This window comes from Vanacampus margaritifer, chromosome 19 (genome assembly GCF_051991255.1).
Source record: "Vanacampus margaritifer isolate UIUO_Vmar chromosome 19, RoL_Vmar_1.0, whole genome shotgun sequence".
In the NCBI taxonomy this organism is placed as follows: domain Eukaryota; kingdom Metazoa; phylum Chordata; class Actinopteri; order Syngnathiformes; family Syngnathidae; genus Vanacampus; species Vanacampus margaritifer.
This window is the reverse complement of record NC_135450.1, coordinates 6,957,682-7,504,914: the sequence shown is the minus strand read 5'-3', so window position 1 is coordinate 7,504,914 and position 547,233 is coordinate 6,957,682. Positions and strand designations below refer to the sequence as shown.

At 39.5% G+C, this 547,233-nt stretch overlaps 16 protein-coding genes and 3 long non-coding RNA genes across 65 annotated transcripts in view; 8 read left to right on the top strand and 11 right to left on the bottom strand.

The window, feature by feature from the left end:
• The window catches only part of stxbp5a (syntaxin binding protein 5a (tomosyn)), a 91,903-nt gene extending 81,155 nt beyond the window's left edge, over nucleotides 1–10,748 (top strand). For 2 of the 8 annotated variants that reach the window (XM_077552074.1, XM_077552072.1), the window contains 7 exons: nucleotides 3,748–3,987; nucleotides 4,059–4,428; nucleotides 4,505–4,670; nucleotides 5,985–6,096; nucleotides 6,176–6,396; nucleotides 7,417–7,445; nucleotides 7,887–10,748. In XM_077552074.1, the coding sequence (XP_077408200.1) occupies nucleotides 3,748–3,987; nucleotides 4,059–4,428; nucleotides 4,505–4,670; nucleotides 5,985–6,096; nucleotides 6,176–6,396; nucleotides 7,417–7,445; nucleotides 7,887–7,941 (1,193 nt within the window). In that variant the 3' untranslated portion in view covers nucleotides 7,942–10,748. Of the gene's footprint in view, nucleotides 1–1,414; nucleotides 1,466–3,705; nucleotides 3,988–4,058; nucleotides 4,429–4,504; nucleotides 4,671–5,984; nucleotides 6,097–6,175; nucleotides 6,397–7,416 lie in introns of those variants that run through there. The other 6 variants (XM_077552073.1, XM_077552071.1, XR_013289353.1 and 3 more) reach the window with 5 other exon arrangements.
• Nucleotides 10,749–16,456: 5,708 nt separating this feature from the next.
• Nucleotides 16,457–57,442, top strand: LOC144039248 (uncharacterized). Its single transcript, XR_013289389.1, has 3 exons — nucleotides 16,457–16,638; nucleotides 18,432–18,514; nucleotides 57,005–57,442. It is a non-coding gene; the product is annotated as an uncharacterized LOC144039248 (long non-coding RNA).
• On the bottom strand, nucleotides 23,164–25,580 carry LOC144039586 (homeodomain-interacting protein kinase 1-like). The gene is made up of 2 exons (XM_077553088.1): nucleotides 25,459–25,580; nucleotides 23,164–25,377 (listed from the first exon to the last, which is right to left on the bottom strand). The coding sequence occupies exons 1-2, from the start codon at nucleotides 25,475–25,477 to the stop codon at nucleotides 24,350–24,352; spliced, it is 1,047 nt and encodes a 348-aa protein (XP_077409214.1). The 5' UTR covers nucleotides 25,478–25,580; the 3' UTR covers nucleotides 23,164–24,349.
• An 11,606-nt stretch (nucleotides 57,443–69,048) lies between the features above and the next one.
• sash1a (SAM and SH3 domain containing 1a) lies at nucleotides 69,049–239,564 on the top strand. Of its 8 annotated transcripts, none has more exons than XM_077552389.1 (20): nucleotides 69,049–70,180; nucleotides 195,673–195,801; nucleotides 203,485–203,535; nucleotides 203,908–203,957; nucleotides 210,179–210,219; nucleotides 210,302–210,391; nucleotides 210,468–210,580; nucleotides 212,047–212,145; nucleotides 218,769–218,907; nucleotides 219,028–219,974; nucleotides 222,403–222,477; nucleotides 222,559–222,702; nucleotides 224,487–224,619; nucleotides 225,170–225,339; nucleotides 226,048–226,257; nucleotides 227,463–227,613; nucleotides 229,245–229,373; nucleotides 233,489–234,438; nucleotides 236,077–236,208; nucleotides 237,477–239,564. In XM_077552389.1, exons 1-20 carry the CDS (start codon nucleotides 69,689–69,691, stop codon nucleotides 237,729–237,731), a joined length of 4,500 nt encoding a protein of 1,499 aa, XP_077408515.1. In that variant the 5' UTR covers nucleotides 69,049–69,688; the 3' UTR covers nucleotides 237,732–239,564. The 8 variants fall into 8 exon arrangements, with proteins under 8 accessions (XP_077408515.1, XP_077408521.1, XP_077408517.1 ...); XM_077552391.1 differs by having other exon boundaries at nucleotides 69,056–70,180; nucleotides 219,028–219,422; XM_077552397.1 differs by lacking the exon at nucleotides 69,049–70,180 and adding an exon at nucleotides 171,853–171,976 and having other exon boundaries at nucleotides 219,028–219,422.
• Nucleotides 239,565–240,320: 756 nt separating this feature from the next.
• Nucleotides 240,321–294,482, top strand: usta (uronyl 2-sulfotransferase a). The gene is made up of 8 exons (XM_077552720.1): nucleotides 240,321–240,921; nucleotides 266,917–266,960; nucleotides 273,300–273,455; nucleotides 280,279–280,358; nucleotides 280,434–280,587; nucleotides 291,335–291,432; nucleotides 291,512–291,669; nucleotides 292,732–294,482. Exons 1-8 carry the CDS (start codon nucleotides 240,681–240,683, stop codon nucleotides 293,022–293,024), a joined length of 1,224 nt encoding a protein of 407 aa, XP_077408846.1. The 5' UTR covers nucleotides 240,321–240,680; the 3' UTR covers nucleotides 293,025–294,482.
• A 3,541-nt stretch (nucleotides 294,483–298,023) lies between these two features.
• tpd52l1 (tpd52 like 1) lies at nucleotides 298,024–307,342 on the top strand. 6 transcript variants are annotated; one of them, XM_077552645.1, is made up of 9 exons: nucleotides 298,033–298,175; nucleotides 302,175–302,192; nucleotides 302,773–302,891; nucleotides 302,980–303,128; nucleotides 304,787–304,888; nucleotides 305,716–305,730; nucleotides 306,008–306,046; nucleotides 306,618–306,678; nucleotides 306,999–307,342. In XM_077552645.1, exons 1-9 carry the CDS (start codon nucleotides 298,157–298,159, stop codon nucleotides 307,116–307,118), a joined length of 642 nt encoding a protein of 213 aa, XP_077408771.1. In that variant the 5' UTR covers nucleotides 298,033–298,156; the 3' UTR covers nucleotides 307,119–307,342. The 6 variants fall into 6 exon arrangements, with proteins under 6 accessions (XP_077408772.1, XP_077408773.1, XP_077408771.1 ...); XM_077552642.1 differs by lacking the exon at nucleotides 298,033–298,175 and adding an exon at nucleotides 301,578–301,644; XM_077552646.1 differs by lacking the exon at nucleotides 302,175–302,192 and having other exon boundaries at nucleotides 298,024–298,175.
• Nucleotides 306,674–310,060, bottom strand: hddc2 (HD domain containing 2). The gene is made up of 6 exons (XM_077552648.1): nucleotides 309,919–310,060; nucleotides 309,434–309,555; nucleotides 309,268–309,370; nucleotides 309,140–309,208; nucleotides 308,698–308,836; nucleotides 306,674–308,604 (listed from the first exon to the last, which is right to left on the bottom strand). Exons 1-6 carry the CDS (start codon nucleotides 309,979–309,981, stop codon nucleotides 308,498–308,500), a joined length of 603 nt encoding a protein of 200 aa, XP_077408774.1. The 5' UTR covers nucleotides 309,982–310,060; the 3' UTR covers nucleotides 306,674–308,497.
• Nucleotides 310,061–310,259: 199 nt separating this feature from the next.
• On the top strand, nucleotides 310,260–311,373 carry cenpw (centromere protein W). Its single transcript, XM_077552966.1, has 3 exons — nucleotides 310,260–310,440; nucleotides 310,511–310,624; nucleotides 311,181–311,373. Exons 1-3 carry the CDS (start codon nucleotides 310,354–310,356, stop codon nucleotides 311,205–311,207), a joined length of 228 nt encoding a protein of 75 aa, XP_077409092.1. The 5' UTR covers nucleotides 310,260–310,353; the 3' UTR covers nucleotides 311,208–311,373.
• A 14,425-nt stretch (nucleotides 311,374–325,798) lies between these two features.
• Nucleotides 325,799–335,565, bottom strand: LOC144039536 (microtubule cross-linking factor 3-like). Of its 3 annotated transcripts, XM_077552965.1 has the most exons (9): nucleotides 334,853–335,562; nucleotides 333,640–333,864; nucleotides 333,422–333,580; nucleotides 333,292–333,354; nucleotides 332,604–332,873; nucleotides 332,107–332,469; nucleotides 330,846–331,490; nucleotides 330,265–330,352; nucleotides 325,799–325,943 (listed from the first exon to the last, which is right to left on the bottom strand). In XM_077552965.1, the coding sequence occupies exons 1-8, from the start codon at nucleotides 334,982–334,984 to the stop codon at nucleotides 330,293–330,295; spliced, it is 1,917 nt and encodes a 638-aa protein (XP_077409091.1). In that variant the 5' UTR covers nucleotides 334,985–335,562; the 3' UTR covers nucleotides 325,799–325,943; nucleotides 330,265–330,292. The 3 variants fall into 3 exon arrangements, with proteins under 3 accessions (XP_077409091.1, XP_077409090.1, XP_077409089.1); XM_077552964.1 differs by lacking the exons at nucleotides 325,799–325,943; nucleotides 330,265–330,352 and adding an exon at nucleotides 330,385–330,584 and having other exon boundaries at nucleotides 333,292–333,351; nucleotides 334,853–335,565; XM_077552963.1 differs by lacking the exons at nucleotides 325,799–325,943; nucleotides 330,265–330,352 and adding an exon at nucleotides 330,385–330,584 and having other exon boundaries at nucleotides 334,853–335,554.
• A 3,003-nt stretch (nucleotides 335,566–338,568) lies between these two features.
• On the bottom strand, nucleotides 338,569–346,029 carry LOC144039013 (very long chain fatty acid elongase 4-like). Its single transcript, XM_077551864.1, has 7 exons — nucleotides 345,768–346,029; nucleotides 343,577–343,668; nucleotides 343,302–343,489; nucleotides 342,090–342,170; nucleotides 341,311–341,482; nucleotides 341,063–341,190; nucleotides 338,569–340,110 (listed from the first exon to the last, which is right to left on the bottom strand). Exons 2-7 carry the CDS (start codon nucleotides 343,641–343,643, stop codon nucleotides 339,841–339,843), a joined length of 906 nt encoding a protein of 301 aa, XP_077407990.1. The 5' UTR covers nucleotides 343,644–343,668; nucleotides 345,768–346,029; the 3' UTR covers nucleotides 338,569–339,840.
• Nucleotides 341,328–405,762, top strand: LOC144039012 (inactive serine protease 35-like). The gene is made up of 4 exons (XM_077551863.1): nucleotides 341,328–341,505; nucleotides 401,605–401,673; nucleotides 403,160–403,307; nucleotides 404,245–405,762. The coding sequence occupies exon 4, from the start codon at nucleotides 404,247–404,249 to the stop codon at nucleotides 405,495–405,497; it is 1,251 nt and encodes a 416-aa protein (XP_077407989.1). The 5' UTR covers nucleotides 341,328–341,505; nucleotides 401,605–401,673; nucleotides 403,160–403,307; nucleotides 404,245–404,246; the 3' UTR covers nucleotides 405,498–405,762.
• On the bottom strand, nucleotides 384,903–390,792 carry LOC144039770 (terminal nucleotidyltransferase 5A-like). Its single transcript, XM_077553421.1, has 2 exons — nucleotides 389,812–390,792; nucleotides 384,903–387,323 (listed from the first exon to the last, which is right to left on the bottom strand). The coding sequence occupies exons 1-2, from the start codon at nucleotides 390,202–390,204 to the stop codon at nucleotides 386,508–386,510; spliced, it is 1,209 nt and encodes a 402-aa protein (XP_077409547.1). The 5' UTR covers nucleotides 390,205–390,792; the 3' UTR covers nucleotides 384,903–386,507.
• A 1,416-nt stretch (nucleotides 405,763–407,178) lies between the features above and the next one.
• On the bottom strand, nucleotides 407,179–433,696 carry LOC144039010 (clathrin coat assembly protein AP180-like). 14 transcript variants are annotated; one of them, XM_077551848.1, is made up of 24 exons: nucleotides 433,322–433,696; nucleotides 433,023–433,227; nucleotides 427,976–428,118; nucleotides 427,829–427,904; nucleotides 425,750–425,852; nucleotides 425,588–425,681; nucleotides 425,378–425,489; nucleotides 423,846–423,952; nucleotides 423,607–423,648; nucleotides 422,881–422,954; nucleotides 421,551–421,563; nucleotides 421,341–421,471; nucleotides 421,030–421,103; nucleotides 420,895–420,909; nucleotides 419,239–419,430; nucleotides 417,233–417,346; nucleotides 415,072–415,164; nucleotides 413,872–413,937; nucleotides 411,779–411,865; nucleotides 411,618–411,679; nucleotides 409,726–409,779; nucleotides 408,540–408,611; nucleotides 408,334–408,443; nucleotides 407,179–408,228 (listed from the first exon to the last, which is right to left on the bottom strand). In XM_077551848.1, exons 2-23 carry the CDS (start codon nucleotides 433,150–433,152, stop codon nucleotides 408,357–408,359), a joined length of 1,941 nt encoding a protein of 646 aa, XP_077407974.1. In that variant the 5' UTR covers nucleotides 433,153–433,227; nucleotides 433,322–433,696; the 3' UTR covers nucleotides 407,179–408,228; nucleotides 408,334–408,356. The 14 variants fall into 14 exon arrangements, with proteins under 14 accessions (XP_077407974.1, XP_077407975.1, XP_077407976.1 ...); XM_077551849.1 differs by having other exon boundaries at nucleotides 411,779–411,850; nucleotides 433,023–433,695; XM_077551850.1 differs by lacking the exon at nucleotides 409,726–409,779 and having other exon boundaries at nucleotides 433,023–433,695.
• A 1,779-nt stretch (nucleotides 433,697–435,475) lies between these two features.
• Nucleotides 435,476–439,571, top strand: LOC144039782 (uncharacterized). Of its 4 annotated transcripts, XR_013289530.1 has the most exons (8): nucleotides 435,476–435,668; nucleotides 436,215–436,708; nucleotides 436,775–436,815; nucleotides 436,961–437,102; nucleotides 437,170–437,339; nucleotides 437,418–437,491; nucleotides 438,100–438,155; nucleotides 438,224–439,571. It is a non-coding gene; the product is annotated as an uncharacterized LOC144039782 (long non-coding RNA). The 4 variants fall into 4 exon arrangements; XR_013289529.1 differs by having other exon boundaries at nucleotides 437,170–437,491; XR_013289532.1 differs by having other exon boundaries at nucleotides 436,906–437,102; nucleotides 437,170–437,491.
• A 5,203-nt stretch (nucleotides 439,572–444,774) lies between these two features.
• Nucleotides 444,775–453,629, bottom strand: LOC144039429 (uncharacterized). 9 transcript variants are annotated; one of them, XR_013289444.1, is made up of 11 exons: nucleotides 448,973–449,094; nucleotides 448,776–448,872; nucleotides 448,645–448,686; nucleotides 447,577–447,618; nucleotides 447,470–447,510; nucleotides 447,190–447,331; nucleotides 447,016–447,122; nucleotides 446,801–446,874; nucleotides 446,138–446,193; nucleotides 445,950–446,069; nucleotides 445,468–445,913 (listed from the first exon to the last, which is right to left on the bottom strand). It is a non-coding gene; the product is annotated as an uncharacterized LOC144039429 (long non-coding RNA). The 9 variants fall into 9 exon arrangements; XR_013289445.1 differs by having other exon boundaries at nucleotides 447,027–447,122; XR_013289441.1 differs by lacking the exon at nucleotides 445,468–445,913 and adding an exon at nucleotides 444,775–445,456 and having other exon boundaries at nucleotides 445,988–446,069; nucleotides 446,801–447,122.
• Nucleotides 453,630–455,141: 1,512 nt separating this feature from the next.
• Nucleotides 455,142–473,452, bottom strand: ism2b (isthmin 2b). 2 transcript variants are annotated; one of them, XM_077553556.1, is made up of 6 exons: nucleotides 472,770–473,452; nucleotides 464,770–465,018; nucleotides 462,051–462,363; nucleotides 459,200–459,337; nucleotides 459,055–459,123; nucleotides 455,142–457,822 (listed from the first exon to the last, which is right to left on the bottom strand). In XM_077553556.1, the coding sequence occupies exons 1-6, from the start codon at nucleotides 472,878–472,880 to the stop codon at nucleotides 457,305–457,307; spliced, it is 1,398 nt and encodes a 465-aa protein (XP_077409682.1). In that variant the 5' UTR covers nucleotides 472,881–473,452; the 3' UTR covers nucleotides 455,142–457,304. The 2 variants fall into 2 exon arrangements, with proteins under 2 accessions (XP_077409682.1, XP_077409681.1); XM_077553555.1 differs by having other exon boundaries at nucleotides 455,144–457,822; nucleotides 459,200–459,340.
• Nucleotides 473,453–475,117: 1,665 nt separating this feature from the next.
• sptlc2b (serine palmitoyltransferase, long chain base subunit 2b) lies at nucleotides 475,118–494,836 on the bottom strand. The gene is made up of 12 exons (XM_077553169.1): nucleotides 494,571–494,836; nucleotides 490,984–491,178; nucleotides 490,689–490,843; nucleotides 488,734–488,882; nucleotides 487,595–487,719; nucleotides 485,964–486,057; nucleotides 485,742–485,847; nucleotides 484,970–485,189; nucleotides 484,694–484,820; nucleotides 479,889–480,024; nucleotides 479,668–479,797; nucleotides 475,118–478,023 (listed from the first exon to the last, which is right to left on the bottom strand). Exons 1-12 carry the CDS (start codon nucleotides 494,712–494,714, stop codon nucleotides 477,904–477,906), a joined length of 1,701 nt encoding a protein of 566 aa, XP_077409295.1. The 5' UTR covers nucleotides 494,715–494,836; the 3' UTR covers nucleotides 475,118–477,903.
• A 6,601-nt stretch (nucleotides 494,837–501,437) lies between these two features.
• Nucleotides 501,438–507,075, bottom strand: snw1 (SNW domain containing 1). The gene is made up of 14 exons (XM_077553524.1): nucleotides 506,972–507,075; nucleotides 506,499–506,652; nucleotides 506,254–506,415; nucleotides 506,049–506,144; nucleotides 505,743–505,849; nucleotides 505,358–505,462; nucleotides 505,212–505,281; nucleotides 505,009–505,074; nucleotides 504,806–504,922; nucleotides 504,005–504,146; nucleotides 503,788–503,890; nucleotides 503,589–503,709; nucleotides 503,268–503,431; nucleotides 501,438–502,075 (listed from the first exon to the last, which is right to left on the bottom strand). The coding sequence occupies exons 1-14, from the start codon at nucleotides 507,058–507,060 to the stop codon at nucleotides 501,883–501,885; spliced, it is 1,689 nt and encodes a 562-aa protein (XP_077409650.1). The 5' UTR covers nucleotides 507,061–507,075; the 3' UTR covers nucleotides 501,438–501,882.
• A 29,475-nt stretch (nucleotides 507,076–536,550) lies between these two features.
• Nucleotides 536,551–540,708, bottom strand: LOC144039671 (serine/threonine-protein kinase Nek2-like). Its single transcript, XM_077553259.1, has 6 exons — nucleotides 540,554–540,708; nucleotides 539,774–539,991; nucleotides 537,448–537,628; nucleotides 537,286–537,368; nucleotides 537,078–537,201; nucleotides 536,551–536,865 (listed from the first exon to the last, which is right to left on the bottom strand). Exons 1-6 carry the CDS (start codon nucleotides 540,647–540,649, stop codon nucleotides 536,587–536,589), a joined length of 981 nt encoding a protein of 326 aa, XP_077409385.1. The 5' UTR covers nucleotides 540,650–540,708; the 3' UTR covers nucleotides 536,551–536,586.
• Nucleotides 540,709–547,233: the final 6,525 nt, after the last annotated feature.

The following is a 547,233-nucleotide window of genomic DNA, read 5'->3' as shown; positions in this document are numbered from 1 at the left end:
CACGCTTAAAACACAGCAATGTATTTATATTTTTTGTGACAGAAAATTTGCATTTTTAACTGCGACGTTACGACTTCAGTTGCGTTGCTCGTTGTGCGGCGATGTGGGAGGAAACCGGAGTACCCGGAGAAAACCCACACAGGCACGGGTAAAACATGCAAACTCCACCCAAGAAGGCCAAAGCCCGGACTCGATCTCACGTCATCTGCACTGGGAGGCAGACGTGCTAACCAGTCAGCCGCCTAGGTTGCAATGTACTTATTTAAAATAAAATTTAAAAAAAAGTGTACGTGTGATGTCTGTTTTAAGAATAGCTCACCAGTGATTGGACACTGTGTCTTGCTAAGAAAAATAAAATAAAAAAATATCAAAGGCAGAATATCAACATTTGTTTACTTATAAACTTAACATGCTACATGTTAATTAAATTTTTCCTATATTTTGTTTAAAAACAAAATAGAATGTGTTACATGAAAAAAAATCATTTTAATTTGCCCAAATATTTCAAATAAGCACATTTTAGATCTGTAATGTTAATAATTTGATATTTTTGCTTATATCGAGCCAAGCCTATTCATAAAGTTTCCTGGTGTGTCTGTGAAAGCGGCTCTTGGCTATGCAGTTCGCACACATTTAGACCAGATATCAAATATCAGGATATGTATCGCCTTGAAGATCATGTACTAGGATACATATGTATCGTATCGTATCGTATCGTATCGTGAGGTTGTTGGCAATACCCAGCCCTAATCGATGTTACGGTAATTCTACATTTTCAAACAAATGACAAATGCTCACAGGTATGTATTCTCTCTCCTTTGTGGGAACAAAAGACTGTAATTCGAGCTTAGTTGGATGGGACGAGCTGAAAGTTGCAACAGTTGGGGACCTTCTCTGCCTTTTTTTCTTGCTCTTAATTATGCTGCATTTCTCCGTGCTGCCTGGCATGTTGCCTCTAAAAAAACAATCGCTTAAAAATCTGCGATATAGCTGGGGCATCTTTGCATCTATAATAGAGATGACTTTATTTTCTCTGAGCAACAAAATGGAAGCATCAGTGAGACAGAACCTTCATAAAGTGCAATATGGAATATGAAAATTGATTTATGCTGTAGATCCAAAAAAAAAAAACATGTTGTAAAGTAGTGTTCATGACTCGTCTTGTCCACTGTGTGTTTCCATGTGTTGTTCCGCACTCTCCCGGTTGCATGCTGCTGCAGCATGACCACCTTAACTTTGACGGTTGCGCTTGCGACCTCTTCCTCCGTGGGGCAGGAGTGTCGTCCCTTCTTTTGTTCCCGTCTTGTCACGGCATGCCTCCGCTCCCGGGGGTCGCGCTTCCCGGAGCTTTGCATGGCATCGTGCGTGAGCTCGGACGTGTGTTTTGTAAAGAGGGATGTTCTCTTTTTTCCAGCAAAGATGTCACGGAAATTAAGCTTGCCTACTGAGCTAAAGCCAGACTTGGGTAAGCCTTGACTCCGTGTCTCCAGAGCAACTTGTATGACATGCAATGTAGTCTGGCCTTCAAATTAAGGCAGATGAAATATGATAAATATGTACAGTATTGCGGGCGCTCCCACGTATTTGACTGTGGTGGGGGTGGTCCGCTACCGCAGAGATCAGTGGCGCTAAGCTTAAGTCTGCACCCTCTATGATGCTCTTCTTCTGCTTTTCTATGCTGTCTTTCTACATGTGCTGTCTCTTAATAGCATCTAAAATGGGAATATATATTAACATATATATATATATATATACTTTTTATTACTTTTTTTCTGAATGTTTTGAACTCTTTGAACATACTTGCATGCTAAATGCTGAAAATTTTTTCCCCATAATGCCACGGGGGTATTGACTTGCACATGCACATTCCCCCCGTGGCATTATGGGGGAAAAAATACATTGCAGATATAAGAATGAATGGTAAAAATTGCCAATAAACGATGTTTACATACGTAATTATTATCAAACATATTGGTATAATCACGGCCAAATGCTGAAAAAAATAAATAAATAAAGTTGCGGATGCACAAGTCAATACCATGTGGCATTATGGGAAAAAAATGCTAAGTTATTAGCATTTAGCCTACAAGTACGTTCGAACATGCCAGTCAAAAATGACATTGGTCGCTCCATGCTTCCGTATGAGGTCAAGTTTAGCATTTAGCTTTAGCTTGCCGTAAATCAGCATTCACTCCATTTTGCCTCAATTAGTTCAAGCCATTAACGATCAGTGACGATTCAGATCAGTTCAGTGCCTTTTACGATTGTATTTTCTACCAGCTGTGTGTTAAAAGTTAGAAATACTCTACCTCTGTCTGTCTGCCATTGTTTCCTCTAAACTCAGGAAGATGGACTTGTCTGACGAACTTATGATTTAATCAAACTGTCCCCCGTACCACAAACATACTCGACAGTCTAATCACCCATTCCATCAGTGCGCCGGCCACTTACTATTAACTCATTTGCTCCCAAAAACATATCAATACGTTCAATTTTAAATATTACCATGTTCCCAAAGACGTATTTATACTTTATTTTCTTTTTTTTAATGTTCTTTATGCTTGAAGCATAGGTGTCGAACTCCGGTCCTTAAGGGCTGCAGTCGTGCAAGTTTTGGAGGTTTCCCTCTTCCAACACAAGATTATTCTAATCAGCAGGATCGTTATCAGGCTTATGCATTGCTTGCTGATGAGCTGATCATATATCAGCCGTGTTGGAGAATGGAAACATCCAAAAACTGCAGGACTATGGCCCTCCAGGACCGGAGTTTGACACCTATGTGCTAGAGCAGAGGTCCCCAACCCTGGTCCTCAGGGACTGGTATCCAGCCTGTTTTCCATGCCTCCCACAGCCAACACAGGTGATTCATATCATCAGCTAATCAGGAATCTCTGGAGAAGGCTGATAACGATCGCCACCTGTGTTGGCTGTGGGAGGCATGGAAAACAGGCTGGATACCGGTCCCTGAGGACCAGGGTTGGGGACCTCTGTGCTAGAGCATACAGCCTTTTTGGTACAGCCTCTGAACTGAAAAGAATGGTAATTTAATGGTAGTTATTACAAAAACGTCCAGCAGGTGGCAGCAGAGTATCAACCAGGGCCATGTTGCAACAAAGCTGTTTTCCCAACCGTTTTAACCAGATTTGGGAATAATGATGAAACTTAACTATAGTCTAATGCTAATTACTGATAAACAGAAACAAATACAAATATATTTTTTTCCTGATGAATAAAGAGACTTTAATCTTTCTTTTGGTAGGGTCCATGTTTTTATAGCAATATTTTGTTGGCCTTACAAAATCAGTCAAAATCCAGTAAAACAGCCGGGAGCGAAGGGGGTTTCTTCAGTGAAAATGACTTGGGAGTGAATGAGTTAAGTAACTAAAAGCCTTCAATGGGAACCACTCTCCAAAATTGGTAGGCGGTTGTCCACAATGGAATGTCGCGTCTTGGCCATTTCTAAACAGACACTCCACACCTAAAATGTAGAACTCAGGAAGCCTTTCAGATTCAAGTTGAAAGGTCACCAACAACCAAGAAGTGTCCAGTTGCCACCATTGAACTTGCGAAGGAAGTAGAAACCTGACAATATAGGAAAAGTGCAAAATCAAATCAATCGTCATCCCAACTTTTACTGTTTACATTTGTCTATTGTTCACGATGCAGTGCAGGTTCTTTACCTCCCTCTGTTTTTTCCTCTCACTGTCCTCTTGTCCGTATGCCCGCCACGGGGTGCCAACCCACTAGACCACCGGGACAATTCCTTCAGCCGCTCGCGCTCGTCCAGCGTCACCAGCATCGACAAGGAGGCCAAAGAAGCCGCCCTCTCCTTCCACTTCTGCGAGAGCTACGCCCGCAAGGGGGACGGCGCCTCGTCGCCGTGCTTGTTCGTGGGCACGTCTCAGGGCACCGTGCTGGCTCTGGCCCTCACGTTGCCACCGCCTGGAGAGCAGAGGCAACTGCAGCCCGTTATCCTTTTGCCCACCGGTGAGATTTACTGAATGCTTTTTTTGTACCCCTCAAGCTCGTAATCGCCGTCCTTTCCCGGTATCGGTCAGGCATGTTGATCCGACTGAAGGGAAGCATCTTGCGGTTGGCTTTCCTGGACTCCGCCGGTTCCGTCTTGCCCCCTTCGTACGACCCCTGGTTCGAACCCAACGTCTCGGCGGACGGCGAAGAACGGGAGAAGGTCCGCAAGCGTCGGCCCGTGTCGGTTTCGCCGTCCAGCTCGCAGGATCTTAACGAGAGCCACTACGCCGTGATGTGCTCAGAGAAGCAGGCCAAGGTCCTGTCGCTGCCCAGCCAGACGTGCATCTACAAGCACAGCATCACGGAGGCCTCCTTCGTTTTACGTGCCGACGTGGTCCAGATGAGCCAAGGCGTTTGTCTGGCATGCTTTTGCGCTAACGGTCATATCATGACCCTCAGGTGAGGCGCGTTTTGAGTTAGCGCACGACGCGTAATGTGACTTTGAACAATTTCTTTTTCTTGTTCCTTCATCCAGTCTACCGGGACTGAGACCTCTCATGGATGTAAACTACCTGCCTCTAACGGACATGAGGATAGCCAGGACCTTCTGCTTCACAAACTTGGGTCAGGCCATGTACCTCTGCTCTCCCACTGAAGTCCAGAGGATCACATACAGCCAGGACACCTGTGAGAACCTACAGGTCTGTAAAATGTTTGTTTAGAAATTACAAGTGTATGCCAGTCAGTGTGAGAAGTTAACTGTAAATGAGAGTATTTCACTGAGAGAGAAAAAAAATTGTTGTGTTTAATACCATTTCAGTAGTGTGCATGAGCGCATTTCACGAGTGTATACGAGCAGAAAAGAAGTTAGTAGTGAGTTTGAGATAATTTCACAAGTGTATATGAGAACATTTCAATAGCACACGTGAGTGAAAACATTTTCTGTATTGCTTATTAAAGCATTCCAGTAGTCTATATGAGTGCATTTCACCAGTCTATATAACTGAAACCATTTTCAGTATTGTGTATGAGAGCATTTCACAAGAGTATACTGAATGAGTGCGAAAATGTGAGTGTTGTGCATGAGAGTATTTTCAGTACTGTGCATGAGAGCATTACCGTAGAATTTGAGTGCATTTCGTTTGTGTATATGACTGACGAAGGGGGGGGGGGGATATTATGTACAGTATAGTGAGCATTCCAATACTTTGCATGAGTGCATTTAAGTTATGTCAATTTGGGGGGCAATGTGCATGAGAGCATTCCAGTAGTATCTGAGTCTATTTCACTCATACATATGACTATTTCAGTGTTGGCATGAGAGCATTTCAATAGTGTTTAAATGCATTTCACTAGTGTATATGACTGAAACAAAAAATTGTGTATGAGAGCATTCCAGTAGTGTTCATGAGTGCACATTAGTTGTGTATACTGAATGAGTAAGAAAAAAAACTAATATTGTGAGGATTTCAACAGTGTGCATGAAAGCATTTCATTACAGTAGTTCTCTCGGGGTGCATTTTACTAGTGTATATGAGAAAAATAAAAATTGCGTAGATGGCTTTTCAGTAGTGTGTGTAAGAGGATTTCATTAGAGTTGGTCTATGAGTGCATTTCGCTTGTCTTTTTTTTTTCAAAAAATGTTTAGCATGAGAGTATTTCAATTGTGTGTAAGTGTATAGTCAGGCTGTATAAGTGCATTTCAGTATGGGGTAAAACATTTATTGTGTTTGAGAGCATTTAAATAGTGCATATAGGCAAGGGGGGGGGGGGGTCCAGCATTAGCCTGTGTGTGAGAGCATTCCAGTAGTGTATATGAGAGCTTTTCACTAGTGTACCCTGTACATACGGGGGGAAAAAATCTCTGTCGGTCAGCATGCCTTCTTGTCAAACACATTCACGTCACTGTTATCAGTCAACAGCTAAGTCGCTAGCCCAATAAGCTAACGTAGCAGTCTACACCTGAACTCACTGTCTGTATTTATATGACGAGTTGGTGCTTGTAATTGTTTCAGGAAATGCTTGGTGAATTGTTTACACCCGTGGAGACACCGGAGGCCCCCAACAGAGGTTTCTTCAAGGGTCTCTTTGGGGGAGGGGCACAGTCAATGGACAGAGAAGAGCTATGTACGCAACACTAGCGCTAAGTTCTTTTTACAAAAAAAATTTGAATCACATGCTAACGCTAATCTTCCCCGAAACTTAGTCGGCGAAGAAGTCGCTGGGCGAGCATCCCGGAGCCTGGCCCAGCACATCCCGGGCCCGGGTGGCATCGAGGGCATGAAAGGCGCGGCATCAGGCGTGGTCGGCGATCTTGCCCGCGCCCGAATAGCATTGGATGAGCGAGGGCAGAAGCTAGGCGAGCTGGAGGAGAGGACAGCCGCCATGATGACCAGCGCCGACTCCTTTTCCAAGCACGCCCACGATGTAACAAACATTCGCTTTAGATAACGTGCTAACAAATATCTACCTATGTGGACCAATTCTGGAACATCAGCTGAAGAAGTCACCTTGACGTGCCGTGCTCCATTCAAGTCTTTGCCCCTCACCACCTACACAACAAATGGGTTTGACGACCCTAAACACAGTGTGAAAAGGGCTTTAAGGGGAAAGTCAACCCAAAACTTTTTGGGGGACAATAATATGAGTCAGGTAGCAAAATCCAGCCGTTTTTATCCATCTCAGGGGGCAGACATTTTTCCTCTTGCTGTCGACTGAAGATGACATCAATAATGCTCAGGGCTCAAGCAACAACCAATCACAGCTCACCTGTTTTCTCAAGCTGAGCTGTGATTGGTCATTGCCTGAGCCCTGAGCAACTGTCACAGCAAGTGGCAAAATGGCCGCCCCCTGAGAAGGATAAAAATGGCTGGGTTTTGCTTTATAACTCATATTCCACAAACACAATATTAACCAGAATGCCTAATAATAGATTAATTAAGATCAATAATATTAATCAGAATGTCATGTTTAGACTGGTGAGGTCACATATTGTCACAAAATGTTTAAGGTTGACTTCCACTTTAAAGTCCTTTTAAAACAAAAGTAAATGTCTTCTAATTCCACACATCTCCCTGCTCCGCCTTTCTCTGTGCGACATGCAGGCATTCACAGCAGACAATGAGGCGCTCTAAAGCAGCCACGTCAGCTCGAACCAAAGCCGTATTCATATGGCCGTGTTTTAGCAACCCTGACACCGAAATGGTGAAAAAAATGTTTTAATGCTAAATCTCCACAATTACTTCATAGCTTTCGGCCTTTTCACATTTTCAGCTTCATCTACAAATATGTATACTGTATTTAGAAACAAATCTATGAATTCAGTTTAAATGGTCACTGTTGTGTCTCGTCTACTTCTCCCTCGACCTGTTCACATCATTGTCAGTTACAGAATGCAGCCACTGGAGGGCAGTGTTGATTCATGTTTTTCTCTCTTCTTTTGTCCAGATGATGCTGAAGTGCAAAGACAAAAAATGGTACCAGTTCTGATGGGCGTTCGCAATGGCCGCCTTCGTCCTGATGGCGACCTGCTGCTCTTTTCCGTTCAGCCATCTTCCCCAAGCCTTTCTTTGTTCACTCAGACACTTGGGATTTTCTTCCCTTAGCACAATGTCTCATACTGTTTTTACCTCACTCTGTTGTTGAGGGAGGAGACACAGGGAGCAAGTACATTATTTCTGTGTGTGCGTGTGTGAGAGTGCGTGTATTTTCCATGTTCTTGTCCTTTTTTTTTTGGTTTGTTCACGCAGAATTTTCATTCTCATTTTGCCAAACCGTCCTTAGACTGATGTCAGTATTTAAACTGGACTATTAGCTAACACTTGGGAATATTGTTCAGATGTACAAAAAAAAATGGAAACATGTCATGATATATATACATACAAATCTAAATGTTGCAACGCTGTTCTTCACTTCAGGGCGACCGCTACGGAAACAAAAAGGAGAGGGACACAGGAAGTGACACTGCAGTGACGCCTCCTCTATGCAGAGAGAGCCCCCCACCCCATCCCATCCCCCACCCCCATCTTGCGCCACTTCCAGACTCTTATATCCTTCCCAACAAGGTGTATGAATTCATCCCTTTCTATTTTCTCATTACTCTTCCTGTATTTATTACATTTGTTTGATTTCATGGCTCTGTTGATATTACTGGAAAAGCTCTTATTTTTCTATGGTTGTGAAAGTAAGTGATATTTTTGTTAAGGACTTTTTTGTTTTTTTGCGTGCGTGACTTTTGCCTCACGTTTGGGTTCTCCTTTTGAAAAGGGCTGGAATCTACAAGGAGGGCGAGGATAAACAAGGCATAATGTAGTATAATATATAGACACTCATCTGTTAAGCATCCCCGATTGATTGGCCTCATTCATCTCTAGTGCACAAATGCTGCTAGGATCACTGATAATACACACTCCTGTGTCTTTTTTGTTTTTGTTTTTTTGTGATGTGTACTTCTGTCAAAAGATTGAATACATTCAATAACCTTTATTTTTGTAAATTCCCGTCATTGTTTGGTGTCAAGAAATATTGGTAACCCCCCCACCACCACTATTTGAAGGCACATCTTTATCGGGATGATTTAGTGATTTGTGTGACAATCTGGAAAGTAGTAAAACCATTGCATTACATAAAGATTGCGAGAAAAGGTTATTTATTGTTTCTGATGCCAAAGACTTGCGTTAAGATTCAATTATCATTATGAGCCAAATTTTTCTCTTTACAAATTGTCAACTGTTATATTTTCTTAACTCATATTTTAGTTACTTTTATTAAATAGTAATGTTATTAAAATATGCAACTGACAAAAGTCAAAATGTTATGAGAATAATTTTGAAGTGTAAAGTCATACGTAGCCTTATGAGGAATTTTTGGAAGTTGAAATAAGTTATAAAATTAGGAGGGGGTCTGTTGTGTTTTTTTTTTTTTTTAAGAAAAAAGTTACAATGTTACAACAATTACGTCAATATTGAAAGAAAAAAATGATGTTAGGAAAGTCATTAAATTCTGCGGGGATAAAAGTGGGAGTGATAAGAATCAAGTTTTTGAATAAGTCACATTTTTGGTGAATAAAGTCAAACTACAAGAACAAACGTACAGTTTTGAGAATGAAGTTGAAGCTTAAATGAGAATAAATTATAAAATTGTAAAATCACTGGAACTAAGACATGAGAGAAAAGTTATAGCATTAAGAAAATTTAAAAAATAAATAGGTATATTTTATCACTAACACCCCATTACAATCTCACTTTAGCTCACAAAATATGTCAAGTTGACATGAAAATGTGAACTAAAGACAATAATCTTCCCTCCCCCTCGCCTTTGGTATTAAGCAGCAATTATTTCATGTCCATTGGATTGCAATATATTTATTTTTCCAAAACATGGATTTTCAAGGTGTAAAATGTGTTTGTATTTTGATCAAGTTGCTATATCGCATCAGAAAAGAACTCGTATGATTCAGTTCATTCCGTTGTATTTTATGATACTGTATAACTGATGACACAGCAAAAATCGTAAGCTCCACAACTGAACATAAGGTTGATGATTTTCACATCTGTTTGCCTTTTTCTCCATCTGTGCTTCCGGGGTGTTCTCACGTTGATTATTACATATTGTTAATCAATGTCGACATCTTAGTCTGAAGTTGTGTCCGGTTCAATAATGACAACATGTACAGTGAACCCTGCAATTCATGAGAGAAAGGGAATAAACACTACCATAAAAAGGTGAACATTTACTAACTATCGGGTATATGCCACAGAGGAGGCGGGACTTCCGACTTCCTGGTTTTCACACAGCTTTGTTTCTGTTTCCTGTTTGCCACGTGTGAGCCGCGTCCCAGTTCTTGCGCTTCCGCCTTTGTGCCCCTCAGTTGAGTGTTTCCGTCGACTGGTGAGAGTGTGTAGTGTGTCCGTCTCAGTTGTACGAAGCATTTCAAAGAGTTGAGACCCCTGCGCGCTCCCGCCGATGGACGGGAACGCGCGGTGGGGTTGCGAGTGTTGGAACGCGGCCATCAGCGGCCGGAAGCGACCCTGTGTGAATCCGGAAGTCTGTGATATCTACCCTCCAAAAGTGATTTGCACATAAAAATAGACAGAATCATAACGCAATTTGTTAAAATTACTCTACAGAAACATGAAGCTTCACATGAAGCTCATCAACAGTATTAGTTGGACGGGACATCTAAAAACGCAGACTAAAACATTCTAACAATTAAACAACACTAATATCCCACCAGATGGCGCCAGAGTAGCCCTATACTTGCTTTATTGGCCTGACAACGAATAGCTGAAATTTTTTTGTGAATAATTGCGGAAAATTATATATATATATTAAAAAAAAAAGTGCCAATGCCAAACTGAATATTGGGGGGTTCACTGTATATGATAAAACTACAAATCCTCCTTTGGTTCTTCCAGTGACTGTTAGCCACATATCATTCGCCTTGTGTTAATCCTCCAAGGAAATATCAGTTGAATGTCTGTCACACATCCTGTTTCTTTCAGTATGCAGCATTCCCCGTCACAAATTACAAACACGAAAGAGTGTGAGAGGATATTTCCCCCCCACCACCGTCGTCACGTCACGTCCTGCAGTCAACAGTTGTGAGTGGGTCGCAGTATTTTTCTCATGGTAGCCGACTTTTTCTTGTACAGTTTTATGCAATTTCACATGGATGTTTATGGACCTTATGGATCTGCTGCCACACACATGAGAATTTAGGACATTCTGTAGATAGAGATTAACTGTGCAATGGGAAAAAAATAAAAGTGTAAAATGTACACAGGACTGGAGTTGACTTTTGCACGCTAGATGGCAGCAAACACACACAAAAAATGTTGCCTTGAAGAAACAGATTGGTGCAGATATATTTATTGTGACAGTTGTTATACAATCTGCAACACGGAAGAGGAAAACATATTCAAACGTTTTAATTTGAACCTGCAGTCACAATAAAAGAAGATGTAAAAAAAAAAAAATCTATAGAATAAATAATGTACACCTTTCTTTGGAAAAAGTAGAGTCCTGATCAGTTTAGTTACCCAAGTAAAAGTCAATTAGTATTGACTAGGAATTTTTTTTACATCTGATAATTCTGATGACTCTTATGTCAATCAACAAGCCTGACCTTACCTACACACACTCAAAGTCACAGATACTACAGTGTAGGCTATAACGTGAGTTTGGTGAACCCAAAGTGGATAAAAATAATACCTGCATCTCATACGTGTATTTTGCATTGGTATTATTGTGGATAATAAATATTTGGTCCCTACATTATTTTTTTTTTGGCCTGGTACCAAATGGTCCATGGACCAGTACCAGACCAGTGGCTATGGACCACGATCTAATCACTTTATCAGTAAGAATGTACAAAGCATGACATCTCTGGGTGCTGGGAGCCAAATGGAAATGGGCACATCATGTTGACGTGTGTTCACGTTTTGACAGAAGCCATGTTCGTTGAAGGGAACGCGATTTCAACGCCTGACCTTGTGAGGCCGGGCGGAATAAAACAACCGCAAGATACTCACAGTATGGTGCAGGGAGCGGAGGTTAGGGCTACGCCGAGCCCCATCCGCCGCTGGCAAATGACATGCCGGTGATCCTGTTGCTATGGCGACGGCATCCGCGAATGACCAACGCTGTAGACGCGTGGTGGGTGATCCTGCCGCGTACATCCTGGGGGAGGTACTGAAACAGGAGTATAAAGGAACTATCCCCCCCCCCCCCCCAAAAAAAAATATATATATATCAGGGGTGTCAGACGATTATTATTTTTTTATCAGAATTAATCGCATGACTTCAATAGTTAACTCCCTATTAATCACAAATTTTATATCTGTTCTAAATGTACAGTAAAATGTACCATAAGTTTTTTGGTTTCATACTCCTAACATAAAAGTGGGGAAAAAAAGGTTAAACTAATATAAATATGGCTGCATCTTTTTGTCACACAGTAATTTCATAATAATTCAAAAAAAATTGTTAAAATTAAACACATGTACTCTAATGTAAAAACAAACAAACTGTGATATTCTTTTGTGATAAGGTCTTTTTTTCTGCCACTAGATGGCATAATTGCATTTGTAAGACATTGGTGACAGCTCAGTACATTTTGCATATTATGAGCTATCCAATCTGTAACAGGAAGAATGGCAGCACATTTTTAAAATTGTAAAATACAACTTGACCCCAGTCTCCACAAATATGTGCATCATTATTAAATGTATTTCTACTAAATTTTGACGTGGGCGTGTCCGCTGCGTTGCGACTGAAACTCGTTCAGTACTGGCTTTCCAAGTCAGGAGCAGTCATTAATCGTGCATTAAAAAATTTTTGTGGCGTTGAAGGAACTTTAAATTAACCACTCCCACAGCGGCGCAGCGCCCACCTCTTACAGTTTCACCGGGTCTAACCCGCCTCTGCACAGTCACACCAAATGCAGGTCGTGGTAAAAAAAAAAAAAAAATAGTGATATGGTAACCAAGGTTTGGTAAATAATCAGACAGGTAAGCAAAGGTGCTGCTGAGCAAGGCCTTCAGAGATCCTCAAGGTCCCTTTTAGGAATGTTCGTTTTCTTTTTTTTGGCAGCTGCTGGCGTTTCCAAGGCAACTGTGTGATTTAAAAAGGATATTTGAACGTCAAGTGAAAGGGAGAAAAAAAAAGAGCCGCAGGGCTACGTTCTAGCCTGTGAGTTTACTTTAAATGTGGGTCAGTCGTAAGCTTCTATTAAATCTTTCCCCTGGTGAGCCGTATTCATTAGCATTTTTGCTCGTCCATTAAGACTAGACTGTAGATGTGAACGGCGAGTATGAAGAATATGCGGTGGTATAAAATTGAGAGTAAATGAAGTTCATTTTCTGTGGAGCTAGGCTAAACAAGGTACTTCGATTCACACCGATGACAGAATAGATCAGACATGGGCAAACCCCGGCCCGCGGGCCAAATACGGCCCGTTATGCGTTTCAATCCGGCCCACCGAACTTATCCAATAAGGCTAGAAAAAAATTCAATTTTTTTTTTTGTTTTGTTTTGTTCAGCTCAGTGGCCGAGTGGTTAGAGTGTCCGCCCTGAGACTGGGAGGTCGTGGGTTCAATTCCCGGCCGGGTCATACCAAAGACTATAAAAATGGGACTGATTGTCACTCTGCTTGACACTCAGCATTAAGGGTTGGAATTGGGAGGTTAGATCACCACATGATTCCCAAGAGTGGCGCTGTTGCTGCTCACCGCTCCCTCAGGGGATGGGTCAAATGCGGAGAACAAATTTCGCCCCACTTAGATGGGTGTGACAATCAGTGGATCTTATTGGATTTGGATTTGGACATTTACAGCAGGAGACGGCAGGGTTTTGTGTTGAACACAGCAATAATGTCCTGATAGTCCAGAGAATCGGTCAATTCTTTTTTGAAAGAAAACAGGGACAAAGAGTTCAGTCTATCAGTCAACATTGTGGCACTGTTGCGTGTTTTGATCCTTTTGACAGCTGAAGATAGTCTTTCTACATGTTGTCATGGGTGAGGTGAGGAGCGCGCATGCAGGAGACTGTTGATATTGGTGAATACATCCCCGGGGCGTGCGTCGAGCACTTCTATGAGCGTTTCCTCGTTGGCTTTTGGCTTCTTTTTGAGCTGCTGCACAAACACCGTGAGCTATGCGTCCCCCACGGAGATGGAAAAGTGGTCAGAGACGGATTGGATGTACGCGCTTTGTCCTCAGCGCGTGACAGGCAGCAGCCGCTATCATGCAGCCGCATGTCTCACACGTACTGTGGGCCCGGGTTAAAAATGGGTGGGCCAATGGAAAAAAATTCTTTAACTTTACGCCTTGAATTGAAATCTATTAATAATAGATGCAGTCACCAGGTTTGACAGATCACAGTGTATGTGCTATTATAATCTATTTACATTTCTCCTCCCACTTTGCCAAATAGTGTGTAAATGCCGCATCTTGCATATTCATTGAGGCAAACGTACTACCTGGATTAGGGCTATTTTATAATAATCATAATAATAATAATAATACATTTCATTTAAAAACAGCACCTTTCAGAACACCCAAGGTCACTTTATAAAGCATAAAAACACAGCAAAAGTTGAGCTAAAACAATAAAAATGAAGCTATTGGAAAAGCTGTTTTAAATAAGTGGATTTTGCACATTTGAAAAACGCAGTCCTAAGTGCACACTATAAGTAAATTGGGTTGTACATTTATCTGTGTGTTTTTACTGTGCTATGAGGTCCAAATGCTCCTGGTCCGGCCCATCTGTCAAAATGTCAAACCCATTGTGGCCCGCAAGTCAAAAAGTTTGCCCACCACTGGAATAGATGGATAAAAAGCAGAGGATTAGCTGGGAATAAAATATCGTTGTCATACCTTAGCTGTCATGAATTTAAAACATCCGCTTCATTTTGCCTTTAAGTCTGCTAGCTTAATGCTAACACATGTTGCGAAACGTCATAGACAGGCTAACGAATAGCATCAGTGTAGCTGTGTTATAGCCAACAGATAGTTGAGCACATAGAGTGGAGTTATGCATGTAGAGGGGTAACCGTTTGTCTGTAATATACTGACCCCTGGTGGCCAAGGAAATATCCAGTAAACGAATCTAATAAATGTGCCAACAATTCTTTAATTTCTTAACATTCGATGCCATTCATGTTTTTTTTTAGTTTTTTTTACAGGCTGCTATTTAAAACAAACAAACAAAAAAAACATTACAACAAACACTTTCGTTGGTCACATAGCAAACAAAACTCGTCTCTCCACTTTCCTCTAACCAGCATCGCTATTGTCCCTTTGCTTTCTTCAAGTTTAAAATTGGCAAAAAGGTTATTTCTTATTTGTGGACAAAGCAATTAGTATTTTTGTATTCCTACAGGAAAATCGAGATACACCACATTGGCCACTGCTGACACTTTTTTTAAAAGGACAATACAGGTACGTTTTTGGATCATGTTTTGTTTTTTCACTTAAAAAATGTTTTTTTTTTTTTACTTTTAAGGATACATTTTGTTTCCATTCATACATTAATTCTTCGAAGGGGGTTGCGTTTTTATGAAAAATGAAATAAAACCAACCCTTTTGACATAATTATTTATTTTTTTAAATTAATCAGTATTTTCTGGATTTCATTTGACACAAATAGGCTACTTGATTATTATTTAAAAAAAAAAATTGTAAGGCAGTCATTCTAGACTTCACTTAACATAAATATATTTTTAATAAAATCTAAAATAAAGTATTTTTTACTTGACATATTTAACTAATAATTTAATGGCAAAACCTAACATTTATAATGTACATTGTTTATGAATGCAGTGTATACATTTGGGAAGTTATACAATCTGTATTTTATTGTTAGTTAACTACCAGCGTTGTTGTTGCTTGTAGTGGTTAATTGTAATTGCCTTTAAAAGGGTCGTACGACTTGAAACCCGGATGTCACCTTCAAGTAACATATAAATGTGCACATTTGCGTTACCAGCATCGCCAGATTTTATAGAGATTTGTGAGTAAACTTACAAAAGATCAGTATTTCAGTACACTGTATACTCTTTTATTACATTTTTATTTGGTGGTGTGACATGAGAGTTTTCGAAGGTAAAATGTGCGCTTTGGATTAATAAAGTCCGGCAAACACTGCTATAAAAGAGTGACTGCCAGATATGCGAGTTCAGTCCCTCTGCCGAGCAGAGCCCTTGTAGCCTGTAGACGTTTTCCTTGTGCAGCCTGTTTACGCACAGATAACACAAATCCCCAAAGTCTGGACACGTCTGGTAATGAATACGTGTCTGTTGCTCTAAACGGGGTCTCCAGAGGCACAGTTGTGATGAACGAGCGCTTTGCGTCTGCGTTTTTAGAGCCGCGGCTAAAATTCCTCCCCAGTGATTATTGAGCAGGGAAGAACAAGGATGATGACCTCAGCACTAACCCAGACAGAAAAACAGGGGCAAACCGGAGCTGGATGTCATGCAGCTATTCACGGATTCTGGGATTTCATTTCAGGCGTTAAAGAGTCGCGCTAATCTTTATTTTATTTTCATCTGACTTTCACCTTCTGAATGCCATGTAGTAAACAAAAGATAAAGCTTTACTAAATTCCCATGCGTTAGTCTGCATATTAATGCACTTCAAGGTTAATTCAATACAAACCAAATGGGGGGGGGGGGGTGATCAGTAGGAGTTTGCATTACAGTTGAAACTCACATCGAACTCTGAGGCCTCGTCCACGCGAAAGCCAGTTTCAATGTATCCTCACAAGTTTCTTACCGTTGAAGCCGTTCGTCCACACGGTGGCGCTGTTTCAAAGCTTGAAACCAATCACTTTTGAAAGCGGGCTCCAGAGTGGAAAGATTTCAAATTTCTTCTTCTACGCTTTCTGTTAATTCCCTGTGGCTGCGCTACAGCGCCACTCCAGACTTGGCATATACATTACAGTCTTGAAATGCTTCTGTGTGTACGAGATTTGTTTGAGGGACGAAGCCGGCTTTGCTTCCGCCTTATTTGATTGTCAATCTGATTGCTAATGTGCAACAAACCTGTTTGGTGCGCACCTGCTTTCGATGATAACGTTCAGCTGTTCACACTTGACCAAACGAACCAAGCGCATCAGAGCAACCGAATCAAACCTGACAAGTGTGAACATGGCCTTACATGGGAATTCAAGGTAAATTCATCTGCATTTGAAAATGTCTGTGACAATAGCCTATTTCATCATACTGTATCACAAACAAACAAAAACGTTTTCTCATTGTGCTCTGATGTTACTTACAGTCGGGAAAGAACATAATGGACCTGTGAGTGGTTTAACCCAGACTGTTTTGGGTCAGTAGCACAGTCCTCTTCAGCTATCCAACAGTGGTTTTAGCACATCCTCCCTGTTTGTAATGATGCTTTTTCATCGGTGCTCCATTAGAAAGTGTAGTGACACCTCAGCTAATATGGATTAATATCGAGAAAAACCTAGAATTACTCCCCCCCCCCCCCCTTTCCCCATTATAGTAGCTCTCATAAGGTTGGCTATAGACTAACATCCAATGTAAAATACTTTCAAACAACCTCAATACAGTCAACCTGTGAAAAAATCCCCAATTCATTCCATTTGAGGCCAAATAAAATAAATAAATAATTACCATTAGTTCTTATGGCACATTCAAAGTCGCAGATTCAAATGCTGTTTTCCATTTGAAATTTAAATAGTTTTGCTCATTTGTTGGCGGCACGGTAGATGACTGGTTAGCACGCCCGCCTCCCGGTGCAGAGGACGTGAGATCGAGTCCGGGCTTCGGCTTTCCTGGGTGGCGTTTGCATGTTCTCCCCGTGCCTGTGTGGGTTTTTTCCGGGTACTCCGGTTTCCTCCCAGATTCCAAAGACATGCATGACAGGTTAATTGAACACTCTAAAATTGTCCCTAGGTGTGAATGGTTGTTTGTCGCTGTGTGCCCTGTGATTGGCTGTCAACCAGTTCAGGGTGTACCCTGCCTACTGCCCGAAGCCAGCTGGGATAGGCTCCAGCCCTACTGAGGAATAAGCGGTTGAGAAAATGGATGCTCATTCAATTCACCTTGTGAGCAATTTTAATCATGCAAAATTTTGCACATAGCAAAAACTCAACATTTTTTACTTGCATATTGCACATTTTCATCCATATCATTTCACCTAAGTCCATACAATTAAACATTGTTCTATATCAGGGGTGGGCACACTTGGACCTCGAGGACCGGAGCCCTGCAGGTTTTGGATGTTGCCCTTCTCCAACACAGCTGATATATGATCAGCTCATCAGCAAGCTCTGCATAAGCTTGATAACGACACTGTTGATTGGAATCAGCTTGTGTTGGAAAAAGGAGGCCCTCCAAAACGTCCAGGACTCCGGCCCTCGAGGATCGAGTTTGCCCACCCCAAAAAAACTGCATTGAAACTACTGTGACATTTTTTACTAAAGTTACTCCAGTAGATGTAGCGGATTACTACCCATGTCTGCTCGCTACACAAAACTAAAAAAAATCAAAATGCTCAGAGTACTTAAAACTTGGAGGAAAATGCATATAATTTCATTGTTAACGGTCTGTCGGCCTTGACAGGTCTATGAAATCCCCTCGTGTTATTTGTGAAAGAAAGCAAGACTTGAAAGAGGTTCGAACCTGTGTGATGTTCACTCGATGGGCCGACAGCTGTTGACACGTTTTTTTTCTTTGCAAAGACAAGAAAAGTCTTTTACGAATATAATGCTGCATACTAAACATAAGAACAAATAAAGTGACTGCAGAGAGCAGCATGCGAGCATCAACATCGTACTTTTTCGCTTTCAAAGTTTCATAGTGTGTAAGACGTCTCTCTGGGGGAAGCGCACACAGATCAAGCGACCAAAAGAAGTCTCTTTTTTTTTTTAAACAAAATAAATCATTGAATGAAAAATATTCTGTTTGTCTAATAAGATGTGACTCTTTTCATCTATAGACATCCAGGACGACGACTGCTAGCATTTACGCTACACACATTAAAGATGCCAATCAACATAAAACCTGACTGCCTTTTCATTGGTATGTATGTATATTTTTTCTTTATCTTTCATTGGCTTCTCCATTTAATATATTCTTAATTTGTGCCTCATGAGCTTATTATTATGCAAAACCATCACCGCCATCTAATTTGGCTCGCGTTGCATATTATTTCCTCCCCCAGCAGTATGTCTGCACCCTTTTAATTGTAGCACTGCACTTGTCAGTGTTGTACTCGTGCGTCGGCACGTGATTGCTGTCAAACGGCTAACTCGAAAAAATATTCTTTTTGCGAAGAATGACAGTACAAGTACAAGGCACTCAGTTAAAAAACATTAGTTTACAGACACGCAGCTTTGCTAAACATAAGCAGAAAAGCTCCGTGTCAATTTGTTTATCTCCTACATTCACACCTTCTTTGTTTTGAATATTAATGTTCATCATCATTTAAAAACTTTTAATTTGAGAAGATTTTCCAAATTGCTGAGCTAGAAGTCTCGAAGGCTTTTTTTTTTTTTTTATTCCTCCCACTTTTTTGACACATCTCCTTCCACATAATTCATCCGATTTACATTATTTCAATTTCAACATATTAAACATGGTCTTATCTTGGCGGGTATTACTGTTTGCATTCCAAAAATATACAGTTTTCCCCAAATTTCAACCCCCATAAAATTCCCTATTAGTTTCCAATGGGACAGTCAGCAACACATTCACATCATTCCCGTTTGAAATTCAAAACTTTCAGCTCATTCAATTCAGTTTTCAAGAATTTTCGAAATGCCCAAAATTCACCATTAACCCCCCCCCCCCCCCCCAAAAAAAATCATTCACAATGACACATTAAAAAACAGATTCACATCATTCCTATCCCAAACCCTAAAGTTGATCTCGTCCAATTCACCTTGGGAATGATTTTCAATGTGATCAAATTTTGATGCCCCACCAAAAAAATCCTCATTTATTCCCAATAATATACTAGCAAACATCAAATTCATTTAATATAATTTCACATCATCATATATCTTTCTGTATCATTCCATATTACTCAACATCATTCCACATGCTTTAATTTTATTTATTTAAAAAAAAAAATTCCATTCAGCATTTGCAATTTCTCCAGAAATTGCAAATGTCTATAATTGATGGTAAAATAGATCAAAAAAATCTAAAATCGTGCAAATGACGCCTCGTATTGCAATAATTCACAAGTCAGGTTGCTTGTATCTCAAGGCACCACTGTGTTGGAAATATCGTACTTTTTTCCCTCCAGGTTAATTATCTCCACATATCTATAAGCATCTGTCTTCCCCGATGAATCCATATGTTTATTTATCCCGCGCTGTGCTTCTCATCATTTACATTTTCAGCCCGTGCTTACCTTCAGGGAAGTGCCATCTGCCTTGTTTACCTTCCTCTATCTTTTAGTCGCATCACGTTGCCGGTCGGTGTGTGTATGTCAACATTGCAGTGGCGCGTTGTTAGCTCTTTCCCCCGCTGTCAGCGGAATGACTTGTTTGCCGGCTTCGCTGCGGATTTCGCCCGCTTCCTCGCAGCTTTCAGTGGATTCGTTGACGAGTGAATGAAATGTTAATCGTGATACTGGCACAAGCATCTCCTGACCGGAGTCAGCATGCCAGTGGCTGCCCGGAGCCAAATATATTGTTTGCTGTCCTTGTTGATAACGCCGTATGGTGTAATGGAGTCATTCACGGTGGATTTAATACACAAATGTTTCACATGCTGTTTATTGTTGCCACATTGCAGATCCAAATATGACTAGATTGAATCCAAAAATTAGGATGGCCTCGGCTATGTGTAGCGTTGTCTAAAGCAGAGTTTCCTAACCTTTATTGAGCTAAGCTACATACTGTATGTTACATCAGCTAAATATCATGGCACACCACCAAACAGAAATGACACACAAAATATTGAAACAAGGATGATCATTGTCTTGAAAGCTATATTTTCCCGATTGCCTAGATTGCCCATTCTCCCACCTCATCAAAGCTCCTCTCTAAACTCCATTAGCCGTCTCCACTAGTTGGACCTTCAATCTGTCCATGTGGTTCAAGTGGTTAATTAATCCATCAATCAGAGGCCTTAAGGATGCAGACTCAATTTTCGACTTTGTTCCTCTCGTTCCACCTGGATTCACCTCGCTGCTCTTTTTAGTGTCTTTGTCGCACTTTCTTGATGTCTTCATTCCACACAGACATTGAATCAATTACTGAAGGGCCCGCATGAGTTCAAATTAATGATTTGCTGTTGGACCGTGTTCACAAATTGTTAAACATTTTGGAGCCTCGCTAAGTATCCCATGCAGTATCTCAAGAAATTGGAGTCTTAATCTTAACCCTGCATGTTATGCAGCGGGTTAAATTGAGCCATTTGGAAAATCTAAAAAACAACACATACAACAACTTAGGTTCAACTTTGTCTGCTGGCTTTCTTTTAATTTTTTTTTTTTTTTAATATTAAACACATAGCCTTGCGTTATGTGATATTTTTGGATGATTAAATATTAGAATGGGTCACAATGACCAAGGAGGGCTACGTTAGGACGGCGTATTAGGGCCACATATAAAAAAAATATTTATAATATTATATTAATATTTATATTAATAAAAAATAAAAAAAAGCAAAAAGTGGCAAATTTGTGGGGGGAAAACTCGTAAATTTACGAGTTTCCAAAGTGGCAGATTTGCCAGAAAAAAACGTAGCGTACTACTCTGATGTTTGTGCCAATACTTTTCGGTCGGGTTTTCAGATAAGGAGATAAAGACGCTTTGCGAAGGTCCACAACCTGAGGATTAAGCATTGAAGTTAATTTGTTAAAATAAATATTTACTTGTACATTTATGTTTCCAGAATTACTATTTATACATTTTGGTATTTTTTTGTACAAGTAGCTAAATTGATGTCGAATCTGCTGCTCTCCGTCATTCACTTGCATTTACCTAAAGCATGCTACCTTCTGATTGGTTAGTGATAGTCATCTGATAGGGGATCAGGAAGTGTTGTCACTCTAGCTGCCATGTACGATGAGTAAAGTTTAAATCAAGAATGAATCCCGGCTCCATCCTGCCTTTTCATTTTATAAACAGTGTTTCATTAACCAACGAATCCTTACATTAGAGTATAGCTACGCTACGTGAATTTTTTCGTACATTTCTGAGTTTTTTTTTTATATAGTCGCGAATTTGCCACTTAAATAAAGTTGCATATTTGCGATTTTTTTTCTCAGAATATTGCCCCCGCCTGCTAAAAAAAATATATATTTATACGTGGCCCTAATACGCCGCCGTACTACGTATCTTGACCTCCACTAAGTGCAGATTTTATCGGACTAGAGGTTATGTTGCAGTTGTGGTAGTTTATAGCAGGATTATACAAAACATTTTCATTACATTTTTTAACGAATTAGCACATTGGCAAATGAGCAAACCTAGTTAAATTCAAGTTTTTACCACGAGACACGGTTTTCTGATACACACCTTTTCAGAATAGATAAAATCTCCACCATTTGTTTGTTCCCCTTTGCAATTTGCTTTTACCAACTGTACTGACAGCGCATCAGCTAATCTGTTTTAACATCTGTGGTCGGCATCCGAATGAGCAGCTAAGGTGCTCTAATCTTAAACGTGTCTCAGGTTGATGGTGGTGACAGTGATATCAATGAAGCTATCAGTGATTGCGGTTATTTACGGTCCGGGCACATATTTTATCATCAGCCTGGTGACAGCTGCTTAATCTAACACCGTTATCAGATTTATTATCACCCTGGAGGCTCATGGAGCTGCATCAACAAGTCTTTGGGGATTTTGGTCGCTTTGTGTAAGGTGCACTGACAAGTTGAGGTTGACCTACCAATTTAATGTCTTCTCTGTACGGATCGCAGCCCTGACAGAAGCTGTGTAAGGGGATGTCAGAAAAGCAGACTTGATGTCTGATTTTGAGATTATTTTGTTTGAGATTATTTTGCATCAAATAACCTATAAAACCAGTTACATTTTTAGAAAACCTTGAAAAAATCATGAAAATAGTGAGTGGGGAAAATAAATTGCAATTTGATTATTTTTCAAAATCCTTCAGCGCTATGTGGTAATTTTGAAAAAAAAAAAAAGAAGCTCTTGTTTACTCTCACAAACTCAGATTTGCAACCCTGATTAGCGCTTGTGCCACTGCGCTCATGCTAATTGGAACAATTAAGCGACGAGGGGCTTCTTAATTTATGCAGCTGGGGCCATCACCGAACCTCATTTGGAAATTTCGCCCAATGACGGGGATCATCAATTCAAGACGAGGTAGCAGGAAACCTGATAACACATCATCACGATGATCCCTCCTGCTAAAATCTCCCGCCCTATTTGCATGATCTATTAAGGAAGCGTTTAAATGTTGTCACTCATGAGGGGACTGACATTGAGAGGATTTTTCTTCTCGTTTGTTTCCTACGATAATTTGTGCATGTGGATTCTCAGCGTGGTCTTGAATAATTATGTGAAATATCCGGGAAAACAATTTGAACAGTATTAGATAGTTGCAGGCGGATTTGCAGAACGTTTAATCTAATTGTGCGGCGGTTCATTTGTTCTAGCAGCTAAACCATGAACTGAGATGTCAGAATTCTTAAATAAATTAAAATATAAATCAAGTATTCCTTTTAAAAGCAGAAAAACACAGCATAATTGCATTCAGTAATGCATAGTTTTATTTTTATTTTTCCTGAGAGAGCATATGCTGTATTATTGAAAGTGAGCTCCAACAAATAATGGATAGAATAAAATGATGAAAAATTCAAATACAAGCCAGATGTTAAATAAATTGGATGATAATTCTGAGTACATTTGCAGCATCCTCCAAGAGAAAAAAAAAATAGAAGCTAAGTTTTGATGTTGTATAACACGCTAGACATGTTCTGTTACATCAAGCGGAATGTGTGAAAAGCAATGATTTTCTTTTGGGTTATTTTTATTTTTTTTACACATTTGATGTTATATATAGGCAGCACATTTGGTACAGTTATGTAACAAGAGTTTAAGTTGGATTTGGAACACCTGTTGTATAACTCCAGTAGGTGTTTTTGCTACGGTATTTGGTATATTTAAGAATCAGAATCCAGTTATGTGTTCCATGTTACATCTTGGGTGATTTGCCCAATTTCTACTTTGTTCATGTATTTCTGGTAAAGTGATCTGACTAACTTTACCAGAAACATTATTAGTTCTACTTTTTTTTTTTTTTTTTTTTTAAATAAAACATTTATTTTTTGGTTGGCTCTTAGTAAAAATGAAAGACAAACTTTTTAAATCCTTAAATCTCAAGTATGCTTCCTATTTTTAACCCGTGGGCAGTATTTTATTTTGAAATGGCTTGGTCAGGACCAACAAAAAATGGTCACAATAACGCCTAGGGGTAGTACTCAGATCTTCAGTGACTCCATTAACAGTTGTTCCTCGCACACCTCATATGGTCTTATGGTCAATGACGCGCGGACTTAGAAATAACTCTAGATTGTTCAACCAATTTTCAAACAGCTTGGATTGTCAGGTAAACAAATGACACAAATAACGATCGAGTACACAGCTGTGGAGCCTTTTCTACTGAATGCGGAAGAAGATCTAATCTATCCTAAATAGTTTCTACTCTTATACTGTCTTGGCTGCCATGTGAAAATGTGTGATCTGATGGATTTAACTGGTTTCAACCACTTGGATTCGTCTTGTATCAGAAAGGTCCGGAATTGTATCATACTTATGGTGAACAATTGTTTTCTCTAATTCACTGTAAAAGCCCCTTGAATCTTCCTGAAGAGTCTGTCTTTAGACCTCACTTTTATGTCAGTCTCTTCTGTGAAAGTCTGGTCCAATGGCATCAGTGTAGCTTCTTCGTCAACCCCTTTGTGGCTGCTATTGAAAAAAAAGAGTGCTGCAAAAACTCCACAGGTTTAATACGGAGGTCGGGGTCCAGGTGTAGCATCTTTGTGACGAGATTTATGAAGAGACGCTGGTTGCGCTTTTCTCCCGTTTTCTGAACCACCTCAATGTCCGCAAGAGATTTGAGATTTAAGGGTCTCACTTCTACAGAGTTGTGGCCCATCTCTTTCGGAGTCTTAAATTTCCAGCCTTGTGCGCTGGTGTTCTGTCTCTTGAAAAAAACACATGTTCGTAGTCCTCGGTCCAGTATGGACCTGGACGGCTGGCCCTGAGTTTCAATCATGTAAGCCAAGGTGTCGTAGTCGGAGTCTCCCGGGTAAAGATGGAAGCCTGTAGCGAGCTTCACTGCCATGATGCCAAGAGACCACATGTCAATGGCCTCATTGAGGGGAAGACCCAGCATGACTTCTGGAGCCCTGTACCATGAAGTCTGTACACAGTCACCGGGTTTCAGATCACACACGTTTTTAGCCAATCCAAAATCAATCAGCTTGAAGTTTAGCGGCTGCTGATGTCGGTCCACCACCATGATATTGTCAGTTTTAATATCCGTATGCGCAATTCTAATCTCACTCAAATGTAGCAGCGCCGTAGCCATCTGGTACAAAATTAGACTAATTTGACAGATGGGAAGAGTGGTGAGATTGTGCTCTTGCTGGAATTTGTTCAAAGTCTGGTCAAGAAGCTCGAAGTTTAAGCAGATGAGGTATTTGTCAAAGAAGAAGTCATTCCAGCGGACAATGTGACAGAGGTCAGGATCCAGACGCTGGAGTTGTTTTAGAACCGCAATTTCCTTCCTTGCCTGGTGCATGATTGTAGGATGATTCTTGATCACTTTGATGGCCGACATCTTGCCAGTCTCTGTACAACGGCATTTGGCAACAACTCCGAAGCTGCCCTCGCCGAGAAAATCTTCCACTTTGTAGGACTGGCCAAGTGTGCTGCCTTTGACAATTCGTAATTGGTCTGTACAGAAGACGGAATGAGACGGTGTTAACTTAAATAATCAACAATTCAACTTTATGAGTAAGATTGACATGAACGTACCAGACTGATTCAATGACATGCCGATGGTCAGTTTTCAGATACATTTTAAATGAGAAGTGAAGGATTACACTAAAGATTTTGTTTTTTTAATTTATGGTCTTACCGACACAGCGCAGGACTGAATTGCCTTCCCTGTCACTCAAAGATATCAAGGACATTAAAGCTGACAAAGGGATGTGAAGTCACTCTTTGTATGACCCAGACATTTTTATGAATTTATAACCCCCCTATGATGTAAGTTATGCAGGCAAAATCAGTTACATGGATGATTCTTAACGTTCACTCCCAGACATTTTCACCCCCCCTTCGCTCCCGGGTGTTTTACTGGATTTTGACTGATTTTACAAGGTCCACATTAAAACATAGAACCTGCCAAAAGAAAAATTAAGAGTCTCTTCTTTCATCAGGGAAAAAATTATATTTGTATCTGTTTCCGTTTTGCCGCAATTTAGCATTAGAATATAGATAAGTTTCATTATTATTCACAAACCTGTTCAAAACACTGATGAAAAGGGCTTTTTTGCAACATGGCCTTGGTTGAGCTCTTATATGCTGCCACCTGCTGGCTGTTTTTTGTACCATTTCTACCATTGCTTTAAGCGACCTCTTCAGGTGAGTCTTCATCAAAGCCTTCTGTATGCTCTAGCATAAAAACAACAACATAAATAACGTATAAATACTTGTTGGGGACCATGGCACTATTTAAAATAATGTTTTTATATGTTTTTGGGATGAAACAAGTTAAAGAGTATTTACTCTTGTTACCTCCAAGTCTGTCTGCACACCTTTGGGCTTTCTTGAGTGACACACTCACCCCACTCTAACTGTCATAAAGCATGTGATGTTTTTCTAATTACTCTGAAAAATGACTAAACTGGTCTCCATCCGAGTGTGTCACTGACTATGCTAGCACCGGCTGCTCCAACAATACATCACTCTAATTGGCACAAATGGCTTTAATATATGCCTGTGTGTCGCCTTCATGGATCAACGGTGTTGCCTTTTGCAAATCAATAAAGGGAATGGAATGCCGGAACTGAAAGTGTTGCATTTCATAACCATCACAACGGCTTTGGTAGTGTACCGCTGATCTTTTTGCGATACATCACCGAGAGAGTGGGAATTGGACTAACATGGTTTTAAAATGGTGAAACGCACTGAAATCCGGCTTGTCGCCCACGTTTATGTTGACGGCTGCTTATATATATATTGATGTTCCAACAGTCTATGAAATGTGAAATAACGAGGGTGGATTGACAAAAGAGGGCACTGACGCCTAATCAATAATATGCGTGTTTATTTTCCCATGTGTAGGTGTCTCGGGTACATGTTGAGAAGTAGCATTCCCTTTTCTCTCTTTTTTTTTCTCCTTAAGGAGAGCTCAGTATTGTTCATTCGATTTCACATGTCATCATTGCTCTCCTTTTTTATTTTTTATTAAAATTTTTATATATATATATATATATATATATATATATTTTTTTTTTTTTTGTATGTATGTGCATGTGTGCGTGCATGCGAGCGTGTATTCAGCAGTTCACCTAAAACCTATTAAAAAAAAAATCCCATACTAATAATATAATATAATATAATAGTAAATTGCCAAATGCAGAAACATCAATGTAAGTTATCACGATGTGGTGGCTCTCGCTAACAGGCAGAATTAAGTAACCAGAATTAGGTTAAAAAATTCTATATACGTAGACCATATTTCTATAAATTTTGATATTTGGTTTTTATTTGAGGCAGATATTTTTTCCATTAAAATGTGATTTATGAGGCGGTTAGACCATTGGTCGATATTCAGAGTTGTAGCATTCCCGGTAAGGTAACGTTTTATTATACAGCACTTGTACTGTATGACCATTAAATATAACATATAACTTAAAACAGTTCATTTACAGTAATGGCGCTTTTGACGATGGTAACATTTTGACCTTGTAAGAGATTCGTTGACATTACTTCCTATTTGGAAAAAAATGAATTTGAAAGAACAAGTGAGGTCACTGTGACCTCATACGCATCTGCCATCGGTTCAAGATCTCATTGTTGATTAGCAACACCATTTCACACAGTTGTCTGATATCACCACGTGACAAAATGATTATAAAATGAAAGATGAAATTCTATTTGACATCCTCGTCTTCTGTAAAAAATGTTTTGCACATTAGCTACCTAAATTGGATTTGCAAGGCTGTCCTGGATTATAGGTAGACCTATCCTTTCTGATTTGTTATTTTTCTCCTCACAGCACCAATGCAGTCTCCTTCTATAGTGTCTATCTAAAATTAAAGGGCAATTGGGAAAAAAAACCAAATCTGTATTGCCCATCAGGGGACGCAGATCATCTCCACTAGTGGCAGTGAGATCCTCCCGTTCTGTTTTTTTTTTTCTTTTTCATTCAAATGTCTTATTGATGAAGCAGCTGTACGGGAGTTTTTAAAAAAAAATTTTTTATTATTATTCCAGCTTCTCATTTTGGACCGTGAAATCTTTGTTGACCATGACCGAGAGGTACAGTGGCGAGATTGTTTACCTAATATTGGATGATCGGCAGTTCTACCAATTGCTTCAGTAGTTTGTAGCCCTGACAAGTAAATAGTGTGACATCATAGCAGTGTAAACCAGTGGCAACGGCTAGCATTTTGTGTACGTTTCTTAGCCGCAAAGCAAAAAGAAAAACTGGAGAGATGGGGCCCTCTTAAATCAATTTGTACGTTCACACTTGTGTCCCCATCTGAACCTTGAGCCACTGCTCACAAGTTGCACTCAAAAGCAAAGTGTGTGTATATATATATATAAGAATGTATGCATACTTCTCACATTTAATTAGGTAAATTGTCAATCGTCTTCAATTTTCGGGCCTTGGTTTTAATTTGTTAGTGCCGCCCGGGTGGATATAACTACTATCTTGTGTCTTCTCGTAATCTTGACGGATCCAGTTTCTCTTAAAACAGAAGCACCAACGGGCGTATTAATCATGGCTAATTGAAGACCCCGCTGGGAGTAAATGAGCCTTAATCTGACAGCTCAGTGCGTACCATTAGCACTGGAGGGTGTGAGGCATGTGGATGGCGCAGTTAGGGGAGGGCTTATAGAAGCAGTATTTACTGTACAGTATAGTCCATTGTCTGTTTTTTTGTTTTTTTCAATTTTATTTCAAACATGTATATAAAAAAACGGACTGGTTATAAAAGTACATGTGTAAAGACCAAATATATAAAACAAGATTAAAGCAACGAAAGCAACATAAAGTTTCACAGTGGTTCACCCAGTCATAAGATACACATTTACACATACATGTTCAAAAAGGAGTAGGAAGAAGTATAAACTTATCAGGTCCTACCCCTTTTAACATCCGTTAATCAATAAATAGTAGGGATGTATAGTAAACAAAAAAAACTTCTAGTATACAGCTAATATATCTTGATAATTGATAACAAAGGTTATTATAGTAATTATTAATAATGAACACATTGAACAGTGTGCCTTATGCATATATTGTCATACTTTTCCATATACATGTATTTTATTTTCTTATCAATAGCAACAATACGAATAATAATAATAATAATAACATCAACCAATGTTACTTTTCATTGAGAAGCACTTCTCCTTCCCTATACTTTTCAAAAATGTTGATTTTATATTTCCTTTTGAACTGGCCTATGTTAGGGCATTGTTGTAAATCATTACTCAGCCTTTTCCAAATTTTCACTCCACATGCAGATGTACAGAAACTCTTCAATGCTGTTCTTGAATACTTTGTTTTTAAGTTATGAATTCCCCTCAAACCATAACCTACCTGTCTCTCTGAAAACATATTTTCAATATTGCCCGGCAGTAAATGATGTCTGACTTTCTTTCTTTCTTTTCTCTTCTTTTAGAAAGTTTGGATTCAAAATATTTAATGTTTGGTTTCCAGCATATTTTATTATCAACAATTACTCCCAGGAATTGAATCTCATTTACTCTTTTTTATTTTATTTTTATTGTTTAACAAATGTATTTCTAATTTCCGATGATAGGTTTTGGCGACGCTTAGTATTCAATGAGCATGTGGTGGACCTTCATTTAGCAACATATTATAGTTAGCAGACTCACGTACTGTTTAATAAATATATTTATAATTTCCGACGACAGGGTGGACATTTTTGTTTTTGCTTTGCGTTCAATGAGCATGTGGTGGACCTTCATTTAGCAAAATTTTTCAGTTAACAAACTGATTTATTGTTTAACAAATATATTTCAAATTTCCGATGACAGGGTGGACATTTTTGGCTAAGTTTAGCATTTAATGAGCACATGGTGGACCTTCGTTTAGCAACATATTACATTTACAAGATTCTTTCCAAATTGACTCCCTGTTTAAATCCTGCTGAACCTATTTTAAATACGCTTGTTGCGTAATGCGTTGGGATTGTTTTTGCCGAAACGCAATTCTCAAATATACCACAAATGAAATTCCAGGAAAGCTCTACTCCTCCGAGTATTTCATCCGATTAGATTCAAACACTTGATTGGATGTCATCTAATTTAGACTCCCTGGATGCTTCGCTCTCACTCTCCAGAGAAACGTTGCTGTTTTCCCAGATAAGACCTGGAAACTGAATTCCAATAGTAATATCGGCCTTTGTTAGAAGCATGTAACCCAGACTGACTTTCATCCCATTTGACAGATAAGCTCTGAATCTATATTTCACCTCTCAGATGAGTTCTGTGCCTGCTAAAGAAAGTAAAAAATAGAAGGTAAAGCCAGAAGGCAAGCTTGGACTCAAACATAAAGATTGTATGCATTTCAATTTTGTTACTTTTGAAAAAGGTTACAGGAGAGATAAGCCTGCGAAGTGTAAAAAATAAAATGTAGCTGTATGAGCAGCTGCACGTTTGAGTCGGAAAAGTGACAGAAATGTAGAGCAGCAAAGTCCTACCGATCAATCGTTGACACATTTCTTTAACACCTTCCGCCCATTACATTCGTGTGACAGCGAAAAATTGTCCCTTCCACTGGTTATTATCGTGTGTGTTTTTTTTTAAAGAAGTAACCACAGATAAAATGAAGACGGATTACTGTTCTTGGGAATCAGCAGGCGGTCAGTTTATTGTGTGTTTCTCAGAACATGCAGGTGACATTGTCAGGGTCCCCTTGGTGATGGAACCCTTTTTTACCATTACAGTATTGAAGACTGGTAAGGGCAAAACCAAAATGATATTTCCTGCTGGTATGTCTTAAATCTAAAACTGAAAAGCTCGTTTTTTTTAGGGTGACACTTGAATTGCAGTCAGGACAATAATTCAAAACCCTATTTAAATCCAAACAGAGCAGGCAATTGCTTTGAACAGCTTGTACATGATACACGCTCATAAACAACATGCACAACACGGATAAATAATCACCAACCTGACAAATCACAATAAATCACGTGTCCGAGAGTGTCGTTTACATTGTGGTAAATCAATCCAAGCATTGCTTGCGTTTCGGTGCCTATTTATTATTAAAACCAAAGCAGATGAAACGCAATTGCAATTTTTAAAAACATTTTTTTCCCTCTAATTTGAGAACACCACAGACAAGCGTGTTGTCAACAATTTTTCCAAATCTAATTCCACATTATGACAACGGGGCGCTGTAAAGCGACCACACCCGTGTGAAGCCCCTGGCCACATGCTGGCAGTGGCATCATACTTAACCCCAACCCCACACTCTTCCACCTTACTCTGGTGACGTGTGTGCACTCGTGGCAAACAATGAGGCGCTCTAATGCGGCCTCAATCTTTACACAGGTTTTCAGCAATTATACTCAAATATGTATAATGTTTTTAGAAACAAATCTCTAAATTCACTTTAGAGGGTATTTTGGAGAGAAAAAAACCCGTAACCATTAATTAAATTAAATTAGTGTTAATGCCTTATTATGTTACTATATGGAGCAAAAATAAATCATAGTGGTAGATACTGTCCCGCTCCAGTCCAGATGGTGGAGGCAATGCACAATATTAGGATCCCCTCTCCATCACACATACTCACATACACTCCATATTGCCAAAGCAAGCAGTTTCCCCTCAATTAATCTGGATTGTAGCAATAAACCATAATGAGCTACATTGCAAATTGGAAGGCAGTGGGTGTAACTGTGCTGAAAAGGAGCAGCGCGCATGGCTTTCGCTAATCCCTGTTGTGATTATCACCCTCACTTTTGTCTTTACCAGTCACTGTGCATGTGTGTGTGTATGACACGTGCGTGTGTATTTTATTGTTAATCCGTAGAAGCATAGAACTTCAGATTTTAATATTTCATTTCTTTTAAAATGTTATTGCAGCCGTTGTTTCATGTCACAGAGCTGGCAAATTTCCAACTTTCCAGGTCCAGAAAGTAAAAACCCTGCCACAGTTTGGCTTTAGCACCATGTGCTAGCTAGCTAGCTCCCATGGTGCTCGTTTAAATGCTAAATAGCTAGCTCCCTAGCAGGTAAAGGAGCACCATGGCACCAGCTAGCTAGCACCTGGGGCTAAAGCCAAACTCTGGTAAGCTTTTTACTTTCTGGACCAGGATTTGCCACCTCTGCATGTGTATGTGCGATAGCATTTATTGCTAACCTTTTTTTTCTACTTGAATAGTATGTTCTCACATTGAGGGACGTTCACTCTTGCCATTTCATATTGTCAGTGTAGCGTAAAGGCTATTGACACAAGGAATGAGCTTATTCTTATTCTGTGAATTTTTAGACTGCTATTAGCATCCAATAAAACACTATCAGAGTTGATACCACCTCTATCTACAAAACAGATTGACGTAGCTGCTTATTCATGATTAATTTTAAAACTTTCAATGGGCAGAATATACTGCAGACATTATGGCTATGCATGGCGACAGAGATTAGCCGCACTTCACAAATGATAAACAATATTATTATTTTCTATTTTGTTTTCTTTGTCTGTTTATTGCTCCATTGTTAAATAATATTTTTATGTTACAAAACTGCCATATATATATATATATATATATATATATATATATATATATATATATATATATATGCTAACCATTAGCGTGCCTATGGTGTTTACCATTATGTGTTAACATTAAGATAGAAAAGGCAACACTTTGAGATTATTTAAAATACACAACGTGTAATTCAATTTTTGTTCTATGTTAGTACAAATGGGAATGGCAACAAACCACTTGACATCTATTTTTAATCGTTAAACTGATGCTTGTTGTGAAGTGAGTTGAGTTTGACATCATTCAGCGCTCATCTCAATACCAGCATACTAATTTTTGCTGTCCTGGTAGGAATTCTGAGTAGTAGAGAAGTAAAGCTATTAGCAGTGGTAAATTTGAGCTATTAATTTCATCTCACTTTTTGCTTCAGAAATTTCAGACCTGTACATGTACATACTACTGACAGAAAAGCAACGATGCAGGGATTTTGTGAAAATGTCATTCGCAAAACACTTTTTTGGTTCGAAAGTATTGGACTTTATCAAAATGCTGAAAGCATCGACAGAAAAGTAATGGCAAGGCCGTTCCCAAGCGTCCAATCAAATTGCTCTGACGCTGACATTACAGTTATGCTTAGCCAACGTATCAAGATGGCGACAATCAGCATTCACACACAGGAAAATTTCTTCTTTATCTTCTCCATGACCTCACTGACCTGCTTGGTGTCAATTAGATGACAACAAGCTGCTGGATTGGAAGCTTCTCGGCCGCTTGAGCGACTGATTGGGATTGACTGGCTATCCTGCGACCCATCTTCTTACTGTTAATTGTCTTACTCTAATCCTTCTCAGTCAGTAGTAACCCTCACTGAAGGCGACGCGACTGTTTGGCGCGTGCTCAGCCTGCTGCGCCAAAAAAAAACTGCTGCCAAGCGAGAGCTGTTGGTACATGAACGGACGTGATGTGGGGATTCTCAAACACTTTATTGTCGCACTAGCGTGGGAGGATGTTTGTCAACAGGAAGTTAACGGCAGCCGCAGTGTATTAACAGGATTTATTTTGGCGTGATGTTACGTTACGTCAGTTGCTTGGCCAATTCAGCTCACTTGTGGACGCGCCTTTCTGGCAGGGATTTAGCAGACTGGAAATTTTTTTTGTTTGTTTTTTTATTATTATGCTAGGCGCTTGTAGCGTAACAAAGAAATCAAAGATACACAAGCTAGCTATAAGATTAAATAAAATTAAGTTTGGTATTGAGACAAAATATATATAACAATAATAATAATTAATACGAATTAATAATTGAGAAAAAATACAATATTTGGTAAAGAAGAAATGTTAAGTTTACATAAATAAATGAATGTTAACATTCTTTTTAGCAAGTCACAGTGGCTCATGACTTAGCGAGTGAGCTATTTTTAGAACAGGTCTGGACTCATGTTGTCCTTGGGGCTAACTAGAATCCACTGGCACCATTTTTTCCCCCTTCTGGACAATACACATTAATAGCAGCATAAAGAAATATTTTCAGAAATATTTTATAATGCAATCTTAAGGAAATAACAAGCCTGAAGTTCTGTTAGGCAACATATGGACAAAGGAAGTTGGGGAAAAAGTCAGCCCTTTAAAATAAAAGTGAGCTAGTATTTTGTACAAAAATTAGGAGAACATTTATTCATTTATTTTTAAATGATGACAGGTTCCAAGTTACGTCTGATTAATCATCTTTGATGCATTAAAAAATAAAGAGAACAGAACTTGCAATGTATGCATAATATAACTGCAAAAGGGTCATTGTTTGATGACAGGAAGGTTCCAAATTACCATGAATTGATTATCTTTATTTGATCATAGAGGTTGACAAACCACAAAGGGAGAGCTCTCAGTGACTCTTAATTACCGCGTAGGTAATCTAATTGTATTGCAGGGCCTGCCCATTTCACACATCATACACAACACAACACCATATGCTCCGGTTGGATCTGTCAACTCCCATTCGGGAGATTCCAGCCACCCGGCGTCCTCTTTACTGTCCATTTGTGTCAAGTATGTCCCCTCTCAGTGGTAAAGTGGAACAAATGTTAAGGCTAATTGATCCTGCTTGGGAAATTACTGTGCCTGAGACTGCAGTCACGAGAATGACAAAAACTACAAGGACAGAACTGACGCTTGAATAAAAGGCTGGCGAAACGAGCAGGCAAGGGCTGTTTAATCGCTTTTACTTTTTCGCGTGGTTGTGCGTCTGCTCATGCACATTTTAACATCAGACACTGGACTAGAGATGGTGTGATAGCTGATGGGATGGATTGGTCAGACTGAAAGGCACATTCATGCCCACAAGATGTGCGAAAGTTTATGTCGATGATTTCAGTGTCAGTGCTTTTATACTTTGACTTCCTTGTGAGTTGCAGTTTAGAAACAGTTTTTTCTCTCATTTGCTCCCAAAAACGTATAAATATGTTTTATTTTAAATATTACCATGCTCCCAAAGACGTATTTATACGTTTTTTAATGAAGGCTTTGATGCAGCCTGAAGAGAATGCTTGAAGAAATGGTGGTTAGCACAAAAACTGCCAGCAGGTGGCAGCAGAGTATAAGAGCTCAACCAGGGCCATGTTGCAAAAAGCTATTTTAAACAGATTTGTGAATAATGATGAAACGTAGCTATATTCTAATGCTAATTGTTGCAAAACGGAAACAGATACAAATATACTTTTTTTTCCTGATGAAAGAAGAAGCAAATTTATTTTGGTAGGTTCCATGTTTTATAGCAATGGAACACATTATTCTATGGACCTTGCAAAATCAGTCAAAATCCAGTAAAACTGCCTGGAGCAAAGGGGTTACTTCAGTGAAAATGAATGAGTTAAATAACAAAAACAATGGTCATATCTCAAAACTTGTAAGTCGGGTGACTTGTATCTCAAAGGCAGCGCTTGCTTTTTTTTTTTGCTTTTCATTGGATAATGACAATACCTGGATTGTTTGATAACACCCTTGGGATCCTTGCTATTCAGTTCTGTTAACTAACAAAACTGTTTATTTTTTTTTTAATCTCATCCGATATGTACATTAGAATCCACTTTTTGGGGCATTTGTTAACGTCGTCGTTCCCGTTCATTTGTTGCGCACGGTGACGATTTCAACTGTGGCGCCGCTTGCAAACATTTTTTGTTGTGCCTCTTAATGGAATATTCCATTATGAAGTCAAAGTGTTTTTGTAGCGACACTCTGCGTGCGCATTGGGAGGTGGTGATGAATCAAAATCAAACTATGCTAATAAATGTGTTTCCTGCTGCACCCCGCATGTCTCATCAGGCTTTTTTCTTTTTCCACGAGACAATTTGTCTGCGGTGGCAGCAGAGAAGGTGGGAGGTGTGTTTTTTTTCCCCTTCCCTTTGTCTGCTTGTGTGTCTATGCTTACATTTTTTTGTCTCTTTATATCCCCCCACTGAATAATCCTCTTCATCTCTATTCAAGGTCATAGCACTTTCATTGAAATATATTCAGATAGCTGGCGACCAGTCGATTATTAGCCCAGAATTTGTGGACTGCACATTCCGGGTGGGGTGAAATTGATTCCGGTTGCCTGTTCTGCATGGACATGGTTTAACGCGGTAAACATGATTCCCCGTTTAAGCCGTGCACACGCTCGCTCTGTTGAACAAAACAGCGGCATACATAACAAGATATGTTCAGATGTTTTTATTCAACCCGTAGAAAGTTTTTAGTTATAATAGAAGTGATAAATTTGAAGATTTTGGTCCCGTTATGTGGTATTTTGCATTTTTTTCATTATAGTTCATTTATTATTTATTAATTTTTGTATTCCATTTTGACTTTAGTTTATTAAATTCAGTAAATTTTAATTACCATAAAAGATTGTGAATAACACACACCCATGTAGGGCTGTGCAATTAATCAAAATTAAATTACAATTTCAATTATTACACTCCACAGCAATGTCAAAATAATAACATTTAAAATGAACCCTGATTAATTGACTAAGATGAAAATGAAGGATTTTTTTTGGGTGCTATAATCACAGATGTACAGTACTTTTACTTAATCAAAACATTTTTGTTTTCATTTTATTTAGATAAAATAAATGTTTTTGTTTTTTTTCAATTTTAGTTATTTAGTTATATTTGTTATCTATCATAACCCTGACACATTGTCCTTAATGTCTGTTATACTATCTATGCCTGAGGTTCTCACTCAGTGGAGCTGGACACTTTTTTAACTGGACCAAGTTGGAGTATTAGGTTTGATTTTTTTGTCATTTGCAAATAGCATAACTTGAACTTTTTGACTTGCACAACGTTTGGGGGATTTACAGTAATCTCAGTGCAACATTTTAGCAACTTTATCATTTTTAAATTGCGCAATTCTTGGAAGATTTACGGTAGCCTAAGCACAACATTTTGGCAGCGTTATCATTTTTAACTTGCACAGCTTTTGGAGGTTTTACGGTGGTCTATGTGCAACATTTTAGCAGCTTAATCATTTTTAACTTGTGCAACTGTTGTGTGGTTTCCAATAGTCTGTGTGCAACATTGTGGCCGGTTTATGATATAAATGTGGAAACATCTTCTCCCACAGCCAATTAAATTGTTCATTTGGAGCAATGAATATAACTTCTGTTTTCGACATCATTCTTCTCAATACCTCATGTTGAGGCTTTTTAATGGTAGCTTCATTTCTATCTGCGCAACTGTAAGGGGATTTACGGTAGTCGCATTCCTTTCGTCCATAATGATTTGTACTTCATCTCATACTGCTCTACAAATGACACATTATTGATTGCGCAAATTGGAAAAAGACAAGACGATGGTTTGTTGCTAGTGTAATCTCACCACAAAAATATTTGGTGGGTGTTGATGGTTGTTTCTTGATTGGAGGGATGTGCTGTGTCAAGCAAATCTGAATTTAAGCAGCAGCGGTGAAAAGTTCCTGTTCTTCAACATTACTTTCTTCTTACGGCACACTAATAATGATAGGTTAGGATGCGTGAGGAATGTGTCCAGACGAGCAAAAACATTGCACTGTATCTTCCTTTCCATTACGTCCCACTGGGGGTTTAGTTGGCTGGCGAGAGAAAAATATACAATAGCTCAGCAATAGAAGCATGACCTTACATTCACTGTGCTCTGATGCAAAATTAATAGCGCAATATACAACATGCACCATAAAGAAATGTTCATACAGTTTCATTTTCCTGTCTGAATTGAAGGAAAATGTTTGCTTCAGTCGCCAGCGTCCCGCCATTCATCTTCTGGCTTTTGTTCAACAAAATTCATTTGTATGTGTTGAGTGCTGCAGTGCTTTGTTTTGCGCCCAAAGTCTTGTAAATCACTGGGACGCGCAGCATGCCGTCAGGAAATGACTTTCCAAAATATGGCATTCCAAAATATACCAGTCCGCTCTCAATTTCCTGCTGTATGACACAGCCCCCCCCCCCCCCCTCTTCAATAAAATACTGGCCTGCAGAGCTTGGCTGGTGTGTTCATAAAAGACCACATGCACGGTTAATAATTTCAATTTTACATTTCAAAGTATGGCACCAATGAGGTCATGAGAAGTTATTCTCCGGAGAAATTTTATTGGTTAACACTTCTGTAGAAGCTCTCAGCCCCCCTTCAAATTGTAATATGTTTTAATTCCACACAGTAATATTGATGATGTCATGTTTAAGTAATTAGTAAGTAAACGGATGACAGCACGACTTTTACCATGCAATGAAAAGCATTCATTTACTTTTAATTTTGTTTTCCGATATTAAATTCTGATTATGATAACCATGAGAAAAAGTATTACGGCATCGCTGACACGTCTAGGAAGCAGGTGGATCGGAGTAGGGGGATATCATTTCCCTCTGCTCCATCTTACCACAATCACACACTTGTATATACGCTGGGTGGGGTCACATCCACGGTGTAGGGGTAGAGTTTGCCAGTCGGCGAACTCAGTAACGGAGTTAGCTTTCACTAGGTACGCTGGCGTGACGACCCCGCTGGGCCTGGGGTTCGGGGGTGCCGCCCGTCTCCCATTGCTCCCATCTCCCCTTCGGCCCCCAGTGTTCCGCCCCACCACGCGGCTGGAGGTGGGGTGGGCGTGGGTGCCCGGGGTTTGTGGGGGGGTATGGGTGGCTTGGGGTGCTGGGGGGGTGCTGTCTAGGATTTTGGGGGTGGCGGGGGCTGGGTTGTGGCGGTTGTGGGTGGGGGGCGGTCGGGGGGGGGGTATTAATTACACTAGCCGAGCGTGTCGCTATGACGTGGGGGGGGGGGGGGTCTATTAATTACACTAGGCGAGCGTGTCGCTATGACGTGCCAAACACCGGTATCTTGTTCTTTTTTTTGCTGTTATGGTGCTTGTGGAGTCGCGATGTAAATGGTTGTTGGTGGAACAGAATTGTCAACAAATCGCTCCTCACTCTTGTCAAAGTTGTCAAACCCGAATCAGTTCCAGGCGAGGGACGTGGACTCTTGGCTAAAAATGCTAAGCTAAGGTCGTGACACGCTTCCTGTGGCACCTCCAAAATTAAAATCACTATACGTTTTAGCTCTCAAGACACTTTTATTGTGACAACAACGGTGCCTCCAACATTTTAAGCAAGTTTTTTTTTTTTGACACTGGGCTTTTTACTGTATAACTCCTCTTAGTCTCCAACCTACTTGTCATTCTAGAAGAATATGTAACCCTGTCTGTATAGATTGTGAATTCTAGTAATGGCGTGCGTGTATCATTGGTATGCAGAGCACAAGAAGCGGATACGCAGTGGCGAGCAGAATAGACATGTACAGTTTTTTCCCCCCCAACCATTCTCGCCTCTCTTGGTAATTGCTCACACTCTTCAGCCTCCTTATTCCTACAGTACTATAGCACTTCATCTGAGTCCACTTTTTCATATTTCTTGTACCCGTTGGCCCATTTCCTACATCCCTCTTTACCCTCTGCATGCACTGCGCCCGTCTGTCTTTATCCACTCGGTCTCTGTTGCCTTCCTCTCTCCATTTCCATCTCCATTATCATTCTCCACAGCCTCACCTCAGCGCTGCTCTTGTTGTCACCTGTAAGATTGGAGTGGAGGATAACCAAGATTCCATCACGGGCGCCTCATGAATAGGTTATGCAGATGTCACCGACACCCCCTGCGCCTCATAAATACGCTGCTTATTACCTGCCTCGCGTGCCAAGCCTCAAACACATCCCGCCGTACTCGACATCTCCCAATAGACTCTTCTTTATACATGTACAGTACGACGATACAACAGTGGAAACTCCGAAGTTCAACTTTCCATTTGTTGCCATTTCAACAAAATGACTAACTTAAATGGGGAGTCAAGTCAAAAAATTGTCTTTACAACAATACAGGGTATGTTCTATGTGGCTCCACTAGACTAAACATAACATTCTGATTAATATTGCACTTGTGGAATATTACGGAAGAGGATTAGGGCCAGTGAAGAAGCAAAAAAGGGATGGCAGGATTCTCACTTCATTCTCAGAAATCTGACTTAAGTGAGAATTCTGACTTTAATCACAGAATTTTTACTTTAAAGTGAGAATTTTGACTTTAAAGACTTTAAACACTGCCTCAGAATTTTTACTTTAAAGTGAGAATTTTGACTTTAATCTCAGAATTTTCACTTTAAAGTGATAATTCTGACTTTGATCTCAGAATTTTCACTTTAAAGTGATAATTCTGACTTTGATCTCAGAATTTTCACTTTAAAGTGATAATTCTGACTGTAATCTCAGAATTTTCAATTTAAAGTGAGAATTCTGACTTTAATCTCAGAATTTTCACTTTATCAATTTAATTTTAGAATTCTGATTTTAAAGTGAGAATTCTCACAGAGTTAATCTCAGAATCCTCACTTTAATATCAGAATTCTCACTTTAATTTCAGAATTCTTACTTTAAAAGTGAAAATTATGACTTTGTGGCGTAGAGCTATGAATTGTGGGGGGAAGTCGGAATTTTCATTTTAAAGTCAGCATTCTGACGTCAGAATCCTGCCAACCTTTTTTTTTTCCTTACTGGCCCTAATCCTCTTCCGTACAATATGGATTAAAGAGCACAATCTTGGCAATTTTGCTACATGCTGTCGACTAAAAATGACAGCACACTGCTGGGCGAGCTCAGCTTGCAAACGTCACATGACCAAACCCAGTAAACAGGTGAGCCGTGATTGGTCGTTACCTGAGCCCTTCAGCGCTGTGATGTCATTTTCAGTCGCAAACTTATATTAACTCTCCAGTCGACCACCACCATTTGCAGGGGATAGAGGCTGGCCCGGCCAACGAATAGCAAAAACACACATATAATTGATGTGGAATGCATGAAAAAATATAAATAAACCCCACAAAAAAAATCGTAATAAAACACTGACAAACATTAAATATTACATGTAATGTTATATTTCGCAGAGCCAATCAATTACGTCATTGATTGGTCAGGCAAATTAAGACATTGTAGCCATTACTGATTTTGTATACAGTATAATGCTAAGTATTGTTCAATCCTGATCCAGCAGATCAGATAGGTGTAAAGTCTAAAAAATACTTTTAGCTCTTTATACAACATTCAATTAATTCATCGAAAAAGTAAAACGTGTGTGATTTGTACTGACTGCGTTAACAAGAACAACAAACAAACAAAACTTATGGGAATCAGCCATCTTTGTTGTTTACATCGGCTTAAAACCAATTTCCCACCTTCCTCGAATGCAACATTTGTCTTTAAAATTGAGAAACTACAAAGTTCTTCTGTCTTGGACATACAATAATTTGAACCAAATGCATCACATTTGTGACAGTTTCCTTAGTTTTGCTCAACGCACAATGCTTCTTCCATTCTCCTTTTTATAATGGAGCCTACTGTTTTACTGATTCTGACTCAAATTAGTGTTTTTTTTTCTTCTCTCTGATTCTGAACCCCTTTGGACTGTCCCAAAGGGAGTAGCAACTTTGTGTGATTTTTTTTCTTTTTCTTTAGAAAAGATCTATCACGTCTTTGAATCTCACTGCAACAACTTTGTTCTTCCTGCATCCCTCCAGCAGCAGTAGTAGTGGTAATACAGAGATTATTGTAGGATTACATCTCTGCCTGCCTGGTTTTATAATATGGATCAGGCAGGTGATCTGACGACCTTAGTGGAATATAACCCTGATCAGTTTAACATCCGCTTAATCGGTTGGAATTACAAACTGCGTCCACATCAGGTGTTTTGTGAGAACGGGTGTCTCAAGGGAGCCTTGAGATGGTCAACCACTACCTGAATTTGAAAACACCTTTGCCTTGTAACAAGACTGTACGTTTCTATTCTGTGTGGAATTTGCCTCTTCCCAATTTTCCCCACAGATCAAACACCAACCCAGGGTCAGGATGCATACACTGTATATAAGATCTGGATCTGGTCCCCAGGTGCTATACGTGGATTTCCTCCCAAAGCTCCTCAGTGGTGAATATTTTACATTCTCCTACTGTGGGAATATGTCAGGATGGAACGTGAGTGGATGAGGGGTGATGGGCTGAAATGCAGGGAAACAGGACTCATGTGCAATGCGTGGTACTTTTATTAACCATAGGGAGAAAGGTGAGCAGACAACCGTGACTGGACGTGACGTGACTGGACTGGTCGCCATGAGAGGGTATGGTGTGACTGGTCGACGTGACGTGACGTGACGTGACGTGACTCGACTGGTCGCCATGACTGGAACGAGCGTGACGTGACAGGACCTGATTTGCCTTGACTTGACTTGACGTGGAGTGGCTATGACCTGGCTGGGTCTATGGCTTCTTGGCTGTGACGAGTACGACTTGGCTGTGATGAGGACGACTTGGCTGTGACAATGGCTGTGACAATCAGTGACTTGGCTGTGGCGATGGCTTTGGCTGTGGCGAGGACTTGACACACAAACTTCCACACATAACATAGACAATGCACCCACACACACACTGGAAAACATAACAGACTAAATACACCAACATTAATGAGACACACCTGGGGAAGGGAAGACACACACACACACACACACACACACACAGGTGGACGTGGTTAGACATAACGACACAATGAAAGAAACCAGGAACACAAGACAAAAAAACACCAACCACAGACAAAAACAAGAACACACACAACAAACAAAAACCCAACCCCCACAGAACTGAAACATGACAGAATAGGAGCTATACATTCAAAATAATGATGACCGGACTTCTTGCAATATTTGTTAAGCAGACGTGGGCATTCCGTCAGTACACACGTTTCACAAATCAGAAATCTTATTTGTCTTCCTTTTTACTGTGATTTGTGAACATTATTGATCTAATATTCAGGTTTTAGTTGAAGCTCAAAATATTGTGGGAAATGTTTTTTGAGCTTGAATTTCACTTGCTCAAAAAAATTCTGTCAAATTGTTAGATTAGGGCGTGGTGCCTTCTTATCTACACTTTTCTGGTTGAAAACCATCAGGTCACACATTGTCACATGGGCAAGATAATATAAAAATAGAATCCATTTTGGACAGATTAGACCTTCTTCCGCAACGAGCAGAAAAGCTCCACAGCTGTGTACTCGATCTTGGCGTCTAGTAAATAGTTCAACTGAGAATATGCAGTTTTTTTGTTGTTACTATTAGTATAGCGAGCATTAAAGATAAAAGAACCAGTGAAAGTTCCCATCAGAACTTTACAATTTGTGTCTTGACCTTGTAGTCTTCAACGCCATCCTTGCAGAAATTCAAACAATTCGAACTGTCGTCCATTTGCAAACAGCCCAGTTTTCAAAGACCATTTCGCTGGTCGAAATGAGAATTTTGTCAACATTGGGCACAGTTCACTAGACGTCAGCATTAATAAAAATCCCCTTGTGCATCAGTGATCGACTGCGTGCTAGCAGCCATAACTCCAGATGGCTGAACACCAAGACGCGGTTGGACTTTGTTTTAGCAGACAGATTTTCATTTAAACCCTGTTGACCACTGGCGAGATGGCCTGACCTTGCGCCACACTGCCATGTCTGTGCCACCGTCCATGGATGGTTAGACTTGACGTCAAGGGGGGGTGTCACTGCTTGTGAAGGAATAGTGTGATAGTCGGTGGACTGGGGAAGAGCGCATGGAGCTGTTCAAATGACCTGCTGCTTGTCCCGATAAGAACAGCTGTCTCACAGACTGAGCAGCTGTAGATTCACATGGGCCGAAAGACGGACCTCATGTCTAATTGTCATGTTGTTTTTTTTTATTCAGCTAATATTACTATGCTGCTATTATACTTATATTATCCACTTTATAATTAGTTAGAAACACACATTTTATCTTATGAGATGACACGTCAAACAGTCAAATGGAACGCTACGTTTCCAGTGTTGAAATCCAAATTTAAAGTGCCGAAATTCACTTCACATGCAGAGATCTAAAAACCTTCTGTACAAGAGTTATTGTCTAATCCCACATGTTTCACCGCTGATTCTAACCTACTTTTGGTTTCTACTTCAAAAAGCTGTCTTCTGTCTTCACTCACTGGCCCCATTTGAGGTTCATATAAAGGATAGAGGGTGTGCGAGTGAATGTGCGTGTGTGTGTGTCGTCTTCCATTGTAGCAAATTATCTTCTTCATTAATTTTGACACACCAGGAAATTAGCCAGTTCTCTGCCGGGGGCTATACATCTAAATTAGAATGGTTGCGGTAATCTGGAGATTTCAAAGGCTGGGGATTGTAAGCCTATTCATGGCTCTCGTTATAAAAAAAAAATAAAAAAAAGGAGGCTGTGACATTTCTCAGTAATCTATCTCATTGAATGTTATCACCCAGTCATTCATGGTTGTTAAACATCTGGCGAGTGACATTGTGATGTCTCCGTTGCCACTTATTTTTAGTATCGCTCGTTTCTCCGACAAAAGAGGGATTTAATTAACGTGACCTGAGCTAGTATGTTTCTGTATCATCCCTTGTCATCAGCTGACCAAGGGTACCTTTTTTGCAACCTTTCCGACCACAGAGAATGGTGGTCAAGCAAAAAAACCGACTTTCTGTGACAACGTGGCCTAAGCACCAAAACTACCAAAAGTAAGAGTAGACTTTTTTTTTTTTTCTCCATCAGGAAAAAAAGGTTTTTGTTTTTCCCCCCGATCTGTAGTAATCATCAGTAGAACATTGGTTGACTTCACCATTAAAAAAAAAAAAAATAAAAAAAAAATAGTCTTTATATACAAAAAATACAAAGTAACAACAAAGGACAGGGCTGGATTCGGATAGCCGAGATGAAAACACTTGACTGAGAACCTTGATTGGGAGACTTGGATGGAGAGAGCAGGGCTGGATGCCTGGAAGCAACTTTGAGCACATGGAAAAAACGCTTGCATTAGAGAATCGGGTGTGAAACCTCCAAATGCTGTGGAAAACCTTGGTTAAGGAACCTTAGTGTACTGACAAAAGTGTTAGCCAGTAACTCCAGTTAGGGCAAGGCACAATTCTATATGACACAATTAAAGCCTATATGAGTACATAGACAAAATAAAAGTGACTAATAGTGTAGCAACTGACAACATTCTCTTCATAAAAGTCCTTTGAGACTCTTGTGTGATTAAGGGCTATATAAATAAACTTGACTTGAATTTCCATACGACTAGACTAAACTAAGAGTCGCTAACGCTTCATCTTCAAACATCATCATTTGGAACATAGCAACTGTATAGCGCCTACAAAATAAAAATGACTAGACAAAATAAGACTGATTACTACCTCCCATAGCAACTGCATAACAACTACAAAAATAATTACTAGACAAAAGAAGACTGACTAATACCTTCCACAGCAACAGCATAGCAACTACAAAATAAAAATACCTAGACAGAATAAGACTATGTATAACAACTACAAATTAATATGATTAAACAAAATAAAGCTGACTAATACCACCCATGGTAACTGTATATAAAAAAACAGCAGACAAAAGAAGATTCATACCTTCCATAGCAACACTATAGCAACTACAGAATGAAAATGACTAGACAAGACAAACTAACACCTCCCATAGCAGCTGTATAGTAACTACAAAATAAAAACAATTGGACAAAATGAGACTAATATCTCTTATAGCAGCCGTATAGCAACTACAAATTAATATGATTAATCAAAATAAGGCTGACTATTACCTCCCATTGTAACTGTATATCAACTACAAAATAAAATTGACTAGACAAAATAAGACTAATACCTTGCATAGAAACTGTATAGCAACTATGAAATAAACATGACAAATCTGTCTTGTACAACTGAAGATCTTACGTGTCTTTCTCTGTCTGTAATTGCTTCCCGTAGTTTAGCTTTTATACCTTGGCAGTGTTTTTTTTGGGGGGGGGAAGGGGAAGCACACCAACACCAGACTTCAGTTTGGGGTGTCAGAGGATGTGCACTCACATATTTGGCTGCCGGTCCGCCCACCCACAAGCCTGTCTTTGCGTTCGTCAACTCTGACACAATGGAGCGCGGTGGAGGCGGAAGAGGTCAACAGCTGATATAACCGAGGACTCGGTACTCGGTTGCCTTTTGGGAGGTCTGGACTGGAGAGTGAAAGCTCGCCATGCATCACTGCTTTGCAATACAGCTCTGACTCTGACTCGACACTCTGCTTGTGTATTGGATTCTCTCTTCATTTATTTCTGGTTTCCCCGGCTTCAGACGCACTCTCAGACACTCGGGTCCCGTCTCACTGCGATTTTTACGAGTCTTTAAAAGGTCGCCTCCAGAGCACGTTTTACTGCCGCTTTCTCCCACTTAGAAAAACAATTCTCTTTCCTGGACTCATCTCGCCACTTCCTTTGAGTTATGACAAATTGTGTTTGTTTTGACAGAGTGGCTCAACACGTTCAGGGAGTTGAAATCAAATAGGCCGGTATTGGGTAAATATTTTTACATGGCTCAAGCGCCTCTCCACCTGAATGCACGTGCTAGCAAAGTAGTCTCTTGTTATGGGGTAGGACTGTCAACTTTTCAGTTTTTAATCACCCACAGCTGGTTGTAATGTACTTTCGCTAATGTATACTGCATTTTTGCGAGGATAATTTATTTTTGCGGCGGTAATTCAAAGCATGTGAACGAAGGGAAACAAACGGTGACGTTAACATGCATGGCTAATTGGAGCAACACGCCAACTATAAGAGGCTTACCCAGACATATCCATGATGTCAGACCATGGGAACCATACAGCTTGAATTTTCGAATGCAAAAAAAAAAACAGTACTGTACGGGTATGTATTTTCGTATGGCTGCATTTTTTTTCCAGGTCCATACTGAGCCCCCCTTTAAGGTAGTACAGATTGAGCCTTGGTTTTCCCCCTCCCTCCCTCCTTCCTCATGATTCCTTTTTTTTCTATCTAGGAAACTCGGTGCGCTAATTAGCGAACCGCCAGGCTTTCCGTTCTGTCTTCCTCTTGTTGGTCATTGTTTGTTTCGGCTTGTGTTTTTTACATATTTAAATCGGATTCTGATAAGGCTGCAGTGACAAAATGTTTTGACTGTAGCTTATGATAAAATGTTATTGCAATTCAGAAATGATCAGATAGTCGATATAATGAGGGGGAAAGAGTACATCACCACATCTATGTAGTAAGAAGACAGAAAGGAACAAGGAAATACAAAAATACATTTTTTTTTCCCAGTCCAAAGAAAAGGAAATGTGTCCATTTAAAGGGAAACTTGCCTTGCTGCATCTGCCTTGACAACGTGGCTTATTTTGATTCGTCTATTATGGAAGACAGCAATGATCACAAATTATATTGGTGGAAGGCACTTTTGGCAGGTCATATCCTAATGTTGGCAGTGTATAGGACAGTTTAAAAATGAATAATGCTCAACTTTTTGTGAAACACGACTGTAGATCCTGATTTAAAACACAGCTAGCTCTCGATTCGTGGAGCATGAATCACAAAGTCCTCATTACTGTCAGAAGTGCCACATTTAAATATCATAAATTTCTCATTTTGTATCCCTACTGGCACACAGTAGTTAAATGACAGCTCGATAGTACGGCATATGTCATTATTTATCAATAAAAGATAGACGTCTGAGTGATTATTCTTTGAAGTGTGGAGGTAAAGCGGTTAGCACAACTTGTCTCGTCTTTCCTAAGCCGCGATGCATTTCCCACCGGAGATTCCTTTTGTCTCTTGATGTGTCATAAATGTTTATGTCTGATTTCGTCGCTTCTGAATACACCAAACATATACGCCTAGTTTTATTGCATTGTTTTTTTTTTATATCTGAACTTTGGACAGCTATAATTAGAAACCAAATAATTTTGTCAGCGCTTGATTGATTTGCGACATCTGCCTTCAAATACGTCCTGCAAATGCAAAGCCGTCATATCAAATGCATTATTCATTGGCATGAAAATCAGATGACGTTTCAAAAAGCTGCGAGGGACAAAAATGGGTATCTGGGGATCTAAAGACACATAGTGCGGCTTCAAGCTGTGGAAATATTATGCAAAACACACAAGCAGTATGTTACCACCAACAATTGGAATTGAGCTTTTGGTGGTCTGGCTTTTGACGACACGGCTACTCTGCCTCTGCATGGCCAAATATTGGGGCTAATCTTAGAGGTCGTAACAATAACAATACAAAATTCACTCTGTAAAGGACCATGGAAAGTTGAGGAAAAAATAGCTCTGATTTTCCCACTGATAGACACAAAATTGGTTGACATCTATTATAAAAGGATGCGTTCATAAATTCGAAAGGAAGTCAGCCATTTTATGTGAATTCTAGTGTTCTTACTCGACTGGCAAACATGGAAAAGTCTCAATGACCCATGTTCAAAACTGAACAGGAAGTCGGCCATTTTTGGTCAAAGCAGCCATTTTGGATAAATTTATGGCGTTAACGCCGTCTCGATAATTTTGAGGATTTTCATTAAAATGCATACAAGGGCTTGTTTGTCACTGTTAACGAGTTTCCCAGAGTGACCTGGACACAAACTACAAAGCCATACACAGCTTTCTATTTTCCAACTCTTTACTCTTGGTTAATGCTAAATATTAATGCTAACTATGCATGCCGGAGGCAAGATTCATTTTCATGAATTATGTGCCAAATGGGAGCTGAAGATGATCATCTTCCATCATGTTTTCATCTCCATCTGCTCATGTTTGTTATTTTTTAACATCTGAAAGATAAAAGAGACGCTGTGTTTTTCGCTTACGCCCCCCCCCCCCCCATCCCCGAACATCAAAACCTTTTCACCGTGCTCAAATTACACCGCTGCGAATTAGTTCATCTTTAAGATCATTTTGTGCAAGACTGTGGCCAGAGATATTTTGCACACTATGAAATATTGACGCTAATCCATCAAGTAAGCTCTGATGCTTCTTTAAGAGTCCATTTTAAAAGTGCATTGTATCGTTGCAGACCAGCGGCTCAAATAGCAATTACAGTAAATGCCAGCAGTATCATTTGCATGCAAATTGCCTTTTTATTTATCCAAGGTCAGTTTTAGACTCCACGCTGAATTTTGTTTTCTAATAAGTGTTTGGCGCCAGCGGCTGGCGCTACTTATTTTGATACATTAAATGTTGATTAGTGTAAAATCATCTGACGGTGATAAAATATGAATTTGAAGAACATGTTAGGAATTCAAATCTTCCGTATGGGCACAAGTACAGGGTGTCATTGAGCACTTAAAGAATACTCTGTGTAAAAGGACAATGGAGTAGCATGAATAATTTATTGAAGCAACATGTTTCATTTACAAGCTGTTTTTTTTTGTTTTTTGTTTAGTTAATCTTATGACTTAACTAAAGTAGTATGTGGTATTCGGACTTCATAGCAAAAACGCAGACTTGCATTTTGTACGTTCCTCTAAATCGACACGATATATCAATTTAATTCCCTCAATCATTCGTCAAGAGACGAGGATTTTGTCTCGTGTGAGTCTGCATATCTTACCATCTCCGTACACAGGCGGCGGCTATTTGCTGTAAATAGCTGGCTGGCCCTCTCTCCCGGGAATGCTTTATGGCATGTGACGGCGGGATAACGGCTCTACTTTACAGTCTAGTGCTCCGCTTTTCAATTTGTGCTCCACAAAGGGGTTAGCGCGCTCAGTCGTCATCTACTTTTTGAGAAATATCGTCTCGGTAAACATGTCAAAATATAAATTCAACTAAAAGGAACAATTTCATCGTGTGGAAAAAACACCTGAAACTCTCCAATGCCGTTCACCACAATTTGATTGTGGCACAAATATCTGTGATGAAACTGTTGGCAAGAAATACAGTGGCGTCCAAAACACTTTTGTAGAAAAGAAAAATAGACCATTTTAAACAGTTTTTGATCATTAAAGGGGGAGTTTGCAATTAAAACAACACTTGTCATTTGTTAAAACAATCAGTTACGTGAAAAAAGGGGCGTAGCTAGAACATTTTCATTGGGGTGGCCAGGGTGAAACTATGACTCATATAGGGGTGGCCATAAGTTCATACGTGAAATGTCTAATTAAGTGGTTCTTAACCATGCAGCCATACCGTTCACATGCCGACCTTGGGCTCCGGGCACCGACTAGTGGGCTGCACAAAATAATTCCAGAGCATATGTTATGAATTCAATGCATTGGAGCAGTTACAATCGTCAATGAGTCGCTCAGTTAAAATAGAGCTTTCTGCCACTTGGCGGCAATAAGGCAAATGTCAGTCACTGACCTGTACACAATAAGTAGAAAAGGAAACCGAACAGCGAAATTCATGACTAAGTATTAAAAAATGAAAATGTTTGATTTTACACACATTTATTTGTCAAAACACTGAACATTAAACATACAAATAAATAAATAACAAAAACAAGAAAATGATGCCTTTTCATGGACTAACATAGGCTGACATTCACATAGGCAAAATGACAACTGAGTCCAAAAGTTGAGTTTTTAGAATTTTGTTTCTATCTGCTTCAGGAGCTGAGATATCAATTATTTAGTAGGCATTGACAATATTGTTGAATATCCAGGATCCGGGGGGGGGGGGGGGGGGGGGGTGGCCACCACTCGCCTCCACCATTGCGTGACAAATAGTATATGATCTGGGAAAAAAAAAATAATAATAATCAAAGACCAGACACTGGTCCTATCTTGGGCCTCTAACTTGACATCCAGTACCGTTGAGAGGCAAAAAAGTTGTGATGTAGAGACCATATATTTATATATTTTAAAACAGTATGCATAATACAATACAAAATATGTGAGTTCCACTTGAGGTAGCCATTTTGACAATCTCCACTTTACTATCTGTGATTTTGTGGCTTTAAAAGGCGCTGTCTGGCCTGTTGAGTGACACGGAAGTCGTAGTCGGCTCTTGTTAGTTCCGGTTAGCCAGCCTGCGTGTGTTCCGTGACTCGGCGTCAGTTGTGGCCGTATGGCTATTGCGTGCTTATGTGTTGATTTTGTTACCGGTTGTTCAATAACTTTGACATTATGACTTTTTCTTCCTAGCCATTTTTATCCATCTGGAGGCGGCCATTTTGTCACTTGCTGTTGACTAAAGATGACATCACAGTTGCTCAGGGCTCAGGCAAGGACCAATCAACGCTTGTTACCTGAGACTTGAGCAACTGTGATGTCATCTTCACTCGACAGTAAATGGCAAAATGGCTGCCTTCTGATACAGATAAAAACTGCTGGAAATTGCTGCTTAACTCATATTCCACTACTGCAATATTAACCAGAATAGACTAATGGGGCTGCATAGAACATATTATTGTCAATATTATAATTTTTGGGGTGTACTTCCCCTTTAAACCCAAACATGCCTTTTATAAAACATAGACAAGCATTTACCATAAGGCTAGCTTTGCAGAAGGTGTTTAAGTGATCTCAGCAGGTGAACATGAAACAGGCTTTTTTTCCAGGGGGGCAGAAACATGTATGACATGTTTCGGCATCTGGAATTAATGAATGTGAGCATAAAACGTGTTGGGTGAAAATATTTCCTGTGTTTTCTTTGCCTTCCATGTGAGATAGGTCGCCGTCATCAAGTCACTTTGTGGTCCAAATGTTCTTTTTAGCATTGCAGTAAATCATTTTTGTGCCCCCATAATTGTGTCCTGCTGTTTTTAAAGAAGGCGTGTGTTTCCAGTTGATGCAATCTCTTGAAATATTGACAACCTTCTGCATTTTAGAGAACATCTATTAAGGATGCGGCGCTCTCAAAGTGTCTCGTAAATGCCACACTTGCTGCATGCATTTAAATAGAAATATTACCGAGACGGCAGTGACGTTGTGAGGGTTTTGCTATTCTGACGCTCTCTTAATGCTTCCACCTTGCCTGTAATTGGATTGAGAGGTCTGTGGAGAGATTTTTTTTTTTTCTTCAAACATTGACCTCCTTCTCGACTGTAGTTGATTCAACATTCAATCTCCTGTTCATGGTGGCTCTTTGACAAACGGCCAATTTACGTCTGTCTTGTTGTACAAAATGGTAGTCAAAATGCCCTCACGGGTTCTGAAAAACAAAAAGGGGCTTAAACTCCTAAATAGTAGTAGTGCATCATGCAACCTGCTGTGCATATATCTGGCCACATGCCGAATCATAAATCTACGCTGAAGAATGAATTTGCTTTCGTCTGCAAAAAAGGTTTGCGGAATGACTCGCGGCCAGGCCCGGCACCTGCCGAACACCGATATATCTTCATAATCGCCTCACGGGTGGCTGTAAACTTTGGACTTTTATTTGACAAAGTGGATAAATCTTCACACTAATTTGTCAGCGGTAGCGCAGAAAGACATTGAAAATGGTCAACCTCAGAAAGGTTAGATCTAATAAACATCAGCGTAGTAAAGTTGTCATTTTTTATTGCATGTTGGCCTGCAAGACGCTGCAGGCCATCTATGCTCTCTTGAAAAAGCATCTTAGACATCGTTTTATTTTTGTCACATGGAATGAGAGGATCTTCTATTATAAGAAAAAATAGGTCCATTTTTGTCACTTGCTTGGATTACTTTCGAGATTAAAAATGTTTTTTTTTTTTTTTTAAATGATGAATTGATTTATATACGGTATATTCTTGTCTGCTAGTGAATTACAGACCAAATTGTAGATATCTGGAATAAGGATAGACACACGGCCGATTATCAATGCCGATATTCAGCATTTTGACGAATATCGGCATCTGCCTTAAAAAAAAAAAATCACTTTAAAACCGTGTTAACTTCAGGGAACTGTTTATTTAAATTTTCAGTTAACTTTCTAAGAAATGCTCCTGACCTGCACCTTCTGATTTATTTGAAATTTAAAAAAATTAATTTCACATATTTGGACATTTTGGAAAATTGTATTTATTGTAGAAAACTTGCTAACTATTTGCTTGTTGAAATTTCCATTTACCTTTTTAAGACATGCCAATGGCCCTAGGGAGCTCCCTGAGCTTTATTGCCCAATGTAAAAAACAACAACAATAATTGTTCAATAAAAACATGCTTAAAAACATTTTGACAACGACCTGAATTTTTTGTGTGTTTTTTTTACGCTGATATTTTCCTTTTTATTGGTTATCGGCCTCTTTGACAACTAATAATCGCTATCGGTATCGGCCCTGAAAAAAATATATATCAGCATACCTCGAATCTGGAGCTCCACTAGATCTAAAAAGTGACATGCTGCACATCCTAAATTTAGGTTAAAATAAAGATATGTTCAACTGGAATCATGAGTCATGGCTTACGTATGACTCATCAGAATCCAATTGCAGATGTATCTCAATTTGGAGTTACAGGTGAACACTTAAAGACTGTTGGAAACCTTTTCAGGTTTCGCTAACCTTTTGAAGCTCATCGAGAGAATGCCAAGAATGTGCCAAAAAGTCATCAGAGAAAATGGCTGCTATTTATGCAAGTATAGTTTTTTTTGTGAAGTACATAACATAGTTGTCGTTATAGTTTTGATGCCTTCAGTGAGAATGTACAATGTTCATAGTCATGAAAATAAAGCATGTATTGAATGAGAAGGTGTGTCCAAACTTTTGGCTTGTACTGTATCTCCAATGCCAATTAAGGAGAATAATTTTTTTTAATTAAAAAAAAATAAAATACTTTGTGATAGTAAAATATTGCCAAAGTCAGACAGAAGCAGGTTCATGAGATAAGAGACAAAAAAATGGTAGTAAGATAGAGCATAATCCATTTTTTGTGAATATACTAGTACAGGGGTGCTCAAGTTCGGTCCTTGAGAGCCCCTATCCAGCCTGTTTTCCATGTTTCCCTCCTGCAGCACAGCTGAGTCTAATGATCAGCTCATCAGCAAGCTTTGCAGAAGCCTGATAACGAGCCTGATCATGAATCAGGTGTGTTAGTGGAGAGAAACATGGAAAACAGGCCGGATAGGGGCTCTCGAGGACCGAACTTGAGCACCCCTGTACTAGTAGAATATATAGAATATTCACACCCATTCCATGTCAGCAGCTTTTATATATACACCACAGTAACCCAGTCAAGGCGGTAAAATGTTAGCTAGCACTGTTAGCACGTTTTGCCCAAATGTCTCTTCAGCATCTTCTCATGGGTCCAAACACACTTCCAGAGCCTAATAAGGAAAAAAAAAAGTCTTGACTTGTGAAGATCAAACAACACCTGTTCAGCTCCACATCTAAGCCGAACATGAATAGCCCAACGTGGACGCTCGCAAGCGCACGCCGCACGGATGGATGAGCATGTGCTTCCTGCGCATAAGATTGGACTTGCGGTCTCGGGGGCAAGTGAAACGCTTGATTGTTGCATGTTTGAAGGGGCTCATTGAAGCGTAAGAGAATGTAGACCACTTTCAGGTAAAGGCAACAGGTTTTTTTATTTTTTTTATTTTTTACATAGTTTGAGTCAAGAGGACATAATTTTGGAGTAGTGCACCACTCTCGTCATTTGAATAAATATGTAAATGTAAGGTTCTTCAGTCTCAAGCAACCCTCTCATGTGTAATCAGCATCTCCTGCTGTGAGCGTAATCTTAAATCCAGGTTTGTTTTTCTTGGATGCAGCATCTGGTAAACTCAATATTTTCTTTTTCCTCTGGAGCGGACAAAATAAAATTTCCTGCAACGCTGCCAGACCCCCCCCGCCACCACCACCACCAAACCCAAGCGCTTGCTAATGCTCCCAAAGTGCTGAATCTGAAATTTCACTGACGCCCTCCGCTGAATTATTTGGAGGAAAAAGGAATTTTTATGGTTTTTAATGTACTGTAGAAAGATCTAATTGGGGAAGTCTCCTATTTGCTGAAAAGTGGTCGGGCAGACTGGTGACTTCATGCTGTATTTGCTGGAGGACTTCACCATCACAGGTCATTTCCGATGCTCAGTCTTGCATTTGTCAGTAATCTTGAAGGACTGGAGGGGGGTATGTCTCCGTTGCGGCTAACAAACCCACAAATGGAAATCTTGTCTAAACGTTCTGGGCACAAAAGTGTGTTTAGCGTGATAAGCTAGCTGCGGTTACGCAGGCTCATATGAATGTGGAACTTTTTTTTTTTTTTTAACACATACTGTTCATGTTGAGTTGATGAGCTGATCCCACTAAAAGCCGGTTGTCAACCTCGTCTGAAAAGGGAGTGTGGTAGATTTGTCATTCTCCTGTTGGAAAATCATTAGCTTATAATGGATTCTTTATCCATAGCCATCATCATCTCCGCCATAATGACTCCCGAAGAAAAATGAACCGCCAGATGCAAAGATGAAGCCATCCATTGAACCTTGGGTTCGATATCCAATTTGCCTCACATTTTTCACTTTGAGAAAGACGTGATGCAAGCCCACAAATGATGATTTTTAAAAAATAGTTGTGCCTTTGTGGTATATTTACAATCTGTCCGCCAAGAGCCCAAACCAGCTGTTTACCATTCGTTAAGTCCAGACCTGTAGGCTACTGTTGCCGAGCCCAACAAACTTTCAACAAGACACGTCAACCCCTAGCATTCCCTTGGAATAATTTTTTAAACACTAAAATTTCAGACAGATTGAACTGAAGCTAGCATCGATGAGTAAAACTGAAACACCACATTTTTAATGCTACATTATGGTAGGGTGACCAGATGTCCATATTAGTCCCGTTTTGAGCCGTGTGTATGTCAGTGACACAGTTGTCATAGCGTTTCACATGACAAACCAATAAAAAATTATTTTAAATGTTAAATTCCTTATTATTTAGTTTCGCATTCAGTTTGCGTTCTCTTTCTCCTCCGTGACTGATCGCTAACTGGCATATTTACACCATACCGGAACGAGGACTACTTCCTGCTTCCATGTCTGAGAATCATGGAAAATGTAGTCCTACTATTACTGCTGTCGCCGGTCAGACTTAATGCGAGTTGAACTTTTCTGACGGCATATTTCCAATGTTACAACGCGGGACCGGAGCGAGGTACACGGCACAGCTAGCTTCCAATAGATACCGGAACGGAACAAAAAAAAAGTAGCATGATAAGTGCATTGTCTTGTTTAGCACTGTTGAACTGTCACAAAAAAAAAAGCATTTAGCATTAGCTAAATTAGTGCCAGTGAGCCATTAATACATTTGTGTCTTCTAAATTCTTCTATAAATAAATTCCAGTTGCACTACCTTAATCGAACACATGTGTTAGCTTAGCACAACTAAAAAAATAATAATCCATGTAAATGCAGCAAAATCGAGCACAACTTCATCACTCTCCTATAAACTCACTGTTACAGATTCTGTGTTGCAATACTGCCGGAAACCGCATGGAACTGCTGCGACACTTGACGTCTGTAAAAAAAAAAAAAAAATCTAAGTTTTTAATTGTGAAGACGCTGCCATTTCATAAAAGCATTTAGCATTAGCTAAATTAGTGCCAGTGAGCCATTAATACTTTTGTGTCTTCTAAATTCTTCTATAAATAAATTCCAGTTGCACTACCTTAATCGAACACATGTGTTAGCTTAGCACAACAACAACAACCAAAATCTATGTAAATCGAGCAAAATACTTTTGCACCATATTTACCTCCATAGGTACACGGCACAGCCAGCTTCCAATAGATACCGGAACGGAGCAAAAAAAAAAGAAAAAAGTAGCATGGTAAGTGCATTGTCTTGTTTAGCACTGTTGAACTGTCACAAAAAAAACCCATTTAGCATTAGCTAAATTAGTGCCAGTGAGCCATTAATACATTTGTGTCTTCTAAATTCTTCTATAAATAAATTCCAGTTGTACTACCTTAATCGAACACGTGTTAGCTTAGCACAACAACAACAAAAAAAATCTATGGAAATGGAGCAAAATCTAGCACAACTTCATCACTCTCCTATAAACTCACTGTTACAGATTCTGTGGTGCAATACTGCTGGAAACCGCATGGAACTGCTGCGACACTTGACGTCTGTAAAAAAAAAAAAAAAAAAAAAAAATCTAAGTTTTTAACTTTCACTGCCACTGACGTTAAAAGACGTCAAGTAAAAACCTACGGAGGGCTGCCAATGACGTAAAAAGACGTCATCCAATTTTTAATAAAAATGTTTTTGAAACGGGTGCTGGCAAGCCTTCCGCATCTGTTGTGAAAGTTTCAAGGAGGTCTGTTGTGCCTAATGACTATTTTTGGCCCCTAGAGGGCAGCGATGACTCTTTTGACAAGATCGGGTGGGCGTCAGTAGAGGCGGAGCTAGAGCGTCGAGCAGGAGATCAGAATGGAAAAAAAAGGAAAAATGGCGACCGGTTGCGAGGAGCTCACGCCCGAGCCGTTTTTTTCAAAGACCAAAAGCATCGACCAACTCTAAAAGAGCACATTGATGACGACGATGATGATGATGGTGAATCAGAGCTTGACGGCGAAATTGGAAGCGCTGACGCGGCGGCTATGACGGCGTCATAACGCGGAGCACAACCGAGCACGCACAGGCGGACGTTCAATCGGACGACGAAGAGTACCCAGAGTCCAATGCATATTCATCGGAGGAGTGTGTACAGTCTGCTACTTGCTATTTATTCCCCGGAAAAAAGGCGGTCAAGAAAGTGTAACGTTTGCACGCGAAACGGACAAAGTGAAAGTAAACTGTTGTGCGAGTCCAGCGGCGTTTCCTTGCACGCAGGGGAGCGTTATAAAAAGAAAAACTGTATTTGAAACATCCACATAATTGTTAGTACCACAGTTGCACACATTTGTAAATAGTTTGCGAAATTGTTTTGTCAAATTGTTACACTGTTGAATGGAAATAAACGTATTTTGCAATCAAAAAACACTTTTTCATTGTTGGTGAAAGCGTTTTACAGAAGTAAAGCACTGTTTAGGTGTTTGTGGCATCATTCATGGACAAAAAGAAGTGTACAATTTACTAGAGTGCATGAAATAACATCGTTTCACAAAAAGCTCTTTTTCTCCGCTTTTTGTTTCAAAACAGAGAATTTCGGTGAAAGTAACCATTTTCTATTGTTGATTACTGAAGAACGGAATAAGGTAGAAACAAACTTTTTTTTTTCTGATGAAAGATGAGAGTCCAATCTTTCATTTGTATTCTGTCATTTGTTATTCTGTAGTATGTGTGTTTCCATAGTCCAAACACAACATTTTCTGTGGACCTTGAAAGATCAGTCAAAATGCTTAAATCGGCTGGCACTGGGGACATCCTGTTTCTGAAAACGTCTGGCAGTGAAAGAGTTAATTGTGAAGACGCTGCCATTTCATAAAAGCATTTAGCATTAGCTAAATTAGTGCCAGTGAGCCATTAATACATTTGTGTCTTCTAAATTCTTCTATAAATAAATTCCAGTTGCACTACCTTAATCGAACACGTGTTCGCTTAGCACAACTAAAAATAAATAATCAATGTAAATCTAGCACAACTTCATCACTCTCCTATAAACTCACTGTTACAGATTCTGTGTTGCAATACTGCCGGAAACCGCATGGAACTGCTGCGACGCTGACGTCTGTACAGTTTAAAATACAACCTTATCTCTTTTCACAAGTACCGGGAGCATAAATGAACCTTTTAGAGTGAAAGTGATGACATTATTTCCTTTTATTGGGTATTACAGCATATCATTTAATCCACCGTCTTTTGTCCACCAAGCGATTTAACGAGCACTTCCCTCTCCACTTGCAACATCCTCCCCATTACCGAAACCCAGTGGACCTAGCAGATAGGTCAAAATGCTCTGAGCCTTATTCATTAATATAACATGTTCACAAAACTGGGCTGGCAGCCATCATTTTCCCATCCATTTGAGACAGGATTTATTACACGGTTGCCGTGTCTAATTGCTCTTTTGTCCTCGGTTCTCCCGAGGTTCCGACACTGGGAAAGGCTGCCTGGTGACAAATCCAGTGTGGCGGTACAGTATTAATTCTATAATTCCGTGTTTGTTGCTGTTGGCCTTGCCTCTGCCAGCTGCCTGTTTGGCCGCGGAAGGTCCCGATGTGCTTCCTGCAACAGTCATCATCGGGAGCCACGGGGAGCTGTCCTATTAATTGTGCTTACTGCAGCAATGCTTTCTGTAGGGAATTGCTGAAAAAACAAAATTAGCTTTAAGACCCTACTGTTGACGGCAATAAAAATACTGTAAATGTTATTCTTACATCCTGTAATTTGATGACCCAAAAATAATGTTGGTATTGAACTCAACTCACTTTACCAGAGTCAGTTATAGTGCTTGGAAATTGAACAGATTCCTTTTCCCTAGAATCCTCAATCTGTCCTTTAGTTACTTCCTTCAGAACTTGATTACAAGTCCGCTGCAATTAAATGTAGATATAAAATATTGGAACACTCTCGTTATCTTCCTGGGTGAGTCATAGATCACGAGGTGGTGAGGCCTCCTGTCAATATCGCCCGTCAGCCAGCCTGCGACCCCCTGCTTAGATTAACGCTACACATGTAATTAAATGCAGTTGAGGGGGCTCTGCTCGGCCCCTCGTCGGCTGACACGTGAAACTAATTCACAGCTGCTTATCGTTGATCTTAATCAACGGCTGTGGAGAGGGCTTGTGTTTGTATTGCGGAGTGTGGATACGACGCACAAGGATAACTTTTGCAATTATATTTGATATCGCAGATGTGAGGTTGATTAATCCGGCATCAACTAGTGTTTTTTTGTATAAAGAATATATGTATGCACAGTATATGTATTTATATTAGGGGAGTGCATCTCTCCATAAAAGACAATTCGATACGATTCTTGATAAATGGGGTACGATAATACGGAGGTAAATATGGTGCAAAAGTAACTTTAACCTATAAAAAAAAATGTAGTTGTAGCAAAAAATAATAATTTGTACCTGTATACATTTGTATCTGTTAGTTGCGATTTGTACCTGTAGGAAAAAAAATCTCAATTTGAATCTGTAAAAGTCATGATTTGTAACCTGTAAAAAAAATTGTACGTGTAGTAATAATAATTTAAAAAAAAAAGTTGTACCTGTAGAAAAAAAGAGTAAATTAGTATTTGTGGAAATGACAACTTGTAGTCAAAGAAGTCGCCACTAGGAGTCACAAGTATTTTTTCTGTTGCTGTCCAGTCACATGACTTTTGCACCAAATATTTCGCTAAAGATGGTGCAAAACTGATTTTTGTACTTCAGCAAACGATGGTAGGTTGATCACGACTTTTACAGATACAAATTTACACAATTTTTTTTTATCTACAGGTAAAAAAAATATTACAGATCCACTTTTTTTTTTTTTTACAGATACAAATCACAATTTTTATAGATACAAATTTATATTTTTGTCTACTGCAACAATTATTTTTTTTCCTTACATGTACAAGTTACTTTTGCACCATATTTACCTCCATACAATATGATTCAAGGATGCAACAATCGTGTTTATGAATTTCCAAAGACCAAACAATCCAAGTTTGTAATGTTGTGAATGTTGTCATTTTGTAACGTAAAGAAACAACACATCGTCAGCAACGTCAAACCGATTTATATCTCATAAAAGACACTTTGATACGTATCTCGATACACTGGATGCGATACGATTCAAGAATGGTATATTTTAAGTCAAAACCGATTTTCAGATTCCAATCGTTTTTTGTTACAACCCTACTGCTCCTTCCTGATGCCTTATTTAAAATGTTGTGGTTGTGTTGGTTCAACAGCATAATTGGCGGTTGAGGGGGTTAAGATATATTTGGCGCACGGCTGCCATCCTAAACGTGACGCATTCTTCCACTCACAAGTCAAATAACAATAACGGACTCCTTTGGTTGCATCCGATCATGACTCACGATGAACATGGCGGCAATGGCCAGCAGCCATGTGTCAAGTTTGTGTACACATACACACACACACACGGGCCCAGATGCGGAAGCTCAGTGCCATCATACATATTAATTATGCAGGCTCCGGTTCACCGTGATGGCGTATTAGCGCTCTTTCCCGGGGAATTAAACGGCTGTCCTTGGAGCACGTCGGTGCCCTTTGAGCCACCAAATCTCTGCCGGCAAGTACCTCAGCTGCCGCGCTCTAAGGTCAGAGGTTAGGCGGGTCTTATTAAAGTGCAGCTGAAGGCAATAATGGGAGTCGCATTGCCGGATAATTCTCTCGTCAGGAAAGCCGAGGTTTCCACGATAACTGCTTCCCGCTACTAAGCAGCAGCTTACTGCGTTCTCAGGGTGGGAATAAGACGATTGAGGCTGCCGGTCGTTTTAACACATTTCAAACCATAGAAGTTAATTTTTTGACCACCGTCTGACCCATTTACGAAAATGACTTTATTATGTGTTTACTGAGCTGTCTCTTTGTACGCAAATCTTCTCGTTTCATTAAGCCAGTCGGCCTTGTGAGCTTTCTTTTCACAGCACAATAAATACATTCCTTTTAACTCTTGCTTTTGTCCCGCGAGTGATTTTAATTAGGAATCTCTTTATTTTTCTCTCTCTCCCGTGTGTGCCCGTGTTTTAGTCCTTGGGAAAGGCTTCGGCTGTGAATGCACGGTACTAATTTATAAGCGGATCGTAAACAGGAAGCAACAAGATGCTGACATTCTGTTACAGATGCAAGACAGCGAGTCTGAACTGCAAATAACGGCAATGTATTTACAATCGGCATCCTACAAATGTTTGATATTGTAAATCCTCACGTCGTTTTGTGTTTTCAAGAACGATAAAAAAAACGGCAACATATTCAGTAAAACACAGCAAATTACTGTCAATAAGCAGAAACGTAGATTTGGATCATTTCTAGATCTAGTAAGAACCAAAACAAAATAATTGAGTTCATAATTGCTACAATAGCTAGCGAGGTAAACAGACCGTAATCACCGTCTCTTTTTTAGCAACCCAATTTTGACTTGTACGCACCAATCAGACTCATTTCAACAAAATATGCATGGATTTTATTGTGAATTATCTCCTGAAAAGATTTATAATCCAATGTGGTGGACGGCAATCGGCTTTCCGCTACAGCGCATCTAACTCGCCCAGAATAAAGTCAACTGAAGGAGATTCACAACTTGATCAAAACCGAAGAAAGAGATATATGATTTTTTGGGCTTGATCTCAAGCTCGGGGTGACAACAGACAGAACGCTGTGTGTGACGTAGCCGGTACTCGAAGCCGATTGGCTACCGCGAGGAGAAATGGGAAAAAAAGTTTGCATTTTTCAACTTTGGCGAACATGCGAGTGTGCGGATTTTCGTCACGGATGTGCGCGTTTCGCTGCGCCGCACCGCGTCCCGGCGCTCCAAATGCGTCCTCCGCGCCGCCCCACGCACTTTCGTTCCGGTCCGTGCGAAGTACATTGACTACAATGCAAACGCCGAAACGCCTCCCCCAGTTTTGCTGTGAATGCAGCATAAAAAATCAAGTATATTCAGTTGTTCCCCCAGTGTAGCAAACCTATCCAAAAAATGGTGAAGCGTACTGGTGTCCCATGAAGTTTTTTATTCCTTCCTTTTTTTCCATTTCTTGACACACTGTAAAAGCTATACAGTAAACAAACAAATAATGAACATAAATAACAGTCTTTACAATTGTCAAATACCTTCAAAACAACTTTCAGTCCTACATATGAACAAGTTATCCAAAACAGAAAGCTAGTAGCATGAATTAACCTCCTATGAGAAGCTATCATTAGCTTAACTTCAATTGAAAATCGCATACAAAAACTCCTTTTCACAAGTAAATCGTGTCATGAAAAATCACAATAAAACAATACAAATACCGTGTCCCCATTCCAGCTAGGTGGTTAGACAGCAACAACGTGTTGAATCACGGACTTTTTTCTTTTTTCTGTTAGCGTCTTTCTGGTAGGTGTGAAGACAACTCCAGTGGATAGCGCTTCCTGGACTGCTGGAAGTGCGCCAAAATAAAAGCACATGACATAAAATTTACGACTCATAAAAAATTAAGCATGGAGGGAACACGATATTGACATTAAAAATTCAAAAGTATGTATTTTCAACTTCTAAATTCACTGCCATTGACGACTATAGACGTCAAAAATTCATGTGAACTATTTCTATTAGTTACATTTTTTTTTAAATTTTTTATGAAAACCTATACATTTTTTTTTTACTATTTTACATTAATAACAAATATGAAATTATCATGCAATCAATTACGATTAAACACCCCTTATTTTTAATATATATTTTTAATTCGGCCCGTCAGGCGATTAAAATTTTGAATTGTAATTATCACATGACTTCACTAGTTAACTAACGATTAATCACAAATGTTATATCTGTTTTAAATGTACAATATTTTTTTCTAGGTTTTCATACTCTTGTTAGCAAAAGTGGAAAAAAAAATTTAACTAATAGAAATAGTTTAAATGTATTTTTGACGTCTATAGCCGTCAATGGCAGTGAATGAGTTAATAAACAGAGTCTTTTATGAGTTTGGGATCCAATAAAATGCTCTACAAATTATGATAAGAACAGAGAAGTCACGTTTGACTGACGGTGATCCGTCCATGACCGTCTTATCCATTCCAGACGAACGCACAGGTCGAGACGTTGGCTCCCGTTGAAACCGTTGTTTGATTGATGGCTTAGCAGCTCGCGTCACTTCAGAGCGAACGCTAACGCAGACAAGAAACCTGTTGCCCGGCTGATTGAATCCACGGAATGATTGGCAGGTGCCCGGGCTGTCTGTCCAAGTCCTCGCATGAACCCTAAACCAGCACCCTCAGTCTCCCTACAGACTTGAAGCTTGTTTGGGTTGACATTAGACTGCCAGCAGAACGGCGTCTGGGCCCTGATATGTTTGCTTCACCTCTGCTCTCCAGAGATTGAAGCCCAGCCAGCCATTTGTAATTAAAAGTGCATGGAGGCGGCTCAAGTCCCCTTTTCTTTTCTCTCTGTATCAGCAGGCTGAAATGGGATCCATTCAATGGCCCCGGCTCATCATCCTCCAGGGAGTGTTCCCAACTTTCTTAACTTGCCTTTTATTGCATCTCAAGATGTTTATTTACCATATCCTGACTCGGGTTCAAGCCAAGTTTATTCTGTCAAAGCAAGCCATGGGTATTAATCCATGGTTGCGAATGTTCCCCATCCCGAGGAAAGCGATGTTAGCCACGGAAAACAGATGAGGCCGAGTGACGTGTGCAGTCATTACGGGCAACCCTCGGTTCACTTCGGGATTGTTTCCTCTCGTCTTGGCTGTTCCTAAGAGCGGTCGACTCCAGCCAAGCCTCAAATCTGTAACAGGCACGATTTGACCAAACAAAACCGCCAGTACTTCCACCCTGATTGAATTTATGCAAACAGTGCAACAAATATTTAATTGATACTTTCTGCACTTTTTTTTACATGTCTTAGCCCCCGTCCACACGAAAGCCCGTTTCAATGTATCTGGACATGTTTCCTACCGTTTGGGCATTCCGTCCACACGGCGGCGCCATTTCGGAGCTTGGAACCGATCACTTTTGGAGCCGGGCTCCAGAGAGGAAAGATTTCAAAACACGCCCCGTACGTTCCAATGTGGACACCATATGCGGCATACTCCGCCAGTTTGGTGACGTATGCTCCAATTCTCGCGTGACTGTGCGTGAACCGCCAGTCTGTCAACAATGGCTGATAACCGTGTGGTAGTCCTTTGGCGCAACCTCCTTAGCTTTTAAAGCAAAATATTTTGCATGATGTTGTTGTACTTGAATCACCTGCCATTGTCACTTCTCCTGTGTTCGTCTCACTGATCTGTATATACTACTGGATAGCCGATAGCCCATACACGCCCGTGCAAGCCGTTGAAGCGACAGGGCGGCCATCTTACTCCTCCCATCTCGCGAGCAGACTACTGTATAAACGATACATACATACAGATTAGACATGTACAGCTCGTATGCGAGTGTGTATGTGTATATATATAAAACTGTGATTAACATAATTTGACAGTAACTATTTGAATTTCCTTGATAACCAAAACAGCGGCACCGACCGAAAATTCCAACTTGCGTACAGAATCGCGTTACATCACGCGATCCACTGACATGGCCGAATAGGGAAAAAGAATGTGAAACGTAACATAAGTATAAGAAGAAGCCACTTTCCTGGCTGCTCAGTACAATAAGTCCATAGTAACAAAAAAAAAGAATAATCTGAATGGATTCATTATAGTTTTATATGGAATCACTAGAACAGATTAATTCAATTTCCATTGATTGTAACGCGACTTATTATATCATCGCATCGACCAGCCAACCGTATGGACTCAAAATGCAAACTGCCATTTGTGTTTTTCTCCATCTGCCAAGAGAAGAAGCTCCGTTTCTATCAGGGTCTGACAGACTGCCCCACCTCCTCTCCCTTTGACAAAAGCCTCTGCATGACGCTGGGCAGAAGCCATTCCCCGCTTCAAAGGCTTTTCAAATTGAGGTCTGGGAAGGTGCAATGGAGACCTGTGAAACCAAAATTTCACTCTGCTAAAAAAAAAAATCCACCCTCCAATACTAATACCCAGCTTTTCTTGCTCCAGAGGCGTGCAGCCCAGACTGTATCTTGGCTGGAGGTGGAGCTGCCGCTATTGTCTGTCTGCCTCGCACCCCCTTCCTGCTTTGTCTACTCCCAACCTTTCAGTCTTTCAATCAACATTCAACGCGGCATACACTTTGCACTCTCAGATTCATTTTCACCCGCGCTAATGGTCTGCAGGAGACAGAGTTTTATTAAAATGCTGTTGATGTAGCAGCTGTTGTTTGGCTGCCAGCGTCATATGCCGTCACGAAGGAAGAGCAATGGGTCCGATGCGAGGCGAAAGAAAAACAACAGTCAATTCTGGAGAGTAAATTGTACTCTAAATAGAGTAAAATTAACACTTGGAAGAGAGTCAAATATTCAGAGTAAATTTTACTCAAAGTGGTATAGAGACTTTGCGTATTCCATGAAAAAAATTATTAAAGATTTTTCTCACAGAATTTCTTTTTTTTTTTTTTTTTTTCAGGAGAGCTCAGTATTGTTCATTCGATTTGACATCATCATTGCTCTCCTTTTTAAAAAAAAAAAACAAATAAATTAAACAGACAGAATTTCTAAGTAAATTTTGCAAGGAGAGATTTTGACTATTTATTTAAAAAAAAAAAAACTTATACAAGAGTTCTAACTCACGACCATTGTTGTGCTCGTTACTAAAAAATAGTAGCCAGTTACAGTTACTCCATTTTAAAAGTAACTCAATTACTCTGATGATTATTTAAACAAAAAAGTAATGCGTTACTATTAAAAGTAACTCTTTATGCTAACCTAAAGTAAAGTAATGAGCGTATTTTTACGTCAAAAAACTCGTCTTGCGCTCGCCTTGATTCTCCATGACTGCCGAATCCGATACCCGCCCACAATGCGTCTTCTCCGTTAGGACGGCAGCGGCAAACCATTGTAAACAGCAAATAGTACAGTACACAGCAACCATCCATTCATGATTTGATTCTGAACCGCTTATCCTCACGAGTGTCGCACAATTAAATTATTAAATAAAAAAATGTATCAGGTAACTGACTAACGCACTATATTGTAACTGTAACTGGGTTACTGTATTTTAAAAAAGTAATGTGTTAGAGTATTAGTTATTGTACAAAGTAACTAAGTTACAGCAACGCATTACGAGTAACTAGCTACTGCCCAACACTGCTCACGAACTTCAGCTTGGGAGACTGCTCTTACTGTTTGCTTGTATCCAAATCTGTTGGAGTTGCAAAGATTATAGCTGACGAGTGATACACTAACATAAAGTAAGAGCTACATGGCTCAGGGAATAAATTGACTGTCTCCCAACCTTAAGTTGTGGGGTTGTTCCTCAACCCTTGAGTGAGTTTTATTTTCCTCTCTTCTAAGTGTAAATTTTACTCTGTTTACAGTGGGACCAAATATAATTTACTGTGTACATTTGTGCTAAAACGTATTCACTGTCGGCCAAGGTGCACAAAAACAACACAAATTAGAGAGGTAGGCTATCAGTGACAAGGAAATTAGAACGTATCACCAGCTGGACTTAGCACACACGTTCTATTTAACCGCCATTGTTGTGTGTTTTTATCAAATAAAATATTACAGACTAGAGTACGCCCACATACATTAAAGCGATCCAAACACCGCGACGTCTCCGGTGGCGCCCGTTGGTCCGACCCGACGCGCTCAAGTAGAAACGTAATAATTCTGGCACTGTCCGCATGCGCCCGCCCGCCCGCCACCGAGCGAAGCACCAGTCTCCCCCGATCCATCTGTCACCGTGCTCCCGCAACGCATCTTGCTTCTGTAACCGATCTCGGTGCGTGTCGTCAAAGCGGCGGGGAAACCAGAGCTCATATCGTAACTCAGCGGTCAGACCCAACACATGCTAGTAGTCAGTGGAGCTCGTTTTCTTTATGTTATGCCATTACTAGATTTATTTTTGTTATATTAAGTAACCCTAACTAATAAACGGAAGGGAAACCTACGCTTTTTGTTCCTAAGTAGCTGAACAGAAATAATGAATCTCATTGAACGCTTCTGTCAAGCTCATTAATCTTTACCTAAATGAAGCTCGTTTTCAGACAGATTCTGAGTTGGCCAGCTCACTTTTCAATCTGGGCCGTTTTGAAGTCTGGTCAGACGTCGTATGCTGGGAACAAAGAGCCACAGGCAGCTCCCGACCTGGTCTTACGACATTGGATGGATTTCTGGCACACAGAAAATTCAGCTAAACGCAGACTTTCCAAACTAGGAACCATTTTTCATCACTGCACTTAACTCTGCCACACTCACATTTAAACCATTAGAGTGCCTCATTGTCTGCCGTGAGTGCACACACGCCACACAGAAAAAGATGGTATAGCAAGGAGGGTCAGAAAAAAATAAAAGAAATCTGACTTGACAACCAGTGTGCAGTGCAGTTTTGGGCTGGTGAGGCTGCTTTAGAGTGCCTCGTTGTCAGCCATAAGTGCATGCACATCACGCAGGGAGGGAAGAGCAAGCAGGGGGGCATTTTTATTATTATTATTATTTTTAGAATTACAACTTGACATCCAGCATGTGGATAGTGGCTTCCTGCTAGTTCGGCCGCTTTAGAGCGCCTCATTGTCACGGTGTGTAAAAGCCCCGTGATAACCCAGTGGCTTTAAGCGGTTATATTTTCAAACATGTAGTTATGTTTAGAAATAAGAAAGATGCTAGACGCTGTCTGATCCATTTTTGCAAATCGTAGTAGGGTTTTTGATTGACACTTGAGCAATTAATTCTAGTAAATGCAGTGGAAAAATATTAAAATGTCCTTAAAACATTTAACATACCCAACTCGGATGATGTTTCTGACATTTTTCCTGTTTGATATTCTACCCCGTAAGTCTGGGAGTAGCATGTTTGTTCTCCGTCATGTTCTTTAACTCTCATCCAGCCAAGAGCTGAGACAGTCGCTGTTGCATCAAACCGATCCCTAACAAGCTGTCAGCTCATATTTCATAAAGCATGCATCAGCACTCGCCAACTTGGCGTCCGTTTGGACAGATTGGACAGTTCCTTGTTCAAACATCACACACTTTTTGGACCGTGTTCGTATTAATGAAGATCTTGCTGAGCGCTGCTGCAGTGTGCCAAGAAAGGTGAACTCGTGCTCTCAGATATTTAAGTCAATATTTGTGATATTTATAGACTCAACAGGCACTATTTGGTAAAACAATAACTGTTGACTAAAGACTTTGTTCATCAATGAGCAGTGATACAGACTTTATTGTCAAAAATACTATCTGGTAATATTCAACATTATCCAGTTCCAAGCATGCTGAATAGATTATTCATTGTAACATTCAATACATGACTCAAAATTACAAACTAAATAATTTTATAGTAGTTACTTCATGAAACCAAATGTTTTTGTGTTTCTATACAATGCAGTCCTTTTTTTCTTTAGTTTTGCAAACGTGGGGGAGTGGAATGGACTAATAGCCTTTCAATTCACTTAATTGAGGAAAGTGGATTACGAGCTCGGTCACTGAACGAATTAAACTCAAGGTAATTAAGGTACCACTGTGCAGTAGCAATTTAAAACTTCCCATAATGATGCCCTTTTTTAATACAACTGTAGAGTGCAATTCCTCTTGTCGCCATATAGGGGGAGCGCTGAGGTGATTAACACACGAGCGTGTGGAAATGTTTGAATGAGTGAGTGAGTGTGTGAGCGTGGATGTGAGAGGGCGAGAGAGAGAGACGGAGACAAAAAAAAAACCACAGCACACAATGCACCGAGGATGATAAAGATGAACATTTAGCATTCAAATCTCCAGTAAGCAGCTCCCACGGAACTTTACACAAGTTGTATGAACGTGTCACAATCCGTGTGTGCGTTTCTGAGAAGGGGGGCGTGGACGTCGGAGGCGCTGCTTCGTGCATGTTCACCCTTGGCTGCAGTTTCAGCGTGGTGTGTGTGACGTGCGCGCCGGAGGAGCACGCGTGGGACCGCGGCTGCTTTTGTCGGAGTCGCTCGCTACAAATCCACGTTTGTCATCTATTCCGGAGTGTTGGCTTTTCGAGTGTCGCGAGTATTTGAAACGCTTGTTCTGGAAATATTTGACGTCCCCCCCTCCCTTTTTTGGGGGAGCGTTGAGGATGGCTGTTTGGATTCTAAAGTGAGGATCTATCTAGTGTCAACATTGGCAGGTGTTGCTTTCACACGCACTTTCACCAACTCGCCCTGGGCGGACTACAACGCCTCTTCGCTCTCTTTTTTTTTGCTCGGATATGTGCGCACTCGTATCACTTGTAGTGTTTTAATTGACTAACGAGGAGAGATTTCATGATGCGTTCAAGACGCCGGGTAGGAAAGTGAGCGCCACTTTTTACGTATTGCCTGAAGGCAACAACCTCAAAAAAAAAAACATGACAAGCAACGGACCTGTCATCGTCTACGAGTGGCTCAAGACTCTGCAGTTGGCCCAGTACGTGGAAGCCTTCGTAGATAATGGCTACGACGACCTGGAGGTGTGCAAGCAGATCGGCGACCCGGACCTGGACGCCATTGGGGTGTACGTCGCGCACCACCGCCACAGGATCCACGACGCGGTGCGGCGTCTCAAGGAGGAAGCGAGGGACGCGGCGAGCGGGCTCTACTTCACACTGGAACCCATGCCGCCCTCCGCGGATGTCTACACCGGCCACATGGTGGACCAGTACGAGTCCAAGATGCGCGCGTCCAAGTCGTGGAACGAACCGGCGCGCGGCGTGGCTTACTTGGGCGCGCACAGGAACCTGACCCTGGGCAACAGCAGGAGGGAGGTGGTCATCTATCCCAAGCTCAAACTCAAGATCATGATCCGGGATAAACTCATCAGGGACGGCATCAATCTGGCAAGGGCGCCCTACTCCAATAAGGTAGGAGGGACGAGGACCCACGCAGGGGGGGCGACACAAACACAAATGCAACACTATGACGTCACAATTACAGAACCCATCCATTGGAAAAAATACAAACACAAAACAAAAACATAACATAAGAAGATATAACTCAGAATACATTTTATAATCTAGAAAAAAATATCTGAATAGAAGTTTCTTTAACATTTTTTTTTAACAAAATGATGAAAAAAAAAAAGCTGAGTCAGAGGGCAAGCGTTTATTCTGATTGGTTATTAAAGAAACACTCCCATTAGTACAGTATAAATTTGGGCCAGCACTAATCATTCCCGTAGGCAGTTTAGATTGACATGGCAACACATAGAGGGAGGCTGAAATCTGATTGGACAAAATAATTGAACATGCACATATACTGTACTGAAACTAGTGTAGCCAAGAAATACAAAATTATGAGAATAAACTGCGGGGAATAAATAAATACAACTTCATGTAACAAATATCAGAATTTGTCAATATTTAGGCCAGCATAGAAGGCCAATCTTTATTATGCTTTAAAATAAATATATAAATAAAATAAATAGCCAGTTGACTCCGTCCATCCCAAGAACATGCTGTCTTTTAAGCTGATACTTGCTTCTTGGCTCTGAAAACAGCTCAACATTCCGCCCTCAACATCAAATACACATAAGTTAAGGTAAATGTCAGCGTGTTGAAGTGTCGCCACACTTCGCGCCAACGTGACCGGCGAGTGGCTGTCACTGTGACTGATGGGAAAGCAGTTGGCGCAGATCAATAAGCAGACCGAGGATCTCCCAAGGAGCTTTCATCATGACTAAGATTTCCTATGAGATGGAAGTGGGCGGGGCAAAGATATGCCGTTTTATTATTAATCCACTTCCGACCACTCCTGTCCCTATTGCAAACTCTTCTTGTCATTTGTATTATAGGGAATGCCTTCTTCTAGATACTCCTCCATTTGAGTGAGGCAGGGGAATGCTTTAAATTACTTCCTAATTGCTAATGTTCCATTTCACATTGCAATCACAGAGTCCATGGATGCGTTGACCACATCGCGACCCTAAATATTAAACAGATTTAACATTTTCGATTGACGCCCCCAACCATTTCGACGGCATGCTTCGTAAATTACAAGCTCACAGTTATGAGCTCAAGTGGTCTGAATAAAGACGCTAGCATTTACTGACAAAGATGCCTTTTATTCCTACGTCTACAGGCTACAGTGGTCTTCTCTCGGCCTTGCTTTAAAAGTGGTTGAGTCACAACCAAACTTGACACGCAATCTGTGCAACGAGACCCCAGCTAAAAGCAAGGTCAGAGCATAGAAAAAAGCTAAAATGTGGAATCCTTTGGCATTTTTTCAAAAGAAATCATCGACCACGTGGTGCCAATGTTGCCCGTGGGCTAAGATGGAGCTATTTTGCTCAGTTAGTCAGTCAGGCCTTGTTGCGTCTTGATTTCCGGTCAGTTCACACATTTCGAAGAAAAATGCCCAGAGATAGTTTTTAAAAGTCACTGTGTTCTTAAGACTGCCTTGGAGAAGTGCTTTTTTTTTTGGTGGTATGGTCCTGAAGCTGCCCACTTCAGCGCTTTTTGATGAAGTTCTTTGCTGCGGCTGACTGAGCCCGAAGTCTTGTAGGCGCACAAAGTCTGGCGGCTGTCGCTTTGTCAACCCGAAATCGCCTAAATGACATTCCAACCTCGCGTTACCTGGGTTTCCCTCTTCCTGTATTTCATATCTGTCATTCATGAGCTTTCTCTGCTCTTGTCTCAGCCACGTCACTCAAAATTCAGACTCTCGTTCGACTGTTGAGTGACAACAATGTCTTGATGCCATCCGAGACTGCCAAGAAGCTTGTTATGGTTGTTAGTTTGCAGGATTCGAACAAAACTTTGTTGAGAGTTAGACGTAGGACATGGGTAGTTCTTTTCCAGGAACTAACAGCATATTTCACTTATCAATGAATAATGCATGAATTTTAGGATACTTTCGCACATTGTTAAAAAAAAATGAGATTGCTCTCTCATTGATAAATGGTTAAAACGCAATGGGAAAAGGTTTCGGTAGGAATTCAGTAGTGATCTAACACAATTTGGATTGATGTCATGTTTTTTTTCTCCCATGTATTTGTGTTTGTATAGCCAGTACCATTGTTACAGAATAACAGCAAAAATGAGCCTTAATCAAAGAATTAATCAGTAAATCAGTTGTTTGTTCCGCTTCCTACTTGTAGTTGTGTCACAATGATGTCGTCAAACCTGATTAATTCATTTGCAGTTGGGTCAAGGTTCACTGTAAAAGGAAAAAAAAAGAGTGATATTTACAGTACTTGAAAAAACTTGTGTTCCAACACTGTAAGAAAAAAATGAAAAAACTTGAAAAAAAAAACAACTAGTAAAGTTTTTTCACACAGAAATTCCAAGTAAATTTTACAAGGAGAGTTTTAAGTAGCTTTTACCAGTTTATTAATTCTCTTTTTGACAATAATGTGTTCTATGCAGCCCCACTAGTCTAAATATGTTATTCTGGTTGATATTGTGTTAGTGGAATATGAGTTGAGCAGCAAAATCCAGCCGTTTTTATCCATCTCAGGGGGCAGCCATTTTGCCACTTGCTGTCGACTGAAGATGACATCACAGTTGCTCAGGGCTCAGGCAGTGGCCAATCACAGCTCACCTGTTTTCTGAAGCTGAGCTGTGATTGGTGATTGCCTGAGCCCAGAGCAACAGTGATGTCATATTCAGCCGACAGCAAGTGGCAAAATGGCCGCCCCCTGATATGGACAAAAACAGCAGAATTTTGTTTCATAACTCACATTCCACAAATGTAATATTAATCAGTGTCATGTTTAGACTAGTGAAATCCCACATTATTGTCAAGAAATGTTTAAGGTTGATTTACACTTAAAAAAAAAAAAAAAAGTTACACAAGCGTTGAGGAACTAACCCACAACCTTCAGGTTGGGAGACAGTCACTCTACCACCTGAGCCATGCTGCTCCTACAATGTGTTAGTATATTGATGTGTCAGGCAGAATCCTTGTACATCCAAGACCAGTTTTGGTCTCATTTTGGACACACCAGCAATGCAGTATAGTGGCAAACAGCAATAGTGGCATGGCTCAGGTGGTAGACTGGCTGTCTCCCAAGCTGAAGGTCATGAGTCTGTTCCTCAATGCTTGAGTAACTTTTTTTTTAAATAAACTGGTAAATTCTACTAAAAACTCTTCTTGTAAAATTTACTTCGAATTTCTGAGTGAAAAAACTTAACTAGTTTTTTTTTTCAAGTTTTTTTCTTACAGTGTTGGAACACACTAACAAAACCAGTTTATTGAGAATCGTACCAAAGAGGTGGATACTATTACGAAAGCAATCTAGATGACAAAACATACATTTCTGCCACTTTGGATAAATGAATCCTACAGAGATTCAGGATTTGTGTGAGGGATTATCTGTCAAACCAAGGCCGAAACAAACAACTCCCATTTTGTTTTTCTGTTGAAGGCAGCATTCATTTACAGCTAAAGCTTCGGCACTGGGCCTCTGGGGATGTCAAGGCTTTCTGTCAGTAGATTTGAATTGGCTCCAGCCCAGTGCTTTTTCTCCCCCAAGTCTGAAAGATAGAGCCGTGACCAGCCGATGGAGCTCTGACCAACTGGCCTGTGATTGGTCTTGTGATAAGATGAGATGCCACCTCCTCTATCCATTTCACAGAGGAGAGGGCAATTACAGGACACACAATGTCAGTCACAAGGGACGTCCTTTGTGTACAACAACCGCATCCCAACGTCTTCTTTACTTCTAATGCGACTCGTCTTTGTCATGCAAAAAAACTGAAAAAAAAAAAAAACAGATACTCGCCATTGGTGCCTTGTGAGACAAGCCATTACCAAACAATTCACCGACAGAGCTCAGCTGGGTAAAATAAATACTCATGATCCTTATCAAGGCCGCGGAGAGCACTTGTCTGTGAGCTAGGATGATTTTTTACGGCGTAAATAAACACTTGTACATTTCTAAAGCTGTCATTCGAGAACAATATCGGCACACGAGGCTGACTGAAGTCGCAGGCATGTTTGAAAAGTATTCTTGTATTTTACAAGCAAAGAAAGCCAAACCACACACAGAAAACTCAACCTTATGTTTACACGTGACTAGCATATGTCTTGGTTATGGTTAGCTCGAATGTAGCAGTGTTTACTAAACACCAGTCACAAAAGATCCACTTTACAATCTTTTGTAGGGATAGACCGATTATCAGCTGGGCCAATTATCGGTGCCGATATTTGGCATTTTGACAAATATCGGCATCTGCCTTTTTACGAATCTGAAGGCAGATAAATCTGGTATCGCACTGAGCGGTGAATGCTTGCGAACGTTGCAAATTTTGCATTTTCATCAGGATTTGTAAGATGTTCAGAGACAGTCTTTACCTATCGCAAAGAAATTTTAAACATGTTCAGACCATTTTTCGCTGTCTGTGAAGACCTTTTACTAACCCTGACGATAACCCTATATTAGCTACATTAGTATGCATTTGTCGCTTAGTGAGAGACGGGTAACGTTTCAGTTACTTATTTATTTAAATTTCCACTTTATTTTATAAAAGATGATGCTGAGACTGGGAACTCCCTACACTTTTTATTAAAAAAAAATATAATAATAATAAAGAAATTACGTTGAAAAGTTGAGGGAGTTATTTACTTGCTTACTTTTAAATGTAGCTTAAAACATGCTGATGACCCTGGAAACTCCCTGCAATTTTTGTTACAATTTTTAAACGCAGTTGTCTATTCATATGTTTAAAATGAAAACCTTCAAAGTGTTGAAGATTTGATACTCAACTCATTCACTCCCAGCCATTTTCACTGAAGTAACCCCCTTCGCTCCCGGCTGGTTTACTGGATTTTGACAGATTTTGCAAGGCCCACGGAATATTGTATCTCTTGCTATAAAAACATAGAACCTACCAAAAGAAAGATTAGTGTCTTCTTTCATCAGGAATTTTTTTTCTATCTGTTTCGGTTTTGCAGCAATTTGCATTAGAATATAGCCAAGTTTCATCATCATTCACAAATCTGTTTAAAGCACTGGGGAAAATAGCTTTTTTGCAACATGGACCTGGTTGATCTCGTACACTCTGCTGCCACATGCCGACTGTTTTTTATAATAACTACCATTGCTTCAAGCATTCTCTTCACTTCAGAGGCTGCATCAAAGCCTTCTGTATGCTCTAGCATAAAAAACAAACATAAAAAAAACTTATAAATACGTCTTTGGGAGCGTGGTAATATTTAAAATAGAACGTATTTATACGTTTTTGGGAGCAAATGAGTTAAAGGCATTTCAACAAAGGTATTTTTTAAAATTTTGACTCCAATATTTTATTTTTTATTGTTTTACTGCGAATGAATATTGGCTTGATATATCAGTTATCGGCCTCCTTGACTTACTAATAATCGGTATCTGTATCGGCCATGAAAAAAACATATCGGTTTATCACTAAGCTTTTGTTCACAAATACATGGTCAGTTCTGTTTTCGAGTGAGCGCCCTGTCAATAAGCAACCAATCGTAAAACTTAACAAAATTATCACACTGAGTCATCCACATAACTGCCGATTATCACAAATGATCAAAACACTGAAACTCCCTTGACAGTTTCCAACTCATGATTGTACAACTTTTTGGATGTTCAAACGTCAAATACCAGTGTATCATATTTAGCCTCTTTGTTTTGAAGAACGGCAGTATGGTAGTGTCATGGATAGTGCTTCTCACTCACAGGCTCTGGGTTCGGATGAACCGAGGTATAGCTGGGGGGAGTTCCGTAAATCAAATCCACCAAATCTGATGTCGGGCATTGGCACACGGACAGGTTGAGTCATGTCAAGCCATCATTGTTCGTGCAGTGTGTCTGGGGGAGGAAGTGGACTCTAAACACCAGGGGCTTCTCCATTGTTTGCGAAGAGGCTGATGGAGCCGCGTGTCCTTTCACCGCGTCGCCTGTTTTGCATACCCAATTTCCGTCCATTCAAGCAGACAGCCAAGGCAAGTGTCCAGCATTGTACCGAAGGCGGCGGATGATGATGATGAGACTGAGGTGGTTGTCTCGTAAAGAGAGACAGGGAGCGGTTGCAAATAGATGGGCACCTTGTCGTTTATTGTCCAGACAAGCTCTGGCTGGTGATAAGGTGGAGAATGGTCCATGTGGCGATGAAGGGAAGTCGCCTCGTGTCCTTTGTCTGACCCACGCGCACAACATTGTCATGTTCCTGCCGCTCGTACATCTAAAGAAAAAGCGGCCTTTTAATCTCTTTGTGAGCCTCATTGAAAAAAAAGGAAGCGGCGCTTGTCAGTGTACGTTCGTGACGACGTTTTTCTTTTCATGTACAGATGTTGCCCAACTGATCTCCATGCTTCCTACAGGAACGCTGTAGTACACCTGCCAGGCCACTAGTTGGCGATATGACATTTGTAATGCAGTGTTGGACTGAGCTCTGCCATGAAGAGTGGAAATGCACGCTTTATTAAGTATGTTTACATGCATTTAATAACCCTTTAAAAAAACGAATAGGCCAATGGAGTGTGATGACCATGCATACGGGGGTAATGTTGTCCGCCCACTCATTTTAAGGGGTTATTTTGAATGTTTCAAAAACTGGAATTTTGACCTTAACTCGAATATTGACTGCATGTAAACGTTAGTCATTGACTGGTTTCCAAGCCGTTGTTGTATTGATCAGATACATTACAATACAAATAATGCTGCCTTTAGTGTACATCCTTGGTGTGAATGTAACTCAAACTTCCCGTAGCTGATGTTGGGTATCTTTGGATGCCAAACTAGTTGAGAATGAAAGACAAGTAAGTCACTTCAAATTATCAAATTTCTGTCTTGATCAACAGTTTTTGCATTCTGACCAAGCAGGATATTACGATTTCTTTGAATATGGCAGTTTTTTTTTTTTTTTTTTTTTCCACTGGCAGTCGTTGAGGATCCTCAGGCTCCGCTGGGCCACTGCCAAGACTTTTAGTGTGATGTCAGCCGTTTCACCCTTTAACACATTTTCCTGTTTTTAAAAAGCATTTGACATTTGACAGTCTATTTCTTTAACCAGTTGCAAAATAAGGATTAATTTGCATATATGTTCTATTACTACAGCTGAATATCGCAGTGAAGCGTGAAATTTAGCTGAAACGTTTTGGCAAATATTCCTCGCCATACTTTATCCCAAAGTATATAGCTGGCATGTGGCCACGAAGGGGAATGGGGAAACGGTTCACAACAGCCCCACTGTCTGTCTGCCCCCCCCATTCCAACATTCTGCTGAAAGCTTTGTTTGCTTAGTCTTTATTAAGGGTTTCTTAAACATACAACCCAGAAGTCATATAAAGGGGGAAGTCATAAAGAAAGCCAAGGACCACTGCTCTATTGTACTGCGTGGATGGAGAAAGTCAATTAGCAAAGTGACCAGTTTTTTTCTCCTTCCGCAGGAAGTAATTGGTGAAAAAAAAAAAACTGACCTTTTTTTTTTTTTTCTTCCCCAAACTTTCCATCGGACGCTACTGAGTGAGGTTTGGAGCTTTTGTTTAAAATACATTGACTTTCATTAGGATGCATGCTTGCAAAGAAAGGGTGAGTTTTTCGGTATGTTGAAGCCCCCCCCCCCCAAAAAAGGAAGAATAACAAACAGCCATTCGGGTCCTAATAATAGCGCCATTCCATTGGTCTTGGGTTATATGGACCACTTCAAAGTGACAGGTTGTGCTAAAAGAAGTGCATCCACTCACTTAAAGGACTCTGCTTTAAACAAACCAAGTTTAGGGCCTCTTAAAAGCCATTTGTGAGGCATTGATGACATGTGTACCCGTGTTAAGAGCTTTGTCGAACCAGTGCGAGTGCAGGGGTCTGATGGCTATCACGCTGAACTTTAAACCCTAACCTTATGCTTGGTGCTTGACCCTGCTGGTCAACTGAAATGATTTACTTTAGGTCACTGTAAAGTGAAAATAAATGTAGTGTCGCTAACAACTCTGCCAATTTTGAATGATTAAAAAAATTGTCAAGGCTATAAAATGAGGCTTGAAAATTGGTGAAAATTGAAGCTGTTCTCTCCGCTCCGCCCTGCTTAACTATCAACTGTCAATCAAATTCCACTTATACGGCCTGGAAAATGGATGCTGCTTATTACTGCTACTATTTGAGCCGCCAAAATATATTAGCATAAAGCCTTCAGTGGCTGGAAATATACTGTTCTCGCGCTGCTACAACGAGGCGCTCTAAAGCAGCCACGCTAGTGAGAAGTCATGTCTTCCGCAATACGTGACATGTACACACTCGCGGCCTACAACGAGGCTCTCTAAAATGGACAGGAAATGGTGAAAAACTGTTTCTCCACAAATAATTACTACATCGATCTCACTTAAAACACGTTTTTTTTTTTGTTTTTTTTTGCCCGAAGAAACCAAACATCTCTAGAGAGCATTTAAAATGTGGGAAAACTTACATATAGTGTGTTTGCAGCTGCCTTATTCAACTCTGAGGTGCTTGCTCTGTTTTTCACATGATCAGGTGACTCCGAGTCTGCGGACATGTGAATCTGGTTAGCGGGGGAAGACATTTCACAGGCCTCAAGTTTACAATTCGCTGTGCGTTCTCCCATGTCATGTGAGTCATAGACATGATAAGAGATGGGAATGCAAATTTATGCACACCGCAGTATAAATGTCGCTGAAATGTACTTAAACAGCATGAGAGCGATTACATATTGTATGTCACAAGCTTTTAAAAATACAATACTTGTGGTGACAGCCCCATATAGAGTACATGTTTTAACTGTTTTACGGCCCAAGCATTCTTTGGCATTATTATTATTATGATTGTCATAACATTTTTTACGAGGCATCTCTACTATGAGCAGACCCACAAAAAGTCTCAGAACCTTTTGTCTGAAAAGACCCCGAAAGACTAAATGTGGCCATTTCCTGGACTCGTTTGATGACCAGAAAATGAAGATTTTTTTTATTGTCATAAAAAAAAATTACAATTAAAAAAAATAATAAAATAAAATAAAAAATTAAAAATATATATATAAAAAAAATGAATAAATTAAAAAATGTTTGCATTAAATTTACGAGGCATCTCTACTATGAGCAAACCCACAAAAAAGTCTCAGAACCTTTTGTCTGAAAAGACCCCGAAAGACTAAATGTGGCCATTTCCTGGACTCGTTTGATGACCAGAAAATGAAGATTTTTTTTTATTGTCATAAAAAAAATAACAATTAAAGAAAAAAATGCTTAAATAAAAAAAAATAAAATAAAAATTAAAAAAATGTTTGCATTAAATTTACGAGGCATCTCTACTATGAGCAGACCCACAAAAAAGTCTCAGAACCTTTTGTCTGAAAAGACCCCGAAAGACTAAAATGTGACCATTTCCTGGACTCGTTTGATGACCAGAAAATGAAGACGATTTTTGCGACAATGTTGCAGCATAAACAATTTCCTCAGTTGTGTTTAACGTTAAACAAAGCAGGCCAGAGAGTAGTTTGCACAGTTGTTCTGTTTTCCGCAGTTTGCAGAGGAACACGTCCTGATCACACACACACACGTTCATGACAGATGCATTATCAGAGCTATTCTGGTTCAAGGCTTCCAGACAGCCTGTCTACATAACCACAGTGTGTGAGTGAGCATGTTTAACATGAAAAAATGAATGGCTGCATGCGCCACTTTAAAAACGAAGGAATGTTGTTGTCCAGCAATGTTACCTGTAAACCGTTTTTTGTTCTACAGGTTTTGGCAATGGTTTCCCCAAACTTGTAACATTTGTTTTATACGCCACTTAAAATATTCATACGTGAATCTCAGGCAACTGCATGTACTGTTGGTTCACCAACCACAAACCAGAATGGAAAAATGGTCTCCCTGTTACCAGAAACAATGTTTACTCCCCCCCCCAAAAAAGCAGTACTTTAATGGTATGGTAATTCATTGGGGGGTTTCGTATGTCATTCTGCAAAACATTCCAGTGAAGATTTGCAGAATGTAGGGCAACATTGAAACTAAATGTCTATACAATAGTGTAAAATTTCAGGAAAATCTACTATTTGACTTTATCTTTTGCTGTTGAATGTTAACATGAGAAGCGTTTATTAATTTTTTTATTATTAATTTGCTTGCGTTGGCCACCGATCGTGATTTCTGTGGAAAAGTACGTATTATCAAACAACATGAGTATGTGAGGTGCAGATATTATTGTTGTCCACTTCGGGTCATCATCCATACACTTTAGTATCTGTGACTTTGCATGTGTGTGGCTATAAAAGGCGGATCCTGGCCTGGTGTGTGACATTGGAGTCGTCGAACGAGAGTGTAGATTTGGCTGTTTTAAACACGGCGAGTGATTCATGTGGAAAAGTAATCACTGTGAAGCTTCAATCTAGAAATTTGAGTTATTCAATTAATCATTTCAGCTGTAATCAGGTCAAAAGTTTCACCCAGCCATACTTCAAACTGTCATTCCTTTTTTGTTTTGTTTTTACCGTCGACCTTACCGTGGCCTTTGAACATGTTGGGAAACGAAGACGTTCCTGTCTCAGTCTCCGCCCCAAAGGGAGCAAAAGTGACAAGCAAGCAGGTGTTCGCATCTGCCGGTGTCACAATGCAGATTGCAGACAAGCTAGCGAATCAACACATCGGCGCGCGCTTCCCGTTTCTACCACTCAGACTCGGCGTGCTCATTACTCTGATTACTCTGGGGAATGATCTTTTATAAATAGAAACTGATTTTCTTTTTCATACTGTATTCGGTATTCTGCGGCGCCTTGAGGGGGTCTTGTGACCTCGAGTGTGGTCATAATTGCCTCTGAGTCGCGCATATCTCCGAGCAGGGAGGGTCATAAACGCACACACGTGGTGCAGGTGTTTGGATCAAACAGTCGCCATGGAAACTAGCATATTTAAACAACAAATGTTATTGCCATAAAAAAAAAAACAGTCTAAGCTTCTGTGAGTTTTTGTTGATTAATATGGCATCTGGTGTGTCCACCCACCCCCCCCCCCCCCCCATTCATTATTGCTCAAAAGCAATTTTTCCATTAAGACAAAGGTTAAACCACAACTACTTATGCAAGGTTATATCACGCTGTTGAGGGCTCAGACAAAAAAGGATTTGATCCTTGAGCTTAGAAATATTTCATACCGTGGGATCATTATACACTATTCTCATGAATAATTGCTTGCTTTGGGTGGACACGTTGTCCAGAATAGCAGGTCTTTAATTCAAGCCAAAAATAACTAATATGGTGGCCTTGCCTCTCATTGACACAATGTCACCATTAGCCTGCTAAGCAGTTAGCATAACATCTCTAAAAGTGAATTTAATGACAAAACGCTAATTCAAAGAATTGACAATGGCAGTTATGTTTTACATAATACTTGCCTCACATTTCCATTTTTTTTTTAAACTCTTATTTCCTTATGACCCATCTGTTTCCGCAGCTCTTACAGGCATTACATATGTAAATGCTCTGTACTTGTAAGCTCCCCTTTCATAAGCGGAACTTTGGCCTTCCGAAAAAAAGAAAAAAAAAACCTGACCCAGCACATTGTTGGCATTTCCTTTTTAAAGCCTTGTTTCCAGACTGCAGCCCCAACTGGAGGGAGTAATCCTCTTTTTCCAGGGGAAGATGCCATTGATTATTTTCCCGAGAACGCAAACTCACGTAAATCACCACCGTTACCTGGAGATTTGTATCCGAATTTTTAGTTTAGTTTAGGATTTCTTTTTTGAAGGGGTGGTTAAATCTTGACGAGCGAATGCAATTGTTTGGTTGGTGTCAATCCGTTTTTAAACACTGACTTGTAAAAGGCATGCTGTGTTTGTGTTAAAATGATTTAACCTCTGTTGATGGCGATCAACATGTCATAACAAGTAGCAGTGTGCCAGAAAAGCAATTGAAATAGCAAAAGTGAAGTCCAATTTCAATCATCTGAGTCCTGCCACCTTCAGCATTCCCGCATATGTTATTGTGATTTTTATTCCGCACACTTTTTTGCCATGCAATCACTCCCACATAATTCTTCCAATTTACACCGTTCAAATTTCAACTTGCTTAAAAATTCACGCCATCCTGGGTATACGTCGTCTGATTCCACGTTACTTTCAGTCTTCGCACAATTTAACGTTAAATATCAACTTTGCCCCATTCATTTCCTTTATTTTTTCTGCCCCATTCATTTCCAATGGGACTGACATTGAACTTTTACTAAGTCCCACTTGCCACGCCCACTTCCACACATGCAACTGATCATCATTACCAGCTCTGATACTGATCAGTGGCGCAGTTGGTAAAGTGCATTGTCCAGTAACCAGGGATCGCGGGAATTGATTCCCGCTTGAAGCTCCTTAGTGTTATTGCAGTTTTCTTTTTCTTTTTAATTCATCATCCGACAACAATTAATAATTTGTCATTTTCACATAATTTATCTTTTGATTTACTGTCCCACGCAATTGCTGCAGAAATTGCACGAGTCTACTAAACGATTGACATTTTATCCCTCAACACTAACTTGTTTCTTTATGAAAAAAATGATTCTCCTCTTGTCTGTTTTCATAACGGGATTAATATTGATTAATCGCTCAGCACTTGTCTTTATGGCCCACATGCCTTAAGTTACCCGCCCGTGCTTAAGCCTGGCATGAGTGTGAGACAGACACGTAGCGTGCGTATAATTACTTCGTCTCCAAAGCGCTGTCAGCTGGCTGCAAGGCACGCCAACATTCAACACCTCCTCCCTTAAGCCTAATTGGCCCATTTCCAAAGTATGAGGGCGGGGCCTCGTTGAAAACTTTGATCCGGGAGACCACACCGGTGTCAACGTCGCTACCCGAGCGCTTTTACTGTCAGTGTTCCTGGCAGGAGATAAAGCCGTACGGAACCTGCTGAGTGTCTGCCTGCCCGCCTCCCTCTGGCTCTGCATACCTGAATGTGAAGTCTAATTACGTGGCAGTCGCTGCATTCCTGCAACACGCCCATGCACAGCGCACTCGCGCATGCTGACGATTGCACATGTTGTCGTGTAAAAGCCAGCATTTCACTTTTTTTTTTATTTGGTGATCAGGTGATCTATTATACTCTAAAGGTCTATCTTGACAGAAATACATGAATGTGATATATCGTAAACGTCATATTTTATATAGTGAAATCCAAGGTTGAACACATTCCGGGATGCTGGTTTGACCCAAAGCAAAAAATTTGACCCAATGACTGCTCAGTCGTCTCTCAAGGCACGACCCTGCAGTACTGTATATAAAATACTGTAAACTGTCAAATTGGGTGATTGATTTTAAAGGGAAAAAAAATTGGCTCTCGAACTGTGTCATCATTCATAGCCCTCGGCGGACCATGTTTTCTGAGGACCATCCATTTCTCTGTTATTCCATAAATTAAAAAAAAAGATACAAATTAAAAAATTTTAATCGTTCTTAATCGCATGACTTCAATAGCTAACTCACAATTTATCGCAAATTTTATATCTGTTCCAAATGCACAATAAGATTTTTTTCCCCTATGTTTTCATTTTCTTGCTACTATAAAAGTGGATTTTTTTTTTAAACTAATGGAAACATGGTTGCATCTTTGAGTCATTGATACAGTATTTTCATAATCATTCATAACATTGATTTAAAATTAAAAATATGTACTTGAGTGTGATATTGATTTGTGTTGACTTAACTTTTTTTCTGCCCCTAGATGGCATTATTACATCTGTAGGACGTTGGTGACAGCTCAGTGCATTTTTTTTTAAATTAAGAGCAATTAAGTAACTTGTGAAATTCTGCACATTTTTAAAATTGACCCCAGTCTCCACAAATATATGAATATAATATATATATATTTTTTGAATTAATAGAAACATGGTTGCATCTTTGAGTCATTGATACAGTATTTTCATAATCATTCATAACATTGATTTAAAATTAAAAATATGTACTTGAGTGTGATATTGATTTGTGTTGACTTAACTTTTTTTCTGCCCCTAGATGGCATTATTACATCTGTAGGACGTTGGTGACAGCTCAGTGCATTTTTTTTTTTAAATTAAGAGCAATGAAGTAACTTGTGAAATTCTGCACATTTTTAAAATTGACCCCAGTCTCCACAAATATATGAATATAATATATATATATTTTTTAAATTAATAGAAACATGGTTGCATCTTTGAGTCATTGATACAGTATTTTCATAATCATTCATAACATTGATTTAAAATTAAAAATATGTACTTGAGTGTGATATTGATTTGTGTTGACTTAACTTTTTTTCTGCCCCTAGATGGCATTATTACATCTGTAGGACGTTGGTGACAGCTCAGTGCATTTTTTTTTTTAAATTAAGAGCAATGAAGTAACTTGTGGAATTCTGCACATTTTTAAAATTGACCCCAGTCTCCACAAATATATGAATATAATATATATATATTTTTTGAATTAATAGAAACATGGTTGCATCTTTGAGTCATTGATACAGTATTTTCATAATCATTCATAACATTGATTTAAAATTAAAAATATGTACTTGAGTGTGATATTGATTTGTGTTGACTTAACTTTTTTTCTGCCCCTAGATGGCATTATTACATCTGTAGGACGTTGGTGACAGCTCAGTGCATTTTTTTTTTTAAATTAAGAGCAATGAAGTAACTTGTGGAATTCTGCACATTTTTAAAATTGACCCCAGTCTCCACAAATATATGAATATAATATATATATATACAGTATATGTATATATATATATTTTAAAAACTAGTAGCGTTAAAGGAACTTTAAATTAACTCAAAATGAACACACTAATTTTGACACCCCTAATAAAAATGTAACCTTGTTTTTTTGTGAATGTAAAAAAAAGAATGTCATGGTTACGCTAACCAATGAAGTTCCATCTTCAATAGTTAACTCACGATTTATCGCAAATTTTCTATCTGTTCCAAAAGCACAGTAAGATTTTTCCCCTATGTTTTCATATTCTTGTTACTATAAAAGTGGATTTATTTTAAACTAATAGAAACATGGTTGCATCTTTGAGTCATTGATACAGTATTTTCATAATCATTCATAATATTGATTTAAAATTAAAAATATGTACTTGAGTGTGATATTTATATATTTTATATACTTAAATTTTTCTGCCACTAGATGGCATTATTACATTTGTAGGACGTTGGTGACAGCTCAGTGCATTTTTATTATTAAGAGCAATGAAGTAGCTTGTGAAATTCTGCACGTTTTTAAAATTGACCCCAGTCTCCACAAATATATGAATATAATGTATTTTTTTTTTTAAATACTAGTAGCGTTAAAGGAACTTTAAATTAACACACTCATTTTGACACCCCTAATAAAAATGTAACCTTGTTTTTTTGTGAAGGTAAAAAAAGAATGTCATGGTTACGCTAACCAATGAAGTTCCATCCAGTTGGTCCACCGCCAGAGTCAAACAAACCATTAGTCGATCCATCTCGACACCCACAGTAGGAAAGGTTAAAGTTCATCGAACTAATTGCTGCCGTTTGACCTGGCTGCATGCTAGACTTAATCATTCTTTTCATTAGACGTTAACTGCTCCACGCAGTGACGGAGAAGAGCTTGCGTGTGCTTAGCCGGCAGAAAAAAAACAACAACCCAGAACACAACATCAGGAATGGCGGCAGGGGTTTAGAGTCCCCGCGGCTTCTGCCAAGACACGTCTGGTCAAGCTGCAACATGCACTGTTATTAAGTTCTTATGAACTTGGACATGCTGTGGAGCACTAGTTCAAGAAGACCAGGCCTTAGGAGATCGAAAGAAGATGACTATTTATAGATACAAGCGCTTTCCAGCTTCCATCTAAGGTTGTGATCTTGATTGGCCGAAAGGTCCTCTCTTCTCGCGCTTCGCTTCGTCGTCCCTCCATCAACCACGAAGAACCCGCAATTGTCATGTCAGCAAATCTGCTCGTGCCAAACCAAGCCCTGTTTACTTTAATAGCACCCCACAATTCTGCCTCAGAATTTAGATCTCCGAGAGAGAGCGAGGGGTGGTGGCATTGTCTTCCCTCTGAGGTTGCTACGGTGGTGCCTTAAGATACAAGTGACTTGATTTAAGAGTTTTTTGCAAAGCCCATGTTAGATTTCTTCAGTTACCTTTACCGAGTATGAGATCGCATTACACTGCGAGCTGACATGTCACCTATAATTTACTGGGTGACTTTGATGATCATGATACACGGGGAAACATTTTTGCAAGGTTTCGTCTGACCTGACGTGACGTTGACTTGCGCAACCGCCCGAGTGACTTTGAGTTTTAATGATCGGTTTGCTTTAAGAGGATTACGCCTAAAGTGCTTACTCATTTCTACGTGAGGAAACGTTTGAACAATAGAGGGTTATTATGAGCAATTGAATACGAACGTTTTGTTGAGAAGAACAGCCCAGACGAACCTACTTTTAAAATAAACTTTTCGGGAAAGGCATCAAAATAGATTTGGCATTGATACGAGAATCTAGAATATTCGTGTCAACCCAAGATACCTAGTCCTTAGTATCAGCTTTTCCAAAATGTGATTGCATAACTGTTTTTCTGCTTTTATCCATAATGTCACACAATTTCCACTGCCTCCTTCTTTGCAACTTGTTCTTTAACTTTGTTCATCGGATCTTTCCGGGTTGCTTTGGTGTAGATCGTCTACTTTTTTGGTTGAATTCATTTAAATTTAAATCGGACGTTTGGCTCATGCACTTGACCCAAGTAAGATATTCTTATTTGCAATTGACAAATGCATTTAAAGAAATCCCACCTTCACCCACAGGTATTACGATCCAAACTGTGAACTCTACGATATAGAAATATCCGATTGAACTACTTTCTAGGCATGTTTTTATAGCAGTTACGTCACCACTTTTTTTTTTTTTTAAATAATAGAAATACATGTAAACATAATGTCACATACTGAGAGCAAGACAACAAAACTATTTCATACACATACAAATACATTAATCACTTTTTGTAGGCGTAAAAAGCAGGATTACAGATGACATTTGGATCATTTTCAACAAAAAATAGGCTGTGCTGAAATACTTCCTGTTTTCGTTCTTTCAGTTTTAATCTCAAACTAAATAGTGTGCTTCCATGGAATTACACCCAGTATAAAGACGTTAAACCAAAATGCGCAACTGTACAAGACAAATCTGTGAAATAGTTTTTGCTGTACATTACACATACTATACTGTGATAACTAATAACTTAAATATCCATTTGCCAAGAATTGTCCACTGCTTTGATTAACAATATATATATATATATATATTTTTTTTTTTTGCATTTTCTAGTGTGCTACCCAGTAGAAATCGACGCAGGGACCAAGGAAATTTTCAGGCGTGGTCGTACCGTTAATCTGCTAAATCTCATCTTTTCCGGCGTGAATCCGGGTGTCTAAAGCTGCAGCGGCGCACAAAAGCTTGAAACAATAAACTGGCTTACTGACAGCTCGCCAGGCCGGAGCTGAGCAAGCGAGACGAGGCGGGGGTCATGCATCTGGAATTTTTGTCTGCGCTCCGCCAAACATCCTCGCCCAGTTTCACTTCATTCTCGCCCGCTCACGCACTGGAAAGACAGGCTGGAAAACAAACAAACAGACTGGCAGGCCTGTCCAGCCAAGCTGAGCCTGGTGGAAAAAAACTAAACAAAAAAAACAGCCAGGTAGATCTAGAGTGACAGATTCATTTAGGAAATGATAAAATCTTCTCTCTTCAAGATGGTCTCTTCTCATCTGCATGCATGATGGCACTTTGCAGCCTTGCGTGCCAAGCACTTCCTAATACTATACACTGTATACACCCAAGCATTTAAAGTGTGAATAATTAATATGCGGATCATTAGATCGTAAGTCAGTTCATAAAGCATGCGTGGAGGATCGCTGGGTTTCATACCGTGGAGAGGGAAATATGCAGATTAAATGTCATACCTGAATATCACTTTTTAAAAATGGATCATCTTCGGGTAGCGAAAGACGACATTTTACAGCCTTTTTTACATGTTAATGTTCTGTATAAACAGCATCACTGTAAAATAAAAGATAAGCTGATATGCTTTCCTGTTACATTTACAGCAATTCTGCAGTATGCCTGTGGTCAGCCCAGACTGATGCTGATTCCCATATTGGGTAGGATAAAATCCAGATGACCAATTAATCGGACGAATCAAATGAATAACATAGCTTCTTTTTTGGTCTCTTAATTCTTACAAAAATAAAGATGTTAATTGCACAGAGCAGTTGACTCTAAATCAGGCGTGTCCACATTTTTTGGGGGTTGTTTGAGGGCCGCATACAGAAAAATGGAGGGATGCAAGGGCCACTTCAAAATTCTTTGATTTTAATGTATTTAACACCCTAAAATCATGTTTATGTTTTCTAGTAGCAAACGAAGCCCATCGCCACATTCAGAACCAACACAGGCACAAACTGACTTTTTGAAAACTGTTTGTTGAAGATCATCAACTCATTTGCTCACAAACACGTATAAAAATGTTCTATTTTAAATAGTACAATGGTCCCAAAAACGTATTTATATGTTTTTCATGGTTTTTTTTTTTTTATGCTAGTGCATATGCATACAGAAGGCTTTGATGCAGCCTCTGACCCGAAGAGGTCCTTTAAAGCAATGGTAGTTATTACAAAAAACGGCCAGCAGGTGCCAGCAGAGTATAAGAGATCAGCCAGGGCCATGTTGCAACAAGCTCTTTTCCCCAGTGTTTTAAACAGATTTGAGAATAATGATAAAACTTAGCTACATTCTAATGCTAATTGCTGCAAAACGGAAACAGATACAAATATACTTTTATTTCCTGATGAATGACAAGACTCTAATCTTTTTTTTTTTGGGGTGGGGGGGGGTAGGTTCCATGTTTTTATAGCAATAGATATATTGCTAAATATAAATCAGCCGGGGGCAAAAGGGGTTTCTTCAGTGAAAATGGCTGGGAATGAATGAGTTACAAGACAGCAAAAAGTTACTTTGACAGCAAAAAGTGGAAGAAACCATTTTTGATTCTTAAAGTGAATTATCTTTATTTTGAAGAGAAATAGTCTATTATTTTAGTGGTGAATACTTTCTTTTGTATCTTATAAAAAGCTTTGCCGGCCATGTCAAAAGTCATATTTAGTGGATGGTGTGGACCACTGGAAAATGGATTTTGGGCTGCAAATGGCCCCCGGGACACAGTTTGGACACCCTTAGTTTAATTAAGCCACAGAGAGGAAATCGGGTTTGGTTGCCAATTGTTTTCGGCAATGGAGAATGTTTCAATTATCTTTGTCTTATACTGTAATGTGTTTGTGTAAAAATATATACATATATTTATAGTAATTGCTCATTCAATCGGCCGGCCAATGAATCGGTGGAGCCGTGGCCTGTGTGAGTCTTTCTGAATGGCACGTCAAGTGGAAGGCATGGGAAAGCTTGCCATGAGCTTCCCCCAGGAAGACGGTATTGTGCGGTGAGTCTTGGTGATGGTCACTTTACCACGAGAACACACTGTCAGCCCACAACAATGGCCCGCAGGACCGAGCTGCTTCTCCTTGTGTGCAGCGATCCCTGTCCACTCCATTTATGGAACAGTGGCGCTCAAAGCCCCCACTCCCAACAACCCCCCCCCCCCCCCACTCCCTCCTCTGCTCACCGCCACATTCCTCAAACTGCACACGGTGACCTTAAATATGTACCAGCTGGTAAGCGTACATCCCCCACAGATCCTCGAGGGTGACCGGAATAGCTGAGTCAGATTGGATTACCTCGCTAATATTTCCCCTAAGATGACAAAAGGCGTAACTCGCGCCATTAACGGCGAGGCCGAAAGCGCTAGGCAGAGTTGCGGCGTGTCGCCCTTTCCAAGTTGGAGGGCGGCGATTATGTGGGCCGAGGCTTCTCTTTTGTCATGCAGGAATCCCACAGCATGGCTTTATACACATTGTTATGTAAAGTGGCCCTTCATATTTTGACACTGTGTGGAAGTAATTCAAGAGGATAGGAAGACTGTTTGAGATCCGCGCACGCCATGTGTACAAACCAACCCTTCCTCTCATTATTCGCCATTAATCATGATGTATTATGGCGGGTTCTTCTTTCCGCGCATGTAGGGCAACTGCAAGCATCTCATCTTTTAAATATGTTTGTCGAGTGCTGTTGATGAGCATGATCCCAATCAGGATTATGTTGACGAAACCCTTTTCACTTGTTCAGGAGACTGATGACGGCTTTTGTTGCAGCTTTGTTCATTTTTTTGTACCTCACCAATCTCAGGTGATTTAAAAACATTGAAACTTATTAAAACACATTTTTTTGAAGTACTGCATTCCTTAGCATCCGTTCTCATGCTCTCATTGTCACGAAATAGAAGACTATCGTATAACATCACTTTGAGCAACACTAAGGATCTTTCAGTTTACATTGATTATGGACAAAAGGAGTAATGTTATGCCTGAAGAAAGACCACATTTACCATGAGGACAAGCACATCGCGTTGACATTCAAATTGATTTCTCTCTTTGTAACGGATGGGTAAAGGGGGAAGTGACGTATGCCATAAGCACATTTGTAGTTTTTTGTGTGGCAGTGTTCCTACCATCCTCCTCAAAGTTGCTTAATGCCAGTAAAAATGATACAGACCCCCTCAGGCCATGGCAAAGGAACCATTCAACGAGTTTTAACTCTTTGACTGCCAAAAACGTTAAATAACGTTTAGTAAAATCCTATGGAGGAGTGCCAAAGACGTTAAAAGACGTTTGTTTCAAAACAGAGGTGAAACTAACCATTTTCTATTGTTGATTACTGAAAAACAGAATAAGGTAGAAACAAACTTTTTTTTTCTGATGAAAGATGAGAGTCCAATCTTTCATTTGGTAGTATGTGTGTTTCCATAATCCAAACACATAATTTTCATAATTTTTTGTGGACCTTGAAAGATCAGTCAAAATGCTTAAATCGGCTGGCACCCACGGCATCCCTTTTCTGAAAACGTCTGGCAGTCAAAGAGTTAAGTTCTTTCATCAAAAGAGTTATGAAAATATTTAATTGAGGTTAAAAAGTTCCTTAGTGCTACTTTAAAGGATGGTTAGTGTTTTTTTTGGTGTTCCATCCTTAGACCAATTTGATTCTCTTTGTATATTAATACTACCTGACATTTGCTGTGATATTAATTGTCAAATTTAACTGGGTGATTTTGTCATTTTTCCTCCGTCAAAACAGTGATGTAACATTTTTCGTCGCAATTTTTTTCCCCAAAAATGAACCGAAAACTAAAATAGAAGCCATTCATTGAGATGCTGGCAATAACTAAATTGACTTACAATTGGCAACGAAATCAAAAACAACAGTGCCGAAAATTCACAAAATTCAATCAGAAGAAGGAATGAAACGCAGGTGGGAGAAAGAACCGCTCAGAAACTGTTCATTGAACTTTATTTAAAAAAAAAATCTTGAAAACTAAGTTTTAAGACAGCATATTATTGTCAATTCAACATACTAATTTTAATAAAGACACCTGTTGTGTTAAATGTGTCTTGAGTGTTAAACTACAGTTACAAATAGCTGTTAAAATTTTCTCTATAAAAGTTTAAATGTATGCTGCTGAAGGAAAAGACTAAAATTGCTCTTTATTTTGTCGACTAAATTCGGAATAAAACTAAAATACATTCAGATAACTAAAACTTGTATTAATTTTAGGCAAAAAACTAACTAAAACTAAATTAAAATGTTCTTGTCAAAAAAATGGTGTTTGTGTAAAATTCTTAGCAATTTTTTTGTAATTCTCTACAGCTGAAGTCTAAGAAAAGAGTTTGTAAAAGATTCAATTCTAGCATGTTGGCATTAGAAAAGCTACAAATTGTTCTACTTGTATTGCAAATGTCTTGATTTTTTTTTTTTTACCCTATTTTTCTGTTATTTATATTCAAATCCTTACATCAATCTGCCAAGAGACTACAGATGGAAACAAGCCTTTCTGGCATATTTACATGCAAATGTATAACAAATATGCATTTTTAAAATTCTGAGAATCTGCCTCATTCACAGTATAACGCCTGGGAATGTTTTCTGTGGGAATTTTTCATCTCGGCTAGCATTTATTGGAGCAGAGGGCCTGCTTCTATTGTCGTTTCCGGTTGATCCCGAAGGTGTTGAGATGCGGTTGAGGTCAAGACTCTGAAGGATTGAAAAAGGGGTCTTCCCCAAAACTGTTCCCACAATGTTGAAAGCATACAATGGTGTGTTGAAGAAGGTCTCACCCATCCCATTTTTTTCTTTTTTAAGAGGTACACCTCAATTCTTATGTCCATTGCATGAAATGACTCAATGATTCCTTGCCACCGGTAGTTTGCCCGTCTTTATATAACCCAACGTTATATTTGTATAACATCATCAAACATGTTGTCTGTATTTTGTGTGCTCTGCGGTTAGTAGGCGGGGCTTTGGTGTGATCCACATGTTTATTTCCATCAAAGGAAACGGCATCCCTTCTTCCTGCACGCATGTGGCCGCCGGGGTGTGCATGTTACATGTGATAGATCTGGTAGTCTGGCGCTAAATGGATTTAAATTGATGTAAAATTGAAAACCTAATTTTGGGCTAACAGTATTTTGAAGTGTTCAGGCTGCTTTTTGTCTTTTGTATTCCAGCCCAAAGAAACTTCCTGTCTTGATTCACTGGAACTAGAGACAACCTTGTAACAAAGCTTTTGATTTTTAGATTTTTTTTTCTCACTCACAACAGTCAGTTTGATTTGTGTCATCCTAGAATTTTTTTTAGTCTCTCCCCCTGAACTTATCACACCTACATTCTGCCTCTGTGTTTGCCATTGACAAAATTGCCCTGAGGCCAAAGAAAGAAAAAAAATAATCAAAGTGAGCCGGCAGTGTTCGAGGTCTTCATATTTGGCAGCGACAGTTTTCTCTCCTGGCGTTTCCTTTCCTCACTGACAGGGAGCATAAAACATTTATGTTGACGCCCCCCCCACCAGCAGCCACTGATCCACATTCACAGTCGTCTCATTATGGGATGTCACGTCCGCTACCTCCTTCCTTGTTTCCAAACCTTGAGAGTGCGAGCGTGTGCGCTTTTTGTCTGGTAAAAAGGTTACCAAGGAAACATGTTAAACTGCGATCCTGTGGACAAAAGGGGGGGTTTGCACAAGGTGCCGCTGATGTTGTCTGTTGTGGTAATCGTGATAACATCGATCAAATGTCGCTGCTGGGTCACATGAGCTTGACAGACTTTTACCAGTTCCTCGCCACATGAATGGGATTTTAACGTAGGTCAATGAGAAATGTGATCATAGTGAGTAGTATGTGTTCGTTTGTCACTCCCAGTTGAACTGACACATGAAACATGGTAACAAACGACTGCTAGCTTAATGCTATTGCTAGCGTATAATGTGAAACACTGCGGTTAGACTAGTGGAAATCAGCAAACATTTTGTGTTCATCTGAAACTGATATACTACATAAGTAGCAGTTAAAATTGTGATTGAGCATGGCGAAAAATTTTATTTGATTTCCTTGATTGACCTAAACTTTGCAAGCTAAAACTGACAAAATAGGTCAGTGTGTTGACTGTGTGTGTGGAGGTTACCTTGTCATATGTATGGGATTTTAATGTGAGAAATGTGATCATAGTGAGTAGTATGTGTTCATTTGTCACTCCCAAAACTGACACATGAATCAAAAGATTGAACAAAGTAACAAACGACTGCTAGCTTAATGCTATTGCTAGCATGTAATACGAAACACTGCAGTTAGACTAACGGAAATTAGCAAACATTTTGTGTTCATCTGAAACTGAAATACTACACAAGTAGCAGTTAAAATTGTGATTGAGCAGGGCGAAAATTTTTATTTGATTTCCTTGATTGACCTAAACTTTGCAAGCTAAAACTGACAAATAGGTCAGTGTGTTGACTGTGTGTGGAGGTTACTAGTTCCTTGTCATATGTATGGGATTTTAATGTAGGTCAATAAAAATGTGATCATAGTGAGTAGTATGTGTTCATTTGTCACTCCCAAAACTGACACATGAATCAAAAGATTGAACATGGCAACAGACGACTGCTAGCTTAATGCTATTGCTAGCATATAATGTGAAACACTGCAGTTAGACTAATGGAAATTAGCCAACATTTTGAGTGAATTTGAAACTGAAACGCTCGCAAGGTGACATGTTCATAAGCAGTAGTAGGAATTTGTGATTAAGTAGGGCAAAAAAATGTATTTGATTTCCTTCATTGACCTCCACTTTGCAAGCTAAAGCTGACAAAATAGGTCAGTGTGTTGAAAGACTGTGTGTATGGACTGCGGAGGCTTAGGATGCCAGAATATTCTATAAGCGCCCGTCCATAAAACGGCCAAATAGCGAGGCCGGCCCCAGAGGAATGCGTTACCATAGATGAAGACTCTCCGCGGCCATTAATCCTGGACGTTTTGGAATCCCGCCTACTCAGCCTCAGCTGCTAAGTGACTCCTAACTACACGTCGTGTATCCCAAGCGGCAGAGTGTCGGAGGTCGAGTACAGGCTCGTGTCGCTCGGGCAGTGCCAAGCTCCCGTTTCCAACTCGGGGTTCAAGATGCTAATCCGAGGCATCTCTGTTGTTGTGCCCCCTCTACAGGGCAGTTGCTCGCTTGACACAGAAGTCATTTGGCAGAAGTTATCACAATGCGCACAATTATTTGTTGGGTGTGGAATGTACTGCTTGTGGTTATATTAATACATGAAACCTGTAATAAACAGATAGGACGTTTGAAAATGGTTTCTCACCTGAAGGTAAGAGAGACCTTATACTCATATTGTCCAAAGTAATCGATTATCGAATTAATCGACAAGTATTTTAATAATCGAGTTATCTTATGGAGCCGTTTTTAACTAAAAATTGTCCAAATCCTCCGATTTCAGCATATCAACATTAATTGTTCACTGATTTCTGTAGTCCTTCATGAAAGAAGACGGATTATCTTCTGTTTAATCAAAATAAGACATTTGCAAACATCTGTTTTTGCTTTGGAAAACAATGACCAAAATCAATCCCCCATTTTTAAAAATCACTATACAAATACAAAGTATGAAATAAAAAACAATCACTGATTAATAAACATTAATCAGGGAAAAAATGTTTTTGTAATACACTTTAATACAAAATTAAAATGTATCAGAAAAGTCGATTATCCGATTAAATAATCGTTAGATTAATTGATTCTAAAAATATTCGATTGTGACAGCACTACTCATATTCTATTGTTGGACATTGAAAAACACTCAGTTGCATGATGTTTTTAGTCACTAAATTAATGTGAGAAGGTAAGCAGGATACACGACTTTAACTCAACTCTAACGATTTTTTTTAGCTTTGGCATTTTTTTACATATTTTTTTTCTTATTTTGTGCAACTTAAAAGTTTTTTTTACTTTAAATTACTTTTTTTTTTACTTTAAAATTCATTTGATTACTTTAATCCATAAATTTAGAATATTTAATTTCATTTCATGTAAACTAATTTATTATTTATTTTATTAGATTTTTTATGTTAATAATATTGTAGCTATTTACTTCAATAAATTTATTTTAGATTTTTTTTGTTTACTTAAATTTGTAAATCTAGTTATTTGAATTGTTTTAGAATTTGTATTAGACACTTTTTAATGTAGGTACTGTATTTAAACCTTTTTTGTAATTTATACTTTAGCTATTCATTTTATTAATTTATTTAATTTACAGCAAATGGGTTTTTTATGTTGCTTATAATTATATTTTTCATATAGGGATTTATCTGAATGAATGTTTCCCCGCCCATTCACTAGAATGAGTACCAATAACGGGTATCGTATATATTTCAAGGTTCTGCTCTTCATCTCGCTTAGTAAAATAGGATCTGCTGTGAGTCTGACTGTTGAAGTTTTTAGTTTGGTGAAATATGGCAAACTGGACTTGATTTGCTTCCATGTCCTTACGCCTGAGCAGTCTTCTCTATTGCGTCAGTCAGCATCGGGGAAACCCGCTGACTCGTGCACTTTTTGAATGGTGGCTAGCGATGTAGCTGCATGGGACACAGGGGTCATCCGGCAAGATTAGCGTTCATTGGAATCCTATAGGAAAGGTCATCGATGCGGTACCACATTCAAATCCACTCTTGACCTCGTCCGTGAACCCGGCACGACATTTTGTAAACGTGTGCAACATCCAGTTGGATGGCTGTACGCTTTCACGCCTCCGCCATGTTTGTTACCAAATGCACTGGTTCCATGGAGAAGAATTCAGGCAAAGCTTTCCTCCCAGTATCAGTTCATCTTGAGAAAAGCACGCTGCTGGTGTCTGCATGCGAGGCAGCAGCCCTGTGGCTTCCCTTTATTACTTTGTGACAACCTCTCTCCGCTTCGCGTTTGCTTCGGCGGCGAAGCGCACGTACTGTCTGCTCTCATTGTGTTTGCTTTCAACTAATGGGATATGGTATTAGCTGGCGCTGGTAGCGGCGTCTCCTGTTTAAGGTAAACTGCATGGGGGCGCAGTACATCTCCTGCCGATGCGGCTCGGCACACAATTGATTTGCCGTGATCCGCGATGGGCCGCGTTAATGCAAATGCGTGCACGGTACTGTGCACGATGACAACAGAGCATCCACTCAAAACATCAGACTGAACAGCAAATACTGTACGGTGATAACATCTTGGCCACCTGGGGGCGGTATAGTACCAACATACGGTTCATACTGTACATGGAGATGGTTCTAGCTCAGTACGACAATATTAGTCATTCTCTGCAGAGGATAAAGAAAATATGCCTGTGAGTTTTGTTTTACTACCTGTCTAAATGTGTTTTGTGTTTGAATATCCATTTTTTTTAATGGTTGCAACACCAGAGCTGTTTGTTAGCTTGTCTGTGGCAAGTCCTATTGTGTTAGCATTAAGCTAGCAGACGTGTTTACTTTGACAGTAAAAGTTTTGTTGTATTTTTCTATCTTGACTTCTATGCATGCTTTTTTTTTTTTTTTTTTAAAGGACCGTTCACTACATTATTTTTTGTTGTATTTTTTTTTAAACATTTAGTTTTTTTTATTTTTCTATAAACTTTTACACATGCTTTTTTTTTGTCAGTGGCTTTCATCTTTATTTAGCCTTGTACGTATTTTGAACTAGACCTCTTGTATCACCACTGACCATTTTGATAACTCATTTGCTCCCAAAAACGTATAAATATGTTTTATTTTAAATGTTTTAAGTGTCCCAAAGACATATTTATGCGTTTGTTTGTTTTTTATGCTGGAGCATACAGAAGGCCTTGATGTAGCCTCTGAACTGCAGAGAACAGGTGAAGAAGACTCTTTTTTTCTTTTTTTTCTCTTTTTTTTATAGCAATAGAACACAATATTCTGTGGGCCTTGCAAAATCTGTCAAAATCTAGTAAAAACAGCCGGGAGCGAAGGGGGTTACTTCAGTGAAAATGGCTGGGAGTGAATAAGTTAATAGAAAATGAGCTTTTTCTAATGACCTTGCTTGTCGGACAGATTGTTTTTTCATGAAATAGTTTTTTTGTTTTTCAAATAATCCATTTGGTATTCTTCTTTTAAAACTATAAAAGAACACGACTTGATTTATTTTCCCTCCTGTTATTGGCCCACATTCAGAGCTAATGACATCCACCGCGCCATAAAATGCCATCATCATTATCTCGTCTGAATGGACGTCCTCATGCAGAACTCTTCATTAGCCTTCGTCTCGTCTGCGAGGGCTCCGCAAATGCCACCGCGGCGATCTTTGTCAACCACGTGTTCTCATAAAGACACCAACTGCTGGGTTTATACCGGGCAGACGCTGCCCACACGCTCTTGGTGCGGAAAATAATGGATACGGACGGATCATTAAGTCATCAGAGGGCATGCATGATAAAAAATATCACCCTAAAAATGATTTGAGTTGCTGTCATGGAAATTGACCAGAGCAGGTGATCAGATAATAGAGGCGATTAACGAGGTATCAGTAGAAAACGACCTCGAGAAGATAGATGGAACAAGAGGTCTGAATTTTAACTAGAACAGGGAAAAAAAAACAAAATACCTGGTTACATAACAGAATGTTGAAATTCGCACACTTTATTGAAGGGCAACAAAAAAACAACGAGGCACTCTAAAGCAGCCACGTTAGCCTGAAGCCGCGGTCCATACGCTGACTGTCAAGTCAGACTTCTTTTCTTTTCTTTTTTTCCCCATACACCCGTCTGTATTCCACCTTACTCTGCGTGATGTGCGTTCACTCGCTGCCAACAACAAGGCGCTCCAAAGCGGCCACACCAGAAAACTACCTGAAAGGAAGATTAATTTACAGTGTGCAGTTACAGTTAGCTGTAGTACTGGTTAACCAAATTCAGGTCCACAAAGTAAAAACCCTGCCACAGTTTGGCTTTAGCCCCAGGTGCTAGCTAGCTAGCTAGTTCCCCATCAGGTAAACAAGCACCCGGGGGCTAGCTAGGGTGCTAGCTAGCTAGCACTTGGATTTGCCACCTCTGTTAACCACTGATATGAACAATCAAGTTCTACATTATAAACACAATCTGGAATAAAAAGTGCGTCTCATAGCGCCATTTTAGCCACGCCTCAAAAATTTGCAAAACTGAAATGGCAAAAAATAGTTGAACGATATATCACAATGCGTACAATATAGTCCTCAGTCTTTTTTTTTTTTCACAGGTTCTATTAGTACATTTTATAGTCTGCACAATGAAGTAAAATCGCCAAATACATACTGTATGTCACTAATTTTTACATCACTGCTAAAGCCAGGAATCCCCACAATTGAGTGTAGCTCCGTACAGTAATCAACCTTCCATTGGTCACCCGTCATGCAACATGAAAGCCCACTAACAAGCCTCGGAGCGGAGCGGCATCTCGTTCCTCGCCCTGGTGACTTCTCGCCGGCGTAAATGAGCGTCTGTGCGCAAACACCAACTCACCCAATGACCAAGTGCAACGGGCTAATTTACTTGACTGCTCTTCTCTGTAGAAAATGAGACTCGGCAAGGCGAGCAGATGTCTGCTTAACCTAAAGTTGTCTGGAGGGTTTTTGTTAGTTACAATTGTTATTGGTTCGAATCAATAAGTAATTACAAGCAATAGGTGGCAAAAACTATCATTATGGAATTTTGTTTGAGCCCCTCATTATATGTATTGAATCTTTTAGAAGCATATTAATGACCCTTCAATACTACATTAAAGGCATTGCACCACAAATGAACTCCAATGATGGGAATCATTTAAAGTAACAAAGGAGAGAGAAGCGTTCACACCCACACGAAAGTGTCTGTTAATCGTTGATCCAATAAGTTAATGATTAAGGAAACGATTTCAGCTTGCAGAATAATGAAAGAAATGCAAACACCACACATTTTTTTTGTTTTATTTCTCCTACACTGGAGCGGCCTCACCACATGTCATCGCTTGACATCATCAAATTGTTAGCTTGCGCAAGGTTAAGCACGGTTGCCTGAGAAAAGATTTACAGCGTACCGCTTCTCTCCTCTGCTTCTTAATAAAAACCTCTTTTCATTTTATTTACGTTTTGGAGTGCATTTTAAAAATTACTTGCGACCTTGGTAATGCTTTACAAAGGAGCAGTGTGAAGAGCAACAAAACTGAATACACTCCTAAGTAAAAATGAGAATTTTTGCGCAACATAAAGATGGTCTTGGCCAGGGGTGTCTAGACGTTCTCTTTCAAGGACTGCGTACAGAAAATAGAAAGATACAAAGGCCATTTTGATTTTTTTTTTATTACTTTTATTTACTTTTATTACTCATTCACTCTCAGCCATTTTCACTGAAGCAACCCCCTTCACTCCCGGCTGTTTTACTGGATTTTCACAGATTTTGCAAGGCCTACAGAATAATGTGTTCTATTGTTATAAAAACATGGAACCTACCAAAAGAAAGATTCGATTTTTCATCAGAAAAAAAGTTTATTTCTATCTGCTTCCGTTTTGTAGCAATTAACATTAGGATATAGCTAAGTTTCATTATTATTCACAAATCTGTTGAAAACACTGGGGGAATGAGCTTTTTTTTGCAACATAGCCCTGGTTGATCTCATATACTCTGCTGCCACCTTCTGGCCGTTTTTGTAATAACTACTATTGCTTTAAGCAACCTCTTCAGGTCAGAGGCTGCATCAAAGCCTTCTGTATGCTCTAGCATTAAAAAAAAAAAAATACAAATGTTATGAATGAGTTTTTGGGACCATGGCAATGTTTAAAATAGAACATTTTTATATGTTTTTGGGAGCAAATGAGTTAAACACTTTAAAACTAATATCCCACTAGTATAGTTTAGCTCACTGAGTGAAATAAGAGCAATCTGTATTAAAATGACCAGACTTTAGAACCATGTGGTATGTCACAAATCGGACCTTGACACCTAGCAAGCGGAGGAAATATCTTTGTTACTTGAATTGAGTCATCTTGATTCTCCACAGTGTTGTGAAGAGAAATAGTTTTACTATTTTTAGCTGTTAAATTACTCAAATTGCCCCACACTATTTTGCTAGCTGCACTTGTAATGTTGCCCAGTGCCCACCCACTTTTTTTTTTATTGCAATATATGTGTCAAAAGCTGTTTTTTAGCATATGCTTGCGGGCCGCCCAAAAATGGACGATGGGCTGCAATTGGCCCCCGGGCCGTAGTTTGGACACCTTGCTCTATATAAATACTTATAGCTGTCACTCAGCCTTTGTGTGCTACCCAAGCAGATTATTATTATTATTTATTTATTTTTGCAGCAATTACTATCCGTTAGCCGCTGCTGCAGGTGACGGGGTTGACAGCTTCAGTTGTATTTTAAAGCTCTCCCGCACATTTAATCAGAAATAAGGGGCCCGTTCGCCCCTTCATATAGGAAGCTGACAGAGCGCATGTGAGGAATCGCTAAGCAGTCTGGGTAATTATTTCTAAATCAATATTGTGACAAGCCGAGCTGCCTGTGCCAAATCCCGGCCTCGTCAGATCTGAGCGTACCGCATCCCAGCGGAATCTCTCTCCCGAGCTCAAATGTTTCGGGCCGGCCTTGATTGATTTCCTGCATGATACCTTTCACGTGACGGCCATCTGCAATGCTAACACGGTTGGCCTCATCGACTAAAAACCGCAGCTGTGGAATACAGTGAGGCGAAGAGTTGTTACTAGCTGAAGTAGCTGCTTTCACACTGCCTGTAAACGCTGACTTTTTCACGTCTTTTTTCTGTGTCACTGCACTTTATAAATAACAGCGAATTGTAGCAAGGTAAAGTCGAAAGAGCAATTTTCGGCCTTTGGAGTTAAACTTTACTGTCAGGCTGAACAGAAAACAAAGAATTACACCTTGTCTATTTAAACAACCATGTTTGTTTGCGAGCTTAATGCTAACGCTAATAAGCATCTATGCTGTGGTGCTTAGGAAAAAATTTAGAGTTTAGAACTAAAACAGCCATGTTTAAGTTTGCTAGCTTAATGCTAACGCTTATTAGCATCTATGTTGAGGTGCTTAGGAGACAATTTAGAGCTTACAACTAAAAAAAATTAATAAATAAATAAAAATTGTAGTAACCAACACTGTACACATAATTATCCATGACTATATATTTTTTAATTGTATTGTTTAAGCGCTCCTAAAAAAAAAAGTAATTTTAAAAAAAATAAAAAATTGGGGTGTTTATGCTAAACCTGAGAATTATATATTTCTGACTGTATTCGCAGAATAAGTTTTTCAGGACGAATATTTTTACTCTTTCTATTTAAGTTTAGTAACCAGCTACAGCTCTTGGAAACTATTGGCAAGTATAAATGCAGTCTTGTTTTTGCTTGACCACATCACACTACAACAGAGCACAAATCACAGAATATAGTGTTTCCTGTGACCAGCTCGACTAATGAACGTCAAACCTGCCGTTACAATTTTAAGCTTTCATAATGACAGTGCGCCACTGTGAAGATATAAAAAGCCGCCTCCAGATGCATGTTTGACTGCCACAGTGTAAAACCGCCACCACCAAACCGACAGTAAAATAAACACATTTTTTCAAAGCTTTTAGGTTTATTTCTAAACGGCAAGAGAACTGCTTGTTAGGAGGAAGTTAACTGCTAATTGTGACGAAACGTTGCGTTAAAGTAGATTTTTTTTTTTTTTTAGAAAGCCAGTTTCATGAACTTGTTGTACGCCCTTCAGTAGCCTACTGAAATTGAACAGGAAGGTTTGGTTATAAAACGTCAAAAGAAATACTTAGTAATAACATTCAAAGACAAATACAACCCAGGTATAAAAAATAAAATAAAAAAATAATTCTCTTTTGCAAATCAGACCATCTTCCTTATGGTGGAGCTTTGGTATGGTTTAGCCAACTTCTCAGGCTTTGTCACCGACATTGATATTCTAGCCATCAGATGGGTGAAAGTGAAGAGTCAGGGAATGTCTATTAAAATTGTACTCTCTCCGCTTTGTCCTATTATCTCCTCCTTGAGGGATAACCGGTCCATGTCCTTGCCGTTTGCATATATTTTGTGTTCTGTGTGTGTGCCTGCTCTACTTTGTTAGCATGCAGAGCACATTGAAGCAGGTGGTTGGGGGCTACACACACACATATATAAACACACACAGTCCCTCACTAACTGTATGAAATTAAAAAGAATTCAAGAGATCAGGAGGCGTTAAATTCCATCACTGCTAAACACCTTCTGTTTTTGCTCTGTCGATCAGGCAATCCCAGGAGGTGCAAAGGTACGCCAGTGGCCAAGAGTGATTTAGATTGTCGCAAAATAGACTGGCTAAACATTTATGTTTGCTCAAATGTATCAACAATATCATTAAAAAGTGCAGTTTTTTTTTTAGGGTGTGCGCAGATGTTGGAAGTGGTGCGTGGCTAATATAATAAAATAAAATCTAGAATTCAAAATCAAGTTTTTTCTCCCCAAGAATGATCCTTTTTTTTTTTTTTTTTTTACAGGAGGCTTAAACATGAACTATTTCATATTGTGTTTTTTAGGGTGCGTGTCGGAGAGCTGGGGTGCACCACCTTTGTTAAACAATAGAAACAGTGCTATAAAATTTAATTAAAAAAAAAAACCTCACCAGTACCAACACCTTGTTTTGACTTCTTGTTTTATTTATTTATTTATTTAATTGAGGGTATGTGGGATAGCTAAGGTGCGCCAACTTGTGTAATGTAAAAAGAAAAAATGTAAATAATGAATTTGCTGTGGTAACTTTAGGACTTCTTAGGGTTTTTTTTAAGGGATTTGGTGGGCTTTGCATTTTTGAAGGGTGTGAGTGGTGTGCACCAAATCAAAACTCCTTTCCTGCACTTATAAAGAAATAATTCATGTTTAGTTTGTCTTGGATATGACAATTTCTGATATAAAATTAATTTAATTTCATTAAAAAAAACAATATGTTATATATTTCCTTTTAATGGTATGCAGTGGAGAGGGGGTGCACCAGCTTTGTTAATCCTGAACATTTCCTCTATAAAAAAAAAATTGTGATTTCATTAAAATAGTAGCCCCTACAGGCTTTATTTTGACATTTTTATGGTGTTATGGAGAGGGGGTGCGCTATCCGTGTTGAACAATGAACCTTTGCTTTGTAAAATAAAATTCATATAAAAAAAATTGAGTCATTAAAAAAAATAAGTGCCTACAGCCACTATTTGAACATTTTTTAGGGTGTTATGTGGCGAGAGGGTGCGCCAGGTCTTATCAAACAGGAATGTATCCTCTTTAAAATATATTTTTTTAAACTGTAAAATGAACAATTTAATAAAAAATAACAGTTTTTGTTTTGCTGTTTTGTTTTTTTGGGTGTGTACAGTCGAAAGGGGGTGCGCCAAGTGTGCTGCAATAGATCGATTTTTCTTGATCATTTTTGATGGTGTACCCCCAATGGAATTTATTGTGGGATTTTCCCAATAAATGTTCAGTGCCATGCAGTCATCAAAGTAACAATACTGCTTATGGCTCAAAATGTGTCATTTCTGGCACAGTGTTTAATTCTAATCTTCTGCTACACACCATCAACACTGTGGCGTGTGCTACCAGCATCTTGATCGCCAATAGCGTATCTTGAACGAGGTTATCAGTGCCCTGTGGACGCCTTCCCCCCCGGACGACACAAATTCCTGCGCTCCATTGGTCAGGCAGCCAGTTGGCATCCTTGCTTTTGGGGTTACTTTGTTCCATTTTTGCAGTATTGGAGGTTACGTAGAGTTCAGGGTGGGATTACACTGAGGCTGCGGGGCCCGTCACTTAACAAAGAGAATTATCAATCCTCTCAAATCCACACTGACGGGGCCCGCGTGGCCAGGAATAGTGCCGCTGAAAAATGTAAATGAGCAAAACCAGAACGCTCGGCGGTGGCTTTGATTTGTCCCGTGTGGGCGTGCGCATTCATGTGTGTTTGTGAATTTGAAAGTGTTTCTGCGGAGGGAGGTGGGGGGGTGCGTTCACACATGTTGTGCGCCAAGCAGCTTTGCACAAGGCAGACAGCGGGGAGTGAAAGCTTTTCGCGGTGACACATCTCACTGTGAATTCAGTGTCAGTATGACAGGACGTATTTAGCTGTCCATTGTAATCAATAGAAAATGAAACCTATTCATGTTGTCAGGGTTTCCTGCTTTTCTTCCTTGAACAGTGGATGGTGTGTCCAAATTAGTCATCAACTCAACACCCAATTTTTTCCATTAGAAAAAAATTTGAGCAATAAGTGAATAGCATCAACAGGCTTTTTTTTTGGACTTTAAAAAAAAACATATATTTTTTTAAATATATAATAAATAATAAATATAAAAAATAAAAATATAATAAAAAAAAATATATATATATTTTTTTTAAAGGTGTGTGTCCCAAGGAGAGGGGGTGAACCAACATGAACACTTTCCTATATAAAAAAAAATCATAATTTACAGACATCTGCAGTTCAGTAAATATTCTTTCCACTGTTGGCAGAAATACGGTACAGTATTCGTAGTACAATGGTGGTATTAAGACTATTGTTGCTTTGCAGTAAACGAGTAAAAGTAACAAGTAGCCCTCCAAATAATTACTTAAGTAGTGGTGAGTAACTTTTGCTTTATTAAACTAGACTGGAATATACAAATTTATTGCACCAACAACACTACTACCCCTGGGCAGAATTTGTCCATTTTTTGGACTGTTCGATGTCTTCGATGCATTTCATCATAGACAAAGACATGGATAATAAATGTTGTATTTATAAAAATAACAACTTAAGGCAAAGTTTGCCACAATAAATCATCTTAATTTACTTTTCATTGTTTATACTCATGAGCAGCACAATAGGCTAATACAACTTTTTCAACTAGATTGTCCAGTTAGTTAGAAAATTAGTGACTGCAGTCACATGACTATCTGGCTGCAATTGATTGGTCAAATGGACAAGTCACAAAGGTATGATTGTGCAAGCAATATTAGATTTAAGATTTTAAAATAAAAGTAGAAAGTGGAATGTAGCTCTATCTAATGGACTAAAAAGAAAAAGTAATTCCTAAGTAAGTCTAACTGAACGCAGCATGTCACTGTCCACCTCAAAACATAATTATTCTTGTTTTCAATAGACAATTAGCTTAGCCCTGCATTTTCTAAAAACAATTCAATAGAATGTAAAGAAACAAGTACTTACTGCCCATACTGTAGTATTTGGTGTTAGACGTGTGCCTTTAAGGGGCGGGGCCTAGTGATTGATACGAAGAGCTGGAGTTTGGCCGGCTAGGCCGGTTAGTCTACACGTGAATGCCTGGGTGTGAGTTACGGCCTAGAGTAGCACATAAGTCAAGTTACCACTACATGTCCAACTGAAAAAAAAAAAAACATTTAAAAACTCAAATCATACTTTGCATTTTCTTTGTGGGTTCTCCCGTTTCAGTGCGGCAATCAATAGTAATTCAGCGTGGCCGACCTAGTGGGGCCAGACTTGACCTTACTCGCTGACCTTGTGCTGTCTGGTGGCCACCTGGCTCCCGTGGGGGGGGGGGGACATGACAGAGGACACGCTTGGCCCTCCTCACACACACCTGACCAAGATTAATGGCAACTCCAATATCCGTCATTATTCTCCCTAATGGCAGGCGCGTATGGCCCTGGGCTTACAGCGCCGCTGCCAAACAGACACCTCCTGTTATATTTTAGAGCATCTGCGACTCGGACTAGTGCAACAGTTAAAAAGAAGATTACATTTAAATGGATGTTTTAATGTGCTGTAAAAGGGGCCCGCATAACTTATGGTCTCTGTCTGATGAGAAGCTCCAATCATTTTGCTTTTATTTGAAAACCCACAAATAGGATAATATTATTACACTCCGTTGACTCCGAAGTCCGCTTAATTGTTAACATACCATCCATATTCTCATTTTGCATGGCTGAGCAACCAATAAAAACATTTATATTTTATATATGTTCCTCAGGAGTCAATTTTGGATCCCTATTGTTCAGTCTGTACATGCTTCCATTTGCCCAGTTAATTAGCAGTTATAAAGTGTCTTAACACGGCTCTGCAGATGACACTCAGATTTATGATTCAATTTGGGCAAGTCACTCAGTCAGTGCATGGAACAGATCAGTGTGTGGATGCAAATAAAATGTTTTTCAGCTAAACTCCGATAAATCTGAAATCGTTGTCTGTGGCCTACAGAACGTGTTATCAGTCACCTTGAGACGCGCCCTAAAATCTAATAAAGTTAGAAACCTAGGAGCAATATTGGACTCAGACCTGAATTTTAACAGCCGCATTTAATCAATAACATCATATTGTCTGTTTTGAAACATTGAACGATTTTAATGTTTTAACTCGATATGATTGTATTTTCTACTATTGGACAGCTAATCAATCAATAAAAATGTGCTCTGTTACCTGTTTTGAGTTAAAACTGTACATTGTATTGTGTATTGTCACAAGTTTGTATTCTTGCTGGAGCAAAGAAACTTAATAATCCATAAAAAAATAAATCCATAAGAGCTAATCTTGTTTACTTTGTCTTACTAAACCGAGTTTGCAGCATATCTTGATATTGAACGTTTTGAGTAGTTATTCTCCAATTGTCATCTTTTGCTGATTCACGCAGGTCAAAATAGGATGCATAGCCTTTAAATTGTCTTTTTTTTTAAATGTAAAATACTAATTTTAAGTTGGTGTGATTGTGTTGTGTCATTTGAATAGTGGCCAATGAAGACCTTTTTTATTACATGTTTTTTTTTCCCCAAGTCAAATTTGTCAGTAGTTTCCATCCACCCATTTTTATTCAAATTTTCAAGAAATGCGAAAATAAAACTGAAAGTAAACGCAAAAAATTTGAAAAAGGGCCCAAAATTTGCAAAAAACGGGTTTACCCTTAGACAGGGGGGATTTTGAAGCGTATTGAAAAAAGGAAAATGCGAATATCGGCTATGGAAAGACCGGATACACGTCGCACGTTTTGACTGGATATTATGTCACACATGACGTACGTTTGTAATCCCAAAGCAATGTCGGACGATAAAGTAAGGTATGTTTGGGAGGATGACGAAACAGAAATATTTTTGGAATTAATTAAAGAAGCGAATATTAATGCAATTTTAGATGGAAAATAGCAAATAACCGCTACGGTTTATCAAGAATTACAAAAGCAAACTCATACGACGTCATCGCACGGCGCAGTCGCTTCTTGGTCTTTTTCTTTTAAATTACTGGTTGATCACATCTCTATGGTGTCCCCTCTCGATATTCACAAAAGAAAAACAGATGGAAACGGGCATAAGCCGCATGTCCGTTTTTGCGCATTTTCAGTAAATTCGCTTTAAAAAATTCGAAACAATTGGATGGAAACCTGACTACGGTCAAAATGTTTTTTTGTATCCATCAATTTTGCCTTCCAGTTGAGAGTCTTATACGTTAGGCCCCATCGCAACCTTCGTCATCCCTCCTAATTATCTGGAGATGAGGGTCAATGAAGTCCATAGAAAGGTCTGCTGCAGGGAGACGCGGCGGCATTGGGAGGGAAAGCATTGTTGCAGGAAGATGGATGGAGAGGTATTTGTAAGGAGGGAGGGAAGTGAGAGAGGGTGAAGACGGGTGGGGGGAGGCGGGCTACCCGCTGCCTCACCTCATTGCAACATCTGCCTCAGAGTCTACAACAGATGCAGAAGCAAAAAGGGGAAAGACGGCAGGGATGGGATTCTATGTTGGACGATGGAAGGGCAATTCTTAATTGCCAATATTTGTTATGTATCACCAAAAAGACCACATTATTTATAAATAGATTAACCACAGAGCAGGTAATAATGCATAAAATAACAGCTTGCAATTAAAGGGTGTATAGGTGTGTTGGTTGGGCGCCTTCTCATGTGTTACGGCCATTTGTCTAAATTTACCGTAATGGGCACACTATTTGCTGTTTGTCATGAAGGCCCTGCCGTTAAAGCATGCTTCATTTGAATGAATTTCCAATTATGTGATGCTAAAGGTGCCTGGGATTGGTGCCGGAAATTCCACAGCACGCCATCTGTTGTACAGTTTCACGCCCCGCGGTTCTAATATTTATACTCTCCAAATACAATCCTTACCTCAGCTCATGGGCCGCCAATTTCAATGCGCCGGTATTCTTCTTCTGATGAGACCCGGGCAATTATTGCGCTGTGCATTGGGTTGGCGCCGGACAGCTGCTGGGAAAAAGATTGGAGTTTGATCAAAATTGGCTCCAGTTACTTCTCGGTTTTTGTTTAATTGCATGAGTTGGACTCGAGTACTTTGGTAGATTATAGCATTAGTGTGTGTCGTGGATCATTTGCCATTAGATGGAAATCAGTAAGTGGACCAGGAAAATTGACTTTTGAATTGTTTGTGTACTATTTGTTGGGTCTCTGGAGTGCCTGAAATGAAACAACTAAGTGGGCTACTGAATTCCGAAAATGTCAGTGAGAGCTATTCTGAAATTTCCGTTTATTTTTTATTTTTACGATCTTCCTGTAACGTCTGAGCTATACTATTTTGCAATAACCAGTACAGTTACTTTAACAAATACGCAAACAATGCCCTTCACCTTAAATACCCATTACTAGATGGTAGTGAGTTTACTATTCACCTCCCCGTTTCTCCCTCTGCGGCTTTGCGGGGATTTATAGTCTTATCAGCTGCCGAAAACCTGCTTTGGACAGTGAGCTGCGAGCACACCAGCGGACCTCGAGCGCTGCTTATCAGCCGGCACCGGTGGCACAGACATGGACCGCTCCTTATCTCATCAGTAAGCCTGGCAGAACAGCGGCGTGTGTATCGGGAACACTGTCGGGAGGTACTTAGTCAAGTCGATGGTGCGGGTGTTTGCAGCTTTTACAATTTCTGGTCTCCTGAGACTTTTACTGGAGCGTGTCTTTGGGATTGTTTGTCCAATCATCCAGAAGAGATCACCGATGTCACTGAAACTTTGAAAACCCCATACAGTGGTACCATAACTTAAGTTTTTCCTGTTCACTTTTTTTTTTTTATTTGTGTTGCATGCCAAATCAAGATCTCAGAATTAACTCTTTGACTGCCAACCGTTTTCAGAAAAGGGATGCTGTGGGTGCCAGCTGATTTAAGCATTTTGACTGATCTTTCAAGGTCCACAGAAAATTTTGTGTTTGGACTATGGAAACATACATACTACCAAATGAAAGATTGAACTTTCATCTTTCATCAGCACAGCTGGCCAAGGCTTTCCTCCACCCGTTCCCCCCCCCCCCCCTCCCAAAAAACAAAACATAGTTAACGTCTTTTAACGTTCTTGGCAGCCCTCATTTGGATTTTACTAAACGTTATTAAACGTTTTTGGCAGTCAAAGAGTTAAGTTACAAGCTTGGTAGAAATTAAAGTCCCAAGTCAAGGTACCACTCTCTCACTGATTTTTGTGCCCTGATCAATGCCAGATGACAGATGGTTGCGTTTAAATTCCCCTCAAAACCTCTCGACATTTCACTTATTGATGAGCGACTGGTAAACACGGTGCCTGGGGCGCGCGTACCCCCGTCCGCTGACCTTTTCCGGTGGCGGTGCGAACTTTGATCCGCTCGCTGCGTACGACTCATTATAGAACCTGCTACCGTCCGTGACCTTTTGCAAGATAAATGGGAGGTGCCAAATGTCAGCGCCAACCTGAAGCCACGTCACATGCTTGCGTATACATTGGTTAGGAGATGTCTAGGAATAGAGAGGTGAGGACGGTTTTGATTATTCGTGGTCACAGTAGTGGGGTTTCAATCCACCCATTTTTATTAGAATTTTCAAGAAATGCGAAATAAAACTGAATGGAAATTCCAAAAAGGGCCCACAATTCGTGAAAAAGTTTTTACGCTTGGAGGCGGGTGGATTTTGAAGCGTATCTAAAAAAGGAAAATGCAAATTATGGCAATAGAAACAGGTTTTGCACGTTTTGACAGGATATTAAGTCACATGTATGTTTGTAGTCAAAAAGCAATGGCAAACGATAAAGTAAAGCACGTTTGGGGGGGAGGTTTGGCGAAGCAGAAATCTTTGGGGAATTAATTAAAGAAGTGAATATTAATGCAATTTTAGATGGAAAACAGCAAAGAAACGCTACGGTTTGTCAAGGAAACAAATATGACATCATCGCACAGCCAAGTCGCTTCCTGTTCTTCTTTTAAATTACTAGTGGATTACATCTCTATGGTGTGGGGGGTTGTGTCGACGGCTCCCTTCTTTGGTGGAGGTTTTCATGCATGCCAGATCCACTGCAACAGCATCTACCGAAATTCGAACACAATCTGCTTCTTCCTCTAGTCGCTGAATCGGTGGAGGCTGGTGTCTGTGGATCTCACTCTGCTTTCTTCTTTTCTTCAGTCTTTCCTTTGGTCTCTTGAGGTCTCCCTAATTTGTTGGCATTTAGAGGTTTCTGGGGTTGGTGAAAGATTCTGGTTTGTAACCCTGTGGGGGTCGTAGGTGGTGTCTGGTCGGTGCTGGATTTCTCTTTTCTTTCTTTGATCCTTCCTCTGGTCTCCTGACAACTTCACGACTCTAGCGGGATTTTGAAGTATTTGGTTTAGGTGAAGGGTATGGGATTTTTTAATAGGTTTCAGGTGAATTAATGAGCACAAACTCACACACTCGCACGTATTCACGAACACACACAGAAAAAGAGCGCAATGATGATGACATGTTGAATCGGTAAGATTACCGAATGAAAAATACTGAGCTCTCTTAAAAAAAAAAGAGAGAGAGAAATTCAAAAAATACAATACAAATTCCCAAATCCTTTGCCATTGTACCGTAATCCAAAACTGGATCATTTTAATTAGGTGGGAATCCAAATACTCAATCTTTTGGGACGAAGTGGTGGTGGTTTGCAAAAAGACAAACCCGTGCTTGCTTGTGCAGCAGACACCCAACCTCTTAAAGTAAATTCATCTGAGCGTTAATCTGTCATAGAAAGAATGGTTTCAGATGTGTCATTGGCCATGTTCTCATGCGAGCCTAATGCCAAGACCGGTTTAACATATCTTGTTCTGCCGTTTGTCCAGAAACTCCCAAACTCTGTTCTCGAACATGTTGGATTAGAATGATTCAATCCGGTTCTTTATACAAGATTAAATTTAGCGCAGCCCTTCGGGTGCAAATGTTTCTGTGAGCCCTTCCGACGCCAACAAAAACAATAGTTGTGATTGTCCAAACCTCACACACCCACACAATGTACCGCTGAGCCAAAGAGGAAGAAAGGCTGGTTAGAACAGCAGCACTTTTTTTTGTTATGATGAGGTAGATGTAGATTAGTGTTTGCAAAATCGAAGATGGTATTTGCATTGTTGGGAATATATTAGACTACTACATTCTTTTCATACTGACTGAGTGTTAGTGAATAAAAGGTTTTAATAAGTTAACATTTTAATGATCAACCAATAAAGAGAATGTGAAATTTTTAGGACAAGGTTGGTGGTGTGTTTCCAACGTTCACAAATTTTTGTAAGTCATGTACCCCCTTCAATTTCCCACTGCACATTCACCAATGAAGATAAAAGGCTCAAACAGCCCCGATATAGCAAATTAAATTCTTAAAGGACATTTGTGCAGTTTGTCACTTTTTTACTCACGATTGCCACCTCTGGCCTAAAGCGTAACTGCAGCATCTGTGTCAGGCTCGTTAATGGTGCACGTGCGAGCGAGTACGTACATGATCTTAAAGCGACAGCCACAGTTGCCAAACGAAGACATGACTTCAACTTCTACTATAGAGGGAAGATAAAAGCTGATAGGTGCAGTCAGAGTAAAACAGTCAGGGCTCTTCGTACTCATCTCTGCATAGGTGGAGCATGCATGATTTAGAAAAGCTTTAATATTACCTTTTTAAAGGAACCCCAGCTGTAATGACAAGTTTGCTCTATGATATTTATTTGGTTGTTACTAACATAACTCTGAGTTTCATTAAAAAAAATAAAAAAAATTCCAGTTTCATACCTTCTGTAGAAACTTGATTTGGACATAGGCCACCATTGATATTTACGTCGCAACGTTATTCAGTGCGTAGTGACTTAGAATGGCAGCTGGCTCTCTGCCAAGCAATGTGAAAGGCCTCTAAAGAAAGCAAAGTAAGCCCTCGTAGCGTTACTAAAGAAACAAAATGCGATCTGGAGAGTCACCCTCCCCCACGCCGCGCTCTCGTCATTCATCAGACGCATTCAAGAGTTTTGAATATGTAGGAACGCAACGAGGCTTACCTTGCTTTCTTTATAGGAGTTTCACATTGCTCGGCAGAGAGCCAGCCGCCGTTCTAAGTCACTACGCACTGAATACGTTGCGATGTAAATAACAATGGCGGCGTACGTCCAAATCAAGTTTCTACAAATTGTATTAAACTGGAAAGGATTTTTGAAAAATGAAACTCATAGGTATGTTAGTAACAACCAAATGAATAATATAGAGCAAACTTGTCATTACAGGGACCCTTTTAAACATGATAATGCATTTTTTTTAGGCTTTTTTTTTTTTGGACTTTACTAACATTTTGAGCTTCATTATCATTTTGTTTTTTGTATTCAAACAATACATTTAATAGTTGAAGTGCTAATTTTTTAACTATTTTGTGAAAAATTACAATTGATGATTTTTTTTTAAAATTATGCTACCAAACAGCAATTATTATTATTATTTTTTTTTTAAACAACAAAAAAATGATGTATACAAAATTAACCAAATTAAACTTTTCATCTGTGCACCACCTGCATGCATCAGTTTGTAAATCTCTCTCTCTTTTCCAACCTACCCTTGCGCATGCTAGCATCTCTGCATTAATCATACCTTATGGGCAGGAGTCATTACAGTTAATACTCCCACTTGGAGTGCCCTCGTGCTATCGCGCCGTATCTTAGCTGCTTTTCAACACCCAGCTCTTATCGCTGTGACAAGAGCTTTTAAAAGAAGAAGGTGAAGGGAACACAGGCCCGAATCAGGCCGCTCTTTTAATCTCCACATTTCAGTGCAAAGCCAGCGATGGATGATCTGATTGCTGTTCCTCTTATGGAGCGGGTAGATGATTGGCGATTTAAACAATCATCATTATCATTCAAAATCAGAACAGCGCTATACGTATAGACATGCACATCATCCTGACCTGACCTGATCTGTCAAGGCTCATTATAATCAAATCGTATTAAAGTGTAATTCAGCACAGGAGGGTCTGACTTTCTGAACTAGGTTTGATATCGCCCACCCTCTAGAAAGATGGCAAGTCGCGTGCACTTAAAGGTCATCCGTCATGGCTTCCTTCCTTAGAATAGCTTGTCTCACCGTGTCAGTGTCTACCCTCTTCCCGTCCGTGTCTTCAAGCCATACTGTTAGGACACTTGACCAAAGTTGTCTTATTTAAGGGTGTAAAGTGGCAAACAAACTGCATCACACTCCCAATTTTAAAGGAAGACTTCCTTAAATGACCCATTCCACATTTAAATTTGTACGTGTTGCCATGTCCATGTAATCTGTCAAAGGACTGCTGGCCTATTACAAGTACTCCATATAGAGTAAAAAAAAAAAAAGGACAGTAGAAAATTTAAGAAAAAAAATAGTAAAATAAGAAAATTATTACTCAAAATAAAATAAAAATATCTTACAAACTTACTGAAATTTACCTGCAAGATTTTGAAAAATAAGAAAAATAATACTAGGCTCATATCAACCACAGCGATCTGGGAAAAAAAATTTTTTTTAGACTAAAACCAAGTGATATTGATTTTTTTTCAAGCTAAAAAAAGATACAACTATTTTCTTAAAATTCATGCGTTCTCATTTATGTTAGGCCAAATTAGCCTGAGTGTCAAGCAGGGAGGTAACTGGTCCCAATTTTAATTGCATTCGGTATGATCCAGCCAAGGATTGAACCCACAACATCACAGTCTGAGGGTAGACGCTCTACCAGCAGACCACTGCGCTGGTACCATATTTACTGGAAAGAAGAAAAATGATCTAAATATAACAAACCACATGATTTTTATTTTATTACTAAATTATGCAAAATCTTAAAATAAGAAAATTCCACTTATGAAACCCCAGTTCAGGGCCTTTAATGTTGGTAAGTCATCTTAAAATGTGGAAAATGTTTGTTTTGAGCCTCACAGTAGCTGTTTACACTCGAGGCTAAAACTGCTTAATCAAATAAGATAATTAGGTAATGAGTATCTTAAAATAAGCAAAATGATGTTGTCTGGCTATCTTAAAGTAGAAAAAAAAACTTGTCACAGCAAAATAAGCCAATTTAGGTCAAATTTAAGAAATATCTTAAGATTTCACTTTTTGCAGTATAGCTTTTTTTCTAAGCTAATCAGATTTTAGATTCACTAAACTTGACGGAACTTGACTGGACATTTTGAGGATGGGTCGAACTGTGATTCTTGACATCCGATTTATCAAAAGTTAGCGGACGTCCAACCGATGCCTCGACTCCGACTGGCTTTATTATAGTTATTGCTGTGCTTTCATTTCAAAGCTCATCCGTCACGTAACGAGCACCGGTCACCCGAACCCGAGCGCGGTTTCTGCGCAGCGCTGAGTCTTGGCGCGGAATGCACAGCGGCAGGCCGAGGAGGGAGTGTCGGTCTTGCGGCGGCTGTTGACAGATTGATGTATAGCACTCGCCCCCTTTGAAAGATTGATGGATGAGTCTCTGGCTTCTTTAGAGACTCTCCCGAGCAGTGCAAATGTTGTGGGCAGAGCAAGTGGGTACCTGCAGTGCCCGTCATGCTGACTTTGGTAATTTGCTTTATTAGTTTTAATATTTCAATATTTCAAGTGCAATTTCAGTTTGATTGTACTGTACTTTTTGGTGGGAAGTAAATTTGGTAGCTGGGTCTTGCCCAACATAATTTGCTTCTGACAAATACCACAATCACGTCACAATTAAGGAAAACCATCAATCCTATGCAAAAGTAACACAGCAATGTATTATGTGTGCAGATAACTACAGTTGTGTTTTGCTTTTCAAAACCCATCCTCAAAATGTCTAGTCAAGTTCCGTCAAGTTTAGTGACTCTAAAATCTGATTAGTTTAGAAAAAAAGCTATACTGCAAAAAGTGAAATCTTCAGATATTTCTTAAAAAAATTGAAATCAGATTGGTTAAAGCAGGTGTTTCCAACGTTTTTCGTTTGAGTGCCACTTACAAAAACATCAGGACCAAGGGCCACATAATGTTATAAAGAGAAATTGTGTTAAGTCCCAATTTTTTTTTTTTTTTTTTTTTTACAAATAATGAATTTGCGTTTTTGCATATCTACTCTCTAAAAACAGTCGGGTCAAAAGTAACCCAATTATGGATCAAAAATGGGCCGATACACTTGACCGATCCAACTTTCCAAGTTGAGTCAATTTGATCCAACTTTCTGGGTAGTTTTATACAAAATGACCCAATTTTTTGGCCCCAGTAAAGGACCAATATTTATGAGTTGTTTTACACTAAAACACCAATTTCTTGACTCAAAGTTGGGTCAAATTTTGACCCAGATTTGGGTTATTTTTGACCCAACTGTTTTGAGTGTAGAAAAATGCTCATGTATATAAACCAATTTATTTGTAATAGTGGCACCTACTTTGACCATCTCCCCCAATTTTTTTTTTTTTAACCTTGTCAAATGCCATTTTTAGTATATGTCACGGATACGGGGCCGTAGTTTGGGCACCACTGCGTTAAAGAGACATTCCAATTGCTAATACTGTGCTCTATAGTTTAAGTTACAAGTTAGTACCTGCACTACTAAATTCTGAAGGCCCTGGGCAGATTAGATTGACATGGCAACACATGAAATGTGAAATCTGATTGGACAAAAAAACTGAATAACTAAAAATCGCCAACCACATGTTCTGAAACAAACATTCAGTACATATTGAATGTGTTTGAATGTAAAAAAAAACAAAAAACAAAAAAACACTATTAATAAGAGTGCTATAGAAAAGACCGAGAATATGTTTTGAGATCACACTAGTTCTAAATAAACATAGCAATTAACTGCTGCCAACTTGGCATTTTAATCTCAGTTCTGATCATGAATTATGACTTTTATGCCATTTATCAAAGTAATATTAATTTCAAACTTTTTGGTGTTGTTTTGCTGATCCTGCCCAAGGCTGGACTCTGCTTTTAGCTCTGCGGTCCGTGTCATCAAAGAGATGGATGAACAGTGGCTTCGGCTCTTTTTAACGGGCCGGGATGGTGGGTGGGAGGGGGGGGTGGTTTCACAAAGGCAGCGAGGGGATGGATTAATAGGGGACATGCGGTGACGGATGGGGTGACATCAGCAGACGGCTGTTTCAATTTCAGCCGCCCACTCTGCATTCTTGCGGCGATTCATCACGCAGGAGCCGCATAAAGATGTCTCGTCTAACTTTGCCGGTAGATTCTCGTTAATGTTATTGTCTGACAAATAAAATAGGTTTGTGGAATATTGGAAATGGAGCATTAACAATAAAAATGGGGTATTGTCGCAACCATTTTCAGTTACAATTCCAAAACAGTGAACCCCGCTTTATCGCTGTTCACAGCAATTGTTTTATTTTTATGGTTTAAAAGGGAAGTCAACCTTAAACATTTCTTGGCAATGATATGTTATATGTGACCTCACCGGTCTAAACATGACACTCTGATTAATATTAGATTTGTGGAATATGAGATATGCGGCAAAACCAACTATTTTTATTAATTTCAGGGGGCGGCCATCTTGCCACTTCCTGTCAACTGAAGATGACATCACAGTTGCTCAGAGCTCAGGCAAAGGCCAATCATAGCTCACCTGTTTTCTGAAGCTGAGCTGTGATTGGTTAACTGACACCTGAGCAACTTTGTTGTCATTTTCACTCAACAGAAAGTGACAAAATGGCCGCTTTCTGATACTGATATAAATAAATAAGGTCTGCTGGAAGTGATGAAAACATGACTGTGAGTCTTGTTGATCTGTTTGTATGTGTTGCTGCTCCGTGTGTGTTAAAGTAGCAATTTTTTGAAGGCTTATAACTACCGTAACCTCTATGCTAATTAGCATTATAATGTCTATGGTGTTTCTTATTTTATGATAGTATTAAGCTAGCAGACTTTTGTCAGATGACGTTATAAGGTTTGTCGCTGTGTGAAGGAGCACCACGAACAAAACGATAGCTTCTAATTTGCGCCGTAAAGACTGTGAAAAGTTGCTTGTGTTCAATTTAAAAGTTAGCTGATTTCACTCCTCACATGAAACTTAACTGTAACCTCTCAACAATGTTTTTCCTCTGCTTCACACTTCCTCTTGCCTACACAGCTGCTGTTCACCCTTGTCAGACTTTAAAGTCTAAGTAGACACTCCTACTAACCGCTTGTGTGACATTTAGTCATAAATCGTGGGAACTGCGATGAAACGGTGAGGAGCAGAAGCGGTACGGAGGTGAAAAAGGAGAAGGAAGCTGGGCGGGGTACACGAGGAGCACATTAATTATTAATGAGCCTCCCACCATGGCTAATAGGGATCACATCTGTTTTAATTATTGAACGCATGATCGTCTGTCTTCATAAGCATTCTCGTCCAGGGACCGCGCTCCCTGACAGATGTATTCAATTGTTGTTTATGTATGATCTGGAGGTGCATGCTGGCGGAAGTGGATGCGCTTCAAATGATTTATTACCACCGAAGGCAAAACTTTCCACCGCTGCTTCCCTTTCGGTGTGTCCTGCCTGAGGCTGGAGCGAGAGGGGACGGTTTTAAGGTCATCTAACGTTACAGGTGAAATACGACTATTGGCAGATGTTGTGAGCTGCAAATAGCACGCTGTCAAAGGATACATCTTTGGCAAGCACCTGCATAGACAGAACCTGGATTTTTTTTTTTCCCCTTTGGACAACAAGACTGCAAAACCTGGCCAGCTAGAGTTGTCTTTTTGCCTCTCGAGTCTTGCAGTACTCAGATCCGTTGCCAACTGGCGCTCAGTCAGCGAGATAGTGGCGATACCGGAGTAGCAGATGGCACCGGAAAAGGCTTCAGGTATCTTCCCGAAACTCGGGGTCCTGGCTTCGATGAAAGTCAGCGGAAGGAATCTTGCTTTTCGCTCGAGATGAACTCCAGTGTTTTGTTTGCTCGTGTCTTTGCCTCTCAGTCATGCAGTCCCGCGCTGGCTACAAACATCGCATACACGCATCCATCTCGCTCCTTTCTAATGGGCCCCTGGAGAGTTGCTATTGAAAGGCAGAGCAGTCGTAGACCGTTATCAGTACCTGCCTTCTGCTGGCAAACCACTAACAACACCAGAGCTTGCCGTTTATCACCTGCCGTTGTCAGACTTGATCAATGTTTCAATTAGACAACATCACAAAGACATCAAGACTTTGAACTTTGAAATTCGTATTACTTACTTTTAATAAAAAATTGTAATCCCTGAGGGAAATCACAGAAGTGAAAATATAATCAGCTCTCAGGAAAGTAGACTAGCATTTGGTCTACAACAGACTTTTCATGATGAATGGATATGAAAAGCACATTCCTACTTATTTCAGCTCGTAATGATAGGTGGTGTCAGTGTTTGTTAAAGTAATGTAAGGTATTCATGTGTCAAATGTTAGGTTGACATCGAAGAACTGAGGATCCACTGTAATGGCTAACTATTGTTTCCTATGGCGGACATTTCCAATCTGAATTTTTACTAATTACGTCTCACAAAGTAAGGGTGTTAAGCTTTTAATTTCACCATCTCACATTTCCGCGGTGTGGTTTTGAGAGGAACAATTCTGGCTTGAGATGACGTTCATCAAAAACGCAGTATTATAAAACATGTTCTCATTGGTTGTTGCACAATGCAATCTTGCTCTTTGAATCTCATTTATAATCCAACAACCAGCCCCGATTACCATACATACATTTGAACCTTTAACCCACCAAAACCCGTACATTCTTACAGACCAAGGCGCAACAAATCAAATAAATGTTCCTGACGCATGCTTGCTTCAGTAAGGGCCCTGCCTTATTTTCACAGATGCAGACAATCCTCAAGGATTAGCCTCTCCTTCCTAGATTACAAACCGCATTGTTTTAGACAAGCCCATCTGACGAATGGGCCCTATTAAACACCTTCTGCGGGACGTGGCTTGTGGAAAGAGGCAGACGGTTGGACTTGCTGGGAAAGGGGATGGGTGAGGGCTTGTCCTGTCGCTGATGGATGACTTCGGGGATGGTCTTTACCGCACGTGTCATAGAGCATCTTCAGACGTATTGATGGGCTAGCTAGCACAAAGGGTTGCAGCGCTCTTGCTTCATGTTGCACAAGCAGGGAAAAAAAAGGGGAAAGTTGACAGGGAGAATTTAATACAGCTCTCCCACTCTGCTTTAGTCTGTTGGGGAAATTGTGAAAGTCTTCTGTATTAAAAGTCAAAAAAAAAAAAACGGAGACTCACTCAGGAAGAGGAACAAAAATTCAAGTGTGTTCTTACTGCTCTTAACATGAGTCTTCTCCCACAAACTAGATGTCTGGTGTAATACCAAGGCTGACTTGTGAGAGGGTAGCAAGGTGCCGCAGGGCAGCTTCCAGACTGCCGGGAAATACCAAGAAGAGTAGAGTAGTTGCAGAAGTAGTAACATAGTACAGTAGAAGTAGTAACAGAAGAAGCTAGCCTAACCAAGGATTTTTAATTGTAACTATTGAATAGGTTCAAAAACTCACAGGATCGTCTTTTTGAGACAATCAATTATCCCTTGCAGACTTTGATTGCAAGGAATGTAAAATGCTCAAGTTTGGTTCGAGAAATTTATCCAAAAACAGACAAAGGGTAACAAGAAAACTGTCAGACTGTGGAGTATAAGCAGCAGTTGATATCACTTTTAAGCCCGTATCTCACTGAGGGGCTAGCGAATGTTGATTTCTCATCAGGGTTCGCTCAAGTTCGCTAACGCTCACCAGATGTTGGCCTACAGTCGAGTTTTAATGGTTATCCTTGCCACAAGTTTGCGAATCTTGATCGAACCTTGACGGAAGCGCTCCCAGTGGAATACAGGATTCATTGAATCGTTTTAGCGTACTTAGAACCCCAATGAAATAGCATCAGTGAATAGTGAGTACAAACGTGATTATGCTTGTAGATGTCATAAGGTCTGTTTGATTTGCTAGGAAACTAGTTGACAAATATGGATAGCTGCAGCAAAGCAGACAGTGTGGAGTGTGTTACTGGTAGCATCCAGAACTAAGGCAACAGGGTCAGCTAACATTTGGGACTTTTATGGCTCCTCACTTGGAACCAGATATGACTCTGTCTTACCTGGTTTTGTCTGTGGAAAAGCCTCACTGATTGAAGACGCGCCTAGCCGAGTAGGTACTGTGCACAACAATCTCACCTCCAGCCCAACCGAAATGCAGTGGATGATTATGGCGAAGGAGACAGGAATGACCGTTTCTAAACGTAGACGAGTCCGTAAATCAACTGAGTGACACTTCCTAATAGGCCGATGAGTGACTGTAAATGAAGAGTCGTGGCCCCGCTACCTTTCGCAGGGGTGTTATCTTACCAACCAGCGTATTATCCCTCGTTAGAGCGAGCCCAACGTTTAATTCTTGATTAGCTATGCGAAGATATGTCACTCACTAAAGACCTCATGCGGGGCATCGGGGACATTGTGCTTCTTCCCCGCTGGGCACTGACTGCGACTGCTCTTAATCACTGTATACTCACACACCAGTAGCTTATGTCCTTTGTTATTAAGTATAATCACTTGCTACTGTTAGTGCTTCTTTAGCAGTCTCTAAATGGTTTATTATACAAACCTGTCCAGGATCACTCCTGGGTCCTCTAACCTATTGTTGACCTTCGTGATTGTTGCCATACATCAACAGACAATAGTTTGTGTGACCTTGCGATTAGACTCTTGTTTCATGTGAATTATTGCCAATTATTACCATGTCCTGTTATTGTTACTGGGCAAATTCTCCCATGGCTTCTGTAGTTGGGGTCAACCAGGGCTAAGCTGACTTCACTTATGGTAGCCGAAAAGAACAAAACGTAAGACTTACGTACGATGTCTGTATGTATTCATCTGTGGCATTGTTATATATGTTAAAGCCAGCTTTTCAATCACTGTTCATTCAATCATTGGGTGGCCACTGATCGGTCATTTCTGTCTTAAACCTGATCTGTCATTTATCGCTCAACCAATTTCCTCATTTTAGGTATCCAATTTTGGGCACACTAATAATTCTAAGCGAGTAAACGGACTTGTGAGAAGTGAAAACATTGTACAGACGTCACGACAAGCTATACTTCACAAACAAAAGTGTGATATAACACAGTGTGAACTCATTGATTTTTCTTGTCCCTGTAGGTAAGTGGCAGTGTCGTGCATCGCAGGGGTTTCTGAGGGATCATCACTACGTGCAGTTCCACGCCGAACACTGGCTCATTTGTCAACGCAGTCTCAATCCCTGCTCTCCAAAAGGTCATGCAATCATTTTCATTTACGTCCGGCCACTGAATCTAGGAGCGTCACATAAACGGATATTTCCAAGTGAAAAAGGTACAAATGGAGGATTGTTGATGCACTGACTGGTATCGTTAGCACCACCAAAATAACTGCTTTTGGTGTGGATCGTTGGCCAAGCTGAGAAACCTCGTGTTGGGTTAGCATTGTTTGCTATTCATTATGAGCTTTCAGGTTCTATTGTATTAGCCAAAATGCTGCGCTTTATTGAATTGAGTTGAATGGAGTTAACAGCGCTTGTATCTCAAGTTTGAACTTGCTAGTCAAAGCAGAAAATTGGCTTAACTACGGTTCGTATTTAGAAAAACTTGGAAGTCGGGTCACTCGGAACTGAAGCTACTACTGCATGTACAGTATAATCTCATGTGATCATATTAATTGGCAGTTGATTATAATCAGGTCCATCATGTCCAAAGCTGCTACTTTCTGTTACCTAAGCAAACAAGACTGATTCAACTTTCAATGGAGAGCACCTGCATCTTAGCTAAGACTCCCCCCCAGGCACAATTTAGGAAGCATCCTTTTTATATAACATAATCATACAAATTACCCTTATTAAAAGTGACATTTTATATTCAATAACGTGGCTTCATGGCTCCCCATTCACTGCACTTTAAGGCTGCAATTACTTCCCGCCACGCTCTTTGTCTTTGTCTCCCAGGATTAATGTCAATCTATCCCCCTTGAAACGCTTGTGAAGCCTTAAAAACCGGAGAGCAGAATAAAGCTAACGACTTCACGCCTCCACTTGGGCGAGCGAGTGACACGGTGGACAAAGTGTGCGGCAAAGCAAATGTAAAATAATTGTGGAACGCAGACAAGGGAGACAAAGCAGGAGACGGCCAATTAATGCATTGTGGGTTTTTATGTGATCAGCGCGTGAGAGACATAAGCTTTTGTCAGGTTGGATTTTAATTAATAATTTATTATTTTTTTAAAAAACTGCCTGGACAGTGGCTGCATATTTGTGCAGCATCACCGTGTTGGTCTTTTTTTAAATGGATTTAACCAAAGAGCAAAGCTATCATCATGCTGAATGTTTATTCAGCAGATCTACCGGCGCTCCATGGAGACCTAACGCAGCACAGTGTGGACAAAAGCTAAACCTCTCTGCAGGTAGAAGCCAAAAGAAAAACACACATGTCCTGCAAATTTGAAAAGGTCACGGTGTGGACGGATCGCCGTACGCGCGTGGCCTCGCATCTGTTCAAGGCTCGGTTTGTGTCCTGGCTGCTCATATTTCACCGTGACAGACACACACCGAATGACTATAAAGTAAATGTTTAACAGTTGCGTACATATTTGATCACGGGCAGGGTGATAGAATTAATGCTGGAGTTAATACAAGCACATGAGGTTTGTTTGAGCTTTACTTTAGAAGTTCGTGTTATCCATATGTGACCTTGTGTTCAAACAGCTCAATCCATGCCTCCCAAAACTTTTAAACACAGAATTAGTAGAAAGACTCAGGTGGTACCATTGTATGGCTCACCCTAAAATTATGCATGCAGATTTTGGATCATCCAAAGAATGGAGGTAATACCACTACACAGCATTATCTCTTTAACTCTTTGACTGCCAGACGTTTTCAGAAAAGGGATGCCGTGGGTGCCAGCCGATTTTAAGCATTTTGACTGATCTTTCAAGGTCCATAGAAAATTATGTGTTTGGACTATGGAAACACACATACTACCAAAAAAAGATTGGACTCTCATCTTTCATCAGAAAAAAAAAGTTTGTTTCTACCTTATTCCGTTTTTCAGTAATCCACAATAGAAAATGGTTAGTTTCACCTCTGTTTTGAAACAAACGTCTTCTAACGTCTTTGGCACTCCTCCATAGGATTTTACTAAACGTTATTTAACGTTTTTGGCAGTCAAAGAGTTACAACCTTCTGTCGAAAACCCGATTTCAAACCTCTCTATCAGGACCCAATGCAAGTTTGGGTACTTCCTGACATCACAAAATAACATGGGTGATGGAATTGGAAAGCTCACCTCTAAAATGTCAGGGTCATCCATGTATGACCAAACGTTAGATCAAACAACATGACCAACGCACCCACAAATCCATACGGGTAATTCCGAACATCATAGCGGGATGTGGGTGTTTTCAACTAATAGCTCACCCCTACTAATGTGCGGAGAATGTGGTTTTAGCTATGTATAGTCTACTGATCTTCTGATTTCTAACATGAGGATCAGCACACCCTAACCACCCCCAAAATTCAGCCAAGGGTACTATCAAATTGGAAAAAAAATTAGAATAAATATACACCCTCCATACTCCCCAAAATCCAAGTTTCAGTACTACTTCCACTTTGTGCAAGTGGTTTGTATGCTTCATCCTTGAGGTTTAGCACAACAGTATCCGGTATCATTAACTCTGCACACAACGATTCGTGCTTCATCCCCTTTGGGAAGACGAACATATCAAGATCTTCCCGCAAAAGGTTAACCTTAATCTGCTCTATTATTCAGAATTCATCTCCCTCATTAGATAGGAAGAAATGCACCATATCACATTAATTAATCTCCATGACTTTTTGATGCATGTCTCATTTTCTTCTTCTCGCGTTTGTTCCATGCCATTCTTGTTCATCTCAGTAATTACATTTGCTGTAGTCGCTTTCACATGTGTGTGTGTGTATAGTGAATGAATGAACTGGTTGGGTAAACGCGCTACCAAGAGAGGTCACATGGGCCAAATTAGATCTAGTAGAGTCAGTGACTCTTGATCTGGGGGGTGGGGTAAAAAATCTTCCATCTAACCAGTGACAATTATGTACAATGAACCCCAGAGTATCGCAGGTGATTAAATTCCAGACCCACCGTCAGTAGGTGAACATCTGAGATATAGTATCTCTTTCCAAGAACTTTTCGAATCTGATAGAATAAAGATTAGCACAGGTGGTACCAGTCCTATTGAAGGGAAATCCAACGGGGATTACAAGAGACGAAGCTTTGTGACAACAAATCCGTCCAAGCACACATTGAGTTGCACCCCACCGAGGGTTGTGCGCGTATCATGTTCCCCTGGCCTACAGCTCGACACGACACTTCACTAAGCCTCTTTAGGGGGCTGCCGTGTTGTGTGGACATGGTCTAAGGCTGCGTGCAGTGCAAAAAAATAAATAAATCAGCTTTCCACTCGCTAGATATTCCAATCACATTAATGCGTCTCTCAGTGATTACCCAAAGAATATTTCGTGATAGCGCTGTTTAGGGATTATGCACAAGCAGGCTGATTTTCCAAAGGTCAACTTTGTTTATCGCCTTTGGCTGCCTATTGGCGCTTGAGAAATGAATTTCCACAAAAAAACAAGAAGTAAATGTTATGTCTGAAACAGTTGGGATAACTTTGGGGCTCCATGTGCGCTAAGTGTGGCAGTAGCTCGCGCGAGCAGAAGTGCACCCACTGTGGTCCCATTGCTAGGATGAAAAATGTATCAATGCGTAATGTAATATCTGTGAAAAATGTCACTTTTGAGTAACGCAATGCAAGTTTATGAGGTATGATTTGATGAATAATGGGGAGGCGTTAATACTCCTAAATGCTCATAATCTTCTTATATGTTGGGCTTTTGATGAAACTGTTCCATGGATAAATTAGTTTTTCCTGTTGTAGATTTTCCTGTATGGTTCATAGATTGATAGGTTGATTTGATATAAGGTGGTCTTGTGTTAATCATTGTAGAAAAACAACAATTTCTACATACTGTCATGGACACGTGGTGAAGAGGTCAATTCTTTTTTTTTTTTTTTTTTTTTGTCCCAGGAGAGCTCAGTATTGTTCATTCGATTTGACATCATCATTGCTCTCCTATTTAAAAAAAAAAAATAATAAAAAAAATAAAAAATGTTTTTTTTTTTTTAAATATATATACATATATATACATATACACACACATATATATATTTTTGTATGTGGGTGAGCATGTGCATGTGCGTGCGTGCGTGTGTGCGTGTGTGTATTCATCAGTTCACCTAAAGCCCATTAAAAAAAAATCCCATACTAATAATATAATATAATAATAAATTGCCAAATGCAGAAACATCAATGTTCGTAAGTTATCACGATGTAGTGGCTCTCGCTAACAGACAGAATTAAGTAACCAGAATTAGGTTAAAAAATTCTATATACGTAGACCATGTTTCTATAAATTTTGATATTTGGTTTTTATTTGAGGCAGATATTTTTTCCATTAAAATGTGATTTATGAGGAAGTTAGACCATTGGTCGATATTCAGAGTTTGTTTATTTTTCCAGTTAACAAGAATTGTTTTTTTTAGCGATAGTAAGGGCTACAAGTGTAGATTGAAATTGTTTATGTGGTAAGTCAGTTGTTGTTAGGTCACCTAGCAAACACAAGTTTGGAGATAAAGGTATCCTACAGTCCAAAATAGCGGAAAGTTTTTCTAAGACTTTAGTCCAAAAATACATAACCGGAGTACATAACCATAAAGCATGAACATAAGTGTCTGTAGTGTTTTGTAAACATTGGAGACAAATGTCAGAGTCTGAGAGTCCCATTTTCTTAATCATATATTGAGTAATGTATGTTCTGTGAATAATTTTATATTGGATAAGTTGTAAATTTGTGTGTTTTGTCATTTTAAATGCGTTTTCACAAACTTGAATCCAAAAGTCAGATTCCGGTGCTATAGACAAGTCTGTCTCCCATTTCGAGATGGGTAAAGACATTTTATCAGTATCAGTAGAAGAGGTCAATTCTTTTTGGGGCAGATCTACTTTAGTTGATCACTTTTTGCTAGTTTTGTCTTTACTAACGAGTTAACGGCTAACCATACAGACAAGCTAAAATATGACGCTTGAGACTAGAGTACTCTACAGGGTACCCTTAATACGTACTCTACAGTTTTTCTTTACGACAAAGTTCCGTTAATACGGGGGCAATATATCCAGAAGTCGAAACATGCCTAATAGTCTTTGACTAAGGAAGTTAGAGCAAAGTTTTGTGTCTTTTTAACCAGATCTATCTAAATATCAAAAGCGTTTGGGAATTGTGTTGTTAATGATTTTGAGTGGGAACAAAACCTGATATATTAGTCTGACGTGCAGGTTGTCTTAATTAGTAGAAGTACAAACAAAAAGGACAATGTTCATGTCATCAAATATAACATTAGAGAAAAAATAAAGTGGTATACAGATAAAGAACCCAACCCCCAAAATTCACAAGGTAAAATTAGGTTTTTGCCACATCAGCTCTCAAACCTCCTGGCAATGGTTCAGAGGTAATGAACGTGGGGAAAAAAACAAAGTTGTAACTGAGTATTATGCCACGTGACCACGTATTCTCACGCTCCCCGCAAACTAATTCATTGCATGCGTTTTATAACCTCGAAACTCTGAAAGTTGGGAACGTACGAATCAGCAATTGGACGGGGAAATGTAGAGCCTTAAGTTGTCAGCCTCGCTCCGTTCTGCCCGGCGCGCTGTCAGACACATCTGCCTCAGCAGGTCTTGACGGATCCGCCGGTGACCCACATATGCAAATTTGATGATCCGTTTCTCCCAGGACCCGCTTTGTTGGCTCCGTTTGTCAGTCACAGTGCAGTTTCAAAAGGCATAAATCGGTGGCAAATACACGCAGTCTTGACATTTGTGGCAGTTAGAAACCATTCAGATTCAAAGGATAGGTCATAGCTCCATATCGGCATCTGCTGGCCCACGCCGCAACCCAGACCATTCGCTTTGTGGATTTGCCCTGGCACGCGGGATCGTCTTGATTTAAACTGGGGAATGTTCAATGCGGGAGAACCACAGAAAGCCACACTTCGCTCTTGACGTCGGGCCATCCTTCATTATGGCTTTGGCATCCGCGTCGACGCGGTGAGGCTGGCTTGTCAAGGCCGCTTCCCCTCAGACGTGCGGTTCATTAAGTCATTTTTACCCTACTGTGTTAAACACTGGCTGTCTAGCTTGGGAAACTGATAAACTATTTGCCTTTGCATGCGCTTTTATTAGCGCAGACTGCACGTGCGCCAGCAAACACGGAATTCTTGTCTGACAGCTCTAAATATAATTGCGATCACCCGTTGTAGAGAAACATCTTAGGACTTGGGAAGTGCTACATTAGCATTCACACATCTAACACCTGTCCAAACTGACACAGTTGTTAAGTTCAATCGATGTTGAAATGTAAATATTAAATTGTGTGGGAGCAGCGCAAGGCCTTGCTTTGATGAAGAGGATGTCAGAAAGAAAAGAAAAGAAAAGAAAAAAAGTGTCTGAAATCTCACAGATAAAACGCCTTTGGTGATGCTAATTAGATGACACGCTGGATGACAGCCATTGGTTGTGGCGAGGACGAGTGCTCCTCAGCATCCAATGGCTTTTTTGTTATCAGCGGCTGGCAGCTGGAAAAGCCACTAGAACTGGAAGCCTGCATTTTTCCCCCTTTTCTTTTTGTGCGACTGAATGAAAAGAGAGTGAGATGTCTGCAAACTCCCTTGTGAGGAGAGAACAACTACATTTCCTGAGAATCTTGTTAAGGATTTCGCACAATGATTTGCAGAAATGGTTTAACAAGGCAGGAACCATATATGCAACACTTTCTTAAATCTCAAAGTACATTTTCAAATGATCAATTCTACAACATTCCTAGGAATTCCTGTCCCATCACCAGCGAGCTATTTTTAGAACAGGCCCGCAGGCTCCTCTTATTACCCTCGGAGACCCGAGGTCACCGTGTTGGTGAACCCTGATTCAGAGACTTAAAAATAACTCCTGCTTCTCCTACACAATTCAATATATACATTTCAAACACCAGCTAAACTGAACAATTTTGCAGACGGCCTCTACTGGTTCCCCAAAATTTCACCATGTGATTCGGAACAGGAAAAGCGAACTACAGGTGCAAAAGCATCTTACGTAGACTGAGGGAATACTTCTAAGGAAGACTGAAGGCTTTCATTTATTATTTACAGTATACCACTTATCCCATGAAGGACAGTGGTTTGAGCTTGGTCCCATGGTGGATTTGGTTCAGAAACATAGTTCCACCCTGGACATATCAACTGTCACTCACAGGCTTGACACTTAAGAATCAGATGACCGTTAATACTGCTGGGGATTTAAGAGGAAACCAATGCAAGCATAGGGAAGAACATGGTTAATGGTTTCAGAGAGGCCACCGTTGATAAAAACTGGAACTATTAACCTTACACCGCAATCATTATGTTGTGAAGTAGTCAAGTGATAACCCATTGCTCTTTTGTCACTGTCGACGCTTTTCCGTTAGTAAAAGCATGTACGAGGTACTATTTATGGTCTTCCAGAGTTTCAAGCTCGCTGAGTCCTGCTCAGGGTCTTTGTGGGCTAGCGCCTAAGCAGACTGGGCAAAAGGCAAAGGTCACAAATAGAGAGTCTTGCCCATGCTTCATGGTTTTTAAAGTCTGCCTGCAGTCCTAAGATGTTGGCTTTTTTCTTGACACATTTTACTATCATCACAACTCTGATATTTGGAGCACAGTCAGTGGTACCTTGATTTCCCAATGCCCCAGCTTATGAGTTTTTAAGTGACAAGCTTGGTGTCCCAAACCACCCCCACCCATTATCACCTACCGTTTTTCTTCAGTAGTCTTTTGGTGTTGCTAATAACTGCTGCAATCAACTTCTATTCCTGGCAATTGCAGGCCCCTTCCTAGTCTGATCAATAAAAGACGCCAAGGCAGCAGGCTGCCGTCCAGCCCCGACTCCCCCCATTTCACACACGAGCCATGTACTCTTCTTCTTTGTGGTCTCCTCCTCCCAAAGTGCACCAAAGGCTGATGACTAACAGAGCCTCTAGGATTCAACTGAACTTTGTGTACTCCTCACCAGGCGCTGGAGTGAGCATACTCATAATGAATCACTTGTTAGATGTTTTCCCTAAAACTGCAAATGCCCCCCCATCCTCCAATGTGCCAGTTTACTTGCCTTCTTCCCAGATCACTGTCAAAACATGCCCACATTCTAGTGGCAGCTGCCACTTCCAAAGTAATCTATAGCATATGCCTCATTACTGGGGCAAGTAGAGTTCAGTCGTATCCAGTGGAGAGTTTGCTTTCTGAAAGAGCCACTGGCAAACAGATGGAGAGCCAACGGGAGGAGCTTTCCAGGGAGACGGTACAATCAGGACGACTTCACGTAACAAGCATGGAATATCTCTATTTGTTAACCTACTGTGGTATAACATTGAGCCACTCCTGGTGGGTTGATTGTGGGAGGTTAGATTGAAGTGGTCCCAAAGCTTATTTGAAACCCCAAACCAGGCTTCAAACCCTAATTCCAAGCTAGCTAGCACCTGGGGCTAAAGCCAAACTGTAGCAGGGCTTTAACTTTGAAACGCTATTTAAATGTGTCTTCCTTAAACCCACGGATACCTTGATGTAAGATTTAAAACATCATAGCCAACAGGAAACCAAACATTGCGTAGTGAATTCGATTTTTTTTGCTGTTACTTAATACAGACGCTCCCCTACTTACGAACATTCGTGTTACGAACAACGGTACATACGAACATGTCTGCGCGCATGCGCGCATGTCAAAAAATGTTCGGAAAGAGATGCTGTAAGTTAGATTTTTTATTGCGCACCTTTTTCCGAGTACTGTAGTGCTTCTTTCCGCCGCTAATACCGACGCTTGGCGCTGTGAGAGCTCATCCAGCATTGGAGGCTCAGCAACGTGTCGAGGAGGAAGAAGAAGAAACGCCTGTCGCTCATAGATAAAGCCATCGCACTCTTCGAGCAGCAAGACCCAAATATTGAACGTTGCACAAAGGTTGCAAATCAATTGAATGATGCCATACAGTGCTACCGCATCATTTATGATGAAAAAAGAAGAAAACTGTGCAATCGTAGTTAGATCGCTTCTTTCGGCCAGTTTCTAGTAAATCCTCCAAGGAAGATACTCATCAACCCTCATCTTCTTCTCCGCGACCCTCAACTTCTTCCTACATTGAAGTTACGGAGGAGGAAGTAACTTTTGAAGCCCATTCCAGCGACGACGAAGAACCTCTCATGATATAAAATCCTCCTCTTCCTCCTCCTCCTCCTCCTCCATCAAATCCTTAAGCATCGAGTACATCTTCCAAAAGTAAGTTAAACTTCATTTTATTTATCTTATTACGTACATGTACATACTGTGTGTGTCTCTCTCTCTCTCTCTCTAACATACGTACAGTAGTACAGTACTGTACGTATTCTCTTTAAACATAAATTATAATACAAAATATAGCACTGAAGCAACTTACGAACAAATTCACCTTACGAACGATCGCTCGGAACGTAACTCGTTCGTAAGTTGGGGAGCGTCTGTACTTAGATTTAGAGTTAAGCTCACTACCATTAGTTGCTACCCTGCTGGGTAACCTCATCTGAGCACCAAGTCACCTTTTGTACAATGGCAATTTTGATTAGGACCCGCAATAGTAAAACGAGGATCTCAAACTCCAACCTTTGAATGGATCTATCTTATTACAGAGTATTTACACAAAATGTAGTCAAGGGGGACTTTGATTAAGGCCGAGTGCCTAATCCCTCTCCAGCCCTCAGCTCAAGACAGTCGATCGACGGCTGTCTCCCGGGAGGCGCAGGCGATCGATAGGCAAACGGCATTCATTGATCCCAGCTGCTTGGAAGTCATGTCTCTCCCAGTGGGAGATCTTCATCTTCCCGGTGCCCCCCACCAACCCCCGCCACCCCACGGTCCCTCCATCACCGGCCACCTCTGCTGGTTAATGGCTGTCAGAAAACAGCGACCTGTTTGTTTTGTCGGCGTTAACTGGGTGAGCAGACCGTTTTGGGAATAAGTAATAATCGATCCACATACAGCCTCACTGTTTTAAGTTTTGGACTCATTAAAATACCTTGTTGTAGCTGTGGGTGTTGGTGGTGAGAAACGTTTATTGAGAATGAGGCTATTTTGGAACACATTTAAACAGTGTTACGGCATGTGAGAATCAACCGAGTTAATTACCATTACAGTCTTTTGCTTGTGAAAAACAGTAAGTAACATGTCCCAGATGGGTTGTCCTAGACTCGAGGAGTTTTTCGCCGATTGAAGCATTCCCTCCCAGAAACAGGCCACCATGTTATTATGTGGTTCTTTGCAAGGCTCCTCTGTCTCTGCCTGTGAACCATTTCGTAAGACAGGAGAGATTCAATTTACCCGAGGTGTGGAAATGCAACTTTTCCAGTCCAATGTATACTGCTCGCGATCGTCTGATTTCCCAACCTCTGTCATAATTTTTCTTCTCCCAGAAACTGCTTTTTTTGTTTTTTGTGGACAGCACAATTCTTCCCTGTGCCACAATGTGCTGAGTGAGGCAGTTCAGACAGAAGCATCAGTGCTCCCAATAATGTGAGCGTTTCCACTAGTGAGCACGATGAAAGGCTTCACAAATCCATTCATTTTGCCACAATGGACTCGAAATGGGACGACACGCCATGGGTTTTCATTCCCTGGATCAACATTTATTGCATTTTATTTGGGAGATTTTATGGCCATTTTTTTTGCTGCAAAAACGTTGTAACTATCGCAGTCAGTCTTTTTCATTTGCTGTCATTTTTATAGCTAGTTCTGTTGCAACAGCATTTTCTGAGAAAAGTCATGCAGTACAACATCTTTTGGTATCGCCAATCTGTGCTGCATATGTGCTTCAAATTTAGATGCTATTAAAATGACAAGGACGTCAGGACAGGACCAATTTTAATGCTAAGATGGACGATTGCTACCATATTCACAGCCTTCCTTTGTCTTATTTGGCCATGTGTTTTTGAGACTACTTTTTTGTGGGTCTACTCATGATAGACATGCTCACCAAATTCCACGTACAGTACCTTTCTGTATCGGGCTTAGTGGGCTGAATTTTTTTTTATTTTAACTATTCACTCCCAGCCATTTTCACTGAAGCAACCTCCTTTGCTCCTGGCTGTTTAACTGGATATTGACAGATTTTGCATGGCCCACAGAATATTGTGTTCTATTATTCTATAAAATGTGGAACCTACCAAAAGAAAGATTAGGATCATGAAAAATAAAGTATATTTCTATCTGTTTCCGTTTTGCAGCAAATAGCATGAGAATATAGATAAGTTTCATCATTATTCACAAATCTGTTTAATATAGATGGGAAAATAGCTTTTTGCAACATGGCTCTGGTTGATCTCTTATACTCTGCTGCCACCTGTTGGCCGTTTTTGTCATAACTACCATTGCTTCAAGCGCTCTCTTCAGTTCAGAGGCTGCATCAAAGCTTTCTGTATGCTCTAGCATAAAAAAAAACATTAAGAAAAACAACATATAAATATGTCTTTGGGACCATGGTAATATTTAAAATTGAACATATTTATATGTTTTTGGGAGCAAGTACTTAAGGACCCCTAGAACTTTACACGTTACCCGTGTACTTCCTGTATCATTTCAGTCATGGGGTTTTTTGAGACCAAATTCAATGCAGCTAACAGAAACAGTCTTCACAGGTTGAATTTGTTTTAGAGGATCTCGTGAAATATCAAAAGTAACCCTAAATTGGCCATCTCAAACCAAATTGGCAGACATAATGTGTCTATTCAAGCTGTATTTGTGACTTTTTGGAGTGTCTACTCATGATAGGCATGTCTACGAAATTCCATGTAGCGAACAGGAACAATCAAAATTTATTTTGGCGAAAGAGAAATGTCATAAGTGACCATATATATATATATATATATATAACTTTTTTGCGGGTCTACTTATGATATACATACTTGCCAAATTTCATGTGACAAAGTCAGACATTTATTTCTTCTTCCATCGGGCCCTGCTCAGCCAAATTAGTGGGGGTTGCATGTTCGACCCATGTAAAATGTACATTTTGACTATTATGACGCACGCATCCAACATTCGTTGAGTGGTTGAGAATGTGGAAGCCCTCAAAATGGTGATGTATCTCATTTAGTATGGCCCTGTAATGGCCCTGGAAATGGAAAAGGTCCCGTACCCCTTGTACAAACCAAAGTTCTCCATTCGAACCTACTAGTACATCCAATATCAAAGCCTCAGTAAGGTCATAGGACACCGAGCGAGCACTCTGCCGGGCATTCATTAGACGCATCAGGCATGTCCATGCTGTCATGTTTCTTCTGTCTCTTCCTGTACTCTTTGATAGAGAAGCCAAACAGCCCTGAGCTCAGCTCATTAGGTGACTCTGGTTTGTGCCGTGTCAAGGTAAGATTTTTTTTCCCCCTCTCCCTCTCCACCGAAAAGTACAAACAAGACTGAAGTTTGAAGGCAGCAAAGTTTTTTTCTTTGTATCTTAGAGGAATGGATTTTTGAAATGGGTTATAGAGGGATATCAGTCAAACTGATCTTTTTAAAGAAGAATGGACGTTTTTTTCTTTCTAAAGAGTTTCAGAGTTGGTGAAACGGTAATTTGCTGCATAGATGAAGGATGATTAATTCAATGACACCCAAGCAACGGCGGCCAAGTGGGAATTGCTCGTTTGGAGGAAGGTGGTCGATGCTGCGAAGCTGTAATTACACCGAAAATCTGAAATGGCAGCATTTTGGGGTTGAGGGGCGGAGGGTTCCGGTCAATAAGTGCAGCCTTTATGTGTGAACCCAATGTTCACACATTGTCTGTTTCCAGCCCTGGAGGCAATTAACACGCAGAACCGGACCGCAGCCATCGGAATCGATGTGAGGGGTCCGATCATATTTGAGCATGGCATTAATTGTGGTTGAGTTCATTTTAGATTTGGCAAAAGAAAAATGAAACAATTGTTTTGTGTTTAATAGTCATGTGTGGTCTGAAAAGGAATCTTAAGTGTTTTGATGGACAGCCAATGGAAATGCTGGTGCCATCAAACATTTTCGTTGGCTATTTAGCAACACAATACATGCTGGAGAACACAGAATTACAATATACAGTACTCTGTAAGCTGCAATAATATCAGTTGCTCTTTGCAGATGATAAAGAATATATGCATCTGACTATTGTTATATTGTCCAGCTACAGGTATACGTGTTGCTGTAAATACACAATGTGTAATTCTCTTAGTTTAACAGCCTAGAGTTTTTTTTTTGTTTTTTTTTTTAAGAGTTGTTCACTATTTGCCAACCTGCTTATTGTGAACAGTGATGCTGGTAAGACGTTAGAAAGTAAAGTGTTACTCAAAAATACCCACTTTTTGTGTGATGGTCTTCCCTTAAACATGCATGTAGAACAAAATTAATAATTAACAAATAAAAAAATATTTTAAAAAACAAGAAGGGGGACAATAAAAACGCAGCAATTAACTGTACAGTATACAATATATTAGAACAAGCTAAACAACAGTGTTTACAGCTTAAAGCATTCTGAGACTTCACATTTAATATTCCCATCTGGGGAGTGACGTAACGTTTCGGCCACATGAACAATAACAATGTAGAACGGAGAGAGTTTTGGGTTTTCAAGTTGGAAATCAAGTCACTATTTTGTGTGGCACCTAAGAAAATACGAAAGTATATTGCACACTATGTGCTGTTGACAGTTTTATCTAGCTTCAAAAGCATCGACTGACAATATTAACAGTTAAATATGTCAGGCCAAAACAGCCTGCATTAAAAAATATTCATAAGTGAAGTCTAGAAATATTTTTTTTGTATGTAAATGTAAAAAACAAAAAAGTGTGTCTCATTTTTTTTTTAGGTGTGTCAAAATTAGTGCATTAATTCTGAGTTAATTTAAAGTTCTTATAACGCCACAATTTTTTTTAATGTGCGATTAATGACTGCCCCTTATTTGGAAAGCCTATACTAGGGGAATTCCAGTTGCAACGCAGCAGACACATCAAAATTTAGCAGTAATAAATTTAATAATACCGCATATATTTGTGGAGACTGGGGTCAAGTTGTATTTTACAATTTTTAAAAATGTGCATAAAGTTACTTTATGTTAAAGATTAGATAGCTCTAAATATGAAAAGAAAAATGCACTGAGCTGTCACCGTCTTACAAATGCAATTATGCCATCTAGTGGCAGAAAATTTTCCTCAGCACAAATCAATATCACTCGTTTTTTACAGTACAGTGCATATTTTTAATTGTAACTCAATAGATACAATTTGTGATTAATCATGAGTTAACTCGTGAAGTAATGCAATTAATTACGATTAAAAATTTCAATTGCCTGACACTCCTAATTTTTAAATAATCTTTTTTTTTATCGCGTCAGGCGATTACATTTTTTTTATTGTAATCGCATGACTTCAATAGTTAATTCATGATTATTCGTAAATTTTATATATGTTCTAATTGTACAATATATATTTTTCTTGGTTTTCATACTCTTGTTAACAAAAGTGGAAAAATGTTAAACTAATAGAAATAGTTCAAATGAATTTTTGACGTCAACAGCCGTCAATGGCAGTGAATGACTTAAGTACTGGCCCAACCGATGTCACAGAGGTTATCCGCGTCTGTTAGTTACATTTATATGTACATTTATAAGTAAAGTGTTACTTTTAAAGGAAGTCAAGTAATTAGAAAAGTAACTAAGTAACTTTTTCAAGGTAATTGTAGCAGCACTGATTGTGAATAGTAATAGCACCCGATTACATCTTTCTTGGGTGTGACTTCCTCTTCCTAAGCACTAGGATGAAATCTGCCTCCTAGATATAAAACTATTTGCCTTCAATGACGCTTCAAGGCGACTTTTTGTCTTGCTTCCTTTTCTCCAGACTGCCATTGACCTGAAGTCTCATCTGAGGAATTTTAATGATATTTTAGAATCCTCCCGTGCTGTGAGCATCAAGCGTGAGAGAATTTTATTCCTATTTAAGTCGTTCAGCGGTTGTTCACATTTTTGGGGGGTGTCCGGGGCAATCCAGTGCCCTCTTTCAGATTTTTTTTTTCTGACTTTTTCAAACCAGACTTCATATGTCAGCATTGTACCATCCCTCCCCAGAGAATGTGAATGCCTACATTACACTTTTAATGAGCTTAGCAGTCATCCGTGACATATACCCAGTCTCCCTCCTTTGGACCTGCTTATTATTCATGACTTCCTGGTAATTGCGATCATGCTTTGTTTCCTGCGCCATTCCGATACCGCCATCACCTAGCTTTACACAACAATGACGACCGGGCTTGTATGAATGTGTAAAGTGTATTTAGAGGTTGTTCGGAGGCAGCCTTTTATTTGGCGCACTGGTATTTTATTAAATCGTGCACATTGTGGGGTCCAAAAATGTGTAAATTCAAAGCTTGCGTGCCTTGAAACGATAAAGAAGACCAATTTTAATTTTTAATAGAGTTTTTGTAAGACAAAAAACTGTTATCCGACATGAACAACATTTACATAAAAATATGACTTCAAAGCTGCCATTATGTGAGCAAAAATGTGCATTTATAAATAAATAAATAAAAACCAATAGTAATAATTTGGGAAGGATTAATATCCAAATGAACTTATTGAAATTTTCATATACATTAGTTTTTTTTAAATTGAAAAGTAACAAAATGTTGCCATATGCATATCTTATATATTTTTTTAATTTTCTCATTGATTTTACTTCATTTGCAAAGCTTAGCTGCAACATTCCTAAAACTGCAATAAGAAGAAGAATGAAAGTTGAATTATTATTTAAACTTTTTAGCATCTTTGTGGATTTGACTAAAATAAAACGTTTGTAGATAATTTTGGACATGATTTTAATGGGACACATTTTGATATTTTCACTTAGGGGTGTTCTCACTTTTGTTCTTCTGTTTAATGGGAAGTGTAGATTCACAATAGGTAGGTGGCGGGCAGTTGGTATCGTGAAGGTTGTGGGTTCGATTCTCAACCCTTGTGACCACCCAAAGTGTCCTTCAGCAAGATACTGAACCCAGTTTCTCCTGATGAGTCAAGTCAACTTTATTTATATAACACCTTATCATGTAAAAGAACAACTCAGTGCTTTACACATTTAAAAAAAAAAAAACGTATAAATACATTTTCTAAACTTTGTCCTTCACTCTCAAAAACTATTTATATGTTATGTTTTTGATGCAGCTTCTGACCTTAAAGCAATGGTAGTTATTACAAAAAACGTCCAGCAGGTGGCAACAGAGTATAAGAGCTCAACCAGGGCCATGTTGCAAAAAGCTCTTTTCCCCATTGTTTTCAACAGATTTGTGAATAATGATTAAACTTAGCTACATTCTAATGCTAAATGTTGCAAAACGGAAACTGATAGAAATATACTTTATTTCCTTTATTTATTTCTTTTGTTTTTTATAGCAATAGAACACAATATTCTGTGGGCCTTGCAAAATCAGTCAAAATGCAGTAAAACAGCAGGGAGCGAAGGGGGTTGCGTAATTGAAAATGGCTGGGAGTGAATGAGTTAAAGGGCTCATTTAAATGACTTTAACTGTAAACTCACAAATACACATGGTACCTTTTTTGTCTATTTGCTTAATGTTTCCCATCATTTTAGAATCCATCCAGTTTAGTACTAACACAACAGCACACTAACAATTGTATATTTATTACCAATGTCCAATTAAAAATGTGCATCTCTTATACCGTAGCTTGCGTCATTCATTCAGGTGACAACTCGACCGTCGTCGAGCCGGTTGTTACTGGAGCACAGATGTCTGTCTGTCAAAGTGCCTGCAAGGCATAACTGAAAAGACTTTATTTACTTGCTTGTTTATTTAGTTTTTCTGTCGCTGCCTGAGCTGGAAGAGCTGAAACATGGCAGCAAGGGCCTTGGGCCAACTACACGTTGATTTGTGGGCTTGAGTGCAGAGTGTTCTGACCTCTGTGCCAGAGTGTAACAGCTAAGACAGTTTAGAAAAAAAAAAAAAAATATATATATATATATATATATATATATATATATATATATATATATATATATATATATATATATTTTTTTTTTTTTTTTTTTATATGATGTAAAAAATGAAACAATTACCGGTGCTAAGACAATGCTACTTTTTGTGACAAAATGCAATTATTAGGCTTTTTTTTTAATACTGATTTCTTATTAATATGATTAGGTTTCTGTGTAACACGGGTGGGTTTGGAAAGTACCCCTACGATAAACAGGAATTCACTGTACTGTACATGAATAACACTTAAATCTGAATGCACTGGGCTGCAAACCTCTCAATGTTCCCCTGGAGTCATTTAACCGCGGTACAAGTTCGTGCCGATCTGTATTTTTCCCCTTTAAGAGTGTCATTATTAGACACAAGGGTTTCTTTCAGCAATCGGCGGTGCACAAATACGCTAAGTGGCATCTGCGATTATCCGTGAAAAAACAATCCCACTCGCTCGGCCCCTGAAAATGTTCCCACAGACGCTACTTGGGACGCCGAATGGGTTTTTAATTCGGTGGACAGTAGCTTCCCTTATTAGCAGGTCATTAGCTTTACAATTGGATAGTTTAAAGCGGTGATTCTCAACTGGTGGTTCGTGACCGGTTATGGCTTGGTCACAGTACAGGAGAAAGAAATTTGTAAAAAAAAAAAAAATGAATAAGGAGAATTTGACTCTATAATATTTTATTTCATAGAAACATGTAATAAAAAAATAGAATGTAAAGAATTAAACAGTTTGTGCATCATAGGTAATTCATTGTAGTGCACAGATTGGTCACCGGGGGCAGCATAATAGCTATCCACAGAGTTTCACAACTATTGTAAGTAACTCTATAAACTGCAGTCATAGTCCATTTTTCGCAGAGGATAAAGAATATATGCCTGTGAGTATTGTTATCTTGTCTTTCTACGTGTGTTGTAATGCTACACCGTTTGTGTTCAAATATCTCACCCGAAAATGTCATCGCATGCGCTGCCATTGTTATCCAGGGAGCTGCGCTAACAAGTCGAATGCTAGTCACGCCGAAACGATGTTTTACAGTTTGGCAGCAACACGAAAAATAATTGCACATACTTTTTTTTTTACAGTCGCCCAGCGTTTGGCGGTTAAATACGAGGCGATGTTATTACACCTCATTTTAATTACCGCACAGCCAAAATGATTTTACCTAGGGAAGAAGAGTGAAGAAAAAAAAAGTACCCTGAAGCGAGGAACACTCCAGGGAACGGAAAGCCGGCACACAGCAAGCAATGCATGATTAATCCCCTAAAAAAGCTGAGGAATGCATCTCTGGTTACTCTTTGATTCTTGCCGCATAGATGATCAAACACGAAAGTATCATTATTGGCTCGGATACGTTTAATCATTTAATAGGTTTAATAATGCACACTGCCATTATTGTTGCTTATGTGCATAGTGTAGTAATAATTATATTTTAGTGGACATAAATTGAGAACTATACTAAACTTTCTTTGGATTTTTTTGCCAATAAAATGAACATAGAAAAACAATTTATTAAAATATTGTTTCCTATTATTTGAAACTTTATTGAATAGTTACATTTATGGCGTAAATGGTCTCAATTTGACCGTGAGAGATGCTTTTTTTGCTCTCAAACTTACTGAAAGTGTATATTTTTTGAATTGTGTTTTTTTTTTATGTGGCTTTTTAGTCTTATGTCTTTTCATTGGACTTAATTGTCTATCAAACAGAAACGGTCCAATTAAGAGAGCAATTCGTGTTTGTTTTTTTTGCCATCAGAATAGATTTGTAGATGACGTTTAGTAAATAACTAAATTATTTATTTCTTATCATTTTAAATGTGACTTTTATTTTATTAGATTTTCCTATTTGTCTATTGAGTAATTTTATTTTTAATTTATAGTGAGCATTTTTAATTGGCCCGGAAAAGTCAAAAATAAATATATAACTATTTAATAAACAATATTTTCTTTCCTTTTATCTTAAAGTATTTCATGTGATTGCCATTAAACATTTATCCGTCATAAATTTAAGACTGCGATTGTTTGTTGCCATCGAAATAAGCGTGAAAAATATTTTAAAAATTTAAAATGAATTAATGGTTTGTTAATTTTCTCCTTTGCTGACCAAGGAAATGTAATCCAATTATTTTGCTTTTTTCCCCCTTCATTATTTCAGGTATTATTTGATTGAAATCATTTCAAAATGGACAGCTCAATCTGTAAATGTTGTCCTCGGTGTAAGCTTTTCACATGTTTGGCAGGGGTTGTCGTCAGTTCAGCTCCCTCATTTGCATAAAAATTAAAGCGCCATCAGGGTTTAATGAATAGAAGATTGCAATTACAACAACGTGCAACATACATCACTGACTGACTTTTTTTCATTCTTTGTAATCAGGCATTCCCTTTGTTCCGTATTTTGACGTCTCGACCCCCTTTTTCGGAGTCGCCAGCATCCTCCTTCGGTGCTGAGATGAAGAGAAAAATGTTCTCAATGAAATATTGATCACAGTCGACCATAACTGGAAGTTTAATCTCCCGAAAAATGTACAGTGTAAACCGGAGGGCAGCGAGAATAAGAGGAACTGCTTGGCGGTAGTAATTGCTTTATGGTGCTGTTTACACTGTCGCAGCACTGTAAATTGTATGAGGACATTTTCTAGGCCTTCCACATAAGCAGCCTTATTTTTATTTCAATGGCCTATATCATACAGCCGCCGCCGTTGACCCTGAATCAACCGCAGTTGCGCTGCCGTCCTGTCTAATAACCATCAGTGTCGAATGTCAACAAAACAAAGGCCAGGCCTCCGGGTATTTCGATTGTAATATTCAGGAATTATTGCTGTGTCTGTCTTCTCGCTGTTTAGTAAGGGAGAAAAAAAAAAGTGCATTCGGATATACAGTGTACAGTGCATTGCTTGGTTGTTTCAGGTTTGCCATCATGACATCATTTTTAACTCTATATAATACAATGAGCCTTGTTTATAACAAGGGATACAAGCGATAGCTGAATATGCACAATATAGAAAAAAAAAACCTTCTTAAAAGTAAAATATTAAAGTAAAAAAAAATAATTTATCATTATTGAAAGGGGTAGAAGTTTGAACTACAGAACAATTATTGTCCTGTATCTCACCTGAGCGTGGACTTTTTATAGCAAGTCAAAGGTCTTTGTTTTTATACTGTATATATGCCAATGACATATTTTGACAGTTAGGACAACTAATTGCTCTTCCATTAAATGAAAAAAGCTACGTAAAATTGTGAGTTAACTGAGACAAGATCATGTTCTTGCGTGTGTGTGTGTGTGTGTGTGGCGTCTCCTAGCATGCTAAACAGTTTCCTTTTCATTTTGTAAAAGTACAAGATAGATACATTTTCTATCAGATAAGATGATTTACAACTGAACACATTCACATACAAACATAGCTTTAGCATATTCAAAGTTATATAAAGCCAGCTTAATGCTAATATCATTCTGTGGTCAATTGAATGGTAATGCTACATTAGCTTAGCGAATGTGTTAATGTTGTCTCGTGTTAGCTACTGTAAGTAAACATTTTCTCATGCACAGTAAACATAAAATAATACAGGGAAACAATTCATAGCAAGGCATAAGTATAATTAGCTTTCTTGCTATCAGTAGCACTCATACCTCTTCCAGTTTTTAGATAAACAAGCAGCTACAGGAACAACACTTAATAAAATCCCTGTATTAAACTAACACCATAAACGAGAACATTGGCAGTGTGCCATGAGATTTTGCTAACATTAAATGGGGCCTTATCCCATAAAGGTTCATAAACACATGGATTAATGGATAGCTAAACAATGACTTCATGGCTGAGCAGTTTTTAGTTTGTAAAATGCTACGGGCGTCTTGTATTGCCAGCTTGTCTCTCACTCGCCCGACATGCTTCCTCTGCCAGCCACTAGCCTGGCTATACACGTTAGCCTCTTTGTTGCTTTCTGTTAGCAAAGATTGCCATTTTCCTTTTTTTTTTTTTTTTTTGTGCGTGTGTGTCCAATTTGGCTGTTTCACTGCTAAAATCGGATCAGATGAAGATGTATTTGCATGTTGAAACGTGTGTTAGGCGGCGATATACAATCTGACAGCTTCTTGGCTTTTTTTTTTCATTCTTTGGGGTGGGTGCCACCGCCACGTCTTTTGATGTGTCACTGTAACAGACGGGAACATGATGGTCCTTGTCTTTCTCCACCCAGTCTGGAACCGCAAAAACCTCCGCGCTGACTCGAATGTGCGACGGAAAGAAAAAGACATCCACTGATTATGCAGCGGTGGACAATGAAGCAGTTTGTTGTTTCTGTCATTCAATGCAGTCGTACGCTTTGATGTGATTTGATTTAAAGCTTGGCATGCCTGGAAGGAAAAACCCATGCAGAGCAAGGATGGCCGCAATAAATGATTCATGGGGAAATCTTTTTGAGGGCTTTCCCAAGTTCAAAAAGACACCAATTTTGTATTCATCTTAGTGAAAATCTACATTTGGTAGGCATGACGGGTGACCTTCAAAAATTGTCTCCGTCATGCACCCCTGCTATTTTTTTGAAAAGTTTGTCCTTAAAGAAGTTTCACTTTTCAACATAAGTAGACCTACAATGAAGTCTTACAGGCATTTTGTTAAATGCAGCCATTTTAGGGTTATTTTAGACATTTCAGGGTTCCATCTTAGAGAATTCACATTGACCTACAAAAAAGTAAAAAAAAAAAGCTAGCACCTTGAAATTTGAATTATCACTAGTCGTCACACCAAAATACTAAAAGGTCCCATGAAGCTGAGCTTGAAAAGATACATGAAGTTTCCATTTTTGTTTTGAAACTGATTGGCAGCTGTTCTTCAATAATAAATGATGTCTTAAATTAACCTAACATTACTTTTTAATATATTTTATTTTTAATTAAGAAGCCTGAAGAAAGTTTCTAGAAAAGATAAATATGATTACAAGATGTAATTAAAAGCTGTCAAAATTAATCGATTAACCGACAACTATTTTAACTCTTTCAAACCTAATAACGTATAAATACGTTTTTTTAAATACTTTGTCCTGCACTCCCAAAAACGTATTTTATTTTATTTTTTTATGCTAGAGCATCCAGAAGGCTTTGATACGGCTTCTGACATGAAGAGGTCGCCTAAAGCAATGGTAGTTATTACAAAAAAAACGGCCAGCAGGTGGCAGCAGAGTATAAGAGGTCAGGGCCATGTTGCAAGCTTTTTTTCTCAGTGTTTTCAACAGGTTTGTGAATAATGATGAAACTTAGCTATATTCAAATGCTAATTACTGCAAAACGGAAACATATACAAATATACTTTTTTTCTTGATGAAAAGAAAGACTCTAGACTTTATTTTGGTAGGTCCATGTTTTTATAGCAATAGAACAGAATATATTGTAGGCCTTGCAAAATCAGTCAAAATCCATTTAAAACAGCCGGGAGCGAAGGGGGTTGCTTCAGGGAAAATGGCTGGGAGTTGTATTATTTCAGCTTATCAAGAGTAATTGTTCAAGCATTTCTTTCATGAAAGACTGATTATCTTCTGTGTTTAAAAAAAATAAGACATTTGCAAACATCTGTTTTTACTTAACCAGTAACGTTCCATCAATCCCCCTTTTTTTTTTTTTTTATCACTTTACGAATACAAAGTACAACATGAATACCAACCACTGCTTAATAAACAGTAATCGGGGAAAAATGCTTTTGTAATACACTTTAATGCAAAATTAAAATGAATCTGATTAGTCGATTGAATAATCGATTAAATTAATCGATTCTAAAAAATATTCAATAATGACAGCACTAGATGTAATAAAAAGTCCCGTTAGTTGTCAAGGAATTTTCAATTTGTCCAGTCCGACACACAATGGCCTGGGAAAATAAGCTCTCAGCATCCGTAGTTTTTGGGCATCATCCTACGCCTTTGTTCATGGAGGTGTGAAGGTCATTCGGACTCGGGTACTCGCCCCACTGTGTCGCCCAACCCTCAAGCCGCTTGAAACACAACATTACAGCCACAAAGCTTCTGCCATATGCTTGGCCTGTCACATAGCTCAGTGGTGGCACACTGGCAAAGGTTTTCCACCCTGTCAGGGAAGCTGACATACAGTATTGCCTGCTGGGAAGGCAATTTACAGTGGAGTTTAAAAAGTCTACACCCCCCCAGTTTAAATGCCAGGTTTGTGTCATTTGACAAAATGAGACCAGGATAAATCATTTCACATCTTTTTCAAACATGGCTGTGACCTGTAAAACTCAATATTGACAATTACAAAGATTTTATCATTGTCTTTATTTGGAATTCTGTTGTGCACTCCCACAATTGAATATGACATTGCTATGTCATGCCTTTTTCCTCCTGTATGTTTTTAAGAGATGTAATTGTGTTAGAACTCAGTCAGACAGCCGTTACTATAGCGACATGGGAAGCAAATGACTTCATACCAGTTTGTGTGAAAAATGCCATGACCTGTGAGGAATCTAGAGGAGGAAAAATTCCCACCTGTCCACTCCACACACACACACACACACACACACACACGCACAGGCCAAAATGGTGCGCCATGCATTTAAATAGGAATATTATTACAGTGACTGAGGGCCTTGTGGAGAATGTGTATGACTGAAGGTGTCACATTGGTGTTGGGAGGAGGGAGGGCGGCTCGTGAAAGTGTGACCACACTGTGACATGGGCTCAATACAATTGATCTCAATGCTTCCATCTTCGCCATGCCACATACAGCAGAGGGGTGTGCCAAATATGGAAGAGTGGAAAGGGGTGCGAAACTTAAAGTAGCACTAAGGAACTTTTCAACCTTAATAAAATATTTTCATAACTCTTCTGATGAAACATCGACTTAAATCTTGTTGAATGGTACCTTTGCCATGGCCGGAGAGGGTCTCATTTTTACTGTCACTAAGCAACATTGAGGAGGATTGGTAAGAACACTGGCACACAAAAAAACTACAAATGTGCTGAATGCTTTATGGCACACGTCAAAAGCTACCCCGGATGAAAAGACAGCCAAGGATCAATATTGGCCCGGATATCACTCACTGGAGTGAGCTAAAAAACGATGCAATGCGCTTGTCCTCATAGGGAATGTGGTCTTCTTTCAGACATTACAATACCGATTTTGTCCATATGGTGGCGCCATAATCAATGCAAACTAAAAGTTCCTTATTGTTGCTATAAACCACGGGTGTCAAACTCATATTAGCTCAGGGACCACATGGAGGAAAATATATTACCAAGTGGGCCGGATCGGTAAAATTATGGTATATAATTTTAAAACATTTGGCCTAAATTATACGCAGATTTTCACTGTTTGTGGGCCAACCCTAAATTACGGGACTCGACTCTAATTAAATTGTTCTTAAAAATAACACTATTGCAAATAGAATGCGGCAACACTTTTCCTGTATGCGCTCCGGACATGTTAAATCTACCCGTTTTGCATATATATTGTTCCCAGAATGCACTGTGGCGCAGTTAATGAAGTTAGTCCTTGTCATGTGTTTATGTTACCAGTAATTTAAATGTTGTCATTTTTAATGTTTATGTCAGTCTATGGTTTTATTTTATTTTTTATTTTTTTTTAAACAAATCATAACTCATCGAGGGCAGTTCCATTTGTAATTTCACAAGCAATCCTCAGATGAGCAATGCTTGTGAAATTACAAATTTATATGTTTTAGGTTGTGGATGGCTGATTATTTGGTCCGACATTGCTATTTTTTCATTTTCCCAAATCATCTCGCGGGCCGGATTAAACCCCTTTGCGGGCCTGATCCGGCCCGCGGGCCGTATGTTTGACACCCCTGCTTTAAACGTTTAAGAAAGACTGTTGTAATACGTAAAATCGTTGTCACTATACATGAAATGTTAGAATAAATGTACATAAGTTATCCCATATTTACTCTTATAGTATTGCAAAGCATGACTCATGCAGGACAAGGAAGTGTGCCTTATCACAAGATAAGGACTGAAACATTTTGTTGTTGGAACGCCCTGTAAAAAAAGAGAGGGCTCGGGAGCGTGTCGCTCAGAGCGGGTCGGAGATTGTAACTGAGCACATCTACAGTATGTCCGTTCTCCTCGCGAGTAAAAAGAATCAAAGTCTCTTGTCTTCCTTCCGTGTCTATTGTACATGAAATGACGACGGTTTGTTTAGATATTGTTCTTGTTGTTGGCGGTTGGTAAACGGCGCGCAAACTTTGTCGAGGTATTGAAGGAGGTGCATGTCTTGAATGTAACCTGGTTACATCATACTAAATGTTGGATGTTGTGTATTACTGCATTATGCTGCCTTACCTGTTTGGTGGTGGCTGTTGTACTACTATGTAATGAACTCCTTGTGAAATGAAATTTTCCAAAGCGCACCCCCTCATCGACTTCAGTCATTGACGCGTGCCCCTTAAATCAATTAGCAATCTGTGGCGTCATTAGCCGCTCACACTTTTAGCGCACACACCATCACTAATTTACGGGTTTGTGTTAATTGTTAATGCTACGCTAATGATTGGGTAATTGTCTTAATGATATAGTACAATCACGGCACTAAAACACTTTTTTTTTTCTTTCTATGTTTCTGTCTCCACGATGCTTTGTGGTCTTCGTCTCCTCCAGGTAAGAAAATACAAAAAAGTCTTCCTTTTCCAAAATGTTCACGATTGTTTTTGTTATCTGTCTTACACGAAGATACAACTAATGTGAATTAATAAAACACATTTTGGGTTGTTCTTTAAATGAAATCCATTGAGCGAGACAGATGCCTAAAGTCAGTGATAAAGACGAAGAAGAAAACCCCCAACAAGGTCATCTCAGTCGTCTTCATGAAAGTTCATTGAGCAGTATTTACCAATGACGAGCGAGTGTGAGATAACGGCCGAGAACGGCGTAATTGAGTTATCAATCAAGAAGGTTATTTCGGGGGTAATTGCTGAGGTGCTTTTGGTGTGTGTTTGTGAGCGAGACGATGAGGACGAGAAAAGATTACATGTCTGAAACGTAAAAAAAATTGTCTGCCATTAATCTTTATGGAAGAGCCATCATTCCCACCGTTGTTGTATCTATCTATTCTGGGACACTCTTTGATTGACTTTTTTTTTTTATAAAAAAAATATATTTAATACATTACAATACATTTACCCTTTTTTAAAAAATAAGAATAAAAATTATAATAATAATAATAATTATTATTATTATTATTATTGTTATTGCGCTGCTTATTTTGGTATGTGCCTTGGATGCCTGGGGAGAGTATAAGGCAAGCTGGTATATTTCACTTTAAGACAAGTCAGCTCCTCCGTGCACTGATATTAGTTATTCTTCTCAGAGGATAAAGAATATATGCCTGGGAAAATTGTAATGTTTCTGCATGTATTTTAGTTTGGGTTATCAGTTGCTTAAAGGGTGACACCACCACATACAGTAGATGCTCATATTTGGCCCATTTTATGTTAGCATTAAGCTAATGGAGGCTACTGTGTGTAGTTTTAAATACCCAACTTGTAGTTCTCAATTGAAAATTGCTATTTTTTATGTCCTATTGAATCCTCACAGTAAAACTAGCATATATTTTTTTAGCGCTTTCTTTGTCAAATTGACAAATTTATTTGTGCTTATGCATGTGGAATGTTTCAATTGATTTAACTCCAAGGCCACTTTTTTAAATCCGCATTTAACGTCTGCATGAGCCACCGTCGTCTTTGTTTTAAGGGCAACGCGGCGCTCATGAATATTCCATTTCCTCCCGAGATTACTTCCTCTAATAACGCGAGCCCTCGTCCCCAAGGACAAACTTCCGCGGTCGCTCCACGCGTGGCTTCAAGCGCTGGCTTTTTCGCTCGCTCTCTTCATCTCGCAAAAGGAGCCCGCGAGAGTCGGCGTACACGTCCAGGTGGATTATTTATAAATTAGCATAAGAGTGTTCACTTTTAATTTGCCATTTTCTGCCCAGATGCTTCCACATACTTTGCTCCGTGCTTGGTTACTTGCGAGAAGCGTTTTTTAATTGGAGTGACGGTAATAACATTGACGGCCTCGTGTAATGCATGCAAAATACAAAATAGGCGGCAGCGTGAAAAGCACATTTACCTTCGGGCATTAAAATTTGTTTAATAAAAATAGAATAACAGATACTTGGGATTTTTTTGTTGCAGGTACAATTGCATTAAGAAAAGCCAAAACAATGATGCTGCCAATAAATGAACAAACAAAACAAAAGCCTTACTGTACATGGTCGTTAAAAAAAAAATTAATAAATAAAATAAAAGCTATGGTCGTTTTAACTTACTAAGCATCTTTATAAAAATAAATAAATAAATAAATAAACCTTAATACATACATGGTCATTTACAACAACAAAAAATTAGCCTTACTTTACATGTTTGTGTAAAAAAACAAAAAGTTCATATTATACATGGTCATTAAAACAAATGCATTACATGGTCTTTTTTTGTTTTTTGTTTTTTACACCTTACTATACACAATCGTTTAAAAAAAAAAGGCCTTACTATACATAGTCCTTTTAAACAAAATGTCCTCATTATGCATTGTCATAAAAAAAAAAAAGCCTTACATGGTCGTTTTTTTTAAACACTCTACTATACACGGTTGTTAAAAAACTATATACATGGTCCTTTTTTCATGGTTGTTAAAAAAGAAAAGAAAAAAAAAAGCTTTCTTTACTACATGGGTGTTTAAAAAAAAAACTTATGCCATACGTCTTTTTTTTGTTTTTTTGTTCTTAAATAAAAACTTCTCTACTACAAATTATCATATACAAAAAATAAATAAAAATAATCAGCCTTTCTAAATATATGGTTGTTGTTGTTTTTTTAAAGCCTCACTATATACAATACATGGTTGTTGTTTTGTTTAAAAGAAAAAAAATCACCTGACTCGGGGAATTTGAGACGGTCAATTGGCATTGCTGCACTGCGAAAGTAAAGAATATGCGGTTTGTGTCAAATACGTTAGCCTTCTGGGGGGCCCAAGCAATTGCCTGCCTTGCTTAATGGCAAACTACGCCTCTGAACATGATGGTCTACAACCATCTATGTCCCATTTCCTATACAAAAATGTAAAGACGTAACGCCATCTGCTGTGCATTGTAATCAACTTGCGTGAAATGCTCAGTAGGCCACCATTGGCTTCCGGTACACATTTATTCACCCAATCATCGTTGGATTCCGGCCATTAATGACGGCTCCAGCCAACCATGACGTAGACATGATGGGCACATTAGAGCGGCAGTCGCGGGTGGCGAAGTGGCAAAAGAGGAGAAGCACTATTTGAGCATGCTGTCAACAGGCTGCAGATGTGGCGGACAAATGAGCAGAACGTGTTTCTCATCAAGCTGCTGTCTCGTCTAATTCATAAGCGCTGTGTCCGATTGAATAATGTCCCCTTGCGAGTGAAAGGAAGTGATGTAAAGCACCTTTGAAATGTAAGTTGGGGGATCAAATACACCTTTGCCTTCTCTTTGTATTGTTTTTTATTTGAAAGGGACTATTGATTAGTGCTTGAATTGATTTGTCATCTTGAAGCCGTCTCGAAGTGTGATTGATCCCAACCGAGGACACACTGGTCCAATCTTGACATGCGTCAGAGTCTACTCAGAGAAACCGGCCCACTTTTAAAAGTCAAGTATCCTCACTTCATCCTCCCAAACCGATCTACAAATTCACCTTTTTTTTTTCTTTTTTTTTTCAGGAGAGCTCAGTTTTGTTCATTCGATTTGACATCATCATTGCTCTCCTTTTTTTTTTTTTTTTTAATAATAAAAAATAAATAAATAAATAAAAATGTTTTTTTTCCTCTTTTTTTATTTATTTATTTTTTAAATATATATACATATATATACATATACACACATATATATATATATATATATTTTTTTTGTATGTGGGTGAGCATGTGCTGCGTGCGTGCGTGTGTGCGTGTGTGTATTCATCAGTTCACCTAAAGCCCATTAAAAAAAAAATCCCATGCTAATAATATAATATAATAATAAATTGCCAAATGCAGAAACATCAATGTAAGTTATCACGATGTAGTGGCTCTCGCTAACAGACAGAATTAAGTAACCAAAATTAGGTTAGCAAATTCACCTTGATGCCATTTGATTTGGACAATAATTTATGTTTCTGGAGAAAGCAAAAAAAAACAACCAAGGTTGAAAGACTGTTCCCATAGAAATCAAATGATGCTATAAAACAGTAGTGGCTCTCGGGCAAGTTGTTATCTTAATGATACAATTTTTTTTCTTCAGTTGTTAATGTAAGTAATCTGGCCATGAACTATTTCGACAAACACATTCTTGGAATTTAGTGCACATTGTTACTTCTCTTGTTGTGTGGCAGACCTCCTTAAACCTAAATTCAAACCTCCTCAAAGGTCAGTGAAAAGTGTCCCAAGTGTGACAGTTTTGCCTCTAGAAATCAATTTGGAAAAGGTTGTTTGTTTTATAGAGATCATTACAGTTACCAAAGAGTCTGGCTCATAGTGTCTAGATCAGGGGGTGCTCAGGGGTGATCACAAAGGTAGTATTGGTAGATTGCATGACATATTAAAAAAAAAAAAAGACATCGGCCTATCATCCGAATAGGTGTTCAGATAACGTGCTGTGCTGTGTCAGCGGCCCAGAATTTCAGCTCATTGGTAGCGCTCTGTGTTCCAAAATTGGAGAGAAAAACAGACAAACAAAAAACAAGGAAGATAAAGAAAAGTTTGAGGTTGGCTGCTGGTCCTTTTCCTTATCTGAATTTAACAAATATGGTGTCAGAAGCAGACACGGTAGTGTCATGTAGCATGTTGCGTCCACAATCAGGCAAATACAGCCAATGTTGTGAAATCCGTGTCTGTGTACCCGTTTTGGGGTTGAATGAGCTTTTATTAGAGGTAGAGCGAATAATATTTTTTAATGATTGATGTCTCGGCTCATACAAGGTTTTCTTTGTTTTTAGCCTTCATTGTGCCTCTTTGTGGTCCATAGGACTTAGATTGGTTTGACATGTGACTGAATGCCACAGAAAATATTAATGAGTAGTTTCAGGAATGGCTGGCTGCTTATACGGGACATAAAAAAATGTCTTCCACTAGTCTGGTTGATACGGTCGTAAAAGCCATTTGGCACATTTGAGAAGCGACGCGATGTATCAGGACTATAAAACTGCTTCTGGGAACCGGATTAACGTCAGGAGTTTTGACAGGAGAAAAACCCGCTTAGAAGCATGGAATAATCAAATATCATGCACCAACCTGTGATTACATATCCATACGACGCCCGTAACATCCTCTGGTGAGGCACAGAAAAATAACAGCAGCGCAAAAAATATTATTAAATACAGTTTAGTGTGTTTTTTTGTTTTTTTTAAATGGAGACACTGCCGAGAAGGAAGGCAGAAGGAAGAAATCACATCGTTATAGCGCTACAGTCCTCCCATTGGTGTAGCAGATCAATAGACCGTCCCCAGCGTGGCAGTGCATGGCAAACCAGCTCCACCGCCTCTCATTACGGCCTCCACTATCCACTGCAGCAAAAAAAAGAACTCCGCATCTCTCTAGTCTACACGTGCCGAAGTATACAAAAGCATTGTCTTTTGTGAAGACATCTGGCACATAATCCAAATTTGTATGTTAGTCGGAATTGTCTTATCTTGCTTCCCAACAAGTATTTTTTTCACATTTATGTAGAGGGCCTAGTATCGAGACTAGTGGAAAACCACTTGTTTTCTACAGGAGTGGCAAGTAATTATGACATTCTGTGTAAAAAATAAATCTGTGGTCTGAGTAGTGAGCCTTGTGGAATGCCACAATTTTCATATAAACCTCCCAGAACTTCATTTCATGCAGCATTGTTGTACTTTATCGACTTTTTACGTGAAAGGCTCATTTTCACGTGTTCCCTCTGTTAAGCTAGTTTCTGCCTCCTATTTTTGTGCACATTACGCCTATTGACCAGTTGTTGTTTTTTTTTAACAAAGCACTCGGATCGGATCTTCTGTGACTGATGTTGAATTATTTCTGTATTTGAAGCCATCTGTTATGAATTATAGACTGCTACATTAGCTTGTCTTACTAGCCATTAGCTAGCTAATGACATCATGGTCCTGTCATGCAAAATGTAGCTTTAATTAATAAATACTAATGAGCTAATACTTTCAGAAAGGAGAGTCGTTGTTTAGTGCCATGTTGTCAATGAGGCTGCTGTGCATATAAAGGAGGCAAAAACTCAGAACATATGTATCATCTTTAATTCATTTGCTCCCAGAAACGTATAAATACGTTCTACTTGTATCAGCCAATGTATTAAGTGTCCCAAAGACCTGTGTTTATATATATATATATATATATATATATATATATATATATATTTATTTATGCTAGAGCATACTGAAGGCTTTGATTCAGCCTCTGAACTGCAGAGAACGGGTAAAGCAATGGTAGTAATTACAAAAAGCGGCCAGCAGGGCCATTTTGCAAACAAGCTCATTTACCCACAGTTCTAAACAGATGTGTGAATAATGATGAAACTTAGCTATATTCTAATACTAATTGCTGCAAAACGGAAACAGATACAATTATACTTTTTTTTCCTGGTCAAAGAAGAGACTCTAATCTTTCTTTTGGTAGGTTTTATGTTTTTATAGAAATAGAACACAATATTTTGTGGGCCTTGCGAAATCAATCAAAATCGAGTAAAACATCCGGGAGCGAAGAGGGTTGCTTCAGTGAAAATGTCTGGGAGTGAATGAGTTAAAAGGGGAATGAAATTGTTTAACGCAAAACCACAAGAGAATTATAGTATTAGCGATAATTCAAATTTAATGAGTTTTCTAATTATCACTATTAGCATTCAGAGCAATGCTTGCTTACTATAAACGTTTTGCATTAAAAAAAAAAAACACTTTACTAAAATACAATCAGAATATGACATTTATTTATATACATGTTCCCACGGTGTTTCCCACTATGGATGAAATTAGGTCACAATATTTACGGAGTTAACGAGTTTCTATTTTTAAATAATTAACATAGAGTTTGAGGGATTTGTGTTGGGAATTGGGGGAGGTTACATTGTCCTTATCACCTCGAGTGGGTGCACACAAGATGGATTTATCAACTGCAGTGAACCCTCACAATTCTAACCCTTATAAAATGCTTAGATTTGCCAACTTGAAAGCCTAAACATACCCCAAACTACTGTATAACCCCCAAAACACTTCAATATCATTTCAAAAGCATCGCCCAATCTCAAAACTAAATAGTCAAGGTACAACTTCACTCTCATTTTATAAATTCAGTCTGTATATCACAAACAACTTTATATTTAGTTGAGTACTTGCTACAACATTCCCATAACTGATAAAACAAAATTGGGACAGAGCTTGTTTTCTAGCCAGATTGTGCAGGTGATGCAACACATGCATTCCCCTTTTTTTTTTCTGTCATGCTTCAAGCGTCTCTTCAACTCTGGGAAAGGAGGTCAGCGAGTCCTCTCCCGTGTGATTTGCATTCGCTCAGACGGTCATTACGGCGCACTGATGCAGTGAGCGCAGCTTGTTTTCTCACACTTAATCAAATGAGCCCCGAGTCGGCACAGCCGCTTGCTTGTCTTTATTTGCTCCGCGTGGCTCTTGATGCGTCCAAAATTGAGTTGGTGATGCTCTTTGGAGTACAAGTGGCTTGAAGGTCTCCACCCCCACCGCCGCTCCCCTCCAGTGGATGGAAAACAAGCTTCGGAATATACAGCTGTGCCTCGCGGCGGCTTTATTGTCATTTCATCACTTACTTAGAGCGCTAAATAGCAAATGCGCTACCCTATTTGATAGCTAGTAAGTTGACAAAAAAGTGTCAAAAATGTCAATATCATAGATGGATAATGTATACTATAACAATGTATAAAATGCAGCGGTAGTAAAAACCCTGCCCTTTAGCTAGCTCCCTAGCAGGTAAACGAGCACCATGGGAGCTAGCTAGGAAGCAAGCTAAATAGCGCTTGGGGCTAAAGCCTAGATTTGCCACCTCTGATAAAATAGTTTTGCCAGTGCCAATTGTCAACATCAACAACAAGACTGCCTTCATGCCGACCCCCTGACCAGTCAAAAAGTCTTTACAGCAATCCTTTAAAAAAACAAAACAATAAACAGTCGTACTCATATATATCTAAACTAACTACTGTATTTTCACGACCATAAGGCGCACCGTATTAAAAGACGCAGTCTCAGTTACGGGTGCTATTTCTGTATTTAACACTATTGGGCTCAGGCACGGTTAAACATACGCTAGCTCAAAACATATGTTAGCATGCTTTCTCTCTCAAACATACGCTAGCATGCATGCTAGCATATGTTTTTAAAAAGGCAGCAAAGCAAAACTGAGTTTGGTTGTACTTTACTGAAGCATTTAACAATGTACCGATGTTACTTCTGATCAATCCTCATTCACAAATCCCTCAAAGCCTCCATTTTCTGTATCTGAAATGAACGGCTAGGCTAGTTCTTCATCAAACACGCCAGTGTTCCCTCTCGTCATAGTAGTATTATCAGAGTCAGTCTCGTTCTCGTGCAGCTCCTCAGAAATGATGTCGGCTTTTGCCAAAGCTCGATTAGTGCAAGCAGATACGTTTAGCCTAGGCATGCACAATCCATTCACAAATTGTGGCGTAACTCGCTCTAGCAGTTCCATAAAGGAAAAGCAGAGCGCACAAAGACGTCCAACTGTATCTTATATACGGAAAACCCGGCCCTGGTTGAGGACTGGCAGGCATGAGAAACCGAAAGGCTCACGTCATCTTTCAGTTGAGTCTTTCGGGTTCTCATGCCTGCCAGTCCTCAAACCAAGGCCGGATTTTATGTATATAAGCAATATGTGGGCAGAAATGCTCCCACACAGACAGTCAAGCGGAGAGCTTACCGAATCGCACAACAACATTTACAGATTTTGGAACTCGGTGCACACAAATGGCGCACCATTGATATTTTTGGGGAAAATGTAAGACTTTTAAGTGTGCCTTATAGTTGTGAAAATACGGTAAATTAACTTCGGTAGTTATTGCCAAAAAAAAAAAAAATCCAAATTTCAATCTTGAGGAGACATAATGCTGCACCGATTTCGCAATGTGAGGAAAGAGGTGGAGCGCTATAGAGAAGACATTTTACAGAACACACACACAGCCTGTATGTAATAAATGAAAACCTCTTGGTGTATTTACTGCAATAAAATAATAAATATTGCCACAGTGAGAAAATGTACATGTATTACATTTAACAAAGTATGTGACATTATCATAACGCATAACATTTGCCTTCGTCTAGGAAAAGACTACGTAAATTTGGCCTCTGGTTGAACTAACAGCAGCGTCATATTTTAACGTAAGACAAACGCTAACGCTCCCTCGGGTGCAGTAAGAGAACTTTTACTTTACTAGCATGCGTTCCCCTTTGCCGTTTGTGGGCGTAAAAAGCGAGACCCTATAAATTATGCGCCGAAAGTGATTTCATTCCAAGGCTTTGGTTTAAAGTGAATGCTCCAAAGTGTGTTTGCGTGCGGTAGTGTTGTTGTTCCTTGTGATCCGCACACATGCCTACAGGAGCCAAGGTTGATATAGAAACCATATTTTGACTGCACCCCCCCCCCAATGCTCGGAAAGCAAAGGAACTGATCTAAGCGGTTTCTCATTGGCATTAAATATGCATCAGTCTTTCATGTGGCTGCGTCTCAAGGATATTTTCCGTCAAGAAGCACACCATTTTTTATCTTCATCTTTTAATTAAGAATTTTGAATGAGGTCTGCGCCAAAGACGAGCTAATCTTTATTAAGTGGAATTTCTAGGCCACTGGGTGGCTTCGGGCCCTGGTTAGGAAATTTCACACCTACGACCAACGGGGTTTGCAATTGCTCATTTCTCGTCAATTAACCTTGGGAATCCGAGGGAAGAGAGCGCGCCGGAATAATGCCAGGGTCACGGGGTCTGCCGCCTAATTAATATTTAGCCCCTTTCACCTGTTCTCCGGATAACGCCGAGCAAAGGTCTATTCATCTCGTTCGACACGCTGGTTCCGGGGTGGGTTCCCGACCTGGTGCCATCTTATAGGCGTGGCAATCCGTCATTTTCAGACTTGTGTCAGTGGGTGTTAAGAACGGGAGGGAGCGGGGTTGAATCCTAATTTCAACACTCTGCTGGTTCCCCCTGACTGCCACCGTTTTCCCTTTTTCCAGCAGTTCTTCTCTTATCCTTCTCTATGTAATTAAAAGCAGCCAAGAGGAACTAAGGGGAGCGACTCAGGGTAGGTGTCCATATTTCACATGGAAGCCTGCTGGCAGCCAGGACCAAGCGGACTAATAAAATATGTCCTTATACAAACATGTCCTCAACCCTTTACTGGGTATTCACCTTTTGTAATTCAACTCTAGACAGTTATTGGAGTGCATTGCGAAAATACTTTTTCACTTGTATTTCTTCAGTATTGATGATGCAATCATTTCAGCATAGTTCCACATGGCACAAGAATTTGATTTATGACAGAGAAGTGTTTTTATACAACTTTTTTCTGTAGTTTCTTACTACTAGAATTAGACTGGCATATTCCAACTTAAAAGTTGCCGCCAAAGGAACAGAACTCTAACATAAACCGAGGGTTCCCCGTAGATAGTTTCTGTTGGTGTTCCACAAGGCTCTATCATGGGCACACAATTATTTAAAAAAAAAAAATCTTGATTTTTAGTCATTCAGGACGATTACGATTTTAATCCAACAAACTCAACAAACATTTATTTAAAAGTTTCATTTATTCAAAAGTAATTCATGTGCAAAATGTTGAGAAAAAAATGATGAATACTGATTCTAAATCAAAATGTAACATTCATAGTTTGTGTTCACTGTCACAATTAAGTAGTTTATTTTAAACATGTCTTGTAAATCACCCATTAGGGCTGCTCAATTCTGGAAACAATAATAATCACGATTATTTTGGCAATAATTGAAATCACGATTATTCAACGGTTATTTCCTTTTTGGTACATAACAAGAAAATGTTATGCATTTAAAAAAAATATATTTATTTATTAAAAAATAGAAACACTATAATTATATAAGATCCTTTTCGACCAAACTGAATTTATAATAATATATATTTATAATATAAATTTATGTTGGCAAAAACTTGAAGTTAGAGTGCAGCATGTGCACTGTGCAGTAAGACAATCATTTTTTAAATTTTTTGGTACAAATTAAGAAAATGTTTAAAACGTAAAAACCTAAAAATATTAAGACAATTGTTTGAAACACTATAATTAACTAAATTTATTAAATTACTTATTTTAAAATTCAAAAAAGTGCAAATGTATAAATTCAACTAACTAAAGAATAAGTATTAATAATATTTTTTAAATTATGTTGATTTTGTAATTGTGGAGTGTAATAATTGAAATTGTAATTGAATTTCAATTAATTGCACAGCCCTAACACCCATCCAGCATTCTGACACTTGTGCAAAATTACAACTCACAATAACATCTGGATGTAACAGAACATAAGAACAAAAAGTTTTAATAATCTATAAGACCAAATTCGATTTCCCGATTTTGCAAATTTTCAACGATTTGATTTTTAAAATGCCGATGTATCGAATTAATTCAATTTATTGCCCAGCCCTACTTTCAACATGGGTTGGTGTTGAGATTCATGCAACATGAATGTCAAAATTGCCTGCCTTTTCAGTAAAATACTACCGATGTCCCACCAGTCCCAATACAGGGTCCTCTCTACATTAATGTCAAAATTACTTATCAACAGCCAAAGAACCAGCGAGCGCGCACAATGGTGATAGAACTAACTTTGTTTATAATTTACCAAGAAAATGTGCTGATGAATTCATTTTTGTGAGCTCCATGCTATGTTTATGTGGTTGAGCTCTGCATCAACAACCCACCTTCATTTTTTGGTAAACCTGTAGAAGTCTGCCCCTCCTGTGAGTTAAATTTGTGGGGGTGTGAATAAAGAAGACGACGCTTCCAACCTGCCCGCAGACGCTAGCGCGCCCACTCGGCACTCCTGTCACAAACCTCAAACATTCCCATTCACAACTGCCCCCAACATTGTTGACAAAAGTGGGAAGTAATAAAGTAGAAATACTTTCTATTTGTCCTCGTATTGAAGTAAGAAAATTGTTTCAAAATACCAATGACCATTCTTTATTTGCTAGAGAACTATACAGTAGTGAATTGTGGCGATAAAGCGCTAGACTGACTTTCACCATTTCAGATTTAATGCTTTTTGGGGGGGCTTGGCTAAAATGGTGCCCAGTGATGCATTTGGGCATCAGGCATGAGTTGCACCTCCCCCACAATAAAACCTCTTGTTTGTTGTTATCAGACACAGTTTTGAGTTATTTATTATTACTAGGGCCATTTGTAACACTACAGTGTGCAGCTCGCTAGCTAGCTAGCTATGCCTACCCTCTGAGCAGGTTCCCGGGATGCCAAAAGTTACAGAACAGCTGAGTGTTGTCGTTTAAATTCCCAATTCAGACAAGAGTGCCCGGAAGCCTGTTGGCTCGTTAGCTAGCTGGTGGGACAACAGTTTGATTTTTCACAATTTTGAAGCGCCATTTTCTTCACTTGGCGATTTAAATGCCTACACTCTGAACAGGTTCCCGGGATGCCAAAAATTATAGAACAGCTTAGCGTTGTCGTTTAAATTCCCAATTCAGACAAGAGTGCCCGGAAGCCTGTTAGCTCGTTAGCTAGTTGGTGGGATAACAGTTTGATTTTTCACAATTTTGAGGCACCATTTTCTACACATAGCGATTTAAATGCCTACACACTGAACAGGTTCCCGGGATGCCAAAAGTTACAGAACAGCTTAGTGTTGTCGTTTGAATTCCCAATTCAGACAAGAGTGCCCGGAAGCCTGTTAGCTCGTTAGCTAGCTGGTGGGACAACAGTTTGTTTTTTCACAATTTTGAAGCGCCATTTTCTTCACTTGGCGATTTAAATGCCTACACTCTGAACAGGTTCCCGGGATGCCAAAAATTACAGAAGAGCTTAGCGTTGTCATTTAGATTCCCAATTCAGACAAGAGTGCCTGGAGGCCTGTTAGCTCGTTAGCTAGCTGGTGGGATAACAGCTTGATTTTTCACAATTTTGAGGCGCCTTTTTCTATACTTGGCGATTTAAAAAAATAAAATAAATAAATTTAAAAATAAAATAAAAATCATTAAAAAAATGGCAGGGTTGTTAAAATTTTTCCTGTGGTGTGTCAAATTAAGAAGATATTTACATTCACTCTACATCAGGGATAGGCAAGTTCGGTCCTAGAGAGCCACAGTCCTGCATGTTTTCGGTGTCTCCTGCCTCCAATCCAGGTATTTCAAATCATCAGCTCATAATTACGTTCTGCCGGAGCCTCTCAGCTGTGTTCGAGGGAGACATCAAAAACATGCAGGACTGCGGCTCTCTAGGATCGAACTTGCCTACCCCTGCTCTGCATGGACTTTATGTTGTGGTTAAATCATTACATTTTACTTTACTCAAGTACAAAGTTTGAGTCATTTTGCCACCTCTAAATGTGGACTCCTGAGGTGTTTTAACGCTGCAGTGTTTCCCCAAAGGTTGACCTCATACCTGAAGCCCACACCGGCTACTACTATTGGACAAGATTGCAGCCTGTCGCAGTAATGGGGGTCTCCAACCCGCAGACAGTCGAGCGTGTGTGTGTGAAATCTTCGACACAAGTGTGTGCACTCAAAGCTGAGGACAAAAAAGCTCTCGACTGAGCCTCAAGGGCACGGCTTGAGCTACCGTAAACATGTGGTCAGGAGCCATCAGTAGGGAATTGATTATTTTAAATGGCGGTGGCGTTGCGCTCATAAATAAACATTGATTGCATCCTTGGGCTGATATGCTTCGATTTTGTTGTCGTTGAAAAATGCGAAACCGTTTGCTGTTCCCGAAAACAAAAAGACGTGAATTATATTTATGCCTTGAAGGCTTGCCTGAGACAGTTTTAAAGATGTCATATAAATAGACACTTCATCCGTGTACCGTGAAAACACACAAAACCAAGGACCCGTTATCCCCATTTTTTACTGCCCTTATTTGGCAACCTTTTAATACAAACTGTCCATAGCTCAACATGCTAATACATTAACTAGTTGAGACTAAACCAATAGTACAATTAATCCTCCATCACTTCCACATCAATTAATTGATTTGTATGCCTTTTTGCTTTATATTTCACCTTTGAGAAGGCATTGTCAAAACTAGAGTATAAATTAATTGATAAGATCAACTTTTTTAATGAATTTTCCAATCACAGCTCTTGATTGTGAAACATCCCATTGACTTTTAAATCAAAGAGCAGCCCTTAGCCTGACAGAGCACGACAGAGCGTCTTGGCTTAGGGCCTGGAAGCGTCACCAGCTTGATTTGTCTTTATGCTCTTTTAATTACACGAGGCCGGGCGGCCCCCGCAAGTCCCCAGAGCGAGAGTGAGACTTCAGTACCAGCCGCCACTCTGCTGGATGGCAGCTCGACATTAGCCTACCTAAGCAGCCTCAGGGGAGGTGACTGCAAGAGTGGGAGGATGACGGGGACATCAGAAGGGGGCAATCTGGGGTTAATTCAGAAGGAGAATTTACAAGAGCCACGGGCGGCTGTCAGTCATTGGTCATGCTTTTTTTTCACTAGGAGGCGGTGATTTTTTTGTTTAATACTGTGTACAAAAAAGTGACAGTGTGTGTATGAAGACTATGGTGGGACTACACTAAAGGCACGCAACTCGAAATTTGGATTTGCTATAATATTGTTAAAACCCATAAAAAATTATTGCAGTATAGCAGGGGACAACTGTTTGACCGGTAAACAGGAAGTGATGGTACGAATCCCGCCTTAGACAGATTGCAGCTCAAGTGTTTGTTTTTTTTAATTATTAATTTCTATCTTTCAACTACAACTAATTATTTGTAATTTTCACATTATTTATCTTTCAATTTACTTCATAAGCATTCAGCTTAGCATTCACACACAATTTGTCCAGAAATTAGTTTACATAGTTTACATAGCGCTTCTCCAAATGACAAGCGCTTTACATTCATACTACTCATGACGCAGCATCAGGGGCAACAAGGGGTTCAGTCTCTTGCTCAAGGATACTTCAACAGGGTCACAATGGCATGTGCTCAAACCCACAACCTCTGGGTTGGGGGACGACCACTCTACCACGCCCCTAGGGTTGTGGTTCTACTTCTATTCCGCCTCTAATACTAACTCGGAAACCGGGAAATTGGCTGATCACCTTCTTCCCACTCAACGACAGGAGATTATCTTTATGTGGCTCAATGATCATCCGTGTGCATAAATGGACAAATTCCAACACTCGGTGCACTAGCGTACCCCCAAGGGAATAGACTCCCTCACTCCCCTTTTCCTGTGACTCGTTCATATATACCCCCCGGAGCCTTTTAATTCGCACGCCTCTCACCTCGGAGAGAGGTACTTCACTCTGAAAATGAATGCCGTCACCTCCAGGCGATGTCAAGGGGTGTGTGTGGGGGGGTGGGGGTTACGTGTCTGCGCCACCATCGCCAGAGATTTTCCTCCCTCCGGTTAATGTTGGAGTGCGTCGAGCTGTTACCTCAGGCAGGCCCGACCAGATGAGCCCAGAGGAGATGGTCGGCAGGAGGCATCCGGGAGGATGCAGGCTGTAATCACAGGCAATCACCAGCCTTTAGTGGATTTCTGGCCTGACCTGGCTGGCCTGTGAGCTGTCATTTGAGCCGTGAGCTAGAGAGAGAGAGAGTGAGAGAGAGAGAGAGATAAAGGGATGATGACAATGATTATTTATAACAAGAGCAAAGCAAACAGCAGCACAGTGTCCTTACTGTATCGCAGAACACTGGGCTTTTACGACTCAGCCTGGACGGATTGAAAAAATGATTGCTATCGTTTGAGATGGCGGAGCTTGTGCGCTGACGAGTGGACAAGGACTCGGGGGTTTTAAAATAGCCTACAATTGTGCTGTGTCCAGCTAGTACAAAGCCTAAATCAGTTCTGGATTGTAGCATTAGTTGCCAGTGGGAGTTTAACATGTTGTCACTAATTTGTATACTTTTTAATCAACTACTAAGGTTGAACATAATCAATTCAAGTACGCTTCAAGGACTTGAACTTTGTGCTGATTTTGAATCCATTTTTATCATTGGAACGAATGGAAACGTCTTTTCCTTTCGGCTTATACCGTTAAAAGTCGCCCCACACGTCTGACTTTTCCATTTAAACCTATCGTCTGCATCCTCCTCTTTAACACTAAGTGCCATCATGTCTTTACTTACTACTACATTTATCGACTTTCTCTTGGGTCTTCCTCCTGCTCCTTTGCCCGGCATCTCTGTCCTCGTCATATTTCTTCCACCTTCTTTTGGAATCAGTAGAGAAGCCAAAGAAAAACTATATGCACTCGCTGAATTCAATAAGGCATGCCTGGTAGAAGTTTAAAGTCGGAAGTCTCATACGGCTTTTGAGGCTTATTTATCTGCCAAGTACCATTCCAACTGTAGATTTTGAGTCTTGGTTGTCTAGCTTCTGTTAGAAGACCATCTTTGTCTTCCGCGTGTTCGTTGTTTTTCGGGTAGAGAGAATGTTGATTTTCTGAATACAGACTGGAGATCAGTGAACTGGTCCTTCGAAGGATTTATTTTACAGAATATTCCGGACACAAGCGAGTTTACAGACAAATGGCCGCATCCCTCTCGCAAGTGTGTCGTTACAGCGGACTCACAGCATTCTTATACTATCTTGAAGGGCAGTATTCCCAAACCCCCAAGAAACAGCCCCCAGCCATGAGTTCAATGCACATGACGACAGCCGGAAGTAGATAAGACTTTTACAGCATATCATCGAATACACATTGACTTCAACCACAGGCACTGGCCCATTGATGTGGAAACAGACGAGGTCCTTCAGACATGACGATACGAGCAGAAATTGCGACAGCAAGACACATCCACAGATAAAGTTCTACTGAGGAAATAAGTAAATTAAAACAGTTTTGACTAAATCTATGCAGGCGACCCTCTTCACTTCCTACTCCTTTTCCACCTTTCCAGGCACTGTTACTTTCTACCTCCGCAGATATCGGATTGTCTTCATCCCCCAATTGTCCTTTTCACCTTTTAAAGTCACTTGATTGCTGTATCAGAGCCGTAGCATTGAATGTGACATGAACTCACTTCTGCCTCAGTACCAAGTACCTAGTAAAGGTGGGATATTACCACAACTAGATACGGCATTTCGGAATTGCCTTTACACAAAGGCGCCACCGTGGCTCTCATACGTTGTCTGCAGGCTGAATATAACCAGTACAACTTTGTTCCAGTGCTCTGTCGGTGCAGTTTCTAACAAAAAAAAAAGATCCTGCAATCAGAAAATTATAACCTTGCCAGCAAGCTGAATTCTCGTGGTTTGTTCACAAATAGTACGAGAATACATCTTGCGCTGCTCCTGCTGCTATGTTCGCAACCGACCTTTTTTTAGGTCAGACCAATCAGGCGTTGTTTAGGGCGGGACATGCAGCTGTGATGAAACCAGGAAGCGCTGACGCCGTTGGAAACAAACCAACCTAACATAGACGAATGGATGCTGCAATTAATTACATTCTCACAGAATTACTCACCGTTTCCTTGTTGAATGTTGAACAGTGAGAGGCGCTTCGTGCATTTTTATCTGGTAAAGATGTTCGTGTTTTTTTTTTTTCCTAAAATGAGACCGAAAACGACATTTTCATCCGCTGCTGTGATTGGTCAAAACAAACGTGCACAAGATGCTGCATCGTCCAATCAGCTCGAAGTATTGTACAGCAAGTCCCTCCTTTCCTGAACGGATGACAAATGTTACGAGTGATGGAGTCACCTATAACTAAATGCGGGAGCCAGTAGACCGAGGTGAAGTAGTGCAAGCTAACAGGCTAAATCTGTTATGCGCCTGAACAGGCTCACTGCGGTTAGCAGGCCGCTTATGGCTAATGCTAACTGGGCTAGCAGGTCCGCTACAACCCACACTAACTGTCGTGTCCGCCGCATCTACATTTACCAAATGAATATGTTCTAGTTGACGGACACGTCCCTCTAGCAGGGACAGCCTACCCGTGAGAAGGATGCAATTGGTGCATAAAGCGGTACTTACGTTGCATAAAGTCATACTCACGTATACTGGAGTCGGTCGGAGAATCTGAGAGCGGAGGCGGTTCACAGGCCAGCCGCCGATGTCCAATCAGCGGTATGGCCACAGACGGTAAAAATCGATGTAATGAAATACTTGCTCTGACAATTGCTTTCAACACGATAGGTCCAGAGAAATAAGTATCAGGTGTTTACCGTCACTCCTTAGCATTACGGTATTGCTTGACAGTTGACACACTGGCGTGATCCTGCTTCTACAGTATTGCGGCTCGGATTCTCCATTCAAAAAGGGCAAATCACCAAGTCGACTTTGTACCCCATTCGGTGTCAGTGCCGTTTATCCACAACTTTTAACAGATGAAAAAAGGCGAGCAAATAGCAACTTTAACAGGCAGTACTGCCTTTGAAACGTGACTCCTTTGGAGCTTCTCCAAGTTGTCAGGTAAAGTCAGGATTCATATCGATCTACATTGGTTTCCTGAGCTGGATGCTGTCAGCCTCTACTGCGTACAAACGGATACAAACTTTCTAAGGACGTGGTGGGTGGCTGCATGACGATGAGGCATGCACCCGAGCTCTCTGTTACCTCCAGGCCACATTTAATGGAGTGGTGTGTCATCTGGATCCACCGTCTTTATTCATCAACGCACAAGCGGCAGCCGCTCATAGCTTGCAGTGCGCATCTACCAATGAGACACACAATGTTTGTTTGGCTCAATTGAATGCTTTTCTGTACATTATGTATATAAGATAGACGGAATGCGCTTCAGCCTTTAACATTGTGGTTGTATAGAGAGATTTTTTTTTCTCGTGTACGTGCCTTGTGGTGGGGTCTGCTCGTCTGCATTCAACTGTGATCTTTCGTCATGTTCGCCGTCTGTTTTGGCACACACACACAATCCTGTGTGTGTGACAGAGAGGAGTAGTAGGTCAGGGCAAACCAGCTTTCTCCTGCCATCTAGTGGATGGGGAAAACATGCTTGTAAACTATGTAGAGTAGTCCAGTTGTGGATGTTCATAGTCACTGAACATGAATCCTCAATAACAGCAATTTCTAGCTGGAGATGGGAAGATCAGACTTTAGACAAGCGGCTCTTATTCAGTGTTAATTTGTGCATGTGTGTGTGTGCCGGTTTAGTGTTTGCCTCAGGAGAATTGAGGCTTGACGCTGTCAGTAATTGAATCGCCTTTTTAACGCACCGCTAATAGATTCTGGGGCGCTTTTGTGTGATGTGCTGGGGGGGGGGGAGCAAAATGTTTATTAACACAAAGGATTGCAGCACCAATATAAACGATTTTGAAGTTGAAAGATTGCGTGATATGTGGAATAATTGATTCAGTTGCTCAGTTCATTTCACAACTAAACATATGGAATAATGATGTGATGACTGTCTTATGGGGTTTGTTGAGTTAAGGTCTGAAATAGCAATTGTTTCTATGGATTCTTAAATAGTATTTTTTTCCTTATGATAAGGCTTTTAACTATCCTTAGGAAGTAGCACTTAAATTTAAATCTCTGGTCTAAAATACAATAAATCTATTTTATTTGGAAGTAGAATTAAAACTGTATAATGGTTTAATTGGCGCCGTGTTCACAAACTAACATTTTAGGGAGTGTATACAAGCGCCATGAGGCCATAAACACTACTGAGCCAAGTCTACAAAAGTTGGATCAACATGTTATTGCATTGTTCGACTGTACTTTTTAGTGGGATATTGAATCCAGGTGCTATACAGAGTGCATACAACTGAGATGTCTTGTTTAATTATACAAGTTGGATCAGAATATCGTGACACTCTTAAAATAATTGCCTAAGTCAATTTTTTTGCATTTTTTTTTTTTTCCTGAATCAACTCATGATGCAAATGGTTAATTTTTGTGTGTTTCCTGACAAATCTGAAAAAATTACTTAGGCGATTATTTTAAGAAGGCGTCGATAAGATTTCGGAACCGGACATTTTAGGGGGTGCATACGGAGGTGGAAGCAGTACACACTCCTGAACCACACTATCAGCTTGTCTTGTGGAAGTCCACGCAACTTGGGTCAGCCAGTGATCCCATTGGTCCACTTAGATGTTTAGTATAATTCTGGATCCGGATGATCAAGGGAGCGCATACAGGCCATTCACATTACTGACCTGTATTTGGTAAATTAAAGTTAGATGAGCCCATATTGTCTTTGTTTACATTGATCTTAAGTGTGATTATAAGTCCAGACATTATAGGGGGTGCATACAGGCGCATGGAGGCCATACACACAAGAGATGCATTTTACACATTTGCAGAAGTTGCGTTATCTTATGACCTCAATGTACCACTTTCATTTTAAATGTTTGTCTGAATGCATGCGTAAGGAGTGCATACAGACATTGGGAGTTAATACTGAGACATTTTATGAGCACTTGCTAGAAACAGTTGGCTCAGCCTGTGGTCTTAATGTGCCAATGTAACTTTGAGTGTGAGTCTGATTCCAGATGTTGTAGGGAGTGCATACAGTTACGTCTGTAAAGAATTTGTCGTAAATAAAGGCATAGAATGGCATAACTACAAAATAGGAGCCAATAGATTCATGTTTATTATGATAAATGTGTGTGGGAAATGTCTTCATCTTGTTTTTGGAATTTTCAATTCAAAATGTGTTATGAGCTCATTCCATGTAAACAGAACCTATTTGGCCTTAAAAGTCTTAAATTTGGCTTGCTTAACCAGCCTGAACTGTGTTTGAACGGCACAGATGGCCGCAATAAACATTTCACATTTCTGCTAGTAAGTGTTTGGTGCGCAAGCGTCCACTGTAGTTTTAATGTGTCCCTCTGGTGGCGAACTAACACTGTGACGCTCCGAAAAAGTGAACTGATGCTTGAGGCTCAAGTCATCGTGTTTTGCTTCACCTCAAACAGGAAGTCGTGTTGCCCAAAACACTTGACCGAAGAATGTGGACCTCCTTTTCGCAGCGCATCTGTGTGTGTGTGTATAAGTTTGGGCTTACATGGAATTTGGCTCTGTTAGAAAGTTGTGACGGCACATTTAAACAGGATGCAGGATGCTGCGGTATTAGTTTATACAATAAATACTGGCTGACTAGTATACTGTTCAGGCACATAATTTGCACATTGCTAACATTAGACGTGCAACATCTATGCTAATATGCTATTATTTGCTAATATGCTAAAAAGTCATATAATCATGCTATTTTGGACAGCAAAGTATCTATACCTTTTTATTATCGAACGTATAGGGGCATCTGGAAGCCATACACACGACTCATCTATCTTGAATAAATTCACAGATTTAAGGCCAGCATAGAATGTAATTGTCTCTATTTGATTATGAATATAAATTGAAACATTGTAGGGAGTACGTGGAGGCCATGCACAGTAAAGTACCTATCCGGTTGAGGAAGTTCATACAAGCTGGCTCTTATTTGATTTGGAGTGTGGTTCTGAATGCAGATGTTTAGGGAGGCTATACGGGCAAATGGAGACCATACCCGGTGTAGAGTTGTCTTGTTGACATCTACAGAAATTGATTCAATGTGATCTCATTATTCTACCATTTTTTTTAAGTGTGATTCTGCATACAAACATTGCAAGGGAGTGCATACAAGCACATGGAGCCCATAAACATAACTGAGCTGACTTATGTTAATACATGGAATATGGATCAGCGTAAGATGTTATTGTTCCACTTTGAATATGAGTGTGATTCTGAATTGAGGCATTGTAGGGAATGCATACAAGAATGAAAAAAGAATAGAGCTTGCTAATTTTACTTTTCCAGCGTTTCAAGGGAGGGAGCCCTCTGCGGCAGAAGCTGGGGTTGGGTCTGCAGCCGCAGCTTTCGGCTCTCTTCTGGCGCAAAGGGCTCCCTGAGATAGTGTTTTTGTTGCTATGTTGCCCTTTGTTGAGCCTTAGATCATCTGTTTTGTTTTATTTTGAATGTTTGTTTATGCACTTTTTTTTTAATGGGTCCCTATTGTGGGGGGGGGTGGGCTGGGGATTTGACTTTGAGTTGCATTTTTTTGTATGAAAAGTGCTATACAAATAAAAATTGATTGATTGTACCACACAAGTTGGACCAGCCTGCACTCACGATATTCTGCCTTGATTTTGAGTGGATGTTGTTGGGAGCGCATACGAGCATGTGGAACTCATACACACAATTGAACTGTATTGTTTACTTTTACAGTAGTTGGCTCAGCATATGATTTCACTGTGACACTTAAACTTTGAGTGTAATTCTGAATCCAGTTGTGGTAGGGAGTGCATACAGACATGTGGTATGCTACACACACTAGTGCATTGTATGATGTCATTCTTCCACTTTGAATATGAGTGTGATTGTGAATTCAGACATTGTAGGGAGTGCATACAAGAACATAGGTGTGTACCACACAAGTTGGATCAGCCTGCACTCATGATATTCTGCCTTGATTTTGAGTGGATGTTGTTGGGAGCGCATACGAGCATGTGGCGCTCATACACACAATTGAGCTGTATTGTGTACTTTTACAGTAGTTGGCTCAGCATATGATTTCATTGTGACACTTAAACATTGAGTGTGGTACCGAATCCAGTTGTGGTAGGGAGTGCATACAGACATGTAGTAGGCTACACACACTAGTGAGCTGTCTTGTGGAAATTCATATAAATTGGATCATCCTATGATACCATAGATCTCCTTCGATTATGAGCGGAATTCTGAATCGAGGCACTGTAGGGAGCGCATACAGACATGCGGGGGCCATACACACTGCTGAGCCACAGAAGTAGGTTGTGAGGTTTGCGCATCATGTTTGTGACTTCCTGTTTGCTTTCATGCTGGTTTCTGATCATCATCACAGTTAGAATCAATGGGCTGGATGATAGATGGGGGACGAGGAGAATCCAAAACCCTCAACTCTGCCCCCTTATCATTACCCTCTCTCGTTTTATGTCTCGTGCTGTTCCATTTCTTCCTCCTCTCCCATGACCTCCGGGATTCCTCTAGATGCGCAACGTTCCAGAATACCGTCGTTTCCCCCACCCCATCCCCCTTGCAAATGAAACAGAGGCAAACCCAAACCTCATCGAAGAGTGACTCATGCAGATGATTGTTGCTTTGAGAGAGAGGTATCCGGTTTCTCTTTTTGTTTTCCCTGGTCTTCCTTTTGCCTCGTACAGTGTGGTGTCTGAGGCACTTTGGTATTTTGGGTTTAAGGGCAAAAAAAGATGAGTAAAAAAAGAAGGGATTCCAGCGCAGCTTGTTTTACGTTCTGATATGTCAAATTTGTCTGCAGTCACTTATTCGGGATTACATTCTGACAGGATAATAACAGTGTTTTTAAGGAAGGATTTTGAAGTACAGTAGTTGGTTTAGTTATCTTTGAGTGGACCGCCTCACTTGAAATTAGTTTCAAATTTTCTATGTCTGAAGATAATTGCTGAAAATGTGCAAAGAGACAGACCTGTATATATATATATATATATATGTAATCCTCACTTGTGGGGACAAAGCTTTAAACAGTTTTTTCACCATTTTATTTTTTCCAGATTTTTTTGGGGGGGTGTGGGGAGTAGCTAAAACCGTGACACACTTGGAGACTGGCATTAGTTACCCCTCCCCACAATATAATAACTTTAGTCCTTAGTTTTAACCTGGATTTAAAATCATTTACAATTGGGGCTGACTTAACACCTCTCATTCCATGTGCATGCAGCATAACAACTAAATGTTAATTCACCATGTTTGCTTTGATCCCTAAGCTCCACTAATTGGCCCGAGTTTGCAGACCTTAGAGCCATCCTGGGTTATATTCAATCAGCATTTCTTTAATGTATTCATAACCTAAACCATTCAGTAATTTATAGACCAATAGCATAATTTGCGCTGCAAAAATATGACCACTTAAATCCACCAATGGCTGAATTATATCCCACCTGGTCAACACAGGACTTTTCTATGCCACAACGGTGAGGCGCTCTAAAGTGCCCATTCCATTCCCAAACCGCGGTCGGTCCACATGCTGACTGTCAATTTGGACTATAAAAAAAAAAATACTAAATCCCCCTTCCTGACACTTGCACCTTTCTCACCATGACATACGTGCACTCATGGTTGACAATGAGGCGCTCTAAAGAATCCATGCTAGTGGACTATCCAAAGGGAAGATCAAATTTTGGACATCACAGAATATGCTGATGCAAACCACACGCCGGACAGTAAAGTACATGTCATGCGGTGCCATTTCTACCACGCCCAAAAAAAGAGGAAAACTGTTTTCAGGAATTATCTTCAAACATGTAAGATGTACTCTATTTAGAAAACAAATGTCTGACTTAACCCTACAGGGTCTTTAAATGTGTGTGAGAGGGGCAAGACCGTAGGAAATTTTTTTGTTTTTTTATGTTCTGTGATAAACGGAGGTTAACCAGTTCCATGAGACATGGAGTGTAAGACATTTTATGGTAAGAGGGGAATTGAGACGAATCCCTCCCATTTGCAAATCTATACACAATGCTGCAACCTCCCCTTCCCTCATCTTCCACTCCCCGTCCCATGTGAGCGTCAGCCTGACGATGACTGGCCCCGTCTGTCCCCGCTCTGCTGACGCGTTGCTGCGCTCCGGCTGGCGTGCATTGTTTTCCGAGCTACTTGTTGCTGCCAAAGCTCGCACGCACACACATTTAGTCAGCGTTGAACTCCTGTGCGGGACGTCGGGCCGGGAAAGAACGGCGGACAGAGCTGCGTTGCGGTGAGTGTTGGCTTTCGAAAAGTTCTTTTGACAAAAATGCTGAGCTCGTGTGTCAGCTCTTCAGCGTCTTTTTGCTGACTCACTACTCCTTCGTAACTGTGTTACGGTGATACCTCGGAACACTATAAAGCCCCCTAACATTTGGAGATAAGTGACACCAAACTGTAATTTCCATAAGAAGGACAGTATCTGATGTGGTACATTTGAGTTCACTACCACAGCCTGATCAAATACACTATGCATATCAATTATGTTTTATTTTATGGGTATTTTAACAGCCCGGCCCATATGGGTTTTTTTTTTAGGCAGATGCTGTTTCCGAAATTTAGCAGAATAAAATTCTGATAACAGAGTAATCGGACGATTGATTAAAAAAAAAAAAAGCTTATACTTTTTTTGGTACCTTAACGACAACATTAACTTTAAAAATAACTAATATCAACCAATTAATTTGATTGGCTGGTTAATCTGTCAAGCGGTGGTTGTAACCTTTTTGTTGTTAAACTAATGCACTGTGGAGCAGTTTCAACTTCTCATTGTAGGGAGTCCATACAGGTACGTGGGAAGTGAATACCGGCATTTGGAGGCCATACACACTACTGGGTTGTCCTGTGAGAAATGAACAGAAATTGGATGAGAATGTTCCACCTTCATTTCTAGTATGATTTTGAATTGAGATGTTGAAGGGAGTGCATGCAGGCACATGGAGGCTATACAGTACGTCTCTGCTGACCTGTGATGTGGAAATTTCCAGTTGTTGGATCAACTTGTGATCTCAATGTTCTACTTTAGGAGTTTGAGTTTGAATTCAGATTTTGTTGGGAGTGCACACAGGCATGTGGAGGCCATACGCACGATGGAGCTATCTCGAGAAAATTCACAGAAGTCTGATCAGCCTATGATCCCATTGATCCAATGAGGCATGCTTCCTAAACCATACATTGTCGGGAACATATGCAATCGCGTGAAATCCACATATGCTATTGAACTGAATTTGTAGAACTGTGGAAGTTACATCAGGCTATGATCCTTTTTGATTTGAAGTTTGAATCTGAATTAAGAAGCGCTAGGGAGTGCATACGGACATGTAGAGGTTAAAGCAAAGCCTGTGACCTCATTGTCGTTTGTTGTCTCTTTTTATCATTTTCAGCTAAATTAAGAAGTGTAATGCCACAGAATGTCCCTAAAATCTCTTATTAATGTTCATTTTCATGTCCAGTAATAAAACTAAGCTAAATAGCAGCACTGAAACTACTGCAAGATGTTCATTTGCTTTGACACCACACAAACACTTGCGCCTTTTCGTCTAGAGGGAGTGCATTGTTTCACATCATTGTCCCGACTCCTCTTCCCGTTACCCCCGCCAACCCCCCCAGTCCCCTCCCTCCTCCTACCACATCTGGATTGGCCCACCAGCTGACTGGGAACAAGGGAGCGGATGGGAGAGAGAAAGAGTGGGGAGGGATGCATACAAATGTTCGGAAAGGGGGCCGCTGTTCCTTTGGTGGACTTTTTGTGCAAGAACAATGTCCTTGCGAAAATGCAACGTGGGAGAAAGGACACACACACACACACACACGCACAAGGTGTTTCCACACCTGGCTCATTCAGTTAGGCAAATCATTGTTTACCCCCAAGGCACAGTTAGTTTAGGGTTCTAAGCAATTATACTGTCAAGTTTGTTTGCACACTGACCTTATTCAACTCCCTCAATATGGAGCAACTAAGGTACTGTAATACCCTTACTAGGGCCTGACCGAAATGCATTTTTTTAGGCTTATACGGATTTTGAGCAGAAAAATATACAGATTATTGATAAATAATAAATAAAATATATATAATGCATAAAATTACCCCCCTCCGGAATTCCTTTTCAATGGGTGTCAGCACAAATTTTCACTATTAAGATTCTCTGCTTTGAATGACAACTCCATAGTAAGACCTTATCAACAAATTTCATGAAGTATACAAGGTTATTTTATAGATTTATGTGTCAATAATAAAACCATTCGTACTTGTTTAAAGCTGCTGTAAAGCATTAACCTTTTCTTTTTCACAAGTCTTAGGACTTACTGGGCTAACCTGGGACCTCAAGGATTGTATTTCGTGCCATGACGTGGAAATGTGTGTTAAGACAAAAAAAAAAAATGTGAAAGGATAATGACAAAATAAAACAATAAGAAAGTAAAATAAGAATAGAATAAACTAAAATGATAGCAACTGAAAAAAAGTAAGAACAACTATTGACTGTTCCTGTGCGTTTTGGTCTCTTGGGGGCAGTGTGGTGCCGTGCATCAATGATGTACACACTTAAAGTGAGTACAGAAGAAAGTTGTGATTGAATTCTATTAAAATAACTTGTTTTTCACACATTGGGAAGAATTTGTGCCTTTGCGTAGTGTTATCTCACCTGTGGGTATGTGTGTGGATATTCATTATTTGAAGGAGAAACACTCCTGAAGTTGATAACTTCCTGTTACCATTTGATTGGGATCCTCCCTTCGCTTTTAGCATTAGTGCTAGGCTAGTGATGTTTTAAAAACGAAGCATGTTTTGTATTTAAACATACAGTGGTTGTAATTCTTATCGTCGTGTGTTTAGTTTTACAGTTAACTCCAACTAAGGTGTCATTAAACAACTTAAAGGAGACTTAGGGACAGCAGATTAACCAGAACAGCATACTTGCTAGTTGCTAATGCTACCCAAGCAAAATGGTGCATTCAGGGTACTTTCACAGCGTCGGAAACTTCAGATTTCTTTGATAACATTTTAAGGGAAAAAATTGGCCGATGCTTGACGGCGATTAATCGGTCGGGCCTTAACCCTTACATGTGGGCAAGGAGAGCCACAGTCACTGATGTACTTTCAGACGATTACGGAATATGAAAACATTTTGATGACTTGGACCTTGCATGGCTAATACTTGTGAAAGATCCACGTTGTGCGACGGTGTCGGTAATGAAACATCTCTGGCTGCGAGGAATGGTTTGGCGGTGCAGCGGTGCCATATGCGCAAGTGTAATTCACTGCTCCCCTGCTGTCAGCGCAGCTGCTCGCGTCTCACTCGACTCCTGACTGTAACAAGCCAACGTCACTTTGATTTATAGTCAGGCGGTGCCATGTTGCTACAATGCATGTTGTCGGCTTGAACAGTCTCCACGCTGGGCAGGAAAGACAAGAATAAAAATATATTGAGACTTGGCCGCTGAGACAAAACACACTCATCTACGATTACAAGGTGAAGCATATGACAGCACTAACTTTTTATCGCACGTACTACTTCAAAAGATGCAAATAGTCTACACATTAAATACCTAAGTACAGTATTCGTAAAGCATGTCTTCATGTGTGTGTGTTTTTTTTTACGCCGTTAGTGTTTCCTGTTTGCCCGCTGCGCTAGCCAATGGCTGCTATCCGGGGAAAGCAGCAGAGCCAGCAGTAATCACAAGTGTGTTTTGTATTCGCACAAAGAACCAGCTTGCCTCCCCCTCCCACCAATAATAGCTGTAACCCAGCTCTTTCAATATGATGCATAACATGGGGAGAGGAAAATGAGACTGCAGCATTTCGACTCGTTTTCAGGACTCAGCTAGGAACATTTGCATATGTGATTGTTATTTATAAAGAAACAAACACTAAACATTTATTTGGACAAATTAGATTTGAGTTGGATTTGACGTTAATGCTCTGAGTTCTGAACAGCTAAGCAATGAACAAAAGTTACGGTTTAAAGTGAATTGACTTAATAAAACATGTACAAAAGAAAAATATTTCAGTTACGTAAAATACGTAGAGACTAAAACATCAGTAGTTATTGAATTTCAATTACTCAGGGACTTAAGTCCACCAAACGTCAGACCTCTTTGCAACATCTTCTGCGATCGATTCAATGATTCAATGCCCTGAGATTGAAACAACCTGGATGACTGAGAATATCCACAAGCATGAAGGACTCGACTAATTAATATTTTAGAAATCACAAATTTCCTCACTGCAGAATTAAAAAGTCAAATTTTTCATATAACCCTATAAAGAGTGTAATTTTTCTTCCCCCATTAAAACCCTGACGTATATGATCTGACACATGCATTGCACAGATAATCCGTTAGAGGGCAGTATTACCCAGCTGATGGCTTTGCCAAGCGACCTTGCAAGATCGCCCCAATCGAGAAAGGAGAGTCACCCGAGGTGTTGAGGCCTTATAGGGATGAATATGAAATTAAAAGATAACAATCGATTAACTGTAAAGCAGACAACTTTATAATGGTTGAATGCTGATATCAATTCATTAACATACTTTCTCAACGCATTTTCTTGTCTCTCAAATGTAATTGAGAAACATTTATAAGTACCCGAAGCCTCAACCTTGAACACAATGGTTGGCCTTCATATACATGCGCGCTTCTAAAGAAGCCGGACAGTGGCACGCGTTGTTTCACTGGAACTCTTCCTACGTCATCCCAAGTCGTCTTGGTCGTGTTCCATCTCAGTTTTTATTGTAGACGCGTGTCGACACCACACCATGCCATTGTTACTCTCGGGAGCAGAACAAGTGTGAGGTTTGTTTCGCACACTTTTATCCTTCTACGATGATTTGTTAACCAACACTGACTGTATCATTGTGTCGACTACCGTTACCTCAAATGCTCTACTGGATGTCATCCTATTACGCCACACAGTTGATAGCCATTTTCACAACTCACTGAGGTACCAATGTTGCTTCTTTCGGAAACTAATCAAATGGCAGCTGGGCTGGGGAAGGCAGTGTGAAAGGGGCTACTACTACTTTCCTATCTTGTGGGTCCCACAGATGTCCTCACAGCTAGAAACATCCCACTAGTGACACCAATGTTCACATATTTCTTAAGAACTGGTCACCCAGTCGAATTGAGCAATAGAAATCTTGTAGCTTGTCTTGGTATCAAAACTCAAAAATGGCAGTTGCCACCCGGATGCTCACTGTTCAAGTCCTGCAGCTGACAAAACTAAAAAAAGACAATAGTTGTTGGAGAGATGTTAGTCTGGTTCTATACCTGAGTGCCACGAAGGCCTCACAGCTGGAAGTATCCTTCCAAAACCAATTTTCAAAGAAGTCTGTGGAGTAGCACCCTCGAGCTGAAAAACAATTTTCAAGGGTGAAAACAAACTTGCTGAGAGTTGACCAAGAACAAAATAGTCATAGTCAGTTTTGTTGTCAGTCTTGGTCATAGTCAATTCAGACCCTTCCACCAAGTCTTGAAGGCTTTGCCCTCAATCCAAGCCACTGAGTGCCACGGTTTTGCCTCAAAGCTCGAAACATCCTGCTTCTAAAACCAATTTTAAAAGAACTTTGTGGATAAGCGCCTTCTAGAGGTAAAAATGCTAAATCGAGAGAATGGACTATATGCCACGGAGGAGGCGGGACTTCCGGGTTTTCACCCATCAACTTTGTTTCCGTTTCTGCTTTGTGAATGTGTGGGCCGCGTCCCAGTACTTTTTTTTTTTTTTTCTGAGAGCTCAGTATTATTCATTCGGTAATTTTACCGATTCGACATGTCATCATCATTGCTCTTTTTTTTTATGTATTTATTTTTATTTTTATGTGTGTGTGTGTGTGTGTGTGTACTCATCAATTCACCTAAAACCTATTAAAAATCCCATACCGTTCACCTAAACCGAATATTTCACAATCCAGCTAGAGTCGTGAGGTTGTCAGGAGACCTGAGGAAGGATCAAAGAAAAGAAAGGAAAGTGAAATCCAGCACCGACCAGACATTACCTAGGACCCACCGGGTTACCAACCAGAGTCTTTCACCAACCCCAGAAACATCCAAATTCCAACAAATCAGGGAAACCTCAAGAGACCAAAGGAGAGACTGAGGAAAGGAAGAAAGGACAGACGAAGCAGAATGAGATCCACAGACATCAGCCTCCACCGATTCAACGACCAGAGGAAGAAGCAGATTGTGTTTGAGTTTCGATAGATGCTGGTGTGGTGGATCTGGCATGCATGAAAACCTCCACCAAAGAGGGGAGCAGTCGACCCCGGCCAGAACAGAGCAAGCACAACCCCCCAGGGCCCCCCAGGTCACGGCAGCGCCAAGGCACAATCCCCGGGCCCCGCACCGTCCCAGTACTTTCGCTTCCGCCTTTGTGCCCCTCGGTTGCGCGTTCCCGTCAACTGGTGCGAGTCTGCGAGTGTGTAGTGTCTGTCTCAGTGTCCGAAGCGGTTCAGATAGCCGAGACGCCCTGCCGACGATGAGCGGGAGCGTGCAGTTGGGGGGCCGCAGGGGTGGAAGTGTGTAAAAGTCGGAAGTCCGTGGCATCTACCCCATAATCTTGTTGAGACAGTTGACCAAGAATCAAATAGTCATGTCTGTGAACATGGGACTAGGGGTTTAAAGGACTGATTTTGGTCAGGCCATAGTTTTGTTGTCAGTCTTGGCAATAGAGCAGTGGTCCTCAACCCTGGTCCTCGAGGACCGGTATCCAGCCTGTTTTCCATGCCTCCCACAGCCAACACAGGTGATTCATATCATCAGCTAATCAGCCATCTCTGGAGAAGGCTGATAACGATCTCCACCTGTGTTGGCTGTGGGAGACATGGAAAACAGGCTGGATACCGGTCCCTGAGGATCAGGGTTGAGGACCACTGCAATAGAGTCAAATCAGACCTTTCCACCAGGTCTTGAAGGTGGTGCCCTCAATCCAACCCACTGAGTGCCACAGTTTGCCTCACAGCTCGAAGTATCCTGCTTCTAAAACCAATTTTCAAAGAACTCTGTGGATAAGCACCTTCCAGAAATGAAAATGCTCAATCGAGAGAATAATCTTGTTGAGACAGTTGACCAAGAATCAAATAGTCATGTGTGAACGTGGGAGTAAGCGATTGAAGGACTGCTTTTGGTCATGTCATAGTTTGGTTTCAATTCACACCCTGGTGGCTTCCTCCAAGTCAATTAGAGCCACAGATGGTCTGACAGCTAGAAATATCTCACCAATTTTCAAAGAATTCTGTGGAAATCGCGCCTTTCAGAGCTGAAAATGCACAATCTGCAATGAATAATCTTGAGACACAAGCTTGTGGACGTGGGAGTAAGTTTTAGGCCTGATTTTTGGTTAAGCCTTCGTGTTTTAATAAATCCTTGCATCACAACCCGAAATGCAGCTGGCAATTCATATCATTTGAGATAAGAGTCCCTCACACCCTTCTACCACCTTTTGACGACGGTGGCCTCAATCCAGGCCACTGAACACCATCTCATTTTTTTGTCTCTGATTCAAGCAGCTATTGATCCATAAATGAAGAGTCAGTGCATCTCAGGACAGCTGCGTTACCAGTCACGGATGAATAAAATAATCCACATCCGTGAACACGGATCAAGAATGTGTGTGCCTGTGTGGGCGCCAACAAGTGCCAGCCCACATGCACACTCGTGGGCACGAACCTGTTCATGTGTCAGGATAAGTTATGGACTCTAGTGAGGTGTTAAAAATGGAGAGCCTGCCAGCATGGAATGAATCATAGTTGGTTGAATTTTTTTTTTTTCTTCCCTGCCTCGGCCGTGCATTAACATCTCACTCAGAGGTGGGTGTTTAATGGCTATTGTAAAAGTAAAGGCTGGTAAACACATAAAAGTGCCAAAGTGAGAGCAGAGTCTGTGTGGGGGGGACGGGACAAATAATTGCAGTCTGTTTTTACACCAAATTGAGTTCTTTAACGTTCTTACAGTCAACTGCAGTCTTTCAGACATGGTCGGTCAACTTTACCCCAAACACTTAACAGTGTGTGAGGGTTTCAAGGCCAAATGTAGTGCAGCTGTAGTGTTTTCCCAACTTTGCCCCAGGGGGAGCTGTTGCTCCAGCTGTGAACTGTAAAATCCACTCACGCCTCCTGATCCCCCCCCCCCGTGCCCTCGCACCTCCACCCCTGATCTTGCCCTCTGGACCACATCGACCATCCGTCGCCACGATCCCCCGTTTTGTCTTCAGTCCTCACAGCTGACTGTCGGCTTCTGTTTCGCCGTCGCGTCACCGCCGCGAGCTATAAACCTGTTAGCAACACATGGGCCTCTTTTTTCCCGAACGTGAATCTTGTTAAAGTTATGACTGAGCTCCAGCTCTGGAACTAAACAACGTCTCGCCTGGACTTGACTGCAAAGCGCGGATGTGTTGTTGCGCTGCAGCTCGCCCACGGCTTTCCAACCCTGTAGGCCTTGTTGACCCTTCGTGTGGTTGTGACTAATGCCTTTGTCTTTTACCCAGTACTGATAGGTTCTTTTTCTGTAAAGACATAAAAAAAAGAGCGGCCTTGTCGCTGCTGGCTGGATGTTTGAGTGCTTATGATGATCATCAGACATCTAAAATAACCTATAGAATGAAGTCTGTAATAGTTTCTGGGCTGCTATCACTTATTTTTTATCTCAGCCTTCCAAAGTCTTTGATGATGATTGATGGTCCATATGTTATCCGTTTTTTTGTTTTTCAGATCATCTTGAGCAAACATGTTTTATATAAGTGTTTTCAAAGGATACTTCTTAATGTACAATGGAGCCTTCAAAGTGGAACTCAAAGCATTCCATAATGCTGGTTGACTTCCAAGTTCGGAAATAATATAAAGAGAATTAGTTAGAACCTCATCTCGTCTCTCTATAATGCAGAGGTTCACCTTTTGAGGGTGGCTATGGGACACATCCCCACACTAAGCAGAGGTTCACAGTCCAGTGTAAGGCTTCATTCGAAAAACTGAAGAATCAGCACTTTTTTGGGTCCTGTCCAGTCTGTTTTCAAACTTGATATTCCTCAGGCGCCCAACCTTCTGTATCCTTTTTTTTTCTTTTTCTGGAGAGCTCAGTATTGTTCATTCGGTAATTTTACCGATTTGACATGTCATCATCATTGCTCTCTTTTTTTCTATTTTTTTAAAATATTTTTATTTATTTTTTTGTATGTGGTAGAGTATGTGTGTATGTTCTGTATCCTAAAGTAATGCTGCATTTAATCTCACTGGCCTTATTAGCTTTTATACGGCTGCTGGTCCCGCTGAGTCGTCTTGGCTGCAGACAGGCTCTGCTCTTCCAACGAGGTGGTGGTGGTGGGGGGGGGGTGATTTGGTAAAGACAAGGCTCATTTATTTGGTGCATTGGGTTGGCCTCAGATCCAAACAGGAAGGACAGTAATTAGACACGCAGCGCTAATGACCACAGACGGCTCCGTGTGTTGTGGTCTCTTGATAGGCTTTTTTTTGTGTTTGATTACATGTTAGCAGACTCTGACAAAAAATGACCGTGTCAGAAAGGTGCATTGATTAGTTGCTTCTCTTTGTCGATTTATCTTGATAGGAATATTCTCTGAATGTTCTAAGCTGAGAAAAGACAAGTCTTACTTAAATTATGTTACCATGGGAACTCATACACACAATTAGGAAAATTGTACAACATTTGTTTGGTTTTGTGTTTCTTTGCGGCTCAACGCCATGCCACCGGGTTCATATTTTGTCAGTGTAAGCAGGGACGGGTCTGGCCTGGAACTGGAGCGTGGGGGTGTACATTCCTGTGAAAGCGGAGGGCTGCATTGGGCTGAGCTTGCAACTTTGTTTGTGTGTTGTGTGTGGTTGACGCTCATGTAAACTGACAGACAGACGGATCGATCGAGTTTTCGCTGCCACACTGGTTTGTTGTCGTTCGTAATGAACGCTTCCATTTATTATTTCGGCTGACATGTTGTGGAGTTTGAGGTTGTAAAATGATGAATCTTGTCCCGCAGCTGACAATCTAAATGAGTTTTTCATCACGTCAATGAGGAGCACTGTCTTGACTAATTGCACTTCCTCAACACGTTTTTCAAAATGCTGTTCGTTAGCCGGTGAATGGTGTTTTCCATTATGTGTTAGCATTAAGCTAGCACACTTAAAGCAGTCCTTAAATAGGGTGTGGGGTGCGGTGTGTTGCGAAACAACAGGAAACATACTTTTTTCCCCGTGCTAGAATAAAGTGTAATTGCACATCCACTACAGTAGGGGGCAGTTTCGTTCTCATCAGCGTGTGCAAGGAGGATTAGCTCCTCTGCAGAGGTAACGTACAACAATTTAATAGATAAATGATACTATTTATAGTCGTGGTGGAGAGTAAATGAAAAAAAACATGAGTATTTTCTTGTTCCTGAGGGGGAGTATACTAAAGTTATGTGATGTTTTAAATGTAATTCTTTGTAAGGTCAGACTGATTAATTGTCTGTCCAATTTAATTGACTGATATTATTACATTTAGGTGTAATATTATTATTACACATTATAATGACATTCAAACGTCCCTTATCCAAAGATTTTTTAATTTATTTTTTTAAACTTTGGTCGATTTTTATCTCAAGTTAAAATACTAAATGACAAAGTAATGTTACAGTCAAATGTTCTGCCATATTTTTATGGTTGTGTTAAAGGATCAAAAAAAAGTTATTTTATGCATTATGTATATATATTTTTTAATTCATCTGCCCATTAATCGTGACAAAAAAAAAATCAATTGAGCACTAATTTAATTTAGATTTAGTTTGACAGTAAATTTTAACCCGGGATTTGCATTCAATTATATTGTATTTTTCAAAGTTGGGCCACTTGTGTCCCAAGGCCCAACTTTTCTGGTGATTGTAAATCTACTGATAAATATGCAATCAAGGGTCCTTTGAGGTTATTTGTTTATTGCAGCATATGAGTGTGACATATCGCGTGTGTGTGTTGCCGTTTGTGTGCGAGATACACCACTAATTACAGAGAGCTGCGCCACACAGCAGCCGGTGGCAGCCCTCGGGTTTGCATAACGTCTCATTTATAACCCAACGTCGCCCGTATTTGTGCATATTTGCTCCAAGCCAAGGCAGGCTGAAGACGAGCGTTCCACCAAACTAGTTATCAACGCGGGTTAATGATATTTTTAGATGTGATTTACAGGCTGCGTAAAAAGTGCGAACGAGTTCTCTTTCTGTCTGTGGACAGCAGTGGTGACATCTCAAGGCCAGCAGAAGCACTGACCTATATTTACAACTTCTTCTAATATTTCTTGAAATGAAATTGTCAATTCCAGGGGTGACCCCCTGCTTAAAATTATGATTTTCCATCATCAGACTGGTTGGTCTGACCAAACCTCGTTCCATCCAACTCTGTCTGGCAAAAACACGTCTGTAATCATCTTAATAAACTTTTCTGTTATTAGATACAAATTGATTTTAAACTGCTCCAGATGACGTTAACATGGCACAGCCGTGTGCTCAGTTACTGCATTTCTGTATAATTTTGAGGGTTTCTATAATTGCGACGTGAGGTGGATTACGTCTGGTTGAATGTATTTTTAAATGTGCGCGAGTGCTCTTCCTGTCTGTACACCGGATGCGGGACGTGCGGCAGGCATGATGCGGACGCCTGAAAAAAAGCAATCTGGCTCGCAGAAGACCGAGTGAAGTCTGCCAAATGAATGTTTGTTTGTTTTCGTTATAATCAGGGAAACTACTGTGGCTATTTGCATAAATTGTAAGATGGAAGCTACTGCCTTTAACTCGTTTGCTCCCAAAAACGTATAAAAACTAGAACTGTCAAATGATTACATTTTTTAAATCTGATTAATCACATCTTAGAATTTTGATTAATCACGATTAATCGCTTAATAAAAAAGGCTTTTTTTAAAATCAACATTTCTTTCCCGCCAAATTTGAAGAGCACCAGTTATGTGTTAATTCTTTCAACATTTAATGTTATGAGGACTCATCCTCCTCTTTTTCTATTCAGTTAATTACTTGCATAATTTTAAATGAAAAAAAATTGACCCCAATATTTTGACATGAACAAATATTCCAAATGTGATATGCAAACATTTATTAAATGCTTTACTTTATTTAACGCATGTAATGATGTTTCTTCTAGCCATCCACTGCCACGCTAAATGATCATCTATGGTAAAAAATTTTAAAGTGTGATTAATTTGCGTTAATTCATGATTAATGCGATAATTTTTTTGTGATTAATTAATTAGTTAGCACTTTAACTTTGACAGCACTAATAAAAACATTATATTTTAAGTCAAACCAAGTCATCTTTAATAGTGCCATGGTCCCAAAATGTTTGTTTTTTTTTATGTTAGCCCATACAGAGGGCTTTGCTGCATCCTCTGACCTGAAGAGCTCGCTTAAGGCAATGGTAGTTTTTACAAAAAACGTCCAGAAGGTAGCAGCAGAGTATAAGAGAGCAGCCTCGGCCATGTTGCAACGAGCTATTTTCCCCAGTGTTTTCTACAGGTTTGTGAATAATGATAAAACTTAGCTATATTCTAATGCTAATGGCTGCAAAACGGAAACGGATACAAATATACTTTTTTTCCCTAATGAAAGAAGAGGCTCTAATCTTTCTTTTGGTCGGTTCCATGTTTTTATAGCAATAGAACACAATATTCTGTGGGCCCTGCAAAATCAGTCAAAATCCAGTAAAACAGCCGGGAGCAAAGGGGGTTGCTTCTGTGAAAATGGCTGCGAGTGAACGAGTTAAATAGATATTCCAGGTATGACCTGGCAAGCTTTACTCCCGCCCTCCAGTGGAGAACAAGCTTTATATTTACTATTCTTTGCTCTTTTTGCTCATCTGTGATTTTTTTAGTGTGTTTTTTTCTTAGATTACTCATAAATTGTATTAAATGAAAAGCTATGTCTCCATGTGCTTGATTAACTAACTCTCACTGTGTATTCTTGTGTTAAATCAACCTGAGGCAAATACTATAATAAAACGTAATCCTGGGGGTAAAACTGCAGGGTGTATTTGTGCAGTTCACAGCATGCATGGACATCAATAACATCAGGCTTTTTTCTTTCTTTTTTTTCCCACCCTTGTGTTCTTTGGCCTGCAAGTGTGCATGACACCAGCAGGGGGTGCCACTGTGTGCAATTTCCCTGTACAGACTGTCAGCAAAGTGGAAGGAACTATTTAGAAAGTGAGTGATAAGATATCAGTGTGGACATATTTTAAGGTGATAAATGACTTAACCTCATAACCTCATTGGTCCTCGATGACATCCCAAGTGAGAGTAGTCTGTGCAGGTAATGGAGGTTTTATATTTTGTATTCCATTATTTTCTATAGGGAACATTTTCAGTCATCCAAAGTTGCAGTTCCAAGACTTTTCTTTCTTTGGATTGGACAAGAATTCCAGCTACTCATTCCTCTTGCGATCTCGCTTACACCCAAAACAACATCTGTCCCCCTCGGTCACGGGTGATGGAAGCGCTCTGGTATCTGGGCTCTCTCGCACTCACAATGGCGTAACACAATCAGTGAACACGTGGCCCAACAGACGGGCATGTGTGCACTGTGTGGCGAATGTGGCGATGCAATGCGGCGGTGAGCAGAAGTTATGCTTTGTTGTGTATTTGCAGCATGGATGCACAAAAGGACATGAAAGGGGGTATTTCTAAAGCTTTTTGAATCGTTTTTGTCACACTTTCTTTGTTAAATCAATGCATAATGTGCTGCTTTTTTAGTGTACGTGCCTTGGCTACCTTATTTTCTTGGCAGTTCATAAACCAAGTAAGATTCATAGTCTTTTTTTGCAGAGGATAAAGAATATATGCCTGTGAATATTTTATCCTCATTATAAAACATAATACCCCCCCCCCCCCCCCCCCACACACACACACACAAAAAAGGTTAAGGCCTGTAGGGATAGATAGAGTATCGCCACCGATTTTTGTTAAAATGCCAAATATCAGTCTTGTTATTTAAAATATGATAAGAGATCAATTTAAAACGGTGATAACTTCAGGTAATTTTTGAAAATGTTAACTTTTTAAGACATGCTGATGACTCTATCAGCTCCCTCAACTTTGTTAGAATTTTATAACACTACAGTGCATTATAAATTAACTGTATTATTATCATTATTATTATTATTATTATTATTATTATTAAACAAAGATGTCTGTAGTCTAAGATTTAAAAAAACAAACCAACATTTTTGCAAATCTAAAAAAGTTTTTCAATTAAAATACAAAGGCATTTAACAAATTCAACAAATGTATAAGTTGGAGTTTTTTTGCAACAATATTTTCATTTTTCTTTTTTTAAACTGAAAATGAATATTAGCTCCCAATATCGGTAATTTGCCTCTTTCCTATAGATGCCACAAGATGGCGGCAAAACGATATTTGTCGCGATGAAGCTCCTCAACTCACTTTATAGTTCCTTATTTCCTTAGTACACCAATGAAAACAGCAGAGGCCCCAGAATTGAACCCTGTGGAACACCATATTTTCCATTAAACTTGTGAATTAATATTCCACACAATCATTCGACCCCTTTTCTTGATAAAGAAACGTCGCTGCAGGGAAGGGGTCAGTGGAAAATGGCGATGAGTTGTCATGCTAACTCGGCGCGGGAAGCTCGGTCGTACGCACTGATGCATGCATGTCGGGACGTACGGAAAATAACAGGGTGATGGTGAATAATGTGTGTGCATGACATCTATCCATGTGTTTTGCTTTTACATCTGAAAAACGCTTTATAACGGAAGTTATGCACTCATTAAGAGTTATAAATGACTCTTAATGGTCACACAATAGAGGTTTTGTTGAATCTACAAACTCAATGTAGCACTGGCCGCTAGTGTGTGTGTGTTTCCATGACATCATTACATCTACCCTCAACTTGTCAGACATGACCCATGGGCCACACTACCCCCCCACCATCTTAAAGACACGAAAGGACGTGAAGTCACTCCCCCCCAAACCCAAATTACAAGAAAGTGTCACCCCACCTGCAGAGTCCCAAACAGAGAGGTCAGACTGGTAACGAGGAAGGGAGCAAGCCTGTTGACTCATCAAACACCACTCTGTATGCATGTGTGTGTGTGTGTGTGTGTGTGTGTGTGCGCGTGCAAGTGTGTGTCCTTCTCTTCACACGAAGCACACACATCGAGGTGTCATGTTGTCAGACGAGAGGAAATTATAAATGGGTTTTCCAGCTTTTGAACTGTATGCTAATTCAACACTGATGGCGAGGTTGCCCTGGGAGCTCAATTTCAGAAGAAAATAAATATAGAAGGAGAAGCCTACTTGTACGTTGATAAAAAATCAAATAAAAAATTCAGACTTGAAAGAACGCCTCGAGCCCCTCTCAAACTAAAATATATACATATATGTATATATATTAGGGTTTTTCACATCCCTGTGCTGTATAAACATGAATAAACGCACAGTCAAAAGAAGGTAACCTCGTCATTCTTGTGTTTGTGCTTGGCGGAGGTAACAATTAGGGGTGCGCCAAAAAAATCGATTCTCATAAGAATCGCAATTCTCATTTAGTACGATTCAGAATCTATTTTATTTAAATTATTTTATACTGTCTTCCCTTTGTTTGTGTGTGCCTTTTTTGGGAGCGCTGTTCATGTTTTACCCGATTTAGCCACTTAGGGGCAGTGTGGTTCCACGCAGTCTGATACACTGTTAAGTTGTAGCCACATTAGAGAGTAGAAGGAAAAAGTCACGATCAAGTTATTCCAATAAAAGTAGTTTTTTTGCAGCGTAGAGCCGTTCTTTTGAGTGATAAAAGTGCCGCGAGTAGAGCACTAATTAGCATTAGTGAGTCAGACTGGAGTAGATCATTACAATTCCTTGCACATATAAAGATTGAAGCAAAAATCATTGTCAATCAAATAATTTTGAATAGAAAAATTGTTCTTAATCGAAAATCGATTCTGAATCGAATCGCGCACCCAAAAATCGGAATCGAATGGAATCGTGAGACAATCAAAGATTCCCACCCTTAGTAACAATAGTTGCTAAAGTCTGACCTCCTTAGCAGAGATCATAAAAGCAGAGTGTGCGTGTTTGTCACTGAGTTTCATACCGCAGGATTTGATGATTTTTGCATGGCTACTGGAAAGAATGTGCGGGTAAACGTTTTCTTTTTTCTCATCTTCTCATCTGCTCCTTCTGTTATGGTACTTTTAAATGTGTCTTCATGCCGTAGATTGATCCTGTTGCGCACAAGCAGGTGAAGTTGAGGGATGACTAAAAATTGGGATTGTAAATTTCACTGGGAAATCCTGCCGGTTTGTGTCACATGGCTCGGCGGCTGTTGTCGTCAGGCAAAATAGAGAATCTGGCGAGAAATGGTCATTGGGTCAAAACTATTGGAACCAGTCTTAAGTATGAAGCAATGTATTTCACCAACACTAGTTAATATTGCGTTTGTGGTAAATGAATTAAACAACAAAATCCACTGTTTGTATCCATCTTGATTGGCGGCCATTTTGCTTGCTGTCAAATAAAAATGAGGCTCACCGTTTTTTCTGAGTTTGGTCATGTGACATTCGCAAGGTGAGCTGTGATTGGTCGTTAACTGAGCTCTGAGCATCTGTGATGTCATTCTTTAAGTCTACAGCAAGTGGCAAAATGGCTGCCCCCTGAGCTGGATTAAAGTTAGTGGATTTTGCTGCTTAATTCATATTTCACAAACACAATATTAATCAGGATGCAGTGTTTAGACCAGTCCATTAGTCCATTACTATTACTAGATATTTTTAAATACAAAATCACTCATTGGATAGTGCTACTAGTTGTACCTAATGAACTGTCCGGGTGCGGGACATGACTGATATGCATTTAGTTGCGTGTGCGCGTGCGTGTGAAGGACCGACAGAGGGAGGGAGTGCAGCAGGCTAATGAGAAGAGCTGCAGAGGGAGGCGCAGTGTTTGGAGGATTAGCCTCTCTCACGCTGTGTTGTCGAAACTTTCCAACCATGTGTGCTCTGCTCTGATTCTTTTTGCCACTCTTTACCTTTTTTTTTTTCTTACACCCGTCGGACTGTGAACATCCCCCCCGAAAACAAACGTTGTTTTTCCCCCCTTTTTAAAACTTGGGAAGTTCGAGTTTTCAAAGAGCACCGCGTGACCTTGCGTTGAGAACATACGAAGCAACAAGTGTTTACCTGCATCTTTTTCGGAGGTTCTTTCGGGGTCCCTTTCGTCGCCATGTTTCGTTGGACGTTTACGCTGCGCTTGTTGGACCGAACCTTGTCACTTCAGAGTGTTCCACCGGTGTTGTAAACACACACTTTTTGGCCTTTCAACCCCGCGTTTTCGTTTATCGTTTATTATCGTGCCTCCCCGCTCCCATGGAAGGCGACCAGGGGACCGGACCCCCTTCGGAGGAGCCCGCCCGGGCCGACAGCGCCACTGGGTCCGACAGTTTCTCACAACTTTGGACCGACGTGATGGGGATGCTGGTAGGTTTAAAATTAAATTAAATAAAATAAGGGGTCGCTTCACAAGCGTGTGTGAGTTTTAACTGGCTTTGAAAGTTGAATTATTTTTTAGCAGTAAAGTTTGTTGTCTCTATTACGTGGGGTTGAAAGCGCGTGCAATCCGCCAGGTGTCTCGTTTACAGACTGGGAAAGCCCTCAAATACTAGTATGTAAAGTAGTGTGTCAATAAAGTACTAAAGTGTTTTGCATGCGCTTGCATTGTTCCAATTCCACGCGTGGATTCTTTTGTTACACGTGGGTGGAAAAAAATCCACCAACATGGCAGTTTTAAGCCAAATGCTATGGAAACCCGTTTGAGCGTTTACTTATCCTTGATTATCAAGCATGTCCATTAGTAAAATTCAGCACACTAGTAGGTCTGCTACTAGTGAAACACTAGAACTTATCAGGACAATTTTTAATGTGTAATTCAAGGAGCATGCAGCCATCCACCTTGAATACTAAAGTTGTCCTACTAGTAAGGACAGAGACCATACAAATATAAAGTATTAGTACTAGTAACTTTGGCATTCTTGTAAAAGGGCAAGTTACTACATGGTGACATCCGTGAAGCAGTTCTTACATGTATGAAAGCGTGTACAATACATGTAAACACTACTTGTATTACACCAAGCTTGATATCAAGGATATTGAATTAATAAAGCTATAGAGTATTAATCTCTTGATATACAGCTTAAGGTCAGCATTCTAGTTTTGTACTGTCTACTAGTCGAATTACTAAGGCACACTAATAGGATGACTGCCTTGTAACGTTACTGCTTTCCACTACTATACGACCTTTCTGCTCACTCGTAGTGCAACTTTGGTGTACAAGTAGGAAAACTACTTGTTAGTACTAGTGAGCTGAAACTGCACTGGTTGACAGCTGTGGAATATCTTGTACTACTAGTAACATTGTGAAATTGTGATTGTTTGAGGACAGTGTACTAGTATGTGTTTGCATATGAAGGACATCCATGTACTTGTAGCTACGCCAAAACACTACTCTATTGTTTTGGAGCATCCGTTTGAAATGCCTACAAAATGTGTTTTTAGCCACTTCCACTCACTGTGTCAAGACAGGAGGTGTTAATTTGGTTTGGTCTGGCTCTGAAGATGTGAATGGTGTGTAAATGTAGTGTGTTTGTGTTGCGAAAGAGGGTGGGGGGTGATGCTGTCCTGCCCTCTGACTCTGGTGTCTCCCACCCGGCCAATTTATTTAGATTTATTGCCCCTGAGGCAGATGTCTGCAAAGGATGTGCTCATCTTTTGACGTTTTTCCTCCTCCTCCTGTTGCCGGCCAGCTCATACACAAACAAACTCAACAGAAACCAGCATTTTGTAGTTTCCATCGTGGCTGGGCTTGATCAAGCTTTAAACATTTTCAAAGCAGATACTGTGTTGATGTGGCAGCATGTTTCAGTTTTGGAGACAGAAACATTTGAAAACGTATTTATTTAGTGTTAAGAAGACTATTGTTGTTGTAATGCTAAAATTGTGACTTCCATATTATACCTGCATAAAGTACCTCGATAGTCGTACTCAAATACCGTAGCAAAAACCTAAAAGCAGTGCAAAATGGCTGACAAAAGAACACTTGAATTTGTTTTATAATTCATTCAAAGTATTAGTTTAGTTTGTAACCATTTCTTGTGTTTCTCCATTTTGTATACACTCAAGCGCTGTTGCTGGATTTTCTTTTTCTGAATCTCTACTATAAAAAAAACATAGGAGAGACTATCATAAGATAAACACGTTTCGGTCATCATGTAATGCTAGCCTAACATTGTTATTAATGCAGATAAACTGGGACCCTTCGCCTGAGGGAGACCACATTATCACTTGTCTTATATTTCCACTTGTCAAAAGTCTCCATGGGAGCAACCTTTTAATCTTTTTAATTTAGCAACAAGCCTGTTGACCTGACTTAACTCAGTGTTGCAAATGTGTTTAATTTTGGTTCATCCCCACCACACGCCTGAACTGAGCCTTCATACTTGTGAAGATAGCCATCAAACCCGATAGACATCTTCATGCATGCTAAGCTCTTCCTTTTTCTGACAGTTCACTTCGAAGCTCTCCCACGGCCTGCAACTAACGATTTAAAACGTCATCATTTCTATACATTCCGTTTATTTGTTTATGAAATGTGCAAAAATGTTTGCGTGCATGCTGTGTAGAGGTCCAGATGGTGGTGGAATATGAGTACAAGTGTGCCGACATGTTAGTTGTTGCTTAGTGTTTGATGCCAACAAAGACGTTTTTTAGTACATTAATAAGAGTCAAGTAAGTTATGATACCGTAACTGTCTGTTGTTCGTCTGCAACCTGGATGGCTAACACTAAGGTCATCAGATTTTGCTTTCCTAGTTCCTCTGAGACAAAAACTTTTCAATCTAGTTATAATGTCAGAAATCTCTATAGCCTAAGCCTTCTGAAAAACCCCACTTGCCTGGAGGGAGTCCTCCTGTTTGAATAGAGATTTGTGGCATTACATACCTTGTAAGTGAGTGTTTTTTTTCTATGTAAACCCAAGAATATAATAGCACTCTGGAGACATTAATATTGATTGTGTCTGAGATGTGCCAGACAAGGTGATCCCTATGTGATTCCTCCCATGCAAACGCATCGCGTAGCATGGTAGTGGATGAGTCATTATTTGGGATTTCCAAGATGCTTGTTTTCACCAGGTGATCATCGTACAAGTCAAAATAGTAAACCCTGAATTGGATTTATGTATTGGATGGCGATAGCTGCATTATCTAAATATTACGTAAATTGCCTGGAACCCTCCCAAGTATTGACCTGATCATTTAAACAACTCTTGGGTTAGAACCGCTACAGAACGGTGTCGATAACAGTAGTTTAGTTACATTTACAACGTTTGTCTTAAATAAAAAGCATTCTGTACCAAGCTTAATTAACCGCACTGATTGGTAGACTAAACCATGGACGGTAGCCAAGCCAGCTCACTTCTCAATAACTGCCCCTCCCTTGATTGGTCTCATGATCATTCAGTTCCTGCAGGCTTCCTCTGCTGCTTTGCTGCTCAAGCCACGGATATCCTCAGGAAGCTCTCTCAAAATGACTGGACTGGGAACTCTTGCCTCACCTTCCTTCTCTTTGACTACTCATCAACTGCATTTTGTAGAATTCTTTTTTTCCTCGATTTTTTTTCTCCCACAAATAGACAATTCACACGTGTGGGTGTTATTTTTACAAATTATACACTAGGACAAAGTGGCGGAAATGGCTTGCCCTCTTTGACGATGCAATTTTTTTGGGTAAAAGTAGTAAAAATCTGCCTGTCACCAGCAATATAAATTGTTTTCTTTAGGGGAAAACCTGTCTAAATTATGACATAAGAGGCAGACTGACGGAATGCCCACATCTGCTAACACAGTGTCACATGACGTTTTAAGCTTGGATGTATCCATGACAGCATGTTCGCACCATTCATCGCTAAACAAAACATTAGTACAATACAACACAAAACAAGTCAGCCGTCTGTAATTTTAACTGACTGAGCCAGTCTCGAAGTTACATAGCGTGCGAAAGTGATCAGGCCACTGTCGTTCTCCTGAAATGGCATGTGACACCTGGCTCCATTGTAAACACTTTGTCATTGTTCTTTTCCAAAAGTGCACCGTCGCGAGGCTAGTTTGGTAACAATGCCACGGATACCACCATTCAACGTCACTGAACCCCGGCGCAGTCAGGAATGTAAGTCCGAATAATTGACTAGAATAAGCATGCTAGCTTTACAGCTAGCATTTTAACGTGGGGATTAGTTTTCTTGTACGAAAAAAAGTACTTTTAAACTCTGCAATGGCTTTAAGAGTGTCTCAAGTATAAAAAAGCTCCTGTATTAGCATTAGCCTAGCATAGAAAATTTCAAATGGGACCTTAAGTTATTGGAGCTTAATGTTGTAAAGGTTGCATTGATCCCTCATTTAAAGGATAAGTCAATCTTGGAAGTGCCGTGTATTCAAACTGCAACCAAAAACTATATTGTGTGCAGTCTGAACCAATAAGAGTTGCTGGGCAGCCTAAATGAGCCGTAACTTGTTCTCGTATGTTAATGAGGCTTTAAAAAGATGTGGAACTTCTTGAATTTACCTACATACTACACAGAAAGAGGCAAGCAGACTTTTGAGGCAAGCTTTCGTGGTTGCTGGAATGCTATGTGAGGAATTCCATTGCCAATTGATTAAGTGAGGTGAGGTGACTTGGCCTTCTGAATGTTTCCATTCTCAAAATTGCAGCTACAGTATATGGGTGTATATGGACAATATAGCTCAGATAATGTCATTAATATCTATGTCTATCAAAAGTGGGGCTTGCAGATTTTGTCAAACTTGTCAGACTTTCACTTGTCTCTCGTAACATAAAAAAAAAAAGTTTGCTTTATGGCCCCGCCTTACTTCACAAGCATATGACACATGATTCTGACTGGATACACACAAGCATTCCTACGTGTTACTTCTTGGGTGTTGTTTTTTTTGTTCCAAGACAATATTGGGAGTTGGTCCCTCCCTTTTCATTACGGGTGGAGGAGCAGTTACGTCATCCAGAGTGCGCAGTTTGACTCTTTCAAACTTTTTCGCCTGCAGTTTCACATGAATTTAAATTTGGCATCCTCTGGTTTTTAGCATGCAATGAGTCAAGATTTGTAGACCTTGGCTGTTCTCAGCTTAGACTGTAGTTGTTTTCTCATAGCCTGGCCATACCAACGGATGTAGACCAAACATTACCAAAGTTCCCTCACTTTAAATCACTACAATCAAATCCATTAGAGGATTTTCGGTTTTCTGCATTCACACACGTGGACTGACCCGATCGAATGTACATGTGATGCTTAGTTAAAACACGGTTGGTCAAAACTGTTCATTCAGCGAGGGTTATGGCGCAGCTAGAGTTTTTACTTCTGCTGGCACGAGCAACCTAATTCAGCACGGTTTACACCTAGTAAACTTGCCTGCAGCTAACCAGGAGAATCTCTAACCGCAGGAGATGCACGTTTCATAATTCAGCCAATTAAAACATGCTAGTGTATGCTAGGAAGAGCAAAACCGCTTGTATTGAGATTGTCCGTCAGCTGGAACCATGTGTTTGGATGCACGTGGTTTTGTCATCCAAAGGGAATGGGAAGCTGGCTTGCAGCCAGTCATACTGGATGTTTGAGAGGGAACATGTGTTTTAGGAATCTGTCAAAGTATATCTTGTGTAACCCTCAAATAGTTCAGGTCTTGGGGTGGATGAGTCTAGCCTTAAAATTATATTGAAGATTTTCAATAGGTACTCCAGTCAGTAATTTGTTGACTTAGTTGACATGTACGTTGTGATGGCAAAGTTCTTTTCAGGCCACTCTGTCTGCCTCGGATTGTTTTGGAATCTCCTGCATGTTAATGTGTGTACTCTCTCACAATGCACATACACACACATCCCCAAAGAAGACCCCATGCCTGTGTTTGCATGTGTCACTGGCAACCCTCACTTCCACTCACAGTGATCCATTCATCTGTGGCCTGGCACCCACATAGGGAGTCCAGTTGAGAATGTCTAAGAGGGACTGTTCGGACCCAATGCTAGTTGTCTGCCTGGCACAGATTAGAGCAACACTGATGAATATTTATCGGGCTATCATTGCGAGGGTGGCCTAGATTTTTACTAAGACTAGACTCCAAGAACCCTTTCTTTACTCTCCATCTGAAAAAAGTCAAGATCCTGAATAAGAAAGAGTGTCATTAAACTGATCCCTGCAATTTCTCTCAGACTCTCTAGTCGTTAACATAACTGACACGTAATTTTTCAGTCCGAGTGATGGAACCCTTTCTTCGCTTGACCCAAAATGCAAGTCCACCAGACAAAGACAGGAACTGTGCTGATCTGAACTGCGGCGAGCGGAAGACTTGTGTTTTTGCTTTTGAGTTTAGTAAACGTCTGAGGAGGGAAAGGGCATGCGGGGTATAACGGGACAAAGGCCAGAAATAAACCTCGGCCTCACAAAGATGCCCGATAAAAATGAATGAAAGTTCAAATAATGCAGACCTTTTATTGAAATGTATTCATAACTTTGCTGTTTATATTGCATGTGCCGTGATAATGCAAAAAGAACAACGCATCCTCTCGTGTGCGTGCTTCTCATGTTTGGTTTGGATGAAACTGTTTAAATGATGCGTAAAACAACAGCTGCACTTCCCAAAATATTTATATCTGCGGAAAACGTACACTAATTATGGAATGAACTCTACACCACCCTGCATGGCACCACTTCCAAAGACCAGTATTTTATTTCTTCAACTCAAGCTGGACATGTCCGACAAAATGGCATCACCATAAAAAAAAATCGGAACCAATGGAGTTTTGCAATGACAAGTGTTTTCTATTCCTTCCTGGATGTTCTGAGGCTAAACATTTCCTCTGTCTCTCTCTCTCTACAGGATGGTTCACTGGGCAACATAGATGACCTTGCTCAGGAATACTCCGAATACTACAACACCTGCTTCAGTGACGTCAGCGACCGTATGGAGGAGCTCCGCAAAAGACGAGTATCCCAAGAGCTTGATATGGTAAACAAACAGTCACTCATTTCTGATACATTTGAGTTTGCTGCTATATCTGGAGTCTTACGAGACTCATATTGTCCAAAGGGGAGACTGCCATTTGTGGAAATCCACAGAGGGTCGGGCTGTCCCTTTCACATGAATGTAGGATAGTGGGGCACCTCTTTAGTTGCCTAGCTGCAAGTAAACTTATGAAGGAATGCAGCTTTCGCAAAGGTTGTTAGTGTGATAGTGCTCTAGCCAGTAGGCCCTCATGTAAACAAAACAAGCACAGCTGATCCTCTAACTCTATCACAATTTAGAATGCATTTTGTCCCACGAAATAATGGAGATCATAGTGGCTTTATTTTTGCATTCTCTGTGAATTCATCCTTAAAAATTACTTTGGAACTTGGTTTGTAGAGTATCTAAAGTGAAAACAAAACCCCATACATTCTACTCAGACTGATGTCATATTAAGAGGTGTAATCAAGTGTACATGACTGAAAGACTGCTCCCAGCACTCTGGCCAAAGAATTGAATTATCATCATGATTTTATTATGATGGTCACGTTCCATCCATGACCCATGCTGGCTCTCCTCCATTGTGTGAAAGCTGGGAAGCCCCATTTTGAATTGCATTTAAGTGGAAAATGATGAAGCCGTGTTGGTGTTGCAGGGACAAACTAAAAAAAATGTGATATGCCAAAGTTTGAGGTCCGTGGCGAAATTATAAAAATGTGTGTAGGACCGACCTCCAGATGCTGATCGCGTGACGCAACATTGGATTTAGTTATTGCTCACACATGCTGCACGTGCATTCAGAATAGGTTGATCCGCAACCTTGTACATTTCCTTCTTCACTCATATGGTCACTGCTTTTCCACTCTGTATAAGGGCGCTTGTTTTTGATGGCAACAATGTGGATTTGGCTGGGCCGTACAACAAGGTCAGGTCCAAAAGGATTGCTGATTTATCGAATTTGTCCTTTTAAGGACACATCCAAGTCGTTTACAGTAAAAACAGTTATGCATCTGTTTGAGTTTTCTCGCTGTGTGGCCCGAAGCTTAAATATAATATTTGTCACTTATTGTAAATTGCCCAAAGTTAATTTGAATCATTCTCATCTTTGGTGGACAAACCGGGGAACAGGAAGCAATCAGTGCCGAGGAGGCGAGAGCTGACTGGGCCGTGAGCCTGAAGGAGGATGTGGACTGGAGAGAAGGGATGAGGGGAATAAAGAGGAGGAGAGTTGAATTTGAGAGCCTGCAGCTGTCGCACCACTCTGCAAAGTTTGGCAGCAAAATATAGAGGAGAGGAGGGAAAAACATAGGAGGGAACACGGGAGAGATAACACCTCATTGAGGTTCTCTCAAAAGAACGCTGTATAGAATTTACTTTATGCCTTTTCTAAAATTGTCTTATAAAAGCAATCGCATATATACTAAACATTTTTTTTTGCTAAAACTAATACCAGAATATGACAAATCTGTCATACAATACATAGCTCAGAAAGTTTCACGTGCTTACTTTTGGGCTATTGCAATCTAATTAAAACAAAGCGAGAGAATTGGCTTTAATGCCATACACCTGTCTGCCTGTGGATTGATGGCGGTGAAGAAGGTCACAATCGATGCTGGGAATCTGGTAATGGCGAGGCATTTAGGAAGTGGCTCTCTAGAGGGACGAGGCCTTTATATGAAAGGCCAAAGTTTTGTAAAGGGTACTGGAAGATCGGTCTCAACAACACTGACTAACTTTCCGGTTATTGTCCCTCTTTTGGTCTCATTTAAATGAAATCACCAGTAGGCATGATCCTTTCACGTCAGAATACATATTGCTTAATTTAATTTTCCCGAGTGAGGCCATCAAGCAAGTATGCAAATAAACTCCACCATAGCACATGTATACAACTTTTGGATCGGACTGAGTGGACTGTTTCTGTCATTCAGAAGATTACAATAAGGAAATGTGCTGTCTGCTAAATTGCCAAATATGTCTAATCAGTTAAATCTCTGTTGACTGCTGAGTTCCTCTGTCTACTGGTAGAAAATTGACAGCTGTAAAACCTTAATCTGTCATTGTAATCGCCATGGTAGCTGCAAATAATACATGCAATCTTATTGAGTTGCTGTTCTTGGCCTTTGGTCGTGAGTTAGTGGTTTACGTAGTTGATACAAGGGCCCTAAGACTGACTGGGAATCAGGGTGTTGTCAGCGATAATACGATAAGAGGTATGGAAAATGGATGGGTGGAAGTCACTGATCCTCCACTGATGTTTTTGGTGTTTGCATTTGAACATTGTTTTTGCTTTGTTTTCACACAATATGTCGGCTAGGCCTTTTAGGGGCCTCCCATTCATACAGCAATGGCTGTTTAAGTAAAACATGTCTCTTCTCCTATTTGGAGCTGATGACGGAGGCTCTCATAGATCACTATCCACTTCCTGCTGGCCCCCCCAGCGTGTTGTTTCTCTGTATCTTCATGTTAGCTTGGTAACAAAGGGGGTAAATCAACATCCCCTGAGGGAATGGGGACCCAGGGCTTAGCGCTACCACCATGCAACGTTTCCCAGCAGTCTTATAGATGAGAATCTCATTGGTATGCTGATGATCCAGTAATATTCTAATATAACGATGTAGACACTAACAAATTGTAATAACTGCACATCTTATAAATTGACTACAATTCAAGTTGTTCATGTTTCGTATTTGTGTGTTTAAGAGTACTGTGGTAACTTTTTTAGCAGAATTGTTTATCAAAAAGTTGTCCAAGAAAGCGTTGTTGATAAAATAACTTGAAACAATAAGATGTGCTGTAAAGCTTACCCTTCTCTAATTACCTTTTTTATTATCTGTTTGATATTACTAATAACTTTGTGTATATTACTAATAGCTTTGTGTATATGAGACAAAGTCAAAATGCTGAAAAGAGAGCGACCATGATGAGACAAGATTTGTCTCCTCCTGATTTTCTTTGGGTTCTAGATTTTGTTTTTTGACACTATTTTCTTTGAAGGTTTAGAGAAAAATTTGTGGATGCATTGTAATTTAAGCATTTTCACGATTTTTCATTTCACTTTTGACTAAAACTTTGTACCTCCAAAATTGTCCCTTTTCAGGACAACCCCAAAATGGCAACAAAGAGAGTCAGCCATTTCCAACACCTTATTTTATTTAATAATTCGTAAAAATGACCTCCACCTGTGTGGATAGATCTAAGTACTGAATAGATATGAATTGTTTAATTTTTTTTGGGGGGGGGGGGGATTTGGCAAACTGTGACTTTTAAGAGGTTTTGGTCCGACTCCAGCGATGTATTTATTTTATTATTTTTGTTGTTGTTGTAATTTATGATTGTGTTGATCACATCAATTCTCTTGTAGACTGTGGTATTCCTTATATAGTAGTAGCCACAGGTGGAATCCCTTAAGCGTACCAAGACTAGTGGGTGGATGGGTGATCTTCTACAGAACAAAGGCAAGTAATTGCATCCAAAATATGGATTGGGTGTATTACGGTCAAAAACTGATGGGTAATTTGGCTTCAAGCTGAGCCTTTTAAGATTGTGGTATTAAACAAACAGCAGCATGAGATATTAATAAGGTTTCTTATAAATGTAATTTCAAAGCTTTGGAGTATTCAAATGTGCCTTAAAAAAGTTCCGTTGATACTTTTTTTTGAAGAAGAAAATTCTTTATTTAGTGATGACACTGCTCAAGCCTCTGGAATAACCTCAGAATTTTCAGTGATTGGTTTTGAGCTTGGTGGTCGAGACTTTGAAATATTTTACCTAGCCACGAGGCAAGCACCATTGGGGCCAAGTTGTTTGTCAAAAGTGGGTCAGATCATTGAGGTTACGACTACAGAGGAGAAGAAAGAAATGTAAACACCAGGTGCTTGTTTGTTCTTTCCACCTTCGGGCATTAGCATCGAAACGTAGCCTGCAGCTCTTTTGTTACGTTAAGATTTCCTTCAAATAATGTCGGCACTCGTTCAATGTTGAGATAACCCGCCAGCAGGTGTTAGATTTGTAAATCTTACTGTGTGATTTATTTGTCGGCCTACAGAAGGTGACTATGTCATTGGAATTTGTAATAACTCTGGTATTTGCCTTTGAATAGCAAAAATAACGTTGATCCAAAAGGCTTTGGAATGCTTGACACTGTAGACACAAGCATGCCTATGCAGCAAGTGTGGCCATTCTCCCTAACACACTTTTTGGATAGAGTGGGTTGATGCTGCTTTTTACACTACTGACATGTTATACTGGTGTGTTTTTATGTGTACGTACAGTTCCGCATACTTGGATCACGCCATACTGGTCCCACAGCTTAAAGTCTTTTTTTGGGCTTGCACCAGGCTTTCCAGTTGGTGCCTGTTCTTCTCGCAGCACTAACTATCGCCCTCACGCTCGCCCACCCATACTCGTCAGGCCACGCCAGCTGGCATACCTCCACCAAGCCACCTGGTCTTTCGGGTTTTGCTGCATAGCCGCCTACCTTTCACTTAGAAGGTTGGCACCGACTGCACTGCGGTATCTCCTGCTGACGGTGGGGTTAGCAGTTATGCTTGGACCAACAGTTACTATTTAACACTCACACAGCGTCTTCTCCCTTTCTTAGACATTCTAGAAATGCAGCCGTAGTCTTTTGTTTATGAATAGAAATCAGTTGGGGGGGGGGGGGGGTTGGGGGTTCTTTTTAAAATATGCCTCTGCAAGTTTGACTTGGTAGTTAAAGGCATACTAGTTGCCTAAATTGCTTCTCAGCATCTGTCAGCAGAGCGTGATCCGCATTAAGCCAAACATGCCTTTGCTATGCTCCTCACCTGATCTTTGATTCAATTCAGTCACACGTAAGCCATCAACGCCAGCATCACAAACAACCCCACTGACTGATCTCCACATTTACGAACATGTACGCCGGTTCACGCCGAGGTAAGTGGGGCAACATCAGGATCTGATGCTGCCAAGTTCATGTAAAGGATAGCGTCGCCTCCCGTGGGATTGGTTTGTGTGAACTATCCTTCACACGCCCACATACAAACCTGGCAAAAACATTGATTTTCTCTGTCAGCAAAGCTTCTGACAGAAATCCGAATTTTACCCCTGTAAGCTTTTGCATGAATTTTTCAACATCGCCCTGCGCTACTCACTCACAGATCTTTTTTTCACTGATCTTTCTCGTTTCGCATTTTCAAAGCCTCCCTCTGTGTCAAAGATTGAAGTGGGAGGAGCTCTTTGTCTGAATCTGTCCTCCACGGTGAAATGTATGAATTTTCGTCAGATGGTGTGCTTTTAATGTGCAGCATGTTGACCAGCCAACTAACGGCAGGACGTTTTAAAAATAGATTTTGCCTTCAGTTGGTGAGACTGTCATGCAACCATGAAAGAGGATCTGGTAGCCAAAGCAATCTCCTGCCACTTTTTTCGAAACGCTGTGATGTTCAACTTCCACCGAGCGCTCACCTTGTTCACGGTGGCTCACTTTCTTTGTTCAGCTACATCATTGTACGCAGCTCAGTAATTTAAACTCAGCGGGCTGCCAAGGTTGTTTAAAGGATGGATTTGTTGTAAGTTTCTATAAAGTTCTGCTTCTACAACGGGACTGGGAATCACAAACAAAAAGTATCTGTTTTTCCAATAATGACAATATTTCAATACAGCAATTGTTGGATGAACTGCCATGGGGGGGAAAAACATCATCACTGTTGTTATTGAATCATTTATAAGTCAAGTTTTGAAAGTAACCAGCAAAAATTGTAAAATTTTCATAGGGGTTCTCCACAGAAATTATTCATCCATTTACCATACAACAGTGTATGAGGGATGTGCAGGCTCACTTCATTATTTTTTTCATAATTATGCGAATGTGTGGAACAGATTGTTGGTTAATCGCATTTTAGATTGTCTCAACTAGTTTGTTCCCTAATGAACGAAGCATGAAGTTGATATTATGCTCCCATGGGCAGCATTATTCTGCTCGAAGCACACCGGCATGGACTGTTTTGCTAGTATTGTTTTTTTGTCCTACTACTTTGACTCTTAGCAGGGTAAAACATTATCCCAAAGCTTCCTGACATGCATCCTGGCAATCTAATAAAGTCACTTCCTGTTCCTCTGCTGGCGCATTACAATAATTTTTTTATGGCCTGAGCCAGATACCTGCTATCTCACTTATGGGAATATTCCATCCTTCCCAGTCAGGACAAGTTGTTTGTGGGCTGTTTTCACATGACCTGGTTTGTATCTAGGAAAGAAAAAAAAACTGCGTAAGGCTGAAATTGAGAAACTGATTAACAGACTAATGGGTCTGAAGGAATCAATATGGAACTGGTCCTTTCTGATAAACAACCCTTGAGGCTTTTAGCCACGATAGCATATTTTGTAGCGCTTCTCTTTTTCTGACCCAATGCCCACAGGTAAATTAAAGATCTCTTAAAAGTAGGCTATTTCACTCCTGGCCTAGTCCTGTAAGCATTAGCCACTTATGACCTGACTCTCTGCCGAATATGTTGTCACAAAGGAGGAAAAACGATCAAATCCAAGGTCACAGTGATCAGGAAGTGCAACAGAGCATATTTAGGAAGGTGATATTAGGTTCAATTTCCTGTGAATGTTCTGCCGTGATTCATCTGGGAGAAAATAATCATTTGTCTTTTCCTGTTCTTTTAGGATGACTTAATTCCTCTTTTGTGATAAAAGGTCAACTACCAGCCTCCCAACATGACGGATGTCGCTTCCTTTATGTGGGCACATTGCTCTCTTTAGAGCGATTAACGTGCTGCCTCCATTGTTACGCTAATGTCAAATTATATTGTATTCTACAGTAATGATTCTGTTTAAAGACCATCTACATTTTCTGTTTCTACTTTAGATTTCACTAATTTTTTTTGTTCAAAATGACATCATAATTGAATGTCTTTCTCTGAGCACTTGAATCTTTTGCAAGCTACGACGGCAGGAAAGTAATTGTGCTATTCTGTTTTTGCCCATTAGCGAACTCCATTTATGTGTCCATTGTTTCAAAAATTGGCAACTAAAACCATGTAAAGCATTCATAGGAACTTTATATTAATTGATGTAATTCACCATTTATGTCAGAAATGGGGGAGCTTACTTGAATACTCATGTTTTGCAAATTGAATTACATCACATTCGATTCTGATGCTTTCATTCAGTCTGAAAATAGAAACAAGAAGTTGTCTTGGAGGATATTCTTGGCATTTGTGACTCAAAGGAAATTATAAGTGAGGAGTTACGACTTGTAACATGTACTATAACACCTGCTAAACACATCATTGTCATTTTAGCAGCTCAAATATGGAGTTCTGTGTGAAATGGACGTGAGTTTTTTTTAATAGCATGTGTCGAGGGAGGCTCCTGCTTTGGAAAAGTCGAGGTCCATCCAATATTTTTTCAAGGGTGATTAAAAATGCCAATGCTGCTTTTTGCAAGGCTCTACTTGTTGAGTAAATGAAGGGTTGGGTTAAGCAGTGTCCTCGCACGTCTCCGTGTGTTTGCCACTCGTGGTCCCATATGCGGGTAATATTATCAGTAAATATGCCTTCGGATCGGTCTGCATTCACTTGACCCCATTTCTCCCTTTGTAAAAACACAAAAGTGCTCATGCGCGGTGTCTTATACATCTTTGTAATATACCCCGTGATCATGATGTTGACTCACCTCCATTTTTTTCCTCTCCCGTAGGAGAAACAGGATCCAAACAATGTCTCTTTGCAGCTCCGCAGTGAGATCCAGGTATGAAGATGACACACACAATGCACATCCCCCAGCCATTTGATTAGGTATAGAACACATTTTCCCATGGAAAACTAATGTAAGATAATGTATTCCTGGGTTAGACTGACACTATCATAAAACATTTATTAACCCTACAGGCGGTGTTTTAAGTAACATATTTGTCCAAAGAGAAGTTCACCATTATTGTCTGAACTCACAAATTTCACTTCTTTTTTTAATTTTTTTTTTATTTCACTTCTTGTTGAACTTGCCCTGTATACAGTTAGGACATGGGAATGTATACAAAGCGTATTGCGTGGACAGCTACTGCACAGAGGGAGCTTTACATTCGCTTTAAACAAGTTTAACTAACCTTTCTCTTCTCCTCAGGAGTCACTGGGATTCAGCAGTGAAGTTTCCACTCCAGAAACAGACAGAAAGTAAGTTCACCGTCCAACACGCAATAAGCCCTTAAATTGTATAGTCTGCATGTCAGCACAATTAGGGATGCTCCGATCGATATGTGGATTGGGTATCAGCCCAGATATTGGGGGGGAAAGAAATAGATCTTTCTCTCGCGAAGGTCCCCTGCCGCCCGATTGGGGCCTGCTTCGCTGCTGTCGCAAGTGGTGAGCCGGCAGGCTCCATGGAAGGACGGCCATGTGGGAAGCGGCAACAGAGTTTGCCGAGGCGGGCGAGACAACGAATAATGTAATTCATTATGCCTGTTGTAAGGGCATTTTGTACATAAAGGTGGCATTTAGTGATCATCTATTTTCTTAAACTATGAAGCGCAAAAAAGCATGTAGCCTATGAATATTTCTTTACGTGCAGACATGACAGACATTTTGTAGACAGATGCAAGTGGCGCAGGAGCCTTGGCCACATCGAATTCATTTTGTAAACAGAAGCGCTTGGAATCAGGCGAGCCTTGGCCACATTATGCACAGTTGAAACGTTAACTCTGCTTGAATGTGAGAAAATAAAAGTTAACCGTCACTTAAGTAACGATTACATTCATTCAATATACATTCAATACATGTATTGAAAATAGTGAATGAAAATCATGCCCCAAAAAATATTTCAAAGACATTAAAGAACATTAAAAGCATTTGAGTTTTTAGTGTGGAAATACATTGAATATTATTGGGGGGGCTAGTGCAAAGACAATTTAGTATGGATCGTATCAGTATCGGCAGATGCTGAACCCAAGGTATCTGTATCGAATCGGTATTGAAAAAAGTGTATCGGAGCATCCCTAAGCACAATACTCCGTGCAAACCAGAGTGTCAAACATCACATTGCGTCACATTTAGCTTCTCCACGCACAAACGCACTTCCAATCTGCTACTCTTGTGATTGATGGAGCTTCACGGCAAGGGGCTTCAAGGAAAGGTCACAGAAGCGCGCCCGCAGGCAGTCGAGGTCGCCTCCTCGGGTGGAAAGCTGCCACTTAATAGATGAGTGCAGCCAGGCGTGCGAAAGAGGACACGATGCTGTGTTTGGCCCGAGCCGACGAGCATGTAGATACTTGAAAACACTGATTTACTGAGGCAAACAGACTCATACAATGCAATGCAAGCCAACTGTTAATAACATCAACAAACAAATCATATTTGTTTTTCTTAACCACATCTTAATCACAATGGTCGATACCAAGTTGCAAAAAAAATTGTGGCATTGAAGTTTGATGATGCTACATAAAACACTAAAAACTCTTCTGTCATTCATAGGTGGCAGAAATATATAGGAGCAGTAACCTGATTTTTTTCCAATCTGTAACTACTAGGGATGTAAGGATATCCAAGCATCACGATACGATATTATCACAATATGAAGTTCACAGTATGATAATGATCACAATATTGTGGGGAGGTTGGCGATATAAAAAAAAAGGTCACAATATTGTAAAAAAAAAAGAAAAGAAAAAAAAAGAGCTCATACAAAAAAACAATATTGTGCTTTTGTACATAACAGCAATGCATATAAACAACCTACAATCAGTGGTACTTTGACTTTAATAACACTTAATATTGAGGTGCTTATTTGATAATACGCGCACGTCGCACATATTGAGTTCCTCCACATATTCACTCGGTTCACAAGCATATTACCTTCCCTTTTATCTGACCATTAGCGTGGATTTTAAACATAGAAGGGCCAAAACATGCCTTGTGAAAATCAAACTGCACTAAAAACTAGCCACCAGAGGGTACTACAACTGCACAAATAGAAATCTATCTTTCTTTTTTTAACAGATGTGCTGTTTTTAATATCGGGACACGACGACAATATTGTGGCAGTTTTAATATCGCGTTATCACGATATTTCCGTTATCGCTACATCCCTAGTAGCTACCCCCACTGAGTCGTCTTACCTGGCACTGACTTCACCCAAATTTCCACAGTTCAGGTTTAAAGGAACCTTAAGATTCCAACATGTCCTGCCATATGCGAACCAGCTGCGTTCACCCCTAGTTGTGATAAGGATTTATATTGTATAACGCAGTGTTAATTGTGTTGTATTACTATATTATACTTAAGCTGTGTGACCCGTACTTTGTGTCCTTTGGCCACATCGTTGGGGCGCTGACAGGAAAACTGCTGGCTGCTTCCTCCTGCAGACCCGCTCGTTCCGGCAGGCTTTCTCCTTTCCTTCCTGCCTTTGTGTCCAGACGGGGGTAGGAGGGTGAGGAAGGTACATTATAGAGGGCGATGGCCAAATGATTACAGCCCAAAGAGCACAGACCAAGGAGCTTTATTGAACCGGCTTTGGGTGTGGTTCCTGTAACACAAAGTGTATGAGCTCACGCCATAGAAATGGGTCAGGAAGAAGAAGAAAAAAAAACTAATGCCCCCTAGTTCACTCCTTTGTAATAACATTAGGTATACCTGCAGACTTCATTTGAGTGACAGTGCAGTGTTTCATTTGACTTTGGTACAGGCAGCTTGGCCACCCTTGCTGAGTGGATGCTTCATGTGCCATACTTAGTTATAGAAATACCTAACATAGCACAAAAAAGGTAATTCCTCTCATATTTTAGTGGAGATTTTCACCCCTGCATGACCCTCCATGGGCTTGCACTGTTCACTTGACAAGCATGTGCAGCAGAGGAAGCGCATACCACAGAGTGGCCTCTCTCGTAGATGTATATGTTGCGAAGACAAAAGCCCGAACATGATGGGAACCAGATGCCAAATGATTTGGAATGACGTCGCCCCTCTGCTGCTGTACTGTTCGTCTTCCTGTCAGTTTGGTTTCTTATGCTTGGTTGACGCTAGTCGTTTAAAGATTGCATGGTGAATTGCCTTTGCTTATCCCAAGCAAAATGCCACTGTTATAACTAAAAGCTTGGGCCAATATTAGCTCTTTTAAAATATACCTTTTAAATAATAATAATCATCATAAAAATCTGATTTTGGGGGATTTTAAATGTATTTTTACACAATGAAATATAGTAGAGTAAAAAAAATGTACGGTTTTAGCTGTTTTTTTTTGGGGGGGGGCAATCAAATTTCTTCAAACATCTTTATATTTGATTGGGATAAAAAAAAAGTTACTTTATTCATTTTACATTTTCTATATTTGATCATCCTATTAATCGATTATCGGAATTTTCTTCTGCCATATTACTGCCCCCCCCCCCCCAAAAAAAATCCATATTGGTCAGTCAAAGAAATCCTGTCAGTCGGGCCATAGTTGAAATGTATGTAGAGCTGTTGCTATGGTAGTTTGTTGACTTTTTTTTTTTTTCAAATATTTTTTTGTCTTGTTGCTTTAAAGTAGAAGATGCCTGTTCAGTGCAAGACCCTAATTATTTTGACCAGATTGTACTAAAATACACTATTTCCATTATTTCTTCTGAGGAAAAATTTATTAAACTGACTTTCTTGAATAACAATTTATTACACTATATGCTCAACAGATTCATTCTGAGTTTATTAGAAACATAACTCATGCGTCTAAATGGGCTGGACTGCTTTTTATATAGTGCTTTAACTACACCATATGGTGCCAAAAGTGCTTTACAATGCCACACATTCACACACCATTGGTGGACTGCTGCCCGCAGGGCGCTGCCGGGTCCACTGGGAGCAAATTGGGGTTCAGTGTCTTGCTCAATGGGAGACGACCACTGAGCCATGCCGCCCCCATGCCGTCTAATGTATCTAAAAGGGTGTGCATTATTATATTACTGTTAGAAAAAAATTATGTAGATGAATGTTATTCTGTTTTTAAAGATGCCAAACGTGAGTTTATTGACCATGCTGCAACATTTTCATTGGCTTTTCTATTCCTCACCATCTGTTATAGTGAATGGTTTAAAGGTACAGCGAATGTCGAACCGAGTCAGAATCCCAAAATTTCGACCACACATGGATACCCGTCATCACCCGCGTGCAGGACAATGGCACCCAGAGGGGTTGACCCACACTTGATCTTTGGCTGCACCTCACACCGCCACCACCACACCTTACCCAATCAATGTCGCTCCTTGTTGGCAGGAGGTGGGCACACTTGTCAGGATGCATTGCAGTATGGTGATGACTGCCAGGGACTTCCTGTTAAGGGTATTGTTACAGAACTAGTGGGGCAGCATACTAATCGATCTTGATGAAAGCAAGACAGAATCATGATGAAGAGCTATTCCGGAAAAGTGTACAGCTTACCCTATGTAGCACCAACTTAAATTGAGATTCACATTTTACCGTATGCCTTAATTGGAAAGTTAGGTTTTAAGCGATAAGCGTCTTCCATTCAACACATCGGATTGAATTAAAAAGGGGGGATGCCATAGATGGGGGGGGTTAAACCAATTAAGTTGCCAGGCTGCACAATGCCTGGATTGACACTCTGAAAAGATATTCAGGCTCTTTTTTTAAGTATGTGAGCAGCCACAGATGTGTGTGCGCTGCACAGGCTAATTTATGGAGCATGAAGGAAGAAGCTTGGTCAGTTTGGGGGGTGCTGTCTCAGAAAAGGTCCCATTGAGTTGGTGCTTTCACGTTAGCTTTAGTTTATCTGCAAGCAAGCAAATCAGTTGAGGTGTCCATTCAATTAGGATCTCATTACGACACCATCGTTTCAATCTCCTGTAGGGAGTCCAAATCGTAACACAGGTACTGTATCTCAGCATGGCTTTTGTTTTTCCTATGGAAGAAGTAAGTAATGATGGCCTAAAAAGTACTTTTTGAGTAGCAGATGTTTTTTCTGGTCCTGGTTTTAATGTGAAGAAATAATTTTCGAATGATGCCACTTCTCACATCTCTTAAAAAAGTTGTCTAACTTGGAGCCAGTAATGGTGGAAAAAGGCTTTTGTGTGCCTCTCAGTTGTTATTTTGTTCTCTTAATTTTGATTACTTTGGACAGTTCATAGATCCGTCAGGACTTTTTCTGCTTAGTGCTTTCCATGTCGTAACATCATCCCATGTCACACTTGTGACTGGCGGTGGGAAGTGGAAACACAAACAGGCTGAGTCTGCCCTCTTTCATTTTTTTCCCTAACTGCCCTCATTTCCCATTTCTTCCCATATTTTGTCTATCTCTCGCCTCCTCCTGAGTCTAAGCCTGGTCGGAGCACTATTTTTTTTAGAACCACTTCTGACCTCATGTGGAGAGGAGATGGAACTGCAGTTGCATGTATGCAAAGAGGCTGCAACAATTAGTCCACCATGCATTTTCACAGCCATCTTTTAGACACCATAAATAGTGAGGATGCATGGGGTCAAAGAAGAGCCCGTATAATGATGTTCAGCATCTGGATGAAGGTGCTGGTCAAGGATATGTTCTGTACAATGGCAACAGCGCCAACAGTCCACGCCACAGAATCATAATGGCATAGTCCATCCTATGAAGTTGCTTAATATTTAAACCAACAAGTGAATAAACAAACCGGACATCCAGGTTTTTTTTTCTTCTTCCAAGTTTAGCTTTGCTGGAGGTCAACTGAATGACATTCTATTTGTATGTGCCAATTACAACATTGCTAAAACAACTAATTGCATGCTGTAGGAACTTCTGGGAAATGTCTTGGAAGTCCTGCCTAGCTAAAAATGATGATATGTTAGTAATGTTTTGGAGACTGGATTGTTTTGGAGTCCTTCAACAACAAAACGATTGCGTTATCATTCCATGGAGGAAAAAAAACAACTTTGTAGATAAGATGTCAAATTGACAAGGCATGTGGTAGGCTACTGGGTCGGCATGCAAATTGGCGTTTCTGTGAAGAGGGAGGATATTGACGATGTTGTACTCTGTACCTGAATAAACAAATGAATACTAAAGTACAGTTTTTCCCTTCGACTCCTACTGAACATAAGTGGTATATAGAAATTAAAAAACAATGCTTAATGGACATTAACTCAGTCGGGCTCTAAGGTCTGCAGAATCTAGTTAATTAGTGGAGCCCCAAGTTAAAAGCAAACATGGTGAAGTAGCGTTTATCTGTTATGCTGCATGCAAATGCTACTTTGCATGTCTTTACTTTGCTTTTAAATGTATTTAATAGTTTTGTTTGTAAATGCTTTTCAACATTGCACTTTTAATTAGGTGAAGCACATTGTGTGCACCTTGCGTATGAAATGTGCTTCATAAATTAAGCCTTGTCCTGCCTTGCCTATAGAAAATACCTTAATATTAAACTTGACCTGTTTACCCTTAGGATGTCCCTGCACAAATCCAGCTCTGAAGATGGATCTGGAGGTAATGGGTTAAGCCGGCTCTGTTCAAGAACTTACAAACTACGTTTGGAATTAGAATCTTATCAATATAATCTTCTCTTTAGGGAAATGGGACAACAAGAAAAAGAACAAGTCCTTCTGGCAGAATTTCCGCAAGCCCCAGCACAAGCCGGTCGTGCGCCAGACTTCTAAAGGTTAGTGTATTGCTTTATTTTTCCTGCTTTGGATCTTAAGCCACGGTCTGTCTGACACCCCCTGCTCTTTCTTCAGGTGAGGACATTGGCTACGTGGCCAGTGAGATCACCATGAGCGACGAAGAGCGAATCCAGCTGATGATGATGGTAAAAGAGAAGATGATCACCGTCGAAGAAGCGCTGGCTCGGGTAGGAACTTTCAAAGAACGTCCTGCCGCCTCCGCCTTTCAAAACCGCACTTTATCAGAGACTAGTCGCTAACTACCATCTTACTAAAATGACTGACTGGTACTAACTGTGGCAAAAATCATGCATTGTATTCTTTTTATGTACACACAAACTCCAGACACTTGGAATTCTTATAGGGTTTTTTTGTTTTGTTTTTTGTGGGGGTGAGTGATTTATTGGAGTATGGGTGTGCAGAAGTTGGTGTACCATTTGGTAAGGTGGAGGACTTGGGTGCATAGTAGCTGGACATGGTGGATTCTCATTTGGCTTCCCCTCCCTTTTGATTTTGCCTTCACATTGATGCCAACTTGAACAATTGTCACGTTCCCTTACTTCTTCCTCCTTTTCCTTCACTTCCTCCTGTCACTCACCTCCTCGAATGCCTTGCTCATTGGCGCGTCAACCACCCGACAGCATCTTAGTGCTGGATTGCTGTCCACAATGTGGATCTTCAACTTTATTTCTTAAAATTATCTATTGGCTCACATGAAGACATAAACCAAACAATGAGGAAGCTTTGTGAATTGTGTTTCCTCGTAGAATCACTGACCAACCAATCAGCATAACATTGGTGTCTAATACTATTGAAATGATTGTTTAAAAAAAAAAAAAAAAGTGAGGTACTGTGCAAATATTTTTGGCCACCATTTTGTTTTAGCTCTGATTTAATGACAGTATAATGTCACAAAGCATATGCGATAACTACAGTGTCACAAAGCAGCGTGGAGATCTCCACCAAGGCAGAGATTTTAACAAAAGTAAATAAATCAAAACTACTACTGAAGCCATGAAAGGTGATGAGTATAAATGTCTCCACATTTTAATATTTGTGTTTATGCACCTCTTTACAATGTTCAGTGCAAATCAGTTTTGCAAAGTAATAGTAAAAAAAAAAAAGAAAGAAGACTTTTTAGACACAGAACATGTTGCTCATTATTAAGGTCATTTTGAATGTGCTCTTTAGAATAACTAAACAAGTGTATAACATTGATCACAATGCAGTTCAGTGGCTATCATGCGAATTAGAAAACCTTGTATGCTGCATTCCATGCTCTTCTTTATTTCATTTTTGCCCACTGATACTTAACCATAGTATAGAAAGTAGTATCTTAACAGTAGCTTTTCCATAATCTTGTAAACTGCGTAAGTGGTTATTGCCCCAAAAATCATCATCATCATAAACAACCAAGGGCTAGGTGGTCAAAGACATTTGTACAGTAGTATTTTTGCTCAGTAGAGCGGATGCTGCAAACTTTTAAGTAAAAATACAACTCTGTTCAGTAATTTGGCCAAAGAGCATAATTACTGACCACTAGATCACTTTGAATGCACGCTGCAGCTGCCCGTGAGCGCACGAGGAGCTCAGTGAGAGCGCGGCTGCCCCGCCCTCTACCTCTGCCTCTCTAAACTCTTCTTCCTCCACGTAGCTAAAGGAGTATGAGAGCAACAGACAGTCCGGCAGTACTGACACTGCAGAGTGGACTGACGGATCTGCAGCCAGTCTAAGCCAGTCCTCAAACTGCAACGTAAGTACACCCCACCCCCCACTCACTCCCTTCACCCTCGACCACCCAAAATCCCTTCACATTCTGTCCTCCACTACTCTACATTCAATATGTTGAACAGCCGAGTGTGATTCCCAAAGATAGACTTTTGTTACCCAGTGCAAGTTTACTTTTATACTATTTACAAAACCGCTCCGCTTCAATCTTGCCGATGCTTTTCCTCCTGCTTCCAATCTTTTCCTACACTCCACTACTGGCCAAACAACAGGTCCATGTGTCCTATTTGAACATACTGTACCTTCTCTCCACCATGTCATTTGGATCATTACATATTGGTTTGGGATTGTGTGAACGCATGTTTGGCGGTTTTAATCCATCAGGTTGATAACCTTACACAAATGTTTTATTCTTGGTCTCCAGTGAGTAATTTGTGGCTTCTCGTGTGATAAGCTTGTGATGTTGTGTTTTTGCTGTGGTTCCAAGTAGGTGTGGGAATCCTCGGGAACATCCTAAATTTCTGTTTGATAGCATTGTTGGCTCGTCTGCTCCATCTTGCTTAACTCTTTCATTGCCAAGGGTTTTGATTTTGAGCATTTTCACTCATTTCCAAGGCTGACCAGAATATTGTGTGTTATGACTAAATATACATGGTGGGTACCATATTAAAGATGGGATTGTGCTCTTTCGTTAGGAAAAAAAAAAGGTTGGTTATTTCGTTATTTAATAAACATCATTTGAAGATAGCTTGGTTTCACTGAATTCACCAGTCTCTCACAAAATAAGGAGAAAATTAGCTTTTTGTAAAAATGCGTGACTTTGAGACTAATATTTTTGGGTTTTGTGACATCTCAACAGTCCTTCCTTTCATCGAACAAGAATAAAAACAAGGAAATGTGTTTTTGATGGCAAAATAACAACTTATTTACAGATGTGTGTTGTCAACAAACATTTGGTAAATTACAAAACGTTTGGCAAATTATCAGGAACGTTTTCGTGTGTGTGTGTGCACGTGTGTTTTAAACTCAATATAGAGTGAAGCGCACAGTCTTGTGTGCAAAAGAACATTGCATGATCTGCACACATTCTTCTTATGCTTCCTGTTTTATGCAAAGAGAGACTGCTTCCATCAAGTGGTCACCATCAAACATTACATTGCCTCCCGGACTTTATATAAGAAGGAGAGACGCCAAAGAGTCTAATCCAGCCATTCATAAAAAATAAACGTAGTTGACGAGAAGACTCGTCACCGGCACGTGACAATCATGCTTTTACGCGACGAGAATTCTCGTCATTGCCAGAAGAATAGTTAATGAAGGATGACAAACATGTGGGCGGCGCCATTATTACTCTGGGGCACTGAAGCAACTAAAGTTGATTTTCCCAATATGCACATTTATCCAGGTCAAAATGGGTTCTTGCATCAATATTTTGTCCCATCCTTATGTCTGGCAAGTCCAAACTTGGTTAGAAAACAAAATTATGCAATGATCTTAAGTTTCCCTTGTATATTGTAAACTGCCCAGTTGTTTCTACTGTTAAAAGTTGTAAGCGCATACATTTCACTTATCCCCCCCCCCTATGATGTAGCAATAGAAGCGGTTCGATACTGAATATGATTTTGAAGCTTGAACCATTGCTGTCTGTAGATTGTAATGGAAACATGACACCTGGCAGCAGGACAGAACAGTAACGTAAAGCAAATACTTAGACAAGAAGCAAGAGTGTGTGGGTGGTTGTATGCACGGTGAGCAGAGGGGTGGGGTATTGCCAATACTTATTACATAGATAAGCACAGAGTAGTGAATTTGTCTGTGTGAGTGAAGAATGGGCCAATTGACCGAGAAAAAATTTGGCATGATGTGTTAATGAGTATGTATTCAGATAAACAAAGCGTAATTTGCACGACACATCCGTTAATTAAACGGGATCAGGGTTTTTCTCTTGCAGACTTCTGAACCGTCCTGCTTTGTTGGATCACAACTAGCTGGTAGATTTTCAGGCGGCTGACTGAAACTACCCAAACCACAGAACAATATGTGGCCTTTGAACTATTAGTCATTAGTAATTGTCTCTTTTTTTGTGCATGTCTGTCTTGGTTGGCTTTTCTCATTTATAATCTAGGTCACAGATGATTTTCATTAGCCTCACGCAGTATGGTATCATATGGGCGAAACGTGCAATTTAGCCCAGCGCGCCGACCCACTTTTTGCAGCAGGATGTGAGTTGATTCCAAAATCCAAGTTTCACATAAGTAATGTTTCTATTTTCTGCCGCTATTGAAAACACTGAGCGACATCCGATCTTCTTCATGCGACTGAAAGCAAGCGGCTGCTTTGTTTCTTGTTGTGAACGGTAAATAGTCTGAATCTTGGCTTATTTGTATTGCCTAAACTAGCAGTTTGTGTACATTACTGAAAAATAAATGTCATCTGGTGTCAGCCAGTAATTGACTAATCTTTGTAGAATGTATAATGGGAAGTGTTAAAAATATAGCAGCATGGGTCTTAGCCACCTGGAAATCAAAAGTACAGGAAGTGAAAACAAGTCAAATATGAATGTCAGATGTGGTTAGTGTGGTTCAAACTTCAAAGTCAATCGTTCAATTCATCTGCACCATAAAGCCCTTTCCAAAACATCTGCAATCATCTCACTTCCTGTCCAAGAACGGATCGATTGATTTTTGTAAAGCAAACGAAGTGTTACTGAAGAATTATTCCTTTGAGGATCATAAAGCATGACAAGATGCAGAATCTAAAAACAGGCAAACAATAAAGCGGAAGTCTTACATTTGGCATTGCTGCATATTATTTTAACTCTTTCCGGGGCCTCCATGATGTCAACCGCTGCTTGAATGGGGTTAAGGTCATTCCCAACAGCCGTCTGTGCCTGCGTACTATATATGTAGACATGTCTGCACAGTGCATGCCTGTTTCTCAAGTCATTACGCTATATAATGACACACTCGTTAATACACCACATTCATGCTTTCTTCACTCATGGGCCCGTCTTCCTTTTTGGCCATCTGAGCCACACATTCCAGGATGGGCCATTAGGGATGTGGGGGCCACGGCAGGGTCACGGGGGGCTCAAATGCGGGGATTGTTCTCAGTGCACAACACACGCATTTCTCTGCTGCGAGTGCTTCATGGCACATCCCGACCGCCCCTTATTCCGGAGCAGAACTCAGCAATGGTTTGCGCGCGCGCCAGCGTGCAAGCAAGATCTCGGATATGATTTTGGACCTTGCATTTGCATGGGTGACTGTGCTGTGCGGATTGCTATTGTGGGATACGAAGCCTCGATAGTCATAACAAGCTGGTGAGTATCAGTCAACACCGTGAGCAAAGTGGGACGGATGTAATTGTGTTCTTAAAAATTGTTGGTGAATCGAAAGGTATAGGTTATTGCATTGACCTTATGGCAGTTGAGACCTGTTTTGATTCATTGCTTTCTTTGCACACAAGTCATTTTTATGTGGTGGTTTGCATGGATTCTCTGCGTCAGCACAGACTTGAATGCATTTTCTTATCATGTCTTCATCCACCCACAACTGTCTTCTCTGCGCAGTTTGGATGTTTATGTTGGGGAGTGAAGTAGTCCTGGCGATAGTCTAATTTCAGAGCGAAAACAGAGGTTGGAAGGTGCCGTTTTGTTTTGACTAGTGGAAGACCGTTATGTATTTTTCAAGGCCGATACAGATTACTATTAGTCAAGGAGACAGATAGCCGATATTTCAAGCCGATATTAATTTGCAGCAAAAGAGAAACTATTAGAGTAAAAAAAAAATAAAAAAAATTTTCTTTTAATTTTAAACATAAAAGAATTGACAGATTTATTAAAAAATTATAACCCAAATTGTAGGGAGCTTCCAGGGTCATCAGCATGTGTTAAGCTAAATTTAAAAATAAGCAAGTAAATAGTTTTCTACTGTAAATAAAGTTTTCCAAAATTTCAAAATCTAAATCATTTCTTAATTTTATTATTATTGTTATTATTATTATTTATTTTTTTGAAATAAAAAGTGTAGGGAGTTCCCAGTATAGCATGATTATTATGAAGTGGAAATGTAAATAAATCCATAATTGACAAGTTCCCTGTATCTTACTGAGCGACAAATGATTGCTAATGTAGCTAATTTGGGGTTTTCGTCAGGGTTTGTAAAAGGTTTTAAAAGATCTTTGCATACAGTGAAAAATTGTCTTAATATGTAAAGGTCTTTGCGACAAGTCAAAACTGTCTGTGAACATCTTACAAATCGTGATGAAAACCCTAAACTTGCTATGTTTGCAAGCATTCGCTGCTCAGTGAGACACTATTACATACCAGCTTAATCAGACTTCAGATTCGTAAAAAGACCGATGCCGATATTTGTCAAAATGCCAAATATTGGCACCGATAATCAGTCTATACCTAGTTTTAATGACTTAGATAAAACAATTGTCTGTTAGACACTGAGAAAGGCAATATCCCGCTTTGGCTGGGTTCTGTGTAAACGGCAAAGGTAGATAAATGCCAAATCTTATGTTACGGCTCTGAGGGAAATGCAAAAGTTGAAGCCCTCAGCAAGAATTGTGTGGTTTGCAAATAGAGACAGTGGACGTTTGGTTTTGTGTGGTTTGTGAAAGGTTAAATGGTGTGTTGGAGTAAGGGGAGTTTAGGAAAGGACTGCTGATGAATGTGTTTTCCAACTTGTCGGAGATTAATAAGGTTTAACTAGACAGCGCTCGGAGGCGTTGGAAACTTGGAATGTTGCTTAGGTGATGCGTTGCCATCGAGTATTTACGAAACATCACGTGTGCGTGCCTGCGAGTGCCTTCCAAGCCACAGTTGTTTACATCATCCTCGCTGTATGTCAGCTGCCACCGAGCCAGGCTTGTGGTCAAAACTGAGGGAGAGAAGAAAAAAAAAAAGAAGCAATTAAGCTATTTCTTCATGGCTCGTCAGCCTCCAGCAGCACGACGAGGCGGACTCGGACAGGCTGGCTCTGTCTATCATTTTGTGCGCATGAGCGTGCATGTGTTCTTCTTTGTAAGACGCGTAGTCAACCTCGGTGAACCGTAATGCGACGTTGCCATGGAAACCATTGGAAACAAGTGAAGCCGATGGTACTTCGTGCCCGTGACGGTGCTCCCCCTTCTAGGTCATCATCTTTGCCCTCTCAAAGAGCACGGTATGGGCACGATAAATCAACAACAATTTAATGGAACACATATAATTTCATATAATTTTGATATGTTGCTATAATGTTCTGTTACTCACTGAAGCAATGAAACCTTATTAGATTGTATAATAGCAATCAGCAGTGGGAGCAACGAATGCAGACCAGTGAGACCACATAAAACTAAGAAAAAATCAGAACAGCAAATAAATAGGAAGGAAATGTGTACTATGTTTAAAAAAGAAAAAGGAATATAGTGTTCCTCAGCATATATGGTAGGTGCTGCTCTATTATGAAGAAAAAAATAATCATGATTAATTTGGTAATAATGGCAATCACGATTAGGACAATCATTTGTTTTTATGGTACAAAACAAGAAAATGTTTAAACATGTAAAAAAATATATTAAGACAAATTTCTTTGAAACACTATAATTATGCAAGTTCCTTTTGGACCAAACAAGATTTATTAAATATGTCATTTTAAAATAATAAAGGTGTAAATATATACATTTAAACAACTCAAAATTAGTATTACCAATCTTTTATTTTTGTTTCCGTTTTTGTTAATGATAATTGTAATTGAATTTCGATTAATTGCACAGTCCTAGGCCCAACAGATATACATTTTTTAGACTGATGCCGATTTCCCAGAGTAAAATTCCGATAACAAATTAATCGGCCGATTAATTAAAAAATAGTTCATGAACAAAATAACTTTTTTCTTCGCTTAATGCTTACAACAATAAAGGTATGTTTATATCTCTCTTTTGCAATACTTTGTCCTTAAGTATTTGTCCAAATTAATAAAAGATCAAAATATTCAAAAATCGTCCAATTTTAGCAATTAGCAAGTCTGTTAGCTTGTAACTTGTGGTATCTCTGTAATTTTATTTTTTTTTTAAGTGAATTTTAGGATTGTAATTTATTGTGTCTCAACTCTCTGAGAGACTGGCTTCACAGTGTGCTTACATGAGTGATGAACCTTTTGGGAGCATCTCTTTTCCACTCCACTACTGCTTCACCAAGCATTTAAATGCAACGACCATAAATGGAGAGAGAAAACACTTGGTGTTGTCACCCATAATGGAGTGTCCTTGCACCCCATCACATCCCCCCCCTGAGAGTAAACGTCCTCGGAAGGCGACGCAGCCCCGCTGATCGTTTCACTGATTCATGTCTGGTCCCTTCATTGTGTTACAGTCCATTTTGTGGTGAATTAATTGTAGTCTCCGCAGTGTCTGGCCTGCATTTCTCACCACACTAACTTTGACTCCATCTTCAACAATGCTCCCATTGAAGGCATGCAAGGATCACAAAATGGATTTGTCTCACTTAGCTGTTTTTTTGCCAAATTCTTGTGCATCTGTGATTTTTATCCCCTTCCATTTCTGCATTCTTTCATGCTACATTCATCAGGCCTACTTAAGAATACTGCCGTCCAGTAGAACATCAACCCGCTTCCCCTCTCTCTCCCTTTACTGCAGCAATCTCGCGAACAGTCCGACGACGAGCAATCAGAGGATTCTGTGAAGTTCAAGCGACTGCACAAGCTGGTTAATTCCACCCGGCGGGTCAGGAAAAAGCTCATTAAGGTGGAGGAGTGCAAGAAGCATGGATCCGATGGTTTGTAAAACTATTAAGAAGAAAGCATTTGGGAGTTGTCAGCAGCCTTACAGACATTCTGAGGCTCAGAAAAACAAAGATATATACAGTAAATCTGCCACTCTTCTCTTTTTCTTTTAGATTTCCTAAACATAGAGTCAGTGCCCACCTGTGACGACAACACAGCGTTGTACACGGGGGTTCTGAAGAAGCACTCGTTGCCCCAGGAGACGTCCCTCAGCCAGGATCAGCTCTCTGTGGACGGAGACACCGACAGCCTGACCACCTCCCCTTCCTCCAGTAGCTTGGACACCTGGTCCGGCCACCGTCTGGTGAAGACCTTCAACAAGTCTTCCAGTACCCACGGCCTCATCCGACCACCCAGGAGAACCCCGGTCGGCTCGGTCTCCGGCGTCGGAGGTAGCGGCTCATCCTTCTCGGAGCTGGATGGCTGCGGATTGGACGACGAAGGGAAGTTGCCGCGCTCCACGACCGACGGCGAGATGCGGAAGGCCCTGAGCTCCATCTCCCACGGGGTAAGTAACAACGAGGCCCTGTACGCCTTTTACGGCCTAACCAAACCCCGCCCCAAAGCCCAATCCCGCCACCTCAAACCCCTGGACGATGACCTCTCTCAAGGCAGCCACAAATTTCACACTGCCACCCGACACCACGGTGGCGGCTGGACGCTCAGAAAGCCTGACCCCAACTATTCATACTCCACTAAACACCTTCTGTACCAGCGTTCGCGCAACACCAAGACCACGGCCTCCCCTTTGTGTGTCACCCCGTCCTCCCCCGCCCGCAGCGACATAGCCAAATCGAAAGGTTTCGGCGTGGGAGGGGGCTGGGTGTTCCCCTCTCGCCGGCTGCGGGGTCGCAGCGCAGTCAGTGAGCTGAACATCACCTACGTGGTAGAGCGGAGCCTGTACGGTCACCTCAACTGGGCCCAGCTGGTCCGCCCGGTCACCCTCAGCCGAGCTGAGCGGCGCTGTCTGTTGGACGAGGACCGCGAGGCGGACAGGAAGTGGGCGGCCAGCGTGGACCGCTGCACCAAGCGCGTGCTCTTACACATCCAGCAGAAGTCTGTGAGTTTAGACCGTGAGGTTCAAGTCGGCCGCCTCGTGTGATCAGGACCCGGCGTACGTCAAAGCTGCAGAATAGCTTTTGGGAAAAACTAGCAGGAACAGGAATAAGACAAAGTCTGAAATATTAACTCATTTGCTCCCAAAAACGTATAAAAACATTCTATTTTAAATATTTGCCATGGTCCCAAAAATGTATTATTTTTTATTTTTTTTATGCTAGAGCATACAGAAGGGTTTGATACAGCTTCTGAAATGAAGAGGTCACTTAAAGCAATGGTAGCTATTACAAAAAAATGGCCAGCATGCGGCAGGAGAGTATACGAGATCAACCAGGGCCGTTGAAGAAGAAGCTGTTTTCAACAGATTTGTGAAAAATGATGAAACTTAGCTATATTCTAATGCTAATTGCCGCAAAACGGAAACATATATATATTTATTTATTTTTTTTATTATTTTTTTTTTTTTCCAGAAGAGACTCTAATCTTTCTTTTGGTAGGTTTCACGTTTTTCATAGCAATCGAACACAATATTCTGTGGGCCTTGCAAAATCAGTCAAAATCCAGTAAAACAGCTAGGAGCGAAGGGGGTTGCTTCATTGAAAATGGCTGGGAGTGAATGAGTTAAAATATCATTAGTGTTGTTTTTGAAGCTAGTGGATTGTTGTAGAAACAGTGGAACCTCTAATGTTAACATTTTGTTATAAAACATCGTTCAATTGTTCCGATTTGAAACTTTCTCCTCATGACAAAAAGAGTAGGCTATAGTATTTATTCTCTTGCATATTCATGATTTTTTTGAGGGGGTGAACCTATCCACCATTATTTGGTAAAAAAAAACAACAACACTGGCCCCTGTTTATTGTATTTGTGGTCTTTTGATGCCAAAGAACTATGTTGAAATAACAAGAGGCACTTCTTTAGACAGGCCAGAGCCATGTGAAATAGCAATTACAGTAACATATTTACTAGAGGTGTCAAAATGAGTCAATCATTGTATTAATTGAAAACCATTTTGATAATGGATTATTGTTTATCCGATATTTTCACTCTGATTTGAGCCCAAATATCTGATCGTTAGTGTTCAAGAAAACATAAAACCATAAGATAACTTATTTTGATGTTTCAAAACTCTAAAGTCAATTTTTTTCAAATTGATTGGCATTTTCCAGTAGTTTGACTCAAGAGATTCCACTGTATCTTTCACAGACTTGAGCCAGATCATTTTGTATGTAGGTTGTCCTTCTGCTTCAAAGCTTCATAACGCAATATGAAAGGATCACGTTAGTTTTTTAACAGGTTTTCTGTGTACATATCTTATTCTGGCATACTGGTATGAGATATTTACTGTAGCTGCACTTTGTTTATTTGTTTATTTCATAATTTGAATAACTGTGGTTTTAACCGTTAGCACAGTGCAGGTTATATCCAATAGATGTGTTAAAAGTGAGGGGGGCTATCCTGCAGCTTTGATGCTACCTGAATCCTGTCGTGTACCAGTGAGGTCGTTCTCATCCAAACAACTTTTTGGACTCCACTTATTTCTGTTGTTGCTTTTTGTGTTCTCTTTTTCTTTTTTTTGAAAGGGGCCCGTGCCTCCATTTAATTTTTCTGGATGGGTTGCTTCTTTCTTTGTAATTATCTCCAAAATGTTTTTATTTTTATTTTTTTTATCTTGGGTGCATGTCCATTCCACCGAACATCGCCATCACATTATTCTTGGACGCCGCTTCAAACGTGTTTTGTTCTGCAAAAACCCTTCGCTGGGAAATCTGCAATGTGGCCCGCAGCTGTGGATGCTAAATACGCAAGAAGCCCATATCGCTTTTGAGGGATCTTCATGCTGGGGTTTGTGTTGAGATGAAGTGGGGGTAATTTTAGAAGTTGAACTTTGATGTGCATGTTTGTCCTCATAGCTTTGGGGAGTATCCATAAAAAAAACAGATGGCCGATAAGAGTGGATCTCCCTGTAGTTCTTTCATTTCATAGATTCCCATTAAAATCGAGAGTGAGACTTCCCTCATCAGAAACAACTCTGGATGTTTCGAACACATAGTTGGTTCTGTGTATGTGTGTTCGCATACCTAAGCCCCTTTCTCCTGCATGTCTCACAGTCCAAGCTCCACCAGCCGAGGGCTGAGGGTGCGTTCAGTCCTTGAAGCGTTTTATGTGGCCACATCAAGAGACTCCATTTTGAGCCACATGCTGGAACCAATTTTTACGCTTTTTGGGCTCCATAAAGCAGCTCATTGAAATTTTGAGAGAAAAAGCACATGAAGTGTTCCATCCCACCCTCAATCTCGTGTGACATCATGTCCCCCAACCATCAGTGTCATGCATGAATCACAGTGCCTTAAATCCCATTGTCCGGTGCGAATGAGCAACCTGGTGTTAAAGTGGGTCTGTATGTTTTGGCTCTGCCCCCTTCGCAGAGAACGTGCAGCTTTGGTGGCTTTGACCTGTCGAACCGATCCCTCCATGTGCTCAACACAGGCTCAGACGCTTATGTAAGTATACAATGACAAGAACAGTATGGAAACACCAAACTGACTTTTCATTCATACCTTTTTGTATTCCTGATTCAACAGAATAAAGAGCAGGAGGCCATATACAGAGAAGTGGTCAAGTCCCCCACGACTTCACGGATCTCACTGGGCAAGAAGGTCAAGTCGGTCAAGGAGACCATGAGGAAGCGCATGTCCAAGAAATACAGCAGCTCTGTGTCCGAACAGGTTAGACATTTATTGAACTGCGGTCCTGTACACATTATACCATTATGAAATGGATAGATTCATCCAAGTCATTTGAAGTTTGAAGAAGTAAATGAAGTTTAAATGGGAAGTCAACCCTTTTTTTTATTTTTTATAACAATAATATGTTCTATGCAAACCCACTAGTCTAAATACGGTATTCTGGTTAATACTGTGTTAGTGGAATATGAGTTTAGCAGCAAAATCCAGCCATTTGTATCCATCTCAGGTGGCAGCCATTTTGCCACTTGCTGTCAACTGAAGATGCCATCAACGTTGCTCAGGTCTCAGGTAACAACCAATCACCGCGCAACTTCAGAAAATAAGTGAGCTCTGATTGGTTGTTGCCTGAGCCCTGAGCAACATTCTAATCTTCAGTGGACAGTAAATGGCAAAATGGCCGCCCCCCGAGATGGATAAAAAAGGCTGGATTTTGCTTCATAACTCACATTGCAAAAATGTAATATTAATCGGAATGTCATGTTTAGACTAGTGAGGTCACATTTAACATATTATTGTCAAATGTTTTAAGGTTGACTTCCACTTTAAAATAGTAGTACAAGTGCATTGTTTTTTTTATTACAATTAAATGTATCAAAGAATGAATGTACCAAATTTGATAAGAATCTTGAGAATATACAGTAAATCAGTCAACTTTATCGCAATTTTTTTGTCAATTATTTTTCCTCCTTCACACCTGATTTTAAAAGGTTGAATCCAAAGTTGTCCACATTTTCTTTTAATGTCCAAAACACAGAAGTTACAAAGAAATGGTCTCCCCTTTCTTTTCTTTTCACATTTACAGGATGTTGTACTGTGTTAGCCACATCATTAGCCCGCAGAGCGTGTGGGTGGGTGGGAGTATTTTTGTTAGTTACAGAATAAACACAGCTTGGAAACACTGGAATTGTCACTGCGGGATCCGGTTGTATTGGGTGTGTGCTTTTTGCAGAGCCCATTTGAGTGATGCAAGTCTCCCTTGGGCTTGCTCTCAAGGTCCACTGTGTGTGTGTGTGTGTGTACACTCTTGCGTACTCTGGCTGAAGTTTACTAGCCATTGCCGTCCACTTCACCAGTGGCTTACACTGTCCAAGCTCTGCGCTGTGGCCAAAGCATCTGTCCATCATGGTGGTCTCATCGCAACACCATGACCCACATTTCCAGGCATGCGTCATGCAGCCGTTGCTTGTAGAAAAAAAACAAAAACTAAAAACAAAAAAAACACATAAATAAATGTGATCAGAATGGCATGTTTTTTTTGTAGACCACAGTGCCCCCTAGTGCATCACTGAAACACACTTTTGCATTGTCTGTTTATCCTGTGTTGCAATGATGTCATTGTGTAATTACAAAAATAAGAATATCACGGTAAATATAATTTTATACGTGCCAATGAAATTATGTAATCAAAGTATTTTTTAACATTTATCTTTTTCTTAAGTGTCAGCTGTTCTATGCCATTAAATGACTTAATCGGTACTAATTAAGGATTTAAAAATCAATGGACATGTAGACACTTTATGAGGTATTGTGATTTCATGTAATACCTTAAATAAAAAAATGCCATTAATGTAAATAGTCACTATAACAGTATGTCTGTTATTGTAGCAGGCAGAGCAATGCATTGCCATTACAATATTTAAGTATTGCAAATATGAGTGTACATGGCAATGTGTTTTTTTTTTTTTATTGTTACTACACGGCCTGTCAAATCAAGTCACCTTTTATTTTTTTGTGCATTTAGTTTTGTATTTTCCACCTTTCAGTCAAGTCCAGATGGAACACCTGGTTCTCCACAGTCCTCTCAGCCTGACAGCGACTCCCTGGAGAAGCCCAAACTGAAGGCAGGAGGCTCAGTGGAAAGTCTCCGAAGTTCGCTGAGCGGACAAAGCTCAATGAGTAAGTTGTTTATTCTCAAGCTAACTCTTTGATTTTACCTTCCACATTCAATTCGATATTACCATGCAGTAGCAATAATGGTGTGTGCCTCAAGCAAGCAACTAGAGAGCAGCTTTTGTTTTTTCCTCTTGGATGGAACTTTTGGAGAACAGCCTGACCTCTCATGTCATTTTTCCACTTACAACTCGGGATTACTTCAACCTGTCCTTCCTGTCACATTTGTATGATCAAACACCGCAATTTTCCAACCTTGGGTTTAACTGGGTTCGGAATGTGCAGGCACACTGGCAGACATACGGTTATGGTTATAAATGGAACAGGAAGATGTTGAGGAGCCACCTTTAAAAACAGTGAGGCACTCTAACTCAGTTTTTCCAAGGATTTCTCACAAGTACATAAAAACATTTTCATCTTGACAAAAGAAAAAACTTTTTTTTGCATCGAATTTACATCACAGTTTGAACTTTTTGTGGATCAAATTGACATCACAGTTTGATCATAGTAAACGCTCATTCATTTTAGCTAAATTGATTTCCGTGTTTGTGTCCAGGTGGTCAGACGGTGAGCACCACCGACTCCTCGACCAGCAACAGAGAAAGCGTCAAATCGGAGGACGGCGACGACGAGGAGCCGCCGTACCGAGGACCGTTCTGCGGTCGCGCACGAGTGCACACGGACTTCACACCAAGCCCCTACGACTCGGACTCTCTCAAATTGAAGGTGACAACCCCCTCACAGGTTCAATGCCTTTCTGCAGACAGCTAAAGTTAAAAGTTTGATTTGTGAGATGTCTGTAATGGAATCAGATTGTCTTGTTGAACAAACTGACAATGTACCTTACTCATAGTGTGTCTGTAATTAAATGTACTCATTGTGTTATGTGGCGTGTTATGGTATCTTTACACACACACATCCGTATTTATGTTCTGGGAATCTGCATTACTTTAAAATAGTAATTTTGTTTGCAACTACACGTTTACTTACATAAATTGTACTATACCAGTGACATTGTTTTGTTTAAAAAAAAAAGATTTGGAGCCTACCTGTTTAATGGAAGCTTCAGCGGAGAAAGGCCACTTTTTGCATAAATATATCACATTATATATCATAAACAAGAAATAGGAGACTATCTTGTGGGATGTGTTGTGCTTATTGATGACTTGTATAGTTATGCATGGTTTCTGCTAGGGGTGGGAATCTATGGATACCTCACGATTCAGAGGCCCACAATTCGAGCCAATTCCGATTCAAAGGCCTACACTAGGATTCGATTTGATTTGGTTCCGATGCATCACTACATTGGCTTACATTTTATAGTCCATGTAAAATACTGGTAATAATGGCAGCATTTGCTGTAACAAATGTCTGTAACTTCTCCTATAACAGTACATTTACAAACAATTAAACTTATCAATTCTCATCGTATAGCGTGGAGACGTGATCGACATCATCAGCAAGCCGCCCATGGGCACTTGGATGGGCCTGCTCAACAACAAGGTGGGCACCTTCAAGTTCATCTACGTGGACGTGTTGTGTGAGGAAGAAGAGAAGCCTAAGCGGCCGGTGCGGCGGCGGAGGAAGGGCCGACCACCCAAGCCAACATCCGTGGAGGAGCTCTTGGAACGCATCAACCTCAAGGTGGGAAAACACCACCTGCCAAACCCTGCCAAAGAGTGTGCCCAAATATTTGACATGGCATCGTCGCCCCATCCTCAAACAACAAATCTTAAAAGAAAACATTGTTTCAGATAAAATGAAAGAAATTACAGACAAGCAGAGCTAAATTTAGTGCAGAAAATTACAGGCTACAAGATAGTTTTTCACGTAAACATTCACACCCACTCGGTCACAACCACATTTAACTTCCATCTTCCAAACCGAAACGGTGCGGTAAAAGGTGAGCCGAGCCTTTAAACAAGCCTCGTGGTAACGTATTTTACAGGCTGTTTAAATCGTGGCTACACCGCTGGATCGTAGTCACACTAAAATGTCCAGATATGTGAGCTTTTCACTTTATTTGAAGACATCTGAAAAGTTTTCATATGTTTCTGTTGTGGGAAAAGAAACGTACTCTGTTATTTGCACTAATGTCATAAGATGAAAAGGATCAGGAAGCACATGTATGCAAAGTAAGTACATTAAAACACTGTAAAACTATTGTATTTCTTAACTGTCTTTTATATTTAATTGCAATACAATCCAGTGATAGTTTTCGTAAAATAATTAAAAACACCTAATGTAAATGGGGAGGGGTCTACAAAAAATTAATGGCATTTCAATGGGGGAAATTAAAAAGTAAATTGTTATAAACTCATTCATGGAACAAATTATACTTTTGAGTTAAGATTATTTTTACCGTTAACATAGGGTGAAAAGCATTAAAGAGCACAGAGAAAGCTTGTAAAAATGTTTTCATTTATTTATTTATTTATTTTTTTTACATTGACATTTCTAAAAAGTACGTGAATTCAAAATATTTCTTTACAAGAATATGTTCTAGACGCCCCCATTAGTCTAAACACGTTATATGATTAATAATTGCATTTGTAAAATACAAATTAAGCAGAAAAATCCACCCTTTTCTCATTGGGCGGCCATTTTGCCTTCTTCTGTTACTTGCTATCAACTAGAAATGATATTTCCGTGCCTACGGGCTCAGGTAACGACCAATCATGGCTCACCTTTTTTCTGGGTTTGGTCATGTGACGTTGGCAAGCTGAGCCCATCGGCACTGTGATGCCATTTTCAGTCAACATGTGGCAAAATGGCCGCCCGTCAGATGGATAAAAACTTCTCTTTTTTTGCTGTTTAATTCATATTACACATACTACATTTCCACACAGGAGCACATGCCAACGTTCTTGTTCAACGGCTACGAGGACCTGGACACATTCAAGCTGCTAGAAGAGGAGGACCTGGACGAGCTTAACATCAAAGACCCCCAGCACCGAGCAGTGTTGCTCACAGCCGTGGAGCTGCTGCAGGAATACGACAGTAAGAAGGACTTAATTATGTTATTTGTCTTACATTTATGATCTGCTTTTGTGCCGTCACTACACATCAGTTATGCTAATAACATAATGTAAGATTAGCTCTCATATGGTGCTGTGTTACATCAGAGAGAAGTGCTTCGGTTGGTGCTGCTGTTTTGGTTAGCGACCACTGGAAAAAAGGACGGTAGAAAATTCAAGAAAAAATCAATAGTAAAATAAGAAAATTATTACTTAAAATAAGCAAAATTATCTGCCAACAAGACAAGAAAAAATTACTTGCATTCCTCTGTAAGATTTTGAAAAATAAGAAAATAATACTAGGCCCATATCAACCACAGCAGTCTTGAAAATAGTATTTTTAGACTAATAAAAAAAATGTAATATTGACATTTTTCAAGCTGTAATATATAGAACTATTTTCTTAAATTATATAAATATAGATTTACATTTGGCCAGAGTGTCAAACAGGGAGGTAACAGGTCCCACTTTTATTGCCTTTGGTATGACCCAGCCCGGGATTGAGCCCACAACCTTCCAGTCTGAGGGTAGACACTCTACCACTGAGCTAGTAGTGTTTCCAGAGGTGGGAGCAAGTCATTGTTTTTGCAAGTCACAAGTAAGTCTTAAGTCAAGACTGGCAAGTCTCAAGTGGTTCACAAGTCCTACGCTTTGAGTTTCAAGTCCTTTCGAGTCATTTTAACAAAATTGTAGATTATATTATTTCGGCTGACCATCAAAGTAGGAGACTCAGGGAGGGAACCCAGAGTGGTGCAACAGATTGCCGTGTTAACAATGGGTTACTAGTGAGTTTACAGTTTCATTAACTATGCAGCTAGCAACAATAATTAACCGATAAACAACTGGCATTAGCTTTCTTACCGTTCTTTGTGCAACTTCAGATGTTGAACGAAGTTGTTGCCTCTCCGTCAGTGATCTAATCTTGGACATACTGCAATTCATTTTTTGTTGACCACCTCATAGTTTTTGTACCCAAACAACTAGTGGTGCAACGGCTCACAAAAGTCACGGATCGGATTGTTTTTCAAAAAACAAAATGAAATCCGATAAATAGAACTTTGTCTTAATTTATATTCTAAAATGTTTTTGCCCATTAAAAAAATAAATAAATACACATATAAAAACAAAATGTCTAATATGGCCGTTAGGATTTAGGAACACAATTTTAAGTGCAATATAAGACAAGATACATAATTATTTTATACATGGTCCATGTATAAAATAACAAGGTATCCTGCCTTACGTTATATTGCACTTGCAATGCACTTGAACTTGTGTTCCTAAAATCACACACACCGAGAGGAACTTACTCGTTAACATACATTTTAATGTTTTTGTTTTGGTGGAAGAAGCAAGTCTTTTCAAGTCAAAGGGCTCAAGTCCAAGTGAAATCACAAGTCATTGTTGGTCAAGTCGAGTCTAAAGTCTGAAAATTCATGACTCGAGCCCAAGTCACATGACTCGAGTCCACACCTCTGAGTGTTTCTATTTCGTCCCTCTCAACCGCCAGATGGTGTAACTGTCGATTTACTGGAAAGGAAAGAAAAAAAACATATATAAATGTAAAAACACATATATAAATGTTAAATTGCATATTTTTTTCTCTGTGTCCAGGCAGCAGCGATCCGGAGCGCGGCGGTCTGTCGAGCTCCCAGGAGAAGCTGCTATCCGAGGGCCGAGGTCTAATCGGAGACTCCCCGCGGGACTCTGGTTGCTACGAGAGCAACGAGAACTTGGAGAACGGTAATAATGGCTTGACTGGGATTTAGTCTAATGGGGGAAACGTATGCACTCCATCTCCTCACGCTTCAGCATTCTAACTCCACTCGTCAGAATCCTCTGGAATGGTGTCTGATAATCAACCAGCTTTTCTTGCTTATTGTAGGCTGTCATTCTATCCTGCTGTCTCCCACCTTTGTCCCTCCAGAGCCGGCTTTCTCAAACTGTTTCAGCTCAACAACATTGATACATTTATAAAAGTATGTTATTGTCATTACATCAGTATATACTGGACATGGATACAAAATACAAAAAAATATTTACTTTCTTTTTTATTTACTTTCGGTTGCATGGTGGAAAGGTGGTTAGCACGTTCACTTCACTGAGGTTGACGTTCAAATTCGGCCTTCCTGTGTGGAGTTTGCATGTCCACCTGGTGCTTGCGTGGTTTTCTGCGGGTACTCCAGTTTGCTCACACATTCCAAAAGCATGTTTAGTTTAATTAAGGACTCCAAATTGTCCATAGGTGTGAATGTGTGTGTGAATGGTTGTTTGGCTATATCTGCCTTGTGATTGGCTGTCGACCGGTCCAAGGTACACCCATCCTTGCTCCTAAATTCAGCTGGGTGAGTGAGGATAAGCGGTATAGAAAATTGATGGATGGATGGATCATATGCCTTAAGTTCTGACTTTTGTTTTGAAAAATGATCTTTGTTCATATGGGGAATATTTTAACTTTATTCCTCATCATATAACTATTTGTGTGAATTAGTCCTTTCTCTTGAAAAGTTTTGATTTTCTTTTACTCTCCAAACGATAGACCTTGTAAATTATTTTTGGTGAAATTTTTAGAAATATGTCTGCTTTTCCTCATGAAATGAACATTTTAAATGGTGTCACACTGTTACTGTTAATGTTATTATTTTTTTCTTCAAACTTTTTCCTCAGGAAGTTGTACTTGACACATAACTTGTGGACACCCCTGGGAAAAAAAAGTCACAGTAGAAAAACTATTCTCAGAAGTTTGCGACAAATTTTTCATTTTTATCAAATTATTCCGCTAATAATACAACTTTGTCTCATATTAGGTCTTTGTTCTTGCAGCTGTACAAAAATCTACTTATTTTTAATGATATAATTTATTAACATTATTTTCATATGTAAATTAATCAATTTGATTTTTGTTGTTGTTGGTTTTCTTTACCAATATTTAAAAAACAGAACATTATTTCACATTGACAATACAGAAAATGTACAAACAAAATAAGCTATAGGCTAGTTACTGGTTTGGTTCATAAGATGTCAAAAAGTAGGCAAAAGGGTTGATCATTGTTTTCAAAAGTAAAAGCAGAATTTTGCAAATGTCTTGTTTTGATTCAACAGAAAAATAAGTATGCTTTCACAGGATTTATAGTTTTAAAACAAACAAGCTCTCTAGAAAATTAATCAATTATTTAAAAAAAATCAGTTGTCAATTAATTGATTAATCTTTGCACCTATATATATATATATATATATATATATATATATATATATATATATATATATATATATAATTCCTAACCTACAAAAATACTTCATAACATTATGTATACGATACAAGAACATGAAATACATGTTAAACATGAGTCAGTAACATTTTACTCAGTCAATGGGCGACCCAATAAAAATTCTCACGGAGCCCATTTTGTTCCCCGAGCCACAGTTTGGGAACCCCCTGCTCTAGAGAAACCGCCTCATGATATACCTTTCCTTCTCCTTTCCCTCTCTTCATCACTCTTTCCGTCCTTGTAGGCCTTGTGTGCCCTCAGTACCGAAGTCTGCATGTAACCGGGAAGGAACCGGGCCCCAGACCACTAAGCCTGGTCTACCCCACAGTGCTGGGAGCCTATGGCCAAAGGGAGAGAGCCTCCCCAATGCGCACGAGAGTTCTCATGAGAACAAACTCACTGCCAATCAAAGGATTCCAAGCTCAAACCCCGCCTGTGGATTCCACATTGACAGTGTACGAAGGGGATGATTATGAATATTTCTGCTAAATGCAGCAGATTACAGTGACATTATTAAGACATGTCTGCAGTGCTGATTGGCTGTTTCATAGAGACTGTATTGCACAACAACCATCTTGCATGATGTGCCTATACATGACGGAAATCTGCATATTTTTAACTGAGAGAATTGTGCTTTATTAATCTTTTTATGGTTCTTGTGATCTTAATTTTTGAGCGTGCTCAAGCTCCCTGTATGTCTTCTTTCTCCCACATATTTTTAACATCCATAACCCATAAATCACTGTTCTGTCAAAAACCACTTTTCTTTCTGATTGCTGGTTTCCAGTATAAACACTGGCCTTAACTTGGTGTGTGTGTGTGTGTGTGGTGGGGGTGGTTGGAATTGGCCGCAGTCATTGTGTGCCACAATAGAGATTTAAGTTGTGGAATTAAAAAGAAACCAAAAAAAAAAAGTCCCACCCCACCCAAAAAAAATAAAGACAGTGCTGCTTGCTTTTTTATATTTTGTCTCTTGTTTTACTTTTCTCGCCTTTAAACTATTCACAAACTTCCTGCTTATTTAGAAAACATTCTGCGTTTTCTGCATGTTCTTTTTCAAATTCAGGGATACACAGTAATATATGTAAAGAATTATATTTGTAAAATTATCCATTATACTGTATATGTACTTTTGTACAACATTAATACTGTTGATCCCTGAATGCTCTAATCAGATTAACAAATTCATGTTATATATATCTTGTGCCTGCGGAGTGTTGGTCTACCACTTGTCATCAAGCAGCCTATTTTGATTGAATGAGAATAAGATACTCAAAAAATGAAATGTTAAGCCGGGAAGTCATAATCTTAAGATACTTAAATTGTGACATTACAGTATGACATTACAGTAAAAAATAATAATAGAAAATTGTAAATAAATAAAAAAAAATAATAAAAAAATTCAACTTGTAACATGTTAAGATCTTCAACAATTTACTTTTATGCTCATAGTATTACTACTTTCTTTTTGACAGCTTTCTCATCAAATTGAATCTTCATCCCTGTGACATTTCATTTGTAGTCTTGTTAATAAATTACGACTGACCTCACCAAACTATTCTATTAAAAACTATTATAACTTTTTCCCTCCTGTAATATTGCAACTATTGTCTCAAATAATTATGCCTTTCATGACTATTTTTTTTAAATTTCTTTATTCCTATACTCATAACATTAACACCTTAAATCTCTTTTTACATCTTGTTTTTATAAATTATATATTTTTTTCAACCTGTACAATAACAAATGTATTCTTTTATTTGTAACATAATCATAAGTAGGTTTTTTGTGTGGTACTTGATATTAACGACGTTCCAAGCAATATCAAACTGTACACATTGAGATGCTTTCATCTCTTTTCAAGCCTGATCATTTAACATTACATTACTGTTAATTTTGTAATTTGAATTATATCTAAATAACATAATATTTCTACATTTTGCGGTGCTGCGGTGACATTTCATCGTATTCCATCTATAGAATTTCTCTGTCCATCCCATTAAAACTTAACTCTGGCTGTTCTCACCCGTTTTCACCATCATGCTTTGTAAGCCAGAGGACAAGACGGTAAGTTGCTTCTGCTTTTCATTCTACCATGCTTGATGCCATTACATCACATTTGTGAAAAGGAAAGAACAAAACTCAGCTAATCGACTGTAACTTCATATTAATGTAGTTGGGAATTATGACAGTAGTAGTGTTCACCCACCCGATTTTGTCCTAATGCAAAATGAGTGTTCTGACACCGTCTTGTGGAATCTTAGCGCCAATGATGTTGATGTGAAGGGAGGAGCTTCTAATAAACATTCCCAAAGCCCTGTCTCATAGAAAAGTAGTACTTTGGCACCATTTTAAGGCGAATTGTAGCTATTCACGGGCAGGGTTGGGAGGGGTACTCTTAAATTTTTTAATAAGGGTACCTGTAATCTGATTACATGTTTTTTCCTGTAACTGTAACGGAATAGTTGCTTTTTTTTTTGTAATCTGATTGCGTAACAGCGGTACATGTATTCCGTTACTCCCCAAACCTGTTCGCCGGGGGGTATAAAAAAAAAATCCAAAATAAGTGAAACTATTTTTATTTTGCAGGCAAGAGCAAGAAGTCCTCCTGCTCAGGTCGCTCTTCCGCAGGACAATCTCCGGACTATCCTACTCTTCCCATGACCATCTCCAGCGAGGCCTTGCAGCAGAATACTAAGAACCAGCGCTCCAAGTTCCCCAAAAACTTATTCAGCAAGCCCTCCTTGAAGGGATTCAACGTGCTGGGGCGCCGCAAAACCCATAGACGTTCGCCCATCCCGGCCAGTCGAAGCTGCGAGGACCTGGATGAGCCCTTCCAACCCACTGGGTCCTGGAAACGCTCCCATTCCCTGGGAGACCTGCACTGGGAGCAGAGAAAGGATGAAAATGAGGAGGTTAAACTAACAAAAGAAGAGCCCAGTCTGGACAGAAATAGACCTATTAAGGAGAGTTCTTCAATTTGTATTAAAAGTCCACCAGTGAGTCCGAAACCCAGATTTGACAGACCACCTGTACCCTCGCAGCTACCTCTGAGACCCCCTTGTCCCACAACCCAAGCCCCAAGTCCCCCGGAATCCAACGCAAGTGGTGAGAGGGTCATACGGACTCATGCCAAAAAGCCGCCGGTACCACCTCCCGTTCCTGCCAAGAAGTCCAGAGAAAGACTCGCCAACGGGGTCTGCCACTCCCCACTCTCCGGGCCCTCTTCGCCGTCTCCCACCCCTTCACCGACGCACTCACTCACACGTTCCCACCCGAGCAGCCCCGTGACACGGTGCGGTATCAGTCCCGCCCCGCCCCTTCCCGCCAAGACTCCGAGCAGCCCCCGCAACTCCTCGTCCACCGGGGAAGAGACGGGCACATCGGTGGCACCCCCGTGGCTGTCTGACCTGGGTGGCAAGGTGGCCGTGACGAGGAAGGCTTCGCATTCCAAGATGGGTCCTGACCTGCTCACCTTGCTAGAGCAACGGCTGGAGGCTGAGGGCATCGATCTCACGGAGGAGCCTTACTCGGACAAGGTAGTCTAAATCTGACAGAGAGCAAAACCTGTAATCAACATAAAAGGTGTAACAAGACAGATTAACCCCCCGATGCTTCAACCCGGGGGATTATAGAGTCCTAGGACAAAATGTCATAGGAGAAATTTATTAATATGACAGATTAATCTGTTCTAGAGGGGTATAATCTGTCCCTTTAACCCCCGGCGGGCATTAATCTGTCCTAGGACATATTGTCCTAGGACGCTTTAACAGAATAATATATAATAATCTGTCCTAGGACCCTTTAACCTCTGGGGATTAATTTGTCCTAGGACGCTTTAACAGATTAATCCCTGGGGATTAAAGGGTCCTAGGAAAGATTAATACCCCCCTAGGGTAGATTAACCAAGATCTGCCATAGGACAAAGTGTCCTAGGACAGTTTAAACCCTTCCAGGATAGATTAACCTATGTCCTAGGAACGTTTAATCCCCTGGGATTAATCTGTCCTTTTGTCCTTGTAATTTTTATAGTCATTCATAAAACTATGTACGTTGTTAAGAGGTGTGTACAATACTCAGTCATAGATTTGCAATGAGGTTTTTTTTCTGCCACTTTGTGGCGTTAGCGTTTCATGTTGAACATTGGTGATAGTATGGTGCAATGTCATTATGATGCAGTTTTCCTGCAAATAATACAGAAGATGTTGTTGAAGATGAGCTATATTCTGAATAAAATATGCCTCGTGTCTAAAGAGCAAGTGACTTTGAGTCACTCCAAGAGACAAGACACTTGGCTCTTGGCTCTCAAAGGGGTCTGGCAGTGCCCATGCAGACCCTTTTGAAAGCTGTAGCAACCTTCCTGGGGTAAATGTGACTTTGAGTTCATCTGTTAACATACTAATTTTGACACCCCTAATATATAGACACTGTAGATTTTGTTTTGAACTAATTTAATTATGCAAACTCCAAATAAGGTAAAGAAATGAGGTATGGGATTCTAAATACAATCATATCTGTGCCAACAAAAACACGTCATCCACTCGGTGACAAATCGTATTTAACTCGTATTTTTTTCCTGCCTTTAGTTAGGAGGCCAACAACATCAACTTTGCTTTGATGTACAAAAATAGAGACAAGTAATGGCTTGTTGGTATACATCATGCCGCAGGCGTTGAGTGCGAATGCACACGGCAATAAAAAGCTGCAGGGCGAAGACTAGAGGCTGACTGTAATGTGGTACAGACTGTTAAGTTTATTGGGGAATTGCACTTTGGCCATACGGGTTATAAAACTTTGCACCACCCGTCAGACCTCAGGCGTGATGGAGAAAACAAGAAATTTGGTAGATTTGTCTATTATGAGTAGACCCACCAAAAAAATTATCAGCTGAAAAAACACAGGAAGTCTGCCATTTTGATTTGAAGCGTCCATTTTAAGGTCATTTCGGCCATTTACTAGTTCTAGAGAGTGCAACTAATATTTATTGTATTTTGGGTTTCTCTCCCCTCGAAGCTTTTAAAAGGAGCCAACCAAAACAAGCATACCTGTTGGAAATCGTTTCATTTACATACCAAATGTGTTTATATAAATAACACAAGACACAGCTCAGTGTTTTGTTTCTTGCCCTGAGGAAATGTTTTCTTTCGTAATAATCTGTCCTGTCTTTATTCCCCCAGCACGGCCGCTGCGGCATCCCCCGGCCTCTGATGCAGCGCTACTCCGAAGACTTGCAGCAGCCCGTCAAGGAAGTGGCCTCCACCATGGACCAGCTCCGAGTCCGAGAGCTGCGCAAACAACACCGAATGGCCGTAAGGACGCACAGCTAGAATTGTGTTGCTTCTCAAATAGTCATTTTAAGACCCTTAAGTGAAAATAATGTTTTGAAAATTTGACACACCGCACAGAAGAGTGTTGTGAACAACTCAGCCAATTTGAATGGTAAAAAAAAAAAGAAAATGAGGCTTCACAATCAGGAAAAATTAAATAGAAATGTCTCTGACTGGATGCTGCTTAGTCTAGCATCTTGTGCTTTCACATGTTCTACGACGCAACAACGAGGCACTCTAAAGCGGCCACACCAGCAAGAAGCCCCTGTCGACATGCTATTATTTTTTTATTTCCCCCCCCTTTCCTTCCGCCGTCACTACATGACGTATGCATGCTCACGGCCAACAATGAGGCACTCTAAAGTGGGCAGTGGCCACACCATCCTGAAGCCTCCCACATGGTGGCTGTCAAGCATTTGTTTTGCTTTATTGACATAAAGTGCATTTGTTTTGCCTTATTTTAAAAAAGAAGAAGAAAAAAATCCCTTTTCTTGTTCTCTCCATGATGTGAATACACTCATGGCCAACAACGAGGCACTCCAAAGTACCAGCTTGAAGCCACTGCCCACATGCTGTCTGTGAAGTCAAATTTTGCTGCCAAGTCAGTTTTTTCCCCTCCTTTTTTGCTCTTTTGCCTTTCTCTACATGACGTATGCACGCTCACCGCCAACAATGAGGCACTCTTAAGTGAGCAGTGGCCACACCATCCTGAAGCATCGATCCACATGGTGGCTGTCAAGCCGCGTTTGTTTGGCTTTTTTTTTTTTATACAAGAAGGAAAAAATTATCCCTTTTGTTATTCTCTCCAAGATGTGCATACACTCATAGCCAACAACGAGGCGCTCCAAAGTAATTCGACCAGCTTGAAGCCACTAGTCACATGCTGGCTGTGAAGTCAAATTTTGCTGCAAAGTCAGTTTTTCACCCTGCTCTTTTGCCTTTCTCTACATGACGTACGCACGCTCTCGGCCAACAACAAGGCACTCTAAAATGGCGAGATCATGCTGAAAGCTACATGCTGGCTGTCAATTCTGACAGAAAAACATTTCCCTCCATTGCTCTTCTGCCTTTGTCTACATGATGCGCGTACAGTCATGGCTGACAACGAGGCGCTCTAAAGCAGTTCTTATATAGTGCGGGAGGGACGGCTCATTCCATACAAATCCGTTTTACTGCTCTCAAATTCACTTTGCAGGTTCTTAAAATATGTTCAAAAAGCGTAGCCTGACGGAGATTTTTTTTGTCCCCAGATCCCTTCGGGCGGCCTGACAGAAATGTGCCGCAGACCGGCGGCGTCGGGCACCGTCAACACCGTCTCGGACTGGCTGGTGTCCATCGGCTTGCCTATGTACGCGTCCGCCCTGGCGGCGGCCGGCGTGGACTCGCTGAGCGGCGTGGCCTCGCTGACGGAGAGCGCCGCTTGGGAGGCGGGCGTGCGCGACCGCGGACACGCCCGCCGCTTAATCGGCGAGGCCCAGCTGGTCGCCGAGCGCCGGGACGCGTGAACCCGCTTCGCCGTGGTCAGGTGTTTTCAAAAGTATTTGCGAGTACTTCCCGTTTGTCAAGACGTTTTTCCAGCACTCTTTTCTCTAATGTTTACGGCAACTTGGAGTCGATCCTGGATGCTAAAAGGATGCCTTTTAAAAAATAAATAAATACGCCTCCTATTGGTTCAACTAAAGACTGCCTTTGCAGAAGAAAGCACACCACCATTTTGTAAAATGGACGCTTCACAAGTGCTTCGCTTGTGAAAAGTGGCTTTTTGTTTCTCGGGTACACAACTCATAAAACTTTGAGTTGAAATTTCACACAGCTGCATTTTTAGCTCCTCGTGAAATTTCACCCCAGAGGCCAATTTTGGGAACACTTTTGTGAGTCGTGTATTTTACGCCGCCAAAGTGATTCCCGATTCACTCGATGCATACCAATAAACCAAGACGTGATAAATGGCTTACTTTTATGAGACTGTATTTTCTGTATTATAGCTTCATTTTGTTCATGTGTGTACTGAAAGTTGCCGTTGGGTCATTACCAATCAGCATTCCCGACGTACCCACGCACGTTTTTATATATTTTGCCTTAGCCAGATGAGTGGATAGTGTGGACAGGTGAATATAACCAGTTTATTTCAACTACGCAAAGCTTAATTTGTTTTAATTTTACGAACTAAAAACACATCATTAAGATCTTGGTAACAATATCCAAAGAGACGGCCGGAGCTGATGTTTGTTTGGAATGAAGCACTATTTTATCAACTGTGGAACCTCTAAATTGACTAAACCTGAGATTGTGCAATTTAGAATACGGGCAAAATTTGGGGTAAAATGTAATTTTTCAAGAATATACATATGCCATGTGAAAAAAAATATATTTAAGTAGACTCAATAGGTAAATGGTACAACAAAACAGAATTGTGTACAACTGGTTAACAATTGAGGTCAACTTTAAGTTAAGTTAACAAGATTTTTTCATTTAGCTTCCATTACGGGTCATCCTTGATGAAAAAAAAAATAGTTTGCTTGTTGTAAGCAGTTTCAATATTAATAAAAATAATTGAATAGAAAATAAAATATGGCATGCGGTCCAATTATTTCGGGAAGATAATTCTTAATTTTGGAGGTTCCACTGTATATCAAATATGTTGCCAATATAAATTAAACAAATTAGCAGATAACAACAAATGACATGAAGTGGGAAGCTACAAAAAAATAAAAATAAATCAGGGATAAACTGAGGGCACACTTGTGATTTCACATCAACAATTTTTTTTGTCTTATTCTTTATGAAGACGCTCTGGGAGAGGCGAGACAAGTGTTAAGTAAAAATAAAGATACTGACACTGTAAATGCACTTTAGAGGGTGACTTAATCTAGCTGCGACATTGGCTGTTTTTGTGAAAGGTTTTGGTGCCTCTTTAATGAATGGCAAGTGTAAATGAGTAATAAACCTTTTTTTTTTCCATAATCACTCCCACTTTGTTTGCACCATCTTAATTACATATATGAAATGCTATGCAGGCCTTGCACATTCTATATATGTAATTGATATTTAAATAAGTTATTTTTCTCCCTTTTCTTTTCCTTTCCATATGGACTGTAATTAGCTGTACTATACGAATAGCAATACCTTTCTGCATAATGCATATTGCTTTAGCAAGTGAGGAGCTGCATACAGTTTGTAACATATGTGTACATATGATTGTTTTACCTGCTTTTCATCTACTTTGATTGTCCATGCATATTTGCCTTGTGTATTGAAATAATAATAAAAAAAAACTTGTCCATAACTATTTGTCATTCACAACTATAATGATAATAAAATGTTTCTTGTCATACGCAGCCCTTTTGATGTGGTTTCAAATGCCAAAATATACAAAAGATGCTTCCTTAAATATATGTAAGTGATTTTAATGTACATAAACATTGTGAAAAGGAATTTTTTGTTTCAGAACAATTTAAAAATCTGCAACCTATGAGCATGGACGTCCAGGTAAGCAAAATGTTTAGGTAACGGGCTTTCCTTTTCACATTCTCATCACTAGCCTTTTTAAAATGGTTTTATTTGGATACCATTTTTTCAGAACAATACCAGTACAAGTTCTTAACTGTTAGTAGTCGCCAATAGCAATACCAAGTACCACTACCACTAGTGCTTTTAGTATTCATTTTATTCATTGTGTTTTGCTTTTTCAAATGGATTAGTGGACCCTGCATTTTTTTAAAGGACCGCACCTTTTTTGTGCGATTTATTGGCAGTATAGACTTGCTTATTAAAAAATTTGGAACTTTTCTTTTTGCGCAATTATAATCGCCGTCAAATAATATGCAGATATTTGCTACAACAGGTGTGTCTGCTCGTTATCCCCACCATAAATGGTGAGTCAACTAGAGTAGATTTTCAAACCCCCCAAAAATGCTGATAAATACATGTATTCACCAAAATGTTTTCTACATAAGAAGTACACAAATACTAAATACAAAATATTGTAAAAACAAAAATGTTTTTAATCCACTGTTACCGAATCGCGAGTATGCGGGGGTCAACTGTATGTATTTCGTTTGTGAACCACTTGATGGCGCTGTTTCCCAGCCAAAAGTGCAAATGATGCAAGTTGAAACTTTTTGACTGTACGGAACTCCCTCCTCCTCTCCTCTCTCTCTCTCTTTCCACGTCCAGTAATCTGACACTCTTGAAAAAAAGAGGGGGAGCCGGCCTAGAAGAAGGAGAAGAAGGATGGACCCTTGAAGCAGCCTGCATAGAGCCGCGACAGGCGAGCCGGAGCGTGCACAGCGAGGCAAGCCGAGCGAGGAGCCACCTCGAGCGGACTGCAGCGCGGGAGAGGAGCCGGTGACGGGTGGGGGGGGATTTTTTTTTTTCCCTTCCCCTCCTCCAAAAGTAGGACTTTCCGATGGTTCTCCAATGGGTGACTTCGCACGGCGCCTTGTGAGGAGCAGATGATGAAGAATTACAGCGGCAGTCCGCCTCACAGCAACAGCCAGAGCCCCCATCTCGTCCACTTCAGGGACCACCGCAACCACCACAAGTTGTGCTCGCTCGCCTCCATTCCTTGGCGCTTGCCCCTCCGAGCGTATGGATTCTGCATGGCGGCGCTCTTCGTCTTCTGCTTGTCGTCCCTCTTCTGCCAGCTCAACGGAGGACCCCCCAGAGTCCTGCTGGACATACGACAATATCTCGGTAAGAGAGTTTTTCGTCTTCTTCTCTCTTTTAGGGGGGGGGGGCTCTGCTGGTTGGCTGGCTGCCTTCCGTGCGTAAAGGCTGATAGGTTAAATGTCTGCTGTGCGTAAAACTCACCGTTGCTCTGATTCACGTCGAAAAGTTTTACTTTGACGCTTTGCTGGAGCCGAAGCCTTCCAATTTGACGCACTGTCACGTGCGTACAATGCTCACTTTTGCACTTTATCGGTAACTTTCACTTTTGTCGCGTGCACGACTGGTCTACAACCTTCCATTTTAAACTGTTGTCTCCAACTTTCACTTTCTACCGTAACTTGAGTGCATTTATCCAACTTTTACACTACACTAGGTCTCCAACTTTCACTTTATCCTCTCCAATTTTCACTTTACATTAGGCTACTAAGCATTATTTTTATACTATTCTATGACTACAGTCTTACCATTTATACTGTACTTCCATTTGTGTACAAATCTCACATTTATATACACTGATTTAGATCTGCAACTTTCACTTTTATACTGTCGTATGCGTACAAATCTCACCATTGCACTTTAATGTGATGATAGCGTTCACATAATGTAAAACAAATCACGTGTGTAAACATGTTATCTGCAGCTGTCAAATTTACACTGTTAAGTAATTTCGGTTCCGTATCTACAACTTTCACTTTGTGTGCTAAAATGCTGTATAGGAGGGGTGTCCAAACTATGGCCCGGGGGGACATTTGTGGCCCCGCCATCTATTTTTAAGCCCACGGCATACCTATTAAAAATGACATCTGCTACTAATACATTTTGTTGTATATACTGTAGAGCTTTTCTAAATGTGTAAATGAACTGTTTACAATTTAACATTTCTCTTCGTAAGACTGTGATGAATAAAAATAATTATTTTTTACAAGCAAAAAACTCCTCCGTGTCCAGGACCAACCATGAATTATTTCCATGTAACTGCTTTATTTAAAAAGAAAAAAAGAAGGTCTGTTTACAACAGATTGCACCTGTTTCTGTTCTAAATGTAGAAATGGGTTTTCTTGGATTTTATTTACAGGATCTTGACCATCCCCAAATCTTATCAAATCCTAAATTATTTGGACTATATAAACAATATGCAATTGCTTGATTCACTGATTTTCGTGTGCTTGAAAAATGAATGTGAAAAAAATATATCAAATGGCCCATGCATCCTTTGATTTTTCTCAATGCGGCCCTCGAAGGAAAACGTTTGGACACCCCTCATATATAGTATTCCACAATGTGTGTATTGTACCACCATCACTTTAAAACTATTGGGATTGAACAAAGATCACTTTTACTCGTGGTGCTCTGCCACCCAGCATGCTCGTTTGATTTCTGTGGAAAAGTACCTGATTGGCATGTTTTGATCAATGCCTGTTATTGCTTATCACCTAAAATGATCGCCTGCAGCTCATACTTTTTGCAGTCTGCAGCCAACTAGAGACAATCTCACTTACGAATGATGATGAATTTTTTACATCAAATCCTGATTGGTAACAAGTGTATGAGTGATACGCATGTACGACTATCAATTTTGCAGTGTTGTCAGTTGTACAAATTTTATTTTACCACTTTATTTTTATTTATTCTTTTTTATTTTTTTATTTATGTATACATTTATTTTTATTTTTTATTTTACTTTTATTACTTGTTATTTATTATATGTATATATTAATTAATTTATTTAAGTTTTTCATTTTATTTTTGATATGTATTTATTATATTTTTTATATTTATTTATTATTTATTTATTATGTGAACAAATTTCCCTTTTCTACTGATATGAGTGTACAACTGTCACTTTTTCACTGATATACGACTGCAGTGTGTGATCAATTAGACTATCCAGTAAATGAAAATATTATATAATATGAGCACTAAACATACAGTATATGTGATGGACGGACGCCAAGCAGTCTTTTAAGACCATCCAGTGATTAGATGATTTATTTGCCTTCTGCCAGCTCGTGTTACTTTTGGCCGCAGCGTGCCAAGATGAAGGCGAGGGTCGGCAAATGTGAATGTGTGTGTGTGTGTGTGTAAGCGCTAGAGAATAGTGGCTTGGTTTCGCCGGGGACGGCAAGGAAAGTGGAACAGAGGCCTTTTTGTTCCATTTGACCAGGGGAGGCCGAGGTTTGAGGATGTCACTCAACGTGTAGTGGGAGAAAGGTAGCAGACTTTTAGGGTGAAGGCGGATGGAGTGTTTGACTGTTGACCCCTGGCTGTTGGTGGTATGGACGTCTGTCTTTTGTTAGAAAAGGAGAGCATGTGCTCAAGTGGTCATTTGCTCGGCAGAAAAAGTGTGTTTGGTTTGGGTAAGACGATCAGTAAAAAAAACTTAATTAAATGATTGCTTGGATAATGTGAGGTAGGTTAAACCGAGATTAAGCAGGGGAACTCTGTTTTTAGTTCATGTAGCCCCTCTCTCCTAATATAAACTAATCATCTCCATTTGGGAAAAAAAAAACACGCCTCCCTCAAATAGATGCTACAGTTTCCCCACAAGACAGAAAAGGTAGTAACAACTAAAAAAAAAAAAAACTTTTTTTCCTGGAGAGCTCAGTATTACCGATTTGACATGTCATCATCATTGCTCTCCTTTTTTTTTGGGATGTGGGTGATTATTTGTGTGTGCGAGTGTGTGTGTAAACTAAAAAAAACTTGATTAGTCGCCAGGTGCTAAAAAATACCTCTCTCAAATAGATGTCAGGACAAAAGGTAATGACTAAAGATAGTGTCATAGTTCCTCATCCAATAGACAGTCTCACGTAGTTTCCAGATGCTTCACCACTTGAGAAAATAAGCGCCTCCCTCAAATTAATGCATCACTTTTAGTTGTCACGACGGAAAATATTATTGTAAATCTTACAAACTCTATTTCCTCAAATTGTATAGTCTGTAGTCCAAAAGACGTAGCTGTAAGAGAAAGTTGTTTACTTGAAAGAAGAAAAAAAACCTCCATCAAAGAGATGCTTTACTTTTAATAGTAATGATTAAAAACGGCATCATATGTCACACAAACTTAAAATAGTAGCACCTACTCGAATGGACGCTGCATTTTAATTAGTGTCCATTTGTGCATTTACTTAATGCCACCCCCACCCCCCCTCCCTCAATATGATGCCTACTTATTTCACACTTAAATGAAAAGTGTAGTAATGACAAATGACATAATACGTCACAAAATGTGTACCAGTAGTTCCTCAAATAGTGGTCCCTACTCTCAGATTAACCCATCTGAATTTACTGCGGCTGTGTTGTCCACTTGGAAAAAAATAAACGCCTCCCTCAAATAGATGCCTAACTAAAAACAGTGACATACTTAACACAAAGCATATTTCCTCAAATAGTGATCCCTACTCTAACAGATGCCACGTCTCAATTAGTCAATATCCACTCAAAAATAAATGCCTCCCTCAGTAGATAACTCACCCAAATCTAAATGATCAAGTATGGAACAACCCAAAAAACAAAACTGTACTGTATAGTCTTAGTCTCTTTTTGTAAGAGGATAAACTTGAAACAGAGAGAATATGACGACACCATGTGTCTCGGTCTGTTTCTGTGTGTGTTTGCCATAAAAAGTCCCTCACTGACTCTGTGATGATCTGAGGCAATGCCAGTGCTCTGAAACGAGACCCAGGGCAGTTATTATTATTCAATGAGCCACGAGATTAAACGAGACAATGTGTGAGTAATAACAATAAGTGAATGAGTCGTGTGCTTGTATTGTTTTGCATTTTAGCAACACATCTGCGTATAAAAGAAATCAGGACGCTTGGTATTCTATTCACGGTTAAAATTAGCCTTTAGTATATCAAACGCTAGGCTAATGGGTTAGCCAAACTAGTCTAATCAATGTGATGTATCGCATCAATTTGAGATTTACATTCTCAAAAAGTATTGCGCTTCACCCTAGTTTGTATGTAAACAAGCAAGTGGCACATTTTCAGTTAGCGTTAGCGGCTATGTTTGTTTTTTAGCCACAAGTAGTCATAGTGGTAGTAATCTGCGGGGACATTTTTTGTGGTTCATTGTCTGTAGAGAAGTCAAATAAAATGTGACAGGCTTCTTTGAGTTTGTTCGAGCGACACTTGTTTTTACCTAGGGCATGTCTTTAATTATAAATACCTTTAGTATGTCAAACGCTAGGCTAATTTGTTAGCCAAACTAGTCTAATCAATGTGATGAATCGCATCAGTTTGAGATTTACATTCTCAAAAAGTATTGCGCTTCATTCTAGTTTGTATGTAAACAAGCAAGTGGCACATTTTCAGTTAGCGTTAGCGGCTATGTTTGTTTTTTAGCCGCAAGTAGTAGTAGTAATCTGTGGGGACATTTTTTGTGGTTCATTGTCTGTAGAGAAGTCAAATAAAATGTGACAGGCTTCTTTGAGTTTGTTCGAGCTACACTTGTTTTTACCTAGGGCATGTCTTTAATTATAAATACCTTTAGTATGTCAAACGCTAGGCTAATGGGTTAGCCAAACTAGTCTAATCAATGTGATGAATCGCATCAGTTTGAGATTTACATTCTCAAAAAGTATTGCGCTTCACTCTAGTTTGTTTGTAAACAAGCAAGTGGCACATTTTCAGTTAGCATTAGCGGCTATGTTTGTTTTTTAGCCACAAGTAGTAGTAGTAATCTGTGGGGACATTTTTTGTGGTTCATTGTCTGTAGAGAAGTCAAATAAAATGTGACAGGCTTCTTTGAGTTTGTTCGAGCTACACTTGTTTTTACCTAGGGCATGTCTTTAATTATAAATACCTTCTGGGAAGCAATTATTTGAAAGATTTTATACCGTGAGTGTCGGCAAGACATTTTTCATATCCTAATTATATTGGAACCACAATAGAACAATTTAACATGGAAAAATACCTTTTTAACATTGATGTTCATTCATTTCGCATTAGGACATGTTTGAGTCTTGTCATACTTACTGTAATGCAGTCATGATAGCTAAAAGCTAACATTTACTTCAGGGAATAAAAGGAAGCCAAAAGGCTGATTGTTTTTGCAGATGACAAATATTTTACCAGAGTTAGACAATAATTTGATCAGGCCCCTCCGTACAAGGGAGAAACTGTTATTCATTGTTATTGTGTAATCTTTAGTTTGAATCAGAGACGATGTAATCCTCAGAATTAGTCACTTTAATCCATACAAATATGGAATTGATCTGACTACTACTCCATGCCCAAACGGTTTATAATGAAACCAATAAAAGAGTATCAACTCCACAATTTCTGTCCTTCCAAAATATCTCAGTGAGCTCCCTCTGGGATCGCTAACCGGTCAGCAAACGCAAAGCATTCATCATTTTCGAACATAATACATTTTCAAGAAACCTTTTTGAACGTTACACTGTCCAGTCGCCTTTCCAAAAGTCGTAAAAAAGAAGTGGACGCAAGTGCCAGTTTCGCAGAGAACACGACCATGTAGCCTTTGAAACCACTCATAAAACTGTATTGACAAGCGCTTAGACGGGTATGTGTCGCCTTCAATGCGTCATTGCTGGCCTGGAAGTAGTTTTGTTGAGCCTGTCACTCAAAAGTTTTGATCTAGTGTTATGTGTATAAAAATGTAGGATCATCTTTTGTCAGCTAGCCCTTGGCAGGTGGACAATCAGCGGCATGGATGATACCTTGGGGCAGTATTTGATTCCTATACTCCGATTATTCTTTCAACCTCCAAGCATGAATGGATGGAATTGATGCCAAATAGCTCAACTTTGGTTTCATCTGAATTACAACATTTTCTCCCAAGCCTTCTCTGAGTCATTTACATGTTCCCTGGCAAACGTCAGGCGGGCCAGTACATGCCATTGCGAGAAGGCTGGCACGTCGAGATTTCAGTTCATTACAACGCATAATGCCTTTCATTTCATTTCATTTACCGGGCTAGACGGGCTAACAGTGATTAGCGTCAAAGCTACAATAAATATAAACTTGCTATTTTCTTTGAAATTGAGTAGGGGGTCAAATTGGACCCCCCCCCCCATTGTGTACATAACATACATACTGTACATGGTGACACATAGTCACATGTAAAAGAGCTTTGTTGGCCTAATAAGTAGGCAGGTTCACTCACGTGTGATTTTTGGAGCGAAACTGGCGAAAGCCTTTTTTCACACACCGCTACACCCACTTCCTATTGAAGGATATTTTCAAAAAAAAACAAGTGGTCCAAATGAATTAGTCAAGTGACACTTTTAGTTTAGTGGATTATAGCAGAGGTGTCGTAAAGGATGGAAGTCTGCCATGCCACGGTCAGACTCCAGACTCTTATTTTCCCGACATGGAACCGACAGGTTACTCGTTGGCGTCACGTCCGGTACAAATGCCAAAACAATCAGACGGCTCATAAAAAATCTCCGGGGTGGATAGAACACGCGTCCCCCCTCCTCAATGCTATGGTCTATACCTCCATTTTTTTGTACTGCTTTCTCCAGTTGTTAGTGGATTTTAAGGGTCAATAGGTTTTTATGAGGTATAACATTATGGAGAGCTATTTTTCTGGTTAAAAAAATAAACTGAGTGCAGCACTTGGCTTAATTGACTTACTGACTCGCCAATTTGTTGTCTAAAGACGTCAACGGCGTCTGCTATAGATAAACAATGGGTCACTAGCATGAACACAATGAGAAAATGTGTAAGGAGCTCATGCAGTTTCAAATAAACTTGTAAAATAGCATTTCCATTTTGCCATTAGCGCTAGTGTCCAGCATCAACATGCGCAGAGAAGCGGCTATCCTCCAGTAGCAACAATGATGCAATTACATCTCCATTATGTTTGTTTTCCCCTCATGGAAAAAGAGAGTGAATGCACATTGATGGTTAGAATTAAGGACAAAGCCCAGATGCATTAGTGGTTAATGGACTGTGACTGAGCATTGTGCACTAATTTGGAGATGCGAAGGATTGATGGGGCTTGATGTAAAATGTTTGTTTTTTTTCATAATTGTTTGATTGATTAAACAATAAGTGCACTCAATCATTTGATATCAAACCCCAAGGGCAATTAGCTTAAGTTCACTATTGGCCCCTACCCCAAGTTAAAAAAATAGCTCTTGTTTTACATTATTTTTTATGCACCTAGAAGTAGCCTTCTAACATAAAAAAAAAAAGTGGCAAACTTACAGAACCATATCCACCACCCCAGAATACAATATGGTATGGTCCTGCCTTCATCCTCCATGAACCAGGAAGTAGCCTGCTAACTATCAAGCTAACAACAACAACAGTCTTTGACCATTCCAGAAAAGGTACAGACCTGTCATCTTAGCCCGGACTTAACATGCTAACTTTCAAATGGGTGGTGGGCCAAGTAACCTAAACACTCAGTCTCCCTTATGCCTGTTAGTTTACGTCATTATCCGTGAACCAAGAAGTAGCCTGCTAATTATCAAACGGGCAGACCAAGAAACCCAAACATTCCTTCTTATGGTATGGTTCTATTATTTTTTGTCGTTTTGTTGTTGTCCATGAACCAGGAAGTAGTCTGCTAACTAACAAATGCAAGGACCTAAAAACTGGTCTGATGTCTCCATGCACGGAACCATAGCCACCATCCCATCTTTTCTTAGATTATTCTCCATGAACCAGGAAGTAGCCAGCTAACTATCAAGCGAACACCATTCGCCCCACCATTCCAGAAAAAAAGGGACAGTTTTGTCATCTTATGTAACCTTCTGTGAGGCAAAAAGTAACCTGCTAACTATCATACGGGTCGACCAAGAAAACCAAACAAAAACAAAGCTCCTGTTTGTGTCATTCTCTATGAACCAGGAATTAGCATACTAACAAGCAACAATTCCCCTCTCTAGAAACTTAGTACGTACTGCCCTGCCGTCTATCATCATTCTCTGTGAACCAGGAAGTAGCCTGCTAGCTAATGAACGGACCACCTAACAAACATAACCATTCACCCCACCCTTAAATAAAACAATAGTATGGTCCTGTCGCTTGGCCTACATCTGTCCAAACATTTTTTTAGAAGCAGTGTTGCTTTCAAGGCTTTCCGATCATAGCTGGCTGGGATGTGAAACTGGTGGGTGGCTGGTCGGGCCACCGTGGGGTGGTACCATGACTGGATGTCTGTATGAAACAGATAATTTAGAAGATCAGAGCCAGGATAACTAGTGTTCTTGTGAGAAAATTGCGTGTTTGCTTACAACATGTAAATTGAGTGTACGCTTCCATGGCCTCCTCAGACCTTTAATGTCCATCCAGCTTCGTTTACACTTCCAATAATTGCAGCTCCTTCTTGCATGTTAGCGTCACTTTTAATGTGTTTGCCTTTTCAACATTCCTCCCGTTTATTGCTTCGCAGTACCGACAACACGTTGCCATTTCCGCTTGTTTCCGTTCTGTCCGTTTGTTTTTTGAGCATCAAACGTCTGAAGGCATTCATTTCTCCCTTAATTGGGTTCTCACAGTGCAGGGTGGCGGTCTTTTGGAGTGTGTTACATGGTGGTCACACACAGCGGGCATACCTTGTTGTCATTCCGTCTCTATTTCAGCTGAGTTTACCACGAAGAAATAAGTAGTGGTTTTCATAATAGCGGCCTTAAATATACAGATGGAACCAAGGTGCCCCGCCCATGTTGGTAAAACCACAAGGCGCTGGCTTTTAAGTTTTTATATAGCATACATGCCTTGTGAGTTCAGCTGAGTTGAGCTTGAGCAACTTTTACACCGCCTTCCAGGAAACTGGGTAAACAACAATCTATCCCTAGAATCCATTCCATGACAATGGTTGGCGGCTAGCACAATAAGCTAAAATAGCATATTACATCTTTAGTCCCTGCTTGTTCTGCTCAAGTAACACAATCTAATGGACTCAAACATAAGAAAGACACCAGTAACAGGATGTCTAAACCAGAGTATTTTGCTCACAAACGTATGTGGCTAGCATATGCTAACGTGACAGACAGCATCTTCACTCAGCAATACTTCAAATTGACTCGAATGGCCTCACACCAGTGACACAAGATCCAAATCATTAAGTTTTTTGTTGATAAAAAAGCAGCACTAGACAGGCTGAAAGTCAAACTTTGGCAGCTAGCAGCATAAGCTAGCATGGTATGGTAGTCTACATTCTCACTCAGTGTTCTTTTGTCACACAGTCCGATGGAATGAAATACACGACAGTCCTGTCATAGACGATCCAAAAGTCAAAGCTGTTAATTAAAAAAAAATGCTGAGACTCTTAATTTTTGGGTTAGCACGACAAGCTAACATGGTAATTTGCTTATTACTCACTCTTTTGAGCAAGTTATTCAAGACAGTAGAATAAGAAAATAAAGGTTCAACTCTCAGGTTGTTTTGTTTTTGTATGGTACATATACAGTATCACATTTGGAGGAAGTACTGTGGGATACATTGTGTGTATACGACCAACATTTATGTTCTGTAGAAATGAAAATAGTGGCTCGACCGTAATTAGGTGGTCAGGATGATAAACAATTTCAGGACACCCCTTGGGATACATTGTGGTTGACAACCATGCAGTTCTATTTTTTATTTTAGTTTTTTAATTACGGAAATAAAGGCTCAACTCGGATTGTTTGGTTGAACGACTTTTATGCTACATTTTATTCATGACCACAATTATGGAATTTTATGATTGTTTAGTTGAACAGGTTTTATGCTCCATGCAGTACCATTAACATGTGGTCGTATGCCTTGTGGCCATCTGCGACCCTGGCTTTCACGTTACACATTATGGTTGACTACAGCCTTGCATTTTATATATAAACAAAAGATGTCTGGCGGTCATCTCGAACCATGCGTTTAGTAGGCAAAGCGAATACTTAACACCTTATTCATAAAAAACAGCATAATGAGGCAATCATGACTCATATTGTCCATTTGCGTAGCATTCTACTGGAGTACAGTCATTGGTGTGAAAGTGCAGGGACAGATTGTTATGACAGAAGGGAGCGAGGTGCATTTTTTAACTCTTCCGAAGGAATGTGGACGTTCCCCGTGGAAAGCAAAGTTCGCACCTCGGTCTCAAAATGCTTCCTCTCTCTTCCTCTCTCTTCCTCTGAAACCAACCTTTGTGGTACGCACGAAAAAAATGTCCCTGACACATCATTACCTATTCCATGTAAGGGTGAGTGCTAAAATCCTCATCCGGCCATCACTTGTCACACTTAGGAACGCTTCAGGACGGAGATGTTTTTTCCCTACCCGCCTTCTGTTTGACGCTCACAAGTGACTGGGGTTTGTTTTTTTCTGCTCCACTTGTGAGGAAACCACATTTTCCAGATGTTCTGAAGAGACGTCTTCAATGCAATTCCAAAGTTAACAAACGCGGTCACTTCCAAGAGCGACCTTTTCTAAACAAGGAGTCAAGGGTCATTCTAGGACATGTTTGGCTTTTTTCGGCATTGCTTCACGAGTTCGTGTCAGGTTGACAGTTCTAGAGGGTTTCCAGCGGTCTGTCCCAGAACATCCTGGCAGCCCCTCGCTCCACTCGTCTGATTTTAAGACCTTGGCTGTGGTCAAGAGCCATCTGTCACTCCTTCCACTCTACTTCCACCATCCGGAATAATCTGCTGCAAGAACAAAATATTCACGTCGATCATTTCCTAGATGGAAAGCCCGCAAGTGCTGTTCTTTAATCCTTACTTATACTTTCACTACATTCACAACCACAAGATTTACCCAAAACAAACACTGAAATCTGAGGTCTGTCATTGTGCGCAATATTGTTTCTTTGCAATCAATTAGCAAGCAGTGGACAACCGTGGATAAAATCCTGATCCATACTGTTAGTGAAAATGTGCAATCTGGAGAGACCATGTAGTGCCTTTTAGACCCTGGAAAGTGCATTTAGATTTATTTCTAAATACATCATACATATTATACATACTGTATATATCATACAAAATATTTGACGCACTTTGGAGTCTGGCATTAGTCCTTCCTCGTCCGCTGTATAAGAACTTGAATGCCTTGGCTCGTACCAAATGCATATTTGCGCCAGAATAGTCCACTGGTGTGGCCGCGTTAGAGTGCCTCGTTGTCAACCGTGAGTGTGAGCGTGTTTTGTAGAGAATAGCAAGGATGGAGACTTTTATTCTTTTTAATTCTCACTTGACAGCCAGCATTAGGACCAGATGTCCTGGCATGGCCACTTAAGAGCGAGCGCCTCGTTGTGGTGGTGTGGAAAAGCCCCAGTGGGATATGCTGCAGCCACCTGAGGCTTTCGTCGATGTGTTTTCATGGTTCAAATGTAGTTATTTGTAGGCATAAGGAAAATGCTAATTAACACCCTAGATTGACATTGAATTATTGATTACAAATAGTAATCAGTTTTTGGTGTTGGCTCTACCAACACGTCATCTATCTGATCTACGTTGTCAAAAATGTATTTTTACCCTCCAAATGTTGTTTCACTAAATAGTCACCAATAACAAAAAAATATAATATTTTTTTTATTGCTGTATCAAACCCACACTCTTTCAACAAAACCTATTGAAATACACTTTGCAACATATCCCTTGTCGCATGTTCTCTGTTCATTCTCTTGCTAACAAGAAACGGGAGAATATCGTGTAACTTCACTTTGACAAAATGCAAAGAACACTCAATTGCTCACGCTTTTCTCCACATACGAGGTTAAGGTTGTTGTTTTTTGACACATAAAACAAAAAACAAATCAAACATTGTACATTTAATCAGCAAAACGTTCTGCCAGACCATATAATTTCATCTAACGATTGTGCACTAGCTTAATGCTACCATGTAATGTAAAACACCAGAGACGTGCTAGTAAAAATTAGCGTGGATGTTGGGTTATGTACACTATAGTGGAGGAACACTATTTGAGATACTATACTTGAGAAAATGAAGCAATTTCTTCTTGTAAATTTTCTTTTGTTTGCATGCCTGGAGGAAATTAAACATTCATTTTGGTGCATCAGAATGCCAAGAAGATAACTTTGAACATGCTCTTTGTTTTGTGATTTCTCTCTCTCTGCTACTCCCCCTGAAAAGCAAAAGAACAAGAAGTCTTTGGAAGGCAACACTTCAAGTCTTTAACACACTTTTTTTCTTTTTTTTTTACAAGCTTTTGAATAGTTGGAATGCCGATCTAAGTTACATATGTAAGAAATTGCCTTCAAATTCCACTTAGCTTTAATGCTTTCTAGTGAGTCGCCGTACTTTGTAGTCATCACCCTCCATTGAGTTTATCCCCAAGCTTTTTTTTTAAGGTCTGAGCGCTCCCAGTGGGGTAGGTAAATAAAGGGTTTGTCGGATCAGTCTGAACGGGGCCCTCGTGGGTTATTATCACCGCAAATATTCCGTGGCTTTCCTGACTTTTCCAGAAGCAGGAAAGCCGCAAGCCCTGCGAGCGTCGACGCTGGATCAAAACTTGTGGGAGGCACAAGGCCATGTAAGCTCTCGTGGCGTGTGTCTATTGTTGTTGTTGAACAATTATACAGTATATACTAAACATAAAGAACAGGTAGCTTCTGTACATGTTTTGCTTGCAGTTATTGTTTGTATGTAGAAACATACATAAATATAGAAAAATAAAGCCTACTTCTAATTGAAATGTACGGAAGAGGATTAGGGTCAATGAAGAGCAAAAAAAAAGGTTGGCAGGATTATGACTTTCTTTTCAGCATTCTGACTTTAAAGTCAGAATTCTGACTTTAATATCAGGATTCTAATTTTAAAGTGAAAGTTCCCACTTTATTCTCAGAATTCTGATTTAAAAGTGAGAATTTTGACTATAAAGTCTGACTTTAAAGTCAGAATTCTCACTTTATTTTCAGAATTCTGACTCCCCCCCCCCCCCACAATTCATATTTCTACGTCACAAAGTCAGAATTACCACTTTAAAGTGAGAATTCTGAGATTAAAGTGAGATTATCACTTTAAAGTCTAAATTCTGAGATTGAAATCAGAATTCTCACTTTAAAGTCTGAATTCTGAGATTTAAGTCAAAATTCGTACTTTAAAGTCAGAATTCTGACTTATTAAAGTCAGAATTCTGAGAATAAAGTGAGAATCCTGCCAACCCCCCCTCTTTACTGGCCCTAATCCTCTTCCGTAGAAATGGAGCACTGCGATAAACAGTTTTCACTGTATGTAAAAACAGTGCTAGTATCTGTTAGCGCTACATTAGCATGAATCCACAGCCGTGTTTGTTTGCCATTGCCTTGCACGCGCGTATACGGGCTGAGCAAGCCACCTGTGTCAGAGCAGTGTTGCCTACAGTACAGTGTGTCAGTGTGCACGTGTGACGTACGGCGTTAAACCCTGCCCTAACACAGTCGAGGCTGCACATTTAGCACCTTGGGCCTTGACCCGAAACAGAGCCCAGTTGAGTTCTGTCGCGCTTTAAACGCAACACTAAGCTTTCTCATGACCCTCCACAGACTCATATTTCTTCCCTCGTACATGCGGTCTGGCATGGCGTCCTCAAATTAGGTTTAGCGAAATGCCACGGTTTTGTCTGAATTACTGAAAGATTATTGAGTAAGACCAGGAGCTGATGTGAAAATGTCGGGTTTGAAAAGAAGTGTTGTTCTTTTTTAAGTACGGAAAATGAAGTGAGAGGGATTTTTTTTACGACCGCTTTGTCCTTTCACACTCCGTAATGAGTGTCTGCTGTACATTGTGTGAATCTCCACAGATGTCTGGCTCTGTGTGGTGTTGGTTTATTGACCCCCCCCCCCCCCTTTGTACCTTCCTGGCTTCATTCTTTGAATAATATGATGCAGTCAGGTGCAGGGTGAAGGAGAGGAAACCTGTTATTTTGCATACGAGAATCCATCCATTCTCTATTGAACTTATCCTCAAAAACATACTATAATAATGATAATAATAATAATAATATATTAATTAAAGAATAGTTAAATAATAATATTAGTAATTAAATTGAATTAAAAAGAATTTAACAGTTTTTCTTACACTGCATCAGTTGAAATGCTAATTCTGCTCTTTCTAGTCTGCTCACTTTTGGCTATGTGGGGGCAATATAAGTCAGACAGATGGACATTCTGGTCTTTGAGCTGTCTCAACCCTATTAACTCATCAGTAAGGCACTAATATACAACTATTAGTACAGATTTGCATATTCACTGATGCCTCCTTTTTTTGTGAAAAAAAAATTCCACTATTTGACAAAATGATGATTATTATTATGAAGTGGGATGAATTGAGTTAATTCACTCTAAAAATAGTTGGGTCAAAAATAGCCCAATAATGGGTAAAAAAAAAAGGGGGCCAATTACTACCTACCTGGGTCAATTTTATTTTAAAAAAAATATAGATTTTGGAGGGGAGCAGGAACAGATTAATGGCATTATCATTCCAATAAGGTAAAATGATTTGAGATACAAAAATACAGATTTGAGTGTTTTGATTGAGTCAGACAGATGGATATTGAGTTAATTCCCTCTAAAAAAAAAATAGTTGGGTAACAAAAAAAAAGGGGGGGGGGGTTCCAAATTACTACCTGGGTCAACGTGATTAAAAAAATAAAAATAAAAAGTACACTTTTAAGGCACCCCTTTATACTGTATATTCAAACAAAAAAGATTTTGTAACGGATTGATGGCATTACCATTCATTCCAATGGGCTAAAATAATTTGAGATACGGGATACAGATTTGAGAATTTTGAGTTGAGCGTGGTCACAAAGCAAATTAAACTTGTATCCCAAGACGCCACTGTATATCCAAGTTTCTTTGAGGCATTTACACTTTCCAACTTGTCATGTCATTGTATGAATTGAAGTGTATGCATTCTAGTGTGTTAATGTCACACTTGTGGATTTCTTGTCGAGCACTGCTAAAAACGCTTATGCCTGATTGATGTCTTTTTGGAGCCAACTGTCAATTCGTATTAAATCGTCCGTTAAATACAGAGATAGCCTCCTTGTTTATGCGCATAGTTTGCAAAGTTGACGGCCTCCTGCGCCTCTAATTCAGATGGATGTTATAAAGTGCAGTGTACACTTTGACCGTTCGCAGCCCTTCTTCAAAGGCTTTGTCTATAAATATGTCCTTGCTGTTCTTGGAAGTGAGAGCGGCCATCTGTTGTTTTATTTTGGTGATGTTGTTTTTTTGCTCCCAAGTCTGCAGTCTCCCTTCCATCTTCGATTGAGACCGTTTCGGCCTTGACTCGTTAGTACTCGGATGTTTTCCCCCAAAATAAGTGTCCCCCCCCCCCAACACTGACATGTGCTCCACATGTGGAACATGCACTTTATTTGGCACTAGATGAGGAAAATAACGCGGCGGGAAAATGTGATCGTGGGCCTTTTTCAGGAGGCTTTCCGATGAAGTCATGGGGGTTATGAGGTGCTTCTGGTGAAAACGCACACACGTTCACATCCTGTGGGCTCCTGGTACAGGCTCACTGTATTGCTTCAAATAATGGCCTCCGCTCTATTAGATGTCATGCCCCACTTGATTGCCAGCTGCATCCTCCACTTCAATAAATGCTGGCCACCTTTCTGGCTGAATGTAATTAAGTCTGATAGCATGTCTTTATCACAATGACACAATGCCTGCAGATCATATGAGGAATAGAATTATTGGCTGTCATGTAAGTGTCAAATCTTATTTTTTAAATTAATACATTTTTTATATAATTTTATATTACCCGTAATGGAATTAAGCATAATTAATAGTTATTGGAAATATTTTCCAAAATTTTACAAATGATAAAGGTGATTAAAAAATGAAGTGCTGCACTCCTAATTTAATTTTAACACTAAGAATAAGGGATTAATTAAAAAAAAAAAATGGAGTGTAGGAATACCATATAATTACTATTATATTTTGTATAATATATTTCAAATGATTAAAAAATGACGGCCATACCCCAAACAAAATTGTAATACTAAGAATAAGGGATCAGTAAAAAAAATTGAGTGGATTCATGCCATAAAGGAATAATATATAAAATCAATATTCAAAATATTATGTAATATTTTTCTAAAAAAGAAAAGCCTTACCTAAATAACATTTAAACTTTAATATGACAAGAATAAGGGCTCAGACAAAAAAAATGATAATCAAATTTGGACAAACACAAGTATTGTTGATTAAAATGATACAAAACATCATAAATGATCATCATTAAATTGTCTTACCATTTACAAAAATATATGATTATGATGATTATTGTTATGTTATGGCTGTTATTGTGATTATTATGATAATGATGAAGATTATCATCATCACTGTTTTTATTAAATGTCATTATTTATTGTTGTTTAATATTTTGTTTTGTAATATTGTTATAAAAATAATTGGAAAAATGAAAGCCTCACCTCTCATGAATAGAGGTTATATATAAACGTATTATAATTAAATAACATATATAAAACCTATAAAAAATAATATATTAAATAAAACATATAACCTAAATATATATAAGCGATTGGAGAAAAAATACATAACGTATTATAGTATACATATAAACTTGTCTGTATTTTGATTAAGTGTCATTAACTATTTGTGGAATAATAATAATTATTATCCACATCACTACAAAAGCAAAAAATTATATGGGCTTTACCTCAAATACATTCTTAACATTGACCTGACAAGTAATTATAGAACAAGAATTCTATTGTAAATAATGTGTATAATTTTGATGACGTATCATTTATTTTTGAGGAAAAGTCATTTCTAAAACCAAATGCCTTGCCTTGAATAGTCGCCTGTTTCTCTGTGCAGTTGAGTAGCCGCACCAAGCCACCAGATGTTGCAAACCGTTGTGACCATTTTCACTCCTTTATATTCTAACAGTCCTGTGCAAAATGCACATGCTAATCTGCTATCCTGAGCGTGTTCTTAAAGAAGCACAGCCGAAAATCAAGGGCGTGTCTTCTTCCCGCTCCAAAGGCGGTTTAACCTGGCATCGGCCAACATGGACAGCACTTTCCATCAAATGTGAATTTAAGCACCAGATGAAGCCAGGCCTGCGCCACCACGCACCGTGTAATTAGCGAACGCTGCGGGCTTTCACGCTGACACGCACGTGCACCAAGATATGTTTTTTTTTTGAAGTAGTGCATTTATAGTTAAGGCATGCAAGATAGGTTAGCTAGCGTGTACTAGCTGAATGTGCCACGGCATCAGGGAAGTACATTTATTTTTTCAATATTTAAAGGCGATTTTATTTTCCATCATTTAACATAAAGATGACATTTTGGTGTAAACTGCAATTCATGCTGATGGATCCCAATTCATTCAATTGAGGCTGATGTTTCATAGCATTACACAAAATGAGCGTACCTCAATTCTCATATTAGTACCCAGACATTTCACTTCATTGCCTGCACGACTTTATTAAGCTGTTTTACTGTAACTTTGATTTATCCTACCTTATACAGGCCAATGGATTAGACTACATATCAAAAAGAACTCACATGTGCGCATGCTGCTCTTAGTAAAGCGATTTCGGAGAGCTACTACACCCCCCCCCCCCCCTTCCAATGCCGTCATCGCATTCCATCATTGTGTCCCATTGCTCCTTTATCCTTTGCCATTTTTTCATCATCTGGCCGCTCATATTTTCCCCCCTTTGTTTTCCCATTTCTTCTCTTTTGTCTTCCATCACTGCTGATGGAGAGTGGCTGCAGTACAAGAACATAGCATTGACTCAGTTCGTTACAGTCGAGAACTGCTGTGCCCGTTTGAACCCCTTTGCTAACCAAAACAGCAGCACCAGGACACATGTAAAACATGTGTGGTTTTGTGTGTATGTTCCTAGAAGCTACATGACTCGGTTTCATCATAATAGTCCGTAATATGGGATGAGAAAATGTGTATATAATATTAACAATCGACTTCACAGCAATCTGATGTATCGAGATCGGCCGATATTTTTGCAAAAACTACCTCGTTCACTCCGAAGATGAATTTTGCTGCCATACATCCTTACCTGGAGTGTGTGGGGCCTAAAACGTAGCCTATACAACTTCCAAAATGTTCGCTGCCATATTTGTAAATTATTTGATTCCAATTTATGTTTATTCATGTCAATGGCGATGAAGTGATGAATAAAATTCATGTATGGATTTAGATTTTTGGAGTTATGTAGTCAGTAGTTTATAAAATAAATCAAAACAAGAAGGTTAATTTGACTCAAATAATTGACAGACAATCATAATTTTGCAGCAGTCTCGATTTTTTTATTTATTTCTTTAAGCTATATGTTTTTTTTAGATTGGCTTTTGTATGTGTTAGCGAAGCCTACATGCTAATCAATTGAGATGCTAGGGATTGTACTGTAGTCACTGAATTTGAATTTGAATGTCTTATTTAGTGCTCTAACTCAGTGTGTTTTCCATGTTCTGGTAAAGTGTGTGTGTGTTTTTCTCGCTTCGAGGAATGTCAAGCCACTGAGGAAGCTGCCAGTAATTAATCTAATGTTGACGTCAGCGCACAAATCCATTCGATAACACGATTTTTCCCTCCTTGTTTTCCCGTCGGTCTCGCAGTGTTTTCACGGCACTTCCTGACTTGTCATGTGATCAACCGAGGGGGAATTTTGCTACTTCTTCTTTTTTTTCCCTGTTGCTAATGAAGCTCAGTCTTCCCAGCATATGAAGCGCATTTTGGTTGACCAACAGTCTAAAAATGGCCCCCAACGTGTTTATTGTTTGGCATATCTGAAAATGCTTGTGACTCAGCAGCAGAACTGCTGGATCCAGTAAACAGATGAGGACATGTCTTACAAGGGATGGACATAATTTTAACCCCATTATACTGTCGTATGTCAAATCAAGAATCTATTGATTTTATTGTTGACTTAATTGTTGTCTGAATTTTTCTGGCTCAGTTGTGATTGATTGTTTCATGTTTGCCTATCAAATGGTTCAGTGCTTTGCATTCTGATGCATGCGCAGTGACTGGAGCCACGGGTTGTAACCAATGACGATTATTTTATGCCTCCTTTACACCTCACTTGATTTGATCCTTTTTGCATGACTTGGTTACCGCTTTGAATTTGGGGAAATCAAAGTGACTGAGCGAAATTTGTTTTACCCCATGATGGCTTGAACAGAAATGTAACCAAATTTTGTTAGGTGGCAGTTAGTCTTATTTAGCATGACAACATCTTCAAAATTAAAAACCGGAAGACTACAATTTCCCTGAAAAACAAATATACAATAAATTCTCACCAGGAAGTAACTATTTAGAACAAATTTAATCGCTAGTTAATCTTTTGACTGCTTGTAGTGCTATTGCATTAGCTAATGCTAAACGAACGCTATCTTGGTTGACAGTTTAACAGCGATAAACAAGACAATGCACCCGCCATTATCCAACCTTTTTTGCTTGGTCACGGCAGCTATACATCGCACCGGTCCCACTTTGTAACATTGGAAATAAGCAGAGGTGGCAAATTCAGGTCCAGAAAGTAAAAACCCACCCACAGTTTGGCTTTAGCCCCTTCTGCTAGCTAGCTAGCTCCCTAGTGAAGACATTTAACATTTTCAATTTGATGTTTTACTGTTTTTGAATTTACTTATAGGCATATCAATGTGATATAGTCATGAGTATTAAGAATACAGTGGGATGGTGATTTTGTGAACTTTATTTGATCTTCGTACCCTCAATGCTGTTGGAGGGGGAATGTGCATGATTTTATCAGAGTCTTTTGTAATTAGGGACTAAAGGTCTGGGGTCAGATCCTGATTGCATCTGTTCCCCCAATCAAGAAGGGGAACTGTATAAAGATGTCTGTTTACCCTCAACATTACACCTTTGTTCAATCTAGGAGATGACATGCCTGTCCTTTGTTCAATCAAGAGCCGGGAGGAGGATCCTTTTATCCTTTGGTTATAAATGAGTGGATGTTCTGTAGACTGGTACACACTTGGGGGGTTCACTTCGCATTCAGACGTGGGTGTCCTAACTGTGTCTTTAGAAGCTTCTAAATAAATCCTTGCAAAGAACCTTCTTCATCAGATCTCGAATACAATTATTTTGGACACGCAAAGATTACACTTAATATAGTAATCAAAATATTCCTTCACTAGCAGGTAACCGAGCACCCGGCAGCTAGCTAGGGAGCTTGCTCGTCAACACCTGGGGCTAAAGCCAAACTGTGGCAAGGTTTTTACTTTCTGGACTGGGATTTGCCACCTCTGGAAATATGCCACAAGAAAAGCTCAGACGGCCAACTGCAGCATCAGGCTAGTAGGACAACATTTCCCATGATTCTTTGACACGGAAACAGAAAGTGGTTCTAGTTACGGTATGACGAAAACACGCCTGTTAGCGATTAGATGTAGTTAGATTAGTCGTATGAATTGCTATGACAACATACATGGCCTCAACAATTGGCTTGCTGACTGGACCAAAAAAAAAAAAAACAGGACACTGGGACATAGTCCTGCATGAAAGTGAGACAAAACATTGGGGCTGGCAGAATTCAGTGGGAATTGCTACACCAGGCTGGGAATCGAGCACAAGGCTCAAAACGGGACTGTCCTATTTAAACGGAATGTCTAATCACCCCAGTGTTGTAACTTTTCTTCAGGCCGCCACTATAGAAGCGTTTTAGTTTTTAAGAAATGTGTGGCGTCGTTTGGCTAATTGTTTATTTTGACTTGCCTCTTCAAACATAAGACAAACGCTGTGGTAGAAGTGAACTCATTCAACACAACTTATTTCTCAAGACCTAGATTCGAACAATTTTTCAAAAAAGACGCTTCAAGATTTTCTAGCTTGATGCTCATGATTGGAAACTTACAAAAAGTCAGGGCTTTTAGCCGTCCAAATGCTTGTCTGTGACTGAAGTCGGAAAGAAGAGAAAATAGGCATATGGAGGAGGAGGGTGTCTATGAAGGGATCAGTCAATATACCGTAAATTAGGATGGTCTGACGTTCCTCAAATGGAAGTTTTATTTTCGGATCCCCATAGATTTAATTTCACAGCTTTGACTGGTGGTCCGTTTTGGTGGTTGCATCCATGTCCCCAACCTAAATTTTCATAGTCTTAGTTCCACACTGTGGTCGCAAGCACCTGCAAAAACAAATCAGTGGTGCAGTGAATTTTATTTATATCTAACTTTTACTTCCCTTGACATGGCAGTGGGGTTATGCAAAGCGGGGAGGAGTAGGCCAAGACCGTGACCCTTCTGTAATTAGGGAGATGGGTGGAGTTTTGGGTCGCTTCTCCAACGCACCTAATCAATGGGTGGGGTGGCAACACACATATGTACATGCCCGTATATTATTAGTCTGTTTTCATATGGTGTCACTTGTGGCCCAAATGTTTAGTAAAAGCATATGTTCATGTTTATAAGTTTAACAGTGTAAGTGTATATAGCTACATGTGTCTTTACAGTCTATATACATATACTAAAAGCAGAGGTGGCAAATGCAAGTCCAGAAAGTAAAAACCCTGCCACAGTTAGGTGCTAGCTAGCTAGCTCCCATGGTGTTTGTTTACCTTTTAGGGAACTAGCTAGCTAGCATCAGGGGCTAAAACGAAACTGTGGCAGTGTTTTTACTTTCTGGACCTAGATTTGCCACCTCTGACTAAAAGTTTTTTTAAGGGTTCAAGTGAAATAAATATATGATATATCTTTAAATATGATTTTCTAAAATGATGCTTAGTGTCCGACGATTACAGGAAACAACACTATATTGCATAATATCCTGTACTACTTAATCTAAAACTGACTTTTAAAATTTTTGCCGATGTTATTTGTATTTTTTATTTATTTTTTACTGCCAATGGAGTTAAACTTTGCAAAGCTAGCATGCTGTGCTAGTATCTGTTTATTTTATAAGAGAAAATATGAGTTATGTTAGAATTTAGTTGACATTGACACGAGAATAGTGCCTAAAAACACAGATTCTGATTAAATGTGTTTTCACCAAATAGTTTGATGACTGTTGTTCAGTAAAAAGTAGTGGATGGTGGCTGGCGCGCACCAGGAGACAGCTCAGATCATTGGAGCATGAATATTCGTGAAAGCTATCATTTCCGCCATAAAAATAGTTCTCAAGAATCCAAAAAAGCTCTTCCGCACATGTCTGTCTATCTAAACAGGGAGTGCACACACCCTCTGGACAGCAGCATGCGGTGAAAGATGAGAACGTCTGATCTTAACACTCACTGAAGAACCTGTAATCTACTTTTACATAACCGGAACATTCCAGGGCAGCAGTCTGGTGACCTTCCGAGTCCCTTTGGCTTCATCTCTCCTCATCACGCTCATCATCAACTGCGTCGTCCTTAGTGGCCTCTCCAACTATCATAGACGTTTACGGTTCCCGAGCGTAGCGTAGCATTCCACGGGCTGAAGGAAGAGGACGGGTTGGCAACACGCATGATTGGCTGTTTCCGCAATACTCCCGAGGTCGTACAAGTCGGAATCAAGTTTGCATCGGCGGATAGTTCAAACTTGAGATTCACTTAGGACCGCCCTCTCATTTGAATAACATTTCTTTATATGCATTTCATGTTGACATTGCCAACAGCATGAAATAAATGCTATTCATTGAGTTCTATTTATTATTTATTGTTTATATTTTTTTTTATCTTGTTTTGTATTTTTATTTATTTGTTAATTTTTTAAAAATATATATTTAACTTTTACTATCCATTTTATATTATATTTATATATTAAAAAAATTATCCGTTTTTAGTTTAAATTTGATGTTTTTATTTTTTTATTTATTTAGCCGTTTTGGTCCTCCATAGCATGCTTTTGTAACGGCATTTTTGTCTCTCATGTAAATGCCGAAACAGCTTTAGTTGCCAAGACGACTGGGGCGGAGCTAGGGCGTTGCGACAGGAACGGGCTGCTTACCCAATGTAGCCATTTCAATTTTATTTTTTTACCCTACCTGACAACGTTTAAGATAAAAAGCGACTAGCAGCTAATGTAGCAACTTTTTATTTTATTATCATTATTATTATTATTATTTGTAGACTCGGGGCTCGAAAGAATGAGATGTTCACCACATTGCATCCAGACTGCAAATTAGTTTTAATTTAATCACAAGTTAAAAGCTCTGTCTTTAATTTATTCATCCCTGTATTCTCTTGGGAAGCAATTGCAAAAATGCTTAAACGTTCAATGTTTGTAATAAATGTGTTAAATTAGATCAGAAGTCGGCTACCATAATTTAATTTAACGGTTAGTTTAAAAAATGATGTACTGCATTTTTAGTTTATTTTGGGATGATCTGTCGTGGTTTATGTGGGCATATTGATAGAGATACTAATTGGGCCGTGCAGCTGCAGGCCAGAAGCAAAGCCACAGATCTTGTGACCCAATAATCCAATTAAGCATTTAGCTACATGCCTATGCGCTGCCACATTCCACTTAGCTCGGCCATCAGTCACTTCCTGACTCTCACACACACACAAATATGTTTATGTTTGACTTGTCTCCCCCCCTTAAAAAGATACTAAGAGGCTCACTCTGTCTTCATTAGTTGCCCGGCGATAACCAGGAAACAAGCAGGAATTTTAAACAGCAGGCTGTCCAACTTGCGGCCATTTCCCCTATTTACCTTTGACCCCTAGCATTATTACGGATGATAACCCAACGGGAAGAAATCACGTTAACACCATCAGGTCTTATTGGACGATTACTCGGAAGTTCTGAGACCTTTGATGAACTCGGGATTTCTGAATTCCTCCCCGGGGTTGTCAAACGAGGTGGAATCGGGTGACTTTGAGTGAATGAGACACATTCATTTTATTTAAGACAATGCCTAGTTTGAAGGGTTTTATTCAGACGTCCAACGTAAATAGTCTCACATTTGTCTAGAGGTTATACTTTATTGGAAATAGACTTTATTGTGTACACTCTAAAAACAGTTGGGTCAAAAGTAACCCAATTATGGATCAAAAATGGAACGATCCACTTTATGGGTCAGTTTGACTCAATTTTCTCTGTTGTTTTTATACATTTTTGACCCAGAGTTGGGTGGAATGAACCCAGGTAGAGTATCTAACCCGACTTCATGGGTTGTTTTATACAAAAAGACCTAGTTTTTGACGCAAAATTGGTTCAAATTGACCCAAGTAGAGAATTTGACCCAAATTGGGTTGTTTTATGCAATATGGCTTGATTTTTGACCCAAAGTTGGGTAAAATTAACCTGAGTAGAGTATGATCCAATTTTCCGGTTTGGTTTATGCAAAATGAACTTGTGTTATTGTTTTTAGTTTTTTTTTGGTTCATTTGTATCAAAAATAAAAATTGGGTCAATTTTTTTTACCTATAATTGGGTTATCTGTGTAGAAAATGTGAGTGTAGAAAATGGAAACATAGAAAATAGAGATTGGATTTATATCAAGTACATAGCATTCATTTTATATGTAAATAATATACCGTTCATACGGTGGACATTTTATATCATCTCTACAATACATTTAGGCCTGTATACGGTATACATATTATTGGACAACTCTATTTTTGAATTAATATTCATGGTACCTGTTTTAGTGCCTTTATGCAACTGTATAAATTAAAAACAGTGGGGAAATGTTCTCCCAGTGATAATGTATGTAATGTCCTGGCTGGTCCACCCAACTATAAATGACTAAAGAAAGTGATTCATAGTTACAACAACCACAGGGACACTTTTCCTCCACAGAGTTCAGTCTGTTATTTTCAGGTCCAATTATTACCAATTGTCCCTTTAAAGTTTCCCAGTAGGTGGGTAGTTGTTCAGCTGTCAAGATGAAAGGATTTTTAGTTCAATCCCAGTTCCTGATGACAAGCCCACATGGCGGGAACGTGCATGTGGAGAGGTCGGGGTTACATTTCGTACGTGTGACTGATGATGGAACCCTCCTTGGAGGTCTCCCACGCAGCCCCCTGTGGAAACATTCTACAAACCACAATTCAAGTACAACAAGGCTGACTGTTGTCGTTCACACGACGTTAACACAACAAACAGCGTGTTCCTGTCACAAGGCCAACTTAGCAGAACTGCTAATAAATCAAAAGGTCGCTGGAAGGCTTGGGTGAGATGGCTTAAAGTTCATATAATGGAGTCCAAATCGATACCATGGGGCAAAATATACCGTGCACCCCCACTGTCAGTCATGATGCTATCATAAAATGCACCTCCAGCATACTCGCATTAGAAGCCAAATGGGGAAACTTTGGCTGTGCGTAAAGCACCGTGTTTATGTGTATCTCGTTTCAGAAACACAGGGAGATATTGTTCTGTTATGTAATATTTCCTCGCAGCTTTCTTCCCTTTGCTCGCTCCTAATTTGTCTCCCTCATTCCCTCACGCCGTCCCTCCAGGGCCGCACCACCTGGATGTCACGGAAAAAATAAAAATGGCCACAAGAAAAAGGCTGCTGTCTGAAGTCAGCGCCTCCATTCAGAGGCGGTGATGAAAAAGCTTTGAAAGAGCTCAATTGTTCCCACGTTGAGTATCTTTACACTGCTAAACCATAAGCCTACATGTTGCTCCCGTTGGGAGGAGTGTTTGGAGAACGCTGAAAAGCAATTATTTATTTGTCTTAAAACATATTCATAGAAATGCAACGATTTGGTACGCATGTTTTCATTGGACACTGACAACATATTTGTGACTCATTCTAAAAAACTAACGTTAGCATTGACCTTGTTGCTAACAAGAATTGAGTTTTCTTGATAGGAAACAAACATAAGTTGTCTTTTTGTTATAAAAAGACAAAACTTGTAACATTTGGAGATATTGTACTGTATGCATTTCACTTGACATTGATGGAATGTTTGTGATTTATGATAAAACTGACATTAGCATGGCCACTTGTTAGGCAAAATTCGTGAATCTTTATCCGTATCACAAAGGAAATGTGTTTCTGCTGTTTCGGATGACAAAATTTAGAGATAAATGCTTTCGATTGGACAGTGACAAAATAATTATCTGTACTGATATTAAATAACTCACAGCCAAAGGGATTACTTCTTTTATGCTAATTGTCGGCTAACGTGTGCACGTCTGTGTTTTTTGCAGGGTCATCAACATACGAGGATGACCACGGACCTCCTGTTCCAAGAGTGAGTCACTTTTTTCCCCCTGTTATTTATTCTTCTTTGGTTCATTCTATTATGCATCTGTACACACTCATAAACACATGTATTCATACACAGAATGTTAGCGCTAACGTGTACATGTCCAGCTGTGTGTGTATCCGTTGTTTCTGTGCCTCCTCTTTGTTCATTATCTCCCCGTCAAGTCATCACTTTGTTCATCACCAGCCATGTTAGCCAAAGTAGCAACACTAGCCATACAAGCTGCGTTGACCGAGTTAACTTATTAGCCACATAGCTCGTCGTATGCAAGTGTCATTTGTTCAGAAGAAGAAACAGAAGAAATCCACCCGAACTAAACAACCACAGTGTTCCGTCTTGTTTATTTTAAGGACGAGAAATCTGAGTCAAACAACCTCATCCTGCTTCAGCATTGTTGCCGATAGAGTTAGCGTGCTTGCTAGTGCTAACATCTATGAATAAAAACAGGTTTTGTTTGCTATTTTGTTTCTCATCCCCAAAAAAACGTCTTCTTTTTTACATACCCGTGACATAAGGGGACATATTTGTGTTATGCGTAACTGTGAATTCTTATAACCCTCACAATGTCTTTCATTTCTTTCTTTTCAAAATTGTACAATTTCTTCAGCTAATTACTTTCCAACCTCAAACTTCAACTAACCCAGAGGTTATATAACCATTTTTAAATTGCTTAATTTATTATTCATTTATTCTACATTATTGTTTTGGTATGTTTTGATGATTCAGCCCCTAAAGACAGTTTCAGTTAGAAAAATGAAATGTGGGAGGCATCCGCAAAATATAACAAAAAAGATCTCATGAACCCTAATCTGAAAGATGCAGGAAGTCATGTCATAGATCTGTCATAGGCAGACCCCCAAAAGTCTCTAAATCCCATGCTTAACCCTGGAGAACCCAAGAACCCTTTTCTTCTTTGAAAAATTATGAATTATACATTAAATGACTGCTATAAATTCACTGAACAGCAAAATATATGTTTCTTCAATGTTTTTTTCAATTTATTCCCTAATTTAGGATTAGGGCGAAATATGACCCTTTGGGATTTAGGGGTATCATTTCGAAAAATCAGAATAACAAAAACTGTCAGTAAACTATTTAGAATTTAAGAAAAGAATCAATCAAATACACAGTTATATTGAACAATATAATTTTTTTGTTTTATTTGTTGCATTTTAGCCATCTTGTCACCACCACTCTGGCTCATGTAAGTGCAGTATTCATCCACTAGATGGCCCCATGCAGGGGTCAGAAGTGGCACTCAAAAAAAAAAAAAGTCTTTGTTATTTGAGTTGCAGAATTTATAGGGGCCAAATTTGACCCCGTGGGTTCTCCAGGGTTAAAAATACATAGCAAGTCTGTCAATTTGGTTAGAAGCAACCAGGGTGATTTTTACCATTTCCAGGGGTGTTTGAAAATGTACTATTCAGATTACAACCCAATTTGAAATGTTTATAGTAGACAGATGAATGATGCTACATTTTTAACTTTTTTTTTTAGTTGTCATTTCATGTAGGTGAAGCATGGCTTGGAAATGTCATGACTCGTCATGAATCACAAAACTCTTTAATTAATATCTCCACAAGGTCAGACCTTGACCAAACCTCTTTGTGCCCCGTCACAAATAGATTCATAACTTTTAAATTTTCATGATGGCGACAGTTTGACCCTTTAAAACATGAATTACATTTACATTATTGCTGATTATGTCTGAAGATATTTGCAACATCTGTGAACTACAACACTGTAACGTCAAAGTCAAACCTCCAGCTCAAATTGAGTGAAAAATGGGCAATTAGTCATATTTTCCACCGGTCATCGTCATGGCTGCAATTATGGCTCGAGACACGAGAGCACTGGCTTTCATTCAAGGCTGAAATGTGTCATGTTAATGAGAAGTCAGCGTGTTTGAGAACATGACCGATAAGCAGGACTTGATAAGCAGCTGATATAGTTCTTGAACATTCAGCGCTTGCTTGTGTTTAAAAGTTCATGTGCTAATCTGGAAGGAGATGGGGTTTTACCACTCACTGCCGCGTGTTCTATTTACAAAGATTTAATATATAAAATTCAACAAGTTCATGAAGGAAAAAGACGATTTAACGAATCCTATGATTCTCCTCAACAAAAACTTTAAATACTGTAGAATAAAAACTGATATGTCTTCCAAACATTAATGATACCGTCGATTTTCCGTATCGTTACAAAAACGAGGTTTCAACATGATCCAAATAAAATTGTCGTAAAATCTGATTGGAATGCCCGAAACAAACATTTTTAAAGCAAGCAACATCACAACAGCCCCCCAAATTTTTTTTATCTGGATCCATTGAATATTTTTGATTACGTTACTATTCAGCAATATTTTGCACCACCCAAGAAAGTGAAAGTCAATATTCCATCACACACTACCAGGAAGTTGATTGTGAAAAAATAAAGGTATTACGTAACACGTCTGCTTTCCACCCACCCTCAAATTCTATCTCGCAGCGCCGCGTTCTGACAGACACACTCGCCCATTTCCTCAACGTGAACTTTTTTCAGCACCTTGCCAGCACACATTTATACAATACACACAGTCACACACAATGTTTTGACACATTTTCATAGATGAAGTTTGTTGGCTCGACTCAACGTCCGAGAAAGATTTGATTTACTTCTTTTCAAGCAGCCGTGACAGGCCACTTCTCCATTCAAGTGTCTTGATGGATTCACATTTAATGGCTTGGACATGTTGGAAAGCTGTGATCAGTACATCCAACATTTGACACACAACTACAGTAAGTGTGTCATAAATACGGCTTTGTGCTCTTTGTTATTGCTTTTTCGGCAAAACAAATTTTGCAGCAATTTTGACCCTGGTGAACTTTTGTGTTTGGTTGAGATTGAAAATCAGACTTGCTCAATAGCAGACGTAGAATTTTTATATATATATATATATATATATATATATATATATATATATATATATATATATATATATATATATATTATTTTTGGGGGGAATCACAAAATCCATGCCCAAAACGACATAGCAGCCATTTTGGTCTGAAGCGGCCATTTTAGGGTCATTTTGGCCATTTCCAGGTTGTTCAACTAGTTGTACAGATTTTATAAGTTTGCTACGGAATTTGAATTACATTAACTACACAAATGGACAACACCAAGTTGGATAACTTTACTCAAAACTTACATTTCTTTTTTTTATGACTTAATAACATTTACTATAAACAATGCACTCAATGAAGAAATATTTTCAAAACCAAAGGTGGGGCACATTCTTGTCATGCATGCTTACGCGTAAAGATGATATTCTTAGCGTTGCGTGGTTTTTCCATACGCTCTCATTTTTACATTGCGCTTAAAACAGTTGTATAAAAGTTATAATCTTTGGGTACATTTACCCTGAATCCCTACACATCTGCATGCACACAAACAGAGAGACACGCACGCATACATACTGCAATGCGACCAAACCATCAGTCTTAATTTAAGCAGGGCGTTGACATGGATGTAGCGTTCGCCGCTAACATGACTGTCTGGAAGATGATGATAAATATGGAAGCAAGCCGTAAACTGCACTTAACATCTTTAAGCATGTCTTTAGTAAAAGTAACGATAACTGGAAAAGGAATGTATCTTCAAGATTATTTTTTTTTATTGTCCAAAAATACCACACAAATATGTTTTCATGTTCAAACCCTAGCTTCTACTTTTATGGAGGACCACAAATGCAAAAACAAAACATAAATAAGTAAAAGTGAAAATAAAAACGAATATAAAATATATAATTCAAAAATTAAATATAAGAAAATTAATTTAAATCGAAATACAATAATTATATGTTAACATAAATAAATACATGCAAGTAAAAAAATAAAAATAGATATAAAAATAAATATGGAAAAAAATACAAACATAAAAATATAAATAGAAAATAATGTCAATCAATGAATAAAAACACTCTGCTCTCATATTCATTTATTTCATGCTGCAGACGCTGCCAGCATGAAATGCGTTATGAAATGCGTCATGAAATGCGTCATGAAATGCGTCATGAAATGCGTCATGAAATGTTATTCAAATGAGGGGGGGGTCCAAAAGTGTGTCTTGGGTTGAACTATTCACCTATTGGTTGATCAACAGTCTTTTACAGGAACTTGTGTGAAGTTGTCGAGCAACTCAAGTTGCAAGTTGTGGTGACAGTGCACAAGATTGTCGTCCATTGCTGGTGCTCTCCATGCAAGTGATGATTGAGACTTCCTTGTTTGCCGTCCTGCGGCAGTTTGCAACAGCGGAGTCCAACCCAAGACACGCTTAGGACCGCCCCCTCATTTGAATACCATTTCATGATGCATTTCATGCTGACAGCATCTGCAGCATGAAATAGATGAATGTGAGAGCAGAGTGTTTTTATTCATTGATTGACATTTAATTATATTTATTTTTACATATTTATTTTTGTATTTATTTCCACATTTATTTATATTTTTTATTTTTTGAATGTCATTTTTCTTTTATTTTTAATTTTTACTTGTATTAATTTATTTATGTAAATATGTTTTTGTTGTTTTTATTTTGATTTATATTAATTTTTTTAATTACATTTTTGAATTATATTTTTATATCCATTTTTATTTTCACTTTTACTTATTTATTTTTAATGTTAGCATTTTTGTCCTCCTTATCGACTGAGCTGAGCTGTGCTGTTTAACAAATAAATATCAGTCATTACAGAGGTTTAAAAACCTGAATTTCACAGATGCATGTAGCACTTTGCTACGTCGCAACAAGTTCTAAGTGAAGCACCACGCTTGACAAAACGTGTGTGAACTTGTTTAAGTGCCGACATGATCCGTGAATCACTTTATTACAAGTTACACAGACGCGCGTTCACACCTTGCTCCCACATGGAGGCAATTTGATTTTAGCCCGCACACGCCAGTCAAAACAACAAACAAGAAGTGCGCCAATACTTGGCTGCGTTTTTCCTAGTCATGGTTCACCTCGCTGTTTCACTCCTGTTGTTGCTTTCACGAGCTTCTCATTTGGCAAACATTCCGTTTAGAATGTAAGTGCGTCTGAGTACTGTACTTCTCGCATGAGACAAGCCTGCCGGACTATTTATAAAAATAATATGTCTTCTCAATTATTTAACAAAATGTATACCATGTAAAATTGTCAACTTGACTAACATTTTTGCTGCCGACTGGCTACCTACCATATGCTTATTTAACTCATTTGCTCCCAAAAAAACATGTAAATACGTTCTATTTTAAATATTACCCTGCTCCCAAAGACGTATTTATACGTTTGTTGTTGTTGTTTTTTTATGCTAGAGCATACAGAAGGCTTTGATGCAACTTCTGACATGAAGAGGTCGCTTAAAGCAATGGTAGTTATTACAAAAATAATAATAAGTAGGTGGCAGCAGAGTATAAGAGATCAGCCAGGGCCATGTTGCAACAAGCTCTTTTTGTCAGTGTTTTCAACGAAAATGTTAATAATGATGTAAATTAGTTATATTCTAATGCTAATTGCTGCAAAGGTACTTTTTTCCTGATGAAAGAAGAGACTAATCTTCCTTTTGGTAGGTTCCATGTTTTTATAGCATTCAAACACAATATTCTGTAGGCCTTGCAAAATCTGTCAAAAACCAGTAAAACAGCCGGGAGAGAAGGGGATTGCTTCAGTGAAAATGGCTGCGAGTGAATAAGTCAATCAACTAAATGTGAAGAATATCAAAGCTGAGTTTTCTGTGTTTGGTGAAAAACGTCAGAATCGTTTTTTTCGAGTGGGTTGACTGTGAGATACACACACACACAGACCACCCCTCCTCGCCACCCCCTCTCTTAGGACAACATTATTACAATTCCAGACTGGGAATGTTAACAAGAATCCATCGCTCCCTACATGTTCTTCCCATCAGGAAAAGGAGATAAAGGGAACACACTTTTTAGTCCTTTGTTTTTAGATCTCTATCTAAGTTTTTTTTTAACTCCTTCAAGGCATCATTTTAATGGAACTGTTTATCTCTTCCTGATCTTTGGCTCACTTCCTGTCAATCTGTGTTACTCTCACTGTTACATTTGCTTCAGTGGTGGTTTTTCCTACACATGATCATTGACGGAAGTGTGCGTAATCTTCCATGTATTTCCGCTTAACTGACACTTGGGTTCAATTACATTAGATTATGTCGACATGCTTTCCTCTTGTTGAGTCACTGAGTCCTCATGGCTGCTTAATTGGTGCGTCATAATCAGCGTCTCATTTCCGCGTCTCTTAGTATGACTCATTGCAAACTACAAGCTCTGTGTGTGTTTTCAGGTGCTCCCGTTCCCAAGTCAGGTGGTGTACAACCGCGTAGGCAAATGTGGCAGCCGTACAGTAGTCATCCTGCTGCGGTTGCTGGCCGAGAAGCATCAGTTCAACTTGATCTCGTCGGACATCCACAATAAAACACGACTCACCAAACATGAGCAGGTGATGATGATGATATTGTTTTTCCGCGTACAGTGAATGCCACCGATTTGAAATCTACTTGGGTTGGTGGACTCCAATGGGGGGGGTTACGGGGTGTTCTCAGCCCTGCTACTTGCGTCTCCTCTAACCTCATGATACACAAGTGAGTGGCGACAAACTAATGTTATATGCGGTATATCTGCTTGCGACACTTTTTTAAATATATATTTTTATTACATTTTCTTGAAATCTACTTGGGTGGTGGCCAATTTACTTGGGTGGCCCGCCCAAGTATTAACATGGTGTGGGAAACACTGCGTTTATTGCTGGGGATGCGTTCCACACCCACCACAAAAATCCCAAATAAAAAATAAAAATGAAAATAAAAATGGATATAAAACACATCATTCATAAATGGACAAAAAAAACAACACAAAATATGCATAACTAAATAAATAAATAAAAATAAAAGTAAAAAATTTGTTTCAAAAAATAAAAATAAATAAAGTAAACGTGTTAATAAATACAAAAATAAATATATAAATATAATTAATTAAATGTCAATCAACAAATGGTGAACAATGTAATGTAGAGAGGTTAAACTAAAAATATGTTTCTTTTAAATCAAATTCTTTAGTGCTTCTTTCTTTATCAAACGGCTGCTCCCTCGTTCAACGAGCAAGCCATATTCTACAATGCATGGTTTTAACAGCTCAAGGAATTAATAACCCACCCGGTCTGCTCGGCAATACTCAGACAAGTTGGAGCAATGTTGGCCTAAAATCCTGTCAAAAGACAGGCCTTCAAAATAAAGGCACACCAGTATAATAACAGTTTCACCGCACTTTCTTTGGCCCGATTGCATAGACGTCAGTTTCAAACTGTGTTGCGCTTGTTTATTAAATAATCATTCTTGTGGCCCAAATAAGTATGGCAAAACATTATAATTAAACAGCATGTCTTTATTTTGAAGGTTCGACTTTTAGCAGGATGTATTATGCCGAAGCTTCCAGAAGGTTGCAGAGCAGATCGAGAGGGTTATTTATTGCCTGTTGAACCATTTATACACAATTTCTGAAAAGGTTTGGATGAATGTGCAAAAAAAAAAGTAGGGCAAAAAAACAAGATTCCACTGTACCGTATTCGTGTCAACCAATCGTTACTCCCGTAACATTGAGGCTTATGGATACTTGAAAAAATATAATGGGTCACATTGCTCAAAAGCACTACAAATATTTGGTAGATAATTGCGATTTAAGTTTGACAACTGCTGGTGGCTGTGGTGACGCAGTGCTCACTTATGTGCAGTGGAAGCTAGCATATAAGTCGGGTAACGACTTGAGGCTAACCCCAATCGCAGCTAGTCTTGGTAAGTTCATGTTTGCCAGCAACAGCTTTATTCATCATAGCGAACTGTCTGTGTCATAATCCTTGGAATACGCCAAATGGCCACAGTTCATTGAAGCGTAGCTGAGTGAGTCGTATTTTTGATCTTTTGTTTTTATTTTGATATATAAAAAAAACACAGTCCCACTGTAATGTTCCTGGCAGAATATTAAAAATGTGAAAATTCCGATACAAATGTTCTGTAAGTTCATTTCTGTAGATCTGAGCTTGAAAATGATGACCATGCCGAAGACTAGAACCCAAGGCGCTCGCTACGAGCCATTCTATGCAAATGTCAATATTGAAACTGCTCCTTGTTTACTCATTCATCAAACCCCGAAAGCCTGGCAGCACACAGTGGCAAAACACCAATCGGTTAGATGGGATTGGGCGTCCGAGATCTAGGGCATTCCAGCGGCAGGGTGGCGACCGAAGTCCGGTGGTTGCGTGCATACTTGAGTGGTCATCAAGCTACGCACATCCATTCCAGCTAAGTTTAGAGACACCGGTGACCCCTTTCCCAACCAATCCCAGTGGTGCACTAGTGGGTCTGCCTATGGTTTACGCCAATAGACTTGCGGTATAGTGGCCCGTTTGTCCTGTTTAGGATGCAGGCAAGTGGACTCATTGGCGGTGTGCGTGAAACTCACTTCCTGCCCAAACTCCAGAAACAGAGAGCCGGTGGACGACTTGCCCAAAAACAAACTTGAGAAAAAAAAAAGTTGAACCCTAAAACCTTTAAACAACGTCACAACCTTATGCAAGCAACGCTTTCTTTACATTCTTTTTTTTTCTTCTTCTTCTTTTTCCACAATACAAACATTTCCTACACAACAAAATTGTGCCACTGAACGAATTATTATAGTTTGGGAATTTTCATTTCAATTAGTTTTTATTTTGTTTTCGTTTAACTAATTTTAATTAGTTTTCAGTGTGGTTCTGTTTATTAGTTTTAGTTATTTAAAAAATGCTGTTTTTATTCAACAGATCGCCAAGACACGGCGCTAGCTAGCAGCTAGGCTAAAATACTCCCTAGTTACGATGTATACTGTCTAATAAATGCTTATTTTCATACACTTCTATTACATTTTTTTACCTTTGTGTTGCTGGGAAATGAAAATGGAGACCTCAAGGAGGCTATTTTTGGAGAAATCTCAAAATCGACATTATCGACCTCCTGCTCTATTTTTCTCAATTATGCCACTTGTTACTCTCCGACATGTGGACCATTTTGCTGGAGCAGGTCACATATTGAAATAAACATACTTAAAATCACATTTAAAATCATCCCCAAAGGCTCATGTATTAAATTAATTACCAAAGACTAAAACTAAGGACATTTTTGCTATAGTTATAGTTAGTTTTAGTTTTTTTGTAAACATAAAATGTAGTTTCAGTTAATTTTTTTTTTTTTTTAAAGCATTTTCGTTTTTATTTTATTTCGTAAACAAAAATCTTTTTTTGAATTTTAGTTTTTCATTAGTTTTCATTAACAAAAATAACTTTGATTTCCACTCAGGAAGTTGAAAGCAAAAAACATAAGACCCCCACTCCCCTTTTTCCCTTCATGAGTCCTGCGAGGACGCCACGGGGCGCAGGAAGAGCGGAGGGGCGGGGGGGGTTGCAGGTATGCTTGGAATCTCTCCGCATTTTCCCTCCATCTTGGTGAATGAGAGGCAGTTTGGCCAGACGGCCTTTGGGTTAGGTCAGAAAACACACACACTCAAACAGACACACTCGCTGCCAAATGTGCTTAGGGCCTACACATAAACCAGGGAAGGGATTTTGGCACTTAACAGGGGGGAGGGGGACGTCAGGGGTTAACTTTGGGCTAATTGGTCTGGACTCACTATGGAGTCGATGCAGACGGAGCTTGAGTATACCTCAGCATAAGGAATTCAATATTATATATCTTTTAATGAAGGTTGGAAACGATTCCTAAATGTTGAAGTAGAGCAAGTGGAAATGTACTGAGTGGGAGGGTAAGAAGCCCAAAGCTGACTGAGGCCCAAGATTAAGAGTCTTGTGTACATAAACAAGTATACATATTGCCGCTGCTATGACATAACTGTGAGTTTATAAGAGCAGCGCATTCAAACAGTCAGGTAGATAAACGCCGCCCTTCACTGAACGCTCCCCATAAGAAGACTCATTCAGGTTTAAAAGACGGAATATTAGCTTTTTGTGCCAAACTAGGCAGCCATAAAAGCCAAAATTGGCTGCAGTTTTGGGAAAAAACGGCTTATGGCGCGAGCCGGGTACACTTTTACTGAGTTGGTGCTTTAAAAGTGCTATTAATATGTTGGAAACGTCAACATGCTGTACATCCACTCACTCACTGGCAACATTAAGTACACCTAATCTCATGAGATCCAATACAAACAATGAATCAACATTTCTTGTATAGGACTATATTTTTATATGACAAATATTTACATTTGAGGCAAAATGCCTGACTTGTTTAGGTATAATTTGTATTTATTTATTTATTTATAATTTACATTATAAACTATTTGATACTAAATTAATATAATGAAACATTTTAACGAATACCAGATAATTGAGATTTTATTTCTTCGATAAACATCATTTTACCTGTCAAATTTCCAAAAAATTTCCTGCGTAGAAGCCAACATTTGGAAAGTTACGTTTCTGTTCACAGTTCTGATAAACTGCGTGCAAATGCATTTCATAGTTATAAAAACATTTGGTCATCCTTTTGAGAGAAAAAATATCCTATTTTCAACCATAATGTCATGAGAGGCGTGAGTAATTGTGGGATGGCGGACTCAAGTGCAGGAGAATAAGGCAATAGAACAGGAATCAAATGCAGTGCGTGGTACTTAAATTAAATATATGGAAAAAAAGTGAGCAGACAACCATGACTTGATGGGACGTGACTGGACTGGTCGCCATGACTAAACGGGACGTGACTAGACTGGTCGCCATGACTGACAGGACATGACTAAACTGGTCGCCATGATTGGGCAGGACATGACTGACTGGTCGCCATGACTGGGCAGGACGTGACTAGACTGGTCGCCATGACTGACAGAACATGACTAGACTGGTCGACATGACTGGACAGGACATGACTAGACTGGACGCCATGACTGGGCAGGATGTGACTGGACTGGTCGCCATGACTGACAGAACATGACTAGACCGGTCGCCATGACTGACAGAACATGACTAGACTGGTCGCCATGACTAGACAGGACATGACGAGACTGGACGCCATGACTGGAACGAGCGTGACGTGACGGGACCTGATTTGCCTTGCCTTGACTTGCTGTGGAGTGACTATGACTTGGCTGTGGCTGTGATGAAGGCGACTTGGCTGTGACGAAGATGATTTGGCTATGACAAAGACGACTTGGCTGTGATGAAGACAACTTGACTGTGACGAAGATGATTTGGCTATGACAAAGACGACTTGGCTGTGATGAAGACGACTTGGCTGTGACGAAGACGACTTGGCTGTGACGAAGACGACTTGGCTGTGACGAAGACGACTTGGCTGTGGCAAGGACGACTTGACTGTGACCATGGTTACTTGGCTGTGTACACGAGGTTTGTTTGAAGAACGAAGCCGGCTTTGCTTCCGTCTGGACAGGGCCTGAATACACAAACACTAATGAGACACACCTGGGGAAGGGAAGACGCACACAGGTGGACGTGGTTACACCTAACAAGACGAGGGGTAAGACAAGGAACACAAAACAAAACAGTGAACACTGAAAGAACATGAACACCCAAAATCAAACAAAAACCCAACCCCACAGAACCGAAATGTGGCACATAATATATTCTGTTTTACAGTAATATTTACCTATATTTATAAGTTATTTTGTACCTGTTGCGGGAAAGCAAAGCGTGGAGAGTCTCTGTCACCGAAATGTACAGGTGCAGTCTGTGAGTGGGGCGAAAGATCATTGCCAACTGCCTCTCAAAATATCCACACACTCTCCTTTATTCTCGCCCATTTCCAGTTTTTGTGGTAATACACTTCTTTGTTGGCAATCAAGCTATGTTTTTGCGGTTCAGTGGAGCCTCAAAACCCAATACAGGGTCATTGTTTTTCCAGTGGCGCACACTCGTAGAGGGGCGGTGCTTACAGTTAGCATTCAGTCACATCGCTAAGTGTGCCAGGCTTTTTTTTATTAAACTAGTCGTATTATCATCTTAAATGTTTATTATTGTGATTGTAATAAAACAAAAGTACCGGCGAGTTACAGTGGTGGGCTAGTTGAACAAGAAACTGTGAGCAAGTGAACCATTTCTCGCCATACACGTGTGAAGGAGATAACGTTAAAAAAAACGAGTCAAGTATTTGACTTGCACAACCTCCAGTTGGCGTTTGTGCAGCCTATGACATCACTGTCATATTTCACGTTTGCTTTGGCTGCCATTAGCGCACGCTCCACGCAGACCTTGAAAGCCTTCAGGAGGTTCTTTCATTCACATAGAAGGGAAGAAAATCAGAATGGCACTCAGCGTTGCAGACCTCAGCCAAGGTTGACAAAAATAAGGGGAAAAAAAGAGTGCCGTTATTGCGCTGTTTGTCCTTTTGTAGTTTAGTGGGCAACTTGTACCATTCTTTTATTCCGGGATGTGGACAATGATAAGAAAACCAGAAAACTAATTCCTTTATCCAAAGTGAAATAAATCATTATTGACAGAGAAAGTGAAAAGTTGCAACATTGATTTTCTCACATAAGCAGACTACTTCCTGGTTCATGAAGGACGACTGGACCGTACCATTTTTCTCTCTGGGACAGTTGGAGGAAAAGAAGAAGCTAAGTTCTTCTAACTAAATGTTCACGTGTGGGAATTTTTCCCTCTTGACGGAACTGACACACATTTCAATTAATAAAAGATAACAAAAATAATCATCATCATCATTTTGTGCCACATTTGTGTTTTTCTGCCCATCCGGCATTTTACTACTTCCTGTTTAGCACAGGACAATTTTTTGTTTTTATTTTAAAATAGGAAGAATGGCGCCATCGCAACTGAAATGACAGAGGAAAGTGTATTGTATTAAAAAGTACACCTATAAAGCAAAAGAGAAAATATATCCTCACAGAACCCAACCTTAATCATTAAAAAATATATATTACGTAGAAATGAATCATAAAGCTCACCAGTGATGAATATTGAGGAGGAATATTGAATATTAAGAGGAAGCTAACGGTGACATAATGAAGCACCTGAGGGTTAGATTGCACTGAAGTCAGTCCTGAGAGCAAATTGCTATTCGATTAATCACTTATGATGTCACTTTTTGAGTTCATAAAAACGCTTGTGTGTGTTTGTTTTTCATATAGCCCCTTTTTAGTTGGATGCATGTGGCTTCAGTTAGCTTGCATTAGCTTAGAGCTAAGCTAATTGGCCCTTATCTGTGAAGGTCTTCTTGGAGAGTTTTTCATTTCTTGTTTTGTTTTTCAATCCTCAGGTGGATCTCATGAAGAACATCAGTAATATCCCTCAGCCGTTCCTCTACACACGTCATGTTCACTTCCTCAACTTTTCCAGGTGAATAAATACACTAACGTGCTTTTCTTGTTGTTCTTCCTGCTCTTCATTTACATTTGAACACATCTTGGTTAGGTTTAAGATCGAGGAGCCCGTCTACATCAACATCATCCGCGACCCCATCAACCGTTTCCTGTCCAACTACTTCTTCCGTCGCTTCGGCGACTGGAGGGGCGAGCAGAACCACCTCATCCGCACGCCTCAGATGACAGATGACGAGAGATACCTGGTAAGTTCTCTTGAGAGATTCCCAACCACATCATCAGGTTGAATAATGTCTTTGTTCACCTCTCTGTGTCAGTGAGACTAATTAAATGCCTTTCCACTAAATGTCAGAAGGTACAAACCAGTTTATCCACCGTAGATTCTTAGATTCATAGTTGACATACGAATGCTGTATAGTGGTAGTGAACTTGACTCAAGTCACTTCACAATAAAGAGAACAATTTGTCCAAAAAGAGGCTTGAAACTTTTTTATTTTATTAGCCACTCCCATTTCCCATTTACTGTCAAACCAAACTGAGAATTACACCCTGCGTATTTAAAATAAGCACATAGATTAGCCTTTCAGTCGGCTAGCTTAATGCTACCGCCAAGTAGCATCTATGTTGCGGTGCTGTATCCTTTTCAGCAACTGCTCGAACACAGTCCAGCAACACGTGTACACATGACAGACAGTCTATATTATATATATAAAAGTTGGGAAACACTGCTAATAGACACCCCAACACAACTAAACGCCCCCTTTACCGCATTACAAAAACTCTTGCGTCACTGAGCCAATTTGACCTCTGTTGCTAACCAAAACAGCAGTACCGAAGCACATAAATAGCCTCTCAGGAGATGTCATCAGTAACAAAGGCTAGCTGACATGTTACTAGTGATAGACCGATATGTTTTTTTTCAAGGCCGATACCGATTATTAGTAGACAAGGAGATCGATAAACGATATTCCGAGCTGATATTCATGTGCATCAAAAGAGAAAATATTAGTAACAAAATCATTTAAAAAAATACTTTTTCTGTAACTCATTCACTCCCAGCCATTTTCACTCAAGCAATCCCCTTTACTCCTGGCTGTTTACTGGATTTTGACTGATTTTGCAAGGCCCACATAATATTTTGTTCTATTGCTATAAAAACATGGAGCCTACCAAAAGAAATATTAGAGTCTCTGCTTTCATCAAGAAAAAAATCTATATTTCTATCTGTTTCCATTTTGCAGGAATTAGCATTAGAATATAGCTAGTTTTTATCATTATTCTCAAATCTGTTTAAAACAGTGGGTAAAAGAGCTTTTTGCAACAAGGCCCTGGTTGATCTCTTATACTCTGCTGCCACCTACTGGCCGTTTTTGTAATAACTACCATTGCTTCAAGCATTCTCTTCAGTTCAGAGGCTGTATCAAAGCCTTCTGTATGTATGCTTTAGCATAAAAAACTTTTTTAAAACACAACAACTTATAAAAAAATCTTCGGGAGCATAGTCATATTTAAAATAGAACATATTTATACGTTTTTGGAAGCAAATGAGTTAATTTTAAACATTTCAAGAATTGATAGTTTTTTTTAAAAATTATGACAAAAATCGCAGAGGCTTCCAAGGTCATCAGCATGTTAAGCTAAACTAAGCAAGTAAATAGTTCACTAACGTTTACTACTGTAAATAGAAAAAACAACAACATTATTTCCTAATTTTATTTTATGTTTTAAATTTTTGCAGATAAAAAGTGAAGGGAGTTCCCAGTGTCAGCATCATTTTTTATGAAGTGAAAATGTAAATAAATCCATCAATGAAAAGTTCCCTGTATCTCACTGAGCGACAAATGCATGCCAATGTAGCTAATTCAGGGTTTACGTCAGGGTTCGTAAAAGGTTTCAAAAGATCTTCTCAGACGATGAAAAATTGTCTGAATGTGTTCAAAATGTCTTTGCGTCAAGTCTGTCTGTCTGTGAACATCTTACAAATCCTGATGAAAACCACAAATTCGCTACATTTGCAAGCATTCACCGCTCAATGAGATCGGCCTTCAGATTCGTAAAAATGCCGATATTTGTAAAAATGCTGTATTGGTACCCATCATCGTCCAAGCCTATAATTGGTCTATCCTACGTTACTGCTCGGCGATGCTGTTTAGCTCCATCACTCCACCAAGTTGCGTGTGTCCATGCTTTAATGTTCCTCCTAATGTTCAACATATTGATATTCTTTTTTGATGCTTCAGTCACATAACAACAAACATTTCAGCACTTCCCACATAGATCAGACGATTGTCACGTTAATGGCCACTTCCTGCATTCAAACTCAAGTAGAACCTGGTTTATTTTAAAGATTGAAAGAAGAGTCATTTTGACATCAAAGCCGCCCGACATCAACCCAATAATTAAATTGGCTTTGATTTCGATTAGAGAGCCGATTTGCGTTTGACCACATCACAGACGACATGTGCCTTGCAGACCTGTTCAGAAGGCGTTTGGTCTCGTTTTGTGCTGCTGAACCAGACAAAGAGATAGAAAATGGCCCATAATTACTGTCATTTTGTTGAGTGGTTACATTTTAGTATAAAGCTTGCAGTGCTTTAATAAAGCTCATTTTCAGTACTAATTATCAACAAGGCAAAATATTATACTGCATCTATTGCGATATGCTGAAATCAAATATCACTACTGTTGTTTTCGTTACCTGTATCTGGATACATTTGTGTCAGAAATGACTTTGCGTCTCTCATCCTTTTCACAAATTTACTATACAAGCTGTAATAATGAGAGGCTGCCACATTGTCATCCTGGCTCGAAGATTGCGCTGCTTTTCTTTCCGGAGTTTCTGACCATGTGAGTCACGTTATTAAAGTATGCAGACCAGCGGGGTGGCACATTTGAGGGGGTAAAGGTCAAGGTCCTGTAGTTCCAGACCGGCTTACCTGTGGATGACAAGTGTCACATAGATTATAACACTATATAATCCTCTTTTAAGTAAGAAAGTGCGCAGAGTTAAGGCCAACTTTGACCATTTTTATTGTTAATAGTAATGCAAAGCGAAATGTATGAGAGGCTGTCAGGGGCAGAATTCTCCATCACCTCTCATACACTTTACTGTAACACTTTCTTTTTTTTTTAGGGTTATGCTAACCACTGCAACACAAATGAAATAATCTCTGTCTCACACTTACACAAATTAAACTCTCTCACACACTTGACTGAAAAATTGTCCAGGCACTTGAGTGGTTTCTGCTCACATACATGCTGCTGAAATGCTCTCATGCTCACACACAAATAAATTGTTTTCACGCACATAGCACGGAAACACTATGGCACATACAATTTAGAACACTCTCACACACACACACACAAATTAAATCTGCTCTCACTCACACATAAACATGAGTTAACGTGCATGAATGAAACACACACACACACACACACACACACACAAATGCTCTCTCACCAATTACTGAAACACTATCAGACTCTACTGAATAGTTTTGTACGCATAAGTAAAACTTACAGTCAAGTCAAATGTTCTCACAAGAAAATGAACACAACACATGAGTAAAACGCTCTCATTAACTGAAATAATCTCACACAATGCTTTCATTTTTGTACATGTGAGAGTGCTTTAGTGTTGTTTGTGAGAACACTTTGGTTGTGTGTGAATATGTTGTTTCAGTAGTGTGTGTGAAAGTGTTGTGATTCTGGTGAGAAATTTCCGTTGTGTGGCGGTGAAAGTGTTTCAGTAATGTATGAGAGTGTTTCTGTTGTCAAAATGTTTTAGTAGTGTTTGTGAGAACATTTTGTTTGTGTGTGAAAGTGTTTCAGTATTGTGTGAGAGTGTTTGGGTAGTTCATGTCAGTGTTTCAGTAGTGTTTGTGAGAGCATTTTGGTTGTGTGTGAGAGCGTTTTCAGAATTGTGTGAAAGTGTTTCTGTTTTTGTGGTGAGACATTTCAGTTGTGTGGCGTTAAGAGTGTTTCAGTAACGTGTGAGGTTTTTCCGGTAGTACATGTCAGTGTTTCAGTGGTTCTCGTGAGACATTTCAATTGTCTGTTTGTGAGGGTGTTTCAGTAGTGCTTGTGAGAGCATTTTGGTTTCGTGTGAGAGCGTTTTCAGAATTGTGTGAAAGTGTTTCTGTTTTTGTGGTGAGACATTTCAGTTGTGTGGCGTTAAGAGTGTTTCAGTAGTGTGTAAGATGTTTTCGATAGTACATGTCAGAGTGTTTCAGTAGTGCTTGTGAGAACATTTAGGTTGTGTGTGTTAGTGTTTTCTGAAGTGAGTGAATGTGTTTGGGGGAGATATTTCAGTTGTGTTTATGTAAGAGAGTGGTTCAGTTGTATGTGTGAGAGTGTTTCAGTAGTTTTTGTGAGAACATTTTGGTTGTGGAAGGTAGTGTTTTAGTAGTTTATGTGAAAGTGTTTCAGTGGTTCTCGTGAGACATTTCAATTGTCTGTTTGTGAGGGTGTTTCAGCACTGTGTGAGGTAATCCTGAACTATATCCCCTGCCATAAAGAGTCCTTTAAACAAAATTATTTTTTCAATGTCCACGTCTTAATCAGCGTTGCTATCCCAAATAACACATGAAGTGTCCTTGAAGGCGTATGTCAAGAGTCCAGACCGCATTAGGCAGCACCCGTGAGGTGTCAACGAAAGAAGCTGTCATCTGTCTCAACGGCACCGCAAGGAACCCAAGGCACGTGTTCCCGAGACATTCCTGCGGTCGCCGTGCATTTTTACGGATTAATGGCCGCTCACTGCAACAGCATATGCACAACATTTGGATGCATATTGTTCACACGCCCCGGTAGGACGTGCCACATAAGAATGTAAACACCATCTCACACAAATCTTGTTTGTTTGTTACCCGTTAAACACAAAAACGGATTTCGGTAGTGCAGAAAGAACTGAATGTGAATTAATTAGCTGTGGGTCTTGATCCAAATCTGGAAGTCTGGGACTCATCCAAATGAGTTTGTTTTGCTTTGGCACAGATCTGCACTCTACTGAGTGTGATGTTGTGTGTTTATGTCATCAGTATACAGTGAACTCCCATTTATAGCAGGGACATCATCCAGATCCACTACATGTAAAAATCCTATCAAAACTTTGTTTATAATGCGCTTTTCATGCAAGAATTACAACTCAAAGTCTCCAAGGCCCCACCGCCGCTACAAGGTCCGACTCATGATTGGGCATTAAAAACAGCTCATTAGCATACATAAGATGATTTACCAGGGTGCTACCCCTCATGCATCCTGTTTTACAGCCTATGAGTTGATGAGATAAATAGTCCATGTACACATTCAACCATGGAGGACCAAAACTGCCAAAATTAACAACAAATGACTAAATAAATAAATAAATGACTAAAAGTGAAAATAAAAACAGATATAAAAAAATATAATTGAAAAATTAAACACAAATAAATAAATGGAAATAAAAACACCAAAATATATACAGTGGTACCTCGGAGTTTGAACATAAGTCGTTCCTGCAAAGTCCGAATTGTTCAACCTCTGAAACATTTTTTCCCATAGGAAATAATGTAATTGCAATTAATCCGTTCCCAAGCTCCCAAAAGAGAAAATTCTTATTTTGATTTCTATTTATGTTTTTTACATTTACAGTACAGTACAGTATTTAAACAATAAAAAATACCTTGCCCTTTTGTTGTGGTGTGATGGCATCAGTGGATGATAAATGCTATGTTAATGCTAGCTTTAGCTTTCCTCGTGCCAGTATTTACAGAAGTAGTGACAGTAGTTACAACGGCGCGATAATCTCCTTCCTAATTCCACTGTGGTTCGTAGCACTGTATGTTTGTCTTGTTGTCTTTCTTTGAGCCCATGGCGAAGAAAATTATCGTGCAAAAATCTAAATGCACTCGCGAGTATGGAGCACCCCCGGGAGTATTCACGACCTGACTGGAAATGAGCAGTGCATCGTCTCAACTACAGCAACGTGAGCATTCGGCATTGCTCGGCTTCACTCGGCTAACTGTTTTCCAGGAATGTTCGGCTTAGCTTGTTTTGCTTGGGTGTTCGAACTTCAAAAATGAGTTCAAACTCCAAGGTATTTCTTACTCTGATTTTTTGGTTGAAGTCCAAATTGTACGAGTTCCGAGACGTTGAAACTCCGAGGTTCCACTGTATATATATCCATAAATAAATAAATAAATAAAAGTAGGAAAAAAAACTGAGATTCAAAAAATGATAACTGAATATAAAACTTTGTGGTGACAGTGGACAAGATAGTCGTTCATTGCTGACCATTGAGACTTCCTTGTTTGCCGAGCCGCTCACTCGACCAATGAAAGGCAGTTTGCAACGACGGAGTCATTTGAATAACATTTTGTCTTGGTTTAGCGTCTGTAGCATGAATTAAATAAATGTGAGAGCAGAGCGATTTGTATTTACATATTTAGTTTTGCATTTATTTTGACATTTATTTTTATATTTATTTGTATTTTTTTAATCTAATTTTTATTTATTTTTACTTTTAGTTTTTTATTTACTCATGGATATATACAGTATATATCTTTTGGTGTTTTTATTTCTATTTCTATTTATTATTTATTTTTTATTTAATTTTTGAATTATATTTGTTGTATCCGTTTTTATTTTCACTTTTAGTCATTTATTTATTTTTAATTTTGACAGTTTTGGTCCTCCATATTCAACAGAGCTGGTGAAAAGTAACCCCCCCTGGCGAACTCTATTACCAACACCAAATGGTTCAACTGCACCTACATGCTGTGATTGCTGTACCAAGATCAATCAAAAGCTTAATGTTTTTGAAAATAAAAATTGTAATATGATTTTTTTTTTAAAAAAATCTTAATTTAATTGAATATAGTTGTTTTATTGTGAGAAAAAGTAGTCATATATTCTTAGACAATATATTACAGTCATAGTAAAAAAAAAAAAAAAAGGAGAACTTATATGACTGTAATAGTAGTACAAGTTTTAAATTCTAAATTCAAGCAGATGATGTAAAAAAAAAAAAAAGATGAGAAAAGCTGAAACTTTTTTTTTGAAAAAACATTTAAGATGTAAGGGAAGCTGTAATATTTCTAAAAAGAAAAAACATATTATTTGAGATAGTATGCATAAACTGTATGATATATAAATATTTGGTGAAAACAATGTATAATGAGAAAAGAGTTGTAATGTTGAGAATAAAATCAATACATGATGATGCAAAATTACAAGTACAACAATGAAACTGGAACGACGCAGTGTGTACAAAGTACAGTTAAAATCCTCATTATACTAGATAAAAGCCTTAATATTACAAGACGAGTTTTGTAAAGGAATGGAATATTAACAAATGAAAATGTTTTGTTTATACGTTTCTTTTCTTCTTCTTTTTTTTGCTTGTTCAGCCAAACAGAATTGCAGTATATAATTCCAATGTCTCATTCACTCCTACCCTCCCATTGACAATTTTTTTTTGCCTCAGGTATATATTTTTTTAAACGAAAAGGAGATATTTCCACCATTGCTCCCTGCTTGTTTAGTTCATCCACACACTGGCATTTCCACAAAGTGCAACAAGAGGCTGTTTGACAGATTAGCGCCTGTTTTTCTCCACTTTGAAAGACTTTTCAGTGGGCCTAATCCATACAGAACAGTGACAATGAGCCCGAGTGTGCGCACTGGCACTCTCCCCCAAATACTAATGACTTCTCTGAAGGGTCTTGTGTTATGTTTGCATGTGAGTGTGTGTGCAACTGACGTGCATGACTGTATATAAATGAACCCCCGACTGGATTCCTCAAAAGTACATTTAGTGCAGCACGAGAGCTATGTGCAGCAATCAAGTCCACAAAGTACTTCTCTTTATGAATAGGGTCACGTGTCACCAAGATAGGAAGGAGTCTTAGGACGTAAAAAAAAAACAGAATTACAACAATCAGGATGGGATTATGGGGGGGAATGGAAACAATTGTCATTAGTTCAAATGTCTAAATGAAGAATTATCAGATAAATGCCTAATACTGTACAAAAAAAAACTGTCAGGTTTCACAAGAAATAATTAAAGTAAGCGTCACATTGAAGTCAAGAAAATGTGTTTGTTTGTTTTTCTTCTAATTGTGTTAGTGGGTACCAGTTAGCCCCAAGGACAACATGAGTAGCATGTCACTGGTAATTAACTCAAGAGGTACAATATGATTGGCTGTTTGCTGAGTTGAGTAAACAAGTCTCTTTTTTTTTAAGTTACTTGCCTTAATTATCTATTTTTCTCGTTCTTAGAGAGGGGAGGGGTCAGCATTAACACGAGGATCTGTTGATTAGAGTGCATTGGCCTTTTTTAGATTATTTATTTATTTAACAGTGCCAGCGGGTACCCAGTAGTTATTCCCAAGGACAACATGAGTAGCCGTGTTCTAAAAATAGCTTACCAGTGATTGGACACTATGACTTGCTAAAAAAAAAAAAAAAAAAAAGTTCATGTTTGTTTATTTATATAAATTTAACATGGCACACGTTTCTTCTCTACCAAATATTCTTTTTTTGTTGTTGTTTAAAATAAAATAGATTGAGTTCTATCCATTTTTTTTTCTTTTTAATTTTCTTTTTTTTTTAAAAGGTCATTTTAGAACTGAGCACGTCCGCCTCCCAGTGCTGAGGACGTGAGATCGAGTCCGGGCTTCGGCCTTCCTGGGTGGAGTTTGCATGTTCTCCCCGTGCTTGCGTGGGTTTTCACCGGGTACTCCGGTTTCCTCCCACATTCCAAAGACATGCATGGCAGGTTAATCGAACACTCCAAATTGTCCATAGGTGTGATTGTGAGTATGGTTGTTTGTCTCTGTGTGCCCTGTGATTGGCTGGCAACCAGTTCAGGGTGTACCCTGCCTACTGCCCGAAGCTAGCTGGGATAGGCTCCAGCACCCCCGCGACCCTTGTGAGGAAAAGCGGTCAAGAAAATGGATGGATGGATGGATTTTAGAACTGTAATTTTAATACAGTGATATTGCAATATTTTGCTCATGGTTATCATACCGTCCAAATTTATTATCACACCGTGTAACGCACCAGACTAAAGTTGTAATTTCATGCAGAAAAACTCAAAAATGATGAGAAAAAGACCTGATATTAAAAAAAATATTAATATTACAAATTATATTGTCTGTCTCCATCTGTTGCTGCACAGTTTGTGTTGACAATGAACTTCAAATGGGATCTTCCCCATTGCCTTTCTTCATGGAGATAAGGCGGGAGGGAGTTACAAACCTAATTCCCAAAAAGTTGGGACACTATACAAATTGTGAATAAAAACTGAATGCAACTATGTGAAAGTGCCAAATTTTAATATTTTGTTCAGAATAGAACATAGAGAACAGGTCAAAAGTTTAAACTGAGAAAATGCAAAACACCTTTCTGATATTTCTCCACTATCTTTCTGCGCAACATTGGAGGAATTGGTGATTCTTTACCCATCTTCGCTTCTGAGAGACACTGCCACTCCTAGAAGATCTTTTTATACTCCAATCAAGTTGCCAATGGACCTCATTAGTGGTAACTGGTCTTCCAGCTTTTTTTTTTGTGTGTGCAGTTGACTTTTACAGCCTCTTATTGCTACCTGTCCCAACTTTTTTTGGGGATTTGTTGGCACCATGAAATTTACAATCAACATATTTTTCACTTAAAATGATACTTTTTTGACCTGTCATCTATGTTCTATTTTGAACAAAATATTGAAATTTGGCACATCCACATAATTGAATTCAGTTTTTATTCACAATTTGTATCGTGTCCCAACTTTTTGGGAATTGGGTTTGTACATGTGGTTGAAAAATCAAAGAACATAATCCTCACAGATGCACCTGGCACATCTACAGTATGTGACAATAGCAACCCTTCCTCTTCCTGATGAATTCCCTCATCCCAACAGAGTGTCTTTGCATAGAGTCCAAATACATGAAAGGGATTTCAGATATTTTAGCTGCATATGGGAACTTCTACATATTATACATACATGTGTAAAAAATTACCAACACCTCTAGTCAAATTGCACCATTTTGTATGTGTGTTCGCTTACATTGAACTCCATCACTATTCTCGTTTTTTTTTTTAAACATTCTTAATCATGCATGCGTACAATTCAATTAACCACAGTTACTAAATGTAAAAACAAAACAAAAAAAACTCTAGGGGAATACCACAAAAAAAGAAACAGCGTCATGGTGAACATTGTGCCTGGTGTTTGTCTCCCTCGCCAAGGTTCAGGCCCGTCTGCCTGCTTGTAATCTGGGTGATGGACTATGTGGGCCTTGGTGTTGGCGTTGACGAATGGCTCCGTTTAATTCAGCCATTGCCTTCTTATCGGGGCATACATCTTTTTATTCATCACACTTTCAACACTTTCAATTTATTTTCACTATTCCGATCACGTCGGCATGGAGGAATGAGACACAACATTGGCCTTGGGCCTTGGGTTGCGGACTTGCTAAGAATAATAATAAAACTGTCTTCTTCTCTTTTTTTTTTTTTACACGTTTCTTAATTTATATAATTTAATAGTTTGTGTTGAATGAAAGAAAGAGCTGTTTTTATTTACTCAAAAAAGGACAGAAATAGCAGCACAAATGGAGCCAAATAAAAAATCTGCAATCGAGTGAATAGTGTTTCTAATCTGTACTTCTAGCACACGTGATTGGAAGTTCACTGTGCTTTATATATATATATATATATATATATATATATATATATATATATATATATATATATATATATCATCAGCGTGTGGTGCTACTTTGATTCCAATCAGGGCCAGAGTGCAGCTCGGGTCAGATTGAATGGATGGCAGCAAGCATTGGTGCATAGCTCCCTCCAGTGGGAGAAATTAGTCATTACAGTTCAATTTTGCTTATTTATTTGCTTTTAAGGTGATATGATATGAACGTTGCTAACTTCTTAGGTTTTCATCAGACAACGACAATACACAAACTTCAACACGGGATGGTTTTGTTTTATTAATTCCAGGACATAAATGTGTGCATTCTGGAGAACTACCCGGAGTGCTCCAACCCTAGAGTCTTCTACATCATCCCATACTTTTGCGGGCAGCACCCTAAATGCAGGTATCTGCAACCTCAAGACACTCAATCATTTCTTGTCAGGAACATCTAGTCTTAAATATTTTTTTCCTCTGTCTATCAGAGAGCCAGGCCCATGGGCACTGGAGCGGGCCAAACAGAATGTACTAGAGAACTACCTGCTGGTGGGCATCTTGGAGGAGCTGGAAGACGTGCTGCTCCTGTTGGAGAGGCTTCTACCACACTATTTTACCGGCGTGATCAACATTTACAAAAGCCCTGGTAGGCCAAAGTCCTTTTACAGTTTTGGCACAATTGAACGTTAAATATCCGCTTTTCCCCCATTCATTTTCAATGGGACAGCCTGAAATCTTTGAAAGTACTCCACGCCCACTTCCATACATACAACTGATCATCATTGCTAGGTGTCTCATACTGCTCGGTGATGCAGTTGAGTGCACTGTCCAGTAACCAGGAGGTCACGGGTTTGAATCTCACCTTCGACTGGACATTGCAAATATATCCATGGCCGTTATGCTAAGCTAACTATCATATCAGGAAATGCATTATAATGTCACTGAAATGATTAAATGCATACTTCAAAATCAGATGACATACGCCATTAGCCATGACCTTGAACAAGTCACTTAGCTTACTGGTAAAAATGTCCCATTTTAATAAATGTCATTTGACATGAACTTTTATGCTATATTAATCCATTTTTTCAGCTCTACTGCACTCTATTACTAAAATACAATTATATACAATGTCTCAGACACACACACAAAAAAATGTCACTGACAATTCTATATCCGCAGTAGTACAGTAATTAAAGCATATGACTGGCATGTAAGAGGACAGGGTTCAATTCCCACTTGAACACATTTTTTTAATTCCATTTCCGAAATAGTCAATGTCTAAAAATTTAGCATCCAATTTTATAAATATCATTTGCCATTAATTTTTTTTCTATATGAATCCATATTTTCAGCTTTGTATTACAGTCTATTACTCAATACAATTGCATACAGTGTCAAAGATACTTTCATATTCACAATAGGGCAGTGGTTAAAGCACATGACTGGCATGTGGAAAGTTCTGGGGTCAATATCCTTAGACAGAATGCAATTCAACTTTTCTTTTTTTTGATTTATCATTCACACTGTAATTTGTCATTTTCAAATTATTTATCTTTCAGTTTAATTCATAAGCATTCCGCATGCATTCAAATCTTAGCATTCAGCATTCCCACGCAATTTCTGCAGAAATTGCACTTTGTCTAACTTATTATTGCTTTTCGTTGCGAGTTCTTATCAAAAATTGATCAAGTGTGTTTGCATGTAGACCACAGGAGGATGGGCAACATGACGGGCACGGTACGCAAACACACGCCCACCCTGGAGGCGCTGCAGGTGCTCTACCACCGCATGCGCTTCGAGTACGAATTCTACAACTTCATCCGGGACCAGTTCCACCTGATGAAGAAGAAAATCGGCCTCAAATCGGACGCCCACCCGCCCGCCTACACGCCCGACTTCCTTCGGGAGCTAGACCTCCGGACTCCCGAGCCCCTGGACGAGGACGAAGAGCTGGACACCGATCTGGAGGACGCAAACAACTGGCTAATCCATCAATAAAAACGTTTTTTTTTTTAAAGCAGGTGGACACCAGCCACCTCTCGTTGTGGAGATGGCGGCCTGAGGGCGATGACCGTTGCGCCCTTATAGAAGGTGAGGTGGACTTGGATACCGGACTTGTGGACGGGATCAGCCCTGGGGACGGCTCGGATGGGAAAGGACGAGATTATTTCAAAGATGACTGAAAGTCACGCGGAATAACGCTTAATTCGGTTCTACATGAAGCAAGGCTTCCCTTTTTTGTGCTTGTTTTCCCGGCTTGTTCTTCAACACGGGTGCGGTTGTTGCTGTATTCTCCAGGAGAGATAAAGCATCGGCTTGTGGACTGCGGCTGCACAGAGTAGCCTTAAAGGATGGGAAGGTACATTATAGTAAGCTGAGAAGCCAAACATCACCGAATAGAACCGTGCCAAAATTGTTTTACGCTACTCACAAAAAGTTCAGGTTGTCAGGCCTTCGGGTGCAATTGAACCCTTCTGTTGTGTTTGTTTGGGAGGAACGATATCAAAAGAGGAGCAATAATGTTCACTTTGACCCGGGGCGTGTTTACTGTTTAGTCATCCAAACGTATCAGCAATGTGTTCAATCTTAATTCATTCCTTCATTTAACCAGTCTGTTATGTTAATTTTTCTGGAACAGCAATAATGTTTCTGGATCAAAATTACCCTGAGGCATATTTAATTTTCCAAAAGTGTCAGAAACCTGTGGACACACACTTACTAATAACGAAGCCACAACTTAATTTCAACCCATGTGTTACTTTAGTTCCTCTGGAGTAGTAATAACATCCTGGGTCAATTTTTTCAAAATTACCAGGTTCATGTGTAACCAATTATCCAAAGGTATCAGATGTATTTTGGTGCGCGTAATCCTGCTTAACTAACCAAACCAATGCTTCATTTACACTCTTCTGATTCTTGTATTTTCTCAGGAACAGCAGTAATAATCTTGGGTTATTTTGACCCGAGTTTTGCTTAATTAAAAAAAAAAAAAAGTTACCGAAATTTCCCCCCCAAATTTTTTTTAATCTCTCTTCAACTCCATCACGTAAAGGAATACCTGACTCATTGAGACATTTTCAGCAGTAAAAAGTGTTGTTTTTTTGCTTGTGCGAGTGTGTACGTGCGTGCATGTGAGTTTGTGCTCTTTAATTCACCTGAAATCTGTTAAAAATCCCAAACCCTTCACCTTAACCGGATACTTCAGAGTCCCGTCAGAGTCGTAAAGTTGACCGGAGACCAGAGGAAGGATCAAAGAAAAGAAAGATGAAACAAAGCGAAATCCAGCACCAACCACCCACAGAGTTACAAAACCAAAATCTTTCACCAACTCCAGGAACATCTAAATTACAACAGATTAGGAAGACCTCAAGAAACCAGAGGAAAGACTAAAGGAAGGAAGAAGGAATGGATGAATTTGATAACTTCAATATATTTCATATACAATTAATACCTTTAAAAACAAATTTTTCCACTTGCTGTCGACTGAAGACATCACATGTGCTGAGGAAGTAGGTAACGACCAATCATGGCTCATCTGTTTTCTGATTTTTGTCAACAAACTGAGCCATGATTGGTCATTGCCTACTTCCTCAGCACAGGTGATGTCATCTTCAGTCGACAGCAAGTGGAAATTTTAGTTTTTAAAGGTATCAACTGTACATGAAAAATAATGAATATTGTATTAACTTTTTGCTGCTGAAAATGGCTCAATGAGTCAAGTATCCCTTTAAGATTTCACGCTTCAGAGATTTTTTAAAGTAACAAAAATGCATAAACAAAAATGTTTACAAATTCCATTTTTATTGGATATGTTGATTATACCGAAAAACAACTTTCGACATTCACGTTCCCTTTCAAATCGGTCACAACATAACAGGAGGGTTAAGGATGAACCTAAAATGCATGAAATGTTAACAGCTGATTTGACTTTCTCTTAACTATCTTGTTGTAAATTTGGCCATTCATCATTATCAGTTTTTGTAAAAAGGTACTGAAACCGTCAACAGTCGGACGCGCATTTTAAAGTTTACACAAGGTCAAATTAGGTTCACCTGGAAAAGTTATTGTGCATCTTAGTTTCATCCTGAAATGCCACCCCAATATCCTGAGCTTTTTATGAGTAGTATACAATATTGTATATCAGTGCCAAACGTCGCCGAGATCCAAAGCTGTATGAAAACGTGTTTCCACTGAGCAGCACAGTTTGGTTCAGTTCCATGTGGTACATTTTTCCAACAGTTGTGATACGGTACCTGAAGCTCACAGTTTAACAATCGGGCCTTTGCTGACTTTGAATTGAGAAGGAAGAAAATGCTTAAATTGGGCGTGATTGTCGGGACATGTAAAGCCTGTGATCGTAAACATTGAACAGGTTTAACATTTACGATTGTCAGTCTCTACCATTTTCTCAACACACCCTACACCACAGGATAATCGCTAAAGATAATCTTGGGCATCCGACAAAAAAAAATACTCAAATTGCCATAATCAGGACACACGATAATCAAACTATACCATTCCAAACCAAACTGTACCGCTTGGTGGAAAAGGTGGCTATGAGTGATTCGTGCGTTTTGTTAAAAGATATTGTTCTTGTTACGAAAGGTATAAATGAGGGTTAAACCGTATGCACTCCATTATGAATTCAAAGAATTCCAGCAAAGTGCGCAAGTATGACTGAGTTTGACCGAATTAATTTAGCAGAGATTTATAGTTTGCTTTCACTTTGTTGGGACTTGAAGTTGGCCAGAATTATTTGTCAAAAATAAAAGATTGTCCAGTTGATACAAGTAATTTCACTGCAACAAAGAACAAAAAAAAAATCCAAAATTGAGAGTTCCTGCAACAAAATAACACTTTTGCTTTAATCTCCTAATTTTAGGATTAAAACAAGGATAACATTGAAATATTACAGAAGAAAGTTGTGATTTTACAAGAAAACAAGTTGTAATATCTTCAGATCACATTCAGACAGTTACATGAAGAAAAATCTGATATTTATATTTTTTAAGAAAATAAAGTCTGCAATAGACCATGTAAATTAAAAAAATATATATATATATATATATTTATATATAGTTTTAGCCCTCCCACAGTCTTTAAACACATTTAAACTTATTGAAACACTCTTCAACCTGCAGTATTAAAAAAAAAAAAAGTATTCCTTAGCGCCTCTTGCTGTCAAAAAATAGGAGACTATTGTATAACATCACTTTGAAGAAATGAAAAGAAGACTCGCTCACTGTAAAATAATGTTGTCTAACACGTCTGTTAGCTTGATGCTAACACATAATGCAAAATGCCATAGACAGGCTAACGTACATTAACATAGAAAGTGATTATAAACCTTCAAACAGCTGTTACTTTAACACACACATGCAAACAGTGAATACAACAATACTCACAGTCTTATAATCTCTGCAATGTGGGAACGACTCTTACTGAAGTCGGGGACCTTCTTTGCCTCTTCTTCTTGCTGTTAATTACGCTGCATCTCTGCCAGTAAAGTTCAGTGTTGCCTGGCATGTTGCAGCACAACGTGGTACTACACTGAAGGCGCTAGTCTCAAAATTTATCTGTCGGGGAGTATATAAAAAAAGTTAGAACTAACACAGAATTGTTTGTATATCCGAAATGTTCATAAGTAGAGCAGTGCCTGTATACTGTAAAAAAAAAAAAAAAACACATAAAAATACATCGCTTTAAAACCATTTAGATACAGCGGGGCAAACACTGTATGTGTTTATTGCAGCGTTAAATCTGAGCTAAATTGACTTCCAACAGCAGCTAAACAAAGTATTCCTTCATGTATATGATAACCTTACTCGGTCCTCTCCCAAAGTTGTCCTGCTTTGTGTTCACATTTATATTAATTTATTATTCTTATTTTCTATTCATTTCTATGCATTCCGCATCAATTTCTCAGGAAGGAAAGACAAAACTGTTGTAATAAATATTGTATCCTTTCCAAAATGGCGGCTATGATATAAAAAAACAATCCTGGCGTTCCATTGGGGAGCTTTGGTTGAGTTGGTGTCGAAAATGATCACAACATTTTACACTCTTCCAAAAATAAACTTCCTCAGAATAAAAGAGCTTGTGTGCGTTTTCTTTGTTTTGTTTTGTGTGTGTGTGTGTGTGTGTGTGTGTGTGTGTGTGTGTGTGTGTGTGTGTGTGTGTGTGTGTGTGTGTGTGTGTGTGTGTGTGTGTGTGTGTGTGTGCGTGCGTGCGTTCGCGGGCGGGTGCGTGAGTGCGTGTTGTTGAATGAGAAGGAATTTACTGCTATGATTGCAAAATTCTGGGGAATTTCAAAATTGGATATTTGCCATTTTAATAAAAGGGAACACATGCGAATAAATTGACAAAACAAAATTGAGCGTTGACTCATAATCTGTTGAAATTATTTTTGTTTTAATCGTATTATTGTGCATGAATGTCTGCTTATGACGAAACTAAATATTTGTGTTATTAAATTATTATCGTTCCCATTATAACTCCCATAAAAAGATAACAATTTGGAATAGTTTCAAAATTGTAGCGTTCATTCTTTTCTAAATGTACCTAAAACTCCCCCCCACCCTGTTGAAACCCTATTTACTGCGACATAGTGAAAGAGTATGGTGGTTGCTCGAAGTAAATACAAGAAAGTTTAAATTACGAAGACAAATGAACTTGACCAAAGAGATGACCCATCAGAAGTTTGTTTATGTGATGACAGTAGTAGTCAGCAGAGAGCAGCAAAGCACCGCAGCTACAGACAATTTTATCCGGTGCGGGAGTAGCCCTTGTCAAACTTTTCACCACCTAAAAAAATGCATTCAATAGAAATATGTATTATTATTATTATTATTATTTAAGAGAACTGGAAAATTGTTAATAGCAAAAACAAAACAAAGAAAGGATGCCCTCGCGCTCAAAGCAGTACCCGGAAATAACTGGATGTACGTTCCAGCGGCGCGTAAGCTCATTGGCTGGCGCATATTCTACGTCCCGCCCCTTGGCTGACTAACCTCGTGACAAGCAGGCAAGCAAGGCAGTGGCGAAGTCGACGGCCGCAAACTGACCCGGATACCGGTGCCAATCTCCTGCCGACACCGTGACGTGTCCGGGACCGCGAGTGGAAGTTAGCCATGGAGACCAGACAACAAGGTCAGTCAATGTTAGCGCATATATTACTTTAATGGCTTATTTGAGTGGAGAGAACCCCTACCGCCCCCTTTTATTTTATTATTTGTTTGTTTTGAATAAACTTGCTCCGATTAGCAGTACTTCTAGTGGAGTGTGAACGCACCACGCCGTCCACGAGTACGACACAAAAGATAAAAGTCTTATATTCACGACTGTATTTCTTATTAAAACAGACAAAAAATAGATTATGCCTCATTCAGTTTGGAAAAGGCGTTCAATTAAACCGAGTGCAGGTGACATGGAAGTGACGTCATCGCTAAAAAACACTTCACCTCATGTTTGCGGTGTAGGCTATGTCATTATCAAGCAACGTTTGTGATTGTATCGAGTTTTTTCTTCTTCCTCTTTCTACAAAGTAAACGTGATTAAGTAAATGGCGTTCTGGAGGTGCGCAGTAGGAAATAATCACATTTCCTGTAGGCTAATTGCCCAGATATTGACTACAGATAATGTGACTCAGTTCAGGCTGTTGATGTTAATGCCAGCAACGTATACAGTATTGACAGACAAAACAAGATAAATCCACTCTCTAGATTATAAGATAATCATGGATAAATTATCCAAAACTGTATCACTTAATGTATCTGTAAAATGAAAATAAATGTCTTCTAAATTTGTTAAAGCCTGTCAAATTTGAATGATTAAGACAAATGCCAAATGTATGAAGTGAGTCTTCAAAATTGTGAAAAACTAAGCCATTCTCTACGATTTTGCAAACAAGGGAACATTTTTTTTCTTCCCCCCCCTCTCTCTTCGACCATCTCTGCATGACCTGTGAGCACTTACTGTCAACAAATGAGGCGCTCTAAATTGGCCACACCAGTGACTATCCAAAGTAGATACATTTTGGGGGATTTTATATGCTCCAGAAATTAAGATTTGTTTACTGCAAAAATAATAATGATATGATAAATCTTTGTCTATCTATGCCAGCACCTTACAGCCACAGCCAGGATTTACACAAAATACATTTGTGAGTAAATTGAAACGAGATAAATTGTGACATTTTTGCTTGGTGAGGTGCCGCGAGGTCACAAAAACTGGATAGACAGGTTTATTGTGTACCCTCTGCCATTGAGTGGATGAGCATTTCCTTGTTCTACCTGTCACTACTGTACAAATTGCTGGCATAGATAACATAACCGGAACAAGTGGATCATTTTATCTTTTCCCCTTGGTTAGTTCAAATCAGTCGGGCGCAAGGCACCATTTGTTGATCCAGTTAGGTAATTGCATTCCAGTTATAAGTGACTCACTGTTTGGTGGCAAACAGTCTGTCAACAAGGTTGTGAGCCGCAGCTTTCAAACTTTCCACACGCCGAGATGAATGGGCAATTTTTATTAGGTTAAAATATGCACATGTTGGTCTTGCACTCCGGTTGCCGTATGACCATCCCCAGGCCTCTGATTTAGCTTCACCACATGACCCAGATAGGAATCTTGTGACCAGCGAGGTATCCGAGGCCACGAAAAAAAATAATGTGGAGGGAGGCCGAAACAAATGAGTGCACTGTACACGTTTCAAAGTGCTACATTTAAGACTCCCGGTCTGGCCTTTTCAAATTAAAGGAGACATACAGTGGTTGATTGACTTATAAGTACCCCAACTTCCATCCATCCATCCATCCATGTATCCATTTTCTTAACCGCTTATCCTCACAAGGGTCGTGGGGGTGATGACTTTAAGCAGTTTGCGGTGTACACCCCTGAACTGGTTGCCAGCCAAGAGATGAACAACCAATCACAATCACACCTAGGGACAATTTAGAGTGTTTAATTAACCTGACATGCACGTCTTTGGAATGTGGGGGGAAACCGGAGTACCCGGAGAAAACCCACACCGGCACGGGGAGAACATGCAAACTCCACCCAGGAAGGCCGAAGCCCGGACTCGATCTCACGTCCTCTGCACTGGGAGGCGGACATGCTAACCAGTCAGCTAACCCAACGTGGGAATTTTTTAAAATTTATTTTATTTATTTATTTTAAGCTTAGGAGCCATTTCTGTTGAGTTGATTTTTTTTTTTCCTTTAAAAAACAGTTTGATTTGCAAGCCCAAATTTGAGTTGCGAAGGAGCTTCAGATGCGCCACAGATGGAGTGAACAAATTTAAGGCTTAGTTTGAATATGGCTTGACTGATAGTAGGGATGAACGATTTCGAAAAATAATCTAATTGCAATTTTTCTCCCCTCAATATTATAATTGCAATTTAATGTACAATTATTTTTAAGTCCTCTCTCCATGTATTTGTTTATTTTGTTTTTGTTTTTACAAACACAGGCAATAAATTAATCTTTGTTACAATAAAATATTAATATTATTATTATTATTATTTTACATGTTTTGGTTAGGTTAGGCTTACGCAAAAAAAGAAAATGAGCCAATGAACCATATGAGTTTATTTATCTACAGTAAAAAAAGAAAAAGAAAAAGCTCATCTACATTAAATAAACAACAGTATACAGGGTTTCTTTCAGTGCTCTGGCGCTCAAAATAAAAACCTAACAAAAGCATTAACGGCCACATCATAATTTGTTGTCTTTTAAAAAAAAATTTTTTTTTTAACTTTCATTAGGGCTCATCTGTTTTTTGGGGGTTTGGTCACGTGACCTTCGCAATGTGAGCCCGAGGACACTTGGACGCCAATTTCAGTGGGTGGTAGAGTGTCAAAATGTCTGCCCCCTGAGATGGATGAAACAAGTGGATTCATCTGCTTCACTCTTATTCCACCAATGGAATCAGAATAACGTGTGGGGGTGCTTTGAACATTATTGGACTGGATTTTTTATTTTTTTTTAAACTTCAGTTCCTCTTTAAGTTGGAGTGCTTCTAAGTCAAGGCATCGCTGTTTTGTTTTTTTTTAAACCTATAAAGCCAACTTTCCATACGATGTCGTCTTTTAATGAAGAATTATCATCACTTCATTCTAAAAACGCTAAAGACTTGCTAGACTTGCACCTTTTCTGCTTTGAAAGCAATTAAGAGCTTTCATTTCCTGGAAGTGCTTGCAATACATTGTCACACAGTTGACATTTGTGCTTCCGCAAACCTTAAACTCTTCCTCTTCTCGACATTTCGACATGGGACTTGGTTAAAACCGCCAACGTGACAATTCCAGCAAATTAAACATCTCAGAAGTGTGATGATTTTGTGCTGCGTGTTTCCTTTGGTAGTTCCTGGGGAAAAAGTAGGATTTCCTTACCTTGAATAAGAGTGTGATCATGCTAACAGTCATTAGCTCCAAAATGTTTGTTTGCTCCCCCAAGAAACCGCCACCTTTTTTGTTAGATGTTTTTGATCAATGAAAAATTGTACTGTATTGTATGTTTTTTGTTTTGCCCCCTCTGACCCACGAGGTAGTGGTGGACTGGGGCAGCATGGGCCCTGGGGAGGAATGGGTTAACTCAACCTCGTCCCAGGGGGAGCAGGGTAAGAAACCCTCGACCGGTCTGAGGTTTGCGGTTCGAATCCGGGCTCGGGCCTGCCTCTGTGATGTTTCCATGTTCTTTCTCCGCTTGTGTGTGTTTCCTGCAGAGACTCCGTCTGGTTTCCTTCCACATTCCAAAAACATGCATGATAGGTTTATTGTTGACTCAAAATTGTCCTTAGATGTGTTGAATGTAAATATTGGTTGCCCTATGATTGACTGGCAATCAGTCCAGGTACCCATTAGGACACGCACTATGGACAAATGAAGAATGTGAGAAGTTGTCCACAAATGAAAGATGTGAGACCACTTTTTGGGGTATGGCACCAAAAGTGGGGGGACAAGACACAATGCAAATGCTCACTTGGCTGGCCTCCATTGTTGTTGTCCTTTGTCTACTGTGTGTGGCCTTCTTTTGTGGTCAATTCAATGGCGACTTCAACTGTCACACTAGTGATGTTTGTACGTGAGTGTGGGTACCGGTATTCAAAAGTGCAACTGATGTTGATGCTCTACCCTGTGCTGCCTCAAGATGGAGGACATCTCTCAGGTACATTTTAAAACCAAAATCTTAGTGTTAGTGTGAATGTAAGTTTGACAGTTGTATTTGTGTTGTAGAGGTACAGTATGTGCCATTATATTTTTGTTGTTGTCTTCTGATGTCATGTGATCATACTTTTTTTTTTTTTTTGTCATGACAAATCTGCTTTTTCTTACCTTCAATTTCAGATTATCAGTGTTAAAAGTGTAAATGTTCAGCGTTATTTTAAGGATGATGTGGGACTCCACATGGAGCTAAACTGAGGCCTCAATGGTTCACAAAGTCCAGGTCCAAAATTCAACTGGCACACAGCCGCTTGAAGGCGTTTTTTACGTGTCTGTCAACTACGTAATCCACGTCTGTTAATCTGGATTACAGCACAGCGAGCTGCAGTCGGACATTATGTAACAGTTTAATGCGGGGGGAATTCAGAAAACATCCAAACACTGGGAAACACAACATCAGAATGTTCATAAAGATAGGAATGTAAACAACTGTTGGAAATAGAGTACTGTCAAAACTGGGCCACTTTTGGGGTATTCACCTTTGGGTGGTACATTAACACATGTCGACTGTGTGTGCGTGTCAGGTTTTCTTGACTCGGAGCCGCTGAAGGAAGCAGATGAAAACACGACGTCGGACGTCAACCTCAGCAACCCCCTCATGACAGAGGAGGAGAGAGAGGAGATCCAACTGGAGTTAGCCAAAGTACTAACACACAAATATCATGTTGCATTGTGGGCCATCATACAGGGGAGTGGCATTATAACATTCGATTTATTTTGCCCCTGCGTAGCTGGAGGATGAGATCAGTACACTGAGGCAGGTGCTGGCATCCAAAGAGAAGCGGCACACCGAGCTGAAGCACAAGCTGGGCATCACTTCTCTCAGCGAGCTACGCAACAACTTAAGTCGAGGCTGGCTCGACATGCAGAGCTCCACCGCGTAAGAGCAAACAGATCCAAGTCATTATGCACTGCCCACAAAGTTACGGCTGCTCAGTGTTGCTACTGTATCAGTTTTAAAGTGTGGCGTGTTTGTTCACACTGTCGTCAAATTCTGACCTGTCCGTCATGTGACCCATTTTTTAATGACACACGCTGTGATTTAGCCATAAATGTATGAGAGCAGTTAAGATAATAGACTGCTAAAGGCTACGCCTACCTGGAAAATACAATACAATTTCTGTGCAGCACAAGTCCAGTAAATCCAATTGAATTTGCAGCCAAAAGAAGCCTGTCGAGCAGTAAATGAATTAGAGCTGTGTTCAGATTCTCTGATTACACTCAGACCTGCAGATTACACACACACACACAATCCTCATCAATAATGAAGCACAGTGACCACACGGGTGTAGGGTAGCACTAGCGCTAGTGGTTAAAAACACAGACAGACCTTACTTGGAAAGCCTGTACTGGGAGAATTCCAGCCGCAACGCAGCAGACACGTCCTTGCCAAAATTTAGCAGTAATACATTTAATAATAATGTATATATTTGTGGAGACTGAGGTCAAGTTGTATGATATAATTTTAGAAATGTGCAGAATTTCCCAAGTTACTTCATGTTAAAGATGAGATAGCTCTGAACTCATTCACTCCCAGCCATTTTCACTCAAGCAACCCCCTTCGCTCCCGGCTGTTTTACTGGATTTTGACTGATTTTGCAAGGCCCACAGAATATTGTGTTCTATTGCTATAAGAACATGGACCCTACCAAAAGAAAGATTAGAGTCACTTCTTTCATCAGGAAAAAAAAGTATATTTCTATCTGTTGCCGTTTCGCAGGAATTGACATTGGAATATAGCTAAGTTTCATCATTATTAACAAATCTATTTAGAATTGTTAGTAAATGAGCTTTTTTTTTTTCAACATGGGCCTGGTTGATCTATTTTGCTCTGCTGCCACCTGCTGGCCATTTATATAATAACTTCAATTGCGTCAAGTGTTCTCTTCAGTTCAGAGGCTGCATCAAAGCCTTCTGTATGCTCTAGCATGAAAAACATGAAAAAAACATATGAATATGTCTTTGGGACACTTAAAACATTTAAAATAGAACATATGTATTCATTTTTGGGAGCAAATTAGTTAATATGGGAGCAAATGAGTTAATACGATAAGAAAAATGCACTGAGCTGTCACCAATGTCTTACAAATGCAATTATGCCATCTAGTGGCAGAAAAATTACCAACACAAATCAATATCACAATTTTTTTTAGAGTACATCTTTGTAATTTTAACTCCATTTTATGAATTCTTATGAAATTACTGCATCAATGACTAAAAGATGCAGCCATATTTAGTTTAACATGTTTTCCACGTTTATGTTAACAAATGTGTGACAACTTATTTGATTGTACATTTTATTAACAGATATAAAATTTGCGATTAATCGCGAGTTAACTATTTTTTTAAAAATATAATCGCCTAACACCCCTAGTCTCAGGTTAAAGTTTGGGATATCATTTAATGCTTAAAAGAGCTGCCGCTAGCCACAACTCATGCTGAGCAACTCAACGTCATCTACGTCACTCACCATGCCAAGGTTGCGCCAATATGTGGTTCGCTGTGTTGAAACAAAGCATCTTCTCTTGTGCTTTCCAGGTACAAAAGAACATCGGGGACATTGACCTCAGCGGGACAGAAGACCACGGCGGCGTTCAGTACGCTCGGCAGCGCCATCAACAGGAAGTTTGGAGACATGAGGTGCAGTGCAACACTTATCGGCTTCCTTTCTTGCATAGCTGCAGAGATTTTAGATGATAAAGTACTCAAGATGGCCTTGTCTGAAATGATGGTTAACATGGATTGATATATAAATAAATTGATAATCATTACAGTCAGTTACTAAGCACATTAAATGACTAAAGACAAGCAAAGGCATTCAACATCCCAAACAAAATAACCACTTGGCTGAAGCACATGCTAAAATAGCTTAAGATAGCTAATTTGGCTTTAGGTCATCACATAATGTACACGCCGCATATCACAGCCCTCACAGAATTTTAATGAAGTTAGCATTAGCAGGTTGTCCTAATTGATTAGCTAACACCTAGAATAGCGTCTGTCTGTCTATCAATCATAAAAGAACCAATGTATTAATGTTGTTCATACAGCATGGCTGGTCTACAGTTACTATTCCCTAGGAGGTATGTGTGCGCGTGTGATAGCAACTCTTCTGCTGTGTGTTGTTTTTTCGTTTTTGCCTGACGTCTTGCAGATTTAAGGTCATTTCATATTTTACACTGTTAATTTAGCATAAGCACAAAGACGTAATTAGTGATTAAAAGTCTCTCAACGCCGTGTGTCCGTGCGAGCGCGCAATTGTCAATTCTGGCACAACTTCATCTTGCAGTGCTCATCTGAGATTCAGCTTTGTTGTGATTTTTGTCTTGTTTTTCAAGCCTAATTTCTTATGCCATAATCATCTTGCTGATTTAACAATGGACAAACCCCTAATATAATTACTGACACCGTAATGGTCTAATTTATGACTGTTAAATGACATTTTGCCTCCTCCGCATGCTCCCAAGGTCTGGCTCCATAGGGTAAGAACCTGCAGCTGCTATCATAAAAATTATTTCATGTACATTTTAGTTTACTATGTTTTATACAATACAATGCTAGTTTTCTTGGCAAGTTACATTTTAATGATTTGGGAATCAAGGTACCACTGTGCACTGTTAGTATAAACTCCTTCCTCTTTCTACTTTGAGTGTGTATACATATTAGGCCCCTCATCTGCCTCCATGTGCATGTGTTGTGTGCTAACTGCTAACTCTGATGTGAGCTGAGCTAATCATTAACTCCTCTCTGTGCGGACAGCTACTCCATCTCGCACTCTATGAGCATGCCTGCCATGAGGTAATTGTATGAATGTACAGTATGTGTGCTACCATTTTTAAGAAACCGAATAAGCTAATAAATCCTCTTTTGAATTATAAACAATGAATGAACACAGCAAAAGCTAATAACATTTGTCTGATCAATTGATCATTTGGTCAAGCTCTGCATACTCTAGTCTGTACAGTAGTTTTAGCATTGACACATTGCAACTAGTTACGCTTCAACTAAGATGATCTAGCATTTTTCGCATTGTTGCTTGAAGAAGACAGCATTAGTGGCTGTAATATTGAGAGATTGATCTTAAAAAGTGTAATTTTCTATAAGAACCGCTTGCAACTCTGAACGGTAATTTTAGCAGTGATACTAGTGCAAATGACACGAGGGCTTTCCTGGCTGGTCCACAAATATTGTAGACTACTAAATGTTGTAACATTGATGCAGTGTAGCATGTACATCGTTGACGTTTCGCATCAGATTAATACATACGGTTGCTTTAAATTAAGCAGCCATTATCAGGATTTTAACAAGATGTTTGTTGATTGGTGGAGGCTAGTACATAAAATGAACTAATATGTGTTTTCCTTTCCAGAAACTCTCCCAGCTTCAGGACTTTTGAGGAGAAAGTTGAGAATACAGTGACAAGCATCAAGGTAAACATTTTTAATTGATATGAAAAACAATCAAAGAAATAATAATAATAGTAGCGTGAACCCACATTTATCAAAGCAGATGCGTTCAAGAAGACATGCAATAGGTGAAAGTCTTGAGAGATAAAAACGTTTTTATAGTTTGACCCCTTTTTCCACATGCTTTATACACATTTAACTTGTTAATACACTGTTTAAAGTCCTTAGAAGGAAAGCTTTACAAGAAAAGGTGCTAACGCTGAACACAAAAGCAGGGGGACACACGTACTGTACCTCAGATGGAGGAGAAATAGAGTTGTACGTTTTTCTTATGCATTTCCCAGACTAAAGTTGGAGGTCCCGGAGCAGGAGGAAGCTTTGAGGACGTCCTCTCCTCCACGGCGAAGGCCAGCTCACAGGACACGCCTACCAGCACCTTGACGGACACACCTGAAAGGCCGTAGCAGGAGTCGTAGCACTAACAGTATTCATGTTTGCATCATTTTGTAGGAACCTGTTACAGTACATATATAAATACATATAGTACATATGATTGGTTTGCATAATAATCATACAGTACCGGCAGCAATTCTCCTCCCCACTAAGCCACATTACAGTGGTCATCTCCTCACTTTTTCAAATCGTCTTCTTTTGAACAGAAACAATAAACTAACTATCATGCAACATTTATCGGCTGCTATTATAAATGTTTTATCAATGTATACGTTGACTAACTCTGAAAAATGCACAATTTGTAAATAGCCTGATATGATGTGACGAGCACAGTTATGACCTGAGTTTGATCATATTTGACAGCAAAACACATTTTGAACATGCGTACATTTTCGGTAACTACAGATGGGTATTTGGACCAACAAAGTTGTAGTTTTTTGAGAATGTATGTGTATTACAAATACCATTTCTAATTATCATTATTATTATTAAGAATAACGTAAGTAAAGTTGTAATATTACAAAATAAAGTACTTGAGAAAAAAATGCACATGAGATATAAAATTTCACTCAAAAGAGGTGTGGAGGGGGGTCTTGGATTTGTTATTTATTTACAGGAATTAAATTGTGTATCAGGATTAAAGTTGTAAAATTACAAGAATAAATATTAAATAATTTTGAGGATAATTAATATTTTTATAAACATTTTTAGCAAATACAGATCCAAAAAAAAAAACTCCACCACCCCCTGAAATATATATATATTTTTATTTCTCTAAAATACACAACTTTATTCTCATAATATTACAACTTTATTTCTAAATTATTTTTTTCTTTTTTTTTAGAATGATATAACCTTTTATCACAAAAGTATGACTTTACTCTCATAGGAGTATGACTTAAATCTTGTAGCGTCATGGTTCAGTGTTGGCTCTAATACGACATACAGTACCTCAATGCACATACAAAATCCATTTTCAAATGCTGCATGGTGTTTGAGTCTTCCCTAAATGGCCCATGTGAAGTTAATTGTGAGCATTTTGTGCTACTGTAATGTCATTTTAAGTTTTTTGAAGATTTCCCGTGATTGCCACCATGAGAACGCCGAATCTAATCAAGCCATCAAACTAATTAGATAACCTCTTGAGGCTGCTTGAAGTCATCTCTGTATTTAATATTGTTTGTGGTGGTCAGAACTTTAAAACAATGAAGGTCTCGTGTTGAACTGAAATCAAGTACATCTCAGGTCCCGTTTTATAATAAAACATTATTCAAATACAGCACTTAATTGCATGGAGCGTTGTTTTGCCAGACTAGTGTTCATTTGACGTTGCTGACTGTTGATGCTGTGATATATTAAAACTTGTGGGAAAATGTGGTCATGATGCATGTCAAGTAGATTGTGACTTCCCAGAGTTGTTTTTTTCGCTCATGTGACTTCTCCTTTCATCATTCAAAGCCATGACCAGCTGGAGCACATCAGGATGCTGGAAACAACCTGCAAAGACACAAAATGATTGCCTTAATCATATAATTTAATCCGCTTAGACATATAAATGCTTCCTTTTATGGGCAGAGATGTTGAACTCACCCTGAGTGGAGTCAAAAAACTCCTGCAGTCTCCCTGGCGTTCCCTCCAGCTCTTCATACTCGTGAGCCTGCAGGATCATCTCCAGACGGTCAAACTCTTTCACCAGCCTGGCCTCCGCGCTACTTTGGAGCTCATATTCCTAAACACCCAAAAAGATTTTGTCCATTTTGAACTAACAGATTGTTGGGAATGTTAACCCGCTGAGGATGCATCGATATCGGCAACAGTGCTGATAGTGTATGTCTGTCTTAATTCTTGAAAAAAAAAAGTAAAATCTGACAAGATGTGATGTAGAGGAAATAATCAGGATATACTGTATTTTAAAAATTAAACGGTCTATCAATCCGTTATCGTTAATTTATTCTGCCAACTATTGGCATAAAAAAAAATTATTTGGTTGGGACCTAGTGTGAAGATTAAGCCAGTAAAAATCAAACTTTACCTCCCATAGTGCATAGATCTCCTTCCTGAGACTATCTGGTGTGAGACTTGATAGATGCCTCATGGCTGCCTGAAGGAAAATAAATCTTAATAAAAACAAACATTAGTAAAGCTTTGGTGCTCGCTCACCTCCTCTCGCCGGTGTTTATCTGCTTTACTGACGTTGTCCGACGGTGCGATATCTCCCACGATGCACTCAGCCATGTCATGAACCAGAGCCAACTTGATACACCTGAGCACAAAGAGGAGATTCATGATAGCTTGCTGACAGGAAACAAACTGCAAATGAACCCACTTGTCTTTATCCACTGTGGGGTCTGTGATGAGCAGAGACATCAAGGCCATGCGGTACATGTGGTCCGACACACTCTCAGGGTCCTTCACATTTCTGTACACCCAGCCTGTTCGTGGGACCCTCTACAAGAAAGACATTCTTACAGTTGTTGATTGTGCATACAATTATGCCACGTACAGCCTTCACTACAGTACTGGCGTCTGGGCAGATTAGACTGACATTTGTGTCCTTTAAAAAACATATATATGTCTTTTTAACATATTATAAGTAGTATCTTAATTTATTTAAAAGAAACCTTTATATTTAAGAATGTAATTTTATTGTGGGTATTACACTAATATAAGTATATAATGAGGTTGTAGCAGAAACTCAAAAGTACAAAAACTAAGATTGAAACACAACAATCACTGCACAGTTAAATACAAACATTAAAAGACATTCATTGGAACAAATGTAAATAATTATGAACTATTGTCTTATCTTACTTTAAGCTGGCCAATTAGTTTAAAAAATTGGAGCATTTTCATGTTGTCTGTGGGCGCCGCCATGTCTTCTTCTTCTTCTACGCTTTACATGTGGAGCACAGAATGCACAGCGCTGTCCATGAAAAGTAAGCATAACCACGGGACTAAATTTAAAAAAATGAACATTTCACCTCCATTTGAAAATGTATACGTATAAATACAACTTCATTTTTATCGCCTTTCGTTTTGTTAAGAATACATCATCATATATAGTAAGTTAATGTATTATGTTCAATTTGAACGGGGTGCATAGCGGTAAAGAGAAAACCAGAAGTCTATTAAACCGTAGAAGAAGAAAGCTAGCAAGCCTCACCCCGGAAGTCTACGGCAGCGGGCTGTTTGAAACCGTAAACTCGCCCCTTTTCGCCGTTTCAGTCCTTCGAAACATCTTCTGTCATGTTGAACAAACCGTCGGGACTCAAGGGAAGAGTCAAATCAAAGATGAAAACTAACATGAACGTGAGGCCCGCGTCCGAAGCGATGGTAAGGCGCTATTTGTGACCGCTTTACGTGGGCTATAATGGTTAGCTTGCTAAGATAACTGTGTTCGTAGATGGAGCTCCTCACTTTGATTTTCCTCAACAATTTGGCCAAAGAGGCAACAACCAAAGCGTTTGAGGAGAAATCTTCAACAATCAGGCCTCATCACGTCAAAGCAGTCGCCAAGGTAATTTCGCGCACAGCCATGCATTTTATTCAGGGATACTGATTTTCACTATCTACTTGACTAAAAGTACATTTATGTAGTACAGACTGAAATGTACTTAGTAAAAAAGGAATAGGCAGTGGATATACCTGCCTAACAATAATCCTAACCATAACCGTCAGAACATGGGCTGCTATTGGCATTACAAACCAAACAATAACCCACAGAGTATTTGGCTGTAGTCAAGATATTGTAGTAAAAATAAAGTATACATATCAGAATTCAAACCTGTCACCTCGTACTTATGGTGTGACTACCTTAACCATCGTACAACAAGCCAGTACTTGTCACTGCTGCATAATTTGTACTTGTAGTTCTCATGTGATTCATGGCAAACATACTAAGTGGTGAGTTGCCGGGGCACAGCAAAAACTCCACTTAGAAAGGAAAAAATAATGTTTACTATTATTATCAGTAATCATGATGAAAATCTGTCATAAGAAAAAGAATGATCATCTAAATTGCAACCCAGCCTGAATGTTAATTCTCATACTCGTGCTTTGTTCTTTTTCTGCAGAGAGTGCTGAAAAAAGCCAGAGGATGATGACCATTCATGTATTTATGATCATAGTTTTGAGGCACCGTGAGGCCCCCAGCCCCTTTCTTAAATTGCATTCTTATTTTTGCACAAGAAAACATATCTGTTCCTTATCTTGTTTTCTTATTTTGTGTATATTTTTAACAATGAATAGAATTTCTATGTTCCTCAATGTCTAAATGCATCTGTTTTCTGTCGTGTCTTTTATTGTTGTACTTAATGTTTTCCGGTGATATGTTTGAGAACTTGCCCAAATTCATTATCCAACACAAATAATGCCTGCTGGGAGCTTTGTCAAGATGTTTCCTATGATGGGGTGAGTCGACATTTTGTTGCATCATAGCGACATAGATTAATGAGCTTTGAGGTTAGCCCAACCTGAGTTAGATTACAATGTGATGTAATTTTATATACATATGCTTACTGTAATATATGTAACTGAGACAAGTATGCAGATTAATGTGGATCTATTTATGTATGTCTGATTAGCTAGCATAGATCAAGTTGCTGTCGGACATTTTTAAATTATTAACATCGTAGCATTTTTTTAAGTAGTAAATTATGCATTTTCACTCAAGATTTCAATTTCATTTTTGCAATTTTCAGATTTTTGGTATTACAATTTTCTTTCTCGGAGTATGATTTAATTGCAGAAATAGCCTGCTTTTTTATTTTTATGATTATTACTACATTTTGACAGTATTGTCAGATCTAAAAGTACTATTTTGCTCAGAGTGCCTTGATTTCTGGAAATCCTCGTAATATTGCAGTATGTATTATGAATTTAATATTTCTTATAAAACTTTCAAGTCAATTTGTGTAAAATGATAACTTAAGTAATATAGTGATGTTTCCAATTCCCTCATGTAATATTGTGAATTATCGTAAAATTAATTTTCTCCCTTCATATGATATAATCTTGTAAATTAAAACTTTCTCATACAATACATGACTCATATGACTATTTGTGTATAATGTAGCTTTTGTAATTGTGTTTTTTGTAAAATGATGTTGTCTGGTAATAGTAATAAATGTTTTCTCTCATACCGTAATTCTAATTATATTATGTCATTTTTTGCTCAATCAGTGCACAGCTTTGTCAGCTACTGTTTGTCCTGACAGTATGTGTGTTGTTTTGACAGCGGAGAGCTAGATTGTCCGGCAATCCTCTATGCCACTACTACCACGTCAGCAAAAGCTGAAGGCGGCCTCCTTTGTTGGGGTAAGTCAAGGGGGAATGGTTGAGTGTATTTCAGTCATACAGCCAGGATGCGATGGAAAAGCATGGTTTACTGTTTCCAAGATCACATGCATGCATGGAGAATGTGAAGAGAAGCCAGAGTGCCTGGGCAATGCCCATGGAAACACAGAGAGAGCATAAATCTTCAAGTTTAGTTTTGAACACAGAGCTTGAGCTCTGAGGCGGATTTGTTCACTGTGCAGTCATAGCGTGGGATCAATTTCAATAGCCATCAAATAAACTAGCCTAGTGTCCTGTTAATTCACATTTAATTGATTTTGTGTCTTAATTCACTAAGAACGCCACCATATGCGTTCAGATTTAAGTACGCGCAATAAATTTATGTATCCACTAGATGGTGCCGTTAAACAAATGAAGCATTTGGTCATGAAGCCTGAACTCAGTCAATTGTCATTTTAGTTGGGGATGTCTTGCTAGTACTCAACTTTAAATTGGCTATTTGCCCCAATTACATTTTAATTCATAGAACAAAATAATAAATGTATACAAAATTATATACATATACATATTGTCTTAAAATGTAGTAAAGTGGTCAAACATTCAAAATCTAATTCTATAATTTTATTTTCCTTTATCTCCTACTTTTAATGCTAAAGTTTAAACAGGTTTCTGCTCTTAAGCTAAAGCAAACCTGGAGACATACTCTACCACAGAGAGTGAAGTGTGTGCTGTTTTTTTTTTTTCTTCAACTAGACATCAGCAACTCCCCGCTGTGTGGCTTGACACGTATAGGCTACGGAAAAACAGATGCTTTCATGCATGAGGAACGTATTGGGAGGAGGGTTGACAGGGGGGGGTCAGTGGTGTGGGGAGGTGGGTATCATGTTAGGACTGCAGACACGTGATGTCAGGGTATTTAAGAAGGGACAAAGACATGATGGGTTAGCCCAGTCAAAATGACGGAATGATAAGCGAGGTAGCTGAGTGCACCAGTCTGCACTATACGCTATGTGATGTATGTTGGTATATTTACAGTACAGTAATATATGATAGGCCCACATCCACAGACAGGCAGGGGACATTTTACGCATACTATCACAACCACGTCTGCGTGCAGTGCAATGTTTAAGTTTGAGCATGTCGCTTTCTCTTTTTTTTTTTTTTCGATTTTGAAAAAAAATACAGTGTGGAATAATAAGTACTGTATTTGCATTCATCTTGAATCTTGGGTTGAGATTGATAAAGTTGCGTTTGAAAATGTGAGTAAAGCTCTAAATGTTTATAACAGTCTTCATTTTAATCCATTTGGAACATTGCACTTTTTCTAAATCATATAACTCAATCACTCTTAAAAATAGTATCTGCATTTTTCTTTTCAAGTGCAAATATTTATTGAATAAACTGACAAAAGCTGTAGGATTTAGCGTTCTAGGGAGTAATTGTCGCCGTATTATCTTTCCAAAAATGTAAATTTTAAGTGCCACGAATGAGCCAATTGAATATGACGAGCTGATTAAGCAAAGTAACAGGCAGAAATTAATCTGTACACAAATTTCCCTTCGTGGCTGATGTGTTTCCTTTTGCACTAAAGTATTACAATTACACTTTTTAACAAACCTGGTTTACACAAATGTCTAACCTACTTGTTTTTACTTACTGTCTGAACAAAATAAAATCCGGACTTCAAATTTGTGGTGACATAATGCTGCTGAGTTTTGATTGATTCTCTTCTAATATTCTAATTTCTGAATGTTGTTTTTTTTTAATCAAATTACTGTATTCTGTGTAGTAAATTTTAGTTGAATTACTGAAGTAAACTTGATTATCCACCATTATTGCAATGCACCTGTTGATACTTAATCCTACCACCGAATTTTTAAGTGACTTTAAAGGCATATTTTTCTACAATTTTAAAAGCCGAGGGGCCATCATGTTGTGGTCACCGGCTTCACACTGCAGAAAATCCACAGTATTGAATATCCAGACGTCCCACAAATAGTCCTGTCACGCGTCTTTCGCCACCTGGAGGCCCGTGTGTACTGTATATAGCTTTATTGTGCAGGATTATTTATGACTTTAATCATGCGCCATTATGCACATATATAGACCGCCATAATGCTTCAACTGCTTTACGTCTGTCATCGCTGCAGCATTTAAAAACAATGTGTGCGTATGTAAAATGTATGTCAAGGGTGTTGGTAAGGCGGCGGGGGTTCTGTCTCACGCCTGCAGAAGCCAGGAATGACCTCACTGTGGCCACCGTGACTTATCATCGAGCTAACGGCATCAGTGCCTATCAGGTGACGTGCCTGGCTAAGCCGGCCGCTACCGAACCTTTTATAACACCGATGTATCACCGCTATGATGACATCTAAAATCTTAAAGATGATATTCTGGGCATAGCACTCACAGAATGGACAGCGATGATGGCAACACGTATTCTGGGCCACGTGTGTTTCTGTGGGCTAAGACACTGATGTGTGGCTCGGGAATGACTTCAGTAAACCCAAAAAAAACACGAGCGGCAAGTCCTCGGAAGCTAGGATCTCTGCGGAAGTGCGTTGAGGAGCTAAATCTAGTTATAAAGAACTAAGTCGTGACTTCTGTTAGTGTAATAATTTGGATATAAAATAACACTACACAATACATTTTGTAGAGTACATTTTACTTTAAACAGACTCTATTTGGTCCCTCTCTAAACAGAGTAACATTTACACTTCGGGGAGAGTAAAATAGAAATATTTTTTACTGTGTGTGTCATGGGCATATCCCATGACAAAAACCTAGTAAAGTTATTTTCACTCAGAAATTCTAAATAAATGTTAGAGGGATTCTTTTGAGTACATTTTGCTTGTTTATTTATTTTAAAGTTGCACAAGGGTTGAGGAACGAAATCACGACCTTCAGCTTGGGAGACTGCCACTCTACCACCTGAGCTATGCTACTCCTACTGTGTGCTACTTACTGCTAATATCCAAAAGGAGACCAAAAACATAATTTTTGGGACTGGAGGTACGAAGATTCTAGCTGACGCGAGCGATTTATTAACACACAGTAGGAGCGGCATGGCTCCCAACCTGAAGTTGCGCGTTTGTTCCTCAACCCCGGAGTGACTTGATTTTATTGTTTAAATAAACTCTGACTTACAATTTCTGAGTGAAAAATATTTAATAGTTTTTTTCATGGGATCGGCAAATTCTCTCATACACAGTAAAAAATAAATATTTTAGTAAAATTTACTCTGAACATTTTACTCTCTTCCAAGTGTAAATGTTACTCTGTTTAGAGTGTGACCAAATAAACTCAGTTTAGAGTAATATTCGCTCTACAAAATTAACTGTGTATGTAAAAACCACATTCAGCAAAATACTCCCAAGAGGATTCCAGTCAACTAAGTTCCGGTCTATGGCGGCAAAAAAATTAGCATTTAGATTTTTTTACCATAGTTTAACTAAGTGAAAATGTATTCTTTCGTTTGAGCGCAAGAAAGAGCAGATCATTTTCATGTGTTATGTAAATATACTAATGAGAAGCCTTATTGGTTTAGTAGCATCGGTACATAGTGTAACCGTCCCTTGGCAGGAGTGCTCGGCTGGGCTAAGCGACACTAACTGGGTGTCTTTGGCGGCGTCGTATTTTGATGAGTCCCATCAATCTGTCAAACTGAGTATTTACAACCACTAGATTTAGAACAACGTGGTGCCGATATCATCGAGTTACAACCCACGCCGGTTCCGCCGCCTTATATTTGCTTTCTATGATACGTTATTCTTATTCATTTTTCAGTGTAGGTAACGCTAATATAATTAGCTACATACATGTCATGTTGCATAAGTGCCCCAATTTTAGTATTGATTCATTCAATTGGTTACTGCAGTACTTCCTGCAGAATGCATCCATTCAGGCAACTGCTTGGAAAGATTGAATGTGTAGTTATTGATTATCATGCCGGTTGTCAAGTGCATACGGTTATGCTATGTTTAGCCTTTTTAACACAGTGTGTCCTAAAAACTGGCTATCAGAGCTTTATGAGTCGATATCAGTGTTTTCTTTCGCACAAAACCGAGTGAAACCTCATCTTCCCCGCCACGTGTGAAATAAAATACCTTAGTATAGGTGAGAGTCCCTCTTCTGATTTTTTCGATTTTGTTTCACACATCTGCTGTGTCTCGACATGTCATATGAAAGGGGTTCATGTGTGTCATACTCAAGCCGGTTGATGTCACCCGATCCGTCCAACAACTTGCGGAGTGATTTAGAGACCATATTAAGATGCCATTGTCTTCGACACACAAATAGATTGTTCTCAGCGCTTGAAGTTTAGGGACCTTGAGCGTCTCATGCAGAACCCAGAGAAACTGTGCATTGCCATCAACGTGTGCACACTGCTGAGAGCCCGAGACGGAATGCATGGGGAAAATGGTTGCTCCTAACGCAACAGAGCAGATGATGCGAGTGTCCGCTTGGTTGATACTGCATACAAAGCTGGCAGTTCTGTAGCTCTTACTAGTAGCCAGCCGTGTGAAAGGGGCTCGTGCTGACCATTCCATCAGTAGGGCTCAAGCTAGTTCGTGTGACTTGATCCGTCCCCACGTCAGCTTTAATACGAGCCTCCAACATCGACTTCCAAAGGGAATTAGAGACCATATTAAGGTGACACCGTCCCTGGCGCAGGTCTCAGTACTTGAACCCGAGCCTCTAGCAATGAAATGATTCAGTACAAATGGAGGAGGAAGAAGACTTTATCTTTCTGGTGACTGGTTTTAAGGTTGACCTTGTTCAACAACAAACCAGCAACCGGTTTCTCGGTGTCTCGGTTTGTCTTGTTTTTGGTCTGAAGCTGGTCTTAAGAGTTTTAGGAGTCTGTAGTAGTTAAGTCCTTAGTCGTGAGTGTTGATGTCAAACTAGCCAAAAGTAGTACACAGCAAAAAACAGTCATGTAAAACGATCCCAATAATCCACACCAGTGATTCTCGACTTGATGGGGAATGGACAGATTCAAAAAGGACCTTGTCCTTAAAGATATTTCATCCAAAATTGGCCTTCTGTATTTCAAATTATTGAGAAATTTATGATGGCACCTGTCATAATGAGAGCGTCCGACATAATGAAGTGCTTTAATTTTGGTTTTCTTTCACTTCAGTTAGCTCTTGACCTTTCACCATTTTGAACAAAATTGAGGAATCGCAAACTGAATTAATATTTTTTTTTATATATATATATTTAAGTCGACTCGTCAACTTAAATATCGAGTCAGCTGCCATGGGCTCCAGTTACCTGTGACACTGAACAGAATAAGTGTTATAGAAAATGGAAGAAAGTATCATTTTGAGCTTGTACATATTGTGGTACTAATTTCTAAAACATTTTTTTAAATGACTTGGTTATTTACCAATGCTGGTAATTTATAGTGTAAACTTCAGTACTGCATATTTTGACTGTAAAAGAAAGAAAAGTAAGTCACTGACTAATCATTAACTACACCATGACGCCATCTTGACTCGAGAAAAAACATTTAAACCGTCATGACACCTTGATCCATAATGGCCAGTGTGTTAATGCCACGTTCGCTTTGGTCTGTTAACGCTCCAATGATATCATGCGTCTATTAACAACGAGCCTCGACTGCCATGCCCGTCTCTATTCTTTGGTGTGCTCAATTCCCCTGCGCTAAATGTGTGAGAGGAGCCACATGTCGTCACACCCGCTCGCCACAATCCAAATTCAAATTGGTCATTCGTCACATGACAAGTAGCCGGGGCCACTCTCTGCCGAGCAACACCGGCTCATCCAAGGCGATCAAACCTCCCACCCAGCCACATCATCCCCTCGGGATGCTGTTGTTTTGAAAGATGAGTCGACGAGGCAGGTCATCTTTCAAAGGGGGGGAAATGTTTTCTATTTTAACGGTGAGGCCAGTGAGTCTCAAGACCCCTTCACGGACCTCTTGGCTTTTCTCGCTGGGGGCCACCGCTCGCATTCATCGGTGGCCATTTGAGATGTGCTTCACTTCAATGGAGACAAATTGAACTTAGATGAAAGTGGGTGAACCATTCAATTGTAGACCACCATGACGGCCTTTCCAAACTTAACACCCACCCCTTCAACATCCTGATTTGGTTGTAATGGAGTGTTACGATAACGCTAAATGTTAGCAGTTCAGAGTGTTTTAGATGTTAAAGATGGGGCCTTAGAAAATGTCTTAGAATCTAAGGCATTTTCTTAGATGGGAGTGGGGGAATAATGCTGACATGGCGTCATAGCATACCGTTTCAGCATTTATTTGATGTCAAACTGAGTATCATTTAGTGTCCTACCACTATGCCACAGTTGTCTAAATGAGGACAAAGCGTCTACTAGTGCATGGACCTTGAGCTTGATATCAAGGATAACAAATAAATGCTCATTCGTTTCTTCCGTCCACACACAAGCGTCTATTTCAAGGCGCGTCGCAGTGGCAACCGACACATGCTGACGGTTTCCAGCCCCGACCTCCTAGCACCAGCGACCAATCAGAGGGCTGGTCATTATTGCGCGGTGAAAGCGTGGGATTCACGCGAGAGACCTCGGACCGGCGAGGAGACGTTATGTCAGCCGTCCAGACCTCACACTCGACAGATGTCGTGGCCGTTATCACGCTCGCGCTGAAGATATGTTGGAGTCTGCCTGGCACCAGCCTGGCATTCAATCTTTCACTTTGAGCGCTCACAGCTATATCAACTTGTGTGGTTTGCGTTGTTTATGATGCGGCACAATTGCTTTTCTTTTTCCATACATTTATAGTCTTTTATATAAATAAAGTACAGTGATACCTTAAGAATATGTGTTTAATTCATTTCCTGATTACGCTCATGTACTCAAGAATCATCTTTACTCAATCAAATGAATAGAAATGCTATTAATCCATTGCAAAAAAATTTTAGGGATAGACCGATTATTGGCCAGGCCGATTATCGCTGCCGATATTTGGCATTTTGACAAATATTGAAAAAGCCAAATATCGGCATCTACCTTTTTACAAATCTGACGGGAGATAAATCTGGTATCTCACTCAGCGGTGAATCCATGCGAACGTTGCAAATTCAGCATTTTCATCAGGATGTGTAAGATGTTCACAGACAGTTTTTACTTGTCGCAAAGAAATTTTGGACACGTTCAGACAATTTTTCACTGTCTGCGAAGACCTTTTGAAACCTTTTACGCACCCTGACAACCCCCCCGTATTAGCTACATTAGCATGCATTTGTCGTTTAGTGACAGACGGGTAACTTTTCATTTATGTATTTATTTAGATTTTCACTTTATATTATAAAAAATGATGCTGAAACTGGGAACTCCCTACACTTATTTAAAAAATAAAAATAAAAGAAATAAAATTGAGAAATTCAGTTGAAATTTGGGAAAACTTTATTTGCAGTAGAAATGTTGAGGGAGCTATTAATTTGCTTGTTAAATTGGTTTCACACGTGCTGATGACCCTGGAAACTGCCTGCAGTTTTTGTTATAATTGTTAAACAAAGCGGTCTATTCTTATGTTTAAAATTTAAAAGAAAAACCTTCAGTGTTGACAATTTGATTAGTTGTTTTAACAAACATGCTTAATGGCATTTCAGCAAAGGTAATTTTAAAAATGTTGACACCAATAGTTTCTTTTTTCTTTTTTTACTGCAAATGATTATCGGCTTGAAATATCAGTTATCGGCCTCCTTTACTACTATTAATCATTATCGATATCAGCTATGAAAAAAACAACGCTCTATCACAAATCAACCCCGAATTGCTCTCCAGTGTAAAGTCTTATATTTAAAGAGCACCTTTCAAAGGTCCCAAGGATGCACAAGGAAAAATTGAGTTCTCAGCTATGTAGTGGACTTTAAGGGCCCACAGCTAAAAGGTTGAGGAAAAACGATGAAAAACTTGATAGAAAACTCCCTAGCGTCCACCTCCTCAGAGTCCCCACTTGTTCGCTCTATAAATCAAAGAATAAGTCAGATGTCGGAGTGACAGTGGCAAATAAACTACATGCTGTCAGCTTTCCAAGAACGAACAGAGGGTCAAATGAGGGGAGATAAGGGGCGAGAAGGGCCAATGGGGGATGCCTCGTTAAAATACCCCCCACACCCAATGCTGCTGAGGAGGTGTCAGCCTGTAAGACGGACACTTGGGCGAGAAGATTCCAATTGGTGATAGGAAAAAGTTGCCGGGTGACAGCTCAACTTCACATTAAGCTTGCCGCACTTCTACATCTACTTTACTGTGCGCTTTTCTTATTTATTTACTAGCGATAAGCAACCAATGAGTTGGCAAAGTTGCCCTCACACCCTCACACTCTTTATTTATATCACCCTTCGAAGCAAGCAGGCTAAGATTTCTGGCACCAAAACCTCACGTCACGCTCGCTATTTTTATCTCGGGTTGCCACACAGCGCCAGCAGCTTGTGTGACATGAGGGGGGCCAAAGGTGTCCGTACACACGCCATTGTTGAAATTTCGCTCCACACGCTCTTGTGTGAAGGCGAATGCGTTAATGGTTATGTACTAATCACCTTGTTGTTTTTTTGGGGATATCGTCACTATCTTTGAAAAACAGGCTTCAAGCTAGTTTACTGTCAAACTAATAATAATTAAAAAAAACAAAAAAACAGTTATGCATCATTTAAAACAACTACATACGTAACTTTGCATTCAAGTCAGCTAGCGTAAAGCTAACAAAAAATAGGACACACCATAGACAGGCTAACAAATAGTATCTCTGCGGTGGTGGTGTAATGACACGACCGTAATATGAGACATTTATACATTTACAAGTAAAAAAAAAAAATGTTTGGGATACTGTATTACAATAGTCTGAACTTTTGGAGAATTAATGGAAACATTTAGGAATGTATGTAAAATATGAAAATGGAAAAGTTGTCAGTAGTTCAAATATTTTGCAAAGTCTTACTGTTTTACAAAAAGGAGGTAGAAATTTGAGATTTACTGAATTATTACTAATCATCATGGAATTATTACTATTATTTAACCAATTGCGAGAAAGATTGACTTTGTAATATTATGATTAAAGATCAATTTTACAAGCAGCCACTTCTGCAAAATTACAATTTATTTCACGTAAATCTATTTAGGTAAACTACAACAAGTTTGAAGAACTTCTTTTTTCTTCGTCAACTTTATCCTCATAACAGCAATTTTTTTTAAGATACTCATTAGTCAGGTTTTTCAGAAAGGCTCTTCTGTTTATCAGATGTATGTAATGTTGCAATATAGCAAGACTTGTCAAATCACTATCTTATTTATTACCAAGAAAAAAAAATACATGAAGGCATACCATAGTCATTCATGATTCATCACATGGATAGTTTGGACATATTAAATATTGTATACTTGGACAAGAAAACCGGAAGTCACACTATGTTAATGGCACATTGCCGCCCTGAAAACTTGGGCTGCATGCAATATCGGCAATTACAGAAACTAGAAATTAAAGAAATGCCTCTTTTTTTTTTTTTTTTTACTAAGAAAAAGTCAGGAAAGTGGATACAATAGGGGAGCAGCAGCTAAACCAAAATGCTAACATGTTGACCAAGTGAAAAAACACAGAACGGTGGAGAATGTTGGTTGTCACTCGAATATGGAAAGCAGTTTGTGCATTTATTTGCTATTATTGATATTCAGTTTAAGATCCATGTACTAGTACATACAGTAGACCGTAAGATGGATATTAACGATATTGAATAAATTCTCAAACTGCTTTCCGTACTCGTAGCCCTCGCAGCACAGTCCATAATATTTACATAGAATGTGGCATGGATGGAAAGTCTGAGAAAATGTAACGCTATCACATGATGACCGTCTCGGCGGGACGTGTGTAGCAAACGGCCGGTCGGTGCTTGAGGGCTGGGCTGGGGGTTCTGGTCTTGGGGGTAGGGGGGCGGACGAGAGGGCTCGGGGGCCGGTAGTTTGGGCCGGACGGGGCGGTGATCGTGGCGCCCGGTGTTCTGCTCGCCCATCTGGAAGGAGGACGCTGGTTGGCCGGTCGGGCGGGACGGGAGAAACTTGTCTTGGGCTCAGAGGACCACTGAGGTGCGTTGACCTAGACGGATAGGAAGAAGACTGGTCAACTTTCATGTGCGGCAAAATCACGGAAGATGCAAGCCCCTTTTATACGGTCCTTTTTATTTTTATGTTTATTTTTTAAATGGCTTGGTGTCTTGCAAATTGGCCAGTTTTCTACATCATGATTTTGGCCCCTTTTGGAAAATAAATCAGCCACCCCTGTGTAGGGATAAGACAGTGTGAAAGGGGCTTAAGACACTGGTATGGAAAAGATACCTGCTGTGGATCGGTCTTGTAGGCTTTGGAACTGTACTCGTGTTGGATCTCCAGCATGTCCAACAACTCGATGAGTCCTTCATCTCTTCCACAACCAGGAATCTCCGACTGACCCCCCAACCTGCCCCTCTGGATCCTGTAGTCCATATTGGGCTCCCCCTGATGGGACGCGGGCTTCCTTGATCTGTCCCTGTCGGCTGCACTGTTGGACCTGGGCCTGGTCCTTGGGCTGCCGGTAATCTGCGGTCTGGCCTGGGAGCCTCCTCGCAGATCCTTGTGGTGGGGTCTGGTGGGGTCTGATCCCCCGTGTTCAACTTCAGAATTGCATTTCGGGAGGGGGTTCTTGCCAAGTCCTGCCGCAGACCCCCTGCGCTGGCATCCGGGACTGAGGCACTTTACCTCCGACGTCACTACACCCGCGTCGGTGAGTGTTTTGCCCTCATTCTCCTGGAGCATTGCCCCAAACTTCCTGAGAATGGAGGGGCTCCCGCACTTCCTGTCACCCAGCACACTGGGACCGTAGGACTTTCTGTCTGGAGCGGGCGACTCCGCTGTAACAAGCTGGGCGGTGAGGCGTGGCGGTGATGCGGATTCCTTCTGTCCGAGAGGGGGCTTAGCAACCGAGTTTTCTTTGTTGGTGCAACTCTTCGCATTAGGCGCTCGGTTCTTTCGGTTTTCCAGCTCCTCGGGAGTTCCCAAAAATTGCTCATGTCCAAACCTGGAGTGAGATAAAAAACCAGAGAAGAAATCAGGAAAAAAAGGAATTAAAATGTTATATGTACAAAAGTACTGGGATGCCTCGTAAAAGTGAAAATTGATACACGAAAATCTACCTTTGATTTGCTGTTCTTCTTACGGGGACATCCGGACTCACTTTAATGGTGTCGCTGAAGTGCTGAAAGAGATGCAAGCATATCTTTTAAAATAGTCTACCTGCATCTGTCAGTCAAGGCTTTAAATAAGTGCAGTGACCACATTCCTTTTCATCAACGTCATGTTTGTATAACTATTCGGCCTCTTTTTAATACTTCTAATTTGAGTGTTTTTGTACTTACCACGTGGCGAGCGCCATTTTTCCGATTCACGTGCTTCCCGTGCCCCAGGTAGTCCTGCAGTAAGTCTCCAATCTCCGACACGCCGTTCTGGTGGCCAGCGGGGTAACTGTTCCCGTTGCTACGGTGATGGCCGCTTTGACGGACAGGTGTAAAATTGCCGTTGCCGTGGTTCCCGTGGCCATCGATGTTACTGTGGTTGTCCGTGGTGATGCCGCTCCCTCCCCTACGTGCTTGGACCTCATTGTACAGCTGAAATGTGCAAACGGAACGCGGATTACTTCTTTTTTTATTATTATTATTATCATTACTCCCGATTGTCACTTGGCCTGTAGTAATCCCCACATGATATTCTACATGGCAACACACGTACTTCCGCTGGTATCGGCTTTCAAAGTATGTGCGTGTGAGTCTGACAGCGTTTAGCACGTCTGTCAGCGAGTGGCTTAATTATCCTGTGAACATTTGTCTATATCACTGCTGCAGCACTAGTGCCAACATGCTAATGGGACACACACAGGGGCGCATACTACATTAATGAACGCACTCTTGAGACAAAATCTAGACACAGATGAATGATTTGTGTGTTTATACTGTCCCATACTATGCGTACAACCAAGTGTTAAAAAGCAATTAGGGCTCTGCAATAAATTGAATTAATTCGATACATCGTCAATTTAAAATTCAAATCGTTGAAAATTTGCCTCAACGTGAAATTGAATTTTGTCTTTTGGATTATTAAAAGTTGTTGTTTTTATGTTCAGTTACATCAAAATATTTTTGTGAGTTATAATTTTGCACAAGTGGCAGAATGCTAGATGGGTGTTTTACAAGACATGTTTACAATAGCTACCAACTCCTTAATTGTGGCATTTAAGCACAATCTATGAATGCTAAGTTTATGTTCAAAGTAAAACTGATTTAGAATCAGTAAACATTATTGTTGTCTGAACATTTTGCACAGGAATTATTTTTGAATAAATGAAACCATTAAATGTTTTCTGAATTTATTTGATTAAAATTGATTAAAATCGTAATCATCCTGAATGACTGCAAAAATCGAGATTTTATTTTTTTGCCATATCGCCCAGCCCTAATAGCAATATGAATTTATCAAATCTACTTAATGCATGGTTTTGATTTTAATTATTTATTCATGTTTTTCGTGAGATGATCGAAATCAAAGGATTTTTTAGAAGAATTCAACTATTTTTTTTAAATGAGGCAAAATCAATGTTTTTTACAAGTTCAATATTTTGTAATTTGTCCTACTTGTTTTTGTAATTATATCAAAGGGATTATTCACTTTATTCTTAAATCACATATACTTTTGAAATAATTTTTAAATAGTTTTCGATCATTATTTCTCAATTTAAAAATGTTTTGTTTATAAATAATTGAATGATTTAATATTTTACAAAAATTTAATTACAATCAAAACATTTTGTCAATGAATACTGTAATTGCTAGTCAAATTTTCAAGCTATTTTAGTTATCTTTTTAAAATGTTGATTTCTGCAAATATACATCCATCTTTACATCCAACATCAAATCTTCCCCTGAGCAACTTGCTCACTCACACAACCTGGCTCAGTGTGATTTATGAATTAATTATTGTATTATTATTATAATTATTATTTCCATCTCTTTACCAAGCTCAAGAAACAATTCCAGAAAAATCCTTCCAGGACTGCACGAGGCCTATTTGACACTAGTCCTGGTCCTCTGGAACATGCCTTACACAAACACACACGTCATCGTGTTCATTATTGTACTTTGGGCTGCTAAAAGTTCATTTTACATCTGGATGACAAACAAGCGTTAGTCAATCAGTACGCATCCGATCCAAAGAAAGCGTAAATCCAAGTTGAGCTGTCACCTCTTCGATTTTCCTTTGAATGTCCTGCAGCTGGTCCTCCCACTCTTGCATCTCAGAGTCAAAGTTGTCCATCATGTCTTTCCCCCAGCCTCGCCCGCCATGTTCGAGCCCGCGCTCCAGGTCAATGGCCGCCATGACGTGGGTCACTCGATACCTTGAAGGCCCCTTCTTTTTTTTTGCTTTTCTCAAAGGGCGATTTATGTTTCACTTCCCCGTGTGTGGGTGACAGAAGGGATGCCGCTGTGCGTCACAGTGACAGATAGATGTCTTGGGAAATTCTAGAAACACAAACACATGGGCTTGTGAGGAAAAAAAAGTCACCCTTACTAGCTAGCAGGCAAATCTTGATTGTATGATATAGAATTGCCACTAAATCATAGTTCATCGTTGGTGCCCCTGCTATATGGCATTTTCAAGATATTGATTTATATTGAGGGGGAATGGGGGGGGGGGGGTGTATTCCTCTAATGGGTTTTTACAATGTGCAGGCAAGTCTGAATTTAGAGTTTCGTGCCTTCAGTATAGTACCAAATTATGCTGTAACATAGCACTGAACTCTAGTGGAAGAGATGCAGCGTAATTGACAGTTAGGAACAAGGGCAGAGAAGGTCCCCAACTAATCTCCAGTAATAAAATGTATCCCCACAAAACAAAGAGAATATATGTGCTAAGGACTACTTTGAACATTTTGATTAATAAATGTCTTTAAAGTGTGTAGAAGTGGTAAAATGTACGTTTTTATATGCTCTCTCCATCGCAGATTTTTAGCTTTTGCGGTCCGGCAATGATAAATTAGTCAAAATCTAAGAACTTGGTGCAGAGTTGTCAGTTGTAGAGTAGTTATTAAGCTAAAAGATAATTAATTTTAAAAAATGAACAGTTGTAAGTTGAAAAAAAAATTGGATCTACACCAAAATCTAAATCTCTTTTCTTCCAAGTTAACTATTTCAGTAAATATTCCTAACCAAGACACAACCTTCCAATAATAAAATGATCACTCCCTTAATTCATTGCCCACTTTTCTGTCCTTCTAGAGGTACATTCAAACCCTGTTGCGTCCCCGTCGTAAACTGACAGCCATGTTAGACCACCTGCACAGACATGCCGGGCACAGTTTTAGCTTCCCGAGCCACTTTGCCGACCCCCGCCCCCTCCCCTTACATGAGCGCACACCTCGCCACATAGCAAGAAAGACTCGCCAGGCATGCGCCCCAGCGGCCATTTCCCATGAGCGCACACATGTGGCCTGAAGCATGACACCAAGCTAATGTCATTGCTATGTTGCATGTGACGACTGCTGCTTTTTTTTGAAGGAGTCATAACATAATTTGAGATGAGAAGTTTTCAAATTGAGAGGATTTTTTTTTTTTTTTTTTTATATATTCACCAACTGGAATCCTACTCTTTACAGCCACCAATGTATGTATTTGTCAAGAACATTTTTCAAAGGGTAGGCGTGGAATAGGGTCTGGCCAGGCTTATCTGTGAAATTCAGGTCTGTAATCCACTGTATGAATTTAAAACCAACACGTGGTAAGTTGGACTGATTTAGGCAGCGTACACTCAAGTGACGTATGTATATGTGTGTTATCAACAGAGTATGTGTCACAGTAGGTAGTAGAAAGTGTCGGTGGATCGTAGGAAAAAGATGACATGTGGTGATGAGGTTAATGACTAATGCCATGTATAAAAGCCGCTGACATTGAAGTTAAGCCATTTGATTAGTCACTGCTGTTCATGATACATTCATCATCAAAACAAAAAAAGCATTTTCTCAGTCTTGGTTTTGTTGGCAAGTTTGGCAAAGTCAATATTCTGCTTTTTGGTCAGAACCTGGTGTTTTTAGTGACTACTACTAAAGAATGGAAAAAACTAGAAACAAACTTTTTTTTGGTTGCTTATATTGTCCCAACAACAAATAGAAATTTGATAACAATCAAAATGATTAAAATGCCCCTACCTTGTTCCAGGTGAAAAAAAACAAAATATTTATTGTCCCTGCACTCCAGTAAATCCCCCAATCGGGTCTTGTCCCCGGTCCTGAGTGACCCCCGCTCGCTTCCCTCCAATCTGTCAAGTGTCTCTCTGCAGCCCCGGTCTCCTTGTTTTTCCTCTCTCGTGTTACGTAAAGCCGGGTGGGCTCATTTTAAAGAGCTCCTTCCTCGCCCCCGAAGTCACACCCCCACATCGAGGTCAAGTCATTGAACAAAAGAGTAAACAACCACCTCCTCCTTCATCTGTGAAGGCGGAGCTTCTGGGGGCTCCGATATCATAATGTCAAATGTATTCCAGCATTTGAAGACTCCAATAGGACAACTGTCGTCACCAGCATCCTGGCTAAAATTACTCAAGGGAGAGGGTGGGAGGTGGAAGAGAGGGAAAGTGTTTACATAGCTATTTAAGCCGGCCGACGTCTCCAGGCCAATCGGCGTCTCTGTTGCTACTCCGCTCGCTGGCGTCCGGGCAGATTTTGTCTTGTGACCCTAACCGTTTTTTCCAATGGGCCGCCAAGTGGGTGGCTAATTATATTTGATTCAGTACAGTCAACTCCCCGTTCATTGTGGTGGTACATTCCAGACCCACCTGCAGTAGGTGAAAATGGGAAATATACTGCAGAAACCATGTAAAAGACTTGTGCTTTGAGATACACGGTGAACATACTCGTAACTCAAATGACTTGTATCTCAAATTATATTTTCCCACTGAAAAACACAGAAAGACCATTAATCTGTTCCAGTCGCCCCAAAAAATGTAAATAAAAAAATACCACTCTAATATTGTACTTTATAAAAACATAGAGTACTGTTAATAACATAGAATGTTTAGAAAGAATTAAACAGTTTGTGTATTAGAATTTAATGCTGCAATTGATTTTATGTGTTCTTTCTGCTGTGCCCGCCTTGGTCACTCGGAGGCAGTATATTTACAATCAGAGAATAGAACAAAATGGATAATAGAATATCAAGAATAACACTTTGTCCTCTACTACTGCTGTAAGTGACTCTGTATGATGCCATATATTTGTCATTTTTAATGGAGGATAAAGAATTTATGCCTGTGAATATTATATTATCAGTCTGCATGTGTTGCTCTACAGTTTGTGTTCAAATATTCTCTGCATAAAAGGTTCTAAAACTGCAACTATTTGAATGCTAACTGTTGGAATGTCAATGGCAAATATTATTTTGGGGTGCGTTGCCACTCACTCGCAGCAATCTGTGCAGCCAAAGATGCTTTTTTTTTTTTTGACCTATTTTTTTTTACCAAGTAAGCCGTATAAAGTACAATTCATATACCTGTTTTCAAATGAACCTGAAAATTATATTCCTGTTAAGTATTTGTTACTTTCCACCCCTGGTATCAATGTAAGCTTTAAAGGGAAGTCAACCTTGAACGTTTCTCGACAATAATATGTTACCTCACTAGTCTAAAGATGACATTCTGATTATTTTATTTGTGGAATATGAGTTAAGCAGCAAAATCCAGCCGTTTTTTTTTATCCATCTCAGGGGACGGCCATTTTGCCACTTGCTGTCGACTGAAGATGACCTCAAAGTTGCTCAGGCAACGACCAATCGCAGCTCACCAGTTTTCTGCAGCTGAACTATGATTGGTTGTTACCTGACACCCAAGCAACTGTGATGTCATTTTCACTCGACAGCAAGTGGCAAAATGATGTTGTCTGATATTGATTAAAACTGCTGAATTTTGCTGCCTAACTCATATTCCACAAACACAATATTAACCAGAATATCTTATTTAGACTAGTGGGACTGAATAGAACATATTGTCCTTTTCTTTTCTTTTTTTTAAATTGAGTCACGTGAACAAATATTCCAAGAATGACTCATAACTTCCAGGATGTTTAAACGCGACAGAAACGTGTGGAATGTCAGGACACATCCTGCCGTAACTCGAACCTGACAGTTGCTACTGTTCATCTGTCTTAACCGCCCCACCACTCATTTGCTAATTCCTGTCTTCTAATCGCCGGGCCCCCGCTGTTGGAAAACGTTGGAGGCGTCGGAATTCTCTCATTCGCAAGCCTCCACCTGTTGCGCTTCCCTAATAAATGAGAACATGGGCCCTGAAGGAGTTAAAAGCAGGGATAAAAACAAACTGTCCCTGCTTTAGGCGATGACAGCCGGGGTGGGGGTTGGGTATGTAACATGTTTATGAAGAGTGAAGAGCTAAAGACTGGTCCTAAGCTCTTCTGAAGCCAAAATGTATTTACAAGCAAGGTTAAATCAGGACACCAAGGTCATTTAGGTTTACTACCCCTACATTGACAACAATAATAACGCAATATGGGTGAATCCATTTGAAAAATAATCGAATTGTTTTTTTCCCGTGAGTCAAAAATGTTCTTGACAATACGTTCTATGATGAATTCTGCATTTGTACAATATGAATTTTTATCCATCTCACAGGGCGGCCATTTGCTGTCAACTGAAAATGACGACCAATCACGGCTCAAGCCCAGAATACAGGTAAGCCGTACAGAAGAAGCTACTGTACATTATGACAGCAAAAATAAGTCAATCAATGAGCACTCGCCTCTACAATTGTTATGTAGTCGACTAACGAATGTCAACTCACCCTCTCCTGGGACTTATTCCATTGGCTGTTATGGATAACGGGAACGTGGCAGGGAAGTGCTGAGTTTTCCCCTGTGCTTTTGGGTAACCTTGGCAACAAATAATGCGGTGAGGGGAAGGGAACAAAAAAATATCAAATCAACAGAGAAGAACTGACAGGGGATGAATGCAGATAAAGAAAGGAATGGTGGGCGAGGGGGAGGCATACAATCACAGAACAAAGAATAGGGTGAAAAGAAAGACCAGTTTAAAGATGGTGGCGTACGAGAGGGAGGAGAACAACACAAGTATGAGGATGAGCAAAATGATAGGCTGGAACATCTGCAAAGTGGAGCATGAGGTTGCAAGTGAGGGAGAAAATAAGAATTACAATCAACGCCAAACTATTAGAAGGAATGATTCAAAGTCACTCCAGGAGTTTGTGATGTCGGGATTGTTACAATTCGTGCAAATTATGCACAATTTAGCAATTTCATTTTTTAGATTAGACCAATTGCCGAAGCTGCTATGTGAGTTTTACCAATCATTGCATTGCCCTAAAATCCTGGAGGGACTGCGAAGTGGGTGTTTTTCGTTTCTCACCGACAACGGCTCCTCGGTCTCCCTGTCCTCCAGCCTGGGCACTTCCAGTCTGTCGATGAAAGCCTGTAGTTCCTTCCTGAAGGCTTTCATTTGGGCATTGATGCGATACAGAAGCTCATGCTCCCTGATCCGGCTCCCGTCATCCTCCCCGCCTACCTCCAGCTCGCCGTTGTTAACGTAGACCCTCGCTTCCAAGATGATAGCCGCCGTGTCGGCGATCAACCGGTCCATGGTCCGGACGAGCCTTTCCGCTTCCATGCGGATGTCGATCATCTGCTGCCTGTCGCGCAGGCTGCACCACCCACCGGGTAGGAAGCGAGCCAACGGGGAGGAGGCAGCGCCCTCGGGCCCGGACGGGGTGAGGAGCCCCCTGGTGGGCGTCACGCAACGACTGGCGCCATTAGTGTTTCTGACTTCGTCCGGATCGCTCTCGCCGCCGACGGGGCCCTCGCGTTTGCGGTGAGGAGGGAGCAGGCGGGACGACGTGGAATCCTCGTCACTTTCACGACGACCGCTCGTCCCGCCGCCGCTATCGCTCTCGGCGTCGCTGTCCCTCGGGCTGGGCCGCAGGGACAGGTGGGAGGCCAGGTCGTAGCGCTGCATGTTGGACAACAGAACGCGGTTCTCGTATTGCAGCTGCATCACCTGGATAGAGCAGAATGGAAGATTACCATTGTTAGAATAAATGTACATAAGTTGTCCCATATTTACTCTTATAGTATTGCAAAACACAACTTGTGCTCTTGCAGCTGCAGGGCAAGAACTGTGCCTGATTACAAGATAGAGGCTGAAACACTTTGAGGATGAACTGTTGAACTTTGACTGTTGAAACCTTCAGTGCCGGAGAAAGACAAGTCTGTATTATCTGCATAATGACTCATATTCTTGAAGGTTGCTCCTGTGTGTGACCCCTCCTCTTTAGAGCAGCAACTCTGTGTCAACTAAGGGAAATCCTATTAAAAAGCGAGGACTCGGCGGAGTGTGCTCAGAATGGGTAGGAGATTGTAATCTGTGCACATCTCTGTCCATCGCGAGCAAAAATGATCTAAATCTCTAGTCTCCCTTCCTTGTCTATTGTTTATTAAATGTTCTAGGTTGACTGAACCTGCCATTACCGTAGCCAAGATTAACTCATTCACTGCCATTGACGGCTAAAGACGTCAAAGTTCCATTGGGAGTTGGTTAGCTAGTTATGAAAAGTCTCTAAAGTCTAGTATCTGGATGCATTGGGAAGGAAGTCAAATTAACAAACTTGTCACACCTTGCCACTGAGGTCATTGATCTGAAGCCTGGCTGCCTTCAGTTCCTCCTGCAGGGCCTCGGCCTTCACTGCGTCCATCCCGCCTCCGTGCCGAGCCCCGCCCTCGTGGGTGCCGGCTTTGAATCGCATCTTGTTCAGCTCGTTGGTCACCCTCTGGTTCTGTTCCTCTGCGTCGGCGAGGTTTCTCCTCAGAAGCTCGGCCTCGTCCTCCACCAGCTGCAGCTGCTGTCTGAGCTCCGTCAGGTCGTCCCCGAGCCCTCGCCCCGAGCCCGGACCGCCCAGTGAGCCGACGCCGGAGCCGCCTTCCCCTTCGCCTTCACCGCGGAGGTCATCCAGCTCGGCTCTAAGGCCACGGTTCTCCACCTGGAAAAGACGACGGAGTCTGTTTGGCAACGAGGAAATACAGCGCTATCATGCTAACTTGTTCATGGCTATGGCTATTGCCTGTCGCAAATAGCAAAAACCTACGCGTAACTGACGCCGTTGTTTATGCTCACCTCCAACTCGACAATTTTCCTCCCAAGGATGTTGGCCTCCTCCTCCACTAGGCGGAGGCGTAGCTTGAGCTCGGACTCACGGGTGGAGGGCGGGCCCCCGGCCTCGCCTTTGGGATGGGTGCTATCTAATTCACCATAGAAGGAGCGGTACTTCTGCAGCTCTTGTTCCAGACGGTCCTTCTCTTTGTCGATGGTGGCCGTCTTCCTCCTCATGAGTATGGCCTCTTCCTTGATCAAGGCCAACTGGCACTTAAGGTCCTCGTTGTCCTCCTGGACAGTGAGAGAACGTGTGTTCAGGAATTCAAGATGAAGTGCATTTCATCAGATTTTAAGAGAAGGGAATTAAGATTAGAGCAAAAAGAAGATTTTGTGTCTTTCTGAGCCAAAACCTCTTAAAAAGACTGGCCTAAGTTCAACTGTGCAGCTCAGTTATCCCAATAAGGATGAGAAAATTTTCTGAGCAGTTCATCAGTCAAGGAAAGCTAAACGGAAATTGGCGGTTCCCACAGGATAAGGAGTGGGCAATTCTGATCAATTTCATTGATGGATAATATGAAAATGAGGAACAAGCAGGCTTCTTAGGCCAAAACTCTTGTTGGGATAGGCTTAGGTTCACTTGCCCGAACTGAGGACAAGCGCTCAAGAAAATGGATGGCCGCCCTTGGACAGGACTGTCTGAAGCACTCACCTCAGTGGGAGTTTGCACTGCTTTCTTGTCAGCCTTCTGAATGTCTTTACCTCCTCGTTTCTTCTGCGAAATGATGAAAACATTATCAGTGAGAAAGTTGGGTCAGCCCTCAGGACTTTGATATGCCCACCTCTTTGGTTTTGTCTAATTCGTTTTGCAGGGCTTGTTTGGTCACCTCCACCTCAATAAGGCTCTGTCTCAGCTTCTCATTCTCATCTTCCGTCTTGGCTCGGGTCTCCTCCACCTTCTCCAGCTCGTGGTGCAGCCTCACCGACACGTCCTTGGCCACCTGCCCCGGCGCCGACATGTTGGTTTTTGAAACCCGTGAACGAAGCACAATTGCCATACCTTGAGGTCCTGTTCAAGAACCCTAAGCAGCTCCTCGTCAATCTCCCCCGTGTGGGCGTAGCGCAGCCGCTTCCTCTCTGCCTTGCGTAGGCGGTACTGCAGGATCCGGCAGTTTTTGTTGGCCCGCTCCAGGTCGCGCTTAATGTCCTGCAGCTGACACGTGTCTTCCTCATAGAACGTGTCGCGCATTTCGTCCATCTCGGCCCTCATCTCCTCGATCTCGCACTGGATGTGAAATGGAAACTATGAGACTGATTTCATTCTACATAATTAAATAAAAAAACTAATAAGGATGCATATGCTAATGAGAAGCCTCACTTGTTGTACAAAATACTATCTAATTGATCGTAGGGAATCGATGCGAGTCTGATCAATACCCAATTAGTCATCTGTCTGCTTAGATTCAAGGGTAGGCAAAATAGTGAAGGAAGGTCAGTTGTTCACTGTTACCATGCCCAATTTTTTGCATTCAAGAACATTATTAGTCAACACATCAGCCTCACAGTTTTTAATGTTCTAGGTTCGAATCTCAGTCACGGTGTGTCACTGTGTGTTTCAGTTTTCAACATTTTCATCATTGCGGTTGTACTTTAGTTTGCAGTGATCAAAAGATGCATTGAATTGCACTGAGAGCTATCCCTAATCTGTTGGTTTGTCAAAATATTAGAAACAGCCATCAATGTGATGGATGTAATTGCAATAGTAAACATATTAGTACCAAGTCATATCTAAATATTTCTGTAAAAATTGGGTGTGAATGCTGAAGAACTGACATTGAACGTTAATTCAGTGGAATTAATTGTATCAAAATAATCAATTTTAGAATGCGAGACTTCAAGTCGGAATGGTTTGAATCTGTCATGAATTGTTGAAGATGGATGTAAATATGTAAAACATCTCAATTTGCAAATGTCACTGGAAAAATTAAATGTGGAATGTGGGAATTGTTGGTGCAAAATATTTCCCTGCATGTCCTGAGTTTTGTGAATATTTGTAAGTTTGAATAGTTTTAATCAGTTGACATGAATGGAAGGAGCAAAATGTTAAAACAAAAAATGCATTTATCCTTCACAGAATTACCATCAATACATCAAGTTCTATCTACTACATTAATTTATTAATGGCTTTTGCTTATAGGATCTAATTTGATAGTTTGCCTATTATTTGATCACATTGTAAAGAAGCAGTACATGAAATAGTATGTATTTCCAACCTTCAGGTAGTCGTTTTCCTCCAAAAGCCTCTCCATCTCCTCCTCCAGCAGGGCCTCATCCTGCTGTGTCATGGATCCGTCCTCGGTGGCCTGCGCAGCCGGCCGTAAAGCACCAAAACCAGCCTCCTCCATTTTGTTTAGCTTTTTCTTGCTGCAACGTATATTTCTTCTGCGTGCTTCAAGTCATCCGGCCAGCATCCTCCAGTCGATCCACCGTCAAGCCGAACCGAATGAGGCCCGGCGTCGGCGTTCAACGGGCAGCCGCGCAAGCTTTAGTCACAGCTCCCTGCGCGGTTCTCCCGGTTGGTTCACCGAGGCATGCGAAAGGTCCAGTTTGAGGATTCACATCGGAAAAAGACGGATTGATGAGCAAATAGACCGAGTGGATAAGCAGGAGCATCCGCCCTGTTCTGTTTTCTCGCGAGCAGCCTCAGCACCATCCGGATGAGCGAACGAACCACATCGAAGCTCTCGGGCTCCCTCTCCCTGCCGTCGGCGTCCCTCAGCCGGCGTGCTTTCTTCTCATTTGCACCCCCACCCCAACGATGGGTACAACTGCTCCCCGCAAAAGAGGTGGTGTGTTGCCGGGTGGGTGTCCCGGAGCTCGGCCCGGTACTTGGCACTACTTCCTGGCTGGCAGCAACAGGGTCCTTTTTATTCAGATGTTGATGTTGATGGAGGGTCTTGCAGCAGCGCCACCATGTGGCACCTCCAAGCGGCACCTCCACGCTCTGGAACTACTTGAAATTTAGTACTGTATTTCATTATGACGTTATCAATTTGTAAATAGATGCAAAAACAGTTTAGGTAAATATATATTGTCACATTAAACTCGCATAAATTTGAAATACCCGTGCCACCTTTTAGGTTTTTAACAAATATTTAAATAATTTAGACAAAATTAAAAATACTAATGGCATTAAAAATGTAAAATATTCTATAAAAATACAAGTTATGTTTCTAAAATATATATTTTTTAAAAATACCAGCTGTTGCAACTCTGCCAAAAATCTGTCTTACGAAGATGCCGTTTCATGTGTTTATTTTTAGTGTGGCTGCTGTTCCAAATGCTTCGCAAATCGTACTGGGAGCTGTTTGGGAATTTTCAACCAAAGGTATGATAAGTTAGGAGTGTTTCTGTATTCCTGTTCAGTAGTGAAATGCAACGGATAAAAGTTGGACATTTGTAAACTACTTAATGAAATGTCCGCCCCCTTTTATTTATTTATTTTTATTTATTTATTTATTTTTATATATATATATTTACCTATGGCTGTAGGAAAATCTAGCAGCTTCTTTTGTGTGCAATAATCAAACAAACAAAAAGTATTTTTGGCTATCTTTAAAAGAACGAAAAGTTTGTATCTCTCAGTTTTGTACTTTTGTTTTCCCAGTAGTGACGTATTTATCCTAACACAGGTGTACTTATTTTGCCTGATTTGGAACCATCATAAAACCCAAAGCTTTACCTGACTAGAAGTCGACTTTTGACACATTACACTCATGTGTCGTCTCCAAACGTCTTTCCCCCAACACAGGAATACGGCGGCTACTTATTTTTCGTCCAGCAGAGAGCGCAGTCGACATACAAACCAGACTCCAGCTGCACTTTATGGAAGAGGAGGAGGAGAGGGTGAGTAAATAAAACGCTGACTGTTTCCACTGTGCTCGGAGAGAATGAGCTCCTTTGCTAATGAGATGAGCGAGTGGCGGGTCAGGTTTGCAGGGCTTAACCCCCTCCAGGCGACCCTTTAACCCCCTCCAGGCGACCCTTTAACCTCTACCAATGCAACTCTATACATTTCTCATGCGATAATTATACATGTTGATTTGTTGCTATTAAGTTTCACTTCCAGTCAGTGACTATGAGAGCCAGTGTGAGCACCTTCCTGCAAAAAGGTGTCACACACGGGGTCATTGTGACCAGGCAGCTAAACGCCTCTGATTGAAAAGCCTCGGCCCTGCTGCAATCCCTTTTAAATCCTCGGCCTTACTGTGTCCCTGGAGGAGGACAAATGCAACCCACTCATTTTGTCCGCTCCACCATTCAGCCTCGGCATCCGTCAGCAAATGAGACTTGCCCAAAACTCATGAGAGTATGGATGGGATAGAGGAGTGTGATCTTTCAGCAAAAACACAATTTCCAGGATCTTTTGTTTGTTCTGATTAGAAGCAAATTTCCCATATTAAAATGGGGTCCATCTTAAAACCTTTAACTGCACAACTAATGATTCAAATATCCTTTTAGTATGCATACAGTTACACATAAAGAGTTGCTAAAATACGGGGATTCTTTTAGTTGGAAACGCTCTATAGGAATTACCTGTAATTGGAATTAGTGATGAATGAATAAACCAAGAATTTACTAAATTTAAGGTTTGCTGTTGCACCAAACACCCTGTCAATTTTAATATATAAAACCATCACCAAATATATAAAATCAAGTAAATAGTGAAAAATGAACCAGTTTTCTGCACTCGAACTCTATGGACGTGTTCACTAAATGTGCTAAAACCGCACCGTGCTTAACTACCAACTGTCAATCAAATACCATTTATTCTAATGTAGTCTATCTGCAGTGTAATATAACAAAATTGTACTTTTTATTGAACCGTTAAAAAAATAATAATAATTAAATCATTTAATTTACAAAAATAAACTCTGATTTTGCATGTCAAATGTAATATAACATGAAATAACTGTAAAAACACAATATTCCTGTTATCTTACAAAAAACTCAGTTTGCTTGTATTGATTGTTAAAATAAAAATATGTTCACAAATGTATTGTAATTTCACAAATATGTGTTTATTTAATGAAATAAAATGTAAAATTCAACTTTAAAACACACCCCAAATTTTTTTTATATTTACTGAGAAATTAACAGTAAAAAAATTTAATTTGTGAATTTACTTTCTTTTCTTTTTTTAAGTGAAAATAACTACAATTTCTTTAATGTCCTTTATTTTGAAAGGACATCTTATTTTTTTAGAGCCATATTCCCCCCTTGCTCTTTCTCCTTTGACATGTGCACTAAAGGCTGTCAACGAGGCACTCTAAAGCGGCCACACTACCAAGAATCTCCAGTGGCTGTCACGTCGGACTTAAAAAATGATAATAATAAATAAATTAGTTCTAGTTCTTCTGCTCTCTTCCACGTGGCGTGCGCTCACTCATGGCAAGCAATGAGGCGCTCTAATGCGGCCACGCCCCAGTTGACTATCCGAAGGGAAATGGCATTCCATTTAAACTATGGACAGCCTTAAATTTTGCACATCTTTCAGCATGCAAAAATTATTAAAACATTTAACAGTTGCACATGTTCAGAGGTCAAATTTAGTTGATCTGTTAACTTATTAGACATTTTCAGCTCATCTTGGAATTTCATCTGAGAGCCCATCCCAAACTTATTTGGGCTCTGTAGTGCAACTAAGCCATTTTTCTTCCCCTCCATGAGAAACACTATTTCCTGCACCGAATATCTTGGTTTCAGAGGAGACCTGATGGCAGATTAGCCAAGGCTTCTTCTCCAGTGACCTGCTTTCCCGGGCATCCCATGAAGTGACGTGCAAGTAAGCTCTTTTGGAGCTAAAGCCAATTTGCCCCCAAAGATTAGGGCAGATCTGTCTGGACAGGTCAAAGGCAGCCTGGAGCTCTGCTGCTGCCTCTTCCACACACAATTCTTCCTGGACATAATAAAGAGCGGACACAATCTATAAGGGTGCCGTCACTGTCCTTTATTATTATTATTTTTTTGTGGTTGTGTGCAGCGACAAACGGTCTGAAACAAAGTTACAATTTGCTTCCGTTCAGACAAAAGCGGTTCCCTTCGACCCTACATGGTGGCAGTGAGAAGACAACACGGAGCTCAACCTCAATCTCTTTATTCTCGGCTACAAAGCACAGCAAAAAAAAAAAAAAGTGAGGACCCACGAAAATAGTGTTGCCAAAAAAACGCATAATCGCTAGAAATAAAAATAAACTACTGCCCCCCCCCCCTTCCCAGATCAGTGTTTTGAGTTATAAAAACAAACACTAAAGATTCAATGCTATGAATTCAGCACAGTGACAAGTTGGATCTGTACATGTTGCAAAGTAATCTTTTTTTTTTTTTTTTGTTGCTGTCCAATGAAAAGCAAGTTTTACATTTTTTTAAACTAGAATGAAAAAAATAACAGCAAAAAATAAATACATTTGAACATAACAGATGAATTTAAGCACAAAGGAAATAAATCCAGCCCAACAATTTGGAAATGCATGCTTTTCATTATACAGCGACAATTTGTAAACAATAATGCCTTACCTCCCACCCTTAGAAAATGGGTGGTATCCCTTTTAATAATACTTTGTCAGTGGTCCCCAACAAGGTCACACCAAGGACCACATGAGTAGCCTTGCAGGCCGGTTCTAAAAATAGCTCAGGAGTGGTGGGACATTGGTATTTCCTAGGAATGTTGTAGAAGGGATCTTTTGAAAATGTCAACACTAAAGTGAAGAAATAAATAGTTGCATGTTGATATTTGTTTACTTGTCATTATTAATAATAACATAATAATTAAAGAAAATAAGAGGAAATTTATTATTTCAGAAGTGTGTATCAAACTGGTAGCCCTTGGCATTTATCAGCACCCAAGTAACTCTCAGTTTCAAAAAGGTTGTTGACAAACAATCCTAACTACAAGCAGAATTCGACTATTCAAGCTCTCGAATAAGAAACCGTTGAATGTGAACTTTTTGGGTGGTAAGTTGGCCCGTGTTTTCAAAAACATTCCGTGTGACACAATCCGAAATTTTCTGGACATAAAAACATGGAAGCCTACATGCTCAGCATTTTTTTGTTGTTGTTGCCTTGCTCTCTTTAAAAAAAGAAATATGTGATGGGTAGCCAGAGAAGCAGCCACAACACAATCACCCCATCATCCGCTCGCAATCCTCCGTCTCTGGCCCTTTAAATATGTCCTCCCGCTCATCGCCCGGCAAGCCGTCCTTTACTCCCGTTTGGCCCGTCCCTTCTTTTGCCTTTTGCCGTTGTCCGGCACCCCCTCGTCCGCTTTGCTGTGGCCGTTGGTGGCCTTTGAGACGCCGTTGGTGACTGGCTTCGGGGAGGGCTTGCGTCGGTACGCGTGGTAGTAGAAGTTGGCGAAGAGGATGATGAAGGTGACCGCGTAGCCAATCAGGGCCCACTGCATCCAGTTGGGGAAGGGGCAGCCGGTGTAGAGGGAGTGGCCGGCGTGGCCGATGGTCACGTGGAACTGGATCTGATGGACAAATATGGTCGTAACTTACATTTCGACAGATGTAGATCGATAGATCCCAAAATACTTGGTGGAGAACATAATAATAATAAATAATAAACATTATCATCATCATACATTTTATTTATAATGCCAATTGCATGGCAAGATCTCATAGGGCTACAAGTAGAAAAAAAAATTTGAATAAAAAATAAATAAAAATAATAATCTTGAGGTGAGACTACGACGGCGTATTAGGGCCACGTATAAAAAAAATTTTTTTCAGAGGCGGCATAATATTCCGAGAAAAAAACTTGCAAATTTGCATGTTTTTTTTCCCTCAGAATATTGCCCCCACCCTCTACACAAATATTTAAATATATATATATATTTATATGTGGCCATGATATGCTTTTTTCTCTCGCAAATTTGCCACTTGATAAAGTGGAAAATTTGCACGTTTTTTTTCTCAGAATATTGCCCCCACCCTATAAACAAATATATTAAAACATTTTTTTTAAAATATATATTTATATGTGGCCATGATACGCCGTCGTAGTGGCAAATTTGCGGAGAAAAAAAACTCTCAATCTGTCACTTTTATTTATAAAATTTACAAGTTTTTTTCTCACAAATTTGCACACAAAAAAATCGCTCAGAATATTGCGCCCACCCTCTAAACAAATATATAAAAAATATTTAAAAAAAAAATCTATATTTATATGTGGCTAGAATACGCCGTCGTAGTGGCAAATCTGCAAGAAGAAAAAAATGGCAAATTTGACAGTTTTTTTTCTCGGATTATTGCCCCCACCCTCTAACAAAATATATATTTATATGTGGCAATAATACGCCGTTGTAGAGTTCTTCATCCACATCCACATTTTCAATTCAAGTCAACAATTGTCACATGCTTTTTGTCACTCTGATGCCTAATAGTAGCAGCTAGTTAGCTGGCTATTTATGTAATGCTCACCATCTGCATAATGGTGAGGTATTTCTTCCACCAGAGGTACTTCTGCATCTGTGGTCCCAATGCAGCCAGACCATAATAACCGTACATGATGACATGAATGCCCGAGTTGATAGTTGCACCAAAGAAAGCTGTGAAGAGGGGGGAAAAAAAACATTTCCAAAACCTTCAAAGTAGTGGCCCAAAGGAAAATTCTAAATCTACTGATAACAAGATTGATTCACAAGATAATGTTTTCCCGCCTGTCTCACCTTGTCCACCAGGAACCCACTTAATGCCGATCCACCACAGGATGAACATGGTGCAGTGATGGTAGACGTGGAGGAAGCTGACCTGGTTGAACTTTTTCCTCAAGATGAAAAATACCGTGTCTAGGAACTCCACCCCTTTAGAGATGTAGTACCACCAAAGAGCAGATGCTATCTAAAGACGGCAAAAGGAAGAAGGTGAGTGAATAATCACTGTGAGTACCATTGCTCCATTTAAATGTAATACATGAATACATGGGAAGAGGATCTTGTAAAAAAAAAAAAATAAATAAATCTCATATATTGAGGGGGGGGGAAATGTAAAAATGTTTGTGAGCAGTTTTCAATATAGTCTCTGTACAAGATACATTATTGCATGTACAATTGGCGTCACTATTTCCTGCTATTACAGCTGTGTGATGATAAGCGCAGGGGGACAATGACATAGTAACACACGATTGCTCTCTGTAAGCCACGTTGCTGTGGCATCTCTTATCCCTGACTAATGCCACCCTGAAAAAGCATGGCCTGATGGTGGTCTGATAGGGCCACACAACCCGGCCCATTGTTTTCCGAAAAAGAAAGAGATAGTCAAATAGATTTCTAAATGTCACTAATAGAACATGATACACAAATAAGCCATGCATCGAGCCACTTGCCAGTAGGCTGTGTTATTAAATTTTGTTTAATAATTGTGAAAATCAAAAGGATCAAAATGTCTTTCTAACTTATTAATGGAAATATTTGTAAGTGTGTGTGTTATGGAGAAATAGTATGCTCACCCTGACTTCATTGACGTCGTCGGAGTAGTTGACAGGTTGACAGAGGTAGCTGTACCCGGCCGCTCTGGAGGCAAGCAGGAGCTGATTGAAAAGACAATTCAAGTCTTCATTTAGTACTCTCATCAGTGACTCTATTTATAGTACTCTACTATTGCGTTTACTATTCTATTTAAAAAAGCGTGCAACTCAACATGTCCAACTGTCCTTTGTTCTTAATATAGCCACACACACAAAAAAAGAGACCGTTCCACATTTATCTGTTGTTGACGATTTCCAATATTTGAGAATGAGCGGAACAGTAGGAACAACCACGGTTATTAAATCAGCAGACTTCATTTTAATTGTCAATTTCCAGGAGTTAACGCTTGCATTATATCTTGATGCTTGATATCTTGATGTTCTCATGATCATAACACACATCACTACCTATGGACATATGTTATTTTTTGCCAAACTTTTTTTTTTTTTTTTTTTGCCTTAATCATCTCCTCAAGATGCTGGCTGCCTCTTTTTTTAAATTCTATTTTTAGTGTTTTTTAAAAAATAAAAATAAAAAACCAGAACAATATATATATTTTTACTCAATATTATCTAAAATGTTGTGTTACCTGCTGGCATGACAACAATTATGGTTTAACGCCATACTCAAATATTATTTTGTATTTATATTGGTCTAGATTAGTGATGTGCCATTCAATCAATAGTTGTCAATCAAGGTAAGGCGATTAAAATGTTTAATCGCATGACTTCAATAGTTAACTCACGATTAATCGCAGATTAGATATCTGTTTAAAAGGACAATAAAATGTAGAATAAAATATTATTTTTAAGTTTCATACTCTTGTTAACATAAAAGTGGGAAAAAAAATGTTAAGCTAAGAAATATGGCTGCATCGATCTTAATGGCCGTTTGAGGACGAATTTGCAATCTGAATAGAAATTCATCGCTAATATGATTTATGATGTATCAGCTAGCACCGCTGATTGTGGATGCCTCAGGAAGATTAGATTTACATGGCAACACGGAGTGTGATTGGACGACAAATAAATAAATAAATAACTGGGTCAAGCAGTGGAGTAAAGAGAATATTACAGTGCAATAAAAGGCTGTTAGAAATAAATGACTATATTTTCATTGAACAAACCAAAAACCTGCATGCAATATTCACTAAATGTATTCTAATGAGCAACTGAAAATATGTGTCGCCTGACCTCTTTGGCGATGTAGAAGTTGAGGACCACCATGCTAAAGTTGTAGACGATCAGGGTCTTCCTGAACGTGTACGGCTGGCGGTCCTGCATGTATCTAGGCCCCGCCCACAGGAAGAGCAGGTACAGGCAGCTGATGGCCAGCGTGGGGCAGGGCGACGACATCAGCGGCCAGCTTTCCACACGCTTGTCTGGGAAAATGAAGTCAACGTGATTTTACCTACAGCTCTTTGCGTTAACTTGCTGCTGTTGTATGGACTGAAAAATTGCTGACTCACCTGCTATAGTAAGGCTCCATTTGTAAAACTCTACTGTGTCGTTCACCAAATGCGTTACAGCCTCCATGGCGTTGCCTTTGCACTCGATTATACTGAGAGAGAGAGAGAGAGACACAGTGAGGTGAAAATACAAAATGGAATTGCTGTCCATACAAATTTGTATTCGACTGGTTTAGATTTCACACAGAGGAACTCAATTTATGACTAAACTGAGATGGGATTATCATTATTCCGGTATTTTTCTTTGTGTGTGTACCATGATTTTTTTAAAAATGTAAATTCCAGTGGATATCAAAAGTCTGCACACCCCTTTTCAAACACTAGGTGGGTTTTGAGGTACAAAAAAAAAATTAAACCATAAAAGTTCTTTCAAACTTTTTTATACCTTTAACTCATTCAAAACCAAAAACGTATTTATGCGTTTTTTTAATGCTAAAGCATACGGAACGCTTTGAAACAGCTTCTGACATGAAGAGGTTGCTTAAAGCAATGGTAGTTATTACAAAAAAAAGTCAGCAAGTGGCAGCAGGGTATAAGAGATCAGCCAAGGGCCATATTGCAAAAAGCTGTTTTTGCCAGTTTTTTCAACAAGTTTGTGATTAATGATGAAACTTAGCTATATTCTAATGCTAATTACTGCAAAACTGAAACAGATATAACTATACTTTTTTTTCCTGATGAAAGAAGAGACTCTAATCTTTCTTTTTGTTGTTTTTATGGCAATAGAACACAATATTCTGTGGACCTTGCAAAATTAGCTACCTCCTGGGCACTGATTAATGCGATGGGCTAACAGTAATAATAATATAACATTTATGCTCAAATGACCTTATTAGGACTGATCATGTTACTACTATTTCTATAAATCCTCACCAGTGTTTGCCTGGTGCAAAAATGGTGATCCTTGCTCGACCTTGGCGTTATTATATGGTAACGAAATCTCCCAAACTCGTGGGGAAAATGTGTCACGCTCCGATGAAATGGACCATCTTGGTGCCAAGGAACTAAGTTGGAGTGGAGGAGCTTCATTTGAGACCGACCAACGCCGCAGTCATTTTCTTTAGCTTTTGTCTCCATCCATATTCCTGCCAACTCTCCGTAATTGACGTTCCCCCATTTTTCAAAAAAAGAAAAGGTTATTAAAATGAGGGTGTCAGGCGATTTTTTTTTTTTTATTGTAATTAATCGCATGACTTCAACAGTTAACTCATGATTAATCACAAATGTTATATCTGGTCTAAATGTACTATATATTTTTTCTTACTTAAAAAGTGGGAAAAAAATTTAAAATAATAGAAATAGTTCAAATGAATTTTGGACGTCTATAGCCGTCAATGGCAGTGAATGAGTTAATCTCAAAACACAATTCATTGTCACTTTTATTCACATATATTGATGCTTTACATCAACGTGCAAACAATTCTATCCAATGATGGTAATTTATGAGGTTTGGATGACAAAGTATGTCGGATGTGCACCTCATTCACGAAGCAGTGTTGCATAATCGCCTGTGTGATGAGAGCAAGTGTGTGTTTATTAATCTATAATTAATCCCGTGCACCAGACCAGATCCCCTTTCAATAATTCAATTTTAAGTGCTCTTCTGCAGTTACATATTTATGTGGACACGCTCGTTCGACACAGCCTTTCTTTTGTTGTATTTATTAATTAATTAATTAATTTATTTATTTATTGCAGGTATGTTTGTTGCCTGTGGGGGGAAAAAACTTGTACTAAAGAGGGTTTGGGCTGTCACAAAAAGACAGCGGCGCATGCGTCAGCAGGTTTTTGTGTCGGGGCGCTCAAGAGGCTTAAATTCAATTGATCAACGAGCTTAGAGGTTTGCAGGGCCTAAGTACAAATGCCCGCTGCATGTTTCACCCTGCATGCACAAAAGAAGCCCATTTGCTTGTACAGTACAGAATATTTCGGCAATTTTCACCTTCCAAACTACTAGTGGTTGCAATGTGACACCAAAACCATCTCGGCGACTCATAGCAATTTAATACATTTGAGTTGTAATCGGATCGAATTGAACTCTTACTGCGGGCTATATTGGAACCGTTATTCTTCTTATAATAGGCTAAACCCGAATAAAAACACTGAAAGCGACTCTTATAATTAAACGCGTTTGTCAACAAAACACATCAGATAAACAAATTGAGAAACATTATGAAGCTACAATACTTACCTCCTTGCTATTTAAGAGGCGTTTAATGACATCCGGTGCAATTGATCTCCCAGCGTCACACCTCGTCCGTCTCGACAGGGCTCCCGTTACCCCTCCACATTAAATGTGTTCATTTATTTTAGTTATAGGCAAGAAACTACTCAAGGCAAGCAGATTAAAAACGTTTCTAAGGAAGGCAGGCTAATTTACGGTTTAGGTGCGAGCCGGCCGCTTAGCCTCCTCATCTTCTCGCAGCCCTACTCTAAAGGAGCCGGCAGTCACTGCGCATGCGCCGCTGATCTCTCGCGTGACGCCGGTCTGACAGTTTTTACGCGACCCCCTTCTCCAGTCCATAGTCCTTCTTTATCTCATTCTTCATACATTTCAAGCAATATAATTTTACATGAAGGAAATTGAAATTTAATTACTTTTATTTTTAATTTGTGTTTGCCGATTTAATAAATTGTCTCTCTCCTGCAACGCGGAAGTGGCTGGGATGGTTTGCCAGTGCGCGTTTTGCACACAAGATGGCGACGTCGAGTTGTTGTCAAGCCATGCTTAAAAGTGCGCTTACAAGTGGCGCTTCTATTTGTTTCGGGTAAGTAGATTGTTTTGTTTCGTCTTATTATTCGTTATTATTATTATTTTAATTATTCAACTTTAAAAAAAAATTTCATATGGATCTGTTCAGTTAAATTAGTAGGCTATTTGCTTGACATTTTAATTATTTTTACTTACTCTTTTTTTTAACATTGAAGTTGTTTTCATATATTTAAGCAATTTTAGCTGTTCCTGCTTACAAATTAGTTTTGCAGTGCTGGTGCACTTTTTTTTCACCACAACTACTAAAACAGATAACACTTTTACAATCAACTTGTAGTATAATACATATTTGTGTATAACAATTTTGTTTTCGTTTTCCTTGTGGTGATTTTTGCGATTCGCAAATAGCGGGGTTTGGGGTTCTATTGTAAATGTTTAATTTGTAATCTTACCATTCACCTCTAGATGGCAGACATGGCTCAGTTGCGCTTACAACCTTAGTAGGCCTAATAAAATAAAAAATTGGGTGCATTTGCAATGACATGCATAACAAACACAGTCCCTAAACAATATATAAACAATTTTAATGGGCTTATTTTTGAGGAAAAAAAGCACAAAATGAGTAATTGCTCTTAATGTTGCTTTGTTGTTGAGCAGTAGCACGAATGAGAAATTGTGGCCCCCTACATCATTCCAGTTGCCCATTCCTGATCGAGGCGGTAAACAACTAAATTGATTTTTGTATTTGACTGTAATGAGATAAAAATCAAATCTAAATTGTTTAATCTGCATCATTTTTCAACACTATCCTACCTCTGTTTGCGCCAGAGATCACATCAGACAAATATATATTTTTAAATCATTAAAAACACAACTCATCATTATGCTGGATACAGTTGTCGTAAATAGTCGGTGTTCTTGGCATGTTGAAAAAAAAAATCTTGGTCTCACTTGTGCTTTTCAGAATCAGTATCATCTTCATTGGCCAAGAATGTAAACACACACAGACTATTTGTCTCTACTAGTTGGAGCTGCTTAAGTCCTACAATAAACAAGCCACTACTGTATAACAAAATATATATTTAGGACATAAACTCTAAAGAACAGAGTTATGCATTAGAAAGTGTCCTATAGTAGTGGTAAAACTGACCAATAACAGTTATGCAAATGATGCAGAGTGATACAAATATGACTACAAATGTGTCATTTGAATTCATATTACAATGTCGTCTTTGTTTAAAAAAAGCAATACACTGTTTACTCCTCTAGTACACTTTTTTTCCCCCCACTTTGGTGGTTTTTATAATATTATGCAATTGCTTGTTAAAATGCCTCCATTGCGCCAACGCGAATAATGGATCTGTGCTGTTACTTTGCTTTTCCATGGGTACGACCGGGAGATCCGCAGGTGCCAAGCGGATCCATAAAGTGCTGTTTTTCAAAGCAGTTGGGAGAACGGAGAGTCCTCATTGGTGTTTTGTGTGTGTGTGTGTGCGTGCTTGTGTGTGTGTTGACACGCATGGCACCTGTCAGAGAGGTATTCATTTAAACGATATATTTATTATTGCGGCTGCACACTGCGACGTGCTATACCTTATAGCACTTAAAATTTGGAGTTTGGCCAACATTTTAGGTCAAAATTACGCATTGATTGTCGGACAAAGATGATGTCAGCATATCACTCGTGTGTCCTTGTTGAGTGTATGTAACTACAGTACTTCGTTCTTTTTTTACCCCATTTTTGTTTGGTTGATTCGGCTCTCAGCTGAAGTTAGTATTGGTCAGAATTTTGTAAACAAAGGGCTTTGATTGAGATATTCATGTGCATTGGTTCTTAACCCCGAATAAGTCATTTTTCAAGTTTTGAGCCATTCTCTTGGTCGATTTAAAAATATATTTATATATAAAAAAAAAATGAAAATCGTTAACTCACGATTAATCACAAATTTTATCTGTTCTAAATGTACAATAATATATATTTTTCAAAGTTTTCATACTCTTGTTAACATAAAAGTGAAAAAAAGTTAAACTAATAGAAATATGGCTGCATCTTTTAGTCATTAATACAGTAATCTCATAAGTCATCAAATTGAGTTAAAATAAAAAGATGTGCTATAAAAAAACAAGTGTGATATTGATTTGTGTTGAGGTTCTTTTTCTGCCACTAGATGGCATCATTGCATTTGTAAGACATTGGTGACAGCTCAGTGCATTTTTCTTTTCATATTAAGAGCTATTGAATCTTTAACATGAACTAACTTTCTGCACATTTAAAATATTGTAAAATACAATGTGACCCTAGTCTCCACAAATGTGTGCATTATTATAAAATTCATTACTGTTAAATTTTGATGTGGATGTGGCTGGAATTCCCCCAGTACAGGCTTTCCAAGTAAGAGGGCGGTAATTCATTGCGCGTAAAAAATTTTTTTTTTAGTAAAATTAAAGGAACTTTAAATTAACTCAAAATTAACGCACTGATTTTGACACCCCTAATTTATATATATGTATTTAAAAAAAATGCTGTTACTTAAGCGAAGTGAACCCTAAAAAAATATGAAGACATTAAGTTACTAATAATGCCCTCGCATTTGGGCAAGGAGAGCTGCAGTTGCCGATGCACTTTCAATGCATTTATTGATTTGGACTAACTGGACTCTGAAGGAGTACTGGACTGTAATTGTGAGCCATAACTACCAACTAACCGGCCAACCAGACATTAGCTCCTGATAGCACTGAATAGGCCACGCCCCTTAAAGACAAACACAGAAATACTAATGTATGTCCTGTAATTACACTTTGAAAATTTCCATGTGAAAATATGAATTTTTCAATAAGTTAATTTGACCTTATTCGGGTCAAATATTAAGACATTGATTTTTTTTTTTAATGGTGCATAGACATTTTGTCACAGCTGTAGTAGTGTCTAGTGAGTGAATGTGTTTTGAGACGTGAGTGTTTTCATCCTTTTAGTTGTTTTCAAGCATCAGTTAAACTAACAACACCCTCCCCATGTCATCTTTCTCAGCTATTTCCATGTTCAAAATTGCAAACAAACACATGTGGAACTTGCCACTGAGCGAAGGCGTCTCCATCCAACCCCTTGAAGCATCCATCATGCCGAATTATTAGTCTGCTACGACATACGCAGCGGGTGCAAAAACCACAAAATCTGTGAGGGAAAATTCTCTCTCCATCTCTGAAGGGCACATTCAACGTTCACCACCTGGGACGCGCCATTTTCCACATACCTCGGGAGCCATTTGGGAAATACCATTCGGGACAAAATGTTACACAACTGCTCAAAGACAGCATCTTATGGAAAGATTTGCCATTAGTAGTACTTAACTCATTCACTCCCAGCCATTTTCACTGAAGCAACCCCCTTCGCTCTGTTTCCGTTTTGCAACAAATAGCATTAGAATATAGCTAAGTTTCATTATTATTCACAAATCTGTTGAAAACACTGGGGAAAAGAGCTTTTTTGCAACATGGCCCTCGTTGATTTCTTCTACTCTGCTGCCACCTGCTGGCTGTTTTTTTTTTGTAGTAACTACCATTGCTTCAAGCATTCTCTTCAGTTCAGAGGCTGCATCAAAGCCTTCTGTATGCTCTAGCATAAAAACAAAAGACGCATAAGTATGTCTTTGGGAGCATGGTAATCTTTCAAATAGAACGTATTTATACGTTTTTGGAAGCAAATGAGTTAATTTGTTGGGGAAAACCTGGATAGTTTAGCATCTAAATGCTTACATAATTACCACAAAAAAACATGAATTATGTCACTTTGAGTGGTTTTTGAATTATATATATATATACTATTTGAATATTCTTACATTTTTCAGTATATTCGCTACTGGAATGTGGATTAATGTATCATGCCGCCACTTCTCATGTTCCATTATAGATAATATAATATTCATGCGCCATATTCATGTGGCTCTTCTCTCCTCAAATTGCATCTAATTGCAGTGTTACTCACTTCAGCGTGTGTGCGTGCGTGCGTGTGTGTAATCTGAATCCAGTGTGTTCCATTACAGTCTTTTCATATGGTTTTAATTGGAAAGGCAAATACATCAAGCTGACATTTGACTGGTTCCATTCAGTAGCCGATCTCGCGCCCTCTCTATGTCCACAGTCTTTCAATATATGTGGCATTAAAGCTAGTAGAAGGACTGTTTCCTTTACTGCGCCTCATAAAAGCTTCAACTGCGTACATACCATACGTACATTCCAGTCACTTTAAATAAAAAAATAAAAAAATTGATTGATACAGAAAAGGAAGTTGCATTTTTGGGCCAGGAGCGCTCAGGGCCTTAACGCAGCCCAGATGATGAAGCTTTGTTTTTTTACTGTTTCTGCACTCTTTCTCCCACTTTTGCTTGACTTACTCGTTTATGGCTTCTTGTAGCCAACTAACCATTTTACAGTAAAATTACCTAAAATGGTTTTGGGCACAGACGGAAGAAGTCGGTTTCAGAGCTAACAACACTAAATTCAAATATTTCTTCCATGAAATTGTATTAATTTACTCCAAACAGTATATTAGCTTCATTTTGGAGTGTTTATTTTGTTTGCTATGTTTTAAAGCTGTCAAAATTAATTGATGAGTAATCGATTATCAAATTGATTAATTAAAAATTAATTCACTATTTTAACTCATTCACTCGCAGCCATTTTCACTGAAGCAACCCCCTTCGCTCCCGGCTGTTTTACCTGATTTTGACTGATTTTGCAAGGCACACAGAATATTGTGTTCTATTGCTTTAAAAACATCGATCCTACCAAAAGAAAGATTAGAGTCTCTTCTTTCATCAAGAAAAAAAAAATATTTCTATCCGTTTCTGTTTTGCAGCAATTAGTATTAGAATATAGCGAAGTTTCTTCATTATTCACTATTCATTATTATTATTCTTCATTATTCACAAAAAAAAAAAACACTGGCAAAAAGAGCTTGTTGCATCATGGCCCTGGTTGATCTCTTATACTCTGCTGCCACCTGCTGGCCGTTTTTGTAATAGCTGCCATTGCTTCAAGCCACCTCTTCATATCAGAAGCTGTCTCAAAGCCTTCTGTATGCTCTAGCAAAAAAAAAAAAACATATAAATATGTTTTGGGGACAAAGTATAGAAAAAAGTTTACAAGTTTTTGGGTTTGAATGAGTAATCGTTTGGAGCAATTTTTTATTGAAAATTTGTCAAAACGATCTGATTTCAGCATCTAACCAGTAATTAATCATAATCTGTTTAAAAAAGGTTGACGAGTGCATCAATCCCTCCTTTTTTTATCACTATACAAATACAAAATAAACAACAAATCACTAGTTAAAAAAAAGTAATCAGGGAAAAAAATGCTTTTGTAAAATAAAAATGTATCCGATTAATCGATTGAATAATTGATTCTAAAAATAATCGATGGTGACAGCACTACTATGTTTGTAGATGTTGGATTTTTTGTTTTGTTTCTTAATATCCATCCGCAGTTTGTCAAGGTACCTGTCAGTCACAGATGAGGGCAAAATGTAGGGTAATAGGTCCTGTGGTTCTTTGGGTGGTCGTGCTGGTGGTCTTGACTGACTGCGCTCTCTTCTCCTCTGAAATGTGAGTCTTGGCTCCAAGCTGCCGACTTCCTTGATAAGGAACGACATTCTTTGTCCCCGCTTCAGACATACCTGTGAAAACCGTGCTCCCCTTCTTAAAAATAAATAAATAAAAATCATGCAAGACTTAAAACTAAAACCAGAGTTATAACTTATTGACACTTAAGCATAGATGTGCCGTTACAACATGAACTTTCCATGTTTAAAGAGTCCGCTAATATTTTTTAAGGGTAAATATTTTCCTCCCCAGACTTGAGTTAGCTGGAGGCAATTGCGCTGAGTTCACTGACTTGGCAGGGCCGCAGGAAATCTGAAAAACCATGCAGGATCTGTCCTCCGTTGGCAGCACCCAGTGTGGGCCACTCACGACTTTGGCTGCCGTGACATAGAATTAGTCAGACGAAAAAAATAGAATTAGTCAGACGACACAACGCAGTGTATGTTCCACAAATTCACAAAAAAACAACAACCGCTACAAAATAATCATTGTTTTTCGGATCATTTTTAGCTTTTGCCCGACGTCAGCATAAAGGCTCCGCAAATGTGTGGCCTGGCTGGCAGATGTCAACATGAGGTCCTTCCAGCACAATGTGGTCACTAATTACAGCTGCTTCTAGCCCAGTTCTTCCCAAAACTCCTTAGCCTCGATTTTTGGGATCCAGCAAGACGTCCAAAACAATCACTTATGCAAATATAACCTAATAAACTCTTAGATCTTATCTTAACATTGCCTTGAAGTAAGTGGATGCAAAGAAGTGACTTTTCGGTCTCCATTTTTTGCCACCTCTCATCCACATTTGACTGAAGGCAAGTAAGAAAACTAACTTAATCCTGATATCTATACTTTTTGCTAGGGGTGTAACACTTTTTTTTTTTTTTAGACCGATACCAGCAAAATACGATACTGCTACCAAATACCAATATTACCTAAAATTCACCCCAAAACAATATATTTTTATATGACCTATATATCCAAAGCATCTTTACTTACTTAAAGTTCTTCCAAAAATTAACGGCAATTTTTTAATGTCCATAAGAAGGCAGCCGGTATCGGCACCGATACAGATACCTGGTATTAGTACTCTCCAATCCCTACTTTCTATGGGCGAGTATAAATACCAGGTATCGGTATCTATAGGAAAAATGCTATATTGCGGATATATATGTCTTCTTCTTTTTTTTAAAGGGACAGTGTGTAGACTTTTAGATGTTCATTTGTATTAATTTCAATATGCGAAATTTACGACTGCTTATTAGGGCCACGTATAATTTTTTTTTTTTAGAGGGTAGGGGCAATATTCAGAGGAAAAAAAAGTCGCAAATTTGTGAGTTTATAAAGTGGCAAATTTGCGACTTCATGAAGTGTTCGAAAAAAACTCCGAAACTTACGAGAAATACACGTAACGTACTACTCGGATGTTTGTGAACGGAAATTTTTTCGCGCAAATTTGCCACTTTATAAACTTGCCCCCACCTTCTAAAAAAAATATATAAATTTATATGTGGCCCTAATACGCCGTCGTACAAAAACAATACAAAATGTCTATTTTTTGAAGTATAATTTTAGATCTAGTAATCGCTAATTATTTTCGACACAGGTCACGCCGCACCTTACAGAAGCTAACATGTTTCGCCGCCATCCTTCTGCTAGTCGAAGGAGAAGAACTTAGCTAACATTGGTGGTAGGCTTGCAAAGTGTGGTCTCTCTGAGCCACCATAGTGCGCTTCGAACTTAGGCAGTTGCATTCCATTAGTTCACCATTAGATGGAAAAATAATTCTACACGCTGCCTCGATAAAATGTCGTTGTGTTTTTGGGGTGTCAAAAATGTATTTAAAAACACTAGCGGTGTCGGCACTTGGTGTCTGAATATGTCTGAAGAAAAGTGGTATTGAACATTGCTACTTTCTACTTTTTATTTCATCAAAATAGGGTCATTATTCATTCAATAACAAAGAGAGAGAGGTAAAGTCAACAACGGTTGAGATCTTGTTTGATTGAGATCTTGACGGAACGTGCCCCGGGGAGCCTTAACGATGATGATGCAACACATTTGAAGAAGCAAGATATTTCCCATCCATGGCCTGAATTAAGTGAATTGTTTGACGTTATCAGCTCCAGGAATTATTTGTGGCGAAATTGTTTTCTTGTTCCAACCTCAACCACTAGTTTCTGGCATTCAATATTTAATTGTCATGTGAAAAAACACATACAAGTAAGTTATCATGAGCTAATTTATTAGCGGTGGGAATCCTTGACTGTCTCACGATTCGATTCCGACTTGTGGGGGTTCTGCGATTCGATTCAAAATCGATTTTTGATTCAAAATATTTGATTGACAAGATTTATGCTTCAAGTTATAGATGTGCAAATAATCGTTATGATCTTCTCCAGTCTGACTCGCTAATGCTAACTAGCGCGCTACTTGCAGCATTTTTATCCCTCAAAAGAACGGCTATTCCTACAAAATGTTTCAGGAATATATACAGAGAAGCATGTTAACATCACTCACCGGCGTATGCTCTTCCTACGCTGCAAAAAAAAATAAAAAATTGGAATAACTTGATCGTGACTTTTTCCTTCTTCTCTCTAATGTGGCTACAACATAACAGTGTATTAGACCGCGCGGAACCACACTGCCCCTCATTGGCCAAACCAGGTACAACATGAACAGTGCTCCCAATAAAGGCACACACAAACAAGGGCAAGACAGCATAAAATAATTTAAATAAAATCAATTTTGAGGCATTTAAAATGGATTCTGAATCGTACTAAATGAGAATTGTGATTCTTATGAGAATTGATTTTTTTTGGGGGGGGGGGCACACCTCAATTTGTTAGTCAGTTTCACTTTAGCAAATATTTAACACATTATTGTGATAGCATAAAAGTCGAGTCAATGCTAGCAAGCTCGCGAACATGCGGTGTGTAACAGAAGAACAAATCATTTTTCGACAAACTTGCTATCGATAGCGTAAATTGCAACACATGTTGGAGCAGTGTGACTGTTTTAAAGATTCTTTGGGACAAAAAAAGCTATTTTCAGGTGGCAATATTGCAATCTTCCAACGTCAACCTAAAATATCAAATTCTGATGACCTCACGCTTTCCGAATGAAGTCAGAAACAAAACAGAAAAAAGTAGACTTTTATGACACTCTGTATTAATATGTAATTGGGGACGGCATGTTGTAGGTACACACAGCAGGTATTGAAATCGGCGGCTTTAATCCGCAAGCTGAAAGCCTCTCAGCACTGTCATGTTCTGTTAATGTTAATCTCATGGGGATGCCTCCGTCTGACCCACTGGCCTGCGACCCTGCCACGCCCAAGTTCAGTGCCTGACTTTGCACCGAAGGAGACGAGCACATGACCTCTGCCACTGAGAGTGTGTGTGTGTGTGTGTGTATGTGCTCGTCATGACTAGGGATGGAAGAATATCCAAACATCACAATATGATAAATGTCACGATATGATAATTATCACCATATTGGGATACTGTATAAAAACTCATGATATTGTAAATAAACAAAACAAAAATATAAACAAAATAAATATATTATTAATAACAGCAGTGATGGAGAAATAGCTTTTACAATGTTGTTTTTGGTGAGCCCCCCAAAAATTTTGGCGGCGATGTTGACAAATATGTAACTAACCACCATAAATTGCTAGCACTGCACAAATGGAATACAACCTCACCTTTTTACCAGATGTGCCGCTTTTAACATCGTGACATGACCATGACAATATTGTGGCGATATCCCGATATTGCCGCTATCATTACATCCCTAGTCATGACATGGCGTGCTTTAGGGTTAAAATGAAAAAACGGACACATCCACAGGGATCATGGATTGAGATTGTACACAGTACATTACAGAACTGGAGAACATTTAGCAACGCATGTTTGCATATTTACCTCTAGATATGCTTGGATTTGCCATACAAGCCTAGCTGCCAGGACATGCTAGCTATCTGTTACATTATATTTATGTTTTTGCCACCCAATTTTGAGACTTTTGTAGTTGGAGTTCATCCCTACAGCAGATGTAGTTGGTATGAAGGAATTGCAATAATAAAGAAATGACACGACGTACGATCACAACAGCTGCAAGTAGGGCCCGACCGATTAATCGGTCGATTATTGCCTTTGTAACATCTGCCAAAACAATCGGCCAATTGGGCTAAATAGACGATTATTTTCCCCTTAAAACGTTATAATTGAAGTTCTCGACACTGTGATAATAACGTGAATGCACCATTTTGCGTGCGTAGCATTAGCAACTGGCATTAGCAACTAGCATTTCTGTTGGCCCTAAGCGTCCTTTAAGCTGTTTAATGACACCCCAGTTGGAGTTCACTGTAAAACTAAACAACATGATAATAAGAATGGCATCCACTGTATATTTAAATACAAAACACGCTTCGCTTTTAAAACATCGTTAGCCTAGCGCTAATGCTAAAAGCGAAGGGAGGATCCCATTCAAATGCTAACTGGAAGTAACTGCTAGCTAACTCAAATAGTAAATATTCACACACATACCCACAGGTAAAATAACACGACGCAAAGGCATAAATTCTTCCCAATGTGTGAAAAATAAGTTATTTTAATAGAATTAAATCAAAACTTTCTTCTGTACTCACTTTAAGTGTATACACCATGGATGCACGGCATCACTCTTGACCTCCGCCCAACCCCTGAGATTGACTCACTAAACCTTTGCAGTTCAATCAAACCCAGGCTAAGAACCACCGGTGTAGCCGTCAGCCTGCTTTAACGTGTAACACTGCCACCTACAGGACTGCAGTGTAACAGCACAACAAACTTGGCGTAAGGAATCTAGCACTATTTTCTCAGTCTTTGCGGAGGTCTGTGTGCTGAAAATGTACTAAATCAGTTCTGTCATGGGAATCATTTAAAGTGCTTTAAAAAAAAATAAAAAATCTGGCTCCAAAATGTGAAGCCTGAGTTTCATTTGTCCGCTGAGACGTTGTTGTCCGCATGACACACAGTTGTACATCCAAGGAACTGGAAAGCAGCAGCGGAGATTGAGTCATTCAAATAAGATTCAAGTGTTTTGCAAAAGGCCAAATGCTGAAAAGACATTTTTGAGCACTAACGCTGCCTCAAAATCTGCGACATCAAACATCGAAAAGACATTATGTCAATTGGAAACGAGTGTGCGGAAAATGCATGTGCAGCAATTGATGTCATTCGCTTCCTTCCAAATAGTCAGTCAGGATGTCACAACATTCGCCAATATCCTTCCCGATGGTTATTGATTGGGTGCAAGTCCGCGGGAAGACACAGCTGTTGGCCATCAATGGGCAGCTTTGGCTTCACGTCTAAATAAATGGTGTCATCGTTAATACCGATGGTGGAAGAGCAAGCTTGCAACACGGGATCGTGTTAAAACATCTTAAGAATTTAGAGAAAAGATAAATGTGCCCGAGCTGTTTTATTGACTTTTGCCTTCCTCACATTAGCAGAATTCCACAAATAGAACAGCAGCAGCACAAGGCCGTGGCTTGATATGCCAAGGACGCGAGGCGTCTACTCAAGAGGGGGGACATGCCGTTAAGACCGCGTGCCCGCCCGCACATGCGAGCCATCTGGCCAAGACTCGTTAATTCCAATCAGCGTTCCCGTTTGTTTGTTCTCTTTGCCCTGTTTCGGTAGGCGGTGAGTCATCACGCGCGTGTTCTTTCATTCCCATCATTTCTCCTGTGGTCGCTGACTCAGTAAATTAAAAAAAGGAGAACGGAAATCTGTGTAGGATTGAGTTGGAGTTGAAGCAATGCACCTGAGCAGTCGTGCTTGTCAGCTATTGGAAGTATGACTTTTATTACTAGTGGCGGGTCCGTCTGGCTTAAACACAAGCCGACCATTGACCTACTGTACATTCACAACCTAAAATCATTTGCTGATTATTTTGACCTTCATGCACTCTAACCATGTACACCAGTTGGCCAACCCTAACTACTGAATACTACATCATAAAATGTGTTCATTAGGTCAATTTATGGATAAGTCATTCGAAAAAATATATATATTTTTTTCTCTTTTATTTTTTATTTTTATACAAGCAATGCTTAGGTTAAAACAATGCAAGTTGTGCAACAAATTAAACTGGATGTCATTATTTCACGTGCAACCTTAGTCACGGTTTGTTTAAAAAAAAACAATAAAAACACTACTAGTAACACAAACACACATGAGAAGGATTGTTGTGCTTATAACTTCCTTAACTGCCATTGACGGCTATAGACGTCAAAAATTCATTTGAACTATTTCTATTAGTTTAACATTTTTTCCCATTTTTGTTAACAAGAGTATGAAAACCTAGTGTGTTTTTTTTATATCGTATTAGAACACATATAAAAGTTTTGATTAATCGTGAGTTAACTAGTGAAGTCATGCAATTAATTACGATTAAAAATAGTACTCGCCTGACGCCCCTAATTTTTAATAATCTTTTCTTTAAAAAAAGAAGAAGAAATTATTTAAAAAAAAATTGGCATATGAGGCAATTAAAATTGGTAATCGTAATTATTCGCATGACTTCGCTAGTTAACTCATAATTAATCACAAATTTTATATCTGTTCTAAATGTACAAAAAAAAATCTAGGTTTTCATACTCTTGTTAACAAAAATGGAAAAAACTCAACTAATAGAAATAGTTCAAATGAATTTTTGACGTCTATAGCTGTCAATGGCAGTGAATGAGTTAATTAAAGTGGAAGTCAACTTTAAAAATTTCTTGGCAATAATATGTTATATGTGACCTCACTTGTCTAAAAATAGCATTCTGATTAATATTACATTTGTGGAATATGAAACAAAATCCAGCTGTTTTTATCCATCTCAGGCGGCAGCCATTTTGCCACTTGCTGTCGACTGAAAATGACATCAATGTTGGTCATGGCTCAGAACAACCAACCACAGCTCAGCTTCAGAAAACAGGTGAGCTGTGATTGGTCGTTGCCTGAGCCCTGGACAACATGATGTCATCTTCAGTGGACAGCAAGTGGCAAAATGGCCGCTTAACTCATATTCCACTAACACGGTCTTCAATTAGTTGCATTTCTCGTAGAGTAAAATGGTAAATGGTCTTTTGTGAATGTGGATGTTATTTTTATTTTTTTTGTCCAATCAGGTTTCAGAGCCTGCCCAGCACCTTTAAAATAAGTACTTCTGGTCTACATGATTTAACTATATTAGCAATGGAACAATTTGACAGTACATTTTCCATTTCACCTTTAAGATGCAGTATATACCGTACATACGACTGAATCCATTTTGTACTTCACATGGCAGCATATTGCCGTTTATTTGAGGTTTCTGCCCTTATCTTTGTCGTTATGTGTGCGGAAAGCCACACAAATATGCAGCCACACATTCTATTCTATTCTATTGTGCTAAAATAAGAGAATGCATCGCAGACTCATGTCGTCACTAGCGTTCCTTTATTTTCCCTGATAATGAAACAGACCTGCGGCGGTATCTAAAGCGCTGACTTTGACACATACACCTCAGAAAGAAAGGGGGCTCAACTTGCTTTATCAAGTGAAATATGTTTTTTTCTTTTTTCAAATCCACTTACGATTGTGACTGAAGATAGGACTGTTATTTGTATGATTATCTGTTGGCGCATTAGGCCAGTGTGGTTGTGAATGTGTGGGAAGGTTTGTAGTCCCGTTCCCTGACCTGCATGACTTGACAAATAGATTACTTACTCAGACAAGTACTTGACCTCAAAGCTCAACCTCGTAATTCTTTGGTAAATTAGTGAAGAATCTTGTAAAATATAAAGTGATGAAATGTTATGTTATGTTTTGTTAAAGACTTGTCTTTAAATGAGAACCAGATGCAGGATTCTCAAGAAACAAAATGGCCTCTAACCTTCAATTTCTGCACACTAATATTGGGCTGATTTTCAAATCAACTGTGTCTACTTAATGTTTTTTGCTAGCTTAATGCTAGCGTGCAATGAAAAACACCATTAATATGCTAACAATTAGCAACAACACTCGTGATTTAAAACCCTTTAAGCAACACATGTAGAAAGACAATATTAGTTTAGTTTAATTTTAGTTTATTTCCACATTCTTGAACAAAAATACAAATGTAAAAGCAAAAAAAAAAAGATAAATAAATATATATTACATATGCAAGTGAGGTTAGAAACCATTACAGGCTAATCAAAGACCCCACCTTGGCTTAATGCTAACATATAATGAAAAACACCATTGACATGCTAACAATTAGCATCAAAACCCATGGTTTAGAACCCTTTAAGCAGCACATGTAGACAGACAATATCAGTTTAGTTTAATTTTAGTTTATTTCCACATTCAACAAAAATACAAATGTAAATGCAATAAATAGATAGATGAATAGACACATAGTCAAACAAATAAATAAACCTTACTTGTGCATTTGAGGTTAAAAACCATTACAGGCCCCAAAGACCCCACCTGGGGAAATGAAAATAAAATGAAAATAATAATTGTAAACACAAACAATATATTACAATACTCACAGGCATGTTCTTCATCCTCTTTTTTTGTAAAAAAAAAAGACCATTATTAGAGTGTCTTTTTGAGTTACTTGCAATTGTTGTGAAACTCTTCTTCCCTCCACCCCCCCCCCCCCCCCACCCTTTTTTTTGGGTGGGGGATGATTTTGTCCCTCTGCGTGCAAGCATAACTATGATTTCACCCGCGATGAAAATGAATTTGGCATTCCTTCCTTAAAGTGACCCGAGTAGCAAATTGGTAGCGGTTCTGTATTTGATAACCATCCAAAACGCCACCTGCGTTATTTTTTACCAGCAAACTCCTCAAAGCTCGGAATTAAGGCGCTTTCTCTCCGACTGTGTTTAATGACCGCCACATTTGACCGAGCGTTGACGGATCCCGAAGGCTGTAATTTGCGAGGGGAAGGGAAGTGCTCCTATATTTTTATTGCACTTCACACCAGCTATCAGCGCGTTATTTACGATCGTGACAGTTGAGGCTACGTGGGAGGAGCCGGCTTGTTTTTCCCTCGGTGATGTACGGCGCAGGCTCCGTGGCGATCTGGAAGAACTTGAAGACCGCGGCTTAAATGAGGCACAGGCTGTGAGGCTGATGGGTTTATTCTGGAGTTGCAGGCTTCAAAACACAACTCGGGATCAACGATTGAGGGGGGGAAATTGTCAGTAAATGTATTATAGGCGTGTAGGAACCACACTTGTAAACAAACTAATTGCAGTGATGTATCTGGGAACTGAGATGAGACACAGTTGTTGGATCATAAACAATCCGAGACCTCGTCTTCCAGCTAACTGTCAAGCTATACATTAGCGCTCTAGGCGTTCCGCTTTATGTAATATTTCTGGAGCTCATACAGTGTGCATTGTTTGTATGTAAAGGCCCGATTCGACCTCGCCGTTCGCTGCTGTATTGTTGTACTGAACTATAAATCACAATCGGGCTTTCCATTGCAACGATGCGGGTGACGATAGCGGACAGAGCTTCACATGGTGACGTAATAGCTGTGCAACACTGCCAAAGAATGACAGAAGAGGAGCAAGCTTACATTATCAGCAAGCAATGGCTTTCAAGCCTCTCTCAACTTAAGGTGCCAAACTTAAAACAAATTTTATTTTAATGTACCATTGTATTTTTAAAAGGAAATGGCACAGCTGTCGTTTTAATTGTAAAAGTGTATGTTTTTAAATGCCAACTCACCCCCACAATTAAAATCCACATTATGTAAAGTCAAAGCAAACCTTTGAATGCAATTTGTTGGGATACAAATACCAAAGTTAATGATACCCTTATTACTTGTAACATGGTCTGCCACGGATTGATTTGACGGTCCTAGTCGTGCAAATTAATTGGGGAAACTATGTCTAGCTAGTATTTGGAACAGTAGCAAAATTCTTCAGCATGTAAACCCACTGACGGATCAATGTTTGCGACGCTACCAAATTTTGATTTCACATAAGTTTGTTCAAGTTTGTAACATTTCTTAAACATTCTTAAGCAGTCTTAATGGTTCTCACATTTCTCACACCGTGCCACAGTTTGATTAAATCCAAACCAGTGCAAGGTTTTTTCTTTCTGGACCTGGATTTGCCACCTCTGATTTTCAAAAGCACAAATAATGTTTCAAAAAAACAATAAAATAGTTTAGAGAACCATTAAGACTGTTTAGGAACGTTTAAGAATCATTGCAACCTTGAACACATTTTGAAGAAAAAAACTTTATTAAACATTCTTAAGCATTTTTAATGGTTCTCTAAACAGTTTTTAATGTTTTTTCTAGTCCCAAGTCAATTTTGAACATCTTGAAAAGCACAAATGTAATATTTAAGAAAAAACATTAAAACGGTTTACAGAACCATTAAGACTGTTTAGGAAACATTGTAACCTTGAACTAATTTTGAAGAAAAAGAAGCATTAAAACAGTTTAGCGAACCATTAAGACTGTTGTTTGAGAACATTTAGGAAACGTTGTGACCTTGAACGAACCCTGACATGAAATCAACATCTGTTAGGTTAAAAAAAAAAACGTTCGTCTCAAAATGGGATATGGGCTTTACTTACAGATCAGTTATTTTGTTTGATTTCACAACTTGTGACCACAAATTAGTTGCATTGAACTATTTGGTGTAAAAATGTGTCCTTAAGAGTTGGTGGCCTTCTCCATCAGTGTTGCAAACAATTCCCACCATGCGTTCCCTATTATCTGATCTGGTCTGATCTGAGTTCAGCCGCTGAGAAAAATGTCCAACAACAATTTCAGCACGTTCGGATTATGAGCCCCTGGCAAGGAGGAGCCATGCTTGTTATTGAGCAGATCTGTTGGCTTTGGCGCACATAATGATGTATTAAAAAAAATTCCTGCAAATATGAGAATTATAAAAATATGTCTCTGCTAGCTTACAGCTGAGATTTTACCTATTTGATCAACACTTTCTGCCTGTAGGACCCCTAAATTGACATCATGAGTGCTTCTGTGGGTATACGGCCCCCCCGTGAAATCGCCACCAAAATCATAATTTGTATTTTTCTGCCTTATTCAAGCATATTTTGAAAGCCCTGAGTTACCTTTGTCCTCGCCGTCACCCCATCTCTCGCTTTGTCACTTTCTCCCCAGATGTCTGCTCACCAGCTGCGCTCAGATGGCTTTTTTTTCGAGCGTGTGTGCACACAAACACGCGCTGACTCACGCAAACACGGTTGCAAAGAGTCCAGGTCTATTGTCTTCCATGTCTTCCACTTCTTATCTTTTGCCGTGACGTCAATATGAAACCGATGCCTCCGGCTCTCAGGGGACCGCGGACAAACAAGACTTGTGGTCAGGGAAGGTTAAGAATTTGAGTTTGTGTTTTTCACCGCTAATCGGATTAGTTCTGAGAGTAATATGAAAGTGATTAGACTGCTTCGCACACAGGGTGGAATTGTGTGGTGGGACTCAGTTGGTTCATTTATGTTTCATCACTCTGTGATTTATCTCAAACTTTTGAGAGTGTATGCGAACATTAAGAGTTTGTGACTCAGCATTGTGGAAGGGGTGCAGATGAGATGAACCTCGATTGGGTTTAAGTGCTGTTTGTATGACATAGTTTTTCAACTAAAGGTAAACATTGTAAACGGGTTGCAAAGTGGAAGTGGTTGCCGTCTAAATCAGTGGTTCTTAACCTCGTTGGAGGTACTTAACTGAACCCCACCAGTTTCCTTTTTTTTTTTTTTTTTGTGAAAAACAAAATATGATTTTTTTTTTTTTTTTTGTTCAAGACATGGGTTTAGCCTACTGGTGAACAAAATAAATGAAATTTGGCCCTCTCCACTTTTAATTCAGAAAGTGTTGTGTTCTTGTATTCTCCATCTCCATGTAGCTTCATGAAGTGTTCCTTTAGTTTTACAGTTGCTCAACTGAATGCCAACACCCTTCACTCAACTCTACTCTGTATTTATAGAACGCTAAAAAAAAAAAAAAAAAAAACAGTACTGTTTTTTAAGATGGAACCCAGGGGCAGCAGATGCAATAAAAACATCCGAGGCCCCAGAATTTAACCCTGTGGAACACCATATGTTCCGTTATACATGTGAATTCATATTGCACATATTCTTTTGACCACTTTCTTTTTTTTGTTCAACATAGTTAGTATGAAGGGATATTAGGGATGTTTGATACCACTTTTTTTTTAGACCGATACGATACTCAAATCGTCAGTACTCACTGATACCAATACCAATTGCCGATACCATCAGTATTTATGATACATAAAATAAAATTTAAAAAAACAATGACAGATAATAATACAAAAAATGTATATCCCAACTGCAGCAAATTTCCTTAAAATTGAATTAAATTAATGGAAATTATAATTTTGCATAGAGCACACAATAAAATGTTTTGTTTTTTTTTATCGATAATCAAGATGAAAAAAAAACGAATCCAGGAAAAAAAAGTCCCAATCAAAATATGTGGTTGTACTTCTTTTTTAAGAAATACAGTGACGTTTTTTTTATTCATTTGGACTTTTCTAGGTGAAATTCTGTTCATTTGAATTAGTTTTATTATTTTTCAAAAATGCTTCATTTTAGTTTTTTGATATGGAGTATTGTGTAATACAGTAAACCACAATTCTAAAACAACAGTTTGACCTTCCTTCTAAAAGCACATTGTCATCGTTGAAACACATTAACAGAAAACTTTCAAAATGTTTAAGAGTAAAGAAATAAGAGTAGTTTTTTAAAATAATCAAAAGAGATAAAATGATTAAAGACCTTAAACCAAAAAAAAAGCTTTTAACTTGGATTTAAAAGCATTAGCCGTTTACATTTGAAGAAGCATTTACTTTTAACTTCTTCTTTTCTTTTTTTTTTAAAGCATTTTCATAAAATTTTAGTTCACATTTTTTTCTGTAGTTCATGTGAACTATAATAACCTTGTTGGCCCTTAGCGCTATTTTCTTTTTTTCTTTTAGTTTCGCCTACCAGCAAACATTCCATACATTTAACAAAATACATTTAATAAGAAACATACAATAGTATTCCTCCTCAAACTTTGAAGCCGACAAACACAAGTCATACTTGAGTCTTGAGATTTTTTTCACTTTCACAATGGCGCTCTGTGCAATGTGTGGTTTCCATGGTAACAGGGGAGGATGTTTTGATGCCAGCCTGTCTAAAGCAAGCTCAACTCAGACGTTATGCAGCGATGGTTTGTTTGACTTACGGCGGTGACATCATCAAGCATTACATTGAATTGTGTTGTTTATGCATGGCTTATGCTCCAGTCAGGCTCATCCTAAATGTACCACTGGGTCCCCCTCATGTTGACATGATAATTGGCTACAAAAAGACTTGAAAGTACAACCCCCACCCCCACCCCCACCCCCCGTTAACTCTTTCCGTCCTGCCCTCCTCTCTGCAGCATGCCTGCCTTTGTTGTGTCCTTACCTCTGACCGGCCTTTGCTGGGGTCATTTTAGAACCTACTTTGGAAGAGCATAAATATGTCGTTACTCAAACAAGCATGTCAGTGTGTTAAGATCCCGAACTGCACCTCTTCAGTTATTTTGTGGTTATGAAGGAACAAGAAAAGAGGTTCACCAGGATAGAGAGGGTTTATATTGTGGGAAGGATGTTTAAAAAGTATGGAAGGGGCCAGTGAAGAAAAGGAAAAAAAAAAAAGTTGGCAGGATTCTGACTTTATTTTCAACATTCTGACTCGAAAGTCAGAATTCTCCCTTTATTCTCAGAATTCTGACTTCCCCCTGCAATTCATAGCTTTACGTCACAGTCAGAATTCTGAGATTAAAGTCAGATTTCTGAGATTAAAGTCAGAATTCTCATTTTAAAGTCACAATTCTGAGATTAAAGTCAGAATTTTCACTTTAAAGTCAGAATTCTGAGAATAAACACTTTCCCCATCCCCTCTTCACTGGCTCTAATCCTCTTCCGTAAAAAAGTCACATTGGTCAAAACCGATTTTTGCTGATTAACTTTTCCATGTAATGAGTGGGGTCTCTTAAACTTGAAAGTCCCTGTTAAATGAAAATAAATAACATTCTTTGCAGAGTTGTTAAAATCCCCTCAAATTGGAAAAAAAAGAAAAGAAAAGTGTAGTATATAAAATAAATCTTCAAAATCAAGCCCGCCTCTCAACATGTAAACGCTGTGGGCGTGTCCACTGAATGTGCAATTATCTTTAAACACGTATAATGTATTTAGAAACAAATTTCTGAAATCACTTTACAAAGTCTCTGAATTTTTCTTGCACATTCCACACACCATTCACAACATTGGGAACACCTGTTTGACTTTACGTGAACCATTACAAGAGATGTCAAAAAAAATCTGCCAAGCATTATAATGTTCACTTTTGATCAAATATACTTCACTATGCAATTAGTTTCTGATTTTAAGTCCAGAAAAAGCATCTGTTTCCAGTAATGGCAATGACTGCTCACCAGTATTTGATGAAGCAATCACCCCCCCCCCCCCCCCCCCAAAAAAAATCAAAGACAAAAGAACACATTGGCAAATGTACAGCATTTTGTTATTTTAAGGCTTAACTTTGCATTTGATTTATGAATAGGAACGCCATTGCCGGCCTAAAGGGATAACTATGTTTGCTGTGCAAACATGGCAGGGAACAAACACATGCAGCATTAGCGTGTGCGCATGCACATACACACACAGCTGTTGCTCGCTAGTTGATCACGCATGTTACACGCTTTCCATGAATGCTGCTGCGTGCGTTGGTCAATATGTACTGTGTGAAGGTAAACTGAAGCAAAAGCCTTTTCAGCTGCCAACACAGTTTGTCAGAAAAGAGATAAGAAGCTACTAGAGAGATACCAGATAGATTCAAGAATGTTTATTTGTTTAACAGCTCTTGTTTAAAGTGTAAAAAAGCAGTTGGAGAGAAAACCACTGCGCCATTAAATTATATAAAGCTAAAAACAGTGGTAGTTTGACTTAACCCCATCGCTGCCATTTCAGAGTGCCTCGTTGTCTGCTGGGAGTGCACACACATCAGAAAAGAGATACTAGTGCGATAACATATAGATTCAAGAATGTTTGTTAGGAATTTGTTTCTTCCTTTTGGATAATGCACTGGTGTGGGAGCTTTAGCCTCGTTGTCTGCCATGAGTGCACGCACATCAGAAAATAGCTAGCAGCTACTGGAGAGATACCATATAGACTCAAGAATGTTTGTTTGTTAATAATTTATTGTAATTTTTCTACCCCGTCTTCTCTTTAGTGTCTGGTGTGGCCATTTTAGAGCACCTCGTTGTACGCCGTAAGTGCACGCACATATGGAAAGGGAAAGCAAGCTACTAGAGAGATAACGTATTGATTCAAGGATGTTTATTTGTTAGGAATTTGTTTCTTAAACCCCATCTTCCTTTTGGATAGTGCACTGGTGTGGGTGCTTTGGAGCGCCTTGTTGTCTGCCATGAGTGCACACACATCTGAACATAGATAGCCAGCTACTGGAGAGATACCATATACTAAAAACTCAAAAATGTTTATTTGTTAATAATTTATTGTAATTCTTACATCCCATCTTCCCTGTGGATAGCGCACTTGTGTGGCCATTATAGAGCGGATTGTTGTCCACTGTGAGTGCACGCACATCAGAAAAGAGATAGCCAGACCGTGATAGATTCAAGAATGCATTGTAATTCTTACATCCCATCTTTCCTTTGGATAGCAGACTTGTGTGGCCATTTTAGAGCGCCTTGTTGTCCACTGTGAGTGCACACACATCAGAAAAGTGATAGCCGGACCAAATAGATTAAAGAATGTTTTTTAAGAATTTATTTCTTACACCCCATATTCTCTTTGGATAATGCTCTAGTGTTGTCGTTTTAGAGTGCCTTGTTGTCCACCATGAATGCACGCATGACAGCAAAGAAACAGCCAGACCTTAATAGATTCAATAATGTTTATTTGTTAATAATTTATTGTAATTCTTACATCCCATCCTCCCTTTGGATAGTACACTTGTGTGGCTATTTTAGAGCGCCTTGTTGTCCACTGTGAGTGCATGCACATCAGAAAAGAGATAGCCGGAAAATGGATTCAAGAACGTTTATTTCTTAAGAATGTCTTTCTTACACCCCATATTCTCTTTGGATAGTGCGCTAGTGTGGCCATTTTAGAGCGCCTCGTTGTCCATCATGAGTGCACGCACATCAGCAAAGAGATAGCCAGACCTTAATAAATTCAAAAATTGTTATTTTTAAATGATTTATTGTAATTCTTACATCCCATCCTCTCTTTGGATAGCACACTTGTGTGGCTATTTTAGAGCGCCTTGTTGTCCACTGTGAGTGCACGCTCCTCAGCGAAGAGATAGCCAGACCAAATGGATTCAAGAATGTTTATTTGTTATGAATTAATTTCTTACACCCCATATTCTCTTTGGCTAGTGTGCTAGTATTGTCGTTTTAGAGCGCCTCATTGTCTGCAGTGAGCGTACACATCAAGGTAGTACTTATCTGTGAAGGCAGCTCATGTTTTGGTTATTCATTAAGGGGTGTGTAACTACTTGCACTCATCCTTAATCCCTTACACTACTTTTCATATACCCGGTAGAGCTCACTCTGTGAATATTGCCAAACGTCTGCTCCCACTCAAAAGTCTCGTAGAAAAGAAACCGAGGTCAACTTCGAAGATAAGTCATTTACACAGCTGGCTCCTGGCTCACTTTGGTTCGTGAGGAGTTACCTGATTAGGGTCACATGTCCGTTTGCACGGCGCAGAGAGGCCTCCTCCTGTGAAGTTCGCCCATGCCGAGTTACGTTCACATCGGGCTGGTTTACTTTTACGGCCCTCGCTTGCAAACGGCGCGTGACGGGATAATTGCCGCGGCGTTTTCCAGACTAAACGCCACATTTAGTATGAAAAAGATCAGCGCTTTTTGGCCTCATGCTATGGATGTAGCGGGGCGCGCAGATCATGTTTCCTCCAAGAGCACTTATGGGGTTTATTACACATCACGTTACAGATACTAAAAGGTTTATTTCCTGCTCACACGTTGTCTATACTTGGCCCGCTGTTAAGTAGTCAGTGTCAAGCACATGCGGGTATTTACGATGTCGTAAACACCGACCTATAGCCGCGTGCTTGCCGCCTTTCTTGAGGCCACGAGCTGCACTTAAGCACATACAGGTGTGTTCTTGGCACGAGTGGAAATCGGTCAGGTGTGTTTGCTGTCACAATGTGATAATGACTGTCATTATGGCCTGGCTAAGAAAAGGCGTGCTTGGTAGGGAGAGTCAGTGGAAAGCATAATAGTGCTTTCTACCACCATGAGAGCGCACATCTGGTATTCTTGCCCCTTACATCACCTGACAGACAGCAGGGACGTGAGAGACAGCAAAGGCAAATATTTAAATATGCTGGTATATTCTTTTCTCATAAATGTTGCTCACTTTACTTGTTTGAAGTTGTTGGTAGATGAACAAAAGGAGGTTGACCAGTGACTTGCCAGGATGTTGAAATCGTGACGTCACAGTCGGAGCATGCGTGACGTCATTCGCGTTCACTGTAAGCTGATGTTTGAATGTAAACAAATAACTACAGTTTAACAACCACTACCTCGATTAAAGGTTCGACTTAAAACGGCTGGGTTGAAAGTCATCAAAATTGGGTGAAATAGCTAACAATAGGTAATAATAAAATAAATAAAATAAACATTATTTAAAAAAAAAAAGGAAGAAAAAGAATAACATAAAATATAAAAAACAAAAATTTAAAATAATAACTGCAGTTTTTAACAACCACTACCTCGATTAAAGGTTCTACTTAAAACGGCTGGGTTGAAAGTCATCAAAATTGGGTAAAATAGCTAACAATAGGTAATAATAAAATAAATAAAATAAACATTATTTAAAAAAAAGGGAATAAAAAGAATAACATAAAATATAAAAAACAAAAATTAAAATAATAACTGCAGTTTTTAACAATCACTACCTCGTTTAAAGGTTCTACTTAAAACGGCTTGGTTGAAAGTAACCCAAATTGGGTGAAATGGTTAACAATAGGTAATAATACAAATAAAAAGAAAAAAATCAATAAAACATAATATTAAAAAATAAAAGAATAACATAAAATACAAAAAACAAAAATAAAAAATTTCTTTCGAGCTGTTCAGTACCACTTTTTTCAGACCAATACCAGTATAGTACCAAACTTTTGATTAGTCACCAATAGCTAATACCGATACCACTAGTAAATACCCCCCCCCCCCCCCCCCCAACAAAAAAGGACAGAAGGTTTTAAAGAAAGAGCTATATATCCTAATGTAGCATTTTTGCTGAAGATTGCATAAAATTAATGGCAATTTTCTATTACTTGTATCAGGCACTGCCACGAGTACCGATACGTTAACATAAAGCTGTTATCAGCACTGATACAGAAATCTGGTATCGGTACTTGCCCCCATCCCTACTAATTTCATTACAGTTTGTTTGTACAAGATATTAGCAATGGGTGAGTACTAATATCAGTATTGGTGCCGACACTCTAAAAACTGTTGGGTCAAAAATAACCCAAATTGTGTCAAAAAGGGACCGACTCAATTTTTTGGCGTTATTCAGTTTAGCCAAAATGTTGGGTCAAATGAATAACCCCAAAAAAGGGGGTTACTTTGTGAGTTCATTTTATATAACCCATCTTTTTGGGTTGAATAATTCAAATTTTTGGTTTAAGTAACATTAAATTGAGCCGGTTAAGTTTTGTCCAAACTCAATTGGGTTATTTAATTAACCCCAAAAGTTTGGTCAAATGAATAACCCACAAAACAACCCAAAAAATCGGTTACTTTGTGGGTTAAAAATTTTATTTGACCCAAACATTTGGGATTACATAACTCAAAAAATGTGCCGGTAAATTTTTGATTAATTTAATCTGGTTATACAATTTATTTAAAAAGTTGGGTCGGTCCATTCTTGACCCATTTTGGGTAAGATTTGAACCCCGATCCCGGAGTCGAAAATCAGCAGAGTTACCCACTGAGCCACCCAGCTACTTCCACCCTATTGCATTAAATTTACTTCAACTTAAGTACACAACAAAAACCATACAAAATAGCGACCAGCTTCACAGAATCCAATCTTCAACCCAGTCTGCTGAGTCAAAAATAATTACCCCAACCTTGGGTAAAAAATAACCCAATCTGCTATAAAAAAAAAATGTTAACAGCTACTCGGTGAATGTGTTGGAAAAATAAGCCAACATTTTTTTTATTGTGCAAATAACTGTAAACCTTTTAGAACATACTCCATAAAAGAGGTCAAGAGTGCCTGCTTCTAATGTTTTCTTGTGTCAGCATAAAACTTCAAGTCAGCACATAAAGCTGCAAATGCTCACAGATAACCGGCTGTCTATATGACGACACGCAGTCGTGACAGGCCACCCTCCTAAATTCCTGGCCTTCCTCCTCTTCCGGCCAACAGCTCGAGCAAATCACTCGAGACCCAGCTGCACCTGAGAGGAGGCGGAGGACGGGGCTTGTTGGGCATAATGCTGCATTCATGAGCAATGTGGAAATCAGAAACCTCTTGGGGTGCGACCATGTGCTGGAATGGTGTGGGGGGGGGGAGGGGCAGTTATGGCGTATTTAATGCATCTGTAAAGTCATTTTAGATTATTTGAAGCATTCCCACGTTTTTTTTTTATTCTCCAGACTTTTTTGTCATGAAACAACTCCCACATAAAACTTCCGATCTACGCAATTCAAATTTCACCTTTTTTTTAAAAAAAATTCACACCTCCTAGGGAGATATCGTCCGATTCCACATTACTTACAGTTTTCGCACAATTTAACGTTAAATATCAGCTCATTCCTTTTCAATGGGACAGAATTTTTTCTAAGTGCAGCTTTCCATGCCCACTTCAATGCATACAACTGATCATCATTACTAGCTTTCTAATACTGCCCGGTCTCGCAGTTGGTTAAGCGCATTGTCCAGTAACCAGGAGATCACGGGTTCGAATTCCACCTTCGACTGTATATAATATATAACCAGCTCAGTGGCCGAGTGGTAGAGTGTCCGCCCTGAGACTGGGAGGTCGTGGGTTCAATTCCCGGCCGGGTCATACCAAAGACTATAAAAATGGGACCGATTGCCACTCTGCTTGACACTCAAATGCGGAGAACAAATTTCTCCCCACTTAGATGGGTGTGACAATCAGTGGATCTTATCTTATCTTATTTTATATCCATGGCCATTATGCTAAGTGTAATGTATACCCACTGACTATCATATCAGGAAATGGATTATAATTTCACTGAAATTATTCAATCCCACTTTAGACAGATTGGAATTCAAATTTTCTTTTTATTAATTTGTCATTAACTACATTTTTAAACAATTTTTTTTGTAATTTTCACATAATTTATCTTTCAATTTAACTTCATAAGCACATGCATTCAAATCTTCAGCTTTTCAGCATTCCCACTTTGTCTAATGGGATTTTACAGTACCCTCACCATAATGCCCCCACAGGTGGGAAAGGAGAGCCTCAGTGGCACAACAAGTATTACTTGAATGGTGCGAGAGTTTTGACTCTGGAAGGAATTAATTCAATTGGATTCATTTTTTCCTATGCAAAAATTGTGTTGATACGACAACAAAATGCAGGTTGTCATGCGTCCTGGAGCTCAAATCGTTTGAGGTGTGTTGACAACAAATTAATCTAAGCAGTATTTCCTGACTAACAAATGGCATCATTAAAAAAACAATTACCTGCCGTGACTAATTAAACAGAATGCATCTGTATTAAATGTATCTAACTAGCGTCACACGACGAACCCAACTCGTCTTCGTCATGAGAAACGGAAAGTTCCCAAAAGGGACCTTGCCTAAATTCCCAGCTGTCTGAATGTATAATAATAAAACTTCCAGTCTGGCCGCCCTCCCTGGACAGCCTTCCATACGCTCACGTCTCCTTCCAGGATTTGACTCGACTGTCTGGCAAGGTTCAGTCCACGCATGCCTCAACGCCACCTTTGGACGGTTGATTGACAGCGATTCCTGGATGCTTTTGCGTGATTGTTTTTTTTTTTCTTGCGCAATCAGCACGTGGCGAGATCCAACTTGCGCACAGTGGTCTTGATCAATGCGTCTTCTTTTAAACAGGCTTCACGCAGTAGAGGAAAAAAAATCCACATAGTGATCATATTACCCAAAAAAAAAATCTAAATTCTTTGTACATCTTTAAACTAATTAAACTTAAACTCGGGATTTCAATACCACTTTTTTTCAGACCGATATCAGTACGAATAAATCTTACCCACAAACAAATAAATCCCAATATAGCATTTTGCCTTAAATTTGCATGAATGTAATAGTATTTTTTTTTATTCTTCTCATTTTTAGTTCTTGATCATAAAACAGCCACAAGAGGTATCAGCCGTCGTCGTGAGTACCGATACCTTGAGATGAGGTCAGGTATCGGCCCGAAACGATACTTGGTATCAATCAGTACGCGCCCATCCTGAGCTGTCACTATTTAATATTTTTAGAATTGATTGTTTTGTTTTATTATTCAATAATCTGTACATTTTTTTATTTTTTAACTGCAAAAAAAAACTTCTTTTTTTTTTTTAAATATTGTATCAATTATTCTATCAAATAATCAAAAAAAAATGTATTGCCAAGTATTTTTTCCTCCCTTTTCTATTTATTAACTAATGATTATTTGGTATTATTTAATGATGAAAGAAAATCTAAATACATTTTTCTTTTGTAGATTAATTTAAACTATATGTTTTTTTCCCCCTTAATCATACATTGTTTATAATTAATTACTGCTTTGGCATGTAATGTTAGAAAATAGGCAAAAATCTCAGTCATTGTTTTCCAAATGAAAAGCGTATTACTAAAATATCTGGGGGGAAATCAGTCTGCTTTTGTGAAGAAGTTTCTGTTCAAAGGCTGAAATCTGAAGATTTTGGCAGTTATCAAAAATAGTTGTCAATTTAATGATTGTTGATTAATTGATTAATTTTGACACCAATTTTTAAAAATTGTATTTGTGTTTTACTGCTTTCTCTGCGCTCAGTAAATGCCTGAAAAATTCAATGTCGACTGTGGCTCTACTTTCTCACATATGTGAGAGCATTACTGCAAATATCGGTTAAACTGAGCCCCCCCCGCCCCCAAATACTTAAGTAAGCACTTCTATATAGTGGGGAAAGACTGTCTGATTCACTTTAGAACAGTTCTTAGGTGTCTCAAAAGGTATCAGAGTTTGTACTTCTCACCCCGTTAGCTAACTGCAGCTCTGCTTACCACTAAACTCTGGCACTAAATCGATTTGACAATGGCGGCTCTGTCACGTAACCGTAAAACATAAATTCACCCATGGAAAAAAAATCCTGAAATAGCCTGCTAAAAAAAGATTTTACTAGGTTGTTTTTTCACACCAAACTTTTGCTTTCAAAGCAATTAAAAAGTCAGTGTTCCATATTATGTCCCCTTTAAGACCCAACGAAAACGTCAGTGGTCAGTCGAGCGTGATCGGTGTTCTTTTCCTTGCGACTTTTATGATGCAGCTGGGGGGAAATCCATTACAGATATTGGTGGCCTCCTCGGCTGCTGGAAGCAGAAACATGGGCAGATGTGCGCACAAAAACACACACATTGACGAGCAATATATTCGTCAACATTGTCGCCGCTTTTTACCCTTATATTTCCTAATTGTCACCGTCCTCCAATAAATCCCAGTGAAAAGTATTGTTAAGTATTTTCTCATGATGAGATGTAAGTATAAAAAAAAAAAGCACCATCAATTCTAAGAGAGTGCCAAGGTATTTTTGCAACAAAAGAAACAAAACCAAATAAATAACATTGTGTTCATGAGATTTAATGAACAACTTTTGTATTCAGAAGAACAATTTGAAGATAATGATAATTGCCACCATTTCTTCTCTAATTGCTTGCAATCAAAGAGTGAGTCACTGGAGCGGCTTTGTAAAGCGGGTGTGAACTTCACTGACTTCCATTTGTCATGGGCTGTCTGTGGGAAAATGCGTCTTAATTGCTTCTTAATTAGCCTTTGTGTGTTTCTGGGCGTTGTGGGGCAGGTGTAAAGTGTGTTGCACGAATGACAGCGTTTATCATCCCATTATCACGCAACTACTCTGTCACATTGTATGCTTTATTGTATTTTCTTTTTGTTTTGCTTTGTGTAATCTCCTGTCTGCCGCCAAGTCGACATCGCAAATGAGAATCTGTTCTCAATTGCCTTACCTGGATTTATAAAGATGAAAATAAATAAATAATTGCTGACCATTGGGGCCAAATTGCAGAAACTCTGCTTTTGCACTTAAGAGGAATCGTGTATTGCATTAACAATATTCCGTCCAAATTAAATTAATGTACAGACTGAACAAAAAATGACATTAGTAACGGAAGAATTGCTTGTAAAAAATGCGATTTGCTTTGTTTTGAATGACAGGTTCATATAATGACCTGATTAACAAAACATCGGCTGTTTAGCCGATGTTTCAAGGGCCATAATCGGTCGGGCGATTAATCGGTCGAACCCTAGTATATGATATTTAGGGGTGTTCCGATCTGATACTGATATCGGTCTGATTTTCAGCCCAAAAAGCAGTATTGGATTAGATTGGTCTCCATCCAAGATCTCCGATAGGTCATATTTGTTCTAGGAGTATCAGGCAATTACATTTTTTAATCGTGATTAGTCACATGACTTCAATAGTTAAATCACGATTAATCACAAATTTTATATCTGTTCTAAAGTTTTCATACTTTTGTTAACATAAAAGTAGGATTTTTTTAAACTAATAGAAATATGGCTGCATCTTTTAGATACAGTAATTTCATAATAATTCATAAAATTGAGTTAGAATTAAAAAGATGTACTGTACTGTAAAAAATGATATCGATTTGGGTTGAGGTAATTTTTCTTCCCTAGATGGCATAATTGCATTTGTAAGACTTTGTTGCTCAGTGCATTTTCTTTTCATATTAAGAGCTATCTAATCTTTAACATGAAGCAACTTGTGAAATTCTGCACATTTTTAAAATTGTAAAATACAACTTGACCCCAGTCTCCACGAATATATGCATTATGATATAAATTTATTACTGCTAAATTTTCACGTGGACGTGTCTGCTGCGTTGGACTGGAATTCCCCCTTGGCTTTCCAAGTAAGGGGTGGCCATTAATCGTGCGTTTTTAAAAAAGTAGTGGTGTTAAAGGAACTTTAAATTAACTCAAAATTATTACACTAATTTTGACACCCCAACATTTTTTCGTTCCTACTGCTGACTGTTATTATGGGACTGCTGAAAGCGGCACATATTACTCTCCACCCTAGAAAATCCCCAGATTTTTCCGCAAAAATGCGGGCCGTACCGTAGATCGCACCGGGACAAATGAGGTATCAAACGATGCGGCTCGATCTGACTCGGTGCTGCATTACTTTTCTAGGAATTCCGAGTTACCATGGCGACGCAATTCCCAAAAAACTCCCAAAAAAGTCCCATAGGAAATGAATCGAGAAAGGGGGAACAAATTACAGATCAAGCACCTTTTTCCAAGACGCTGCGCGCGCATACGTTAACCGACCGATATGAATTTTAGCTCATTTTGTAGCAATTTTTCCCATCTTTAGCTCAGTGTCGAAATTTATTTTAAGGAATGAAAGCTCTCCCCCCTGTGCGGGTTCAAAGACAGTGAGTGAAATAGCCTTCTCACATTGGTGTCTATTGCAAGTGCCAGAGTGAAGCAATTAACCTTAGAGTGCCGGGAACTAAAAAAAATCAATTTCCAAAAGTTTCACTTTAACTCGTCACCATGGCCACAATCTTTGCACACTAGACATCAAATTCTCACATTTTGTAGTGACAAGTCTCTTCTTTCAGACAAACTAACTTTTATTTGGCTAAGGTGTCATTTAGTAACTTTATTTTCACTTTAAGCGAGGACAAGTCGGACGAACTCTCCTATCTTTTCAATGTTAAATTCAGGCGCCTTTCTCTCTCCATTTCTGATAAATCATAAGTTTTCAACCTGCTCTCATTTGGTCATTTTTTAAATACATTTTCAGGGACAGTGAGATACTTTTAGTTGATGTTGATTATGGTTAACTTCCACATTTCTTGACCGATTCCAGTCGTTTAAATTTTAAACTGTTCAGCTCATTTACATTTTTTTTATGGACAGTAAGATACTTTTAGTTGATGTTGATTATGGTTAACTTCCACATTTCTTGACCGATTCCAGTCGTTTAAATTTTAAACTGTTCAGCTCATTTACATTTTTTTATGGACAGTAAGATACTTTTAGTTGATGTTGATTATGGTTAACTTCCACATTTCTTGACCTATTCCAGTCGTTTAAATTTTAAACTGTTCAGCTTATTTACAAGAGTCAGCAGTCCCATTCGAAATTTTCGTGGGAATTTTTCTAGTTTTTAATGGTATCACATGATCAAGTCTCTTATAACATTTCATACTAAAAAATAAATAAAGGACGTATCATTCATGTTTCTAATACATTTCTGTTAAATATATCTATGTGAAACAACAATAAGTGTCAAACAGTTGGTCCAGAGATGACAAATCCAGGTTCAGAAAGTAAAAACCCTGCCACAGTTTGGTTTTAGTCCCTGATAGCTAGCTCCCTAAATGGTGAACAAGCACCATGGGAGCCAGCTAGCTATCACCATTTTGGCTTTAGCCCCTGATGCTAGCTAGCTAGCTCCTTAAATGGTGAACAAGCACCATGGGAGCTAGCTAGCACCTGGGGCTAAAGCCAAACTGGGGCAGGGTTTTTACTCTCTGGACCTGGATTTGCCACCTCTGGCCATGGCGCAAAAAAGATTGGTGAGCGTTGATCTAGAGCACAGTAGGCCCACCCGCCTTTTTATGAATGGAAGCATGCACTCAGTCATAAATAAGCACAGTATTCTAATTAAATGGAAAACAAATAAACTGTGAGTGAGCCAGTCAGTTTGGAAGTTAAAAATAGTGAGGCCTTTGCTTGTACTGTACCTCAGCTGAAGCTTCTCAGTCATGACTGTTGTGGTAAGCATCCAACTTTTTCTCTTCCATACACACAAAGAAGCGCTTGAAAGTTTCAACGCTAAACAGCCACTGACTCACCAACATCATTCTGGTTCAAATAGGAAAAAAAAAGTGAAGTAGAGCAAAAGTTCACCGTGGTGTAACGGTTGGCTAATATGAGCTCAGACCGCGCTGTGTTCACATAGTCACTATTTAAGCTAGTTGCGCTGTTACTTAAAAATGGCTTCATTTCCTGATATCCAGCTTCACTTCCACCATGACTCCCTCTTTAAAAGCTTTAAAAAAAAATCTATGATTTAAGACATTACATGGATAAAACTCTCCTTAATTATACTTGTGGCCACAAATGACTGCAGCATGTTGGCACACTTTGGGTACAAGTCATTGGTGATTTTCAAAAGTACGCCCGTCACTTGCAACCTCAAAGTAGAAGGGTTATTTTGAGACACGGCTTTTACCAATCCAGGCAAAGGCACGACTATATTTGGCACATGCACTGCTGGCCTTTTCATCATCATAATCATCATCATCATCCTTTTGTTGTCTGTGTTATTGCAGTTTTCTTTGCAAGCACATTGGCTCGTTTTTCTGCCGATTTTGACACAGGCTGGGTAACCGTTGTAATTATGTTTGAAATAAATCCTGTGATAAACTTACGGGAGCATATTATATTCACTTGAGAGAGAAAAAACAACCCTGCTTTTCTGATTAATTTTGGGGGGGAGCTTTGTTTTTTTGTGTATATTATTTTTATTTTATATTATTTTAGTTTAGTTTAGATATTTTTTTCTGTTTTACTGCATATTTTTTCCGTTATAAAAAAAAAATCCGAAAAACAAGGGGAAATATTCAGAAAAACGGGGATAAATTATTATTTTTAAAAAATCAGATTTTTTTTATGGGTTTGTTTTTTTTGCGTGTGTAGTTTTTTTTTTTTACTTTTTGTTTTTCAGATTTTTTTCTTCCAGTTTTACTGCATTTTTTGTTCTTTTAAAAAATAATCAGAAAAACGGGCAGGGGTGGCGGGTATTCAAAAAAACAGGAAGAAAAATTACTCAGAAAAACAGAAAAAAGTATTCAGAAAAACAGGGGAATAAATCATTCCCCCAAAACATACAACATTACAACCGTAAAACAGAGCACCAGCTCTGTTTTTTGGAGCTATTTTTTTCTGTTTGTTTTTTTTATAATATTTTTCACATGGTTTTCTAAATACTTTTTTTTCTGTTCTTCTGAGTACTTTTTTTCTCCTGTTTTTCTGATCGGTGATCGTTGTAATATGATCATTTGCCGATGGATCAATGACGTCAATAGTACGATAACACAATTTTGTTACAGAAGGGAAGTCTGTGCTGCCATTGTTAACAATCCAAAGTTTCTCAGTATAAGCAGCCAGATTATTATTATTTTTTCCAATATTTTTCATATATTTTCAAATAATTTTGTCATTTTTGGGCCGTATCCACTTTTTTTACACACTGGCACTCTATTTCTGGATTTGTATTTTTTTACATCAAAACTCTTGATTTTATAGTGCAAAGAAACCAATTGTTTCCAACGCTGCAGGTCGGGTTGCACATCATCGTCCCCGTTGCCGGAGACCGCCCGCTCTCTGCCCCGAAACAAGCTAATCTCTGTTCTGTTCCAACGCTGGCCTGCGTCCAGCTGGCCAGCGTTTACACAAGCCGGCATAAACACTTAAGATTGTGGATGAGTCTGATTCATTGCCGCAGCCCAGACGGCCGTTTGGCATCTGTTGTCACGGAAAAACTCTCATGGCCATTGGTGTATCCAACAAGTATGACTTATTAGTATTATTATTATTGTCGGGCTTTATAATCAGACCGATCGGGTTTTGCTTACGGCTGCTTTTTATAATCTCTAATAGCAACGTTGGCCGCAAATGAATCACGTTGAGGAAAACGTCACATGCTGTGTGCGCGAAAGTTTAGGGACACCTGATCCTGCTGCTTTAACACTCTTTTTTTTGCACAAGGTTTTGCAGTGTGTCTGTGAGAATGTGTTTGTACTTCTATCGATGACATGTCCAAGGCAGGAATAATTCACTGTTTTGGCTTGGGCAGGCTTTGCTCCAATCTCTGTTCCAGTTCATCCCAAAGGCGTTTGATGGTGTTCTTCCACAGCAGCTCATCCAATGATGACTTTATTGATCTGTCCTTGTGCATTGGCAAAAGAAAAGGGTCCTCCCTCAAACTGTTCCCACAAAGTTGCAAGCGTACAGTTGTCCATAATGTGAAGACCGTCTGGATTATTTATTATGTTTGCTTTGTCTTGCGAGTAGAATTTGAGAATCAAGTTGTATGGTGATAGTTAGTCTTTCATTTGTCTGCATGACTTTACCTTTACTTTACTTTATCACCTTGTGACCATTTCACATGCACTAAAAGGAGCCTCAATTAATTAATCAAGACTCAAACCTCTTTAATTCATTACATTCTATTTAGATATGTTATTACTATGTTACAACATATTTATTACCTTTCAAGTCATTTTTGATAGGGAAAGGTATGGAAGATGATTAGGGCTTGTGAAGAGGGGAAAATGGGTTGGCAGGATTCTCACTTTATTCTCATAATTGGGACTTTAAAATGAGAATGCTAACTTTAATCTTAGAATCGTGTCTTTAATCTCAGAATTCTGATTTTAAAGTCAGAATTCTGACTTTAATCTCGAAATTCTGACTTTCTGAATTGTGTGTGTGTGTGTGGAGGGGGGGGGGGTAGAAAGTCAGAATTCTAAAAATAAAGTCAGACTTCTGACTGAAGTAAGAATTCTGAGAATAAAGTCAGAATTTTGACTTAACTTTAAAATGAGAATTTAAAGTGAGAATTCTGACTTTAATCTCGGAATTCTGACTTTGTGGCGTAGCGCTATGAATTTTGGGGGTGGAATCAGAAAGTCAGAATTCTAAAAATAAAGTCAAACTTCTTACTTTGAGAATTCTGAGAACAAAGTCAGCATTCTGACTTTACTTTAAAGTGAGAATTCTGACTTTCTTTCAAGTCAGAATTTGAAGTGAGAATTCTGACTTTAAAGTCGGAATCCTCCCACCCTTTTCTTTCTCTTCACTGGCCCTAATCCTCTTCCGTAGAAAGATCATTTGAGCGTGGTCACGGAGTGAATTATTCTTGTATTTCAAGGCGGCACTGTATTTTAATGCTTCTATTCCAAGCAAAAATGGATCAATGAATACACGCAGTTCCGTTCTTCTCGTCTGTCCACTCTTCCAGAGAGAGAAAGACACACACTTGTTGTTTCTCACAGTCTGGCTGTTATTTGATTTACTCGCTGACCTCTGATCTGGGCTGGGAGTAGATGGACTCTTTGGCCCTGCTGCCGTTCCAACTGGTCCATCTCCAACATAACTGGAGTTTGTACGTGTGAGTGTGTGCGCGATGATGACCACATCAAGTTGTACATTTCCTGTGTCTCACGCTCAAATGTATAAGTAATTCAGTATGTGTATGTTCCTCTGGACAAATGTGAGCCACAGGCTATAGGTGGCAAGTGAAGGCGGGGTGGAGAAAGGTACTAGCTGTTCTGCTTTCTTTGCCAACATTTGACGAGAGGACAGTTGTTGTGCGTATGCAAAATGGATACATACCAAAACCCTTACACAACATTCTTGGGAATGACCACAGACATATGCTTATCTTTTTACACTGTTATATTACAAATTTGGTCAAAGCTGTAGAGATGTAGACTTTTTTTCAGACCAGTACGATATATATATATATATATAATTAAAATTTAAAAAAATGGTTAAAAAAAATGTAAAATGTAAAAAAAAAAGTACAAATGTTTTAAAAATGACAGTACTTGTATGAGATAGATAATAAAAATGGTAATAAGTGTAATAATAATATTTGTAATAATAACAATAATTTAAAAAAAAGTGTTTTAATACAAATGTAAAAAATAGAAATGTTTCAGAAATGACAGTCTTTTGACAATTGTTAAAAGTATAATAATAATAATTTAAAGTAAAAAACATTAAGAATAAAAAATGTTTAAAAATTGTTGTTTCAAATGTTTAAAAAAATAATAATTTAAATTTGAAAAATATATTTAAAAAATGTCAGTGTAAAAATGTCTCTAAAACTGTTAAAAAAATACAAATGTTTTAAAAATGACAGTACGTAAGAGATTTATTTTTAAGTATAATAATAATAATGATAATAATTTAAATTAAAAATATTAAGAATAAAAATGTTTAAAAAAATGTTTTAAAAATTACAAAAAGAAAATTGCAAATGTTAAAAAATAACAAAATAAGTATAATAATAATAATTTTAATTAGAAAAATATATTTAAAAAATTTCAATGTAAAAATTTATCTAGAACTGTAAAAAAAACAAATGTTTTAGAAATGACAGTACGAGAGAGATATAAAATAAACAATGGCAGATCATTTTAAAGAAAGACCTATATTTTTCCTTGAAATTGCATGAAATCAATGACGATTTTCTATTTCTTCTCATTTCTAGTTTTTGATGGTAAAGCGGCCAAGAGGTCGTCGCGAGTGCTGATATCTTGAAATAAGTGTATTGACGGTTACATCCACTTCACAGTGGAGATTTCTCTTGGGACTTCAGCTTCTTTCTACATTCCACAAACTTGCACATTCCGTTCATTAAACTACGACTCTAAATTGTCCATAGCTGTGAATATTTTTGGGGTTTGAAATGAAAACAAATCATCAACACTAAGGTCGGATTCCTTAAAAGAAAAATCATTCCCACTACATCTCGGTGCTCTAGTCGGTTAGCTCGTTCCCTCGTTGAACAAAAACACCTCAATCCCGTGTTCTCACTTCCTGTTGAACCCTTGATAAGGATGTGGACTGCATTTTTTTTTTTGCTATTCTTTCCAGTGAAAGTGAGCTTCGGCGGGTGGACAGTAAATCTTTGCGCAGTGACACAGTACATACCGAGGAATGATAATCAGCTTTCTGTAGATGGGTTAATGTCTTTACAGTGGCGAAGGGGAGGGCGGCTGGCTTCTATATTTAGTGTCCGTTCTCGGGCCTCTTTAGCAGTGGATGGCGTTGATGTTCTTGTTAGCATATCTACTTCAATTCATCACCATGACTTTTATTTAGACATAAAATCATTCAAGGTGTCGTGAAAATGATTCATGAGATACAAGATACAAAAAGTTGGGGATATTGGACTTTTGGGTGACATTTTAGCGATGAACCTAAAATGCACTTTTACGTGTGAACTTAATTTGACCTTTTTTTTGTTTTTTGGCCACTTCCTTGTTTTGTACTATCGTTCATCTGTGAGGTGTCATCTTGGTTTTAAGGTGTCAAAATGAGAACTATAACAAATGTAGCTGGACCAGGAAGTATAGAATATTGGTCCACTGTCACACGCTGTAATAATTTCCTGAAAACATAATAAAATTTGCACTTAACACAATATAAACATGTAATTAAACCCTATAGTGTAATGATTTCACCATTAATGTATTATTTTTTTTAAACTGACATTGTAATAACATTGTTACAGTAATGTAATACTTTATTACATTATTGGGGATTTATTACATTCCGGTGGCTCTTTCTTTCTCAAAACATGTAATTTAACCCAATAGTGTAATAATTTCACCAATAATGTAATTTAAAAAAACTGACATTGTAATAACATTGTTACGATAATGTAATTGTTGGGGATTTATAAAATTTTCAGGTGGATCTTTTTTTTCCTCTCAAAACTGATCATGTAAATAAAATCTGACAAATAATATATGCTCTACATTTTGTGTTGGACTGTTATAAACTGAAACATTCACGACAAAAACTGGAGTGTTAAAATTTTGGTGTTAAATATTTCAGAGTTGATTTCAACCCCCAACATGTTTTCAAACAGAGGTCAGTGTTGGAGTTATTTGACAGTTGATTTATTTTGTGTTAAACCAACGCTGCAAAGAGTTAATCAAAGTAAGCTCCGCCCACTTGATAAGTGCTACAGTTAAATGTACCTATTATTTCTATTTGATAATGTTATGTTCTTGTTTTGTTAAAGACGTGTTTTTTGTAATGGGACACCGTGACTGAAAGTTGTAGTGTCAGATTGACATAATGTAAAAAGGTATTACATTATTACAATATCGGTCAGGATTTTTTAAAATTACATTTTGGGTTTCAGTAATTTTTTATGAAGTGCAAATTTTATTATATTTTCAGGCATTAATGCATTTTCAGGAAGTTATTACATTATAGAATCAAACATATATTTATGTATTTATTTATTTATATATACACGTATCTGATCAGCCCCATCTTGAAATAACTTGTGCTGTGGAAGCAAAATGAGTACGGACGTTTTTTACCCGCAGGGAAAGTGACATCTGCCTCACTATCCACTCGCGTGCATCCCCAGGAGGCCAAGGCCCCACGGGTAGTAGCATCTCAGCAGGTTATGCCATCAAGCTGGCTCGTGCCAACGCAAGCTAATTAGGTTTGGCAAGCGGCGCGATGACGGCCGGCGGCTTGTCGGTGACGTCTCTGTCAGGGGAAATCCCTCCGCTTCAGCTGTCATTGGCTGGCAGGGGCCAAGTGGGGGCACCTTGGAGCGTTGACCCTGTGGCAACTTTTACTTTCCATCAACTGACCAGATGTGGCAAATCTAGGTCCAGAAAGTAAAAACCCTACCACAATTTGTCTTTAGCCCCTGATGCTAGCTAACTAGCTAGCCCCCTAGCCGATAAGAGAGCACCATAGGAGGCAGCTAGGGAGCTTGCTAGCTAGCTAGCTAGCTCCCTATCCGGTAAATGAGCACCATAAGAGCTAGCTAGGGAGCTTGCTAGCTAGCACCTGGGGCTAAAGCCAAACTGTGGCAAGGTCATTCCATTCTGGGCCTGGATTTGAAACCTTTGGAACTGACGCACTCAGGCACTGGTCTTGTTTTTTTGTTTTTTTACTTTAATCATTAAAGGTTGAGAATCGTCACAATCAACACCTGCGAGTCATCGCAGTACATAACAAATGTACAAGATGAGAAAAACAAACTGTACAAAAATTGAGATAGAAAAACAAGTCTGAGAGAAAACTGTTTAAAGTGATTTACACCAACTGCACTCCAAAATGTTTTAGCAACAGTAGAGACGGGCAGAATTCAATCTCAATTGAATCGCGTCTTGTATCAACTGAGGCAAAATGGAGGCAATGCTCAGTTACTGCCATATTTGCTTCCTTGGATTTTTTTCCAAAAAATATACTCCGTAATGACTTAACTATTGTGTTAGCATAGGTTAGCGATAGCACAGAATTGTTGTAAACCTCGGACCCGTGTACATTCTCCCTTTCTGTATGTGGAATACAATACTATAAAATATTACATTTGCGAGGAAAAAGCCTCTTCCCTACGAACTGCTTTTGTCCACTTCAACATTTTTGACCCATTTGATAAGAAATGAAACTGTCTGGGTTGTTTTTCCCCTTCTGTTTTATTAGCATAAGCATTTTTATATAAAACCAGTCTACCGCTTCCCTTGAATTCTCTGCATCTCCTTACAGTTGTGTGTCATTACTTCCTCTTTGGTAATAGGCCGAGAGTAAAAAAAACAAAAAATAAAACCGCTTAGTGCCTCAGTGTAAAAATCCTGACTCCGCATAGGTAAACTTTGTTTAGCAATACATTCATTATTAGCTTGGATTAGCCGCTCACTCCCCCCCCCCCCCAAAAAAAAATTGCAAAAATATATTTTTCCCTTTTTTTCAAGGCACTTAGTTGCTGTGAAGAATTCAAACATGCATTGCTTTGTTGTTTCTCTTGTCGACCTTTTGGATTTGCAAATAGTAGTCGCTTCCCCTTTTTTTGCAATGGTAACAGACGCAAAGTCACCGTTAGATTTGACCATGACTCAACATTTTGAGCATATTACTCCCATTCAATCGCCTACTATTAGAGACGTTAATTATTAGCATCTCAAAAGCATTTTGCATTTTATGTTAGCATTAAGCTAAGCCGGCTTTTTTTTTTCCACCGTAAGGCAAAGCTATGCAATTTTAAATGCACAATGTGTAATTTGGTCACTCATATCTCATGGCACCAGCTTTTTTCATTTTTAACTTTTAAATTTAGTTTAAAATTAAATTTTTAATTGTAACTTTTTTTTAAATACTGGTCATGATAGTGGTATTGACTAGCTTTATTTATTTTTTTAAATTGTGCTGATTCGGATATTTGGCAGAATAAAATTATGATAACCAATTAATTGTCCGATTATGTATTTAATTAACAAAAGAAATGCCCTTAATGCTTACAACATTTAAATGTTTTACAATACCTTGTGCTTTTGTAGTAAACGACAACAAAGAGAAGAATCTGCAAAAACTGTTTTTTTTCTTCTTTTTTTTTAAAAAAGTAAAAGTCGGCTCCTTTAAAAGAGCTTAGCTCGTCCGATCAATCGGTTGGGCCCTAGTAATAAGTTTGAGAACCACTTTAACAACAAAGGAATGCATGCTTCCGAGAAATTCCTCAAGCACACGGCCGTAGTGCAGGTTCTAGTTACAGGGCAGCCAGGTGGCGCGCATGGGATGTTGCGAAGGAGGAATGTAGTGGCGGGGCAGCGAGCGCGGGCAGGCGAAGAGCTGCTGGACCTGGGCCACGTAGTAGTTGCTGAAGTTGCAATTGGAGACGTACGGGGCGGGCTGGTAAAAGCAGGTGACGTTGGCGGCGTTGGGGATGGCGTTGTGCTCGGCTAGCGCGCGCCACGCTAGCGAGGAGATGAGACCTAGCGTCTGCCGCAGTTCGTAGCCCATCAGGCACACGGTGCTCTCCTTTACCACTTTGTGCAGCACGGTTAGGTAGTCGCACTTCCTGTCCTCCAGGTCCACAAAGTGGTTCTGCAGGAAGGACTCCAGCTTGCGCTTTTGATCGGCCACGTCGGGGAAGTCGATGAAGAATCGCGAGCACATGTAGCGCTGCAAAAGTTTCATCTCCGAGTCGGAGGCGGCGCGGAAACCCCGCACCAGCAGGTGGCAATACTTGAGCAGGCCGCCGCCCCGGATCTCCTCGGGGCTCCTGGTGCAGATGAGGCGCTTGCGTAGGTGGTCCAGGGCGGCGGGGAAGTCGCCGTAGACGCTCTCGCCGAAGACGGTGGGGTGGAAGGCGGCGGCCATCGGGTGCTCCGAGCACTCGTAAAAGAGCAGCAGCGAGTCCAGGCGGATTTGGAAGGAGTCCACGCTGAACTCGAATTGTCGCCGCAGGGAGTCTACGAACTTGAGCTCCACGTTTTTGCCGCGGTTGTTGTACAGCGAGATGAGGCTCCAGCGGTCCGAGTCGTTACACACTTTCACCATCTTCTGCACGTAGGCCTCCTGCAAGAACATCGACAAAATCATGTGACTGAAATTATAGGGATGGGCGAGTATCAGAGGTGGCAAATCCAGGTCCAGAAAGTAAAAACCCTGCCACAGTTTGGCTTTAGCCATTGATGCTAGCTAGCTTGCTCCTTCGCAGGTAAACGAGCACCATGGGAGCTAGCTAGGAAGCTAACTAGCTAGAAAGTAAAAACCCTGCCACAGTTTGGCTTTAGCCATTGATGCTAGCTAACTAGCTCCCTAGCAGGTAAACAAGCACCATGGGAGCTAGCTAGCTCGAGTTAGCTAGAAAATAAAAACCCCGCCACCGTTTGGCTTTAGCCATTGACGCTAGCTAGCTAGCTCCCTAGCAGGTAAATGAACACCATAGGAGCTATTTAAGGAGCTAGCTAGCTAGCTAAAGCCAAACTATGGCAGGGTTTTTACTTTTTGGACTTGGATTTGCCACATCTGGCGAGTATGTATCAGTATCGGGCCGATATGTGGATATTTCAAGGTATCGGTGGCCGAACTAGAAAATTAGAACCTAGAAGAAATCAAATTCAGCCCCAATAAACGATCTTCAATAACCTTTCATGGTTTGTACATGTGGAACAAAAGGCAGAGATGATTAATTATATAATTAGATTATACAACCCTAACCCACATGTACATGCAATGCTGATCTATTACTCAAAACCAATTTGACTTCTCCAAATTACGTTTTTGGGTGTTGTGTATGTACATTGCTTTATTTCCTTTCCCCCTGCTCGTTTTCAATACTTCAGCCTTTCCTACAACAAGGCACACAGCGAGCGCTCCAACACGCTTCCAACTCCAGATCCATCCATTGTCTAGATCACTCTTCTGACACTTTTTAGTGGGGCGAGAAGCTGGAGTCAATCCCAGCTGACTTAAGACAAAAGGCAGATGGCACCCTGGGACGGCTCACCAGCCAATCAGAGGGCAGAACTTTTGTTTATCACAACATATCGAAAGAAGCAGTCGCCAATGCACTTGAATGCAAAGTTCAGCCAACACAATACCACAACGCATCCTTCGCGGTTTTATTAAGCCACACCTCACCATAAATCAAACCCTTAACTGCGACGTTGTCACATTTCCACCTTTTACCCTTAGGTCATGACGCTATGTGGCTAACACGTTAGCATCACAATGCTAGGAATTTGTCGTTGGGTTCTCGCCCCATATTCTTTCATGCACAGTAGTAGTTATGCAAGATACCAAACATGGTGACGCTTTATTTTAACTCTTAAAGTAATTTAAAAAAAAAAAGTGGGGGGGGGGGGGGGGGAGCAGAACCAGTTTCAACAGCCGACCACAAAGGTGACACTTTTTGACCAAGCCATCAAGCTTCTTTCTTGTTGCACAATGGCTGCTCGTGTTACCTAACGCCTCTTCCTGTGTCACACTAAGTCCAAGACAATAGATAATACTAGATAATAGATGGTGCTTTGCTTTTATTTGTGATGTTTTTGTCATCCGTTGGCACGGCGCCACTTATTCATGTGGATCTGAAACCGTTTGCATGAGGCAGAATCCTCTTTGAATAGGAAAATAGGAAAAGTTTTCCATTACATTTTTTTAGTAAAAAAATATATTACAATATTGAAAAATATGTTGGAAGTGTTTTCCATGATTATATTTTTTAGTTAAGAAATATGTTGTTATTGGAATATTGAAAAATATGTAGGCAATGCTTTCCATTATTATTTTTTTTTAGTTAAAAAATATATTAAACATTAGAATATTTAAAAATATTGAAAATCATGTAAGAAGTGTTTTCCATGATTACATTTATAGTTAAAAAATATTTTATAATTAGAATATTGAAAAAATATGTAGGAAGTGCTTTCCGTGAAAAAAATATGTTTTTGTTAAAATTAATGAATGAATTTCGGACTGTTATGTGAATGAATTTCGGACTGTTATGTGACAACAGTCATCCATCTTCTTCATATGTTTGCACTGTGAGGTAGGGTGGCAAGATCTTGCCAATAAAATCATCCAACCTGGGCTACATTTTGCAAAAAACATTTGACTCCAGATCAATACTGTGCTACACAGATTTGGCCTTAATTGTTTTTTGGGGGGATGTCTCCTTTATTTCCCCATATAAGAAACTCTGGGCGCTATCTAGCGAACCGCCAGACTTCCTTTTCAGTCTTCCTTGATTGGTAATTATTTTTTGTGTTTCTCAGACAGGTTGTGACTGAAGACATTCCTACTGTGTTTTTACATATTTCCTAGTAAATCAATCTGATTCTGATAAAGCCAAGGTTGAACCTTTAGACCATCCCTTCCAAGTGTTTGGTGCAGTGGAGGCAAAATTATACTTTGGGTTGGAACGGGGGCCTATAGTCAAGATGGTGGGAATTATGAACAGTTCCAACAAGCCCACAAGAACAGCTTAACTTTATTTATGGCACTATAAAATATATTTTCAAACATGACCCCCCCTATATGTGCTCAATCCTAAATTTACCTTTAGTGTCAAGGGAGTGATCTTCTCCTTGTTCACTTCCTCGGGCAACAAGTCCAGCAGGCAGTCCAGCACCAAATCTTTCACGATCTGGAAGTCCTCCTCCTTCTTGAGCTCTGCGCAGAAGATGAGGTCCAGGTCATTCCATCCCAGGCCGCTGTCTTCGTGCAGCACGTAGCTGGCCGCCGAGCCGTTGAGCCGAACCTCCCGCACGCGGATGTGCGCTCGCTCCATGCGGCCGCGGACCGCCTTGACGATATCGCGCGGCTTCACCTCCAGCGTGGGGAAGCTCCAGCGGCCGTGGATGGGGATGGAGCCGGCCAGGATGGCATCCAGTCGCTGCACTTGCTCCCAGTTGAGCACGCTCGGGCTGACGCCGTCCGCATTGTCACCCATCGTTCTTCAAGTGCTTTGTTTTCCCCCCCTCCCTCAAAGATCTGCAAGAGTTGCAGGGGCAACTTTGACGCACTGGAATCCGTTTCTTGCGCGCATATGGCGGAGCAAAGTCTAATATGATTGTCCTACTTCTGGGTCGACGCTCGTCAGGCAAATTTAATTCAGCAGCCGTCTGAACTTGTGGCTTATGAGTCCAGCACGGTCCGCTCACTGCAGAACTGCACTTTGTGTCCGCTTTCAGTCCCTCGACTTGTCCATGACGTCCAGTCAAAGCTTCAAAGCTACGTCGGACTTTTACCACGCGTTGTAATGTGCAAAAAAATATATATATTTACGTCGGCAGCACTCTGGTATCCAGGATTAGTCCACCGAACCTTCCATGATTTCCAAAGATTCCCCCTGCAGTTCTTTTTCCGCGCACTTTTACGCACGTGTCTCAAAGTGTGTAAAAACTCCTCGCACGTCCACACCTACTTCGATCAAGCGGCCTATGTCAGCCTCACACTCACATCTTGCCCCGTTTGTGCGTCGCAGACAGCGCGTGATGTCATCGAGTTTGAAAATGCACAGCTGCAAAGGGCGAGCCAGTGGCCAGCTTCCCGTCTGACTGTCATGGGGGGGCGGGATCGCGTTGATTGACAGGCGGCACCTCCAGGCTGCGGGAGGCGGGGGTGGGACTGGAGCATGCCACCCGCTCGAGCAGCGTTACCTAACCTTTATTGAGCCAAGCCGCATCATATTTTACAGAGGAAAAAGTCTGTTGGGAAAAAACACCATGAAACTCATCTGCCCTAAAGTGCATTTATGATATAAAAAGTCAACACACCCCTGTTCAAATGTCAAATTTGTGATATAATAAAATGAGACCAAAAATTAAAAAAAAGGTTAGAAACTTTTTCCAACATAAATGTAAATAAAAATAGTAGTTGAAGTAAAAATAAACAACTGGGATCATGTGGTTGCACTGGGCTGTGGGACTGAGCACACCACAACCCCAAATAAAGTTCAGCTGTTCTATAGTTTTCATTACATTTGTATAGTCAAATCTTCATACTGAACTTAATTAGGATGCAAAAAATGGTAATAGTAGAATTTGTAGTCCTCCTCATTTATCAGTTTAAAGGGGAAGTCAGCACCCCCTCGCCCCAAAAAAAATTATGGACCATAGCATGTTCTATGCAGCCCAACTAGTCTAAATACGATATTCTGGAATGTGAGTTAAGCAGACAAATCCAGCAATTTTTATCAACACGTGAAAATGACATCACAGTTGCTCAGGTCTCAGGTAACAACCAATCACAGCTCAGCTTCAGAAAACAGGTGAGCTGTGATTGGTCGTTGCCTGAGCAACTGTGATGACAGCAAGTGGCAAAATGGCCGCCAACTGAGATGTATAAAAACGGCTGGATTTTGCTTCATAACTCATATTCCACAAAAAATGTAATATTAATCAGAATGTAATGTTTAGACTAGTGAGGTCACATATAACATATTATTGTCAAGAAATATTTATGGTTGACTCCTTTATGCTCCTCCGTGAACCAGCACCTTACCGTGGTGGAAGAGTTTGTGTGTCCCCAATGATTTTTTTTTTTATTCTAGGCGCTATGTTGTCTGGGGCTGTATGCCCCTGGCAGGGTCACCAATGGCAAACAGGTCCTAGGTGAGGGGCCAGACAAAGCACGGCTCAAAGACCCCTTATGATGAACACAATATATGGACAGACATTTCCCTTGCCCGGACGCGGGTCACCGGGGCCTCCCTCTAGAGCCGGGCCCGGAGGTGGGGCTTGTTGCCGAGCGCCTGGTGGCCGGGCCTGCACCTATGGGGCCCGGCCGAGCACAGCCCGAAGAGGCAACGTGGGTCCACCTTCCCATGGGCTCACCACCGGTGGGAGGGGCCAAGAGGGTCAGGTGCATAGTGGGCTGGGCGGCAGCCCAAGGACGGGGACCTTGACGATCCGATCCCCGGCTACAGAAGCTAGCTCTTGGGACATGGAATGTCACCTCTCTGGCGGGGAAGGAGCCCGAGCTGGTGTGTGAGGCAGAGAAATTCCGAGTAGATATAGTCAAACTGTCCTCCACACACGGCTTGGACTTTGGCACCAATCCTCACGAGAGGGGTTGGATTCTCTTCCACTCTGGAGTTAGAAAGAGTTTCAAACGCCCACCTCTGGCAGAACTTCTCCCTTGTACCGGGGGAGGTGGGGGACATTGAGTCGAAGCGGACCATGTTCCGCGCCTCCATTGTCGTAAATGTGGCCGTAAGGTGGTCGGTGCCTGTCGTGGCGGCAATCCTCGAACCCGCTGGTGTTCGAGGATTCGAGGATGCCGTCATGCTGAAGAAGGAGTCCTATCTGGCCTTTTGCTCTCTCCGAGTCGGGGATGACATCCTGCCCCAAGTGGAGGAGTTCAAGTATCTTGGCGTTTTGTTCACGAGGGAGCGGGAGATCGACAGGTGAATCGATGCAACCTCTGCAGTGATGTGGGCTCTGTATCGGTCTGTGGTGGTGAAAAAGGAGCTGAGCCAAAAGGCAAAGCTCTCGATTTACCGGTGGATCTACGTTCATACCCTCACCTATGGTCACGAGTTGTGGGTCGTGACCGAAAGAACAAGATCCCGGATACAAGCGGCCGAAATGAGTTTCCTTCGCAAGGTGTCCGGGCTCTCCTATAGAGATGGGGCGAGAAGCTTGGTCATCTGGGAGGACTGAGGGTTGAGCCGCTGCTCCTCCGTGTGGAGAAGAACTAGTTGAGTTGGCTCGGGCATCTGGTTTGGATGCCTTCTGGACGCCTCCCTGGAGAGGCGGGAGGCCCCAGAGACGACCCAGGACACGCAGGAGAGACTATGTCTCTCGGCTGGCCTGGGAACGCCTTGGGATCCCGTCGGCGGAGCTGGTTGAAGTGGCTGGGGAGAGGGAAGTCTCGGCTTCCTTTCTAAAGCTGCTGCCCCCGCGACCCAACCCCGGATAAGTGGTAGTAAATGGATGGATGGATGGATTCTCCTTTGAGTCCCTGTCTGTCTTCTATGTCAGAATAGGTTATTAATCCCTTTTCGACTGGCATTTGCATTGCTGTGACTAAATATTTTGTTTTTTTACATGTGCGCACTTCGACTTGTTTTGATTCACTTCAATTTGAACATACGCCAAAGCCTCGCCACACCACATCAAGCAATGTTATGAAACCTGACTTTAATTGTTGTGCAGGGTTTAGCAACTAGTTTTCATGTATGACTGACTGACATCCACTGCTTTTGCTGCTATTCCAAATTTGAATCGCCGATGAACGGCATTGCAATGAATCGAATGCTCCCAAACTTTCAAGGAAAAACAATTGGTAACAAAAATTCTTGCAAGCCTCTCACTGTTTTTCAACGCAAAGACTATTGTATGTAAGAAATATGAAGTCGATGTACATAATTTGCTTTTGCGGGCCGTTTAAAATAATGTGGCGGGCCAGATGTGGCCCTGGGTTTGATATCTGTGGCATTGAGTCTGTGATGCTGAAACACGTGGGTGCAGTCAGTAGGACAATTGATTATTGCAAACAACCTCTTCAAATATCCACATTCGCCTTAATTCTCACTGGTTGCTTTTTCCTTGACAATCGCACCATGTTTTTATGGTTCAGTAAAAAAACAAACACAAAAAAAACATTTTAAGTGGAGCGTCATAATTGAATAAAGCCATTTAACTTATTGTTAGGTTTGACATGCAGCACGCACACCCATCATTCATGTACTGTACAGTATTCTGGTCTCCTCCCCAATGACTCATTACTTTTATTATTTACTTTGTGCGCACATATTGGAAAAAGTCATCGAAGAACGGCAGTTCAGTTTGACCCTGTTTGTCAGGAAGAAGAATGTACATGCTTGCGAGCCACTGCACCTTTGTTGGTGTCAGGGAGAATCTGTCAGCCAGCATACTTGCGTCACAGCAGACAAGCCCATAAACCAGCTTACTGTAGATTAGTGTGTGTGTGTGTGCGCAGTCGTATCATGTACAGAGAAAGGCATGCATGTGCACTTACACGTTCTCGTCATAATTGCAATTAATTAAACCAGCATTTTTTGGGGAGGAGTGGAGTTTAGACGAGTCTATTGTATGTATGTGTTGTGCAATTGTATCAACTGCTTTACGTTCTTGGCTCATCAGACCGCAACATATTTTTCCACGTGTTTCGGAAATCACAAAGAGTTTGCATCCAATGTGCAGTATTTTTTCTTTGAGAAAATTGTTCTTAAACTAATTTGTTTGCAAACCGAGGTTCCACACAGACTTGTTTAGTTAGGGACCTTCCCTGCCTCTTCTTCTTGCTCTTAATTATGTCCTCAATGACCTAAAATTCAACAAAAACTCCTGATGGTGTCAGCAGAATTAAATCTGCAAAACCTTTTTGTCTGGCAATTGACAGAAAAATACAACCAAACTAAATCATGAAAAGCTTCATCATGCAACAAGAAATTTAAACTTAAACCCAATAGAGCACGCATTTTTATACCCCCAGAAGATTAAACAAAAGGGACACTCCTAAAACAGTTCGGTAAAAAATAACCTAACTATGGATAAAATGGACCACTTTGGTCGATTTGACCCAACTTTGAGTCAAGTAATGGGTCTTTCGCCGTAAAACAGCTTATAAATATTGGTCAGATCCTTTACTTCGGTAAATAAAAAAGGGTCATTTTGTATAAAACAACCCAGAAAGTTGGGTCAAATTGAGCCATGAAGTGGATCAGTCCATTTTTGATCCGTAATTGGGTTACTTTTCACCAAACTGTTTTTAGAGTGGAGGAAACCCCCCAGAAACAAATGAACTCAGAGAGGCTGCAATAAAGGCCTGGACAAGCCATTTGAAATGAAAAATGCAATTGTCTGAAATCAAAGGGTTGCCTATAATACCAAAATAAATTTGTTTAAAAGTTGATTCTGGGTGAATATTTCAGGCGCGGCGGCACAGACTGAGGCGAGACGGCGGGCCGCACTCTCCCACTTTCCTTCATTCATCAGCAAGCTCAATGTCAGACTTAGCGCTTGTGACTCTAAGTGCGAAACGGCGACTTACTTGCCCTCTGACCCGTCAAGTGGATGACACCGGCTTGCTCTGCGCTGTCTGACGACATTGGCGGATTGACGTGGGGATTTCTGACATTGCCCGTTGTCGGCCTGCCAAAAGGATGGGATCGGGGCACGCCGTTCACGTTTTGTGCCCCGCATGCACGACTGACTGACTGCGTCATATTAGTAACACGCTTTAGTCATGGACGGCGTGTAAAACCAAATATTTCTTTCAAGAGTTGCAGAAAAACTAATACAGAATTCACTTTTATGAATGATGATGACATCCAAGCCTATCTTTACCCATTCCCCGGCCATATCAATGCATTCAGATTCCGCAGATCTATGTGGAAGTTCATTAAGAGATTACAGTGAGCCCGTTAGCAGAACGTACCTTCAACCCTCTTCTGCGTTCCCAGCTATTTTTACTTTTTTGTCTGGATTTTCATTAGTCGAGAGGGAGTATCCCACTAAACCTTTTAATGTGAGTCCAACAATGCACCAAAAGACAAAGATTAAAATTACCATGCAAAGCTTCAAGTATAAATGTTAGACTGTGTTCTGGATCATAAACATTTTTTTAATAATGATAAGAGCACTCCATAATATTGTACTTACAGAAAATAATTACGTAGAATGCAAAAAAAACAATCTGTGCGTCATGATTTAATGCTTCAATTCAATTCATTGTGCTGTTCCTTCTGTTATGCCCACCTTGGACACCAGGGGGCAGTATAATACAGACACAAACGAATAAGATACTACTCTTAGTGACTCAGCAGGCTGAAATTATATACAGTAAGTTATTATTCGCAGACAGAAGTGGCAAATCCAGCTCCAGAAAGTAAAAACACTGCCACAGTTTGGCTTTAGCCCCAGATGCTAGCTAGCTCGCTGCCTAGCTAGCTCCCATGGTGCAGGTTTACCTGCTAGGGAACTAGCTAGCTAGCACTAGGGGCTAAATACTGGACCTGGATTTGCCACCATTGTTCGCAGAGGATGTTCAACTGTCCATTGTTTAACATTAGTACATCAATGGCATTTTCCATTATGTATTAGCATTAAGCTAGCCAGGCATTATTGAGCCAAAGCTTTAAATGCACAATGTAGTCTCTTTGTTTTTTATGTTTAGTTTGGCAGTCTTGCCACCATCGAAACTTTGGTACGTCCTCAAATTTTGTCTCACAGGACAAAGTACAGTAAAAGTGATAGCTCGGAGGGGTGCATTCGTAAGTCAAGCTCCCACCCTGAAGCTCGCACGGTCCACCTTGAGGAGCGCATTCATTAAGCCCCCGCTAAACTCCCGCAAGCCCACTAATGAGATTCGCTGACGTTGCTGTGTAAGCAACACTGCAGCGCTTCCTCGCCCCGTTTAGTCACATTTGGCAAACTAAAAACTCCAAAAAGACGTCAGGGAGCTGCAAGGGGGCTCATTTTCACACCTCCGCATCACAAAAAACGGAACAGCAAAGTAAACATCAAGTAAGCTGCAGTGTGGCTGTATTTCCTGTATTTTCAAAACTTTTGAGTGTGTATCTTTTTCAAACGAGAACTCGTTCCCTGAACAAAACAGGAGATCTGAGCAAATCTGTTTGCACCAGGATCGATTACTGACTTAATAAAGCGTGCATGTGCGCGGGGGGACTACTCCTGCGCACACACTTTTCCTGCATGCCAAAATAAAGCTTTTAATAATCCCCTAAAAGTGTCACAAATATACCCTGATATCATTCAGTCTTTGGTCCAAGAATAATGTGGTCTATCCATGTGGTCTATCCGGGCAAAAGGCCTCATTCCAACCGCATGAAGGAGCTGCAGCGCCATCTGCTGGACGCCTGCGCTCATCTGGTTGAATCTCTCTAGGTAGCGCTGTTTCCCCATCCCCTTCCTTATCACTCTGAGCCTCACATTTCCCCACAACGGAGCATGTGATTTTGCACTGCTGTGTCGAGTAAACAGCTGAGGTGGGCCAAAAACACTTACACTGTGCTTGTACGCAAATAATCTGGAAAAATATAAAATACTGCTTCAACAAAGTAAAAGGAAAAAAGTACAGACTCTGAAATGTACAAAAGTAAAACTTTTACAGTGAATCACACATAATTATACATAGGTTATTATTTTTCTTCGAGAAGTTTTGTGAATGATTTAATTTGATGAGCAACTTTGCTATTTTGAGGAGCAATGTTTTTCAGGTTAATCCCAGGTAGTCAAAAGGGTTTTATTAATCAATAATAAAATGTCAACATAACGAGTGAACAATTGGTTTCCTTTTTTTTTTTTTTTTACATAATCAACCATTTTTATTTCTTAAATTTACCATCAATTTCACTAGATTTATATTGAATAGCAGCAAACTGTATTTTCTTGTCCAGCAACATTATAGCTTAGCAGTTAGCATTGCCTCGGCGTCTTCTCTTCCTTGTCAGAAGCGTAGCTTATTCGCAGCAATGAAGGTGAATTGCGAGCGACAACATTGATTACTGACTCAGGAGCGAATCCGCAATGTGTTTAGTCACACTAGTAGCCAGCCGAAGCTCGATGCTAACTAGCTGGTATGGCCTAAGTAGCACCTAGCAATAGCATTGACGTGCATGTGTCCAGCCCAGTGAAGCTTTTTGCGACCGTCTCTGTGTTTCTGATAAACTTAAAAATCTCAAATTCTTAGTTTTGCTATTAACTTTGTTTTCAGTAGGCGCAAATTGCTAGTTTTGACTAGCAAACTATGATGCAAAACCGCTTATATTGAGCCTTGTGTGACACTTGTTTCGTAGACTTTTGTCAAGTTGCTGTAAATGCTTTAAAAAAAAAAAAAGATCGCTTATTAAAACGCAATATTATGGTATTAAAAAAAACACAATATTATTTTTCTGAATCATTCAGCTCTCATTTTATTCTATCGAAACATAAGTCGTTTTCCTAACATTTTAACCAGACTAACAAAAACTTTACTAATTTTTTTCCCTGACAGCTATTTATCCACTATCTTCGTTTTGTTTCGTGTGTGTGTGTATTTTAGTCTTGTGTTAGATAGACACCCGCGTCTTTGTTTTGACGCCCCGCGATGATTAATGTCCACAAACAAAACAAAGGCAGAAAACAAACGAATGGTCTCTGCCATTTGTCGTGTGTGTGTCTGTAGAAGTTGTTTTTTAAGATTACTGTATTGACATTGTCTCCCACTGTAACAACTTGGGCTAAAGCGAGTGCAGTTGAGCGTTGTTGCGCCGTGTCCTCGCGCATTATCACAATTATTTATCAGGCCGCATTCTTCGCTCTTGTGTCATAAATAATTGCGGCGTGTTTATAATCATAGCCTTTTCCTGTTTAGAGCTGCAGAAAGGAGGTACTTGAACTCACCACGGTGAAGGATGCACACGTACGTACAGCATGACACCAGATGGCATACGTTTGATGACGTTATGGCCCGTACATGCTCTATTAATGTGGTTTATAATGTGCGGTAATTAGCAATTAGAGCAACAAATTGGTTCACATGCAAGGAGACAACTTTCTTGTCATGCAGCGGCTCATCCTAGCATTCCTTCCACATTTTCTCCTGGTTGATTTTGAGAAACTCGACCATGGGAACGTAATAAATCCAGATTGAGATCAGCAGCTGTGGGTTTTTTTTTCTAGCATTCTTCTTTTCCAACATGTCTCCAGTTCAAGGGTTGATCCAATGTTTTAATCGAACAAATCCTGTTGCTTTATTTATTTATTTTTATCCTTTGCTGCCCACTTTTGCCATTTTTTGTTGCACTGTCATCTGCCACATCATCAGCTGTGAGAGAGAGATTTTATTTTATTCTACTTTTGTGGAATTCTCTTAGAAGAGGGAGCATAGTGGAAAAAAAAACTTAAATTAATTGGAGTTTCTTTAATGCTTCAATCCAATACATTTTGCTGCTCCTAGTGTGTCCACCATTTTATCCACGTCATTCAGACTCAAATAAAGAAAAGTCGTTTCACAACTGTGACTCAGTAAGATGCTGTAATATTAGTTATTTTTCATAGAGGTTATACAGTAGAATATTTGCCCTGTGTGTCCTGTTCTCTAATGTCTACGTGTTGCTCCACATTTACTATCAAACGTGCATTGATGCTAACATTAGCATTTTAATGGTTTTGCTGGTTCACATGTCAGTATTAAGCTAGGGAAGCCGTCTTTAGGCAGCTGTTTGGTTGTTTTAAATACGCAATGTGTAATTGTCTTCGTTTTATGTCAAATTTATGTTTGTTTATAGTTGTATTGCAATTTCAAGCCTCTTTTCTGTTCTCTTATGTCTACGTGTTGCTCCACATTTGCAATCAAACATCAATCGATGCTAACATTAGCATTTTAATTTAATTTAATTTTTAATTTGCTTGTTGACATGTCAGCATTAAGCTAGCAAGGCCGTCTTTAAGCTGTTGTTTGGTTGTTTTAAATACGCAATGTGTAATTGCCTTTATTTTATGTTTAGTTTATGTTTGTTTACATTCATATTGCAACTTCAAGCATCTTTTTTGGGTGAATTGTTAAGTATTTGCCATATTGTTGCTTTTTGTGAGTGAGTTGACCAAGTTCACTGCCACCATACGGTGCTCGTATCTCGTTATCTTCTTTTTCTCTGTGTAAGTCAAAATACCGAGTATAAATGAGAAATGAATCCCCCCTCAAAAATTAGGGGAAAACCCAGGCTGTAGTCATGAGTTCATACAGATGGAAGAAGTAGAAGAAAGGGAAGAAGAGCGCATTGTCCATGTGGGCCAAAATGTATCCCGCTGTCTCTCATGACTGAGATGACTTTTCTGCTCAATTCCCAAACATACTTCTTCCGACTCATATCAGGCTGGATTTCAGTCAAAAGAAATATTAAGACTTGATATAGACCAAGGAAAATATCGCCATAAAGTGTACTGCGGACAGCTTTGAATTGCCGGTCAGAGATCAGGCCCCCGAGCTCCGAAAACCGGCTGCGACAACACAGCTGCTTTCACTTCGACAGACGTCAAATGTGTTCCTCCCGTAGACATGCTGATGCACAGCCTGGTCTCGTGAAGCGATGGTCCGCCTGTCTTGTTGTGTGATAGAAGACCAGAGTCAATGCAGGACTGTGTGCATAGGCTGTAAACAAAACTAATGGACCACACACACGCATACATTAAACAGACCTACAGCAGGCAAAGACATACAAAAAAGAGTTTTGGTGTGAGGGGAAATTCATAACAAATCTTCTGCTTATTACTGTTGGAGGGATAACTTGACGTTTGTAAATGATGTGTCCTCCAAATAGGACATCATCATTTTCAGGTAGGTAAATATACTTCCCTTTCACTTCTGTAACTGTGTTTGTGTTTCATTAATTTTTCATGTTTTAATCTTTAAAATCTGAAGGAAAAAAAACAAAACAAAGATCTTGAATGTTAATCTTAGCTTAAAAGACTCATTGTCAGCAGTGGTGCCAAATCCAGGTCCAGAGAGTGAAAACCCTGCCACAGTTTGGCTTTAGCACCTAGGTGCTAGCTATAGCTAGCTAGCTAGCTCCCATGGTTCTCGTTTAAATGCTAGGGAGCTAACTAGCTAGCATCAATGGCTAAAGCCAAACTGTGGCAGGGTTTTTACTTTCTGGACCTATATTTGCTACCTCTGATTGTAGACCCCCTATTATGGTTAATATTGCATTAGTGGAATATAAGCTAAGCAGCGAAATCCAGCAGTTTTTATCAATATCAAATAAAAGTGGCCATTTTTTAAAAACACTTATTTAACATAGATGAATAATACAAATATCAGCCAATCTAATTTACATGTATCACATAAAAAAATAGAATAAATTAAAAAAAGATAATCACAGAAGGCGGCCATTTTGCCACTTGCTGTCGAGTGAAAATGACATCACAGTTGCTCAAGTAACAACCAGTCACAGCTCAGCGTCAGAAAACAGGTGAGCTGTGATTGGTTGTTGCTTGAGCAATTGTGATGTCATCTTCAGTCGACAGCAAGTGGCAAAATGGCCACCTCCTGAGATGGATAAAAACATCTGGATTTTGCTTAACTCATATTCCAAAAATGTAATATTAAACAGAATGTCATGTTTAGACTAGTGAGGTCACATATAACATATTATTGTCAAGAAAGGTTGACTTCCCCTTTTAATAATAAAAAACTTTATTTAAAAAAACGGCATTTGTGCCAACATCACCATATTAAGAACTACATTAATGCAGCTACAAAAAAATCATGCATATTTTAAGTTAACGAAGCTCTCATTTTTGTTTATTAAATGTCAAGATAATGTCATGTACAGTACATGTATTTGTGTTTCGTTGGTGGGCCTGACAAAACATTAAAGGAGAGGATAAGCCTTGAAGGAGCACGGCCAGGACATCCTGAGCGTGAGGAGAGCAGCTGGGAATAAAGGGTGAGTCACAAACACAAAGTCCACATGCTCTTGTCTTTCTCCTGCAGCTGTTTTGACCCCATCTTGCTGTATTTGTGCAAAAAAAAAAAAAAAAAACATTAACGACACTGCTGTCTAGACTGCGGAATGCGACATCAAATATAAATGAATCAATTAATGATGATTCCCCCCCGCTGCAGCTGACGGCTTCAGCAGTGGCTCAAGGGGGGAATCAAGTTCTTTGGTCACAGAGGTTCGAGTGCATTTTAGATTCATCCAATATGCTTAGCGTTTTTTTTTTTTGCGTGTAGTGTAAATCTAGAGATTTCGTTGATATTTAAAAATACTACATAGGGGTTTCATGACCAATAAATGGATGGGTTGGCATGTAGAAGGTTAATTAACTAATTGATTGATAAATGAGTGCATTATTTCTACCACTACTAGTAAGCAGGCTCACTGTAGTGGTACGCCAAAATCACTGAATGAAATGTTCTAACATTTCTGTGCATCCCCTCAAGTACTCTGGCACCCCCAAGTGGACGTGAACCTCACTCTTTGAATAACAACCTAGATGGATGTTAATAGTTAAATGGATAGTTCAATAGACGGATAAAGTACACATCCCTCTCGTTTGTTCCTTTCTCTTTGTCAAAAAGCAAACACACATTTCTCATTTGTTCCACTGGACGCCCTCCAACCAAAACATTTATTCAGTATCTTCATTAATTTGGTTTCCTGTGAGTGAAAACTCTCCCAGAGAGACAACAATCAAACCCGAGATAACATCCCGATAACCTGAAGATAAATCCCACCTAATAAGATAACAAAACACAAGTTATAATGAGATATGAATCACATGCAGACATGTTATTAAAATCCAAGTGTATTATAAACAGGAAATGGAGTTTCTGGATAAACTTAGATCAGACCCTTTCATGTATTATTATTTTTTTGAACCCCCAGTTAAAGTTTACAGATATTTGCACACAAATGGTATATCAACGCATGTAGACCGATAAATGAACAATACATAATATTCTTTATCCTCTGTGAAGAATGACTAATAATACTGTGGCTTACGAAAGACAGACGTTCTTCATGTAAATCCATATGGCTGTATTGTACTGCCCCAGGCTAAGGTTATATTCTATGTAAATATTTCATTGCTGTATGTTGGTATAATGTACAATATTAAGCACTCTTTTCTTTGTTTTGTTTTGGATTGTCAGTGTTCCTCTGCTATTGTTACAATTTCCACATTCTCTTCAATTGGCATTATGTTGACCAATATATATTTTTTCATCTGGAGTAGGAGCCATGTACATGAATACAGAAAATGGATGGATGGATGGATGGCTGTAAAATTAAATCCGCACAAGCACTTAATGCATCCAATCAGGCATCACTACCGCCAAAATATCAACACTTCTCTTCATGTGGCTCCACTATGTGATGTCCTCATGTCATCAACATGTTCCTCTGCGCCCTCCCCCTCGGCTTCCAGTATTACAGCAGTGGGATACAGTACAGTTGATATCTGTGAGGATCCGCGCACAAAGGGCTGGAAAAGATGGAACTCCTGGACGGAGCGGCTTTGTAGTCATTAGAAGAATTTTGCTGGAATTTTGGAGGGTATTTTTGCCACGTTTCAGGTAAGTTTTGAATTTTCTCCTGTATGCAATTTTTTTTAAATTGTTTGATAATTCTTAAATTAATAATGTTACACAATACATACATGTATAATTTGTTGTTCTAGTATTTTATGTGGGGATTTTAATGGGATAGATTACAGACACCACTTGCCTCCTAAGTGGTTGTTCCAAAGCGTTTTTGGCGCCATCTGCTGTTTAAAAACAACTCGAAACAACTCATCCGCCCATCCGTCCCTTGACGTTGCTTTTGAGTGTTAAATTTTTATTTTAGTTAGTTTTTATTTCGTTTTGAGTTTTGTTTTTTAAATTTAGTTTGTTTTAATTAGTTAGACGGTTCTGTTTGTTTTTTATCAGTTTCAGTTGCTTAATTTTAGTTTAGTTTTAGTTAGTTTCAGTATTAGTTGGTTTTTTATGTGTATTACTTGTGCGCAATATTTAATAAACACCATGGTAAAATGAAAAAAAAGTCATGCATTTCTTACCTAGCATTGCATTTCGAGTTCGGAGCTGAAGGTGTTTTTCTATTGGCTGCTGTTAGATCACGTCACTTCTGTGTAATTCCGGTTAATATCAGAATAAATCACATTAAAATCATCCCCAAAGACTCATGTAGTTAATTGATTACCAAAGACTAAAACAAAGGACGTTTTCACTATAATTGTAGTTAGAGTTACTTTTGTAAACATAAAATGTAGTTTCAGTTAGTTTTCGTAAAAAAAAAAAAAATGCATATTCGGTTTTATTTTATTTTGTTAACGAAATTGTTTTTGAGTTTTAGTTTTATATAACCTTGCTGTTCAAGTACTGACGTATCTGAAGCTCAAACACAACTCCAGTTTTGGCTTGTAACATAACATAAAATCAACCAAACAGCTCATATCTGCTGACATGACTCTTCACGTCACTCCTAATCATTGATTCTTTCTGTTTTTAATAGCCATGGGCCTGCTGTGGCTCCTTTGTCTGCTGCTCCTTCCTGCTGCCAATAATGCTAGCAGCGAGTTGCTCAAATGGACCACGCAGAAGCTCCCGGTGCTAACAAACCGAAAAACCGAACTTCAAGAGAAACCTTTGTTCCGAGGACCAATTGGGGATTCGAATGAAGGTGAACTTAAGAAACTCTGCGGTATAGAGTGTCAAAGTAGCTTACCGCCCTTAAGCCCGAGAGAGCAAGAGAGGATTCTGGGATACGAGACGATGTACGACAACGGCACGTGCACATGCACTGACGTCCGATTGCGGGGTTTGAACGCAACAGGACCAGCTCCGTACATTTCGTCACCGACTCGGAGGAAACGGCAGGTTTACGGCGCAGACGGTCGCTTTGTCATCTCCGATTGGCATTTCATCACCAACTACCCTTTCGTCACCGCCGTGCGCCTCAACACGGGCTGCTCCGGGGTCCTGGTGTCCCCCAAGCACGTGCTGACGGCAGCTAACTGCATCCATGACGGCAGTTATTATCTGGAGAGTGTAAAAAGCCTGAAAGTAGGAGTGCTACAACTCAAAAAGAAACGAGTGAGGAGGAGGAGGCAGCGGAGGGCTGCAAGGGTGCAAAAAGATCTCATGGAGGCTGGAGAGACGAATAGAATTGATGAAGATACAGCGAGAGACAAAATGAAGAAGGTTCGAATCAGTCGCCCCAGGAGGCAGCCTGTCTTTCGCTGGATACGAGTCAAACAAACACGCATTCCTCAAGGATGGATCCAAACTCGGAACTCAACCGCATCCGTGGCGCTCGACTACGACTACGCCCTCCTGGAACTCAGAAGGGCCGTCAAACAGAAGAAGTTCATGGAGATGGGCGTGGCACCCCGCACCTTCCACCCAGCCCGGATTCACTTCTCAGGCTACGATGAAGACAAAAGCCTGCTGGCCGACGGCGGCGGCGGCGAAAAGGTGGTTTACCGGTTTTGCTCTGTGGCAAAGGAGTCCAACGATCTGATGTACCAGCACTGCGACGCTCGGCCGGGCGCGACCGGGGCAGGGGTTTACGTCCGACTGAGACAAGAGGGCGGGAAAGGGAAGTGGCAACGTCGATTGATCGGTGTTTTCTCGGGTCGTCAAAGGGTAGAAGTCGAAGACGGCGAGCGGAGGGACTTCAACGTGGCGGTGAGGATCACGCCTGCCAAATACGCGCAAATCTGCCACTGGATCCACGGAGACCCCGGTCGCTGCAAGACACTTTGAACTACATTTTTATTAGGTCTTAACTGTTGAACTTTTGCCCAACCTTTACAGTACAAAAAGTCTTAGGGCACTAATGTCTTCACACTAACAGTTTGCTTTTGTTTGGACCGCATTACTTGGTGAGGTTATAAACGTTGTCCGTTTCAACCAAAGTCTGGATAAAAATAGTCCAAGTCCAACCATTTGATATTGCCGTCTTGTCTTCAATTAGGTAGACACTGCAAATTAGACCTGTTTCCAGACCAATTCATATTGGATTGGGGTGTTCTCGGGTCATCAGTGGGTAAAGGTTAGGGAGGGAGGGGGGTCATTGGGGCTACAGATCTGCCACTGGATCCCAGGAGACCCCGGCCAACAAACTACAGAGGGGCATTTTTGGCAAACTTTGTTCCAATGATGGTACTTTGCCAATGCCTTGAACACTAAGCGAGCTTTCAAACCAGTAGTTAGCATTCTCTAGTTTAAATTACTTGACAGCTTCATAAGGTTCTGGTTTAGTTTCTTCCATGTGACCCATATACCTTACAAATTAAATCTGTGTCAAGCCAGATTCTGGATCAACTCATTCACCTGTGATTTGCTTTCAAGCCTGGTCTGGTGCAAACCTTGTCCCTGGCAGAACAAAGGACGATTGGCCACTCCCAATTTGTGGAACGGTGTTTGATTACATCAATTTCTTAGCATTTTTTGGGGGGCACTTGCTTCATTGTTAGAGTTTGTCAGCATTCGTCCCGTAGACAGCGGTGTAGTTCTCATCGATTTGTTTTGACAATCGGCAAGGGTTTGAACCATTTGCTAGAGACTGCACCATGACTTAAAAATAAAATTTAAATTGTGCAATGTGTATGTCAAGTTTTGGAGGTGGGGACCATCTTAAGTTAGTTGACAAATGCAGAACAAAGGTTGCTACTAGCATACAACACAACTAGCATACTACCAACAAAGGTTGCTTAGAATGAGAGGATTAATCGAGTAGCTACAATCATTGTCAGTCTCCTAAGTTGTTCAGATAGACAGAAGTGGTGAGTTTAGACTGTGGAAAACTGTACTAGGTACAACACAAATGAGCTACTGAGAACTAGAGTGGGCTAACTCCCCTTTTCTTTTTTGGCCATTTTTAAGATAAAAGTGCTGAAATGAAAAGAGAAATTGCCTGTTTTTCAGATGAATACTGGTCTAAATCGAGGTTTAGTTCCAATTTTGCCAAATGGAGGCAGTCGAGCCATTATTGATTCATCAGTGCAACACCTGGGCCAACTTCGATTTCCAAGATGGCCGTGCTCATAAAACCAAACCAGGCTTCATCCTATGCAAAAACATCCCAGAAAGTGAGCAGTGTTTTAACTTTGCTGCCAGTGCATCTGCCTATTAATGTAAGTACATTTTCTCTTTTTGACAAAAACATGATTAAGATCATTCTAGCACATATTGAGTGCTAATATTCCAAAAACCAACACACGAGACTGAACAGGGATAATTGAGGGGTCGTTTGGGTGATTTGTATTTTATTGCATCTCATAGGAGGGCTCACATGCAAGGAAGAGGGGGTGAGGGAGGGAAAAGGGGGTGTCAGGAAGAATCAGGCAGAACACCTCCATCCATTTTGAATCCCCCTACCAAAAAATACACAGCCGTCATGGGAATACTGAGCAAACATAATCTAACCGCATTGTCTGGTATGTAAATGACACTGTCGCCTTTATTTGAATTTTTTTGTCTTTCAACATGTAATTGCCACAATGGATTAAGATACAGTCACTTTTGGAAATAAACAACACACAGAACATCCAGCGTATACGTGAGTGCTTTACAACGGGTCTTCCCAGTGAGCTCAGCAAATGTACCTGATGCCGTCCGATCGCATGCACAAATGCTAGCAACCCAATATTTCATCCCTAGGCACTCTACACCAGCAGAGGGCGCCAAACAGCCAGCAATGCTTTTTAAATCAATACTGCCTCTAAAAAACTGACAGGTATGTTATTTTTATTTATTTTTTTTTTTTTTACATCTACATGCTTTCCCCCAAGATATGTAACTAAAATATTTTGCCTTCAAAATAAGGAAAATAAGTGTAATCTATCATTAAAATAGTCTAAAATGCATAAGTCAATTTGAGCACAAATATAACTCTAAAATTGACAAAAGTAAAAATAAAACAGTAGATAACGTCATATTTGCATGTTTTTGGGAGCGTTTGTGGCTAAGCCTGACATATTGGAGGTACAACCATGATACACACGTAGCTCAGTGTTAGCCGGGACGACGAGGAAGGTAGCTCAGTATTAGTTGGGACGATAAAGGAGGGGGGAGGGGTTGGCCAGTGAAGATACACACACACCGAAACACAGTCCACATTGAACAACACGGTCCTTGTCTGCCAGATGCGCAAAGAAACCACCATTCCATAAAAGTCAGCTTTGTCCAGAATGAATCTAAATATGCACTTTTTTTTTTTGGTTCTTTTTCTTTTATCCCCCCTCTCCCGCCGTAGAATATTAAGTAAAGTTTAACACTGATTTACACACACACACACACCCACACACACGTAAAACAGAGTGTTCTGTATCTAGGGTTCACATTCACAGTTGTGCTACAACAGTACATCATGGGGGGCGGAGTTGAAGGGGGGCGGGGTATTCGAGGAGGCGTTGAGCTGATGGTCGGGGGGCGTGGCTGAAGGGCGGCAGTGGGGAAGTGCAGACATCCAGAGCGCCACACACAATATCGCCTGGAAATATAATATTTGTCAGCCACAGGGGCCGGCAAACATGGATGAATGAATTTTTTTTTTTTTTTTACAGTTCTCACAATATCTAACTAAACGGCAAAGTACCTTTAGAAGGTCTGTGTGTCAGCCTACATGAAGTCCTTAATGTTAAGGTCATCCAGAGCGTTCCTGGGTGGGGGAGGTTTTCTGGGGCTCTGGGTCATTCCAGGAGACATCTGCACACACGTGCACACACGCGCACACATGAGCCACTCACAATCAGCAGTGCTGTCGACTGTACTTTATGAGGACAAATCTAGGAGCTGGGTTACCGGGGCGCCGGTGGCAGGGAAGCCCGGCCTAACCAAAGGCATCATGGGAGCTCCGACACCCGGTGCCCCAGGCTTTTTCAACGAGACACACAAAACAGGAGACACTTAAGACACAAATGTGACATTTAAAATTAAGCGGTGTTCAGAATCAGTCACTTATTCTTTCATCGCTATATAGCAGGGGTGTCAAAATGAGTGCGTTCATTTTGAGTTAATTTAAAGTTCTTAACGCCACTAATTATTTTAACGCGCAATTAATGACCGCCCCTTACTTGGAAAGCCTGTACTGGGGGAATTGCAGTCACAACGCAGCAGACACGGTCACGTCAAAATTTAGTAGTAATAAATTTAATAATAATGCATATATTTGTGGAGACTGGGGTCAAGTTGTATTTAACAGTTTTAAAAATGTGGAGAATTTCACAAGTTACTTCATGTTAAAGATTAGATAGCTCTTACAAATGCAATTATGCCATCTAGTGGCAGAAAAATCATACTCGTTTTTTACAGTACAGTACATATTTTTAATTATAACTCCAATGTATGAATTATTATAAAATTACTGTATCAATGACTAAAAGATGCAGCCATATTTCTATTAGTTTAACATTTTTTATTGTACTTTTTTATTGTATATTTAGAACAGATATAAAATTTGCAATTCATCTTGAGTTAACTATTGAAGTAATGCAATTAATTATGAAAAAAAAATAATAATCGCCTGACACCCTTACTATATAGGGATTTTTATATAGTGGATTTGGGTCATGGGAGTTCTGTAACCTATCCTAGAAGTGGCAGAATACGAATAATTCGGTTGGGTGGAATCCTCACCACTCTGAAATTACAATTTAAGGAATAATAATAATAATAATTAAAAAAAAAGTATAACTATTTTCACTTGTTATTTCCTAACATACTGTATACCCAGACTTTCAATCTTAAGGGGACATAATGGCGCATGGCTCCCACAGAGCGAGGGTCGAAAAACATATGGTTCATAACTTACAACATATTCAAACAGTGATACAAAATGGCAACCAGTGAGAGATTCTGAACACAGCCTGACTGTGTGTGACACATAAAAGTGGGTTGAGGGGAATCAGCGTCCAACACTTTGTAGTAATGTCCAAATGTATTTTTTCTTATTTTTAGGGACATTACTGGACTAGACTGATGCTCTTACCATGCCGTAGCCTGGGTGAGTCCCCATAAAAAGAGGAACACCCATGGGTGCTGGCTAAAGGTGTAGAGGGGGGGAGAGGAGGCGGAGTTGGGGTCACTACATGTAAGACAAAAACAATGAAAGACGCACAGCAACAAAAAGTGACAAAACACAACACAAACCTAAACCTTAATACCAGTGCTTTACACGTGTTAGCATCCTTACTAGCATTAGCTTGCTAACATGAGAGTGAAGTCAGAGCCTGTGTATTGGAAGTCATTTACGCATTTATTCCATATCGCTAAAGATCTAATTGCTAGTATGCTCTTTAAGTAAGACAATTCAGCCCACTATTAGACTGACTCGATGTTAGCACCCTTACTAGCACTAGCTTGCTAGCATGTGAATGAAGTCAGAACCTGTATATGGAAAGTTGTTTAGCAATTTATTCCATATCACTTAAGATCTAATTGCTATTATGATCTTTAAGTAAGACAATACAGTGCACTATTAGACTGACTGTTAGCATCCTTACTAGCATTAGCTTGCTAGCATGCGAGTAAAGTCACAACCTGTGTATGGGAAGACGTTTACGCATTTATTCCATTTCGCTTAAGAGCTAATGACCAGAATGTTCTATAAGTAAAACAATTCAGCGCACTACTAGACTGACTGACTGTCTTAATAATGACATACGTGTTTGATACTTCTGCGCGCTAGCTGGCATGCATGCTAGTAAGGCAAATACTAGCCAATGGCTACTACCAGTGTATTAAACTCAAAATTTGTATACATTACTATATGTTATTATACAGTACATTTTCATAATTCACCATAATTCTTAAAGATTAAATGTAAATCTATCAATTTAGCTTAGCGCTAACCACTAGAAAGAAGTACTACACTTAGAGAGTCACTGTATCTGCATGCTGCGCAAACTACTGGAGAGGTGCAAGATGTCAACCAGAAGAATTTTATAATGTCACTAGTTGTGATTTATGCCGTTTTTCTTCACTTGTGAGCATACAAGTCCATTGACCTTAATATGGACATCAATTATATTGAATAAATGCTTAAAAGGTTTTCCATAAGCTTGCGAACGAAAGCTTATAAACTACTATTAAATCTGTGCTAAATCAAATAATACTTAAATAAGCAAATAAAGATGGGTGAGGGGGTGGGGGGCGTTTTGCTTAGGGGTGGGCAACGTATGGTTCCTTAATTCAGGCCATTAAGGATTTTTCATTATCAAGAGTCCTGTCAATTTGTTGCATTCATTTAGCATTTTTTTTCCTAAAATTGGTAAGTAAAATGTTTAGGCTTCATTTATCGCATCAAATTATTTCTACTTGATTTTTCTAAACCATTCATTAAGGTAAATATATATATATATATATATATATATATATATATATATATATTGTATATATAATTTTTTTTAATGAGGATAAATTATAAGTATTTTATTATTTGCATTTTAAAATTGTATTATTATTATTATTATTGCACAATACAAGACATTTATATGCATACATATGTTATTATAATTGGTGGATTCATCGTAATTCTAGTGAATTAATCTAATTTAAAAAATAATAATTTGACTAAAATTCACAATTTTACACATTTTTCATGAAACATTTTGAAAGTAGGTAAGTACTTTTTCTCATGAGTGTCCATGGGCACCAAAGTTTGCCCACCCCAATTCAGCTGCAAAGAAGAACTGCAAACAGCATTTGCAATTTCATCACTCTCAAGCCAATAAATCATCCTAGTAATGATTTTGAAGTCATGTGGTGTTTTCTGGCTGCTTCTCCTTAGCGGCACGTGGCGAGCCAGATGAAGGCAATGCAGCTCGGTCCCGCCATGCGGCTCCACTCCATGCTCACACGTAAGACACAGACAACATTTACCATGGGGGCACCCCAGCTGGGGGGAGCTACCTGAGGGGCTGCTGGGGATCCCATCGTCAGATCTGATTCGGCACAAAAAAGAAGAGAGAGGCAATAAGGTACAGCTAAAAATGACTTGTCTTTTTGTTTAACGCACCACAATCTAGAAAAGCTCTACTTACTACTCGCCATGTTAGCCATGGAGGTGTCAACATCGCCCGCCTGGGGGGTCAGGGTGGGCTTCATTACGTCCCCTAAGCCATCAAATGCTACAGGGGGGGAGGAAGGATCACAGGGGGAAGTTTTGGGGAGAGACGGGAGAAGGAGACATTAGCAGACAGGCTTACTTTACTACAGTACAGTTCTGGTGTCGCTATGGAAACCCATTGCTGTTGCCATGACAACAGGGAGGAGAGCTTAAGAGGGAAATTGAAGTGATGCCTGTTTAAATACGACAGCTATCAAGACATGCATTTACCATCTCCAGAAGTTAAATTGGATTATTGAAATGTTTTCAACATGGGAGTGTGTATTTGCGTGTTTGCATCTGTACTACTGTGTAATTGTGTCTGTGTGTGTGTGTGTACATGTTTGTGTAATGTGTGTGTGGCAGCAGAGAGGCCATCTCAGCCCTCCCGCACTGCAATGCAGCATTCGCACGGCCGCGCGTCAAAAGAAGCGAGGAGGGAAACTCACCGAGTCAAATGGCAGGAAGCAAGCAATGAGGCAGCCCGAGAGCCACGCGCGGGAGAGAGAGGAAGCGGGGAAGAGAACAAAATGAGAGCCAGCGAGGGAGAGCCAAAAGTAAGAAAAACACAAAGATGCCAAAGTCCAGAATAAGAGAACACTCACTGGAGGTGACTGAGAGGAAGAAAAAAAAAAGCCTTAAAGCTGCACACTTTTAGTTGTCACATTTTGCAGATAGTTGTTTGGGTTCTGGTCACCATGGCAACCAGGTGCACACAAGGCAAGGGAATTCCCTCAAGACTTAAGCACACTGGCGGTCAGCAAATTTGCTGATGATGCTGACATGACCGACCAGGATTCATTGGAGGATTTTGAACAATATGCACCGTAATTAGTAGATTTTTTTCTTTCACTTTTCGATATAATATACAACTGAGATGGTGTATTTGAGGATTATTTTTTAATCATGACTTGTTTCATGTCTAGTAAACCTGAATCATTTTAATAAATACATAGCTTTGACGATATTGCAATTTAGGGATGTTCGATCTCAGTATGAGTGCTCACCGATACCAAGCACCGATACCACTAGTGCTTTTGATAGATACAATTTAAAAAACACAAAATTGCATGAAATGATTAGTAGTTTTCTATTATTGTAATTTCTAGTTCCTGATCAGGGCTTCTGAACTGGTAGCGGTACTCGCCTATCCCTATTCTAATTGATTGCACCTGAAGTAGAAAAGAATGTTATACTATTTTTACTTATTTATGTATATTTGTATTTTATCAAGTGGAATTGCATTTTTTTTTAAAGAAGAAAGAATTTAAGTTTTAACAATTCCATTTTTAGAAATCTTAACTCTATTAAACATTTTTGTTATATCAAAATAAAAATGTATATATTTTTTGTCACAACATGTGTTGAAACTTTAAAAAAAAAGGTTGTTGTTTTTAGCTAAGACAGTAAAAACTGGAAAACAAAAAAAATAATAAACAAGAAAAAAACTTTGTCCCACCCACTTTGTCCCACCCACCACAGATCAGTCTGAACGTAAGTAATGCATAAACTTCCTGTTCACCACAAAGCAGATAAATAAAATAAATAAATGATTAACACTAATAGTTATTAATAAGTTGATAATTAAAAAAAAATATTTTCCCCCAACATTAGCTAGTTAAATTAATTAATTGTATAGAAAATCAAAACCCTAACTCACACATTGTAAAAAAAATAAATAATAATAATAATTTTTATGTATGTTATATTAAAATATTAAAATATTCAATTTCCTACTAAATACAGATAATACTGTACTACATTTTTTAAAATCTGCTACTACCGCTATTATCATTAGTAGTTGTGTATCAATTACGAATGTATTTATGGAAAGCAATTTTTGCATTAATTCAATAAAATGAGGTCCATGTACTACTAAAAAGACTGCACATTTCTTCAGTTTTTTTCGTTATTTGTGCAACTTTTGACCTTTGACCTTAAGATGGATATAAAGTATGTGTAAGACATGCTCAAATGGCTTTCAATCTACAATGAAATAAGATGCAATTCGCCCACCATTTCTTTTACCTGAGATAAGTTCTGCTCCGGGGGCGGCGGCGGCTGCTGGGGCGTCTCCTCCTCCTCCAGAGGACTCTGGCGGGTCAACCGCACAGAGCCACACAAAACATGTCCATTGCAGCATTAAGGAAGAAGAAGGGAGGGGGGAGGGAGGGAGAGTCAGCCTGGGAGCCTCACACTGCTAATGCCAAAAAATGAGAGTTAGACACAAAATTATACTTAGAATGAGCATTAAATACTGTAAAATACATTGCCATCCAACACATGGGACAGCTTCAGAATTTCTTTTTGCAACAAACAACTGAAAACAGGCATCAAACAAAACTGTCCATTGATTAGGACAAGAATTACATGAGAAAACATTTTTCTTTTCTTTTTTAAATATAGCTTTGCTACACACACACGCGTACAGTGTTCCCCCTGTATATATTTGTGATTTGCTTCTCATGAATTCATTTCTTAGCAGATTTATTTTGGGAACTTATTCCCTGTTATTTACTTTGAAAAAATAAAAAAATGTTGAATGGGAATGTGCATAGCCACAAATGCATCTTCCCTTCAGATATTACGCTAATATGACCGCTTTAGAGTGCCTCGTCGTCAGCCATGAGTGTGCGCAGAAGGTGAAAGAGTGTGTTAATGTTTTAAAATTCATTTTGTATTCGACATGGCAGCCAGCGTGTGGACTGGGACTTCGTTGCTGGCATGACCGATTTAGAGCGCCTTGTTGCGCAGTGGGAAATGTGTATTTTCACTTTACAGGGACTTCGACATAAATAATAGAAAATCACATTCAAAACTTTTGCTGGCAGATTTCCACAGTATAATGGAGACATGTAAATATGTTCCACAAAAATTGTATGATATACTGAATATAGAGGAGGCAAATCCAGGTCCAGAAAGTAAAAACCCTGCCACAGTTAGGCTTTAGCCATTGATGCTAGCTAAGAAGCTAGCTAGCTCCTTAGCAGGAAAACGAGCACCATGGGAGCTAGCTAGAGAGCTTGCTGGCTAGCTCCCTAGCTAGCTAACTACCAGGTAAACAAGCACCATGGGAGCTAGCTAGCTAGCTAGCACCTGGGGCTAAATCCAAACTGTGACAGGGTTTTTACTTTCTGGAGCTGGATTTGCCACCTCTGAAGTGGGGGAACACTGTCATGCTCAGCATCACTCTTAAATTTGACACTTCCGTCGAGTGAAGCTACCCACCACAAAATAGGCTCATGATGTTGCTGCTGTCAGTTTTGGGTGGGGGTGCGGATGAACGGATGGGTGGGATGGCTGAGGAGTCGAACAAATCCGCTGGAGGGGATTAATGGAATGACATTTAACATGATACAATATTCCCTGATGCACACAAGTGGCCACTATTCGAGGAAACAGTATTTATAAATGCATAGCATGCATAGCATGCTAAAGAGGAATGCGGTACTATTTAGTACCCCCCCAAAAAAACAACTTTCATTCTATCTTTTCAGTGAAGCAGGAAGTGAGAGCACACCAGAGGGGACAGCATGTGCGCAAAGGAGGGGTACCTGCTGTAAACAAGTCAACTGTGGGTGTGGCGTCTGCTTGGCTGTCTGGCGTCAATGCAAAGAAGGCTACAAACACGGGCAAAATGCTGAAACATGGCAGCAGGCAAGTAGAGGACGAGAATCCTTGCATTCATGTGAAGTGATTGAGGCAGTGGCGGGCGGTGCGTTTGGTAACCAACCACCTCTTAACAACACGTTATCACATCGCAAGTGTAAAAAACATTTATGTAAAAACATGACAAAAACATTAAATAGAGATTATTAAACGGTTTAATGTTTGCAAATCGACATTAATAGCTAGTCAAACCCTGCTGAAGCAAATTTTGCCCTGACCAACCAATCAGAAGACAGAAAAATGCTGATGTCAACAGAGTATAAATTATTTCAAACCGCACTCCTGACTAAAATAATGCCACACAAAGCAACACACAAACGTTGAAATCTGATTGGACAGCAGTTACAGCTGTGAGGAAAGCTACAAAAATACAGTGAAGCTCCACGGTTTAACATTAGCATTGGAAAATGTGTCTATTTGCAGATTTTTGTGATGCGAACTAGCCTTCATTTCAACTCACCTGTGCGCTTTTTGTGCTCAGGCCAAAGCCATGTCTAAGATGAAAATCTTGCTTTGGTGCCATCTTGTGGCACAATTTTGAATTGATTGGAAGTCCTTCAATTAGTCAGGCCATACAGCCTTGTCTAATAGTAATTTTAAAAAAAAAAGTGTTTTGCTGCCATTTTGTGGCATTTACAAACCTTTTTGGGTGGATGTCAAATTACTTGATCCCTATCACCTGCGCTTCACTGTTCGGACTATATTAATACAATTTCATGGAACAAGTATCAAAATGTATCTTTTAAATGTAGGCGAGTGTTTGCCCCGACCGCCCGCCACTGGATTCAGGCAGAAAAATGCATTTCAAGAGCACAGTAGCGCACACACGTCCGACGTTTTACCGCTGAAAAGATCGATCGTAGGTTGAGCGTCGGGAGCTACGGGCGGCGAAACGGTCGCCGTGGTGACGATGGTGCTGGATACGGAGGTGAAGATTGATGATGGGGAAGGTGCGGCCACCTCAGAGCTAAAACATGAATTTTCCACACCAAAAAGGTCTAGACCTGAAGACGCGTCGGTGGCGGTGCTCACGTCCGAGGGAGCGAAGGGGTCTTGTGGGAAGCGATGGGGGTGGGGGGGCATGTGGAGGAAGTGATGTTAGACATTAAAAGAAACACAAAATTGATGTTTGTTGTTGTCGTAATGAAAGCTGAGATGAGAGAATGAGAAATGCTGCATTCAAGAAAACTGGAAAGTTGGAAAAAGTTATGGAGGACCAAAACTTCCCAAATCTAAAATAAATAAATGACAAAATAAATAAATAAATAAATGAACAAAAGTGAAAATAAAACTGATATAAAAATTGAATAAAAAATAAATATAAAATGAAATATATATATATATATATATATATATATACAGTATATATAAATAAGTAAAAGTAAAACTAAATACAAAAATAAAAAACGAGATTTAAAAAATGCCCCACATCCTTTTGTCGCACGGACGTGTGAAACCGAATGATAAACAAAAGTGGGAAGTGTATTGTCTTCCGTCTCCGTGGCAACAAGAGAAGCACAGACGGGTCCTTCTTTCTTCGTCTTACCAACACATTAAGGACAAGTGTATGTTTGGAAACAGGTTGGAAGAGGATCTCTATGCATAATTAAAAAAAAAATAAAAGCTGGAGCCAAGATTCGAACCTTAATTCCGCCAAATATCTCAATAGCCTCCAAAAATCCATATCGGTCAGTCCTAATTATAACAATGAGTCACCCACCAGCTCCGGTTGCAGCTCCGGCGACTGTGACAACAGGCGTTGCGGCGGCTCCGCCTTCAGCTGCCGCGGCAGAGGCCTCGGTGGCACCGGGGGCGGCGGGTGTGGCGAAAGCATCTGAGGTTTTCCCCGCACAAAACCCGCGGTGGACGAGAAGACGTGGCCCAGAGAAGGGAGTGAGAAAAGCGAAAGAGAAAATGACATGCGGAAGACAGGAAGGAAAGACAGCGCAACTTGTGGACAAAGGTGGGACAGACGAATGGGAGCACAGACGAGGAGGCGTTCTAACGTTACGACACGGAGAGTAATCGCTACGTATGCGGTGATGCCACGGGACAAGCGTTTGATAGACGGACAGGCTTTTTTCTTGGACGTAGCGAAAAGCATGTCTATCAAACTAAAATGTCGATAAAAAGCAGTTTAAGCGTTTATTTCATATCCACGATATCCAGCTTAAGGTCCATGCACCAATAGCATAAAGCAGTGGAAGACCTTAAGCTCGATATGAAGCGTACAGAATGAACACTCAAATGGCTTCCCGTAAGAAGAAGCTGATCGTGTCGGCCAGTTTGCACATCAATGCGTTGCCATGGATTCGTTGCTTTGCTTGATGCATTTGGAAATAGAGTGGAACCTGCCCAAGTTGAACAACAGGCCTCTAAAGTGGCTCGGACCGCCATCCAGCCACCATGCAACAGGCGTCACTTGAGACTCAATGAGATTTAAGTAACACAAAGTGATTAATGCTCCAGCTCAGTAGGATTAATCATATAATTTTAAAGTTTAAGTGTATCGTCGCTGTCGGGTGGAAAACAATGTCCAAATATGGTCAATTTCCTATTTCTCATAAATTGATACTCTTAGTCTAATATAACGTTTGTTATTTTTACACATTATTAAGCGCTTTAAAGTGTTGAAAATAGCTTCAGTGGCACTTTGCGGGAGCCACATTATATCACCTGAAGATTGAATGTCTGGATTTTTTTTTTTTCATTTTGATGGCGAGTGAAAATGGTGCAATTGTAAGTAACTTATTCCCCATTGATTTTATTTTTTATTATTAATTCTGCCTACCAACGGTGGAAAAACCAACATCCCAGGACAGACCATGTCCAACTTGAGTAGTTCCACTGAATTAGCAAATTTTCTGTGGCTACATTTTAAATTACAACCTGTGAATTTTTGTTACTTAATCGCAAAAAAGCTTGGCACTAGTTAAGGAGTAATAGAGTCGTTTTGGCTAGTTTAAGAGATACAGTGGTACTTTGACTTACAAATGTCCCACCTTACAATTTTTTTCAAGCCACAGGTCACTCCTTTTTTTTTTTTTTTACGCGACAATTTAACGTACAGACAATCAAAATGGAGCAGTTAAGATATTTGTTAATAATAGCCCACTATACTATAATCCATATTGGGGTAATGGCATGGATGGATGATTTAAAAAATAATATTATATATATATATATATATATATATATATAAACCCAATTAATGTATTGTTTGTTTGTTTGTTTTATTTTTATTAAGCCATTAAAGGTTAATTATAAAAAGCAACATATAGGTTATTTAAAAAAAAAAAAAAAACATAGATTTTGAAAATAACCTATTATGGGTTATTTTTAACTCAATATATTTTTTGTTTTGTTTTTTAACCCATTTTATGTTAGTGGGTTATAAATAACACAGAACAGTTTTTTTTAATAACCCAATTGTGCTATTTTTATTAACCCAATGATTCATAAAAAATAAAAATAAAAGTGTTATCTTTACTTAATATAGTTTTTTATATTTTTTATATCCCAATATTGGTTATTTTTAACCCAGCAGTTTGAAGGATGATAATTTGACACTCTAAACCGGGCTGTAATTTAAATATGTCAGTCCACAGACTGTATATGCATGCAGCTAAGTGTGGCATCACACCATCAGACGGGTTCTTGAGGGGGGGTTGAGCTTCTCAGAGAGGATGTGAGGTCGCGACCCCAACTCCCTGGAAGCCCACTAACCTCCTAACAGATCCATATTGGTGGCGCCAGGGGAGGTGGCGGCCGCTGTGCTAGTGGGAGGAGCTAGAGCGACTCCAGCTTCTGGTGCCGTAGGGGCGGGCGTGGTAGAGGCGGCGGTGGCGGCGGCGGCAGGGGAGGGGGCGGCGGCCTCCGCTGCCAAGGTGGGCTCGGCTAGCATGGAATCGCCCATTTCTGAGGAAAGGGTGAGGGGGTTGTGCGGGGGGCGCGGGGGTTTGCAGAGTAGACCCCAAATAAAGTCAACCCAACCCATGTTGAGCGGGTTGAAAATTCAAATAAAGCCCATTTAAACAAAGCAAAATTCCAGTCAACAAATTTCAACATAAAAACAAATTGCCCCCGTTGTCGTCAACCAAATTCAGACAATGGAGGATGTGGAGGGAGAGTGGAGAGAAAGAGACAAAAACAAGACCACTGAGACTAAAAGAGATCTTAGACTAGAGGAGACAAACAAGGAGGTCAGTGAGACACATCGAGAATTGAACAGAATCCAGAAAACACTCAAACAGTGTCTGAACATTTAGACTTGAACAATGGCAGGAAGTGCTTTTGCTTCCTGAACCTACACTTCAGACTTACCCCGTTTAATCCACCTCTTAGTACCACCACGATCACATTACAATAGGTAGAAACCATTGCTATTATGAGTCAAATTTTAAACATCTAAATACAATTAGGGGTGTAAGGCAATTCAAATTTTTAATTGTAATTAATTGCATGACTGCAATAGTTAACGCATGATTAATCGCAAAATTTATATCTGTTCTAAATGCACAATACAATGTATAATAAAATATTTTTATATACTCTTGTTAACATAAAAGTAGAAAAATGTTAAACTAATAGAAATATGGCTGCATCTTTTAGTCAGATGTACTGTAAAAAGTGTGATATTGATTTGTGTTGGTCATTTTTCTGCCACTAGATGGCATAATTGCATTTGTAAGACATAGGTGACAGCTTGGTGCATTTTTCTTTTCATATTAATAGCTATCTAATCTTTAAAGTAACTAGTAAAATTCTGCACATTTTTTAAATTCTAAAATATAGCTTGACCCCAGTCTCCAAAAAATATATGCATTATTATTTAATTTATTACTGCTAAATTTTGACGTGTCTGCGACTGGAATTCCCTCAGTGCAGGCTTTCCAAGTAAGGGGCGGTCATTAGTTGCACGTTACAAAAATGTGTGCCATTAAAGGAACTTTAAATTAACTCAAAATTAACGCACTCATTTTGACACCTCTAAATAAAATAGATCAAAATCTCCTCCAGAAATACAGATTATTCCCAATTATCGCGACAGCCATTGCTAGCTGCTGGAAGTTGTCTTTAATCATTTCTGTTATGACCAACCAGTCAGAGGGCTGAAAAACTTTGGCCCTGTGAGGACAAATTTGAAATCGGAGTAGTTTAAAACAAAATAACAAAAAAAAAACATTCCTAATTCTATTAGTTTAATTTACATCAGCCAGACGGGCAGAGAGGCTGAAATCTGATTGGACAAAAAAAGAAAATCCAACTACTAGAAGTCGTGCAGCCAAGAGAAATATTTTAAAATTAGTATACTAATTGGCTCAACACCGGACTTAAAAAACACGTAAGCACGACACTCAAAACCAAGAGAAAAACGCTCACCTGATCCGAGAAGATCTGCAAAAACAACAAGTCATCATTTATTAGCTAGTTGATCATCTGCCATCCCATAAATTCAATCTTATATCATTTATATATGTTTCCTCCTTCCTTAAACTAGTGGAGTTGGGGTCTTACCTCCCCAGGATGTGGTGCCGGCGGATGCTGCTGGTGGGCCAGAGGAGGACAGAGGATCCAGGTCCAACAAGGAACTAGATCAAAGAGGACATAGCTCACCATTGGGGCATTTTTTATGGATTTCATAGTAAATTAATACAATATACTCGGTTTATAATTACTGTATCATCCATGCTAATTTCCATTAGCCAGTCTATGGCATTTTGCCTTATATGTTAGCATGAAGCTCGAGGACTTTTGTTCAGAAATGATAGCTGAAACATTTCCCCAAAGTAAACAATGCCAAAAAACGTGATAAAGCTGGTACGTACTCTTCCGCTGGCTCGGGTGCTGCCGGAGCGGCGGCGGCGGCGGTTTCTCCAGGCGGAGGCTGCAGCGTAGGGACGGCGTTTGAGGATTTGGCCGGAGTGGAAGTCGGAGACGCGTTGTTTGTGGGAGAACCCTGTGCAGTGCACAAGCACATTTGCGGTCCCGCGCAAGCACAAAGCAAAAGTGGAAATCATTACAAATGTGCAGCTTACCTTAGTCGGAGACCTAAAAGAATAGAATGAAAAGTCATTGTTAGTGTGAAAAATGTAATTGAATAGGAAAAGAAGAAATGGGACAAATGCTTGAATTTCAAACTAAATTACAAAAAGTGCATCATGTGATCATATGAAGGGTTCATCCCAGAAGCAACACAGACAAATGTCAATCATTCATTTTTTGCGCTAAAACTGCAAACCTGGGAATAAACCTCTTCATATTATGCAGCCTGGTCCCATAAGAATTTAATACAACCTTATATATATATTATTGATTATACAAACATTTATTCACAATTCACATTCATTCTAACAAATATTTCAATTATTCAACCTATCTTAATAATATTTAGCCACAAATTGCTGGGTTATTTTTTTTTAAATACACGTGCAAATCAAATACACTATTATGACGAATATCTTTGTACAATTTTTGATCAATTAAATTCTTTTGGGACCACATTGCATTATGGTTCATCTTGCAGAGGTCTGCATGATTCGACGCACTTTCTTATAGCATGTGCGTCTTGTAGACTTCGCACATGTATTCACACACACACACTTGTTAGATGACCTCAGGGATGCTCAACTATTCCCAGGGGATAATTTGCTTCCCATGGGAATAGTTTACCTGTTTACCTGGCAGGTTGTGATTTATTAAGAAAAAAAAAAAGAGGTTGGTGGGCCCCAAAGCCAACACGCAGTTTATGCTCACCCTTCACTGGTGGTCCCAAATGAACGAAAAGGGGGATAAAAGAGAGGAAGGGTTAAAGGAAATGATAAAAAAAAATACACCACCAGGCGTAAGCGCAATTCTCATTGGTTAGTTGAAAGATGGCCGCTTCCTGTCTGAGTCTTTCAGCATGGTAAAGAAGTCTTTCTTTCTTTTTTCTTAATTTATTTTATTTTTCTTTCTTTCTTTCTTTCTTCCTACAATCCACCTACCTCCCTTTCTTTCTTTCTTTAATTTTTCTTTCTTTCATTTTTCTTTCTTTTTCTTTCTTCCTACAATCCACCTACTTTCTTTCTTTCTTTATCAATACTTCCTTCCTACCTACCACTTCTCTCATTCTTTCATTCATACTTTCATTCTTTCTTTTTCTTTCTTTATCCATCCTTCCTACCTACCACTTCCTTCTTTTTTCTTTTTCTTGCTTTCTTCTTTCTTCTTTTTCTTGCTTTCTTTTTTCTTCCTACCTTCCACCTACCTACCTCCTTTCTTTCTTCATCTATCCATCCTTCCTTCCTTCCTTCCTCCCTCCCTCCTTTTCCTCTTTCCTTCCTTGCACCAATTGATTCATATCATCATATTTTTGTATACACGTACCCCTTCTTGCCGCCCTTTACGTCCTCCAGGCCATTCATGTGTGTTTCCAGAGACTCCAGAATACTGCTGGGGGCCTGACACACAATAACGACAATCACCAACACAAATAAATAAACGTTTTGTGCATTTGGTAGCTGGGCCTTCAGACGGGACTTGTGCTGCTGATTATTTCTGGCATCAATGTGTTTCACTTGTCACAATTGATTCGAACAAATTTTGCTCCGATCAACCAATCAGAAAACAGAAATATGCTGACATCATCGTGGGTCAGTCCTCTGACCCTGTGTGGGCAAACTTGAAATCTGATTGGTTACATGAGTCAGCACTACTGATTCTGAAGGCCCTAAAGGCTGAATCTGATTGGCCCCCAAAAAAATCCTTTATCCACACACACTACTGGAAACCATAAGAAGCGCTACGAAAGAAAAAATATTATATATATTATATATTATAATATGGAAGACACACACACACACAATCAAAAGTGTGTGTCTGGCTCGTATGTCAAACGGGATTAGGCTCAGCATGCCGGCACACCATCCTGCAAGCAGGCACTCGGCTGTTGCTATGGTTACCGGCTCCTCCTCCAGAGGTTTAAACGGACAGTCATCGTCCTCCGAGTCTGCCAGGTCCACCACCACACCGGGGTGGAGACACTGGGGGGTTGATGGTGGCGGTTGAAACATGGCGTGTGTGTGTACTTGTATGTGGTTCGCCTTGACTTACGTAGTTGATGTCAGGGATGTCATTTTTTTCAACTCCGACGGTCTGAAGAGAGAAATAAAGTTGTGTTGGGAAACATTTGCTCATTACTGCGTCGCAGAGGATAAAGAATATATGCCTGCGAGTATTGTTAGAAATTGTCTGTGTATATACATTGCTGCACCTTTTGTGTTCAAATAGCCATTGTTAAGAGTGCCTACGAAGATGCATTTCAATTGCTTCTATGACTTTTTAGCAAATACCTCCGCCAGCTTCATGAACTCCCCGATCTTTGTCACCCGAGTCAGGAACCTCTTGTAGATCTCCAACGCTTCCTTACAGTCGCTCTTCTTCATCTTGAAATATTTCTCTGCATAAAAAAAGAACATACGAACAGTCTCAATTTTCACAGAATACATTTTTGGGCATTCTTTAATGCTGTGTAACAAGTATAAGTATAACAAAGGTTAGACATCCAAAAATAAAGTTCTGATGTGGGAGAGTTGCTATCGTACAACATAGTGGATAGCAATACATAAGTTGACTTTTTTTTTTTTACACTGTACATTCAATGTCTGTATTTTGTTGTAGTGTTTGTTGCAGTTTTTTTCTAATCAATTTAGCAATAAATAATAAAATTAATATAAAAGTATAAAATTCAACATGCATTTCACATTCATTTTAACAAATACTGAAACGTTATTTAAATGACTAAATAATATAACTAATACATGATAAATAATTATTTTATTATTGTATTTAAATGAACTTTTACAATTGAGTTATTGTAAATGATCAAATATATTTTATTTTAGTTTTAAATTTATAAATATACAGTACATCTAACATGTATTTATTTTTATTAAATTATTTATTAATTTATTATAAACAAGACAACTAAAATGTGAATGAATTATGTAATTGTTACATTTTAAATGAACATTTTAATTGATTTATTGTCCATTCACCCATTAATAAATTTATTTTATTTTATTTATGAAACAATTTTATGCATACACATTTATGGTAAATGGACTGCTTTTTATATACTGCTTTATATTCACCTTTATGAAATTATTTAATTTATTATGAATAAGACAACTAAAAAATGAGAATGAATTATTTAATTGTAATTGTATTTAAATAAATTTCTATGATTGATGATTTGTTGTAAATAGTAAAATTATTTAAAAAAATTGTGAAATAATTTATATATGTTAAATGTGTATATTAACATTTATTCATTTTGTTAAACTGTTTTAATTATTTTAGTTAAATTAATGTCAAATAAGAATCAAATAAATTATTTTATTATTGAAACTAACTTTTACAATCGCTTTTTGTAAACAACAAAAATACGTTAGGGAGCTAAACCATTTACTGCATACACATTACAAACTTAATTTTGTGTTTCGTATTCTTTTTTGCTGATCTCTGTAACAATTTGGCCAAAAATATCTTTACAATAGCCTTTTTATTTGACCATTTTTGATCCAAACAATCTTCTAATTAGCATTAACACTTTAGCTGTTCACAATGGTTACTCCTGCAAGCCTCTGGCTCAGACTGGATTCGGGTTCAAATTTGCCGCCCTCTGTCTGCGGATGTGAACTCATGCGGGCATTGTATATGTGAAGAAGGGTGCGTGCAGTTTCATTTTTTGTCAACAAGTGGCAGTAGCGATTCAAATTTGAATTTTCTCATCTGTGAATAACTGGCCTTGAACCTGATGTCAAAAATCCAGTTTTGCCCAGATCTGCTTTGGAGGCTTCACTGCGCGTGCTTCCAAACTGACCTAACATGTTGATGATGCCATCATTGTAGGATGCAAAGAGCTTGACCAAGTCCTTGAAGAGCAGCAAGAAAGCGGCGTTGATGATGCCGTTGTTGAGCTCCTTGGGATGAACCTGCCAGCAACCAGGTAAGACGTTTTGAGTTCCATGTGAAAAAAAAATATTTACAAAGGCCGCCAAACATGAGAAGACGGCAAGTGGCGGCGACTCACGTCAAACTCCAGAAGTGTGTCGATCTGAGTCTGCAGGACCGGCATGCCCTTCAAGAGCTTCTCTGTGGTCATGGTCCTCATCACGCCCTCGGCCCTGGTTCACAAACATTTTCAATCAAGTGAGCGCATCGTGACAAGCGCATGGGCCGGTCAGCGACGTACCCTTTCTTGACTCGGGTGAAGTCGAAAGCCATCTGGCGGTAGGCGAAGGCTTTCTCGTTCAGGTAGCGGCCGTACCGTCTGATGAACGTAGACATGTCGTAGCCTTCGAAAGAGGAGCGAAAGCAGAGAATTCAGAGATGTGTTTCTAAATACGCTTTACATGTTTGAAGACTGACTCTTAGAGGGGATGGCTGAAACGAGGAGCTGCTTTAGAGCGCCTTGTTGGTGGCCACGAGTGTGGGATGAATGATGGAATATAAAAGAGATTTTTTCGTTTTGTTTTTAATTAGTGCTGTCAAAGTTAAAGTGTTAACTGATTAATTAATCACCCAAAAATGTGTGCATTAATTAATGAATTAAAGCAGATTAATCGCACAATTAATTTTTACCATAGATCCTTTGGCTACGTTTAAGGTAGCACAGGTTGTGTTTGAGCAATAAACATAATTACGTGCCTTAAAGTAAAGCATTTAATAAATGATTGCGTATCACGTTTATAATATTTGCTCATGTCAAACTATTTGGGGTCATTTTTTCCCCATTTTAAATTATGCAAATAATTAACTGATTAGAAAAATAGGAGGATGAGCGTTGTGCAGTGGATCAAAAAATGTGGAAGACGTCCTTGTAACATTAAATGTCATAAGAATTAACACATAACCGGTGCTCTTCAAATTTGGCAGGAATTTTTTTTTTTTATAATAAAGCCTTTTTTATTAAGCGATTAATCGTTATTAATAAAAATTCTAAAATGTGATTAATCTGATTTAAAAATTTAATTGTTTGACAGCTCTATTTTTAAATCAAACTTAATTGCCGGTATAAATGGGGCTTCGGGCCGGTGTGGCCTCTATAAAGCGTTTTGTTGTCCTGGTGTGGAAAAAAAAACACCTGACAACTATCGCTCTCTTTCTCCTCTCTCTCTCTCTCTCTCTCTTGCCCTCTCTCTCTCTCTTGCCCTTTCTCTCTCTCTCTCTCTTGCCCTCTCTCTCTCTTGCCCTCTCTCTCTCTCTCTCTCTCTCTCTTGCCCTCTCCCCCTCCCTCAAGAAGATGCCAGTGTCACAGCCAGGCTAACTTCATCCATTAGGAAACAAATTCTAACCACTATTTTCATTCATTTTACTTCCATTTATAACTACATTAGTTTTCAGGGAAAAAAATCTATTTTATACAGCTGTTGTTTTATGCACCAGTTTCACATTGCATTGTCTATCTCAGGGGTCTGAAACATGTGGATCTGGAGCCACATTTGGCTCTTTAGTCCCTCTCCTGTGTCTCTCACTCTCTTTTTTTTTTACATATTTATTGATTTATTTTAGATAAAATGTTTAGATGAATTAATGATTAAATAAAAAAAATATGAATTAAATATATTCAAAAAATATCAGTCCATTTTTTAAGTTGTCAGGTAAAGAGAGATGAAAGGTCAATTTTTTTTTTCAAATACCTAAAAATGTCCAAAAAATGTGCACAAAATGTCCAAAAAGGAAGAGAAAAAAAGCAGAAAATTAGCATTATATGTTCATGAAATTGCCAAAAATGTCAGAGAATTGCATAAAAAATGCAGAAAAGAAAACATTCAAAAGAAGAAAATCCCCAGAATTACCATAAAATGTCCACCAAATTGCCAAAAATGTCAGAAAAAAATAACATAAAATGTCCAAAAAAGGAAGAGGCAAAAAATTATCATCATGTGTCATCAACATTGCCAAAAATGTCAGAAATTTGACAGAAAGACAAAAAGCCTAAAAAAATTATTAAAAATTACTCACTATATATACTGTATATATATATATATATATATATATATATAAGGTAGAATAAATAAATCTGAAAGTATTGGATGTTGCATATTTTTCTGTTACGGTGCAGCTTTAATTAGCTCTTGGGCCCTCAGTACATTTGACTAACACAAACACATTGTTTCAATGATCACAATATTGATATGTTTTGCGGCTCCAAACAGATTAGTGGTTATTTATTTGGCCTAAAATGGGTCTTTTGACAGTAAAGGTTGCTGACCCCTGGTCTATTTGTATATCCCCCACAATCAATAGGGTTTCCCCATTTTCTTTGTACCATTAGAGCCAGTTTTGTCGATGAAGTTGCTGAGGTTGAACAGCGAAGTCCTGGAGGCCAAATACTGGATGAACCTCTGCAAGGGCAATAGAGTCATTTAGAAAGAAGCACAGTGTTGTGAAAGCTACGCCACCGACGTGTACGTACCTCATTCCCGTGCACGCACATGTGGTGGGTGGTGACGAGGGCCTTGAAGACCACCACCCAGCTGGCGTTGGTGGCCCGCTCGAAAAGCGTGTCGGCCATTTGGGGGATGTTCACGTTGGTGGTGTTGGTGGCCGACACCAGGTCTGCAAAGGCAAGAGAATTGACTGTGTTTGGATTTGAGGGCTCCCATATTAAAAAAAATGGCTGAAATATGAACTTACACTGAAATCAAAACAACTCTGACTTTTGACTTTAAAGACAAATTGGACATCAAAACATCTGATTAATTTGCAAATATAGCTAATGTTGTGTCCGGTGTGTGTGTGTGTAATGAGTGTCTCGAAGGCTGCGACATTGACGTCAGGGAAGAGTCGAGCGTCGAGTATTGGCAGACGGCTTCGTTAATGGACGCAGATGAAGGCCGTTACACTGGGCAGGCCTTGGCCTCGCCTAAAATGGACTCGCCTGTCGTCCACTTACAGCCTGCTCTGTTCTTGAGTTTATACGTACGAGGGGGTGCAGATTTCAATATTTTGCTGTGAGATTTGACCACTTGTTCCCCACAAATCTAACAATTATTTTGTTTGATCATAAATTAATTTAAAATTTTAACATGAACATTTTAACAGTTAAAATATATACATTTTAACAGCTAAAAAAATATTACAGGACTCCATTTGATAAATTCTTGGTGGACCGGAATAGATAATCGGGCCAACGAGCCCGTGGTCCACTTACAGCTTGCTCTGTTCTTGAGTTTATACGTATCCACCCCCCAACCCCCTTTTTTTTTTTTAGGGAGAAAATATTTTTGTGTGCAGATTTCAATATTTTGCTGTCAGATTTAACCCCTTGTTCCCCGCAAATATAATAATCATTTTGTTTGATCATCGATTCATTTAAATAAAAAAAAATACCTAAACATTGTAACAGCTAAAATATATACATTTTAACAGCTAAAAAAAATATTACAGGATTCCTCATTTTATAAATTCTTGGTAGACCGGATTAGATAATCGGTCCGTACTTCTCGACCCACTCGGGGTTTCCAGTGGATGGGAGGCTTGGGGGGTGGGGGGGGGGGGGTGCTTGTAAAGAGATTATTTGTAATCACTAGTCTGCCTTTGTCTTCTACTATCCACATTCAACAACATCCATGATCCTCTTTTTTTGACCGCACGCCACTGCCTGTATGTTTTCATGTAGTAGCTGTTGACCTACTGTACGTGCAACATGGCTGACAGTTGGCGCCTGGAGTCTGTTCAAGCGCAAGCGATGGCGGCTTATGTAATATCATAACAAGTGTTCATTCAACACTATACACAAGCACTGCTTAGTCGCTCATAAAAGAGAAAGTAACCTTAAATGATCATCATTTATATTGCATTAAGTTGTCAGGATATCGCACCTGTAGTAAACAAACACAGATAATAAACATGCTAATGAGGATTGGCTGAGCTATTTAAAGACTCTTACGGTAATCCACCAGTTCTAAGAATGAACTGTGAGCTCCCCTGTTGGGCGGGCCACTTTGATGGCCATTGAGAAGCCAATACAAGAGATGGTCTCTAAAAATGACATTACAATCACCGTGTGTGTGTGTGTGTGTGTCGTCTTGGCAACAAGTGATCCGGCAGAGTTCTTATTAGCAAGATAGCATCACACCGGTCAGTGCAAGAGGCTTCGCTGTGACATTAAAGGTACAGTGCGGAAATTGTGTGCTCAACACTAGTGCAGTCTTTATCAACATGAGAAAAACCTCACGGCACACCACAAAACAAAAATATCTAAATATATATATATATATATATATATATATATATATATATATATATATATATATGAATACTGAAATAATTTTCTTAACCTCACCTTACTCGCAAATTTACATATGACGAGTATTCTTTCATTGAACACACACATTGCAGTGTTGCTTTCAATACACAAAAAATGTATTTGACATCGTGTATTTTTAACATGGCCACACAGCCTCAGGTGTTGAGTCAGCTGGCCGACCTTGCGCAGCCTTCATGTTCTCTATGAATGCCCTCTGGTGCCCGTTTGACTTCAGCCGTGACACCTAATTAGGCGGCATAGAGAAAGAATTACAGCATGGTGGGCCAAACGGAGGTATAATGTTTTACTTTTATTACATTTCCAGGTTTTTCCTGGCATCTTTTACTTCCTTCACTTTTTCCTTTGTTCTCTCCTTCATGTTTATCCTTCCTTCCTTCCCTCTTTCAGACCCGCTTTTGATTTCACATTGGAGGCCAGACCGCTGGCTCTTGATGACTTCAGCATTTTCTGTACTCTAATTGGTTGGTCAGAGCAAAACTCGATGCAGCCAAGTTCGACGAGCAAAACATGTCTGTAGCGATGTATAAATAAATGTTGATTCTGAACAATACAAGACACAGTTACATACCACATTGTGTTATATCTTAGATGTTTTCAACTGAATTTTGTAACAACCGTTAAAAAAAATTGACCCTGCTTGGAAGCCCCACCCTCCATTGAAATCTAACTTTGAATTCCCTGGCTCCTTTAAAACCTGAGGTCACACATTATGACAGCTGAATTTTCCGACTCAATTGTGTAACATGAAAAAAAAATTGTGGCCTACATGGAGGCCAAATACAACTTTGAAACCTTATTTTGAAACCCTGACTCCTTTAAAACCCGAGGTCACACATTCTGACAGCTGAATTTTTTCAAATCAATTTTGTAACATCTGTAAAAAATAGTGACCCTGCATGGAAGCCAAACCCTTATTGAAACCCTGAAACCTTTAAAACCCGAGGCCACACATTCTGACAGCTGAATTTTTCAACTCAATTTTGTAGTAAATGTTAAAAATTGTGACACTGCATGGAAGCCAACTCCTCCTTTGAAACCTTACTTTGAAACCCCGACTTCTTTAAGACCCTAAGTCACACATTCTGACAGCTGAAATTTTCAAATCTATTTTGTAATAACTGTTAAAAATTGTGACTACATGGAAGCAAGTGTCACCTTTGAAACCCTGACTCCTTTAAAACCCGAGGTCATACATTCTGACAGCTGAATTTTTCAACTCGATTTTGTAATAACTGTTAAAAATCGTGACTACATGGAAGCAAGTGTCACCTTTGAAACCCTGACTCCTTTAAAACCCAAGTCACACATTCTGACAGCTGAATTGTTCAACTCAATTTTGAAACATCTGTTAAAAACTGTGACATTGCATAGAAGCCAACCCCTCCTTCGAAACTCTGACGAGTTAAGAATCAGAGGTGTCAGCATGGCTCAGTGTGTCCCTGGCTTTGGACATGCGGGGCTCCGGATCAAATTCTGTTAAGGGGAATTCTTAGACCTGAATTTTTCAACTCAATTTTTTTAACAACTGCTAAAAAATCTTGAACTCTAACCCTCCTTTGCACCCTTACTTTGAAACCCTGTCTCCTTTAAAACCAAAGGTCACACATTCTGACAGCTGAATTTTTCAACAAATGTTCTATTATTGTTTTTTTGTAATTGTGACGTGATAGTATTCAGGGGTGGACTCAGTGGGCTGATAAAAGCAATTTTTCAGTTTATCTCACTCATGTATTTCTCGTGCTATGGATGAGGAGAATGCGCCTTTCAGCAATATCTTTATTGGAAACGTCCTGCTGCCAGTACACAAAAGAAGCACGCTGGCCCACATAGCCTCGCCTACAAATCCACACAGCACAGCCTTAAACAAGAATTTGCACTGAGCTACGACTAATTGATCCCATAAGAGTCGTTGAGTGTGTAAACGGGCTTTTGAGGCGAATGCGAACATAAACCACCAATGTTACGTGATGAAGATGAAGATGGAGTCTGAGCCTGCTGATTTTCGCTTCGGTTTGAAGATGAGGCAAGAAACGCCGTCTAACATTGTCGCCTTTTGCTGTGTAAATAATGCAGGACAGTCATTGGCTGATGAGTGAATTATTCACAAGGGGAGCGGATCACAATGTAAGACGCAAGAGCACAAGTGGCCGTAAAAGATCACAGCAAAAAAGCACACACCGCTACCATGTGCTACCAGGCCAATTTTTGAAGGTAAACTCACACTTTTAGCCCAATTAAGCAATTTTTTCCATGAAAATTATTCTACATGATTTACTTTCAAATTATTCAAAACTGCTTGGTTAACATTATTTTCCATCCTTTTATGTTTATCAACTGATTCGAACCCTTTAAAGTTCAAAATGTTAAGTCCGTTCTGAACTATTTATCAAATTCCCCCAAATGTGTACATTTAAAGTGCTAATTGCTGAGAAGTGAAAACCGCACAAGATGTCTGCACAGTACTGTACAGTGGACATAAAAAGTCTACACACCCTTGTTCCAATGCATGTTTTTTGTGATAATAGAGTTTTTCCATCATTGATGTGACCTGTTTAACTCAATTGGGGGCGGGGGGCGGCATTTTGAGGAGGGAAGTAAAAACAAAGAAAAGCAATTGATTTCGCAATTATAACTGGAAATGTGGCTGTGTTCAGAATTAACCAATCACATTCAAACTCAGGTTAAATGTGCCTCTGGTTAACCTCAAAGAAACATCAGATGTTCTAGTATGTTTTCTCTGATGAATTTTTTTTTCATTTCTCTGTGAAGACTAATATTTAATGGCTTCATTACTGAGATCAAAACACCTGTACAGTATACACTCGTCATTTTTTTTTTTAAATCATAAAAAGCATGTGGGGCTACTGGCATTTAAATTCATTGCAATGTAGTGTAGATAGATTTCTATGAGTGAATTGAATTCCAATCTAGGACAAATTAAACCTGTAAATCAGTCAACTACTGTGGATGGATTCTGGATATGTGCAGATGCTACATGCTAACTGCTAACTGCATGCAGTACTGAAGCATCCCCCATGACAATGATATGGCATGTGTGTGTGTTGCTCTGTACAACTTGCTTACTAAATCATCCTTGCTGGTTGCACTTGCACGAGACGACTAACAAGCACGCCCGCATGCACCAAAAGGGCCTGCCAGACTAAACGAGGCTTGCAATACTCGTACTCACACTCCAGGTGCTTCTTCTTGGGCGCCATCACTTCGTGCGTGGTGGCCTTGCACACGGCCCTGGCCATGTCCGAACCCGTCAGCTGGTACTGGGCCGCAGCGATGCGGTCCGTAAGTGTCTGGCCCGACATTTGGACCCCCTTCTGTGAAATGCTTCAGGGGAGAAGAAAAAAATCGATCTAACAGCTAGGCCTGTGACCTTCTCCCTGTATAGGTAGAAAAACACACCCCGGATGATTAATGTCGCATCAAAGTGAGCTTTTGATGGATATAATGAGCTTTTGTGGGGGTTGAACTAACGCGGATGTGCGCTTTTCAGCACCGTGGACAGCTCGGAAGCCACTTGGTTACGTAACAAGCCGCTCTTTACTCGCCCTGCAATCGAAACGTTCTAAACAACACGCGCAGTCTCCCTTTTGTGGATTTAAATCAACGCCCCATAGGCGCGCCTGTTATCCGGTTCGGATTATTCCTTTGCAATCGTCCAAAATGTGCGGCGCTTTTCTGCGGCATCGAATGCGCAAAACGTGTGCGCAAAAAAAAAAAAATGGAGGAGGAGGAGGAGCAAAGAAGCCACGACGGAAATCCCTATTCTCCTTCCCTTACGCTATTTTCTTTATTTCTTTCTCCTCTATCAGTATGGCCCATCTGACACTCTCCTCCCCCCAGCCAGAGGGTACTTGGACACGGGTGGGTGACGCACACGGACCAGCCCACGTCTCTTAAAGGGGCCAACAGGCGTTGGCGCTGTGTGCAATGACGTGGGTTGTGCACGCCTGAACCGAACCTGAGCATCAGATAGTTAGAGTCCCAAAATACAGAGGCGTAGTTTGCTATGAGGCAAGACAGGCAATTGCTTGGGGCCCCTTAGCCAGCAGGGACCCACAGAGGGACAACAGATTTGACACAAACGGCATATCCTTCACATTAACAGTTCAGCAATGACAATTAACCGTCTCAAATTCCCTTAGACAGGTGTGTGGGGGGGGGGGGGCTATTTAAATGAAACAACTATGTATAGTAAAGCTGATTATTCAATTTTTTTTGGTAAATGACCAGTAAGTAACAGTAAGTAGTCAAGCTTTTATTTAAAACAAAAAAACGTAAAAGTCGTAGTATAGTAAGGCGGCTTATTTTTTATTTTATATTTTTTTAAACAACCATATAGTCAGGCGTTTTTTTAAACGGCCATATAGGCCTATAGTAAGGTGGGGGTGGGGGGGGGGGGTTAACGACATTTTTTTAAAAAACAAACAAAAACGACCATGTAGATATAGTGATTTTTTTTTTAAACGACCATGTGTAGTAAGCCCATCCATCCATCCATTTTCTTTACCGCTTGTCCTCACAAGGGTCGTGGGGGTTGCTGGAGCCTATCCCAGCTGGCTTCGGGCAGTAGGCGTGGTACACCCTGAACTGGTTGCCAGCCAATCGCAGATGTGTAGTAAGCCATTTTTTAAACTACCATTTTTAAGGCTTTTTTTTTCAACCATGTATGTATATATATATATATATATATATATATATATAGTAAAGCATTTTTAAAAAGATGACCATGTATCGTAAGGCGTCGATGTTTTTTAAATGATCATGTAGGCGTTTTTTTTTTTTTTAACTATTATGTATATGTGTAGTAAGGCATTTTTTAAACTACCATTTTTAAGGCTTTTTTTTCAACCATGTATGTATGTGTATGTATATGTATGTATGTATGTATGTATATATATATATAGTAAAGCATTTTTAAAAAGATGACCATGTATCGTAAGGCGTCGTTGTTTTTTAAATGATCATGTAGGCGTTTTTTTTTTAACTATTATGTATAGTCAGGCAATGTTTTTTTCACAAAATGACCGTTTATAGTAAGGTGTTTTTAAAAACAAAACAAAAACAACAACAACCATTTTTAAAAAGATGACAATGTGTCGTAAGCCGTTTTTTTTTTATGACCATGCTATGTTTATAATCATATCTCTAAAACTGGGACAAAAATATTTAAAAAAGTATATAATTAACTTTTTGTAAATAATTTTGTACACATATCAACAAAGTGCCTTCATTTGGGATCATAGTACAGATCTGTTTTTATTTATTTTTTTAAATAAAAAAAAAGTTACTTAAAAATTTTAAATAAAAACAAAACAACTGTCTATTTTAAGAAGACTGACAACATTACTAACTGTCAACACTGAATATTGTATTGTTGCTCTGAACTGAATGTTTTTGCGTTTTAGGGAAACATTGTTGGGCTTGTGCTTCACTGAGGATCTTCATTTTTGGTTGTATGGATGTGTAACCTATGTCATGTGATAAACTCAGTGAGAAGCCGGTTATTTCACATTTACATTTCATTTATTTATTTGGAGTGGGTCGTTCATGTGGCAGGTGATTATCCAATCGCTGCCGCATGCTGTGACGTCATGTGGTGACGCAGCAAACGTCGTGTATTTAACGCGGAAGTACTTTTGCTCTGGTTGAAGGAGTGGGGTGGGAGTTGCTTCTCCGTGAGCGACCGGCCTGAACGGTCCTTTGCCGCATACTTTCATTTTGATTTGTGACTAAACCACCTTGCGTGGATTTGTACGAGTCCTCTGCCGCGGCCGGATGAGCGTGTTTCACGTAGCATGTAGCGTGTTCGTGACCACGGGTGAGTGAAATGTTTTAACACCGGCTGGGTTCATTCGACGTAATTAGCGACGCTGGTTGACATGTGATCTGTTCTTAAATGGTTAACGGTTAAAGAGTCTCAACAGTGAAGGAATCCATAACAATGTTAATGACTATTGTTTGCTGAGTATGAATTCAGCATACATTTAGGCTACTTTGAGAGTGTTTTCAGTCGATTAATTTGATGAAGCGCTAATGAACTGTTTTTTAATCATGTCTGCTGCTGTGCTCTAGCTCTTATTTTCCATTGATGCTATTTAAAAATAGATATATTTTTTTAAATCTCACGTTACCCCATTTGAGAACCGCTCTTCTAATACATTGTGTTTCACTGTTTTGTTTTTTGGTTTTGTTTTACGTAAATTTAATGTGGAGTGTTTAATATTTTCCAATATTTACCTGTTTAATTATTTAATTTTTTACACATTTACTCTTCAGTTAAATTATTATACTTTTTTTTTGTGGTCATCTGGCATTTTGTAAATGTTGGTGGGTCTTCATGAAGTTTGCTGTTCTTGTGTTGCAGAGGCAGCAATGGATCAAACACACGAGTGTAAAATCTACAAACACAAATGAAGTTGGCACACAACTGAAGAATTTGTATGTTTTCCCCATCAATTTAGGAACCAAGTGGTACAATAAATGTGACTGGACTGGACTGGACTTGACTTGACACGACACGTTTGTTGGTGTATGAACTGCCTTCTGAATTGTGATCATAAGGGGGCAGAATAGGGAGCTTTGTGGCATGCCTTGTTTTCTTGGAAAGGTTTGCAATCAGGGCAGGTATGGAAAGTGTTGGTAGAGCTGATGGTTGGTACATGCCGTTGCAGTCAAGTGTTTGCAAGATCTTGCTGAAGATGGTCTGTAGTTTGGTTGGTTTGATGGCAAGTTGAAAGCTGGGGTGCACAGTGTAGGGAGGATTTGAGGCAGGACTCCATCATGTTGATAAAAACACTATTTTTGTTTGTGTTTCAGGGTTGTCTCTGCACCAGGTCGTACAAGAGGAGCTGGACCAAGGTAATGAGTACATCAACACATTTAAGTGACCTGCTCACAACTCATTTTTACATTTAATTTTTGCAGTGTGCTTATTGGACGATGAGTCATAGGTTCCAAAAAGCCAGGTAAAGAAAAAGTACACAAAGTGTTAAGGAATATAGAGGCAAGATAACTTGGCTTTTTTTATTTTTTTATTTTGTCCAATGGCAGAGCAGTCATACTCACCACCTTATTGGGGATTGGTCGATCCATCTCTTATCCCTTCTCAAGGTTTCGTCAGATGGGGTTTAGGTCAGGGGATGCCGCGAACCTTTGGCCAGCTGTGGGCTCAAGAAGCCCCGTGAGCAAAAGACGAGTGAGCAAAGTGCAAGGACTCATGCACATTTGCTCTCCTTAGGGTTGAACAACAAAGGTAACAAAACACATGTCAACCAAATCAACAAGTGGCACGACTACAATTCTCGTTGTTGCTGCTGCAGGTCTCAGACGAAGCTGGATGGGAAAAGGAAAAGGAACAATTCCACACAAAATCAAGAATCTAGCGGCACAGGGAGAATCTGCGGCGTGAGGAAATGGTCAACAGGAGGTTTAACTATTCCTATTTGAGTGCCTTTTTTTTTTTCCTTTCAAGTTTTGGCACTCTAATGAAGTAGGCTGTCTGGCTCATTTCACAATGTTATTATTATTTTCCCTTGTGATCCGTCTTGCATGGATGCCTGTTTTGCAGGAACGTTGGTCGGAGATGACGTGACCAGCACCAAAATGTTTTTTGTTTTGGATTGTGGATGAAGATAAGACGAGGTGAGTCTTGGACACAAAATCATGGACACTTGTGCCGGTCAGAAAATTAGAATATTGAGGGAAAGTCTGTTTACTTCAATCATTAGTTTCAAAAAGTCAAGTTTGCATCTTAAATTAGTTCACCACATACAGGGAAATATTTCAAGCCTTTGTTAATTTTTTTAGGATTTGGCAGAAAGGCCCAATAATTATTCTTTTTTTTTTTTTAAATCCAGTCTTACCCAAAATGCGACTATTTCATGTGACCACCAACAAAGAATCTCAAACACAGAAATGTCGGCCTTTTGAGGAGTGTGTCCAAGTCTTCTGCCCTCAGCACTTTGTTGGGCCTCCTTTTACGTTCATGACAGCATCAAGGCCTCATTGCCTGCAGACATCAGCCTTTGACCCACTTCAGGTGTTATTGTTGCCCAAGATGCTTTGAAATCAGCCTTTACATGGTCTGCAGTTCAGGGTTTCTGTTCCCTTGTCAATTTTCACTTTTTGAAACATTTCCTTGATATTCCAATTTTCTGACCAGCACAAGAAGGCTTTGGAATTGTGGCCTTAAAGTAATCGACTGTCCCTTCCCCTAATTTGTCCCGCCTTGGTCCCTTCCCTGTGTTCAGTGTTCCCGTCCTGCAAGTTGGATGTGTGGAGAGGCACCAGGAGCCACCGGATGACGGTGAGAATATGCATGCACGCGCATATAGTAAGCAGCACACAAGTAATTGTACAATTTTTGTTTTGCAGGCTGGGCCTCGTGGGCCACAAACCGGATGGGACCGAAGGCCGAATAAGGGGAAGCAGTCAAGAAGACGTTCCAATCCAACAAGTGACGGTTTAGTTTCTGATGCTTTTAGCTACATGCGTCGTGGTCACGACCTGAGGTGGGCCAATTCCTCGGGGGTGACGCTGTGGAGGTTTCTGCATTGACAGGAAGAAGCGCTTCTCCCAAGGAGTCCACATGCGGCACTTCAATTCAACAAAATGGAGTCTCGTGTTTATTTGAAATTGTTTGTCGGCACATTGTGTTAAATGTCGTCCACTTGGCGTCGTTTGCAGCCTGGATGGACTGTGGGTTCAAAAGAGCCACCGTTTACAGGTTTCGTTTGCACCATCGGGGTGGAAGTGGACATTTTCAAAAAATATGCCCAAGAACCTTTTAAAGAACTTTTTTTTTTTTTTTTTTTTTTCCCCCACATGCCAAAATGTTGCACATTAACAAGTACGGGTCTGCTAAAGTTTATCTTGTCAGTGGCGCAGGGTTGCGAGGTGTGCACATGCAGCGAGTGTTATGTTGTCAGGGTTCATTCAAGGTTGCAAAGATGTTCGCCAGTCGCTTGCAAACTATGCAAGCCATCACATTTTCAACATGTTTCAAAATTTCTTTGCAACAAGAAAAATGATTAAGTGTTATGCGGGTCCATCGATGGTCCCGTGTCAAGGTTTCGTCAGATGCTGTTTAGGTCGAGGGATGCGGCGAACCTTTGGCCAGCTCTGGGCTCAAGAAGCCCTTTGAGATGCTATTTGTGAATAACAGGCTAAAAAAAAAAATGCACTTGACATGTTCTTGCAGGAAGAAGCCGGAGTCCGTTGAGTCGAACCACAGCAGCGTCAAAAGTCAACGGTGACCATCGCGCAGGTTATCTTGTGCGTTCGTGTGCTTGTTTTTCAGGGTAGAAGAAGTCTGACAAGTTGGTCAAGTAGTAGTTTGGCGTGTTTGGGCACAGAGCAGCTTTTTCATGAAGAGCCGCCAGCCTAGCGGGGAGAGTAAGTAGTTTGTTCTACTTGCTGTTTGTCTCCACTCTGTCACAAACTCACTGGGTGTGCACCAACTCACGCTGACTGCATGCGTGTCCTTTTTGTCCTGAGCTGTGCGGCCAAACTCAAACATGATGAAGTCTCTTTATACATCTATAAAATGTTTTCAACAGATTTTTTTTTTCCGGATGAATTTGAAGCTTGCGTTACTTCTGTATGTTTCAAATGTGCTTTTCTGCTTAAATAAAAAAAATGTACCATTGCAAGTTGTCTGTTTGAGACATTGAGAAGGAAACGCGTGCATGATATGATTAAAAATACATAGAATGTTGCACTACATGTCAAGAATGCTGTAAATTAAAGCACTACAAACATGTAGAATGAAGCAAGAAACATGTATAACTATAAATTGAAGTAGTGAATAAAGTGAGGATTTTTGTTGTCTGAGTTGTTCTTCCGCCTCTCATGTATTCATGCCTGGGATTCTTGGTAACCAAAGGACGGCAAATTGCAGATGGCTCTTCTACTGCCACCTGTTGTCAGTGTGCACTTCAAGCATTCAATTGACCCTCAAACTGAGGTTCACGACCTACGTTTCAGTCCCATCAGCTGAAACAATTCATCTTGTTGGGCTTGCAGGAGACAATTTGTAGACCAGGTGGTCAGCGACCTTTTGTAGGCTCAGAGCTACTCCTAATTGTGAAGGGCGATCAGTTTGATATGAATGCCATGCTGGATGTCAAGATCAGATTTTAGAACTCTAACCGGGATGGTTGAATATATAATGAATTTCATAGCTAGTCAATCTTTGTCCAGGGCAGGGAATGCCAAATGCTATCTTGATTAACACTTAAACAGCATTAATCAAGTCCATGCACTAGCCATTAAACAACCTTTTTGCTCTGTCACGACAGCTATTGACGAGTCCGAACATCCGGGCATTTGATATTTCTCCAATACAACACACTGTAAATGCTTCCTTTATACGGTATGAAGAAACAGCGAATTGTATGTTTTTTGCCTGTGATAATCATGCAAACCAGGCAGATTGCTACAGTAGTCCATCGATAAATTGAAATTATCACAAATCAAATGAATGAGTAATTACAAGGATGCTTTTCAAAGGGCGGAGAGCATTTTAACTCGTGACATAAGCTCGAAATTGACAATTAGAAGCTACCACTGCGTTTACCTCGCGCCTGTTCACGCATTGTAATACAGGAAATATACCATTTAAAAAGTCGACCTTTCTTTAACTGGCGTGTGGCGACTGCCAATGGATAGTGGGACTACATTTCCCATGATTATTAGCTGCAAAAGCAAGAAGTATTGTCGAGTTCCGGTCAACTTTCTTTGCAGGATTTACGTATTGCAGGCCGTGCATTAGGGCCACTTTACCCTGAATAACTATGTTTTATTGACAAAAAAGAAAAAGCCTTCAAATATTAGTGTGTTTAATGCACAGACAGAAAGCTTAATAGCTACCGTCATATTTTATAGATTTTTACTTGAATTCCTATAGGAAGTCACATTCCTCGTTACATATAGTTTTGACGGGTTATTGACACGCACAGTATGCATTGAAACATGGTTAGGGTTAGGGTTAGTTGCATTCAATACACAGAGATTATCATATGACATGGTGAGATTCGAACCCTGGATCTCAGGGTTTGCAAACGGTGTACATATCCGCTCGGCTAGCGGTGCATTGAGGGTGACCGCCGCTCTGCGTCCATATATATGAAATAATTGGAAAAGGAGCGGTTCTATACGGAAGCAAAACACAAACTAGATCTGTACAGAAACCTGCAAAACTCGTTTTCACCGTGGTCTAGCGGTTAGGGTTACTGCTTGACACATCACGGGTCACAGGTTCAATTTCAACCTCAAATCTTGGGTACCCTTTGTTACGCAAAAACATGTAAATGAATTATGTTGCTTTTTAAAGAATAACTTAAAAAAAATCTAAATGCATTCTTTCCTTCTTTTATGCAAGCCTCTGCTAGCTACAATGTTCAAAAGTGACGTTTATTCGTTAATTTTGCATTTCGCTCTGATCCCTACCCTAGTAGCTTACTGTAGCTTTTTTTATGCAGTATTCCTACTCATCAAGCCACGCCCCTGCCCATTCTCGAATGACAAGGATGTGAGGAAAGGTGTGAAGAAAGCCGCACCTCCTACCTACCACCGTCCCTCACACCTTATTAACCAGATTAGTTAGTAATTGTGGTAGGTACCACCATTAACTACAACATTACTAACCCTTACCCCGCCCCCTACCTACCACCGGTCCACACACCTAGTTAATAAGGTGTGTGGAACGGTGGTAGGTACCTGCCATACTTACTTATTATTTAGTTAGTAGTGATGGTTAACAAGGTGTGTGGACCGGTGGTAGGTGTTACTTATTAAGTTAGTTAGTAGTGGTTAGTAGTAGTGGCAGGTAGGGGGCGGGGCAAAGCCCCGCCCCCTACCTGCCACTACTACTAACCATTACTAACTATTCTGGTTAACAAGTTGTGTGGAACGATGGTAGGTGTTACTTATTATTAAGTTAGTTAGTAGTGGTGGCAGGTAGGGGGCGGGGCAAAGCCCCGCCCCCTACCTGCGTCTGTTACTTATGGTGACAGGGCAAAGCCCCGCCCCCTACCTACCACCATTACTAACTAATCTGTTTAACAAGTTGTGTGGAACGGTGGTAGGTGTTACTTATTCTTAAGTTAGTTAGTAGTGGTGGCAGCTGGGGGCGGGGCTTTGCCCCGCCCCCTACCTGCCACCACTACTAACCATTACTAACTATTCTGGTTAACAAGTTGTGTGGAACGATGGTAGGTGTTACTTATTCTTAAGTTAGTTAGTAGTGGTGGCAGGTAGGGGGCGGGGCAAAGCCCCGCCCCCTACCTACCACAATAAGTAACAGATGCAGGTAGTGGGCGGGGCAAAGCCCCGCCCCCTACCTGCCACCACTACTAACCATTACTAACTATTCTGGTTAACAAGTTGTGTGGAACGATGGTAGGTGTTCCTTTTCTTAAGTTAGGTGCTTTGCCCCGCCCCCTACCTACCACAATAAGTAACAGATGCAGGTACTACCAGGTAAGTAACAGATGCAGGTACTACCTGCCACCACTACTAACCATTACTAACTATTCTGGTTAACAAGTTGTGTGGAACGATGGTAGGTGTTACTTATTCTTAAGTTAGTTAGTAGTGGTGGCAGGTAGGGGGCGGGCCCCCTACCTACCACAATAAGTAACAGATGCAGGTTTGCCCCGCCCCCTACCTGCCACCACTACTAACCCATTACTAACTATTCTGGTAAGTAAGTAACAGATGCAGGTAAGGGGCGGGGCACCATTACTTAGTATTCTGGTTAATAAGGTGTGTTGAACGGTGGTAGGTGTTACTTATTAAGTTAGTTACTAGTGGTGGTTTGCCCCACCCCCTACCTGCCACCACTACTAACCATTACTAACTAATCTGGTTAATAGGGATGTGAGGAATTCACACCTTTCCTCTCATCCTTGTCATTCTGGAATCTTATCTTATTTATTGGGTATTAACCCAACTGTCAATACATGTGAAGCTACTAGGGCAGGGGGCGTGCCTTGATATGTATGTGAAGCGTGAAATGCTAAATAAATAAATGAACTAACTAACATCGCTTTTGAGCATTGCAGCTAGCAGAAGTTAGCTATTAGTGTTGTATGCAGCAGGAAGGCAGGATGACGTTTAGTTTTTTTTTATTGTTGAACAAGAAAAAAATTACATGACTGCGTGTGCCATGTAACTCACTGCAATGCTTTTATTTAGTAAAGGACGGAAAACAAATAATCCGTTGATGGATTTGAACCCGTGACCCACGAAATGCCAACCGGATAACCTGTCCTTCAGACCACGACGGGACCGAAAATGTCCGTTTTCTGCACAGTTTTGTCTTTGGCTTCCTTACAAAAGTGCCCCCTGGATGGAAGAATCCGATTGTTCCATATATATGGACGTAGAGCGGCGGTCACCCTCAATGCACCGCTAGCCGAGCGGATAAGTACAAGGTCAGCGGTCCCTGAGATCCAGGGTTCGAATCTGACTGTGTCATATGTAAATGTCTGAATTGTATGCAACTAATCCTAACCCTAACCATGTTACACTGCGTACTGTGCTTAACAATAACCATCATAACTGTATGTACCTATGAATTGGATTCTCTACAGAATATTAATAAACAGTGATATATTAACCTATCTATCTGTGCAAATAAAACACCATTTGTTAAGTGAAAGTTGTTTTGTTGATAAAAAAACAAACATTTATTCAGTGTAAAATGGTCCTGAATTAGAATGGAACGAGAAATACTTCTTGCTTCTGCAGCAAATAACCATGGGAAAAGTAGTCGTACAATCCACTGGCGGTCGCCACTCACCAGTTAGACAACGCAAGTTTGAGCTTTTTAATAGCATATTTCCTGTATTACAATGCGTGACAGGTGCGAGGTAAACGCACCCCCAACTTCCACTTGTCCATTCTTCCGAGCTGACGTCACGAGTCAAAATAGTGATCCCCTGCGTGAAATGACGCTCTCCGCCCATTGAAAAGCATTGGACTTTGGATCCTCGTAATTACTCATTTGATTTGTGTGGATTATTTCGATTAATCGATGGAATATTGTAGCAATCTACCTGGTTAGCACGATAGTCAGGCACAAATCTTACAATCCGCGGTTTGTATACGAGCATTTATATTATGTTGTATTGGAGAAATAACAAATACCCGGATGTTCGGAATTGTCAATAGTTGTCATGACAGAGCAAAAAGGTTGTCTAATTGCTAGTGCATGGACTTGATCAATGCTGTTTAACTGTCAATCGAAAATGCATTTGGCATTCCCCACCCCAAGAAAATGGATTGTTCATGTAACCATCTCGGTTTTAAAACCCGAGACATCTAGACAGGTAGCACCCAATGAATGACCTCGCCAGAGATGGAACAATGCGATTTGAGTATATCATAACTTACAAGTGATTTAAAAATGAACGCCGGCAGCCTTTTATAGAAATGAAGTGATGCATTCACCTCACTAAGCATAAGTGTCGTCACACAAATATCATTCAAGGTATTCATATCAAACTCGCTGACCACCTGGTCTACAATTTGTCTCCTGCAGGCCCAACAAGTTGAATTGTTTCAGGTGATGGCAAGCTGATGGGACTGAAACGTAGGTCGTGAACCTCAGTTTGAGGGTCAATTGAACGCTTGAAATGCACACTGACAGCAGGTGACAGTAAAGAGGCATCAGCAATTTGCCGTCCTTTGGTTACCAAAAATCCCAGGCATGAGTACATGAGGGGCGGAAGAACAACTCAAGACAACAAAAACCCTCACTTTATTCACTTCAATTTAGTTATACATGTTTCTTGCTTCATTCTACATGTTTGTAGTGCTTTAATTTACAGCATTCTTGACAACATGTAGTGCAACATTCTATGTATTTTTAATCATTATATCATGCACGCGTTTCCTTCTCACTGTCTCAAACAGACAACTTGCAATGGTACATTTTTTTATTCAAGCAGAAAAGCACATTTGAAACATACAGAAGTAACGCAAGCTTCAAATTCATCCGGTAAAAAAAAAATCTGTTGAAAAGAACATTTTCTAGATGTATAAAGAGACTTCATCATGTTTGAGTTTGGCCGCAAAGCTCAGGACAAAAAGGACACGCATGCAGTCAGCGTGAGTTGGTGCACACCCAGTGAGTTTGTGACAGAGTGGAGACAAACTGCAAGTAGAACAAACTACTTACTCTCCCCGCTAGGCTGGCGGCTCTTCATGAAAAAGCTGCTCTGTGCCCAAACACGCCAAACTACTACTTGACCAACTTGTCAGACTTCTTCTACCCTGAAAAACAAGCACACGAACGCACAAGATGACCTGCGCGATGGTCACCGTTGACTTTTGACGCTGCTGTGGTTTGACTCAACAGACTCCGGCTCCTTCCTGCAAGAACATGTCAAGTGCATTTTTTTTTTAGCCTGTTATTCACAAATAGCATCTCAAAGGGCTTCTTGAGCCCAGAGCTGGCCAAAGGTTCGCCGCATCCCTCGACCTAAACAGCATCTGACGAAACCTTGACACGGGACCAGCGATAAAAATCCACCAATCCCCTTCCTAGTCGGTGGGACCTTCGGATTGATCATGTTTAGGGTCAAGTGGGGGGAGTCGAACCTTTAGGAAAATATGCACATTATTGGACAATAGCTGATTTGGTTTACAGCAAAACACTCACTGCATGTGCACCTCGCAACCCTGCGCCGCTGACAAGATACAAGACCCATACTTGTTAATGTGCAACATTTTGGCATGTGGGGGTGAAAAAAAGTTCTTTAAAAGGTTCTTGGGCATATTTTTTGAAAATGTCCACTTCCACCCCCGATGGTGCAAACGAAACCTGTAAACGGTGGCTCTTTTGAACCCACAGTCCATCCAGGCTGCAAACGATGCCAAGTGGACGACATTTAACACAATGTGCCGACAAACAATTTCAAATAAACACGAGACTCCATTTTGTTGAATTGAAGTGCCGCATGTGGACTCCTTGGGAGAAGCGCTTCTTCCTGTCAATGCAGAAACCTCCACAGCGTCACCCCCGAGGAATTGGCCCACCTCAGGTCGTGACCACGACCTGAGGAATTGGCCCACCTCAGGTCGTGACCACGACGCACGCAGCAAAAAGCATCAGAAACTAAACCGTCTCACTTGTTGGATTGGAACGTCTTCTTGACTGCTTCCCCTTATTCGGCCTTCGGTCCCATCCGGTTCGTGGCCCACGAGGCCCAGCCTGCAAAACAAAAATTATACAATTACTTGTGTGCTGCTTACTATATGCGCGTGCATGCATATTCTCACCGTCATCCGGTGGCTCCTGGTGCCTCTCCACACATCCAACTTGCAGGACGGGAACACTGAACACAGGGAAGGGACCAAGGCGGGACAAATTAGGGGAAGGGACAGTCGATTACTTTAAGGCCACAATTCCAAAGCCTTCTTGTGCTGGTCAGAAAATTGGAATATCAAGGAAATGTTTCAAAAAGTGAAAATTGACAAGGGAACAGAAACCCTGAACTGCAGACCATGTAAAGGCTGATTTCAAAGCATCTTGGGCAACAATAACACCTGAAGTGGGTCAAAGGCTGATGTCTGCAGGCAATGAGGCCTTGATGCTGTCATGAACGTAAAAGGAGGCCCAACAAAGTGCTGAGGGCAGAAGACTTGGACACACTCCTCAAAAGGCCGACATTTCTGTGTTTGAGATTCTTTGTTGGTGGTCACATGAAATAGTCGCATTTTGGGTAAGACTGGATTTAAAAAAAAAAAAGAATAATTATTGGGCCTTTCTGCCAAATCCTAAAAAAATTAACAAAGGCTTGAAATACTTCCCTGTATGTGGTGAACTAATTTAAGATGCAAACTTGACTTTTTGAAACTAATGATTGAAGTAAACAGACTTTCCCTCAATATTCTAATTTTCTGACCGGCACAAGTGTCCATGATTTTGTGTCCAAGACTCACCTCGTCTTATCTTCATCCACAATCCAAAACAAAAAACATTTTGGTGCTGGTCACGTCATCTCCGACCAACGTTCCTGCAAAACAGGCATCCATGCAAGACGGATCACAAGGGAAAATAATAATAACATTGTGAAATGAGCCAGACAGCCTACTTCATTAGAGTGCCAAAACTTGAAAGGAAAAAAAAAAAGGCACTCAAATAGGAATAGTTAAACCTCCTGTTGACCATTTCCTCACGCCGCAGATTCTCCCTGTGCCGCTAGATTCTTGATTTTGTGTGGAATTGTTCCTTTTCCTTTTCCCATCCAGCTTCGTCTGAGACCTGCAGCAGCAACAACGAGAATTGTAGTCGTGCCACTTGTTGATTTGGTTGACATGTGTTTTGTTACCTTTGTTGTTCAACCCTAAGGAGAGCAAATGCGCATGATTCCTTGCACTTTGCTCACTCGTCTTTTGCTCACGGGGCTTCTTGAGCCCACAGCTGGCCAAAGGTTCGTGGCATCCCCAGACCTAAACCCCATCTGACGAAACCTTGAGAAGGGATAAGAGATGGGTCGACCAATCCCCAATAAGGTGGTGAGTATGACTGCTCTGCCATTGGACAAAAACAAATTATTTTTGCCTTCATATTCCTTAACACTCCACTTTGTGTATTTATTTATTTTTTACCTGGCTTTTTGGCACCTCCGACTTATCGTCCAATATGCACACTGCAAAAAGAAAATGTAAAAATGAGTTGTGAGCAGGTCACTTAAATGTGTTGATGTACTCATTACCTTGGTCCAGCTCCTCTTGTACGACCTGGTGCAGAGACAACCCTGAAACACAAACAAAAATAGTGTTTTTATCAACATGATGGAGTCCTGCCTCAAATCCTCCCTACACTGTGCATCTCAGCTTTCAACTTGCCATCAAACCAACCAAACTACAGACCACCTCTAGCAAGATCTTGCAAACACTCGACTGCACCGGCATGTACCAACCATCACCTCTACCAAAACTTTCCATACCTCGAGGAAAACAACTAAGGCATGCCACAAAGCTCCCTATTCTGCCCCCTCCTGGTCACAACTCAGAAGACAGTTTATACACCAACAAACGTATCATGTCAAGTCCAGCCCAGTCATGTCATGTCATGTCATGTCAATTGTGCCACTTGGTTCCTAAAGTGATGGGGAAAGCATACAAATTCATCAGTTGTGTGCAAACTTCATTTGTGTTTGTACATATTACACTCGTGCGTTTGATCCATCTCTGCCTCTGCAAAAGAAGAACCGCAAACTTCATGAAGACCCACCAACATTTACAAAATCCCAGATGACCATAAAAAAAGTATAATAATTTAACTGAAGAGTAAATGTGTAAAAAAAATAATAAACTGGTAAATATTGGACAATATTAAACACGCTACATGAAATGCACGTAAAAAAAACCCTGAATGTATTAGAACAGCGGCTCTCAAATGGGGGTAACATGAGATTTTAAAATGTATATATTTATTTTTAAATAGCACCAATGCTAAACACGAGCTTGGTCACAGCAGGTGCATCCATACCACCAAAAATGAAGATTATCAGTGAAGCACAAGCCCAATGTCTCCATAAAATGCAAAAACACTCAGTTCAGTGTATCAATACTACTCAGTGCTGACAGCTAGTAATGTTGTCAGTCTTATTAAACAGACAACGTTTTTTAGCTTTTTAAAAAATATTTATATTTAAAATAAATGATTTTTTTTCTTTTTAGAACAGATCTGTACTACTACTGTATTATCCCAAAGGACGGCAATTAGTTGATATGCGAATACAACTATTTCAAATTAAGTTAATATAGTTGCCACAAACCTTTTCTTGAACGCTGTTTCTGTTTCTCTGGTGGTAAAAGACCTGCAAAAAGCACAAACCCACTGTGAAAAACTATGACAAACATCTTCAAATCAAACAAGTGTGCTGGCTTTTAGTGTAAGAAATACGACCGAGCTGGTCGCCATCTTGCTGCGAGCCATGTGACCATGTCGTGCTCCCGTTGACGCCACACCCAAAGGGCACACCTGTCTCCAATTATCTCGACGCCTGAAACCGAAATGTTTGAAAATGAAACCAAATGAAGACCAAACAGCACATTTATTAACAAGTTGCACACATCAAGCCTCGGGCGTTAAAAGGAAATTACCTCGGTCAGCGTCCATTTACGCTACGACAGGAATACAATTACGACACCATATCCGGGTGGCCGGCAAACATATCCCGCCAACATGTAGATTTGCTCGGAACCGCCCTGCTGCTTCCGGCGGGACTCAATCACTCAATCAATGAGTAAAAGTGAAATAAAAACGAATATAAAAAATATCATTCAAAAATTAAACAAAATAATAATAATAAGTGTGTATATATAAAACATGACTTAATTCAAATTTGTGGAACGTCATTAATTCTTACTGAGAGGTACAAGGTTTTGGCCCGACGCCAGCGATATGTTCCAGTCCATGATGCTTTCAAAAACAATGGGAGGGGGGAAAACTACCCTGACTTTTGTTTTGGATTCCCGGAAGTTGTCAATGATACCATGTCTCATACTGACGAGTAGATGGTGACAGCGTGACGCCTGAAGATGATAGTGAACACTAGCGTTTCTCAACCTCGAAACCATCAAATAATTATAGTTCATTAATTAAATGAAATTATTGATAAATAATACATTTGAAAATGAGGCCCTGGCTTGAGCACAAAATGTTTGCCCTCGAACTACCATTTTGCCTTCCAATCATTTTGGCAATGAGGTCTTTTTTTAACATAATATGGCTAGCACAAAAAACAAAATCTAAACCCAATTCATACAGTATCTAACAAAAATGTCGTGACCTCAGCGTCAATGTCTTACCTAATTACCCACGCCTTCCACGAGAGATGTTGCCAATTAGAGCACATCGATAAGTACATCACTTCACCCAAATGCTTTCGTCTTTTCAACTGCTGATAATACAATTACACTCGTCTCCAGCCGTGCTGTGACGATTCCATTTGTTGGCGTCATCACCTACTGTGTATTTTGGGGATCCGCCAGTTGACGGAAATGAAGATTGTCACGTCTCACGTCAATGTGGGTACAGGATCATTATTAAACTTAATGTTTTGTTTTGTGAAGTTATTTTTTTATTGAACACTATGATTGTGCATATTGCCAGTTGGCGTCAAGTTGTAATACATATCCTTGTCACAGGAGGGCGCTATATCACCTTCCAGAGGTGGCAAAGGTACTAACACACACTGTACAGAACTGATTTATCTATTGAGTAGAAAAAAGTACAGATTGGAATGTTTAATTAACATCCACAATATCCAGAGAATATGATTCCAATGTCCTTTTAGGGTTTTTATTTCAAGTGTTTAGTACTTATGGTTGTGAATTTGTTGCAGTTCAGGTACAGTTCAGTCCAAGTCCACAAAATACATGTAGACTGCTTTGGCGAACTCTCATCCACTGTTCCACAGCCAGGCGTCTCCAGACGGTGAAGAGTGTGACCATTTCGATACATAACCCGAACACATCCACAACCCAAACATTTTCTTTACAAAGTGTTGTATGTGCCCCCACCAGCCTAAACATAGCATTCTAATTAATATTGTGATAGTGGAATGTGAGTTAAGCAGCAAAATCCAATCATTTGTATCCATCTCAGGGGGCGGCCATTTTGCCACTTGCTGCCAATTGAAAATGACATCATCATCATCATCAGGGGTCAATAACCAATACTGGCTCGGATTCAGAAAACAACTGAGCTGTTACCTGAACGCTGAGCAACTGTGATATAATTTTCAGTGGCAAAATGGCCGCCCCCTTAATTGGTGACCCCTTGTCTCTTAATTTTTTTCTACATTCATTCGATTTTACTCTGGCCGTCATGTCGTGTCCGGGTGTGTTGAATAAAAACAGTAATTATAGATGACAAGACAACCAAGAAAAGGAGTTTACACAAAAGTTACGCAATAGTGCACACACCCCACGATGCTTGTTTGTGGACAGAAAATGATTTTTTCTAAATATGTTGTGTTTACTGACATTCATCCAACATGCAAACTCGGATGTGTCCAAGCTGGAAAGTAAAAAAAACAACAACATTCACATTGATTCTCTTGAGTTAAGGTTTCAACTTGCAGAACCAGACAAAGCGTCTCAGTGTTTCAAGCCGCCTAAGGAATGGGATAAATCCAAGGCCGCATAATCCACACGATTTAACGTCCGCTGGTATTTTTGTGTGTGTAGGCAAATCCAGCAGGTAGAGTGGCTCAAATACGTGCATGGACACACAAGCATTGATGCACTGTGTGTCTGGTTTGTTTGCAGGCAGCAGGCAGGGAGGCTGGGGGCGGTTGTGTGCGCGCGTAGTATTTAAACAGGGCCACGCTGTTTGCAGCTCCGAGCGGCCTGCGGTACACCCACAGGAAATCTCGTGTTGCTGCCAGCCACTCAAAGTAAACACATCTGTACGCACCAAGCGGCCACCTTAGCTCCACTCAATCATTTATTTATGTGCACATTCACAAATACTTATGAAAGGAGTCATGCTACATTGATTTTGGTCATTTTGGTCACCACTGGCTTTCTATCAACTTTCTAGCCTATGCCAGTAGTACCAGAAGTGCCAAATCCAGGTCCAGAAAGTAAAAAACCTGCCACAGTTTGGCTTTAACCCCTGATGCTAGCTAGCTTGCTAGCTAGTTCCCTAGCATCAAAACAAGCACCATGGGAGCTAGCTAGGGAGCACCTGAAAGTAAAAACCCTGCCACAGTTTGGCTTTAGCCCCTGATGCTAGCTAGCTCGCTACCTAGCAGGTAAGCGAACCCCATGGGAGCTAGCTAAGGAGCTAGCTAACTAGTACCTGAAAGTAAAAACCCTGCCACAGTTAGGCTTTAGCTCCTGATGCTAGCTAGCTTGTTCCCTAGCAGGTAAACAAACCCCATGGGAGCTAGCTAGGAAGCTAGCTAGCTAGCACCTGAAAGTAAAAATCCTGCCACAGTTTGGCATTAGCCCCTGATGCTAACTAGCGAGCTCCATAGCAGGTAAACAAGCACCATGGGAGCTAGCTAGGGAGCTAGCTAGCTTGGCTAGCACCTGAAAGTAAAAACCCTGCCACAGTTTGGCTTTAGCCCCTAGCTGGCTAGCTCCCTAGCAGGTAAACGAGCACCATGGGAGCTAGCTATCTAGCACCTGGGGCTGAAGCCAAACTGTGGCAGGGTTTTTAATTTCTGGACTTGGATTTGCCACCTCTGAGTGGTACTTAAATTACGTAAATTCAAGACAGAGGTGTACAAAATAAACAGTGACAGTATACTTTTCATTGAACCTAATATAAAAATTAGGGGTGTCCAACGTAAGTTTTTTTTAAATCATAATTAAATGACTTCAATAGTTAACTCACAATTAATCTCAAAATGTATATCTGTTCTAAATATACAATAAAATGTATAATAAAATATTTGTTCCTAAGTTTTTATACTCTCCACATAAAAGTGATTTTTTTTAAAATAGAAATATGGGTGCATCTTTTAGTCATAGATACAGTAATTCCATAATCATTCAGAAAATTGAGTTAAAATTTAAAAAACGACTGAGATATTGTTTTGAGATGAGGTCATTTTTCTGCCACTAGATGGCATAATTGCATTTGTAAGACATTGGTGACAGCTCAGTGCATTTTTCTTTTCATATTAAGAGCTATCTAATTTTTAATATGGTATAACTTTGTGAAATTCTGCACATTATTAAAATTGTAAAATACAACTTCACCAAGTCTCCACATATATATGCACTATTATTAAATTTATAACTGCTAGATTTTGACGTGGACATGTCTGCTGCATTGCGGTCATTAATTGCATGTTTAAAAAAATTGTGGCGTTAAAGGAATTAAGTTAACTCAAATAACCCCTAATAAATATGTTTTTGAAAAATTCTTTGAGAATAATTTATGTCCTTATGTTGCACAAAAATTGTTCCAACATTAAAAGATTAAAGTTATGTTTGCAAAAATGAAGTTGCCATGTGACTAGGGAGTAGGTGTGTTAAATTTGGTATTCCACCTCTCACACTCACTCATACTGGGCACCGAAAGTTCAACATGACACCTCATGGAAAAGCAGACTAATCACATGGATTACTGGAACCATGTCCTGCGGTCTGATGAGACCAAGATGAATTTATTTGCTTCAGATTGAGTCAAGGGTCTACAAGGGTGTCTTGGCTACAATCAAGCATGGTGGTGGGAGTGTCATGGTCTGGAGATGGACAAATTTTCATTGGGGCAGAACTTGTGAAGCACAAATTCTGCCTAGCAACAGCTGACAACATAAATTATCTTAATGGTTTGATTTGTTACAGTTCTGTGTGTTTTGTTGTGATTTTTACTGGTTAGCGGCCCTACATTCAAGTTTGGTCATCGTGGCCTTATATGTGACATTTTCATGCGTCTTGATTTATGATAGTGGTCACATGTACTCTTGGTTTGCATTATCAAGGACCTCGAAGAGTTTATTTCCCCATAATGCCCCGAATACCTGCCCCTTTACACATTTGTGGTTATTTGTCTGTTTACATTGTGGCTGCATGTGTTCGACATGTGTTTGGCTCGCCTCCCTCACTACACTCATCCAACCGCGGACCAACTGAGACTTTTTCTCATTGGGTGGACAGACAGACAGGAAGTAATATATATATATAACATTAGTGCCCACCTCTGCTAATCGTTCCCCAATTGTGCATCACGAAGGCTCTGCCGATTGTCTTGATGAGGAAGCTGACGCGCTCCAAGTTCAGCCTGCTTGAAGTGCTCCCTCCTCGCCACCCCGCTTCAAGTTTTTTTTTTTTTTTAACGACTCTAAGATTAAATAAGGTCGGTTTTACAGGGATGGACTGGCTCAGGACGTGGCAGGACAGACGACGAATTGACAACAGACAAGGGAGGACGCAGATTATTTGTACGCAGGGAATGGGTCACAGCCACAAGTGGGGACAATCAGCGTGGCGAGGAAACACAAGGGCAGGAAGTAAAGCTCCTGAAACAAGAGGAAACAGTTACTTGAAAAATAAAAGCGAACGTGACCGCATGAAAGACAGGACCAAAAAGAGGGAATAAATGGCGAGACATGACAAGATGTTATAATAATAAAGGATTATTTTACATGGTCATTTATTTATTATAATAAAAGCTATGGCTTTTTATTAAATTAAATAAATTATCTTATTTTAATGCTGTTTTTTTTTTAAATAAAATATTTCCTATAAAAGGTGTCTTTTTTTTATTTTCTTTTTTTTAAGTTACCATGTAGTAAGTAGTAATAGTAAGACATTTATTTAAAAATTACCATGTGTAATAAGGTATTGGGGAAAAAACATGTAAAATAAGGCATTTTAAAAAAAGATGACCATGTATAATCAGGCATTTATTTAAAAACAAATCATGTATACTAAGGCTTTCCTTATAAAATAAATAAATAAATAAATGACCATGTATAGTAATGCTTTTATTATTTCTTTAAAAAAAAAGTTACCATGTATAGGAAGACATTTATTTAAAAAATAGCCATGTATAATATGTCATTTATTTAAAAAAAGATATCATGTATATTAAGGCTTTTATTATTTAAAAATTACTATTAGGCTTTTTTTTTTAACGACCATGTGATTAGTTATTTTATATTCTTGTTTTCTGGCTCACTTAGAAGGTTTCTTGCTAAAGTCAAACAAACTAAAACAAAACAAGTCACTCAAATGAAGCACAATTAATGCTGATTGTTTATTGAAGATACAGATGTGCAATTTTAAAATGACGCACTATATATACTACAAATGGCCGTCAGGGCACCCCATCCCTTCTTGCTTGGGGCTCCTGGGGAATGCTGCTATGCCACCGTTTGTGCAACCTGATGTTCTACTTCTCTGTGCCTTATGGAGCTTATGGATTTCCATTAGCGTGACCTGGCTTGAAACATTAAATCTCAATGGGTTTTAATCCTCAGCAAAGCACAACATGACCGTCGTGATCAATCTTTGTGGCAGGGCCAATGAATCTTTACTCCTCGGGTCTCTCCAACAATCAAGAAAAAAAACCATATTATAAATATTTATGGGTTATTTTGTGTTCAACGGCTTTCTAGGTCTCACTAGGCATGTACACGTTTACCCAGCGACTTTGTTGAGTTATTTTTTCAAACCTATATAAGCCAAACAGCCCCATTAGTTCTCATCAAGGGAGACAGCAACATACAAATCACAGGGTCACAGACCATTAAGCACAGACCCCCCCCCCCCCCCCGCACACGAGACCGTTCCACTTTCTTGAACTTCAGCATTCAAGTGTGCAAAAACGGCACAAAAAGCATTATGAATGCAATATCTTTATATATATATATATATATATATATATATATATATATATATATTTATTTATTCAGCATGATTGCAGTACAACACAAACAGGATGCTGCTGAATGAAGCAATGCCAGTTTTTCACCTTTTTTTTTTTCTTTTAATGTGGTGCCTTCATGTCAAGTCCAACAAGTACACCATGTTTGAAAGTTTAAAAAAATGAGAGCAATCCGATAAATAAATACTGTACAAGACCATAGATGTCAAACTAGATTCAGAAACCACAAAAAGATCATGCTTTTGTCCATGTTAACATTTGACCGGGCCATCATTTGTTCATCAATAAATCTTTTGCATTTCTATATACAGTACATACCTTAAAATAAAGTGCCTTCCATTCAATTCGGCTCCTGAAGAAAAAAAAAGGGGGATTTGGAGCCAGCATCCACAGAAGTAGATCAGATAGAAATAGGTGAAACTGAGTGAGTGAGCAGGAACAGGAACGTCCTTTCTGTCTGATCACAATTGAGCGCACATCCGAACAAAAAGCATCATCTGTTCATCTGGATGACCTGATACCGCTTGCTTGGTATCAAGCCTAACTGTCGAGGTAAATGGACGACATCTTTTTCATGGCAGTTACTTTTGGAGTCCCCCTGAGAACATGGTAGAGACGCAAACATGATAGAAGCACGGGAGCTTCGGTTTATACACATGCACCATAAAGACGAAGGAGGTTGGATGAACACAGGCACCAAACACGGCTTTTCAACTCTTTGGCACCCACTTCGTGTTTTTCTCCTGACTTGTAAAATAAATTGATCACAAAATGTTGCCACAATGAAAGACACTAACTGGGTTAAATTGATCCATCAGTTTAAAGGGGAAGTCAACCTCCCCCCTAAAAATAATTCTTGACAATAATATGTTACATGTGACCTCACTAGTCTAAACATGACATTCTGAATAATGTTACATTAGTGGAATATGAGTTAAGCAGCAAAATCCAGCCGCTCAGGGGGCAGCCATTTTGCCATTTGCTGTCAACTGAAGATGACATCACAGTTCCTAAGGTGTCAGGTAACAACCAATCATAGCTCAGCTTCAGAAAACAGGTGAGCTCTGATTGGTCGTTGCCTGAACCCTGCGCAACTGTGATGTCATCTTCAGTTGAGAGCAAGTGGTAAAATGACCGCCCCCTGACAAAAACTGGATTTTGCTTCATAAATGTTTATGTCAAATGTTTAACGTTGACTTCTCCTTTAAAGCATAAACTAAGGAACTTTCAGTTGACTTTGACTATAGCGGCGCCATATGGACAAAAGCGGTAATGTTATGCCTGAAGGAAGACCATATTTCCCATGAGGACAAGCGCGCTCGTCGTTTTTGAGCTCACGCCAAAGCCAGGCCAATGTTGATCCTTGACTGTCCTTAGTAGCTTCCCTTTTTTTCGTTTAAGTCTCCTCAAAACTTTTCAGTTGTCTTGCATCTTCTGCCAGGAAAGCAGTAATCGTACATCGACATTCAAATTGACTTCCGTCTTTGTAACGAATGGGGAAATGGGTAAGTGACGTGTGCCATAAAGCATTCAGCACATTTGTAGTTTTTTGTGTGGGAGTGTTCATACCATCCTCCTCAAAGTTGCTTAGTGCCAGTATAAATGATACAGACCCCCTCAGGCCATGGCAAAGGTAACATTCAACTAATTTTAAGTCAATGTTTCATCAAAAGTGTTATGAAAATATTAGATTTAGGTTGAAAAGTTCCTTAGTGCTACTTTAAGAGTGTAGCATATACAAAACCGAATATACGGCGCTCCAATTAATTATTTTCTGCCACTTGTGCCATTCGCTTCCTTCAATGGAGCAGAGTTGCCAAATCCAGGTCCAGAAAGTAAAAACCCCCAAGTGCTCAGTTACCTGCGAGGGAGCTAGCTAGCTAGCTAGCTAGCACAAGGGGCTAAAGCCAAACTGTGGCAGGGTTTTTACTTTCTGGACTTGAATTTGCCACCTCTGCAATGGAGCCTGGGAGGAGATTGGGGAAGGTGTTCTCTTGGTACTGCATGAAAAATGGCTTCCGCATGCTTGGGACAAACAGTACATGACTTTTAAAGGTAGGGAGTCAATTTGGCTACAGTCCGTCAGTACTCCCTGGCCTCCTCTAATTCATTCATGAACACATCTTCATGGGGGTTCTCCGCACACGTCAGCCCGTTATTTGGCGGCCGCACGGCATGGAAGCGGCTCCAGTCTCCCTTGCACAGGATCCAGGGCAGCACGTCCACTTTGAAGTGCAGCTCCGGCGAGAACTCGGTGCTGATCAGGTTGGGCATGCCGGCGCCTTTCCCCCTCGTGATGAGCCGGCCGCGGTCGTCGTAGCAGCAGTGCTGCGCCGCCAGCGTGGACGAGTCGCCGGAGAGCGCCGAGCGGATGCAGCCGCGGGCCGACGGCTTGTAGATGTCGAGGCGCTCCTTGGGGCCGCTGGCGTCGCGCCATCGGAACGTCCGACCGTGAGGGTCGTCGTAGATGCTGACCACCGTGTAGGCCACTTCGGAGGGGAAGGTGCAAGGGCAGCTGGGTAGCTCCAAGAACACCTGGCGGAGGTACCTCTGGAGGAAGTCACTCTTGCAGTTCAGCCACTTTTCGCAGCTGTCCACATCTGCAGCAAAGAGGACGACATCGCATGAACATGTGCACCACTGGATATCATTAGCTAACATTGAAAAAACTATTTCTTTGAAGTGGAAGTCAACCAGAAACATTTCTTGACAATAATATGTTATATGGGACCTCACTAGTCTAGACATGACATTCTGATGAATATGACATTTGTGGAATATGAGTTATGAAGCAAAATCCAGCTGTTTTTATCCATTTTAGGGGGCAGCCATTTTGCCACTTCCTGTCGATGACATCACAGTTGTACAGGGCTCAGGCAACGACCAATCACAGCTCACTTGTTTTCTGAAGCTGAGCTGTGATTGGTTGTTACTTGAGACCTGATCAACTGTGATGTCATCTTCAGTCGACAGCAAGTGGCAAAATGGCCGCCCCATCAGATGATTAAAAACAGCTGGATAAACAGAATACCATATTTAGACTAGTGGGGCTGAATAGAACATATTATTGTCAAAAAAATAATTAGGGGGGGGGGTCGATTCCCCTTTAACGAAATAGATTAAAAACAAGAACACACACACAAAAAAAAAACTACAACTAACTATTAATATATCGAAAAAGTCTTGTTCTCGTCTTTGTCAATTAATTTCATACTTTAGCTTTCGGGATTTATTTAAAATTTTGGTATGACTATACAGTCATACACAAGAAAAAAGGTCCAACAGTCATTTATGAATTGTTGTTTACTTTACACAATACTCAGTGATTTTTTTAAATCTTAAACTCCACAAGTACGCCATATATAAAAAATAAAATAAAACTAAAAACTAAAACTAATACAAAATATAATAACATAAGTAAAATAATAATAATAAATAAATAATCACTAAAAAAAGGAATTGAAGCTAACTGAATTAAAAGTCAAAACGAAAATAAAACCTAACTGTAAAGAAAAATCCAAATTGTCATAACCTTGATTTGTAAGTGTTGCTGTTCCGTGTGGGTTAAGTAGCAGTCGTTCGAAGCTTTCCAATTTTGCGCAACATCTATGGCGTTTCACATTATATGTTAGCATCAAGCTAGCTGACGTTTGTGAGACAAAAGTACGTTGTTGGGTTGAATATTATGGTGTTCAAAAATCCAAAGTTGAATTCTCTTTTGTTTTATTTTGTCCAATTTGCAATAAACTTTAACTGCAAGTTTTGCAGTACTTGGTCTCTTATTTCCTTGCTGCATGCGTGTGATCAGGGATTCTCGAGTCCACTAACTGACCTGTTCCAAATGGCTCGGTGCCATTCTCCATGTCGAAAGGAAAAGGCTCCACCACAGTGTTGATTTCACCTGCGAAGAAAGCAGAGTTGAACGTGGCGAAATGTCACCGTGCCGAGCGCCATTTTCTGCGGGAGCGTCGTCTCACCAGGACACGGCTCCAGGTCACACTTTGAAGCTTCGGTCAGCGTGCAAGAGTAGCCGCAGGACTTTGTCCTCTTCTTCTCGCCGGGTCCGCACGTGACCGAACAAGGGGACCACGGAGTCCACTCGTCGGTCTCCTTCTCTGCTGGAGTCACAAACAGAAAAGTCAGACAAACAGTAGCCGGGCTGCTTTTGAGGTTTGAGCTACAATATAATTGACATGTTGACAGAGCGAAGATGAGAGCAGCTTGGCAGTGAAAAACAACAATCTTCAAAGGATTTATGGGGATCATGAACCCGAACATTTTCAAATTGTGTCTGGCAGTGAACTCAACATGCACTTGAGCATTTTGAGCCAGAATGTGTTCAAAGTTTCCAGGCTGTGTCATTCCATAGAAGTGACCATTTTCTCTTGATCTAACCTTTCCCATACTGAGCCAAATTCTTTTTGAGAGGCCTGAAGTGAAATTAGAGAGAGACGCTGTGCTGCGGCTCTCCACGTCTGCGCCACGTTTTCTTGTGGCGTTAATAACACTGAAAACAAGCCACTCTTGATTAAAGGCGAAGCGGGTGCAGAAATACCAGCTTGGGTGTAGCACGCATCCAATTTGACTTTGTGGGCGTCGCCACCTCGCCATGTGGCCGTACGGGAACGAGGTCTCAGGAGCGTCTTAATTACAGAAGAAGCTATGGCAGGCATCCTTGATTTATAAGCGCTAGGTCTTTAGAAGTGACCACTTAATGGGCATTGTTGCGTGTGCCGTCACAGCGAGGGAGATGTTCACAGGCAAAACATGTTTTTGGGGTACCTGCTTCAGCGTAATGCCAACAATTTCAAAACTTTCTCCGCTATTTGTGAGTTGGGCCGATGCAGAGTCCATCAAATGGGTTCTTTCTTTTAAAGGGAAGTCAACCCAAACAGTTTCTTGGCAATAGTATCTTCTATGCGCCCTCACTAGGACACGATATTGTGATTAATATTGTAATTATTGTAATTATGGTAACTATGCTAACTGTCAACCAAGATAGAGTTAGCATTAGCAAAAGTAATAACACAACCAGATTGCCTCGCGATTGAATTTATTGTGTACAGATTTTTAGCAAAATGAGCGTGTTCCGATTTTTTATTTTGTGAAGATCACCATCCCAGTCGGTGGCCATTTTGTCACTTGCAGTTGACTGAAAATGGCAACCAATCATGGCTCACCTCTTTTCTGAAGCTGAGCCGTGATTGGTCGTTACCTGAGCAAATTTGATGTCATTTTCAGTCGATAGCATGTGGCAAAATGGCCGCCTCCTGAGATGGATAAAAACAGGTGGATTTTTCTGCTTAACTTAGGGTGACCAGATTTTCACAATTAAAAACCAATCAATACAATAAATAAATTCTCACCAGCAACTATTTATAACAAATGCAAGTAAGCTAGTCAATCTGGTTTTTACTTTAGCTAATGCTAAATCTGTCCTGGTTGAAGCTAGGTGTGCTATTTAACAGAAACGCTTATCTTGTTTTGGGTCTGACTAACAACGAAGGCTAGCAGGACTACATTTCCCATAATTCTTAAACACAGAAGCAGGAAGTAGTTCTAGTTTCGGTATGGCAGAACACACGTGCTAGCGATTACATGCGGATGAGAATGTGAAAGTAAATGGGAAGGAATTTAACAGTTAAATTCCTTTTTAATTTATTGTATGAGTCGCTATATAAGAAATGTAATCGCTAGCCAATCTGGTTATGTCATTACTTTAGCTAATGCTAAATCTCTCTTAATTGACAGTTCAGCAGCTTGGAAGCTAGCTGTGCCATTTAGCATTAGCTTGTTTTGGGTCTGACTGAAAACAAAAGCTAGTAGGTCTACATTTCCCATAATTCTTAAACACAGAAGCAGAAAGTAGTTCTTGTTTCGGTATGGCAGAACACACGTGCTAGCGATTACATGCGGATGAGAATGTGAAAGTAAATGGGAAGGAATTTAACAGTTAAATTCCTTTTTAATTTATTGTACGAGTTGCTATGACATCTGCGTGACTAACTTACACAAGGCCTAAACAATTGGTTTGCTGACTAGACAAAAAAAAAAACTGGGACGCCGGAACGGCACGCATAATTGCAATATTAATCAGAATGCCGTGTTTAGACTAGCGGGGGCACATTTACATATTGTTGACTTCCCCCTTTAACAATATCCAAGTTTTCCTAGTAGGTACAGTATGCGTACAAGCTGACACAACATTTTCAGATCAGGCAAAACAGAGGAGGAAGGATATCTGTAGAAGTTATGTGGAACCCATCAAGCCCTCCCCCCCCCTTAGAAATTCTTGAACTGGCTCAAAAGGCTGAGCGGCGGAGGGCAGCGAGGGCCGTTTGGATGCTGGGGGAGCCCGTGGGGACCCGGGGAAGGATGAAAGGGCCATCGGAATGGCCCCTGTCAGTCTGCGTTCCCAATGTGCCCTCTAATTGTCCACAAGCAGAGGGCTGTTTTGTCTCCGAGAACAGTGGCCGCCTCACGCTGCCATTAGCAAGCGCATCGGAGCCATCTTCAAAAGGCGGCCATCGCCACCAGTGTCGACTTCAAAGCGGCCAGAAGCCGCAATGTTTGGATGGTCGAGCGCTCGTCCTGCCTCGCACGCCGACATTGTTTGCTGCTCTGGGACCGTTTGTCATCCGAAAAACACTTTGTCGTTCTAAATCGTTCGGCCCGTCCCATTATCGCTAGCAAATTCCAATTCCAATTCTTTGCACGTTTCTTCTTTGAGTTCAAAGTCAGAGGTGGAAAATCCAAGTCCAGAAAGGGCGTCGTTTTTACTTTCCTGGACTTGTATTTGCCACCCCTGTCAAGTAAGCAAACACTTACCATAGTAGGTCTGCACTGGATCCCAGCCTTCGTTCCAGTAACTACCCCAATCGCCCCCCACTCCGCTGAGTGAGGGCTCCTCGCTGCCGTAGAGAGAATAATCTTCCTCCTCTTCCTCGTCTACGGTGGAGCGGCTGTTGCTGTCCTCGCCGGAGTCGGTGTAACTCCAGAAAAGAGGCCAGAAAAGCTTCTTCCCTCCCAGCCATTCGACTGAGGAAGAGGGAGAGGAGGAAGAGGACGGTATCCAGTCGTTGTCCTTGGCCAGGTCCATCTCCACCTCCATTTGAGGGTCATCCACCACCTCAATGGTGACCTGCATTGACACAGTCAGCATAAAGTCCTCATCTGAATCGCTCAGTCATGAAAACATTTGCTGCAATGATCGTAAAGTGGCCCAAAAATGTGTTTACAAAATGTGATACACATTATTTGGATTAATATTGTGTTTGTGGAACAAGAATGAAGCGGCAAAATCCACCTGTTTTACCCATCTGAGGGGGCGGCCATTTTGTTACTTGCTGTCGACTGAAAATGACATCACAGTTGCTCAGGACTCTGGAAACGACCATCTGTGATTGGCCGTTGGTCAGTTGCATTGCATATAACAATATTATTGTAAAGAAATGTTTGTGTTGACTTCCCCTTTAAAATGTACAGAAGAGGATTAAGGCCAGGGAAGAGAGTGAAAAAAAAGTTTGGCAAGATTCTCACTTTATTTTCAGAATTGTGACTTTAAAGTCAAAATTCTGACTTTAATCTCAGAATTGTAACTTTAAAGTGAGAATAACAGTAACACTAATAAAGTCAGAATTCTCACTTTAAAGTCAGAATTTTTGAGAATTCTCACTTTAATCAAAGAATTCTGACTTTAAAGAGAGAATTGTCACAATTTTCACTTTGAAATGAGAATTCTGACTTTATTCTCAGAATTGTGACTTTAAAATGAGAATAATAGTAGCACTAATAAAGTCAGAATTCTGACATTAAAGTCAGAATTTTCGAGAACTCTGACTTTAAAGTCTGACTTTATTCTGAGCATTCTCACTTTAATCAAAGAATTGTGACAAAAGTGAGAATTGTCACAATTTTCACTTTGAAATTTGAATTCTGACTTTATTCTCATAATTGTGACTTTAAAGTGAGAATTCTGACTTTAAAGTCAGAATTCTCACTTGTCAGAATCCTGCCAACCTTCTTTTCTCTTCACTGGCCCTAATCTTCTTCTGTAAAATGTATTGTAATTAGTTTTTTTTTAACATGTTATTTGTTTAAATTTGTCATTTTACTAATGTACATTCTATTTCCGTAGCCATATTGAACATTTTGCATGTGTCCCTGAAACTGCTGTCCATCCTGTCATAATGGCGCCACTGCCCCTTCAGAGGCCTTCTGATGATTTCAGTGCTGAAACATTGTCTTAGGCCAATTTACACTTACGCTTCAAAATTTTCAACACGAGCGTCAAGTTGGATGTTGTCCAGCTTAACATGTCCACTCTGTCATAGTGAAATATCAGTTGATATCATAATTTTTCCCCAAAAAATTCTCAATGTGTTTAACAGTACACAAGTCAGTTTTCTAATTGAAACATTTTGCATATATATCTATATATATATATATTAGGGGTGTTAGAAAAAATTGATTCGGCAATGTATCGCAATATGCGGCCGAATTGATTTTTAAACATCAATTTTTTTATGGGAATATTCAACAAAACGTCTTACTTAGGGTTAGGATTTACACATTAAGCATGGAAGAATGTTATATTAATGGAACATGAGGACTTAATATTTTATTTCAATGCTGTTCAAACATGAAACAGACTTAACTGTTTGTTAAATGCAGTGGTTCAGTTATAAGCCTGGATTTAGATAAATAAATACATTTTCATACAAATCTTACAGTGTACAAGTTTACTGATTAGTATTTTCTAAATTTGAGTTTAAAAAAAATCGCAATAATCGATTTAAAGATTCATATCAGGATTAATCGGTATCGAATCGTGACCTATGAATCGTGATACGAATCGAAAGGTACTAAGCAATTCATACCCCTAATATATATATATACTGTATATATATAGAGAGAGAGAGAGAGAGAGAGAGAGAGAGAGAAAACTGTCATTAATTTAATGCAATTATAAGGGAAAATGCTATATTGGGATAAATAGGTTTTACTTATGTCATTGTTTTTGTTTTAGAACTTTGATATGTGAAAAGTACTGTAGTAGTGTAGTGGTATCGATACTTGGTATCTGTATCAGTGATTACTCAATCATTTGAGTACTTCTACTGGTATTGGTCTGAAAAATCCATATATAGACTTTCACCTATTCCCGACCTTGAGATCTTTGGCATCAGTGAGCGTTTAGCTTCACTTCTTCCGATGCCGTCACAAGAAATGAAGCGCGAAACGACACCTCCGGTGACGATATCGTCAGGCTTCCCCTCTCCTTGGATGCGCACAAGCCAGCCAGACGTGAGCATTTAGGCACTACCGATAAATGTGAGCATTTGTTCCAAGCAACTACTTCTCATTACCTCCGTGAGTCATCTTGGATGCTACAGTGCGGATGTAAAGGGGCTTTTTGGTGCGTGTTATTTTACAGGCAAGGATGATGAATGATTTGTGCTATTTTGTTAGCTGTAGTAAGCTAACACGCACACACGCACGTACACAAGCGTCACAATAACTCAAGTTGAGAATGAACACAATTCACCTGTATGTTGGGGTTCTGAGAGTTCAAATCAGCATTAGCCAAGTCCGGGAAGTTCTTCAAATCCAGGATGAAGGGCTTGGTCTCCTCCTCGGGTTCCGGCTGAGGAAGTACTCCAACAGAGCGGTGCTGAGGGTGGGTCCACTTTCTCTGATGGCTGTGGGGATCCGGCACACTTTGCACCTGGTTCTGCTTCTCCAAGGCATCGGGGTCATACTGGATCCCGCCACTGTGAATTGGGTGGCCGTGACCCTGCGTGTGAACAGCAGTTTCAATAGTGATTTATTCCATTAAACATAGTGCTGTCACTATCGAATATTTTTTACAATCGATTAATCTATCCAATCGATTAATTGACTAATCTGATTCATTTTCATTTTGCTTTAAAATGTATTACAAATGCCTTCCCCCCCTGATTACTGTTTATTAACCAGTGATTGGCGTTTATTTTGTACTTTGTATGCATATAGTGATTTAAAAAAAAAAAGGTAGATGGATGTTGTATTGTTACCAGTTTGGTCATTGTTTACCAAAGTAAAAACAGATGTTTGCAAATGTCTTATTTATTAAATACAGAAGATAATCAGTCTTCTTTCATCAAGGACTACAGAAATCAGTGAACAATTACGGTTGATATGTTGAAATCAGAGCATTTGATCAATTTTACATTTAAAAAAATGGCTCCAAACGATTACACGATCATTAAAATAGTTGTGGAATAATTTTGACAGCTCTAATTAGACATGCTACATATATCGGTCACATTTTTCTTAGTGGCCATGACAATGCGTTCCAAAATGCTGGCATCACTTTTACAAGTATATGAGTCAGTATTCCAGATGATTTCTTTTTCAGGAGAAATGTGAAAAATGCCTTTGCAGATTGTTCAAAAGAGCCCCCGAGGCATCCGTCTCAGCAGCCAAGTGACTAACCGGCCTTGGTGTATTTCATTCTCTTTTTTTTTTCCCACAACAGTCATGGCATCCAGGCCTTGGACAAAGAGGGGTCTGTGCCAGAAAAGATCCTCTTTTAGCTTTAATGAGAGGGCCTGGGAGGCGTGAGACCCCTGTGCTTGTGTATGTGAACATCCACCACTTATTTTAACCTTACTGGAAGAATGATTGGACAAGAATAGAATCAATGTAAATAATAATCAGTACTGGAAACCGATTGCCACTAACGATGCCCCCCTCCAACCCCCCACAAATTCACTTGGATCTGTGTCATTGTCGGCACGCTAAACTGACCTAAACATATGAGGGGAGTGGAATTTGACGATTGTACCAGTTTGTGGCCTACATAGACCAGTGGTAGCTGAGGAGGGGGCTACCAGAGGAAATGTCTACATTAATGACCAAACGGCTGATGATTTACAGTTATGGCATCCAGAACAGGACGTACTTTCTACTCAGGGCCGGTGATTGTCCCATAAAGAAGTTATGTGCAGGGTCAAACACAAAAAGGCCGTTTAGTGAAGAAGCTTGTCAAGCATGATGAATGACACATGAACAGAAGCCGCCCTGGCCGCAAATATAGGCAGCAAGGTTGATGCTAATCATGCACGGTAGAATTACAAACTCATCAAATGTTCTTTTTTTTCCCTCCTCACTTCAGTAAACTGGGCTTCCATTCTAATTGACACTGCCTCAAGTAAACGCGGAATGTTTTCTTTAACATAAAATGCCTCATCTAAAAAATAAAATAAAAAAATCGCCACTTAGACTTGGTTTTGGCGAGTCTAAAATCTAGTTGTACACATTTTAGTTGAAGATAATAATTTTTATTCAAAATATTGGAGCCTCAAAATGACTGAAATGGGCCCCTGCTGTATTATGAGCATAAAGGGCTCTATTTTCAGGAACGATGAAAACTCTTGGTGGAGGCAGGTTAGACCCGGTGTTGGTAATTTGGCAAAAGAGCGCATTCGCGGATATGAGAGTGGAGTGTCTGGTGTAGGAATGTTCACAGCCAACTTAATTTAGCCAATCAGAGTCGCTCTTCTCATTCCCTTTGAATGTGATTTGAATCGGGCACTTACAGTCTGAACATGGCGGCTCAAATTGCAAATGAAGCCAATAGTCTGTTTTGTCGGTTTTCTGAAGATGAGCTACGTATGTTTGGTTGTTACCTGAGCAACTGTGATGTCATTTTCAGTCAACAGCATGTGAGAAAGCATGTGGCAAAATGTACAGATGTATATGTCTAATCCCTATGTATACTGTATAGTTTATACAGTAGTCTGCTCGCGAGATGGGAGGAGCAAAATGGCCGCCCAGTCGCTTCAACGTCTTGCACGGGCGTGTATGGCCTATCGGCTATCCAGTCATATATTCAGATCAGTGAAATTAGTGTACTACTAAGTATTTGTAATATAAATATTGACTTTAACTCATTCGCTGCCATTGATGGCTATACATGTCAAAATTTCACTTTATTTCTACAAGTTTAACATTTTAACAAAAGTATGAAAACCTAGAAAAAATGTTTTACTGTACATTTAGAACAGATATAAAGTTTGTGATTAATCGTGAGTTAATTAGAAAAGTCAATTTTAATCGCCGGATGCCCCTAATTTTTAATAATCTTTTTTTTTTTTAAGAATTTTATATATTTTTTAAAATATATTTTTTAAAGAAAATATTAAAAATAAAAAAAATAAAATATATTTTTTAAATAGAAAAGATTATTGAAAATTTAAAAATAATAATTACAATTATTTTTTTAAAGAAAAGATGATTAAAATTTAAAAATATCAAATAATTAAAAATAAATAAATAAGTAATTACAATTATTTTTAAAAGAAAAGATGAAAACTAAAAAAATAATAAAATATATTCAAAGAAATTATTAAAAATTTAAAAAAATAATTAAAATATTTTGTTAAATAGAAAAAAATGTGTATATATATTTTAAACTAATTACACATTTTTTTAAATAGAAAAGATTATTAAAAATTAGGGCCGTCAGGCGATAACAAATTTGGAATTGTAAATAATTGCATGATTTCACTAGTTAACTTACGATTAATCACACATTTTATATCTGTTCTAAATGTACAATAAAAAAAAAAATCTAGGTTTTCATACTCAGCAAAAGTGGAAAAAAAATTAAACTAATAGAAATAGTTCAAATGAATTTTGACGTCTATAACTGTCAATGGCAGTGAATGAGTTAACAGGGAAATCCGACTTAAGTCGAAATTCGGGTTACATTGCCAGCGTAGGAACGGAACTCCGTAACTTGAGCACTACCTGTAGATGTACAGTTCTGTTTAGCTAGGTACGTGTATTTATATGAAACACCAATAAAACGACACACATTGATGGTAGGCGCATTCCGTTTGGAAGTAGCAATTACTTGTTGACCAATCAGCTGGCAGCTTCACCCTTTAGAAAAGTACTTGTACAAATCCAGGCCTCCTTTCACAACACCTGGCACTCTGCAAATGAAAACTGTAAATCCCTCTGGCCACTATCGGGTGAAATACCGTCATTTACATTGCGGTTATTAACATTGCATCGCCGTCAAATCACACGTGCCCTTACACCTACAAAAACTCCGGCGTCACATGCGAGTCTGCATGTTTTCACATCTTGCTCATCTCATCCTGCTACACATCTGGATCCTGTGTTCTTCTACATTGTATATCATCCCCCACCCCCCCTCCTTCTGTGATCCTGCTCTCCTCCTCCGCCTCCTCCGTTCTGATCAAAGGCCCAAAGGCTGACGGCATGCGGCGTGTTTAACAGGAACGATGCAGTCGGGGACCTCCGCCTGGCCTCAAGACAGCGTTTACACTCGCACAAATCTTGTCCAGAGATTCAGGCAATGTTTTAGTTTACTTTTCATACTGTTGTGTATTTTCGGGGGGCGTCAGAATTTTTAATCCTAATTAATCGCATGGCTTCAATAGTTAACTCGCGATTCATCACAAACTTTATATCAGCTCTAAATGTACAATAAAAATGTACATTTACAAGTTTTCATACTCTTGTTAACATAAAAGTGTGGAAAAAATGTTAAACTAATAGAAATATGGCTGCATCTTTTAGTCACTGATACAGTAATTTCATAAAAATTCCTAATATGGAGTTAAATTAAAAAAGATGTACTGTACTGTAAGAAAACGTGTGATATTGATTTGTTTTGAGGTCATTTTTTTCTGCCACTAGATGGCATTATTGTATTTTTAAGACACTGATGACAGCTCAGTGCATTCTTCTTTTCACATTAAGAGCTATATAATCTTAAACATGAAGTAACTAGTGAAATTCTGCACATTTTAAAAATTGTCAAATACAACTTGACCCCAGTCTCCACAAATACATTATTATTAAATGTATTACTGCTAAATTTTGATGTGGACGTGTCTGCTGCGTTGCGACTGGAATTCCCCCAGTACAGGCTTTCCAAGGGGCGGTCATTAATCGCGCATTGAAAAAAAAAAAAGTGGCGTTAAAGGAATTTTAAATTAAGTCAAAATTAACGCACTAATTTTGACACCCCTAGTATTTTTATTTCCTTTAATGAAAGCGTAAAGGTGTTGTTTTCCTGTTTCTTGTTATTTGTCAAAAAAAAGACTTGTTCGTTTACCATGTTGTGAAAGTAATGATTTTGATTAATTTACCATTGAACACAGTAATCATATATTCCGTTCTAAAGTTGGCATTCAGATCAAGCAGTTAATATAAGAAGGGGTCTAAGAATTCTGCATCAATATGAAAATGTTAGAAAAATTATCTATTTTCAATTATTTGTTCCTTGAAGTGTAACAACAGCACCACATACATGCTATTTGTTTCTCAACGTGTGTTAGCATTAAGCTAGCTTAAGGCAAATTGTGAGGTTGTTTTATATTGAGGACAAAAACTGCCCAAATTAAAAATAAATAAATGACTAAATAAATACATAAATTACTAAAAGTGAAAATGTTAACAAATATAAAAAATATTATTTAAAAATTGAATACAAAAATAAATATAAATGAAAATAAAAATAAAAACAACAAAAGTATGTATCCCTAAATAAATAAATGTAAATATAAATACAAAATCAAAAACGAGATAAAAATTTTAAAAAAATTATATAATATATTTATATATATTTTTTTAATTTATTATTATTATATTGTTTATATACGTTTTTATTTTCACTTTTAGTCATTTATTTATTTTCAATTTGGGCAGTTTTGGTCCTCCATATTTTTTAATTCTCAATGTGTAATTCTCTTTGTTTTATGTTGATATAAAAAGGTATAAAAAGACATATAAACCCAGAGACGGGAAGTGAAGATGGGATGAGGTGAGGGATCAAGTTGGAGGGGTGTGGAGAAGGCGAGCAGCGAGGCAGCTCTGATTTATGTGCATGCACATATCAAAGGCCTCTGTACTTTGCTCTTTCCAAACCATTACCGAAAAACAATAAACTGCTGCTCCCCCCTTTGATCGCCATCTTTTGCAAGAGGGCAAAAAGTGAAAACAAACGGATGGCAGAATCAGGGTGAGGTCGTAGAGGTCAGGATGGGAAAACAGACAAGGGCAAAAGATCTCAATATTCCACTCCTTTTGTGTTATGTAGGTGAGGAACCCCAAAACAGGAAATTCCACATTAACGCAAAAAAGGCTAACGTAAACAATCAGACGAATGACACTTGACCTGAGCTGCAGCGCGACAGATTCCGAGGGGTGGCCTTATTCTGGTTACATAAGCATATCGTTACTGGGCTTGCCCTCCTACTCTTTCCTCTACTAATCTCTCCATCCAGCACTTACGGACACACACACCGTTGCTCACAGTCAAGGTACAACTGCAGCCTTTTTTTTGGGTGGGGTGGGTGTGTGTGTGTGTGTGTGGGGGGGGGGGGGGGGCAGCCAACGGAGCATCCATGGGAGGCCACACAAGAAGGAACGTCAACTGAACCCTGACACAAACACACTTTGATCTGAAGATCTCCACGTGCAACAAAAACACTTTCTAAAGGGCCACTAAAATTGATGTGTGTACGCGTGCAAGAAAGAATGATGTATTTGTTATAGTCGAGCCACATGACTAACTTTACTATATTAGGTCAGAGAGGTGGAACCATTGAGGAAATAAGTGGACTGTGAAAGAATCTCTCAGTGGAGCTAATTTTAGACGTTTTATCATTTTGTTGTTAAGAATGAATTTGCTCATTGTGGAACAAAGACAGGATTATCCTCTGTTGTATTATAAAATGAAGTTAGATGGATTCATGGATGGATAGATACAGTAGATCAGGATGTCCAAACATTTGCATTTGAGGGCCACATACAGAGAAATCAAAAGATTCGTCCAATTATTATGTATTAGTTATTTAAGTTTTTTTTTGTTTTTTTTTATTAGTATGATTGGGATTTCTCATGGGGGTGGCCCACAACGATTTTTAATTCTAAATTATTTGATTGACAATGATTTATGCTCCAATTTATAGATGTTGCAAAGAATCGTCATGATCCACTCCAGTCTGACTAGCTAATGCTAATTAGCGCGCTACTCGCGGCACTTTTATCACTCAAAAGAACGGCTTTTACTGCAAAACGCTTCGGGAATGTATACAGAGAAGCATGTTAACACACACTCACCGACACAGGCTCTTCCTACGCTGCCAAAAAACAACTTTTATTGTCATAACTTGATCGGGACTTTTTCCTTCTACTCTAATGTGGCTACAATTTAACAGTGTAACAGAGCGCGCGGAACCACACTGCCCCTCAGTGGCCAAATCATGTACAACATGAACAACGCTTTCAGTAAAGGTACACACAAACAAGGGCAAATCTTATGAGAATCAATTTTTCTTAGTTAATCATCAATGCATTATGTTCACAAATCAGACCTCAACACAGCAAAAAAAGTCTAGTGCCGAACTGACTCCCATTTGAACACTTTTTCAGAGTAGCTCCACACTCTCTAGAGTTAAATCAACACTTAAAATATTTAACACTGTGAGAGTGTATATTTTTAACTCTACATGAGTAGACGAGTAACTCTTCTCAGACACATCTGTTTACACTCTCAGTCATAGTTTGACTCCTTAAAAGTTTAATCCTAAATTAGCAATGCTAATTTACCGAGCCATACAGCCACCACATCTCACAGTTTTTTCTGTCAAAAGTACATACGTTTTTCAACCAAATAGTGAAATGTCATCATTCCTTCTTTGTCCAACTTCGTACAGTATTACCATCAACTTTAAGTCGACTAGTTGAAAACACTTCTAAAGAAAAGAGCATTTCAAGCATGCTACTGTTAGTGAAAATGACTTCATGGGTCCAAACTCCATTGGTTTGAATGTCAGTGCTTCACAGCAAGGAGGAAAGTAGGAGGACGAAAACAGCGCCGATTTGTCTCTCTCAAAATGGAAAGGTGCAGAGGTAAAGTTACTCTAACCCTCTGTAGAGTTAATCTAACTCTAAGTGACCAACTCTGGGAGACACCATTTAACTTTAAATAAAATTTTACTTCATGAGTTAAAGTTAACGCCCACAAATTTAACTCTGGAATTTTAACACTCCTATTTTGCTGTGCAGACAGCAGAAAGTGGAGGAAAACGGTTGTTTGTTTTTGCTTCTGAAACTGAAATATTTTAATTCATGAAGCAGTATAAAGAGAAATGTTACTATTTTTGTTGTAGCTAAATATTTTATCTGCATATGAAAAATTCTGTAAGTCAAATTTATTATTTGACAGATGTTTTGCATATAAATTGAGGGCCACTAGAAAATGAATGGGCCTTGGTAACCACTACCGTATATATTAAATATATATTTATATATAGTTTGTCTATTTTTATCATTGCTTATTTTTATCTTCCCGAAAATTAAAATAGCTTAAAATGTTTGGTATCAAATATTTAGCTCATAGATGATATTTGCGCATGAATCATTTAAAATGCACTTGATTAGGAATTTCTTAGCAAAAACATGTACACCACAAAAAAAAGACTCTGGCTAATGCGAGAGTACGTTTGTTTTGAAGCGTACCTTGTGAGCAGCATTTCTGTGTCTGCTTGGGAATCCCGTGGCCAAGCTAAGCAGCAGCATGGACAACATGACAAGCGACATGTGAAATCTCCTCACCACCTCCTGGCGCATCTTCTTCGTGGACAGGATTCTTGAGAAAATGTCCCCAAAAAAATCAAGTCTTTAGAGGCCTCTTGTTAGTAAGCTTGACACTCGCCGAGTCGGCGTGTTGACAACTTTGAAGATAAATGGAGTTTCAGTCGAGCCAAAAGTGTGGCACTTGATGAAGATGCGCACGCGTGTTGTCCATATGTGTCACCGGCTGCGTGTGCGTGTGCGTGTGGCGGCTGCAGCTCAACGCCTCTCTGCCCCATAAAACCACACAGCTTTGGCACGGCTTTAAGTAGGAGCGCAAAAAAAGGGAGCCGGATAACCAACCCCACGCAGAAATCTCCCCGTCCGCACCGGCGACCGCTTATTCGACTACTTTAAAATCGTGAGTCATTCCGTCGTGGGTGGGTGGCTGTTTTCTTCCGATGCACGGACATCTGGAGCACGCGGTTTGCAGATCGTCTACGCAAACTGTCTGATGCGTGAATCCATTATATAGTTGAAGTTCGTCGGCTGGCGCGCGGTTCGAGTCAATGTGCGCGCCACCCAGCCATCCGGTGTCGGTAAACGTGCCTTTTTACGCACGCAGTTTACTGGGCCGGAGCTGTTGGAGGTGGGGGTGGGATGCTCATTGCAAACAGCTGTGTGTGTACGTGTGTGTACGTGCATGCATGTGAGTTGGCTGGGAGTAACTAAGTACAACCACTTCGTTAATTAAGTAGATTTTCCGTTAGTTAAGTAGCTTTTTTCAGGTTCCTTTACTTATTTTTTTCTGACTTGTTTTTTTTTGTTTTTAACTTGTATTCCTTACATTTGCAAACAGATATTAATTGTTTTTTTCTTTACCACTGACCTGAACTGAAAGGATGACAAAAACTTGTATTGGTTGCGTCGGCCGCCCTCCATCGCGGGTTGTGGGTTCACGGTTCCGTTATTTTGTGGATTTTTGTTTTACATTTCAACTAGATCTGGACTTAAATTTTGGGTGTAATTCCACTGTCAGCCACTAGATGGCGGCAATGTATTGTTTACATCACAGTGTAAATAAAAGAGAAAACATAAAGTATCCTCATTTTTTGAAGGAAATTACAGTGCAGTTATTGTAATGGCATACAAACTATGGCTTGGGAGGCATTTGTGGCCCGCAGCATATACTAAGAATGACATTTTCTACTCATAAATTAGTTGCATATACTGTAGAACATTTTTAAGTATGCAAAATGCAACTTAGTTGTTACAATTAAACAAGTAACATTTCGCTTCATAACTGTCACTGTGGTAAAGAAAGACGATTTTTGCAAACAAAAATGGTTTCTTGCACTTTCTCCTCCAAGTACCCGCCATAAAAATGGTCAGGTTATGACAGATTGCACCTTCTTGGTTCCGATGGTTGATTGGATTGGAGAAGGGAGTGAGGCTAAATTCAAATTTTACGGAAGTGCGGAATTGCCAATGTGGAGTAAACAGTTTTGACTGAGCAATGTTGCTCGAACGTACTGGTAATGGAGAAACGTAAAAAATGCAAAATATTTATTTTTATTTTTATAGCTAAATGCTTTAAAAAAAAATCCATACAACTGGATAGGACGAAGCTCACCAACATTGAAAATTAAGTTAGTTAACATTATTTATAGAAAATGAATGTTTCTGCATTATTAAATAATTAGTGTAAAAAAACAACACACACAAGTAAAGGTATTATGGGGGAATTTTTTTTTCTTTTTTCCCTTCTTTTTTTAGCATTAGCTTAGCTTTCATAAAATTCAAATCTTGTTTCTTTTATCAATGTAGTTTCAATGATATAGATTTTAAAGTTGAGCAGGATAATTAGCCAAAGGTTTGTTAGCTTACATCTCTTCAATAAATACATTTAGAAGAAGTGTTTATGTTCCTCCTTTCATTTCCAACTTCAACATTTTAAGAAAATCTGAGATATGAATATAAAAAAAATCTTAGTTGATTTGACATGTTATGCAATAAAATAAATAAATAATAGTATTCCCACTCAAATGTGTACCCCACGCGCTCTAGCCACACAACAGCGATGTCTAAAAATCAACTGCTCACCCTTTGACAAATGATGTAGGAACAGGAAGAGGTTTGCAGTTTGTCTGACTGATACTGTCACCTAGTGGTGTTTTAAGGTGTGTCGTGTAATTCATTCATTTTTTCTTCCAGGCTTGTAGCGTCATTCTGAATGGAGCACATGCTAATGTAGCACCGTGACTTTTCTGTAACAACACAGCTTATTTCAAAAGTTGATCAAAAGAAGTTATTTAATCCGTTTAGAACAGCATGATCAACAAAACATCATGGCTTTACAATCTGCTCCGTATGGTTTAAAATTCAAATCAAATACAATTTCAGCGGGGTAAGTAACAGACAAAGAAAGTGTCATTAATCTCCATAGGTCAGTTCACATGTGGTGTTGCTGTAGAACATATTGAAGTGTAAGCAGTTGTGTTTCTGTATTTGACGGAAAACCTGGCTCTGAGGAAGACACATGTTGCCGTTTGCAAATGCATTGGAAATTTCTCTCCATAAACAGTGAACATTCTGCCAACGGATGGCAACGCATCACTTGAGTGGTTATCCGTGCCGTTCTCTGTGACAAAGACTGGCATACAACACAAGAGTTTTCCAGTTGTTCTAGTAAACAAACGGTGCATTGATGTGATACAAAAACAGGTGTGTGAGATCAGCATGATTGATATGACAGGAATGGTCACAAAATTAATAAAAATGGCCTGTATAAAACACACGCAAGCAGAACATTTGCATACAGACGACTTTTAACAGTGTAGCCGAGGCGGATCGAATTGGAATGCCATTTTTTAAAAACAATCACAGTTAAGAAAAACAAACAAACATCTGACATACTCCTGCCTATTTCAGTGACTACATCATATGTGCATTTGCGATGCCTGTCAGTAGTGCGAGCACTGAAGTCAAATTGAAACGGTTATTTCAAATGTGCACACCCATGGGGATACATGTGAAGCTGCCTTTCAGATAACAAGTACATTTCTCACAAAAGACAAGACAGCTGAAAGACAAGACAAACGTTTTCAATAAATAAAAGCTGTATATCAGATAAGTGTGAGGGCCGTATCGTCATACATACAGTTGAAATGTTACAGTGAAGAGTATAACTGAATGGGTAAAAAAAAAAAAAAAGAAGACAAGAAAACAATGGACATGTTTTAGAGAGTAGGTGTAAAACAGTAAACAAGGCTGCAAAATAGTTCTAGAAAAGAAGCAGTAAAAAATATTCTGTAGTCTTTCTTTCCGGGATCTTTTGTTTTCTTTTGGAACATTTGCTTTACATTTAAAGAGAAATGTAGAAATATATATATATATCTATATATATGTTTGCTTTGGTCAGGGAAAGAAGCTAATATTGTACACTATGATGAAGATTCAAGTGATTTTTGCGGGTGAGGCATGTGATGATACACCATAATACATATGGACAACACACTTATTGTATGTTACTCCTGTGATATGTGTTAAAGGTCCGGGGCGTGAAAAATATTTACATACATTACATTTTGCTATTGTGTTCATCATAGCAACTGCTACCATTTTAATTAGGACTTTTTTTTTTTTTTTTTAAGTGCACAAGTAATGTCTAATGGCATACTTCGCTCCAGGTGTTTAAATCCCGAAGAAATCCATTGTGGTTACTATTGCACAAACAAAGCGTACACATTCAATGTGCTCAAGGGAATAAAATCGAATGTCTTGATTCAGTCAAGGGTCCAAACTTTCAATATAGACGCACAAAATTATGTACGTGATGTTGGTCTTCCCCTTTTGACGAGCAACTTGACAGAATTAAAAATGTTTTAAGACTCTGAAGGTACAGTTGATATATTTATATATATATATATATATATATATATATAAAAAGACATACACTCCTGTTCTAATGCCAGACTTTTGTGATATGTAAAAAATTAATAATCTCAGAATTCTGACTTTGTGACGTAGAGCTATGAATTGTGAGGGGAAGTGAGAATTCTGATATTAATCTCAAAATTCTCCCTTTAAATCTCAGAACTCTGACTTTATCACTTTAAAGTCAGAATTCTGACTTTGTGACGTAGAGGTATGAATTGTGGGGGGGGGGGTCAGAAAGTCTGAACTCTGAGAATAAAGTCAGAATCTGCCAACCTTTTTTCCCCTCTTCACTGGCCCTAATCCTTTTACGCATTTGTCTTAGTGCCATATTTGTATACATTAATTATTTATTATGATGTGATTATTTATATGATCACAAAACCTGGCATTTGACCAGGGGTGTACATACTTTTTACAACCACCTCTGGTGAATCCAATGAGGTTTCAAGTGTGGTGAGAAGAGGTAAGGAGAAGTGGTGCATAAGTAAAACTGGAAGGCCAATAGAGCATTATGACACTTGTGTGTACATGTGTGTGTATGTTTATACAGCGCTGCTCAAATGTTTGTGAACCTCAAGCAATTTGGATTTTCTAATTGTTTCAACTTTATTTTGTTGTTCAATCAGAACCATTACATTTTATATGAATTAACAGAGCGTAGATTTATCAATTCAATTCATTGTTCTTTTTATTTATTTTTTCAAAATACTGTGGCGGGACCTGAAGCGGGCAGTTTATGCTCGACGCCCATCCAACCTCTCTCAACTGGCTGCATTTTGCAAGGAAGAGTGGCAAAAATTCCCCCAAAGTAGATGTGAACGATTGATAAGTCTCTAAAAAAAGTGTTTGGATGAAGTTCTCATCGCAAAAAGAGGTGCAATGTCTGATTAAGTGAGAGGTTCACATACTTTTGCACCCATGAAATTTTGAGTTTTTCCTAAATCAACAACTTTTGCTCAATAATGAATGACATATTATCATTCTTTTTGTTCAAGTCCATTATTTTCAATGTCAGCATTGTAGATTGGGGTTATTTTAATAATTTATACAAAAAATCTGACCATGCCTGCAAGGGTTGCCAAAATTTTGCACAGCACTGTATATGTGGATGGATTTGGAAGCAGAAAACATTTTGTGCGGCTCAGTCCCGCAGCTGGCTTTCCTCAGATGTCCACCTGATGGGAGGAGGAGGAGGAGACCGTCCAAGTCTGGAGTACTTCAGCTGCAGCAGGTCGCCCACTTCATCCATGGCCTCCAATACCTGGCAAGACATCACAGGCAATGCTATCATTCACACTGCAAAGGGGACAAGCCAGAACTTAAAACGGTCTGTGAAAAATCGTAAGCGATAAAAGCGAGGCGGACAGTAAAACGCCACCAATAAACAGGTGTGAACTTTGGAAGCGATGCCACAGTGACGAGCCTCATGTCAGTGTTGCGAAGGCAAAGAACAGAAACTCCCGCACTTCTTTCCGTAGTAAATGAATCGACATTGCAACACTCCAAAACACCTGGAAACAATTTACCTTCCCCGTGACCTTTTTCCCCCCGATTCCATGGCTTGAGAAACGGTGAGACCCGGGTTTTCCAAAGACGGAAAAAGCGGCTCCTCCAAGTGCTCTACAAAGGCTTTGGGATGCCCTTTAAATGGACTTTTACAAATAGTGTTGACGTGTGCACCAATAAGATGAATGAAGTGCTTTTGGACAGACACAGCAGCTCATAAAAAAGCCTCACTGTAATACCGACAGACAGCTTCCAAGTGCTATTAAAAGAAAAAGTCACAATGGGAGTCCTTACTATCCAACAGGGCCGCTCAATCCACTGTGAACCGAGCGCATTTCCTTGATTAAAAACAACACTTAACTGTGTTATTGTAACACTGACATACATCAATATATACAGGATATACACCTCATTCACTCCCAGACATTTTCACTGACGCTACACCCTTCGCTTGCTCCCGGCTGTTTTACTGGACTGATTTCGCAAGGCCCACAAGATATTGTGTTCTCTTGCTATAAAAACATGGAACCTACCAAAAGAAAGATTAGAGTCTCTTCTCTCATCACACAAAAAACTATATTTGTATCTGTTTCAGATTTGCAGCAATTAGCATTAGAATATAGCTAAGTTTCATCATTATTCACAAATCTGTTTAAAACTGTGGGGGTTAAGCTCTTTGCAACATGGCCCTGGTTGATCTCTTATACTCTGCTGTCACCTGTTGGTCATTTGTGTACTAACTACCATTCCTTCAAGCATTCTCTTCAGTTCTGAGGCTGCATCAAAGCCTTCTGTATGCTCTAGCATTAATTTAAAAAATCCCATAAAAAAACATATAAATATGTCATTGGGAGCATAGTAATATTTAAAATAGAACGTATTTATATGTTTTTGGGAGCAAATGAGATAAGCATAAACAGTTTATATATTAGCGCTGTCAGTCGATTAGTTTTTTTTTAATAATAATTGATTTCCATAGTTATTTATGTATTTTATGTTCTAAATGTAAAATAAAATATTTTTTTCAAGTTTTTCATACATGCTAACATAAAAGTGGACAAATATGGTTACCAAAAACAAACAAGGTTGTATATTTGAGTTCATTGATACAGCAATTTTATATCATTTATTTTTATAATTAAAAGCATATACTAAACTGAGTCTTATTAGTATTGTTTGTGGTAATTTTCTGCCACTAGGTGGCATTAGTGTTTCATGTTGGTGACAGGACCAGTACATTTTTCTTATCAAATTCAGAGAAATTGGCATTTGGAATATGAAGCAAGTCATGGACTCCAGGCCATTTTGTTCCGTGGGTGTGTGTCTATCGCAGATGGTTCAAAAGTGTCACACATCCTTGAATACTGCCGATAGAGGTTGGCTGTGATGGAGGACTTACTGTGTCGAGCATTTCCCTGGTGTGCGCGGCCGAAATGCAGAAACGCGCTCGTGATTCGATGATGGTAGTGGCCGGGAAGCCAACGACCACCGTGCCGATGTTCCGCTGTAACATCTCTCGGCCAAATGCCCTAAAATGCAAAAAGAAGATTACTCAACGTGCCTTTGTATGCAAATAATGAGAAATAAAACTGGAAATCTGGAAATACTGGAATCACTAACCCAATTTTGGCAGGCATGTAGAGCATCACGGGTACGACAGGCGAGTCGCTGTTGCCATAGATGATGACGCCCATCTCACGAAGTTTCCTGCGGAAGTAGGTTATGTTCTCGGAAAGCTGGCGGAGGCGGTCCTCGCCTGGAGAGGACGGGCAGACATATTAGGAGATATTTCAGAATAGATTGGGAATTTTCATTATAGTTCATTTTGAGTTTGGTTTTTAAAATTCAGTTTGTTGCAATTCTCAGAGTGTGTTTGTTAGTTTTTCCAAAAATGCTTCATTTTAGTTGAGTTTTTATTTAGTTTTATTTTTTGTATTTCTTGTGTATGTTCCATCCCTTGTTTGCCAAGATGCCAACTTTTAAAGAGTATTTGTAGCTTGAATTCCTGTTGAGAAGTATTAAACCCGGTTGTGCTGCATAGTATATATATATATATATATATATATATATATATATATATATATATATATATATATATATATAATATATATATATATTATATATATATAAATAATATATATATATATATATATATATATTATATATATATATTATATATATATAAATAATATATATATATATATAAATAATATATATATATATTTCTTTCACATGAACTGAAAAAGGAGAGCAAAGCATTTTCAGTTTTATTTGTTTTCGGTAACTAAAATAACCTTTGTTCTCACATGCAACTAAGCTAACTAACAAGCAGCGTAGGCTGGCAACTTGCTTCAACGACATTAGTATGTGACAGTTGTTCGCAGGGCGTCCAATAATTAGCACATACTTTATCCGTTTGTAACCATGTGTCCAATGCATAATTAAATTCTTATGAAGTGATCCCCCTGGCTTCGGGTGTTTTTGTGAACATCTTTCCAACCTTTCAGATATTGATCTAAAAACCATCACCGGCACATTCCATCCATCTTATGGCGGAATCAGCAAGAATAAGTGGAAAAAAGTGATGGAGGTGGGAAATGTGTATGTTGGACACATCTCCAGTATTTGTAGCTATTGATCAAGTTTCACACAAATGACCAAGTGATTAAAAAGCATGCAGAAAATCCATTATCTAAATTGAAGAAAAAAAAAAAAGGCACACGTGTAATTTTGTCTGCAGCGTTTGCCTTTGAAGACAGCCAGAAATCATTAAAGTGGAGGTCAGTGGAGGTGAAGTCAAACAGGCATCAATCCTCTCATGTCTGCCTGATGCACAGTGCGGATTCGTCCAGTGTCCTCAGGCCATGCGCCCTAAGATAGCATCTGAGCCAAACAAACGGTACAATGTGCCAGCAGCAACATATATCTGTCTGCCTGAGTAGGAAAAATATTGCATAACACTAACTTCAAAGCACCATGACAAACAACTAGTCTGAAATTATACTTTTTTGTTTTTAACAAGAATAAACGACTCTGAACTCAATGCACTGCTTGTAAAAATCAAAACGTTGTGTTTAGCATAATTTTTTTCCCCATAATCACATCTCATGCCTCCAGTTCCCCATCCTTACATTCGACTGATGTGATTTGATGCAGGAAAGCATGACTAGCTGTTGGTGAAAATGCTGTAGCTATCAAACAGCTCCAACACTGCATTCGTGTCTGGATCTTCAAAGACTTGAAACAGGTGACAGGCCTGCAACATATCAGGCTGTCATTGTAATTCTTCCACAAGGAAAACTCGAGCCAGCTCAGCCAGTCTGGCAATCTTCAGAACAGATGACGTTGTGATAGGCAGGTCAGTGAAAAGGGTTCAGGTGTTTATTACCTCTGCCAAGCATATAGGCTGGATTATGTAAAAACTACACAGCCACTTTCCATGACACATTTCATTTTATGATTAGAATAGTACTCTTGATGCGGATCCAAATGAAACAAATACATTTTCAGTTTTCACTGTTACAGCCTACTTGCATGTGGGGTCTGATCAGCCCAGTGACCAACCAGATCCACCAGATGGAGCTACAGCTACATGACTTGAAAAGCATGCAAGTCATGGTTATTTTATATGTAGATTATATTGTAAAGAGCAATCAGGAAGTGGACGTCTTAAGTGAGACGTATAGATAAACTGTCAAAAAGGGACCAGGGCACCTCCCTCAAATAAGATTAATCGCTTTATTTGTGTATGTAGAGACTCCAACTGAGCTTGATCTATTCAAATCACCAGGCCCTCTGCACCATGCTGCTTTGTACCCACAGCATGAAGTCAAAGGCGCAAACATCTGAAAACAATAAAGGAACTTAGGAAGACCTAAGTACTACCTAAGTACCTAAGTAAACATAATACTCCTGGAATTACGGAAGCGTATTGCATTCACTTGAAAAAGATAAAATAAAAGTCCCGTTTTTCTGACAAATTTTTTGGGGGAACTTTATTTTTTTGAGTTTTTTTTTCAGTTTTATTGAATATTTTTTTGCCATGTCTTTTTGAGTATTTTTTTCCCTGTTTAAAATTAAAAAAAATCCGCATTTTTTCAGAATATTTTTTTAAAGGGGTTTTCCCTCAGAGATTAGAGAACAAAGCACAATACAGTATACACATTCATTCCTTTATTAAGAGCCAGTAAGTAAACATGACCATCTTATTGCACATGGAGGTATGCGGGAAAGTGTCCGCTTCCGCTATTCTGCAACAAGTCACTTGGAGTTCAGAGGTAAAAAAAATAAAATAAAAAATACTCCAAAAAACAGAACACCAGCTCTGTTTTTTTGAATATTTTCCCCCCCTGTTTTTTAAAATAATTTCCCCCCCTGTTTTTCTGAATATTTTTTCAGACTGTTTTTCAGTCAAACAGAAAAACAATATTCAGAAAAACAAAGAATAATTTTAAAAATATATAATTCAAAAAACAAAGCTCCCCCCCAAAATTAGTCAGAAAAACAGGATTTTTTGTTTCTTCAAGTGAATGCAATACGCCTCCGTATGGAATAATTCTTGGTAAAAAAACAAAACCTACTACAGCAGGTGATTTTAAATACAAAATTTTAAATTTCCCAAACAAATTTATTTGTGAAAAACCAACTACAGGTGTGAAAAGATGAACAATGAACATGCTCTCCTCATTTGACATTTACATGATCATCATGATAAAGGTCACCATAGTGATGATGGTGATTAGAAGCCGGGCACATGCTAAGTTCTACTGACATCTAGTGGTCAAATACAGCATCACAGTTGTATGGAAAGTACCACCTACAAGTGGTTTACTTATCCAAAGGTTGAGCGTGCATCATTGACACAAAACAATGGAAGACATACATGTGTGGCTGTGAAGATTTTTTACGTTTAAATAGTTTCAAACACTGTCAACATTAATAGCTGTTGTATGCACAAGTGTACAAATTGGGAGTAGAAAGGAGTTTAAATTTTCTCAATTCCAAGAGGAAACAGAAAGACAGGAGAAGCCTGCCAAGCTTATTTCCGATCTGGTAAGTTATCGTGGCCATTTAGTAGGCATTTCTATAGTCCTACAATGTGGTCCCACAGAGATCTTCTTCACAACAATTTGCCGCGATTCTCAGTTCCTTCTTATTTCACAAGAAGCTAAATAAAGTAGCAGACTAGTGGCTACATTACTCACCCTGCCATGCAAGTACAATTAGCTGTGAGGATGTTTTTCTCCTTTCAGTTGACAATACAGATCCGGACGTCACGTGACTATTTCTCTAAACACGCCCCCGTGGCAGGAGAGTAGCGGGGCCGCGTTAATGGACTACAATGACAAGGAGGGATACAACTACTGTTTATCCTTCAACTATGCGCCCAAGAGCATTGACAGTCACTTTGATAAAAAGGACATGATATACATGCGCAAGGTGGACATTTTGGATTGACGATGAAATGGCCGGAGTGCTTTTTTTTCTTCTTCAACTCGCCGACGCTGCTACGTGGACTTACCTCCTCTCTTACACCGGTGAGTGCTTTCAAATCTGATCATACAAAGGCTTTACAAGTTTGCACAATCCGGATTTATTTCCACTTTATGTGTGGTCAAAATGCCAACAAAAGTTAGCAGTTTTGCGCAAGTCTTGCAGTGTTATTTAGGTAGCTACGTTAGCAACTTAGCATCTGTTAATTAGGCTGATGCCACCTTCATTTATACCGTAAAAAGTCTTCTTTATGGTGTTGTTCGGTTATTAAATTCAACTGTGTAATATCTATGAAACCGTAGCAGCACAAACACACGAAACAGATTATTTCCCCCACATTTTACGTCTTTCGCCTTCATTTAATAACTATTCAATCGAGCTACAGCTCCACGACTGATTGATTCAGTAATCGACTCGCCTGATATGAATTGATCTCTACACAAGCAATGAGGAGGATCCCAAATCCTCCGTCTTGTCATTTTATGGCTGCTGTGATCCATTGGCTACGCATTGGTTCCTCTTTTGGTAGCCTGGAGAATGCTCGATCCTTTTTTTTTTGTTTCGTTGTGGCAGCTGGGCCACAACCTCTGTCAATCATTGTTAAAGTGTGGCGTTTGCCATTTACTCAAAATGGCAGACGCGTTTTCTATTCTGCCAAAATGGCTGCGCTAACGCCCATTTTGAGACGCCTGATGTCAACGTCCGGATCTCTATGGCCCAAGCAATCATACATTTCTGTGTTCAATTGTCTTTGGCGTGGCAAAACTTTCGCTCGCAAAACTGAATCAAAATCAAGAAGATGCATGGTCTGCACATGCTCTCGATTAAATTGAAATCAGGTTGGTATGCAAATCCACATATTGCACGTCTCATCACCCAACCCTGTAGCAAGCAACCGAGCATAGAATAGTGTGAAGCAATTAAGAACCTACCCAGTGTGGTCCCATCCTCGCCCATGATGATTTTCATCGAGGTGATGATTTGCTGGGCCAAGGGCGGAGGCATGGAGGTGGCGTACATGGCGCTGTGAGAGCTTTGTCGCAGGTAATCAATCAGCTCCTACCAGATGATTTATAAATTTTTAGAACATACACAAATCTTGAGGAATCAACACAGCTTTTAAGCACATAAATTGCTTATTTTGTTTTAATATGCACACATTTTCATTGGTCTTATTAGAAATATATTATTTGCTGGTGCCTGCTAACCTTTTTGCCGCCGATGTAACCGCCGGCGCTGCCAAAGCTTTTGGTGAACGTTCCCATCATGACGTCCACATCAGTGGGATTGAGGCCAAAGTAGTCCACCACTCCTTTGCCATTAGGCCCCAAAGCGCCAATACTATGGGCCTCATCCAGATACACGTATGCCTTGTAGCGCTTCTTCAGGGCGATGACCTCTGGCAGACGCACAATGGAACCCTCCATGCTTTGGGACGAGAAGGTAAAGTACAGTTTAAAAAAAGAAGAAGAGATTTTATCATTCTACTACAAATAGACAAATCTCCACATGGAAGAATTCACACTAGAAATGACACCCAAAATGTAAATAACATTAATTTGGATTAATGGTGCATACCGCAGTTTTAACTTTGGTCACCTTTTACGCATAAGCACTGTCTATTTTAACGATCCGAGTGTGGCCCCGTGCACGTCAGACTCCATTAACATTGCATTAGTAAAACGACATTGATTAAGTCGTATTGGTTGTTTGGTAAGGGTATTGATCTCCCATGACTGATTAGATTTACGGTAAATGCACTTCAAGGACAGTGGGAACAATTCCAAACTGGCATCTGAGAGGAAAACGTGGATAAGCTCAGAAAGCCAGGCAGGCAGCTATTTAAGTAAAACATATAGCTTAACAGTATTCCCAGTATGTAGATCTAGTTCAGTTTGTTTGTAGAAAAGTAGCCAAGAATTCACACAAACTGAAATGTCTGCGTTTGGATGCGTATATGCTAAGTATTATGATTCTTACCTGTAAATGCCCTCCACCAAAATGAGGATTTTTCTCCATGGCCGGTGGGTCCTTGGCTGTCCGTGAACGATGGCGTCTCGCAGGAGTTTCTCAAGGCTTTGCATGTCTGCAGCAAAGGCAAGAGCATTTGGTTCATTTGAAATGCTCAAGCGGATGATGTGATCATTTGCTATGGGTTCCCACTGTCAACATATATGTAAAAGGTTACTATAGGTCACCTACTGTTGTGTTTGAAAACCCGAATCGTTGAGCCGGAAAGACGGGCACCCAGCACTAGTGATGCATGATTCAGCTCGTCGCTTAAGATGAGACACCCCTAGAACGAGACAATGGGAAAATGTTCAAAGTGAGTTCAGAGAAGTTGCAAGGGGGGAATAAAAAGTCAAATTAAATTTAATCAAAGCAAAAAAAACCCATCAGTAGAGTAATTTCTGGACTATAAAGGCGACCCTGACTACAAGCCGTGCTAGCAAAATTTGGGGAAGTTTGTTATACATGTGAGCCGCAGGTGTTTTTAATTTAACCTCACCGGTGGTTCCCACTACTTTATTTTCCTTAATGAGGGCGCAAATTGTCTCGTTCTCGTTCTGTCTCTTCTACAGTACTGTACGGCTCACTTGGTTTGTTTTGCTCTGGCTGACGCTCTTGCGCTTCCTTTATATTGCGCCCCTTTGTGATCTGATGGATAAGCCACGCCTTTATATTAGACGCAGGGTCGAATGCAAGTGAAAAAAAGTAGCGGCTTATAGTCCAGAAATGACTGTATTTGCAATGTCTCGTTCATCTTGCGCCCTTTCTCCTCTTCATGCGCAACTGCTCATCGCGAAGGAGAAAAAGGAAGTTTATCGCAAGCAGTTAAGTTCAAAGACACAGACAGCCAGTATTGGCGGTTATTAAAACCTTGATTATTAAAACCAAGGTGACTCGTTAAACCGGTAATCGGCCCATGCCTATTTGTAAACGGATTGTGCACGTCCAATACATGAGTAATTCCCCAAGAAGGAACCACATTTCTAATTTGCATCTGAAACCCTGGTTTGCATTTTGTTTGCATAAGATACGATGGTGGCATCAACCTGTATTTCAAAACAGTTGTAAATACAATGAACATTGCATAGCAGCCAAAAAATAAGGTTTTAATGAACAGCCTCAACAAGTTTAAACTGAATGACACACCCTTGAGCACAACAGAGGCTTCAGATCAAAGGTATCAAAGGTGGGAAAATAAGACATATGCATCGTTATTAAGTGTGTATTATTATGTCCAGCCATTACACACATAGTATTTGCACAACAATATTTGGAAGGACAAACCTAAGACTACACAATGTCACACTGTGGAGATTTTGGTATTGAGCAATGACTTGCCATAAAATAAATAAAGTCGCAAAATGGTGCTATGAAAAAGGGAGGGAATAAATGAAAAATATGCAGCAACATGATCAGACTCTGTCAAGAATGTATGAGGTTTCTTGCCAAGAGCTGTGGCTCTTTCGCTACCTACTGTTCACTCCGCGTGCTGCATTTTCTACTTCCTGTTCAAACACTGGCTATCAAAGTAAGTAAGAAGTGATATGATTGCCTTGGGTTTAGATCAGCAGTGGCGGCGATTTATCAAACAAAGGCAAGCTGAACTCCATATTTTGAAATATCAGGAAACTAGAGAGCCTTGGAACAGTCTGAGTTATTCAGTGTTGGCTCAGCACTTGTTTTCACTTAAAAAACAGTAACAGGAAGCCATGTTAGTTCCGTAAAAGCACATTTGTCATCTTAAGATTACACTATGGGGACAATGTGGCAAGGCAGGATGATGGAGAACAAAATAAGAATAGGAAGAGAGTGAAATTCCTTACCTTCCCGGTAAGAGCAGGAATGTTCATGGAATTTGTGGCGAAGCCCATACCAAAAGCCATGGCTGACTCGACACCAAGGAACCTGGCAACCAACTGCTCCAACTCCTCATGGATGTCAAGGTTCCCTGGAACAGGAGAGTCAAAATGTGCTTTGTTTAGCTTCTCAAATGTAATACTTTGCTCATATACTGTATGATGGCTTATATACATACAGTGGGTCGGTCTCATTATGCTGCACCCACCTCCCTCACATGCAAGTCTTCAAGTTGGTTAAATCTACGTCATCATTGTGTTGCTACTAGGAGTGTGCCAAAAAATAAAAATAAAAATCGATTCTCATTTAGTACGATTCAGAATCGATATTATTATTTGAATTATTTTATACTGTCTTGCCCTTGTTTGTTTGTGCCTTTATTGGGAGCGCTGTTCATGTTGTACCCAATTTGACCACTTAGGGGCAGTGTGGTTCAGCGCATTCTGATACACTGTTAGAGAGAGTAGAAGGAAAAAGTCACAATCAAGTTATTCCAATAAAAGTTGTTTTTTGCAGCATAGGAAGAGCATATGCTGGCGAGTAATGTTAAAATGCTTCTCTGTATACATTCCTGAAGCGTTTTGAATAGCCGTTCTTTTGAGTGATAAAAGTGCTGCGAGTAGCGAGCTAATTAGTATTAGCAAGTCAGACTGGAGTAGATCATGATGATTCTTTGCACTTTTATAAATTGAAGCATAAATTATTTTCAATCAAATAATTTTGAATTGAAATGGAATCGCAGACCCAAAAATCAGAATCGAATCAAATCGTGAGACAGTCAAATATTCCCACTCCTAGTTGCTACTTGTTTTTTTTTGCCCTCCCTTTTTCCTTGTCTCCCCCATCCCAGCCTCGCTAATTGGAATTAGAATGTTTAATCCAACCACTTTTAAGATCTTGCTTTATCACTAACAACAAGCACCACTAATAGCATTCAGTCTTAAAAACTGGACAAATGTATTTGGCACGTCTTCATTTTTTAGGTAATCTAAACTAATCTAATCTAACTATAATAAAGTAATAGAGCATTTTTTTTTTCAGTTTTAGATACACAAACATGAGATGTAGATCATGGACACTGTTCCTAGTCTGCTAGTTCTCTCACCTAATTCACAGCGAGTGCTGCTCACTCCCACACCATACTTTTGTGTGACCTCAACAGCAGCGTCAGCACAAGCGCCAGTGTTCTGGGCAAAGCCGAGGTAATTGTACGAGCCCATGTTGATGACGTCCTTCACCACTTTGCCCGTGTGCCTGAAGGAGAGCGAGACAATGGGACTCAGGGACAGAGGACAATGACCCAGGGTCAGGGTAAAATAATTAACTTGAACGTTTAGGCTGCGGTAGCTGTGCAAACATTTCCTGTTCAGTGTTGTTTAATGGCCCAGTCATCCAGTAGCGGGGTATTACGCAATAGTTTATCTCGCGGAAACTCCGCTTCAGCACAAGGCATATTTTAAACATTCCAATCTTGATAAATACAATGGAAAGACAAAGTTAAAAAAAAAAAAAAAAAGGAAAGAGAAAGTAAACGTACCCTTTTGAAACATCATATTGTTACAGGATCATTTCAAAACTTTCACACATACTCAAATCAACTAACTACGGGTTTACCAGAACGACCTGAAAGTTTTATGGAGCACTTTTGTGCAAAAAAAAAATAGTCAAGCAGTGCCATGCTTTTACAGCATACTCCAACCTAAAAGACCAATTCTTGTCACTAAACACAATTGTTGCCCTGTGTTTTTTGTATGTTCTTGTTTTTTCTTTGCATCACAGAAACTTTGAGCACAATAAAATAACAACCTAAACAAACTTAGGCATATACACTTTCTGTATCCAAAGTAAACAACAGGCTGTTTTATTATGTCAGAGTAATGTGTAGTGGTGCAACGGATCACAAAAGTCACAGTTCGGATCGGCTCACGGATCGGATTGTTTTTCGGATCAGCAAAAAAAAAAAGAAAAAGAGATAAATAGTACTTTGTCTTCATTTATTATGCAAAACGCTTTTCCCCATTAAAAAAACGAACAAAATCAACTCAAAATGTCTTAATATAACCGTTTAAGATGTTGTGTTTTCATTTATTTTGTAAAACGTTTTTTCTCATTAAATAAAAAAATTTAATTAAATAAAAAAATGTCCAATATAGCCGTTTTGGATTTAGGAACACAACTTTAAGTGCAATATGAGGCAGAAACATTCTTATTTTTACATGGCCCATGTGCAAAATAAGGTATTAATGGCTTAAAGCTGTATTCTTAAAATATAAATGGCTACATTTGACATTTGGAGTTGAATGTTTTTCTTCTTGTAATGGGCAAAAGCGTCTTATAAAATGAAGACAAAGTTCTATCTATCATTTTTTTTTATAATGAAAAGACCTCAAAGTGCAATTTAAGGCACATTCCCATCCTTTAAACATGGAGTGAATAACAAAGTAGCCTTGGTACAGAATATTGAAAAATAATTCAACTAATCCGGGTACCAGCTGTCAAACTCATTTACAGCTACCAGCCAGGCACTCGTTGGTAATGCTAACAGCTAGCTGCTAGCCACTTATCTCAGAGACCTCTGCCGTATCATACAATGACGGCGTAACGAATTAGTGGTTTTCTTAGCGTCCTAAATTAGCAATTGAATATGAGTTCGGGATAGCGTTGTGTTGATGTTGGTCGCAACTACAATGCCAATCAACTACAATAAAGAAATCCTAAACGTCAAGCTAAACATCACCCCACGACGTGGGCCAACTTCAAAGTAAAAGTCTACTAAGGCTATTTGCATTGCCGTCAATGTATTATATGGTAAACTTTATTTTGAAGTTAGCTTTAGTGTAGGCGGCGTGTTACGTTGAGTATGTTTCACATGTCTGAATGTACGCTTTGTTTGTTTTTGTTTTCCCCCACCAGCCAATCGATTGGGCCTGATCCGAACCGACCAAGGATCAACGATGATCCGTTGCACCACTAGTAATGCGACATCACAGATTAATACGTTGTGTGATGCTTTATAATTTTAAGACAGAATTGAAGGCAAAACCATTCATATTAACTTACTGGAAGGTCCAGTTGTAATCGGGGGAAACTCGCTCCATCAGGTCCATCTTTGCCCCAGGAACACTACAGATGGGTCGGTTCCAATTGTCTCGGATCCTCATGTACAAGTTCCTGGTGTAAAAGTTCTCAAAGTCTTGATAGAGCGGAACAAAATCCTACCAATGAAAAGAGTGCCAATAAGGTATGCAAAGTTAACAAAACAGCCCATAGATTGTAGTCAAACCAAAATTGTCTGACAGATGAACTGTCCAGCATGAATGCATTTCGATCACATGTTAAATATTTGTTTATGAACCTTTTGCTCTTCTCGCTCTCGGGCCATGGTGCATTTCCCGATGTTCCAGTGGCGGAGAAAGTCCCGGAAGTAGCCAAATATGGTGAGGATGCCATAGCCCACGTAGGTAAGGACAGCCACCAGTAGAGGATTCTGCTCAAACGATTCCACAAAGGGCCTCTTGTACAAGCTCGAGTTGTGTGTGCCATGTTGGTTCTGGGGGACAAAACAAGCATTCTCATTATTACAATACCCAGACTTCCGTTTCTTAAGGCACAATTTGGAATTGTGGTGGAGTAGAGTGGCTGTCACGCAACTCTGGCTCCTCCCCCCTAGACTTGTTCAAGTATTCCCGATGGAGACAGTCGGGAGCGTAAAAAAGAAAGACCATTTAGAACCATAAACAGATAACAACAGAGGTGTTCTAGCATCAGCTGTTCGGCATCTTGGAGCCTGAAAAGTTTGAAAAAATTTTCTTTTTTTTGTCAAAGAACACTGTTATTGTATCTTTATTTAAGCAAGCTCTGGAGAAGCCTGATAACGATCCTCAGCTAAATTGGAATAGGGAGACCTGGAAAACAGGGTGGATAGTGTGCCCCGACGACCAGGGTTGAGATTAGAAACACTAATCTTTCTAGCCACGGGCCATCCATCCATCTGTCTGTCATGTAAGAGGTGTGAAGTAGGGATAGAGAAGTTGCTGACTGCGGGAACTCCTTGTCTTTCATGTTTTTGTTAGAAGTTATAAAAAAATAAAAATAAAATAAAATAAAATAAGTTAAACATTTCAGGTAATTATGGAAAACGTCATTTCCTTTAGAAAATTTTTGCAAGCTACTTATTTCTTTCATTTTTAATTTCGGTTAATACTGATGGCCCTGTAAGGTCCCTGTACTTTTTGTTAGATTTTTAAAACAAAGCTGTCTATGCTCTATGCTTAAAATTAAAAGAAAAACTTTCAACATGTTAAAAATTTGAAAGGTTGTTTAACATGCTTAATGGATTTTTTTTTTTTTAAACTCATTTAGTCTTTTACTGTAAATGATTATCAGGTCCAAATGTCGGTTATCAGCCTCCTTGACTACTTAATAAAAATACATTTGCTAACATTTGCTTTTACTTTGGAAGACAATGATCGAACAAGTAACTGAATCAACACTGTAATTGGTATCAGCCCTGGAAAACAAAAACAAACAAAAAACACTTCACTAGTGTGAAGTGCGAGAAAAAAAGTTTGGTAGTATTAAAAGCCAAGCGAGTCATATTAGGAAGACAGAAATTCTGAAAAAAAATAGAAATACATATTCTAAATGAAGTATGATTCATTGTATATGAAATGTTATTAAATAATTCAAACAACCTAAGAAAACTATTTAGTGGCGCACAACTCCACATGAATTGGGCATTAGAGTGTGGCCTGCAGCTTAGCAGCACCTCATGTGATCAGTCATGCATCTCTCCAAGAAACACCTCTGAGCACCACAGAGCGTGATCATTTCAAACCACTGACCTTCCCTTTAATGAAGATGCAGGAAAATGTTCAAGAGGCTGTTGCATACTGATGCCAACCGGAATCCAAACATCTGCACTCACTTAAATGAATAAAATGTCATACATGGCAGATTTCACAACTAATCGGAAAAAAATACATTTAAGCCATGATTGCGATGCTGATTTTGTCATACATCAAATTATCTGATTGCAGGAAGGCATTTTAAGTGAAAGTTATGACATTTTCCCACTTTTAGGTTCTGTATGAGACTCCTGAGTGAATAAATGGCAGATATATGCAAATTGTGCACTCTCTAAACACAGAAAAACAGCCCACAATATGATGCAGTGCAGTTCTACAGGACCGTAAACTACATAAGAATAACCATTAACATGCAGTATAAATATGGTTTCATGACTAACTCTCTCACAGTGTCAATAAAACTGAGCCTTATTATCTTTGCTAACTTTTTAGAACTCTTGTGCTGATATCACAATACAATACACAACCAAAAGGCACCTAATGCTGTGGTCTGTGAGTGTAAACATTACAAATGCAGCACTGAAGCTTTAGTATGGAATGTAATCCTCTACAAATACTTTCATAGTAAAGTCCAATAGGACACAACGCTAACAAATGAATACAAAAAGGCGCGCATGGCACGCATGCCCAACCTCCACTACTAAACTATGTTTTCTATTCCATGGTGGAAGTGACCACACCCTTGACGGCGCAGAGACATTCCTCCCAGTTTAAGTGTCATGTGGAAGCAGGCTGGCTATGCTCTCCCTGGAGACACTCACTCCTAACACAACAGGCCCTGGTCGTCGTTTTCTCATTAGCCAAGGTAAACAGAGACCAGTCTGACTTCACATAGACACTTGCGGGACAGAAAATACAACAGAGTGTAAGATTACAACACTGGACCTTCAGGTGACGTGGGCCGTTGTTAGAAAACAATTAACAAGAACTTGTTCTCAGAAACATTTAATTACCCTCGCGAGATGAATATCTGTCTAGTTATCCATCTGCTCACAAATGAAAATACTAGCCATAACTCTTTGAAAGAACCAGAAAGCTGTGCTGCATTGACAGAATGTAACACAACAACATTCAATTAATTTAGAGTAGATGATTCCCTCCAGGTTAATATAGAAAAGCCAAATTTCCTATACCATACACAACCTAAATTTACATCAGCAATATGGGATTCAAGTAATTTTCGATTATTAACAGCAAAGTCAACTCCAAAATTTTATATGCAGCCCCACTAGTCTAAACACCACTTTTTTTCCCCTTTTTTTTTTTTATCCATCTCAAGGGGCAACCATTTGGTCACTTGCCGTTGATTGAAAATGACACCACAGTTACTCGGGGCGCAGGTAAGGACCAATCACGTGTCAGCTTGCAAACGTCACATGACCAAATTCAGAAAACAGGTGAGCCGTGAATGGTCATTACCTGAGCCCTAAGCAACTGTGACGTCATTTTCAGTCGATAAGCGGCAAAATGGCTTGCCCCCTGAGATCGGTAAAAACGGTGGATTTTCATTCTTAATTTATATTTCTCAAACACAGTATTAACTAGAATGCAAAAATATTACTGTTGTAACTTATTACTGTAAAGAAAATTAAAATGAGAGCCAAAAATTATAATACTGTACAGGATTATATAGACTACATATATGAAGAAAAAGGCAAGTCTGTAGAAATACTCAATCTACACTATGCCACAGATGCTAATGTTTTGTATGGACAAAAAACAAAAACATTTGTGTCAATGTGTATGTTTGTTTTGGCGAATTCATCAACGCATTTCAATGCTCCTTTTGGCTCAGTTGACATGAAGAAAAATATTAACTTTCTCTAATCTGCCCAATAAAGCGGGCCATCTTGAAAATAGTAAAACACAACTAAAATGTCTGATGTCATCTTGGGTTTGATTAATAAATATCTATTTATAAACACCGGGTGACGTAAGTATCGCGCTGTAATGGCTCGTCTAACCAAACTGTGAATTAACTAACACAAACAACTAATCATAGTATTACAATATGTAAAACATATCGGGGCCGTCCTCCACGGAACAGTTGACGACAGCGGCGGGCAGGCCTCACCTTCTCCCCGGAGCGACGATACTTCTGCGGCTGCTGAAACAGACGGTGGTTCTTCACGAAGCCATTTTTGCTGGCTTTTTGACCATTTGAGGTCCGACGACAAGCGTCTCCGTTGAGGAGCTTGTTGGCGGAGCTTTCCGTCATCTCTGTCGGCTCGCCGCGGCGGAAGGAATCACAAATTGAAGTAGCCCAACTTGGGTGCGGATAATCGGGAAGTCATGTATGAACTCGAGAGAAACGTTTGCTTCTACGCCCACTGCGCTGCATCTTCACGAGTACGCCGGAAGTACACGCCCCTGGCGCGCGCTCATTCGCTAATGCGCATGGTCGCCTACAAGTATCGTCTATTAAAATTAAGAGCTCACCACATACAAAACTATACAACCCTTTTAGTTAACTGTCAACATAAATTCAATGAAACAATGTGAAATATATATGTATTCACATTTTAAATTAAAACCTTAACATTAGAAGTCATACTCACCATTTGATTTTTTTCCCCAACGCGACTACTCCAGAGAACACAGAGTGAACTTTCTTACTCTATTTTTTATGTCTTGGTTGTCAACCGTCTCCTGTAAAACGAGTAAACGACCAACAATAACCTTTGAGTAGGCGTCAACCTAATCCTCTCGATGACATCATTATCATTCCTCACCTGAGAACGACAGTCACACAAGGTCAAGGCTATCCCAAAGGTGAGTCGTCGGAATTTGCTAGGAATGTTGTATTGTGATGAACAGTGATGTTGACTGGAAGGACATACATACTGAGATATACAGTCACAAAAAAACTCAAATATTAAATAAATAAATACAATATATAAATAAATAATCACGAAGCATTGTTGTGCTGGTCAGAGCTGGCCAACTAGTTGAGTCAATGTGAATCATACATCTACTATAGACTCATTACAGCAATCCAAGAGTGGACTGAGGGTGATTTACTTAACATTCTAACTTTCAAGTGAGTACTATATGGGATACCGAAAGTACTAAAAGTACAACAACAACAACAAAAATAAAAAAACATAAAACAGTATACAGTATTTGTGCCATCTGATTTTTTTAAAGAAAAATTGCAAAAGAACAACAATACAGTACAATGTTGAAAAACCCCCAATAACAAACAAATTAAAGCAAAACTATAGAACTTTCTGTTTTTGTTGATTATGGCGGTGCCATATGGATAAAAGCGGTAGCGCATATAACGTCATTGAACTTAAGCCAGGGATGAAAGGCCCAAAATTGATCCTTGATGTCCTTTTATCCGGTAGCCTAACGTTTTTTTGTTTTGTTTGTTTTTTCGTTTTGCAGCTCCATGACAGCAGCAATCGCGTGTAGACGTTTGAATCAACCTCCGTCTTTGCAACAAATGGGGAAAGGGCGAAGTGATGTATGCCGTAAAGCACTCAGCACATTTGTAGTTTTTGTGTGGCAGCGTTCCTGCCCCCATCCTCAAAGTTGCTTTGCTTGCTTATTGCTAGTAAAAGCGATACAGGCCCCCTCAGGCCATGACAAAGATACCATTTAAATAGCTGTAGCTGTAAGTCGAGGTTTCATAAGAAAAGTCATATAAATATATTATTAGGTTTGAAAAGTTCCTTAGTGTTGCTTAAAAAAAAATACAAAAGCAAAGTATTAAATAAAATTAACAATATCTTTCCAAGGAAATACAGCAAATAAGTAGGCTACCTGAGGAAAAGCTAGTCTACAAATTAAGCAAAATCTAAAGTTAAGGTTTTGTGAGAGTGTGCAAAATACTTTGTTGAAAATCTAAATAAATGACCTTAATCCAAACTTTTAACTTTATTCATATTGTATTAAATTCATACTCCCGGGCTGTTGATTGGTAACTGATCTTTAGTTCCCCCTTGTGGTCGAGGAGCCTGAAGCAGGTTAACTCTACTGTGGTACATTGTCACAAATCAGAGAAATAAAGTACATTCCAATTTGATCCTCTTGGCTGTGAGCAGAATATTATGGAGGACCAAAACTTCTACAATAAAAAGGGATATCTATCTATCTATCTATCTATCTATCTATCTATCTATCTATCTATCTATCTATCTATATTCATATTTATGTATGTATTTATTTATTGCTCTATCTATCTATCTATCTATCTATCTATCTATCTATCTATCTATCTTCATATTTATGTATGTATTTATTTATTGCTCTATCTATCTAGCTATTGCTGCAGACAGTGTCACCATGAAATGTGCAAGGAAATGTTATTCAGAGGGGGCGGTCCTAATTTATTCCCACATTTATTTTCATATATTTAGGTTTTTAATTTAGTTTTTTATTTTTGTATTCATTAAAAAAAAGAAGTTAATTTTTCCTTTTATTTGTATTTATATTATTTTTGTGTTTTTGAATTATACTTTTAAATTCGTTTTTATTTTCATTTTTTAAATCTATTTATTTCAGCAGTTTTGATCCTCCATTGAATATGACATTCCATATGACAAGTTTTTACTTTAGATTGATGTAGTAGTCCTTGATTGAAAAGGTAATGAGAGAGGATGCAATAAGCTAAACAATTATGAATGTTGATGGAGAAGTTATGTTTTTGAGATTTGAGACAGTTTAGTTTAGTTTAGTAAGACAGTGGAAAACACATTCTTACATACAGTAAGAATGTATGGAATATATGTTTTATTAATTTCTAGTCCTATAGTAAATGAAAGGATGTTTATCTTGCAATGTTCCATTAATGAGGAAATCCTATCATAATTACGCTAGCTTTGCATTTGTCTTGTTTTCATGTGGAACGATAGCAGTACGAAGCTAAAGTTGCATATTCCTGACACTAGATGGCACTATTGAGTCACAGAAAAAATCTTACCTACAGGGTGTATACCGGTGCTTCCTGTTCAGTGCTTTCGAGGCATTAATGTGCAGCCCAATGTTTTAAAAGTGTGACATCCATGATTAAGGCATCGATGATAACATCAGATGATTTGATTCTTTAATCAATTTCCGAGCCTTTGCTTTTTTGGTTTCGTCTCAAGGTTGTAACCTTGAGTGGAGAATAATGAAACATCGGTCCTTAAAGCTGTTGCCAATACACAGAGAAGCACTTAAGCTCCTGTCCATTCCAAACTAGATCATGGTGATAAGAAAGCAGCTTTAATAGGATCACTGCTAGGGTTAGATGGAAAGCGGTTCAGCTTCCATTGATGCAGCCATCTTTTAAGTATAAATTTAAAAGGAAGACACACTGTATATAAAGAATATGCAATGTCAGTTTTTTTTAGTTACAAACTGTCAATTCCATGACCTTATGAACTCACAAAAATTATCTTGTAGTTCAGTGGCTTTATGTGTGCGTATATAACCATAAGAATAAGGACACTGTTACACTTGCGCTTTTCAGTTTCGTCCTTGTACAATCAAAAGCAGCGCAATCTCCCCTTCCTGTCACTGCAAATCCCACAGTGGTTGCCACGCACTCCCACTACAGTTGGTTAGGGCCCAACGCCGCCGCTCTCCCAGCAGGCTTCATTCTGACTGACACAACCATTAGAAATGGTTACGCCTGTCTAAGTCTTCCCTCCATAATAGATTATCCAGCAAGAAAGACACTGAGAGTGACAGACAGACCATTTTCCAGAGAGCAGTAGACTCTGTCTAACTCTTGACTGCTGGAATAATGAGGAGTGAAGCCCTGGCCTGAATACGCGTAGACGAGGAACTAATGATGAAGAAGGCATGGAGGGAGCTCAGGTTCCTGTGTTGCATGTCGGTATGATGGATGTCAACTATACATTCCTTATGTACAGATGCAGACAAGAAATTGCTGACATTTGTATCCAAGATTATAGTCAGATGTTTTTTCTTTTTCTTACTAGCACAATGAGAGCCTGCAAACTTTTGGATACCACTTGAGGATAATGTAGACAATGATAATATCGATGGTGCATCAATTTGGTGACAAAAAGGAGACTACATTTCAGACTTGCAAAACCGGGTCTAAGTTTGTGGCGTTGGTGCTGTAACGTAAATTTTGTGTATTTGATGAAAGTCTATTCAACAGTGTTTGGGACCACATTGCACCTGCCTGGCACACCGCCAGCACATCTTTCAATTTGGTGACAAAAAGTAGACTCGATTTTAGACTCGCAAAACAGGGTCTAAGTTGGTGCTGTCAACTAGTCTACCGTGTTTGAGACCATACTGCGGCTCGCTACCATGCCGCTGGCGCATCTGTACATTTGGTGACAAAAAGTAGACTCGATTTTAGACTCCCTAAAACCAGGTCTAAATGGTGGTGCAGGTGCTGTAACATAAATTTTGTCTATTTGAGGTAAGTTTAGTCTACCGTGTTTGAGACCATATTGCGACTCGCTACCATGCCGCTGGCGCATCTGTACATTTGGTGACAAAAAGTAGACTCGATTTTAGACTCCCCAAAACCAGGTCTAAATGGTGGTGCAGGTGCTGTAACATAAATTTTGTCTATTTGAGGTAAGTTTAGTCTACCGTGTTTGAGACCATACTGCAGCTCGCTACCATGCCGCTGGCGCATCTGTACATTTGGTGACAAAAAGTAGACTAGATTTTAGACTCCCTAAAACCAGGTCTAAATGGTGGTGCAGGTGCTGTAACATAAATTTTGTCTATTTGAGGTAAGTTTAGTCTACCGTGTTTGAGACCATGTTGCGACTCGCTACCATGCCGCTGGTGCATCTGTACATTTGGTGACAAAAAGTAGACTAGATTTTAGACTCCCCAAAACCAGGTCTAAATGGTGGTGCAGGTGCTGTAACATAACTTTTGTCTATTTGAGGTAAGTTTAGTCTACCGTGTTTGAGACCATATTGCGGCTTGCTACCATGCCGCTAGCGCATCTGTCAATTTGGTGACAAAAAGTGGACTACATTTTAGACTTGCAAAACAAGGTCTAAGTGTTGGCGCAGGTGCTGTCACGTAATGTTTGTGTATTTGAGGTAAGTCTAGTATACCGTGTTTGAGACCATATTGCGACGGCTCGCTACCATGCCGCTAGCGCATCTGTACATTTGGTGACAAAAAGTAGACTAGATTTTAGACTCACAAAAAACAGGTATAAGTGGTGGTGTAACACAATTTTACAACATAGGACATGTGTAGTGGATGTCAGCGTTTTTAAAATTCTGACTATTATTTGCATTTTGTTGCACTGTACAGTTAATGATAGTGTAAAGACTATCTAGGGTTATTCTATTCAAAATGCTCGAAATAAAAACAATGTAACAGGAAGGTGCAATGTCATTGATAATTTTCCATAAAGCCGAGTGTGCTTCAGCTTGCAGTCTTTTACTACAAGACAAACGTCATGAAGTCAGATCCCTCTCTCAACTTTAGGACCATTTATCAGCCAACTTATTGCTTTTCACTGCAAAGAGGGACAAAGGGGAAGTATCTCAAGAGACATCACAAAATAACAACGAAGCTATCTGGAGTACAGATGTGCTACAACGCAATATTGTTTATTATTTCTGGGCTTGTTTCCAGATAAGCAGCGATCTATCACGCCTTCTATCTGCAACCTGAGGATTCCATTGTGGCCCAACACAATATGTGCACAGCTGAACAAAAGCAATGCCAGGGAACCAATTTCCTCTTAGCGTCACGAATGAGCATCCCATTCATCAAATCATAAAGGCAGACAAGAGCTGAGTGGAAAGACATTATCAAGCTGTCCAAGTACTAACCACCGGAAGACAGCCTGGCGGGACAACACCTTTGCTGTTGTTTTCGTGATAGAAGTTTGGTTGATGGCCTTGCCAGCAGAAAGCCAATATTCCTCAGGAAGAAGCCTCTATGCCAATACGTCCCTCTAATGATCCAATAGGGGGGTGATTCACTGAGATGGTGCATGCCACATTGATTTGTTTGTGCCAACATTTCTGCCAGGGATGACCTCTGTTGACCTATCCTCATCTCTAAATAGAAAAATATAAATATACTGTAGATAAAGACATATCTAAGAGATGAGAAATGTAATTGCTTCGAGTATATTTAACGACTTGGACACACTTTTGTAACTTGACATCTTTGGGCATTTTGTGCTGCAAGATGCCAGTTTATATATTTTAAAGGTTAATCAGAATGACTTAAAGATGGCAGATATCTGCAGACTATTATTGGCGCAAAAAGTTGCTAAATAATATTGATCCAGTTTTTTATATCACAAATGTGGATTTTGAAAACTGATGTGTGTACTATAGCCACTGTGATTGTGGCTTTACTTTCGGTTTCATTCATTCAGCCTATGAGCAAAAATGGTGGTAGTCATTGCTATTGTGAATAATGTTGGTCTTAATAGCTTTTAAAAAAGACTGACAGTTCAGTTTATGATACGAGTTGTAACTACACAAACGGGGAAAAACTAAGCACGTTTTTAAGTTTTAAAGGGATATTTGACTTGATTTTGCGCGAACAATTAATACTTTTTAAAAATAATTTTGCCACTTGCTGTCAACTGAAGATAACATAACCTAAGAAGCTATTATTTTGTCCAGAATCATTATTTTTCTTGTATAATTAATACTTATAAAAACAAAATTTTCCACTTGTTATCGACTGAAGATAACATAACGTGTGCTCAGGCTACAGGTAACGACCAATCATGGCTTAGTTTACTGACCAAACTCAGAAAACAAGTGAGCCATGATTGGTCGTTACCTATTTCCTCAGCACAGGTGATGTCATCTTCAGTTGACAACAAGTGGAAAATTTTGTTTTTATAAGTATTAATTATACAAGAAAAATAATGATTCTGGACAAAATACTAGCTTTTTACTGCGGAAAATGGCTGAATGAGTCAAGTGTCCCTTTAAGAAAGCAGACTGTGCGGTCTATACCACAACCACACTTTTGACACACTAAATGAAATTTATTCCAGAATTGTACAAGGATTACAAGGATGTTTTGCTTTCAAGCTTTGTGAACATAACTGCTATCAGACATAGGCAGACGGTAACATCTACACAGGCATCTTAAATATTACACAACAGACAAAAAACTAAATGTGTAGCAAAAAAATAACTTCAAGTTTTTTGTTTTTTTTTATTGTCTGTGTATTGCGTGTAATCAAAACTAACCTACATCGATACACTTTTAGGACAGAAGCTCCCATATTACCTTCTGCACTTGAAACATTTGGTCGCAGTGTACAAAATAAGGAGGATTAAAAGTGTGATTTTCACACTGGCTGAAGAAAAGAAAAAAAGACAACTCCTGCTAGACAATAGTGTGGCATAAACACACCTGTGAAGTATACCAAGTGCGCCGACAAACATCCCTATGACGATGGCCGCTCACTCCTTTCTGCGCTTCTTGTCGTGGTAGTCGTCCTTGGAGCGGCTGCTGGTGGACGCTCTCTTGGAGCCCCCGTGCTGCTTGGCTTCCTCCAAGAATTTGTCCAGACCGAAGGGGTCCTCCTCGAACTGGACAGGCCCCTCGCGCCTCTGCCCGTGGTCAGCACCCGAAAACTCCTTGTCGGGAACAAACCTGAAATAAGGAGCCACAATTAGAGTCTATGACTTGATTTCAAATTTGTTGGCAGGAAGCATCTGCAGTCTGGTGAATGTACACTTTAAAGTTTTCAAACTAAACTTCCAAGCTAGCGATAGAATCAGAGCTTTGAAATATAATTGTCCCCTCTAAGCCCGTTTCTGCATGCCTGAGCTTATCAAATTAAACCATACTATGAGTTAAGCTCATCTGATAAAGCTACTCCCTTAAAATGAAAAATAAGTTTTGTAATTAGTGCGACTGCAGGAATTAGAGCATGTGTTATGCATATGCCACCAAACTAAATATGTACAGATGTGGATGTGGGACTTTTGGACTGATTACACTTTAATAAAAATTATATTTCTTTATAATTGTACCTGTATTTTAGGAGTGTCAAAATTACTGCTATTACTAAAGTTCCTAACACCACAAATTTTATTAACACGCGATTAGTGACCGCCCCTTACTTGGAAAGCCTATACTGGGGGAATTCCAGTCGCAACGCAGCAGACACGACTTTGCCATAATAATAATAAACTTAATAATAATGAATATATTTGTTGAGACTGGGATCAAGTTGTATTTTACAATTTAAAAATGTGCAATATTTTACAAGTTACTTCATATTAAAGATTAGATAGCTCTTAATATGAAAAGAAAAATGCACTGAGCTGTCACCGTCTTACAAATGCAATTATGCCATCTAGTGGCAGAATAATGACCTCAACACAAATCAATATCCTCCTCGTTTTTACAGTGCAATACATCCTTTGAATTTTAACTAACTTTTATGAATTGTTATGAAATTACTGTATCAATGACTAAAAGACGCAGCCACATTTCTATTGGCTTAACATCCCCCCCCCCCACTTTTATGCTAACAAGAGTATAAAAAATTAGAAAAACATTTTATTATACATTTAGAGCATATCTAAAATTTTTGATTACTTGTGAGTTAACTATTGAAATCGCCTAATATATAGATTAAAAAAATGCTTTGTCTTATAAATAAAACAACACCACATTTTTTGTGGTGCTGCAACAGATTAATGACCTTCCAACTGAGAATAATGATTTGATAAACAGGTAAATTAAGTTATGATTTTGATTATGGAACAAATTTAAGTCATAGTTCTCATGACTTTTGCAAAACTAATGGCGCAATTTGAACATCATTTCCAAATACCTGTTGTTCTGCATGAGTGTGTCAAAATCATCAGCATAGGCGTCCTTGTCGATGGCTTTGCTGGGTCGGTAGATGTTGGAGGCCATGTCTCTGCTGCCGCGGAAAGGCTGGTCGTACACATTGTACGTCTCGTCCTCACCACCGGCAAAGCCGCTATCCATTCCCTGGGAAGATAATAAGGAAAGATGACTTGGGCTTAAAAAATTAAATGAAAACAGTGTCTTTCAAATTGACTTTAATATACTGGAAGACAGAGGAAAACCAATAATGGGACTGCAGTTAGAAACAGATGACTACTTGGTCATCAGTTTTGACACTCACTTTACTCTGGTTGAAAAGTCGCTGGTCGTACTGGGCCTCGCTGGAGGAGGTGCGAGGGTTGGGCACACCCAGAGCGATGAGCTCACTAATGTCTCGGTCCTGGTCCCTCTGCAGTTTGGATCTGGAATCAAAAGTTGAACATGAATTTGGGATTGCGAGTGAAATCCAGAGTTTGCATATAGTCGAGTGAAGGGTCGACCTTTTATCAGGAGCTGCCCTGGAAATGTTTCTGTCGTGTTGTCTCTCCTTCCTTCTGTCGTGGCGGATCTCGTCGCGCTCCCTTGCCTCGCCGTCTTCGCCACCTTCGTCCAACATAAGAGAGAAACAGAACATTTTGGGAAAAAAAAAGGGATTTGAACATATTTTAAAACATCAGGAAATAGAACTTGTGTGACCCTGATATATACACATCTTACCTTTGTCCCCGTGACTTTTAATTCCTGCTCTGCGATCTCGGGCCATTTGGGCTAACTCCCTGAGTTTCTCCTCTTTCTTTTCTTTCTCTTTCTGGGCCATCTTCTTCTCCACCTGGGCTCTCATCTCCACCGCCTCTCGGGCCTATAAACACAACCAAAAGTTCATGTAAACTTTACAACGTTCTTTTAGTTTTGTTTTTTCGCATTAGTCATTTAATATCTCTATCAGTGGTTCTTAACTTTGTTGGAGGTACAAAACCCAACTATTTTCCTATGCCCATTCATCAAACTCTTCTTTATTGAAAAAATAAAATGTTTTTTTCCCCTGCAAATTCAACACATGGGTGTAGGGTTCCTCTTTCATCAAATCTGGCTCTCTTCACCATGAATTTGGAAAGCGTCGTGTTCTTGTGTGCCTATGCAGCTTTAGGAAGTGTTTCGGTTTTGCTAGATAGCGCATTGTACTGAACTAAAATAGCTAAAATCTATATGTATAGAGCACTTTAAAACAACCACCAGTTTTCTTAAGCTGGAACCCAGGAGCAGCAGATACAATGAAAACAGTCCCAGAATTGAACCCTGTGGAACACCATATGTTTCGTTATACATATGAATTCATATTGCACATATTAGCCGAACCCCTGAGATTTACTGAACCGATTTTAAGTAAGGTTGTAAACATAAAATAGGTGGACATATTTCTAAGTAAATGTTGAGCCAAATCTCTGATCCCAAATATACAACCACGACAGAATTGTCAGCATCCCAACCAATGATTTAAAGGGCCATGCATATAATTACTTTTCTATCAGCAATGTAGAGCGCCTCAGCCAGTTTGGCGAAGTTTTCATTGATGTGAACTGTTTGCAGCCCCCTCCCGTCAGCCGCCAGACGCTTGTCTAGAGGGATGGTGTAACCCTGAAAAAAAGACAACAGTTGACCGGTCACAAAGAAGGAGAGGGTGACATTTAATTAATAGAAATGTGAACTTGGTGGTACATTACCTTAGCGTTTTTCCAGTTGGAGATGCACGGAGGAATCTTCCACTCTTGCTGTTCCTTCACTGTCATCTAAAACCAAAAGAATGAACGAAAAGTTTATTGGAGAAACTGAAAATTCAATTATTATTATTTTTTTCAAATAGAGACTGACAATGATACCCAGCACTCACTGTTCTACAATCTCAAATACGGAATCCCAACAGTACCTTTCTGCTTGGCGAATGCATGACAGGTGCTGGTGGTGACGGAGGTCCGCGAGGAATCTTCTTATTGATCCTGTAACACATTCACTATTAATCAAATGCTCTAAGGTTAAACAGATTGTTCAAAAGCAGTTACTGGAGATGATTACTTAAAACGAGGCGGTTCCATTGGGTCTTTCTGCATTTCCACCATGCGGATGACTCTTTGTTTGGCTCCAGAGTTGAAAGCCACTCCTTGCTGGGACGGGGTGTACCTGATGGATAGACAGAAGTAGATTACTTTAACTTCCATACTAGAAAACGTTCTATTTACATCATTATTATTGCACTCTTGCAGCTGCATACTGATGAGCAGTTAATAATGACATTGATATCTTTATGGTGTCTTTCTGTCTTCTGATTGGCCAAACTCTGGAAGCCACCTAACAAAGTTTTACGGGAGTGTATGTTTTTTATGCATTACACAATGTTTTAAAATTTGTGGAACATTCAGACTTCTCTGCAATGACTGTGCTATGAGAATCGTTTTGATACCTGATGTACTGCGCTGGGGCTTGTTTGTCTGCTGCTCGCACAGGCATGGCAGCAGCAATCTTTTGTGATACCTGCTTGCTAAGGGCAGCACGAGTCTTCTCAGTAAGCTAAAAGGAGGACACACAAATCACATTAAAATCTCAACACACGTCAAATGTGTCATTTGAATATTTTAAAAGGAGTATAGTATACATTATGACTTCACTACTGCATTAGCATTACACTAGCAGGTTCTAATGTACAAACTTGTCTTAGGTCGGTGTCATAAAAGTACAATTATATCCGTTAACAATTAACACATTTTACCTCTTGAACAATTTCCTCATCAGGCTTCTGTAGTCCTGGGGTCTCTTCATTCATAACCTCTTTGGGAAGTAGATCTGTATATTTACTGAAGATCACCTATAATGACGAAAAAAGAACCAAAAATGACCATACATACATTTTGCCAAAATAAAAACATATTTTCATCTTTGTGTTTGTATTTTAAGTTTGCATTATGTCTAGAGACCTTGTCCTTGTTTTGTCCTTGTCTTGCAATGGCATCGTATTTGACTTTTCCCTCCGCATCCACCTGCATGGTTAATGCATTGGAGGTTTTCTTTTGCCGACCCATCTCCAGAGGAAACTGAGCCACATGGATCTCTGGAAAAGCTCCCCCATCTCCAAAGTCCTACAGAAAATACAATAGGTTAACACAGAGCAACCCTGAGCTTCCACAAACAGTATAGTATAAATCAGTGTAGGTCTTCCTACCTCGAGAGCGCGAGGCACCCATCCATTTCTATGTCCGTAAGGTGGTGGTTCTCTTCGGGAAGCAACCAAGGCAGTTGAGAAAGACTTCTGGGCACGAAGTCTGTCCTCTGCTTCAAGCTGGTCTTGTGACAGCTGAGTGGGCGCCGGTAAAAAGCTACACACAAAATAACGTATAATATCCACGTTAGCTGGATCATGTGTTAAAAATCTTGTTAATATAAATAATGAAATATTTACAAATATCGCAGTGCCGCGTCGGTAACTTATATAGCAAACATGATGGCCTGCTATGCTATCATTAGCTTCGCGACTGAAACAAAACTAACAACAGTTCATAGGTGGGCACCATTGACGCATCGAATGACTTGAAAATTTCGTACACGCTGCGTCGATTTGATACAGCACACGGAAAATGTCTTTAGTTCAAAATATCATCAACTAAACATACAAAAAGGCCTTGCCGCGATGCTTACCTCGTTAGCGCCATCTTGATTTTGTTTTTTACAGCAACTACTTCCGCTTTCTTCTTCCGTTGGTAATTAATGTAGCAACTAGCATACATTCAGTTGCAGCACTGACACTCGCTGGTGGAAGACAGCAACTACACTGTTACTCCATTTGGCGTGTGGGTTGTTTATCGCAGTGATTCATTCCAGTTTCACTTAATTATTTGAAAATTATTGATTCAAAATATATCTTTGTTTATCACGCCGTATCAGCGACGTATAGTGACAGGCAAAACAATAAAATGGTGTTCCATTAGACGGTATGCATACAGTAAGAGTAAGAAGCAATGAATGCAACAAAGACTATAATCATGGCTTCCTGCAATTGTGTTTTGTGTTCGATTATTAAGTAAGCCGAGATGTTACACTGAGTATGTCACGTTGTGAGTAAATTGGGACAAAATCATAATTAGCTACTTCACTATTTATACTTTTTGTAAAAAAATAAAAATGTTTGGGATTGTACAATAAAAAAAATTCTGATGGGTGATGATTGATGCCTAGTTTTAATACAGCTATTATATGATGTGATACCTGTTTGGAAAACTTGACATACACACAAAAAAAAAAGCCATTTGCACACAAAGTAGTTCCTATTTTATTAACTTACATACTTATATAACACACATATGTATGCTTGTATTGATAAGAGGGGGAATCGCTATTCATGTCGCATATTGCAGCAGTGGCAAATGGTGATATTTTATTTTATTTTATTTTTTTAAAGGTCTTCAGTGGAGACTTCAGTAACCTCTTAACACCAAACACAACAGCTAAGACAGACACTATGAAGTGAAGACTAAGGACTGCAGGATATAAATTATTAAAATTTTAGCTTGGATATAAATGGTAGCTCGTGCTTCTGACAGTGTTTGGGCCAGCGGAGAAAACCTTGAAGGCCCTGACTGCATTCTACTGATAGCTTTAGCTAGCATTTTGAACTGAGTAACAAAACAAACAAAAACCTAAATTAGCTAATAATGATAACTGTATATATATATATATATATATATATATATATATATTATTTTTTTGCATCTTTCTTGCATGTTTTTTTTTTCAAGATTAGGCAAAGGATTTTTGAACACCAGAAGCTCATGTTTTTTAGGCACAAGACACAACACATTTGCTATGACGCCTTACAAGACCTCAAGGCCTCAATCAATCAAGATTTTTGGTTGAATTTACCTCTCTGTAATTAAATGGTTTTATGTTGTCATCCCTCATAGGTTGAAAAAAATGTAATGACAAAGTTGATAGAAGGTACAGATGTATTTGTAAAAAAAAAAAGAAAAAAAAGTAGGTTAATTGCAGACTCTAAATCAGGTGTTATTTGCTTGAAACCACTCCAGTGGACAACACGTTTTGGTTAATTTCATATGTAATTATACGGCAACTCATCCGTGACCCTCATGAGGACAAGCAGTATATAAAATGGATGGATGTTATGCACATTATCGATTGAAAATGTGCAGCGTTCCACCCCTTTCACACTTCACTTTCTTCCACCATGCAGCTAATTTGTCAAATTTTAGAATGACTGCGACCTTTTCTCTTTAGTAAATATTTAACACTAAATTTCAATTATTAATGTGGTGGAAAAGAAAAGGACATGTCATGGTATATTATTCAGTGTGCTGTGGTAGTGTCTTCACAGGACAATGAATCTAACTGTGGGGAATTACTTTTTACCCTTATCCATTTAATAGCTGAAACTGTGGTTCTCACCCTCATTGTGACCGCTACTGTGTGTGGGCACATATCGTAGGCGCACTCGAATCATGAATGAAATTAGATCTAGTCTTGGGGATTATCATCACCGGCATCATTTCCATCACGGTCTTCATTAATACATCTCTGCCTAAATGACATTGCCTTCCCTTTGTCTGCACCCACAGTAGCTCCACTTAAGAGGCATTAAGCGGTCTTAATACTATTTAACTTGCATGACTGATGGAGTGTTTTAAACACCTCGGGAAATGGAGTGCCATTTTCAAACTGATATGTTTTCTTTGGGATGAAGGTGGTCTACATTTTTGAAGTGATTATCTTATTTTGAAAAGGGCAAGTCACCCCCCCAAAAATCTTTACAATATGTTGTATGTGCCCCCAAAAGTCTAAATATGACATTCTGATTAACATTGTGTTTGTAGAATATAAATTGAGCAACAAAATTCACGCTCTTTTTTTCATCTCTTCATTTTGCCACTGGCTGTTGACTGAAAATGACATCACAGTTGCTCACGAACCAATCACAGTTCAACTGTTTTCTGAGTTTGGTCATGTGACAAGCTGAGCTGTGATTGGTCATTATCTGAGTGAGTGATGTCATTTCCAGCCAACAGTAAGTGGCAAAATGGCTGCTGTACCTTTGGTTAATTTGTATGTTTTGTTGGGGGGAAAAATTCAACTTGAAACCTTTATTCAAATAATTTTTGATTGAAATTGACAAATTTGTAACGAACAAGCAATGTCATTTGATAATTAATGTCCTAATAATTAATAATATATTTGATAATTAATGCAGAATTATATATAAATACATTTTTAAAAAAACTCACAGAGCTAATTGAGGGTTATTATTTATGGTTATTTTTTTGTTTTTAATTTTATTTTATTTCTATAGGATTCATGTAAATTAGATTGACTTGTATTTGAATTATTTATCTATGTTAAATGTTAATTTTTTTTTGTTGTTGAAAAAATGGCTCCTGCCATGAGATGTATAAAAACGGATGCATTTTGCTGCTTTATTCATATTCCAAAAACTCAATATTAATTAGAATGCTGTGTTTTGACTAGTGGAGTTACATAGAACATAATATTGTAAAGAAAATATTTTGGTTGACTTGCCGTTTAACCAACCAACCAATCAATTAATTAATAGATGAGTTTGATGCAGGTGAATGTAAAAGCTCTGATCTCAATCTCATCAAACTTTCTTTATTCAAAATGTCTGTGTTTTAGTGTAAAATATTCCTGGGTGTCATGAAACATACATACCATAAAAGTCCAATTTGATGTTTAACCTAACCTACATTCCAATCTACACATTTTTGTCTTAAAGTAAACACTTGAGCAGCCATTGTTGTCCCACTGCCAACACACCCACACGGCTTCATGATAAACTCATCAATTGCGTGAACTATGGAAATGAAACGAAACGTCACTTTTTTTGCCATTTCCATTGTTTCCAATGCTAAGCTCTGTCAAAAATGATTCATGCCAAGATTATTAACAGGTAAGCACAGAGAAAAGGCGAGAAGAGCGAGCAGGAGCCTTGTAGCCACTCATGGGAATCAAATAGGAAATGAAAACAACTCCAAGTTGGCCAGCAGCCAGTTTCCAGGCTGGTGAAATCACATACACGTTCACATGCATAATATCCATAAACACCTCACATATACAAACTGAGCTAGTGGAGCGAACGCTTATTACAACAGGCACGGCATGTTAAACCAAGTGATGCAATCCCACAGTGACACGTTCCTCATTACATGTCGCACTGCAGTCTTTCACCTGATGTGATGATCTCATAATGCTTCCTTACCACACGCGTGCTACATTTTTCTTTCCTGTCAAACATGGTTATACGGCGAACATCAGAAGCTTTGTGCTACGCAGCTGTTCAGTTGTTTTTATACAAAGACCAAATGGAAATAAAGAAACAGACATAGAGCGTTGCAGTATGCGATATTTGTCTTGTGTTGATAATTTTTTTTGAAAATACCGAATGTGACCCCAAAAACATGAGCAACACCAACCAAGATGCGCTTGTGACAAAGTGCGTTTTTGTCCTTTAAACTCTCCCAAAAGTGTAATCAAAGCCAGGGTTTGAACTCTAATCCGGTGCTCCCGGACCAGAGACCCTCCTGGCTAGTATGACTCCTCTCTGCCAGCACCAGGTTGGAGTCCAGAGAAAGCAAACTAAACAAGGTCACTAAAAGTCAGGGACAATTTTTACTATCAAAATAAACTGCTGGCTCCGCAAATAAAATAGGGTCAGGAACTGTACGTGCTGAGCAATATTTGAGTTAAACAACAGCAATCTACTATTCCTTTTTGAATAGCTACTATTGATATATGCTTTCATCAAACTGCCCTGTGAATCTGGCGATAAGGGGAGGAGCCTGTTTGAACAGACTAGTCGACTTTACTGTATTGACATTTAGTGCCAGAAGTCAACTAATCGCGTCTTTTACATATCTTGGCCATTTTTTTTTAGACCAATAAGGAGACACAAGCTTCATACGTCAGCACAGGTCTGAGAGTAAAATAAGTGGGTTGTAGATGGGAACAGCAGCTAACTCGGGAGTTCCAGCTAGACCGATCTCTGCTAGTCTTAAAAGATTTATTACCAGCGGGACCTTGGGACTAGAGGTAAAGAGAAAGGGCAGCGTCGCATAGTGAAGCTCCATCTTCATTGTCAAATGTTATGCGTGGACAACAACTGTGTGCTAACAAAAACATTATTCATTATTGAATTTGTATGATACGGCACGTACCAACAACATGACACTTGCGTTGCGCAAAACTTTACGACAATGACGTCAGTGTACTTACGGAATGCAAATATGGAACTAGTTTAGCAAAAGTCAGGATAGTAGCATACAAAAAAGCACATGTATAATAGAAACAACAATTTGCTAAATTTCTTTGACCCTGTCTATGATGTTCCTCTTACAACACACAAATGTCCCACAACATCAGCTCTTAAAGGATTTTTTTTGTTATTTAGTGCCATCTAGTGGTGACCTAACAGGATGCAAACATTTTAAAGTACGCAAACTGCCTCAAAATCACACAAAGCTACCACCAATTATTATTTGGAGCAAGCATCCTGGCGAGCAGAAGCTAGCGGGAGCGGCGAACAAGAGTAGCGAGCAAGAACTTGCTTGAGCGGCTAACAAAGAGTGGCTAACAAGAACTAGCTGGAGTGGCTAACCAGGGCGTTTAGTGGGAGAAGCTAGCAAAAGCTAGGGCAAAGCAGAGGGAGAGAAGTGGCGGGAGCCCGAATCATGGGACTCAGCGACGACTGCCTGTAGGCCCCAGCTATCAACCCATTGGGTCTGACACTAGCTGCAAGCACCACCAGAGGCTAACTGCATTAGCGAAGTTCTTCTCCTTCGGGGATCCACAGCAGAAAGATGGCAACAAAACATGTCAGCCTAAGGCGCGGCGCGACCTATGAAATATAATTAGTGCCTACAACTATATAAAAAATGTATGTGGATGTAATAGAACATATTTTTTCAGATTATTGAAATTAATTGTGTGTTTTTAAAATTAATAAATTATTAATTCACCATTAGATGACGCTAAATAATACACAGTCCATTCAAAGTGAAACATGTTGAGTTATATTTTTGTTTTTACTCATGTTTATGATGGTCTGTCAAAATATGTGTTTACATGAAACCAATGCCGCAAGAAAAGTTTGGGGATTGCTGTACTGCAATGGAAGAAAACAAAAATCAATGATGTCGTTGACTTGACTTTCAGCACAATAGCGTCAACTGAAAAAAAAAGTCAGCCATTCAACACTACTTGGAGTAGTGCACAGTACTTCATTCACAAGACTGTGTATGTGCCACAATGACACCCCACAAACACAAATATACAGCCCCACAACCCCCACATCAACAACTTCACTAAGCAATCAAGTGAGTGCCACTTATCAGAAGCTAACCCTGTTAGCTAACGCTAATCTGAGCATTAAAGAAAAAAGACTCAATGGAGCTCTGCTCAGGTGCGTCCCACGTATTGGGGATTTACTGTAGTAGCTTCTCCATGATAGTGCCAGAATGCTTTAGACATTGTAATCCGGCGTCCAGACTTTGGCTGTCCTTAAACGTTGCTCTGGATCTTCGCCCAGCCTAGCTGTCATGTCAGAGAAACTACAGGTGGGGGCGGACATTAATCATGAATTAATCCAACAGAGTTGGCTGGAAGTGCAGAAAGACTCACTCACTCAAAGACAAATTTTCAGAAATAGGCGGACACTTAAGGAAAAGTCAATTTTATGTGTCTTTTAAATGAAGCTCATGGTGCTTTATAGGTCCTGTTTTGGCCACTAGATGGCAGAAACACATAAAAATGGCCTCTCTTATGGCCAATCCATTCTGCTTTCACAAGATACCGCCCAGTATTTGCATATACAACACGGAATCCAATTTGCATGAAAAAGACACTGCATCATCTGCATGATGCTGTATCTTTGTATTCATGCTTATGCTCCTTTAGTGTGGGTGTGTTTGAGTGCGAGCCTGTGTGAGAGCAGGAGAAAGCATTAGCAGTCTTCGCTTGATAGAGCCAGCGCTGGCCGGTCGGGGCCGCTTTGCATCAGCAAGCGAGCTGTCTGACATATTATTTTCACCTCTGGGTTTTGGATTTTATCCAACCCGAGTAGTGGATTCAAGGTGGTTCGACACCATCAACATGAGAGTTCAAATCGCTGGCCCAGAAGTGATTAATTAATTAACTTAAAATGGCTTTGTTGTCCTTTGAGAGCTTGATGTTAGGGTAAACACGCAGCCAAGCTTATTCAAATGCTCATACATGAACTTCACTTTGACGTAATTACTCGGGCCTGCCGCATGTGCTTACAGTAGATAAAGCTCGTTTCATGTTGTGTTCATGCTTTTCAACACTACAAACCGCAGCTCTGAATTCTGCTGCGACCTTGAGAGCAGGGAAAAGGACGTCAAGGCATCGCCGGCAGGAGAAGCAATGTCACACACCTCCTAATCTGCGGAGGCTGTTTGCTCGATGAGGGATGCTGATAGCGAGCGTCGGTGATGTCTCCAGCAGCGCAGATACGAATCGCTCCAAATTTCAGTCCTCGAAGTCAGGCGAAGGATTTGAACACGACTTGGAGCGTTTGTAGTGCAACTTCATTTTCTGCTCCGTTTCACGTTCAATAAATGTAACGCAACTGAGTTGGAGCAGTCTGTTGAACTACATTTTTGTTGTATCTGTTAATAGATCTGATTGGAAGTGTCGCTCACCTCACATTAGATAGAAACTGATGGAATGTTTACTCAAGGCAACTAATCCAATCACAGACAAACAGACAATAGCTGTATGCAAAGATTCCCGCCTGTCGCCTTTTGGAAGCTGCCATTCTGCAGCCCCAAGCCACAACACAACTTTATTTTTTCTCTTTAGGTGGGATGTGCACAAACCCCCTGTGCTTTCATCTCCATGCATACCTGAGGCATCCCACCACCAAATCCTCAATTCTCTATTTAGAGCATCTAGTAAAAAAATAAAAACAATTATTTTGGGTTTTTGAAAACTTTTGAGGACGACAACAGCCATGTTCACATAAAACCTAGAAAAAGAACTGACAATGATGTAATGCAATGCCACGCTGTAAGGAAACAATGTTTGCATACATGACAACAACATGTTCTTACAGGTTACATACAACCACCTTCTTACTAGCCTTCATAGGTTGCTTGCTGATTTCAAATTTTGATGTATGTAAGTAGTAAGGCATTAAAATAACGCAACAACACACTAGTTGTTATGATTGCCTTTTTGGTTGGGTCATGAGGTCATTGTGTTATGATGTTAGTGTATTATGCTTATACAGTTACTATGTCCCTCATGATGCATGACTAATGCTTATACAGGTCAGGGGATCAATGTGTGATGGAAGCGTTATACGTATGCAGTTAGTATGTCCCTTATGATGAGTGATTATGCTTATACAGGTCTGGGGGTCATTGTGCTATGATGTTGATGTATTATGCGTATGAAGTTACTATGTCCCTTTTGATGAGTGATTATGCTTATGCAGCTCGGGGGGTCGTTGTGTTAGGGATGCATTATGCTTATGCAGTTACTATGTCCCTTATGATGAGTGATTATGCTTTTGCCGATCAGGGGGTTATTGCGTTATGGATGCATTATGCTTATGTAGTTACTATGTCCCTTATAATTTACTATGCTTTTGCAGGTCAGGGGGTCAATTGTGTTATGTATGTATTATGCTTATGCAGTTACTATGTTCTTTATGATGCAAATGTGATGATAATGTTGTATTAGCTTGTTGTATGCAGTTACTATGTTCCTTGATAATGTGATAATATACTCAGTTGCTATGCAATTGCGTACATGTAAATTCTAATGATGTGTGGTTCGTTGTTACTCATGAATGTTATGGTAATCCATGGTAATGTGTTGATACAAAAGACAATTCAACCTTCACAGTGTGAAAACTACAAGAATAAATTTCATTTCACAACTGCAAAGGTAGCTTAGATGCAAAACAAACATGTTTCTACTTCTACATTATCTTTTTGTTCGGTTGAGGCAAAGCAACAAGTACACAGTAGTTCAAAATTTGAATATGAGAAAAACTGACTGTGGTTGTGTTGTATATTGTTTTGCCAAAATTGTGTACAGCCAGATGGAGAGAGCATACAGCGAAGCAAAGCATCTACCATCATAATGTGGTTCCATGTTTTAACATCAGAAATGTGTGGACTGCTTTTCTTTTGTTTGCTGCCAAGCCATTTACATTTCATTCCTAGTCAGATCCCAAATGGAACTGCCACAACTGTGTCACCCTTGGTTTTATCTCACTCTCAGTGGATTAGCAGCACTGTATGAAAGTAAATGGTAATAAGGATATTCCTGCATACAGTAACCCAAGCACTACCAATCTGGGCCCAGGTAACAGGGGACTGAGAAAGATCACAGCCCATGCATTTCATCACGTGGTTCACCACTGTGAAGTAATCATGCGTGACAGAAAAATACAAGGCATGAAATTAGCTACTCCTGTGTGATTTGTCTCCATAGACGTCACTGGCTCCCTTCTGTAAATTGTGCAGCATTTCCATTACAAATGAGGTAGCAGATTAGATTTCATATTAGGGGTCAGCGCTGCTGAACTTTGGAAAGTCATATCAAATGTGGTAACACAATCAGAGACCTCTTTATTATTATTATACAAATATCTGAATAATATGCGATGCATTTTAAATGAATTAACATAGTTGGAGTTGGTAAAACTGAACACTTTACTAAATGTAGAATACATGACTATATGGTAAAAGGAGGACAAAAAAGGATGTATTTTAATTTTGAATACATCTGTATTCACCGGAATAAGTAATTTTTTGAAGACCTACATAACCAGCTAAGATTTGAAAATCATTCAGGATTTAGCCATAACCGTCTCAGAGTTATTAAGGGCAGGGACCTACAAGATGCATTTCAGTATTTAATTTAGTACAGTCTAGTGTATCATATGCAAGGTTTGAGTGACTTACATTGTATGCCAATTTGTGAATTGGGACACTTTAAAATGTGCTGTTTAAATCTTGCCTGGCAACAAAGTAGCATGTCAAATATGAAAAACATGTTGTGCAAATCAATGTCGCTGTGGCTGTTCGATACAACCAACATTTGATTACAGTTTTGAAGTTTTGAACCATAAATATTCAAGCTGCTGCAAAATGTGGACGCAATTGAAGTGAAGCAGGGAGGCATGACACGAGAGTAGGAGTCATTTGGAAAAAGAAAAGAAAAAAATAAGTGTGCGTGTGTGTGTGTGTGTGTGGGGGGGGGGGGGGGTAGTATTATTTACAAAAAGGACAAAAAAAGGCACGAGGCTCAAAACACTCAATTAGAAAGTCCAAACTAACAAACATAATTGAACGTGACCAACAACCACAACACCTGAGTAGTCTAAAAGGAAACAAACAGTGAACCAAATACAAACAAGTTGACGAGACATGAATGGCAGACACAAGGACCAGGTTAACTCATTCACTGCCATTGACGGCTATAGACGTCAAAAATTCATTTTAACTATTTCTATTAGTTTAACATTTTTTCCACTTTTGCTTACAAGTGTATGGAAACCTAGAAAAAATATTGTACATTTAGAACAGATAAAATTTGTGATTAATGGTTGGTTAACAAGTGAAGTCATGTGATTGACTGATGGGCCTAATTTAAAAAAAATAAAATAAAAATAAGGGGCATTTAATCGTAATTAATCACATGATAATTTTATATCTGTTATAAATGTACAATAAAAAAATATAGGTTTTCATAAAACTAATTAAATAAATGAAAAAAATGGTAAACTAATAGAAATAGTTGAATGAATTTTTGACGTCTATAGTCGTCAATGGCAGTGAATGAGTTAACAAGAACAGGTGGAAATGAAAAAGAGCAAGACAAGATGTGGAAAACAAGTAGCCTACACCATTTTTGAGAGCACTTGTGGATGTGGAAGCCAAATATCTCACTCGTTTTTCAATATATGCTCCTGTTTTTTATTGACATGAAAAAAGTATAATAATAATAATAATTATTATTATTATCATTATTATTATTATTATTATTATTGTGGCTGCTTGATTACGAAGAAAATATTAATTACGGTTAATTTGGTAATAATTAAAATCACGATTAGGACGATCATTTGTTTTTGGGTGCAAAACAAGATGTTTAAACGTTTAAACTACAATTATGCAAGTTTCTTTTGGACCAAACAATCCATCCATCCATCCATTTTCTTAACCGCTTTGTCCTCACAAGTGTCGCCTGGACCGAACAAGATTTATTAAATTAGTTCTTAAAAAAAGTGCAAATATATACAAATATACTACATATAGTTTATGATTATGCCAATTTTGTAATAGTGCAGTGTAATAATAATAATGATAATAATAATAATAATGATAATAATAATTCACATGCCAGTAACTGCAATTTAAACCAAGAATGCTTGCCCACTAAACGTTTTTTTAAGCTGCCAGCTAAACCTCAGAAAGTTTTGGGTGCATGTTACAGGTTGTACACTGAGCCTTGTTGAGACTACAACCAGTAGAGTATACGCTTACCTTTAGCTGGTTCTCGAACACTCCTGATAAACAGTTAACTGTTTCAAAATCATTGGATACATTGAAAAGTGATTTCCAGAAGAAAACCCTACAAAGCAAAGTAAGGTGAAATCTCCTCTTAGAATGGTCATTCCACGAACCTCTTGGCAGTTCAGGTATTGTTCTTGGAACCTGGCTTAAAAGTTAGCAGTGCGCTAGCTAGTAGCATACCAACCCCCCCCCCCCCCCCCCTCCAATAGCACTTAGTGTTTAAAAGAAAAGCTAGAGCATATTGGGCAAAATGAATAGTCACTGCCTTCAGTGCGAAAACTGATCAAGAATGTATTAACCAGCGATATAAACAACAAACAAAGATCATGACATGTCCAAAGACAACCGGACAGAGCAAGCGGTATAGAAAACTGATGGATTGATGCTTTTTCAAATGCCATCCATAATTATCACAACATACCAAACAAAAAAGCTCATGTCTTCAAGGATCATTTCCAGAATGTTCTTTGTCATTGCTTGTGATGATTCCATTGGCTTTCATCAGATGCGAACACAACCACTTTATGTTCCCATGTGACCTAAGCTCATCCTTGTCGCGTTCACAAAACTATGCGTGTGTCTTTTTGGGGGAATAGAAGCCACTTGACATTGACTCAAGTGACCTAGATATCCTGCTGGATTGAAATGTTTTTGGCAGAGTGAGCAGTGTTTCAAGGTTATAGCCAGAGATGCAGTGGAACGTAAGGCAGCCTGTAATGAGTGCTTTCCTTTGGGATGGACGGTGACTTTGTACATGGCAGGTGATTTTTAGGCCTCGGGCTAGAGAGGAAGGATTATAGACCCTTCTGTCATATCGGAGTAAAGAATTTAGATTGATGCACCACACAGCACAAACTTCTCTTATGAATGTCTCTATCAATCTTTCATTCATTTGGCAAGTCCTAATCCCTTTGGGGTCGTTCTACTCAGATCTACATCTAAGCTTTCCATTTTTTCCTGAGCATAATGCAATATATAATACATGTCTGCGCTGAATTAATGCATGTAGTTATTGCTTCTGTGACTTCTTATATTCATATAACATGTCATGAACTCAAGAAAACATCCCCCTAAGTTTGAGCAAACAAGACAATCTCAACTTCAGCAACACACTTAGATCGTTTCAAGCACAACACACACTCCTTCATAGATATGCCGCAGATAGTGACAGTAAATGGTGTGTACTGGAAGTAATCAACAGAGGTGGCAAATCCAGGTCCAGAAAGTAAAAACCCTGCCACAGTTTGGCTTTAACACTTGATGCTAGCTAGCTAGCTAGCTCATATAGCAGGTAAACAAGCACCATGGGAGCTAGCTAGGGAGCTAGTTAGCTAGCACCTGGGGCTAAAGCAAAACTGTGGTAGGGTTTTTACTTTCGGGACCTGGATTTGCCACCTCTGGTAATCATCCTTGACGTTCTGGCCTTAATAAGTATTAAAACACTTCAACAGACTCCACATTTGATGCTATAAGCGGCATTGCATGCTCATCCCTGTAATTAATGTCGGACCAGAAAGGTGCTCGAGAAAGACAGAGGGAAGAAAGAAGAGGAAATGAGCAGCTACAAAGCCTGATTACAAGGTTGGACCAAGTAGCTTGTTTGGGAGATAATGGAAGTAATACAAGAGTAGGTTTTTCCGGTTGGTTGGTGTAGGAAATAAATTGGTTGCTTCAGTCATCAGTTAGTGGAATACCTGACACGGAAGCAGTAATGAACAGGACTGTAACAACAATATCTGTTCATAGTTAAACTAGGGTGACCAGATGTCTCAGAATAAACGGGGATAGTCCCGGGTTTTAAGACTTGTGTTGTAAGTCCCGGTGGGTTTCGCCAACCCATTGTTTATGCAGGTCCAGAGGTCCCGGCACCGAGCAAAAAAAGTTGTGAAATGGTAGGGTTGGGTTTAAAAAAATTTAATAATTGCTATCGAATCCATTTTTCTTTACAAGCCAAAATCGAGTCATAATCATATCTCTTTTTCCCATAAATTCTTAAGAAAATAGAATTTTAAAGGTTACATTTTTGGGGGGGATCTTACTGTTTTCTTGAAATTTACTGTTCACATGAATTTAAAAGTATTTTCTTACATTTATGAAATACCTGACTTATTGCACTTCAGACAATTCAGAATCTTTTAAATTTATAATTACAATTATTGAATTAGATGATGAAAATATTTTCATCTCATCCTTGCCGATGTCAATGTTTGTCTAACACGTAAGCGATTATAACACGTGTTACCTACCCCCAAAAAAACTAAATCATTTGACCTGTTAATGCTGCTGCAAACTTTACTTTAGAATTTAGCATTTGTGGAGTTTTTATCATGTCCTTGACATTTAAGAATAATTGATGTGCCAGTCATCAATATCGGATTGAATTGAAGTGAATCAGAAAAAAATCTAAATCGAATCGAACTGAACTCTTGTGAATCGAAATTGAATCGATTGAGGAAATCAGAATTGATACCTAGCCCTAGAAAATGGTGAGTGCATTAGCTTGTTTAGCACTGTTGAACTGTCAACCAAGATAACATTTAGCATTAGCTATAGCAATAAGACATTCTTTTGCGAATATTGAGAGGGGACTCCGCCGCTGTAGGTGGCGGTATACACCATAGTGATGTGATCCACCAGTAATTTAAAAAAAGAAGAAGACCAGGAAGCGACTGCGCTGTGCTATCACGTCGTATGAGTTGATGAACCTTAGCGTTTCTTTGCTGTTTTTCATCTAAAATTGCATTAAAATTCGCTTCTTTAATTAATTCCAAAAAGATGTCTGTTTCGGTGCCCCACCCCCACCCCCCCCAAACAAACATACCTTTACTTTATCGTCCGCCATTGCTTTGTGACTACAAACGTACGTATGACGTAATATCCAGTCAAAACGTGCGACGTATGTTCCCATAGCAAAAATTCGCATTTTCCTTTTTTCGATACGCTTCAAAATCCACCCCCTTTATGCTTAAAAACTTTTTTTTTTAGAATTTTGGGCCCTTTTTCGAATTTCCAGCGTAAATAAATGGGTGGATGGAAACCCGACTAATGAGAAACAGCTGGACAAGACACAGGTGGCTGAGGGAGTTGACTGGTTGACACAAGAGACCGGTTGACAAGCACAGGTGGACTCAATCAAACTTAACGAGACAGACACTTGACAGGGAAAACCTGACAACTAAAATCTAATCAAAACGGATCATGATATAAATACAAAAAAAAAATCATTTTTGTTCAATTTCCTACTCAAACTATTGCAGTGTACTGTATACACTATTACCATTTTATTTTTTTTGTAATACTGTATTTTGTTACTGGGAACTCATGTGGAAACCCAACTATTGATGCTGTTTGAGAAAAACTACAGTAAGTCTCCAGCCTATAGCTAAAAAAATAAATAAATAAAAGTGCTAACGCTACTTTTTTCCATCTTCTGTACATGCTGAAAAGGAGCGTGTGTCAGTAACAGCAGAAAACAGTGTGTTGTTTTCTTGATATTCTTACTCACAAGGCTGTGTTTTTTTCTGTTCCATTATATGTTTGGCTCACATTTAATTTTCTAAACATGTTTCTCACAATTACATGTGGACAAGAGGAAGAGGTTGAGTGGCTTCATTAATTGCAGCCCTGTCGGTGAAAGGTAGCTCGGTAGCCTACAGTAAGAGGAGAAGAGAGAGGAAGCGGGTTTTGCTGATGGAGCACATTAAGAAATAAGATCATTTCCTGTATTCACACATTAGCCCTGGAGTTCTAATGATGACTTAGAATTATTACTGTGTCAAAAAATTTGACTTTCCAGCGACCTCACTGAACATCAGGAGGAATTCTCCTTTATCATTTTCTTTAGTGTAGCTTGTCCTTATTAGGGGTGCAGGTGAGCTGGACTGGTCGCCAGCCAATAGCTGGGCCCTTGTTGACAACACTTTACACTCACATGACTTCATTTTCTTCGTATTTAAGTCTTGCTAAGGCCCGGTTTGATTGGCTCCCTTACATTTCTCTTTGGGTTCCTCCAGATGAAACGTGGACACACTGAATCAAACACAGAGAGAACATATTAAGTTCAGAGGTGGGCACTTTTATCGCTTTTCGTTGCCAGGTTTTCTCTTGTTAGAAAACCAGAGAAAAGACACCACAAACTGACCTTAATGGTCATACGTCATCAAAATGCAAAATGCAAAATGCCCGACGTAACTCGCAGCATCGCTGTGTGTTGCTTGGGTAGCAAACGCAGAGCGTATGCGATGAATTCTGACGTCCCTTAGAGCAGTGGACCCCAACCTTTTTTTCACCACGGACCGGTTCATACATGTCCGCAACTTTGGCGGACCGGCAACCCAGTGGGTTGGGGTTGGGGGGTTTGCTTGGCTGTTTGTCGGCTGATTAATAAAAGGCTACGACAACAAACGCAAATCCACTACCATAACAAGGGTAACAAAACGTAACTGAGATAATTAGCATCTTGACATGTGTCAAGAGTCCGTCGTAAACAGAGAGAATCTGGTCACTTTTCAAAATAAAATATTTTTAAGCCTCGGCTAATCAATTAACCGGAAGTACAGTACGTTTTTTTTATTCTTTCAACTGTGCGGCCCGGTCCAAAGGTGCCCACGGCCCGGTACAGGTCCGCGGCCCGGTGGTTGGGGACCACTGCTTTAGAGTACCACACAATAGGAAGAAATACACACATCGTATATTCAAATACAAAACATGCTTTGTTTATATAACATCGCTAGCACTAATGCTAAAGTCGATGGCGGGTCTCATGAAAATGCTAACAAGAAATCGGCATCAACTTCGGGATTACTATTACTTCAAATAACGGCTATTCCCACACAAACGCTTTGGAAACACATACACACAGGTAAGATAACACTACTCAAAAGGCGCCATTTTTTCCCAAGCTGTGAAAAAACGATTTGTATTAATTAACAGAGCTCAAATGCGACCTTCTTCCATCTCATTGTACTCTATGCATGCGCAATTGCACGGCACCACACTGCCCCTAAGAGGCCAACATGCACAGGAACCGTCTGTCTTTGTTTTTATTTTAAAATGGTCAAGTCATGCATTATTTATTTATTTAGTGTACAGTATTCTTATATTGCTTGTCTACTAATTTTTGGGACCAATGAACTTAGTTAAAAAAAAAATAAAATTATGAGCTAGTCATTTTAATATTTGTGAGCTGAACTTTGAACTAGGCATAAAGAAATATACAATCAACAATCCATATTGTTGCATAACGGTAAGGAGCACCAAGACATCTATCAAGTCAGAGCTGCTCCCCCCCACCCCCCCACACTGAACTTAGAAGGAGCCCTCAAAGCTCAGTTGCATTTCATGTACAAAACAGTTTTGATCGAGGTGATGCCTTTTCTTGCCTCTTCTAATTCTTTCAACAACAAAAAAAAGCCAAAGCTTGAATCTGAAAAATGAACATGCTTTCCCACTGGTGAAGCTTTCCCGTACTGCCAGTTTTTCTGTACGCATTACATATAAATTTCCTTGTTGTTTCTCACACAGCTCAACACTCCAGAAACTAATGGCCTGCTGATCAATGGAATCTAAATTCTAGTGAGGATTATAATAGAGACATTAGGGTCTATTGATTAGAGTTGAAAGTGCCTGCTGCAGTACCAATGGAAAGTCGATAGAAAGCTGACAGTCCGCAGACCCCCCAGTATGACACAAAGGGGATTTACTGTAAATATCAAGAACACACTTCATTACTGGTGAAGTTGAACTTATTATTCGGCTTGACTTAATTTGAAGTTATTTTTTTGGGGTGACTTGACAAAGGAATTCCTTTGGATAGCTTTTTCTCTCTGCTTCCAATTCCTCAATGCATCCAGGTCTCCTCCTCTTCAAAAGCCCTCAAGCATCGGGCCACCCTAATTCGCTGACATCTTACACAAATTTAGCACAAAACATTCTTACATTACTATTTATTGTGACCTGCTAAAAATGACAAAAAGGGGTCTGGATCTTACTAATGCGTTTGGTGGCATTTATTTTATTTTATTTTTTTATTTACACTTTGTAGCAATGACATCGCTAAACCCATGAGCCTCAAATCTCCGACATTATTACAACATTATCAGAATAAAGCTCACGATATTGAAAGATAATGCTAATCTGTGCTAACTGTGCTTGTCTTTTCCCTCTAACATGCTTCAGCAGCCGCTTTAAGTGCTTATTTCACGCTGAAACTTTGGCCAGCTTAGCTGCCAAGTCATTGGCAGCGAAACTCATTGTGAAGGTACTTATTGTTTATTATTATTATGGAAATTAGCTCCAATGCTACATAACAGCGGGGTGGAAATGCAGAATGGCTTGCTCACAGACACATTTTCTGAAACAGGCAGATAAAAAAAACAAAAAACTTGTGTTATTTCCCACTTGATGGGAGGGCAGGCAGTGCAGAGGCCTGACCTTTATCTGCTAACAACAAAAAGTTATTTTTTTTTAATATGTCCTCTTTAGGTCACCACATTTTAAATAATTAAATTCCCAACTGTACGACCTCATGGGCTGTCATGTTTCGGGTCTGTGGGGTTGGGTTTTTCTTTGATTTTGGGTGTTCATGTTCATTTTTGTCTGTCTGTTTAGTGTTTTGTTTTGTGTTCCTCGTCTGTTTCCTCATCTCGTTATGTGTAACTACGTCTGCCTGTGTGTCTTCCCCAGGTGTGTCAAGTAATTAGCAGAAGTGTGTTTAGTTTGTGGGGATTGTCCAGTCAGTGTGGGTGAATTGTCCATGTCATAGGTGTCAAACTCCGGTCCTGGGGGGGTCACAATCCTGCAGGTTTTGGAAGTCTCCCTATTCCAACACAAGCTGATTCCAATCAACAGGATCGTTATCGGGCTTATGCAGAGCTTGCTGATGAGCTGATCATATATCAGCTGTGTTGGAGAACGGAAACATCCAAAACCTGCCAGTAGAAGACCGGAGTTTGACACCTATGGTAAGTTATGGGTGGAAGTTTGGTGGCCCCGTCCAGACGGAAGCAAAGCCGTCTTCGTTCCTCAAACAAATCTCGTACATACAGAAGTATTTCAAGACTTGCGTGTGTCCAAAAGTAAACGCTGAGGAGGTTTAATGGCTGTAATGTATATGCCAAGTCTGGAGTGGCGCTGCAGCGCAGCCACAGGGAGTTAACGGAAAGCATAGAAGAAGAATCACTTTATTGTAATCTACAGAACAAACATGGCTTTGCGTGTATCAAAACAACATGAAAAAGACGAACACAGGAGAAGTGACAATGGCGGGTGATTCAAGTACAACATCGCTTGTTGAACGTGGGAATAAAGAAACAAAATATTTTGCTGCAAAAGCATAAGCAAGCTAAGGAGGCTGCGCAAAACGACTACGACACGGCTATCCGCCATAGCTGTGACCATTACCTCATCATTGGAGGAGTATCCTGCATATGGTGTCCAGACAGATGCGTACGGGGGGCGTTTTGAAATCTTTCCACTCTGGAACCCGGTTTCGAAAGTGATCGGTTTCAAGCTCCGAAACCGCGCCATCGTCTGGACGAACGACCTAAACGTTGCGAGTTGGGACAATATTTACTTCCGTGAACGCCGCAATGTGACATCGTTGTTTGGGTGTACGTCACTCGACGTGTGCTCTTTGCGCATGCGCGCGTTGCGTTCGCATTAGATATCGCTTTTTTTTTTTTTTTATCTGAACGGTACATAAAAAGATCGGATTTAACAAAAAATCCAAACTGGGCATCGTGCGCCCTGCAGTGAGAACGTTTGAATTGAAACTTTTGCAGAAGTGTGTTGTGCATCATTTAGCCACTCACTCACTCCCACTGTTACAAATGAAACCACTGTCAGTTTATATACTTCAATGTTTCAACAAACTATAGCAAATAGCAATCGCTTTTACAGCAAATCTGCATACACAATCTATAATTATTATCTCTTTAGTAAGATAACACATCTTTTCAATGTAATGCGGTCTGTCTAATAAGAGATAACAGACAGTAATGCAACAATCAGCAAGCGGCAGTCATTAAGCAGACAATGAAGAGAGCAAAAATTGAGCCAACCATCTTTATCGCTGGGCAGCACATTTCTCATCCACATCCTCTGCTGCCAGTCATCCAAACTATAATTAACTCCTCAAAATTGCCCCTCTATAGTTCCCTCAAAGAAAATCACACTACCTGAGATTTAGTTTCACTTTTGTGTTGGATCATAATAATAATCTGTATCTACAGGTGTAAGCATCCTAAGGGCAAACAATGAAAGGTCGCCTGGTACATGTAGACACATACACACACGGAAAAAAAAAACACTTGTCAGGAAAAAGGAATTAAAACTTTGCAAATGTTTACATAGTTTGCCGTGGGTTGCAAAGAATGGGTCTGATTTACCCCTCTATGAAAGGCAAGCACAAATTGTGACTTGGACCAGGAAACTCCGAGGTATATTTATGCAAATTGTATTTGAATTGTTTTGTTCATTTTTTTTGTACCTCTAACTGGCCTCACCTATACAGCAAAAATAGTGCCAAACGTATCATATTAAATACAAGACCCCTGTATAAAACCCCTGATGTATATGATCAGACACATGCATTGCACAGACAATCCATTAGAGGGCAGTATCATCCATCTGATGGCTTTTCCAGCGACCTTGCAAGATCGCCCCAATTGAGAAAGGAGGGACACCTATATTTATTAATGGTGGGTAATGTTCTTTCTTCTTTTTTGGGAAATACTAATATATTTGATATGTCTGTTTATCAATATATTTTTGGACAGTTATGAATGTACAAATTTAAAGCATTGTGACCGGATGTCTCAAATATGACACAAATCATAAGTCATATGTGGGAGTTGATTTTACCTCCCAATATGTAAAAAAAACAAAAACATTTTTACAGTTAAATAGTGTCCAGCGTGGGTGTTACTTTATAGAGTTGATCATATAGGGTTCATTTTCGTAGACGGGGCAGGATTTACAGACGCTCCCCTACTTACGAACATTCGAGTTACGAACAACGGTACATACGAACATTTCTGCGCGTACAGTATGTCGAAAAATGTTCGGAAAGAAATGCTGTAAGTTAGATTTTGTATTGCGCGTAGTGCTTCTTTCCGCCGCTAATACCGACGATTGGCGCTGTGAGAGCTCATTGGAGGCTGAGCAACGTGGCGAGGAGGAGGAGGAGGAAGAAACGCCGGTCCCCATGAAGCAGGAAATAACTTTTGAAGCCGATTCCAGCGACGACGAAGAATCTCTCATGATATAAAATCCTCCTCTTCCTCCTCCTCCATCATCTCCTTAAGCATCGAGTACATCTTCCAAAAGTAAGTTAAACTTCATTTTATTTACCTTATTACGTACATGTACATACTGTGTGTGTCTCTCACTCTCTCTCTCTCTAACATACGTAGTACAGTACAGTACTGTACGTATTCTCTCCATTTTATTAAAAGTTTTTTTCAGTACAAACCAATGCAGGTTACTTGTACAAGCCTTAAACATACTTATATAAACCTTCAATATACTTATATAGGCTTTAAACATAAATTATAATACAAAATATAGCACTGAAGCAACTTACGAACAAATTCACCTTACGAACGATCGTCCGGAACGTAACTCGTTCGTAAGGTGGGGAGCGTCTGTACTGTATATGCAAATGGTGAAAACCCACAAAGAGAACATCCAAACTCCACACAGAAGGCCTCGAATATGCAGGCTAACATCATCAGCAACCTGGATCTGTGGCAGCTAACGGACCAGCAGCCAGCAGCAGTACATCGATTCAAATATAGCATTTATCATTTAGGGGTTCCTATCATAACTACTATCATACATTTTGAGCATTGACAGTATCAATCAAGCTATCAAGACAAAGCTATAAATACTGGATGTACTGTAACAACTTTATCCAAGCACGCCTTGAGGAATGGAATAACCAGAAATAGAGGAAGTCTACAAAATCTCTTTACAAATTGTTTGCCACTAGAGGGCACGTGAGCGGCTGCTTGTTATTGTCTTATTGTTCATCATTAGCATAAAGCAATAAATAATGCTTCCTGACGCATTAGAATAACATCACATATTTACCAGTCTCATCTCTTGTTGAACTGAAGCCATTGCTTGTGAATATGCAGCTGTATTTATGACACCCCCTACTGTTTATGAAAACTGTCGCGCTTCTTGATACATGAGTTTACTCCATCACAGACGGGAACTCAAATAGTTGTCTCTTGGGTAGTTTTTGCATAATTCAGCTAACAAGCCAATGTTCACTTTCACGTGTCTCATTAAATGCGAATAAATCTTTCCAGTTTAAATGGTTACAGATAGGTAAGGTTGAGGAATCAATTGCAGGGAAACATAAATAAATAAATAAATAACAAAAAGGCAAACAAGGTCCTCGGAATGATCAAAAATTCTGAATAAACAAACGTATAAATAACAGGATACATTGTAAATAAACAAACACTAGACTAAGTGTAAACATCACCAACAGAAAACAGGAACCGTTGAGTAGAACAATTGAACCAACAAGGACTAAAAGAAAGCAGGGAACTAATGCTGCATTCGAGGTAAGCGGGAATTCAGACTTTTCCGACTTCAAACCAGGAAGTGTGTACGGGAACTCGAAAATCCCACTTGCGAAGTTGGGAAAAAAAGGACGCTGACTAGAATATGACGTCACTCAACAATGGCGTGAAAGGTAAAGCACAATTTACTCAAGTATAAAACTAGATAGCTATATATAATATATAAATGAGGCAAAATTGCGGGAAGGCAAGTTCGCTGGAGGTCCAAATGTGTTTTGTCGACCAAAATTAAATAGCAATTTAACTCTATCCGCCATTTTGGTTGTTTACTTTTGCCTCGAACGCTTTCAGGTCGGAACTGGAAAAAAACTACTTGGATAAATCCCACTTCCGACTTTCCTCGAATGCAGCATAAATACACACAAACTGATGAGACAATAGTCAGGTTTCCATCCAATTGTTTCAAATTTTTTAAGCAAATTTACTGAAAATGCGCAAAACGGACATGCGACTTACGCCCATTTCCATCTGTTCTTCTTTTGCGAATATTGAGAGAGGACTCCGACGCTGTAGATGGCGGTATACACCATAGAGACTAGTAATTTAAAAAAAGAAGAAGTTCAGGAAGCGACTGCGCTGTACTATGACGTCATATGAGTTTTCTTTTGTAATTCTTGATCAACCTTAGCGTTTCTTTGCTGTTTTCCATCTAAAATTGCATTAATTATTCGCTTCTTTAATTAATTCCCCCCAAAATTCAGTTTCGTCGTCCCGCATAACATACCTTACTTTATCGTCCGTCATTGCTTTGTGACGACAAATGTACGTGTGACGAAATATACGGTCAAAACGTGCGACATGTATGTTTCCATAGCAAAAATTAGCATTTTTCTTTTTTCGATACGCTTCAAAATCCATCCCCTCTAAGCGTAAAAACTTTTTTCGCGAATTTTGGGCCCTTTTCCGAATTTTTTGCGTTTTATTTTCGCATTTCTTGAAAATGTGAATAAAAATGGGTGGATGGAAACCAAACTAATGGGAAACACCTGTACAAGACACAGGTGGCTGAGGGAGTTGACTGATTGACACAAGAGACCGGTTGACAAGCACAGGTGGACTCAATCAAACTTAACGAGACAGACACTTGACAAGGAAAACATGTCAACTAAAATCGAATCCAAACGGAACATGACATAAATACATAAAATTTCATTTTAGTTCAATTTCCTACACAAACGATTACAGTGTACTTTATACACTAAAACCACTTGAAAAAAATAAAATTTTGTAATACTGTATTTTGTTACTGGGGACTCGTGTGGTCCTGTAAAAACGTAATACAGTATCAAAAATTTCCATATGACTAAATTGTCATGGGAATATCGTACAGTCAAACGCTCAGGTTCACTCATTCAGTTGATTCCCACAGGGGGTTAACGTAAAAGATGCAGACAGAGTAGGTGGGCTGGAGGGAGATCTATATAAAAAAGGGGAAGAAGAAAGAGGAATTGAGCTTTGGGCATCAGTAGGTGTGTTACATCATGAAACTGTAAAAAAAAGAAAGAAGAAGAAGAAGATTGGGTCAGGAGGGAGTTTATATCCCCCAGGACTGAATTTAAAAGCTGTCTTATAGTTCATAAAAACATCCCACTACATAACTCAGAGATTTTTATTTCATTGCAATCCTCTGATGTTGTCAAACCCAAAGCGCCGGCTTGCATCTAAACCACCTACAGTAGTAGGAAGAGTGGACGCCGTCACCGAGTCCCGAGCTGGTGCAACCAACAGCTGAGGACCTTGTGTGAATTTGCTGTGTGAGTTTACTGGTAAGTACCCGGCCTTTAGGGTTTTACATCACGCACATGCATTATGAATGGAAACGTGCTTTTCAGCGTTATGGCATTCATATTGGTGGTCGACGCCGCCCGAGGTCTGGCATTAAAATTTAGCAAACGTCGAATTCTTTATTCATGCTATTGCAGACAAGCAGTTGCTCTCATTCTCTCGCAAACTGTATTGTTTGTGTTCAGCACTTTGCGCTCTCGCTCTCTCGTTTTCCAGCTTCATCCTCTCTTCCTGTCCACGCTTCCTCCTGAGAACTCATTCTTCCCACTTTTATTTCCCGTGAGCCTCCGCTAATTGTGTGATTGCGTTTGCTCCGCACTGTTTCCGTGGTGACAGGTCGTGTGCACTTTTTTGCTTTGGATGCAAGTTTTACAACATATTGGACGTCATACACAAAAGGAGGGAATTGTCCCCATGTGATGTCCCGATACTGTTTGGTAGTGTGTAGTGTATTATAGTAGCCAACAGCCGGGACACCCTGCCGTCATCGTCAATATTTCAAGCCGAACCAAACATTATTTATTTATTTTTTATTTTATGTTTTTATTAATAAAAATATATAATAAATAATATAATATATAAAAAAAAAAGAAAAAAAAAGAGAGAGAGCAATGATGATGACATGTCAAATCGGTAAAATTAACGAATGAAAAATACTAAGCTCTTCAGAATAATAGAAAAAAAAAAGTCGAACCAAACTTTAATCGTTGCTATTTTAACCGTCATGCTAAATTGCATTTTGTCACCACTCATTTCTCTTTGACATTGTTTGTCATGTTACTATTCTTTCCTTCACTAATGTCGCCACATATAATACGTGCACACGGTCGTAACTGCCGGGATATATTGCCGCGCACGGCCAACAGACCCAATACTTCCCCTTTTTAGGACCCCTTAGCTGTTCAATACCCTGCCTGACCTAAAATGTCACACCGAAGGACCCCTTAACAGTCTAATGTGCCTGATGTAAAATAAACTAACTGAGCACTGAACTAATGCGTGCATAAACGTAGCTAGGGATGGGCGAGTACCAATACAGGTATCGGTAACGGGACGATACCAGGACACATTTCATGGTATCGGTACTCGCGTTATCGATCCTGGTATCGGCCCCCGCTCTTAGGGCTGTTTTTCGGTCAGGAACTTAAGTCTGAAATGGTTATTGTGCATTTATTGACCGCCACAGGGGGCACATAAGTCTTCAGTTGTAGTCAACAATTTAATTAGCTCTGAAGTGCAGGCAGATCTTTGTCTATTATATAGTATATCGTCTATATTGACTACTGCACTGCTCTGAGATGAATGACAAATGTAGAACGTGAAAACATATAATTGCCAGTAATTTCAAGCAATTTTAAGGAAATTTGCTATAGTTGGGATATATAGAGGTCTTTAAAAAATTGTTTTTGGGGGAAATTGAAAAGTACTAATGGTATCGGTACTTGGTATCGGTATATATGAGTACTGAAGATTTGAGTATTGTATTGGCATCGGTCTAAAAAAAAGTGGTATCGAACATCCCTAAACGTAGCAATAGCGAAGAATTTACAACAGGAGGAAAATGTTATCATCACAGTTTGCAGTCGCCTGAGGTTTACATTTTTTTTTTTTTTTTACAAGCTTTTGCCACCATTAGCTTTGTTGTTCATTTTCAAAGCAGTCATTTTGCAGTGACTCACTAGTAAGATATTGCTTACACAGTATAATAAGCATAATGGCAATGGACCTGAATGAAGATGGAGATCCAGAAATGTATTTTCACAAAGTGTCCATTATCCTTCAACAGATGTAGAAATACAGGTGAAACTCTTCTTTTCACTTTTCTTCTCGTGTCTGTGTAATTCTCTTAAACGGTTTCCAATTCTTAAAAAATATGTCGTGATAAATGGCTGGATGAGTAGTTCAAAGAAGTACAAATAGCGGCCTCCGTATTTCCCTTTCAATAAGAAGAATTAAGTGTATTCGCCAATTTTAGGCATGAACAAAAGGCTCTCTAGACACTACAGTCCTGGCTGGGTTCTTCAAATGTCCTCATGTCAGGCCAGACCTGTCAGGTCTGCTTCCAAGATCACGCGGCCAAGAGTTTCTCAGTCTGCCCCTCTTCCTTTTCCTTTCTGGTTCTCAGACTAGTCTCTTTTTTTGGTTCAGGTTCAGTTCTGTAATTTTTAAAAAAAAAAGTTTTACAGGGAGGGCCTCAGGGCTCAATCCTTGGGCCAATTTTATTTATGTTGTAATTGCATGCCCTAGGTTCTATTTTTATTTTTTAGAAAACACAGCATCTTTATTTATTTATTTTTTTTACATGTTTTACATTTTAATATGTTAACTGTATTTAAAAAAAAAAGTGTACTACACTATGGCGTTAAATATCTTCCGTTGTCTTTTTTAACGTGCTATATACAGGAAAATAAAGTGTTGTGGTATGGTATATAATATAAAAGGCTTTACCATCGAATTCCTGATATTGTATATGGGCAGTTCCTTTTGCGGTTCCTCTCTGACCTGTTAAAGTTTCCAGAGACTTTCCTTGAGTTTGAATTTGTTTCAGGGCAGCTGTGGCTACTTAAGTAGCTTACCGCCACCACAATGTAAATGTGTGAGTGCATAAATAATGTATCCATTCCATTGTAAAGCGTCTTTGAGTGTCTAGGAAAGCGCTATATAAATTTGATGCATTATTATTATTGTTATTATTATCAATGAATTTTGTCTTGTACCTACGCTTCTCTTGACTACTCTGTTTCCTTCAGAACATTTTTTTTTAGGGCTTTGGCTTTACTACTAAGGATGCAACTGTTATATTCTTTCTCTTCTGAATCTTTTCCAAGGTCTCTGGCTGAGATCCATTCTTTGTGCCTTGTCACGTCATTTGTTGAATTTTTTGCCTCACAGCCCCTTTTTTCCTTTCTGTTCTGTTCTATTTCTTGAGGCGCAATTGTAGGATCTGGAACTCGTTTGAGAAAGTGGTGTTAAATTCGGCCAACCTCTCTGCTGCCGTTGTGTTGTACCTCTGACAATGATTTGTGTTCCCTGTCCAATTTCACGTCAGTTTTAATTTGATGCGAGCTACAGAGAGAGATGGTGGTCTGAAGTAAACATCTGCTCCTCTTCTGACCAACATTTTTAGGAAATTAGCACTTTTCCCCGATGCACAAACGGTCTATTTTCATCTGCACTTTTGTCAATGTTTTTTTTTTCAGTATGTGTGTGACAAAGCTTTATTTCTGAAAATTTGATGTTAAAAAAAAAAGGGAAAATTATAAAAAGAATATTTGCTGTTAGTATTCAAATATGTACAAATACAGACTCCCTAAGCTCCCGGAATCAGAATGGCATTGCCCATCTGTTTGTCAACCTCCAGGAAGGAGTTTGCTCACCAATGAACAGATGGACAAACAATCACAAATGTCACTCCAAGATTTATTAATTTTTTTTTTTTGTTCGTAAAAAGCTGTCTGCACTCAGTACTGTATATCAATTTGTCAACATGCATCATAAAAAGGTGGCTGTATTTGTCAAAATTAGTTTTTTTGGTGTTTGTTTTATGAGTGTTGTCTGTCTCTGTGTGTTTTATTGCACCCCTGTGAGTAATAGAAGTTGCCCTTGATTGTGTTAAACCAGGAAGTCAAAGCAACCTGTTTCTGAAAGTCATGGGAAAATGTTTGTGTTGAATGTCTCTATTTAAAGAGGATCATTTTGGCAGTAGTTTGCATTTTAATCCAATTTATGCAACTGCTACCTTCTGCTCAATTTTCCCCAAATCAGTTGTGGCAGCTTGAGTGAATTAAGGTGGATGAAAGAAGAAAAAAAAAACATTTGGGAAAAACCCAATGTCATGTTACATAAAAGTAACAGTGGCTAATTACAATTCAGAATGGATTTTCAGGTTTTCCCATCAACAGAGGTGGCAAATCCAGGTCCAGAAAGTAAAAACCCTGACGCAGTTTGGCTTTAGCCATTGAGGCTTGTTAGCTAGCTAGCTGGCCAGCTAGAATCAATTTACCTGCTAGGGAGCTAGCTAGCTAGCTAGCCCCTCACGAGCACCGTGGGAGCTATCTCGGGAGCTAGCTAGTTGGCTAGCACCTGGGACAAGCCAATCGAGGTAGTGTCTCAAACATCTTTACAATAACTAGTAGTCCGTGGTGACCCATCTGAGTTAAAAAGACAGAAAAAAAGCAAATAGCATCTGCCCCGCTCTCGTTTTCAGTCCACGACTTTTAATATTTTCCACGATCACATACACACGCCTTCCTATTCTTTTCATTTCCTTCCATGTCATTTATCTTTCGCTGCCTGATGAGACTTTGTTTGCCTTTTCTTTTACTACTTTCCACTTTCATTTCCTCTCAATGGCTCCTTTCTTGTTTGATGTTTATCACAGAAACATTTACTGTAGCCACATTTGTCCTTCAGTTAAAAACAAAGGTTAAGCAGTTTGCTTCTATCATCCAGCAGAGTTTTATAGTATATAAAGACGTCCTAGTATTTTTAAACACATTTTAATCTTTATTATTGCTTTCAATGAGGTTCCTTAGCTATTTAACATTCAAAACAATAACAGCTGACAGGCACTGTGATACTGTAAAGATGTGAGTGACATCATAACCTGATCACAACCGGGGATTGTTATAATGATTGTCATGTAGACTGTAGCCATTGATTGCATTAACAATGACCGAAAAGGTGGTCCGACTTCTCAACAGTCGGACCACGTTGGGGTACTAGCACATAGGACAAGAAGACTCTAAAATAAAAATGTTTTTGCCAGGCCTTCAAGTGTGTGCAAAGTTTCATGAGTATTGACTTGGAGCCTCAAAAACAGTATAATTTATATTTGTAAACAATGCAACACCATGGTAACAGCTTACAATAATAATCTTTAACGTGATTTAGATGTAACACCCAAAGTTTGAAGATGATCAGATATAATCTGTAAGAGGAGTTTGTAAAATTATGACCTCTCTAAAAGGCCTAAGATGATGCGCAATTCCCTGAGTAAATTCAAAATGGTGGACTTCATGTTAGGTTTAGCATATAGTCACTGCTATGTGGAAAAACACTTATGTCCATTTTTGTCATTTTATTACATTTTTATATTTTTGGGATGAAACTGAATGCAGACATCCCAAAAATGTGAAAAAAAAATGGACATGAGTAGGGGTGTTAGAAAAAAATCGATCTGGCAATATATCGCGATATTACAGCGCGCAATTCTTGAATCGATTCGATATGCGGCCGAATCGATTTTTAAACATCAAATTTTTATGGGAATATTCAATAAAACGTCTTACTTAGGGTTAGGATTCACACATTGAGCATGGAAGAATGTTATATAAATGGAACATTAAGCCTTAATATTTTATTTGAGTGCTGTTCAAACATGAAACAGACTGCAACCTGTTTGCTAAATGCAGTGGCTCAGTCATAAGCCTGAATTTTCAGATAAATAAATACATTTTCATACAAATCTTACAGTGTACATGTACAAGTTTACTGATGAGTATTTTCCAATTTTGAGTAAAAAAAAAATCGCAATCAATTTATAGATTCGTATCGGGATTAATCGACATCGAATCGAATCGCGACATATGAATCGTGATACGAATCGAATCGCCAGCTACTTGGCAATTCACACCCTTCGACATGAGTGTTTTTCACATAGCAGCGGCGATATGATGTAACACCCAAAGTTTGAAGACGATCGTATAAATTCTGTAAGAGGAGTTTGTAAAAATGATGACCTCTCGAAAAGTCCTAAAATGGTGCGAAGTAAATTCAAAATGGTGGACTTCTGGTTAGGTTTAGCATATTGTCGCTGCTATGTGAAAACCACTAATGCCCCCCCAATTTTGACATGTTCACATTTTTGGGATGTCTGCATTCAGTTTCATCCCAAGAACATAAAAATGTAAAAAACAAACAACAACAACAACAACAAAATGGACATAAGTGACAATTTACAACCTCCTTGGCCATTTCATGTTGATAAAAGATCCAGATATAAGGCGTTATTTTGCAACATTAAATGACAACAAAATAAAACTTTATAATTGTTCTGTATCGCTTTCTCCTTTATTCACGTTCTCTTTTCTAATTGTCTTTATTGCTAGTTGTCCTTGTCTGGTCTATTATTTGTTGTCCTGATGAGACAACATAAGCACAAGAATGGAATTAATTAGAACACGTCAATCTTATTTGCGAATGAAAATTGAAAGGATCCCTGTTCCATCTATGCAACCTTGTCAAAGTAATTCTTTCAAAAGTGAAACTCACACCAACAAATAACAAACCTTCTTATATTCCGTCAAAAACGGAGGCTACAGACACAGCGGTCTTTGTCCACTTGGCTTGCAAGCTGACCGTCTTTCTGGAATCTCTTTGCCATGTTGCCGAGCATCACAAACTGAGGGTGACCAGGCGAGAGGTTTTCCTTATTTTTGAGAGCAGAGCGTACCCTCTTTCGCCTCTCAACTTGATCCAAGCGCCTCTGAAGCCACAGCTGCCCCTTCTTCACTTCCTCCCCGACCGCTTCAGTCAGCAGGTCGCTCTGGAGGATGGAGTCCACCGTTGGTCTCAGATTGTCCTGGACAAACATCAAAGGCTTAGAATCAAACTCTTAGAATGTGTTTAGTTGGTATACTTTTTTTTGTGTATATTGCTCTTTTCCTATATACATGCACACAGGGTAGGCATGCGAGGCAGAGCTGCCCTTCCGTCCCCTCTCCATTATGGCACCAAAATGGGGCTTCTCTTGAAATATTACAACTGATATTGTAAAAAAATTAAATGCCTAACCGTCCTGTTGAGCATGTTGTTGAGCAGCATGCTCAATTCTTCAGAGTACTGTAAAGGTATTTTTATGAAAGTCCTTGCCGGCATCTCTGCAAGCACTTTTTGTTCCGGGGTGGGAAAATAACGGCTGTGAAGGAGAAATCAAGACACCATTAGACAATTTATACGAAACAAACGATCTAGTGGGTAAGCAGAGTTTTGAGAAATTTACCGTAGAGTACAAAGCTCGTACAGTAAACAGCCCAGTGACCAGATATCACATTTGTTGCTGTAGGAAATCTGGTTCCTCTGATCCTAAAAAATAAAAGCGATGCAGGAAAATAAGTGAGTATCAAAACACAGAGCTACTCACAAAAATGATCAATGTACTCACTGTGGGCATGTAAGAAGGCTCGCCAAGCTTTACATTGTGTTCGCTGTCCAGGAAGACGTTGTCGGGTTTCAAGTTGTGATGAAGGAAGGCGGGCCTGCCTTTGCGCTTCCTGTAAAACGTCTTCAGGGCGGATGTGAGCTGGGCAACGACTCGCAGGATGAATTGTTCATCAAAATGATGTCTGGCATGCATAAAGACATGACAATTATATTGTACTAAATATTATTTTTGATTATACATTTTTGGAAGCAGAAGAAAAAAAATCTTTCTTTTTCAAAATAATGAATAAAAAGTAGAAAAATTCCCACGGAAATTTTGAATGGGACTGCTGACTCTTGTAAATGAGCTGAACAGTTTAAAATTTAAACGACTGGAATCGGTCAAGAAATGTGGAAGTTCACCATAATCAACATCAACTAAAAGTATCTTACTGTCCCTTTAAGAAAAAGGCACTTTCACGCACACACATTTGACTTGGAGACGTCACGCACCCACATTCCATTGATATTGTATGAGAGACGCACACCTCCAACAAAAGCCTCTCACGATAACTTATTTGTTTGTCCCTTAACACAAGAACAGGCAGAACATTTGATTATTTAATACAACACAAAACTTTTCTACAGAGATGAATTTTCAAACACAAAAACATTTTTAAAAATAGCATAAACTGACGAATATAGCTTTAGATTTAGGTAATAAATGTTCATGTTACATAAGCCACACATGCCTGGCAAACCATGATTTACGGATGATGCACTTAACTAGGCCCGGACTGGATCATAGGGAGGAGAGGGACAATTCCCGGTGGGCCGCGAATCGACACGCATTCGTTTTGAAATCAGCCCGTAAATAAAGAGTATCCGCATCATCTTATGTTGACTGTCTTGTCAATCAACTGTAATTCCAATCTCCCTTACACGCCATTATATATAGCCCTGACTGCCCGCCTTTGTTACTAAGGGTGTCACAGAGTTACAATCATTTAATATCAAAAGGAGCAAAACGTTAATTCACAAATAGAAATAATAAACAATATAACTATATTAACTCATTCACTGCCGTTGACGGCTATAGACGTCAAAAATTCATTTGAACTATTTCTATTAGTTTCACCCTCCCCCCCACACTTTTGTTAACAAGAATATAAAAACCTAGGAGAAAATGTATTGTACATTTAGAACAGATATAAAATTCATGATTAATCTTGAGTCAACAAGTCATGTGATTAATTACAATTAAAAATTTTAATCGCCAGATGCCCCTAATTAAAAAAAGAAAGAAAAGATTATTAAAAATTAGGGGCGTCAGACTATTGAATTTTTTTATTGTAATTAATCGCATGGCTTCGCAAGTACGATTAATCACAAATTTTATATCTGTTCTAAATGTACAATAAAAAAAAAATAGGTTTTCATACTCTTGTTAACAAAAGGGGGAAAAATGTGAAACTCATTTTTGACGTCTATAGCCGTCAATGGCAGCGAATGAGTTAAACATCGTCTGTAAAAAAATAACATATAAAAGAGGCAAAAAGACAATCACAAGTGTTACTAGTAACAGCAACAAAGCATGATGGGAAAGCCTCCTACGATTACCGTTGCTCTCTTCAAGTTAGCTTCAGTCAGCTCAGTAGTGTGCACCAGAAGTGGTGAGAACACATTTCAAAATAAGAGTACTAACAGGAAGTACAGTGTTAGCTGCCTTAATCTTGCTGGCTTCACTTCATTTGGTGTCTTGTGAAGTGGAAAATGTCCTATCCCATTTTTTTGTCCTTTTTTGTTGTTGCCCATTTTATGTTCACATAATTGTTCAAATAAACAAAGACCGTGCTCTTGTAAGAGCATTCAACTGTAAATGTCACTTTTAATGGAATGCAATATGAAAATCGTTGGAGGGAATGCTCATCTATTTTACATTAATACCCAAACTCTAGAATTGTTTATGTCCCTTAACGCTAAATCACATTTCTTCTACTCATCATTTTCTTTGAGACGTCTTTCTGTCAAAATGTCATTTTTTTGACAGAGCTGCATTTAAAATATATGATGCAGGAGATATCGATGATAATCAGCATACTGTACTTCATACAGAATAATGTTGTTTAGCCATATATGTCTTTTACTCCCTGCCCATATCTACTGATCTGCTTCATGAAAATGTAAGATTATATCAGCATTCAAAATCGGCAAAACTTTGGACGATTACTATTATTTTGAAAAACCCTAATACCGACCAATACAATCAGCAATCGGTTAGGATCGTCGTAAATCCAATACGCCCTGTAAATAAAGCAAATAGCTGGTCTAAAGGAATTGACAATCACCTTTCCCGTGATGTAGAGGCAATGAGGCTGGCCAGGTCGTTAGCCGTGCAGTCTTCCATCACAACGTACAGCTTGGTGTTGGCGCTGTCAACGATGCAGTCGTGACATCTCACAATGTTTGGGTGCTTCAGCTTCTTGAGGATTTTCACTTCGGACATCAGCGTCTGCGCCTCGCTCTCGCTCAAAGTGTCATAACATATCTCGTTCCATACCAGAGCCTTTACACAACAAGTTTGGTTAGAGTTAGGGTTAATTAATATTAGGGATGGGAATCTTTGAATGTCTCATGATTCGATTCGATTCCGATTTTTGGGTCTGCGATTCGATTCAGAATCGATTTTCGATTAAGATTTGATTTGATTGACAATGATTTTTGCTTCAATCTATAGATGTGCAAGGAATTGTAATGATCTACTCCAGTCTGACTCGCTAATGCTAATTAGCGCGCTACTCACGGCACTTTTATCACGCTAAAGAACGGCTCCACACTGCAAAAAAACAACTTTTATTGGAAAAACTTTTTCCTTCTACTCTCTAATGTGGCTACAACTTAACAGTGTATTAGACCGCGTGGAACCCCAGTGCCCCTCAGTGGCCAAACCGGGTACAACATGAACACACAGACAAAGGCAAGACAGTATAAAATAATTTAAATTTAAAATCGATTCTGAATCGTAATAAATGAGAATCGCGATTCTTATGAGAATCAATTAATTAATCAATACAATACAATTTTATTGTTGCTCGAAAATAAACAGATATGAAATCACAGTTACTCACTTTTCCGTCAGATTTCCGCCGTATCTTCTGGCATCTTCCATTGGAATCCATTCCAATTGTGTGAAGAACATCGTATCCGCCAAGTGCGGACGTCATATTGATCCTCTTCACTAATGTTAGCAACTCAGCTAGTCAATATTTTGCTTCCAACTTAGCCTCTTTCTTTTCCCTTTTTCAAGGAAAGTTCATTGACGGTTCATTTGCGATGAAAATCCAATGCAACCAGTGTAATTCTCTCGTTCCATGCCAGTGTTAATCTTTGAACTGATGAGAACTGATAGAAAGCGATCTTTTTAAATAGTGCGCCAAACTCTCGATTGTGATTGGTGGGATGTTCCCACAACACTGCTCCTGAACGGTGAGAATCAGATGACAGGATTAGAGGGCAGGGCGTCAGAAAAGTAAAAAAAAAAAAAAAAAAAAAATCAAATCAAAAACAGATGATGACGTCATCCTGACCAACCTCATGACTTTGTGAATTTGATTACATTTTGTGCAGGTGCATCACCAGATGATGCTATTGAATAAAAAAAAAAAATATCACTGAAACTCACTACACATTCATGTAAACATTAATACTCATTCGCTACTTGGCTGGTTTTGCTGGTCATCTATTACCACAACAATGGTATGATTAGATTAAGCACCATTTAAGTAATTTGAATAAATGGCATTCACGCCAGTAATTACATTAAGATTTGCTGTTATTTCCCAACCATTACTCATCATTTGAGTAGTATTCAACTTGATTTATAATATATGATACTATTTTTTAAATGTTACAAATTACAAATAAATAGAACCATGCTTTTTCCTAATGAGAGGTTTTGTGCAATATTTGTTTTCTTTCTGTCACTTAGCTACTAAGACTATTATTTAGAAAAATTAAAATCATTAGAAATCGTGTACAATGCTGTTTTGTTTTACTGAAAAAAATAAAATAATAAAATAATGATGATTCATTTAAGTTGTTGCTTATTAAACCATGCAGAGATATTTTGACTCTCCCGTGTTACTTAAAAAAAAAAAGGAAATAAGATTGGGAGGGGGTGGATAATCGATTTTAAAAAGCTTCAATAGTGACAGAACTTTACTTAACCAAAACATTGTCAGTTTTTTATTTATATGGATTTGTCCTTAATCTTAACTCATTCACTGCCATTGACGGTTATAGACGTCAAAAATTCATTTGAACTATTTCTATTAGTTTAACATATTTTTCCACTTCTTTTAACAAGAGTATGAAAACCTAGACAAAAATTTACTGTACATTTAATTTGTGATTAATCGTGAGTTAACTATTGAAGTCATGTGATTAATTACAATTAAAAATTATAATCGCCTGATGCACCAAATAAAAAAAAAAAAGATTATTAAAAATTAGGGGCGTCAGACTATTGATTTTTTAAATTGTAATTAATCGCATGACTTTGTAAGTACGATTAATCCCTAATTTTATATCTGTTCTAAATGTACAATAAAAAAATTAATAGGTTTTCATACTCTTGTTAACAAAAGGGGGGGGGGGTTGAAACTAATAGAAATAGTTCAAATTAATTTTTGATGTCTCAATGGCAGCGAACTCATTCGCTGCCATTGAGAAACATTGTCTGTACAAAAATAACATATTTGACATAACATGCCCCCCCCCCCCAAAAAAAAGATTATTAAAAAATTGTCTAGGTTTTCATACTCTTGTTAACGAGTGGAAAAAAAATGTTAAACTAATAGAAATAGCTAAAATGATTTTTTGACGTTTATAGCCGTCAATGGCAGTGAATGAGTTAACAATTGGGGCACTGAGGTGGAGAATCAAATCCCCGCCGTCTGAAAGGCCGAAACATACACCACGAGAGGGCCAAATCCACTAAGAATGCCCCCCGAAGCTTGCTCCCCGTTACTGTAAAATGAGTTAGGCAGGGCGATCAGGTTTCATGTACATTTAGCTTTCCTAGCAAGAGTTAGCTAAGAGTTAGCATAAATTCTGTTGTTTGTCCCAGGACGGACTTCATGCTTTTCAATGTTCAATAATTGTACTAGAATGAGTTTCATCGTGCTTTCCTGGGCAGAGTTAGCTAGGGGCTGCTTTTTCAGGCAACCCACTGCCTGGAAGTAACCCCCCCCCCTTTATTTTGTTAAGTTACTTCATGCTTTTCAATTTGCAATGATGGTACTACTAGTGTAAGTAAGCAGGGTGAGTTTCAACAGAGTGTCAATGCGAAAATGCTCGCAAAATGGCCCTCAGTGTATTACTGAAATAAAAATGTATTTTGCAGTAAAAACATTTAGTATTTATTGCTTCTTATACGTTTCCATCCCCATTTAGCCCCAAAAGAATTCTTCATATCTCCTTTTGTGAAGTAAAAGTGCAAAATCCTCGGAAATAATCCATACAATCCTGGCAAGACAAATGGCTTTTTTGTAACATTTAATTACTGGAATTTGCTGAGTAGAAAAGTTTAGTAATAGCAGCCCTTCAGAGAAATACATAAGCATTTATCCCGTAAGGGAAAAAGGCCCGTGGTTGTTTGCTCTGTAATTAAGGACAGCACATCTCCTGCAGCAACGCAGCTCTCTCTCTTTCTCTCACTCCTTCTCTCCTCTTGTTGGCAGCACCGCTTGCTCTAATCTGTGGCCTTAATGAACACATGCACATACATGAGTACACGTGCACGCACGCACACTCTGTATTTTCTCTGTGAAATCCCTTTAGCTGGAAAGCATGACGTCTTAGCAGTGCAGGCCTTCGCCACGCACTGCGGTGGCTATAAATAGAAGTCATCATAGTTGGCTTTCAGGCCCCCTCATCTATTCCCCCTCTTCTTCTTCGTTTTCTTCTCCTTCTTCTATATTAACCGCATCAGTGGTTTTCTTTTCCTAAAGTGCTTTCAATGCCGGACAGCCCGTTCTGCCCTTGAAAAGGTTACGCACATGTTTCATTGTTCCCCATTTTGTCTCTCGCCTCCCGAGAGGACTGCAGGGAGAGAAAGTGAACAAGTTTCGGTCCCTCCTGATTGAGAATGATTAAAAGCAGCGGGTTGTCACGCCCTGCCGGTGCTGATGGCGCGACAGGATCGCAGCGTCAAGACAGGTGGAAGAGGAAGGAAACGGGAGTCCAAAATTGGCTAATTGTTGGCGAGATGGTCCTGAAATCCCCTCGTGTCCTGCCGTCTGCCCTCGCCACATCAGTCGCCTCGTTATGCAGGGAGTGACCTCATTATTTCGACGAGAAACAGGCCTTTCCCTGTATGACCCTCGGCCTTGATGTAAGCCCCCCCCCCCCAGCCGGATCCCATTAAAATGATGCTGTGCTTGAAGACCGCTAAGAGACGGACAGTGCACCGCTTGATTCACGGTTGTTAAAGCGCCAAATGTTGCAGTGCGCCGACTCTCAGCTGCTTGGAGTGATGTCGTTAAAGTTAATGTTATATTATGAGGTCTCACTTCTGCCATCTGGACAACACACTGCCTATGCACATATACATTTGTAGGAGAGACCTCCTTTTTAGTCTCTTGTGTGTCTTTGCACTTTAAATTTGGAATGTTTTACATGAGTAGTTGAGGGATGGCGGACCCAAATGCAGGAAGTGACTAGACTGGTCGCCATGACTGGGCAGGACGCGACTAGACAGGTCGCCATGACTGGGCAGGACGCGACTAGACTGGTCGCCATGACTGGGCAGGACGCGACTAGACTGGTCGCCATGACTGGGCAGGACGTGACTAGACTGGTCGCCATGACTGGGCAGGATGCGACTAGACTGGTCGCCATGACTGGGCAGGACGTGACTAGACTGGTCGCCATGACTGGGCAGGATGCGACTAGACTGGTCGCCATGACTGGGCAGGGCGTGACTAGACTGGTCGCCATGACTGGGCAGGGCGCAGTTAGACTGGTCGCCATGACTGGGCAGGGCGCGACTAGACTGGTCGCCATTACTAGAAAGGACGTGACTAGACTGGTCGCCATGACTGGGAAGGACGCGACTAGACTGGTCGCCATGACTAGGAAGGACGTGACTAGACTGGTCGCCATGACTGGGAAGGACGCGACTAGACTGGTCGCCATGACTGGACAGGACGTGACTAGAACGGTTGCCATGACTGGGCAGGGCGTGACTAGACTGGTCGCCATGACTGGGCAGGGCACGACTAGACTGGTTGCCATGACTAGGAAGGACGTGACTAAACTGGTCGCCATGACTGGGAAGGACGTGACTAGACTGGTCGCCAAGACTGGGCAGGACGTGACTAGATTGGTCGCCAAGACTGGACAGGACGTGACTAGACTGGTCGCCATGACTGGGCAGGACGCGACTAGAACGGTCGCCATGACTGGGCAGGACGTGACTAGAACGGTCACCATGACTGGGCAGGACGTGACTAGACTGGTCGCCATGACTGGACAGGACGTGACTAGACTGGTCGCCATGACTGGACAGGACGTGACTAGACTGGTCGCCATGACTGGACAGGACGTGACTAGAGTGGTCGCCATGACTTGGCAGGACGTGACTAGACTGGTCGCCATGACTGGACAGGACGTGACTAGACTGGTCGCCATGACTGGACAGGACGTGACTAGACTGGTCGCCATGACTGGATAGGACGTGACTAGACTGGTCGCCATGACTGGGCAGGACGTGACTAGACTGGTCGCCATGACTGGACAGGACGTGACTAGAACGGTCCCCATGACTGGGCTTGACGTGACTAGACTGGTCGCCATGACTGGACAGAACGTGACTAGACTGGTCGCCATGACTGGACAGGACGTGACTAGACTGGTCGCCATGACTGGATAGGACGTGACTAGACTGGTCGCCATGACTGAACAGGACGTGACTACACTGGTCGGCATGACTGGACAGGACGTGACTAGACTGGTCGCCATGACTGGAACGAGCGTGACGTGACAGCTAGGAACTGATTTGCCTTGACTTGCTGTGGAGTGGCTATGGGTTGGATGTGACGAAGACGACTTGGCTGTGACGAAGATGACTTGGCTGTGACGAAGACAACTTGGCTGTGAAAATGGCTACTTGGCTGTAGTGTTGTGTCGTTCACGTACGTTTCGTTAAAAAATAACCAAACTGCGTGGACGAATGATTCGATGAACGAATCTTCTGAACGAATCTTTTGAACGGTTCTTTTTAATGAACTGATTCTAAAGATACAGTTCACTTAAAAGAACTGTCATGCCCATCACTACTTGGCCGTGACGAAGACTTGACAAAAAGGAAGACGAACACCCAAAATCAAACAAAAACCCAAATCTACAGAATTGAAACGTGACAACAAGGACATTCATGTAAAATGAGACCTTCTGAAAAATGAAAAATCCAATTTTAGGTATCAAATATTCTTGTGTCACGATGGGGTAGAGGACCCAAATGCAGGGAGGCAGGGATACATGTAATACTGAACACAATTTATTGAACAAAAACACTAACAGGGGAACTGGGTAAAACCCTAAATAAACAAAAACAACAAAGTTACGAAAAGACCAAAAATCAAAGTAACAACAAAACACAAGAGTGGTGACGGCAACAATGATCCAACCAAGACTGAACGAAACCAGCAAACTAAATACAAGCCAACTGACGAGACAACGAGAGACACCTGGACAAGCCACAAGAGGCTGGGGGAGATGATTGGATGACACGAGGGAACAGGATGACGAGTACAGGTGCAAACAAAACCTAACAAGCAAGACAGGACACAAAGCCAAAGCAACAAACCTAAGCATGATAGACACAAATCATAACAACTTGTGGTATTGGTACTTGGTATCGGTGACTACTCAAGAGTGGACTATGCATACTGGTATCGATCTGAAAAAAGTGGTATTGAGGAAGTAGGGCTGTGAAAAAGTCCTCGAATTCTATTAAATTAAACCACAACAGTTGGTCAAATACAAACATTTCTGTCTTAAAACTATAATTAACCATTTTAAATCCATATTTGAGGCATCCGGGAACAATGTTTGGCCACTTCCACGTTTCCGCATGGACACTCATTAACGGCAACAAATATCCATAAAAATGATGACGCGTCAGCTTGCTTTGGACTGAAAATTGGCAAAAATATGAGGAACCTTGAAAGATTTTTGGTTATCGTAGTTTACATTATTTTAAAAGACTAACTGTATTTTTAGTTGCTATGAATATATGAACATGTTTACATAATTGTAAATAAAAACATTGGCTTTTAATTAAAAAACAATAAATAATGTCAGGCAGACCACCACAACCATCGAAAGTACAAAAAGGAAAGGAACAGCTCATTATCCAAAGCACACCTCATGTTTTAAAAATCTGTTCATGTTGACAATCCGAATATTCATCTTATTAAAGCCAATGGAAGAAAATGTGACTTTCTGTCAAGAAGATGTCACCTACTGTGTACCGTACTTTGCATTCCGCTAGCGTTAGCCGTTCCATCTGTTAACATTTCAAATGGTACCTTGCTGCAGGCACTGTAATGCACAGAAATGTCACTGTAATGACAAGCCATGTCTTGCATATATTTGACTCAATTGAACAGAAAGATGTTTTTTGCATATCATTTGCTATATTGGACAGAAAAGTAAAAAAAAAATAAAAATGCATTTTGGACACATGCGGGCTCACCTCAGGCACATACAAAGAACTGCCACGGTGACTCTTGCAAATGTGACA

Bases quoted from the DNA above. Each gene is read 5' to 3' on its own strand.
- sash1a (XM_077552389.1), top strand. From the start codon at position 69,689: ATGACAAGCAACGGACCTGTCATCGTCTACGAGTGGCTCAAGACTCTG. The intron at 210,220-210,301 runs GTAATGGGTTAA...TCTTCTCTTTAG, and splicing joins CTCTGAAGATGGATCTGGAG to GGAAATGGGACAACAAGAAA. The intron at 218,908-219,027 runs GTTTGTAAAACT...TTTTTCTTTTAG, and splicing joins CAAGAAGCATGGATCCGATG to ATTTCCTAAACATAGAGTCA.
- usta (XM_077552720.1), top strand. From the start codon at position 240,681: ATGATGAAGAATTACAGCGGCAGTCCGCCTCACAGCAACAGCCAGAGC. The intron at 273,456-280,278 runs GTGATGATGATG...TTCAATCCTCAG, and splicing joins GACTCACCAAACATGAGCAG to GTGGATCTCATGAAGAACAT. The intron at 280,588-291,334 runs GTAAGTTCTCTT...TATTAATTCCAG, and splicing joins CAGATGACGAGAGATACCTG to GACATAAATGTGTGCATTCT.
- tpd52l1 (XM_077552642.1), top strand. From the start codon at position 301,593: ATGGGCCCTGGGGAGGAATGGGTTAACTCAACCTCGTCCCAGGGGGAG. The intron at 302,892-302,979 runs GTACTAACACAC...GCCCCTGCGTAG, and splicing joins TCCAACTGGAGTTAGCCAAA to CTGGAGGATGAGATCAGTAC. The intron at 306,679-306,998 runs GTAAACATTTTT...TGCATTTCCCAG, and splicing joins ATACAGTGACAAGCATCAAG to ACTAAAGTTGGAGGTCCCGG.
- hddc2 (XM_077552648.1), bottom strand. From the start codon at position 309,981: ATGGCGGCGCCCACAGACAACATGAAAATGCTCCAATTTTTTAAACTA. The intron at 309,371-309,433 runs GTGGGTTCATTT...CTTTGTGCTCAG, and splicing joins CCCACAGTGGATAAAGACAA to GTGTATCAAGTTGGCTCTGG. The intron at 308,605-308,697 runs GTGAGTTCAACA...GTGTCTTTGCAG, and splicing joins GTTTTTTGACTCCACTCAGG to GTTGTTTCCAGCATCCTGAT.
- cenpw (XM_077552966.1), top strand. From the start codon at position 310,354: ATGTTGAACAAACCGTCGGGACTCAAGGGAAGAGTCAAATCAAAGATG. The intron at 310,441-310,510 runs GTAAGGCGCTAT...CTGTGTTCGTAG, and splicing joins GGCCCGCGTCCGAAGCGATG to ATGGAGCTCCTCACTTTGAT. The intron at 310,625-311,180 runs GTAATTTCGCGC...CTTTTTCTGCAG, and splicing joins ACGTCAAAGCAGTCGCCAAG to AGAGTGCTGAAAAAAGCCAG.
- LOC144039536 (XM_077552963.1), bottom strand. From the start codon at position 334,984: ATGGAGGAGGCTGGTTTTGGTGCTTTACGGCCGGCTGCGCAGGCCACC. The intron at 332,874-333,291 runs GTGAGTGCTTCA...CTCACTGTCCAG, and splicing joins CAGTGCAAACTCCCACTGAG to GAGGACAACGAGGACCTTAA. The intron at 332,470-332,603 runs GTGAGCATAAAC...CGTCTTTTCCAG, and splicing joins GGAAAATTGTCGAGTTGGAG to GTGGAGAACCGTGGCCTTAG.
- LOC144039013 (XM_077551864.1), bottom strand. From the start codon at position 343,643: ATGGAGGCTGTAACGCATTTGGTGAACGACACAGTAGAGTTTTACAAA. The intron at 342,171-343,301 runs GTCAGGCGACAC...CTTTTCAATCAG, and splicing joins ACTTCTACATCGCCAAAGAG to CTCCTGCTTGCCTCCAGAGC. The intron at 341,191-341,310 runs GTGAGACAGGCG...CCCTCTTCACAG, and splicing joins GTGGGTTCCTGGTGGACAAG to CTTTCTTTGGTGCAACTATC.
- LOC144039770 (XM_077553421.1), bottom strand. From the start codon at position 390,204: ATGGGTGACAATGCGGACGGCGTCAGCCCGAGCGTGCTCAACTGGGAG. The intron at 387,324-389,811 runs GTAAATTTAGGA...ATGTTCTTGCAG, and splicing joins TCACTCCCTTGACACTAAAG to GAGGCCTACGTGCAGAAGAT.
- LOC144039012 (XM_077551863.1), top strand. From the start codon at position 404,247: ATGGGCCTGCTGTGGCTCCTTTGTCTGCTGCTCCTTCCTGCTGCCAAT.
- LOC144039010 (XM_077551848.1), bottom strand. From the start codon at position 433,152: ATGTCGGGCCAGACACTTACGGACCGCATCGCTGCGGCCCAGTACCAG. The intron at 408,612-409,725 runs GTAAGAGCATCA...TCGTTGAAAAAG, and splicing joins CTCACCCAGGCTACGGCATG to CCTGGGGCACCGGGTGTCGG. The intron at 408,444-408,539 runs GTAACCCAGCTC...ACGTGTGTGCAG, and splicing joins TCCCTGCCACCGGCGCCCCG to ATGTCTCCTGGAATGACCCA.
- ism2b (XM_077553555.1), bottom strand. From the start codon at position 472,880: ATGCGCCAGGAGGTGGTGAGGAGATTTCACATGTCGCTTGTCATGTTG. The intron at 462,364-464,769 runs GTGAATTGTGTT...GTGTCAATGCAG, and splicing joins CTCAGAACCCCAACATACAG to GTCACCATTGAGGTGGTGGA. The intron at 457,823-459,054 runs GTCAGTTAGTGG...TCTTTGCTGCAG, and splicing joins CACCGAGCCATTTGGAACAG to ATGTGGACAGCTGCGAAAAG.
- sptlc2b (XM_077553169.1), bottom strand. From the start codon at position 494,714: ATGACGGAAAGCTCCGCCAACAAGCTCCTCAACGGAGACGCTTGTCGT. The intron at 487,720-488,733 runs GTGAGAGAACTA...CTCCTGTTCCAG, and splicing joins CAGCACTCGCTGTGAATTAG to GGAACCTTGACATCCATGAG. The intron at 485,190-485,741 runs GTAAGAATCATA...CTCGTCCCAAAG, and splicing joins TTGGTGGAGGGCATTTACAG to CATGGAGGGTTCCATTGTGC.
- snw1 (XM_077553524.1), bottom strand. From the start codon at position 507,060: ATGTATGCTAGTTGCTACATTAATTACCAACGGAAGAAGAAAGCGGAA. The intron at 505,850-506,048 runs GTAAAATGTGTT...TCCTCCTTTTAG, and splicing joins ATGAGGAAATTGTTCAAGAG to CTTACTGAGAAGACTCGTGC. The intron at 502,076-503,267 runs GTATTTGGAAAT...TCCTTATTTCAG, and splicing joins ACACTCATGCAGAACAACAG to GTTTGTTCCCGACAAGGAGT.
- LOC144039671 (XM_077553259.1), bottom strand. From the start codon at position 540,649: ATGACGTCCGCACTTGGCGGATACGATGTTCTTCACACAATTGGAATG. The intron at 539,992-540,553 runs GTGAGTAACTGT...TGTTGTGTAAAG, and splicing joins GGCGGAAATCTGACGGAAAA to GCTCTGGTATGGAACGAGAT. The intron at 537,369-537,447 runs GTGAGTACATTG...TTTATTTTTTAG, and splicing joins AGCCTTCTTACATGCCCACA to GATCAGAGGAACCAGATTTC.